This window comes from Heterocephalus glaber, unplaced genomic scaffold (genome assembly GCF_053883595.1).
Source record: "Heterocephalus glaber isolate CG9 unplaced genomic scaffold, H.glaber_assembly_v1.0 deba00000122, whole genome shotgun sequence".
Classification (NCBI taxonomy): domain Eukaryota; kingdom Metazoa; phylum Chordata; class Mammalia; order Rodentia; family Bathyergidae; genus Heterocephalus; species Heterocephalus glaber.
In genome coordinates this window covers 4,673,268-5,189,667 of record NW_028258138.1, presented here as the reverse complement: position 1 = coordinate 5,189,667, position 516,400 = coordinate 4,673,268, and the positions used below count along the sequence as shown (strand labels likewise).

The following is a 516,400-nucleotide window of genomic DNA, read 5'->3' as shown; positions in this document are numbered from 1 at the left end:
GGTGTGAAAGAAACTGTTTTGTAATGAGCCTGTTATGATGGAGGTCTAAAATGTTCCGTAAAAGTCCCATCTGTTCACACATGTGGCTCTTAGAAGGTGAATGGGTCACGGGGGTATTATACTCATCACTGATGAGATTGTAGCCAAGACAGGTCAAGCTGTGGCAGCTGTAGCTCTCTGGCACTCGGTTTAACTCTTCTGGGTTAACTACGGCACCTCCTTTGGGAGCAGGAGGAAATTTGCTTACCCCTCCTTGTCTAGTCAGGATAGGGCAAGCACAACAGAAGCTTGCTTTTCAAAGAACAGCCCTCTGAGCCAGGGATTTAGCTTAGTGATTCTGCTGCTTGCCTTGCAAGTGCAAGGACCTGAGTTTGATCCCCGGTACCAAAAAAAAAAAAAGAAAAAGAACAGCCCTCTGAGACAGCTACCAGTTGTGATCGGGGCCACACGGATAAGGATGGTGGTATCTTGGTGCCTGCTTGCATGGTCCCATCACCAGGAAGCAGGTATTCTCCACCTCTGGGCCCCAACACTACACAAGCCAGAGGCCAGAGATGTGATGGAGACCTCAGGTAGGGACCAAAGAGGTCCGTCAGAAAATACAATTACATAGGGCCAGGGATTTAGCTCAGTGGTTCCGCTGGCTGCCTCGCAAGTGCAAGGACCTGAGTTCGATCCCCGGTACCGGAAAAAAAAAAAAAAGAAAATACAATTACAGTTCTTCAACTAATGTATTTGTGACCCAGGATTTATATGTACATTATACAGGACTAGAGCCCCTCTGAGGTGCTTGTAGTTCCTCAGTTTCTTCTGGCATCCTTAGAGGGAAGAGGAAAATACGCAGGGAACTTTTGTAACATCTTTAGAAGACAGAATAGCGTTCTTCCTTCTTGCCGCCTGGTTTGTGGATTTAATGGCAAATTCCAAATGTCCCCTTGGACATGAGTATCCCAAGGAACTTAGAAACCAAACAGCAGCAGAGCAAAAAGGGCCCAATCCTATCATCCACCAGCCTTGGACAGCATACTTTTGCATTTGGACATTTTTTTTAAGTTGGTTATGGTATTGAAGATCTTTTTTTTTTTTTTGACATCTTCTTTCCACCACTGTTATTTTGGGTCATCCTATCACAGCCAACACTAACCCCAATACAGTGCCCTTTAGCGTTCCATGCACAAAGCCTGCTGGTTGCCAGAAGAGGCCTAGATAGCTTTTCTCAACACAGAGATAAGGAGAAAAAGAAGAAAGAGTGCAGCTTAAGAAGTTTTAAAGCCATATACTAATTGTTTAATCAGTCTTCTGCTAAGAGAAACCACCAGCAGAGTGAAGAGACAACCCACAATGTGGGAAATTTTTACCAGCTGTCCCTAAGACAAAGGACTACTATCTAGAATATATAAAAAACTTTAAGCAATCAGAGCCCTCAAATTTAAAGACGCAGTCCAAAAATGGGCATCTGAAATGAACAGACACTCCTCAGATGAAAAAGTAGAAGCAGCAAATAAGCATATGAAAACATGTTCAACATCACTGGTCATTCGAGAGATGCAAATGAAAACAACGCTGAGATTCCACCTCACCCCAGAAAGAGTGGCTGCTATCATGAAATCAACCAATAACAAATGCTGGCGGGGCTGTGGGGAAAGAGGAACACTGCTCCACTGCTGGTGGGAGTGTAGACTGGTGCAACCACTGTGGAAATCAGTGTAGAGATTTCTCAAAAAACTAAAACTAGAGGGCCAGTGATTTAGCTCAGTGCCACTGCCTGCCTTGCAAGCCCAAGGTCCAGAGTTCAATCCCCGGTACCCCTCCAAAAAAGCACCTAAAACTAGAGGTTCCATTTGACCCACCTATACCTCTTCTTGGTATCTTCCTGAAAGAATTAAAAGCATCATACCACAGTGATATATGCACAGGCATGCTTACAGTGGCATAGTTTGTAATAGCTGAATCTTGGAAACAGCCCAAATGCCCATCAACTGATGAGTAGATAAAGATGTGGTTTTTTTATACAATGGAGTACTACTCTCCCATAAAGAAGGATGAGCTTCAGACATTTATAGTTAAAATGGATGGTCCTTGAGACAGTACTCCTAAGTGAAATAAACTGGTCACACATGTTTAAATACATGGAAATAAGGACTGAAATGTATAATGGATATTGAGAAATGGGAAGAAAGTATTCAAAGAGAAAGGAGATCGAGGGAGGGGTGGGGGAAAGGAAAGAAGGGAAAGAAAAAAATGAAAAAAAAAATGGAAACAAAGCTTTTGTAAATAGGGAGGGGTGGAGAGGTCAAAGGGAGAAAGGGGAATGGGAATAAATAAGAACCAAGATATATCATGTACAGGTACAAATTCCCAATGATGAATGTGATCATAATGTATACCTAAAATGTACCAATAAACTTAACAAAAAAGTCTTCTGTGGGCCAGGGATTTAGCTCAGTGGTTCTGGCACCTGCCTCGAAAGCGCAAGATCCTGAGTTCAATCCCCGGTAGCAACAACAACAACAAAAAACCCCAAAAAGTCTTGTGCTAAGTACATTATATTATTGATGGAAAGATATAGATAGACAGATAGATAGACAGATAGATAGACAGATCTGTTCAAATGCAGGTTTTCCCAAATCTAATAATTCTGGAAGGCCCAAGAATCTGTTTTTTCAAGAGGCATCTCTGGAAACTAATAGGACAAAGCTTCATCTGCAGCCATACCACCCTGAACGCTCCAGTTCTCATCCAGTCTTGGAAGCTAAGCAGGATCGAACCTGGTTACTTTACTACTTGGAGACCAACACAGACTATACCACGGATCAGGAGTCGACAAACTGGGTCTTCAAGCCCAAAACCTGAGTAAAGATGGCGTCCAGGCTACAGATGCTTCTCTAGCTGCACAAAAAGCTCCTCACTGCCGCCCGTGGCTCGTCATTCCCTACACGTGCATGTACGGGCCTACTCCTCCTCCTCCAAAGGAAACCCTGACCCTGTGGTCTTATGCTTCCAGGACGGGGAAGGAAATGTATGTATATTTCTTTGGTGAGTCTATAGCAGCAAAAGCACAAAATCCCAGGAAGGAACCCAGAAATCATCACTTACCCATTTTTGCTAATAAAGCTAATTTAGGACTTGTGACTCCTTTTATTTAAGTCAATAGGTTTGACATGTTTGTTCACATGGTGAATCATCATCATTTGTCCATTTTGGAATAATCACTAGTCTCACTGGCTATTAAAGCAAGTAAAGAATAGTAGGTTTTTGTTTCAAAAGTTGAATAGGTTTGGCATGCTTACTCACAGTGCAAATAAATACACACTAGAATGGCCAACTACCAAGGAGCAACGTCAAGAAAAACATGGGCTTTTTTTAAAATAAAAATTTTATTTTATCCCTTACCCCCTCAAATCCCCTATGTACAACAGCTTTTTTTCCATTTTTCCTATTTTCACTTTTTTCTTGTCCCTTCCTTCCCCCTCCCTCCTCCCTTGTTCCCCTTCCCATTTGAATATTTTCTTCCCATTTCCCAACATCCATTATACATTTCAGTCCTTATTTCCACTTTTGGTTTCTCACACCAGAGAAACAATGCAGCAAAAACATGGGCTTTGACATCCTCCATCATCACTTCTGCTTCCAGCCTGTGTGCTATTTAATAGGATACTGAGGGCTGGGATGTAGCTCAGTGGCGCTGCGCCTGCCTCACAAGGGCAAGGTCCTGAGTTTGATCCCTGATACTGGAAAACAAAAAAAAGGGGACTGACCCATCTCTTTTTTCCCCCATTAAGTTTATTGGTACATTTTAGGTATAAAATAGTTACATTCCTCGTCGGGATCTTGTACCTGAACATGATGTATCTTAGTTCTTATTTTTTCCCCATTCCCCTACCCTCCCTTCACCTCCTCCACCCTTCCCTATTTACAAAGAGTTTGTTTCCATTTTTTCTTTTTCTCACTTTTTTTCTTTTCCCTTCTTTTCTTTCCCCTACCCTTCCCACTAAAAGCGTAAATAAGGTTCAAATGGTGTAACTGATAATGTGAAATAGGAAGAGAAATTCTAAAGGAGTAGGGAAAGTAGGACTAATGGAGTAGGACTGAGGCTTCTAAGACCCTTTTCTTCATCTGTAAAAGTAAAAACACCCATCTTGCAGACTATTGGGAAGGGTTAAGTACATACAATGTTTAAAATCCTGCTGGCCCTCCACAATGGCCCTGCACACCACTGGGTGTTAGGGTGGCCACTGCCCTGGACCCTGTGGTTCAGCTCCTCCAGTTCTTCTTCAGCATTGCATCAGTTCTCTTTGGTTACCATGACAAATTATTTGAAACTGAGAGACTTACCGCACAGAAATTTATTCGCTCACAGTTCAGCAGTTGAGGCGTCTGAGAACAGTTCCGTGGACAGCAAGGTGTCAGCAGGGCTGTGCACCCTGTGAATGCTCCGGGAGACAATCCTTCAGGCCTCTGGAGATGCCCTTTGCTCGCCGTGGCCCCTTCACTCCGATGCTCGAAACAGTGATTTCACCGTGTTCCCTTTGGCATTTATCAAATAACCCTTGGGCTCCCTTCCATTAGGACACTTGTTGGATTTAGGGTCCATCTGGGTAAACCAGGCTTATTTCCCCAAGCTGAGATTCCTAATATACATCTTCAAAGACCTTATAAATCTGGGATGTCTAGCTCATGGACCGTGTGCCGCATGCGGCAGTGGACGGCTAGTGATGAAGCCGCACAACATTATTTAACATGATGCGATTTTTAACAATATTTCTCAAGACTCAACTACTCAGCGTTCTAGCACAAACTTTTGCAGACTGGAGGTGGGGAGCTCACCCGCTAGCCCCTCCTCCTGCGTCCTGACGCCCGTCCGTCAGGCTGCCCAATCCAAGGCCCGGGGGGCCGCCTCGGTGCGCCTGCGCAGCGTGCTCTGTAAAAATGTGTAATTACTGACAGTATTTCAACCTACCTGTGTGAGTGTGGGCGCGTGAAGACGGACCTTCACCGTCATTTTGCAGACATGTAAGTTTCCGCGTTTAATTATTAAGCTATAGTTTGTGCTATTTTGTAAAGTAATGATATTAACGGGGCGCCCGGTCCTGACGCACTGAGGAAAGGAACCTTTCTCCCTCTGGTCCTTGGTTCTCTGTGCCCTCGAGGAACGCATTCAGTCAAGATGATGCAGAAAAATACGTGCCAGTTTGTGGTCCCACAACATCGAGGAAGAAAGTAGGAAACCAAAGGAGAGTTTTATTGGAAATGAGAATGCCCCCCGATTTCCACATGCATGGCCACCGAGGCCCTTGCTCAGGTGATTTATACAGCAAAGTCAGCGTGGGCACAACGTGGGTCACACTGCCATCAACCATAGGGTCACAAATATAGCCGCTTAGCTGATTCTGACCCAATGGGGAAGCGAGTCCCGTAGGCCGGGTACACGGGGAGGAAAGGCGCGCATGCTCTGCTCACCCGCCTGGGTGACTGATGCCCATCAGGCCTTCCTGGAAAGTGTTACTTTTTATTCCTTAGGGAGGCATTTGGCCTGGCCACTGCATCTTTTTCTTGAGGCCTGGCCTGCTTCAGATGCGCCTCCAGCCACAGTTCTGTCTTCGTTTTATTTTTTGCTGACTTCTTGAGAGCCCAGTCCCTCTCTGACTGTATTAATTTCTATCTGACTTAGCTGCCTGTAATTAAAAGTAGAATTTACTAAGTAAAGAGAGAGTTATGCCTTACAAGCAAGAAAACAGGAAAATGTGTTCGAACGCTGGCATTAGGCCAGCGTCCCTGCCTGTCTGGCCCTCATCCCCAACGCCTGACTCAATTCCTCATACAGAAGAGGGTGCCCAGTACACACCAGAGTGCACTGCTGTGTCCTGGCTCTAAAGGATGGGTGGGTGGCTGGTCAGACACAATTCTTTTTTTTCATGGGTGAATTTAAATTTATAAAAACACGACCTAAAAAAATACAAAGCACTTTGGATTGGACTCCCATTATTAACAACTTAACCTAAGTATTTGTGAAGACAGGAAGATAGAATGGGGCTAGGGAGGCTCCAGGGTCTCAGGGAAAGTTTGGTTTTCACTGACTTTAGGGTTTCATAGTTGGTAGAAAGTGGATGAAGAAACAGCATAGATGTCAGGTTCTCAGGTTATATCGTTCCTTCATCTGCTCCTCCGTACAACAGTTTATGACACCATTCTCAGCAAACACTGGCAATAAAAATAATTGCCTTCTTCTTGCAATGAAGAAACAGTATTTTGCTCTTTTTTTTTTTGGTACCAGGGATTGAACTTGGGTCCTTGTGCTTGCAAGGCTGGTGGCGGAACCACTGAGCTAAATCCCCAGCCCGAAACAGTATTTTGAATGAGTGCCTAAAAGGGGAAATATAGAATGTTTTCTTCTTATAATGGTGATGCTGATAGCTCACTCGGGAGTATCACATATAATGATTCCACATCTGATCTTTTGTTGTAAAGGGTAGATGACCTCCACGCTTGTATCAGTGTCAATAAGATTCTATTATCTACAGCAGTGATATTGCAGGCAAAGAGAACTATCACCATCTGAGCTGAGCTCCTCCTGGGTTAAGCCAGTGTCTCCCCTCACCTGGCCCAGCACCTGCAGTGCCTCTGACTCATGGCAGGCACCTGACTCCATGAGTAGAGGAGCAGAGGGATGTATGAGAAAGGCAGCCCTGGAAGGTAAAGGTCAAACTCCTTTCCCCTGGCTCTGCTGGGGTAGTGACAAAGGAAACACAGCGAGTCCCAGGAGAACAGGGAGGCCTGGTTGACACATCACAGCACACCTCACTCTTTCAAGGGCTTCACTCTGCTCATCCCTCTCCAACTGAGCGGAAATCACAGAAAGGTTGCTGCGGGGATGCAGGGCCAGCACAGTCCCTCTGGGTCAGGCACCGGACCACCGGTGTAACCCTCAGAAGTTCAAAAACCGTGGGAACCAGAGTGACCTGGAAGGACCTCAAGACACAATTCTTGACCTAATCTGACTACTTTATCACTGAAGTTCCACTCCTTATGTTCTTCCAGCCCTCTTCACAATCGCTTTGCAAAGAATCTGAGAGCGAAGCCACATGTATTAGCGTTCTTGTCATGGAATCACAATACCAAACCTCACATATACACCTTCAAGGAGAAAATTTGCTGTTTCCATGCATGATCTGCAGATCCAAGCCCAAAATATCATGGCGGAAACAGATGGTAGAGTAACATGCTTAGTTCAAGGCAGCCGGAAGCTGAGCAGGGAAGAGCTTCAGAGCTGAAGTGGCCAGTAATCACTCAGACCCCAGGGCCACGTCTCCATTACGTGCACGCGCAAGCAACCCACACACTAGAAATTGTGCCATCATGGTGTCTTTTACTGTAGTAAGTTTATAAAATATAAACATTCACTGTTTTTTGATCGCCACTTGTACATAATTACAAAGGAAGAGGGTAACTTTATAATGTGCCCATCTGGCAGACACTATTATGGTTTATATCCTTTCAAAGCTTCATGTGCTCATAGGTGGAGCTTTGGGAAATGATTGGATCATGAGCGTGTAATGTTGATCAGTGGATTAGTCCAGAGTTCATAGCTAAATGTGTTGTGGGGAGGTGAAGCCTGGTTGGAGGAGGTGGCAACTTTTCCTCCTCCATGATCAGCTGCGCTTCCAGCTGCCTTGCCATATGCTCTTTCCTCCTCCTTTTTTTTTTGTCAGTATGAGAGTTCAAGCTCAGGACAGTGTTTGCCAGGCAGGCGCAGTGCCACTCACCTCCATCACTGGCCCTTCTTTCTCCTGTCCCACGCCCCTCTGCCGTGCCACCCTGCTTTTGGAGGCAGCTGATTAGAAACCTCTACAGATTGTGAGCCAAGATAAACCTCAGAGTTGTGGGCATGGGAAAGTAAGACACATCTTAAACAAATGATCACAGTTAGCATCACTAGTAAGAGGACAAATGGCTACCAGCTATATCTTCTGATCTGGTGTACCAAGAAGAACATGGTATTTCTGTGGCATTCCCGACAAAAACTTATATCTTGAATCTATTCATGAGGAACCATCAGACATATACACAGGAACATCCCACAAGTAACTGGCCTAAGCTTAAAAAATATTGTCAAAAGGGGCTGAGGATACCTAAGTTCGATCCCCAGTACCAAAAAAATATATTGTCAAAAAAGATAAACAAAAGTTGAAGAAGTGTTTCAGATTAAAGAAGAAAAAGACTCCCTTGTTACTTTTGCTGTCTTCCACCGCCATTAACTGTTGCCGTCTTCTATGTGGCATCCTGCTTTGGAGCCAGCCGATTACTTTGAATAGTTAACCCGGGTTTGTATTCAAGGGGAATAAAGAATGGCGCTCAGTTGAGGTATTATGGCTGCATTCAAGCCTTCAAGTCAACACTCAACATCAAATCCAGTGTCTGCCTCACCAGTAAATTTTCATCCTGAATCTAGATCTTCAAGTAGCTCTGTTATTCAGCCTTTTTCTAAACCTGGATCAAACTTGGGACCTTGAGCTTGTGAGGCAGGTGGCAGAACCACTGAGCTAAATCCCTGGCCCTAAAATACTCCCTTTTTCAGTTACATTGTGCTATGAAGTCAGATTTTCTTTATATTATTCAACCAAAATAGCATGGCCTAGCATATTGAAAGCAGAAATAGTTAAGATGCTGCAACAGTTTTTGGTTAAGCTAGGCATTCAAGAAATTGGTAAAACGGTACCTCTCCTCTTCACTATTTTATTTGAAAGTCATTTTCATAATATGTTATTTATGTTAATCTGTAATGCATTTGTTATTTAAAATGAACTAATATTTTAAAATTTTGTTTAACTTCTACTGTAGTAAATATCAGTAGATATAATAACATAATAAAAACTATTTGGGTTCAGTAATTTTTAAATGTGCAAAAGGATCAACTTGAAGCCAAAGAGTTAGGTACCACTGCCTTTGAAAAATAGCAATACATTAAAAAAAATTAGAAATTAAGACAGTAAGAACATTAAGAGAGACTGCAGGAGTATCTTGGATCCTCTGTGGTTCCACAAGGCTATTACTTATGTTTTAAAAAGTGCAACAAATGTTCTTGAAGCCAGATGGAAAGGTGCCCAGAATGTAAAAATTGTTGGCTAATAGTTGAGTCAAATTAACTTAGTGGTTTCCCATGCTTGTCATAAGCTGGTTAGCATTGAGGGCAAACTAGAAAACTTGATTATTTAATGTAATTTGATAGATAAAAAAATCTTTGCAACATTAGACTTGGGGGGAAAAACAGCAAAAGCAAAGGTAGGAGGGCAGGGGAATGGGGGAAAAAAATAAGAACCAAGGTATATTGTGTAAAGGTACAAATCCCCAATGATGAATGTCATTATATTGTATACCTAAAATGTACCAATAAAATTAATGAAAAAAAAAAGCAAAGGGTGGAATCTTAGGTTTATAAAAGTCAGAAACTAGAGCGCCTTCTGACTCAGAGTATTTTATGTTTGTGGGTATAGTTTTTAAAGTATTTCAATTGGAATTTCCCAGTCCTGAGGTTCTTTTAGAAGAAAGGCATTCTAGCCAGTTGGTTTGGGTGGGGCCTGGCAGAGACACATTTTTTAAACTCATGGTAATCTGTTGTGCAAAGTTAAGAATGACAGAATTGGTAATGAATGGAGAATCTTATGTAAGGGATTTTTCTCCTGAATTTTGGTAGCCACTGACTTTAATAAATTGTAATTGTTTTCCATTTTGTAAAAAAAAAAAAAAAAAAAGAAGACATGACAACCAAATGTAGTCTGTGATGTGGATTGGATACTCAGAATTTTTTTGCTTTTGTTTTAATGGGACATTTGGCATATTTTGAATAAGATCTGTAGATTAATAGTATAATATCAATATTAATTTCCATGATAATTGCACTGCATTTTTAAAAGATATCATACTTGTTTTTAGGAAATATTTGAGTACTTAGTGATAAATGGGCATCGTTTCTACAACTTACTCGCAAATATTTCAGAGAAAATTATATATTACGGATGTTTTATATGCATGGCATATATACTTATGAGAGAAAGATAATGTAGCCACAGTATAATGTTAGCATTTGGGAAGTCTGGGTGTAGTGTATACAAGAATTGTCAAATTTTTGTAACTATCCTGTAATGCTGAAATTATTTAGGAAAATGAGTTGATTTATTAATCCCCTGAATGTGACCACTTAGATTTTTCTTAAATATAATGGAATTATAAATTTCAACATTTTATTATTTCCAATTCATTGAGGTTACTGTCATCATTGGAGCTCATATTATCTTGTATTTGGATATTGATTCCTTTACCTGACCCTAACAATTTTTGCTAGTTTTTTTTCTCTCCTAAATAATACACAGACAAACCAGGCTTATCTCATATATTCCCTGCCCCAGAACTGAAATTAGCTATTTCCTCAAGTACTGGTTTCCTTTTTTAAAAAATTAATGTATTCATTCTGGTTTCCTTTTGTGGGAAATGGTATCTCAAGACCACAAGCTTGTTGCCTGAAGTACCTGTGATTATTGATCACTGCCTCCAGGCATCTTGATTGCACTGAGTATGTGTGGTACAAGAGACTCGATCTCATACGGATTCCAGTTTAGGCCCATAGGTGTTCCTTAGCATCACTGTCTCCTTTCACAGTGATAGTCCTTGTCACTGTGGATTACAGAATTGTGGATAGTCACGGGGATTATAGAATTAGAATTTCCTCTAATTACCCATTTGTTTTATTCCATATTACACACACAACAGCCCTATGATTATTGAACTATGATTACTGAAAATACATTATTTATTTTTGATACTGGGGATCGAACTCGGGTCCTTGCGCTTGCGCAACAGGTGGCAAAACCACTGAGCTAAATCCCCGGCCTACAGTATTTATTTTGAAGAAAAAAAAAAGAAATTATGCCATCAGTCTCAGGTGGATCCCAAAGCCAACACTGCCACACCACACTGCCCTGGCAAGTCACTGGGGACCCAGAATGGGTATGGTGCCATACCTACATAACTAACCTGCCAGATGTGGCTCCTGAGCTACCAGGACAGGCTAGAAAATTAATACTTTCCACAGTGAAAAAAGAAAAATGCCCCCCAAATTTCCAGTTCAGGGATTCTGGGCAAAGCCAGGGGGATGACTAGGACCTTTACGTAGCCGAATTTTGGTAGGTATTAAAGGAAGCCAACCACCACCATCCTGATCAGAGACCCTTCTAAACCACCTGCTCCCAGCACAGCTGCATCTGGGGACTCGTAACAGGTCCAGCCTTGCCATTAATAGAAGCCACTACTCCCTGCCCTTTCCCAAGCCCTGTTCTTGGGCAACCATTACTGCTTGCGCTCTCTCAGGCCAGGTTCTTGGCAGATAGCCACAACTCCCTCTCACTGAGCACCCCCTCCCCAAGACCCTACAGAAGACCCCATAGCCAATATAAAGAGTTCCTGGTCCGGTCTCTAGTGCCAGAGAGGTCCCTCTCAGGTTTGTTCTGAAATAAACCTGTCCTGTTGAGCTCATACCCATTTTGTTTTGTTTTTCCTTTTCCCAAACAGGTATAGGAATACGTATCCCAATTATGCATTCTGGAACTGGGGAAATGACCACAGAATGGATTTGGGGATCCCCTGGACGTGCCATGAGTTGGACCTGGCTAAAACTCCACTGATCACTTGACCTGACAGGCGCCTACTCTCACGAGAGGGCCCCATTACATTTTGGATCTCCTGGGATCAATGTTAGTTGAGAATCCGTGTCCAGTAGTCCTCAAAATGTCTATTTTCTTTTCCTCATTGTATGGATGCTCTGTGAGGAAGGATGGAAGATTAACAATATAACTTTTTGGTAGTGCACCAAGGACTTTCCTCAAGAGGACCTGGCCTCCCCTTCATTCAAGGGGTTCAGGGTCTCTAAAAAGAAGTCTGAGAATTAAATTAGTTGAGGGGTTTGTGCTGACCTCAGGTAGGTTTTGGGGGGTTTTGTTTGTTTGTTTTGAGACAAGGTCTTGCTGTGTAGCTCAAGCAGGCCTCAAACTTGCTCACTGTGGTCCTCCTGCCTCACCTCCGAGTGCTGGGATTATAGGCATGTGCCACCATGCTGGGTGAGGCAGGTTTTTGTTCACTTGTCCTAAAATTTTTCTCCATATCTAGATCTAGTAAAAATTTAGTAGGTTTCCTATCTATTTCACCCCTAGGAATGCCATCGTTAATTAACAACACCATAGGTCTACACCATTCCCATCCCTGCTCTCCCTCTGCTGCCCATTATGGTGAGTGTGCCCACCTTGCCCTTGGCAGTTCAACACTGCCACTGGCCCCTGCACTCCAAGATCCAATCATACCGATTGCATTTCAGTTTCCCAGTTGACTGCCTGTGGTCCCGACCATAAGGTCTGGCACAGAAAAGGGCAATGATGGAATTCTTCAACGATGCTGGTGCTCCGCTCAAAGATCTGTTTCTTAAAGTACTGGTAAAGGATGCATTCTCTGGACTCTCATTGTTGAGGAATTCGTTTTACCTGGCAAATACCCCAGCATTCCCATCTCCTTGCGCTTTTGAATAGCCCCATCCACAGTAAGCCAAGGAATACCAGGCATTCCCAGCTTATTCACACTGAGTTATTGTAGGGAACAGGGGAAGGGGACGTTACCAAAACCTCTGCAGTGAGTCCTGGCGAATTACAGGAAAGGTAGACAAATGAGACTGAGAAGAAGCTGCGCTTTGGGTCTGATCAGTGCTGCTCTGGGCAGCAAAGACAAAAACCACCGCTAGCTTGCAGCACCTTTTATTCAGTACGTGGGGAAACAAATGTAACAAATGAATATGTAGATTTCAGTACTTCACCTTGGGATAAACAAGGTGTAACAAAAGACTGGGGGGGGCGGTGGAAATCTAAGAACAATGAGGAACTATGCAGATGAAGATTTGGTTCCTCCCAGGGTGTCTCCTGCAGGTGTGGTCTTGCCCTGGAGCATCACAACATCCGGGGATCACTAAAGTCTCAGTTGTGACCCGAGGCCAAAATGGAATTATGTCTTGGAATGCCATAGCTGGCCTGTAGGCGGAAGAACTAGGCCCACTCAAATGATTTTTCCCTAGAGTTATGTAGCATTGCTCCCAACAGGCTATCTACTGAGCTATAGTTCAGCCAACAAACCAAATAAACTATTAGCACATTTTAATCTGACAAGCTGTAACACTAAATCCAGCATCTCTACTTAATGGGCCCATATCAAAAAAATTCAGCCTGCTCCAGGTTTATCGTCCCTCTACCATTACCTGACATTTTAAAAATCCATTCTTATACCTGATCCCCAGACCTCTACTCATAAGAATTAGAAAATTCCAGTTCTTTGGGAATGCAGCATACTTCCTCATGGGTTACACTGTGTGCCTCAACTTCAGGAGCCTTCTGCAATTTTAGCCTGGTTGTAGGGATACAGGCAGAAGTGGAAGGCAAGGGCAGGCTCTGAGGAGTGTCAGCATTGCCTAGCTTGCTAAGTGTCAGGGGAGCAGTCCTTACTGTTTCCAAGGCAACACAGCATTAGTTCCCTCAGCCAGAGGTGGAGAGGCCAACACCACAGAGGAAAGGGATGGGGAAGACTGCCACTGAATACAGAAATCTTTTCCTGGGGCAAAATAATCTCATCAGAATTTAGGACTTCAGTGTCCTCAGCTTCGTCAGTTCTCCTGAATATCTATCTCCCAATTTGAGAGCCCATTCTTTTCTGATCAGAGCCCCCACTTTATTGCAGATACTCTTCCAGGCTGAAAAACTTGTACTGTAATACAGCCCATCCCATAAAAAGGGCTTATGTTTGATGTTCTGGAACTTCAGCCCTAGGGCTGTTGTCTAGAAGTTCCTTTAAAAATGGCTCACCAAACCAAGTATTCCAGGTCTCAAAACTTTATTTTAAAATGAAGGGAGAAGTAGCTCTGCAGAGCAAACTGAGCCCAAACAGAGAAAAGGATAAAAAATAACAACAAAAGTGCACCACACAGGGTGGGCTATCTGAGGTGTCAGGCTAGTGAGCTCCTTATGGCATCTGGTCTCTTATGCCATCTATAACTCATGAGAGCGCAAGAGAAGTTCTACATATGGGCCCTGAGAGTTATCTGGCACAGTCGTGGTATCTTAAAATTGACAGGTTCTGCTTATTTCCCCAGCCAGCTGTGATACACCTCCTGTATCATTTCTCCTTAAGAGATACAAATCCCACAAAGCCTTATGGATGTTAAAGGAGTGGTGGTCTCTGTCTTCTATAGCTTCTTCAAACTGGAAGGTAGAGCTGTATATCCTATTAGGGATTATGTACAGTATTCACCCACAAAGTCAGAATTCAGAGTCTGCGGCCTCAGTTCGGGATTTTTCCTTAGAACCTAACTTATAATTATTCGTGGAAACTCCAGCAATTTCATTGAAACTGGAAATATCCTCCACAATTTTTTTTTTGGTGGGAGGTTTGCAAGTAGCCAACCTGAGAGTGTTACTCAGTTCTCCTTACAGCTGACTGGCTGCTGCCCTATAACCCATCTCTAGCAGCTGCACCAGCATCCCGCATCATAACAGGTTGTACCATGTGTAGCTATCTGTGTAGTGTTCTCCTTTTTGTTCTTCTTAAAGCCCCAAGATCCCTAAGATGTCCTCAAAACACCTTGTACCTTCTAAGGCTTTACTAATACAGTGTTTTATTAAATTAAATTAAATTCTATAACTGCTGGAAACATAGCGTATTTAGGGTTTAAAATAAAAATAGGCATTTATAGGCATTTTTATGTCCATATCTCAAATTTGCAGTTTTTCACAATTTGCAGGTGTTCTAGGAATGTAACCCCCATGAATTTTAGTGATCAACTGTAACCTCCAGCTACCTTGGGGTATTGTGGCTCACTGGCTGGGTTGACAGCAGAAAAACCTGTCCGAAAATAATTAGAAGAGTTAGTGATCACCAAGCTGCCTGTGTAATGGGAGAAAGAAACTTTACCATTACCCCAAATGTGAGGAGCAGGTCAGATCTCCTCATTTTCTGTACAGAAGAATGTATGTTAGGGGTATGTCAGATGCCAAGAGTCTTAGAATTGGGGCCTTAGCAAAATCTTGTTTTCTTGCTTGTAGCTGGACTGCAGGCTTGCTTTTTAAAAAGATATCTCAGGTCTTCCAGAGGCTCACAGGAGTAGCTTTTTCCTTTTGGGCGATCTTGTTCTTCAAACAATTCAGGTGGTGCTAGCTTTAATCTAGAAAGATGAGTCCAGTTAACAACCTCTGTGTTCCCTTTCTCCAAGTTTTTCCAGGTTCTAATAAAGGAAGCAGTATGGGCTTGCCTAGGCTGTTGTAGCCACAAAGTGAGCAAGCTTTGCAGACCTGTTCATGGCTGTCACTAGCCCTAGTCCTATGAAACTCAAATGACCGGGCCGGGGATTTAGCTCAATGGTTCCGCCGCCTGCCTTGCAGGCGCAAGGACCGGAGTTCGATCCCCGGTACCAAGAAAAAAAGAAACTCAAATGACCATTTCCAATGTGTAGTATCTCTTCCCATATGGAAGGAATTATGAAGTGTTTTTATAGCTTTCCATTATATCTCTTGGGCCAGGACCAGTTTTTTCTTAAGTACCACCAGAGTCCCTTTTTAATTCCTCCTTGTCCTAAGGCCCATTTATTTTCCTGAGGGTACAGAATGGTTTTAATGGTTCCTTGGGAACTGGGAATAAGGCTAGAGTCTTAAAGGCTGTAGGGCTGCTCTTTTAGCCTCTATCAGCCTTTTGAGTGCCCAAGGAGATTTCAGATATGTCTCCATTAGCCTGGTAGAGTAAGTGGATACCTGACTAATTTCCCCCAAAAAGATAGCAAGTGCAACACAGAAAGAAAACCCATTTATAAAACTGAGGTGAGTCAGGGGATTTCCAAAAAGAGTAACAAAATAAAAAATAAAACAGGGCCAGGGATTTGGCTCAGTGGCACCGCACCTGCCTCACAAGCACAAGGTCCTGAGTTTGATCCCCGGTATTACAAAAAAAGAAAAGAAAAAGAAACAGAGACCAGGTTAATTTCAAATTACAATGATTAAGCCCATGGAAAGACTGCCAGAGTAGAACATAAATGGCTACAAAGAGAAACAAAATCCTGCATTCCTTTCCCCCACACCATGCCTAGAAAAGCAGCAAACCATTCCCTGTGCCCTTGAGAACAGTCCCTTGCATTCCAAGCCTAGGGAATATAGTGTGAAAGAGGAGGAAAGAAACCTTGCAGGAGAAAAAAATTATATCCAACATTGGGCCTTACCTTGATCTCTGATACTTGCTTTACTCTCATGGCTGGTGGCCAAAATGTGGGGTAGTTCCTTTAAAAATGTCTCACCAAGGGGCTGGGAATTTAGCTCAGTGGCACCAGCGCCTTCCTTGCAAGTAAGTGCAAGGTCATGAGTTTGATCCCCAGTACCAAAAAAAAAAAAGAAAAAGTTAAAAATGTAAAATAAAAGTATTCTAGATGCCTCACAATAGCACAGTATCATGGCGTCCGATCTCGTCAATGCCTGCCATATCTCGTGAGAGCTAGTGAGATAGTCTACATATGGGTCCTGAGAGTTATCTGGCACCCGGAACTTGAAATTCACAAGTCCCGCCCACTTCTCCATCCAGCGGCCTTATATGCTATGCCTCTTTTTCCAGCCAGTTTTGCCACACCAGTTTGAGGGGTACTGACATTAGACCTTCCCTGAACTTTCTGTAGATTCACCAGTGAATCCATCAGACCTAGGATTTTATTATTGCCTCAATTTCATTGCATGTTATTGGACTATTCAGAGCTTTAGCATCTTCTTGGTTCAGCTTTGGTAATTCATATGTATCTAGGGATCTGTCCATTTCTTCTGGATTCTCCCATCTATTGGAGTACAGACTTTTGAGATAGTTGCTAACATTGTGATTTCACCTTTTTCGGTTTTTGTTTGTTTTTCTGGTACCAGGAATCAGACTCAGGACCTTTCACCTGCCAGGCAGGCATGGGGCCACTGAACTAAATCCTCAACCCTCACCTTTCTCTCTCTCTCTCTCTCTCTCTCTACCAGGGACTGAACTCAGGACCTTGCACTTATGAGGCAAGTGGTGGCACCACGGCTCCCTGGCTACCTTTTCAATTGCTCAAGGGTTTATCTATTTTATTCTTTCAAAGAACCAGTTCTTTAATTCATTGGTTCTTTGTATTATTTTTGGTCTGTTTCATTAATTTCCACTCTGATCCTTATAATTTTCCTTTTTTAATAAATTTTATTTTATCCCATTCCCCCTCTCAAGCCCCCACCCCTCCTACATACAAAAGCTTTGTTTCCATGTTTTCCTTCCATTTTCACTTTCTTTCTTGTCCCTTCCTTCCCTCCTCCCTCCTCCCTGTTCCCCTTCCCATCTGAACACTTTCTTCCCTTTTCCCAACATCCATTATACATTTCAGTCCTTATTTCCACTTTCAGTTTCTCACACCAGAGAAACTATGCAGTATTTAAACACGTGTCTGATTTATTTCACTTAGAGGAGTACAGTCTCAAGGCCCATTCATTTAGTTATATATGTCTGAAGCACATCCTTCTTTATGGCAGAGTAGTACTCCGTTGCATTAAAAAACCACATCTAAAAAAAAAACCCCACATCTTTATCCATTTGTCAGTTGATGGGTATTTGTGCTGTTTCCAAGATTTAGCTATTACAAACTGTGCCACTATAAACATGCGGCTACATATATCACTGTGATGTGATGCTTTTAATTTTTTCAGAAAGATACCAAGAAGAGGTATAGCTGGGTCAAATAGAGTCTCTATTTTTAGTTTTTTGAGAAATCTCCACACTGATTTCCACAATGGTTGCACCAGTCTACACTCCCACCAACAGTAGAGTTCCTTTTTCCCCACACCCCCGCCAGCATTTGTTATTGGTTGATTTCTTGATAGCAGGCATTCTTTCTGGAGTGAGGTGGAATCTCAGTGTTGTTTTAATTTGCATTTCACAAACGGATCAGTGATGTTGAACATTTTTTCATGTATTTATTTGCCATTTCTAATTCTTCATCTGAGAAGTATCTTTTTTTTTTTCTGATACCAGGGATCAAACTCAGGACCTTGTGCTTGCAAGGCAGGCATGGCGCCACTGACCTATATCCTTGGCCCTTGTGTCTGTTCATTTCAGATGCCAGTTTTTTTCATTGAGTCTTTAAATTTGGGGGGGGGGGGTCTGATTTTTTTGAGTTCTTTATGTATATTCTAGATAATAGTCCTTTATCTGAATAGCTGGTAAAAAAAATTTTCCCACTCTGGATTGCCTCTTCACTGTGTTCGTGGTTTCTCTTGCTGTGCAAAAGCTTTTTAATAAGATGAGGTCCCAGTTGTTGATTCTTTGTAGTATCTCCTGTGTGGTTCTGGTTTTGTTCATGAAGTCTTTGCCTACTCCTATGTCCTCAACATTCTGCCTATTCTCTCTTCCAGCACATTTAGTGTTTCTGTTTTAATATTTAGATCTTTGATCCATTTTGATTTTAGGTTAGTGTGTAGTGAAAGATACGGGTCTAATTTTAATCTCTAGCATGTGGAAAGCCAGTTTTTCCAGCACCATTGATTAAAGAGGCTGTCTTTCTTCTAGTGAAGGTGTTTGGCTCCTTTATCAAAGATTGGGTGGCTGAGCATGTCTGGAGTGTTTTCTGTGTCTTCTAGTCTGTTCTATTGATTCTCAGTGCCAGTGCCATGCTGTTTTGTTTTTTTTTTTAATCAATGTAGCATTATTTCTAGTTTCAAGTTGGGACTTGTGATACTCCCTGCACAAAGGCCTCTCTTCTTAAGGAGATTACTTTTCTATCCAACATCCTCTGATAAGCTACCCCAGCTGGGAACAAAAGAACTGTATGGATTGGCACAGGCAGTTCCCAGGGTATGGGCTGAAGACAAGCCACCTGGACTAACTGTGAATCAAGCTCTGGTGGTAGTGAAACTAAGATCGGAGGCAACTCCTGTACAAGTTCACCAGTACTCTCCCCCAGAAAGCTATACAAGGCATCCAGAGACACTTAAAGAAACTCACAGAAAGTAAAATCCAGATCAAATGCCAGTCTTCTTGGAACACCCACTTTTACCACTACATATACCATGGACTAATAAATATGGGCCAGCACAAGACGTGCATACTGTAAATCAAGCTACTGAAACCATACACCCAACGATGCCAAACCCATATAAACTAATGGGACTCATCCCAGCAAGTGCTGCCCCGTTCACTTGCCTGCACTTGAAAAATGTCTTTTTCTGCCTAGAATTAGTCAGTCAACCCATTTTTACATTGCAATGGAAGGACCTGGTTACTGGCCTAAAAGAGCTCTCTTGGATGAGGCATCCCCAGGGGTTTAGGAACTCCCCTACCGTCTTCAGGGAAGCACTGGCCACTGATCTCCAAGCCTTTCCTATGCGAGGAAGTGGCTGTGTATTATTACAATATGCAGATGATCTTCTTTTTGCAGCCCCCCTCTACAAGGACTATCTCTAAAAGACCAGAGAGGATCTTCACCTGCTCTAAAAGGCCAGATATACGGTGTCTAAAAAAACCCCCACATTTGCCAACAAAAGGTCAGATATCTGGGTTTTATAGTAACAGAAGAGGACCATCACCTGGGCACTGAACAAAAACAAGCTATCCGTGCCCTCCCAACCCCAACTACCAGACACTAGATAAGAGAGTTTCTGGGCATGCCAAGTTTCTGCCACATCTGGATCCCTGACTTCTCACTCACGGCTAAGCTCTTATATGAAGCTACCAAAAGGGGAGGAAAAGGAGGCCCTCCTCTGGGAAGCTGAACAGGAGAGGACATTCAAACACTTCAAAGAAGACTTAACCCAATTTTCAGCTGTGGGGCTGTCAGATATAACCAAGACTTTCTTCCTGTACGTCCATGAAAGGGAGTGGCCGCAAGAGTCCTGACACTCTGGGGTGGCCTCTGTGCTTTAAAGTGATTGCTGTGACTGCCCTGCCAACGCAGGAAGCTAAGAAGCTGACTCTGAGACAGCAACTGACCATCCAAGTGCCACATTCGGTTACAACCCTGATAGAACAAAGAGACACCACTGGCTCTCAAACCCAAGGATGACTCAGTATCGGGGCTTCTATGTAAAACTCTCCACATAACCCTAGAGACTATAAATACCCTTTACTTAGCCACCCTGCTCCCAGGTGAACTGGGCATTCCCCTTCATGATTGTGTATAAAATATTCTCAAGTCAGGGAGATCTCATGGATCACCGCCTTACAGACCCCACTGAATACTTCACAGATGGGAGGAGTTTTGTACTGGAAAGAACCCAATGGGCAAGGTTTGCAATGATGACACTGGCCTCTGTGATACAGGCTCAACCTCTGCCTACCGGGACTTCAGCCCAAAAGGCAGAACTGATAGCTTTCACAGAGACTTATCTCCTGACAGGACAAAAAGGCCAATATCCTTTTTCAGTCAGGCGCTGAGTGGTTCTTTGGATCATGTCTGGTGGTTCTCTGGATTATAACAGAACGTGGGGTCCCAGAGGGAATGGCCCTGATGGTGACATCGAGAGCAATGGAATGACACTGTTGATAACTTTGATGATATGAATTTAAACTAGTGTCTTCTTGGGGGCATTTATGTGTACAGTTTTGAGAAGCTGTCAGTGATTCAGCAAAGAGCTATTCCTTGTATCAAAGATCCAAAAGGTAATTCTGGCACATGGAGACTATCTGAGAGCAACTTGTCATGCCTGTACTGGTGGATGAAATGTTCGAAATGAAATGCAAAAACTGCAGGCTGAAGCACCACATATTGTTGTTGGTACACAAGGGAGAGTGTTTGATATGTTAAACAGAGATATCTTTCTTCAAAATGGATCGAAATGTTTGTTTTGGATGTAGCAGATGAAATGTTGAGCCAAGGGTTTAAGGATCAAATCTATGAGATTTTCCCAAAACTAAATACAGCTAGCTATTCAGGTTGTGTTGCTTCCTGCCACAGTGCCAACTAATGTGGTGGAAGTGACCAAAAAATTCATGAGAGATCCAATTCAAATTCTGGTCAAGAAAGGATAATTGACCCCTGAAGGAATCAAACAGTTTTATATTAATGTTGAAAGAGAGGAATGGAAGTTTGATACACTTTGTGATTTGTATGAGACTGTCGCCATTACACAGGCTGTTACTTTTCTCAATACAAGGTGCAAAGTGGACTGGCTCACTGAGAAAATGCATGCCAGGGACTTCACAGTTTCTGCTCTGCATAGTGACGTGGATCAGAAGGAGAGTGATGTTATCATGAGGAAATTCCCATCAGGGTCAGGTTGTGCTCTGATCACTACTGACTTGTTGGATCATAGGATTGATGTGCAACAAGTGTCTTTGGTTATAAACTATGATCCACCTCCCAATCGTGAAAGCTTTATTCACAGAACTGGCAGAGGGGGTCGATTTTTGGAGGAAAGGGAAGGCTATAAACTTTGTTACTGAAGAGGACAAGAGGATTCTTCATGACCTTGAGGCTTTCACAATACTACAGTGGAGGAAATGCCCATGAATGTGGCTGACCTTATTTAATTCCTGGGATGAAATGATTTTGAATGCAGTGCTCGCTCTTGCTGAACAGGCTATCACAACATGCACTGTGCTTCTTTGGGATTTTTAATCTTGTCTCAATGCTCATAACAGATCAGAAATACAGATTTTGATAGCAAAGCGGCATTAGTCATGAGCTCTTATGAGGAAAGTCATTGGCTTTATCCTCTTTAGAGTTAGACTGTTGGGATGGGTATAAAAGATGGGGGTCTGTAAAAATCTTTCTTAGAAATTTATTTCCTAGTTCTGTAGAAATGGTTGTATTAGATGTCATCATTTAATACTATATTTGTGGACTAAAAGATACAAGTGCTGTATAAAATCAGCCAATTATGTTAAACTAGCATATCTGCCTTTATTGTCTTTGTCTTTAGCGTGAACAGAAAGGCCTTTAAAATTAATTTTCTAAGAAAGCATTTTGTTTGGTATTGTATTTATTCAATAAAGTATTTAATTAGTGCTAAGCGTGAACTGGAGCCTGTTGCTAAACCCCAGCAAGCAATTATATCCTAGGTAGGGTTAAACCCCCAGTAAAATTGCCATATTGCACATGTCTTATGAAGTTTGAATGTTAAATAAATTGTTAACAGTTTGGCAGTTTATTTAAAAACTAAACATGAGGGTCGGGGATTTAGCTTAGTGGTTCCGCTGCCTGCCCCGCAAGCGTAAGGATCCCCGTTGGATCCCTGGTACCAAAAAAAAAAACTACACATGAAACTACACACAACCTAGTAATTGCTTTATGGGCATTTATTACAAAGAGCTGAAGTCTTATATTCATACAGAAAAATCTACTCCCAAATATTTATAAAAGATTGATTTATAATAGCCAAAAGCTGGAATCAACTCAGATGTCCATCAACAGGTGAATGGTTAAGTGAACTGTCATATATTCATACCACAAATATTGCTCAGCAGTAAAAAGGGATGAACTACAGATACAAACAACAAAGTACACCAGTCTCTGAAGAATTATGCTAAATCAAAAAGCCAATTCCAAAGTTACTGTATGTATGGAGAATAGATGTTGCCAAAGGTTAAGTGGGGGAGGTGGTGAATAGTAGGAAAGTCAGGGTGGATATAAAGGAGTAATAGGAAGTATGCTTGTAGTGACAGGAAAGTCTGAATCTTGATGGTATCTGTGCCAGTGCCCTGCTTGTCATAATGTACTCTAGTTTTGCAGTGTTACCACTGGAGGAAACTAAGGAGAGTCCATGAGATCTCTGCACTATGTCTTACAATGGAATCTATGGCCATGTCAAAAAAGATTTGATTTTTTTTCCATTAAGTTTATTGGTACATTTTAGGTATACAATACAGTTACATTCATCATTGGGATCTTGTACCTTTACATGATGTATCTTGGTTCTTAATTTTTCCCCATCCCCCTGCCCTCCCTTTACTCCTTCCACCCTTCCTATTTCCAAAGACTTTTTTTTCCATGTTTTTCCTTTTCTCAATGTCAGAAGCTAGAGAAAATAAAAAAGACTAAGAGGCAAAGATGAGCCATGCTGCTTATCCCAGAAACCCCCTTCCAGACTCCAAATTATTCATCAAAAGAGAAAGCCTAGTTTGCCCAGGAAACTGGAAAATACCTAAAAGGAGGTTGATGGAAATTCTCTGATGGAAAATTGGCTATCCCTGAGGTGTTGGCCCCCAGGTTTGTAAGACAAGTCCATCAAGGGTCTCAGAGAAAAACAGCTCTGGAGACAATGCCGAGCCATCACTTCCATGTGCCGCAGCTCACAGCCATCTCCTGAGCAGTCTGTGAATGACACCTGACTGTGCACAGGACAATCCGAGACAAGGGCCCAGTGGCCTCCGGGAATCCAGGAGGTAGGTGCCCTCCCTTATAAAAATTTAGATACAGGTTTCACTAAACTGCCTCAACCAGGAAGCTACCATTTGTTTACACCTTTTCAGGCTGGGTTGAGGCCTTCCCAACCCAGAGAGAAAAAGCACAAAAGGTAACCAAGGTGCTGCTGAAAGACATCATCCGAAGACCCAGACTGCCTTTAACCCTGGGGTCAAACAATGGACCGGCATTTGTAGCTGAGGTAATCCAGAGACTCACACAAATGTTAAAAATAAATTAAAAACTATACACAGCTTATTGGCCACAGAGCTTGGAAAAGATGGAACACATGAGCCAGACACTTAAACAATCACTAAAAATCATTGCCAAGAAAGTCACTTAAGGTGGGATCAAGTGCTGCCCATGATCCTTCTCCAAGTCCAGTACAACCCCACCAAACTGGATATTCCCCTAATGAGATTCTATTTGCCTGGCCACTCCCCCATCATAGGTCAAATTAAAGGTAATCTTTGTAAACTAGAAAAAAATGACCTTGAAGAAACAAATACACCCTTTTTAAAAGGGCCATAAAAGAATCTATGCCTGGGTACAAAAAAAAAAAAATGCCCATAAGCTAACAGATCCAGTACACCCATTCAAACCTGGGGACTTTGTTTGGGTCCCCTGGATAATAAAGGCCGACTCTAGGGCCCATGTGGGATGGGCCTTATACTGTAATCCTATCCACCCCCCTTCTGTTAAAAGTTGCAGGAACTGTCTTAAATTTACCACAGTCAGCTAAAACCAACAGCCCAGGACAAGTGGACCAACTAGCAGGATCCAGACCACCCAAACCAGCTGATCTTGTGACAATATCGGGCCACCACTGAAAACAACAGCCCTGCTCTAGTCACTCTGGAAACTGACTAGGCTATGCATGGCCGAATCCTGAGCAAGCAGCAGCCCTGCTCTGGTCACTCCAGAAGCTAACCAGTCCACGCACAGCTGAAGCTTGAGGATCAACATAAAGTCACAATGACAACGTAAGTCTCTTATCCTCTTTGTTATAAATCTTAATCTCCCTTGACTCTTACCCTCCTTGTCAAAAACATTCAGTCAGCCATACAGACTCTGATAGATAGACACACCACAACTTGACTGATGGCCCTAACCGAGCACCAACCTCCCTGTTCAGTAGGTTGTACTGAGCACCCCTTATGACAGAAATTGATAATAATAATGATAAGCATGATGCTCTCTATTTAAACTTGTTATAGAAAGCATCAAAGTGGAGAATGAAGCAAGACTTAAACAAAAACAAGTCCTTCTCAGCCTTTGGGGGTCCCCAGCTCATCATCCCCCTCTCCTCTGTATCTGTAACTCCTTGTTCTGGCTCAGATAAAACTGACAATTATGTCCTGTAAACAAAGTTTATGATACTCTGTTCTCCTATGATTCATAAGACACTGCCTTCTTTCAAGGCAAAGTTACAAAACTATCTGCCCTTGTCTTGTTCTGGTAAACTCACTTGCTAGTCATTAGAAAAACCACCCGCTTCAACAAAATGTATAAAAGCTGGAACTTCTCTTTGTTCAACACTCTTCCTTTGGACAGGAGTCTGTTGAGCCAGTGTACACCTTAAACCTGAAATAAAATCCCATTTCAGTCCATGGGTATCTCCAGTCTCTTGGATTCTCGGAACACTGTCACCCAACCCTCTCCAGGTTCAGGTCCTCCATCCTGGGAGCCAGGATTTGTTGAACCACTGCTTTGCTCTTTTTCCTGCACTGTGCTCTCTATCTTCTTCATATATGTAGTTTCTAATTTTTCTGTCAGCTCTCTCCCATTCTCCATCAAACTGTTGGTTTCCAGGTCCTGGAGAGGCTATATTTTTCTGGTGGTATTTACTCTGCCATTTTTTTTAATTCTCTCCATGTGGATGGCTTATGCATGTCTGGAGTTGGAAAGTTGAATCTTTGAGATTTTTTTTTTTTTTTTGGTAGCGGGGATCGAACTCGGGTCCTTGCACTTGCACAGCAGGTAGTGCAACTGCTGAGCTAAATCCCTGGGCCCTTTGAGCTTATTCTTTTCCTTTATTTCTTCGTACAAAAATGCTAAAAGCAGCCGATACCACTGTATCTTTTAATCTTCCAAGAATTGTAAAGTATTGTGTATATAAGACAAATGAGAAGTTCTTCTCTCATTTTTTCCCTACTGGCTATAGAGGAGGAATGAATGCATTTTGAGTGGTGTGGCTTAGCCAGCAGCTGCCTGTCCCAGACTTACTCTGGTTCCTGTCAACCTGCTCAGGACAGAGTAATGTGGACCGAGCAATTGGTTCCCAAAGAAAGATGAATAAACAATCAGAGCTCTTAACAACAAAGAGCTCTGAAGACCAACAGCCAAAGAAGACCAATGCCCAGCTGGCACCTGACTGACTTCCAGCTGAGGCAGAGACCATCTGGTAGAGTCAACATGGATGACAAGTGGCCACCTGAACCTTTGCTTTAGCATCATCCATGACTAATAAAGTCCCTGCCCTGGCTGTGACTGCTGAGACAAAAATACCCAATAGCCAAAGTTAAAGGAGGAAAGGTATATTTTAGCTCATGTTTGTAGAGGTTTCAGTCCATATTTGGCATGGCAGAGGAGAAACAGTCCATGGCAGGACAGACAAAAAGGAGCAATGACCCTTCCTTTCCTTTTTATCTCATTCAAGCTACACGACTATTAAATGGTGCTACCCACCCCCAGGATGGCCTTCCCTTTATCCACACCCAGAGCTGTGTTAAACCAATCAGTGTACTAATCCAGTTATCACACCCTTAATCTAGTATCATACACCCAAGAACCAGACAGTCCCAAAAGCCATACCTGGGAGCCATGAGGATTTGGGTGGTATTTTAGAGGTAAACCATAATGCCACCTTAATGACTCTTTCCTCCTTTCTGTCTTCTGTAATTGACCTGTTTCTATCTTTTTTCTTTGTCTCACAAGACATTTTCTTTTCTGTTTCCTAGTTGAAAACTCCTGGTGTTGTATCCTGTTTTCTGTAGGCTTGACCTACCCCTCCCATAGAAAGAGATTTCTAAAGCACCTGGTATTAAAATTTGGCAAAAACTAAGTTCAGGTGTAGTGGTGCACATCTGTAATCCAGCACTCAGAGGAGGGTGAGGCAGGAGGATTACCGGGAGTTCAAGGCCAACCTGAACTACACAGTGAGACCCTGTCTCAGTCAGACGGAAGGGAGGGAGGGAGGGGAGAGAAAAGAAAAAAAGAAAGAGAAAGAAGTCTCTGAATTCGAATACTGTTCTTCTGGTAGATCTGTAAAAGGGAAGAGAAGGGACAAGATATCCCTTATGTACAGGATTTTATTGAAGTTATGAGGACCCTAGATGGGGACTCTCCACAGGCCTGTGTGGCTGCAGTTTCCATACCCTATAGACCCATAGCGCCTGATACAGACATCCTCACTGCCGGCAGGTATCTGCAGCCCACTTGTACTCAGCAGGTGCCCTACACTACCTGATACTGGGCACCCTCTGTCTCTGGAGCCAGCTGACAGCACTCCATCCCCTCCCATTGTGTCCTCTCCCTCACCCAAGGCAGAGGCCCCTTCGCCTTCATCCCTACCAGCTTCCGCCCCAGCAATCCCATCCCCAACGGCACTGAGAGAGATCGGGAAACAAACTGGCGCCTGCTTCACGCAGGGGAATCTGTTCCCGTGACGGGAGGCGTCGGGTGGGGATGGAAGCGTTATCAGAGTGCATGTTCCCCTCTCGGTAACAGACATGGCTCAGTGTAAAGAAAAGTTTGCGAGTCTAGGGACAAGGTCATTGACTGCAACTTTTGTTCTCATTTGGAGGGACACATTTAGTATTAATTCATTGCTGCACTCCTGATGAGAAAGACATATTCTTTAAAAGGCTGCTGAAGGAGTGGGGAGGATGGCCGCTCATACTCCAGACCACGATGTTCAGAGACCTGGGGAAAATGCAGTCTCCTATACAGACCCCAAATGGCACCCTCAAAATCCCATCCATAAGGGGAGAATGGAGCTTTCTGTGACTAGTATTTCAGAAGGTATGAGAAGGTGTCAGGTTAAGCCTGTCAGTTATGACAGGAACAAAGAGGTAACGCAATAAAGAGAAGAAAAAGGATGCTGTGCATGACGAAATCCCAGCATCCGGAGGCTGAGGGAGGAGGATCAACACAAGTTCAAGGCCAGCCTGGGTTACATAGTATAGTGAGATCCTGCCTCAAAATTTTTTAAAAAAAAAAACAGAGAATACTGCTATATTTTTACATTTGTTGTCGAGGCCTTGCAAAAGTATACCAACACTGACCTAGGGTCAACAGCAGGAAAAGCTTTAAAACCATGCTTTTTTTTTTTTTGAGACAAGGTCTCACCATGTAATTCAGGCTGCCCTTGGAGTCACTATGTAGTCCAGGCTGATCTCGAACTCTCAGCAGTCCTCCTGCCTCAGCCTCCCAAGTGCTGGCATTATAGGCGTGTGCCACCAGGCCTGGCCTACTATGCATTTTATAATGCAGTCTGCCCCAGATGTTAGGAGCAAGTTCCAAAAGCTTGAGGCAGGACTGCGCACACCACTGGTGACCTTGGTGGGTGGAGACCTTCAAGATGTATAATAACCAGGACCGGGCAGATGAGGCAAAGAAAGAAAAGATACTACAGAAAAACATGCAGCTTTTGGTTGCTCTAATTCAGCTGCCACCTCGGGATAATTCACAAGACCCTCCAAAACTTATTCGGCAAGCACCAGTAAGAAAGCAGGGTACACTACTGAAAGGGGGGCAATAACTCACTCGAAGACCAGGGAGAGGGCTGCACCATCTGCTACGCTTAGAGCCCTGAAGTAACAACAGCAGCCCTTACTCAAAGAGCAGATGTCTCTGGGCTGGTACCCTATTTCTCCTGGTACTTCCATGTAGGGACGCTGGGATGACCTGGCTGTTTAAGAGCAGTGGCTACAACTATCCCCTGGTGTCCCTTAATCTTTGGAAATACAAGGGCCGGGGATTTAGTGGTTCCACCACCTGCCTCGAAAGCACAAGGTTCTGAGTTCGATCCCCGGTACCAATAAATAAACAAACAAAATAAAGTAGAAGTACAGACCCCTCTCTAAGATCAAGAGTCTTAAAGGTAAAAGGACAGTGACAGATAATGAGGGGCCAAGTGTCACACTGTCAGATGCACGTAAGGAAAATGGGTTCTGTTTTGGTGAGAAACCTCTAAGACAACATGTACACTACAGATTTGGGGAAGGAAACATATAAGATGTAAAGAAGCATGGATATGCCGGGCATGGTAGCACACACCTACAATCCCAGCCCCCAGGAGGCTGAGGCAGGAGGATCGTTACAAGTTCAAGGCCAGCTAGGGCTACATATTGAGTTCAAGGCCAGCCTGGACTACATAACAAGACTGTCTCAAAAAAAAAAGGATGGATATGAAAGAATATGTTGGGCTAAGAAGGAGTTTTGAATGGTGACCATTTTACCAGAAGGATAAAGTAAGCTATAGCAGGTTTGCAAAGGATGAAGGTTATTAAAGAAAATTGTATGTGTAGTGAAGATGGCTATAGCTTGCACTCAAAAAAGTAGCCCAAACAATGGAGTCAGGAAGGTTATCAACTACGGTGTCAAGCCAACATATGGAGTGGTGTCCCAAGTGTTCTGATGGACAGAGTAGAGGGTCTTAGGCCTCAGGGTACTCCTACAAGCCAACCGTGTTGACCCACTTCTGCTGGGAGTCTGGGTCAGATCAACCTGTGATCCCTCTCCACCCACATGGACATCTGTCTCAACAACAGTCTGTGAGGGCTCCGGCATACATTCGCTTCTGGCATTCAGATGGTTATCAGACGCTCATACTGGGTGGCTCTGGACGTCTGGGGCAGCACTGAGACAGTGGCGTTGGCTCCATGCCATGGGCTCCCCTCCCATGATCTTTGGGTCTCCCTGTGCCCTCTGGTGGGACATCCAAGAGGAAGACAGCAGGGCTCCAGGGGAGAGTGGTGGTGCTGGCTGAGCATGCTGGTTGTCCCACTGCAGGAAGTGCTGAGTTTGGGAGGAGGAACAAGCTGGCTGGATGTGTTGTCAGTTTTCTCATCACCCCTTGTTAAAGAGGCTACCCTTACCCCACCATATGTTTTTGCTTTGTTTTTTTCAGCTTTTTATTAGTACACATGTGCAGTGGATGGTGATTACATTCTTCATGGAAAGCTGGGTCAGGTACATAACACATCTGAATTTTTTTCATCTCCTCCCCTCCTTCCCACCTCCCTGCATATCTTGGTCCCCTTCCCTTTTGCAAAAGATCGATCTCCCTGTTTCCTATTATCTTTGATTTTGGTCTTTATATTTTGGGTTTCTCACATAAGAGAAACCATGCAGTATTTAAGCCTGCATGTTGGATTTATTTCACTTAACATTATGGTCTCATGGGGCATCCATTTTCCTACAGATCTCTCAGATTCATCCTTTTTTATAGTACAGTAGGGTCCCTTATATATAAACCTAACCATGAGCCAAAATGAACCTCTCCTCATTGATGCTGAGTGTCAGGTTTTTGTCTGAGGGGTGAAAGCTGACTAATAACAGAGGTCTTGGGAGGGAGTTCACCAGTCCGATGGAGACACCTATCCAGATTACCCCAGGGGTTGACTCAGGTGAGTGGAAGGAAGCTCAGGTGTGCCCAGAGCCTGGCCCAGAGTCCCACTGCTGCTCCCTGAACCTCCCTGCCCTGCCCACACCCCAGATATCCATGTGTCTTCCTTTGGATACTTAGTTTGGACCACTAGCAGCCTTTGTTGTCCTATACGCGTTTAGAGGGACCTGTCTGATTCATCTCGGACTGGGGTTGCTGATGAGGAAGACAATATCCAGAGGTTTGATCTCAAACCATCGAAAGTGTTACAACTGAATTGTTTTGAAAGTTCAATAGAGAAGAGTAAACAATCTTTCACATCTTAAGGAGTCAATCATTTAAAGGCCTAGATGTTTAGTTATCCATACAGAGAGCCTTAACACCCTAAGTTACTAGACAGCTATCTGTATTTGCTTCCTACCTTTAAATTTTGAGGACTCTTTTAAGAGTTTTTCCTGAAGTTACTAAAGTTTATGAAGCTAATCCAATAGCAACTTCAAAGCAAATTCTTCATCATCATCTAACATGAAGATTAAATTTGCTGTGTCTGAAATACAGATGAGCAACCACATCATGAAAAGGCAATTAGAAACGATGGCCTCTGGTCACGAAGGCACACAGAGTAGACTGTCAACCCAGGGCAAAGATTCTATCAGTGATGCATCTGGCATTTCACTTGACTATTGGTCTAGTGCAACAGTGGGAAAAGTACCCAAGATGACCTGAGTGGACAGACAGACAGGGCCATCTGTCTCCTAAGCGAACTTTCCAGGCTCCACTTTTTCATCACCACTGACTAGCAATATGGCAGAGAGAGGTGACCTTTACTTAACCTTGAGAATAACTCTGCCCCTGCTTGGCCAAAATAAGGATTGTATGTCAATAGCTATTGACAATCCACTTGCAGGAGTTACTGATTGTTTGGCTTAAGGCAATGATATCTTTGCCTTTTTGAACTCTAATTTACAAAATAACTGTCTTCCATAGGGCATCTTGGACACTGGACAGGACCATACACAAGGGTCAGATGTGTGTCAAATGTGAAAGGTAACTTAGCTGTTTTCATTTGCTTTGAGTCTGAGTTTTTTTCCTTTATTCAAACATTTATCTAAATTAATATAGAGAAATAACCAACCTTCATCTGCTACTTTCTTGCTGGATGACAATCTACTTTCAATCCTTTAGGTGTTTAGAAAATGTTTATTGCTGTCAGCAACCTAACAGATAAGTTGGGCCAAAACAAATCCTAAATCAAGCGCTGCTTCTAGACTTAACTCCTTCCCTCCCAAACATCCCTGTGTAATGCTCACTCAAAGATCTGCAGTAAACGAAACTGGATCTGATGTCCAACCCTTCAGAGACAATGGTGTCAGGGAAGTTAAAATACCAAAACTTGCCCTTCTTTTCACCCTGAGCCCAGCCCTCATCAGGTGCTTCTTGTCACCAATATGATTAGTGTGGTTAGTGCAATGAACTAAATGAGATCATCCATGTTGGATTAATCATGACAATGACAGGAACCAAATAGCTTAAGTGATTGATGGGCACTGGTGAAGGCCAGATACCACACTTTTTTTTTTTCTTTTTTGAGACAAGGTCTCACTGTGCAGTTCAGGCTGTCTCAAACTCACTGTGTAGCCGAGGCTGGCCTCGAACTTGCAGGAATTCACCTGCCTCAGCTTCCTGAGTGCTGGGACTACAGGTGTGCACCACCACACCCAGCCAACCAAACATTCTAGGAGCAGACAGATGAAATCAGAATCACGATAGATCAAGATTTTTTTTAAAGGTTATTTCATGATTGTGTAACTTTAAAGCTACATAAGTAATGAGTATGAAATATCTGGTGACTAGTTTTTAAGATATTTTCATAATTTTTATTTAGTAAGTGTCATTTACTTTTATAGTAGTACATATTCACCAGAGAGAATCTTAAAACTGTAGAAAATTTTAAAACCATAGGGCCAGGGATTTAGCTCAGTGGTTCTGCTGCCTGCCTCACAAGTGCAAGCTCCTGAGTTCAATCTGCTGGACCAAAAAAAAAAAGAAAAATTTAAAAAACACAAAAAAACTACCCAGAACCTTTCTGTCAAAGACAATTACTCTTTTTTTTTTTTCCGCAGTACCGGGGATCGAACTCAGGACCTCGAACTTGCCAGACAGGCGCAGTGCCACTGAGCATGCATACATCCCCAGCCCCAAAGACAATTACTCATAATAATCTTGTAGAAGTCCTTGTATATTTGTACATGTGTGGTTAACAAAAAAGTGACACCACATTATAAATATAATTTCATGTGCTGCATTTTTCAAATGACATTACACTGTCAGCATTTAGTAATTCATAATATTGTTTCATATGGATTATACTATAATTTACTTCACAAAGCTCCTTATCGGATTTTTAGGATGGGTCTAAGTTTTAATTTTTATAAATGTCATAATAAATACTCTTGCATAAAAAGTTGTCCGTATCTCTGATTATATCCTTAGGAAAGATTTTTAGAAAGGTGAAAAATATGAAATTTCTATAAGCCCATATTACGCCAAATTGCTGAAAAGTTAGCTTCAATTTTTTTTTTTTTTTAATACCAGGGATTGAACTTGGGACCTTGCACTTGTGAGGCGGGCGGTGGAACCACTGAGCTAAATCCCCAGACTGGGTAGCCTTAATTTTAGACTCCTACCAGTTCACTGTGACTGTTCACTTGTTAACATCAAGTATTGGTAACTGATTTATTTACTTACTATGCATTTTATGCTTTAATTGTTCAAGAAAGTGATGTTCAAGATAGTGATTACTGGGCCAGGGATTTAGCTCAGTGGTTTCGCCACCTGCTGCGCGAGCGCAAGGATCCGAGTTTGATCCCCGGTACCAAAAAAAACAAAACAAAAAGAAAAATACACAGTATGTGATTAAATTTTTAAAAATCATTACAGAAAAAGACACACAGATAAATCCCCTTCAAAATACTTCTCTCACTTCAAACACACTTATCCCATTGTTTTGGTTTTGGTTTGATTTAGTTTTGGTTTTTGACACAGGGTCTTGCTATGTAGTTCAGGCTGGCCTTGAACTCACTATGTAGCCCAAGCTGGCATCAAATTCATACCTCACCCTCCCTAGTCCAGGGATTACAGGCAGGCACCAAGACACCTGGCACTTATCCCATCATTTTTGAAGCAGTTCTGGAACTCCTCTTTCATGAGCATCTTTACAAAGTGTGAGCAACAATATGATGAACCCCAAAGTGGAGAGAAAGGCAGCTCATAAAAACATCAGGCTGTGTCCTCATCCACCTTGTTCACTGGATCTGGCACCGTGTGATTTCCAGGTCTTCCCCAAAGTCAAAATGACCAGGAAAGGGAAATGTTTTGAATCAGTTCAGGAAATTCAGGTAGCCAGAACAGTGCAAATAAAGACACTCATAAAAGAGGGCTTTCAGAACTTCTTCAGAAAGGCCAAGAACAAGGTGTGTTTGAAGCAAGAGAGAGTATTTTGAGGGAGATTCATGGCAATGTGTCTTTTACTAGAATACATTTTTAAAAATTGAGACATTCACTATTTGTTTGATCGCACCTCACACCTGGCCAGACACAAGAATGAAGCACTGACACATGGTACACCTGAGAGGGAACTTTTACACACTACACTTGTGGAAGCATTAGTCACAAAAGGCTCCACTCTATATGGTTCCATTCACGTGAAAGTCAGAAACAGCAGTATCCACAAAGACCCCCACAGACCCGTGGTTGCTTTGGGCCAGAGTGGGACAGCAGGGGACAACAGCTAAAAGATATGGTTGCTTTTTGGAACTGATGAAATGTACAACTAGCGGTGGTGATGGTTATTGTATCGTGAATATACTAAAAACCATTAAATTATATGCTTCAGATGGTAAATTATAGAATGTATGAATTCTATTTCAATACTGTGGTTTCAAAAAACTGAATGAGAAAAAGAAAGACAGATAAACTGATTAAAACAAAACAAGGAAAACTATCCAAGCCAGACATGGTGGTGCATGCCTATTATCCGAGGCTGAGCCAGAAGATTATAAATTCAAGGCCACCCTGGAAACTTAGCAAGTCTCAAAATCTTCAAAGATTTAAAGAGGGCTGGCCATGTAGCTCAGTGGTAGGGTGTTGGCTAGCATTCACAAGGCCCCAGGTTCAACCCCCACCCAGTATGACAGAAAGAACAAAAGAGACGGGGTGGGAGGGAGGGAGAAAAGAGAAGAGAAAAGAAAGACAGCTAAGTTATCCGTATCTAGGTCATTCTGAACACATGGAAAATAAAACTGAAAACTCAGAAATGATGATTGGGCTCAATAAAATTGCTTCCTCTTGCACTGTCTAATGGTAATACAGAGTGAATTTGTATCCATTCTATTACATCTTTGAGGGGGGCACTAGGAAGCTGAACCCAGGAATATTGTATTACTGTGCTACATCTTCAGCCCTTTTTTATATTTTGAGACAAGGTCTCACTAGTCTGCCCAGATGAGACCTGAACTTGCAGCCCTCATGCCTCAGCTTCCCTGAGTGCTGGGATTGCAGGTATGTGCCACTGATGAATAAATAATATTCTTCAAATGTCATATTATCTCAAAATATTTGATTCAAAATAATGTCTTTCTACTTTCTTTTTCTTTTCTTTTTTTTTTTTTTGGTACCAGGGATCAAACTCTGGACCTTGCGCTTGGGAGGCAGACGGCAGCACCACTGAGCTAAATCCCCAGCCCTATTCTCTTTCTACTTTAAATCCAAGCAAGTAGAGGATTAGTTGTTCTATATCTCTTTATATTGAATATTTACCACTTGATAAATACTCTTTTTTTTTTTTTTTTTTGGTGCCAGGGATCAAACTCGGGACCTTGCATTTCCGAGGCAGGCGGCAGAACCACTGAGCTAAATCCCTGGCCCTTTGATACTCTTAACAAGTCTTCCAGAAATCATGCTTTAAGACAGCTCCCTTATGTTTATGAAAAATATAACCAAATTAAAGAAGCCCATATGATCTTAGAAAAAATATATAATTTTTTCTCTAAAACAAATAAGATTAGGGCAATTTTTATTATTATTATTATTATTATTATTATTATCATGGTTTTTGAGACAGGGTTTGTTTATTTGGGGTTCTTTATTTTGTTTTGTTTTTGTTTTTTGAGACAGGGTCTTGCAATGTGATTCAGGCTGGTCTTGAACTCATTATGTAGCCCAGACTGGCCTGGAACTCATGGAGGTCTTCCTGCTTCCACCTCCCGAGTGCTGGGATTACAGGCGTGTGCCACCATGCCCAGCTCATTACATAGTTTAGACTGGCCTTGAAATCACAGTGAGCAATGTGCATCAGCCTCCTGAGAGCTGGGATCACAGGAGTGCGCCATCACACCTGGCTAAACTGTGGCAATTTTTAAAGCCAACAAAAACAGATAGTAAAAGCACCTGCTAAGTTCTCTTAATGCTAAAGCTAGGTTGAAGTTGCTTTCCCGGGAGCACTAAGGGATGACAGAAAAGAAGAGATGTCTTTTGTTTTTCATCTAAACACAAGGATACAACAGGTGCTGCTGAAGAGCTGCTGCTTGTGCATAAGAACATGTGCACCACAGACTTGGAAAAGATGGAGAAACTACAGTGGGAATCAAAATAAAAAGAGGCTGGACAGAAACAAACTCCAGGCCTCTGTGCAGCCTAGCTCACTGGGGTGTGAAAGCCCCTGAGGTCTGAGAACTCGGCGAATCCCTCAGCCAGGCCACTGGGACCCTCGTTTTCATAGCCTTCTCCAAACCCAGGTGAGACCCAGGGCACAGGACCCATGGGGACGCTCTCTGGAAGGTCCAGAGACAAAGGCTGTGGATTTCTGAGGCTCACTGTACATACAAAAATCATGAGCAGAGCGTGGACGCAGCTATCAGGGTGGCCGATCCGGGACAGATTCCAACATGGGTTAGTTGAGGACCCCCAGCCCCTCCCAAAGAACTGGCAACAGGCAAAAGCCTTCAGCTCTGCTGAAGACCAAGTTCACAGAGCTCCAGAACCCACCAGAGAAGCGTCATCTTACAACGAAAGATGGCCTCATATTGGGTGCTGGTGAGAACCCTGGAGTTTTTTTGTTGTTGTTTTTTTTGGTACCTGGGATTGAACTAGGGTCTTTGTGCTTGCCGGGCAGATGGCGGAACCACTGAGCTAAATCCCCGGCCCACCCTTGCTGTTTTCATACTGGGGATCGAACCCAGGGCCTTCCCACAGAGCTACACATTGCCAGTCCATTTTCTGTTTTGAGACAGGGTCTCCTTAAGTTGCCCAGGTTGGCCCCATACATGCGGTCTTCCTCCCTCAGCTTCCCAGGATGCTGGGATATGGGAGTGTACTTCCCAGCTATTTCTTTTTTTTCAATAACAAATAAACTGATTTCTAGACTTCAGGGGGAAATTGAACAAACTCAGTATATTCTTTTAGATCAATGCCATGTTCATCCAAATTATACCTAGGGAGCCCTTAGAAATGTTGGGGTGGATTTCTCAAGGGCCAAACCCCACAGGAGATGATGTCTTCCCAAGCAGTGATGTTTTGAGACGTCACACTCTAGCAACTTCCTGACTGATATTCAATTATCCTGTCTGTAGCAGTGTTTGCTTAAGTCAACTCTGAGGAAGAATGAATGTGTGTTTATATTTAGGAAATTTCTGCATTTAGGTATGTTTACCCTGAAATCACTTCATGTAGCTTTCTAGATTTTAGCAAAATAAAATGCTTTATACTACTGCCAACCATACACATGCCCCATGACCCAGGAATGACTCCTAGATATGTACCTAACAGAAAAGTTCATCCATGTGCACAAAAAACTATCAAAAAAACACACATTCGGCCGGGGATTTAGCTCAGTGGCACTGCGCGCGCCTTGTAAGCACAAGGTCCTGAGTTCAATCCCTGGTAGTGGGAAAAAAAAAATGCACAGTATCATTATTTATATAACCCAAACCCTGGAAGAAATTCAAATATTCATCAACAACACAAGAGATAAATAGCGATATGCTCCCATAATAGGACACCAGAGAACACTAGGTGACTCATATACACAGCATCAAGTAAAATACACTAGACAAGTGAGCACATACTGTGTGACTGACACCATTTATATTCAGCTCAAAAGTGAGCAAAACCATCTATGGTATTAGATAAAAGTCAGAACAGTACACAAAGAGAAAGTGTGGTAGCTGGCTGGTGCTCTGGAAGGTGCATTATCTTTAAAAATGCATCAAACTTTCATGAGTTCTTATTTTTCTATATCATATGTTGACAAGAAATGTATTTTTAAAACTTTAAAAAATATATTTTAGTGATTGATGTGGTCACTGTAAGTATTGCAAGGAGCAAGGGACTAATGTACTACTGTAGGAAGCTATATAGCGTGGACCTTCAAGTTATGACTGGCATGACATATGAACAACTTGCATCAATTAGGTCAATGGAAGAAGATTCATCTGGCTCTTATTATTTACAGTGTGTACCCAGGTAAAAATCCAGATCTCAGCTGTACTGACTTACAACCAACTTCAGTTACAACCAGCCCTCAGGAACTGATCAAGTTCATAAGTCAAGGGTCCACTGTGAAACTACTGAAATTCCAGGGGTATGCTCAATATACCAGGAAAGGCCAAATTGTGACAGTGGTACCATTATTGTTTAAATTGTTTATTTCTGAACCCCTGTATCATACAACTAACTTAAATTTGGATATTGGGCCGAGGATTTAGCTCAGTGGTGCTGTGCCTGCCTCGCAAGCACAAGGTCCTGAGTTTGATCCCTTAAATTTGGGTACTGGTCCTGCCATGTCGACTAAAAATCTAATCTTGGGGTTCAAAGTAATTTAAGATACACATTTGGATACAGAACATTACGATCTAGTGTAAGGGTGACCTGAGTTTGGGTCATTTGTCTTCCCTTCATGCTTTCCTGTGGAACTGAGTTCCTTACTCTAAACACACACCTGGGACCTCTACCTCTGTGTGATGACAGCTCAGAGGTCACCAAAAGTCTTCCAGGACAAGACCTCAATGTGTAAACCCAAGAGAGGCAGAAACTAAGAGATGTCAGGGAAGAGACTTAATAACTTACTGCTTTCTTTAGAACTTTGAGTTTTTAAAAAATATTTAATTTTTGTCATGTCAAAAACAATTGCCAGATCTGAAATGAAAAGACACTTCTAAGAAAAAAAAAATTTAAATTTAAAAAGAAAAGAAAAACAAAAGACACTTCTCAAATGAAGTAGAAACAGCAAATAAATATATGAAAAAATGTTCAACATCACTGGTCATTCATGCAATGCAAATTGAAACAACACTGAGGTTCCACCTCACTCCAAAGAATGGCTGCTATCAAGAAATCAACCAATAACAAATTCCATTGGGGTTGTGAGGAAACTACATAGCATGATCCGGCTCAGAAAGAAAAAAGAAAAAAAACTCCTTAAAAATTACGATTATATAAGGAAATTTTTAGGTAGGCTTACGGGTTGATCGTTCACTGGCTCCCAGGTGAAGAATCCAAAGTGTCTTCTGTACCCTGGAGATGGGAGAATCCAGGAATCTTGGTGTCACACATTCAAGGATGAGCCTCTTTCAGAAGGCTGAGGGAATGAGTCCAGCATACAACATGGAAGCCAACATGGTGAAAACCACACCGCCTCCAAAACGAAAACACATCTTTGTCCTTCCGGTTTTATTGTCCAAGCTACAAACTTATTGGCTGTGCCCTACATCCGGGGTGGGGTTTCCCCCGTTAGTTTGATAGACAATGTCAATCATCCATAGACACTCCTAGAGGTAGGTGTCTTTTGGTTACACTCTGGAGAGGAAGGCAAGACTCCCACACCCTCCATTGGGGGAATCCCACGAGTAAAGCCTGAGATGGTGAGGACGAAGTACAAAAATACTGTTTACAAAGGGGAAGTAGGTTTCTGTCGAGACTGTAAGTTCTTATTCCCCCCTTTCCCTGGACCCCTTTTGCTCCTTTAGAAAAAGCCCCTGGGAAGCAGTTGAGTGTATAAAAGGCCTTCCTCGGGAGGGGCTCTCCAACCCCAACGTGGAATAGGAAGCTCTAAGATTAAATGAGGAAGGGGCAAGAGTGGGTAGATAGTACTTCAGATCCTAGCAGGGGCAGCCCGCCTCTGGCCAACCTGTTTCACTAGGTCCCATGTAAACACTGACTGCCCCTAGAGGTCTCTTCTCTCCACTTCCAGTGGAGGCGCCTGGTTCCTCGCTGTTTCCTTCCTTCTTTTCTATCCTTCCGTGGAAGTGGAGGGAAGTGGGGGTTGTAGGTGGGGCAGAGCCAACCTCTCTCTGCCAGCTCGGGGCAGGTTGTCCTCTTAGAACATTGAGGGAGGACAGACAGAGGAGGTCCTTAAATCAAACTGACATTCACAATAATAGCGGAAGGTCAAAGGGTACAGTTTCAATACACAAGGGTCAGACCCACACCCAGGCACAAGAGAAAAAATTTCCCCAGGGCCGGGGATTTAGCTCAGTGGCACCGCGCCTGCCTTGCAAGCACAAGGTCCTGAGTTCAATCTCTGGTACCAGAAAAAAAAAAAAAAAACAACAACAACTTCCCAGACAGTGCAGTTACACATCTGGCAAGGCACAAAGGGTAATAGGAAGCCCAGGCCCTGGATTCGAGATAAACAGCTGGTCCCACGCAGCAACACCTGCGGGACCAGATACCCCTGGAGACCACCAGACTTCCTCTGCTCCAAGACAAAAATTCCCCACTCCTCTTGGCATTACCCCTCCCCTACTCAAACTCTACAAAGTTTCCTCTTCCCCAAGCCTCCACAGTCAACCACTTTGTTGCCTTTGACTCACCAGTTGGAAATAAAAGCTCTCTTGTTGCTTCATTTTTGCCTGCTCTGGTGGTCTCTGTCGTGCCTTCATTTACTCTAACAACTGGTGCCGAAAACCTGGGAGATGAGACACCCCTCCCTCAGGAGGGTCCAGTCTCCCTTCCTAGACTCCTCCAGGCTGACTGGGGCCACTTCATATCGGACCTCCAGCACCGTGGAGGGTCACAAATTTAAGCCTAGTTGGGACACCTTAGCGACTTAGTGAGACCCTGTTTCAAAATGAAATGTAAATAGGGGATTGACAGCACTGTCCAGACCTCCCAAAACCCCTCGGCTCTTATGCCAGGTGGGAGACCAAATGTTTGCTTATTCTTTTCTAGTCATTCCCGCCTGTCCAGTCCTGCTCCTAGGATGAGATATTCTAACAAAGCTCTCTGGCAACCTCACTGTTCCGGGCCTTATCACTGCCCTTCTCACTCCTACCGCTGTACCTTCTTCCTCCCACCCCATATCTTCTCCCTCCCTCAGCCTGCACGTTTGGGACAGCTCAACCTGCTCTGTTGCTCAACATCACCTGCCCTTACCCTGCCCAGCGTCGATACCCCTACCTGATCCAGCCCTCCAAGGACTAAAATCCATCATTACCCACCTTCTCAAACATAACCTCCTGATTCCCACTAACTCCCCATTCAACACCTCCATCCTTGCTGTCCGTAAGTCCCATCAATCCTACCACTTAGTACAAGATCTCTGAGCCATAACCAAATTCTCCTCCCCATTCATCCTCTACTCCCAAACCCATATACACTTCTCTCCTCTGTTCCTTCAACCACCGCCCATTACTCGGTCCTTGACCTAAAAGATGCTTTCTTGGGCTGGGAATTTAGCTCAGTGGTGCTGCACCTGCCTGGCAAGCATAAGGTCCTGAGTTCAATTTCCGGTACCAGAAAAAAAAAAAGATGCTTTCTTTACCATCCCTCTGCACCTTGACTCACAGCTCCTTTCTGCTTTCACGTGGACAGACCCAGACACCCACCAATCACAGCAGCTTACCTGGACAGTACTGCCTCAAGGCTTTCAAGATAGCCGTCCTTATTTCAGCCAAGCCCCTGTCCACCACCTCCTCTCCTTCCAACGCACCATTTCCTGCTATTATAATATACAGACGATCTCCTCTGCAGCCCTTCTTCAGAGTCCTGTCACCAAGACACCCTTTCCCTCCTACAACACCTAGAAAGAGAGGATATCAAGTCTGTCTTCCAGGGCCAAATTTGCTCCCCATCGGTAACCCGTGTAGGCATCATCCTCCACAAATACACTCAGGTTCTTCTCCCCCACCTGCAAACATTGAATTACCTAGATCCCAACCATGACCACATAACACTCCTTTCCTTTTTTGGCTATTTCCATCTCTGCATTCCAGGTTTTGCAATTCACACAAAACCCCTTCTGAACTAACCCAAGGAGACCCCTCAGACCCCTTAGACAATAAGTCATTCCCTCGCCCCTCATTCAAAATGCTAAAACAAGCCTTAACCCTGGCCCCAGCCCTTTCGATCCCAGACCTCTCACACCCCTTCCTTCTCCACATCACAGAGGAGCGAGGATGCGCTGCTGTGGTCCTGAACCAGGGGCCAAGTGCCCGGCCGGTCGCCTTCTTATCAAGGCAGCCAGACCTCACCGTTAGAGGGTGGCCGCCCTGTCTGAGGGCAGCAGTGGCTGCCACAGCCATGCTCCGAGAAGCCTTAAAAAGTCATCCACCACGTACCCATTACCCTTTATTCCCCCCATAACCTCCAACATCTGACCTTCTCTCACCTCCCACATCTACTCTCAGCTCCGAGGCTCCTACAACTCTATGCACTCTTCTCAGAAACACCTACAGTCACCATCACTTCAGGACCAAGTTTCAACCCTGCCTTTTCCCTGATTCCCAAACAGCCAACAACAGGGACACCCCCAACCTATAACCATAACTGTCTCCCCATAGGCCTATACTGTAACCTCATTCTACACAGGACCCAGCATATACCTGGTTCATAGATAGAAGCTCATATTAGGCCACTCATTCCTCACCAGCAAAAGCAGGATATGCAGCTGTCACCATAAACTCCTTAACTGAAGCTCAAACCCTGCCTCCACACACCAACCCCCAACAGGCCGAACTCCCTCTAACTCAAGCACTCACCCTAGCAAAAGGATACAAAGTTGACATGGACACAGACTCAAAATATGCCTTCCATATCTTCACAGGCACGCTGCAATCTGGGCAGAGAGAGGATTTCTCAGAACAAGAGGTTGTCTGTCATGAACTCCCATCTAGTAAAGGCCCTCATGAAGGCCACACTCCTACCTGCCCAAGCTGGAGTCATCCACTGTAAGGACCATCAAAAGCCATCAGATCCATAACACAGGGAAATTCCTTTGCAGACGAAACTGCCAAAGAGGTTTCTGCCTCCACAAAAACCCAACCTATTACCCCAAAGGCCAATATCTTACCTTAACAGGCATCACCCCCACCTACTCACCTGAAGAAATAGCTAAATACAAAACACGCCCCACAGCCAACAGGTGGTTTTTAGACCAACGCAAATTTCTCCTCCCTGCCTCCTAGACCCATCAGATCCTCTCCTCCCTCCACATGGTTCTACCCCCAATCTAATTCCTTAGATTCCCTCCTACTCAGGATAGAAGACTTCTTTTTCCAGAGAGGCCTCGCTGACTTCTCCCCAGACAAAATCCACTTGTTCACCTTTCTTGTCCTCTGCCTGGCCACTCCTCCTGCCTAAGCACCAAAGCTGTCCCCTGTAGCAGACACCTCTGCCCAGTATTAGCAGGCTACAGTGGGACAAACTTCTTGCCCCTCCATAATTTGGCTGTGTTACATTGGAAGTAGCAGAGCTTGGCTGAGTTCACTCCCAGTCAAGGTCAACTGACTCCAACTAAATTCCTCCCTTCTGAATTAACCATCTGTTCTCTTCTACAAAGATATGCTTGTGTCCTACCTGTTGATACTTGTTATCAGCAGGTGTCCAAGGCCTGCCAAGTTTCCCCCCTTCCCACACTTATAATGAATAAACACTGGACATCCTGGGAGTCCTTTGTTTTTGCTCCCCAGAGCAGCTTAGATCAGCCCAAGACTCAGTTTCTCTCAAGTCTCTGTCTCTGTGTTTCTTTTAATACCCACTTTCCCATCTCATGGACATTGTACTGGCTTACAGGAGGCCAGGCCATGGCAGAGGTCTCTGGCAACTCCCATTACCCTTTCCCTATAGTCCCACACACATAACCCGCCACCGCCCCACATGACTGTCACCCTGTTTTCCTACTCACTTACAAACCCCTAGTCCTTGCCTTTGCAGCAGACCTAGCCACTGTCACCCCAGGTGACTGGAACACCACAAAGAGATATCTCCTGGCTATTATTTTCCTCTTCCTGGGAGGGCTTATACTCATACCATTATGTATACTAAAGGCCAAACCATAACAACCCGCTACTTCATTCCACACTTATCCCCTCCTTTGGTTATGCATCTCTTCCGATTTGCTTCACACCCCTTGCTAACCAAAACCCCCCTCTACCAATCCTCCCCAACTACCTAAATGATAGGTTCATGAGCACCTATTTGCTACTTCAAAAGGCCATTCCCCAGCTAGCAGACAGATGCTGCCTCTGCATGTCAGCCTCCCCTCAAACACAGAAGCCGCACCAGTCCCATTAAAAACATGGTTCACAACTAATACCTCCTGTTTTCCTGACTTTTCAGCCGGCCCCACTTATGTTACCACGAAGGAATACTGACAAAAGCAACAATGGTGGTGTTCCCACTCAGGGGCACTTACTCTATCTCAGAATAACTTTCCTCCCTTCAAACCCATTGCCAGAGATGTTTCCATATGCTTCCAGGCCCTGATCTGTCTTGATAGCACCTTGGAGCCAGGCCCCACAGTAGGACACCTTGGCCCAACACTCTATAACTTGACTCTGTCTATCCAAGTCCCCTATCACTGAGATGAATCAAATATAACACAAACCTTGGATCAGACTACTTATCTTTCAAACACTAAGCCACACAGCCCCCCCGCCCCCGCATGAAACTATGAAACCCACCCTATCCACAAAAGGTCTCCTAGACAATAACTTTTCTGCAAAGGAAAAAGACCAATCCCATCGAGGATGGCCCCTTACTATTTGCCACCCTGGTTCCTGTTCTCTCTCCCACTCAAGTCTAGCCAGTGCTTAACATTTCCAGACCAAAAAACCACTCAGACTCCAACTAAACCCATTCGACTTCTGACTCTATTGGGAAAACAAAATAACAAATGCTTCTTACTGTCTCCTGTCCTCATATATCCCTCCTCTTGCCACCACAATCTTATCCTGTACCCTACACTACTGGCACAAACCCAAACCAGACCAACCCCTTAGCTTCAAATATGAGGTAAACAATACCTCGTGTCTTTTCTCCCCCATCAGCTGGTTGTGCAGCAACTCAACATAGTGATCCTTGCCAACTAACTAGGCAGACACCTGCACCCTAACCTACCTTAGCCCCAAGACAGACATAGCCTTAAGTAACAATGACCAGATTCCAACCACTAAGAACAGACATCACAGAGCAGCCCCCTTCTTAATCACATTTCTAATAGGATTAGGAATGTTCACAGAGATTGGCACAAGAGTTGCAGGACTCACAACCTCCCTGACTAAGCATGATTCTCTCCCAAGAAATAACAAAAGGCTTAAGATGCATCTCAGACGGCCTCATTACCCTTCAAGCTCAGGTTGATTCTCTAGCTCATGTAGCATTCCAAAACAGGAGAGGACTTGACCTCTTAGCTGCCAAAAAGGGAGGAATCTGTTCCTTCTTAGGAGAATGCTGTTTCTACATAAACCAATCAGGAATTATCCAAGAAGTGGTAAGAGACCTAAAAAAACAAGCCAACAGCCTAGAAAAACAAAATACACCCCTCTGAAGTCCACCCTGCCTTTTATTTTTAAATTTTTAAATTTTTTTGTTTTGGGGGGGTTTTTTAGTACCAGGGATCAAACTCAGGACCTTGCGCTTCCAAGGCAGGCACGGCACCACTGAGTTAAATCCCCAGCCCTACTCTGCCTTTCAAAACTTTTAACAAACTTTATTCAAGGCTAAATCTAGGCCATAACAACTAGACAGCTCTTGCTAACCACCCACTACACAGCCCTGCTACAAGACCCAATCTCTGGCCCCTGAAGAAAATTTTTAAAAATTTTTAACTAACGGAACCAATACCTCTCTCTGCCTTTCCCTGCCCCTTTTTCTCTAATAGGATGTCCACACAGCCCACTGGGCCATGTTTGAAGCAGCCATGAGAAACTACACCCAATCTCCCCTTCCTCTTCTCCCTCTTCCCTCTCCCCTTTTCTCTTTTCTTCTGTAAGAGAAAGACAGGATTGTCAGACCCCTGCCCAGGCAGAAGAGAAAAAGCCTCCCAGGCAGTACAGTTACACATCCTGCAAGGCGCAAAGGATAACAAGAAGCCAAGGCCCTGGATTCAAGACAAACAGCCTGGCCCACGCAGCAACGCCTGCAGGCCCAGAGAACCTTGGAGACCACCAGACTCCTCCACTCCAAGACAAAAATTTCCCCCTCCCCTACCCAAACTCCCCTACAAAGTTTCCCTTTCCCCAAGCCCCCAGAGTCAACGGCTTTGTTGCCCTTGACTCATCTGCATCCAGGTTGGAAATAAAACCTCACTTATTGCTTCATTTTTGCTTCCCCCAATGGTCTCAGTTGTGCTTCAGTTTTCCCTAACAGGAAGATATATTTAATAATAGTATACTGTATTATAAATTTCAAAATGGCTAAAAAAGTAATATTTAAATATCATCACTATGAAAATGATAAGCATTCTCTGTGATGGATATATTAAATATCTACATTTAGTTTTGCTACATTGTGTTCAAAATCCCCAACATTATGCTAAATATATATTTGTCAATATGCAATAAAGATTCTGTTTGTTTTTTGAGACAGGATCTCACTATGTAGTCTAGGCTGGCTTTGAACTCTCAGTGATTATCCTTTCTCAGCCTCCCAAGTACTAGACTTTCTCACTGTGGTTTTAATTTGCATTTCTATAAAGACATTAAACTTTTTTAGTGAAATACTTGAAAAAGTAAAATAAAATCTACTTGTCATGATCATGTAATAAATGAATGATGTAATGGAATAGTAAAATAATATCATATTTTAGATTGCCCAGTAGTCTACTTTTAAACTGATTTCATCTGGGGTGGGAATTTAGCTCAGTGGTGCCGTCGCCTGCCTCACAAGGACAAGAACCCAAGTTCGATCCCCAGTACCAAAAAAAATCTAGTTTCATCCAATTAATATTCATAATTTTCATGCTTGTCATTAAGAAGTAGCTATTTACACATTGATCTTTCAAGAACTCTTCCATAAAAATGAGTCACAAACATGATTCATGTCCTTCAGGGAAGCAGAAAGCCTCTGCTGTTCCTGTGTTGAGCGTCTTTTCTCTTGGTTCGATGTGTTATCTTCCTATTAAAGAAGAAAGGTGATTAAACAATAAACTGCTTAGCCAAGCAAACAAAAAATCTCTGTGAGTTCAGTCGACTGTCCAGGGCTTAGGGAAAATCTTAGTAAATTCTGTAATTAGCACATCCAGGCTGTGCAATAGAAACAGGTCCCTGGTAAAGTCATGGTGACAGGAAGTGGAGAGCCAGAGTGGAGGAGGCCAGGGCCATTCCCTTCAATTCCTAGTTCCATCACCTCCCAATAATGCCACCAAATTATCAATCCATTAATGGATAAATCCACTGGTGACTACAGCTATCATGGTTTAGATCTAGAATGTTCTCCAAAAGCCTCATGCCCTGAGTCAGGCCTTGTGGAAGGTGATTAGGTCACATGGGTGCCATGCTCAGAACTGGACCCATCCACGAAGGGGCTCAGCAGCTTCAGTGCCATTAGGAGGTGGGGCCTGGCCAAAGGCAGTAACTAAGGGAGACCTGGGGGGGGGTGTCTTTCTCCCTGGCTCCTTCCCATTTCTCTCTGCTTTTTGGCGACCATGACCTCAGCAACTTTCCTCTCTCAGGACCTTCTGTCATGCTGTTTCTGCCTCGGAGCCCATTGACCACGGACCGAAACTGCCAGCCAAAGTAAACCTCTCCTCCTTTAAATTGTAGGTGTCAGAGTTTTTGTTCCTGTGACCAGGACAGTGACTGGAATGAGCTCTCCTGATGCAACGACCTTCCAAAGCCCCACCTCTGAACTTGCTACGTTGGGGACTCTGGCCTTCAACACGTGAGCTTTGAGAAACATTTCATATCCAACCCACAACACGCTGGCCAACAAGGGGTTATTTCTGATAGCCACAAACCGGAAGCTAACCACTCATCAGTGGAAGAATAATTAGATGCTGTATCCACACAGCGGTGTTGTATGCAGCCATGAGAATGAGCTGTCTCATTCTCAGTCAGTATGGACGACCACAGACTTGATGTTAGCAAGACAAGCCAGACGCAGAAGAGAAAGATATTGCTGGATTCCACTGATAACAATTTCAAAGCCAAATGGGGATTTAACTCAGTGGTACTGCTGCCTGCCTCATAAGCACAAGGTCCCGAGTTCAATCCTCAGTACCAAAAAAAAAATTCAAAACCAAACAAATCAAACCTACAGTATGGAGTAGCACCAGGGATTATCTTGCAGAACTGGATATGTTCTGGGTTTGTTTTATTTCGGGGCGGATACTGGGGATCAAACTCAGGACCTTGCGCTTGTGAGGCAGGCGGCAGCACCACTGAGCTAAATCCCCAGCCAAGAGCCTGTTTTGTTTTGTTTTTTAAAATCTGGGTGCTGCTTATATGAGCATATGAACTTTGCATACCCAGAAACATACTCAGGCTATGGCTTACATCATTTTCTTGTAGTATACTGTTCAATAAAAAACTTACATTAGAAAATTAACCTTCAGGGAATAAAAGAGAGATTTCTTTGTGTTAATATTTGTAATAAAATTGCTATGGATTTTTTTCTACAATTTGTGCTCTTTAATACTCTTCAAATAGACCTCTGGAATACAAACAGAAATAGAAATCATGTATATAATTTCAAGGAGCAGTTTTATGCCTTACTTTACCATCTACCTAAAATAAATTCTCAAATTCTTGTGTATGACACCCATCAGAATTTACTCCTAAGTTTTGAAAAGCAAATTTAATGAGCATATTGATTTACTGGTGGTCTATTTTTTTTTTTTAATTTTTGAAGCCCTCCTTGATTACAGATATTCTGTTCTCCCTGGGTGAAGACAGTGAGATTTAAAATGCTCTGAACACTGTGGGATGGAAATTTCCAGCGGGCAGGGATGAGTCACAGGCTGTGAAGTCTGGCCACCTCATCTGTGGGGGTGACAATAGCAGAAATTTGCAAAACAAGTATTTGCTTATTTCCTTAACTTGTCACGAATTTCACTCTGAGCCAAGGTAATTGGATTGCATTGAAATCAAGTAACCTTAGCGCTGAGCTGTAACCAAGGCAACGCAATCTCTACACTCAGTGCACACAGCCCAAGGAGGAGTGTGGAGGGGCTGTGGAGATACAAGGACTTTTTTCTGGTTTGTTTTTTGAGTCAGGGTCTCACTATATAGTTCAGGCTGGCCTCAAACTCAGCAATCCTCCTGCCTCAGCCTCCCAAGTGCTGGGATTACAAGCGTGTGCCACTACGCCTGGCCTTTTTTTAACATAAAATTTTAAAAAGAAATTTAATATTTCTTTAATTAAATACAGATTACCATGGTGTCCTCTCTTGGTACCTGGTCACAGGTTAACTGAGGCTCTTGTCTTTGTTAGTTTCTTCCTTGCTGGGACAAAATGCCTGACACTTGCAAGTTTAAAAAGCAGAGGTTTATTTTGGCTCACGTTTCAGTCCAGTCTGCTGGCTCCAAGGCAGGACAGCATGGAGGACAGGAAGCAGAGGGAGAAGGGGGGAGCTGGAGAGGGAGATGCATCCTTCCAGGTCACAGCCAGCCACCGCCTCTCCCGACCAACCCGCCTGCTAAGAGCACATTCAGCTGCAAACCCATCAGTGCACTGATCCACCCTCGAGTACAGCACCCATCTGATCTGATTGCCTCCCAAAGCCCCACCCTCGAAGGCAGGAGGCTTAGGGGAGCACCCAGGTCTAAAGCCAACAGCACTTGGAGGCTCCTGAGGCAGCACGGGGGTTGCACACTGCCCAGGTGTTGGCTCAGCGTCCCACAGGCTATGTGTGCCTGGCTAAGTGGATGTCTGTGTTGCATTATCGAGTTGTAACTAAATTAGCCTCCACCAGAAAGACAAAGGGCTTTATACCACATTGTTTCTCTGGCATGAGAAACCAAAAGTGGAAATAGGGACCAAAATGTATAATAGATATTGGAAAATGGGAAGGAAATGTTCAAATGGGAAAGGGGAACGAGGGAGGGGGAGGGGAAAGGAAAGAAGGGACAAAAGAAAAAAGAGAATAGAAGGGAAAAATGGAAACCATTTTTGTAAATAAGGAGGTGAAGAGGGGTTGAAGGGAGAGGAGGGAAATGGGAGAAAAAGAAGCAGCAAATTCCCTATGATGAATGTGATCATTATAGTTTAAATGTACCAATAAAAAATGACAAAGGGCTTTAAAAGCATTCTGTCCAACCACAGAGTGGGAGAAAATGTCTGTAAGTCATGTCTGATCAGGATCTATTATCCAAAATATATAAAGAACTATTACGTCTCACAATAAAAAGAAAATGATTAGAAAATCGGCAAGGAATGAAACTGACATTCCACCAAGATACCCAAAAGACCAATTTGCCCATGAACAATACTCGCCATCATTACTTATGAGGGAAATGCAAATCAAAGCCACAGTGAGATACCATTTCACAGCTGTCAGGACAGCTATCATCAGAAAGATAATAATGGACTTATGGGCCGAGGATTTAGCTCAGTGATTTCACTGCCTGCTGTGCAAGCGCAAGGACCAGAGTTCGATCCCCGGTTCCAAAAGAGAAAAAAAAAATGGACTTACTAAAAATGAAGAGGAATTGGGAACTGTTTACATTGCTGGTGAGAAGGTAACATGGTCCAGTTACTTTGGCAAACAGTCCAGCAGTTCCTCAAACAATTAGAGATAGAGTTACTATGTGATCCACTGATCCTACTCTTAGGTCATAGGGGTAGGGGAAATGAAAATGTGTCCACACAAAAACTTGTTCATGTGCCTAGGAGTATTATTCATAAGAACTAGAAAGCAAAAATAACCAAACACTTGCCAACCGATGAATGAATAAAGAAAATGTGGTATATGCATGCAAAGGACTATTACTCAGCCATTAAAAAGGATTGAAGTACCGATTAGTGATATGTCACGGATGGGCTGTGACAGTATGCTAAGCTGAAGAAGCCAGACACAAAAGACAGCATATTGTATGATTTCATTTATGTACAATGCCCAGAATAGGGAAATGGAGAGAGACAGAAAGTAGATTAGTATTTGACAGGGCCTGAGGGGAGGAGAAAATGGGATTGATTCTAATATGGGTGCTTTCCTGTTTTGCCAATACTGGGGATTGAACCTAGGCCTTTTGCCCCGAGTTACATCCCCAGCCCATTTTATTTTGTTAAATTTTGAGACAGGTTCTCATTAAATCACTGTTACCTTGGCTGGGCTCATACTGCGACTCTCTTGGCTCAGCCTCCCAGAGTGCAGGGGTTTCTTTTTGGGGGTGATAAAATTCTGAAATTAGATAGTAGTGATGGCTATACAACTTTGCGAATATATAAAAGTGAGGAATTGTATATTTTTAAAGGATTAATTTTATGGCATATAAGATATATTCCCATGAATAGAGATAATAACCAAGAAATTGGATTGAAAATTAATGCATGTAATACAAGCGCAAGTGAATCAATAGCAAGACAGAGTAGCAAGACAGACGTCTCTAACTCTGCTGTAAGTTCACAGTCAGCTACCTAACAAGGTAAAAAGATCTGACAAAAAGTTAGCATAGGATGAAATGATAAAAGAAATTCAGTTATTAACATCTTTTGTCACTGAAGCTCAAGCAAAGCATATATTATGCCTCGGATATTGTCATTTATAGGTTTAAAACAATGCAACCAGCAATGCAGCACTTTATAAAATTTCACTAAACTTGATCAGTGTTTAAGTATTGTGCAATTCCTTGTTTAATACAAGAGTTTGAAAGACCACAGTGAAACTGATTAAAACAGCAAATAGAACACAGTGTCGGCCCAGATCGAAATGTATTTTTTTCATTAGCAATCCATCGGAAGACACACAGAAAATGCAGCCAGAGATTGACAGTTATTTATTTGCAGTTTGGGGACTTGCTATACAGTTTGGTGCAAGTGCAGATGTGTCTAGCATGTCTTGGTCACTTTCTGCGCAGCTAAGACAAAACACAGAACACCCACAAATGAAGGGAGGAGACGTTTACTTGGTCTCACATTTCAGAAGTTCACTCCAGGAGAAAATGGCATGGTAAGGGCCGGGGATTTAGCTCAGTGGTTCCACCCCATGCCTCACAAGCGCAAGATCCCAAGTTCGGTCTCCGGTACCAAAGAAAAGAAAAGAAAATGGCATGGTGGATGGGCCTGCTCAGGAGGAAAGCTGCCAAAAAGCAGCCGGCGAGGGGAGGAGTGGTGAGAGAGAAGCATCCTTCCAGGTCATGCCCCAGTGACCCACACCTAACCAGGTGCTACTGCCTAGCAGCACGATGGCTGTAATTCAATCCACTTCTAAGAGTCACACCTCTGAGGCCTGAGTCTCTTGGGACATTTTTCTTTTCTTTTTTTGAGACAGTCTCACCATGTAGTTCAGGCTGGCCTTCAACTCACTATGTAGCCCAGGCTGGCCTTAAACTCATAGTGATCTTCCTGCCTCAGCCTCCCGAGTGATGGGATTACAGGCATGCATTACACACCCAGCTTCTTGAGGGATATTCTTGATCTAAACCATAATATTCTGCCCCTGGCCCCCAAAAGGTTCATGTCCACCTCTTTATACATTTAGTCTACCTGCAAGAGTCACCAAAGTCTAACAGTTTGAGCATGGCTGAAAAGTCTAAATCCAAAGTCTTCTCTGAGACTCGAAGCAAACTCTTAGCTGTGAGTCTCTATAAAAATCAAAAAGAAAGTTAAATACTGCTGACATACAGTGACACAGGGTAAACTTTCCTATTCCACAAGGGAGAAACAAGGGGGATAGAACAGAATAGGACCAAAGCAAGATTAAAACCCAGCAGGGCAAACATGAAATCCCATAGGTCTGTGTCCAGCACCAGGGCAAAGATGTGAGCTCTGAACAGCTTGAGCAGGCCGCCTCTACAGTATGCCTGGTACAGCTCTCATGGCTTCTCTTTAGGGCTGACTTTGCTCACTGTTTAGGGCTTTTCTCAGTGGATGTTCCAAATTCCTGGATTCTCCAACTTCTGGGGTCTCTGCTGCATTGTTGGCTTCACACTCACAGCTTCTCACACTGACCTCTCGGGCACACTGCCTGGCCTCCCAGGCCTTCTTGTGAAATCTGGGTGGAAGCCTCCCTGACTCCACAACTCATGTGTTCTACATGCCTGTAAAACCAGCACATGGATGAGGCCAGCATCTGCCACCAGCTTGAGCAGTAGCCAAGCCCCAGTGGATCATGGCTGCAGAAGCCTCAGAGTACCTGGGTAGCTGAATTCTGGGAAACATTTCTCTCTTAGGTCCAGAAAGAACACAGCCCCTGGTGTTTTCTCCTCAAAACAAAGTCTTTTGCTTTTGCAGGGTGAAGGACAGGGTCTTGCTGTTTCCTGAGTTGCCATCAAGGCAGTCTTTCTGTTGTCCGGTTGCAAAGTAAGTGGCTTTTTTTTTGGTACTGGGGATCAAACTCGGGTCCTTGTGCTTTCGAGACAGGCAGCGGAACCACTGAGCTAAATCCCCAGCCCTCTCCGGTTCTTTTTAATGATAATCTTTCCAGCAACCAAATTGTCCTGGGCCAAAATTTTACAGACGCCAATTTTACAAGCACTTCCTTTCTGCCACCAGCAACGTATTTCAAGTTATTCAACTTGGCTTTTCACTCCTGCTTCTCACATATAACCTCCCTAAAAGCAGTGGACAGTATTCACGCTACAACCTGAACTTGGGGTAGCTTGAAATTCACTCAGATTAATTAGTCTGCTGCCCTTAATCTTATCCTCCTGCAAAGACTCAGGACATGAGCAAAATGTAGACAAAGTTTCTGCTGAATGTAACGCACGTGGTCTCTAGCCCAACCGCCAATAGAGTCTTTTTTGTTCCCAATTGAAACCTCCTGAGCCTTGTAGTTACAGTCCGCATTTCTATTAGCATTTTGGTCTGAGCTCTGACTAGTGTCACACGCTGAGCTAATCTTGCAGCATTCTAAAGCTTTTGTACCCTGCATCTCCACATCTTTCCAAACTCCTCCCAGGAACCAGTTCCAAAAGCTTCTGAATCACAGGGTCAGGTCTATTCACAGCAGTGAGCCCACTTCTCTTAAACCAAAATCTGTCTTAGTCACTTTCCGGTCACGAACACACAATACCTGACACCCACCATCGGAGGCCAGGTTTATCTTGGCTCTCGGTTACAGCCCAAGGTCAGCTGGATGCCAGGCAGCAGCGGCGGGGAAAGGGTCTGGTAGAGGAAGCAAAGAGCACAAACCGGGAGGGAGGAGCCGTGGACGGAGATGAACCCTTGCAGGCCACTCCCCAGCGCCCGCCCCCACTCAGGCTCCGCCTCCCGACCAGGCCCCGCCTCCTGGCCCCAGGGTCCAGTCCTTTTCCGAAAGCCCCACACATGAGGCTCTGGGGGAGCATCTAGCTATAAACCACAACATGACATGTTCCAGCTTGTATTTGCAAGATGCTGTTACAATAATAAAATTGATTAGGAACTTTTTGTGAGACACTAGAACCAAGGCCCTGTCGAATAAGTCAGCCCCAACTACAAACGACCGTTTTAAAAATACATATTTTAAGCCGGGCGTGGTAGCACACCCCAGTAATCCTGGCACTCGGGAGGCTGAGGCAGGAGGATCGCCGTGAGTTTGAGGCCAGCCTGTACTACAAAGTGAGACCCTGTCTCAGAAGAAAAAAATTTTTTTTGTAGGAAACCTGGGGCTAGGTGTAACCATTATTCGTGGCTGCTTTGATTACAATTTTTGAAAGATACAGCAATGGCACTGTCATCGGACAGGGTTCGGGAAGGTCCCTCAGGAAAGAGAGACCTCATCTCGCGGCACCCGAGGGACAGGTTGTGGGTTTGTGACTTCCGTCACAGAGAAAGAACTTCCAAGACAACTCGGCAAGGCATAAAGAGGTTTCGAGACAGATGTAAAAGCACACCCTCCGAGAATAAAGGACAGGCTTCAGGAAAAGAGGCACAGGGGATCTGGAGTTGGGCATATCCCTGCGGCCTTGGGATGTCTTCCAGGTGGGTGTCGGGGAGGTGTGACCCTACTGTCAGTTGGTCCCACACCTGAGCAGCTGTGCGCACCTGCAAACCATCCCCACGAGTTTCCGGTGGAGAGCTGCTGCTTCCTTGAGGGCGGAGTCTGTGGGAGGGAGAGAGATTTACAGGTGAAAAGCACGGCCCAATTCACCAGCTTGTGTTTCTGGAGCCCTGGGAGCTTCTTGGGTGGGGGGAGTGTTTTATTGTTTTTGTTGTTGTTTGTTTGAGGCAGAATCTTGCCATGCACGCCAAGCAAATACTTAAAATGTTCAGAATGTCAAATGCCTGGTTTGTGTCTTAGATGCAAGGATGGTACTATTAATGCCCAGTGATAAAGTACCAATGACGTCTGGTGTTCTAAAACCGGATGTTTGAAATTGTTTCTACGAACAGCCTTCGAGGAAAGGCCGTGAGAGAGTGAGGCCCGGGCTGCTGAGCCAGGGCTTTGATTCAGGCTGAAGGGGGTTCAGTGCCACTGCCCTGACCCTGCTGGCTTCTGGTAAACCAGAAAGGAGAATGCTAAGGCCAGACTCGGCCACAGGGCTTGTGTGGGACCATCCTCCTCTTGAAAAAGGAGCGCTGGAAAAAACGAATGGCGTCTAGGTATGAGGGCCTTGAAACTCACTAGTACCCTGAGGCTGTTCATCTTTCTCAACACTGCTACCAAGCTTTATTATTCACTCCAAAACCCTTTCCTGGCATGATTCAGAATTTACATAAGTGGGGCCAGGGATTTAGCTCAGTGGTTCCAATGTCTGCCTTGCAAGCACAAGGTCCTGAGTTCGATCCCTGGTACCAAAAAGAAAAAAAAAAGAATTTGCACAAGTGGGTTTTTAAAGTTAACAGGCCGTGTGTGTGTGTGTGTGTGTGTGTGTGTGTGTGTGTGTGTGTACTGATGATCAGACCTAGGGACCTAGGGCCTCACACATGTGTAGCACGTATCCTACACCAAACCATACCCCCAGCCATATTGGACCATGGAGAATCGTCTAGGGGAGCGTGCAGGGTGGTGGCTGAGTAACCACGTATAAAGGCAGAGGCCTAGCAGAGTCCGGAATCCAGGTTCAGGGTTCCCAGTTCAGGCCTCTCTCCAATAGCTCAACACCGGCACACAGGGGCCAGCACTGTTCACTGCACGACTCTGCACACAGACTAATATTGCAGGCAGCTAAGTTAGATGGAAATTAACATATAGTCAGGGAGGGACTGGGCTCTCAGGAAGTCATCATAAAAATCAGAACTGTGCCTGGAGGCGCGTCTGAAGCAGGCCAGGCCTCAAGATAAAGATGCAGTGGGCAGGCCAAATGCCTCCCTAAGGACTAAAAAGTAACACTTTCCAGGAAGGCCTGATGGGCATCAGTCACCCAGGCGGGTGAGCAGAGCATGCGCGCCTTTCCTCCCCGTGTACCCGGCCTACGGGACTCGCTTCCCCATTGGGTCAGAATCAGCTAAGCAGCTATACTTGTGACCCTATGGTTGATGGCAGTGTGACCCACGTTGTGCCCACGCTGACTTTGCTGTATAAATCACCTGAGCAAGGGCCTCGGTGGCCACCCACTCGGGACCCCTCTTGGAAATCCAGTAGCTGTTCTTCCTCTATTTCCAATAAACTCTCCTAACTTCCTCCTTTACCTCACAACTTCATTCCTCAATACTGTGAGACCACGAAACTCATCGCATGTGATATCTGACAGATTGGGAGTTATATTCCTTCCCTATCACTATAATTTGCAGTTGCCCAATTTAGTGGCCCTGGTGCCGAGACTGAGCTAGGAAAGCCAGGTGTGCTGGAACCTTTTTCTCACAAAATGAAGACAGCTGGCCACAAAGGAATGGTTGGGGTGAGATCAAAGACCAGAGCTACCAGCCGAGCATGGTGGCCCATGCCTGTGATCCCAGCACTTGGGAGGCTGAGGCAGGAGGATAGCTGCAAGTTCGAGGCCAGCCTGGGCTCCATAGTGAGTTCAAGGTCAGCTTGAGCTACATGGTGAGACCCTGTCTCAAAAAACAAAAAACAAAACAAAAAGACCAGAGTTATCAACCAAATGAAAACATAAAAATAAAAAATAAACAGAAATGGACCAACTGGCAAATAACAAGAGGTTTGGAGGAAAGAATGCCACACCTTACAGAGGACTCCAGAGTCTGCCATCCTACACTTTAACTCTAAATTACACACAAATTTTACAACATTTGGATTCAATTGTTTTTTGTTTTTGGTACTGGGGATCGAACTCAGGACCTTGCGCTTTCGAGGCAGGCAGTGGCACCACTGAGCTAAATCCCTGGCCCTGGATTCAATTTTAATCCCTTTTTCCACCACTGTTTTTCCAGCTCAGAGGCAGAAACATGGAGGGAAGATGTGATGCCATTGTTCTAACAGGCACAGTCTGTGTGATGCCAGCCAGGAAAGTGTTACCTTGGCAACCAAATTGCTAACTCACTCTGAGAGCCCTGTCGGCCAACAATGCTCTGTGATCATAGAATGTTAGCCTGGGTGGGCTCAGACCTGGTGCTGCTGCCTCAGTAGGACAACACCAGAGAGGTTTCCACTTGGAGGTATGCAGCATCCGAACACCCTGAAAACCCATGGGTGTGAAGGGGACAAACTCCCCTATACAGCGTTTCCACCCATGACTGCAAGGAGAACAAAGGTCCGCCTGTCATGTTTCCCAGAAGACACAGAGACTCTAGCCGGGCTCTGCAGCAGCCCTTCACTGGTAGCTGTGCCCTTTGGGACGGGACACACAGTTCAGCAATCCCAGTTAATTTATCTGCAAAAGGGGTGAGGTAGAGCCCACTGAAAGGATGGCGTGAAGATTAGATATTGTGTGGAAAGCAAATAGCAAATAATGAAACACTGTTCCTTCTATCACTAGAGGATTTTTCTTGCTAAAAGTGATGTGTTACCTCAGGCAAAAATATCAAGCCTATACTTGAAAACAAAACACAAAGGCATTTAAACACTTAATCTTAATTATCAACTTGACACGATCAAGAGATTCCTGCGGGGGTGACTGGATTACGGAGTGCTGAATAGCTGGCTGTGCCCACTGCAGAGGTAGCTGCTGGGGGTGCCTGTGGAGTCTGTATCTTGCTGGTGCTCTCCCCTGGGCTCTGCTTCCCAGCTGCCATAAAAGGAGCAGCTTTCCACTTCACACCTTTCCACCACGATGTTCCTTCCTTGGTGGCAGCCGACCATGGACTGAGCCCTCTGAGCCAAGAGCCCGATAATCCACTTCCTTCTTTAAGTGATGTGTGTCAGGTATTTTCAACAGGAAAGCTCACTAATACAAACTACATAAGAATTTTAACCAGGCATGCCTTTAACCCGAGCAATCTGGGGAGGCTGAAGCAGGAGATCCCAACTTTAAGCCCAGCCTGGGGAACTCATTGATTTAGTGACTCTGTCTCAAAAAACAATGACAAAAAAAAAAAGAAGTGGAACTGCATATAGAGCAGTGATTCCTAAGGCTCTGGAGGGATGGGTGTAAAGAGAGGTTAGATTTGATTAGTGCATGTGTTGAAATACCACACTGAATCTTGTCAAAAGGCACAACCTACTTGTGTTAATAAAATATGTGATAAAATAAAAAGCGGACGTGTGGAGCTTGAAGGCCTGGGGTTCTGCCCAGTTACTCCCTGTAACCACAAGGCCAGGACAGTCCCGGGCCCCGAGCCCGCTGTGTCCACTGCATCACCCACATCTGACTCACGGCAAGCAGCCCTGCACTGCTGGCCAGGCTCAAGGTCTGGTGTTCAGTATTTGCACTGAACTGACCGTGTCCCGGGTAATTAGAGGGAAGGCTGCCACACAGAGCACCTTGAATCCTGGTGGCCAGTGACACCAGGATACACGCTAAGTTTGGCTCCACAACGGTAAACCAGCAACTGGGCCAGGTTTTGTTTCTCAGTCCACTTGGCTAAGAAAATCCAAGCTGGTTATGATCGCTTGATTTTCACCTGAAGGAGTAGGGGGAAGACTTTTAGGACTTTTATGCAAAAGCCCTGCAATAGGAAGTCAAGTGTTTTCTGAAATAAGCTCAGGTGTAATTGTTCTGAAGTTTGGAAAAAAAGATAATTTTTGTTTTTTAAAGACAAGGTCTTGCTATGTAGCCCAGGCTGGCTTTGAACTCAAGATGATCTTCCTGCCTCAGCCTCCCAAATTCTGAGATTATAGGTGTGGGCCACCATGCCTGGCTCAAATTTGTTTTTAAAACAAAAGAGAGAAAAATCCGAAAGATCAAAAAGAGGGGTGGGGGTTAACAGGGGGGAAAATTTTTTTTATTGGATGGAGCAATAAAACACAATTGATGCTGGTCACTTGTAGATAGAGGAAGGAGTGAGAGGGGAGGGTAACTTTTACTTTGCAATGTATACCTTTCTCTACTGCTTAGATTGTTAAACCTCTGCATGTACAACCCCTATCTTTAAAACATCAGTAGGTTATTTGGACAGTGAGGTTGAACTTGGGACCTTGTGCTTGCAAGGCAGGCAGCAGCACCACTGAGCTAAATCCCCAGCCCCTCTAAGAATGTTTTAAAAGGGTGATTATCAAATGTTCTTTCAAAATATTTATTTCAAGTAGAAATTATATAATGCACTACATATAGGAGGATGAGTACATGTAAGATAATTGAGTCAAACCTTGAAAAATATATTCATTTGATCAAAATATATGAAACTCAAAAATAATTTTACATCAGACACTTGTTTTGGTTTTTTTTGAGACAGGGTCTCTCTGTATAGCCCAGGCTGGCCTCCAACTCACAGGGGTCCTCCTGCCTCAGCCTCCTGAGTGCACATTATAATCATGTGCCACCACACCCAGTTATATCAGATACTTTCACTGGAAAGTGTTATTCTAGTCAAGTAAAAAGCCCAAAGCTGGGTGTGGGGGTTCACGCCTGTAATCCCACCACTCAGGAGGCTGAGGGAGAAGGAGCACTGTGAGTTTGAGGCCCGCCTGGGCTACATAGTGAGTTGAAGTCCAACCTGAACTGCATAGCAAGACTCTGTCTCAAAGAAAAAGCCCACGACAGTCACCAAGACTTAACCTTCTGGACATATATATTCATACACACATCCCCTTTATAATTATCACACAGATTTTTATCCCAAGTTATCTCCTAGAAATCCACATTTGCTGGTCTTATGAAAATGACTCATTGTTTTGATATTTTATTTTTTTTGTAAGTAAAAAAATATTTTCCCCAGAATGCTACAAAGCAACCAAATCAACCTTTGAACAATGGATTAAAGTTGGGATTTGATACCTAAATTATTTTCACAAAAGCAGAACTTGCTGGACAGTGAGTGTCTGAGTAAGTGAGCAGCCAGGTGGCTCACTAAACTAGGGGGAGAACTACATCATGCCTCAGCAGGTGACAGTGCTGGGTGCCCTTTCCTGATGACAACCAGAGTTGACGCAAACCTCTTTGTCCCCCACGCTTGCTCAGAAAATGTCACAGGAAAAGAAAAAGTAAAAGCCGTGTCCTGGCTACGGGCAGCGCTGAGACGGAGCTCAGGCAGCCTGGCCTCTGATGACCCCAGCGGACACCGGCTGTCACAGGGCGGAGGCCCGAGAGGGACCCTGGTCGTTCGGGTGCGGGGCGAGCGCTGGGCCCCCCAGAGGCGCCGTGAGGGAGGGCGCCCCCTCCTCCTGGTGGGCTGGGCAGCCAGGCCCCGCCCGGTCCCAGGGGCCGCCTGTCCCCTGGCGCCCAGGCTCCGGGGTCCGCGTCTCTTCCTCCTGCTCCTCCTCGTCGGACTCGGACTCGTTGTCGTTGTAGAAGTGAATGGTGGCCTGCACCGGGAAACTGGCCAGCACCTTCTCCCCGGAACCCCGCAGGTATTCTTGACGCTTTGAAATGGGTAAATAGAGTCTGATATTGGAGAAACAAACAGCCATTATTCGACTGGAAAAATGACTCCTGCGACAGTGTCCTCGCCCTAGAAGCAGCTAGCACCCCAGGCCTTCTGTACACCTGTCCTCCCTTCCCATGCGGTGGTGAAGGCTCCAGAATACAGAGCCAGCAGAGCGCCAGGCCAGCTCAGGAATGGGCGAGACTTGGATGAGCATGTCCATGCGGGGCCAGCGGGAAGGACGGGGCATGAAGGGGCCCGGGCACTGGGAGCCCCGAGGCCTGCTCCCTGCACAGCAGAAGTCCTCTGGGAGAAGGCAGGGACCATCACAGTGAGGCCCCATTCCCAGCCCTGGCTCCAGAAGCTCTCCTCCAGAACTCTGGCCCAGAGAGCAGCTCAGTGTTGAGGATCACCACCGAGCATCCCTGGCTCCGCCAGCATAAGGAAGGGGACACGACTGGAGAGAGGGTCAGAGTCAAAGACAGGAAGGGGAGGACCCCTCCCTAAGTCCCAGTTTCTGTGGAATTTGGGACTCTAGTTATAAAGGAAAAGTAAGGAACATGTCCCTCATAGTGTGGTGGTGACCGCCCATAATCCCAGCACTCTGGGAGGCTGAGGCAGGAGGATTGCAAATCCAAGCCCAACCTGGGCAATTTAGTGATGACATAAAAATTAAAAGAAGGGCTGGGGATGCGGCTCTTTGAAAAGGCCCCAGTACTGTTCATACCCAGTACTGCAAAATAAATAAACGCCTCTAAGAATCTCTTTCCCTTGGGCATCCTCACTATGGATTGGAATATCTCTCTTTTTAGACAGGAGAGTGAGTGAGAAGATATCCTGCTATAAATAACGCACGACCATTTTTACTTCCTACGATTTCCAATAGACCAGCAGTGCTCAACTCCAGGGCATATTTGAAAATGTCTGGAGATGTTTTTGTTCTCGTAGCTGAGGGGAAGCGCCTGGCGTTTAACAGGCAGAGGCCAGGAATGCTGCTGACCATCCTACAATGCCCAGAGCGCTCCTCACGGCTGTCCAGCCCGAAGGGTTAGCGGTGCTGAGGGTGGCCAGCTGTGCAACAGACAGACGTGCGTGGTTCCCACATGGAAGACTGACAGACTAGCAGAGTTTAATTTCTGGCCATGTTAAAAATCAGGTGTCCGGCCGGGGATTTAGCTCAGTGGTTTTGCCACCTGCTGGGCAAGCGCAAGGACCCGAGTTGGATCCCCAGCACAAAAAAAAAATCAGGTGTTTACACTGAAGGACTTCCAGGTGGATTCAGAGAACATCTGGGATTTGCATGAATTTAGCTCAGTGGTGCCGCTGCCGCGTGCCCAGCAAGCACCAGGACCCGAGTTCGATCCCCGGTACCATTAAAAAAAATTATTTGGGGTGATCAGAAGAATACTGATAACTACTGAGGCCTGAGATGGGTACGTAGGGGTTCACTATAATATGCAGTGTATGTTTGAAATTTCCTGTAATAAAAATGGGAAATAAGATTCTCTCTGCTTCACGAGGCACAGTTGCACGATGCAGCTGGAGCCTGGCCCCTCACAGCACTCAGCTGATCAAAAAGGGGGAGCCCTGCACTGCGGGATGGGGGCACAGGCGGCTCAGAACCACCCAGGCAGCCTCCCCAGGACTGGAAACCAGAGGTAAGGGTCCCTTAGGAAGCTTCCCTCTTCCAAAAGCCACACTGGCCAGTGGGGGGGGGGGAGCTCAGTTTCATCTCTAGAGATGAAAGTTTGGATTTTATTGACATTTTGCAGCCTTCTGGGTAACCCGGATGTGAACACCCTGAGGCCTGCAGGCAGCAGAGGCTCCATTCATTTTGGTGGCGGAAATGAGAGATGGAGAGACAGGCCGAGAGAATGAGAGGCAGAGATAGCTATACAAATCCTGAACACAAGCCACTTGCCCCAAAGGAATGAAATGTAAGGAGGGAACAGGAAAGTCCTAGTCCTGGTTCCTGCCAGGACGAGAAACAACGGAAACAGAGGACCGGACATCCGGAGCGGCTAGGGAGGGGTTCTCACATGCCTGCGCAGTTTGCGCGGCCCTTGAGCCAGCATCCAGCCCCGGGCTTACTCGACGCACGTGTTCTGAGGGTCTGCACTGCACAAGACAGTATATCAGCTTATATCCTACAAGGGAAATGGAGATGTGCCCGATGTTTGAGTAACTAACTGCATATGCACACGCAGTCATAGATCATTAACACAAGGCATCATATGCGATGGGAGTATGAACAGAGGTATAAAGAAAAGAGAGGGGCCAATGCCGATGTGCAATTCAAACATGAATGAATACAGGGATGGGAGTCCAGAGATCCTGTAAAATATCCTCGAAGTTCCTTGGTAGAAACGCAATAATATCGCAGAACATAGTATTTTCCACTTTGTTGAAAATGTATATAGTTGAATACACTGAAGTGCATTAATGATTATATCATCAGAAAGAAAGTGTATATATAGATGTATATACGTATGTATAAGTATATATATGTGTAATATAAGTGTGTGTATGTATATATATATATATATATATATATATATATAGGTTTTTTTGGTACTGGGGATCGAACTCGGGTTCTTGCGCATGCGCAGCAGGCTGCGAAACCACTGAGCTAAATCCCCGGCCCTATATATATATATTTTTTTAAGTGTGAAGTCAGATATTACCTTACAGGATGCTGAAAGCCAAAGGCCCCCTTCGATCGCAAAGTTTGTGGGTCCCCCTCGGGCTCACACTGTAAAGACAGACACAAACACAGGTCTAGCAAAGGAATACCACAAGGTACCTCCTGGAAGTTTTTAAAGATAAAATCTGGGTAGTCTGCAGCTGTTACTCTCAGTACATTTAAGAGCAGTTTAGAATCCTTCTTGATGTCCTTCTTCCGGTTACAGTTCCCTGCACCTTGCCCACAGCAGCAAAGGCCCTGGGAGGGATTCAAAGACGGAAAGAGTAGGGACACAGGGCCTTGGCCTGGGAGATTCAAAAACTAGGGAAAGACGCAAGCCTCTGGAAACAGCCCTGCTGAGCGGGGAGGGCAGGGGAGGGCGGGTGTTTAATCCCAGTGCTCCTGGTGCAGTGCAGGGTCACATTCAGAGGGGTGCGAACAGGGCACGGGGACACAGGGTGCAGTGAATGAGGCACTGGTGGTCAAAGGGCTCCTGGGAGGCTGGGTCCCCTTCCAGACGCCCTCCATTCCCACTACTGAGTTGAGCTTTGATTCCGAGAGCTGGGTCCGGAGCCAGGGAGCTGGATGGTCAGATCTGTGCTTTATGGGCAGTGGTGGCCACTGGGATCTGTCCCGGACTGGACTCAATGAGGGCTCACAGGCACCCCTCTTGGTGACAGAGGATCAGGATGTGACCTGAGGCAATGCCCGGGAGGGGAGGGGAGCGGAGGGGAGGCCACTCTTGCCAGGCAGCTGAGAACAATGGTGATGAGGACAAGATGCAAGCAGAGAGAGCCAGGCCGGTCCGGTCCAGGGCTGTGGCCAGAGTGACCGCAGGCTGAGGGGATGTGGTCAGCGTTCACCTGCTCAGGGTCAATCCCCTTCTGCCAGACTCCCCAGGGGCTCTGGACTGGGTTTGGCCTGCAGGTTATCCAAGAGCTACAAGCCTCTGACTGCTGAGTTACTACCAGGTGTGGGGTGTCCTGGGATGCATCCGGGTGGGCGGACTTGAAAACAAGCTGAAGTGGCAGGTCAGAAACCCTGAGTTCTTGGATCCGAAGGTGTCAGTGGGAACCACTTTAGGAACGGCACCAAACCTGTGCAGCACTGCAAGAAAAGACTCTGAGAAGGCAAGCTGCGTGGTTCACACCCGTAAACCCCTGCACCTGGGAGGCTGAGGTTGGAGGGTCACGAGGTCTAAGCCAGTCTGGACTACATAAAGGAAGGAAGGAAGGAATGAGGGAGGGAGAAACAGAAAAGACCGAGGTGGTACATGTCTGTAGTCCCAGCACTCGAGAGGCTGAGGCAGGAGGATCACGAGTTTGAGGTGAGCCTGGGCTACATAGCGAGACCCTGTCTCAAGAAAGAAAGAAAAGGCCTTTGCCTTTTTTATAATAATCTGTGAAGGGGAAGTAAAGTGAGGCTTTTGTAACAAAATCTTTTTGCATTGCTCTTCATCTTGGGTGGTGGGCTACCGGAAGTTATTTCTGTGTTAAGAGCTCTGTTTGTAAGCTGGGCATGATGGTGCACGGTAATTCGAGGCCAGCCTGGGCTACACAGTGAGCCCCTGTCTCAAAAATCAAAAAACGACCCCCTCAAGGGCCAGGGATGTGGCTCAGTGAGGCTGCGCCTGCCTTGCAAGCTCAAGGTCCTGAGTTCAATTCCTGGTACCGGAAGGAAAAAAAGTCTAACAAAAAACGACCCCCTCAAAAAATAAAGCTCAAAGAGCTCTGTTTGTGATTGTAAACCATCTATAACTGCTCAGGCTCATTCTCCCGCCACAGGGACTCCTGAGAACGTCACAGCCTGTACGAGGGCAGAGTCTAACACGAGCGAGCAACCTGTGTGGACGGAAGCCGCGGGCAGCCCAGAGGAAGGACGAGCCCTAAAGACCCGCGCCCGACCTCTGAAACACAGAGCACCTGGTCAGCTTTAAAATCCACCCCTCTGACGCCCAGCTTTCAAACATTATGCTATAAACATCCTGAGTATCTCCCCGCGATCTTCTTAAAGACCCTTTCTCGCTGAAGGAGTCTACGTATCCACGTCTGGATAATTAAGTGGGCAGAGAAACGTGCGCAGGTTAAGCTCTGCGTTTAAGGTACGGGTGTTTTCTTAAGATCTGGAGAACAGAGTCAAGCGGATTCCAGCAGGAGGTGTGCGCCCCTGACTGGGCTACGGCGTGCACGAGGCATTGGGGCCTTTCCTCAAATTTAGATTTTATTCTAATTTTGATCTACTCGCTGGAAAACCTGGTGCAGGACCCCAGGCCTTACCCGCTCCGCCTCCCTAGCCTTTTCTGGAGAAAAACTGGACAGGGCCCTGGAGGCCGGACGTTCTCCCGCTTTGTCGGGAGAGGGCACCGTTGAGCAAGGCGCGCTGGGCCTGAGGTCGCCAGAGCTGGTCCAGGGCGGGCGCGGCGGGGCAGCGAGCTTTGCAGCCGCCCTCCGCCCCCCACAAAGTGGGCGCCACCGCCTCAGCCGGGGAGATGCGCTGACGGTCAACCCGGCAGTTGCTCAGCCTAACATTTCTCCGCTGGCGATCACTTTTCTCACCACTTTCTCACCGCGATAGAGGGAAAAAGCCCAAAGCCACCTGCTCGCATCAGGCAGCGTGCCATAGTATCTTCGTTCTCGCAAACAGCCCGCAGGTTCTGTGTACATTGCATTGAAAAGAAAATTGAATTGTAGGGAGGAGAGGGGAAGATGTGTTACGTACATGTCCCAACCCACCACGAGGAATGTGATCATTAAGTGATCCAAACAGGGACTAATAAAAATAAATTCTTAGCAGAAATTACGTTTGAATGCAAAAGAAGGAATTATTTTCCATTACTTAGCTATTGCTTGCGAGAATAATTTGGCTAAAACTTATATCACTTGTTAATTTGTTTCATCTTTCTTCACGGTAAAGAATGGCAACTGAATCAAAACTCTGAACATTCAGATTAATTGAATAAAAGTAGAAAAACCTCCAAATAGAATGGCCTGCTTCCCCCCTCCCCTGAGCTTTCTTGTCACATTACAAATAACTGCACACTAAGCCAGAAGCTGAGGGTAGGTAAACCAAATACTCCGTCCTTCCTAGCCAGATGAGCTCTCCAGGGTTTTAAAAAGCACCGATTTATATTTAAAATGTAACAGATGAAAGCAAGCCTTTCCCTGGTAAGTATAACATTATTTAGTTATCCATGCATGGTAACAAAAGAAGACCAGTGGCGATTAATCTTCTTCCACAAAGCCCTGGCCTGAGTGTGTTTGCTCAGACAGCAGTTACCCGGCAGCCTGCAGATGGCTGAAAGTGCCAGACGGCGGCGGGCGGCCGCTCCCTGCGCCCCAGGTCCCTTAGATGTCACCTGCCTTATTTGCACAGTGGCACCAGCCTGGTGCTGAGGGTGCCCTCAGCTTTCCTACTGCCTGCTGGTTTGCAGGAATCCCGTGCCGTGGCTTCGCCTTTGGAGAAAGCAGAGGCCACCAGGAGTCAGGTGTGTCTGTGACAGACTGATGAATACCCGAGGCTCCGGGTCAGAGGACATAGGACCAGGGAGGAGGCCTCCCAGGGACCCTCGTGGCCAGCGGTGGCGGCTCTCCAGCCGGGCTGGGGTCCCTCAGCCACACTTCAGCTTACCTGGCTTCCGGCTGCGGTCAGCGTCCAGGGTCGCCACGGTGTGGGCCCGGGGCTGGAAGGCAAAGGGCAGCAGATGATGAGTCCCTGGCACTTCTGCCGCGGTTAGGGTTATTCTAATCACCGGGCACCCGGGAAGTCCCGGCCTGCGGATGGACCCAAGTCTTGGTGTCTTTCTACCCTGCCGGGCGCCCAGTTCTCTGCCATCAGGTGAACTCTGAAGAGGGAAGACCCAAGTCAGACAGGCTGAGGTCCAGGGCTTCCTCTCCAGGCACCCCGGCTGGACTTCAATCCCCCCAGCCCGCTACTTTCTCGCTGGTTTGAGCTACACCACCTGGGGCCTCCAAAGCCCTTAGTTCTGCGGTCGGAACCTACAGAGTTCTAGGATGCCGAAGGGGGGACCCCGACCCCAGCCCCTGCCCACCTCCCCGGCTGATCTGATTTCCTCAGCGGAGCCCGAGCCCAAGCCCGAACTAAGCCCGTGACCCTGGGACCCAGTGAGCGGCTCCTCTGTGCGGTGCCGCGGTGCCTCCTGCGCCCCTCCCTCTGCAGATCGGCGCGAGGGGACCCCGGGACTCCGTGCCCCTCTGCACGCGCCTCACCTCGGGGCCCTGCACGCGTCGCCGCCGCCGGGGCAGGGGCAGGGGCCGCGCCGCGCTGCCTCGGGGCCCATGGTGCCCGCCTGCCGGGCCCTCGCCCCGCGCCAGGTTTAAAAACGGGGGCGGGGCCGGCGGGGCGGGGCCCTCCACCCCGCCCCCCGTCCTGCAGCCCTCGGGGTGCCGATCGGGCGCGCATCTGGACCTCAAGTTGGGGGGAGTCTCACCTACACCACGGAGGGCTGCGGCTGTGGGGTTTGGAGGCGGAGACAGGGTCCGCCCGACCCGCGTGAGCCCGCCCCGTCCTCAGCCCGCACCGCGGTGTTCGCACTCGAACCCGCGGCCCAGTGGGTGGCGTGGGGCGCGCGACGCTGCCGGGCACCCGAGGAGAGGACCTGGCGGGATGGGGACGCGCTGGACAGCAGCCCCACCACGGGGGCTTGGAAATAACGCAGCTGTTCGTGGGGTCTTGCCATGCGCTTCTCAGGGCGCCAAGCACACTGCTGCGTCTGAGAACTGGGAATTACTTTGTATACTTTAAATTAGTGGGTTTAAAAAAAAAATTAGAGACAGGGTATCGCTACATAGTTCCGGGCTAGACTGAACTCACTATGTAGCCCAGTCGGCCCAGAACTCATGAAGATCCTCCTGCCTCAGCCTCCTGAGTGCTGGGACTATGGGTGTGCACCGACACGCCCAGCTGAATTAATGGATTTTTTTAAATAGAAGAATTTGAGGGATTAAAACATTTTCACATTTTAAAACGATTTTGACATAATTGATCCTAACTAAAGATAAGCAGGAAAGAGGAGGGATTTAATAGCAACTTTATAAAAATGATTAAAAGACATTGGGTACAATGAGGAAGGGGCAGAAGAACATTAGGCCACATTGCAACCTTGACGTACTGCACTGAATCTGCCAGTGTAGAAGGGATTTTTTTTTTCTTTTTTCAAAGAACTGGGCAGCTGGGTGTGGGTGCTTTAACATGAGTGCCTTCCAAGGTAGCTAGTGGCCATAGGACCAAGGTAGCTTTCTGAGAAACTGAAAACATGTGTCATGTCCCTTAAGAATGCAAATCCCAGGGCTTGGGATTTAGCTCAGTGGTTCTGCCACCTACCCCAAAAGCACGCAGGTCAGAGTTCAGAGTTCCATCCCCAGAGTTCGATCCGCGTTAACACCACCACCACCAAAAAAAAAAAAGAATGCAAATCCCAGCCACCTGGGAAGGTGAGGCGGGAGGATGCAATTCTAAAACCAATCTGGTTGATTTAGTGAGACTCTGTCTCAAAATAAAATGTAAAAAGGGCTGGGATAACCAGGGAGGTGGCACATGACTGTAATCCCAGGCTTAGCTGGACATGTAGTGATTTAGTGAGAAAGTGTCTCAAAAAAATGTAGAAAGGCCTGAGGGTTTAGCAAGGTGATAAACCAATTGCTTTCCAGGTCCAGTGTGAAGCCTGGGGTTCTATCCCAGCACACACACCGGTACCTTCCCAGGTAGATCTTGGGGGCAGAGCTGCCTGCCTAGTGCACAAACAAAAATAAGTAAACACAGTGGAAAAAACAGGGTGTCAGAGACCTGGGACCCTGCAGGGTTGCCCAGTGTGACTCCTTCCTAAGCTCGGAGCCTGGGAAGGAAACCCAGGGGGAGGAGAGACAGCTGAGATCCCTGGGCCCTGGCTTCTAAACTAGAGAAAACCCGCAGAGCAGGAGTCCCAGGCTGGATCGTGAGCCAGGAAATACAGAAAAGGAAGACTCTACAAATTCGTTTTCCTATGCTGAGTGTCAGTGGCTGCTTAGAAACAAAGCATCAAGAAGTTTACCCTGAGGGTTTCCTGCCAGCCAGGAGAAGGATGCCGAAAGTCAAAACATCTCAGAGGGCAGAATATTTTTACGTAAACAGTGTGGTAGACAAGCGGGGAAATGATGATAATTTCCTTTCCTCCTGTGTAGCCAGGCTGTGTTTCCTGTTATCTGCTCCCCCAAGTGTTGTGCAACTCTGGAAGCTGTTTTAGAAGCTCTGAGATGTTATTGCTCTTCACATTGTTATCTTCAACCTTATTATTACTATTATTGGTGGTGCTGGGGATTGCACCCAGGCCTCCTGCATGGTAGGCAAGGGGTCTACCACTGGGCTGCATTCCTGGCCCCTAAGAACTTTTTTAAGATTAAAGAACAAAAGTGTATTTGTTCCATCAGAATGAGATGTATTTGTTTTAGTTTTGAATTTTTTGTTTGAACTAGGCATGGTGGTACCTGCCTATAATCCCAGCCCTTGGGAGGCTGAGACAGGAGGATCACCCTAGAATTCAAGGCCAACCTGGGGTACATAGTGAGTTCCAGACCAGCCTAAACTACATAGGGAGACCTTGTCTCAAAAATAAATAGATACATATTTTTATGTATGTATTTTTATTTTTAAGAAATAAGAATTGTAATAAAATACATATAACTAATATCCACGATCCTAACCCTTTTAAGCACACAGCTCAGTGGGACTAAGTACATTAGCATCATTATGTTACCATGGCTACCATCCATCGCCCGCCTCCTAACCTTTCATCTTGCAAAATTGAAATTTAGGCTGAGTGTGGTGGCGCATACCTGTAATCCCAGGGCTGGGGAGCCTGAGGCAGGAGGATCACCTGGAGCTCAAGCCTAGGCTCCCTGGCAAGACCCTGTCACAAAAAACCAAAAAGAAAAAGGAGAAAAGCACAGCAGATTTGTATATCCTATGCGACAGCAGGGCGCTCAGAAATGAAGGCCCAAAGACCCAGGGGAACGTCCTCTTTTTACACCTCGATCCAGATAGCTTGGACAGTGGTGTGCGCTCAGATTCTCCCAGCCCTGTGCGGTGTCCCTTCCTCCAGACCCGGGGCAGGGCCCGAGGGAAGCAGGCAGACCAGGCCGGCTCCCCAGGGAGAAGGTGAGATGGACTCGCTTCCCACCCAAGGGTGCGCCTGGGTACGGTCCAGCAGGCCGAAGCGCACACCTGGGCTCCTAATGTCTGAGTCCCAACACTGAGAACAGCACTCATGCGGGCGGTCACCTGCTTTCAGTTCTTTTGGGGTCATACTCAGAATTGCTAGATAAAATGCACTTGTTTCTGAATTTTTATTGTAAGGCCTGAGTTAGCTTTTGAAAAGAAAAAAAAAATTTTGGATGCAGGGTCTCCTCCCTAAGTAGCTCAGGCAGGCCTCAGACTCACGGCAATCCTCCCGCCTCAGCCTCCTGAGTGCTGATGTGTGCGCCACCACTCCTGGGTGAAAAAATATTTTAACATAAAATGTGTATTCGGGGTGTTCTCTCTGGGACGGCACCCACCCCCCGCTTAACTGTGTGATAACCAAGGCCTGGAAGTTGGAGCCACCACAGCCAGGGCTGCCAGGGCCTCCTGATGAACCCTCTGCCATCTGCCTCTCAGATTTCCTGTTGCCCGGGCCCAGGCCCGGCCAGGAGCACGAGGCACAGCTGCCTGTCTCATCGTTTGGCGCCTGAGAGCCTCCCCTCCCCGATGTCTGCCTCTCTGTCCCCTCCCTTCCATCAGGCTTTACGCAGATGTCCCTGGGGATCAGGACACCAGTTTCCGCACACACGCACACACACATGCACACACGCATGCACATGCACGCCCGCACCCTCCCTTTCTCTCCTGTTTTTTTCTCCATCACACTTAACACACCATATTTTACATCGATACCTGTCATATTGAACACATTGTTGTTTTTAGTTTAATATTTAGTTAGTTATTTATTCATGGGACTGGGGTTGCGGCTAGGACCTTGCACACGCTGGGCGAGTGCTCCACCACTGATCTATGTTCCAGTCCTTATTTCATCTTGAGACAGCGTCTCACTAAGTTGCCCAAGCTGGCCTTGAACTCTACATCCCCCTGCTTCACTCTCCCAGGTACCTGGCACTACAAGTATGTGCCACTATATCCGACTAATGCACTATTTCGTGCTTCCTTTTTGTGTTAATTTTTATTAGTTCATGTTTGCCGTGCCTAGTGACCACATTCCTCTTGGGGAATTGGGACATGCACATAACACGTCTAATTCTTTTTTATTCTCTTCTTCTCTTCTACCTCCCCTCTTTTTTATTGTTTTGTGTTTGAGAGAGGGTCTTACTATGTAGGCCAGGCTGACCTTGAACTCATGGTGATACTCCTGCCTCAGCCTTCTGAGTACAGGCCTAGCTCTCCTCTTTTTACTGTCTGCTTCTCCCAGTAGGACTTCAGCTCCACAAGGACAGGGCCTTCAACTGCTTCCTTCCTAGCTGTACCCCGAAGCTGGCACTCTTGCCCCAGGGTGTTGATCAGTGTGTGGGGAACACCACAGGCAGCTTCAGAAGAAAACGAAGAAGTACTTCAGAGTGGCCCATGTCAGTAGTGTACGTTCAGCTACACTGGAGGTGAGAGGATACACAGGCAGTGAATGTCCCCGCAGGTGCCCACGCTAAGTGGCAGGATGGCACTGCAGGGTGCTGACAGCAGACAGCGGGCCCTGGGGACACGTCCAGATGCCGGTGGGAGCCACATGTGCCAGGCCTGGGGAGAGGGTTCGCAGATGCAGTTAAATGAGGGGTGTTTGGGCCGGGGATTTAGCTCAGCGGTGCCGCCACCTGCCTCACAAGTACAAGGACCTGAGTTCAATCCCCGGTACCAAAAAAAAAAAAAAAAATGAAGGGTGTTTATCACCCCAACACTCCTGCGGCCATGGAGTTGACACCGTAATTAGCCTCCCATGGAGGCTCAGTCCTGGGGGCACTTAAGGCTCTAGCTGGGGCTCTGGCAGTGGTTCCCCTCTTTGCTCTTCCAGTTTTCTGCAGCTGCTCGCTCCCCTTGGAAGAGGGAAACAAGGAGGCACCTTTGGGAAGTGGAGACTGGGCCCTCGAGGACACCCCCCCACCCCGCCCATGACCTCCGACCCAGGTCCCCAGAGCAGGAGACAGACTGCTGGGTCTTTATTGTGTTTCTCCTGGGGATTGAACCCCAGGGCCTTTGCACTGAGCTTCATCTCCACCACCACCCCTGTTCAATTTTGAGACAGGGTCACGCTAAGTCATTAAGTTGCCCAGCTGGGATGGGACTTGCGATCCTCTTGCCTCAGCCTCCCAGAGTGCTGGGACTACAGTTGGGTACCACCACGCCCCCTGGCCTCTGTTGTTTATGAACTGCCCAGTCTTGGGGGTCCTGTGTAGAACAAGTAGGATTGAGGCAGGGTGGACCCTAAAGCAGACGTGAGAGAAAGGCAGAGGAGAGTGAAACGCAGACATGTAGAGAAGTCAAAAGACAGGCAGGGATCCGAGCGACAATCCCAAGCCCTGGGCCACCGAGGATGCTGGGGAGGGGGGCGGGGTACCCTGACACAGCCCGGCGATGCCAAGACTGGGGCTCCTAGATGTGCTAATTTGTTCCAACAACCTCAGGAAACAGAACCCCACCTGCTGCTGCAGGCCTGCGAGGCCCTGAGTTCGCCACCAAGTCCAGATCAGTCTTCCAGCCGGATCCCAGGAAGACAGAAGACACGCGTGTCAGCTGTGCTGGGCGCTCAGAGAGGCTGACCCTGGGAGCCTAGATCCCTGGCTAGAGGAGACCTCCCGTTTCCTTCCCAGCATGTCCCATTTCACAGCTCAGTCGGTGGCACAAACAGAAGCCCAGGAAATAGCGCAGTTGCCACAATATTGATAACATTTACTGAGCATCTACTGCGTGCCCGGGACTGTGGTTTATGGATTTTCCTTCACTCAGGCCTCACAATGAGCATGGAAGATGGAACTCCTCCCGTGACCCCTGCATGCTGGTCTCATGTCACAGTTACACTGGCTTTCTAAGGGCCACGAGAAGAGCAAACTGCAGACGGGGGACAGACCCAGCAGGGCGAGCGCTGCGGCCCCACAGAAGGTGCAACACACAGCTGAAGAGACTCTGCATCTCGGGTCTCCTTGCTCTTCGTCCTAGGGTGAACAAGCCCCTAACTCATCCTGAGCATGCCCACGGGAAAACTGGGGCTTGGGGCACACTGAATTTCTGCTTTTATTCTGGTAAATCGAAATTCAAACTGGGTGTGAAAGTACACACCTGTAATCCTAGCACTCAGGAGGCTGAGGCAGGAAAGTTGCTGTGAATTTGAGACCAGCCTGGGTGACAGTGAGTTCAACGCCAGCCTGAACTACATGACAAGATTCTGTCTCAAAAAAACCCAAAAAACTTCCCACCCATCACTTTGAACACACTTGTCCCACTATTCTAGCCACTTTCTGAAGCAAATCTGGACTGTTCTTTCCTGAGTGTCTTTATGGGGTGTGATAAAAAATACAGTGAATGCTGCTGCCCAGAGCCATGCAACAGAAAGGCAGCTTGTAAAAACATGACGCTGTGTCCTCATCCACCTTATTCACTGCATCGGGCACCACGTGACTTCTGGCTCTTCCCCAAAGTCAAAATGACCTTGAAAGGGAAACATTTTGAATCGATTCAGGACATGGAGGCAGCCAGGACAGCACAACTACAAACACTCAGGAAAGAGAACTCCAGAGCTGCTGCAGGAAATGGTAGGGACCATGGGAGGAGTGTGTTGAAAGCAAGGGGAAGATTTTGAGAGGGATTCATGACAATATGTCTTTTACTGTAATTAAAAAAAATTAATATTTACCATATTTTTCTCTCACACCAGATACATATTTTCATGGCTCCAGAGCAACACAGAGAATGTGAATGTCTTACCTTTCTCATTGCTGAGACAAAATACCTGACACACAAAGTTAAAGGGGAAAAGGTTTATTTTGCTCACAGTTTGTGGGGATATCAGTCCATAATAGAATGGCTCCAAGGCAGGGTGGCATGGCAGAGGGGCATTGCAGAGGAAAAACCGTTCATGGTAGGGTGAAGGCAGCAAAGCAAGGGGCGACCACAGATCTTTCTGTCCCTTATATCTTATCCAGGCTGCTTAGGGCGGGCAGCACTCACACCCTAATCCTAGGGTCCTTGATCCTAGCATGGCACCATAAGTCACTCACACACTCTAGATCCAGCCACCTAGGAAAAAGCCCCCCTGTGACCACCTCAGGCTTTGGGGGGGACATCTAGACACACCCATGACAGTGAGGAATAAAAAGCAGTGGTGAGCTAGGCTTTCATGGCTCCTAGAAATGTACATGAATTTTCTTGTGACCTTTGAAGCAAAGGAGAGTGGATATGTCTGGCCCTCTCTGGTACTGTGACCTTGCTCATTTGTGCCCAGAGTTTTATGTCTCCTTTGGCTTTGTGCTGCCAGCACAGTGTCTGGCACATAATAGATACTCAATAAATCCTTTTAAAAATGAACACGTTGTATTCTGTGTAAAGCATTTATCTTCCCACACAGAGTGGATCTGTGCTGTTCTCTTTGTATTCCCAGCGTCCAGCACAGTGTGGCACTCCTCAGTCTGGGGGGTTGGCTCCGCCCAGTGGGTGACACAGGCTCTGTCGGTCTCCTCCTCCCCCTGCCCCAGCAGCCAGTATCCCTGACGCTGGTGGCTTGTCACCATGGCCAGTTCTGAGCAGCAGGTGGAGGGCAGGCAATGTCCCTTTGCCGTCCTAGTCTCTGGGCTTCTGTTACACAGACTGACTGAGTTATCAACAGCAGAGGTCCGTCTCCCACAGTGCGAGGCTGGGGCACTGGCACGTCCTGAGGCGGGCAGAGCCGGCCCTGTGGGCCACAGTGCCCACTTCCCACCTTGACGCACGCTCCCTGGCCTCTTCTCTAAGGGTGCTAACCGCAGTTTCAAGGGCTCTGCCCTCATAAGCCGATCACCCCCATCACACTGTGGGCTGGGATTCAACCCGTGGATTGGAGGGACACAGACAACTGGCCTCTCCCCTTCGGGGCGGCCCGGTGGTGCACGCACCACTCTGCTCACTTCCTGTTGGGCCCTCATGGCCACACTGCACCAGAATGGCTCCTGGAGGTGCGGGTGGCTGTGCATCAGCCTGCAGAAAGCTGTAAACGCCATGGTTGTGCAGGAGGAACAGACACCAAGAATTAACCGGGAGTCTGCTCTGCCGCCTCATAACAGATGCTTAGCAAATATCCGCTGGACTAATGAAATACTGCCAATGAGCAATGTACGAATGGAGTGATCACAGTGCTCCAGGGCCAGGGAGGATACTTCATTTAAAAGATGCTCCTGAAACAAGTATGCTTTTTCTGTTTTTTTGTACTGGGGATTGAATTCAGGGCCTTCACACCGAGCTACATCACCAGCCCCTGCCCATGTATATATACTATGTTTCCCTGGAAAATACAACCTCACTGGAAAATAATCAGCCTCGAAAACTAGAGCCCAAAAATGCCAGCCCCAATCAGCCTATTCCTGCCTTACCTGCCTTACAGAGTGGCTACCAAGCAAGAGAATAGTGAGGTACAATCATCTGCATGATACTGTCTGGGTCTTAATTTCAGGGAAACAGGGTTTTATTTTGTGACAGGGTCTCACTGAGTTGCCTAGGGCAGGCTCAAACGTGTGTTCCTCCTGCCTCGGCCTCCCAGAGTGCTGACAGCGTAAGCATGCACCATCAGAATCAGCACATGTATGCTTTTTTAAAAAAATTTTTTTCAGTGTAGTATTTAATAACCCTCTGGGGCAAATACTAAAACCCAGGACGAATTGACAAGCCTTCTTTGTGCGCATGCTCAGCATGTTGGCATGGAAACAGAAAGCACAGAAGCTACGCAGTCATTTCACAATGATGGCTACCATTTCTAGGACGCAAAGAAATTTCTCTCTGGTCCCTGGACACATCACACCTTCTTTTTGTTTTTGTTGTTGTTGTTTCATTTTGCTTTTTTTTTTTGAGACAGGGTCTCGCTATGTAGTTCAAGCTGGCCTTGAACTCATGGTAATCCTCCTGCTTCAGGCTCCTGAGTGCTGGGATTATATTATTTGTCCATGCTTTCCTTAACCCTGGATGACTGCAGTTACTGTTCTAAAATCCCCAAGGAAACCCCTTAACAAAAGAAAGAAACCATGGGCTGGGGATTTAGCTCAGTGGTTTCGCCACCTGCTGCGAAAGCGCAAGGACCCGAGTTTGATCCCCGGTACCAAAAAAACCAAAACAAACAAACAAAAAAATAGAGAAACCATGAGGGCAGCAGGTATTTCAAAATTTTTTTGTGTGTGGGTACTAGGGATCAAAGCCAGGGTCTCACGCATGCTAGGCAAATACTCTACCACAGAGCTATATCCCCATCCCTTATTTATATTTGTATTTGTTTATTTATATACTTTTTTCCAGTACTGGGGATCGAACTTAGGACCTTGAGCTTGCAAAGCAAGCGTGGCACCACTGAGCTAAATCCCCAGCCCTGTTTATTTATTTTTAAGACAACGTCTTGCTATGTTGTCCAGGCTGGTGCTGACCTTCTGGACTCAAACAATTCTCCTGTTTCATCCTCCCAAGTAGTTGGGATTACAGATGTGGACCAGCAAGCCCAGCCATATATGTTTTTATTAATCAAAGTTGGAATATTTAGCATACAGAGTGCTATCTTTGTTTTTTGTTGCTATAACAAAATACCTGAAGGCAGGTGATTTACTAAGAATAGTGCTTTATTTAGCTCATGTGTATGGTGGCTGGGAAGGTCCAAAAGCATCATGCCAGCACCTACCCTCTTTCCCGAAATATAAGACCTAGCTGGAAAATAATAAGTCTTGAAAACTAGAGATCAAAAATGCCAGGTGTAGGGGCCAGGAATTTAGCTCAGTGGTTCCACTGCCTGCCTTGCAAGCGCAAGGACCCAAGTTCGATCCCCAGTACAAAAAAAAAAAAATGCCAGGTGTAGTCAGCCTATCTTTGCCTTACCTGCCATCACTACTCTCTTAATCCATGGCTAGCCTGTAAGGCAGGTAAGGTAGGAATAGGGTGACTGAGGCTGGCATTTTTCATCTCCAGTTTTCAAGGACGATGATTTTCCAGCTGGGTGTTATTTGCAGGGAAACACGGTAGGACCTTCTTGCTGCACCAAAACAAAGCACACAGCACCACAGAGTCAGAGCAAGCACGTGTCAGCACGGGTCTGTCCTCCTCTCCCTCCTCCTTTTTCTTCTTCTTTTTTTTTTTCAGTACTGGGGATCAAACTCAGGACCTTGTGCTTGCACGGCAGGTGTGATGCCACTGAGCTACATCCCCAGCCCTTCTTCTTCTTTTTTGAATCTTTTTTTTAATTTATTTTTTTCCCTCTTCTTTTTTTTTGGTTTTTTTTTTGTTGTTGTTTTTGTTTTCCTCTTCTTCTCTTTGATGGTAGTGAGGATTGAACTCAGGGCCTTTGCACGGAGCTATATCTCTAGTACCTCCCCCTTTTCTCTCCCGGCCCCCCTTTTGTCTTTTTTGAGACAGGGTATTGCTAAGTTGCAGAGGTTGAGCTCAAATTTGTGATCCTCCTGCCTCAGCCTCCCAGAGTGCTAGCGTTACAGGGATGTGCCACCATCCCGACGATCTTCCTAATCCTCATGTCCTTCCCAAGGCCCCTCCCCCAATGCCGTCAGCCCAGGAATTTGGGGATTAAATTGGCAGCACATTCAAGCCATCGCAAGAAAAAGGTTTTCCACAGACTGGAACAGAAAATAGGACTAGATTTTGTAATTTGGGAAAGAACTCTAAAACGTTGTATTTACACAGGAGGGCATTGCTATGACTGAGCTCCAAAATGTCTCCCGGAAGTCTCAGGTGAGCAGAGCAGGCCCTTTGGAAGGGGACTGGATCATAGGGCTCTTACTTCATCCGTGGGTTACCGATGAGATCAGAACTTGAAGGCACTGGGCAGTGACCAACGAATGACCTGGGAACTGTGTCATAACCCTGCCCCCATTCGCCCTGGGGCTTTTGTTTGTTTCTTTGTTTTGAGACAAGGTCTTGCTTTGTAGCGCAGGCTGGCACTGAACTATGTAGTTCAGGCTGACATCGAACTCACAGCGATCCTCCTGCCTCAGCCTCCCAAGTGCTGGGACACAGGCCTGTGCCGCCACACCTGGCTGGCCCCACCCTCTCTGGCTCTCTCCCTGCTTTCTCTGCTTCTTGGCTGTCACGAAGTGAGAGGCTTCCTCTCCCGAGGCCTCTACCACGGCGCCTCTGCCCCACCACAGGCCTGAGGGCAGCGCAGCCTGTGGACAAGGACTGAAACCTCCGGAACCGTGAGCAGAACCCTTTCCTCTTCGAGGTTGTTCTTCTCGGGCCACAGAGATGCAAACCTGGCTAACAGAGAGACATGGAGGAGAAATCTAATCAGCCAGCATACGCCGAGGGAGGCTGACGTACACATTGCTATGCCAACATAAATTCCAATTCCGGATCAGCGTCCAGGTCTGAAAGGCAAGCAGCTGAAAGCAGTATTTTATCTGCTGAAACCAAGAAGGGCAGATTTATTTGCAGGGAAGATCATTTCTATGACTAAGGCATTTTTCTAAGCAGCACTTGACATGGAGGAATTTCAGCTGGTCCTTTTTTTTTTTAAAAAAAAGTCTTAAAAACCGATTCTGAGGAACAGGGTGAGGAACACTCCCAATTCGGTGACATCATCACTCTACACAGAACCAATCAGAAAAGTGCGACTTTCAGTCCTTCATTTGAATGTGGTGCTGTTCACAGGACCAATCAGAAGATGCTGTTTTCAATCCTTCATTTGCATATGGGCACAGCCAATCAAAAGACACCCTTCCTGATCCTTCATTTACATACAGCAGGAAAGCAAGGGAGCTTTTCCACAGCAGTTTGCACAAGGTTAAGAGGCAAAGTGATGGGACCGCTATCCCAATGTCTTATTTGTATGAGAGGGAGAAAACAAAGACCCCTTTCCCTTATGCTGGGTCTCCTCTCTGCAGAGTGCACTTTTCCACCTTCAGTAATGTTCACCCTCGCTGCCTTTTCTGTGTGCCCTGTCCAGTTCTTTGTTTGGGACCCCAACGGGGAAGAGAAGCTGCAGGGACCCTGCACACAGGGACCCATGGGGGCCAGGCTCAGCATGTCTGCCTGGCTAGGGGACAGCTTTCCACCCGGCTCTCTCCTCCCTCTGATCCAGCCTCCAGGTGATTTTTTCCTGAGGCTGTGTTGGTCCAGAATACCACCGGTGCTCCAATCTATCCTGACTTCTCAGCTTTGCAATCCAGCTACTCTGGATCTTCAATTTGTCCTTCACCTTTGAAAGCCTACTTTCTGGATGCTCTCCTTATTTGATTTTAATTTCATTGTATCAGTAGATCCTGTGATCAAATGGCTCAAAAATAAAACATCGTACATGGTGGCCACACCTGTAGTGCCAGGAGGCTGAGGCAAGAGGATTCCTGAGAGTTTGAGGCCAGCCTGAGCTCCATACTGAGTTCAAGGCCAGCCTGAATTACATAGGGAGACCCTATCGCAAAAAAACAAAGTATCCAGGAGAAAGTAGAAAGTATCTTCATTTACCCCAGAGGAGAACTTTGATGTCTGTATTAGTCTTCCTCCTTAACAAAGTATTGTAAAGTGGATGGCTTAAAAACCTGGAATATAATATAGCTGTCTCGTAGCTGTGGAGAACGGAGCCTGAAACTGAGATGTTGGTGGCACGAAGTCCCCCTGAACCCCGCGGGGCTCCTCTCACTTCTTCCTAGCTTTGGAGCACACTGCCATCTCTGCCTTTGTCACCACAAGGCCCCTCTTTCTGTGTCTCTGTCTTTTCGTCAAACACCAGTCACACTGGATTAGTGAGACCTCATTTTAACTAATGACAGCCTCGATGGTCCTATTTCCCCAAAAGTGCACATTTTGAGCTCCTCGGGCTTGGGACTAAAATGTACCTTTTTTTAGGGGCCCACAACTGAGCTCATAACTCAGGCCCCGGACTTCCCTGCTCCTTTTAGGTAGGGAACAATCGTGGGGTCACTGTGCGTTATCCTTGATTTAGAAATCAGCCTGTCCAGTCCCTGACATTTATCAGCTCTGCCAGCTGCTGTCCATGGGCAGCTGGGCCAGGGGTCAGGGCTGCCTCTCCGCAGGAAGAGTGAGGCTGGAGGCTTCCGCTGCTCCATGCCCTAACCTCCCTGTGCCCAGCAGTTGAGGTGCCCAGGTGGGGGCATGGGCCTGGGCTGGCCTGGCTGCTCTGGGCTCTCCAGACCTGCTATTGGTGTCCTCTTCCCCCGTTATTTCTGGAGTTTCTCTGGTGATTTCTACTCTGGATTTTCTAATTGTAGTCAGTATCATTTTGAGAACCAGCTGGGCATGGTGGCCCATGCCAGTAATCTCAGTAGTCTTAGAGGCTGAGGTAGGAGGATCACAAGATTGAGCCCAGCCTGGGAAATTTAGAGACTTAGCAAGACTCTGTCTCAATATGAGTTTTAAAAAGGCCTGGGGGTAAGCTCAGTGGTGCAATGCAAGGCCCTGGGTTCAAGCCCCAGTACTGGGGTGGGGTGGGGTGTTGTACTTCCAAAACGAGGGAGTGAACTTTGTTTTTAGAACAGTTTTAGATAGATATACAAGAAACGTGTAAAAGAGTGAAGAGAATTCCAATACACCGGTTTGCTTTCATTTATATCTCCCACTAGTATGGTTCATTTGTTACAATTAAGAGCCAATATTAGGGTACAAGGACCCAAAGATAAATGTAAATGTATTGTATACCTAAAATGTACCAATAAAAGAATTTAAGAAAAAAAAAAAAGAGCGAATATTAGTACCTTGTATTGTTGGTACATGTTTTATACTTACGTCCCAACACAGAGCCCAGATTTCCTCCGTTTTCTCCCAACGTCCTTTGCTTCTCCTGGACCTAGGCCCGGACCCCACAACTGTCTCACTGTGTCCCCCTGCTGGTGCAGTTCCTCACTCTCTTTTTGAAGCTCTGACAGTTTGTAGGCCAGTCAGTTATTTTGTAGAATGTTCTTCTCCTGGGCTTTGATGGTTTCCTCACAGTTAGACTGAATTGTGGTTTTTAGGGTGCGTGGTACAGAGCAAAATATACACAGTATTTGGTTTTTGACCCCAATTCCTAGCACAGAGCTCCCTACACCCTTGGGTTTCCTGAGTGATGGGAGCATGTGTGGCTATAGCACCTTTCAACCACCCCGAGTGCCTGCCGCGTGCACTGATGGGCTTCTGGGTAGACACAGGGTGGGACTGGTGGCCAGAATCAGCCGAGGCAGTCTCAGGGAGGGAGGAGGGCTGCACGACTGCGACCACCACAGCCACATAATTATGCCTATGTAGTAAAACCCCAATAAAACCCCCTCACGGTGAGGTTCAGGGAGCTTCCCGGCTGGTCACCCCATCACCGCCTCTGTTACTGGGTGATGATACTCCTGGGCGATGGCGAGCAAGTTAGATTTCTAGGTTCTCCTGTGCGACCAGCAGCGCTGAAGGCACTGGGTTTAAGAATTTAAAACCCTGCGCTGGGTCCAGGGTGCAAGAGTCTTCCAGAGCATGACCGACAATGTGATCAACAGGGTGCTGAGTCGGGTCAGCTGTCTCTACTGCGCATGTCCTTTCCCGTAATTGCATGTATGAGATGCAGTCCATAGCCATGGACTATATTAATAAGCTCCGGGTGAAGAAGGGTGACGGGGCACACCAGCAGGTCTGGCGTTTAAGAGTTCAGCGGGCCAGACGTCCGTTTCCTTATCTCTGTCCCTAGGTGGTAGGCCCAAGCCAGGTTCGGGCAAGTAGGCGGGGAGCAGTCTCATCGCCCGGCTGTACTGTCCACACGACTGGTAATAGCAAGTAACGGTCTGAGTAGCACCGGTCCTGCCGGAGAAGGGGGCTTCACAACGCCTAACGGGCAGGGGAGAGCTGCGGGAGGAGACCCCACTCGGGGCGGCAGTTTTTGCTGGCTGAGCCCTTAGTGGGGTCTCGCTTGGTCCCGAATTGGTCTCAGAACTGAACTATTGGACAGCCTGCCGGTGTCAAAGAGAAGGCCCTCACTTTGCTAAGTGGGGATAGAGGGAAAGAGGAGACCCTGACCCAGTCCAGGCCCCCGAAGCCCGGGCAGCCCAGGGGGACACAGGCGGGGGTCGCGCGGTGCAGGGCGCCCGCTGCCCGCCAGGGGGCGCAGCGCGAGGGACGCAGCGAAGCCTCGGAGGCTCCGAAGTAAGTTGGGAGGCCGCGAGCCGAGGCTTCGGGCCTTGTTGTGGGGCTGGGGGCCGAGGGCCCGGGATCGAGTCGGGTACTGGGTCGGGCCGGGGCCGCAGCCGGAAAGGCCGGGAGGCACCTCGGGCCCGCGGAAGAGGGGGCTTCCGTTGGGGCAGCGTCGGTGCTCTCACTCCTCCCCAAGGGCAGCCCCCCCGCGCTGGTCAGTGCGCATGCGCGGCCCCGCCCCTGTGGTCACAGCGAAAAGTCGAAGCTGCTGCGGAGCAGGGAGAAAATAATCCCCTCAGTAAGGACAAACCAGGGAAAAATACTGTGCAACATGTGTCACAAATAAAGAGTTAATAATCCCACTGTGTAAGTGACCCTTAAAGATTGAGGGAGCCAAAGATGAAAAATCCATTTGAAAGAGAGGCAGAAGACGCGATCAGCACAAAAATGATAAAATACTGGGCCTAAAACGAATGGAAAGATGTTCCGTTTCTGTTCTGATAGGAGAGGAATCACACAGTACTTTGAGATACTGCTTTTGATATACTCAGACTGCAAAGAAGGCTGAAGCAGGAAGACCGCTGGGGGAAGCAGGCGCTGTGCTGTGTGCGGGTGGGGATGAGGGGGAACAGCCCGATCGAGGGGAGCCTGGCAACCTCTAACCAGACTTCCTGTGCGTCTCCCTTCCCCCGTTTCCTTCAGTGCGGAGAACTTACCTTGAAGAAACCCCTACCCTCGTAGGACGGTGTATGTGTGTCCAAGGTCGCAGGGTGCAGGTGTGTGGTTGGATGGCAGCGTTTGGATTGGCTGAGCGCCCTCCTGCGCACGCGCTGCGCCACACCAGGCGGCCTTGGGGGGTTGTGAAACAGAAAGATCTCTGTGGGCTGAATGATTTCCAGGATATACTGATTAGCGTGTGTGGAGGGGGAAGGCTAGATAACAGTACTATCGTACGTACGCTATTTTGTGTACAAGAGGAGGGAGTAGTAAAATATTCAAGCATCTTTTTTTTTTTTTTCCGCAAGAGAAAAGAAACCCAGGAAGAATGAAGTAGAAGTTAACAAGTTGGTTATGGGGGGGGGGGTACAGATAGGGTGAAAGTCTAAGAGGAAATGATAGTTCTCCAGGAATGCGTTGCTTTGGGTAGTTTGGACTGGTAGAAACATCTGAATGTTTTAATGTTTAAAAAATAAAATTAAACCAGGCATGGAGGCAAGTGTCTGTGGTCCTAGCTACTCAGCAAGCTGAAGCAGGAGGACCCCTTGAGTCCAGAAGTTGGAGACCAGCCTTGTCTCAAAAGAATAAAAAGATAAGTAAAATAAAGTACAATAAAATCAAATTAAATCAGTAGAGGGTGAAATTTCTAAAACTGAATATAAACAGAAGTGAAAAATGAACTGACCTGTATAGTAAATTAACTAGAAAAAGGAACCCGAATAGCTTTGATGCTCTCTCTCTGACTTTATACCTTCCGTGTGTAAACAGGCAAACAGAACTGGAGGAAATGTGAGCCTCACTCAGTTGGCAGTGATTGGCGTGGTGATTCTGAAAGTCTTCCTCCAGAGGATTGTGACATTGATGATGCCCAAAGCCAGCTGTGCCGAGTTAACCCCACAACTGGCTCCTTTATAGAAGTGAGTCCAGCTGAAGCCTATGTGCCAAGGTCAGAATAACTCACACCCAAATTCCATTCCCACAACTAAAACCTGACTAGGACAATGTTCTAATTACAACCATATATTTTGTCTATTCCGTTCCTAATTCAAAAATGTTTTGTCTTGTCCTTTATGAGCCTTGTTTACATTAATTTCCATAGAAACTGCACACTGCCTTTACCCCAAGTGATTGTGAATAAAAGTCTGTCTGGGACTGGCCAGGGCCTTTGTGGGCTGCACCTGCACTTGTCGTCCTGGCCCCCGCTGTCTCTCCTAGCTCTGTCTCAGTGTATTTTTTCTCAGGCCTGCGTCTCACACTGGCCAGGAGGGGACTAGAATCTGGCTGCAGGGGTGTCTGGTTTCCAGTTCTGAAAGTCTTCCTGTGTGTGGCGGGTTGGAGGAGATCAGTAAAGACCAGCTGTTGCTGGGTGCCAAGGTTCTCTCGATGACAAAGGGGAAACCAACAAGGAACAGGGACGGGAGGCGGAAGGGTGTGCACTTGGGCGAGGAGCCTTTGGCTTTGAGAGTCCATCTGACAGCTCTGCCTGCTGTGAGGCCCGGAGCGGGTGCCCCTCGCCCGTGTGGTATCTGGGTGACACTCATCCCTTAATCCTGGTGCCCTTGAGCCCAGCATTGCACCATGAATCAGTTCCAGTTTCACACACTCTAGATCCAGCCCCCTCTGAAAAGCCCCAGCTATGACCATGTGAGGCTTTGGGGACATCTACACACAGCCATGACAAAGGTATACAATGTGTGTTTCATTTGCAACTAAAAATGTAGATAAAGCCACAAAATCATTACATTTTTAGAATTGGAAGAGACTTTCAAGATGTTCATCTAATCTAAAATGTAACCATTTAAAAATTATAAGTACTAGAAAATATTACAATTTGGAAAGTTGAAGATGGCTTTATAGGCATAAAATTAACGGTAAAAGTCAGGAAAGAAAAAACTTGAGAGGTTAATTAAAAATTTAAAATGCGTCGAATCATTGTAAGCTAAATTAAACCAAATGATAAATTGGGATAAAAATTTGCCACATATATGACAGCCTAAGGATTAATACGCCTACTATAGAAGGATCCTATGTAAATAAGAAATAAAAATACTAGTATCAAAATCAGTGTTAATTCATAGAAGAAAACATAGCCAAGAAAACGATTGAAAAAATCAGTTTTCCTAGCAATCCAGATTTAAAAAAGCAACCCTAACATTTTATTAAAGAGAGCATTTGGGAACTGGGGGTGTAGCTCAATGGTAGAATGTTGCTTAGTGTATGCCAGGGGCTCTGGTTCAAATCCCTGCGATGGCAGGGTCGAGCAGAGAGATTAAGAGATTTCATTTTTCATTAATCAAAATAAAGAATTAAACATATGTAGCTCTTGGTATTGGCAAGGGTGTGATAAAATAAATTCTCAGTCTTCTATCAGATGATTTAAACTGGGTGTGGTGGCGAAAGCCAGTAATCCCAGCCCTCCAAGGCTGAGGCAGGAGGATAGCTTCTGACCAGATAGAAGCCAGCCCCGGCTACTTGGTGAGTTCAAGGTCAGCCTGAACTACAATGCGAGATCCCGTCTCAGAAAAACAAAAACAAAATCAAAAAGCAAACAAAGGTCCACCAGCAAACAATCTCCACACAGTTGAAGCACCTCCAGTGCACACCCTCTCTCGGGGCCTTCTCCCTCCTCCATTCAGCAAGCCCTCTGCCAACTTCGCTGCGGGCCAAGGAACAGACCCAGCTCCTGCCTCGGAGGGTTCAGGTGCCCAGGGAGGGCAGGAAAACCTCAGCCGGCCACTCCTCACGGAGGGAGGCGACGCTGGAGGTCTGAAGCCAGCCCTGAAGGGGAGGTAGGGGTCCTGGGGTGGGGGTGCGGAACGCGGGCCAGCGGCCGGAGGCGGCTGTGCCAGAGTCCCAGCCCGGTGGCCGGAGGCGGCCCAGGCACCTCCTGAGACGACTGGGGTGCGCAGGGCTGGGGGCTGCACCCAGGGGACCCCGACGCGGCCCTTTCCCGAGACACGATCTGGCCCGGCTCTGACGCCGGCTGCCATCTGCGCTGCTGCCCTGGGCGCGGACGCCCCCCTCTGGCGGGCGGACCCTCTGGGGGCAGAGGCCAGGGCTGGGCCTGCAGGTACGCGGGGAGCCGACCCCTCCGGAGGCCACGCGGTGACCAGGCGCCCCGAGGAGCTATTTATAGACCCGAGAGGTTTCCTCCGCACAGGGCTCTGGCTTGGCTGGTTTCTGGTTGGAGATGGGGGGGGGCGGGCATCTCCCCGGAAGTTGCCGGAAGCGAGTTCCCATCCAGCTGCCTCCCCTGCCGCCGGCCTTTTCTGCGCAGGCTGGGGCCACTGTACAAACGCGGTACCCGCTGGGCTGTGGCTCGGGAGCTGCTCCTTCCCACTGGTATTTTATGACGAGCCACTTCCAATGGGCTTGGTTAGGAGTGGGGTTCGCATACGGTCTGCTTTTAAAAATCCAAGGTGTGCTGCAAAGCAAGGGGCATCAAAGAACAAGGGAGGCCGAGGCGCCTCCTGCAGACGCAGTCCTGGTGCCTCAGCGGGGGCAGGGCGGCGAGCTGGAACGGAGGGCTCTGCCCCAGGCTTTCCAGCACCTCAGAGGTTCCAGCAACAAAGGTGTATATATACTTTGTATTTATTTTGATTTTTTGGAGACAGTCGCGCTCTGTAGTGAGGCTGATCTTGAACTCACTACCTAGCCCAGGCTGGTCTCAAACTCTTGTCCCTCCTCCTGCCTCAGCCTCCCGAGCGCTGGGATTACAGGTGTGCGCCACCATGCCTGGCCCTTGAAGGTTTCCAGCAGGTGCGATTCTTTCCTTTTTAAACAGTAATTGACTTTCCCTACGTATGGGAGTCTCAGTTCCTAGGAGAAAACGTCCGGCTGGTGGAGGGAGAGGAGAGAATTCTGTCACCCGCTTCCCGCCTCCGGGAACAGACCGTGCCAGGCTGAGCCCGCTTCTTCAGTTATCCTCGCCTGCGTTTGCCTGGTGACCCAGAAACCCGAGGGCTGCCGGGGCGCTTTTCGGGTGCTGGCCCTTCCACGGGGGCCCAGTGTCTACCGCAGTGCTGCTCCCCGCTCCCTGCTCTGTGGGTCTGAGGCAGGCGATACAGCAGCAGGCCGGGACTTGACACAGGCTTCACTGCACATCCCCCCAGCTGGGAGCCCTCACCCGAAGGATTTCGGGGGGAAAGGGACTCTGGCCCTGGGACTGACAAGAGGTGGGCAATTTTCAGGCAGACAGGTTTTTCCAGGCCCGAAAATGGTTTTGCGGTTGGCTGGGAAAGAGCTTCCGCTTCGCTTCCCAGGGCCAGGTCTGCTCGGTGCAGAGGCACCGCACCAATATCCGCCCGCGGAGGTAACCGAATGGGCCTGGGTGGGTTCCGGCCTGCGCTGTCCCGGTGGGCGGGTCCCCATCACACCTGCCCCGAAGCCTCAGGCCCTCCTAGGTGGGGCGGTGGGGGTGACTGGACCCTGGGTCGGGATGAGGTTCTCGCTGAGAGATGTTGGGGGGGGGAGCCCGGAGAGGGTCCGTCTTCCCGCTCCCTTGGTCTGGCTCCTCCCTGCCATTCCTGCCCTGGAGCCAGCTGACCTGGACTGAAACCTACAAACCCTGAGCCCAAATCAATCTCTCCTCCTTTAAGTGGCGGGTTCCGGGTACTGTGCCAGTGACCGTAAGAGTTGTAAGGCACTGAACGTATTCCTTGTAGGTTGGCGAGTTGGGGCAGAGATGGGACCTGAATCCAGGAGGCCTGATTGGCCTCTTGCTCCACTACACAAACTGGGAGCCCCATGGGCTCAATCCTGGACCGCCGGAAAGGACAAGAGGATAACGCTGTTTTCATTTTGGTTGTAAAGGCTTTAGTCAGTTTTCACATTCATTCATTTGGCCTCCTAAGTCCCTCCCTCTCCAAACCCTAGAAAAGTGAAGCCTTCGCTCAAGGAGTGGGACAGACACAGGGTGTGGTGATGCACGCCTGTGATCCCAGCACTTGGGAGGCTGAGGCAGGAGGATCGCCCTAGAGTTCGAAGCCAGCCAGGACTATATATCGAGACCCTGTGTGGTGCCCCCTCCCATGGGACAGGACCCCGCTGAGGATAACGCACAGGGTCCTAGGAGTAGGCCCACCCATTTGCAGCCCCTGCCATCCCCTGAGGCGGTGTGCAGGCCTCTGCCAGCTCAAGGGGAAGCTTACAATGGATCGCCCCGCCTGGGGCCCTGCCTGACAGGTCCTGGATGGTGACTCCCATCCTATTTCTGTGCTTGGGACATCCGGGGCCACTCCACTCTGCTGGATGATGAGTTGCTTTCAACTGAGAACATGTGAGCATCTCGCTCTTTAGTGGCCAAGAGGTGAAAGAGACCGAAGTTCTATCTCACTAAACAAGTAAGAGTCAGTTCAGTTTCAGAAACATTTACGGAGTACCTACTGTATTTAGGCACGGTGCTAAGTACCAGGGTTAGGAAAGTGCATCAGAGTTCATTGCAAATCACATTTCTGTATCAAATCATGTTAGAAGTGTATTCAAATCCCAGAATTTTAGAGCTCAAGGGGAAGTTAGAGATGATGGGGTCTTGCTATGTTGTGCAGGCTGGCCTTGAACTCCTGAGCTCAAGTGATCCTCCTGCCTCAGCCTTCTGAGTAGCTGGGACTTCAGGCATGTGCCATGGCACTCAGCTTTGTGTATTTGTGGGGTTACTGGGATCAAACCCAAAGCACTCTACCACTTGACTGCACCCTCAGCCCTTTAATTTCTTTTTTTTTTGTTTGTTTTTTGGTACTGGGGATCAAACTTGGGTCCTTGTGCTTGCACAGCAAGCACCGAAACCACTGAGCTAAATCCCCGGCCCCTTTAATTTCTACTTTGAGACAGGTTCTCACTAAGTTGTCCTGGCTGGCTTCGAATTTCCAATCCTCTTGCCTTGGCCTCCCAAGTCACTGGGATAACAGGCGCCCTACCAAGGCTGATAGCTTTTTTTTTGTATTTGAAAAACTGGGACTCAGATGAAGTAACTTGCTTAAGACCACATGGCTATTTAGCAACATAGAGGAAAAAAAAAGGTCTGGTAATGAAATTAAGTACAAAAGTCATCTAATTTTTATATTTTTTATTCTATAATTTTTGACCTATAAGAGAGTTGCAAAAATGGTACTCAGCTTCCTTCAGTGTTAACATCTTACACAGCCGTGGGTTTATCAAACTAATGCGACACTGTTAACTCAAACTACAGACTTCAGATTTTCCTGGTTTTCCCACCAACTGCTTTTCCTGGTCCAGGATCTAGATTCTTTTTTTTGGTACCAGGGATTGAACTCGGGACCTTGCACTTGCAAGGCAGGTGCCGGGAACCACTGAGCTAAATCCCCGGCCTCAGGATCTAATTCAGGCTAGCACTATGCATTTGCACCCTGTAGTTTGTAAGTTCTCCTCTGCCACAAGCTCCTTGCCACAGCAATGGCTTGCAGACAGTCAGCTACTGTAGGGGAAGCACATCCGCACCTCTCCGGTCTCTCAGTGAGCCTGTTTAGGGAGCGGTGCTTAGATAAACCTTCCCTGCAGCTTTGTGGCCGTGTGCAAATTAGGGACAGTCCCAGCCAGAGCCAGAGGCTGCAGGAAGAGGGGAGGGGCAGGGAAGGGGAGGTCTTTACAGTATTTCCTGGTGCCCAGTGACCTGAGAACATCCACACATCTGCCTTGACCGCTTGCATGGACCCCAACCCCCCTATGTGACAGATCACATCCCAATCCCCATAAAATCCCCTTTTCTTTGCTCAACACTGACAGCTTTGCCACCCACAGTCAGCCTTCACCCAGGTGAATAGTCTGTGCCTTGTAGTCTTCCACTAGCCTGCTCGGGCAGTCTCATTCCTCTGCCATTTGTCACAAAAAAATTTTCTTTTTAAATTTTCTTTTTTTTTGGTACTGGGGATCGAACTCAGGTCCTTGTGCTTGTGCAGCACGCGGCGAAACCACTGAGCTAAATCCCTGGCCCTAAATTTTCTTTTTTGAAAATAAATTTTATTTTATTTTATCCCTTTCCCCCGTAAAACTTTTTTTAATAAAGGGAAAAATTCAATTCGCTGTTAAACAGAGTGGCAAGGTGGGACGTAGCTCGGTGGTAGAGCACTTGCCTAGCAGGGATGAGGCCCTGGGGTCCTTGCTCAGCACCATGAAAAATAAAAAGCAAAGCACATCTGTCGTCTGGAGCCTCTTCGCTCTCACACCCAATGCTTCCTCATCTACTTCTTGGTTGGTTTAGCTTTTCTTCCGACTAAAGTGCATCCTGTAGTCACAGTCTGTATGTACAGTAGCACCCTCTCTTAGAGGGTGTATTTCTGAAAACAGCTTTTTTCTGGTTCTAACTTGAACTTCCCTGTGGCTGACAGCTGTGTTATCTTGAAAATATTCTGCTGCCTTCTCTCCACATGCTCTGCCTCTGGAAACGACATGTCCCTTTTGAGATCCAGTCTTCCTTTGCTTGGCTTAGTTCTCTGATGTGCCTGGATTTCAATTTGTATTTATTTATTATGTTTGGCATTTGGGTCACTGTATTTTGACTTGAGAACAGTGCTGCAGGAGGGGAGGAGGGGGCTCTCACTGCACTTTGGATCTTGTAAGGCATCCACCTGGCGGGTGTTTGGGTCCCTGACTGCAACCTGGGGGTGCTGCCCTCCTCACTGAGGAGCCTGGGGACAGCAGGGGCCTTGTGGCCTGTAGGTCAGGGGCAGGAGTCCTTGGGATGCCCAGTGAACAGGATGAGAAAGTGGACCCTGCAGTCTTTCTACTTCAAAGTGTAAGGCACAGGGAAAGGGGACGTTACTAGAACCCCTGCAGTGAGTCCTACTCTCCTGTGAGCCACGGCAGGAAGGGTGAATTAACTCATTACACAGGAAAGGTAGAAAAATGAGACCTGGAGAAGCTGAGCTTTGGGCCTGATCAGTGCTGCTCTGGGCAGCAAAGAGGAAAGCCCCCAGCTTGCTGGACCATTTATTCAGTACATCAGGAGAAACAAATGTAACAAGTAACTGGGGGGCAGCAGAAATCCAAGAACAATGAGGAAGTGAGTAGATGGAGATTTGGTTCCTCCCTGGATGTCTTCAGCTGGTGTAATCTTGTCCTGGAGCATCACAGCATCACCGGACCATGGAGGTCTCAGTTGTGACTGGAGGCCAAAATGGAGTCATGTCTCAAAATGCCATAGCTGTTGGCCTGTAGGCAGGAGAACTAGGATTTTTCCCTTAAATTATGTAGCATGGCTCCCAACAGAAAGGCTATTTGAAAGGGCTCCCAGTCGCTGCCCAGGAAAACTTTCAGGATCTGTGATCCATGAACTCCGCTCTTCCACTGGTGATTCGTAGCACTGTCTTATGGGGAGGGGCGGATGTCCTTCTCTTCCTCTGCAGACTTGCTGTCCGCATGCCTACGTCACACATGTGCTTCTCCTGGTTAAAACTGCTCATCTTCATCAGAAGAGACCCTCGGGGGACAGATGCAGTGAACACCTGCCTCAGACACAGGGTCCTTGGATTATATTTCCATTTTGTGTTCTTTAGTTGCCTGATTATACAGTTCTTACCAATCTAGCAGATTCAGTGCATGAATATGGCAAACTCAGCATCTCCTGAATGTTTCAACACTGTTTCATAAACTTTGCATAACTTTGATTTAAAAGTACTCACTTCAAATTAGAGTTACAAGGCTGTTCCTACAATAGCCAGTTCCTAACATTTCAATGACACAATATCAAACCTGCATGGGTGGCTTATTAATCCCAAAATGTAAATCTAAGGCTTTGCTTCCTGCAAGCCTTTCTATACTTAACTCAAAGTTTTGTTGGATAAGAAGCTGGGTGCCCTTTAGGAAAACTGTTACTGTCCTCACCAGTTGAGATGATTTCCACCAGAGATATTTGCAGTTTTTTCCCCCAAGTCTTTGATGAGACAGAAAGTCCTACATATTGTTGTTTTGCCAGCAATCTGCGACCTCAAGGAGGGTCATCACTTAGACCCTTCCCTGGTCAAGCTAGACCATCACAGTAGTCCTTCCTTATCCCTGAGGACATGTCTGAACCCAGACAGTAGCAAGCTCTATATAGACTAGTCCCTTACACATATGCATCTACAATGGAGTGTATAAACCAGGCACAGCCAGAGATTAGCAATGGTAATAAGAGAGCAATTATAACAATATACTGTGATGAAAGTGGCATCCCCTGGGATTTGGGGGAAGTAGGGTTACCTAAATAGACTCTGGGATATTTCCACAGTTGATGTGGAAATCAAGATGGCTAAGTGACCAGTGGGTGGACAGCATCATATTTTTGGTCCTAATGAAATCTTGTATTAAAAACTGTCATATTTTTAGGGCCACCCAACTGTTAAGGAGGCTTAAACCAGAGCGGTGTGAATTCTGGTTCTCTCTCTTGTTCGCTTTGCTTTGGGATCACACGTAGTCAGAAAGACTGCTTTATGTAGTCCTTGTATTGATGCGCTGTTGGGTCAGGAACTCTGTTCTAAAGGAAGTATTTGGAATTTACCGGTGCTCATTGATACAACAAACGAATTAATACTGCAAACATATCCAAGACTCAGTGCTAATGCATTCATACCCTGGACTTGTACTGAGGATCCCCACGGACTTTGATGTATTTCAGTTTGCCACTCAAATTGTACTAATTTGGTCAGTGGGAGCACTTCTGGGTTGTCTCCTGTCTTTCTTTTTTTCTTGGCAGTTTTGGGGATTGAACCCAAGGAGTGCTGAGCTACACCCCAAGGCCTTTTTTATTTTGGGGCAGGATTGGGGTCTTGCTTAGTTGCCCAGGCTGGCCTCTAGTTTGCAATCCTCTGGCCTCAGCCTCCAGTACTGTGGGGTCCCAGCCACGAACTACCACACCGGACTTCTGTATCCTTCTGATTCAATCTGTTTTTTGAAGCTTCCTTGCTTTCTGCTGTCTTGTCTGGCATCTCCTGAAACCAGGATCAGCCATTCCTGGTTTCCTTTGAACAGGAAAAATAGTGTCAGGTGCTAGGGTCTGAGCAGTAGGGCACATTTAGGAGTAATGTTACTCTAGTGCCAACTCGGTGAACAGAGCTTAGAAAGATAATTATTTGTCTTTTAAAGACATGGTTCAAATTAGTATTTCCAGTAGTTTCATGGATTATAACTAATTCTTGACTCTCTTCGTTTTAGCTTTTCTCTTTACTCTGACGAACAAAATACAAAATCAAATTACCTTTTGGTTGATTTGATGTGACTGTTCCAAAACAATGAATTATCCTGTGAGGAGGCGCAGTGATTCCCCTCTCCCTTCAGTGTGCGGCTTGCAGTATTCACCCGGCAGAGAGTTTGCTTCCATAGTTTGACTTGTTTTTGTATGACTCAGTGTTTACTAAAGAGACAGATAAAATGCAAGATACACAAATACAGAAGAATTTCCAGATTGGCTTATGCTGGCCGCCCAGAGTTGGGTGTGGAAGAGTGCAGAAGGTCTGCCTGAGTGCTGGGGATCTGAAGGATCCAGTCGAGGGCCTGGAGCTCTGTGTGGTGTCCCCTGTGAGTCCGTATCAGGAAGCTGAAGGGTCAGAGCTGGAAGCCAGGAGATGACATCCAAGGCGAAGGCCAAGACTGGGGCAAGTCTCCCTTCTGCTCCCCTTTTATCCCATTCTTGTGACAACCCTCCCTCGGGTGGGTCTTCCGCACCTAGAACTATGCTGAGCCAATGAGGCATAATCGATCAGCTAGCATCGCTTTCATCCTGGGGGTCCTGGCATTCTAATCATTTTTTAAGTTCTTTGAAGGTGATAGCATTAAGCAACCAGTTCCTCACTCTTCTGGTCTCCCGAGTTACTGGATTCCTGGAGCATGGCCCACCTCGTCATTTGCCTTTTTCAGTCTTTTCAGTCTCACCATGTGGCCCAGCCTGGCCTTGAACTTGCCATGACCCTCCTCCCTCCGCCTCTGGGTGCTGGGATGCACCCTGGCTATCTTTATTACTGCACTGGGAGCCAGGCTGCTCTGTTCACAATGTTGTGTAAGTTTCATTTCAACACTGTTCAGTCAAATCCATTTCACTTTCATGTAGAAGTTATAGGACTTAGGGTGAATCAATTCAAACGATTCTCCCAATTAGCATTACCTTGACCTAATACAAGATGTGTAAATTTTTACTGCAGAGAACTCAGGGAGGTGGCCATTATTTTGAATTCCCTGTAATTCAGAAAGAACAACACTCTAAAGATCAGATCTTAAGGTTCTATATAAAAGATGTAAAAAATTCCTATCTTGCTCCCTCTTCTATTATTATTGGATTTTTACTTGGAGACAACGTTGGTGTAGAACTCAGGGTCTTTCAGATGAATGTCACACTTCCAAGAGCAAGAAATAAGATTAGAAAAATAACTCAAAGATAAAGTAAAATACAATTAAACAATATAATTCTTAACCTCATTACAGAAAAAATCATTTATTGAAGAATGAGTATTTAATAAAAAAATTCTATGTTTCTTAAAAATGTTTTTAAAGAGTTGCAATTCCCAAATTAATCATTTACCAAGGGCAGTGGTGGGGGGACTGGGTTGTTTTCTACCTTTACAGAGTCCGGGCATTGGCTAATTGGCAAGACTTAAAACGCCCACTTCAGGGTAAGGGTGTCATTCAGAGGGAGGAAGAATGTGTGCTTAGTGCAGGGCCCTGGGTACCATTCCTAGTGACCCCCCAGCCCAAAGGAATAGAAAATGCAAAGGCACCTCCCACCCCAGCTCCTTGGCCTCTAATCTAGGCTTACCTATGGCCAATGCTGTATCAGTACAAAATTGATTTTTTTTTTTTTAAACAGTCTCCCTATGTAGTCCAGGTTCCTTTGAACTATGTAGCCCAGGCTGCTCTTGAACTTGTGGCAATCCTCCTGCCTCAGCCTCCTGAATGCAGGGATCACAGGCATGCATCACCATGCCTGGCAAATTTTACTTTTAAATGTTTATTTAAATTTTCTTGGCACTAGGGATCTTGGGACCTTCTGCTTGCAATTATGGCACTGAAACCACTGAGCTAAATCCCCGACATTTTGTTTTGTTTTTTGAGGCAGGGTCTCCCTTTGTAGTTCAGGCTGGCCCTGAACTATGTAGCCCAGGCTGTTCTCAAACTTGTGGTGATCCTCCTGACTCAGCTTCCCAAATTAAAAAATGTTGAGGGCCCTTGTTCAAACAGATGGTCATTCCTTTTTTTTTTTTTTCAGATGGTCATTCTTGAGACACTGGGATGTCCAAATATCATTTTATTTATTTAGGTTTTTTGAGACAGCGTCTCTGTAGTTCAGGCTGGCCTTGAACTTGTGGCAATCCTTCTGCATCAGCCTTCTGAGTGCTGGGATTACAGGCTTGCAACACCACACCTGGCCTGAATATCATTTTAAATTACAAGTTTGTTTTTAGCTCTCCAACACTGGTGGCGAGGATGAGTTCCTTTATCTGTTAGACGGAGACCATGTACTTTAGCAGCTAAGCGTAAACTGTTACAGATATTTAAATTTCTGCATTTTTTTAAACTACTAAACTGGGATTTTTTTAGCTTGAAAACAAAGAATCTTTCTTAGCTCCGACTTTTAGTGAGAGTTCTCAATGCTATCCAAGTTCAGAGAGGGCTGAGTTAATTTTCCCTTGAGGGGAGGCTGGCATCTATTTAATGGGTGGCAGGACAGCTCTCTCCTGAATAGTGACAGTCTTTGGGTGACATTTTCCCTGTACCCAAAGCTTTATTTCCAGGGCAGGAGACGGGAGATTTCCTGACACTCAGTGTCTTCCATGGCTGGCTGGAGTGCTCTTCTTCCTCATGTTATAAATGACAAAGTCTCACTGGCAAACTCCTAGCTTGTGGTTTTGATTCCACAGCAGTGTGGAAATGTCTAGTTGGACCCAGGCAGTAATGAAGGTGGACTTTAGCAATGCTTCTAAGCTCTCCTGTGTTCGAGAGTTGCCTGGGGATCCTGTTCCAATGCAGATGTGGATTCTGGGTTGGGTAAGACCTAGGACACTGCCTTTCTACCAAGTCTGCTGGAGGACCACACTGAGTGCCTATGGGTCAGGTGTGCACAGGGGAAACCCTCTCTGTGTCTTATTTCTGATTCCTTCCCCTTCCCTTCGATATCTGGGGAGGATGAGGCTGAGCTCTTATCTACTTCTGGCCATTTGAAAAACGAAATGAGAACATTCTAGGCAGGGATCATGAAGAGCTTGTGGTGTGACTGCTTACCCCTAAGGCCCTCACATCTTCCTTACCCAGGTGTGAATGAGATCAGTGCTCCATGTGCAATGCAAGAGTCAGGAAGGGAGCTCACCCGTTCTCTGCTCACGGTGAACCACGGTGGTCCTCATTCTTCACAGCCTGGAGTTAGTGCCTAGGATTCATCCCACAATGTTTTCCCATCGTGCGTCCTGAGACTGTAACATCTGAAAACCTGAGGGTAAACCTGGGCAGGTCCCACAAGCCAGAAGTCTATGGGAAGGTGAGGTTGTGAAACCCTTAAAGAACCTGGAAAAACTGGGGATGCTGGTGACACTGAGGCAGACAAGATGACTGTCCATCTCTAGTAAGGGTGAGGAGAGCGATGCTGTTTTCAAATTTAAAAATTTTTTATTAGTACATGCCTGTGTACATGATTACATTCCCGGTGGGAAGCCGGGGCATGCATGTAACACATCTTCATTTTTGCATCCTCTTCTTCCTCCCTCCCTCTACCCCTTGGTTCCCTTACCTTTTGCAAAAGATTTCCTGTTTCTGTTATCTTTTATTTTGCTCTTTATGTGTTGAGTTTCTCACATAAGAGAAACCATGCAATATTTAAGCTTGTGTCTGATTTATTTCACTTAACATTGTGTTTTTTTCTTTTTTGTGGTCTATTTTCTTGAAGTTTGCTGAAAGATTAAGTGTTTGTTCAGTAAAACATTTAGGGTTTATCACTTTGGTAAGTGCTTTTCACTTGCTAATTCCTGAACTGTAGCCTTGTGTTATCTCAGAAAAGTCCAGTTCCTCCTTGGGTACTTGCTCATGTCTTTCCCCAGTGAGTTAGTTCTGGTCACCACGCAGGACCCCATTTTCCAGCTGCCACTGTCCCAGATGGTGAGCAAGACACAGCTTCATTCTTGCTCATCACTTACTGCCTGTCCTGTTTCTGGTCCACAGTATGTTTACCTTGTTTTTAAGTCCAGTTATTTATTTTTGGACTCTGTCTCTTCCTAAACCTATTTTTTGCTACTCTGTATGCAAGTATCTCATCTGACCAGAACTCTGGGGTTCTCAGAATGGATTTTGTACATTAATGTGTTAAAGCAGATGGATGAATGATTAGGGCACTTTCAAACTCCATCCTTGGATTAAGACTTGGGAGTGTTGGACCTGACTGCTTTTACTCTATTACAGCATCCACTTACAGTGAGAGCCAGACACCAAGCAGCCTGAGGAAGTTATTTGTGAAGTTTTAGAGGTGTCAAGGGCGCTATTCTTTACAGACAAGCCTTTAAAGAATTAAGGTCCCATGGGAGAAACTGTCAGTAACAGGAATAATCATGCTTGGGGATGGAGGCAAGAAGGCTGAATTGTAACTGATGCTCCCCCTTGCCATTGGTCTTCGGATGTTCAGAGTCGAACTGGTGACCCACAGGTGGCAGAAACACCCTATGCAGCCTTTCTGGGTGCTGATCTACCTTCAACTTCTGTTCTCTGCCCTTATTTTAACAAGGAGATGATTGGGTGAGTTTGTGTGACTTACCTTATAACTAGCCCTTTTTGCACGAAGGCTTAGTATAGCTTAATAAAAACAGCCTCACCCACTTTCCAGCTGGACTGGGCACAGGCTGTGTCCGCACCTCCCTGATTCTCCAGAGGTCTGGTCGGCAAGCGCTGCCCGTTTGCCTTTTGCGTTACAAACACAGGCTCAGCCCCTTCCTCCATCTGTTTCCACTCCCAGGGTGGGGAGACTGCTCAGACTCGATCAAGTCAGGCAGCCACTGGGCTACCTCACCCCAAACTACCAACCCATGATCCTCCATCCCAAGAGCAGCCCCTCTCCGCCTCCCCGCCGCCCCTCCAGCCCGGTGTGGCCTCATCCTTCGGTGACAGCCTAGGCCTCTTTGGCCCCCATGACTCTCATCACTCTGCCCAGCCCCCTCCCTCTGGCCTGCTCTCCCTCCCTGCCACCCCCCTCCCGCTCCTGCCTCGCTCCCCCCCACCCCAGGGGCCCGCTCCCTCCATCACTCACAGCTGCAAGAACTGGCCCCCCCCCAGGTGCCTCTTCTCCATCATACACACACACATCTCTGTACGGCCTCCTTTCCCCTCCATCACTCTCACAGACACGCAGACACACCGACAGACACACACACCAACCACACTCCCCAGCATTTCCCGCCCCTCCTCTTCGGGCAGGCTCTCTGTGGAGCCGCTCTTCCGGCCGGGGCGTGACGTGACGTGACTCGAGGGGGCGGAACCCGGCCTGTGGGGCGTGGCTCGAGGGGGCGTACCCAGAAAGGGGCGTGGCCACGGCCCAGGACGGGCGGCGGGAGAGGTCCCGGCCCGGCACCGGCCATGCTCATCACGCTGTGCTACCTGTACCTGTGGGCGCGCTGGGGGCGCCGGCCGGCCGCGCTCGTGCGCTCCACGGTGCGGCGGCTGCGCGCCTCGCGCTGCTCTTTCACCTTCTGCGGCGCGGCGGCACGGCCCGGGGACGCGCGCGTGTGCCTCAGCCGCGGGGGCCGCGTCTTCTGCGTCGGCGAGAGCCAGGTGGGCGGGGGAAGCGCCGCAGGGCCCTGCGCCGCCGCCCGGGAAGCCCCGGAGCCGCCCGAGGTGCGCGCACGCGGTCCCGGGAGGGGTGGGGAGGGGCGGGGGTAGGGTTGGCTTCCGTGGCCTCTCGTGGTGCGCGGGCAGGTGGTTGCCGGGACCCCATGCAGCTGCCCTCGACGACCCTGGCGCTGCAGCCCGGGCGGGCCTGGAGGACCCGAGTTTGGACCCAGAGTTCAGTTCCGCCTGGGCGACAGAACTTGCCTTTTCCCTGAGCCGCTGTGGCCGCTTCGTCCTTTACCAGCAGGGACACCTCACCCACGGCCTCTGCATCCTCTGCGGCTCAGTGCTTAGAAAGGTGGCTCCCGTCCAGTGGCCCTGTCACTGCAAAGGGGCTCCCTGACGCCACAGGATCGCGCCTTCTTTCCATTCAGCTGTCCCGGGAGCGGACTTGACTTCACAACGCGCTTCTGCGCACTTTTTTCGTGGCCCTCACTACCATCGTGTGCATTAACACAGGAACGTGTTTGGCTTTGCGTGGGTTTCTTGCCCCTTTTCTCTTCTGCACAGTTGGGTCACATTGAGCATTTTTTACACGTGTCGAAGCATAACACCCATTTCAGGGTTGAGCATGTTGAAGCTGCGCCTAGGTATGGGTTGGAATTGTGCCCCTGGGAGATAAAAAGCTACCCTCAATCAAAAATATAGTAAATTACCACACGCTGAATATGGGTTTTTACAGTCCTGTGAAGAAAGTACGTGGCTACCACCTAGGTAGCTACCGTCACCCAGACCCCAGGGGGAGATGTGCATTCATTTCATTAGATGCCTGGGCTTTGGGCTTAATTCTCTTAGGAATCTGATTGAGAAAGATAAAATGAGGAAGAATTGGGGGGTAAGTTTTTCTACTGTAATTTCCATGCTGGTTAATTTATTTAAGAAACAACCACTAAGCTATAGATCAGAGTAGAAAATTTGAGCTTGTAAAAACTTAGAGATGGGTCCTAGTTTTCTCAGTTTTACTTTTGAGCATTTTTACATGTTGATCGATGTTAGCCATGCCAACTATGTTTTTGGCTCTTGCCAACTTCCCCAGGCCTGAGTTGGGGCGGCCTTGATTTTTCAGGGCCTGTGCCCTGATGTGCTCTCGTTTTTTCGAAGTTGGCTTTGCTTCCACCGGAGCTCTGCTGTGTCAGGGCTACCTTTCCTTATTCTCCAGGCCACATAGGACTGCCCTGCCGTGTGTCGTCACAGATTTCAAACCACAGTTCTTTATTTCTAGTTTTTAATTTTTTCCTCACTAGGGGCCGGGTCTGTTTAGCCTAGCAGCCTGTCTGAAATGGTTGTTCAGTCTTTCATTAAATAAAAGAATGCTTAATAGTTGTTCGATCTATGCTCTGATATTCAGGGTCTACAAATGGAGAACTTGCCAATTTGTCTCCCATCCAAGTACTAACCAGGCCCGACCCTGCTTATCTTTTGAGATCAGACGAGATCAGGGGTGTTCAGGGTGGTATGGTCATAGACGGCAATTTGTAATTAGATACTGCTGTTTTAAGACTGGAAATATTGTTGGGCTGATGATTTGGTGCTGAGGATAGCTTATTGTCAGTCTGTCTAAATTGAATAACTTTACAGAACTGAATCGCATGGGCCATGTTTTATCCAAATCAAACACATGAATACTGTACTGAATGTGTACATTATATAATTGAAGGCTCCACTGTAAGTTGATTAGTATAACCAATGATAGTTGGTAAAAATTGGAAATATTAAGCATTTTGTGTGTTTAATATACATATTCTCTGTTGGAGTAAAGTGGCCAGTTTTTAAAAAGTAGTTTACTAATGATTATATGGTCTTGCTATGTAGTTCAGGGTGGCCTTAAACTCACTATGTAGCCCAGGCTGGCCTCAAACTTGAAGCAATCCTCCTTCGTTAGCCTCCCGGGTGCTGGGATTAGAGGCGTGTGCCACCATGCCCGGCGGCCCCCCCAGATACTCATTCATTAATTATTTTAATTAATGTGCCAGGCTACTAGGGAAGGGCATATTTGAACTGATAACAGTGGACCTCACTCAAATACCCAAATGCCTTTTTCATAAATGGAGATAATCTCCCACCCCCTTAGATTTCAGCTTTTTCTGTTCTGGGTATTTCTTGTTTTTGCTAAGCTTAAGCTTTCTATTGGTATCTTTTTTTTTTTTTTGGGTACCGGGATCAAACTTGGGACCTTGGACTTGTGAGGCAGGCGGCAGAACCACTGAGCTAAATCCCAGGCCCAAGCTTAAGCTTTCTAAAATCAAATTGCTGTCTTTTTAGAGAGACTTTGGGATTATTGTTGAGTGTGTGTGGAGGGTTGTTCCAGCACCCACCCCCTCCAGGTACCAAACTCTGCAGATGCTCAAATCCCTCATACAAAATGTGCAGTATAGAACCTACACACGTGCTTTCTATACTTTTTGTTTATCTCTTTATTATGATACCTAATACAGTGCAGATGCTAGGTAAATAGTTGTTGTACTACATTGTTTAGGGAATAACAAGAAGGAAACAAAGTCTATACATGTCAATACAGATGTGATTTTTTCCCCAAATATAATATTTTTGTTTGAATCCATTGATGTGGAATCCACAAATGAAGACTGACCGTATCTGATCTGCTAACCAATATTGTCTCTAATCTGCTTTAAAAAAATGTAAAATGAAATTGCTTTTGACTGGAGTTCACATTTCAGATGTGTCTGCTGACTGACTTCCCTCCCTGTGGTAAAGGCCTCTGCTGGAGAGAGCTTATCTCAGGGTTTGAGCCATTGAACTTCAGGAAGATTGTGCGCTTCTTAGATCTTGGGGAGAGGAGCAGCGTTCCGGTTATTTTGAGCAGTGAAGGCAGAAAGGGCGTAACTGCCTGGGGCTGCTGCTGGGACAGCTGTGGGGATGAAGGGACATCTTTAGGCCTCTGTGCCTGGTTCACATTTCCAGGCCTGCACCCTTAACTGCATCCAAATGTGAGATGCAAAGCGCCTGCCTGCTAAGCTGGGAGGAATGGCCGTCAGAATGAATTGTGCAACACAGTATTTGGGGACATTAAAGCTGTCTGGAGTCCGAGTGGGGCTTTGCAGCTGTTGAAGCAGTCACAGCTGCACAAGCAGTGCAGGCGGCTGCGCTCCACAGACAGCCTCAGAGGCCCAGCTGGCCGTACCTGGGTGGCAGGGAGGGTCATCAGGCCAGCTGAGATCCGTGGCAGCTGTGCTTGGAAGTGACACTGAATCCTCTTTATGTTTCTTTCCCTCTGTGCAGTCCATTGACAACCTGAACAAATGGGTCCTGTTTCTGGTCTCTCCCTTTGTACTTGAAGCAGAACACATAGCATTTGTGACAGAAAGCATTTGGGTCCAAGGTGACAGATTACCGGGACCATCAGCTTCAGAAGCAGTGAGTACCATGGTGTTTTTCTCTTGTGCACTGTAAGGGAATTAATCATTTTTTTTTTTTTTTTGTGGTACTGGGGATCGAACTCAGAACCTTGCACTTATGAGGCAGGTGGTGGAACCACTGAGCTAAATCCGGGGTGGGAAATAATCTAAGTCTGTCTTTTGGTGAATGATCTTTCCTTCATTTCTTTTTGAATGTTTTGGGCTGCATAAAGTAAATGAGCAAAATTACTTCCACTTTTAAAAAAAAATGTGGCTGGTACAGAATTGAAAAGCGTACACATGGCTTGCATTTGTGGCTCACACTGCTGTGCCTGAGCTTCGAGTCTTTCCCCACAACCTCTGGCTCCCTGAGGCAGCCGGAATGGCAGACCTTTACCTTCTTCCTAGTCCTGTCATCCTCACATATTCTGAAAACACTTCCATCTCAGTCATTTGTCCACAACTAGTTGTTTTTGTTCTTTTCTGTTTTTTTTTTTTTCAGTACTAGGGATCGAACTCAGGACCTTATACTTGCGAGGCAAGCACGGTGCCACTGAGATAAATCCCTGGCCCTCTTTTCTGTTTTTTGAAATGAGTTCTCACTATGTAGTTCAGGCCGGCTTGAATTTGCTCTGTAGCCCAGGCTGGCCTCAAACTCAGTGGCATCCTCCTGCCTCAGCCTCCCAGGTGCTGGGATTACAGATGTGCACCATGATGCCCAGTTTATATTCTTTTACTAAAAAACCCCACGAAAAACCAAATCAGCACAGCAGCCTACTCTTCCTCTTCACTTTCCATAGATCCAAGTGTTCCTAAAAGCGCCCCTCAGATGTCTCTGTTTGCGCCCTCCTTCCTGTCACCCCTCAAGTCAGTGTCTTCTGTCTCACTGAGGGTGTGGTTCTGTCTGTGCCCCGTCCTCGGGCTCCTCCCCATGGGCAGAGTGGGCATGGTGAACACGGCTGGGCCGCCCTCTTGCTGAAGCTTTGGGTGGGCGCCCGGCCTTGTCCTTGGGCTCCTGAGAGTCTGGCCCTCACCCGACCGACCCTGTGAGTTTCTTCCCTCCCCGTCCGCGAGGTCCTTCTAGCCTTTCTGCCTCCGATTATCCCCTTCGCGTCTCTGGCCCTCCTCGGAGGTCAGCCCACAGGGATGCTGCTGGTGACGGCTGTGTTTACTGGGCTCCTCGTCGTGAGTAGTGCCGCAAAGGGTTAAGAGAAAGGAAGCGGGCAGTGAAGAGGAAGAATTGCCCCGAGTGTGAGACTGAAATGGAGGCCCGAGACGGCGAGGGCGGTGAAGGATAGGCGGGCGCCGGGCCAGGTGCGCTGGAGGGCTCGGGGCAGCCCGAGTGCAGGCCGGTGTCCCGGGGCGCCACGGTGGGAAGGCCCAGGAAGCTTCACCTGGCCCGCACAGGCCCCCGGTGGTGACGCCACTTGTCAGGCCGCCCTAGGAATGTTCCGTCCACCGCCCCTCATGCTGGCAACTGGAAGGTAGTGTTGCGCTTTCTTCTCCAGAATTGAGGGTCACACCCAGGATATGAAACACTGAGCTACATTCCCAGATGTTTTTATTTTGTATTTTGAGACAGGGTCTTGCTAAGTTGCTCGGGCAGGACTGGAATTTGAGGTCCTCCTGTCAGCCTCCCTCAGGGCTAGGATTACAGGTGTGTGCCACTGCGCCCGGTTTATTATTGCCATGTTAGAGCTAAGAGGACTGAGGTTGCAGGAGTAAATGGCACGCCCAAAGCCACCGAGTGCCGGGTGGTAGACAGTTGTAATCAGTGTCTGTACCCTGCACGTAGCCGGAGGAACAAATGAACGGGTTTGGAGAAATGGAGGGCACTGAGATATAAACATAGTTATAGCTTTAGTTACCCCAGATCCAGTCCAGCGGTGCTGCAGGTGATATCCCGTGTCCAGTAGGGAGAGATTGACTGTTGATGTGAAATGCTTTTGCAAACTCAGGTAATTTTTGTATGCGGAGAAGACTATTCATGAACTTTGTTTCTTTTTTTTGGTACCTGAGATCGAACTCAGGTCCTTGCACTTGTGAGGCAGGTGGCGGAACCACTGAGCTAAATCCCCAGCCTGAACTTTGTTACTTAAAAACTGATTTTCAGGCCGGGGATTTAGCTCAGTGGTTTCACTGCCTGCTGTGCAAGCGCAAGGACCCGAGTTCAATCCCTGGTACCAAAAAACCCCCCCAAAACTGATTTTCAATTTTAATTATAAATTAAGTGATCAATTAGTCGAATCATATAAAATTCCCAACATGTGGGTTTTTTTTTCTGTTTTGACCACCTTTGGGCTTTTAAGTTCAGCGTACCATTCTTATAAGCTTAGCAAAAATTTGCAATCACTTTTTTATTTTTTGAGACAGGTTCTCACTATGTAATTCAGGCTGGCCTTGAACTCACTATGTAGTCTAGGGGATCCTCCTGCCTCAGCCTCCCGAGTGCTGAGATTACAGGCATGTGCCACCATGTCTGACTGCAATCATTTTAAAAAATAAAATATTTAGCCCCATTAACGTTGTGTATTTTATTCACAAGTATACTTTTTCTTTCTTGAAAATTGTTATTTACCAATACAGTAATAACATTAGTAAAATATTCACTATTGTATAACACTTTTCATTCTTTTAAAATATATCTGTCAAACAACAACTAAATGCAAATATTTGTGGTATCATTGCAGGGTTAACAATATATGCAATCACTTTTAAAGGGATTTTTAAAAATAATATCCTGTTCAGAAACTGAAATACTTAAAATATTCTTTTTTTATAGGTATAACTTTTGTGTTTTTTAAGATTTAATTTAATTTTATCCCATTTCCCCCTCAAACCCCTTCCCCTCCCTATGTGCAAAAGCCTTGTTTCCATTTTTTCCTTCTTTATGTTTTTTTTTTTTTTTTTTTGGTGCCGGGGATCGAGCTTGGGTCCTTGCGCTTGCGCAGCAGGTGGTGAAACCACTGAGCTAAATCCCCGGCCCATTTTTTCCTTCCATTTTCATAAAATATTCTATTTTTAACTCTCACGCACAGTTTAAGTCATAATCCTTAGTCATAATCCTTGTGCAAAATGTACCCTTGTGATTGGTCTACACATGGCCCGCATTCACTTGTGAATTGAGGTAATGTCATAAATACCCCCAAACCATCACTCAGGGTAGAAACTGGGACATGTGCCCATGGGGACCCCCAGTTTCTTTTTTGATGTATACAGACAGCACCTTTCTGAACACTTACATAATTCTTATGTATTATTAAACTTATAAATATGGTAAGCTTAAAATTGTCTTATATATCCTATTACTATATATAGATTTAGTACGATTTCAGTTTATAACCAAAGCTAGGATTTCCAATGTATTACAGTTATATAAAATAGCAAGGGTGCACAGATTTCTTCTTAACACAAAAATATAACTACTATTTTTTTGTTTTTGGTCCTGGCGATTGAACCCAGGGCCTCAGGCGTGCTAAGCACACACTGTCCCACTGAACTACAGCCCTACTCCCTAACTGCTGTCCTTTTAATTTTCGAAATTGTTACTTCACTGTATGTCTTCTGACATACAGTATCTTTTGTGGGGGAGATAGAGTCTGGGTGTGAACCAGTAGTTTAGGCTGGCCTTGAACTTATGACAGACCTCCTGCCTCAGCCTCCTGAGTGCAGGGATCACAGGTGTGCGCCACCATGCCTGGTCACATGTAGAATATTAAGGAACAAAGTTCCTGCAGTATGTAGCTTGTAGGCTGTGCTGCTTATCAAAGAGACTGCAGGGCGAGAGTGACTCAACCCAAGCTTGATGTTAATCTCTCTCTGCAAGCCCATCCTGGGGCCCCATCTCCTTGTCTTATTTCTCTGCTGTCCTCAGGGTTGACAGACAGCCTTGTGGTGGACACTGTTCCCACTCTCTGCAGCCACACTACACTGTTAGCTTCATCCACTGTGCAGCCCTCAGAGCAGTGAAATGAAGAGGCAGACAACAAGCTTCCTCTTTAAAATTGTGATCCTGAAATTTCCAGTGCCAATTCTGAGCCCACCTGATTGCCCAGAACTTAGACATGTGGCCCTTTGGTCACCTCGCTGCAGGGGAAGGGGAGAAATGCATTTCTCACTGGACAGTTACTGATTTAGGGGACACTGGGGACCCCTGAAACGTTACCAGAAACCTCTGTAGTAGGCTCCAGTCTCCTGCCCCAGTGTATGACATAGGCCTGAGGGAAAAACTAAGACAGAAAGCAGGGGGCCAGGATGACCAATGCTGGTGCAACTGACAAAGGCCTGGCCAGTCCAAGCCACTGATTTTTATTGGTCATCAATTGGGGTAAAGGTGAGCTATGTGCAAGGGCAGAACTATGTCCAAGGATGCACAGTTGTGTGGTTTCTACGGAAATTAATGTAAGCAAGGGGAGGGGAAGACAAAGCATTCTCGAATTAGGAACAGAATAGACAAAATATATGGTTGTAATTAGAACACTATCCTTCTAAGAAGGTTTTAGTTGTGGGAGTGGAATTTGGGTGCGAGTTACCCTGACCTCGGCCTTAGGCTTCCGCTGGACTCACTTCTATAAACAAGCCGATTGAGGGGTCAAGTCTTCACAGCCTGCACTGCTTACAGCCTGCTTTGGGCATAATCAGTATTTCGTCCCTTGTAAGGAGAAACTTGGAGTTCTGTCTACAGGAGAGAAAGGAAGGACAGATAATGGGACATAATTAGTGTCTCTTGCTGGGGATTTAGCTCAGTGGTTCTGTTGCCTGCCTTGCAAGTGCAGGGTCTCGAGTTCAATCCCCGGTACCAAACAAAACAAAAGAAAACAAAAAAAACCCAAATAGTAATTAGTGTCTCTGCCAGGTATTGTACTTAACCTACTTTCTCAGGTGGTTACTGAGCTCTTAACTTTCAGCTGTAGAAACACCTGACCTGGGAAGACTGCCACCTTCCAGTTAACCCATTCTACTTAGGACTGAGAGTTCAGTGGGTTTTGCCGGAGCTGGAGACATGTAGAGCCATTCTCTTAGCTCCCGTGGCTGTTACATGGAGCTTCGATTCTGAGGCTGGGCCCTGTAACTTGAAAAGGGGTTGACCTGTAAGGCTGCAGCTCCTGTTCAGCTTGGCAGCTTGATGGGGATTTGCATTTTAGGAGCGCTTACGAACCACTGCATGTATATTTCACCCGACTCTGAAGCCATTTGAGTTTGTCAGGGTCATAAGATACTAAATAGAAAACATATTATATAAGAATGCCTTTTCAGTGGCTCAGATGTTCTCTCACAGTTTTAGGATGATACAACTCTTACAGCTACATCTGAAATGGTAGCTTTTAAAATTTTAGATGTCTCACATGGCTTTGTTTGTTTGTTTTTGAGACTGAGTCTTACTGTGTAGCTCAGGTTGGCCCTGAGCTCACTGTGTAGTCCTTGCTGCCCTCGAACTTGTGGCAATCCTCCTGCCTCAGCCTTCTGAGAGCTGGGATTACAGGCGTGTGCCACCATATCTGGCTTCACATGGCTTTGATTTGCAATCCTTCTAAAGACCCCTAACAACAAATAAATGACTCTTAGGAAATCAGGGTTTTTTAAATTGTAATTTTTATTAGTACGTTTGTAGTTTCTAATGATTACATTCATCACAAGGAAAGAATTTGGTTTTTAAAAAATGTAGTATTCATGTATTCATATTTTCACTTATTCCCTAATGGGTATTTATTGAACATGTAGTTATTTTGCTAGTTGCAATAATAAATACCAACAGGCGATGGCAGGCTCAGCTCAGTTCTGAGAAAGGCCTGTGGACCAAGTCTGGACGCTCGGATCCTAGCCTCTGGAACAGTTTGAACCACGCAGCAAGACACAGGGAGGGATCTGGGATCCACCAGCAGCTTGGACCCCATGCCATGGGAAGGGAGGACCATGCAGTAGTCACAGATCTTCTCCTCCTCTGCCTTAACCTTTCCCACCAGCCATGCTGTCAGCCGAGCTGTGGTGACAGAAGGGGCTCAGAGGTGGCAGGGGTCAGAAGCCAGCACTTGCTGGCTCTGTGCAGGGACTTGGGCCTCTGTGCTGATCCATGATGCCATGATGTGCCCGGAAGCTGTGCTCTTTGCCTGTGTTTGACAGGGATATCATGGGTGGCCGCCTTACGGATGATGCAGCCGCCAATCAGAAGGGGGCACTATCTGCGTCTTATTAATATTAAAGTTTAGTTGGCTCTCCATGATTTTCTGTCCACAAGTAATGCTCTTCTGTTCTGTCCTTTTTATCTGTGTTCACCTCACATTTGTTCCATTTATTTTGTCTTCAGCATGTTGTACAAGTCTGACTTACTGTAACATTGTGAGATAAGGTCTGTTGTGGTTTTCACTCTTGCTGTTCTTTAACTTGTTTCCTATGTGTGCAGACTTGAATAGTCTCAAATACTATGGCAAATGCACTTCATGCATAAATTTAAAAGGTCATATATGCATTAATTAGGAATTGGGACTCCATCCTAGGTTCAACAGGCTAAAACCTTTTTTAAAAAGCATAACAACAAAGTTCAGCTTGGTGGCGCATGCCTGTAGTCTCAGCAGCTGAGGCAGCCAAGGCAGGAGGGTCTTGGTGAGTTCAAGGCCAGCCTGAGCTACACAGTGAGATCCTATTTCAGAAAACCAGAAACAGAAAAGAAAAGAAAAAAGAAAGAAGGGCAAAAGATCCTATCAGTGGTTTAGATAGGTCACCATTCCAGCAGATAGCACATGGAGGAAACCTGGCACCGACTGCAGTCTGTGTGGGAAGAGGGCTGGCGGCACAGGGACAGAGGTGGCTGCGGAGGGGCAGTGGCCGGGTCCCCTCTGGAGATGGGGTACAGTGGGAAGGGTGGAGGAAGGCGGCCTTGTGCCTTGAGGTGGTCAGCCCTGCTGAGTGACACAGCCTTTGTGCCCCAGCCTTCGACACAAGCCCTCGCTCTTGCCTCGTCACTCAGAGGCTCTGCAGGTTGCTGCTGCTTCCAGCTGTGCCTTTGCTGTGGGCTCTGCTCTACGCCTGTCTCATACAGGGACCTGGGGAGGGACACGCCGCCCTTCTCAGGCACAGCCAGGGACACTGGCGCAGGGGGACTCTTGCTCCACTCCCTGAGTCCAGCCTGAGTGACTTCAGTGATCCCCTGTGCAGTGGGATGCAGCAGCTTCCCAGGCCTGGTCATCGGGAGCCTTGCTGCCTCCGCTGGGGCCTGGAGCATGGCTCCCCGGGGCTGGGCCGGCATCCAGAGGACAAAGCCTCGGGACAGCGCTGGCCTGGCCGAGCCCGTGACAGTGGTTTGGCTTGCCAGCCTCAGGAGGGACCATTCGGCAGAGGACCGTCACCCCCATTAGGCCATTTCCCCAGCTGGGTGGAGCTGAATGCAGCTGTCCAGGCCAAATCTTGCCAAACTGGAATGTTCCAGCCAAATAAGTGATGAGTTCTAAGCCCCTGCACTTGGGCTGGCTTGTTACACAGCAGCACCTCTGAACACCCTCCAATCACCCTACCTGTGGCTGTGAGTCACTGGATTCGGACACGGCGCACCTGGGGTGGTCTCCAGAGCCTAGGGACACCCAAGAGCACAGATAACAGGAGGTTGTGACAGAGCGGATGTGTCTCTTACCTTCTGACTAGCCCTTTTTTTGAGTCATTGGCTTTGCCATTCTACCTTTAAATTTTACCTGGGTGGGTTTATCAGTCCAGCCCTTGCTTGCTATGGAGTTGTGATAACCTTACACTGTGACTTGCTTTTGCAGTACCCTTCTTATAAAACTGCCACAGAGCATATTGCCTTTTTCATAGAGAGACAGAAAAGAATTTTATAGCGTCCCTTTATCCTGTTTCCAATCCTGAAAGGCAGCTAGGGTAATGGAAAGTCCCCAATAATCTTAGTTTCATTGTTTCAAATTCTTTATATCCCTGTATCCAGCCCCTTTAACAACCTACCATGCATTTAAAATAATTTGGAGCTGGGCAGTGATACACACCTGTAATCTCAGCCCTTTGGGAGGCTGAGGCAGGAGGATCAGAAGTTCAAGCCCAGCCTGAGGCGATCTAAAATAAAAAATAAATTAGAAACAAAGGTTGGGGATTTAGCTGTGTGAAGGCCTGGGGTTCAGTCCCTACCACTGGAAGAACAAAAAAAGATTTGGACGAGAAGAAACAGCGGTCAGAAATTAGCAGCATCAGTTGTCTGGTTGGCAGCTGAATGGGTTGTTAAGATTTCTGTTCTCCCAGCTGCTACAAAGCTTCCGCCGGTCACCTGCAGTTTGGAAAGGCCACTCCCAGCGGTTACAGCTGCTGTCGCACTTCCAGGTTCTTCCTGGACAGTGAGTGGCGCCCGCCCTCCTTGCGTGCTATCCTGGGTTGCAACATGGAGTCTAGGAGTTGGGTTACGGACCAGGTTTCTGTGCGCTGCTTCTAAGGGGAAGCCCCTTTGTTTAGGGCCAAGCAGGGCTTCCTCAGCTTTGATCTTTGGGAGCAACCCTTTTGCTAGACTTCCCCTTTCTTTCTTTCCCCTTTGTCTTCATCTCCTAGTGCAAATTTGAAGTGTCCTGTTTGCTTTTGCCCCCCCTCTTGAAGTATCAATGACCGTGCAGCTTTGCCGGCTTTGCTTTGATCACAGCGCCCAGTGCCGCTTGGAGGGCTTTGCATGGTCTGGCTCCCGGGCCTCATTCTAGAGAAAGGAAGTGGGCTTGGGTGAGGAAGCGGTTGGCTGGGCTGAGAAACACGATCCGTGTGTGTGCAGATCATCTTTTGGCCTCTGTCCTTCCTCCTCCTTGTCTCCTGCATCTCTGCCTCAGAGGAGTGTGAGGATTTAATTACCGGCGCCCTTTAGGGTGCTGACTCATGTTTCAACCCCCCGACCTGTGGCTTGCGCGGGGCTGGAGGCGGCGGAGAGCCGGGTGCGTGCAGGGTCACGCAGGAGGTTGCACCATCTCTCCCTGACCCCCTCCACAGAGCCTGCCCTGCTCACTTGGCAGTGTCTCCTCGTCCTCCTCGTCTGACGTCCTTCCTGCATCCCCAGAGCTTTGTGTCCCCGCAGTATTGGTCGAGGTTAAGGTTAAGCTTCCTGAGTCCCCTCCCAGGCTGTCAGCTTGGAGATGGAGACTCCCGAGACGCCAGGCTGATAGACCCTCCACAGGAAGCCAGCAAGGGGGTCCGTGTCCCAGCCGGGGCCAAGTAGGTGATGACTGGAGGGAGGTAAATTCTGAGGTTAGTCCCTCCAGATATTCTGGGCCAATTAGTTCATCTTCATTATTATTTATCTATTTTTGGTACCGGGGATCGAACTCAGGACCTGTGCTTTTGAGGCAGGCGGCTGCACCACTGAGCTAAATCCCGGGGGCTCCCCCTCCCCCTCCTTCTCCTCCTCCTCATTTTAGGACGGGGTCTACTAAGTTCCCCAGACTGGGCTTCAACTTGTGATTTTTCTGCCTCAGCCTCCCAGAGTTCTGAGAAACAGGTGTGCACCACCACAGCTGGCTTATGTATTTTATTCAGCATTTTAAAAAATGGTTTTCACCAGGAGTCAGCTCTAAAATCTTAGTCCGCCAGCCTTGGAAAAATGGAATTCAGAGTTATGTGTCTGATTATGAAAGTTGAGGGCGTATATCCCTGGGAAGACAGTTCTTCCCAGGGAGAGTCGGGCCTCACTCACGGCACCTTAGAGACTACGAAGCTCACTGTTGCTGTTGGTTATTTATTATTATAAATTTTACCGGTACACTTTGACACACAGTGATCACATTCGTCATGGACACTTTCTACTTGTACATAATAGACCTTCATTCATTTCTCCCCCTCCCCCTCCCTTCCTTTCAATCCTTCTTCTCCTCTCCCTTTATAAAACCTTCTTTCTATTGTTTGCCTTCTATTCTTATTATTTTTATCCCCATTCCCTCCCTTTCCCCCTCCCCCCTCCCTTGCTCCCCTTCCCATTTGAACATTTTCTTCCTACTTCCAGATATCTATCATCCATTTTGGTCCTTAGTTTCCCTTCCAGTTTTTCACACCAGAGAAACAGCAGTATTTAAACATGTGTGCCTGATTTATTTCAGTTAAAATTATGTTCTCAAGGTGCATCCATTTACCTAAAAATGTCTCCAGTTTGTCCTTCTCTATGGCAGAGTACTACTCCATTGAATTAAAACACCACATCTTTTTTATCCATTTATCGGTTGCTGGGCATTTGGGCTATTTCCAAAAGTTAGCTATTACAAACTGTGCCGCTATAAACATGGGTGTATGTATTTCGCTGTGGCATGATGCTTTTTAACTCTTTCTGGAAGGTACCAAGAAGGGGAACAGCTGGGCCAAATGGAACCTCTAGTTTTAATTTTTTGAGGAATCTCCATAACTGAATTCCATATTGATTGTACCGATTTACACTCCCACCAACAGTGAAGAAATTATTAGGTTTTTTGAGATAAGGTCTCACTGTGTAGCCCAGGCTGGCCTCAAACTCTTGCATGATCCTCCTGCCTCAGCCTCCTGAGTGCTGGGATTACAGGTGTGTGCCACCACACCTGGTTTCATTGTTGTTTGCAAAGCCAGGTGCAGTAATAGGTAATAGAAAGAGTTCTCATTAATGGAGCCCTCTATTCTGTCTCAGGCTTTCTCCTGGGGGCATTACACACACTCTTCAAACCTACATCGTGATGGGCACTAACACTGTGGTCCCGATTTACCAGTGAGGAAGCTGAGTGCAGCGACTTCTCCAGGGCCAGGCCCCAGTGATACCGAGTTTGAGCCAGGTCCTTCTGCCCGAGGGCTCCCTTTTCCGTTGGGTACCGTGAGTGGTCACAGGACCCCATCTCCCAGTATGGAAAGCTGCTTTTGGACAAACCAGAGGCCTGAAGCTTGTGTTGTCTGCTCATTCTCCGCCCCCTTGTGGTGGCCGCGTGAACTGTCTGGGACTCTTGACCTTCATCCTCACATTGCAGCATTGTGGGAACCCTGATTGCCACGCACCTCCAGGTCGGAGCTGTGGCAGGAGACTGCGGGTCTGAGGTGCCTCCAGAAGTTCTGCTTTGATTCTGCCTGGCCTGCACTTTGCAGGCTCCCTGAGGACTGAACGGAGGGAGGGCCTCGTGTGTGCTAAGCAAGCTCTCCACCCAGGGCTGTGCCCCTGCCCCATAAGTTCCATTGGAAGTTGTCTTAGTCACTTTCTCATCTTTGAGACCCAGTACCTGACGCCCACAGTTTAAAGAAGGAGAGGTTGATTTTGGCTCAGTTTGTGAAGGGTTCACTCCAGAGTTCCCGGATCCCCGGCGGGCAGCACGTCTGAGGAGAGCTGGTATCCTGGAAGCAGAGAAAGGGAGGAGCTGGAGAGACAGATAAACCCTGCCAGGCCACGCCCCGTGACCAGGCCCCGCCTCCTAACCGGAAGTGAGCTCTGCGGGGGGGGGGGGGGCATCAGACAATCACCCTCTGAAAGCCGCACCTATTAGTACATGAGGCTCTGGGGGGTCTCTCAGTGTACCCCATAACGGAAGTCATGGGGACTGTGGACCTGTCCTTCCCTCCTGGGCCCTGTCGCCAAAGACCCCTAGGGAATGGCCTTTTCCCATTAATTCCTTCTAGCAGCTGATTCTTCAGTTGCTTTTAATTTCGAGAGTTGAGGTTGAGTGATTTGGAAGCACTGTTATCAGCTGCAACTAAAAACATCTGGGCCATGTTGTGGCTTGTGTCTAGATGTACCCCCAAAGCCTCATGCAGACATTTCCTTTTTTCTTTGTTCTTTTTTTCTTTTTCTTTTTGAGACAAGGTCTCACTTTGTAGTTCAGGCTGGCTCTGAACTCACTGTGTAGCCCAGGCTGGCTTCAAACTTGCCTCCATCCTCCAGCCTCAGCCTCTCAAGTGCTGGGAGGGATTACAGGTGTGTGCCACCATGCCTGGCTTCATGCAGTCTTTTTTGAAGGTAGCTAAGTCTGGAATTTGTGATGCTGGGATTTAAGGGCATGTGATTACTAAACCACTACATGTAAGTGATTGGTTTAGCACTGCCCTAATTCCTATAGTCTAAGATAAAAGGAGCAGAGGGATGCTGTTAAGGTCCCTTGTCTTTGCTACTTGTATGCGCCTTGTTGTTTCTCCTGGCGATGCCTGTTTGCCCATCCCTGCCTTGGAGCCAGCCCATTATGGAGTGAAACCTCTACAAACTGTGAGCCAAATAAACTGTTCCTCTTTAACTTTGAGTGTTGCATTGTCTCAGCAAGGAGAGAAAAGTAATTTGTAACACAGGCCAAAACAACTGATAGTAGTGAAATACAATATCCAGTAATATGTTGTGTCTGACTGTGTTCATTATTATTGGTGAGGAGCCTGAGAGGAAAAATAAAGTGGTCATTTTAGAGTTGAAAAAGTCCAGCTTCTCTCTTCTTCCTTTTTCTCAGATTGTCAAGTGGTCTGACTGCTGTCTGCCCTTAGCTTGCCGACCAGGCGATCCCTACCAGCTAATTGCAGAAGCGAGTGTGGACGACTTCAGCAGGCTGGGCGCAGCATTCATGGAAGACAGGCTGCAGATGGAGAATGGGCTGGTGCCTCAGAAGATCGTCTGTGAGTGACTTGGGAAAGTGCTTCTGTCCTAGTGGTGCAGTCAGTGCTTCCTCGAGGAAGGGATGCTGAGCACTTCTTTTGATATGACTGAAGGCCAAGAGTAGTTCAGTTTAATTGAGCCACCAGGTTTGATTTAACCCTAAAGGGAAAAAATACATATAGGTGTCAAGAGTTTGGGGGACAAGGGGATGATATATTATTAATGTGTATAGGATTTCTTAGATTTTTATTTTAAATGGTACTGGGATTGAACCCAGGGCTTTTGCACTGAAGTACATCCCCTGTTTTTAGTTTTTTAAAAAAATTTTGAGACAGGGGATTGCTAAGTTGTCCAGGCAAGCAAGAAGAACTTATGATACTCCTGCCTCAGCCTCCCAGAGTGCTGGGATCGCAGGTGTGTACTGCCATGCCCAGCTTCTGTCAGGAGTTTTCATAATTGCCTTGTCTGTGTGCTGGCATTTATATTCAGAACACTTACTCTTTTATGCACTATAAATAGTTTCTAGACTATGGTTTTGCTGAGTGGGAAGCACAGTGTCACTATGTGGTTCTAAATCTGACAGCTTTTACTTAAAATATGTATATCACAATTTTGGGGGACAAATCTTTTTCTTTAGGAATCACACAAATGTTCCTCTTTAGGCCTACTGTGCAGGTTTTCTGTAGTTATAAAAGTTTCCATTTATATGGTAGGCAGTAAGTGTCACTGACCATTTTTGGACGTTTGTGTAAATCACTCAGTGTGCTGATGTGCCGTGTGCACGCCCAGCACTGTGGTGGGCGTATAGCAAGTGGGGGGGGGCTTTTTTTCCTGAGACAGGGTCTCTCTCTATAGCTCAGGATTGCCTTGAACTCAGTCTGTGACCCAGGTTGGCCCTGAGCTCAGTGTCCTCAGGACCCTCCTACCTTAGACCCTCAAGTGCTGGAATTGTGGGCATTACCACTACACCCAGCTCAATAAATGGTTTTTGAATTAGTGATCACGAATTTATACTACAGCCCTGAGAGACGATACTATATAACCCTTCTCCTCTCTAGGTCCTGTGAAGTGTTCTGAGCATGACTCTTTCCTGAGCTATGCTTGGATAGACTGTACCCATGTGACCTTTTTATTTCTCAGGTTCATTACCATATAGGAAAATAACATCCAAGAAATTGAATTTTTAACCAAGTAGGAAAAATCATCTCTTTGAATCTCCCTTTCTTTACCAGTCAATAAGAGGATTGAAGCCTCTTAGCGAGACCTGGTCTCAAAATAAAAATAAAATAAAAGGGAGGGGTCCTGGAGATGTAGCTCAGGGTTACGGCCCTGGTATCAATCCCTAGTACTGAAAAGATTAATTATAAAAAAAGATCCAAGGCTGTCTGGTTTGTGCAGGAAAGATGCTGTGAAACTGGAGTTTCACACCTGTGGGTCTGGGGCTGCCCCGGGGTGGAGGCAGGGGCTGTACCAGAGCAGGTGGTGGGTTGTGGAGTCTGGGTGCTGATGATGCTCTTCCACCCTTGCCCTAGCGGTGCACTTGCAGGACTCTGCTCTGCAGGAGCTTGAAGACCAGGCCTCCTCTGGCCGAGCCCCAGTCCTGCAGCCCAACGCTGAGCTCTCCCCAGAGATGGAGCCCTCAGGAGACAGGAGAGATGGGCCGGAGGCCTCTGGGGCCTGTGCCTCCAAGCCAAGCAGGGACTCCGCCGAGGACAGTGAGCCCTGTGCCCCTGCCAGGCACCGGCACCTGCACCTGTCCAGCTGCCATGAGTGTCTGGAGCTGGAGAGCAGCACCATCGAGTCTGTGAGGTTCGCGTCTGCTGAGAACATTCCTGAGCTCCCTTATGATGCCAGCAGCAGTCTGGAGGGAGCCTCTGATGAGCTCAGCCTGGAAAGGGAAGGCAGGAGAGGCAATGCCACAGGGAAGGCACCCAACATCCTCCTCTATGTGGGCTCTGGCTCCCAGGATGCCCCCGGCCTGCTGCAGCAGGTCCAGGCTCTGCTGGCCAACTGTGTGGACACCGACAGCTACCTCCTGTACCCACTGTCGGAGGACAGTGCTCGCAGGGACCCATGGCCAGACAGCTGCCTCCTGTTGGTCATCGCCGCCAGGGAGCCCATCCCCGAGGATGTGCATGGGAGGTTCACAGCCTACCTCGAGCAGGGCGGGAAGGTGCTGAGCCTGTCTTCCTCCTTCAGGCTCGGTGGCTGGCGGGTGGCCAGCAAGGCTGCGCTGCAGAGGTCCGTGCAGAACCTGGTGTTTTCCAAGGTGGGCCGGGGTGATGTGAAGCTCAGCGCTCTGAGCAGTGGCTGTGTCTACGAGGAGGCCCCTGGAGAGCCGCTCTGCCCCGGCAGGCTGCAGGGCCACCTAGAGAATGAAGACAAAGACAGGGTGATTGTGCAAGTGCCTTTTGGTGTCCGTGGAGGGGAAGCCGTTCTTTGCCAGGTACTGGGGGTGGCAGAGGGTGTGTGCTCCTGGTGGCTGCCCGTGGGTCTCGAGGGTTTGTGTGTGTAGGGGAGGCACTGGCCCGGGGCTGGGGTTTTGCTGGTGGAAAGCTTACCAAATACCCTGCTTAGCCAAACACTTAGGATGGGAGGATGAGGCAGAAGGTACTATGGTTAATTAGGCTTTCCCGGTTAGCCAGGGAGTAGTCAGAAAACTTGTTTTGATATTTACTGATAATAATTTTTCGAAAATGTGTTAGTCTGTTTCAAAGCTCACTGTGGCTATTATCATCAAGCCTTCATTTCATGTGGGAACTTCAAAGATTTAGGATAATCATTCTGAACACCAGCAAGCATCCTGATAAAATATTGCAGTTGACAGTAAAGGTAGTTAGTGTTAAAACCATCTTTGAGAGCTGGGTGTGGTGGTACAGGCCTGTAATCCTAGCACTTGGGAGGCTGAGGCGGGAGGATCACCATGAGTTTGAGTCCAAGGCCAGCCTAAATGACATTGTGAGACCTTGTCTGAAAAACACAAAAAAACCCCGCAAAAACAACAAACTAAAAATAACCATAAGAACAACAAAACTGTGCTCAAATCTTCAATTCCTTTCTTATGATGTCACTCTTAAAATCTTAAGTGCTGGGGCCGGGGATTTAGCTCAGTGGTTTTGCCACCTGCTGCACAAGCAAGCGCAAGGACCGGAGTTCGATTCCCCGTACCAAAAAAAAAAAATCTTAAGTGCTTATGCCTGTAATCCCAGCATGTAGAAGACTGATGCAGGAGGATCTCAAGTTTGAGGCCAGCCTAGGCTAACAGCAAAACCAAAACCAAAACCAAAACCAAAAAAATCTTAACTGCTGTGGAAAGCTCCAAATAAGAGAATGTGGAAGTTATTTTAATTAGATGGTATATTTATACACAGGTAGGGGGAGATGGGAGGGCCGAAAGGCCAGGCTGATTTGCTCCACATGCTGAGGAAGTCCTTTGGCCCCACTGCTGTTCTCCCTTTTAGCTTCGGGTGGAGAGAGCAGTCCCAGCAGCCTCCTCACCGATCTGATCTCTGAGCGCCGCAGGCCAAGTTTCTCTGAGAGCTGATGCCGCTTCCTCCTCTGCTCAGGGTTCCCCTGTAGAATGAGACCCTGGGGTGTGGGCGTTTTGCCCCAGAGACTTGCAGGGATGGACGTGCTGGACTTCATTGTCCAAGGGATCTTTTTATCCACTTAGAGAATGGCTTGGTTCCGTTTTGTTTTCAGTTCCTGTGCCAGACTCTCCAGCCCCCACAGCAGGTAAAGCCCGTTGGTTTTCTGAGCAGGTGGTCTTCAGAGTGCTGTGTAGGTTTGCTTCTGCTGTTTGAAGCCCACTTATTTGTTCTTCAGTTCCTTCCGGGGCACAGATGGCTTAGTGTTCCGAAATGTGGACCCGACGGCAGATGCGCAGGGCCCCTGCAGGCCGCAGCCACATGGGCTGTGTCTGGAGGTCTCCTAATCATCCCTCTTAGCCTCTCGCTGCAAGTACAGTCGCTATAGCAACCCACATTCTCCGAAAATCCACCAAAAACCCTACTTCCTAGAGCCATATTTCAGTTTTGAAGAGCGAGTTTACCACCTCTGCCCAGTGATGCATACTAGAAAATTGATTTGGCACTGTTGGGATCCAGTTCTCCGAGTTACATAGCAAATCTGCTGGCTGCACTGTTTAAACCGACCCTGTTACTGTCATAAAATCTGATACTGCAGCGCATTGCCCAGGGAACAAAAGGCAGGCTGATGCAGCTTCAAGGTCAGATTCCGAGGATTAGGACGTCGTTTCGATTTTAAACAACTGCCAGTCTTGTGTGTGACACAAGCAGTCACACACTGGCTTCTCCTCAGGCTTGTGTTGTGATACCGCCCTGCGATCAACCAATAAATATGATTACAGGCTGGTGAGTTTCCCCTTTCTCTGCTCAGTATCACAGTCTTCTTCTGTGTGATGAATCCAGTAAGGATGGAACCCAGTAAGCGCAGGGGTGAAGAACTTCAAGGGTGAGACGCAGCTGCACACAGGGCGGTGGTGTCCAGGCCAGGTGAGCTGCCTTTGCATTGGCAGTGACAGGGGAAAAGAAGGCAAAGGGAAAAGGCAGAGTCGCTGCGGCCACTGTGCTGATCAGGGTGCAGGAACACTTGGGCTTTGGCCTTGTGCTGGTGTTTGGCCATCAAGTGGCCCAGGAGTTAGGGCTGGAGTTGTCCTGCTCCGGCCTGGAGTTAAGGTGTCGCTCGAGTGGGTAGCTCAGCTCATGGCAGGAGTGGCCCTGCTTTTGTAGCAGTTCCTCGACTGTGGCCCTGAGGACATTCTTTGCACCTGAGCGTGTTTAGCAGCACCCGGTCTCTGCCTAGCTGTAGTGGCGCCCTCTTCCTGTCCAGCGCTGGAGGCGTTTTTAGGTGAGAAGCCATGTTGGCAGAAGAAGCCAGATTACGAGATGGGGCTGTCACTGCAGTCACGACAGCGTCAACAGAGGAAGAGACTGTGGTCTGAAACCTCCAGGACCAGGACTGTGTCCACCACGCATGCCCCCTGCGTGGGGTCGGTCCCTGTTCACTGAGAGGACAGAGCCACAGTGGCGTCTCTTCCCACTGCCATTCTAGAAGCACTGAAATCTGTTTTTGTTTTTATTCTTGCAGTGCTGGGGATTTAACCTAGAGCCTCACACATGTTAGGTAAGTGCTGTACCACTGAGTTCTACCCCCAGGCCAGCACCTAAATCATTTCTTTTTTTTTTTTTGAGATAGAGTCTTGCTATGTCATTCAGACTGGCTGTGAACTCACTGTGCAGCCCAGGTTGGCCTTGAACTTGCAGTGATCCTCTGGCCTCAGCCTGCCAAGTGCTCGGATACAGGCGTGAACCACTACCTTTGAAATCTTGAAACCATAAGACAGTCAGGAGGGTGTTCTGCCAGTTTCAGCGGCCTGCCTGCCACGATTGCTTTTTCCCCCACAGCATCTTTCTTGTGAAAATGTGCAGGCTGCTTCACTGCGCCAACTTCTTGGGTATCTGACCATTCCTGCCATGGGGTGAGCGGGCGTGTGTTTAACCTCGGGCCTCTGTCCCTCCTGTGGGCTCCGGGGGGAACACGCTTTGCTTGTCTTATTTCTGCCTCATATAAGGGTTTCCCTCCAGGGGAGCCACCTGCTCACCCGAAGGATAGGGGCACCCTATGGCGCTGCTGTCTGAGGAGATCGCACTGGGGTGCAGGAGACCAGGTGGGACAAGGGTCCTCTAGCGGCTTCACTTCCCGCTGTAGCTCTCTCCGGGCTAGCTGGAGGACAGACCCCCTGCTGCCTGCAGCTGCCCAGCTGTAGTGGGGGCCCAAGTTGAGTAATGCTGTGCAGGCTTTTCCAGCTTGGCCTTGACCTTGAGCATCTGTGCCACTGCAGACAGCATATTCACAGAGTGTGTTTGCCTCAGTTAAGACTTTGGTGGGAACTGGGAGATTTCAAGTTCCCTAAAGGCTGGCACTGTGCTTTTTATTTCCCTAACCCTCAGGTCAGGAGCTCTGCATCCAGGAGGCACAAACAAAAGAAAGCCAACAGGCCTGGGTTGTTCCTTGGGGTACCTGGTGTTCTGGTAATTCAGCCTTTCACCCCCAGTTCAGATATGATCTCCTCAGGGCTAGAAGGTCGAGTAGTTCCTTCTTCCAGGACTCACAGGGCTGAACACAGGGAGCCCCAACTCCGGGAGCTCAGGCAGGTGAAGGAAGGCATAAGGAAGGCCTTTGGATGTGTCCCCCGGGTCTCAGCACCACTGTGTTGGCAATGTCTCAGCCCATGGCCGAGTGGAGTGACTTGCCCAAGGTCACACGGCCCGGAAAGTGATCTGCAGCCCTCCAAGGTCACCCTCATGCGGCCCTTTTGCCTGGAAGTTGTGGTTCAAGAGGGCCTTTTGAATGCTTTCCTTCTTTTTACTGCTTGTCATTACTTTATAGATGTTCAGGTTCAGAGTTAATATTCTGTTGATAAGGAGAACAATTCATGGTCAAGTTTTCAGGAAACCTGGGAATGAAGCCCTACTCCTCCTCTTTTTTTTTTGTTTTTTTGAGACAGGATCTCGCTCTGTCGTCCAGGCTGGTCTTGAACTCACTATGTAGCCCAGGTTGGCCTCAAACTTGTAGCATTCCTCCTGCCTCAGTCCTCCGAGTGTTGGGATCAAGGTGGGCACTAGCACACCCTGCTGATGAAACTGTCTTTCCTAGTGTCTGTAAGGGCCCCCAATTTACCAAGTGTATCTTTTTTTTCAGGTGCACTTAGAAGTACCTGCCAGCACCTCTGTAGTGCGAACCCAAGAAGAATTTAACTTGCTCAAATCAAGCAATATTAGACGGTATGAAGTCCTTAAGGAAATCTTGACAGCCCTCGGCCTAAGCTGTGACGCACGAGAAGCTCCCGCCTTAACACCTCTGTACTTACTGACAGCCACTGAGGTGAGTCTTTGGACTCAGCAGAGAAGAGCATGCCTCCTCAGAACCCTGTTCTGTATTGGTCCTGTTTCATCGGGTCTCAATTTTGGTTTTTTTTGTTTTGTACTGGGCCTTGAGCTTGCTGGGCAGACGCTACACCATAAGCTGTATCCCTCGTGGGTCTCACTTCGTTCAGTTTTGTATTGTAGTTTTGAGACAGTGTGCTGTGGCTTGTGTCTAGATGTCCCCCAAAGCCTCATGGAGTCTTTTTCAAAGGCAGCTAAATCTGGACTGTGTGATGCTGGGATTAAGGGTTTGTGATTACTAAACCACTACACAGGAGTGATTGGTTTGGCACCGGCCTAATCCCGAAAGTCTGAATAAGATAAAAGGGACAGAAAGACACTGTTAAGGTTCCTTGTTGCTTTTGCTACCTCGTGTGCACCATGTTGCTTTTTCTTTGCAATGCCTGTTTGCCATCTACCCTGCCTTGCAGTCAGCTAATTATGGACTGAAACCCCTACGAACTGTGAGCTAAATAAATCCTTTCTGCTTTAGCTTTGGGTGTTGAGTATTTTGTCTCAGCAACGAGAGAAAAGTAACTAACACACAGTCTCACTGTGTATTCCAAGCTGGTCCTGAACTCACTATGTAGCCCAGGCTGGCCTCAAATTTACAAGGATCCTCCTGCCTCAGCCTCCCAAGTGCTGGGACTACAGGCATGCACCATCACACCCGGCTTCACTTTTGATTTCTGTTTTCACCTGGGGATTAGGAACTCTCTCCATGTGCAAGGATCTTTAGTGTTTTTAATGTTGGTGTGTAAGGAGGATGGAGTGGACCATGGAGCCTGCAGGTATGGGGCTCTTCAGGGGAAGAAGATCCCAGTTGTGTGCATCAGGAGTGTGCAACTCTGCAGCCACAGATGAGAGGCATTTGAACAACTGACCGTGTCTGTACTGAACACGTACAGGGGCTCGGCATGGAGCCACTTCCCTGGCTCTTTTCATTTTTTATTTGGAGACAGGGTCTTGCTAAATTGCCCAAGCTGACCTTGGACTTGTGATCCTTCTGCCTCAGCCTCCTCAGTAGGTAGGATGATAGGCATGTGCCACTGTGTGTGTGGCCAGGCCTTTTTCTTTTGGTTTTGTTGTTTTTGAGACAGGGTCTCACCATGTCGTTCAGGCCGACTTTGGACTATGTAACCCAGGCTGGCCTTGAACTTGTGGCAGTCCTCCTGCCTCAGCCTCCTAGGTGCTGGGATCACAGGCGTGTGCCACCACTCAGCCAGACCTTTTTCTGCTTGTTATTCCCAAAACAATAGAGTGCAGTGATAGCTGTTTACATAGCATTTCGGCTGTATTTGTGTCACAGAGGCTGTGTGTAGGTGATGTACAGATACTGTGCCATTTTCTGTAGGCAACCTGAGGCTCTGATTTTGGTGTCCATGGGAAGGGAATGCTGGGACTGACCCTCTGTGGGGACCAGGGGATGACTATTTTCGGAAACTGCAGTCAGGTGTTTTGACCTGGGCTCTTCTCAGCAGTCTTTGGAGGAGGAAACCGCTGCATGGCCAAGGCGCTCGGCCTTTCAGCGCCTGCCTGTCTGTGCACCCGAAGAGAAATGGCCGCTGTAGTATTCGGAGTTCTCCGGGGCTCTGTCTGTGCTCCTGTGATTGATGCCTGGTTTTGGGCAGACGCCAGGTCCTCCAGGTGTGGGCTCTTACTAATGCCCTCCCCTTGACACGCTGTCAGTGTCTTAGTTGTTGTGACAATTACTGGTACTGTTTTTGCTGTCTCCCCATAACAGGCAGACTTGTGAGGGCAGTGGGACAGCCAGGTAGTTTCAGCAAATTCTCAATCGTCCAGGTGGCCCTACACCCAAACCCCTGCTCTCCCTGGAGGAGAACAGAGCACGCCTCTCACCGTGGCGCTCTTCAAAGAGGACGCCTTGTCTTTCAGGTTATGTGCTTTCCTGGGCGAGCTGTTTCCAGAGGTGAGCAGTGTGGAGCTGTGTGGGTTCTGAGCACTCACCTGGTACTGCAAGATACCCTGGTACTGGGAAAACCCAAGAGATGCCTCACAGGATTATTTGAGGACTAGATGAAATAATATACATGAAAGTTCTATGTAAATTGTATTATTTAAATGATAATGTTATTTATTTATTTACTTTTTTTTAATGAGGCAGGGTCTCACTAGGTAGCCCAAGCTGGCCTTGAATTCACAGTGATCCTCCTGCCTCAGCCTCCTGAGTTCTGGGATTACAAGTGTGCACCACTATACCCAGCGATAATGTTATTTTTATTATTTTTAGGTTGTTGGGAGATTGAGTTAAAAATATATAATGTTGCTAACAAGGACCTTGTACCTAGTCAAAAAGACTAAATATAATGTTTCAATTTTTAAAAACATAGTATGGTAATGAATAATTTTTTTCATTTAAGAAATCTCTTTTTAGCATTTTATTGTAATTATTATTAACATATTAATTGTTCAAATTAAGAAACCTTCTATTGCATTTTTATTGCTTAGTTTTTAGCCAGTTGGCACTGTTTTTGTTGTTTTTTTTTTTTGGAACCGGGGATCGAACTCGGGACCTTGTACTTGTCAGGCAGACAGCGGAAGCGCTGAGCTAAGTCCCCGGCCCTGCACTGGTTTTGATGAACGCTCTTGGGAGTTACCAGTGTAATTTTTGTTTCCATGTCAGGAACTGAGAGCTGTTACTTTGTTTTACGCATTCAGTCGATAGAAACTGTGGTTTATGAAGAAACCGCGATCAGCCAGGCCCCGGCGCCTGAGCCCTGCAGACACCCGGCAGTGGAGGACGGGCGCAGAGCTGTGCGGGTCCGGTCGCCGACCCTTGGCTTCCCCTCGCTCCGTTCTGCGCGTGGGGGCCGAGGAAGGAAGGGGCTGTCCGCGGAGGACCCGCCTGGGGGGCCAGAGCTTGCACTTGGCAGCTCTGCCTGCTCCAGTCCCGGAGTCCTGACCGTGCTGGACTTGGGTCTTGGCCTTCGGAACCCTGGGAGAGGAAGGTGTCGTCTCAGGTCGTTGTCCTTCTGCGGGCAGGGGCTTTTGTGGTGTGTTTGTAGGCGGGCGCGGCCTGCATTCCCGAATCTGAGGCGTCCTCAGGTGTCTTTCCATGAAGTCACGTGACAGAGGCCTGCAGCTCCTGAGTTTCCGGTTCTGGGAGCTGCTGGGGCAGCCATGGCATGTGTCGGGGGGCGAGTGACCGCCTTTCAGCAGGGTGAAAGCAGACGCTTCCCTCGCCCAGCCTTGCACAGCCACCTTGGAAAAGTCGCTTTCACGCCAGCTCCCTTTTCGCCGTGGCGCTGTTGATCGCCGGCTGTTTTCTTTGGGAGCTGGAGGACCTGAGCAACTGTGTGTGCGCTTGCTGAACGCGGGCATTTCCATTTTCTTTTTCCTTTTGCAGCCCTGGGGGTTGGACACAGGGGCTTATGCATGGCAGGCAGGCTCTGTACCACCGCGCCACACACCCAGCCCACATCCATTTCTCAGTGCTACGAACTCTTGGAAGACCTTGAGTTGCTGCAAAGGAAATGCCAGGAGTTTTATATCGTGTTTTCCTGGAACAGAAGGATGAGTGTACGAATACTGAGGCGGTCCCATCGGAGGCAGCGCACTGCTCCTCGTGGGCCTGTCCTGGTGCTGAGCTGAGACATTTCCAGACACCTCCTAGTGACGGCTGTTGGCTCCACATTTATAGGTGTAGGGAGTCGAATTGGGTCGTACCCTTTATTTGATTTTCCTTCCTGAAAACACATTTGATAGAGCCCAGTGAGCTCCATGAAATTCAGTTACATTAAGAGGGTCTTGGCTTACCCGTCTGTTGGACTCAACACCCGCTTTATGGCTTAGGTGTCTGAGGCCACTTTGTTTCTTGCTTCCTGTAAAACTCTCTGCTTCTGGAAGTCAAGGCTCTCACCACAAGGTGTCGCTGCTGAGCTAAGCTGCCTGGAGCACAGAACCTTAGGACTGTAAGTAGCTCTTTAGAAATTAAATTTTTCCTATCAGTGTCACATAGTGTAATTTTGAAATTTTCCATTATATTGGTGGCACTTTCCTTTGGGTCCGTAAAAATTATTTGAAGGTCACAGTTCATAATATTCATCTTTCATTCCACATTTACTGTGTACTAGGTCCTATTATAGTATGGGATATGAAAGAACAAAATAAACACCAGAATTGTCTCAGTACTTAGACTGCACACCCGCTGTGTTTATTCACTTTGGAGCCTGGACCCAGCTCTTCATTGCGAGGGGCGCAGATTTATGGAGCACCTATGTGCCTCGATATTACTGTGCCGCATGCAGAAAGAATAGGACTGAATTTCAAGGAGAAAAAGCTGACCAAGAGCGCAGTCGGCTCTTGCCATTTGCTGGGGACGTGTTCCGAGGCCTTCACGGGTATCTGAGCACCACGGCGAGCATGTGACGCCCGCAGTAAATTCCCATCATGTATGACTTTGTCCGCGTCACCGGGCGTGACACGAAGAAGAAACAAGGTTCTGCTGAGGTCCGGGCTCTGGGTGGCCGAGCACGGCTTCCTCCCTGGCCAGCGGGTTCATATTTAATTCAGCTCCCAGGGGCAGGGTGGAAATGTAGGCCCCAGCAGAGTTCCGGTGTGTTAAACCACGAGACCCAGGAGCACATGGATAGCACATATCTCTGTCCCTAGAAACAAGACTGGAAGGAAACAGAGTGCACATAGCAGGTATTTTGGCAGTGGGCTTAGCAGCAGCTTCAATAATCCTTTAAAACTTTCTCCGTGTTTTCTAGATTGTCTGTAGTGAATGTATATTAATTTTTGTAGTGAGCCAAAGCAGTTGTTAAAAACTAAAAAACACACAGGGGTGGTGGTGCACCCCCTTAATTCCAGCACTTAGGAGGCTGAGGCAGGAGGATCACTGTGAGTTCAAGGCCAGCCTGGGCTACATAGCGAGATGGTGTCCAAACCTCCCTCCTCCCATGTTTTTCCTTTCTGCAGGCGTCAGTGGAGTGAGAACTGAGGCTGGAAAGCTGCATGGTTGGCACAGGGTGTTGTGGAGCGACACTGTGTTGTGGCCTACCTGTTAGTGACCCACGGTCGGTGGGTGACGGAGTTAGCAGGTGTCCTTTACTGTGGTGGGATGTGATCTCGATTCTTTTTTTGAGACAGGGTGTCACTTCATATTGCTGGCTGGCCTTAAACTCACAGCAATCCTCCTGCCTCTGCCTCCTGAGTACTGGGATTACAGGCGTGCACCACCACACCTAGCTTGATTTCGATTCTGAGGGACAATAGTTTTATAGAAAAGCTACAATTCTTTCCCTTGTAGAACACCAGAAAGAATGTAATTCTTGATGTTTTATAGAAAAATTATAATGAATTTATTTTGTATAAAATTTAATTTTATAGAGAAAATATAGTTCTCTCCCAGTGAAGAAACTGGCCATGTTGTTTTGATTTCTCTGGTTTCATTTCTACTCGATCTTCGCCAGAGACAGGGCTCAGAGAGGGCCGACAGCCCCGAATTGGGGTCTTGGGGAGAAGCCTGCTGTGCTGATTGACTGGGACTGGCTGGGGCCCAGTCCTGCCATGGGGACAGAGCTCTCCTCACCCAGAGTCGCCTGCAGGGTCTCTGAGGTCGAATCCCACAGGACAGAGGGTGGTCTTGCTCTTGGAAGACTGAGGGTGTTTTGCGGGGGCCCCTTCAGCCTGGCTTCCCTCTTGGGACAGGGGGAGCATGAATTTTTTTTTCCCAAATGAAAAATCTCTGGATTCTTTGGGCCGTTCATTGTGGTTGGCGCTGACGATGTGTAGGCGACTGAGAAATAGAAGCCGGCTAGACTTTTGGCAGGGGTCCGGTGTGGGGGCATCTGGTTACTTGACCCTCCGGATCAAGATGTAACGGTAATGAGAAGTGACAACCGAGTTTGTTATTGAAGTGGCTGGGCAGAATCGCCCTGCTGTGTACGCGCATGTGCAGTGCTGATAGTGTGGGAGTTGTGGTACGGATAATATATGCTTGAAACGAAAGCGACTTAGAATGTTTCATTTTGCCTCCACCCCAGCTTCACTATAACACTTCTTTTCTCCCTCAAAAAACAGGTATTGTTAGGAAGGAGTAATTTTGATATTTATGAATGTGTCCAAATCTCCTAGTATAGTCCCCTTCTGCTCAGAGAATTGCTTCTTTTGAATTTATTTTTTGTGTTCCATATTTAAGGCATCCACACAATTGTTTTGGTGTACATATCTATAGTGAAATGGGAATTATTTCTCTAATACTGTTTGCTTTATTTTAAAAATTTCATATTTATATTTATATATTTTTTGGGTTTTTGAGACAGGGTCTTACTCTGTTCTTCAGGCTGGCCTTGAACTCACTATGTAGCCCAGCCTGGCCTCAAACTCGTGGTGATCCTCCTGCTTCAGTCTCCTGAGTGCTGGCATTACAGGTGTGTGCCACCACACCTGGCAGACACTGCTTTATGTGGAAACTAAGCCATACCACGTGGTTCTCACTCCTTTACTTGACCCTTTGCAAACATTTGAGAGCTTGCTGAGTGTAGCTTTGCGCCGTGGAAGTTTCTGGAAGACTGGACAGAATGTCTTGTCTTTGTGGCATGCTTTATAGTTAACTGAGCCCTTTTATTGACATCTCCATCTTCTGTGGATGTCACAGCAGCCCCAATAGGTGGGACAAAGCCAGTGAGGGCTCCTTAGCCATGAAAGAGAGTCTGGGTTTGTTTTTTTTGGTTTTGTTTTGTTTTTGGTATCAGGGATCCAACTCAGGACCTTGGGCTTTCAAGGCAGGCAGTGGAACCACTGAGCTAAATCCTAGGCCCTGGGTTTGTTTGTTTATTTCTTTACTAGCTTGCAGTACCTCCTGCTGTCCCCCTGCGCTCAGTCTGCAGCCTGGAGACGGCTCCAGAACGCTGAGGAGCCTGGCGTGTTTTTCTCTTGGGTCATCAGAATTCCTCATTAAAAACAATCCTTGCCAGACATTTTGTAGCATAGTGTCTGACATGGAATCCTCTCCTTCTACTACCTTTAGTCCTAGTTCTGAATCTTGAGTGTACAATAGGAGAGAATCTTCTAGCATTTCTCTAAAGTTCATTTAAAACATAATTTCTGGAGATCCAAATGAACGAGAAAGTCAGGCTCCCAGGTGCGCCCTGAATAGCTTCGGACACGGCTGCCATGCTCTGTGGGGCTGTTTTACAGTACTGCACAGCTAGGAGCAGCTGGCAGATTAAAGCAAACATTTAAAAGCTTTTATAGCTGTGGATGTTTTTAAGGGTCTTTCGTACACCTCTTTCTCTCCTTTCTTTTCTTTCCTTCACCCTTGCTCAAAACTGGAACTTTTTTGTTTGTTTTGACTGACTTCCCATTATCAAGCCTAATACCCATAGCAAGAGGTGACATGATGCCTTTTGACATTGAAAGGGAGAAGAAATAATATTTGGGGTGTTTTCCTTAGCTTCCTTTTTCAGAATTTCGTTTTGTGAGGGAGAAGGCTTTTCAGCTACCGTGTGACCTGTCTTGCTTGACTCATGTTTCCACAAGTGCGTTCCCAGCCCTCTGCGGATCAGTACTTCGGGCTCAGGACCGAGGTCAGCATGCTCGTGGGAGGTAGAGGCAAACATAACTCCATTTGTTTTCCACTGTCACTTACTTTTGGTGCGATCCTGGTTTTTCTCTGTGTTTTTGGTTTCGTCGTGGGGACAGGGTGTCTGGCACAGGGGGGCTGGGCCTCGGGCTGGGGGACATCATACCCAGCTCTGCCCTCCTGGGGTGGCAGCCTGTCGAGCAAGCACGCCTTTATTTCCTCAGATTGTTTATAACCTCCACTTATGCAGTCACAAATTTGTGGATGGGAAACAGGCTCTTGGGAAGAAAAAATCCTGCCAGGCCAAGTGCATTGTGTCTCCTGCCCCAGCCCCTAATGGCTGCCATGTGAGTGCACGGACTCTGGGGTTACCATGGCGGAAGCTGGTTGAGGCTGTCTCTAGGAAACCTGGGAACGTTCTTAAGAGCAGAGCTTTGTCTCTGAGGTCCAAAGAACGCACGCCGTAGGCCCACACTGGTACCGGGTTGGGCGCTCGGTCAGGGCAGAGTGGAGGAGGAATTAGAGGCAGCCTGGTGGTGGGCTGTGTGGTGACAGAAACGCTTCGGGCTGGCTTCTGGCTTCTGGCTCTGCTCAGGAATGCGGGGTCTGACACCTGACTGCCGTTGGAAAACTGTCCCATCAGTTCTGAGGGTGCAAGTTGGGGGCCCCGATGGTGTTTTAGGGGCTTTCCAAGTGGGCAGGCAGTTTCACGCTCATTTCCCCGTCCCCGGGAAGGGAAAGGGTCAAGTGGAGACAGCTTGGGATGCAGGTGCCTCTGTCCTGGGCCCCAGCTCATGGTGACAGCGGGCCCATTTCTCTGGAGTCGTCGGGAAAGGGAGGCGGGTCGTTTCCCCTGCAGGGAAGAAGGGTGTGTGGTTTGCCGCCAGGCTGGACGCTGGACTCCCGGTCCTGCTGTTTGTCCCATGAGTGTGGGCGTGTGTTGTGTCCCCAGGTGCTGTGGACTGTGGCACAAGCGTGTCTCCCTCCGGGTACTGCGGGCTTCTCGCACCCCCCCGTGGGCTCCTGCTGCCTGCACTGCAGGTGTTTCCCTTTCCACACGTCCCCAGACTTTGGTTTAGCAGTGTGATCAGTGGAAGAAACATTGGGGTTTCCATTCCCCAGGGGGTACAAATATCAATCAAAGCATCGGGTAGGACAGCATGAATACGTATAATTTTGGTCAATTAAAATAAATACATTTTTAAGAAAGGTGGAATATTGGAACTAAACTCTGTAATTTTGATTCTTATGGCTCATGGAGATATATCCCTCATAACAAATCCTAGCATTTAAGCCCCGTTTCCTTAACTGAGGAAATAGGCTTTTTGTCATTGTTGTGCTACGGATGGAACCCATGGCCTTGTACATGGTAGGCAGGTGCTCTCCCACTGAGCCGCATCGCTAGCCCCTAGAATATCTGCTGTTCTCATGGATACTTTTTAGTGGTATTTGATTTTTTCAATTTCACACACACACACACACACACACACACACACACACACACACACACTGGATTTATTTAAATGGACATCTCTGATTTTTCTGAAACTATAGGAGAATATACTGTTGCTTCTTCAGCAGAACTTGCATTGTGGAAGTCTTTTCCACATTGACCCTGCCGATGACGAGTTGTCGATCGGAAGATCTGAGGTTCCTGCTGAAAAGGAACCATACTTTCCCCGTGACACACGAGAGTCACAGTGTAATGTCTGTTGCGTGGACGCAGGTTTGTGCGGGGACGTGGGCGGATGGAGAGAAGAGGGGCTTTGCCCTGGGCTGTGACACATCCGAGACTGGAACCCACACTTCAGGGGTGAGCAGAGGCGGGAGCAACCCAGCTGGGCCTCAGCTGGCCGTCGGTTGGGTTGGGGTTAGGGTTAGGGTTAGGGTTGGGTTAGGCGCATCTTTCCGGGCACTGGACTGAGAAGCTTTGGCCCAAACCAGCTCGCATCCTGCATACACAGTAAAAGTTTGAAAAATTAAGATCGAAAGTGACTGTGCTTCAACAAAACTTGCAAAGATTTATTTTCCTTTGTCCTAGAAAAGAATCTGGTAAGTTTCTTTCTTTTTTTTGAACAAAAATGAATAACATACAGCAGTTATTGGGGAGTAAGTGAATGATAGCATCATTAATTCCCCTTCCCATTTAAAAACAATGCAAAGATTTAACTGATACATAAAAATTATACATATTTATGGGGTTCCATATGATGTTTTGAAATACGTATACATTGTGTAATGTTCGAATCAGATTACCTTTCCCATTTTTAATCTCTGCAAGGAAATGCAGCTTTTAAAAGGAATGTGAAACAGTGATTTCATAAATTAAAAATGATGGTTAATCTTTAAAGGAGCAGATCCAGACTCTTGTCTAAAATTACCCAGATTATTACTCTGGGTTATTATCGCCCATTGGCAACCTTGATATGCTTGGTTTGTTTATCTGCAGCTTTTTGGTCCATAAAAATGCTTTAAAGGGCAAAAGCCCGTAATTTTTCAGGTTCCTCTCTTTGTGTATATTTACTTCCACAATATTGGGGTCAGGTGGCATCTCAGGCTGGCCATGAGCTTGTCAGGTAAGTTGGCCTTTTCTGTCACCAAATTCTTACTACAGAGATGTCTCTTGTTCTTTCAGGAACGATGCAGGAGATCAGGGTGACCTTCCCCATCCTTTCTAGGACTCTTAGGATTTATGCTGGACCTGGCAAAGCAATTAGACTAAAATACATTTCTTTTAACTCTTTACGCAGTTCTACTAAGAATTTGTGATGACTGCTACTTTTGTTTTTATACTGTAACAAATTGAAATCATAGCTAGATACAGCCTTGTAATTAAACACAAGGAAAGAATATTTTGCTTTCTGCTTAATTTATTTCAGGCTCTGTCAAATTAATTTTCCTTTCAGTTTGGGAATTATCAGTGCGGTATATAGCAGCTTCAACTTTACAGAAGAAATTTCATTTTCGAAGTTTGTGTACTAGATTGTGTGCTGTAAAAACTTTGTCCCTTCTTTTTATGAGTTGGATTTTCCTAGTAGCTCTCTTCTGTTCTTACGCCCTATAATGCAGTTAGACCAGAGGACACTGTTTGTCACGCTACTCCGTGTTTTATACCTGTGTGTGTGGTGCTGCCCAAGGGTCCTGTCGCTGAGCTGCACCCCCAGTCCTAGTTGGGTGCTGTTTTATGGTACCGCTCCCATGGCAGAATCCGGCTGGGTGGATCCCGAATGCCGTGGGGAGGCAGAGAGCAGCCCTTTCTGTCTCCAGTGTTTGGCTCTGATGGCAACAGCTCAGACACTGCTCGGAAGCCAGCTGTGTGGGACACGGCGACACCATGGTGCGTGTCCTAGTGTATTCTCATGGCCAGGTCAGTTGTCCTAGTAGGTTAATACCTTTCTCATAGTTAAGAACACTTTTTTCCTAATTTTGAAGGAACTTGATTTGTGCACGTAAGTAAAAGCAAACACTTTGTAGATCATTTCCAATATACAGAGTGCGTAGTTTGGTGAACTGCTGGGTAGTCATTGGTTCCCTTCTCAGCTGTCTGTTTGTAGCCAATCTGTTGGATGTGTTCTTGCCTGTTCCTTCTCCTGCTGCCCTATTTCAAACCAAATTCTAGACAGTGTCTTGGATCTCTCATCTGTGCATATTCCAGGATGAGTCTCCGAGAGATAGGAGCTCTGTATGGAAACAGGCCGAGACCACTGCCCCACGAAGCACTCCCTTCCTGTACTCTCCTGGCTAATTAGCCTTGCCACCCCAGTTCTGCAGGTTTAAAGAAGGGCTGGATTGCGCATGTGTTTTGGGTGAGCATTTCAGGCCTGACCTCGATCAAATATGACTAGGAATCAGTTTCTAAATCACTGCTCACATTTTAGGGAGAGTAAAAGAACATTGATTTCCATGTCTCTTTTCACTGCAGTATTTAGTCCTTATAAAGCCAGTGATGAGCAGCAAGCAGCCAGTTGTAACAACATACACATTGACCCTGCGTGTTGAGATTCGCAGCTTGTGCTCCAACTCCTGCCCTGTCAGGACTGAGTTTGGGGTTCTTGCCTCTCTTCCGCATGCTAAGGCCCGGGCTTCCTTCGCAGGGACTGTATTGATTTTTGCTCCGTATGCTTTCGGTTTGGGTTGATGTTTAGCCTTTGACCCAGCCACTTTCTTACAATAAACAGTTTGTTGATGAGAGCAGCTGTCCAAGATTATTTCCAGATTGTTTTCCGGTGGCCGAGAGCAGGCACACCTTATGGAGAGTGCGCTGGGAGCTCACGCCTTCTCCTTCCAGCTCCTTCCATGCCCTCTACTGGAAGCAGCTGCCGGCCTCCAGCCAGCCCTCTGTTTACATCCAGTGCGATATGTGAGTCTGTGACACTGTTCAGGCCCCCTCCGAAATCCAGGACATTCTTTAATTCTCTGTGAGGCAGCAGGATTTTCTACAAGCTTCGGCCATAGGGAGCAGTTCCTTGTGTTACAGTGTGCACACCCAGCCTCCGGCATGTGGAAGTGAGCACTCTGGCCTCATGGATGAGCAGGCCGCGGCTCAACTTTGTACAGGCACCTACCTGTGCTGCCTGAACATGTAAAGCTTTCTTTGCAACTCAGGAATGACATTGCTCTCAGACTAAGTACTATCTGCCTTGTGCCTTGAGCCCTGTAAAAATAGATTTGCGTAGCTGGGTGTGGTGGTGCCTGCCTATAATCCCAGCAGTTAGGAGGCTGAGGCAGGAGGATTGAGTTCAAGGCTAGTTTGGGATGCATGGTGAGACCCTGTCTCAGAAAATGAAACAAACTTCTCTTCCCCTCTCTCTCTCTCTCTCTCTCTGTCTCTCTCTCTCTTCACAGAGCCTAATGCATGATAGGCAGGTACTCTACCCCATCTATACTCTCAGCCCTTTTTCTACTTTGCAAGATAATACTCCATCTTTTTTTAATGCAAGAGCAGTTTGTCTAATAACTGGGTGTCTTCTAGGGCTCAGAGGCACATCTTAGTTCGGATTTTTGCTGATTGCCTCGCCACCCCCCAGCTGTTACCTAGACTGGCCTGTCTGCTTGCATGACCTTCATTAAGTAGGAAGGTCACAGCTTTCAGCCTCAGAGCCAAGACTTTTTACTAAACTGGCCACCAGGGGCTGCTGTTGGAACGGTGAGGCTGAGCTCACCTCCCTGGAGGCGAATTTACTGTTTCTACAACCAGTAAATTTTGTTAAGCTACCAATCCTGGTTTCGAAACTCAGGTCTCACGACTCTGTCTGCAGTCACTGAGCACGCTTGTGGCTGTATAGCCCTCGCAGCTTGCTCTTACGTAGAACCTGGATGGGATTCAGGACCTAGATTAAGACCTGGGTGTTTTTCATTCCATGTCAGGAAGCTGTTACTAAAACGCTGGTCCCTCCAAGCCTGAAACGCATTGGGGTCTGGACTGGGGAAGTACATCCTGTGTTCACACTGCTGAGATCTGGGCTCCGGAGGGATGGCTCCATGACGGCAGAATTCTGTGGGTTCCGGGAGATATTCTTGCGCCAGTGTGGCCTCCAGGACTCTGCCTCAGTGTAGACAGCACAGGGCTGGTTCAAGTCCAGCCCAGTGTGGAACCAGGTGTTCTTCCTTGGTTTCTTCTTTTAAATGGAGGTTGCATCTTTGGCAACTCCCAGATTGACAGCAAAACAAAAATACACAACTAATGTCGCAGATGTCCCAGGCCTTAGAGAGAACTTATGGAACCAATCATTTCACCCCAGTTTCTTATTTTAAAAAATTTAATAAAATGGTAAAAAGCCAGTAGGCAAGCCTCATGTAAGCTTCACCAGGATTTACCCCTGTTAATGTTCTGCCACTCTGACCAGTCTTTGTGTTTGTTTTGAAAGATACGAACGTTGCTGCCTTTAAGAAACAAAGCACAGCGCTTCCCCCCATTTACTGACTTTGGTGTTGTTACTCAGAGGAGTTGTTGGAAGAGCACTGCTGGTTTCTGCTCAGCCTTGGGCAGGGGAAGTGAACCCTATTGTGGCTCGCTGGTGTGCAGTGCCCTGTGAAGCTGGTTGTCACCCTTCTGCCCCGGGAGGGATGTGTCCCATCCCCCGTGAACTGGCACGGATAAAGCATGTGGATATAAAGTTCTTAGGATAGTGAAATCATTTAAAAGTCTTAAATTTTTATTATTATTTTGGTTGAGACAAGGTTTCACTATGTAGTTTAGGCTGGCCTTAAACTCACTGTTTAGCTCATGGTGATCCTTCTGCCTCAGCCTGCTGAGTGTTGGGATTACAGCTGTGCACCACCACATTTAGCTATGTCTTAAATTTTAGAATATAGAAAATCTGATAGCCAGATACTCTGAGGACAAGTAATTGATCTTTTATGCTCAACAAAGAGATTGTACCCCTGATGTAAGAAAATTCTATCCCTGCCTATCGCATGGTATAGGATTTAAATTTTTTCTCCCAATATCTTTTTTTTTTTTGGTACCGGGGATTGAACTCATGACCTTGCACTTGCAAGGCAGGCGCAGTGCCACTGAGCTAAGTCCCTGGCCCTCTTCCAATATCTTAACCCAAGAATTATGACATAGAACTTCTATTTTTGTTTTATTTTGTTTTGTTACTGGATATTGAAGCCAGGGCTTTCTCATGGAGCTGCAACCTCAGCCCTTTTTAAAATTCTGAAACAGGCGAAGTTACTAAATTGCTCAGGTTGGGCTTGAATCTGTGATCTTCCTGCCTCAGCCTCCCAGAGCACTGGGATTACAGGCGTGCACCACCACACCTGGCTTTCCATAAGAATTTGTAAAACTGTTTAAGTACTGTGCAAATGCTGTTGTATTATTTGTATAAATAGCAGTCTGCCCCATGAAACTGTAATACAAGACCATCGGAGGGCACGGACCTCAGACTCATGATCCTCCTGCCTCAGCCTCCAAAGTAGCTGGGATTACACATGTGTGGCAGGACACCGGCTGTAGGTACTGTGCAGATGGCTGGTGGCATCCGTAGCAAACCCTTTGGAGCTGCACGTTTTAATACTGGAATCCTAGACACGCTGTTCAAATTTCAAGCAAGATCAGAATCCCTGAGGCTCACTTTCTCGGTGGGAAGGGACGTGCTCTGAGGAAGTGGAGGCCCCGGCACAAGCAGTGCCTCGCCGGGCAGCGGTGCTTCAGAGGACCCGGGCTGGGCGGACACCGCGGGGCGGGGTGGGGCGGGGCCAGAGCTGAGAAGCTCCGGCCTGTGGCCTGCTCAGGCCAGGCGGGAGGCGCTGTCCCAGTCCGGCCTCTGCTGCTGTCACAGAATTCCCTGGGCGCGGTAATTTATACGGGAAATCGGCGTGGGCCCTGGAGGCCCCATCTGGAGAGAGAGGACCTCTGCCGCTTCTCACAGCCGCGGAAAACGGGGGCGAGGAGCGGGAACAGAGGCGGCAAGGGGCCCTGCCCTCCACCCCCCGCACCCCAACACCAGCTTCTGGGGGACCCACTCTGATCCACCAGAGGGTGGCCGCTCGCCTCTGTGTGCCTTGGGCCGAGCCAGGCCGCAGCCGGGCAGCCTTTTCCCACCCTCACCCGGGCCGTGTTCTCGGCCCTGCGACCCCAAGCTCCCGCTCGTCAGAGGCCTGTTTGTGTTGGACCTCGACGCGTGACAGTGGCAGGCGTTGTAGTCTTTAACGAAGGCCCGGAGAGCCGCGCAGCGTGGATGTGGAGCTTCTGGCCCACCCGGGAGCGGAGTTTCGCGCCTCTCCCAGCAGCAGGGGCTGCGAGCTTCGGGCCTCCGTGTCTCGCTTTGGTCCCCGAACTTGCAGGATGGAGCTCGCCTCTGGAATGAGCCTGCTTGGCCCAGAGGAGGTATGAGGCCCATAAAACCATCCTTGTTAGAAACGACTTACTCATTCCTCCCTTTTACTGCTCTCCTCAAGACTTTTGTGGTCTTCGCTAGTTGGCAGGCAACAAAAAAACAGTAAATCTGAGCCTTTGGGCAGCTGGGGCTGAGCTATTGCTTTACACAATGAAAGGAAGGCCAGGCAGCAGCTGTAGGCTGAGGACCTACTGTGCGGCCCTCGAGGAGCCCACCCGCCCTGGCGCCATCCATTGTCGCAAACCCTTAGAGCCGAAGCATCCCATTGCGGCTGTAGTAGTCTCCGAGCTCAAAGGACACACGAAGCAGTCGGGTCCCCTGGCACCTGACCCCTGCTGGGCTGCTTCGGTTGGTACCAGAGTCCACCTGAGAGGCACACAGGGCTCAGGCCTTGCCTGAGGTGAAGTTACCCAGAACAGGCCTGGTGTCCCCGGGCTGGCGTCTTTGACTATGGAGATGGCTGTGCGGCATGCCGTCTTGTGAGTGAAGACACTGAGCAAAACGAAATTGCCTGTGACTATGTTGTGTATAAAATACAGTAGTGAGAATTGGGTTGTTTCCTCACATAGGCAGAAATGTAGAAAAATAAGCAGAACTTCTTGTTGACTGCTTAGCTTCCAATTAAAGCAGAGTTTGCCACACTTATTAATTTTGGGGTTCTGGGTGTGTGTTTTTAGATGGTCTTATGTAGCTCAGGCTGGCTTTGAACTTAGGGGAATCCTCCTGCCTCAGCTTCCCGAGTGCTGGGATTATAGGTGTCCACCACCATGCCCAGCCATTGGCCACAATTTAGCAAGAAAGAATTCTCCCATTGCAGCTGTTAAAGCCACCTGGTATGGCAGTCCCTCCTGGGGCCACTCGTCCCCTTTCGCCATGCTCTCCTCTGCTGAGTCTGCCTGTTGCTTATTTCTGCCTGGTTCCTTGCCAAGTGGGAAGGGGAGGGCATCAGAGCAGCCTGGACACATGATAAGCTGCAGCGAGGCTTCCCACTGCCAAGGCGGCCGTCCTCCTCGAGTGTTGTCAGGTCCCCAAAATCTGTCTCTGTTGTTACCCTGTGTCTTCATTACTTTTCTCTTGTTGCTGAGACAAAATACCCAACACCCAAAGTTAAAGGGGAAAAGATTCATTTAGTTCACAGTTTGTAGAGGTTTCGGTCCATAATCGGCTCGCACCAAGGCAGAGTGGCATAGCAGAAGAGAGACAGTTCATGGCGTCTACATGGTAGCAAAAGCAACAAGGGACCTTAACAGTCTTTCTGCCCCTTTGATCTTATCCAGACTCCTTAGGGCAGGTAGGACTCACGCCCTTAATCCTAGTGGCCTTGAGCCTAGCTTTGTACTGTGAATCAGTCACACACTCTAGATCCACCTGCCTTTGAAAAGCCCCACCTACGACTGCATGAGGCTTTGGGGGGACATCCAGACATGAGCCATGACACCCTGAGTGCCTATAAAAATGCCCTCTGTGTTCCTGGATTTGGGATGTGCCAGATGCCAGGAAGGGTGGAAACAAAACCTGTCCCCCTGTCCCTGGCAGATCCTCTTCATTCCCCTAAAACCCGAGACATCTTCCTTGAGCACCATTCGAGTCCCGACCAGGGCACCTGTGACCCTCCTGTACGTGGTCACGTGCGTCTGCCCTTTGTGTCGGGCCCCTCAGGGCAGGACTGAGCTCAGAAGGCTTGGTGTTGCCAGAGTGACTTCCGGGGTATGTAGGAGTCAGCACCCTCTGAAGGGTGGATACCAGCCTGGCTCACTTTCTTACGGGCCGAACTCTAGGTATGGGGTGAGGGTGGCCGTCATTGAATTTAGAGTAAAGTTTTTAGGGGGTCCTGAGTTCTGTGATGAAAAAGGATCACTGATTAAGTGTAAACCCTCTTTTCAAGAACTATATTAAGGAGATTGGCTAATTGATACATATGGTCTTTTTTTGTACCAGGGATTGAACTCAGGTCCTTGTGCTTTCGAGGCAGGTGGCAGATTTAACTCCATGGTGCCGCCGCCTGCCTCGCAAGCACAAGAAGCACAAGCGCAAGGACCTGAGTTCGATCCCTGGTACCAAAAAAAATTAAAAAAAAATAAATAAATCTGCGGTCCATATGGTCTTTAAAGAAAGGACTGACTGGAAGGAGATGTTGAGGATTTTTATTGTCCGAGAGATAACTTGAATGACTGTTTTTGTCACCCTGAGGTTTGGCATCTCTGGCTTTCTGCAGATCTTATCATCTGTCACCAGAATCTGGGTGTCACACAGGCTTTCACCCGTACCATCCGCTCTTGCAAGGAGAGGGGAGAGAGGGTTCCTCAGGGAGAGAAGTTGATCAAGAAATTAGAGGACAATGCTTGGCAGATGAAGGGCCATCTAATCAGGGGTCCCTGGCTGCCCACTGTTATCAGCTGTCCCCTGTAGGGCTCCATGTTTAATGTTCTCAAGATGCTCAGTTTTAAGGAGGCTGCTGTGAAAAAGTAGCTTCCTGGGAAAGTGTCCTGCAGTGCTCCAGTAGTCAGTGAACGTTAGAGGAGCCGTGCACTTTGTACCTGCCTGCCCGCCTTGTCCTTAGGTGAAGAGTCCTGGCCTTGCCGGTTGCAGTCCTCCGTGCCCACTGCAGCGGTCGGTCACCGAGGCACTCCTGACTCTGTTGGGGTGGGGCTGCGGCTCAGCCGTAGAGCATGTGCTTAGCACGTGTGAGGCCCTGGGATCAATACCCAGTATTGCAAAAATAAGTAAGTAGATAAACCTTTGAAAATGCTATCAAATTTTCTTGTTGACTAGATGAAAAGAAAGCAGTGGGGTTGTTTCCGTCAGAGTAGATGTATATTTGCTCCTGTTTCCTTGCAAGTAAGAACGAGACCCTGTAAAAGGGACTTGCATGCCATGTCTTTGACGATTCATCTTCTGACCTACTGCTGCTGGTTGCCTGGCTACTTGAAGCGCTATAACTGAAGCAAGGCTAATGTAATTATTCACAGGGAGCCGATGTATGAGAGAGAAAGCCTTTGTAGGTTAAGATCAGCTGCTTGGTGTTTCTTGGGAAAAGGAGCTCAGAGGCACAGATGAAGACTATGGTAAATATTTGAATCCAATGCTGCATCTTGTAAAATGGGGAAATTGAGCAGATAAGGCGAGAAATGGGTGGAACTGCCCTAGTGTGTTGTGTTGCCATGGCAGGAAGCAGGGCTGGGACCTTCGGGCCGGGCCGGGCCTGGAGCTCGCATGGTGGCGTCCGGCCCTGGCCTCAGCTGCCTCTGCGGACTCGCGCTAGATGCACACAGTCCCACGTACACACGGTGTTATTTGGGCATCAGTAGACGCACGGCCTTTGGTGGTGGTTATTGTTTCGTGTTGCAGAGCCCGAGTGCTGTTTACTTTTTGGTATGATTTGTATTGGAGAAGCACACCTGATTCAGTGTGCAGTCTGGTGAATATGTGTGGCGCACCCACCTTGGCAGTCGCGGTACAGAATGTCTCCAGGGACCCCGGGAGCCTCTGTCCCCCTAGCAGTCAGTGCTCCTCTGCTGTCCGCCCTCCAGCCGGCGTCGTTGAGTATGTGAGCAGCCTGTTTCCTTCTCTTGCTGACTACCATTCCCCAGAGAGTGTTTATTCATTAACCTGTTGGTGGACATCGGATCTGCAGTTTTGCCGATTCTGAGTAAAGCTGCTGTGGACACCTAGGTGTGAATTTTTGTGTGCACATGTGTTTCCCTTCTCGTGGGTAGATGCAGCTCTGTAGGAGGTAAATTTCTGGGTCATTTGGTGTGTTTAACTTTATAGGAAACTGGCAAATGGTTTTCCAAAATCATTGTACCATTTTATATTCTCACACTAATGTATGAGAGTTCTATTGGCTTTACATTTTTGTCAGCTCTTGGATATTGTTGGAATTTTGTTTTGTTTTTCTTTGTTTTTCGAGACAGGGTCTTGCTTTGTAGTGCAGGCCGGCCTTAAACTCACTATATAATCCAGGCTGGCCTCAATTTTTAGCAATCCTCCTGCCTCAGCCTCCCAAGGGCTGGGATTACAGACAGGCATGCACCACCACGCCCAGCTATGGAATTTTAAATGTTAACCATTTGCATGGGTTTGTAGTGGTATCAATTAGCATTTCCCTGGTGACATATGACAGTATTTTTTTTTTGGTACCGGGGATCCAACTCGGGTCCTTGCGCTTGCGCAGCAGGCAGTGAAACTAATGAGCTAAATCCCCGGCCCCACTGAGCATTTTTTAATGTGCTTGTTGGCTATCTGATGATTTCTTTTGGGCAATATCTTTTCATATCTTTTTCCACGTTACAAATTGAATTGTTTGTTTTCTTACAATGTTAAGAATTCTTCTTATATTCTGGGAGTAGCTTTTCCCAGTTTGTTGTTTGACTTTTCACTTTTTTAAAAAAAGTTCTCTCTTGGTCTTAATCTGTCTCTCTGTGCTGGATACAGAGCCCAGGGTCTGCATGTGCTAGGCAAGTGCTCTGTCCCCAAGCCCCACCCGGCACCTATAGCTCCTTTACATTATCTCTTGAAGAGCAAGGGTATTATTTTTTAAAAATGAATTTCAGTGTATCATTTTATCTTTTTATGGTTCTTCATGCTTAATTTGTTCCATCTAAGAAAAGCTTTAGGTGTTCCACGGTCAGAACATTTTTTTTCCTATGTATTTTATTTTAGAAATTTCATAGCTGTACACTTAGATCTATGATTCAAATTTATATACAGATGAGAGGATCAGGGTTTTATTGTTTTGTATATAGATGCCAAATTGTTTCGGCACCATGTATTCAAAAGATGATTTTTTTAAACTAAAACTAGAGGTTCCATTTGACCCAGTTATTCCTCTTTTTGGTATCTGCCAGAAAGAATTAAAAGCATCAAAAAAAAAAAAAAGAATTGAAAGCATCATACCACAGTGATATGTGCACATGCATGTTTATAGCAGCACTGTTTGTAATAGCTAAATCTTGGAAACTGTCCAAATGCCCGTCAGTTGACAGGTGGATAAAGATGTGATTTTTTTATACAATGGAGTATTACTTAGCCATAAAGAAAGATAAACTAGAGGCACTTATAGCTAAATGGATGGACTTTGAGGCCATACTCTTAAGTGAAACAAATCAGATGCACATATTTAAATACCGCATTGTTTCTCTGGTGTGAGAAACTGAAAATGGAAATAAGGACTGAAATGTATAACAGATATGGGGAAGTGGGAAGAAAATGTTCAAATGGGAAGGGGAACATGGGAGAGGGGAGGGAGAAAGGAAGGGACAAGGAAAAAAGTGAAAATAGAAGGAAAAAATGGAAACAAAGCTTTTGTACATAGGGAGGGAATGAAAGGGGAGGAGGATGGGATAAAATAAAATTTATTAAAAAATAAAAATAATGATCTTTTAAAAAATAAAATAAAAGATGAATTTTTAAGTGAATTATGTTGATACTTCTGTGAAAACTCAATTGAACATAATTTTTTTTTTTTTTTTTGTACCAGGGATCGAACTCCGGTCCTTGCGCTTGTGAGGCAAGCAGCAGAACCACTGAGCTAAATCCCCGGCCCAGTGGAACATAAATGTGTGGTCATCTTTCTAAATGTTATATTCTGTTCCAGTAATCCGTGTGTCTGTCTGTATGCCAATACCCCACCTTGATTACTTCAGCTTTATCGTAACCCTTGAAACCAGACAATGTAAATCTTTCAACTTTTTTCTTCCCAAGGTTGTTTTGGCCATTCTAAATATTTTCTACTTCCGTTCAGATTTCAGAATCAGGTTGTTGGTTTTGGAAAAAAAAAAAAAGCCTGCTGAGATTTTGATTGGGATTACATTGAACTCATAAATCATCTTGAAGAATTGGCATTTTTATAGTAGTATGTCTTTTGGTCCATGAACATGGTATATTTCTTTGGTTATTTATGGATTTTTTAATTTTAGTTCAAGAGTATTGGGTAGTTCTTAGTGTACAAGTCTGACACGTTATTTTGTTTAATTTGTCCCTAAATGTTTCACATCTGTTGATGTCAATGATAAACCATGGTATTTAAAAAAATTTGATGTCCAAATATTCATAGCTACTATTCTTATTAATACATCATTGTTTGTATAACTGACCTTATGTCCTGCAGCCTCACTAGATTCTAGTTCTAGTTTTTTTCCTCCTGATTCTTCAGAATTGTCATGTTTTATATAATATGACCCAATAAGAAACAAAGGTATGTTCACCTTTTTTGAGAATGACTAGTGTTTCTGACTGTATGGCTGGTGTGAAAGGGCTGCATTTATGTGAAATGCATTCAGATGTTAATTTTACCTAAATTGTATTAAACTGAAATCTTAGAGATAAATGTCACATTCCTGAGGTTGTTTCAAATGTTAGAAAAATCACATTAATTAATAGGATTTTGTAAACCTTACTGAAGTTGAATCTGATCGTTGTTTTGTTTTTAGCAGAACAAGTTGTAACTGATTTGGCATCAAGAATTTTACTTTTCTCTTTTTAAAAATTAATTTTATTGGTACATTTTAGGTATATAATATAATGACATTCATCATTGGAAATTTGCACCTTTACATAATCTCTCTTGGTTCTTTTTTTCCCCATTCCCCTGCCCTCCCTTCAACCCCTCCATCCCTCCCTATTTACAAAGACTTTGTTTCCATTTTTTCCATTTTCTCATATTAATTCCATTCCCTTCTTTCCTTTCCCCTACCCATCCCACTTCCCCTTCTGCTTTGCCCCTTTTCTTCCTATTTCACATTATCTATTACACCTTTTAATCCTTATTTACACTTTCAGTTTCTCACACTAGAGAAACTATTCAGTATTTACACATGTGTGCCCTATTTATTTTACTTAAGAGTATCGAACAGGGCTGGGGATTTAGCTCAGTGTTTTTGCTGCCTGCCGTGCAAGCACAAGGACCCGAGTTTGATCCCTGGTACCAAAAAAAAAAAGAGAGAGAGTATCAGACAATTTTACTTTTCTTTTTGATGCTTTTTTTTTTTTTTTTTTGGTACTGGGGATCGGACTTGGGTCCTTCTGCTTGCACGGCAGGCAGCGGAACCACTGAGCTAAATCCCCGGCCCCTTTTTGATGCTTTTATATTCATATCATGACCATACTTTATCATTGCTTTATTACTGTTTTGTTTTTCTTTTTGGTTATATCTCTGGGTATACCTGTTACTTTAGAGTTTTCCTTGATAAGGAATTTAATGTGCATTTCTACCATGAATGCTTATTCAGTATGCACCATCTTGCCAAACCTGAGGCTAGTTGTCATGGGAGCAAGACAGAAACATCCATATACTGTCTTTATGGCATTTAGATTTGTTATGGCTTGTATCTAGCTATCCCTCCAGAGCCTCGTGCTCTCATAGGTGGGGATTTTTGGAACTGGCTGGATCTAGTGGTGGAGAGCCTGTGGCATATGAGTTATTTATTTGTTTTTCTTTTAAGACAAAAGACAATGATGTATGAATTGTGTTTTTCTAAACTAAAACAGTACTCAGGTTTAATTATAGTGTTGGTACTTTGTGATAAATGAGTGGGTTTTGGGTTGCAGCTTGGGCACTTGTCTCCAGAAAGTTTGCCATCACTGAGCTAGGATTAAGGTACTGGGATTAAGGATGTAGATTAGTCCATTAATTGATTTATCATAGTTCTGGGGAGTGGCATCACCCAAAAGGCTGGTATCCTGGATGGTATAAGAGGGAAAGGGAGGCTTGCTGCTTGTTGCTCACTGCCTTCTGCTTGCCATGCCATGGACTGTTTCTCCTCTGTGATGCTGCCTTGCCTTGGAACCTGCTGACTACTGACTGAAACCTCTACAAACTGTGAGCTGAAATAAACCTTTGCTCCTTTAACTTTGTTTATTTATTTATTTTTTGGTACCGGGACCTTGCACTTACGAGCCAGCACTGGGATTCCCACCTTTATGCAGCTTCTGTGCAGGGTGTGAGCGGCCCTGCTTGTGACCGGGGCTGGCCTCTGTGTCTGTGCAGCCAACATGGCATCAGGGAGGCTGGAACCCAGGGGCCAAAAGACTGGCTGTCCCCACTGGAGTGGTGAGCCCTGTGTCTCCCTGTGGGTGAGCCCCTCACCCTCTGGCGCTGTCATTTCTGCCGTGTTGCACTTCACCTGAGTCTGTGGGACCACTCACATTGACATTTTCAAAAATGCATCATTTCTTCCACTCAAACCCACCGAAAGGTGTTTTGGTCCTGTTTTTCCCTCTAGTCTCTATCAGATTCTCCTCGTTCCCATTAGAGGAAACTACCTGAATGTTGTCCTTAGGCTGTGCCATTTCTATTCCCATCACTCCTGGGAGACTTGGGCCTCCGTCATGTGACAGAAGCTCCTTTCGTCAGAGTCCAGACAGGCTCCGTCTCCCTGAGTCCTGCACCCGGTTGCTTCACAGCCTCCTTACAGCCCTACTCCTGCTTCTGGCCTTTGAATCTGGACCCACGGGCTTCCTACAGTCCACACCTCCTCTGCCGCCATCACACATGGGCTGGGTTTTCCTGCCTTCTCCTCTCCTTTGCAGTCTTCTCCTTCCCTCCCCACACCTAAGCATTGACTGCTGTTGTCAGTTGCGTCCCTCAGAAAGAGCCGCTGAAGTCCTGACCCCAGCACCTCTGAACGTGACTCTATTTGGAAGTTGGGTCTTTGCGGATGTCATCAAGTTAAGCCGAGGTCATTAGAGTGGGCCCCTAATCCAATCCAACTGGCGTCCTTTGAGGAAGAGACAGAGTCAGGACTCACAGAGAGGAGAACGCCATGGCACATGGGGTGACGGCAGCAGAGATGGCGAGATATGCACAAGCCCAGGAAGGCACCACCCAAGCTAGGGAAGGGCTCGGAGAGATCCTCCCCAGACCTCAGCTGAGTCTATCCTGTGCTGCTGCAGCAGAGTTCCTGAGACTGCATACTTTGCAGTGAGCAGGAATTTATTGGCCTGCAGCTCCCAAAGCTGGGAAGTCCAAGATGGGGGAGGCTGTCATTTGCCAGGGGCCTTCTTGCTGCAGCTCATTGCAGAAGGGTAAAGCAGGGAGACAAAGGCAGACACACAGCCAGAAAGGGTCAGACTCCTCTTTCTGTGAGGAATCCTGAAAGTGGCACTAACAAGTTCCCTCAGAGCTGGCACCTCCTGAAGGCCCCGATGAGGATCACAGCAGCCTAGCAGTGAGCTCTGGGATCCTTCAGTCCTCAGCAAGCTTTTGAAGGGGGTGTGGCCCCGAGGACACCTTGATTTTGGACTTGCAGCCTCCAACACAAAAGTAAATTCCTGCTACCCCCCCCCCCCCCCCCGGCGTGGCCCTTGTTACCAGATCCCCAGGAAATTGATCCAACTCCTCGGCATCCTTCTCACTTCCTCTCCATTGCTCCCTAATCACCCCATTCTCCCTCTTGGCCTGCATGATCACGTGTAGTCTGATGGTCCCCGAATTTAACCCACAGTGTGGGGCTCTTCCTGCACAGTGGCCTAGCACCCTGTCCCCCGCATGCATGCACGCATTGGATTCTGGAGCGTGTCACTCTCAGCGAGCCCAGAGCTGGCAGCGACGGTGCTCCCCAGAGCTGCCATTCCACTGCATTCCTGCTGCTCACTCTGTCCTTCTAGGTGGCTGGGCCTGAAACTGTGTGGGCTCATTTTGAGCCCCTTTCTCTTAATATCTGAATACTAGTGCATCTCACAGCCCCTCCTTCCGAGCAGGCTGGGATTCCCACCTTCACAGTGTCTGCTGTCACGCTGCCAGGGGTGTGACTGTACCCGCCTCTCTCTAGTCCTGTCACACAGCAGTCAGAGGGGCTGCTGTGGATGGAGCCAGGTCTCCCCCAGGGGCTCCCCTGCTCCCACCTGGAAGCCCCCTATTCCCCATGGCTTTGCAGGCTCTCCCCACGTGACCCCACTGCCTCTCTGCTCTCTCTCGAGTAACCATAAATGACAGAATTGCAGTTGTCTGTCATGTAAAGGGGATGTGTTCCAAGAAATGAGTTGTTAGGCAGTTCTGGGATGTGGAAACACAAGCAAGTGTCTCCCCGCATACCGAGCTGGCTGAGCTCGCCTGTGTGCAAGTCTCCATGATTCCCGTCTTTCCACGACCGACGCCTGCCCAGCAAGACCTGTCTGCCCGACCCTCTGCACCTCTCTCTTCTTTGCTTGTTTCCTTAGCACTGCTCACTGTCTGCCATGCTGCGCATTGGTTTTTCTATTACACGACTCACACCAGAGGGTCAGCCCTCTGAGGACAGGGACTTAGGCCTTGCCCAGTGCCGCATCCTCAGGGTGACATGAAGGCCTGCCAGGTAGCAGCCATCCGGCCGCGTTTATGGAATGGATTGCCAAATGAGTAGGTTACTACTATGTTTCAGTTGAGTTTATTATTTTATAGTAGCTTATGTTTGTTTTACTTTTTAGAAAGCCTCTTAATTATGCCCATTCCCAAATGCAGAGAAGAATAGAAAATAGCATAACACATACCTCAGATACCTGTCATTTCTGCTTCATCATTATTAACATGTGATCTACTTACTCCCATCTGTTTTGGAGGTAAATTACAGATACCGTGCTATTCACATTTCTAAAACTTAAGGCTGTTTTCTGGTGTGCTTAATGGCTGTGGAAGGCCCATGATAGGAGTGGTAAAAAGAATTTACCAAGGACAGAAAAGTGCAGAAGGAAATTTATTGATGCGAACACCATGAGGGACAGTAGGACATTTGGGAGAGGGCCACACTGGAGCGTGGAGGGGTGCTTTTCATGGTGGGGAGGGGGCAGGTCTTGGGTCTGCCTTGGCAGCCATGTCCTTGGTTATGAAGAGCAACTGAGCACAAAGTGTCCCTGTGCTGGGGAAGTTTCTGTCTGGATGTCCCTCAAAGCCTCACGTGCTCATAGGAGGGGCCTTGGGGAGGTAATTGAACCACAGGGTGTGATATTCATCAGTGGATTAGCCAGCTGACGAGTTTAGAGCTACATGGGGGTGGAGCCTGATCAGAGGGGGCAGGTCATGGGGGGCGTGGCCTGGAAGGCCCCTCTGTCTCTCTCCTGTTCCTCCCTTGATCTCTGTCTCTGCATCCCGCTGCTGTGAGCTAGTTCTCCTTGGCCAGGTCCCACTGCCATGTCTCCCTACCTCGGAGCCAGCCTAGACTGGATTGAAACCATTACAGACTGTGAGCCAAAATAGACTTCTCCTTGCTAAAGGAGAAAGGAAGAAAGTAGCTAAGAGAGTTCTCCTTGTCCTGCTGTCCCCAGTTGTCCACATTTTCCTGTATCATCACAGTACCCTGTCACACCTATTGAAACTGACAGTATTCCATTCATATTCAGATTTCCTGGCTGTCTAAAGTGTCTTTTCCAGCTAGTTCATTCAAAGCAGAATCCAGCAAGGAACCACTCGTTGTATATCTTGGGGTCATTCAAGTCCCCCCAGTCTAGACGCCCCCTCTTCACACACTGCACCCTCCCCCATGACACTGGCTGTTGAAGACACCCGGCTTCTGCAATACATCGCATTTCTTTCTTCTGAAATCGTGTAGTCTGTTTTCTGCAAACTAGAAGTGAGTTGCAAAGGCTGATTAGGTTGAATTAAATTTCATCTTTGAAGTGGCTTCTCTGTAGCAGGGGAACTTTGGGGCCGAGGTTCACAGATGAGTTTTTCTTTGAGGGACCTGGCATTTCCAAAGGATGCCCCTAGAGCCTGCATCTGTGTTGTGCAGTCCTTCCCGGACAATGACCCTTTAACCCCCAGATCTGGAGAAGCCACCCTAGATGGGGGCCTCTGGGGGCCTCTGGGGACTGGGGTGGGGAAGGGGCACCCTTGAGATTTGAGGGTGGAAGAGAGTCCTGCCTGGGTCAGCCAGTGTCTGTTCTAGGTTCTGCCTCGCCATTCTTGGGTTCAGGTTTGGGACAAACAGGAAGCAGCTTTGGGTTCACCATTATTTCCTCTGTGGGGAAATTCATTTCTGCCTGGTTGAGGACTGGGAGAGGAAGCGATGGTCCTCTAGAGGCGTGGATTGGATGCTCTAGTACCTTAGTGCTTCGTGTACTGTGACTTCTTCCACTTAGGGCTTAAGTTTGTTTATTCATTTCACAGATAGGATAATGAATTTCCTTGTGAGGCTGAAGTATAAAGACACAAGTATTTTGTAAGATGCACAGAGGCCTAGAGAGTTACTCATGACCTCTGGAGCTGGAGGGACTTCAGAGACATAATTAGGAGAGGAAGTGTACTAACGAGCTGTCCTTACTTCCTTGGATCCTGATTTCTGAACTTTATTTTTATAGTGGACTTAGTGTTTTAGCCCATTTTCTGTTGCTGTACCTGAATACTTGGGACTAGGTAATTTATAAAGAAAAGAAACTTTCTTATAGTTCTGAAGCCTGGGAAGCCAAGATGGAGGGCCCACATCTGGTGGCAGCCTTCTGGCTGATTGGGACTCTGTCCACAGACAGCACAGGGACTCCCGGGAGATGGCCACCTGGCTTTTACAGCAGGCCCACTCTTGTGACACTGAACCTGCATCCTCAGTAACCCAGTAATCCACTCATGAGGACAGACCCTGCTCCACCTTGTCCCCTCCCAAAGCTCCCAGCTCCAAATGCCATTAACATCTGAATTTGGGGGTTAAGTCTCTGGCATTTGAATTCTGGGGAGAAGCATTCAGACCGTAGCACTCAGTATATTTATTACCATCTGGCCAAGTAGTTTAGATGTACAGAGTATGTCAGTCAGCTTTTACTGGTCATGAATTAGGAAGTACTTATATTACCCAGATGGGATTTTTTGGAACAGCTACCGTCATCTAAAGAAATGCCAAATTAAAGTCTTCATTTCTTTCTTTCTTTTTTTTTTTTTTTTTGACACAGGAAATCCGGGATCCACTTATGCAGTGGCTTGGGAGACATGTGGATGCAGAAGGAGTAATAAAATCCAGAAAGCTCTCCCTTAAGTTTGTTTCATCGTATACACCGGAAGGGGAAATCTCCCCGTCTTCTATACCCGTGGTCACTGACACAGAGGCCTTCTCCTCAGAACATTTTAACCTAGAGCTCTATCGACAGAATCTGCAGACCAAGCACCTTGGGAAAATAATCCTGTTTGCTGAAGTGACCTCCACGACAATGAGTCTTCTGGATGGGTGAGTCCAGCGTGGCCTTGAGCACCTTCTCAGTAACTGCTGACAGGGGTGGGTGGAGTGGAACATAATGCATTTCAGCAAACCTGCTAGGAGGTGCCTGTCATCCTGTCCTCCAGCAGCTACAGCCCAAGCTGGCTTCAAGCTCCTGATGATCCTCCTGCCTCAGCCTTCCCAGTGCTGGGATTACAGGCGCGCACCACTATGCCCAGTAGATCTCTGTGTTTTTTGCTGTGTCTCCCTTCCCTCCCTCGCCCTTCAGTCAGGCCTTTCTGAGAGTCCTTGGGAAAGAGAGCATTATGAAAACTGTTTAACAGGTGGCATTATTGCTCAGGTTACTGCTTTAGTTTTGTGCTGTTAAAATCAGTATTAAGTGCTTAATTTAGGAAGTTTTGCAGAGACACTAAAATGGCAGTTGAGAGACTAGGTTAAATGAAATACATTGTATTTTAAAAACTGTTCTGGTGTGTTTACACTGAGTACATTTTTTCAAGCACTCTGTGATCCCATTTGGATATTCGAAATTTACTTTTATTGCAAGTTTCCCTTCTTTTTCATTCTGTTCTATAGGTGAAGGTTCCCCAGTTTGTCAGTGTCAATAAATGCATTTTAGTTTAAAAATTGGAGTTATATAGGGAGGAAATAAGAAAAATGTCTTCCTTCAACATAGGACCAAAATTTAAGGCATGTAAGATTCCTCAAGAATAACTGGATCTGTAGTTTGTAGGTGTTTACCCATGAGACTCTGTGTGATTAGACAGATACATAATTTGTGTGTGGAATTTTTTTTGCCTTTGTTCTTTATTTCTGGAATGTAATATGTTGATCTAACTGGGTAGATAACAGGCCAGGCATGGCCGAACACACCTGTAATCCCAGCATTTGGGAGGCTGAGGCAGGAGGATCACTGTGAGTTTGAGGCCAGCCTGAGCTACATAGTGAGACCCTGTCTCAACAAACAAACAAACATATACACCAAAGTGGTAGATAATTTTAACATGTTCTTGGGGTTCGCACCCAGGGTCAGCAGAGCAGCAGCATCAGTGTGTGGAGTCTGGGAGAGTTGGCGGAGGCGGGGCAGGGTGAGGAGGGCACCAGGTTAATGACCAGCTCTTGGGTATGGAGTTGATTTGTGTTGTCATAGGCAGTCACTCTGCAGAGAGAGAAGCCTGTTCTCATGTGTGGAAGGACCACGACATGCTTGTGGTGCACCCTGCAGTAATCTTGTTCTCTCTGCGACAGGCTCTCTGCTGTGTTGTTTAGCCTGGTCCTCAGCACACTGTGTAGCCAGGCTGGCCTTGAACTCGTTCGTGGCAGTCCTCCTGCCTCAGCTTCTTGAGGGCAGGGTCACAGGCGTGCGTCCCCAAGCCTGGCTCAGGATCCTCTTTTACTCAGGAGAAGGCCGTGTCCCATGTGAAAAGGCACACAGTATTTAACGAAAGATGTTGGAGGACGACGTGTGCCTGAGCTGGGGTCAGGTAGCGCATTGCCAGGAGGGCGCCAGGATCCTGCCAAGGCTTCTGTTCGATTAGGTGTCGAGTTTTATCCTGCTGTCCAAACTGTGTTTTATGACCACACACACACGTGCGCGCGTGCATGCGCGCGCACACACACACACATCTCCTGTGTAAATGCTTCAGTACTCTTGAATATCAGTAAGTTCTTTCTTCATATTAAGCTTAAAAACAAAAATTCTGCCCCAAGCAACTTGCTGCGTGTGACAGATACTGAAGCTGTGGAGCCAAGCTTGTCACTACTGGAGGCAGAACCTTCCATAGGATTAAGAGTTTTTATTTTTATAAAAGAGAAAAATATTTTGCCTTCCCCAGGGCATTCCAGCCTCGTTTCTCTTCTTATTTGGTCCCTGCAGAGTGCAGAGAGAGCTGGCTTTGATTATTAACTGTTGCCCCTCCGCTGACGGCAGGGCAGGTACAAAGGAGTGGTTGCAGCCTGGGCTGTAATCGTCCTCAGTCAGCTCCTTCCTTATGCGCTGAGGCTGTTACTCACAGAAGCCCTCAGAGTCAGCGAGCCTGACAAGAAGTTCCTGGGGCCATGGCTGTTGAGGATCATGAGATAAGTGCAACACACAGGCGGTTATGTGTCAGGAATACCAGCAGAATGATTTCCACCCCCAGTGCCCTGTCTGCTCCTACCCGAGGCAGCCTTGGAAACACTCGTGTGTGTGGCTCTGTGCTCCAGAAGCATTCTCCTCCAGACACTGCAGCTCTCTGCTTTCCCTGCACGCGCTAATCTCTGCATGCCAGTCTGTGTTCTGTGGCTGTCACTGGGCAGAGTCAAACGCTGCCATCACAGCAGCACAGAGGCTGCTAGTTACGGGATTTGCTGCATGGGGAGTGGTTCCTGTTTCTGAATATTCATAAAGATGGACGGCGCTTTTCTCCATGTGTACCTCTCTGACGGGCCAGCCAGTGTGGCTGGGTTCATGCCCTGCTTACTTCTCTTCATATGTATTGCTTCTGTGGCATTTCAGCAGCTCTTTCCTAATGGGTTGAAAGAAAAGTAAAGTTAAATTAGATACAGACTTTTATTATAAGACTCTTAAACTTTTTTCCTCTGTAAACCTTTTCTGTATCTTGGATCATGTATTAGCTAGAAACGGAGTTCTGTTCCTGGGGAGAAGTACATAGTGAGGACCTTTGGAAGTTCGTGCTCCAGTTCCAAATGCCCATGCATGCCTTCCTACCCCTCCATAGAACACTCTTACCCCTTCATCGTGGCATGTTGGCCACGTACTCCTTCCCCTTGATCCTGTTCAGAGTCTGGAGATGTATAGCCGTCTCTCTAAGGGCTGGATGTAGCAATCTGTTAAACAGATGAGCTCAATAGAGCACTTGCCCAACGTGTGGAAAGCCCTGCGTTTGTTTCCGGCAAAAAACCCCAGCTGAGCTCTGTGCCCCAGCACACCCACATACCACGAGTCCACAGTAGAAATAGAGCCCATCGATCCCCAGGTTCCTGCACTGGGAATCAGGAAGTTCCCCGGTGCCATCTTAGGGCCCAGCTCCACACCCCAGGAGAACCCCTGGCTTTGGGTCTATGGGATGGGTTATGGCTGTGTCTTCCGGGAGGGTCTCCCCTGTACTACATCTGAGATGGACACTGGAGAAACTGGGGCTTCTGACACACTTTCTGGGAGAGTTTGGGTCTGGACATTGTTCTGAGGACAGAAGAGTCACGGCATGCTAGACCAGCCTATGGCTTCTGTGGAGATAACTCCTCCAGAACTTTACTATGCTTCTAGTCAGTTGGCCTCTGATTGGTTCCAAGTGAGGAACAATCAAAGATATTATGTACAACAGATTTTAAGCCTAAAATCTCTGGTCTTTTTATGCCCTTAATACTCTTCTCTCCCTGCGTACTAGTGGCTCCCTTAGGCTGAAGGGATCAGTGTGCTTGGGTGGAGCCAGGCACTGGACCTCAGCCTGGGCACAGGCTCTGGGCTCTCTGGTGACATCTGTCTCTCTCGTGCAGAGGCTGCAGGACAGCCCTGGCAGTTCCAACTTAGACTGCCAGTCACAGACAGAGAACTCATCAGATCTGTCTTCTTTCTCACCTTTTTCAGATGGGATAGCTCTAGTTGGACATTTGTCTCATCCAGCTTTACCAAGAGTGTTGGAGAAGACCTGAAAACACTGATATTTTGATTTTTCAGAGCCATTTCTTGCAGTTATACAGCTTTTAACAGATACCTGGTCTATGGAAGGCCTGTGCTCATCAAATGCTCTTCTGCTGCGTGACAGTGGCCAGTGGTCACCTCATGGGACTTGTGCTCTTCCCGCTTGCCCCATTCCCAGCCCCTTCGCATCAGCCTGCACTCTCAGGCCCTGTTTCTGGTGGCGCACACAAGCTCTAAGACTTAGCACACCCCATTTAGTTACCTGTGTCAAGGGTTGGGGCTCTGTCAGTTAGGATTAGGTTCAGCTGCAGGAGATATCCCCAAATAAAAGCGGCTTAAACATGAAGCATATTTCTCCTGTGGCTGAGGGAGGCCGAGGTGTGTATGGGGGATAGTGTGCTGCCCTGCGGTGCCAAGGACCCTGTTGAGTCATTCTGCAGCCATAGGATATGGTAACCCAGGCATGGATGTTCCCATCATAGCCAGTAAGCAGGCTGTGCTCATGCCGGAGGTTGCGATGACCTCTTTGTTCACAGCCTTGGCCTCGACCTGACCTGCATACAGAAAAAGGCTAGGAAAGAAAAGTGTTCTTTATATGTGGCATCCACAAGTCCAGCTGAAAACTGGGCTTCTGTCACTACAGTGCAGTGAGAGTAGGCACCAGAGACAGTTTAGGGTCTTTGTCATGGGCAGGGACTTCTAGTTTTTCAGACTCCTAAGAAAAACAGCTGGGGACCTGTAAAGCAGTGTGTGCACTATCCTCGCCCCAGGGCCCGTACGATTCAGAGTCAGAAGTGAAGATAATTTTTTGACGTGTCACGCTCGTTTTGATTTACTGGTCACTCCACGTCATCAGAGGCATTTTTCTCATGTTGTTGTAAATCAAGGAGGATTTGAAAGTTTCTCATCTGACAAATATTTTGGCGAAGATCATACTTTCTCCTTTGATTACAAATCTAGCTCATTCACCATGGTGCTGGGGTCGTTGTTGAACGCTTTCATTTGGAGTCTGAGTAGGACCAGCAGACAGGTCTTGAAGCCATGTTCCATAGCCTCCTTATCCTTCTGCCCCCACTGTGGACTTGGAAGCCACGTTGGTGATTCAGGAAGGGGAGCAGCAGAGAGAAATTGGGGAGTTGATTGCTGGTATCCAAGTCAAGGCAGTGGAAGGGTTTGCGGTTTCCTCCTCTGAAAGTAAAACCCAGGTCAGTGGGGGCTGTCCCTACAGTGGTCTGACTTGGCTGTGCCCTCCAGTTCCTTGGGGAGAAGAGGTCCTTCTGTCCTTTATCCCCTGCCCCTGTCACTTTCTCTGATGTGTCTTCCTGGCCACGAAATGCTTTTCTCACTCTGTCCTCAGAGTAGCGTCCTCTGGACACGAAGCTCCGTGTGGTGAGGGCTTCGTTGCACTCGAGAGCCCTTTGTTTTTCTTTCTGCACCGCTTCCTGGCAGGCTTCCCCGTGTCCAGTGAGTGCAGCTGGTCGGCTGGTCTCGGGCTTGGCCAGTGAGCTCTCGGCTGCGCTCTGTGGTCACGTCCTGCAGCTACAGTGGCCAGCAGATGTGAGCGCTCGGTGACAGTGGGGTCCAGGCTTGGATGCAAGCCCCCTCTGCCCGGTGTGCGGGAGGAGATATGTGATGATGGGCCCTGTGCCGTGGGGACAGCACCAGCCCAGACCGTGGGTAACTGAGTCATTGTTATTTTTGGAATAATCTTGTGAGTTGTAATCTTTCTTTTGATCGACTTATGGCAAGCCTCTGTCAGATACCGAAATGACTTCCATGTGAAGCAAGTGTTTGTACTGATTCCCTTTGCACACTTGTCCAGTGGCCAAGACCTGGCTATTTTTTTGTTTGCAAAGAATAACTTAGGTTTCCTCATTAAATAACGTTATTTCATCATCACTGTTTAAGTCCCTTGATTTTTCAGGCCCAAGTTTGCCTTTGGTACTTCACAGCATAACCCAGGCACTGTGATATGGCCCGGAGAGGAGGCAGTGGATAAGGTCCCGTCCTTGCCTTGTGATACATCCGCAGAAGCACATCCTGGTGTGTGGTGTGGCTCCTCACGTTGTACACCCTGTGATTGGGCTAGAAGTGGGCATAGCAGGAGACGTGATAGAGCGAGAGAGGCAGGGGGGTCACTGGGTCTTTTTGGTGCCGTTAGCATGTGCTAAGTGTTGTCGCTGATGTCATAAGCTCAGTCTAGAGGGGAAAATGCTGGAACCATGACTTCACCTCCAACCAGCTCTGGGACCTTGGCAAGATCCCCAGTTTGCCTTCTTGGCCCCAGCTGTGGGGTCCAGGGATTGACCAATAGGTGCTTCCCGGGCACCATCAGCTGCACCCCTCTGCCCGCCATGCCTGCATCAGAGCTCCCTGCAGCCAGTCTTGCCCCTCACGCTGACCCAGCACTGAGGTTCTGTGGCCCAGGCTCATGTTAGTTGAAGAGACATCGTATGGGACACGGTCAGCTCTCCACAAGCAGAGGGAAAAGGAAATCCAGTCCCTTGAGACCGCCTTTAGCATTTGTTCACTGGGGAAATCGAGTTGGGAGAGTGGCGCCATCCTCTGGGAAAGAGTATTTTGATTTCAGACTTCGAGGCCAACCCCAGCTCTTGAACCCAGTGCCGGTGTACCTTGCCTGTCCAAAACGTCTCCCTTTTCTCCTCTTCGGCTTCTGCTCTGTGAACTCACTCCACTCCACGCCCCTCCCCTGGAGTCCGGGCCTGAGAGGACAGAAATTGGGCTGGAACTAATTTAATGGCTCAGTGACCTCACAGTAGAGAAACAGCCGGATCCTAATAGGGGTCTTTGTCTACATTTCCACCCTGGCTGGTAGCATGCCAGTCAAGAGTCAGGCCTGAGACACAGGTGGAAGTGATTAGCGCTGTCATAAAGTTTGAAAAATTGATTCTGGAGGCGAAGTGAATAGATTGGACTTGACAGTGTTGTCCTAAAGATTCTAAGGGAAAATTCTGTAGTTTAATTTGAAATCCCTTGATTATTCATTAGCTTTCCAGATGGCTTTTGTTGATGTTTTACATATTAATGCCGGTATTGTGTTATTGGTGTACTATTAATGTGCACACAGGTAACGAGCAAAGAATAAACATGTTGGTAAGTGCCCCAAATTAATGGGATATTAGTGCAATTGTGAAATAAAGGGTTTTGAAGAAGTTGATTGCTTTGGAGTAATTAGCATGGTTTTTTTTATGGGCCAATTTTGTACTTTGAAAGTGAAAATGATTGGAGAGTTTTTCGTTTGTTTTAATGTTTACTTCTAAATTAAAGGTTAGAATATAATTCCAGCCTTTGACTCTGGCAGCAGCCATGACTGAAGGGTGCATCCGGCCAGCGCTCCATGAGATTTATTTTCTTGTTCCAATTCAACACCTGAACGAGTTAACCTTTCACACGCCAAGCTCCTGAAGATGAATTATTTCTTTGCCTCTACTTTAATATTTAGTGTTCTGGCTTTTTACATTTGTAACTGATTTTTTTAAAGTAGGGTAAACTTACTGTGGTATTTACCATTTTACGATGGGTACAGTGTGTTCTGCCTAGATGACATTTCCGTTAGAACTGAACAATCAGTTTCTTTCAGGACGTTGATCTCTGGGTTGGCTTTGCTGTGGCAGAGTACCGCCTGCGGGATGGCTGGTAACAACAGGAATCCATATTATCCTCACTGGAGGACGGGCATTCAAGGTCAGGCTGCCAACAGGGGTGAGTTCTGGTGTGGCCTGCTTCCGGTTTGCAGACTGCTGACTCTTGTCTGCTCAAGTGCTGGAAAGAAAGTGGGAGCACCCTGAGAGTCCCTCGATGAGGGCACTGATCCCATCACAAGGCCTGCACCCTCAGAACCTGATGGCCTCCTCGGTCCATCACGTGGCGGGTGAGGATTTCACATGTGAATGGAAGGGGGACTCAAACCTTCTGTCCATTGCAGTTGGACACTGTTTACAGGCCAACCGGAAACACTGATCCCAGACTTTATTGTCCAGAAGAGTGCAGAAGAACATAGCCAAGAGTGCAGGCACTCCGTCTCCCTCAGGGGGAGGCGAGCTGCCCGCCGGCAGGATTCTGCTCAGACCGCAGTTGCAGCTCTCTCCAGCCCGCAGTAAAATCTGTGGAGATCCTTCAGGGTGGCAGCCTTCATCTCTTCAGGGAACAGGGACTTTTGTGGTAAAAGCACTGGGAGATGTTGCTTCCTGCCCCTGGCTCTCCCATTGTGGTCCCTCAGGATGGACTGCCTTGCCTTGCCTTGCCCTCAGGGATTGGGTCTTGGGATATGGTCCTGCTGCCCGGGGATGGAATTCCAGTTCTGCCGAGGACTAGGCCATTACCTCAGGCAAGCCGGCCACCTTTCATACCTCATTTCCTTATCTGTGTGATGTACTTGGTGATAATCCGCCTTTTCGTGTTTTGAAGTTCAGTCACCCATCTGTGCAGTTTCTCTTGAGCATCAGTTGTATGCAGAGCCCTGTGCAGGGCTTGGAAGCCAGTGGGGAAAGCAAGAGATGTGGTGCTGCCCAAGGACCCCCACTCGGGTGGGATGCACTGAAATACATCTGCAGAGCTCTTGGTACATAGCTCATCTTTGTGGAACTTTCATTCCTGTTTAAACTCACCTATGCAGGTTTGTTTATCCGCGTGTGTGTGTGTGTGTGTGTGTGTGTGTGTGTGTGTGTGTGTGTGTTTGGTATTGGGGATTGAATTTAGCCCCTTCCCACTGAGCTATATCCCCAGCCATTTTATAAGTTTTTGAGACAGTCTTGCTAAGTTGCTAAGCTGCCCAGACTGGGCTCTAGCTTGCAGCCCCCTGCCTCAGCCTCCCAGTGCTGGGATGACAGGCGCGCACCACTGTGGCCAGCTCTTTTCTCTTTTTGATCTTCGACTGTGAATCTGCGAATAACCATGAAACAAATTGGCATGGTGTGCAGTTGGGATCATAACAGGCATCTTCTCAGAGTGGGGTTTCTGTTGGAGATCTTGACAGTTTTTCCTCATCTTACTAGAAACATTATGGTTCATTCCTACTTATTATTTTGCCAAAAATGTGTTCTTTTAGTTCAGCTTTTTTTTGCAAGATAAGAAAAAATCATGCTGTGTTTTCCTTAAAATGTGTGGGCAAGTTCTATTTTTCATTAAACTCTGTCTTTGCTTAAATCATAACACTTTATCATTGTCACATGTAATTCACAGTCAGCTGCAGACAACCAAACCTCCAGCCGTTGGGAAGTCTCCGGAGCCCCTCAGGTTCGTGCTGACGTTACCCACGTCAGCCTGAGACCCCTAACCCATGCCTCTCAGAAATGCATGTGCTCCACATAGCTGGTTTCTCTTGGAGCCCTTTAAATATCTCTGTAGAGTCGCCTGCTCATTATACTATATTTGCTACTCATTTTGTCAAATGCCACTGTTATACTTAGACAAGCAATAGAAGAACACTAAAGTTACTAAAGTGAGATTTGGGTTGGAAAAGGCAGTCGACTGAGACTGCAGGGGCACTTTCTTTCCTGTAGCTCAGGTTTATCTTGGAGAAGAGGCAGGAGTGCTGATTGGAGTTCCCTAGAGAGGGGAGCCCGAGTGCGGCTGGGAGGCTTTCAGGGTCCACATGCAGTTGGGCCGCAGCGTCCTTGACCTGGTGCACCACGGGAGCTTGCTGGAGGTCTGGCTTGCACTGGGCACGACGGCCAGGGTCCCAGAGCAGCAGGGTCCTTGAGGCTTCGTTGGCTGCTGGCCTAGGGTGCAAGCCTAGGGGCCAACGCGGTAAGAAATGTACAATAAACAAAACAGCGTCTTCAAAAGTTGGCATGTTGGTTAATGGGAGCTGCCAATTCAAGACTTTAGACAGTCGTGGAATTTAGTGCTCGGGTTGGTCCTGCGTCACACTTGCCTGTACACATGTGGTGTGGGGACAAGAGGCCGAGCATGGGCTACACAGAGTGTGGTGTGTAAAACTCCTAAACCTATGAAAAACCCGGCAAAAACTGTGTTGAGTAATCAAGCAGGTCTTTTTCTCCTTCGTACTAAGCCTTCTTCTCCCCCAGTTCCACCTCTCCCCTGACTTTGCTTTATGATTTATTTAGGACTTCCATTTTTCTTTCGAGTCAAGCCCTTGTCTGCCTCAGAGGCGTGAGCTGATTTGCTCCCGCTGCCCCTGTGCAGTCTTTGACATGCCGGCCGCTTGGCTGGCGCGCCCGGGGCTCTGAAATCCTTTTGTTTCTGCTTTGTGTTCTGGAGAGAAGAGGTCGGGTTTCTGCATGAAGGGCATTCCGTCACTTGGAGATCCCACGCGCCACATTTTTTCTCCATTGCACAAGGAGTCATTCATCATTTTCATTTTTTGCTTGGCGCTCCCACAAGAGTATTCAAATTAGTGAGAAGGGGAGTGATGAAGTCATTGCCGCAGAGAGGGATTTTCTCAGGATGTGGACAGGGAAGGGACGGGAGGAGAGGGAGGGATGACCACAAGGTCCCCGTGCATCCAGCAGCCACCTGGATGCTAATGTAGTTTTCACCGTGTAAAGCTGGACAGTGCCCCGTTTACCGCAACATGAAACTGCATGGTAGGGTGGCAACGTAAACCACAGGAGACCATGGCTTGTCACTGTATCTTGTGTCATTTTGATATCTCTGAGCCTCTTTCCTTGTCTGTAAGATGGGCACAAGGGTTGTATGAGGTCTGTGGCTTACTTTTTTCTTGATATAATAAAACTCCTTTTCAAGGGAAGTAGTGTCCAGGGCTCACAGCACCAGTGGGCCGGGAGCGTCCTCAGAGCCCTACTTCTGGGACACCCGGCCCTGCTGACGGAAGCCGGTTCTTTTATTGTAACGAACGATTGGCCTTCTTTTTGTACCCTGCCCTGTTCCAAACGGATCTGGGCAGTGAGGAAGTCCTTTCTGCCCCCTGAGGGGGTGTCCAATCCAGATGCAACGGGCTCGCTTCCCGCCTGAGGTGTCCCGGGGCATTCCACATCCTTCCGAGTTCCTAGTTTGGTGAGTAATTGTCACTCCCTCCAGGAGCCGAGGGAGGTCTGACTGGGTTCCGTGTCCCGCTGAGTGGGCGGGTGGTGCTCGGGGTGCTCGTCCAGGCGGGGTGGGAGACGTGGTGGTGGGCGTCTCCGGGGGAGTTAGGTGACATCCGAGAGAAGAACATGCGCTGGAGTGCGTGGCTTCCGGGCCAGAGGCTCCGGAAGGTGGCTGTGGGAGATGCCCGCTTAGGACTTGCCGGGGACAGGGATGGGACGCGGAGTTTGGGCAGGGATAGAGGAGTCTTGGTAAGGTCTTGCCTAACGTTTCAGACTGAACTTTCAGGAAAGCCAGCCTGGCTCGTGGGTGTCTTGAGAAGAGAACTCGGTGGAGTCAGCGTGGGGCTCACACGTGCTTGGGACGGAAGTGTGGAGTTTGGACTGAGGATGTGGTTGAGCTGTGCATTCCTGGTTTTTTTTTTTTTTGTCTTTTCCTGGATACTGGGACTGAACCCAGGACCTTGCACTGTGCTACATCCCCATCATTTTTTAAAGTTTTCAGATTTTGAGACAAGGTCTTGCTTAGTTGCCCAAGGCTGACTATCTATTTGCAATCCTCCTGCCTCAGCCTCACAGGTAGCTGGGATTACAGGCATGAAGCACCATGCCCAGCTTCCTGTTGTTTTTAATCCTTTTCCCTTATTTTCAGTATTCTTCCTATCTTTTGAAAGTAACCCATGGCATCTCCTCTAAATTTAACAAAATGAAATATAATTTGATTATTTTTATCACTCTGTGATATCCAAGAGGATAATATAAGAAACTCAGATGTCGCAAACCAGGGTTCCGAGACTCTGGTGTCAGGGTTCTCTTAGAAGAATTTGCTGTTGTTCAGAAGCAGCGTTAAAACACCTTTTGACCTTTTCTCTTAGGGTTTATCCCCTTGCCTTCGCCTCCCTTCCCTTTAATGCAAAGTTGCCACGCCTTCAGGGAGCTTTTCCTCCTGGTAAATGGAGGTTACAGGCAGTTTCTAATTTGCACTGCCCATGCCTGGAAAGCTGTCAGGGAACAGAGTCGAGTTTCCCAGTGCAGTGTGGTCATGATTAGAAATGAAGGGCGGGGGGCTGACATCTCCTGACCCTGAACCAGACAGTTTCTCCCAGAATGCTCATCCTGTGTGACATCGGACAGGCCAGTCACCACTGCTGCCAGGATATGGCCAGGTCTGATGCCCCAGTTCTGAGCCACTTCTTACCATTCATTCAGCGAACAAATACGTGTAGAACTTGTGTTATCCCATGAGTCAGCCCCAACCAGCCACCTTATAGGAACTCTGTCTTCCAGAATAGATGGAGACTGACCGTGAATCCAAGTAGAAAAAGTTTAATCTTTTTCCAAATGATAGTTGAGATATTTGTTCATTGGTTTACACTATGTTGGAGGGAGTTACTGTGGCCTCCCTTCTGCTTATATTGTTTTTCTCTGTAAACTTCTCTAGTATTAAACCTTTTTTCCCTCTTTCCTGTGTTGGAGATCAAAGCCTTTGGCCTGAAGAGCCTGAAACCTTGATATATACCAGTCAGGTATGTAAAACCACACGTGTTCTGGAAATACTTTTCTGTTTTCTTATAAATTATAGAGAACTTAGAAACATAGCGATATATAATAGGCTATCAGACTAATCACCCATAGAGAGTCACGTTAATCTTCTGGTATGTTTCCTGCTGGTCTTTTTCCTCCCTCACAACTGCAGATCGGCCTGGTGTTATACATGAAATAAGCGTTTCCCCCATGCAGTCAGGTGTGTGCTGAAGACAGTGTTTTATTGTGTCCAGATCGTCTGGCCATAGTTTCTTTAAGCAATCCCCTGTCAATGCATTCCTGTCATTGCCAGTATTTTTCTATTACAAATAATAAGCATTTTCTTTTTGAGCCACCAGTTCTCTGTAATTCTTTAGCAATTCTGTTATAATTTTTCTTTCCTAAGCTGGGTGCGGTGGTGCATACCTGTAATCCCAGCACTCTGAGAGGCTGAGGCAGAAGGATTGCAAGTTTGAGCCAAGGCTGGACAACTTCATGACTTACTGAGACCCTGTGTCAAGGTATAAAGGGCTGGGTTCATAGCCCAGGGTGAAGGCCCTGGGTTTGATCACCAGAGCCATACACTCATAAGCACACAAATCTTTCATTTCTAGAGATAATTGTTAGTTTATAAAACAAGAGCAGACATTGATAGACGTTGAGCAGGATAGTGTTACTAATTGTTGTTTTTAATATTTTGTGTTATTTCATCATTATTATATAATTATTTCACATGATGCCATCTTTTTGTCTCTAGATAATAGTAGCTAACATTAAAGTTGTGTTTACTGCATGGCAGGGCCTGTGCTAAATGCCTTGTGTGCATCTCCCTACACAGTCTTTACCAGAGCCCACAAGGCAGGCATCATGTGGGCTCCCTTCTGAGAGACGAGGAAGCTGTGGTTTGGAGAGTTTAACTGACCTGGGTAGGGCCACATAAACAGCACGTGGCACAAGCAGCCTTAATTCTTAGTCCCTCATTCTGCATCGCCCCCGACGGAGGCTTTGCTAGATTCTGACATGCGACGTCCTCACACCTCCAGTGCCTGCATGTATGAGACAACCCCAGCCAAAATGGTTGAACTTAGGAGTTTTCAATTTTCCAGTGGGTTTATTAGGACCAAACCCTGCTGTAAACTGAGGAGCATCCATAACCTCATTACAAAAGAAACTCCGGTTGGGTGATGTGCTTGGCAGTGCTCTTATCTTTCTTTAAAAATTTAATTTAATGAGAAGTGGTAGAAAGAGCTATAATGGGAGTCTTGAGTTGGAGTCCCGGCTCTTGGGCTGGCTGTGGGACAGGTTCCTTGTCGGTGCCTCTGTCCACTGTCTCTGAATGTGGCCAGTGATACTTATTTTGATGGGCTGTGGTCTGCAGTAGATGCAGCGCTAGGCATGAAAGTGCCAGTGCAGCCCCCGTAATAGTGCTTGTTAATTAAACCTGTAATCGTAGCACTCTAGAAGGCCGAGGCAAGAAGGTCTTTAAGCTTGAGCCTAGCCTATGGAATTTAGTGGCATAGTGAGGTCCTGCCTCAACATTGAAAAGTTTTTAAAAGGTCTGGGGATGTAGCTTAGTGTGAAGGCCCTGGGTTCAATCCCTTGTACTTAAAACAAAACAAAAAAGTGGTTTCTTTCTTTGCTGAAGTGTCAACTGGATAGAATTTCTCTAGTTAGTACAATTTCTTTTGGAAGTTAGAACTGCGTGTTTCTTTTAACTTCTGTCTAGCTCACAGTAACCAACCCTTTAAAGATCAGTGATAGTGAATAATTATATTGTTCTTATGCTCTCAAGTTCTGTGAACTTGAAAATAGAACAATAACAATTTTCTAATCTGAAAAAGAGAAAAATATTTAAAAAATAAACAGAGCCTCAGGGACCTACGAGATGCTATCAAAATCTCTAATATATGTGCAATTGGAATTCCAGAAGGAGAAGAGAGACAAAATAATATTTGAAGAAATAATGGCCAGATGTTCCCCAGTTTGGCAAAAGACATAAATTTGCAGGTTCAAAAAGATCAGCAAACCGAAGCAGGATAAATATGATGAAAATACACCTAGACACATTACATTCAAGCTGCTGGAGATTCAAGATAAAAGGAAACCACCAAACCAATCTGAGGAAAACAGTATTTCACATACAGAGATTTCTCATTAGAAATCATAGAGGTCAGAAGGAAATGGAGCAATTTTAAAAGAACGCAGAGAAAATAAACTTAACCTAGAATTATATAATGAAACCTAATGCAGTGTGTTTTAGTGTTGAAGGAAAAATACATTTTCAGGTAATACACTAGCCTGGTGCTGGTCTGCTGGAGAGCAATCCCAAAGCAAGTTCCAAAGGGTAGGGGTAACACACCAATGGAAAGAGGGCAGCCTCAGGAGGAAGACTGAGTACATTTAAAATACCTCTCCCTCATCAGATTTCTTTAAAATGTGTGTGTGTCTGTGTAAAGCAAAATTTATAACATCATTCTGTGTAGTAGTCAATGTGATGTGTGTTGATGTGATGCAAATGATAGCTCTAGCATAATGGACAGTGAGCGGAAGCCAGACTCAACCCCGAGGTGCAGACATGGAGCAGCTGCCATTCCCAGACCTCGTCGGTGGGTACATGAAGTGGCCCCACCGATATGGAAAAAGAATGTAGCAGTTCTTTGATAAAAGTGCACATATACTTCCCTATGACTCAATAAACCCACTCCTACTAGGCTTTTTACTCAAGATAAAAGAGATGTGCGCACCATGGCTCATAGCCAAAGCTGGAAACGACTCCCGGATCCATAGCAGATGTGCAGCAGGAATGCTGGTCAGCAGTGAGAAGCAACACTACACGCAGCATCTTGCTCGAACCCGAAGGCCTTCTCCGAGTGAGGGGGAACCCTTCCATGGGCGGCTGGACCGCATGACTCCATTTTGGAAGCTCTAGAACAGGCAGATCTAGGCTGTGGTGGTTGGAAATCAAAAATGGTTGTCTCTGGATATGGGAGAGGGGGCCAACTAGACGAGGCATGAGGAACATTCTGAATGATACTAAATCCCTTCTTTTGCTAGGGCTTTTGCTAACACAGGCATACACATTTGTCCAAGTCCAGTAAATATTAGGGTATCACTGCAGGTCAATCTGCAGTTTGTGTTGGAATGCAAAATGCAGTAAGGTGAATTGGTGGGTGGCTAGCCAGACTGATACTCACTACAGCAATATTCAATTAATGGTAGGAAATGACGGGTAGAAGCTAGGTGGTGGGTACGTGGGTGATGGGTGTCCGTGCCCCCATATCAGCCTTGATGTAATTAATGTGTCGGTGTTTTCATGATGAGAAAATAGCCAGCGTAGTGCGTTTGAAGTAAACCGTTACAGAACTTGGATTTATGCAAACCGTTTTGGCACCTGCCTTGTACATGCAGTGAAGACTGACTCATGAAGAGATCCTGTGTCTCCTGTGCTTGTACTTTTTCTTCCCTTGTCTTCTTTCTTTTACTTAAACACGCAGAAGTTTCTGTCTGTTCTTGGACACAGCAGCTGAAATTATATGAAGAGTATAAAATCAAAACTGAAGTGTTGCTTTTGGTGACTCACTAGATTACTCACTCCTGGGGTACTGGGTATCCTGAGTGCTACAATTTAAAACAAAAGTCACAGTCTGTATTCTCATTCTCTGAAGTCCCATGGGCCTCATTTCTCTTTATTTATGCCCCTAGCGAAAATATTTTAAAAATCTAAATTTGTATGCACATAAAGTTTTCATTTCTCACACCTCATATCACGCAGCCCCCGTCAAGGCCTTTACAAGGGTGTGTGGAATATGAGGCTCCCTGCCGGGCGCACGGCTGGTCTCGGGGTCGCTGTAAAATGTTCTGCCCCGTGTTAAAGAGAGGAGATATAATTAGCAGTGCTCTCCTTCTTGAAAGTATTCTCATTAATGCATATTCTGATGGAATTTTACTTCATAATTGCCCAAAAGGCTCTCTCCAAGGCCCTGGTAGGTGGCAGGGTGAGGGCACAGGTGGCAGTAGATGCATATTTTCCTCCTCCATGCCAATTTCTAAACCCTCTGCCCATGCCCTTTGGCCCTGGTACCGGGCCTTTGCAGAGTTAGGAGCCCTTTCTCCTTTTCCTGCCTGCTGTTGGTATAGCTAGCTCATTATTTGATTGAAGCTTTGTCCCTGTGAACTGGTCCTTAAGATACTTTTCCTCATATGATGTTTTTGTCTTGATGACCCCTCCCCTCTTTTTGAGACAGGGTCCCAGTATGTAGTTCAGGCTGGCCTTGAATTCTCAGCATCCTACCTCAGCCTCCTGAGTGCTGGGATTACAGGTGTAAGCCACCATACCCAGCTTTTGATGACTCCCTGAATAAGACTTCCCGCTTCCTTGTAGAAAAATCTATAACTGTGACTCTTTAACAGTGTGATTCCTCTGGTGGAGGGCTGAGCTGAAAATCCTTCTGTCTCCAAATTTAGTGAGTTCGCCAATAACTGATGCAAATTAGGACCTAAGGAGAATGCCTCTTTCAACTTATCTGTTATCTAGTTTTTAAACTAATAATTAACTTTGATATGCACTGGGTGTGGTGGCACATGACTGTAATTCCAGCTACTTGGGAGGCTGAGGCAGGAGGATCTAAAGTTAGAAGTCAGCTTGGGCAACTTAATGAGACTCTTTATCGTAATAAAAGGGGGGCGGCTGGTGATGTTGCTCAGTGGTAGAGTGCTTGCCTATCATGTGCTAGGCCCTCATTCAATCCCCAGTACTGCAGAAGAAAAAAAAATTATTATATGAGAAGATGTTTTTAAGAAGTGGGAAGAAAAATGTGCTCATCTATAATGAAAATCATGTGGGTAATAACATAAAAATAAGGAGGTAAGGTGCCCAGCCAGGAGCTGAGACTGTGCACCAGGCCTGCTGCAGGGACCCGGTGTGTAGCGGGGAAGCCTGAGGCCACAGGGGAGCAAGGCCGGGGCCCAGCTCGGGCTGCAGGGCTGGGTCCCCCACGTGGCTGCTCCTACCCGCACTGAGGGGCAGAGCCCAGAGCACCAGTCCGCTGACAGCCCTCAGGATCCATTTCTGAAGTCTTTTAAATGAAAACACGTGCCCTGGTGTGGAATTCATTTGAAAGTCATGGCAAACAACTTTTCAGATTCTTTGCAGTGGGAGGCTGCAGAACTGGAGTTCACAGGTTTTATTTTAAAGGTGGTTTTCTCCAGCTCATTCGTGTTCCCACTCCCACAAGGTCCTGAAGCTGCATTCTAGGGTTTCCCCAAAGTGAGAGTTCCCCGACTGTTAAAAAAAAGACCTTAGGTGGGGAGGACTCTGTCCTTGTGTTTTCAATAAGGCTTTGGATTAGATCCCTCAGGTCCAGCTAATGTTGTGGAGTCTGTGGTTTCAACCCAGCTGTTATAAACACAGGCTTGAGGACATCAGTCCATTTGAAATGAAGGATTAAATGAAGTAAGGGTATGGAATCTGAAAGACAGTTTCTTACAGAGAAGATAACCCAGTAGGACTAAAGGAAAAGAACTTTTAAAAAAAAACCTCTGAATATCACAAAACCTCTTAAATATGTCTTCTCACAGTGCTTTTTAAATTCAGACATTTTGAAAACAATGTAGGGTGCAACAGGCCATCCTTAGGAAAGAATGAGATTTGAAAATCTGGCAGATCGCGAATGAGATGGCTGAAAGAAATGCATCTAAAACTAAACATCTTTTCCTTTATGAACTGATTCAGGTCATTTTTTAAAAGGTTGTAATTTTCCCTTAGAATCTTGCATGGTGCATGCCTGTAATCCCAGCACTCTAGGAAGTCAAGGCCGGAGGAGCTCAAGTTTGAGCTGAGCCCAGGCAATGTAGTAATTCAGCAAGACCCTGTCTTTAAAAAAAAAGAAGGCTGGCTGTGTAGCTCAGCGAGTAGGCCGTGGGTCCAGGTGCCACTGCTAAATCAGGCCATCAGACAATTAAATCCTCCAGCTGAGACTTGAACCTGGGGAGGTGGAGGTCAGACACAGCCTAGCCAGTGTCTTGATTTTTCATTGGAAGAAGCTGCACCTGGGAGAGAGGAAGGACTGCTTTGGGCCTCCTGATTCTTGGTAGCCAGAGCCGGGGCATCCTGGGCCCTTCACCTGCCTCCTGGCCAAGCCCAGGGCTCTCTCCTGGACCAAAAGATGCTGGCTGCTCACAGCTTTTGGGGAGCCTGAAATGGAGGCATGTTGCCTATGGTAGCCTGGAAGGGAACAAGTTCTTTGGCTGTGCCAGCAACCAAGGGTTTGTACCCTCTTCTAGATTGCGAATGGTGGTCAGATGGTCTTTTGCTTCCCTTTTTTCCATTTCAGTTTTTATTTTGGTAGTCATTTTCTTTATACTTTGTGGGAAAAGTTCAGTGAACTGGAATTACATCAGAATGTATGAAGAATTTAGAGGAAAATGGAATTGGTTCTCAAAATCATTAAATCTGTAGGTTGTTAGCAGCTTTCAGTTTCACAATACATGAATATAGCCGGGCATGGTGGTCTGCACCTGCAATCCCAGCACTTGGGAGGCTGAGGCAGGAGGATCGCCAGCCTGAGCTACATAGCGAGATCCTGTCTCAAAAAATGAATTAAAAAAAGTTTAAATCATGAATATATTTTCCTTTCATAAAAATTACCACTAATACAGCAGACCCTTGACTTACGAACTCAGTTTGTGAGGGCTGGTTATAAGTCAAGATGGTCAGTTGAAGGCTCAACCTTCAAAGTCACTTCCTGTATAATTTTAGGCCACGCTTTCTTCCAGGCAGATCTCAGTGCAGGATTTCTCAGTTAACCCCGTACAGGAGAGGATATTGTCATGTTCCTTCCAGAGCTCGTTAAGGGTTAAATCTGTATCTGAGACCATCTGGAAGCACAAGTGGCTGGCATTCGGGTTGTAACTCAAGACTTTGGTTGTAAGTTTAGAACTAAAATTCCGGTCATAACCCAAGTTGTTCACATGTCAGGCTGGTCGTAACTTGAGGGTCCGCTGTATTAGGGTTCACACTCTAATGCTGTTTATCTCCTTTTCCCCACCCTCCCACCCTCATCCTCAAGACTATTCCCTCCAGTTTTATATGAAGTCTGCACGTTACTGTGTGTTTTCACTTGGGGTGAAAGACTCAGTTGCTGTAGCCAGAGACCCAGGCTGGCATTTACTCCTGCTTCCCTCATGGCCCACACACGGTCTTGGTCGTTGGGCTGCTGGGTTCCAGGCAGCCTTTGGGGCCCAGGCCCAGTGGCCAGTGGTCTTAACGTGTGGCTTCCTGGGTCAGTGTGGTCACTGCTCTTCCAGCCAGCGAGTAGGACAGGGTGGAAAGAGCAGCCTGCGCATTTTCTCTTGAACAAGTGGGCTGGGTGGCAGATGGGGTGAGCGCCTGTCTGGTCCCAGCCAGCCTGGCTGGCAGGAGGGAGGGGCCAGGAAATGCAGGTTACAGACAGAATCCTGTTTCCAGGAAGGGAGGACGGCCCGGTGGACTGCTGCCTGTGCCTGGGTGTCCTGTGCCCCGCCCTCGTGGTGGAGACTTCTGTGCTGTAGCTTGTTGGGCTGGCTTGTTCCCTTTAGCGCCTGTGTGTCTCCCCACCCTTGGTCCAGCGATTTCCTTTGTGGTGGCTGATTTTCATCAGTTGGCCTCTAGAACCAGGGGCCCTGCTTCTTGTGAACACGGGTGACCTCTCTTCCTGTGGGAACTGGGTCACCAGGGACACGTCTGCAGTGTGGACAGCTCCTGTTAAACTGCCCACCGTTCGGGGGACTGGTCCCAGTTTCTCCCTCCGCCCCCAGGGCTTCAGCCAGCCTTCTTCTCTGCAGTGATCTGTGGGCTTTCTGCCTTTTAATGATGACAATAAGGGAGGATAAGCATCTCCTAACCCCGACTCCCTCCGAAAAGAAAAAATGAACACTGGTATTAAAGCTCTTTGGAGAGATATTTATTATTGAATAGGTTTAATAGGGCAGAACACTTGAAAAAACTACTTAAGCTCTTGGCTTTGTTTTTATAGCCAGCATCTACCACTAATTTATTTCCACTTGGTTCCCCAACTTAGTATCAATTTAAAAATCTTTGGTTGAAGATGATGGTTAAAGATGAAACCAAATTATTTAAAGGAAATGAAAGTTCCCTTTTGATTTAGAACCAGCTGCCTTGGAGCAGGACTGCTTTTGAGGAATTTATGATCGAAGGAATGTGAGCCTGTGTTTCCACCATGGATTCGCTCAGCTGTCATCAGAACGGTCACCTGGATTTGAGGGACTCTGCCTTTCGGCCCAGAGGAGACACGATGCTCATTCAGCAACTTTTATTTGGTCAGGTATAGGAACCTAAGCCATTAAAAAAATTTTTTTTCTTAATTTTTAAAAATTAAATTAAAAAAAAAATTTTTTGGTACCGGGGATCAAACTCAAGATCTTGCGCTTGCGAGGCAGGCAGCGGAACCACTGAGCTAAATCCCCGGCCCTTTGTTTTTATTTTTTGAGACATGATCTCACTATATAGTTCAGGCTGGCCTTGAATTCACTGTGTAGTCCATGGTGGCCCCAAACTCTCAGTGATCCTCCTGCCTCAGCTTCCTGAGTGCTGGGATCACAGGCGTGCACCACCATGCCCAGCTCATGGTCATAAATTTGAACTTGCAGAAATCGTACCCTTTCATAGACACAATTTTACACCAGCCGCATGTAAAGTATGACAACAATCAAAACGGTTATATCTCCAGCTACAAGATGGTGTTTGTAATCATATATGCGCCTATTGATATATTTCTTAAGTAGTGTGTATCTCTCATTTAGATCTCAGTTTCATTTTGGGAAAAAATAATTCCTCCAGGTCTCAGGTTATCGATTTAATCTTGAGCATTTCTGCCCTCCCCCACCTTGTCCAGAAATGTCCGTGTCTTATTACTCTGCACTACCAACCAAACTAATTTCGTCCAGATTGAAAGGTTATAAAACTTATACAGTTCAGGCTCACAAGAGTAAGACAGCACATGTGAATTCAGGAAGCTGTTAGTTATGAAGCTCCTTTCCCTTTTGGAAGGAAAGTAGTTTTAAGCTTCATTGAATGGATCTATGAAAAACGTTGAGTATTATTTTACAATAATTTTAGACTTTCATGACTGGAAATTAAATACAGCAGTTTTAAAGGTATATTTTACTTGAACTTTTACAAGCTCAGGCCATGTTTTTATTAAAAAATCGGACTCAGCACCTTATATGGAGTATAATACCAGATGTGAGACATGAGAAGCATTGCTGGGGCCACCTGCTTACTGTGTATTAAAAACTTGTGTGGTAGCTGATGTCATAGAAAGTGCATATGATAGGGAATAATTTTGAGTTATTAGACCATATCAGAATGGTAAGGGTCACTGGTGGTGGAATGTTCAGAATTTTCTGTCACATTTTACTATTTGTTTGGAAAAACCAGGCTTGGGATGATGACCCTCTGCTTAAAAAGGAGAAAAAATAACCCACCCACGGAAAGCGAGCAAAGACTGGAGCAGTCTAGTGGATGTGTTTAGGAGGTGGGGGAGACAGTATTTTAGGCTGAATCCCTCCTGAAACTTGATGAGCTTTGTGTAGGCCGAGCTGCAGGGTTCTAATTTTCCCCTATTAAACATTTTTTTTGTTGTTCTTTTTATCTTGTTTTCTAACATTCATCTTTTCCCATCTTTGCTTCTTTCCTATTTCCCACTGCTTTCTCAGGTTGATAGGAGCAAAACTCAACTTTCACCATTCAACGAGTGAGGTAGACCAGGAGTCTGCAGACTTGCCTTAGGGTAGTAGCTCTAACGGGGTGCACTCTGGGGTATGTGAGCCAGGGTGGGTGGGTGGGTGTGGCTTCCAGACCCTCAGCCTGGATGTGGACTCTTTCCTGAAAGTGATCATCCCAGCAAATGCCTGGGCCAGGGACCTCAGCCTGGTTTTATTTCCCACCCACCAAGTTGCCCCTCCACGCCTGTCCTTTTTTGCCCACCCACAACCTTGGTACAGCTGAAGTCTTGTCTGAGATGGAGCAACCATTTTTCTGTGGCAGCCGAAAGGATGGTGTGAAATATTGGTATAAGAAGGAAATGATAGTGGGTATCAGTTTCTTTTGTATCTCAGGTTGTTTTCAGTTCTTTAGATGAAATCAAAGGAGGAACTAACCACTTTGTCATCTGGCTGATGATTAAAAAAGATTTCTTGATAATAGATAAAGTATGATTTTTGGCAAATAGGTGGTTAGGACTCACTAGAGGGACAGACTCAATATAAAGTATATGAATAATTATACAAGGGGTTTATTAGGTACGTTCCGGGATCCGAAGGGGAAGAGCCCCAAAGGCCACCCGTGAGTCAGAGGCGGGAGACCCTGAAGTGGGTCTGCACGCTGGGAAGCTGGAGGATGCAGTGTAGTCAGGCTGAAGATGTGGCAGCTCAGCTCATTGTGGTCCCCGGTGTGGGGCTTTTCGGGAAGGGTGAAGAGACTGCGCTGGCAGGCTGACGGCCAGTCCTCCGGAAAAAGGGGAGACTTCGTTCTTCTCCCCATTTCATTCCGCCCAGGCTGCCAGGGTGTTTGGTGGCGCCATCCACATCCAGGATCAGGCTTCCCCCTCAGTCATCTACAGACACATCTGAATTCACTGATCCAGTTGACCTATTGTCATGAATGGTCACGTGTGGGAAGGAGTTTGAAGATTTGAAGGACATAGCCGTAAGAAAACCCGTTTCCCTGTGGTCAGTATGTGGACAAGGCTCCCCAGTGTTTACAATCACCAAAACGCAAAGTAGGAACACAAGTGGTCTCACTGTATCCGAACACCCATCTCAGTCCAGCAACAAGTAATACTTATCTCTGGCTACAATAAGAAAAGGCCCACTTGTCTCAGTAAGAGATATATTTCCAGTAGTTTCAAGTTTTTATGTGTAATATTTTATCAAAATTGGAAACACATATTTTGAGCAATTCTCTCCAATTAGTAATTATAACTGAATCCTCAATACAAAAGCGTAAGAGAGCTTAATGGTCACAGGAAGTGAAACATTTTCAAATGTTCAGTTTTTACATAAATATTCTTAATGTAGAAAAAAAGAGGGAGATTCAGACTTTCAAGCACTTATATATTTTAGGTGAAGTAGAATTTTCTTGAAGAGAAAAAAGAATACAAATTTCTGAATAAAGAGGAATTTGTTCATGTACTGTACTTTTAAAATAATTGATGATGATCACTTCTCGGCCTTTTGGCTAAGATGAAGTATAAAATAATCGGTGAGTACCACATTCCTGTGGTACCTCTGTCCCTTTAAATACATTTAGGAGAATGATGTAATAGTTTTTATTTAAAATATTAATATCAGGTTGGGGATTTAGCTCAGTGGTTCCATGGCTTGCCTTGCAAGCTAAGGACCCGAGTTCAACCCCTGGTACCAAAAACAAATAAATAAATAAATAAAATGTCAATATCTACTCTAAGCCAAGAATTTTGTCCTTTACAACTATCCTTAAGTTGAAAATAATTTGTATATTTACTTAAAAACACAAAAGACTGTCATGGTTTTTCACAGTTCTCTTAGTTGGTGTGATGCCAGAGACCAGAAGACCTCTGCCCGAGGGAGCACACAGGGCACTGTGTTTCTTAACCCTGTGGAAGGGGTTAGGGTGGTTTATAGGATCTTTTTTATTTTTAAAATTTTATCTATCTATCTATCTATTTTTGAGACAAGGTCTCACTATATAGTTCAGGCTGGCCTTGAACTCACCATGTAGCCCAGGCTGGCCTCAAACTCATGGCGATCCTTCTGCCTCAGCCTCCTGAATGTTGGGATGACAGGCCTGCACCACCATACCTGGCTGGTTTGTTGGATTTTGAGCAACCAAATTTTTCCAAGAAGAAATGATCCAAGGAGAATTTTGAATAGTTTGTTTTATGAAAATTTTCAGTTTTCATAACTGTGCTAAAAAAAATCTGTCCATGTGATATTCATGGATACTCTTGCTTGAGTAACTGATTTTCTTTCTTCCTTTCCCTTTCTTTTTTTTCTTTCTCCTCTCTCTCTGAGACAGGGTTTTGCTATGCAGTTCAGGCAGGCCTTGAACTCACTATGTAGCCTAGGCTGGCCCCGAACTTGCAGTGATCCTCCTGCCTCAGCCTCCTGAGTTCTGAGATTCCAGGCGTGCACCACCATGCCTGGCTAAAATGAGTTCTTTGGGGTCCAGCTTTTTTCTCAAAAACACACAGGCTTTACCTTTCCTCGTCTACACAACCACACCTCCAGCATGGCAGTGGAGACTGGCCAGTATCTGCCCGACCTTCCTTGCAGCCTTGACTCCTCTCAGGACCCTGCCCATGACCCTTGGACTTTCTGTCTCAATTTCATTTAACTCCTGCCATTTCCTGAAACTGGATCTCCAAACACGCTGTCCCCCTACCTTGCATTCTTCCACATAGTTCCGCATCTGGCCAGCCCTGCACTCGGGAAGCCTTGGTCTGGAGCCCCTGCTGAGGACGGCGTGGCTCTGTCCTGCACTGGGCCCTGTGTGGGCCTCCCCAATCATCCACTCCAAGGCGGGACTAATACTTCACTTGTTCTGCTCCCACCTGGGGGGACCATGTGCGCCGAACTGAGTTACATTTTTGGCTGATGGGGCTTGGGGACTTTACAGAATAATGGGCACTGAAGTAGCATTGTGACTTGGTGTGGGGAGAGCATGGTGCATAGACCTCGAGCCCTCCCGTTAGCTGGCACTGAGCTGCTTCCTCTCTTTCCTCTGCCTGTCAGTCACGGAAGAGCAGGAATGGAGATTGTGTCCCCTCTGCTTTGGTTCAGCTGTGGTTTCTGCATGGGCCAGGCTCCGTGAGAAGCCGTCTGGACAGGTGTGGGCCTATAAGAGACAGAGCCTAGTGGGAGGCTGTTCTGCCTCCCCCTCTGAATGCCCTTGGCTTCCTGTCTGCCCCCTGCCATGGTGCCCCCGTCCCAGGTCCTCACCAGGTCCTCACCAGTGCTGAGCAGAAGCTGGCACCGTGGCTGTGAGCCTCCAGAACTGTGAGTCAAATGAACTCCTTTTCAAAATGAAGTGTCCAGCCCCAGGTCTTTTGTTTTAAAAAATATACAGACTAATGTCTCCCAAGTCCAAGCTGGGCTAAGAGTCTGTGTAGCTCATTCGTCATGTGGAGCTGGGATGGTCAGTAGCCCAGACTGGTAGGAACTGGATGCAGGCAGACACTGCCTCCCAGGAGGCCCAGATGGACAGAAGCCAGCATTTCTGGACCCTGGGTCGACATGTGAAATTGGGAAGAACACAAAATCTCCGGAAGCTTTGTAAAGGAAAATAGATCAGTTAGTGAACACGTGAGGATGCCCAACATCATTAGCCATCAGAGAGATGCAAATCAGAACCAAAATGAGGCTGGGCATGGTCGTGCGAGCTTGTAATCCCAGCTACTTCGTAAGCTGAGGTGGGAGGATGGTAATTTCAGAGTCATCCTGGGCAATTTAGCAAGACCTAGTCTCAAAATAAAAAGGACTGGGACTGTAGCTTAGTGGTAGAGTGATTCCCACCATGCACAAGGCCTCCAGTTCAGCCCCCAGGACCAGAAACAAAAATGAAACACAAAACCCATCTTTTGTAAGATGCCACTTCCCACCTACCAAGATGGCTGCAGTGGAAAGAGACAGTAACAAGTGTTGGCAAAGGTGCGGAGAAGTTGGAGCGCTCATACACTACTGGGGGATGGAGTGTGGTGCAGGCTCTTTGGAAAACAATCTGCAGTACCTCCTATGGCTACACACAACAGCAGTTCTGCTCCTCAGTGTCTGCCCGACCACACAGAAATGCATACGTACATGTTTGTAGCATCACTGCTCACTACAGCCCCAAAGCACAAACAACCCAAATGTCCACCAGCAGATGGATACACAACATGTGGTCTGTCCCTAAGTGGAATATCACTGAGCCACAAAAAGAAAAGAAACATGATGCCTGCTACACCCTAGATGAACCTTGAAAACACTGCGTTAGATGAAAGATGCCAGACACACATGGAAGGTCAGGTGTGTATGATCCCATTCATATGAAATGCTAAGGGACAAGAAGTGGATTCGTGGTTGTCTTGGGGGTAGTGGAAGGGAGGAGGAGGGGAAGTGGGGTGACTTCCAGTGTGGAAGGGGTTTCTTAGGAGGATGAAACTACTCTGGAGTTAGATAGTCGTGCAGGTTGTACAGCTGGGTACCTGTACCAAGAGCCCTGAATCTTGCACTTTAAAGGGTGAATTTATGGGACTTGAATTATATCCCAATAAAGCTGTCATTTCAAGAACATAGGCCGTATAGAAATTCAGAAGCTGACGTCAGAAGTGATGTAACAAAGAGGAGCTCTAAAAATACAGTGCCCTAAGCATCTCTTGATGAAAGAGAATTTGCACATGTGGCAGCACCTGCGAGGAGCCCCGATGGCCGCAGCATGGCCCTCGAAAGTGTGCCTGGGCAGCTCCAGAGGGCTTGGGTACAGGAAGAGTGGACTCTGAGGTTGTCTCTATTCGGGCTGTGGGGACATGGCCCAGGTCCAGGGAGGCCGTGTGTGCTCCGGGGGGTGGACGGGGACATTCCTTCCTCTGTCTTATTCCATCTCCCAGCCCCGAGCAGAGAGTCTGGTCAGCACTCTGTAAATGTCTGCGGAAATAAAGTGAAGTAATTTTTCTGTCAACATATCCACACTGGGAGAGGTGAAAAACTGAGAAAATGAATAGAAGGTGTTTAACTTATTTTCACACTCATTTTATTGAAGCGCTCTGTAAAAATGAACCCAGGTGGATGGTAATTGATTGAGTGATAATTTCTAAGTAGCCAAGTGTTAAAGTAGATAAGTGCCTCCTACTGTGGGGAAACTGCCTGGCCAAAACCTGGGCTGCTTCGGTGTTTATTTTAACACTGGGAAACATTTATCCCTCTAAACTTGTTTCCACTCATACACAGCATCTGTCATTCCACATGGGCCACGTCTAAACTGGACACGATTGTGAAAGTGCAGTAATCACTGTATTAGGTGAATTTCTAAGAGAAATAATCCTTTTAATTTATTGCTCTTTTCTTCATGGTCTCCTAAAATGAAACTAAAATTGTAATTTGGTTTAGATTATTTGACATACACAAAATTAATATGAACATTACTGTGTATTTTTCTCAACTAGTTTAAAATTAGAATTTGAATGTCCAAATAAAATTTGGGCTTGGGGCCTTATTAAATAATAAAACGTCAGTAGCTGTTGTAGTCAGTGCTTTGCAAGTGAATAGTTTTAATACAGGACACATAGTTTACAGGATTATTTTATAATACTCACCAAAAAGTCAAATGCAGAGGAGTGAGAGAGATCTTTCCGCGTGCTAGAGACCTGAAGATTCCAGCCGAGGGCCTGGAGCCCACGGCGATGTCCTCACGTCCAGCCAGAGAGTCCACATCGAGGATCTGCACCGCGGAGGCCCAACGCCGGCGGGGGAAGAGTCTGAGTCACCAGGCCGGAGCCCGATGATGACGGAGGAAAACGAGCCGCGCGGCAAGCTTCTCAAAGAAAATCAGCTGCATGCGATCTTCCCCTGCAGTTCTCCCCTTATCCGTCGGCAGCAGTCCTCCGGTGGGTCTTCCACGCCCACAGCCACGCCAGCTCAGTTCAGCTGGGCGGCCCCACGCAAGTTGCCCATCAGTTAATGCACCACAGCAGCTTTCCCTGCACACTGACCTGACCAGTCCTCCCCACTTGATTAATTCATGCTTGGTTTTAGGTGACCAGTTTGGGAAATTAGCGGGGCTTCCCGGGGGGTGTGGCCTCCTGGAGGGCGGGACTTTGGAGTCGGACCTGTTTTGAGTTCTCCATCGCTTGCTACCTGGGTGATCTTGAGGATGTTACATGATCTCTCTCTGCGTAGTTTCTCCATCTAAAGAAGCAGGAATAATGATATCTACTCACAATAATGATGTTTGCACTATTCACTGAGCATAAGGGTGAAATCAAATCCATGACTCACCGGGAACCAAGCAGGTGCTCAGTGAAGACCAACCTGCCCCCAGCGTGTTCCGTGTCGGGTGCACGCGTGTGCACACTGGGCTGATGCTCGCGTTGGCTCTGGATGAATATCTGTTGGGTGAACGTATGACCTGCAAGGAGCCACCACAGGGTAGGAACCAGGCCCAGGCCTTTCCCTGGCATGCCCGAGGGTTGCCAGACACTTCTGTGGCCTCCTCCTGTCCCTGTGTCTCAGTGCCACCTGAGCAGTGTGGCTGCCCCAGACTTCCCCACCTACACGAAGTAACTCGGGACCTTCGGAAGAGGTGTGGCCTGTAGTGGATGAGGGCCTGGATGTGTTTGAAAACCACACCCTCAGCGGCTCTGATGGCCCAATCTTCTGTTTTCTTCCAACCTCAAATTGCCCGTCATGGTACTTCTTGAAAATAAGGCTGCGTGGTTAGGGAGTGAGTCTGTCTTATCTTTCCAATAAGTCTTAACCAGTAGCTAGCTGCCTTTGGAAATAGTCTGTCTTTTGGAGATGTATCACAAAGCATTCTAGATGGATTAAGAATTAATTATAAAAACATGAAAAAAGAGAAGACAACAAAGTGGATATTTCCCCAGGCACTGATGAGACTTCTTAAGGTTAAAAGCAGTGAAAGAGATTTGGTAGAAACTAAATGACTGAACCTTGAGTGATAATGTTTGTGGTCCACAGTAGCCCCCCCATTTAGCCACGGGGAAGGCCCCTGTGAATATCTAGAACCATGTGTAGAACTGAACTCTATAAATAGTCTGTGAATACTATCCATAAGTACCCGTGATAAAGCTTAATCTTTAAATTAGGCACAAGAAGAGATAATCAGTAACTAAAAGGCAATTATATAATATGCGCTGACAAAGGTTAGGTGAATGTGGTCTCCCATGCAAGGTGCTGTACTGACGATCTCAGCACCCTCCATATACTTTTTTTTCTAGCCTTATTAAGTCAAGAACTTTCACCTTCACACTTAAGGCATCACTTTATAGATTCTCTTTGGCACATTCAAACTGCAGGCAGAACCACTCTTGTGCTTTGGGGACGTTATTAAGTAAAACAGGATTCCATAGTTGGACACAGCACTGCAGATACTGTGACAGTTGATCTATAAGTGAGCTGGTACCAAGTGACAAATGGGTGGGTATCGTATACAGTGCAAATACACAGGATGCAGGAATGACTGGCGTCCTGGTGGGAGAGAGGGGAGTGGTGAGAGATTTCATGCCAGTTGAAGAGGCTTGTGATTTAAAACTTACAAATTTTTTTTCAGTACTGGAGATCAAACCCGGGCCTTCTTTTTGAGCTGCTGTACATTTCCAACCCCTGCCCCCTTGAAGGTAGGGTCTCAGCCAGGTGCCCAGTGGTCCAGGCTGGGTTCAGACTTGGCAATCCTCCTGCCTCATCCTCCCAGAGCACTGGGATAACAGGCCTGTGCTGTCACACCCAGCTATGAATTATTTATCTTTGCAATTTTTCATTTAGTTTTTTCAGAACACAGTTGACCCTGTGTAATTGAAACTTTGGAAAGCGAAACCTTGGATAAAGAGTGACTGTTGCAGTAAACTTAAAATATACAGGCCCCCAACCCAAGTGACAGTTGCTAAGACCTGGGGTCTTGTGGAGAAAACAGGATTACACTGCCAGGACCACTGAGAGGCCACCGTGGGAGTGGGGGCTCTGGAGGTTTGGATGGGTGAGCAAAGGAGGACCCATGCCAGGGCACTGGCAGCACAGCCAGCCATGTGCTGAGCCCTCGGAAGGCTGGCCAGCAGCGTTGGCAGTTTGCTCACACGTGGATGGAGGAGTGAACAGCATGAGCGGTTAATGAGCTGCTTCAGAGTGGGGGACTGGAGACGCTGGAAGGGTGGGGAGGTCCTCTGTATGTATCTCCCTACCCACTCCTGGCTCTGCCTGCTCCTCTGCAGCTTTGGGCTAGGACTCAATGGGCAGGGAGGTTAAGCAAAGGGCCCGGGGTAGCTCAGTGGCAGAGCCCTTGCACGAGGCCCAGGGTCTGATTCGAAGCACCAGGGCGAAAAAAAGGAAAAAAGTTAAAGGGGAAAGGGTCTTGAAGGTTTGTTTTCTCCTTTTGAGTATCATTGAGGCAACTCATGTAGACCTGGAGACAAGTCTTTAAATGGTGTCCTTTATGAGTGAGGACTTCTGGAACTGCCATGGCATGTACTTCAGCTCTGGCATTTTTTGCTTTGGGTGGCACAGTAACCTGATCAGAATGATCTCCTCACTCTGCATGGTTTCCGTGGACACAGTTCCCACACAGGGGGATTTAGCTCAGTGGTTCCAGCACCTGTCTCGATTCCCACACGGGGAATCATGGGGTCAGTTATTGTGGTACCACGTCAAGGGAGAACCGCTCGTGTTTATAAGTTAATAAATTTAAGATAATCAAAGTATGACACTGCCCAGGAAAATGTCATTGCCTCTGTGTGTGTGTGTGTGTGTGTGTGTGTGTGTGTGTGTGTGTGGTTTCCATGCTAATAAATCTCAGTCCCTCAGCGCTGGTTTTCTGATTTCGGAACACAGCAGCCATTTCATGCGCTGGCTCCTACCCACCTCGTAACCAGAGGCGTGGGAATGTGGTCTCTAGATGTGGTTTTCCCTTAACTAGGTGATTATTGGTAGTGGGTGCTATTTGGGCATGTGTGTTCTTTTTCTTCCATTTTTCCTTCTGTTGCGGTGTGGGCCGTGTTACGTGGCCTGGTGCTGTACTTCCTAGATGGTTACCCTGCAGCGCCCTTTCGCTGTGCCGGTTGGGTCTGGAGGGATTCAGAGGATGGCTCTGTTGTCGCACATGTTCTTTATGTCCTCCCAACCCTAGAAGCCTCGGTTTTTATATGAAATCTGAGACAGATCGTATTTTTGAAAGTCTGACCTATGTTCACTGCCATTTGAGTGTCCTTTAAAATCAGAGTTATAGCTGGGTGTGGTGGTACACACCTGCAATCCCAGGACTCTGGGAGGCTGAGGCAGGAAGATTGTAAATTCAAGCTCAACCTGGGCAACTTAGTGAGACCTTGTCTCAAAATAAAAAATTTAAAAATGGCTGAGGTGTAATTTATTGGACAGGTCCTGGGTCCATTCTCCAGTGCTGTGATAATAATAAAAATGATAATGATAATGATACATAAAACCAAAGCCTTTCAACACTGAGTACTAGCGATACTCTGTGGCTTCATGGAGGTTTGGACGGTGCAGACATCCCAGCAAAATCTTCCGCTGCCTCTTTCTTGAGTTCTCTTTCTTGTGAGCATGTCTACTTCTTTAAAAGCAGCTTTTAAAAGATAAAATTCACATTCCACACAGCTCAGCCATTTGCAGTGTATGTGGAGTGAACTCAGGAGCTTTTAGTATACTCTCCGTGTGCAGTCATCACCATAACAACTATAGAACATTCTCATCAGCCCCAGAAAGAAACCTGTTTCCACCGATAGTCGCTTCTCCTGCCTCCAGCCCTGGGCAGCCACCCCAAACTTCCTGTTGCTGCAGCTCTGCCTGTTGTGGACATTTCGTATAAACACAGTCATGTAGGGCCGGGGATTTAGCTCAGTGGTTCCGCCGCCTGCCTCGCAAGCATAAGGACCTGAGTTCGATCCCCGGTACCAAAAAAAACAAAACAAAAACAAAAAAACCCAAAAACACACTCATGTGACACAGACAGACCCTTCCATGTCTGGCTTCTTCCACTTCATGCAGTTTTTTTAAGGTCCATCCATGTAGTGGCCCATTTACTTCTCTTTTTGTAATAAATATTTTGTGCTTCCATCTTTAGCCTTTTGAAGTTAAATTCATAGATTATGTAACAATCTATACATAGAATTTAAATAATATAGTATCCTAAATATAATAAAGCAGAAATAAAAAGAAAGGGAAGTGTTTCCCTAGATTAAAACAGTTTGCGTTTTACTGTGTGCTCGTATCTGACTGTTCAGGAGGATGGAATGAAGTAGTTGGATGCTTGCTCTGTGCATAAAGTCAGGACAGTGACTTTTTGTGGGGCCAATTCACATGCCTCGAATGCTGCTGCCTTTAATGACGTGATTTGACTTGATGGGAAACAGCTCCTCATATCTTATGTGGGCTTTATCCCTATTCCCTTGATTACATGGTGGTAACATCATTAGAATATGTAGAGTGTAATAAAGCTATACAAAAAGCACTCTTTTTTTTTTTGGTATGGGGATTGAACTTGGGACCTTGCACTTGCGAGGCAGGCGGTGGAACCACTGAGCTATATCCCTGGGCCAAAAAGTACTCTTTCTTTACATGCAGAAACAGAATCAGGCTTTCAAGTCAGGTAATTATGAACCAGTGTCTCACCTGGCAGGAGGGTCCACTGGAGCATTAAAAAAGTGCTCTGTCAGGCGGGAGAGTTGAAGACCTGAGTCCTTGGCCCTGGCTTGTTCTACCAACCAGTAAAATGGAGCCCTGCAGTGTCCCCTAGGAGGCAGGCCTGCAGCCATGGCCTCTGTGGATCGGCTCTCTGGGGCAGCTCCCCTGTGGGTCCTGCTATCACGCGGGAGCACAGGGCATGCTCCAGGCCCTCCCGAGAAGTCACTCCTGTGCAGAGCTCCGAGCACCTGTGTCTCCTCCTGAGCACCCCTTCCGGCGCCCCGGATGCACCTGCCTCTTGGGGCATTTGTCCCTCCGGAAAGTAGAGTTGGGTGCAGTGACAGCAGGGGTTCTCAGCCTTGCTCAGTCGTGTACCCCTAAGATAATCTTGAAAAGTCTATAAATCCTCTTCATGGGTCTGAACTGACACCTAACAATTTTCATCAAATTTTAGTTACAAAGGATGCAGTTTTGAACAAACGATAAATATTGACTTCCAGAGAGTAGTATGTCTAAAACTAAATTTGAAATTTGGAAAAAAAAAGATATTTAGCCATTCCTATTTGATGCCTATTATCATCCCTTAAAAGTCTTTAAAAGCTCTTTTTTAATAATCAGAATTTTACATTGTTATTTTATCTCCTTGAATTTGTATTTCCATTCTCTTCCCCTATAGAAGGTTATGCAAATGTAATCCATTTTTATGGTTGAAAATCTGTTATTAATCACTCTAGGATACTTCTACAATATAAATACATGTTAATTCTATCAGAATGGAAGGAATCGATTTTTTTAAAAATAGGATTGCCGAGGCTCCTAGGGCAGTGAAGCTCAGCCACTCCCAGCACCCAGAAGGAAGCTCCGCGCATCCATCCCAGGCTTCTAGGGCAGAGAAGCTGAGCTGGTCCCAGCACCCGGAAGGAAGCTCCCCCACTGCCATCCCAAGCTCCTAGGGCAGAGAACGTGAGCTGCGTGGGTGCCAGAAGCCCCCCCCCCCACCCCGTGGAAATGAGAAGACACATAAACAAGCCTCAAAAACAGACTTCTGGATCACCTACAGCAACCCCAAAGGGAAATAAGATGGAACACTCTGATACTCAACCACTTGGACTCTCTGAACTGGCAACAAAAGAGGATCTGGGAAAAATGAAATCAGAAATAATTACTCAGATAACAGCAAAGATTTTGCTCATGGTGCAAGACATGATTAATAAATCTAGAGAGGACACAGATAAAAAAAATAGAGAATCTGAGGCATATGATGGAATCCCAACATAGGAAACAAATGGAATCCATAAAACAGATACAAACAGATTTCCAAGAGATTAAAAACTCCATCGAAAGTCGGTGCAGCAGAATGAACCAATATGAGGATAGAATTTCACATATAGAAGATAAGATTGCAATTAGTGAGGAGGAAAAGAAAAATTGCTTTAAAATTGTAAGGGAACACGAGAAATCAATCCAGCAGCTGCTGGACGATGCAAAGAAGAATAACATAAGACTGATTGGAGTTAATGAAGAAAGAGGAGAGAGTGCAGATGACATAAAAAAAAACTGTTCACAGAAGTGATGGCAGAAAACTTCCCAAGGAGGGGAAAAGAACTTGACATACAGATAAGTGAGGCAATAGGACTCCAGCTAGCCTTAATCAAAAAAAAATCTACACATAGGCATATAATAGTTAGGATTCCAGAAATCCAACAGAAGAACAGAATTCTACAAGCAGTGAGGGAAAAGAAACAAATCACATACAAAGGAAAGCCCATCAGAATCACAGCAGACTTCTCAATGCAAACCCTCAAGGCAAAAAGAGCTTGGAGTGATGTATTTCAAGCCCTAAAGGAAAACAGCCTCCAACCTAGATTGATATACCCTGAAAATAGGATTGCCTTTCAGGTTTTGAAATATTTACATGTTTTATGCCAAGAATCACATTGCTTTCAAATCAGTACTTAGTTTTGCTATCTTGTCAGTTTTGGCTTAGTCAGATCCTCCTTATTTTGTTGAAATCACAGAACTGGTACTCATTTGATTGTTAGAAGAATTTGTAACTGCTTACTGGAGTTGTTCAGTTTGTTAATACCCAAAGGCTTCTAAAGAGGCATTACTGTCACTTATCAAATTATTATACCTGTTAGTGATTTATTTAAAGACCCCTAGTTTTCGCTGCCTGCTGCGCAAGCACAAGGACCCGAGTTCGATCCCTAGTACCAAAATAAATAAATAAATAAATAAAGACCCCTAGTATAATTTGACATATTTAAAAATAGTAGAGAAAATTAAAAGTTGTTTAGTACATTGTCATGAACACAATAGAGTAAAACAAATTTTAATTTTAATTTTCTTTGAGACAAAGTCTTGGTGTGTAGTTTACGCTAGCCTTGAACTCACTGTGTTACCCAGTCTGGCCTTGAACTTACAGCAATCTTCCTGCCTCAGCCTCCTATGTTTTAAGTATACTTTCCTTAAAACTTTGGAACTGCAGGTTTGACTCTTGTACACCCCCCCCCACCCCGGTACTGGGGATGGAACTCAGGACCTTGTACTTTCAAGGCAGGCACCAGAACCAGTGAGCTAAATCCCCGGCCCCTTGACTCTTGTACTTTTTAGAGAATACTTAGCTGACAAAGCCTGTCTGAACTTGCACACTAGTTAGCCAAGTGAGATTTTCTGTTAGAAAGCCTACCTTTATTTTTCAGCTCAGAGAAGTCTTCGGGTGTGCGTGTCCTAGTGATGAAGTCTCACTTCTTCCTTCTCACCCTACAGTGGGTAAATAAAGCCGGGAGGTTGTCCTCCTGATGGAGTCAGGTGCCTTGTAACGAATAGTTTTCATCATCCTCAGAAAACCTCTTTAAAATGTATTTGGCAATCATAATACAAAAGAGTCATGAGTTCTACTTTTTCAAGTTTTGAATTTTCAAAGATATGTTTCTGAAATATGGGAGGGTTTTAACCCAAATGTTGAAATCTTGTGTTTCCCCTGTAGCTTGTGTGAGTGTAGAGGGAGGAGGTCCACAAAGTCTTTACCAAGAAACCCCGCCCAGCTGTGGCATGCCCGGCCTCCGGCCTCCGTTCACCTCCTTACCGGCTAGAGCTGCAGGCCCTCCACTCGGAGGGATGGGGAGTCTCCACCCAAGGGCCTGGGAGGTCGCCTGGAAGCCGTCTCCTCCCCATCGCCAGCCTCTTTGGCTCACCTGTGGGGTTCAACTGCCCTGGGTGAGCGGCTCCTCGGTGGAGGCTGAAGACAGAAGGAATACCCACGATGCTTCTTTAGCTTCTGCGACAGGAATTCAGCCAGGACTTTCCACTTGTTGACCATGGCACCCTGCCATCCCCTCGGACCTGATCCTTGTCCCCTAACCCTGGCATCTCAAGAGGTGGCCACAGTGCAGACCCCATGAGGACACGTCTGCCTGCATCCTGCCGGGAGGAAGGGAGCTGGAAGGGGTTGGAGAAAGACAGCGCCTGGGGATTGCCCATGTGTCCCTGCCTTGCTCGGCATGTGTCCAAGCCATGCTGCAATGTGGACTTGGGACTGGGCTCCAGTAGTGCTTTCTGAGATGCCCCTCCAGGCTGGGGGTGGCCAGCAGTCCCCCAGGTTTCTCCCTGAGCAGAGCGGTGGCCACCTGGCTCTGAGCACCCACCTCCCATGTAGCTGGGGATCCCAGAGTGAACCCCAACAGGGATGGAGGGGCCAGTGAGTAGGACTGCCCAGAACCAGCACCCAGGGTCCCTGTCTTTGCTCTCTCCTGAGCCCTCCTTTGCATTCACAGAGAACATAAAGATATTGAAACCATCAGCCAAACACTAAGGTGCAAATGGAGGTCTGACACACTTCTAACGTACCTATAGGGAAAAATTCAGCCTCTAACAGCTACAGGAGATCCGCTGCTGCCAGACAGATGTTTTCTGAAATATTTTCAGTATTTGCATCTCTCTCCGCTCTCTTCCCTCACCTGCCACCAGACTCATTTTGGAGAGAGGAGTTGGGCATGACAAGGAAGTGGAAGGATGGAAATCCAGTGTGGGACTCTGTCTTGGGCACGGGAAGTGGAGCTGCTTCGGCGAAGCTCCTGTATGGATTATGCCTGCTTCCCTGCTGAGGGCTGTGCACCAGAGGGAGCGCCTGTACTTTTCCGTCTGTGTCAGGAGCTAATGAGAGTTTGTACAGTCAGAGTTCCTGATTGCAAACAGCAGAAATTGACTGGGTAGCTTCAGCAAGAAGGAAACACCTTGGAAGGATAGGGCTTGGGAGCTTGAGATGCTAAGAGGGGATGAGACCCACCAATGGAAGGCAAATTAGAAAGCAGGGTGCTCAGAGCCAGATTCCAGCAGCCCTGGCTACCCCATCCCTGCCCCCAGCAGGAATTCTGGACCATTCCAGATGTTTCTGCCACAGGGTACTGCTGCTGGTCATCTGCTTCCTTTGGGCTTCATGAGAGGGCGATTCCATTTAATGATGGACAACATAAATCAAAGGTGATAGATGCCCTGCCTTTGCTATAGGGAAAATCTATATGTGTCTGCATGTGAGCCCTTTGAAAACATACACTAGTCAGCTGGTCGGCACAGTTATTGATGAGTTGACTGCAGACAAAAGTCTTTTCCATACATGTTCTTAGAAGCCCGTGGTTCTCTAAGTGGGTTTCAACCCCTTAAATGGGGCAGGTAACAAACTACTTTAGTTCAACATTTTCTGGGTCATTGTTAAAATAACATAGCTTAAATGGAATTTATTCACAGTGCTGCTATATCAATATATTCTTTATTATTTTAGGATTAGATTTCCATGTATAACAAGAATGTTGATATTGTCTTCAGAGGGGATTTCATTATTACCATTCTAGAATGGACCTTTTATTCCTTCTCCATCTCCATTTTCTCCTTCATTAACTAAGAGGCAAATTAGACTTGCATTTAGCTCATTTCTGCCAGATGTTATTTTTAGAAGCCTTCTCACCTCTTTCTCAGGCCTCTGGGATTTTTTTTTTTCGTTCCTTAACTCTATTTTGCCCCCTCAATCAATTGCATTCAAAACCAGTACCACCCCGATATTAGTTCAATGTATAAAACATAATGTTTATGTGCTCTTAGGCCAGGGAAGGTCTTTCTAAGCTTAAAAATGCAAGGAAAATCGATAGACGAAAAAGGTTGATAGGTTTGTGTCTATAATGATAAAGTTCTGTATATCAGACAGTACTGTGAAACAGTTGTGTGACTAGTAGAGGAAAGATATTTGGAACATAATAACCTAGGGGTTCATACTTTCAGTATACAAAAAAGTTTTACAATTGAAAAAATGGTCAGGGAAATGAACAGCCATTTCCCAAAAGAAGTCAGGTGACCAATAAAACGTGGGGAAAAATTTAAATGTCATTGTTCATAAAAATGGAAATGCCACATGGTTTTTACATGTTAAGTTAGTGAAGATTAAAAAATTGTCTGGGCAAAGCGGGGAAAGAGTGTGCTGATGCAGTGTTGGTGCAGATTTCGCACCACATTTCTGGTGTGTGTTGTGTATCGCACACCTTAAAATGCACCTAGTTTTACCCAGCAATTAGGTTCATAGGAGTTTAATGTAAGAGGGATAAAGTAGGCAGAGAAGATACACGTGAGTGAATGCTCATTGTGCCTTTGTTTAAAACACAGAAAAATCATAGTGTATGTCTGATAATAGTTTAAATTGCACATCCATTTGATTACTATTGTATGGCTGTTAAAACTGTTAAAAACATCAAAAATTAATGCCTACACTATGACCCTATTTTTGTTTTAAAAAGAAAATTAAAAAGGTTTGGCATGCCTTGAAGAAGATGAGAAAAGCTTATCAGTATATATTAGAGGCATTTTTTTTTTGAGAAATGGAGTATCAGGATACTTTTCCTCCCTCTTTGTGATTTAAGAAATTTTGTTCTAAAAAGTCTTCTGCGAATATATATTCTCATTGTCAAACAGGAAAAAAATGGTAAATTCTATTGAAAGAAATAGTCAGTGTTCTGGGCATATACAGTATCCGCAATATTCCCTTTACGTTGTCTTTTCTTTGTACACCAGTGATACTCCCAACTCTGGAGTTTAGGCCCAAATGTTATTTTGGTTTTGCAGTTTAGCATATGTGATTTTTTTATGCGATATTTTAAATACAGGTTACTTTTGAGACTTTTTTAACTGAAGGTACCTTAGATAGCTACTTAGCTTATCTGTGTTCTAACGAATCGAGAGGAGTCGGAGTCGGTTTGTAATGTTTATATCCACCCCTAGCATTTCCTGTGACTCTGCGTGCTGTGAAATTCCTTTTCAGTCCTTCAGAGAAACCCGTCTGTGCTGGAGCTCAGAGGGCCCCGGCTCTGTCTAGTAGGCTGCCACGACTGCTAGTTCTTATAATATTGGCCACTTTTTATACCATATCCTATGCTAAACACTTGTTCTTGGTTTTTTTAGAGAAGAAATTATGCCCACCGAGATTTTATTTTGATGTTAAAAATACTCCCAGCATCTGGTGCCATTTGTATCTTCTGAGGCCCAGGTAATATTGCCCAACGCTGAGGTTTCTGTCTGAAGCTTCATAAAACGGTGGTGATTCGATGGCAAGAAAGAACGATACGGTCATTCATTTTATGTTTCCTCAATGCTGGTGTTTCAAACATCACTATTTACAAAAGGGGAGGTTTTAAAATTAGCTTAAGCGGAGTAGCCAAAACAGTGAGCCAAGTGAATTAGTTAGATTTTTGTGTTTTTGAAAAGGCTACAAAAATTGCAAGAGCTGTTCTTGGAATGGCCTTTTGAAAATCCCCGTGCACGCTGGAAGACGGATGAGCCACAGCTCTAAGTCTGGCATTGTTGGGCCGATCAAGCCGGGCCGGGCTTTATTGACAGGAATGTTGCTGCAGAACCGCATGGGGCTGAGCTGTTTACTTTCAGATTTAGCGGCTGTTTAGACTAGCAGGACTCTTTATTCTTGCTCAGACCTGAGGGAGCCGAGCCTCAAGGTTGAAAAGTAGAAAAGGGATGTAAGAAAAAAAAAAGCCCTTTCTTAACTTAGATTTCTCTGGGCTGTATTGACTTTGCTCCACGGCTGGCTTTGTCCTTTGTGCCATTCCTTCCCATCCTGCTGCCACAGGGCTCCTTCCTTCAGAACTCACTTTCTGCTTTTGTCCTTTCACTCTTTCTGTCTCATCAAAGAAAAAACAAAGCAAATAATAAAAACAGCAGCATCAACAACAACACAAAAACTAGATGCACCTTCCTCCAGAAAGAAGAGCATCTTTCAGGAAAACTACTCCTGCTATGTGGGACACAGGTCCAGGCTCCCTGGAGGTGTGTTGGTGGAGCCCAACATTTATTAAGCACCTCATGTTTATCACCTTTATGAAGCCAGCTTTTTAAAATTTTGAGTCAGCGTCCCACTCTGTAATTCAGGCTGGCCTTGAACTCACCTTGTAGCCCAGGCTGGCCTCAAATTCATGGCAATCCTCCTGCCTCAGCCTCTTGAGTGCTGGGATTTCAGATGTGCACTACCATGCCCAGCATGATCCCAATATTGGATGCCTACTATATGTCCACTTTGGGAAACCACCATTTATCGAATGTCTACTGTGCATCAACTTTAACAACTGTAGAAGGTGGAGCTTTCCCATATTATGGATGGGGAAACTGAGGCTCTGAGGTCCCTGGGACTGAAGAATGCAGATTTGAGTTTAGGTGTGCTTAACTTTGCTTTTACTTTTTCCTCTTTATAAAGAAAGTAATTTAGGCTGGGGATTTAGCTCAGCAGCACCATCCCTGCCTCCAAAGCGCAAGGTCCTGAGTTTGATCACTGGTACCAGAAAAAGAAAAGTGTCTTTAAAGAGAGTAATTTAGGGGTCTGAGCCACCGAAAGCAGTGGGAATTTTAACTCGATGGCCAGGACTCCAAGCTCATGGGACAGAAGGTAGGTCATGCTTATTTCCTATCATCCAAGCAACCCATATATCTACTCAGTATGTGTAACAAACTTGCAGCTTTATGAACAATTACAGTTAATGGGATGGACAGCCCCTCCTCTTCACCCACCTCTTGTGTCCCTGAGTCACTCTGCCCCCAGGAGCCGGTTGTCAAACAGCAGTGGAGTCTCAGTCTTTGGAACACTGGCCTAGAATTTTCTGGAAGGTTCTCTCTGCGTTATCTCTGACATAAATCAACTTTTTATCTCACGGGGCCTTTTTAGCTTTTGTGTACTTAGATTATGGATAGTAAAACTTACCGCTGTATTATGGTTTGGGAAATTTTAAGACTTTCTTCTAATCAAGGCTGAGGAAGTAGCCTGTTGTAGAAATGCAGACGCCCCGGCCCTGGTGTCCCCAAGACGGAGAGTACTGTTGAGTTGTACGGCACGGCACCAGCCGTTCTCTTTTTGGTACTGGGGATCGAACTCGGGTCCTTGCACTTGCAAGGCACGTGGCGGAACCACTGAGCTAAATCCCCGGCCCAGCACCAGCTTTTCTGAAGGTGACGCCCGCCCTCGTTCCTCCTGGGTTAAAAGGAAGCCAGCGTTTGGCATCTTCTCCGTCCTGGTACCATGGAAACCCTGACGTGGGAGAGGAGGAGCAAAGACGCTTCTTTGTGAATCGAAAGGTGCACACTTACTACCTTGAAAACAAAAAGTTTGTTGTCATTTTCTTTAAAAAATCACAGTAAAAATGGACAGAAGTTGTTATTAAGCCCATTTCCTGTGTTAAAAAATTTTTGTGTGGTTGTAGAAAATAGAAGCATAAAATATTAAGTCCATCTAAGCTTGAGAAGAAATCTGCAGTGTTGGATTTGCACATTGGCCTTAATTGGCCCAATTGACCTTCTCTGCTCTATTTACAATTGCCTTAAAATTGTAAGCAGATGTTCGAAACCCCTTCTTTAATCGGTCTCCCACATCTGTTTCACCAACGCTGCTGCCCACCAAAGCAGTGGTAATTAGGGAGCACCTAACGCATACATCTTTCCTTACGGACCCAATCGATCAGATTTCTCCCCGTGGTATTAAAGTCCGCCCTTATTCTCGCTTTTATTTGAATACATTTTGCATTATATTTTCTAACACGGAAGAACAGTCTGCCAGCCAAGTACCAAAAAAGAAGATAGTTATTCTAAATAATGAATTTCTGGCATTCTGTGTGCATGCGTGCGTGCGTGTGTGTGTGTGTGTGTGTGTGTGTGTGTGTATGGTCACTGACAATAAGTGAAAAATATTTTCATGGACAAATGCAACCCTTGAAGATGTGTGAACACTTTGTACTTTCCTGCTGCTTGTGTGTCCTAACTTGGTGATTCCTATAGGTGCCTCACAGTAACATATGGAAATCTCAAAAGGTGGGAGGAGGCTTTATTTACTTGGTTATTTATTTTTAAATTAATAAATTTCATTTCTTAGAGGGGTTTTAGGTGTACAGAAAAACTGGACAGAAAGTATGGAGCTCCCCCAGACCCCTGCTAGCCCCTTCACATCTCCGAATTTCCCCTGGTGTCATTATTAATGTGGGGTACATTGGTTACCGTGGATTAGCCCATGCTGATACATTATTGGCAGTCCATCACTGACGCTAAGGCTCTTTCTGTGTACCATATGTGCTGTGGGTCTCGCCAAATATATAATGACCTGTATCCAGCATTACAGCGTCTTACAGAATAATTTCACTGCCCAAATGGGAATTTCACTGTGGGGCATCATTGACTGAAATATTCTCATGTGAGGGTGTGTTTACTTACAACTTTGTGTCATGTATAGTGAGCCAAACATTTTAGAAGTGAATGTGCAACATTTCAAAGACCTTTTTTTTTACATACTTTTTATTTTTAAACTAAAATTGCATGTGTCTTACAAATTTTACTAAGATTGATATGACATGATGTACACCAAAAATTAGAAAGTCTGTCACTAGGATTCCTTTCAGTTGATTACAAAAAAATTATTCTTTAAATAATATTTAAGTTTTTGTTTTTATTAGCACATAATGATTACATTCATGTTGGGGAGTTGGTACAGGTACATAACATGGCTTCATTTTCCTTCCCCTTCCCCTTCTCCTTACCCCCTTCCTTTATCTCTTGGTCCCCGTACAAATAAATTATTCTTCAAAGAACTGATTTCTTGGCCTGGAGTGGTATAACAAGCCTGTAACCCCAGAAGTCTGGGAGGCTGAGGGAGGAGGATCAAAAGTTCAAGCCAAGTTTGAGCAACTCAGTGACAGCAAGATGCAGTCCCAAATAAAAAATAAAGGGATGTTGCTCTATGTGGAGGCCCTGAATTCAATCCCCAGTACCGAGGGGTGGGGAGGGAGGGAATGAATTTCTTTAAAAGAATGTTTTTGAACATGTAATGGATATTTCTTTTAGATGACTCGGCTGAGGCAAGATGTGTTTAACTGAAAGAGGCCGGGGAGCTGTTGTTTCTTCTCGACTGTGTATCCTGAAGATTCTCTCTTTATATATGGCCGCCAGAGTCTAAAGACAAGAACCGTGGCAGGGAAAAATGCCCAGACTCAGGCCCGTGAAGAGGAGTAGAAAGACGCCAGGCTTAGCAGGGAGCGGAGGAGTCACTGGTGGGAGAGGGGCTGCGGCCCAGTTGGTGTCCTGTCCTGACGAGGGTTAGGCCAGTGTGGATCTGTGGCCTCTGGGGCTGGAGAGTAGGATGGCTGGGCGGCCCTGACTCTGTGGCCTTGCGGAGTCTGGTGGAAAAGCTGTGCATATCTCAGAGGGCAGCATTTGAAGTTTTGCACCCTACACTCACTTGTGTAACCAGATCAAGAGATGGGGTCCAGCACCCCGGAGAACTGACTGTGGTCCCTTTCCCTCACAGTAGCTCCTCCGCGAGAGCACTGTCCTGACTTGCAGGACCATCTTGGTTTCATACCTTTTACAAATGGAAACATATACCACGCACTTTCTGTGTTCTGACTTGCTCCTCACCCATGTCGTTGTGTGACTAGTTTGTTTATTGTCATTGTTGAGGTATACACCACAATTTGTTTATCTGGTCTACTGTTGACGGGCATTTGGATTGTTTCTAGTTTGGGGCTTTTAGGAATTGTGCTGTTTAGGAGGGGTCTGGTTCTTTTGTAGACCCTGCTGTGTTAGCTTTCCTGTTGCTGGGACAAAACCCTTGACACCCACAGCTTCAAAGAGGAGAAGTTTAACTTGGCTCAAGTTTTAGTGGATTCAGTACATGGTTGGCTGACTCCAAGGCAGAAGCATCAGGGTGGAAGGCCTTGGTGGAGGAAAGCTGTTCATCTCAAAGCAGCCAGGAAGCAGAAAGACAAGGAAGGAGCCAGGGCAAGAGCAAACCCTTCCAGGTCATGATCCAGTGACCCACCTCCTCCAACCAAACCATACTTTCCAAACAGCACTTTCGGGTATGAACTTATCGAAGAACCTATTTGTGAATGCACCCACTGATGAGCACAGCAACCCCATGATCCAATCACCTTCCAGAAGCCCACTTCTGAACACATGAGACTTTCGAGGCACATTTTAGATCCAAACCATAACACCTGGATGAGAGTTCTGAACTTTTGGGATTGACACCAACATTCTCTTACTTGATGACCCTTGTTATCAATGACAAGTATTTCTAGGATTGTCTGCCCAACTTATGGCTGAAAAACAGAGCCAAGCCCACTGAGGGACACAACTCATGTGTTTAATTTCCTGTTATGGGCTGGGTGTTGTGCCTAGATTTTTTCTCATGCCTTAGTTTACAAAAATCAGAAGTTGCACCATCCGCATTTTAAAAATGGAAATATTGTGACTAAGATGATGTAATTTTGTTCCAAGTCATATGCCTCAGATGAAACCTAAATCCCAGCCTGGAATCTTGACTCCTGTGCTAGGCTGCCATTTTGCATAGCCCTGGGCTTTGCCACATTCAGGCACTGATTAAATCTTCTTGCCTTAGAATGAAGATGGGTTTTATGGTGCCTAGGTAATATGGGGGAGGCCGTTACCTTTGTTCTTTACTCGGGCTCAAATGAACACAGCATTTGACTCTTAACCACAGCAATAGTAAGCAATGTGCTGATGGTTTGGGACTATTTATGTTCAGATTTTATGAACTCTGGATCTCATGCACATCGGCAGTTGTTTGTGGTGTTTTATTTTTTGTTTATTTGAAGATGAACAGTTACTTCAAAAGACAACAGAATACTCCTTGGTTGACACCTTTGATCCTAAGTATAATTCAGTGGAAATATTTTTGGTAAATTTTTTTTTTTGGTACCAGGGATCGAACTCAGGTCCCTGCACTTGCGCAGCAGGAGGCAAAACCACTGAGCTAAATCCCTGGCCCTTATTTTTGGTAAATTAAGAGACACCTTTAATTTATGACAACAAGGCAGAAAACAACTAAATGTTACCCCAGAGTTTCCCCAAAGCCTGTCATTTTAAAATTTAATGTCATTTATATTTTTGATTGACATATAATTCACATACTGTAAAATTTACCCACCCCATAGTTTATCTTCAAATCGCTTCTCCCTTCCTTTGTGAAAAATCAAAATCTTCATTTTTTTTCTAATGATTATAAATTTAGTCTAAAAGCAATATTGTGATTTATCCTATATTCCTTCTCATTGTTTAAGAATGTTACTTATGGGCTGGGGATTTAGCTCTGTGGTGCTGCTGCCTGCCTCGAAAGCACAAGGTCCCGAGTTAGATCCCCAGTACCCTCCCCCAAGAAAGAATGTTATTTAATAACTATTTCCTATCTTTACCATACTGACATGTCACCACTTAGTTTTACTTTTAAATTATGGGAGACATTATTTTTGTGGCTTGTAATATCTCTATAAGGAATTAAAAGACTTCAAAAAATCATGAATATAGAATTTCTTCAAATGAATTTTTTTAGATCCTGAACGGGAGGGTGTTTTTTGAGTGCCTGTCAATTATTGTGGCAGCAGTAATTCTTCAGCATAAAGAAGGTTAATTTTTAAAAAAAAAAGTCCAGTCACTTCTTTTAGAGATAGGTTATTTTAATATTTTAGAATGGGATTTCTTTTTGCCTTAAGCCAAATATAAATGTTAGGTGATATGGCTATCCAAGAAATATGATTATGTAAACGTTAACAATAAAATTCCTACTAGGATAAGTAAATTTACAAGGTGTTAGGAGTTTCTCAAATAAAGCCATGCATACCTTTTCTGTTTATAAGCTATTTAAGATACAGCCTTAACCTTTCTTATGAATAATGGAGTCTTATTGAAGATTAGAGTTCATGTTTGTGTTTTGAGGTTTTTCTCCCCCTTTGGGAAGCACTTCCAAAATTGTGCTAACAAATAACAAATGCACCATTTATAAGTGAAATAACCCTTTTGTTATTCAGTAGTCTTGGCATCCAGCAAAATAAATGTTAACTTTAGAGCTTGTGGTCCAAGTTAATATGCATTAGAGTTCTACTTGTTAATGTGGCTGGGCTGGGAAACACATGTATAATGTCATTACAGATCCAGATTGGAGTTTGAGGGTTCCTTCTATCTTAAGACATTTTGAAAATTTCAAAAACAAACAAGTAAGATTTTTACCAGTGAGCTGGACCTTCTTAGGAAATTTCTGTTTGGCTCTCTTTTGTGAAGTGCCTGCTCATTTCCATTGTCCCTGTTTTGAGCGTTGGCTTTGAAGTTCTAGGTCATGTTCATCTGGTCCCCTGGCAGGGGTCCTGTTCACAGGGATGCCACCTCTCAGGAGTCACAGTTTCCTATGATCTACCTACTAGTTTGCTCTTTATGTACACACTGAGTTTGTAAATATAAGAGAAACCATGTGATATTTACGCCTGCATGTCTGAATTGTTTCACTCAACATCATGGGTTCGAGGTTCAGCCTCAGTCTTCAGGTGGCTTTCTCTTCTGTGTGTCTCTTGTAAGACATGTGTCCTTGGATTTAGGACCACCCTGGTCATTCAGGATAGATTCATCTCAAGATTGTGACTTGCAAAGAATCTTTATCCACCTAAGTGAATTTTCACAGGATGCGGACATATATTAGTGAGAGAGGGAGGAAAGGGGCCCAGGCAAGAGAAGCTTTCATTGCTTGGCTTGGTGTGATGTTTGTGATTACAGCCAACATTTCTGTAAAATCATGCTTTTATGAAAAACCAATTCTTGGGCCGGGGATTTAGCTCAGTGGCGCCATACCTGCCTCACAAGCTCAAGGTCTTGAGTTGGATCCCTGGTACCGAAAAAAACAAAAACACAAAAACCAACTCTTCCATTTTGTAAAAATTAGCTCTCATTTCTTCGTGTTTGACTGCTGTGTGTCTTACTTATCTATGAAGCAAGCTTCCTGGGCAGAGTCTTTTTCTTTTTTAAAAAGTAGTGTCATTATATTCCTGCTGATGGTAGAGTTGTGACAGCACCCACTACACAAGTTCAACATTAACTCCCTCTTGATTAATAATGCTTTTTGTGGGGATTTATAATTCAGTCACACCCCCTCACCGTTTGACTTTTCCTTGGCATGGACACAGCCAAAATGGCATCTTTTTGTGTTGTATTTTTAAATGTCTAAATTTAAAAGACAACATATACTTGGAGGGATTTCGAGTTGTCTATTAGTTGACATTTTTACTTAAAAGGATCTGATCCTCAGATTGTAAAAGTCTGTATAACATAGTGTGTAGTTTTTATATTACTCCAGATCTTCATAAAACCTTTAAAAATAGCTTTCTGAATAAGAAGCAGGTCAGATCTCAGTACTGAGAATGTCAGGTATTACCCAGTTTGTGTACGTTTATTGTCATTCAGCACACATTTTTGGTCCTGTTCTTGCTCTGCGAGACAGGAGCTGGGATCATGTCTTGACATCTGCTGCCTTTTTGAAATTACATCAGGATTTTCACTGTGCTGAAGAGCGAGGTAATAGTTGTGGTGTAGCCTCAGGGTAGCATAGTTCCTGCTCCTGTTTACAGTGGGAGGGGCAGATGAGCCCTCAGTGGGGCACTGGGGCGTGGGCCCGAGTTCCACAGTAGTCTTGCAGGACCTGGGGCTGCGCTGATCCAGGGTTTCTGCAGACTCACCATCCCAAGCGAGCCGTAGTGAGGGTGGGCTTGAGAGGTGGCTTTCGGATGGAAGTGGGGAGTGGACCCGGTTGAGTGAGCAGTGGTGGTGGCTGCTGGGGAGAAGGCCACGAAGAGCCTTGCCTCTCACTGACCTAAATCAGCTCTCTGCGGCTGTCACTTGAGGCACACAGGTCCACAGAAAGGGGGCGCCACTCTGACACACCTAAAGGGATATTTTCAGGTCTGAAATTGTCCAGTAGGATTTTTGCTCACCAAACATGACATCCCCACAATGGCTAATTAGATCCCTCCCTGGCCAGCCTGCCCAGGACGGGCTGATGCAGGGCATGTGGGCGTGGGTGACACCTGATCTCAGCCCTGGGCTAGGAGGGAAGCCCAGGCCCTTAAGCTGCAGGAGCCGGAAGCCCACAGGGTGGCCTGAGAGAGCCAGCAGTGTCCACAGGGTTCTGCGCTGAGCCAGGTGCCGCCCCAGACCCTGTCTGAACTATATTTGGATTTATGAGCTAGGGAAGGGCAGAGTGATAAAATTACTGCTTCAACTGTATTCTAGAGAAATTGTGACTTCATATTTCAGCTCTGACATATGCTGTGGATTTAATCTTCCTGCTCATAAAATATATTTTAGTTGTCACTTGGTTTTAATCAACTTTTTAACCCTCCTAAAAAAGGTGACAATCACAATTACTGGTTTTCTGCCTGGTTTCTGTGGGATTTGTATTGAAGAGTATTCAGGACCAGAAAGCTTCTTGGCTCTAAAAAAACTCTTGACATAATGTGAAATTAAAATCTCTGTCACCATATTTAGGAAAGATGAAATTGCTTTACTGATAATCTGAATCAGATGCCCAGGAATCCCGTTGGGTTTAAATCTTGGAAGAAGTTGCCTAGTGTGCTGGAAACGGCCCTTCCCTCGCTTGTGGGCTCTGTCCTGGCAGGAGCCGGGGACTCCTGGCAGGGTGAGAAGGGGCTGAAGGACCTTCATCTGGCATCTGGGAACACAGTCGTTCCCCGAGAAGATGTTTCCTGGGCTCAGTGCTCAGCCTGATTTCTGGCCAACAAAATTCTTGACTGAGCATTGCTCCTTCCTAAGTTGTTCTTCTACTCTAAATGCCTATTTTTGTACTCAGAATATGAAGCCTTCGAATTACTTGCTGGAAGAATCTTTTCATACGTGGCCTGGCCCACTTGAAGCGTGGTCACTCTTGAGCTCAGCCCCTCCTGCTCTACACTGGTTCTCTCTGCTGCTTGCTTATACTCGAGAAGAAAATTGGTTTCCACGCTCAGAGCCAGTCACTCATCCCTAGGTGAGGACGGAACTGACTGTGTGCTCAGAGAGCTCTGACGTCTGGGTGATGCTCCTGGGGGCTGCTTGTCCTCACCTGCCTGGGCAGATGTGTGAAGGAGACATCCCACATCCCACATCCCACAGGTGAAGTTCTTTAGCTCATTTGGGTCCCTGTAGGTTGTTTTCAAACTACAGTCTTTCCAGGGGTCATGGTGGTGTGGGATTCTTTTGATCCTATACCACTTGCTTACATTGGAACTTTGTTCTTTGTGGGTTTTTTTTTATTGCTGTTGTTTGTTTTGTCTTGTTTTGGTTTTGGAGACAGAGTCTTCTCATTAAGCACATGTTCATCTACTGTTCTTGAGACCCCCACTAAAATAGCTAGATGTGTGTTCAAGTTAAACATGTATAACATCAAAGGAAACGGGGGACTGTGACCGGCAGATGGGACTTCAGCCTGCTCTTAGATGGGAAGCGGATGGAGGAGGGCAGTCTGCTGAGTATCAGCACCCTCTCTCTCCTGCCCCAAAGCCTGGGCAGCAGCTTCCACAGCAGCTGGTGCACACAGCTCCATGCTGCGGAAGGAGAAACTGAGGCCTTCTACACAAGGGCTAAGGATTCTATGTAGGGAAAGCCAGGCCACCACTGGGACCATTTAGAAGCAGCCAAAGCAGTGGTCAGGCCTTCTGTGGGAGTCGGAAGGCCCAGAATCATGAGCACTGATCATTAAGGGAATCCCTAGGTGGGAGAAGAGCAAAGTGAGGATTTCCAGGGTGTGATCTTGGCAGCAGGCCTCCTCCTTTCCCTGTGGACTGGCAGGGAGCTTCCCCAGATGGAGCTGTCGAGGGACTCTGACCTGTGAAGAAATGGACCGCCCTCTGGGTGCCAGCCAGGCAAGTGGTGTGATGCTGACACTGCACGGAAAGCCCCTTATCCTGGATTGGTGTCCTCTGTGTCCGTTTGTGCCAGCGTGAAGCCCATCTGGTGTCAGGCCCTGGAGACCCAGACTCCCTGCGTTAGGCCACAGAAACTGCCGGAGAGGAGGGTGGATCCTGACAGGAACCCCAAGGCTGTGGCTCACAGAGCAGACCTTTGGCAAACTGGGTGCCCACTCACCATGGTGCAGGGGGAGCTGTCGCTGTCCAAGGAACAGTGCAGCAGAGATGGAGGCTGAAGTAGCAGGAGCTTATGTCTTATGGCTCTGGAAGGCAGAAGCCCAAGGTGAAGGTGTCGGCAGGCTTGGTTCCTTTTTTTTTTTTGGTACTGGAGATCGAACTTGGGTCCTTGCCCTTGCAAGGCAGGCGGTGAGACCACTGAGCTAAATCCCCGGCCCAGGCTTAGTTCCCTTTGAGGCTGTGAAGGAGGGTCAGTTCAGGCTTTGCTCCTCGGCTTCTGGATGCTGTCTTCTCCCTGTATCTGCGTGCCATCTTCCTTCCGAACACGTCTGGGTCCAGATCTCCTCTTCTCATCAGGATGCTGGGCATTCTGCAATGGGGCCCACTTGGATAACATAATTTTAACCACTGGTAGAGACCCTGTCTGCAGATGCAGGCCTATGTGGAGCTGCTGCGATTAGGATTTCATTGCATGAATTTTTAGTGAGAGACACAGATCAGCCCCTGGTCTTTACCGCAGGAGAAGAGTCCCAGAACTTTGGGATGTGGGACTTAAGTAGCATGGCTGGCACATCTGTCCTCTTCCCTGCTGGTGGGCTGGAAGGCAGAAATGGAGAAGGGAGAGACAGAGAGACAGAGACAGACTTTTCTCAGGAATATAAGCCACCACCCCCACCCCAAGGAAAGGAAACGAGTCCCAGGAGAACACTGGGAGAGGCCTCCAGGTTTTTGCTACTTTGGGATATAAACAAATGGCTCCAGGGAGAGACATCTAAATCTCTCAAGCAATGCATTAGCCTCTCCTGAGGCCAGGCCATGTCTTCTGTTCAGCCCTTAGCCAAGTTGCCATTCTCTTTGCTCTGAGAGCCAGGACTGCATGGAAGAGTGAAATATGCAGGGATTACCAGGCATGCTATTAAAACTTATACTATGCAAGAGGCCAAGAAAAAATGACAACAGGAGGAGAATAGCTAATCTGATGAAATGAATAGGACTTTAACAGCTCTTATTAGGGTGGCATACACCATCAAGACTCATTCATCCTTAAAATAAGAGTAATATACTATGAAAGAGTAGCAGCTGGTGGTATTACCCAGCAGTAGAGCACTTGCCTACCATGTGTGGGACCCTGATTTCAGTCATTAGCAGCCCCCCCCCCCGTAAAGAATAACAGTATTGAAAATGTATGATGATTGCCAAAATTAAGAAATCAATAAAGAGACTGGGGAAGTGGCTCAGTGGTACAATACTTGCCTACCATGGGTGAGGCCCTGGGTTCAATCCCTAGCATCACAAAAACAAAACGAAGCTAAACCCAAGGAAATATTCTAATTAAGGACTAAAAATATTTTTTAAATGATAGGAATATAATATAGAAAATATGGGAGAAAATAGAAGACTGTAGAAAAAAGGTCCTAATGGTCTGACTACACAGTTCCATATAGTCACCACTAGCCAGATGTGGCCATTAAATTCAAATTAGTAAAAATTAAAAATTTCAGTTCCTCATTTCTACTAACGTCATTTCCACTACTCAGTACCCTTATTTGGCCAAGGAGTGCAGTTCTGGACAGCACAGATTTGTAGAAAATTTCCATCACTGCAGAGTTCTGTTGGATAGCTTTGACAACAAAGATGAGATGGAAATGAAAGGGCAAGAATGGGAGGAAATTTTCAGATAATTAATGATACACAAAGAAGTGAGTTTTCATGTTGAAAGGCTGTACCAACAACCGAGCATCATAGATTTTAAAAAGATGTACATGGATGTACCATGGTGAAATTTCAGAGAATCAAAGATGAAAAGAAAGAATGTTCTAAAAGTTCCCAGAGGAGTAAATAGATACTCACAAGGGAATTAGAATTAGTAGTACTAAAGTTCTGAGAGAAAATGTTTTTTAGTCTGGAATTATGTTTCTACTCAAACAATTATATTTGAAGACAGGCATAGAAATTTGTGGGCCTTGAAAGACCTAGACAGTTTGTTTCATGCTTTTCCTTTCTTAGCAAGTTACTTCAGGATGTGCTCTAGCAAAATAAGAATGGAAACCAAAAATGATGGCATGAAGTCCAGAGGTCCCACCTGTGGAAACAGTGAAGGAAGCCCTGGGAAGTCAGTTACAGAGGAGGCCTACATTAACTCCTTCAGAGTAGAACGGGACAGAGTATTCCAAGATCTTTCTAGAAGAAAAAGGAGCTTGCTGATATGTGTGTACTGTGAGTCAATGCTTAGTAAAACCTGGACATGCCAATTAGTTTTCATTTGTTTTACCACCAAATGGATATCTTGAAACAACAGGATCCCCCCCGGTACCAGGGATTGAACTCAGCACTTTTCGCTTGCCAGGCTGGTGCAGCACCACTGAGCTACATCCCCGGCCCCAGAATTGATTCTTGTATAGTTGTAGAGGTCAGAAGTCTGAAATGAAGGTGTAGGCAGGGCCTTGCTTTTTCTCCAGAGCTTTATGGGAAAGCTTTTCCAGTCTCTGGTGATTGCTGGCCGCGTTGGCATCATTGCAGTCTCTGCCTGTCTTCCTGTGTGTTTCTTTTCTTCTGCCTTTCAAGAGGGCGTGTGTCTTTGGATTTAGGGCCACCGGATAATCCAGGGTGATATCATCTCAAGATCCTTACTTACATCTGCAAGAGGCAGTAATAGGTGTCAGAAATTAGGGCATGGGCTTTTTTTTTTTTTTGCGGTATTGGGGATTGAACCTAGGGATGCTCTACCTCTAACTTATACCCTTAGCCATTTTATGTTTTATTCTGAGACAGGGTCTTGCTTACTTGTCCAGGCTGGGCTTGAACTTGTGATCCTCCTGCCTGAGGCTCCTGAATGGCTGGGATGACAGGTGTGCGCCACCACACCCAGTAAGGATCTACCTTTTTGTGACTGCCATGACTGCTATAGAATGGCGACTGTTGGAATAGACAAAAGAGGAGTTTTTTCTCAAATATATTTATCTCAAATATAAAATATCTATTTATTTTTACAAAATATTGGGTTTCAGTGTGGTATAGATGTTTTGATACTGTAAATATTTTCTATTGCATGGCACAGTGAACATATTGAGAAGGAAATCTTAACATTACAAATAATATCCCTACAGGTAATATATTGGTAGTTACTAATCTCTATTCATATACCCATTGATATTTACAATACTCTGTAGTATACATTATATAGTAATAAATAATATCAGGTATGTTTATGTGTCATGACACACAAAGTTGTTATGTGTCAACTTTTAGAATGAATCTATAGACAGATCACAAAAGATAAGGCAGCTGGTACTGAACAGAGTAGCAGTGTCATTGCATTTGACAGTGAAGGGTGACTAGGTGGAGGAAGGCAGGTGAGGAGAGGGAGAAGGGACAGCTGAGTATAGATGGCCTTCTCTCCCAAACTGAGCAGCAGGGCCTATGACTTGTGTCTAGGAGATAGAACAGGAAGAGGTGTTTTCAGTGCATCGCTGGGAGCTCACTCTGTAGAAAAACTGGCAACAGAGAAGTGAGTGCAGGGGAGGAGAGATGGATGATGTGTGAGCTGCACCCTCACAGCGAGAAGCCAGAGGACAATATGTAAGGTTGCCAGACCACGGAAACCAGGAGGGGGCTTTGGAACCAGTTACACAAAACGAGCTGGGTTTGCAAGAGCATTTTTCATTCTACTTCTTGTATGGGAGCTTAGCCAGATCCCAGGGGACCTTTTAATCTCATATTTTCCTTGATTAGCAGCATGGTCTGATCACCACACATTTGTCTTCCATGGGCAACTCAAAATTGTAAAATAGGTGTATTGTCATTTTCTGCAAAACTGCGTTCGACGGCACTATTTTTATTCCATTGTCTTTTCCAGTAAGGGAGATCAATATAGCGATCCTGAAAATTATGCTTATGGTCGACTTAGGTAAAAAGGATTTATGCAATCAAATTTACAGATTGTTTTTTTATTGATCACAACTTTTATGCTGGGGATCAATTTTAATCTTCTTGGCCTCTTTAATTGCTTATCCACTTAAAAAATTAACTGGTGGATTGAAGAACCCCTTCTAATGTGAATTGTTTTTGCTGTTAGTGAGAATATGGTATTATATTATCTCTTACCATTAAGATAAAAGAAAAAGTGCTGGGTAAGCTGTTACCCTTTTGGCAAAAAGAAAGAGTACAGGAAAGAAAAGCAGTCTCATGTAGCAGCTGCTCTAACATTTCAGCATGTTGATCCTGCCTGCTGTCCTGAAGCATAAGTATTTTCTTTCATTCATTCATGCATCCATTCATCCCACAGACTTTTGAGTACCATCATTGTACCAAGTACTGAACCCTGGAGATGCAAATATGAATGTTCTTTCAAACCTTCAGTCTTGTTATCAGACCCCTGCCTTCCGGCTATTGGCCCTACACTGGTACCTGGTTTTATTCAAGTCCTTCTGAACGTATGGAGCCAGACTTCCATCTGTACTCACAGAAATATCGAACATCCTTTTTCTGGTTCTCAGAACATGGAACAACTGTAGAAAAATACTCATCATGGAGTTTGAGGGTAAAAAAAGGATGAGAAATACAACGTTAAAGAAACATTAGAGGTCACTGAGAGTTCTTTGATGAGTGTGCTCCACTGGTAAGTCAGAAATGCTGCCATAGGGAAACTATGTTTCCTCATGCTGTGGAAATGTTGTGCTCACCTCCTGAGCTGGGTGTAATTCTGAATTACCGAGTCCGCTCATTTAAGTCTAGTCACCCTCAAAGCAAAGTTCAAATGTGAGCTCCTGTGGATTCACTTTGATTTCCCAGCTTGCCTGCAGCATGCGCCTTCCCCTACATCTCATGGCTCTCCTTGGCCAGGCCTCCTGTCCCTTCAGCTTGCCTTGGATGCTACATGGTCTCAGAGCACTCTTGGTATTCTCCCTTGGACTCAGATCATATGGACACTTAGTAAACCATCACTGGGCCCTCTGTGGCCTCCATCCCTTCCTCTCGGCCTTTTGAGTACTGTGTCTCTCCCGTGTTCACCCTGCAAGCTTGCACGGGGAGGTCCTGTAGTGGAATGACAGCCCAGTTCCTTGCCTACCGTGTCTGCACGGGCAGGCTTCTCCCTTGGTAAACCAGGGATGATGATATATGTTGCATATCTCACTCCTGGCCTCCTGAAACTGCATTGCATGAATTGCCACTTGGTATGGCCGTTCTAGAGAATGCTGTGTGCCAGGGTGTTGCTAATGGACCGGGACAAGTTGGAGACACTTGTGGGCCCAGTGTCAGGCTCAGAGAGGTGCCTGGGGCCTTGGGAGACCAGTACAGGGGCCCTGAGGTGCTGACTCCAGGCTGGCTGCAGGGCCGGCCCCTGGTGGACTGCTGCTCGGGCAGGGGAGAGAAGGCCAAGCACATGCGCCCCACCTGCTCGTGGCCCCCAGGAAGCATGGGGCCAGGCCTGGGACCCCCTCTGGCTGTTCCCACCACGCTGGAGACAGACACGGAATGGCAAGTGGCAGCCAAGGGTCTCTGTCTCTGGGCCTGCTGTCACCACTCGTGTGGACATAGCCAACTGGCAAACCCACATCTGCTGCCAGAGAGCCTTACCCGCAGGGAGCCCAGGACTGCCTCTGTGAGGCAAGAAGTCACCCTAAAAGGAGGGCTGGAGGCTCTGGGGCTCAGTCTTGGGGGTGCGTGGGGTTTGGTCAGTGAGTGTATGCTGGGGTGGCCCTGCTCCGTCCATCCCATTTCTCTCTGTGACACTGGGTAATCAAGTCCACCTCTTCCAGCTGCCCATCTGTGGCCCCAAAGTACATCTCTGGAGCAGCCCCTTCTGTTGCCTCTCAGCTCCAAACTTTCACTTCCGCCCTAACCCCTTTCCGGAGGTGCTTTATAGGATGGCCCAGTGATCTCCCATCAAACGCTGGACCCAGTCCATATATCATATATCCTGCTGTTGCTAAAGACCTTTCAGGCAGGCCCTGGAGATCAGTCACTTCCTGTGCTGCCTCCTCCACAGCCTCTGCCAGCTCCTCTTGTCTGGTCTCGGTGACGCTGTCAGGGGCCTGCCTGTTTTTGCATATTGTCACCTGCTGGGAGGGAGGCTCTGCACTTCTGCTGCCTCCTGGGGCCCTTCCCTGTCCAGTGCCTGGCGTCCCCATGCCCTTTCCCCGGTTAGGCTTAGTGAATATTTAGTATAAGATGGACTTGTTTGTCACTTTAAAAAGTTAAAATTGATGTTTCTTCTGGGGGGTGGGGGTGGGGGACAGCCCAGTAGCAACATAATTAAATGGAAAATAGAGGGATTTAAAACAAAAACAGGCACCAGATCCTAAAGACTGAGGAGTGGAAAGACCACTGTTGTGATCAGAGAAGCTCTTCGTCATGGAAATCTCAAGTCCTGGAGTCTGAGTCTGAGAAAAATGAAGGATGGGGTGGGAGAGGGAGGCAGATTGAAAGGTTCATTCATAAAAAGCACTTAAACCAATAGCAGTAAAAGGTGCTTATGTATTCCAAACATTGGCTTAAAAACCGAAATTCACATAGGCCAGTCGGGAAGCATTTCACAAAGTGTGTAGGGTAATGGGGACAGCATGGTTTTGATTTCCCATCTTTGTCACTCTTACATGAAAATCATAGTCCATGGAGTAAAGTTGGTGAGGTTCCTTCATTACTTCCTAATTTTTAAAAACTAGTTGCTTTCAATTCCTGGTGTCAGGTGAAAAGCTCCCTTTCCTGGTATTCCCCCTCTTGGTTGTTGGGGAAGGATGCCCCCTCCTCACCTTCTCCCTCCGCTGGCCAGGGTCCCGGCTGGCAGAGAGCCAGGCTTCTAGTGGTCCCTTCCATGTTTCCAGTCGCATTTCATCAGCAGGCTCCTTGTTCAGGTTCCTAACTTGCTGCTTGCTTGGTAGTAGCTGTGTGATTGTTCCCTGTGAGGCGTATGTGCTCCCAGTTGTACTGGCTCTGCTCCTGGGATGGTCCTGGGATCCTGGGTCTCAGGGTACCTTGGGAACTACACAGTGAGTCCCAAGTAAGACTAATAGAACCTGGGTCTGCTGCCGGCCTTTTATTTCAAACAAGAAGGCCAACTTATTTGGAAGACAAATGAATATATCTTTTAAAAGTACTTAGAACATTTATGTGTATGTACACACACACACATACACACACACACACACACACACACACAAACACACACACACACACACACACCCCAGAACCAGCTCAAGAACTGGTGGAAACAAGGCAGTAGTAATTTTTTAACTAATGGAATTTATTTTTCCTGTGGTGGGAATGGAACCACATGATAGGCAGCCGTCCTACCACTGAACCACATCCTAGCCCAGGAGTTTGAAATTCAGGCAGTAGAATTTTCAGAATTTTATAATGGCTATTTGGATGGGGGGGGGGCTAAAATAACAAATTTATTGTCTCAGAGTTCTGCAGACCACAAGTGTGGCTGTCGCCAGGTCATGGCCACATCTCTGCCAACCCTCTGGGAGTCCTTTCTTGCCTCTTGCAGCTTCTGTGTCTCCGCCACACCTCAGTTACAGCTGTGTCACTCCAGGCACACTGTGTCCTCACATCAGCTTCCTTGTATCGATCTGTGCGTCCAGACTCCCCCACCCCTTTTCGGCTTGGGGTCCAGCTCAGTGTCCTCTTTTTCACGCTTTCCAAATCAGGTCACATCCTGACATCTTGGGGGTTGGGATGTCAGCATATCCCTTTTGGGCATAAGCCCCACCTCTGTGGCACGTGGCCCCTGTGCCTCTCAGAAGACCCTGTGGGCTGCCCGCCAAGCTGCAACTGCATAAATTGTTCCTGCTATAATTTCCTTAGTGGTCTTTCTATTAGATAGTGAGGTAATTCCAGATTCCTGAGATTCTGAAGCTATGGTGCACATTTTTATACCCAATTTTTTCCTTTTAAAGAGAATTTTGGAGACAAACTCAAAGTGCACAGCTGCCATGTTCATGATGATAAACACTTTACTGATCACCTGTAGATTATTACTACTAAATCACTTTCTGAAACAGTTGTGTCAGTTTCAAACACCACCCAAAGGTGAGTGGGATCATTTGGTTGTTTTTTCTTCAGGAGTTTGAGTAGGAGAAAAGTTAGGCTTCCTTTATTGTTTTAAATTGTGTTTCTCATGGGGTTAGGAAAGTTGAGTGGGTTTCTTTGATTTATTATTATTATTTTTTTTTTTTTCTTTTTTGCAGCACTGGGGATTGAACTCAGGACCTTGTGCTTGCAAGGCAGGCGCCGTGCCACTGAGCTAAATCCCCAGCCCCTGATTTATTATTTTTGTACCTCTGGTTCTCCAAATGACCCCCACCCCCGTGGAGGAATTTCCACATAGTGCAGGCAGAAGGAAACCTGGAAGCAGCAGAAATTCTGCTTCCGGAGCCAGAGATGACACCAGCTTTGGCCTGGATGGTACCAGGCAGTTTCCTGAAACGGGGACGGGAAAGTGGGCAGGGCCAGCTAGTGAGAGAGGCTGCCCACAGTCCTTTGCTGCAGTGCCTCAGGGTGGTTCGCTAGTGAACGTTCATTAATAACTGAGGGTTCACGTGATGGGACTAAACATTTCTCTACCAGGAAGCATTTCGCTACCAGGAAACTTGCCAGTCTAGTGGCCTATTAATAAGTTAACTAATATATTAATAAGTTTCTGATACCCTGTTTTTGAGAATTGACAGTAGTTTAGTACTGTAGTAGTCCTCCCTAAAGTGTGGGGATATAGTCTATGACCCCCCTGTGGATGCCGGGAACTGGGAATTGTACCAAACATTCACTGTTTTTTCCTATGTGTCCACTTAGGAAGTGTGATCAAAATACATGGTGAATATTTTTAAAAAATTTGTTAAGGTCACAGAAATACAACTGCAGAGAAGTAGGGTCCTTGTAATTCTGTTTCTGGTTCTCATTCTCTTGGTGTCCATCAAGTGTGGTGCTGTGCTCTGTTTGGTTTCTCAGGATGTCACAGGGTCACATACGCAGAGAACCTCCAAGGACAATGAATTGATTTTGTCCTGTTCTGCATAGCTCCCATGCAAAGAAGTATTTGTCTAGGTAATGCAAACACAAAACCCAATTGTGTCTCATTGATACAGGTGCTCCCGACTCTGCACTGGGTGGGAGCAAGCCTGCAAGGTGAAGTTTATACACATGTATCCCGTGCCTGGCCCTGGGGAACTTTTGTGTATCCTTGCACCTGCGTGCAGCCCCCAGCCCCTGCAGAGACGGAGCGAGGCAGGCAGAAGAGCAGGGCACACAGTCAGTCCTGTGCATCCGAAGCGGGAATGGGTGGCTGCTAGTCTCATTCTTGGCCCAGGTGGTGCACACACGGATTTGTGAGTGCAGAGTAGACGGAAGGGTTCTCGTGCCCTTGGAGAGGTCCCAAGTTAGTTCTTCACAGTCTTTACATGGAAGTGACTCCTTTGACATTCACAATGATCAAACTCATTTCTAAGGGGCAGAAGAGGGGGCTCCAGGCATGGCACAGCGTAAACCTGAGCTAATGCGTGAGTGTCATCCCCAGGCCACCGCAGGTGCGGTACATGTCTGCCTGCTGTGCCAAGCACTGTGCATCACTATCCGAAGAAGTAGGAAATGTATTATTGTTTCACCAGTGCTATCATTTCTGAAATCTAGCTGTGTGCTACTCTTCTTAAATGAGTTTAGAAAGCTATTAGTCATATTTGGCAGTTCTTTCAAAATGTTTGTCTGCCCCCCACCCCTGCAAGTATTTCCACACAGGTCACAAAACTGAGCGGTTCTATAGAACAGGTAATTTCAGTGATACATTTAAATTTTACTTTCGTGGTTTTGTTTCTTTTAGCCATACTCTGAATTAAACTCTGTATTTAATAGGGGATTGCTTACTTTTTTAATAGCTATCTTGGACTGGGATACAGCTCAGTGGTAGAGCATTTGCCTAGCTTGCACCAGGACCTGGGTTCAATCCTCAGTACTATAAAAAATAAAATAATAAATTGAATAGCTATCTCATTTTGAAATGATTATCTTGCTATAACTAAACATAGATCTTGTCCTGTTCTTGTTCTTCCATTTTCCAGAATAGCTTGTGGCACCATGCTTGTGAGACATCACAGGAGTAAACTTCACAGTAAGGTTTGTCCGTGTACTACCCTGTCTGGCTCTGCATCCCTGTCGGCACCTGCTATTCACTGTTTGCCCGGGCATCTGGATATGTTTGTGGCCACCACACACTTAAGCCCATCACGACTCCTGTATCATTGTAAACAGTGTCGGTGAAACATCCAAAATACAGTCTATTTTTTAAAACCCTACCAGGTCCAATAGATTGATGTGCTGTATCTGTTAAGTGATGATTGATCCATTGATCCTCCATCACCACATATTACTTAGGTGACTTTAAGTGACTTGCAGCAGGGCTAATAGTAGCTCAGCTGTGGACACAGGGAGGTGTGGACGCAGCTTCTCATGGCCACCCGAGCCTTCCTGTGCTCCTGATAGACCTTCTGCCAGGTGTCAGCTGCTCCATCCTCTTGCCTTCCCATTTCCTGACCCATTTAGGGTACATTTTAACCCCTCTTATGTCTGTTTTATAGCCTGCACACTGCAGCTTCAGATCTGTGAGTTTTCTGGCAGTCGCTGATTTGAGTCACACTGATAACTATTCAGATCAAGCACTTGAAAGTGCTTTTTTCTTTAAAAAATGCTTAAATGTCATATAAGACACTGAGGGTGCCCGGGAGGTAACTGTGTGAACATCTGTGTTAGAGAAGTACGGAAATCTTGTTTTACAATCACTGCTAGAACAAAATGCAAAACAAGAGATTTGGGAGGGGTTTCCCCAGACTTGGCTGAGAGCAAATCTCCCAGTAATGTGTTGTGTTGTTTTTTTTTTGTGATTGTGACATGGTAATCATCTTAGCCAGGCATGCCGGTTAGCTATTTCAATGAACAAATGAATCGATGAATATCACAGATTTTAAGTCAACTTGCTCTTCCAGTCTTGTTGGCGGTGGATCAACAGAGCCATTGTGGTACAGTTGCCGTCTCTGTCCTTCCTACTCCGTGGCGCTCACCTCGCCCCAAAGGCCAGTAGGAGGGGCATGGGAGGGAAAGTAGGAGCACACCCACCTGGACACCCCTCTGCCCAAGGTGGTGGGAGGTGGGAGGGAGGCACCAGCACCAAGTGGCCTGGCTCCCAGGTCCTGACCCCTGGGGAAGAGCAGCGGCAGAAGTTTGAGGGAGCTGAAAGCATGGTGATCTCTGTCCTTCCTCGCTTCAGATCCCGAAGGGCCAAGCCGTTTATCTTTTACTCCCTCGCTGGAGTCCAGGCACCAGCTGGCGCTGGTCCAGGCTGGGCAGTCGCCTCTGGGCTGTACTCAGCATCCTACTTCCTGGCGTGCTTTTCTCTCCCGAGGATGCCTGGGGTTGGTGCCTGCACAGCCGACCTCTGCTTCCTTAGTGCTTTGGTTGCTTCTCTCCAGGTCAGAGAAAAGCCTATCAACCTGAGAAGTAGAACCTACGATGTGATATCTGGCAGGTATTTTTTGGGTAAACGACCAGTCCAGTTCCATTCATTTCTTTGTGTGTATTGGTAGACTTTAGTAGTGATTTTAAAAAACTCATTCACCTCGTATTTTGGTTTTCTACACTGGACACACCGTATATATGACGTATCTATGTGGTTGGAGATCTAGATTCTAATACAGGTAAAACGCAGATATGAGCAGCTGATAGGCTGCTTCAGCTTCCGTACCCTTCTGTCAAACCTTCTTGCTCACGGCCATTCCAGCTCTGGAATGTTCTTAATGATTTCAGTTACTGATGGCAAGGGGCACCCACTGAGGTATTCTCTGGTCTCCCCGTGTCTTCCCCTTGTCACCTGGGAGTGTGATGATGAGGCGCCTAAAGATGGCCCTGGGCCCAGGACCTGGTACTGGGGTGACTTCCTTCCCCCTGCTGCCCATGCCTCTTTCCCGTGTCCCGGCCCTTTCCAAGCCTCTCGGGTTGGCCGAGGGCATGCCTTCTTGGAAAGGGAAGGGGTGCCAGGTGGCAGCCATCTATGCTGGCCACACAGTCTTGCTTTTAATGAAACCCCCAGTATGTTCTGGGTCTGTTTCTTTTTTCGTCCAGTGAGTGTACCTCATCTGATTTAGGAGGGGCTCTTTTTAAATTTGTTCCTAAAGCCTTTACCCTAGCATCTCACAAGCATCTTCACTCCAAGCATGATGGACCCCACAGCCTTTCCAGGCTTTACTAGTGATTGTTTTGGATTCATACATAGTATTATATCTTGCCCAGTTTCTTCATGCAAAAGTGGAAAGAGCCCGGAGTTTGGAGTCGGACTTCCGTCCTGTCTGTGGCCACTGCTAGCTGTGTGACCTTTAATGTCTGCCTTACCTCTCAGGTGAGCCTCAGTCACACAAAGAAGCCACTCCCTGAAGGATTGTGAGCATTGGTCAAGGGGTATGAGACAGATGCTGTTATCTGGAGCACTCCCTAAGGGCTAGTGTTAAGTGTCGCCGGCATGACCCTGTTCAGATGCTGTGGAGTTTGGACTCATGAACCGTTCCTGGTGGGTATGATTAAATCACAGAGAAATGATAGATGCTGACATGAAAGTGGACGGCTGGAAGGAGATTGTTTTCAAGCTTTTCAGTGTAACATCTGAGTCATATAAGAGAGGGTGTGCACTGTCCTGGGGAGGTAGGCGTTTTGCTCAACGCCATGTACTGTGTGCATCAGATGCATGGGAACAGAGTGACCTGAGTCCTGCCTCCATTGTGCCCCTGCCCCTCCTCCTATACTCACCCCAAAAGCAACCCTCTGTTGAGCCTGGTGTCCAGCACCAGGGTGAAGCTCGTGTACATCGTGAGCCTGTGGGGTTGCTATAAATGTCTTGAGCCCGGTGATGACCAAGCCTGACACCCCACCCATTCTGTCTTTCATTCATTCATTTAACAAACTCACCTGTCCCCTTCTCCATAAACTGTGGCTTTGTCTTTCAGAGCCTCTTCGGCTTCTGCTGGTCCGTAGTGTCTCATCTTTGGCGTTTCTGATGTTGGAACTGCTATGCCTTTATCATCCATCGCTGTTGTTCCAAGGGCCATGCAGCTTCCCTCACATTGACGCATCCGGGTGTGGTTCCCAGGTGCTGCCAGGCCCAGCACCCTACCTAGCTGCAGTCTGCCCATGGGTGCAGGGGCTGCGGTGACCGCCAGCAGGAATGCTCAGCCCCGACTGCATCTTCATAAATGGCTAAATTATCTCTTAATTGAGTACAAGCAAAATACAATGCAGGAAGAAGCAAAGTGTTCCACACCACCACTTCTTCAAGGGAAATTAAGTGCTCTTTCATGTCTGAAGTTTTAAAGTGGGTTTAATGACACCATTGTGTGGCTAATACCGTGGAGACGTGCACTGCGCCCAGTGGAGGCGGAACAACGGTATTTGAGCCCTCAGTGAAAAAGGCCTTCCCTGGCCACTTCACGTAGCATTTCTCATGTGATTACTCGGACAACCTAATGTAAAAATATTTTGGCTGCAGGTGTCACAAGTGACACGCTGGCTCCTCTCTTCCCAGTGTGCCAGGACAAAAGCGGGATCTTTAAGACCCGCACTTCTAATGAACCGTCTTATTTTAGACACTCAGCATCTAATAGCGTGCCTTTTGGTGAAGTTGTTGAGAATTTTAATGCATTTTAGTTCTCATTCATCACGGCCTATGTGCTCCTTGAGGGAGGGTCTTTAGAAATAGGATTAACTTCTGGAGGAATGCGTCAGCCATGCCGCAGAAGCCGGCAGTGTGCTAGCTTGTCTGATAGATCGCTGCAACCTTCAAATCCTTCTGGCTGCCCCCTCCCCGACTTTTTTCCCTTTATTGACAGCTTCTCATTGAATGGCTAGAAGCATTAGTGTATTTAGGAGTTGGATGTTTTGTATGATCCTAGGCTGATCTCATATTCCCTTTCTGAAATTAATTCGACACTGCTTTACATGTTAATCCGCAAAGGATTGATTTGGCTAAGGTCAGAGCAGTGCAGCCTCAGAAAATGGAAGAAAAGCTCCACTTAGAACAGCTCATTTCAGTTCCCAGACCTAAGCCCGGCCGGCTTTTCATTGTGACCCTCAGCCAGCTGTAGGCGGCTCGGACGTCTGCAGAATACATCAAACAGTGGGGTTTGATGTGGGCTGTAAGATCGTTGGACTAATTAAGTTTAGCTTGGTTAACCAATTGCAGTTTGCAAATTGAACAATTGCACTTTGAAAGCCTCTGACACAATAGAACACAGACTCTTCTTTTGAGGCATAAACATTCCCAATAATGGAGTAGTACTTTTTGAAAGAAGCTTAGACCAAATCCACACAATTTGGATGTCTCTAATGTAAAGTTCGTTTCACTGGCAACAAAACTCCAGTCTTCTTTATTCAAGGAATTGCATGATGTCAAAGGCAAGAAGACCCCGTGCACTGGCTGGAGGGCTGAGGGAAGAGGGGTGAGGGAGAGAAATGAAATGCCCAGTGGGTGGAGGGTTGGTGAGTGGTGGAGAATTAAGAGATTTAAATTCTTCTTTGGAACAAAATTTAAATCTTGAGCCATAGACAAACAGTTGTGGGAGAACTGATCACAGCTGGCACACAGATAATTCGTGATTAGAAGATGAAGATGCAGCGGTCCCAGAAGATCAGAATCAGGGGAATGCTGGGTCCTCTGGTGTAAAGTCGGGTTTATAGGGAAGGGCAGAGAAATCAGTTTGGTCCAGACCGAGCAAAGATACAAATGGTGAGACTCAAGTAATTCCAAATTGGAGTAAAAAGAAAAATGACAGAGTTTATAATCCACTTTTCCTGTGTATCAAAGGGTTCTGTGTTGGGAGGTTGAAGATAAGATGGTATGTCATGCATCTCGTTGTCTCGAGTGCTGAATCTTTCATTTTAGAATCTAGCTTTCCTCTTTATCAAATGCTTACTCTTTGCTCTGAGAAGTTCCTCAGGCAGCAGAGTGCCTTGTGGCCGGAGTCACTCTGGAAGTCGGCCAGGACAGAGGGCAGCAGGGTTAGTTTTTGGTACTGAGAATCTTGCTGGGATCTGAGCAGTGGTACAGCTGACTTCTCCAGTCCTCCGCCTGAGTCATTCATATCATCACAAGGCTTTTCTTACAGGGCTTCTGGCTGTGGAAAGGGTCTAGTGACCCCCAGTGTGTCAAACACCTGGATGCACAGTGCAAAGCAGGGAGGACTCTCGAGGCCATCAGTAGCTGCAGGCTTCTCACCTGTGCAGACCCTCGCTGAACATCAGGCTCGGTACTGTGACCTAGTCTGAGGCTAGCCAGGGTCACGGTGCCTTGTGTTCCCTCCAGGCCATCCCTCCTGGTCTGCAGCAGGATCACCTGTGGGGGAAAGGGACTTTGGGAAGAGCCGAAGAGAGAGCTGTTGCTCTCTCATGAAGTCTTCCTGAGCGTTACCTCGTTCGTGCTAGTGGGACAGCTGTCGGTCACTTCTGGATGTTGAATTCTGGAGCATGAGAAGGCAAGTAGGGTGTGTGTAGTAAGATGAATTGACGTGCATGTGTTTAGGATGGGGAGAGTAGCTTGGCATTACCAACCAGTGCTGTGTATTTCAGATAGCTTGTGCTGTGGTCGCAGGCCATCCTCCAAGTGCACGGAGCCCTCCCAGTGTGGCAGAGAGGGGCAGGAGCGGATGGCCGGGGTTTGAGTCGTGGGGTGGGGCCTCCTGCATGTCTGTGGGAATCAGTCAGCTACCCCAGGGTGTTGGCCCCCTTGCCCCTCCTTTGCACATCCCCACTTGTCCTTCCGCTTCCCAGCACAAGAGAACCAGCAAAGGCCTCCAGATGAGGCTGCCCAATCTGGGACTTCGGGCTCCGGAACGGAGAACTAGAGTCACCTCTTTCATTTGTAAGTTACCAGTGTCAGGCACTCCGGTGTAGTAGCAGTAGCACATTTCACTAACCTCTGTGGCCATATGCGCCGCTGAGTATTTGAGGCCCTCACAGAGACTTGGCTGTGTCACCAGGGAGGCTACGTGAGAGTGGTGAGAATCCAAGGATGAGGGTAGCTTTTGGCAACTCAGAGCTTCATGCAAAATAGAAAATAAAACAAACCACAAACTATAATGATGATGATGATGACAGGATACAACAGATACGACGCTGAACCCTTCTTAGTCACTGTGCTGAGCGCTTGACGTGCTCTATTCAGTGTATCCTTCTCAGCAGCCTAACAGCAGACACTTTAATTGACCCCTCTCACAGATGTGGAAACTAAGGCCGAGCATGTCTACGTGGCCCTGGGATTTGGCACAGGTAGTCTGGCTGCCCAGCCATTGCACCGCAGGACTCCTGGAGTTAGGGAAAAACAGATGCCTAAACTTCCATCCTGTCCAGTCTAAGCCACCCATCAGTTAGGCAAGTGGTAGAATTTCAGGGCAGGAGAATTGTGGCCTTCTGTGGGGGCCAGGAATACTTCCTGTTGCTCTTTCTCTCGCTCTCTTTTTTTTGGTACTGGTAATCAAACTCAGTCCCTCACACTTGCCAGGCAGGTGTGGTGCTGCTGAGCTATATCCCGGCTCCTGTTGCTTTCTTTTTTTTTTTGGTACCGGGGATCGAACTCCGGTCCTTGCGCTTGCGCAGCAGGTGGCGAAACCACTGAGCTAAATCCCCGGCCCTCCTGTTGCTTTCTGATGCCTTTTGTTTGGCCTTGAGTCAAGACCACTGAGGGAACTGCACCTGGAGTCTTAGATGCCCATCCTTGGTCTGCATAACAAGGCACCAGACCAGGAGAAAGAACAACTCAGCCTTTTTCTCCTATGGAGCGTGCATCACCAAGGGCCAACCATGATGAGTCCTTGTTGTCTTCGGTGGTTCTTAGGAGGCATCAGTTTGATGTATTCTGCTGAACTTACTCCATCCTGTTACTGGGCTGTCCAAATGGGATGAGGCTTTTGTGCTGGACTCTCCAGTGCACCGCTTGGTTTCTCAGCATCCTTGTTGTGAGAAGCGTGCACATCGAATACGCGTTCCTCTGCACATGCGTGTGTATATGTGTATGTTTCTGCTCCAGACCTGTGTCTCAGGATGTGTGACAAGAGCGGTTATTTCTCACTGTGGAGATTCTGAGGAACTTCATGAGGAACCGTACATGTGTACTTCACGTGGCTAGAAAAGCTCCATTCCTCCTTGGCCACACAGCCACACTGTGTGCAGCCTGCCTTGCCTTGCAGGGCTTTGGGAAGCCTGCTGCTGGGGCCCGTGGGATCCGTCTCACCTGGGGAGGGGTTAGCCATGTGGAATTCCAGTTCCCTGGCCCAAATCCCTGAGTGATTTGTATAGACTTTAGACTTTGAGAAATACCCATAGGAGTCTACTGAAATAAGGAAGCCCTTATTTTCTCCTTACGTTTTTCCTTCTCTCACCTCCCTGCTACACTCCAGTGCTACCTTTCCTCTGCTTCCCAGACCAACTGCCAGAAAGAGGCAAAAATGTTCATTTCTTTCTGCATATTTTGGAGGTATTTACCAGATGAAATACAGATACCTGTTAAATTTGAATGCCAGCACGCTGTAGTATTCTGGTTGTGTCCCTCAGGATGGCGTGGCTAACGGGACAGCTCTTCACTTTCACACCATCACCATCATAAACTCGGAAACTTGTAAGCTGAGCCACCGTAAGTCAGGGTTGTCTGTGGTAATGAACTAGCTGTTGTTTATATGACTTTCACATTTGTGTTAGGAGGTTTCCATCACTGTAACAAAGTACCTGAGCTAATCGCATTGTAAGAAGGAATGGTTTATGTTGGCTCACAGTTTCAGAGTTTCAGTCCACAGTCACTTGGCCCTGTTACCTTTGGGCCTTGGTGAAGCAGCACATCACGGAAGGAGTGTGTGGCAGAGGAAGTTGCACTCTTCGTGGTGGCCTGGAAGCCAGAGAGACCAGAAGGAGTAGGGCCCCAGTATCTCTTGCAGGGAACACCTTCAGTGACCTCACTTCCTCTGCAAGGCCCCACCTTCCAATGGTTCCCCCACTTCCCAGGAGTATCCCAAGCTGAAGCAGAGCCTTCAACATGGGGCCTTGGGAGGACATTCAGAGACATCTACCTGGGCATTCTGTATTTTTATTTGTGGAATCTGGTAGCCCTGGTTGGAAGAAGATGACACTGCACCCCTCTTAGGCAGAAAGTGATGGATACAAGGTGTGCAAGTGATTTTAGAGGGAGTAATCTGAGGACCATCTAGTCATCTCCACCGTGTGGCCTGAGCAGGAAGTGCCCTGAAAGGGATGGGCAGGTTGAATGAGACGCCAGGGGGCCTTTCTCCCACCTCGATTGTGTGTGCGTTGGAGGGGGGCAGGGGCGTCAAGGGAAACTACTTTACTCCTGCGCAGCACCTCAGACCACCAAGTGAACTAAGCCCGACTCTGGGAAAGCCCATGCCACCCTTGCGCTGGGGCACATTTTTCCAACAGGTAGCTTTATGTGAGGGAACTGGCAGAGTTGAAAATTTGGAAGAGAAAATGCCTCCATGCGAGTGTTTTCATTTCGAGTTTGGGTTTATTATGTCAAATTTCACTATTAAAGTTTCTTATTCAACGAAAAACACGAATCTCTGTCTTATTCGCCTCATTAGGTAGAGGGATTGCAGGTGTTTCTAGAACAGCCTGTGACCTAATATTTCTCATTGTTAGGCACTTCCAGACGATGGAGTTTGACTCAAATGCCCCAAAGCAAGGAAGCGCAGACTTAAGGTTTCAACATTTGCCATGACGCTTTGCTTTTTATGTCACTTAATAAGTTGTGCATACATATTCTAAGGGAAATTATGAGCTGCCTTGTTCATTACACATTTTTCCAACTTGTGATTTGTTGGCATCAAGTGTTGGCATCCTTTGAAAGAGATTGGCATATTACTTGATCGTTGTAAATCTCTCAGTGCTTTTAACTGAAAATCGCATCAGAATGATTTTCTTAAAATTTGCTCTTATATTATCCCTGTTAGGGAAACGGCGCAAGCTCAAATTCTTTCAGGACAGATTTGTGAAGCTCAGCCTCCTGAGCGCAGGTCTTCTGCCATTGGCACGCTGGCCTACAGAGGAGAAAGAAGAGTTCTTTGGACCCCAGGCATGAAGGAGATTATTACAGGAAATTGTGTGGTGGAGAAATGGAAGTTAGAATATTAAAACCCTGGTTGTTTGACGGTCTGTTTGCGTTGCTTAGTATCAGGAGGTAGGTTGTACTAAATTTATAAGGTGGTAAAGTGACAGTTTGAGTTGCAGCAAAATTATCTGTATAGTTTACATATTTACAGTGCGTTTGGCTTAACATTGCCAGAAAACAGGAACTCAAGACTTCTCGTCTGATTTCTTTTTGAGAAGAAGCCAGAGATGAAGAATTTAATGTTTTCTTTGGCCTACTTTTTCTTTCTCCATCTTTTCTGTATGTTGCTGTGCTTGACTCTGGCTTACTCTTTCATAAATAACTTCTTACTTTCAGTTTAAACTCACAAAAATTGATGAATAGTGTTAGTTAGTTGTTTTTGTCTTTTTTTAAAGGAAATGACTTTCTTAGCAAATTAACCAACTGAACTCAAAGTACTAAGAGGTAAGTTTTGGGGGCTTATGAAGTCTCACATAATTTTTTTAACTTACTTTAATTAAAATTCTAAGACATAATTTTTCAGATTTCAGTATTGGGTTAGGGAGTCTTACTCCAGAAGTGACAGTGAATCAAAATTCAAAGAATAGAGTATAGCATGAATGATAGAAAGAAAGTATGGAATGTTAAAGCTTCATTAACGAGGCTGGAAGATGTAGTTCAGCTGTAGAACACTAATATAGCATACACAAAGCTCTGGGTTCAATCCCAGCACTTCAAAAACAAAGAAACAAAGAAAAACATTTAGTTAACATATTCTGTGTTAGAAAATTCACACCAATGCCATGGAAGGTAGATATTTTCTTTCCTGTCCATAAAAGCCATTGAGAATTTATTACTTCCAGATTTGATAAGACTCAGAAGGCTAGAGAGGGGAGACTTCAAGACAGAACAGATTCTGAAGCACCTCGGGAACCTTCACTTTGCCCTGACTACACACACGCATTTCTGAGGCTGGCTTGAGGTGCCTGCAAGTTCTTAAAGCAGAATGGTCATAGGCCACCAAAGGTCATAGGTGTCCCTGTTGATTCTTGAACAATAAAGAGTCACAGAATATCAAAGTAGGAAGGGGCCTCAGCAAGCTTTTCCCAGCTCTCTGGCTTTATAGTTTAGGAAGCCAAGCTCATCCAGGCGAGGTGGCACATGTCTATAATCCCAGCACTCTGGGAGACTGAGGCAGGCAGGTTACAAGTTCAAGACCAGCCTGTGCAACTTAGTGTGACAAATGGAAAGGGCTGGGATGTAGCTCAGTTTGAAGGCCCTGGGGGGTCAGGTGACACCGGCTGCTGCAGACCCCAACTCCCGGTTTAGAGGCTGATGGTGACTCACTGACACATGGACTTCCTACATGGGGAAGAGTTCTCTGTATATTTGACTTGGGAACCACAATTCTCCATGGAGCACTGCTAAATGAGCCTTACCCTCATCCGTAGCTACAGATGGTGAGCATTGTAGATGCACCGCCTGTCTGCACCCCAGCTGGCAGGGCATCTCGGGTGCCTTGCAGGGCAGAAGTTGGCTCCCGTGGCTTCTCACCCCTTGAGGCTCAGACCAGCTACCTAAGGCAGAGCTTTTCACCCCTGGTATTGCCTGCCCTGCCGTGGGTTCTAGTTTTTGAAGATAAATTTCCAACGTGAATTAGATAGATGCCTACTCTTTGTGGCCCTGAATGGTAAGCAGGTTACTACAGGTTGAGCACCACTTATCTGAAAATTCAAAATCCAGAATGCTCTGACATAACATGACATGATGCTCAGAAAGTTTCAGATGTCAGAGCTTTTTGGATTTTGGATTTTTGGATTAGGGGTGCTCCACCAGTGAACTCTATGCAAAATATTCCCAAATCCGAAAAGCTCCAAAATTAGAAATGCTTCTGATCTCACATGTTTTAGATAAGGGATACTTAGCCTGTACTCGGGTGAACTGTGACAGACTAGAATAATAGCACTTTAAAGAGCTGGTGGTTGTGCCATTATAAGGGTCAAAGTGTGCTGTGTCTACATAGAATAAAAGAAGTGGACACTAGATGTGTGTCAGTCAAAAGTGGAAAGAAGACAACACTATTAATGGCACTTCAGGGATGTGTATGGTGGTGTTGGCTCTGTTGCACACTCTGGACTCTGTTCTTGTAGAGTCTGTGACAGACTGTTTGAGTGTGAAGCCAGTCTGCCCCATGACTACCAAGGCTCGGTCAGCTGTGACACTGTTCAATTCATACCATAGTTCCAGTGTGCTTGCGTTATTGATTTTGCATGCATTGAACCAGAGTTATTAGTTTCAAAATTAAAATATATTCTGATCATCTATGGTAGCAGTCAAAATCATCTCATTTAATGCTGTATTTTCCCAAAAATAAGACTTAACTGGAAAATAAGCACTGGTTGTTACCACAGTGATCTCTGGTTACTCCATCATTTTCGATGGTGTTCAGGGCTCTTTAATCTGCCAGTGACCCTTTAAACATTTTTAAAAATGTATTTCTTATTGTATGTATTTAAGGTATGCAACTTGATGTTTTGATGTACACATACTATAGTGGGCATATTAACATCTAAGGAGTTAACTTAGGTCTTATGGAGAGATAGGATTAAGAGCAATCATAAAGGACTTCAATTCTTGAGTAGTGCAAACCTTTGAAGACAGCTTCTCCTTAGAATTGTAATAATGACTGTCCTTGTCGATTCCTGGAATATAGACGAAGGTATTTGGTGGGATGTGGGCTCCCACCAAAGTTCCGAGCAAGGAAGTTCTGTCCTCAGGAGCTCATGAATGTCTGGGGCGGGCTGGGATCACATGGTGATGTGTGAGCTGAATTAAATAGAAGCAGGCAGGCAGAGGTCACTGCTTCAAGCAGGGTTCAGCTCTGTGACTGAAAGATGGTGAGACCAGGGGAGGTGTCAGGAAAGGCAAGGCTGCCGGGATGTAGGTATGGAGTGGGCTCTGTAGCTCTTACGTGCATCCATTGCTTTGTCTAATAAGGTTTTTTTTTTTTTTGTCTAATAAGGTTTTAAAGTGAAAATACTGTGTACAGTGAGTTGTCACTTTCCAAATTATATCAACTTAATTAGGGACACATAATTTCAAGGGTCCTGTGTTGACTGTGTTTGGATTTTGGATTCTTCTGTTGCTAGCTGGGCCAGAGGTGACGTGGGCAGATGAGGTGGAGGTGAGGGAAATGCAGATGTAATGCCGAGTCACCCCGCGGGGGTGGGTAGGGGTGCTGACTCCCTCACTTTCTGTCCCCTTCCCTTGTCAGCTCCCTAGGCTCACCCACTGTTACCATCCTTGAATTCCATCCCATCAGAGCTAGTTGTACATATGTTTGGCTTCCTGCAAAGCTGTGAGCACTTTGAAAACAATGATCATATTTGGTTAATCTTTATATTCCCTGAGCTCCTAGTGTTAGTGTTGAGTAAATGGATGGCTGTCTGGTTTAGTTAGACTTTTGTCACTTCTGCGCTTGCACTGTAAGACAGTGTCTCTCTTATAGACCCTTCCTTGACTTGGTTATGGGAGCCCACGCTGTGTTATCAAGCCCTAGGCAGCAGATAATATAAATACTGGAGTGTGTGTGTGTGTGTGTGTACAATGGCATGAGGTAAATGTCCCCTTCTAGTTCTTAATAGCGTACTTCCCAATAAGAAAATGTGATCAGGATTAATCCTTCTGCAGGTGGGTAGGGTCTCTGGCCCCTCTATTGTGTCTCCTTTGACCACTAGCGTGTGGTAGAAGTGACGCTGATGATTTCTGGGCCCAGGTCTTAAGAGATTGCCAGTCTCCACATCTTTTTTTTTTTTTTTTGGGTGGGGGGTACTGGGGATTGAACTCAGGACCTTGCACTTGTGAGGAAGTGGTGGAACCACTGAGCTAAGTCCCTGGCCCCTCCACATCTTGTCTCTTAGAATCAAATCATCAGGCTGTGAGGAAGCCCATGCAGCTCTGAGAAGAGCTGAGCACTGGTCCAGCTTCAGCTGAATTTCTCACTGGTACCAACTTGCCAGCCATGTGTGTGTGCCATCTTGGAAGTGGATCTTCCAGCCCTAGTGGAGCAGCCCCAGCTGACTCTGCTGCCCAAATCTCCCAAAATTGCAGATTGGTGAGCAAAATAAATGATAGAGTCATTTAAACCACTGTGTTTTAGGGTGATTTGTTGTGCAGCACTAGGAAAGCACAGCAGAGACCTTTGTGAGCAGTGCTATCCTCTGGGTTGCTGGCAGGGACCAGGGAGAGCATGAGTAGCAGTTCCATGTATTTGTTACTGAGTATGGGCTGTTCACCTGGTATGTGTGCCAGCAACTGCCTGCTCCCTGGGCAGCTGGAGGCCATCAGCCTACTGGGTCTCTCGGGGTACCTGAGCAGTGCCCCCATTACGGTCCCTCCCATTTGGCCCCTTCTCTGTTTGTACTCCAAAACACTATTTGCCTTGTCATCCCATTATCTCAGCAATTCATAATGGCCTGTTTTCTTCTCTCTCTCAGACCAGACCCTCATCCCCTGAAGGCCAGAGAGGTGTCTTCTTGTACATCCTCAGGGCTTTGCCTGGTAGCTGGCCTATTATAGGCCCACATGGGAATCCCAGATCTGATGGTTAATCTTGATTGTCAGCTTGATTGGCTTGAGAGACACTTAGGAGATGATTAAAGCACATTTCTGGGTGTGTCTGGGGTGGCTCATGGAGACATGACCACGGGAACCATTTCTAGTCCCTTCTCTTTCTTCTTGGGTTCTTCCTCTGCTCTCAGCTTCCTAGATGCCATGAGGTGAGCAGCTTTTCTCTGCCATGCCCTTTCACCGTATTTCTGCCTTGGAATCAGCCAACCATGGACTGAAACCTCTGAAACTGTGAGCTGAGATAAGCCATTTCCTCTTATAAGTTGTATGTGTCAGGTCTTTGGTCCTAGCAAGAGAAAGCAGATTGACACACTAGAAGTAGATAAATTAATAGCACTGAAACCTCGGTTTAATCCAGTGATCACAACCAACCCTATCCACAGAGATGCTGTAAGAAGTCAGGTTCAGCAAGGTTTTGGCCAGACAGGGACAGCTCCTACCTTGCAATCACTCTTCTCTTGTAAGCTACTTTCAGAGTAGACAGTGGCAGTGGTTGCCTTGTTGCCTAGATACCATTACAAGATTGGCGTCAGAGTCACTTTTTCTGAACTTTATCTCTGGCTTACAGTCATACCCCTATCCAGTAAACTAGAATCTTCCTCTAAATTTTTATTATGCAAAGATTTAAATGCACTAGAAAGTTAGAAGAATAGTACAGTGAACACATGGATTAAATAATCATTAATATTTTGTCTTTTTATGAAACATTTGAAAATAAGTTGTAGATATTTTTACCTTTTACTCCTAAAGGCTTCAGCATGCATCTCTTACCCATTAGGATTTTCATCAATAGAAACACAATACCAATATTTCTTATATAAATATCAATTCAATGATATCCAGTCTATATTCGTATTTCCTCAGTTGCATAAAAATGTGTTGCTGTATTTTTTTTTCTTTTTTGGTACCGGGGATCGAACTCAGGTCCTTGCGCTTGGGCAGCAGGCGGCGAAACCACTGAGCTAAATCCCCGGCCCAAAAATGTGTTGGTGTATTTTTTCCAACCAAGATGCAAGCAAAGTTATGCATTCTGCTTATATTTCTTTTATCAACATTTAAAAAAGTGACATCAACTCTTTGAAGAGGCCAGTTGTCTTTAAAAAATTGTTCCATATTGCAGATTTGACTGATTATTTCTTTCCAATGACATTTTGTTCCTGCATTTTTTGTATACTGGAAGTTTGGTCTGGACACTTAATTTGATTGAGGTTAAATATTTGGTGGAAGAAAGCTTCCTGGGTGATATGGTACACGTTCTTGTCTGTTACATCATACTGTCACACATTTGTAGGATGCTAAGCTTGTCCATTTGCTGACTGCCTGCTGTCTCTATCAAAAAGGCCTTTTGAAGTGATTCATGGAGTTTGCTTGGGCGCAGGTAATATTCAGTTCTCCAATAACCTTAGCGATTCTTGCCTGAATCCATTTTTCTCTACGTTGGCAAAATGGTAGGTTTTCTTATTTTAGTAATCCTTCTGCATTCATTGGCTGGTGTTATTTTGTAAAGAATGATTTTCAGAATAAGAAGTTGATGTCATAGTTGCTTCAGAAGCAACAAATAAATTATTTCTCTTTCTCTTCCTCAACTAGCACTGTGGACTAATATATTTTTCTTTTATTGGGTGCTTTTAAAATCAACTACAGTCCTTATTCTCTTTGCTCAGGTAACCCCAGTTTTGGCCAGTGAGAGCCCTTCCCAGTAGCTCTCCACTCTCTTTGACTGCAGCGTGCCTTCATTTGTCTTTGAACACTTCCGTACTCTGCCACAATGAGACGTCCCAGGCACATTTTATATTCAGCTCTAGAATTTGCCCCTTTTACATTTTTATAAGGAACTTGGATTCTCTTCAGTGGGGAATAACTGAAAACCAAGATCAGGGAACTTCCACTTCTGAGAATGACAGACCAAGACTTTCCCAGACAGCTCTTCCTCCTCCCCCAACTCCCCTTGCCACAGAAAATAACTGTGAAAACTTTGCATAGCAGCTGCCTCCAGCCATGAGAGCAGACAGAAGGAGGAACCCGATGGGCAGATATCGCTGGGAAAGGGCAGGGCTGGAGCTATACAAATGGAGCCCAGCCCGAGTGCAGGCAGTGCAGTTAGAGGGAATCCTAAAAGGGAAGAGACTGGAGAGGGGACCTCCAAATTCTGTTTCCACATATCTGCGACTACTGAGCCACACGTGCATGGAACAGACTCAAAGCACCTCAGGCAGTGGAAAAAGATCTGAACTCTGCTTGGAGCTGTTAGTCCAAAGGAACAGCATTTGCAGGTCAAGTTCAGCCAAGACAACTGCCAATCAAAGCGAAAGAAACAGCACTCACAGAAGAAAAACAATGAAATCCAGAGGCTCCACAAGTGAACATTCATTGAGCCCAGGATGCAAAGCTAATGTAGCCAACCTTTGAAGAACCTAGGATCACAGAACACTTGTTCAGGAGAGAGAAAACCAGCTGGGCAGGCCTAAGCCTAAGACTAAGCAGGGAGAAGTAACAGATGATTTTCCAGCAACTGTTCTAACTCCTAAATGAAGACAAACATTAGACACAATGAAGGGAAAGATAGGCTGTTTCTGAAGAAAAGTAGAAATGGTCAAAACCAGAGCCAAATGGAAATTCTAGAACTGAAGACACAATTACCAAGCACCACCACCCCCGCCCCGTGGTGGGAATTGAACCCAGGCCTTTTGCATCCTAAGCCCACATTGGATCACAGAGCCACACCTCCACCCTTACAGCTGTCTGAATTTTAAAAAAAATCTCACAGAATGGACTTGGTGGAATGGAAATGATAGCAAAGAGAGAGCTGGTGGAGCAGAAGAAATAATAGAAGGAATAATAACTAGTAGTGTTTCAATGTCAGTGAAAAACAGAAATTTACAGGTACAAGATGCTCAGGGAATACCAGGCAGAATAAATATAAAAGATTCCATGTGGATTCTTTGAAAGTGTGTAAAACCAAGCCAAACTTGAAGGCAACAAGAGAAAAATAGCAGAAAAGAACAATAATCCAGTTAATGTCTGGGTTCTAACCTGCAACCATAAGCACCACAACAAAATGGAACAACATTTCAAAAATGATGGAAGAAAATAATTTTCAGGCAGAATTTCATATCTAGTAGAAATAGGTGTCAGGGCTGGGGATTTAGCTCAGTGGCATGGTGCCTGCCTCTCAAGGTCCTGAGTTTGATCCCTGGTACCAAAAAAAAAAAAAAAAAAAAAAAAAAAAAAGCTGTTAGGAATGACAAAGAAAAACATTTTAGATAAAAGCTAAAAGAAAATTAAGAGAATTCATCACCAACAGATCTGCACTATAAGAAATGCCAAAGAAACTTCTTCAAGTAGAAGGAAAATGATATCAGAAGAGAACTCAGATTCTTGGGGAAAAAATGAAGAGTATCAAATATTTCAATAGATCCAAGAACTGGGTTTTTTTCTTTGTGTTTTCCCCTTTAATTTCTTTATTGGCATATATCTATTTAAAGCAAGGAGTAGAACACTGTCTCGTGGGGCCCATAGTAACATAAAGGACGTAGGGTGGAAATGAACCCTGTGCTTGGAAGATTTCTATATTTTCCAGGAATGGTACAATATTGACTGTGGTGGACTGTGAAAAGTTACAACGTATGTTGTAATCCTTGGTGCAGCCACTTAAAAATGTAAAGGAATATGGCTAAAAGCCAATAGAAAAATCAACATGGATATTCAAGTAATTTTAAGAAACAGGATATGAAGAATAGAACAAAATTTGGATTTTTGGACCCATTAAATGAATAAAAGAAACTAGTTTTTAAAATTATGTTATAACAAGATGATGAATGATTCAGTAGCCGTTTAAAATTGAGTTTTTTGAAGAATATTAACATGGAAAAACGTTCATAGTGTTATAGGTGAAAAAACAGGATACTTGGTCAATGTAGTCTGGCAACAGTTTAAAAAAATACAATCTATAACACACCATAAAGAAACAAGTTAAAGGAAATATACCAGAATGTCTCTGGGGTGGTAGAATCTTGGGTGGCTTAATGTCTTAGTCTTACCTTTCTGTATTTTTCAAGTTTTCTGCAATACGGATGGCTTCTTTAGCTATTGCTAGTTTGTAGTCGCACAATGGCACTTCGTTTTTCTTTAAGCTCATTTCATACCTTCCCTAATTTGTTTTCATTCTAGTAGCGCTCAGCTGACCCCCTTAGGTGTTGTGTGTGAGGTCAGATGATGTGCATACAGCAGAACTATTCGTCATGTGGTCCCTTAACGTGTCCCCACCTGCCTCAGTGCAGCTGAGCACCGCCGGGGGCGTTCAGGTGGGCACTGATCTGTGGCTCTCTCCTGGGGAGCCGTGCCTAAGGGACACAGCCTCCTTCACCTGGGGACGGAAGTCACTGCGGGGCTGCATCGTGGAGACAGCGGTACAGGGCTTGACTCCATACCCGCCCGTCTACACCTTCAGCGGCATCAGGTCATTGCTGTGGTCGGGGCTGCCTCTGGGCTCCTCTCTTCCTTTTGGGAGGGGACAGAGCCAAGTGCTGCAGCAGCCACTGCAGTGCCCTGAGGGTCATCAGCCCTGCGCAGCTGTGCCTGTAGACGGATCCGGCCTTGCATGGGTATGCGCGCTCTCCTTATTTACACACCGGCCCTGATGGGGAGACGCCTTCGTGCCTGTGGGCCCTGAGCGTGTGGTCATGTGTGGCCTCACCGTGTGGGTCCGTGGAGTTGTAAGGGGTGCACTGTAGAATAATCAGGCTCCGGGATTCCCCACCTCGGAGGCTTCTATCTGTGATCAGCAGCCTTTATGGTCCTGGGTCTCTCCCCTCTCCTTTTCCTGGTCTTCCGTACACCTCACCCTGGAGCACCGGCAAGTCAGCATGGTGAAGTAAGGGGACGTCACTCCTGAGGTTAGGTCGCCAGGAGGACTGAGACCTCTATCTTGCTACCTCTGTCTTGTTTGCTACTGCTGCCACCACCCCCTTCTCCCCTTCTCAGCCCCTGGGAGAAGCTGGGGACACAAGCCTGGAAGTGGCACCTACCCTAGTTGAGCATTGAGGTGACAGTGGCTCTGGCTGATACCCGATAGCAGCCTTGTGGGAGGAAAAGGCACCCAGCAGAGTGACAGAGCAGTGTGTGGCCTGCAGAAACTAGGAGATAAGCAGTGCAGGTTGTCTAAAGGGCTGAGTTTTGGGGTTGTCTGTTACGCGGCCATTGATGACAGATACACTCTAAGCAGTTTAGGCTCTCTGCTGTCTTCCCCTCAGCATCCCATCCACCCCACCGCAGGCCCTTGGGAAACTGCACTGACTTCTCCAAGGAAGTCTTTATTTTGCGGGTTTTTCCTTAAAGGCAGCAAATGCTTCTTCAGCCCATTTCTTTGCCTTCCCTTCTGGCTCCTGGCCCAGTGACCACTTGTTGACTCTTGGTGTTATTTCATCTGTTTTCTCTGGAGAACTCATTTGCTCCTTTCAGTTCATAGAAGGATGTGGCTTCATTGTGATTTAAGACAACAGAGCAGGAGCTTGACAAAAGCAGCCTGGCTTTTGTCCTTCATCACAGCTGGGGCAGTGTCGCAGAAAGAACCAACCTGCGGGCCTCTGAGTGTGTGCATTGTTAGTGTTCCCGCTCCACACCCTTCTGGTCGCCGTCCACCACATGTCACTGCTGAGGTGATGTGGGGACCAAGGGCCAAAGCTGAACAGGAAGAGGCCAGGTGTGAGTGACACCGCAGCCCCAGCTTTGCCATGTGTAAGTCTGGAGGCCTGGACAGTGGTGTCTTCCTCTCCTTCGGTGCAGCTTCAGGGCAAGATGCCTTCTGTAGATATTAGAAAGGGAGCCTCTCTTGTTTGAAGCCCGACCCAAATGATTGTATGATTTGCAGAGTACATGGAGCTGCTGTCCCCAGACCTGTGAGGAGTTACTGGGAAAATAGCGCATCTCACCCCGGAAAGTATTTGCTAGTTGGAAATTAGTTCCCCATAAACCGCCCGTTCACTCTGGCAGCCCCTGCCTGCCAAGGTGGATGTTTGGGGATGGGCACCTCCGTGCCGGGCCTGGGGCTGTGGGTCTGTTTGTGGCATCCCGGCTGCACTCCGTGTGCCCAGTGCGGAGAATTAAGTCACAGGGAAAGTATACTCCGGATTTCACCGAGAGGTCACGGAGAGCCCCTCTTCCCTTGGCAGTCAGCGGCGCTCTGATTACACTTCATTTATCTGCTTGGGAGGACTCCGAGGACCAGCTGGGCCCCTGTCTGCACTCATCAAGAGTTAATTTCTGAGCGAGGTGCTGTGGTCATGAACAAGTGCAGAAGGCACCCCGGTGGTCCTGCCAGACAGGAGGGGCCCTTAATTAGCAGCAGCGTTCAATCAGGCTGCTTAACCCGCCGCGGGCTGGGGAGGTCATGTCCTCCCACCGCCCTGCCCGTCGGCACAGAGCCAGCAGGCCCGAAGGCCTGATTCCAGCCGGGGACGCCTGCGCACTGCTCTTGTGCTCACACGGTCCTGAGGTTGAGCGAGAGGTCTTTTTGTTTTAAATCTGAAAGTATCTTTTGTCCTTGCCAGCTTCATATTTTGTCAAGCCGGGCGTCACGGTGGCCTTCTCTCTCTGCTGTTTGAGAAACTGCGTTGACCGCGGGCTGAGGCCGTGTGCAGGGTGCTCAGGGCCTCTCCAGCCTCGTGTATCTCTCCTCTCAGTCTCGCTGCGTCCCTGTGGCTCAGCTGTACTCGTCCAGCCCGTGCCCAGCGCAGAGAGCAAGGTCACCCAGAGAAACAGCTTGTCAGCGGTCAGACACACAGGTGGCAGGTGACCGCCGGGCACGCCGGGCTCAGGAGCTCCTGTCCCCTCGTGCGTTGTAGCCAAGGTCAGCTTTCATTGTCATGGTCACATAAGAGAACTCCAGTGACCTGGTGTTCTTGATGGGCGTTGTGTGCATTATTCGGAAGGCTCTGTGACTGTAGCACTCAGGAAACAGCCAGTAAATACAAGCGCTTCCCTACATTCAGGCCAAGGGACCTAGTGCACTTTGGGGCCCGTGGAGGACACAGGGACAGGAGTGGCAGGGGAAAGAGGGGTCTCAGCTTGATGTGACATCTTAAGTAGGCATGAGCCACCAGTGGCACGTGGGTCAGGGGCACTGCATGTGGGCTGGGCTGGGCCACGTGCAGCCACGCAGCTGGTACACGGCAGGCGGTTCGGGGTGGCCCCGTCTGGGACACTGCGGCTTCGGAGGAGACGACGAGCCCAGTGTGTCCCTGACCCAGGCTTGTGAGCACCCTGATTTCCGTAGCACAACTGGTTCACAACTTTTTTTGGTGATCACAGAACCCACAAATTCAACTTAGAAGCAGCACCCTTGTCAGCACGCATCCCCCGGAGTTTTACGTGACTGGCAGTTCCGGCACCTGCTGGGGACCAGCCAGGAGGGGCTCATGGACCCCACAGAAGACACATGGAGCCACTGACCCAGGAGGAGTTGAACCCAGCCCAGGCAGGGATTGGTGGGCTGTGCAGCCATTCATTTAGGGGAGAAATGCTTAGCATTTTAAAGGCAACTATAAATTTTAGGCTCCAGTCCTTATTTACCCGGCAGATTGGAGAGTGCTATGTCTTGGTGTAATGAAGCATCATGTTGGTATAGTGAAAAGGAAACTGCCCTCCCGCCTGGAATTCAGTCTCACTAAAAGCTCACGGTCTAGTGAGGTGGATCGCTTGGGAATGCATGTGTGTCCGTGTGCGCGCAGGCGCTGTGCCCGCTGGGGAAGTTGAGACCAAATTGCCCATTACATCGCCGATTCTACCTGATGGCTTCCTGTAATGCACATTTGATAGCAAATCCATCCCGGTATTGAAGGCTCCTTTTTCCTTAACTATGGAGTATTTTTTTAGCTTATGGGGTTTTTATTCTTTCTACTTTTGCTTTGGAAACATGGAAATGATTCATGTAGAGAAAAAGAATTGATATTGAGGAATAAATCAGTCGCGGAATAGTTCTTGCAGCCAAAACCTGTCAGAGCCAGGAGCTCCAGAAGGAAACGCCAGGAGCTGCCACTGCATCCAGGAAGCTCGCTGTACGCCTCGTGGGCATAAACTGGAACCCTGGCAATAAACTTCTGGACACAAGGTCGCCCTGTGTGAGTGTTTTTGGAGCCCAGATTTAACAGTGCACATTACACCATTTTGACAGGACAAAAAATCATTACTTTAGATGTCACGTGAATCCATTGTGTCCTAAACAGCAGCGCTGACACCTTAGACAGAGGCAGTGGGGAAGGAAGCTGTGGACATTTTGCCGTCTCCCAACCAGCAAGTGCAGACTGAGCTCCGGCTGTGCCCTGGGAGGCTGAGGCAAGAGGGTCTCAAGTTCAAACCCAGCCTGAGCAACTTCATGACTTTGTGAGACGCTGTCTGGAAGTTAAGAAGGGGCTGGGGACAGGGCTCATTGTGAAGGTCCCTGATCCAACCCTCAGTGCAGTACCAGCGCCACCGCCACCGACAGCTGTGCCGTGAGCCTCTGTCCCATCAAGAAGCCCGCTCGCACGACCTGGTTTCTGTGTCCAGTTCAGCAACATCTGGGGCTCTGGGCCCTGGGTGTGTTCTCTCCATCCCTCCATCGTTGCTGTGACCACAAGTGTCACCCGGGCTTCGCTTCTAGCTGAAGAGACAGGGTTAGGAACTTGATTCCGATGGCCCAGTGATCTTCTCACAGCAGTGATTTTCAGCTTATCCGGACCTACCGTATCTGCGCCTGTGTCATTGACCGCTAAAATAAGAATTAGGAGTCTTATTTTGGAGTTGTTGCCATATTAATTCCTGTTTCATTTTTTAAATACTCCCTGAAATGGCTAATATGTGAAGAGGTAGCTTGCTGCTCACACTGTACTGTTGGTTCATCCCTGTGAATTACTCAGTGATTATGCCTTTGCTAGAGAATTAATTCCATTGAATCTCATTGAGAGGGAAAAAGTAACTGATTCTGTTGTAAATCTACTCTCTCCCGGGAACTCCGGTGTTCTCGAAGTTTATTACAATGCAAAGAAGAGTGGAAAGTACTTGAGGTTTGGATCCAGAGAGCAGAAACTTAAGTCGTAGCTATGTCATTTGGATACCAACTGGCTCCTCTAAGCCTCAGTTTCTTCATTGGGAAAATAACAACACCAATAACAACTTTTCAACTTTTTCTAAATGCATACATTTCAGAAATGAATAAATAACACATAATGAAAAGTGCTGTGAAAACATTTATAAAACAATTATGAATTCTCTATGTAGATAACACATATAGCAGAAAGAATACTGGATGATTCCCAACACTGTTCCATCTTCTTTGGGGACCTAGGCCCCCTTTGGTTGCTCTGGTGCTGCCTGGCTAGCCATGGGTGGGTAGATATGAGCCTAGCATCTTCCAGGGCCAGCCACTGTCCCCTTTCTCTTCGGTGGTGATCTTGAAGGTCTGGTAGGAGAATGGTGGCAGCCCAAGTTGGGAGAGGCCCGAGGCTCTGAGTTGCCGCTTGGAGGAGAGCCCATGACAAGCCTGGGACTGGAGCCACTGCGGGTCGGGTTAAGTCTGTCGTGTCAGCCGAGCCCTATCAGATAGTTTTGGAGAAGAATCCTTTTGCTGCTGTTAGCATAAAAGGAACTGTACTTTGTATACCTGATATTATTTAAGTGCTGTATGATATATTGTTGTTAAAACCTATTTATATCATATTAGAAATAACACTGCTGTTAAAAGAGCAAGTGGAAATAAAATTGAGCTATCTGCAATTTTTGTAAGTAGGATGAAATTGTTTGCAGTGAAACATCCATGTTATGTGTTTTGCTAGGTACTTATACATCCCTTGACAAAGAGGAAAAGTTAATAGACTTACCAAGAGGTGAATTCAGGCTAGAAACATTAATAATGGTAAAAACGATTAGCTGTCAGCAACTAAGCACTTACCATGTGCCAAATACACAGTTTTAAGATCTTTGCAGACACCATAAGCATGCACCTTGAAGGGAGATGACAGATACAGCTCTAGTCCACGTATTTATTTCCTTCAAATTATTTTTGTACCTTTAAAATTAAATTATGAGGGCTGGGGATTTAGCTCAGTGGTTCTGCCACCTGCCTTGCAAGCACAAGGAACCAAGTTCAATCCCCAGTACCAAAAAAAAAAAAATTATGAGACAGAAATGCACCTCCCCCATATATCTTGCTTCCCCTGAATACCTCCTTCCTTATTGTTACAAAAGAACGGAGCCCGCATGAATGGAGCCGGGAAGCTAATTATGTATGAGAACCTGATTTCTGAAATGTCGCAGGGCAGGTAACTGTTCAGATTGATTTCTAGCAGAATGATGCAAGTTGAAAAGTCACATGCATCTCTGGTGTAAACTGGGTGTGTTTGGGCTGGCGAGAATATTCAAGGGGCATTTGTGGCTTACGGTGATTCACCGGTCTGTCCTTTAATTTTCTTATGTGCTGTGTCCAGATGAGTACAGTTTCCTGGATGTTTTGCACCATTTCCTCAGGCATCCAGACATGATGGTTGTAGTTCGAGTTCCACCGAGACGAATGTCACCATTGGTGACTTGGATACATAAAACAGCCAGAAATGCTTTATAACGGGCCCACTTCCGGTTTGTCATTTTAATGTTTTCTTTCAATAGGATTGTCCACCCCCCAAACTACATGGAGAGCTTGTACCACACTGTAGAGAAATTGCAGTCAGCACTGAACTTCCTGTCCTGGGAGGCCCCCACAGCCAGGCTTGCCAGTCTAAAGTCTTGCCAGTTAGGTGGTGTTTAGGTAGCGAGTGATGGCACAGACTGTGGGGACTGACTTCTCCTTGAGGGGACGCAAACACTAAGGGTGAGTGAGATGGGCACTGAAGCACAGGCTGGCAGCCCCACACTCTGTGACCCAGGTACAGGTGCCAGCCCTGTGGTCTCGGGAACATGGGGCCCTTCCGGCACCATCCTTCCTATTTTCTCCCCAGTGCGATGGATGAATATGAAGTCCACCTCTTAATGAGTTTCTTGGCGTCAAATGTAGGGGACGGTGCTGTAGGCAGTGGGCCCGTGGCTGCCCTGCCCATTGCTGTGACCACAGGTGCCTATGGTCCAGATGCATGTCCATTTCCATTGTCCTGCGGAGCTTGATGACTGCCCTCTCTGTGTATTGCATGGATATCTGCTGCCTCTTTGCATGTGTCTGTCCATGGCATACAAGGGGTCATTGAAGAATGTGGTGAATATGTACATTTTAAAAGTTTATTACAGTAAAAGACACACTGCCACAAACCTCCCTCGGAACACTCCCCTCACTTCGAACACACTCATCCCATTGTTCTTGCCACTTTCTGAAGCAGCTCTGGAGTCCTCTTTCGTGAGTGTCTTTAGTTGCACTATCGTGGCTGCCTCTGTGTCCTGCATTGATTCAAAGTGCTGACCTTCCATGGTCATTGTGACTTTGGGGAAGAGCTGGAAGTCACACAGCGCCAGACCCCAGTGAATAAGATGGATGAGGGCGCCATCATGTTCTTACGAACCTGTCTTTCCATTGGATGGCACTCGCAGCAGCATTCATACCTCATGAAGTCAAATGATTTGAAAAGATGACTTGCCAAAGAAAATGGATGGATGCTTAAAACACATGATAAATTCCCACTGTTGAAGAAATACAAGATAAAATTGCAGTGAGGCTGAAACATGCCTTTGATCCCAGCACTCTGGGAGGCTGAGGCAGGAGGACCGTAAGTTCAAGCCCAGCCTGTTCAAGTTAGCAAATTAGCAAGGCCCTATCTCAACAAAAGAAACAAAAAACGAAGGGCTGGGGATGTAATTCAGTGTGAAAGCCCTGGGTTCAGTCCCCAGTACTGTGAAAAAGAAAAGGGAAAGAGGGGAGGGGGAGGGGAAGGGGGGCCAGGGATTTAGCTCAGTGGTTTCACCACCTGCTGCACAACCGCAAGGACCCGAGTTTGATCCCCAGTACCAAAAAAAAAAAAAAAAGAAAGAAAGAACTACAATGAGCCATTACTACACATGCATGCGTGGGGCTAAACAGAAAAGTCTGACAGTACCAAATGTTGGCTAGGATAAGGAGAAACTGGAATTCTCATATGTTACTGGTAGAAATGCAAAAGAATACAGCCTCTTTTGGAAAGGCTGGCCTGATCTTGGGTAAATCCCAGTAGGGGCCCTGCTGGGTTGTATAGAGTAGAGAGATGGGTCAGTAGAGTTAGACCACCAGGATAAACGGAAGTGCGTGTCCACGCAGGCTTGTATGCACATGTTCGTAGCAGCTTTATCCCGATAGCTGCAAACTGGAGACCACCCAAGTTGTCTTGATCACTGGACTCGCAGCAGAGAGATGGAACAGAATCTCAATTCATGCAACCACACGGGGTGGGGTGTGGGGGAATCCGCGGTCCCTGCCTGGCTAGAATCCTCACATGATTGCCTCCCCTTCCTCTTGCAGTTCTACACACATGCTTGCATGCATGCACACACACGTGTGCACACCTCACATGTCCCAGGTGCACACTCCCTACCCAGAGCCTTTGTGCTGGCTGCTTCCCCTGCCTGGATCATTCTGTTCGACATCTTTTTTCTCTTTCTTTCCCTCCCTTTTTTCATCCCTCTCTCCTCTCCTTCATTCCTTCTTTCCGTACTGAGGATTGAACCCAGGGCCTTCATGGTGAGCTGTATCCCCAACCTTTTTTTATTTTGAGACAAAAGCTCACTAAGTTGCTCAGTTTCCTAGGCTGGGCTTGAACTGTGATCCTCCTGCCTCAGCCTCCCAGAGTGCTGGGATCACAGGCATGTGCCACCATTCCTGGCCAAGATACCATTCTTTCTTTCTTCCTTCAAGTCTTTGTTCGCACATCAGCTTACTAGAGAGGCCTCCCCTACCATCCTTTACAACACTCACTGTAGCCCACTTCTCCATCTCTAACCCTGCCAACAGATAATGTGCGCATTTGCATGTTCCAGTGCAGTGCCTGCCTCCTCCTGCTAGAAAGGAAGCCCATTTTGTTCACCACTGTATTTCTCAGTCCATAGAACGGCGTAACATAGAAGCTCAGTAAACCCTTGTTAATCCGTGAATGCACAAAACCCGGCCTGCAGGCAGCAGGCGCAGCGTGGGACTTGAGGCTGCATGTGCCCATCAAGATGCTATTGTCGCACTCTTTGTTAGTGGCTCTTTCTCATTTATTTTTCTGCTGACTGTAGCTTTGATAAGCTGATAAAATCTGCACCAGGGATACATGCAGATGCACTTAATGCCTCGTTAATCTAATGCATTCGCATGAATTCACTAGGAAAGTCTGGGGACATTTTTTCAGAAATTAACATAGGGGTTTTTATACAGGTAACTTCTTGAAGGATGTGTAGCATGCTGAGTATTCAGTAGCCCCACCACCAATTTACAAAAACATGAATATAAGGCAAAGCTAGGAGACAATAATTCTAATAACATTTATAGAATGTTGGGCTTAAATGGTATAGAAACAGCTGTAGATCTGGGAACAGACGCTGTTATCAGACATTGTCACTTTGTTAAGTTGCTGAAGATTTGTGATTTGAGGCCAAAATGGAAGATGTTGGGGCAGAGGAAACACCATCTTTGGGTGGCACCGCCAGGAGTCATGTAAGAGTGATGCTAGGAGAGCTTGTGTGGAGGTCGTCCTCACGCAGGGACCTTGCTGATTCACTCTGTAGATGCCACACTGCTGCCACCCCTCCTGAACTCTTCCTTCTGGAAGTTGTTGTTTGTGAGCCTGCGCCCACACACATCCTCCAGGGGAAGAGCCAAGGGCAGCCTCCCTGCAGGGAGCTTTTCTTCCCTCTCTGGTGTGGCCCCGATGAGTTAGGTGGATGCTGTGGGAAGATGGGAGGGACCACACAGGGCATGGGGACCACGTGCCCAGCGGGACAGTCTTCAGGGCCCTGGGTCACCCAAGGCTCGTAGCTCTTGTGGGCCCTGCCAATACATCCTACCCAGATAGTTGTAAAACTTGGAATGGGAGAAAGAAACATGCTTTTAGGAATCAGAACATTGGTAAGATCAGGAAATCGATCATCAGACTAGTGGATCATTAGAGAACTGACCCAGAGCCCTGAAGTTTCTCAGATGTCTTCTCTACCTGTTGAGAAAACCATATTATTGTCCTCATTTAGTCTCTGGATGTGATGTCTCATTGATCCAGTTTTCTAATGTTAAGCCATCTTTGCATTTCTAGGATACAAATACTCAATTATAATGTATTTTACATAAGAGGCACCACTGAGTTCAGTTGGCTAGCATTTTATTTAGGATTCTCATATTTATGTGTACAAGTGCCTGTTTTGTTTTCCTCCCTATCTGGGTTTAAAATGGAGATTATACAGGAATCATGAAGTGAGCCCACGACCTCTCCTTCTCTGCTCCACGGCACATAGTAGAATGTTTTCACAGCTACTAATCACAGCTGCATAGGACCCACTTGTCCTTGGTTTACTTAAGCCATCAAAATATTTTTAAAAACCTTGTCCTTAATTAACCTTTTAAATTAAAAAGATGCTTGCTTCATTCCACTGTTTTCTTTTTTCCACTGAGTGACCTAAATTAACGGCCCAGGTAATTTTTAATGAATATTTATTCACCCATTTGTTTGGCATGTATTTAGATTGATTGGGCATTGGCTCTGCACCGTGCACTATCCCAGGATGAGTGAATGGCAGAAGCTCTGCCCTTGGCTTCCAGAAGGGGGCGGAACTTAGCCACAGGGACAATAACTCTCCACTGGGGCAGGACGCCTTGTTCCATAGAAGGAGATGGTGGACCGCTTGGGACCTTCAGGCATTTGTCTCTCAGGGAATAGTTACTTGTGTATTTGTTGGGCTGCAGAGGAGGCATGGCCTTGATTTCAGTTAGAAATATACATACTTACTCATCAAATATGAAACTCCTACTATGTGCTGGGTAGTATATGTGGCACAGAAACTGAAATCTACTGCAGAAGTGTCTTGGCCCATTTCCTGTTGCTGTAACAAAACACTCGAGACTTGGTAAGTTATGAAGAATAGAAGTTTACTTGGCTCGTGGTTCTGGAGGCTGGGAGTCCATGGGCGTGGTGCTGGCTCTGGTGAGGGTCTCCTTGCCATCTCAGGACAGAGCAGAGGGCATTGCATGGCAAGGCGGAACAAGCATATCACTTTGTCTCTCTCCCCTTTCCCCTAAAGTCACTAATGCCATCGAGGGGGCCCACCCTCAGGACCTCATATAATCCTCATCACTTCTCAGAGGCCTCGCCGGAAACCCCATCAACAGGTGACTGGGGAGAAAGTTTCCAGCATGGGAACTTTGGGGAGGCAGAGTTGAACTGCACCAAGTAGCTCGTGTCACAGGTCCCCTGTGTTGTGGAAGATGCACGCTGTCGTCTCTCCCTCCATCCGGAATAGAGTCAGAGAGCCTTTGAAGGCATGAGCCTCTCGGGAGGGGAATTCCGTGCTTCTCTGTCCCTCCTGCCCTGGGTGGGCCTGTGTGCCCGGCAGGTCGGCATCCCGGTGTGTCTGAGCAGGGGAGGAGGCCTGTTTCCTCCTCCTGTTTGTTTGCAGCTCAGATATGAGGGGGTGTGGTCAGTATGCTTGATGTTTTCTAAATTGAAACAAAGATGTGGGTTTCTCAGTTGATAACCTTGTGCCTTTGCCAAGGACCGAAGTCAAGTTAGACAGAAGTCTTACTTTCTGCAACCTCAGTCATTCCCTAACGGATCTTACATGTTCCCGTCCTTTAGCTCTAAGAACTGTCACTCTCACTGTGACAAAATCCCTTAGAGTAACAACTTGAAGGGGGAAAGGTTTCTGATGGAACGTGGTCTCATAGGGTTCAGTCCATGGTCTGCTGGCTCCATTGCTTCTAAGCCCGTGGTGAGGGTGTAGTAGAGGACAGTGTTTACCTCATGGCAGCCAGGAAGCTAAGAAAGGGCAAGAAAGTCAGAGAAGAAGGGGCCAAAGACAAGATAGACTCCTGAGGTCATCAGCCAGGCCAGACCTCTAGTTTCCATTGCACAACGCTGATGCCATCCAATGACGAGTCTGTAGTGGATTAACCCACTTACAAAATTAGGCCCCTCTGATCCAATCACCTAACAAAAGCCCCACCTCGAACATGAGCCATTGGGAGATAATTTTAAAAGAAACCATAAAACCCCTAAGCACATTGCCTCTCACCTACATCACTGCACGGCCTGGGCTGCTCCCCTCAGTCAGCTCCTTGCACCGCGCCACTCAACGGCTGGGATCAGCTACTCCCCACATCTCCACTACCCCCTTGGCTGTTTCCGATAGCAGCAAGGTGAACTTTAAAATGTAAGTCGGTTTTCTCTTCCTGCTGCCTAGACTGCCTCAATGTTGCCGCCTATTTCATTCAGTACAAAATCCAGAGTCCATACCATGATCCTCAAAGCCCCCGTCTCCCCAGATTCGTTTAACCCATTGTCTATAGTGCCCCCCCACCCCCCATTCACAGGACACACTTCCATCACCTGGGTCACTTTGTCTTTCTCTTCTGATCCACTAAGCCTCTTTGGTCTTGCTGTTGTCTCTCGGAAAATCTTCATGCACGCAGTTTCTGCTCTCCAAACAAAGGCCCATCAACGTGGCTTTCCCTGACCATTTACATGCGTCCCTGTCCCTCTCTTGGAATATGAGCTTCCTGGGGAGCAGGCTATGCACAGGTGTGCATGGGATTGTCTGTTGTGGCAGATGTGCTGCAGGGAACTTGGATCACCCTGTTGTGACACTGCATGGCCCCCTCACACCTGCAGCTGGTCCTGAGCAGAAGTTAGATGCCCGGGCAGAGTAGGAAGCTCATTCCATCAAGAAGCACTGGGACACTCAGCCACCTCATCTTTGACAAAGGAGCCAACCTCCCTCACTGGAGGAAAGATAGCCTATTTAATAAATGGTGTTGGAAAAACTGGATTTCAACCTGCCAAAGATTAAAACTAGACCCATACCTATCACCATGCACTAAATCAAGATCAAAGTGGATTAAAGATGTAAATATTAAGACAGAAACACTAAACTTGCTGGAAGATAAGTTAGGTAGAACTCTTGAAGACATTGAAATAGGAAAAGACTTTATGAACAAAACCTCAGTAGCATGGGAACTGGCACAAAGAATCAACAACTGGGATCTCATCTTATTAAAAAGCTTCTGTACTGCAAGAGACGCCACCAACAGAGCTAAGAGACAACCTACAATGTGGGAAAAAAATTTTAGCAGCTGTTCCTCAGACAAAGGACTACTATCTAGAACATATAAAGAACTGAAAAAAATCAGACCCCCAAATTTAAAGACCCAATTCAAAAACGGGCATCTGAAATGAACAGACATTTCTCAGACAAAGAAGTAAAAGCAGCAAATAAATACATGAAAAACTGTTCAACATCACTGGCCATTCGAGAGATGCAGATGAAAACAACACTGAGATTCCACCTCACCCCAGAAAGAGTGGCTGCTATCAAGAAATCAGCCAATAACAAATGCTGGCAGGGCTGTGGGGAGAAAGGAACCCTTCTCTATTCTTGGTGGGAGTGCAGGCTGGTGCAAGCACTGTGGAAATCAGTATGGAGATACCTCAAAGAACTAGGTTTAGAGGTCCCATTTGACCCAGCTATTCCACTCCTGGGGATCTTTCCAAAAGAATTAAAAGAATCGTACCACAGCGATATATGTGGAACCCATGTTTATAGCGGCACAGTTTGTAATAGCTAAAGTTTGGAAGCAGCCCAAGTGCCCATCAACTGGAAACTGGGTAAAGAAGATGTGGTTTTTTAAATAAAATGGAGTACTACTCAGCCATAAAGAATGAGAAACTAGAGACATTTGTAGCTAAATGGATGCACATTGAGGCCATCCTCTTAAGTGAAATAAATAGGACACACCTGTAAGTACCGAATAGTTTCTCTGGTGTGAGAAACTGAAAGTGTAAATAAAGGTTAAAATGATTAAAACAAATAATTGATAATTTGAAATAGGAAGAAAAGGTCCAAAGGGGTAGGGGAAGGGGAAAGGGAAGAAGGGAAAGGAAAAATTATGAGAAAAGAAAAAAATGGAAACGAAGTCTTTGTAAATAGGGAGGGATGGAGGGGTTGAAGGGTGCACAGGGAATGGGGGAAAAATAAGAACTAAGATGCATCATGTACAGGTACAAGCACCCAATGATAAATGTAAACATATCGTATACCTAAAATGTACCAAGAAAAGAATTTAAGGAAAAAAAAAAAGCACTGGGATTGTGCGGGCTGGGGGCTTGTGACGAGCTGCAGCTCAGTGAATGTGAATGCTCAAACAGCCCCGTGGAGGTCTTCAGCCAAGTAGCTCCCACCAAGGGGGAGTGAGTACCCAGCCAAAGTCTCTTGGCCAGAAGATGCTGGAGATGAGAAAGGAGCATATTGCTCTAGCAGCCTCATGCCGACACATTCACACAGCTCCTGGCTACCAGTGCCTTTCTTGACTGTCTGATTCCTCTCTTAACATTCTTACAAATTTTCCATTATTTTTTGCTCCGTACTTCTGGTGTGTTTCTGATTTGAAATGAAAATAATATTGGAACCTTCAAGTTATGTGCTCAGGTTTTCTTTTGGTCCTCAGAGTAAGAACATCCCCCTTCTCCTGAGCCCTCCTCTGGGCCCATGCCTTCGCATGTTTGACACAGACTAGAGCTCTCCACAGTGTTAACCTTCTGTATGTGGAAAGGCCTCTCTGTAGAGATTCACTGCCCCTGAGAACCGGTTATCCAGTCAGGGATAGAAACAGGTGAGGGGTAAGGTCTAGCGCCAGGCCTTTCAGTCCTGATGGTCACAGCTGGCACAGCAGGCGGAGAGGGGCACTGGCTCGGTTCAGGTCTAGACAGTGTTCTCAGGTATTTGTCGCCACACCCCCACTCCCTCCACAGAGGCTGGGTGCCCCACAGGACTGGGTAGACCGGGGTGGTCATGGCCTTCGCCCTGAGGCCTCCCTGCAGCACCCATCCTCTTCCTGGCCACTGGTCCCAGAGGCACTTGGCAGCCTAACGTTCCTGAGGAGGGGGTCACAGGCTGCTGGTTCTCTGCTTGGCAGTTGTCAGTCGGGGCCACTGAGTGCTCCATGTGACCTTGGCCAAGGAACCGAAGTTCCCCGCAACTGCTTCATCTGCAGATGGGCAGATCCATCCCCCCGACTGGAGCACTGGCCTGAGGCTTCAGTGAAACCCCACGCACTCGTCACATGGGGCTGCAGTAACAGAACCAGCTCATCATGAGCCGCTCCTCTTCCTCCACTTCCTCCTCCTCCTCCTCATTCTTTCTCCTCCCCTCCTGTTTTTCTTCCTCATCTCTCTCCTTCTCCTCCTCCTCCTCAGGCTGAGCCACACAAAAGTACCATTTTTGCAGAGTAACATGGCCAGTGTCAGTGACTTCGGTGGTTCCCCGGCTCCGGTGAACGATTGCTAAGCAGCAGGTGGCAGCTCTCCCTCGTCACACAGAAGCCAGAGTGAGCTTGCTGTCCCGCCGTGTGGCAGAAGAAAAGGCTGCCTGTCCCTAGGGCTTCGTGCTGGGGCCTGCAGAGCTGCCACAGGGTGGTTTAACCAGGTCCCCTCGTGGGTTTCACTGTTGGCCGCTGGTTAATGGGAAGGGGACTTAAGGAGCTGTGCTGAGCTGGTCTTTTGCTGCCCTTCAGAGCCCAGTCTGCGGCCAACAGGTGCGAGTTTTCAGGCCAGCTGTGCCTGCTCCGGAGCTGCCCGAACCTTACCGGAAGAAGGTCACTTTCATTGGTGCTTTCCTGTGGGCTCTGCAGTGATGCTGCTCTGTCCACTGCACAGCCCTTTCTTTCCAGTTGGAAAGAGGACACCATGCTAACCTGGCTTTTATGTTTTTCTTTCCTTACCTTTCCCTTTGCAAGGAATGCATTTGTTGGCAAAGATGGGGCTGCAAGGTTTCTGAAGCCGTGGCACCTCAGTCCTATCTGTCTGGCCAGCAGCCCCTGGCACAGCGCACTCCACAGGCCCCGGGCACCCACTTGCGTGGCGCCCCAGCTGGCCACTTCCCCGGTGTCGCAGCCACCTGTCAGCCATGTTCCCCATCACTCTCTATTTCTCTCTCTGGTAAAACCCACCTTGAGTAGGTTACATTTAATGGGGTGAGAAAAATCCACACAGTAAGAGAGAAGTCACAGGTGAGGTCAGACTGCTTCCTCCCTGGAGGGAGAATGATTTTCTCCTTTCTGGCTCCCACCATGAAAATTCATACAAAAGAGCTCTTTTGCATGTTTGATGTATTGCTTTTTCAAAAACAAACCCTTGGTGTTTTTTCATTTGGGGTTCATGCCTCTTGGCCGGCCCAGCAGGAATTTGGCGGTTGGCTGGGCTGCTTCTTGCAGACACTAAAAGCGACCTGGCTGGAAGTCAGTCATGGGCTGCAGACACCAGCGGCAGGGTCAGGGCGGAGGACCCCACTTCCCAGTTGGTGTGAGCCAGGGCGGGAGCAGCTGCCAGCGCTGGTCATGTGCAGGCTGCTTGTGTGATTCTTGGTGTATATTGGATTTTTTCTAATTTAGAGGCACGGCAGGGTGTGTGTAGATTTTGTTTTGCACAAGCCTATACATTGCTATCTTTTTTTCATTTCCATGTGATTTCTGTCCCTGAAGCTCTTCAATAAGGCATTTAACCAGCTGTGAATACAAGCAGGCTCCAACGAAGGCACACCTCCTCTTGTTACCATTTCGTTCTGCTTACAGAGCACATTGTCCAAACCCAAATTATTGGCTTAAAAAGGACTCAGGAGCCGCACCGGTGCCAAATCAACACAGGCAGCAGAGGTAAATGGGCAGGCTTAGGAAATTCTGGCAAGTTCATACTGCCATCTCCTGCTGCCAGAAACTCAGGTGCCCGGCAGGCTGTCAGAAGCGCCACCCTGCCTGCAAGGCCACGCAGCCAGCAGTCCCCTCACTGCCCGAGTCATGACGGGGCAGATACAAGTCCTCTTGCTGCCTTCTGCATCTTTCTGTGTGCACCAGTAGAAACAAGACAGAGACAAGCAGCCAAACACAGATGCCTTGATGACTGTTGTGCGTCTTTTTTTTTACTTGGAGTGTAGAAACATAGGGTGACTTCTGGGGACCCTGCTTCATAACCCTTCACAATTCCTGGACCACTGTTCTCATGAAATTAGCCAAGAAACAGAAATGTTTGTAATACGATCCAGGCTGGGCAAGGATATAGTGAAGCGGGTACTTGCAAATCCTGTGTAAACCCTGGTGTATGTAAATTAGAACTACCTTTTTGAAAAGCCATTTAGTAGTAGGTTTCAGGAGTCATGAGAAGTTCAAATCCTTCACCCGGTAATCCTACTTCTAGTAATCTACCTTTAGAAGTTATCTGATATGTATACAGAAACATCTATACTCATGAAGATTTAGGGTTAAGTTCATCATATAGTCAGGTAATGAACTTTGGGCCATCAACACAAAAATACAGACAGAAATGCTTGGGTCCATTAAAGTAGAAAGCTGGTCAGATACATAGATTAAGCTCTTAAACCAAAATGTGAAGTGAGAGGCATTGTGTCAGGATGAATGATGAAATCTTTTGTTTCTGATTTCCAGACTATCTGTGGTATGATTATTCTCAGAATTAAAAAAATTAATTAACCAGATAACCTATGTACTTCTGGCCAGGGTAAAAGAAAACATTAATTTAGTCTTCACTAATTTAGAAACTAATTTAGAATTTGGGATTGCCTTAACAGCAGTTATACCGAAATTTCCTAGTTTGTGGGCACAAACAAAATTAGAGGGAAGATGTTTCAGGTAGTTGCATAGATCAAGCCCAGAGTCATTCTTTGGTATAATTTTAATAAGTTAGATGTGAGTAAAAGAAACAGAATCTTTTTTTTTACACCTCCGACTATGGCTTTCTGGCTTCCTGAGTCCGTTCTGTCAGAGCATTGGGTGGCTGCGGCCGAGTGCCCTGCCTGAGGGCTACAGCAGACCCTATCGGGTGCTCCCAGCTGTGAAAGTGTGGAAGGTGGCTCTTCTGCTGCCTTTCCTAACGGCATAGTCAAGGTTCTCCTTTGCTAGGGAGATGGGTGCATGCTCGGTATTAACTTCCCTAATCCAAGAATGTGCTCCTCGTCCCCCCAAAATCAAGGTGCCCTACAAAAACAACAAAATCCAACTACTGGCAATAAGGAGCTCCAGCACATGACCGCCTCTGGTCTACGGGAAATCTGAGTTATTCATCTTGACCAAAGAAGTTATTCATCCTCACTAAAAGTTCCTTTGAGTTTTTATAACTTCAGGATCCTTTTAATAACACACTCATTTTATATATTAATATCCAACTGTAATGCAGCGCATAAGCCTCCCTTCCAGACTCGGCTCCCAAGCCCTGCTCTCTCCTCATTACAAACCTGGTCTGTAGCAGGAACTTTCATCTTCCTCTTTGCATTTTAATGCTTATCATAAAAACCGTTATGAGGAGTTCCAAGCAGTTTCATTTGGGGAAAGCACACCCAGTGATCTTGATTCCGTTCGGATGTCAGGCTCCGTTTACTGCTCTTGGCTTCAAGAGGGTCATTCGCCAAGTGCCGCCAGAGAATCCGCCGAGGTCCCCTCCATTGGCAAAGGGCTACTGTTGTGCCCATGTTTGCAGTGCGCCTGTGCATGTACAGCAGCTGCATGCCGAGCTCAGCTCTCTGTGTGTGGGAGGTGGGTGGCCCGTCTGTCCCCCCAGCAGCACAAGCACCTTAGGGACATTCTGCAGGACTCTTCACCAGGCATCCAGCTTGGGGCCCAGAGGACCCAGCACCTACAGCTTCAGGATGACACAGTGGCATCTCCAGAAAATGCCTCTTTATGGAAAACGGTGGCACAGAGGATTGGTAGGAGCGTCAGGAAGTTGAGTGGCCCTAGCAAAGCGGAAATGGAATAAACCCATGATCACACTGGAGCCGGCCCAGGGCATGAAAAGTGGAGGAAATAAGAACCAGGCAGCTGTGTCCCAAGGAGTCCTAGCAGCCCTTCTGCTGGATGAGCCCCTGCAGGGGCTGTTTCTGGCCTGGCCATCAGCCCAGGTGACCTGGTCATTTTATCAGCCAGAGGACAGTAACAACCAGGATCTTCACAGCCCTGATGGCTTTTCATCCGTTTGCTTCCCTAGAGCTATGTTAGTTGGAAGGAGAGGTGCAGCGTCTGTTTGCGGGAGACCCTATGCCAGGGCACCTCACGTGGGTACTTCCTGCCAGGCTAAGAGATGCCAGGTGGTCCCGGGGTTCTGTGCGGAGATCACCCGAAACTGAGTGGTGGCAGCACTTGCAGCAGATGCAGGACTGACACACCACACACGCCCCGCTGATGGAGAGAGGCCTTCCCTTGCAGCTTACCCGGAACTCCCTTGTCTCCGATGGGTCCGGGCTCTGCAGCAAGGCTGGATGCAGTGCTCTGCATGGGTGAAGTCATCTGCACAGAGGCGAGCTCGCTTTGCCACGTCTCCTGGTGCAATCCAGAGTGTGCTGAGCCCTGGTGACCCCCACTGAGGCAGCTGTCTCTGCCTGGGCTCTGATAGCCCTGTTGTCCCCACCTCTGGAGTGGCCGGTGCAGCCCTGTGGTACCCACTGTCCCCCTCCTGATAACCCTGCTCCCAGATTTGATAACTGGGTGAGAACAGAACTCTGGCTATGGTTTTGTTGGATTTTCCTGTACAGCTAATGTGGCATTTTAATCAACAGGAATCCAATAAATAAACATTGTCATTAAAACGCTCCACACTCACTCGCCGTTGTCATTTTGGATGCTCAGGGATGCCTTCCTTTTTCCATTTTTTAGGAAAAAGAAAATGCATGGAAAAGATTTATGTATTTGGTTGGGGGAGGGGGAAATTAAACTTCTCATAATAGTTTTTAAATTAAATTTCGTACTGGTCCAAATCCTTTCCTTCTCCACCCCTTCCTCTGATATTCCCTCACTCATTAAAGCCAAGGATCTTGATGGTATTCACAGGGAAGCTGGTTTACTGGAATAAAGAAGTTCTGTAAGTTTTAAATTCTGGACTGTTCCCAGTGCGTCTGAACCTGGGTTTCAGATTTTACTGGCATCTTGTTGGCAGGGCTGCCTTTGGACCCCTTCCTTATTTGAAAGTGTTTCCTGACACCTTTGGCGGTATGGTGCTGTGTTTTTTAAATTTTTAAAAAAGGAAAGGTTTAAATAGAAAAGCATACACAAACATACATAGAAGATTGATTATGAGATGTCAGGCAGAATAAAAGGGCAGTAAACGCTCTCAAAACTGGACAAGTGGGAAACACTTTCTTTTTAAAGAGCATGAAAAGATAGGAAGGAGCCAGAGACTGCAAGGGCAGGGGAGAGACTGCGAGAAACCCGCTCCTCCTTGTACAAGTGTCCCTGTTGGAACAGAGGTGAGACGATGAGCCTTCACACTGCACCAAGCTGTGGTCAGAACTTCCCGCCACCAGGGCCATGTGGCCACGAAGTCCATCTCAGCTGAGCAGAGGCCATAGGAGGCAAGGATGGGCTGATGGGACCGTATAGCCATGGCAGCAGCCCCTGAAGCAAGCTCTGTCTCCTGGGCCTGAAAGAGCATGGGAAGAAAGAGTATTTCCCAGAGACCCAAAGCTAGGAGGGGCACTGAGTCCTCAAGCCAGTGTCTTAGGGAGTGGGGGACCCTGAGACCATGTCCATAAACACAGGGAACAAGGCTAGGACTCCGCTATCCCCACTCCTCCTTTACACCATCCGGGAGACATTAGCTTGTCCACATGGACGAGGGAAGTTGACTGGAGACACAAGGATCCAAACAGGAGCTAAGCGCTCTCCTTGAAGATGATGGGATAGCACACCTGGGAAACCCTGGAGAATTGGTGACATCCCGAAACTCCAACAATAGAAGGATTCAGTAAAGGAGTGAGTAGAAAATGTCCTGCCAGCACTGAGCCCAACCAGAAACCCGCTTCCCATCTCGCAGAGACCTGGAAGAGATGTGTAGAAAATGGACCTGGCGGGAGGGCATGGAAAATAGCCCTTTGAATGAAATTCTGTTATAGAACTGGATTCCGAACCAGGTTTAATTCACGGGGGCCATAAACCCAGCGTATCATGGAGCAAAGCCCTGCATTAAAGAAAGAGGCCCCTTGTCCCACGAGTGAAGAGTTAAGCTAGTGCTAAGCTTCCTGGGCAAGGGCTCTGGCGGGCGGGTGGCTCCCTGGCAGGGTGGGGTCCACGGGAGGCTCTGGAGGGAGGTCGAGCCACGAGAGGGGAGAAGTGACGTTCAGGGCAGCAGGCCATGAAGGAAGCTCTGGGTCTGAGGCCGGCAGGCAGGGCAGGAAGTTCTCCCTGGTGGTCAGCTTGCTTGGATGACAGTGGGGACTAGCGGGAGGGGTGAATCCCAGCTGGAGGAAGAAAGCCAGCACCTTCACGTTGCTTTGTCCACTCAGATGCTTGGAGTCCCCTTGCTCTGTGGTCAGGAAATTTCTTCTTATACAGTGGACCCTCGAGTTATGACTGGCCTGACATATAAACAGCTTGTGTTATGACTGGAATTTTAGTTTCAACTTACATCCAGAGTCTTGAGTTATGACCTGAGTACTGGCCACTTGAGCTTCCAGATGGTCTCAGATACAGATTTAACCCTTAAAGTGTTCTGGAAGGAACATGACAGCATCCTCTCCTGTGGGGGGTTCACTGAGAAATCCTGGGCCGGGGCCTCTCTAAGGACACTGAGATCTGCCTGTGTACAGGAGAGAGACTGTGAAGGCTGTGGAGGAGCCTGAGCCTTCACTGACCAACTTGAGTTACCACCAGCCCTCGGGAACAAATTGAGTTCGTAAGTCAAGGGTCCAATGTATTATTTTATGTGAATTTGGTGAGAAAAATTAACATGCTTGAAACAGGAAGTATAGAGAAGAGGGAGAATTAGTCATTTAGAGGTACAAGGCAGAGCCAATCAAGTTTACCATAAAACAGGTGATATTTAATTTTTAAAATGTAAAACAACTGATAAAAAAAGAATAACTCCATTTTGAGTTTATTATTTGGGGGTAAGTTTTCAGAACTTTCCAAAAAAACCCAACCAACCAACCAAACAAAAATTCTTGTAGGGCCCAGGTCTGTTAAACTTACACACGTGTATTTGAACAGACTGGTGGTGTTCCTGCCTTTAGATTTTACTGTGATGAAGCAATTCTTCCACAGTGAGCCTGACCAGCCTCATTCTTTGACCCCACCAGGCCATGGAGCCTTCACTTCCCCACTGGTAAGATGAAGCCACATGGCAGTGACAACCGGTAACGTCACTGGGATGTGTCAGTGAGAAAATCTGTCTCTCATACCAAGCGCCCAGGACACGATTGGGTGCTCAGGAAAAGGTACCTGTAGGTTGTACACAATCCAGAACCTTAAGGTACTTTCCAAAGATCCAAAAAGTCATTCTGTACCGGTAGCTGAAGATACCCTTCCCTGACTCATCGTTTCATTTGTTGGCAAGACCTTGGAGAAGACTCAAAGTGATGGAGCTGTGCCGGCTGGTGCTTGGTGTTCGAAGCCTGTCATGTTGACACAAGAGTCACAAGTGGGTGTGAGTGCGTATGTGTGTGTGTTCCCCTTAGACTGAATCTTATTTAATGAGGAAACCCTAAAACATTTCCACTAAGAACATGGCAAGTGTATTATCTATCGATCCCTACTTCTATATAACATTTACTAAAACATTAGTTGATCCTAATAGAAAAGTGAAGTAAATTAAAGGCATGATTGAAAAAGAAGTAAAACTGGGCCTGGGGATTTAGCTCAGTGGTTTCACCGCCTGCTACGCAAGCAAAAGGACCTGAATTCAATCCCCGGTACTCAAAAAAAAAAAGAAGAAGTAAAACTATCTTGATCTGCAGGTGAAATGATAGTTTACATGGGAAATCTTAGCAAATTGGAGATTCTCTAACTTAAGCAACAAAGGAATCCAGTAAGAGAGTTGGACATAAAATTAATGTTTATTGAGAATAATAAAGGATGGATCAAAGGGGACAAGGAGATGGATCTCTTGCAATAGGGAAGGTGTCCAAGGGAACAAGGGTGAGGGATAAGGAAGTTAGGAAGGGGAAATGAGTAGAATAAAGATGTGCCATGTACAGGACCCTGGTAACCTCACGTAGTATAAATGTTATATACCATAACATTAGCTAAGATTAATAATATGAGCAAGAATGAAAAATGGGATAGGGGAATTGGAGGAGGATGGAGGGAGGGAAGCGGAAAGGGATTAAAAACAAACCAAGCGTGGTGTGTTCATGGGACCACGCCCCAAGATGACTGTAAACTGCGCGAACTGCAAACATGTACAATAAGATTTTAAAAAGAAAACGGTAGTCTCTGTGTACACAGAAAATAACTACTTAAAGGATATTATGGTATGCATTTACAGTAGAACAAATAAGATAAAATACCTAAGAATGAACTTAAGAAATAAGCAAAATCTATACAAAATGACTTTAAAATGTCAGAAAGGAAAAAGTTATTTGAACAAATGTAGAATCCATGGCTTAACTTCACAAAGATGTCTGTTCTCAAGTTAATTTACAAATTTAATGCATTTTTCTCAATATAACTAGACAAGTAGATGCCAAAATTCATCTAAAAAGTAAATATGCAAGAATAGGTAGGAGAATCATGAAAAAGAAGAACCATGAGAGATGGTGCTTCACTGGATTTTAAAGCAGGCTGTGAAGCCTCTATAATTAAGGTACCATGATAGTGGCACCTAAATAAATGGAAAGGCCAGTAGAAAAGAGATAGAAAGTTCAGAAATAGATCCAAGTACATAGAGAAATATGGTATGTAATATGGTGAGATTTCAAATCCCTAGGGCAAAGAGTAGAGTCTGCTAACAACAGATTTTCTAACTAATGGTCCTGGGACAATTTGACAGATATTTGGAGGGAAAAAGGTTCAAATCACACCGATACCATACCTTTCATCTAAAACAAGAATAAACTTTAAAGGGATCAAGAATCTGAATCTTGGCAATGAAACCCTCTAGGTACTACTAGAAACTAGTGCTTTAAGTCCGTAGGACCTGGGCTCAGAGAAAGGCTCTTTAGCTGTGATATGAAAATAAGAGACAATGAAAGATCTATCCATTTGACTCCAAAAAATAAATAAATAAATAAAAACCCAAAAGATTTTGCATGACAAAAACAAAAATAACACCACAAGCAAAGTCAAGTCAAAAGACAAATGACAAACTGGAGGAAAATATTTGCAATCAGATATCACAGATAATATTCCCCAATGTATAAGTAATTCTTTACGTAGATAAAAGACACAAACAGGCAATTCATTGTGCATATGCATACACACACGCACACACACGTGCACATATCAGGGTCCATTGAGCAGGATTAGGGAGATAGAGGTCTGGTACCTGGCTGGCCCAGTAGGGAGGGGAGTGTGGCAGTGTCTGACATTGCTGAGTGCATTTACCATCTGACCCAGCACCCTGCTTCTAGCACCCTGCAGATGCACCTCTAAGAAGGTACAATATACATAAGGCTTTTGGTTACATGGTGCTGTGGAGAGCTACCTAAGTGCTCAAACACAGAGAGCAGCTGGATAAGTGCATCGCACCCCTACGGTAGAACAGCACTCAGCTTTAGGAGAGAATGAGGAAGCACTCTGTGAAGAGTAGGACGCGCCTAGCTTCTGCTAAGTGGGAGAGAAGGCAGCGCAGTGTCTACACAGTGGAAACTGCAAGGAAAAAGAAACCAGAAATGGATGAGATTCAGAAAAGAGTTGGGGAGCAGAGAAGAGGTGAGGGGGGGAGTGTGACACTTCTCAGAGTATACTTTTCTGTATAGCTCTAACTCTTGGGACCAAGTTAAGAATTATTTAAAAAAAGAAACAAGGATTGGCGGACGGAGTGACAGCAGAAATGGAATACAGAAGTGCAATTAAACCTAACCTAACTTCAGACTTGTAACATAAACACACTATAGAGCAGGAAAAAAGAACAAACTCAAGGAAGTTTTCAACATAATATTTGATTATATACCTCAGGCTAAAGATGAAAAGAAATATAAGCAAACATTGAACTCTAGCTCATGTGTTTTTCACAGCAGTATAAGCCAGAGACTTTGAGACCACTTTCTGTGTATTGTAGCATTGCAGAAATAAGTAAATATATTGCAGATAATGGGAGCCAGATTACTCACTATTGGAGAGAGATTTTATGACTATAGGAAGGGCAAGGCTAGAAACCTTGTGGTGTTGGATTGAATTGGAGTTTTCAGTGGACTCATTGTTTCTAGAATGGGTGGATAGATATATTAGAAAGAAATGGTAGATAGATACAGATGATACAGATGAAAGACAGGGAGGGAGAAAAAGAGAGGGGCTGAAATTTATGGCCCTTCTGCCTCAGCTTTTCAGAGTCCTTAGGTCCTAAGTGTGAGCCACCACACCTGGCTTTGCATTTCTTTTAAATACTATTTGCCATTAAATGAACCAGAGCTTGGACAAACCGATGCCAGGGTGAGACTGAGAAAGTTCAAAATGACTGTGCAAAGTCTTATGTGAGAAAATAGGCAAGTGCTGAAAGGTGACGGACATGTTTGTAGGACCTGGGAGCCAGCTTGAAGGAGTTTCTACTTGCCAGATCTGGGGCAGTTTGGGTTTCACAATAAATAATGATAGGAAGGTGTCACCTATTGAATAAGAATCCATTAAGTCTATTTTGATATAAATAAATAAATATGCAAGTGATGAAGGAAAAAAGTTCTTCCTTGTGATAGATAGAATCCCAGTAAGTAAAGAAGAAATGATAGCGTCAGAAACATCACCATTCGGCACCCATGAAATAAGTAGCTGACTCAAACAAGACTCATGCACGTATGTGAAAACCAGCAGGTTAAATTTTATGGTAAACATACTTATCTTTCCACAGTGCTTATTGATTACAAAGGAAAAGTGGTGGCAAAATGAGGCACATCCCGTGATCAAAAGATCAAAATCAACATCACCAGGACTGGGATAAGCCAACACTGTGAGCCTCCTCATATCCTTCTCATAACAGGGACGCTTACACCATCACTTTTGTGCATTCCCACTTGTATTAGTCACTTTTCCATTGCTGGAACAAAATACCCAACACCCACAATTTAAAGGAAGAGAGATTTATTTTGGTTCATGGTTTCAGTTCATGGTTATTGGCTTCAAGGTAGAAATGGCATGGTAGAAGGGCACCGCAAAGGAAAGCTGTTTAACCCCCAGGAAGCAGAGAGGGAATGAAAGAAGGAAGTAGCCGGGGACAAAAGTATATCTTTCCAGTTTACCCACCCAGTTGTCCACCTCCTCCATCCAGGCCCCACCTCCTAATAGCACATTCAGCTCTGAACTCATCAACGAATGAGTGGCCCGTGATCCATTCACCTTCCAAAAGCCCCATTTCCAAATACATAAGACTAGGGGGACGTTTTATATCTAAACCACAGTATCACTAAAAGTGCAAACCTGAGTCATGATGAGATATTAGATCATCTAAATTGGTGACCATTTATAAAATAACAGCCCCCACTCTTTAAAAAATGTCTAGATCATGATAGACAAGACTAAAGAACTGAACCAGGCTAAAGTGGACTAAAGAGACCTGACAACTAGATGCAGGAATGTTCCTAGATTAGATCCTAGACCAGAAAGAAGACTGTTTTGCTCTAAAAAACATTATTAGGAGAATGAATGAAATGAATACACTCTATAGATTAGATCAGGAGTTGGCAAACTCTGGCATGGGGGCATTTTAAGGGCTGTGACACTATTCTGTATACCACAATAGTGAGTACATGACATGATGCATTTATCAGAACCCACAAAATGTACAACACACAGAGTAAACCCTAATGGAAAATGTGGATTTTAGTTAATAAGAACATATCAGTATTGGTCCAGAAATTATAACACATATCACACCAATGCAGAAGGATAATTATAGGAAACTACGTTCTAGGGAAAGGCATATGGGATCTCTGTACTTTCTGCACAATTTTACATGAATCTGAATATGCTCGAAGATAAAGTCTATTCATTGAAAAAACTGTAGCTGCTGGGGATTTAGCTCAGTGGTTCCACCGCCTGCTTTGCAGGTGCAAGGTCCCGAGTTCGATCCCCAGTTCCAAAATAAAAAACAACCTGTAGTATATGGTGACACATGAACAGTGTATGACATTCAGATTTCTATGTCCACAAATAAAGTTTTGTTGAAGTCCAGGTCTGTCTGCTTTTGTCCTTGGACAAGAGGATTGAGTCACTGCAGCATAAACATTAAGACCTGCAAAGTCTAAAATATTCTTTTTTTTTTGGTACCGGGGATCAAACTCGGGTCCTTGTGCTTGCAAGGCAGGCGGTGGAACCACTGAGCTAAATCTCGGGCCCCAAAGTCTAAAATATTTACCTTCTGACCTTTTGCCTAAGAAGTTTTGGGGCGGGATTTAGCTCAGTGGTTCCGGTGCCTACCTTGCAAGCACAAGGTCCTGAGTTCGATCCCCAGTACCAAAAAAAAAAAAGACATACTTGGGCCGGGGATTTAGCTCAGTGGTTCTGGCACCTGCCTCGAAAGCTCAAGGTCCTGAGTTCGATCCCTGGTACCAAAAAAAAAAAAGAGCTTCTGCACTGCAAGTGGTCTTTTGCCAGTGATTTAGCTCAGTGGTTCCGCCACCTGCCTCGAAAGTGCAAGGACCTGAGTTCGATCCCTGGTACCAAAAAAAAAAAAAAAAAAGTTTGCTGAGTCCTGGATCACATCATGGTGTCGTTTCAATGTTAAGTTTCCGATTTTGACAATTGGACTGTGGTTGTATAAGATAATAACCTTAATTTTTAGGAAGAACATATTATGGATAGACAAACAAGCAGAGAAAGTGTATCTTCCATAAATCTGGCTGCTGGGTGAAGGCCCTATAGGAATTCTTTGTGCTGTTCTCACAACTTTATTATGACCCTGATATTTCAAAGCAAAAGGTTAAAAACCAAACAAGCAAAAATATGGCATGGGCCTTAGAACCAACCAGGACTTGATTTGAGTTTCTGATCTCTAGCTGTGTAGCTTTATGGAAGCAGTTTTGCTTTCTGAGACCACGTCCTCATCTGTGAAGGAGAGGCTGTCCAGATTCATGAGGCTTAGGGGCAATCTGGCCCCTGGCCGATGTTTTGCTGCACCTGTCGTAGTGCATACAGCCAGGTCATTCCAGGTGCCAAGTTGAAACCCAGTGGTTGCAGGAAAAATCTCCAGGGATCTGCTTGCCCTGTGGGCAAGTTGTGTCAGCATCCATCTTCGGACAGAACCACGGCGTGTGCCCGAAGCTGGCCCTCTTCCTAGGTAGTGAACCGTGTTGTTGCTTGTGCGTGCTCTCCACCCAAGATGACAGATGTGTTATGAGATCTGACCAGCCGAGAGGGGTTGGGAAGATCATGCGGTCGGAGACTCCTGGGGAGGGAGGAGCCAGGACATGGTCTGATCCCGGTCTGCAGAGGTTTGATTAAGGCTCACCATCAAAGGTGAGGATCTAGGATCGGTGCTGTCGAGGAGGCGTGGCCACAGAGGTACCAGTAGCTGCAGGCGCCATGCCTGTCTCAGTCTACCCATTTCCTGGCCCGTCTGTGAGTTCTGTGATGGAACAGTCAGAGGTGGGAGGTCCTCGATGTCCAGGCATCCCCACTGATGGTGAGAAACAGTGGTTCACATACATTGTGGTTGAATACTACAGACCAACATCAGTAAGTGTTTGATCTACTGGATGGATGCACCCTCTGAAAGCTGAGTCCCGAGGACTCCTTCCTGAGAGCCATGAAATGACCTAGCAGGGCGTGGATGTTGTTACGATGTTGGAGCTGGGGCAGAGGACACCTAACAGTGACTGGCATGCTAACAGATAAGGAAAGGGGGTTGTTTCTAGGGAACACCACAAAGAAGGGTATTTTGGTTCTGCCCTTGGATGATTCAAATTCCCATTTTCTCTCTAAATGAAATACATGTTACACACCATGAGGAAAGGAGGGCCTGATCTGGAGCATACCGAAAGGCCTCACTGGACCTCCAAAACATCATTTTATAAGTTCCAAAATACAAATATTCAAATCATCAGAAACTTATTTTGTAGAATATATCTATGTGTATTTTTTTAATGGAGAAGAATTCTAGAAGAACATAGACTTAACGAGAAGAAGGACTTACCTGAGTGACTCATTTGCTGCATTTTGGGGTATTTCTTAACAATTTATAAAAGTCTATTTTAGATCGTCATTGCAATCATAACGTGTTAGGACTTGTATCCTATGACATCACCTAATATCATCCAGTGGCATTGGCCCCTGTCACTGGTGGCTGTTGGGTATTTTTCACTTGGTGATGCTATGATTTTTTTTTTCCTTCCTCTGTCATGGACCATTTGGATTGTTCCTGATTTTTCACAGTGTGTCAGTAAGCTGTGTAAATAGTTATGTCCTGGAATTGCTTTGTTTCCTTGTTGGAATACTCTTCAGGATTCAATTATGGAAGTGTAGTCTCAGGTTAAAAAGTATACAGTTTTATGCCGACGATTTAGCTCAGTAGTTCTGCTGCCTGCCTCGCAAGTGCGGGGTCCCGAGATCAATCCCCGGTACAGAAAAAAAAAAAAAAGTATACAGTTTTTAAGGTGATCATTCATATGAACAGGCTGGTTTTAGGAGTTTCTACTCACCAGTTTCTAGCAAACAGGCTCTTATTCATTGTTTATAATAAAACCAGTATTGCAGATAGCTGTTATTGGTTCTCTTTTTTATGATATTCACTTTATTTCAGCAACTGGGTAATTTAGTCCCTTTCTCACATCAATACCTTTATTTTCCAAATTTCCATATCCCTTTTAATTTTAATTTTAATAGAAATTTTATTAATTTGTGACACATAATTACATTCATCTTGGGGAATTGGTACATATGTGTGTTGCATCTTGATCATTTTTGCTTCTCTTTCTCCCTCTCTTCCTCAAATCCCCTTATTTATTTTTGAAGCAGAACTTTTGGCCTTATTCTTAGAAATATTTCTGAATAGTGTATTCCAAATATTATATCTAAATGTAAAAAACATGCTTTTTCACAAAACAATCAAAATAGTTTTTGAATTAAAAGGCAACCAATCATAGTAAAGAAAAGTTTGTTTAAAAGAAGAAAACCCTAATACAGCCACTATTGACATGGAGTGAAATCTCCACTCTTTTCTATGAGTTTTACCTAGGTGGAATAGAAGTATGTCATTTTTTATCTTGCCTTCTTAGTTCGCATTTCTATAGCAATCATTTCTTCCATGTTGCTCTGTGGTCTTCGTAACTGTCATTTTCAATGGTACAGATTATTCCACTGACTTCTTGTCCCATCATTCAGTGAACTGTTCGCTCATGAACCATTAGGTCACTTCCAGGTTTCTGCTTTCATGGCACAGTGGTAAGTGTGGACTGTTGGGGTTCAGATCCCCTAAGTGGCAGGACTGAGTCTGGGTTTAAATTTCTGTTGGCCCAGCATTTTCACTTGTTTCCCTGGCCTGTCTTCTGTATTCCTCTAAATGATCAAAACTCCATCTTAGGGCCAGGGGATTTAGCTCAGTGGTTTCACCGCCTGCTTCGCAAGCACAAGGACCCGAGTTCAATCCCAGGTACCATAAAAAGAAAAAAAAAAAAAAAAGAAAACTCCATCTTAATAATCACTTGATAATCAAGGTGTTCCTTTGGCAGAGCACTGGGGGACTCTGACGTCCCCAGGAACCAAAGGACTCACTTGGAGGCCTTTGGCTTGCAAAATGACCCTGCGGGGCTCTGGAAGGGGCAAGAGTGCAGACGGGGGCTCCTCTTGGGGACCAGATAATGCACACAGCCCCCACTCGCAGAAGCCTTTTATGCCACAGCCTTTGCCACGGGGGCTGGGAGGTAATCCTCATGTAACCCCTCTTTTTTCTCTCCTCTTTTTCTTTTGTAAGGGCATCATCAAGGAAAGATGGAAATGCATTTGTGTTTTCTTTCTTCTGCTAAAGCAAGCTGCAGCAGGTTCGTTTTCAGAAATGCAAAACGGACGGAGTTCATAAATGCGTCTTTGTTGACCGTGCGCCGTGCGGTTTGGCCCCCAGAGTTACCTCCGATAGCACACATAAATCTGGCGGCCTCCAGTTGTCTCAGCTGAGCATGAGCCTTCCCCCGTTGTCTCCCTCCTCGCAGATTTCCTCTTGGCCTTCAGCGGCACAGACTCGCTCCTCTCATTAATATGCCCTGTTAACTGCTGCCAAACCTCTAGCAGTTTGGTGCATATGTTCCCTTAATCATTTCTCTTTGTTCTAAAAGTCTGGGTTTGGTCTCTGCACCCCCCTTTTCCTGCGCCCCAACCCCCTCCCACCATCACCGTGGCTGGCTGGAGCATTTGACTGTCTCCTGTCCACATGTTTATTTAGAGAACCTCGGAAAGCGCTTGCCATGCAGAGGGCCTCTGCAGTGGGCTCCATGTGCTAATCCCCCCTCCCCGGTCTCCCGGGCCCTCTCCCCGAGCCCAGGGCCTCAGGAGCCTAGGTGAAGGGTGCCGGGGACTGGATAGAAAGCAGAGGTTCTCGAAGATGTTGTTAATTCCCTGCGTGGACAAAGAATCCTTCTTAGGGTTCCCTGCCGGTCCGACACAAGAAAAGGACGCTTTATTCTTGGCACTCAGGGGTGTATGGGCACACTGGAGCTCAATGGGTTATTCACGGTGTCCAAGAGAAATACCCGAGGGGCTGTATTTCATGTGCGATGGGAGTGGACTGGCCCATGCCGGCGCGCCCGGAGAGCCTGTCCCGCCTGGGCCGCCAACCCGGGGTCCTCTTATCCTAAGCTCGGGCTGCACGCACAGAGCTCTTCAGGCCCTGGGGCACGGGGCGGGGACGTGGTGCCGCTTTGCTTTTCTGCTTGTAAGGCTTTTCCTTCCCTGCTGAGTGCCAGCCATTTGTACAGTTCCACCCGTTTCCTTTAGCCCGGAGGAGAGCCGAGAGCGGCTGGTGCGCCAGCTTTGTTCAGAGCTCCGGTTTGTGTTTGGAGCCCCATCTCCTCGCCAGGGCATTGTGGGCCCTCCAGACTGATGCTCAGAAACTTTACGCTAAGTCAGAACACCAGCTCTCCCTCCACTCTGCCCTGCTGCTCCCCCATAGCAACTATTCCGGAGGCCCCCTGCCGCGCCGAGTGGGCAGGCCTGCTCCGTGCTGCCACATCCTGCCACCTGGAGGGTGGAGGAGAACTCCTGATGTGGAGGGAAAATGTGTAGAACTGGGTTTCTCAGAGGAGATTCTCAGAGTGAGGGATTTTGCCTCGTGTGTGTGTGTGTATGTGTGTGTGTGTGTGTGTGTGTGTGTGTACCTCTTTCATTTTTGGAAAAAAACCCCAGCTAATTTTGACCCTTTAGGGGGGGATTAGTGCACTTCTCTACCTATCCCCAAAAGGGAGGTTGGTATTCTTTTACATGAAACCATTTTAAAAGCAGAACTGAAGCCTAAAATGATCCAGGGTTCTCTTGAGCTCTCAGAAGGTGTAGATTTATTTACTGTAGTTAAAACATAATTAGTTCTCAGGGGATAGTGTATCTTTTAAACGGCTTTATAGCCACCATATTGGATTTTCTGAATAATCAGAAACTTCTGTTATGATTGTGTACCAGCGTTCCAACAGAAACACACTGTAAGTAGAAACAAATGTTGGGATTTGCCAGTTGTCACTTGAAGAAGGGACACACATCAGAGGGAAAGGAAAGAACTTGACCAGATACTCCAAAAAAACCAAGTCTTAAACTGAACAACAGCTCAGGCCAGTTTACCTTTTCTTCCCGTCTGATAAATCTACACTCCTTTTAGCCATTAAATGACATTTTCTTCATTCTTACTTCTCTGTCATTTTCTTCATAGAAACTAGAAGGAAGCCAAGTGTGGTGGTGCCTGTCATCTCAGCACTCAGGAGGCTGAGGCAGGAGGATTGCCATAAGTTGAAGGCCAGCCTGGGCTACATACTGAGTTCACGACCAGCCTGAACTACGTAGTGAGACCCTGTCTCAAAAAAAAAAAAAAAAAAGCTAGAAGGAGAGTAATATCCCTCTAGCCGTATATCTCCACGGACTGGAAATCCTGAAGTTGGCCCTTCGTGGGCCTCGCTTGCACAGGTGTAGACAAGCCCTGCCCACTTTCTGTCTGAGCTCTTGGGCCAGCTGCCTGTGTCTGGTTCTAGCTGACTGGTTTTCCCACCGTTTCCAGGTTGATGTTTGAGGTCCCGCAGGAAATGGGTTTAATAGCCATTGCAGTCCGGCAGACTGAGGGCAAAGGTCAGTCACCTTTTGTTATCTTTGCTGTTATTTTCTTTTCTAAAATCTGTGATCCAGTGGCCAGAGAGCCTGTTGATTGTGTGTGCTGATCACTGAGACAGCTTGAATTGGAATTGCTGTGTTCACACTCGCCGGAAATGGGGCAAGAGGGAAAGAAACTATGATGGGAAGACTTAGCCTTGGTGGAATTGAATCATCCCCCAAACTGCAGTGTCTGCTAATCACTGACATTTGCAGTGATTGCTTTGACATCCAGGGACCTGACCTTGTAGTCCGTGAATCGTAACATGTTCTGGACACACTCGTATTCCTGAAGGTCCTCCTGAGGTCTAGAACAAGCCTTGTGTCTAAGGCCATGTCACCTCCCGGTTAGCACTGGAGTTTGCAGGCATGGACATTTGGCAGTGCCCTTCCCACAGTGACACAGACAAGCAGGGGCTGCTGGCTCCCTCCACCTGCCCGTCAGAGGCAGGAGCCAGAGTCCTCCTGAAGCTGGGAGCAGCTCCCTGGTGCCAGTGCCTCACGCCCCAGTGGCACCTGGTCTCCGACTGCCTCGTATGCTTCCAGCCCTGGGGCTCTTACCACTCTCTGAGAAGCAGCAGAGAGAAGAGATCTGCTGCTTTCCACTTCTTTCTCTTGAGCATAACTCAAAAAGAAGAAAAATTATTTTACTGAAAGCTACAGGTCTCAATATGATGGATTTTAAAAAGCATTCTAGAAGAACTTTGATTAACAGTATTTCTCACTTCGATCACTGGGCTTTCCTAACTTCAGTTGGAAGACGAGTAACAACTCACAGAGTTAGGGTCAGGGATCAGCTTTTAAAAATGACTTCAGTGGGCCAGGGATTTAGCTCAGCGGTTCTGCCGCCTGCCTTACAAGCACAAGGACCAGAGTTCAATCCCCGGTACCAAAAAAAAAAAAACGACTTTAGTGAGATGAAATTCATATGCCAGAGTCCCCGTGGAAAGTGGGCAGCTCTGGTTTTTAGTATATTCTCTGGATTGTGCAAATATCCCCACAATAGGGATTGAAAAGTGGCTTCCAACACTTCCCAGGGATGAGTGTGGGTTTTTCCCAGGGTCCTTGGTGTCTGTTCTCACCCCTAACATTTTAAAGTGTCTTTCTTTGATTGAGTAACCTACAACATCCAGGAGCGTACTAAGCGCACTCGACTGAATGGACGGCTGTAAGAGGGTGGCTCTGGCTCTTGGGTGGCTGAGACTTCCTTGTGGTGAAGCAGTGCTTTCCCAACCGGCCTGTCTTCCAGGGCGGGGGCCGAATTCATGGCTGAGCCCCTTGGGATGTGCCCTTTCTACTGTGCTGGTGGCCATCCCCCTGAGGTCCCAGCTGGGACAGAGGATTCCGTTTGTCCAGCACCTGATGTCCCTGGCCATCGTGGAGGCAGTGCGGTCCATTCCTGAGTACCAGGTATGTGTGGTTTAAATACTAAGTCGGTCACTTCCTTCTTGAACTTGCAGAATTTGGCTTGTTTTGTTTGTAGCATTTGTTTGCATTTTTGGTGGATGGAATAGAGCTGCCCCTTGCCCTTTGCAGAGCTGGCAGCAAAGTGTCCTTGGCATTTCACAGCACGGTCAGGTTCTCTGGGCACATGCTCCCTGGAATCTCCTTCCGGCCTCCTTGTCCCATCTCCACATCCTGATCAGGATGGCTTGCACTGACTACGGTGGCCTGGCTGGAACGATTGTCCGCATTTTGTTGTCTCACGGACCCAGAAGCCTTCTCATTTCCTACCTCCATTTACCACATCCCTGCTCTGCACAGCCGTCCTGTCTGCAGTTGACCACATTCACTGTCCAGGTTGGTTGGGGACTGTCTCCCTCGATCTGTAAGGACAGATGTGCCTGCATCACTATTACTGCCTGATGCTTTGGTCTCAGCCATTAAAAGACAAGGAGAAGAGAGCGATGAGCCCGGTGACTGGAGCGTTTCTTCCACTTCCCATGTGCCACTTCCCAAAGTGGGAATTTCATATGCTTCTGAACAGAGCTCCCTGGCTGGCTACCTTCTACCCAGGGCTCTTAGGTCAGGCTAAAGCAAGTGATCATCTTGATTCCTCAAGCTGGATGATAAAGCAGAGCTCTCAAAGAAGACAGGGCTGTCGCTGGCAGTGAAGTGATGGGACCATCCCTGCCTCTCCCACACCTCCAGGCCCACGTGACGTGTCCTGGCGCTCACAGTGTCCGTGCATCTGCTCCGACGCCTGTGTCCCCTGCACTGCGTGAGGTCACCGACCTCCACTTTTCACCGGGCACCTGTGTCCTGGGCTCCTCACACCGTTACCGCCCCCTTGGGCCCAGTCTACAGCACCTGAGCTGGATCCTTCCTCTCGTAGGAAGCATCAGAATAGAAAGGTCTATCATGAGAGTGGCATTTTTAACCCGAGCAACAAGGTAATTGGTCTTAGAAAACAAGTCAGATACCGAGCCTAAGATGAAGTGAGTCTGTTTACCTTCTTCACAGCTTTGAGTCCGACCCGGAGCCTCCCTAGCAGGAGTTCTTGGAGCTCCCGCTGTGTGCTGAGGCTGTGCCAGGCACCACAGCTGGTGGGGAGGCGGGAAGCCTGTCCTTCCTGGTGCCCCTGAAGGTCTCATCCTGTGCACAGTCGTCCTTGGCAGCGTTGCTGGCCTGAGGAGACTTTTTGAATTGGATTTTTAAAAAATTTGTACTTTTCTTTTATTTTGCTCTATGATTTATTTATGCTTTGGGTTTCTCATCGAAGAGAAGCCATGCCACATTGAAGTTTGCGTGTCTGGACTGGATTTTTGACATTGCCCAGTTGGCCTGTACGGTAGAGCCACCAGACAGCGGCCCCGTCGGGGAGCTGCCTTCCTGTGGCCTCCTCTCGGGCGTCAGGCGTCACATCAGCACACAAACCAAGAGCGTCCGCGGAGCCTGCTCGGCCCCCGTGCCTCTCCCAGGATGTCTCCCAGTGTTGCCAGCTGCCCTCAGAGAACTCGGATTCTGGACAGAAAAGACAGCTCCTTCCCAGAGCAGGGTCCTGCGAGCTCCTGCCTCTGCGGCCTCAGGCCCCCCAAGCTGTGGCTCCCACAGTTTTCTCTTGGCCTTGACCTCTGTGCCGGGGCAGCAGGGCTCTGAAGAGCAGCTATCGTAGGAAGAGCTGTGGGAAGCCGAGGACGGCTGGCCACAGCACACAGCATTTGGGGCCCAGGCTGAGTGTCAGAAAGCCCTGGCCTCGAGTCCCAGTGCTGCCACTTCCGAGAGTGTGACCTGCAGCCGCCCCAGCATCTCTTCCTCTGTAAAGGAAGAGCCCAGCGCCAGGAGCAAGGGGTATGCGGACCAGTGCTAGGAAGGGGCTCCGGGCCAGCTGCCCAGAGTGCACGGGGACCAACCCAGGGTTGTGGAGGCCAGCAGTGGCTTCACCTTGTCCAGCGTCTCCGGGGGCTTCCTTTACGCACACCTGGCCCCACCTGGCGGGCAGCGCCGGGTCTGAAAACCAGGTGTTGTGGAGCCCGCTCAGGCTAATCCAGTCTCTGCTTCTGAGCTTAGGTGGAGGCCTGGGTGTCCACCCTGGGCCCAGCTGGTGTGACCAAGGCACATGCAGAGCCCCAGGCCACAGCCCCCGCAGGATGGAGCAGCATGGCCACGTGACAAGCGCAGTGCCCCCACCCAAGCCTATGGCTGGCAGTTCTTGGAGGCTTTCTGTAATAACTCAGTAAAGTGAGTTCCTCCTCGGTGTCTGCTACATTCCACTCAAGACATTTCTACCTGCCTTGTGGACCCCACTTCATCGGGGCCGTCTCTGTAACACGAGCCTCTCAAGGGAGAAGGACCTGCGGGTGTCGCCCTCTTCTCAGCCTGTGCCCTACACCCGGGCGTGATGGGTCCCCCATGCTGGTTTTCTTGGTGCTGAGACAGTCGGTGAACTTCATTCACAGCGAGGTCTTTTCAGGGTGTTTTTGACAGAGCAAAAGTGGAGGTAGGGGGAGAATCCTGGGATTTATGCCACGTGTGTTCTGTAGGCCTCTCACCCCCTACCCACAAGAGGTACTTTAATACCGGATCGTCCCAAAGACGTGATTGGCTGAGGTCCTGTTCTGTTAGTTCTGCTCATCTTCCTCTTGCCTAGGCGATGCTGTCCAGTCCCTTTGTGTCCTGGGACTGCTTAATTAACGGCACATTTTCCTCTAGGATATCAACCTACGAGTGAAGTGGCCCAATGACATATATTACAGCGACCTCATGAAGGTTGGTGGAGTTCTGGTTAACTCGACACTTATGGGAGAAACATTTTATATACTCATCGGTAAGTTTTTAAAGCTTTTCCCTCAGCAATTTTTTACATGAATGAAACAACAAAAATCAAAAGTCTATGCTTGCCAGGCATGGTGGTGCACACCTGTAATCCCAGCCCTTGGGAGGCTGAGGCAGGAGAATCGCCATGAGTTCGAGGCAGCCTTGGCTACGTAGTGAGTTCAAGGCCAGCCTGAGCTACATAGTGAGACCATCCCTCAAAAAACCAACCTCCAAAAAAAAAAAACCAGTCTATGCTTGCCTACATTGTCATGTGAGAGAACTGTTTTCTCTGAGCCCTACAGTCCTAACCCATGGTATATACATGGAGAGGACCAGCTTGATTGAAAGCACTTCAAGGGATTTTGCATTTCCTGTCTGTGGCCGTGGAAGCCACCAAATTGGAATCACATCCAGCAGGTGTTTCTTGCCCCCTTCACTCTTGCTTCGTTGAACTTGAAATTGTGATATTCAGAAAGTTAGTTTCTAAGACAGTTCCCTCTCTGGTTTTGCATTTTTCATTTTGATTTGGTTTTTGGGTTTTTTTGAGATAGGGTCTCGCTGTGTAGTTCAGGCTGGCCTTCAACTCACTACATAAACTAGGCTGGATTCACTGTGATTCACTATGATCCTCCTGCCTCAGCCTCCTGAGTGCTGGGATTATAAGTGTGTACCACTTCACCCGGCGTGGTCTTGCATTCTTAAATCGTCCTTCCCAGGGCTGGGGATGTAGCTGAGTGGCACAGCACCTGCCTGGCAAGCACAAGGTCCTGGATTCGATTCCAGGTACAAAAAAAAATTGCCCTTCCCAGCTATGCAAAAGTCTCTTTTTAAACTTTATAATGACTGCCGAAGGTGGGGCAAAAAGTTCCCATCTCACCTCACACATGGAAATCAGGCAAGGAGATGGGTCTCGAGGCAACTTGAGAAGTTTTTAGGTCTCTGGTCATCCAGCCGCCAACCTGCCCAGTGGAATTTAATTAGTGTTCAGAAATCAGTAACGAACAGAAAACATGCGGCCCTGTGTTGGAAGTGCCAGCCAAAGAACACAAGGCCTGTTTCCAGCCCCGCCGCCAGCCAGAGGTATTATTCTGGGCAGCTCCTTCGCACCGCGCAGCTCGCTTCCTATCTCTGAATGAGAGCTGGGGGCTGAGGTCTCCCACGTGGCGTCCTCAGCGGGGGGCTAAGGAATTTTGTCAGCCTGGGGAAAGCAAAAGGCCCCTGCAGGGAGGCTCCTCGCCTTGATTAAATTCCTGGCACCCCTGGGGTGCAGGGGAGAGGCTTCAACAGGGAAAGAGTCAGAGCTGCCTGCAGGGGCGCTGTTCCGTCCTTCTACAGACAGCCTGAGGGGACGCGGTGTCGCTAGGGTCCCGAGAACTCTTCACTTTCTGAACACAAGGGAGAATTTTCAGATTTATGCAGCACTTGACTGAATGCTTTGCTCTCAGTAGGTGCTTCAGATACTGACGGTCCCTGTGGCCAGATGAAGGGAGAAACTGAGTTTTGTGCCTGTTGTAATTACTTGTTTTTCCAGGTATAATTTACATTGCTTGTGTTTTAGCGTTTTTTTCTTTTTGTGGCACTGGGGATGGAAGCCATGCTAGGCAAGCACTCTACCACTGAGTTAGCCCTCACCCTCTTTATTTTTTATTTTGAGACAGGATTGCACTAAGTCACTAATTTGCTTAGGCTGGTCTCAAACTCAAGGTCTTCCTGCCTCAGCCTCCTGAGCAGCTAGGATTACAGACTTATGCCATTGCTCCTGCCAGCTTGGTTTGTGTCTTCATGGCTGGGATATGCCTTTAAAAATCAGAGGCCAGTCCATCCTTCCTTTTACAACAGAATGTCCCTTCAGTGATACTCCCAGTGTCGTCCTTCTTCCTGAGGCCGTTATTGTGGGGACTGTTTGCCAGGAGACCCTGAAGGTGTGCTTTCCCCCGAGGACACAGGGTTAAGAGACAGATGTTCAGGTGGACCATGACCAGGTTTGAAGTCTCTCAACCAGGGTTCGTCCTCAAACCATGAAGAAAATTCCTGTCTCCCAGCATGTGTTGTGTCATTCACGCAAAAAAGGAAAAGCAGCGGTCTTTTCCGGCACGCTCCGTGCCTAGGCTGGGGGGACGGGGGTCAGTTACTTCGGAAGCACACAGGGGCTCTGTGCCCACAGCAGCCCCTGTTTTCACAGCCAGCCTGCCCGCCTTCCCTGCCTTCCCATTTGCAGTAAGGGTGCCCCACTCCTGGTGGGTGGCCAAGAAGTTGGGGTCAGACTGTAGCTTCTGGGCTGGGAAGAGCTCTGGGGGAGAGTGCTTGCTGGACATGCACAAGGCCCTGGTTCCATCCCCAGTGGCACGAAATGAGAACCATTGCTCTTTCCAGGGGCTGTGGAGGACTGGGTGACGCCAGCGAGGAGCTGAGCACTGAGCTGCTCATTTTGTTCGTTTGTTGTGCAGGCTTTGGGTTTAATGTGACCAACAGTAACCCTACCATATGCATCAATGACCTCATCGAAGAATACAACAAGCAACACAGAGCAGAACTGAAGCCCTTAAGAGCTGACTGTGTCATCGCCAGGGCTGTGACGGTGCTAGAGAGACTCATCGACATGTTTCAGGATAGAGGGCCTGACGGCGTCCTCCCCCTGTATTACAGATACTGGGTCCACAGGTCAGTGCCCAGCGGCTTTATTAGGTCCGCAGTTCAGCATCCAGAAGCGAGGATGTGCACAGTCTGAATAAGAGTAACCGCATGTTACCTCTGGGACGGGGAACTAGAAGACACCACCTTGACCGAGTTGGCCCTCCAGGGCCTCGTGCCTCCTGGTGGGATGTGTGGAAAGCATCCGAAATCCAGCTAGTGTGACTTCCCGAGGAAGCCCCAGTCAGGCACATCTAGAGGGGGAGCATCCTAGAGCGGTGGTTCTCACAGCGAGATACCCAGCCTCATCCGGGAACTTGTTAGAGATGCAAATTCGCAGGCAGAACCTACTACACCGAAAGAAGCTGGGGCCGGGGGCTGGGGCTGGCGCTGTCCCAGCAGGTGCCACTGACGTTTAGAGAACACTGCCTCCACCTTGAAGAATGTCAGTGTCCTCAGCCAGACCGAGAGAAGGGGCGAGAGCTGCTGGAGATGCAAGAGTCTAGGGAGGCTGCAGCTGACTATGGTCTGTGTGCCTAATGAGGTGCTGGCCACAGGGCAGGAGCCAGAGAGATGCCACGGGGCCCAGGTCTGAGCTAGGAACTGGCTGTGTATTAGCTCAGCACCTCGGCTACAGATGACCCACATCAGAGGCGGTCACTACTTCAGGGCTGGGCTTCTTGGGGGGTGGCGTGGGGTTAGGGTTTGGGGGGATTGCTGTTTTGCTAGGGAGACACACACTAAAGTTTAAGCACCAAGGGTCATGATGCCTGGAGCTTATTTTTAATGATGCAGGAAAATGAATGTGGGTCAAGAGAAAAAGCAAATATGGAAAGGAAAACGCTGTCATTTGGCAGGGGAAGGTGAGGTTGGTGGACCATTCTCTCAGCTTTTCTGGAGGTTTGAAATTCTTCAAAATAAATATTTGGGGCGAGGGGACCTGAAGTTCTGGCTCAGGGATAGAGCGTTTGCCTGGGATGTATATGAGGCCCTGCGTTTCATCCCCAGTACCACAAAAATTAATAAGTAAAGTTTCTAAAACTATAATAAAAATGGGGTGGGTTCTCTACTTTGAAAACTGTTGCCAAGGATGTAAGTTAACAGTTGCTTTGGAAAACAACCAGAGGAAGCAGGAGCAGAATGATGCTGCCTAACTTTATAAGACAGTCTCTTCTCTCCCCTGTGCCTCGGTCTCAGCTGCAAAGACTGAGTTACAGGTGTCTAGGACTGCTGTGGGTAGAGGGGCAGGGTCAGCAGCCTGATGATCAGAATCTGGAGAAGTCCCAATCCACGACCCTGGTTATTTTATTTATTTTTTATTTTATTTCATTTTTTTGACATGGTCTCGCTAGGTACTTCAGGCGATCCTCCTGGCTCAGCCTCCCCAATGCTAGGATTACAGTGTGTGCATCATGCCTGGCTGACCCTGGTTATTTAGTAGTAATGAAAACAAAGCTCAGAGGGGGCTCTCCTGCCACCGTGGTCAGCCTCAGTCCTCTCCCCAGTACCCCCGGCCCTTAGTAGAAGGGACAGTTATTTTGCAGAGTCACACTCTGTAACCCTGCTGTGTTTCCTTTGCAGCGGCCAGCAAGTCCGTCTGGGCAGCACCGAGGGCCAGAAGGTGTGGATTGTGGGCCTGGATGACTTGGGGTTCCTGCAGGTCCACCAGGAGGGCGGCGAGGTGGTGACCGTGCACCCCGATGGTAACTCCTTCGACATGCTGCGCAACCTCATCCTGCCCAAACGGCAGTAGCAGGGCCTGGCCTGGCTGGGCGGAGTGCGCAGGCCCCGAGTCCACAGCAAGCGTGGCACTCTGTCGCCGCCACCCTAGCCAGGACCTGGAAAGCTAATGTAGTGTTGAGGGTGATTTTTCCTCCCTCAAGTCATTTGTTAACTCTATTTTCCCCTATTTTTCTGATTTTTAAAGGTTTTGTTGTTTCGCTGGGTGTTTGAAGATGCTTCCAGGTGGAGGGCAAACAGGTGAAAGAGTTTAGGTGAAGCCCCACACGGGGTGCTAAATCAGCCCCTTCCTTTGAGCTTGGCTTTGGGTTTACTGGGGAAATTTTTTTTACGTGGAAACAGGAATGGAATCATTCAAATGATTTTCTAGTAGTGGAGGCCTTTTCAGCCCTAAGCTATTAAAAAAGCAAAGGAGAAACGCCCCGGGCACAGGTGGTCCCTTGGAGGGGCGGCCCGTTCCAGTTCCCGCGGACTGGACAGAGGCTGTCAGTGGAGAGAGAAGGCGGTGGATCGCCGGGCGAGGAACACCCATGCCCGCGCATAAGAACCTTGGAACCGGTTCCTTATCCTCCCGTGGTTTCGGGAACTCTCCTTCCTGAGTTCCAGTTGAAGACGTGGATCAGGCCCAAGGCCCTTCAGATGTGGAGGAGCAGCTTGGGGCAGGAGCAGATCCAGCTCCGCAGGGGGAGGTGAAGGCTCTCTCGTGCCACATGCAGCCAGGGCTTCGGGAGCTTTGAAGGAACTTTCTGGAGCGTCCCTGCAGAGTTTGTACACTCAGAAGGTAGAGTACGCGGCATTGTACTTTTCGTTGTTGTCTTTGAGACGGTCTTGCTATGTATATATAGCTCAGGCTGACCTTGCACTCACTGTGTAGCCCAGGCCAGCCTCATACAGTGATCCTCCTGCTTCAGCCTCCCAAGTGCTGGGATTACAGGCTTGTGCCACCATGCCTGGCACTATGGCATTGAATTTGAAAGTCTTAATTTTTGCTCTCTACTTCCTTCTATTGCCAAGAAAGAAAACGATACTGATACTGAAAGCCATGTTTGCTGGAAGAATATGCATGCATGTGGCCTCCATGTAGCTTTCAAAGAAGACAGTCCAAATCTGAGGTCCTAAACGGCTCTGCGGCAGGACAGAGAAGAGGAAGCCTTTGTGCGTTTACCATCTCCAGACGTACACCCTGCTTCCTGGGCAGGTCCATCTCTCCCACACTCACGGAGCACACCCAAGCTTTTTAGCTTCAACAGCCCAATTTCTGTTCACTCTTCTCACTTCCTGCCAGCCCCAGCTGAAGTCAGTGGAAAGAAAACTGGACACCACACTCAGCTTTGAACAAGACCCCCCTCACTGTAAACCAGCACCTTCCTCATGCTGGTCTTACGCAGCCAGGCTAATTCCAGAAACTTGTGGTTTTCGGTGTAAAATCTGCCTGCCTTGAGCCAGGCATAGACAGCCCCATAGGAGGAAAAAAACACCATGTTTAGTTAAGTCTCCCAACCTGATCTGTGTGTTTTGGAAATGTTACTGTAAGAGGACTTCAGAAGTCATGTTTGCAAATAAGGCTTCCATTAGAATTATTTTTCTTAAGAAATCACTCTCTCTTAAATGGCCAGGTCTTCTTCTGGAGTGAATGGCACGTTGAAGTAACAGTCCACCGCGGAGTGTCACGGGGTGGGCTCTGCTGGCCAGTGCCCCAGCTTCGTTTCTGAGCTCGCAGCAGAAGGCAGGTCAACTCTGAGGGGCCGTGGTTGTGGTTGTTGTTGTTGTTTTGTTTAATTTCTTTGGGGAATTATTTAATGAAAAACATACTGTGAAGGCTTATTCTAGATAGCTGTGCTTTGAGGGAAAAACATTATCATTTAATTTCCTTTCTGTAAATTAAAACTGATGAAGTGTGGCCATGTCAAAGCTCCCTGAGATATCCCGTGCACACCACTTGGCCCTGTGAAATCAGCTTTTGGGGGGCGTTCCTGGATGTGCAGGACAGCCAGTCGTGTTGGGAGAGACAAAAATAGGCCACACTTTCCATAAACCTGGTTCTGCCTCACATGAGCCAAAGACTGTTGAAATTCTGCTTCACGGAGAAAATGATGGCCTTTTACAGTTTGCACCAGAGAAATCGGTCTGCTGCGGCAGACTCCACAACGGGGTGCTCATGCACTCGGGAGCTTTAACATCTCCACTGAAATTACATTTTCTTTGTCATCTTTAAAACTGGGCCGTTCAACTCATGATCACCACAAGTGTTTACAGTACTGGATTATCATCCCCCAGTTTAAAGTGCATTGAGAGCTTCGTGTGGCGGCACATGCCTGTAATCCCAGCACTTGAGAGGCTGAGGCAGGAGGATTGCTGCCAGTACTAGGCCAGCCTGAACTACGTAGCGAGACCATCTCAAAAAACCAAAAAAAAAAAAAATAATAATAATAATAAAGTGCATTGAGCATCTACCACATTTTGTCAGAAGGCAAGGGATCCTCAGTTCTGGATTCCTGGGGCAGTGGCCTGTGTAATGGGACACAGTACCAGGGTTTCCGTGGCCCTGGTGGAGCAGCTCAGGAGGCCTGGGGGGCCGTGGTGGAGGTGGGCAGGAAGGGTCCGTGCCTGCAAGTGACACTGTAGCACACTGGTGTGACCTGACTTGGGAACAAGTGGCCCATCGGAGGCCTGGGGGAGACCTAGGGAGGGACCCCAGGCCCCACGGGCAGCTCAAGTGTCCACCTTGGCTTTTTTCTTTAACTTTTCAAAGAGTCATTTCTGCAAAGAATCACTTTAGACCAATGCCTATAAAAAGCAAGTCTACCAAAATAAACATAAAACTTTCTCCATCGTTCAGGCTCATTCTTCTTAACTCACAAATTTCATTTTAAAAAACAGGCTGCTTTTGGTAAGTCATTTTTTGTTTAAACATTTTTTACAAAATAAATAAAATGTTTTTACATAATAAGGAATATGTATGAATTTCTGAAGTGTTAAGCCAGGCATCTTTTTTGTGTTTTGGTTTTTTGTTTTTTTGTTTTTTTTTTTTTAAGGTACCAGGTATCGAACTCGGGCCCTTGCATCTGTGCAGCAGGCAGCGAAACACTGAGCTAAATCCCCAGCCCCTTGGTTTTTGTTTTAATGTAGTTTTGACAATAGAGAAATCTTATTACTCCAAAGAAAGTTAGCAAAACCCAGAAGTAAAAACTAAAAATTTTTTAACTGAGTTGAGGAATAAATTGAATGTGACAATTTAGATTCCGTTCTTTAGGGATTTTTCGTATTTTTTTGTGAAAACCAATTGATCTTTGTCAAAAGTATTTCCCCCAAGATCTTAGCCTTATATTCTATACTTAAGTTTAGGAATGATGTGAATTACGCATTTCTGATAACCCAATGCACCAAAATAAGCTATTGTGATTTTGCAGTATTGATTTGAAAATGCCCTTTTGATTCTATTTCATTTGCAGCAGCCCCCACCATCTGCCTTGGAGGTCTGACAGCTCCAGTAAATCAGAACCTGGCAGACTTTATTCTGGGGCACTGGTGCTGCCCCCACCTTGGGGAGGGGGTGGGGAAACACAGGCCCTCACCTCTGCAGAGATCCGAATGGAATGGAAGGGCTTTTCTAGAAAACAGCTTCAGATAATAAGGCACTTCATTCCTGGGGGGTCCTGTGGAGGGCCCAGCTGGTCCTGAATTAGGCTGATGTCTCAAATCCACTTGAGCTCGCTTTTTTTGTCAACATGGTACATTAGGGCCCCTTACAATTTTTTTCTGTGAGAGACAGATTTATTAAAATACTTCCCCTTTCCCTGCCAGAAATTCACAGAAACCTAGGATTGATACCTCATTGGCTGCAGGATTTGGACGCTTAAAAAACGGAGGTTATGCTATTAGGTTGCCATGGTAACCACGGGGTCACTTTTGGGGAGCCCCTGGCCATCCTGAAGCAGCTTTCAGGGGCATCTTCCTGTTCTAGGCTATAAAAACTCGTGTTGTTTCAGACGAGGTGTTTTCCACTAACACATTTTCTTTTCCAAGTACACACGTACTCTTTGTTAAGCCTATTTGCATCATCCGTAAGTCTATATAGCAGGGCCATTTTTCTCAGCAGTAACCTTTGCTACTGAACTGCTTCGGAAGCCTTCACCATTTGTGCATACTGAACACAGCCCCAAGGGTTAATAACAAAGTAGACACAAAAAAGCAGTTTTCGGTACTTTATTGAAAAATGTCGGTGATGTCTATTTATCAAACCTATGCCTCTCAAGAATTATGGTTTCTTTAGGAGACTCCTGGCTTCCTGTAGTGCACACCGCGACAGCACCGAGCTGGGGGAGTGGTGGGCTCATCCAGCCCCGCCAGGTGACAAATGTTCCTCAGTGTGTACATTGTAACTCTGCCACTGTAAGCCAGGTGCACCCTGCAGGGAATAATAGGGTCCTCACTGGGCCCTGGCAAAAGATCAGTTGACCTTTCGAGAGCCCTTTGATTCTGGAGGGACCTCAAAAGGTGTGAAAAGCCCCCTCCACTCAGAAGGTGGAAGAAGTTTCCTGAAAGTAAACCGTTTTCGAAAAAGCAGCAAAACGACGAAGTGCTGACATAGCACGGAGCGAATCAGAAGCCTGCAACTCAAGGCATCCATCCAAATCACAGCCATGATGAGGATTTTTAAATGGTGCATCTTTGAGCAAAAACCATAAAAATGCAAGAAAAGTAATGGGCGTTTATTTTTCAAACACTGCTGGTGCTTTATAAACGAGCTCTGTCCACCTGTTGCGCACGCTGACCCTTCAAGGAAGCTGCTATACAGAACACGCCTGCGATGTGTCCGTCCTGCTCGTGGCATCCCTTAGGCGAGGCCGTCGCCGTCTCCATATTGCACATGCAACTCACCTAAGCACAGCGCGGCGAGCAACGCGAGTCAGTGGGTTACAGCTGTGCAGGGCGGGCGGGCTGGGGACCCGGTCACAGCTCTGCATTTAACGCCTACCCAGTACATTCTGAAGTGCTGTTCCGCAGTCCTCGGGGGCCGAGGTCAGAAGCGCTTGTTCACGTGTTTGTGAAACACCTGCGTACACACACACGCATGCACACACAATGGACTTGGCTTGCTGATTTTTGTATTCAAGAAAGGATTAAATGTTTTAGAAATTAGTAAGACTCATGAATGACTTTAAAGACAGCGGAGTTGTCTGTTCAGGGAACTCAAAATGACTACCTCTGCCTTTACCTCGGGACGGGAGAAGAAAGCTTCCCTCCTGTGGCCGCCCGCCTGGAACCGGGGCTCCCCTCTCCCCTCCTCCGTGTCTCGACTTGCAACGCCTTAAATCCCCGTCGCCAGCGCTGGGGATGTCGCAAGATGACCGAAGCTCCATGTCAAGGGGAAGAAACCAAGTGTCCTCAGTCAAAGGCGGGGAGCTCGAGGTCGCGGCGGGCGTTGCGGGTCAGGGACGGGCGGCCCTGCCCCACCGCGTCCCCCGCTCCGCCCGCGAGGTGGCACCTGCGGTGCAGCTCTCAAGCGGCCGCGGAGCCCTGCAGCAGCTGCGCACGGCCGGCCGTCTGCTGGGCTCGGGCGGGCGAGGCCGGGCTGCGGCTTCGTCACCTGCCGTTGGAGATGATGACCGACGCGCCCAGGTAGTGCGGCCTCGGGGCGCCGGGGGCCGAGGCTGCGGCGGGGCCCGGGTGCCGGGGCCGCAGAGCGCACTCGGGGGCCGCGGGGCCGCAGGCGAGGCCGGGCGCAGCGCCCCCCGGCGGCCCGCGCCGCGCCAGCACGCGGTGGCAGTTGAGCAGCACGAGGGGCAGCTGCGCGCGCGCGCCCGGCGGCTCGGGGCCCGGAGGCGCACAGCACTCGGGCAGGCGCGCGGCGTCCCGAGCCTGGCGCGCGGCCTTGGCACCCGAGCCCGGCGCCGGCTCCTCTCCGAAGTGGCCGCAGCTCGGGAAGCTTGGCGGCGGCGGCGGCGGCTGGGGCGCGGGGTCCTCGCCGAATCTGCGCGCGATGGCGCCGGGCGCTGCTGCGGGGACAGGCGACAGACACGTTAGACGCTCGCGCGCCCAGAGCTCCGCCACCCTGCCCAGCGCGCCCTTCCTTCCCCGTGCGCGGGGCAGTCGCGAACGGCGACCGAAAAGTCTTGGGAAAGCCCGGCTCTCCCGCACCCGTGAAATGAAAATAAAAAGGGCACAGCTCAGTGTAAAGGCCCCGGATTCAAGCCCCAGCACCACAGAAACAAATATATGTCAAGTCATAGTTTTTTCAGCTATTTACCAACCCTTCACCTAATCTTTCCTTTCTTGATGTTTGGGGAAAACCCATCCTTGGCCGAGCCGAGCCAGGGACCCAGGGCGCCGTGGGGGCTGTGGCCCGAAGCCGAGGAATCCCTGCTCCTGGGCCGGACCTGGCCTTTTCTACCCCAGTTACCGTCACAAGCAGGCCGTCAGATCGGGGAAGCTGGAAGCCCATGCCGGCCTGCACGCCCCTGGTCGCCGGGCAGTGGGAGGCCCGGCTGAGATTGGCCTTGCTGTCCACCAGCCCGAGGTTTCCACCCACACCGGAACTGGCGTGGGAGATGAGCCCACAGCCTGCCCCCTCCCGGGCACCGGGCGCAGGGAGAAGCAGTCCACTCAAATCAGAGCAGCTGGGAGACCTCGAAAATCACTCCCCTTTCCCGGGGCTGAAAGAGGCTTTAGTGGGGCCGGATCCTTGGCTCTCCTTTGCCCTTCACACTGCCACTAGTGTGCCCAGGCCCAGGCTGCCCGCTGCTCCCCGTGTGAAGCTGGGGAGTCCTCCGCGGAGCAGAGAAGGGAAGGCCTGCCCAAAGTCAGGGGGTTCCGTGCCAGCCGCCTGGCCTCGGGCCCCGCCCGCGGTCCCCAGCACCCACCTTCATAGCCGGCCACGAGGTGCCGAGCCGCGGTCCCAGGTGGCTCGGGAAGGCCCTTAGGAGCTGCGGGCTGGCCGGCGGGCACCAGGGGGCTGGCGTAGTGCCACTGGCACTCGCTGCCAGCCGGCAGTGTGCTCAGGAAGAGGCGTGCCACCTCGCATGGGGAGCCCTGGGGTTGCCCAAACTTGGCGGGCAGCACGGGCTTCTTGCTGCCGAAGACGGGTGCATCCAGGGGAAAGGGTCCGTAGCGGTAGAAGGGCAGGCCGTAGGGCGGCGCGTACAGGAGGTCACTGCCTTCCGGGTGCAGCTGCTGCTCTGGGGTGCCACCGGGGGCACTGGCTCCCCATGCTCCGAGCTGGCCACAGTCCAGTTTGTCCACGTGGAACGCGCCGTGCTGCTGCGGGCAGAGAGGATGGTGACGGCCGGCCGGGGACACAGAAGGTCTGAGTTTCGGGCGCGGCCTCTGCGAGAGCCTGAACTGCCCCACCCCGAGGCCCTGGTGGGGACAGCGCCCTAGCCCCAGAGTGACAGGAGTCCTCACCCTGAGCTGACAACACACCAGACACAGGTGGACATCACTAGTTCCCAGAGTGCACGAACTGCATTATAAAACAGGGAAGATTTTCATTCTCAAAGTGCTCTGCGCTAAGCACAGTGGCGTGCACCTGTCATCCAAGCTGCTCGGGAAGCTGAGGCAGGAGGACTGCTTAAGCCCAGGAGTTTAAGAGGAGCCTGGGCTCCATGGTAAAGCTCTGCTTCAAAAACAAACAGAAAATGTCACAGAAACAGGACGGATGGGCTGGTAACCAACACAGCACAGATCCCGCAGCCCTGATGTGCCTTCTCCCATCAGTCATCTTTTCCCTATTCTTGACTGTCCACCTGGGTACTGGCTTGCCCCGAGCCATGCCACTACGGTGCAGACAGGACATCCACTCCTCGGGATCCCTGCTGCATGTTCAGAAGGTCATCATTCCTGAATGTGACCTGGTGTCAGCCAGGCGCACACCTGTAATCCCACCACTCTGGGAGGCTGAGGCAGGAGGATTGCAAGTTCAATTTAGCAACATAGCGAGACCCTGTCTCAAAGTAAAAATAAAGGGCTGGGAGTGTAGCTCAGAGTGATGTCCTACGCTCAGCCTCCAGTACCAGAAGATCAGTCAAACACTCCCACGTGTCCCAAGCCCCAGGAACAGACACATCAGCTACGTCCACCTGGCTTGTTACCTGCAGGGGATAGGGGTTTGTTCTCAGCTTCGTCTTCATCTTCATGTTTTTGGGTTTCACGAGTTTCCTGGTTTCTTGTGAGGTAGACAAGGCGGCCCTCCAGGAGTCCTGCGCCTTGGGAGCGGGCACCTGCTCCAGCGACAGCTGAAGCTCCTTGTATTCAATGTCCCTGGAGAGCAAGATTGGGGCTCGCATCAGGAGCAGCGGAAGACCGGCCGGCCGGCACCTCCGAGGCTGGGCGGGGACGGGACAGAGGCAGCTTGCTCCAGCCCAGATGGCCCCAGATGCGGCCAGGACGGTGGGCCCTAGGGAGGCTTCAGGCAGAAGGGACAGGGGACACGGACACTGATGACATCCAGGCTCGGGGTTCCCTCGAGATACCCCGGAAGCAGGGGACGCTGAGGTGTACCACGCCAGGGCTTCATGCCTGCCCTGCAGAGCCAGCCCGGCCAAGGCGTGCTCAGGGCACAGGGGTCGCCTCCAGAGGGCCAGGCCACGCAGGGCTCAGGTAGAAAGCTTCTGCTCACAGCTCTGCGCAGTCACCCTACTTCTCAACCCCGGGACCTGTCCATCACTTTAGGAATGAGCCTAGACTCCAAATCCTGTGCGCCCAGGACAGATGATGCCTCCCGGGTAGCACTGGGGCAACAGGAGAGCGCCAAGTACAGGTCGGGGCGAGGTGCAAGGGGACCTAGTAGCTATGGGAGAGTAGTCCCTCCCTGGCAGCTTCTAATGGCCTGAAACTGTGACTGAAGCCGATCGCTGGGTCTTTTTTTGGGGGGTGGGAGGGGGGATACCAGGGTTTGAATCCAGGGCCTTCACACTGGGCTACATCCCCGGCCCTTTTTAAAATTTTGAGACAGGGTCTTGTTAAGTCACTAGGTAACCCAGGCTGGGCTGGAACTTGTGATCCTCCTGCCCCAGCCACCCAGGTTGCTGGGATTCCAGGTGTGCACTGCCACACCTGGCACCTTCTGGGTCTTTTAAGGGGCCAAGTATTCACCATCATTTGCAACAGCTATGTAGGAAAATGGGAAATTGGGAGTTTTCCTCTGTCCCAAGTGGCAGAAGCTGTCAAGAGGACCAGCAGGCTGTAGGCACTGACAGCACAGGTTCAAATCCTGGCCGGATGTGTGCCGTCTTTGGACCCATTCCAGATGGGCTCTGTGCTGGGGTCCAAGCTACACCCAGGAGAGGGCCCCTCCTCAGCATCCCGGGAGCGTAGAAACAGCTGGGACCTTCCCACGTGACTGGGCTGCCCTGATCCAAACAGAACAGGAGACAAATGCACAGTTCAGAAAGAGAGAGGGAGGGAGGAGGTGGCGCTGACAGGAGCAAGCCATGTGATGAGGGGCGGGTGGTAGGGAGGGAGAGAGGAGGAAAGAAACAAATATGGCTGACTTACGTGAGGACATAATTGACACTCACGATGCAGTGCGGCCGGGAAGAGCGGTTGTTGTGCACCACGGTGGCGTAGCTCTGCACCCACACCCAGCCGCCCCGCTTGGACAGCAGCCGGTAGTATTTGGTGGTCACCTGGCCCTTCACCAGCACTGCAAGCACAAGGGGACAGAGTCCTCAGACCTCGGCAGGCCCGCTCTGGCGATGCCACCCCGCTGGTGACCTGCGTCCCTGCCCCAGCCTTTGGGGCCAAGGACACTGAGAACTAGATGCCCAAGGTCAGTCAGTGCCTGGGGGGAGCCGCCCCAGACCGAACCACAACCCGGCACTGAGAATCGGGTTTGCCCTTTAGGATCCAAAATGCCACACGTAGGCTCTAATGCCCAAAATCTCTCCTGGGCACAGGCGGTGAGAAACGGAGTTATTTAAACAACTTGGAACTCCAGGGCTTTCGCCTAGGCATCGAATTGCTGCTGCTGCTGTTTGCCATCCACCAGAAGGCTGTGTATTCAGAGTGAGACGGGTTGTCACTCTGCTGCCGCTGCGTTTTCTTCCCAACTACCTGCTCTCCTGGGGCACGCTAGTGTCCCATGCTGCACATGTGGAAAAACCCTCGGCTCCCTGACGCAGTTCCTGAAGACTGGGCCCCTGGACCCATCTTCCACACATGGGTATGAACAGCGGGCCGCCCAGCAGCCCCAAAGCCTCTGTGTGCTCCCAAACTGTGCTCTCCCCTCCCGGCCTCTGTGCAGGGGGAAGGGAGGGAAATACCCCCGGGCTGGGCTGCAGCGGAGCAAAGGGGCTGCTGCAGGCACCCCAGCCGTCCCAGGGCCGCAGACCTTCCAGCTGCAGGGAGTCGGCGATGGGGCTGTCTGGTTGCATAGGCAGCTGCAGGAGGAAGCCCCGGAAGCTCACAGAGAACCCCTGCTGGGCCAAAAGCAAGACCCCCCTCAGCGCGGCCACCCCCCAGCCCCAGCCCCTCCCCCGGCCATCAACCACTGGCTCTTTGCAGATGGCTCAGCTCTGTCCTCCACTTCAACACTGCATCAGAATGTGTCAGTGCAGGAGAAACTATGCTTCAGGCAGAACAGTCAAGAAGTTACCCTAATTTATAAAGAGTTCATACTGAGTAATAAAAACACCAAGACCCTGCTTACCAAAAACAAAAAAGTTTAAACCAGGCAATGGTGGTGCATGCCTGTAATCCCAGCACTCAGGAGGCTGAGGCAGGAGAACTGGTCGCCATGAGTTCAAGACCAGCCTGGGGTACACAGTGAGACCCTGTCTCAACCAAAAATTAATTAATTGATTAAAACCACCACGACCTTAAAAGCAAAAAGCAAGAACAGACAATTCCCCAAAGAACAAACAGGGAAAGGCTCAGGGGCTGAACACAGGTTCCACGCGCTTGTCTAACTCAGGCATAACAGCATCCATCAGATGAGCCAACAGTGACAGGGAACCGAGTCTGCCGCACAAGTCCAGAACAGGCAGAGCCATAGAGACGGAAGCCGACCAGGGTAGCCAGAGGAGGAAGGAGGAGAATGAGTGACAGCGAGAGCCAGGCTTCCCTGGAGACGATGGAAGCGTGTGGGAACAGAGAAGGCACTGGCAGCACGGCGGGGTCTGTGGACATGCTGCAAACCATGGTTACAAAGGGTGACTTTCACACTGTCTAAATTTTGTCTACGACAAAACCAAAATGCCAACAGGCAGCACCAGCGAGTGCGTGGCGAGGGGCAGAGGCCTCAGAAGCTCCCGCGGCAATTCTGTGGCCCCCAAAGAACAAGAGAGGCGGTGGAGCTTCCGCTGCTGGGCTCCCGAGATGCCCCCTCATCTTGCCTTTCAGCTCTGCGCCCCGCGGTGTTCACAGCCCGGGACTGAGCATCTAGTGCTCCCTCCCTGCCTCGCACTTCCTACTTCCTCGGATTTCTTGCAACACTCCTAAAAGCTCTCCAGAATCATCTTAAGCTGGATATAACGAAGCCAGCTCATCACAACCATTTTAAGAGTCGAACTGCAGAGATTTTATGATCTCTGACCTCCCCGACTCTGCCTTAGAAACGGAGACCAAACACACCCGTGCGTGGGCCTTTCTGTTCGCTTCTCTGCGGCCCAGCTGATAGCCCACATACCCATCCAGAGTGCAGCCCTACACACTCAGCCACAAGCTTTTCGGCTCTGCATCATTTCTCCTCCTGTCTGTCAGCCTTAATTTGCTGCCTGGAACGAAAGTGGGCCAGAGGGTTGCAAAACAAAGCCTTTCTTACAGGGGACAGACAGGGACAAGGAGATGTCCCCGAAGCATGAGCTCCCTCAGTCCACGCTGCACCTAGGCCGCTTTGGGATAGAAATTCTAGCTCCATGAAAAAGCTGAGCAAAAGGCAGGCCGCTTCCCGCTTCCTCTCGAGGTCCCGGCATGGGCACGGCCGGCCGTGTCTCAGGCCAGCCTCCGAGAGCAAAGTAAGCTTTGGCCTTGACAACTGTCCTCCTCTGATCTCCCACCTGCCCTCCCCAAGCCGACCCGCGTGGCCAGACTACAGAAAAGGGGCCTTGCTCTTTGCTTGGGTGAGGACAAGCACGCTCCCCCAAAGCATCTCTGTCACGGGCTGGACTGTGAGCCTGTCCTCACCACTCACCCCTCGAACCTCAGAATGTGACGGTATTGAAGACAGGGCTTTCAAGAGGGATTAAAGCTCATCCACGTGACTGGGTCCTTAGGAGGAGAGATGGGACAGACGCACACAGGGTCAGCCGTGTGAGGACTCGGAGCAGAGGCCACCAGGAGCCAAGGAGAGGCCACACAGGAAAGCCCTGTGGTACCCTCAGCTTGGCCTCCAGCCCCGGGCCGTGGGCATGGCGGGCTGAGCTCACGAAGCCAGGCCCTTAAGATCTGAACAGCAGGTGGCAAAAGAATCCTCCAGAAACAAGAGCTCAGGCCACCTACGCAGGGCTCTGTGAGGACAGCGGAACTGGGGCACAGGTGGCAGCCCTGGGCACCAACCGAGGAGTGGACGGCGGGCGGTGGGTCCCCGGTCCCACGGGGCAGGAGCTCGGTGTGAGGACCCAGGGGAGGTGAGACCCAGGGTACCAGAGGACAATGGATGGGGCTGGGACCAGGAGAAGCTCTGGAGAGCTGGCACATGGACAGACGATGCTGGGAGGGCGACCTTCCCTCGGGCCATGGTCGCTCCCCGTGCCTGAGCCATGCTGGAGGCCCCACCTTGCTGCCACCCCTCCCGCTCACACAGGACACAGCTGGCAGAGGAGACACTGAGGCAGGCGCAGGGGGCCCCATGCACCCAGCCATGCGGCTCCCCTTGCCCGGGCCAGGCCGGGCCATCTTCCCGGTCGCTCAGGCCAGCAGCAGGGCAGCAGCAATGGCTGTCAACATGGCCATGAAGCACCTCCTCCGGGCGCCTTCCCTCTCCCAGTTCCCTCGGATCCCTGCAACATCTGGCAAGGGCAGATTCCCTGTGAGATGAATGGATTATGGTGTACATCACAGGATGCCTCCAATGCAGGTGGCAAGCACACGTGCTCAGGAAGACCAGCCTGCTTCAGCCCACTGTGGGAACCACAGAAGGAAGACTCAAGACCAGACCAGCTGCCTCCAGGTTGGCCTGACTCGGCCTCCCTGGGGTCATCTCTCCATGTCCGGGACCCAAGAGCAACACAACCAGCATTGCTGCAGCCCTCCTGGGCTTTCCAAGAGGGGGAATCCCTGCCCCCTCCCTTAGCCAGCCACGAGGGATAAGAGCAATGGGGACCTGAGCTCAGGGGCTCCATTCCCACACCACAAATGGAAATGAAGACTTTGAATGCGAGAGGCCCTTCCTGCATGGAGGCCTGATGTCCACCCCGGGAGCCCGCTGGGAAAGGCAGCGCTTGGCCGGGGAGCTTGTGGAGTGGGCATCTCCCCCTCACACCATCTTCAGGTCTCCAGGAGATCTCATTCTCTAACTGACACCTTCTCCTCATCATTCTCCCTGTCTGCACGAGAAACACTTTGCCCCCAGTCAGCGACTCTGACCTACAGATTCCATCCAAGCGCTAAGCAGCTGCTTCCCTACCCAGCTGAGTCTCAGAGTGATAGAGATTTTTGTAGGTCATGATTTGATCTTTAAAAATAATTGTAATCTCAGCATCCAGGAGGCTGAGGCAGGAGGATCACTGAGTTCAAGGCTAGCCTGAACTGCACAGCAAGACCTTACCTCAAAAAGGGGGAGAGGGCATTTAGCTCAGTGGCACTGTACCTGCCTGGCAAGTGCAAGGTCCTGAGTTCAATTTCCAGTACTGGAAAAAAAAGAAGAGGAAAAAGAAGAGCAGGAGGAGGAAGAAAGGACGCACGAAGGGTAAGGAGTCTGTCTGCCCAGTCAAAAGTCCTGCTTATTGCAGTGGCTTCTAGGGTGCTGTGGGTGACAGCAGTGACACTTGGGTGACATCATGTTCACTGGCCACCATCCACCCTGCACAGCCAGGAGGACGATGCAGCTGCAGACCGAGCTGCGGACCTGCTGTCCACTTCCCACTGGGCCCCCAGCCACTGTCCTGTGAGGTCTCTCAGATTACGGAGCGCAGCAGAGCCGGGAAGCGAGCCTGGTCCGCACTGCAGACCCCGCCCCTCCGGCCCCTGCCCCTCTAACCAGCAGCCTTGGGCTGGCAGCCGCAGGAGGCGCTGTCCACTCCATCCAAACCACCCCGCTTCCATCAGGACTAGAGGAGAGCAGCCCTCCTAACGTGACCACTGCACCCTGCCCAAATTCCAGATGTGCACGCTGCACCCTGGGAAAATCAAACACTGTTTGCTCTCCTTCCAAGCTGCCTTTTCCCACTGTGGGACACAATCATCACACCAGGGCTCAGTGACGGTCAGTCGGTGCCACTGTTCCTTGCAACTGGTGTCCAGATCTCACGGGGAGGCTGAGATCAGGATCCACAGCTAGGATCCGGTGACTCCCACGCATCCCGCTCCCGTCCGTGTCCGAGGGTGCCCTGGGGGCGGGGACCGGCCACACAGAGCTGTGCTTATCCATTCGGGATGGAAGGAGTCACGCAGAGGTTTAAAGATTCTCAGCCGTGTCCGCCCGGGCCACCCCACCCGGCCCAGACAGGCTACTCACGGAGGTGGTGCGCGTAGCGCAGCTGGAAGGTGTCGCAGCCGTGCACGTGGTGGTAGAGCGTCTTCTCGATCAGGTCCTGCGGCTCGTAGCCCGTCAGCTCGGTCACCCTGGGGGACAGCGCAGCTCCGTGAGTTACCCCGCTCTGAAGACCCGCTTGTTTAAACCAATATTGATTTTGACAGCTAATCAAGTGCTAAAAGTCGGGGTGGGGGTGGGGGGTGGAAACTGAGAGGTGCTTTTTTTTTTTTTAACAAGAAACAAATCTTTGAACTCTAGGCTGGCCAGGACCAGCAGCACTTGTGAGCAGCAGTGTTCTTCAGAATGTTTGGGACGGCTTCAAACCAGACCCTTTCTCAAGGTTGAGCTTTTTGAGGGGCCTCTGTGGGGAGCGGCAATACTGACACTGGGGACGCTTCCCTGACAAGGACAACCTGCTGTTTACGGGGCGGTGCATTCTGCACTTTGTTTCTCCCCTGGTCTGCAGATGGGCACTGCGGGGTGGGCTTTTAAATCCACTCCACATTGGACACCGCTGCTCAGCACAGGTGGCCTTGAACCCGGTGGCTGGGCCACTCCCACTGAAGGGAACTGTGGACAACTGGAGATGTCTGAGCCTTGGATCAGGGGAGGATTATTTCAGACCCCCCAGAAAACAGCGCAACATCTGCAGATATTGTGACTACAAGGGAGGCCTTAAGCTCTCCGTGGAGACGGAGGCCTTTTCCCAGTGCTTACGTGACACGGCCCCTCTTTCTTGTCATCACGCCTGGGCGTATTCATTTCCCATTCGGCTCTTTGAAGAAAAGTGGTGTCGGAGGCCGCACCAGCTAACCTTGGGATGGCTCCGTCCACAGGTGACGAGCGTGTGGTGACGGTATGTGTCCCAAGCTTGGGGCCACGCAGTGGGGAAATGGGCCCAGAGAGGAGGTGGCCCTAACCTCAAGGACAGATGGAAGAGGGGGACAAGCAGGGATTCCCGCGGGGAGTAAGGCTACAAGGAGACGTCAGTTCTGGAGGACAGGGAGGGAGGCCGGGGCAGGCTGGACCTGGGCACTGCTCGCCGGGACCGGACATGCTAGTTGCAGATTAAACCAGGAAACTTAACCTTCTGTTCTTGAACCCTCTTCCCTTTCTGTTGAGTTCTGCTTGGGCTCTGGGTCCTAAATCTGGGAGAGCCTCGTGTTTCCCCCTGGCGGGGCACACACTGGCGTACATTCCCACACTCTTTCTCCGGGATGGGAGGAGGATGGCGCTGGAGGTGGGGGGAAGGGGACATCCCTTCCCTTCCCAAGCCCCACGAGCCGTTATCCGGGGCTCAAGGGACAAGTCTCGGGGCCACCTAGAACTTCAAGTCCCCTCAGAGTCTAACTGTGTGGCAGGAAAACTGAGACGTCTGGTTTCCCCCAAAGAGAAAGCCAGGCATCTCCACAGCTCGGGGATGAAAGAGGCTTCTCAGACCTTTTGGATGTCGAGGGCTAGAGCAAGGGCCCCAACATGTAAATGGATCAGAAACACATGGATTAGGTTTCTCATCAAAGTCCACACTGGCTTTAAAAATTAAAGGGGAGGGAAGGGCTTGGCAGGGTGCTCAAACCCATAGTGTCTGACGACCTGTCACAGGAATCTGCCAAACCCCAAACATCGCTGGGCTCACCCATCCTCCCCAAAAGCACCAGCTACAGTTTCAAAGTGAAATCCACAACCCCGAAGGAGCCAGCTTGCAGGTTATGTTGAGTTCAGCTGTGCCTGGGACTGGGCCAGGTGGGGTGCAGTGGACCCCCAACCCCACCACCCTCGCTTCTGTGACTGGGGCCTGCAGGGCCAGCCGACGCCTCCCTGGGGCTGCTGGGGTTTGGATACAGAAACTGACATGTCTGCCCTGCCTAGGCCTCTGGGTCCCTGGCCCAAGGCTTTTCAAAGATGACAGGAACTGCAACCAAATGGAACAAAGACCACAGCGACTGTGAGGGGATCTCCAGCACTCTTGTGATCTCTTGAAGTCCTTCCTCCATGAATGAAGCTTAGGAAAAGCCCAAAGATTTTTCAGAAAGCTTCCTGATACTGAGCAGGAAGAAGCACAGCTTTCCAGGAGGAGCAGAAAGTCTCCTTCAAGATGGCCACCCTTCTGTTCTCCTTCAAGATGGCTGCCCTGCTGCTCTCCTTCAAGACGGCCGCCCTTCTGTTCTCCTTCAAGATGGCTGCTCTTCTGCTCTCCTTCAAGATGGCTGCCCTTCTGCTCTCCTTCAAGATGGCCACCGTTCTGGGCTCCTTCAAGATGGCCGGCCTTCTGCTCTCCTTCAAGATGGCCACCCTTCTGTTCTCCTTCAAGATGGCCACCCTTCTGCTCTCCTTCAAGATGGCTGTCCTTCTGCTCTCCTTCAAGATGGCCACCCTTCTGCTCTCCTTCAAGATGGCTGCCCTTCTGCTCTCCTTCAAGATAGCACCCCCACATCCAAGGGGTAGGAGCTCCCAAGATGCTCCACAAAGGCCATATCTGAAGCATTCTTCAGGGAACAGATGGCAGCTTCTAGCTAACCTCCTCTAACTTTGACTGGAAAGAGTTCAGATCTCTCCTCTAGGGATACTCCCTTCCTTTTCTAGAGAATTCATTGGATCTTGGGTTTTTCTCAAATTATCTGTGAAATATTAGGAAGCAAAACTAGGGAGAAATCAGCTGGATTCTCCTTGATTCCTTCAATACTGCCCTTGGACAGCCTACTTCCTTAGAAATGGTTCCTAAGTTGGGAAAAGTGTCCCCATCACTACACACCAGGCTCTGAGGCAGCTGGCCTAGGCCCCTCTCCTCAGCATTTGTCACTATTTGGCCACCCTCAAAGGTATTGGCAGTCTCCCCCGAAGAGTTCCATTTTCTCTCTGCTTGGAGTCTGGGGATGGATAATGCCAGCTCCACTGAGCCAATGCTTGTCACCTCTTAGCTTCTGAATGGTTCTGAGGTGCATCCATAACTCCTGTCTTCACCTCCCGCCCTTAACCAGGTAGGTTTGGTTTTCTCAAAAAAGAATCAAGTGGTTAAAAATTATCAATATATGTGATATTTTACTATAATTGTTAAATAGTAAAAAAAAAGCTGAGTGTGGTGCACACCTATAATCCCAGAATTCTGGGAGCAGAGACAGGAGGATGTCAAGTTCCAGCCCACCCTGGGCAACACAGAGAGACCTAGAGACACCCTGTCTTGAAATAAAAAATAGTAAAAGGGGCTGGGGATCCAGCTCAGGGCAAAGGCCTTGGGTTCATTCCTCAGTGCCAAAAATAAATAATAAATAAAGTTAAAAAACAACAACAATTAAAAACTCAGTAGCCAGGCATCTTGGTGCACTCCTGTGATTCAACTACTTGGAGGGTTAAGGCCGGAGGACTGCTTGAACCCAGGAGTTCAAGGAGCGAGCACAAGAACCTGACTTGGTGGGGAGAAAGAAACAGAAAAAGAAAACAAAATCGGTAAACCCTGGCTTTACACAAAATGTACACGCCCTTCCTCCTGGAGAGCCATGCCACGCACACCAAGTTAGGACGGACCTCTCTTCATTCTGCCTGCACCGTGAAGGATCCACAGGCCAAGAGGCAGTGGGCTGGAGGCAGAGGGCTTTGTTTTCCATGTGTGTTACATCTGTTACCTAATTTCTTCTTTCTTAAAACGTGGGGTGGGCAGGTCTGTCATTGTGGCAGGGAGAAAAGGGAAGAAAGCCCTACCAGCCCGAGGCTCAAGGTGTGTGAGGATTTCTTTACCTATTCCAGAATGTATCCCCAGTACATCCCTTATCCCACATAAAAATACAATTCTTACCAATTAAAAACAAAATAAAATTTAAGAATAAAAGATAAAAAGACCTGTGAGTGCCAGGCATGGTGGTGCCCGCCTGTAATCCCAGCACTCTGGGAAGCTGAGCCAGGAGGATTGCAAATTCAAGCCTAGTCTGGGCAACTTAGTGGCTTAGCAGGACCCTGTCTCAAAAAAAGAAAAAAAAGAAACAAAAAATGTAAAGGCTGGGGACGTAACTCAGTGTGAAGGCGTGGGGTCCAATTCCCAGTACCGCGATCAGTCAATCAAATTTAAAAGATAAGAAGGCCGACTGCTGCCCAGGTGTATGAGACCGGAAGCTCTCCATTCTGGCTTCCCAAGCCGGCCCCTGCAAGGCCTCGGGGAGCAAGCGTCACCCTCTGCTTCAGCCACTCCCTCTGTGGTCCAGACACACACTGAGTGCTGCAGAGCTTGGGGTTCAGTGTCCCCAGGGCGGGCAACCTCGCCACTCCCTGCTCCGACCTAACTGCCTGTGGGGCTGCAGATCTGAGGGCTTCACGTGCTGCTGGGCATGGAAACCTCTGTTCATCCTTTGTCCTAAAGTCCAGCCGCCTGGCAGAGGGCAGAGGCAGGACCCTGATGCCATGGGCCTTCAGGAGAGGCTACCTCGTGCCCCCCCACAGGCTTCTGGGACAAACTCCGGTGCGGTGACTCAAACGGAAACCAATTAATCACAAGGCCGCTCCTGAGGCTGACATTAATGCTTTCCACTCATGACTCGCTTTCAGAAATCCCTTTCTAATCCTCGTTCTTGGTGGGACTTATCCTCGTTTGGGTTTGGCTTCCTATCAGAGTTTCCAGGGGCCAACTGCCACCATCAGGGCCGTCCAGGATGTTATGGCAGGGGCAGTGGTGGCAGGGGCCAGACTCACCTGGAGTCTAGGAAGATGAGCTTCAGGTCGAGGCTTGCCCTGAACATGAACATGTTACTGTGCAGCTTGATCTCCGTGATGGCGCTGGGCGGCAGCGACTGGCCCACAGCCACCAGCCCCACGATCTGGTAGCAGGAGTCATACAGGGACATATCCAGCATGTACTGCCTGATCTTCAGGTAGCCGCTGCAGTGGATGACCTGGGAGGGCAGGGAACAAGTCAGGCGGCAGGGGCCCGGCTGACCAGAGCTCAGGCTGGCGCCTGCCCCTCCTGACTCACTGTTCTACAAGGTTCTGGAATATTTCCCAAGCCAGGTCCTTCTGAGCTCTGCTGTCAACCCGCCCTGCTGCACTGCTCTCTTAGGAAGCAGTGTCAATTACGTGCAAGGAAAGCCACCAATCAGGACTCTCGTGTGTGGTAGATTCATATTAATTAACTCACTGCCAAGTTGTGATTAGAGAACAGGACAAAGGTGTTTTGTTCTGCTCATGCTTCCCATTTGCTTTGTGAAGCTTCACCCTCTAGGTAGGATTGAGTTTGATGTCTACATTACTGACATGCTGTGTGGCTCCGGTAAGTTAAGAATTCTGTCTGTAGAATTTTTAAGCCTTCCTTTGGAATGTATTTGAATTTTTTTATTTCTTGGGCTTTTTTATAATTCAAGGTTTTAATAAACAGTAAGCTGCATAGCTCTTCCAAGTGTTAGAGCCAAAGACCATATGGAAGAGAATGCACAGTGTTCAGGGGCAGGCAGAAACATCTGTGAAGTCTTAAAGCCTCAAAAGCAGAAGCATTTATAGCATTTAAAGTCAGTAAACGGGCTGGGTGCGCAGCTCCGTGGCACAGTGCTGCCTCGTTTCACAGGCAAGGCCCTGGGTATGATCCCCAGCCCTGCCAAACTAACTAACTAAATAAAATCAGTCAAATTTGCTAGGATCATGGCCATCGTTACAGTGGTAGTGAATGCTAAAATCTTAGCCTTAAAATTGTCTTTTCAAAAACCCTTCCTCCAGGATTCCTGAACATTTTAACAGTCTTTAGAGCTGAATAAATCTTAAAATCCTTCAACTCTCATTGCTGAGGAGAGAATCGATGGATGGTATATTTTGCTTAAGATTAGACAGCTGGACAGGCAGAAACAAATCAAGACCCAGGTGGTCTAAGGGGTGTCTACTGGATGCAGGGTAAGCCTGGCCCAAGAGGCTTGGAGCCTGGGACCAATGAGAATAAGAATTGTATCTCACCCAAAATATAAAAACAGCATTTGCCAGGCATGGTGATGCACATCTGCCATTGCAGCCCTCAAGAGGCTAAGGCTGGAGGATTGCTGCGTGTTGGAGGCCAGCTTGGGCTACATAGTTCAAGACCAGCCTAAACTACACAGTGAGATCCTGCCTCAAAAAATGGCACTTGCCTAGCATGCAGAAGGCCCTGGGTTCAATCTTTAGCACTGAAAAAAATTAAATTAAAATTTAAAAAACCCAGAGTGAGTGAGGTCAAGGTTACAGGGAAGAACTCAGAGTGGGGGTGACTGAAGAGGGGCCGAGGGGAAGGGAGACCCCAGCCCAGCAGAGACTGGGAAGGTCATTCCAGAAAGGACAAAGCCACAAGGCACCAGTGTGTCCTCCCTCACCCTACTTCCCTCCTCCTTTTCAGAGGGGCAGAAGCTCCTAGAAAAGGCTGCCAGCCACGTCGGGCTCCAGTGTGGTGGACGGCAGTGATCTCTCTCCTCCCAGGCGGGAGGGACCTCAGAGAAGACCCCAGGGAGGAGGGTGAGGAGTCAGTTCCCGCAACCTGTGCTCCAGTCTGGGAGCCGCTGACCCTAACTCTGAGGTGAAATACTGCCAGCTGTTCAGTCAGGTGTGGTGGCACACATCTGTCATCCCAGCACTCGGGAGGCTGAGGCAGGAGGATTGTTGGGAGTTGGAGGCCAGCCTGAACTGCAGATCGAGACCCTGTCTCAAACATCAAAAAACAAAACCAAACCTGCCAGCTGGCTGTCACAGGTGACCAGCTCCCAGCTCCTGGCATTGTCAGAGCAAGGAACAACACCTCGAGGAGGCTGCTGCTCACGCTCACCATCACCATGAGTGCTGGGTTTGGTGGGAGGTTCTGGAATATGAGCAATGTCCCCGTGCTCTGAATTCTCACTGCTGCCCTGATGCTGCCCTGAAATCTGGGTTCGCAACATGAATTCCAGGGGCAGCTGCTCCACAAAAAATGGGACGCCAGGTGCTGGGCTGAAGTCCGTCTGGGGCCACCTCGGCTCCTGGCCTGGTGTGAGGAGACCCAGCAGCCGGGCCTGGCCTTCCCTGTAAGGCACCAGCCCTCAGGCTGGCTCTCGGGCAGCCAGGAGAGGTCACTTGTGACTTCTGCCCCGGGGGGCGATGTGCTGGGTCCCGGAACCCTCCTTTTTGTGCATGGTCCCAAGGGTGACACAGAGTACAAAACACAGTGAGGACCCACGGCAGCTCCTCCCCACCCTGCCAGGCCCCCCGTACCTTGTATCCACTGCAGGTCAGGCCTGCATTTCTTTTGGCCAAGACGCACTTCATCCGGAGGAAGAACGACCTCTCTATCTCGTATTCTGAAAGCAGGAGCAAGGTTCTGTAGGCGAAATGTCTCACCTGCTTCCCCATCTTCCTCCCAGACAGCACTAAGAAATTCCCAGGGCCACAGCCACAGCCAGAAGCCCAGCCCCGACCCACAGAGCTTCCACTTCAGCTCCCCTGGGCACCAAAGGAGGGCAGACGACCCGCAGCCACAGCAAGGACCTGGGAAGGCCAGCCCGCAGTCCGGGGGTGGCCTGGCAGAGCTCCAGCTGTCACCATCCCCGCCCACAGGCCACAGTGCGGCCTGGCACCAATGGAATGGCCTGGGCCACTTCTGGGGTGGGCGGCTGAGCTACAAGGAAGGGCCAGAAGTGTCCGACTTCTGTCAGGGTAGCGGATGCTAAGTTCCAGCCACAACTCAGGCTCTTTCCTGGCAGAGGGAGCCGGCCACATGCACCTCCTGCCAGCGATGTTGTGGGCTCCGAGACCCAGTGTGGTCAGATCAAAGCTCTGGCCTTCTTTTCCAGCCCTGGAAGAAGCATGCCAATGTCCCTGTCCTCCCAGATCCCCTGACAGCTGTGGCTAGGCCAAAGCTTTCTTTCCTTTCTTTCCCAGGCGGCACACACAAACCTCTGGCCTTGCCATTGCAAATGGCCCCTTAAGGAAACACCTCTGCTTTCAGGGATGCCAGCATTCCCAGGCACAAACAGAAATGCCACACCTCTGGGTGAGAGAGAGGTCACCCACTCTAAATAAACAGCCACTTCGTGGAGGTTAATAAATTAATCTTTAAAGAAGAGTTACCACTAGGAATGGAAGCAAGGCCTTCCACACTCTGAGGGTGGGGACCACCCTCTGGAAGTTGGAGAATTGCCCACAGGCCCCTTGCCTTCCCAGTTGGACAGGCTGCCATGTTTTACCCACAATTCCTCTGGCACCCCGAATTCACAGGCCTAAAGCTTCCTCTACTATGGCCACCTGTCTGGACCACGAAGCTAAGCACTGCTGCACTGTGGAAGCACAGATCTAAAACACATCAGTTGGCAATTTTTTTATCCATCTTGGGAAGAGCTCACTTCTCACACATTTACCATATAACAATGGGGGCTCAGTTCAGATACAGAAATCAACTCTGCAAATGAGACCTTAGGGAAGAAGCGCAGCCCATACCCCTCCACTGGCACTGAAACATGTTACCCCAACACCCACCCCGCCTTGTTGCTTCTCCTGTCCTCCTCTTGCCTCAGACTTCAGCCCCTCAGAAGCAAGGGGTCCAATGGGTCTCATGAGATCCCAAGATTCATTTGCTTTCATTTTGCAGAGATCTTTATGGAGGCTGAGAGGGGGAGGGAACTAGAAGCAGGGGCTGGTGGGAAAGGCTGGCCCCATGCAAGCAGTGCCCATGCAGCGTTTCAGAGCCACACACCACGGTGTCCTGAGGAATGCCCGAGACGCCTGCTGCATGTGCCCAGCTTGAACCCACAGAATCAGGCGTGTTGCTCTAGCCCATGCGCTCTGTGTGAGAAATGACTTCTTTAGGGTCGCTCTTCCTTTAGGTAGGCAGCTGTCCCATTTCCAAGGGAGTAGGAATCACAGACCACAGCCACCCAGCATGTCTCAGAATCTAACACAGTGGGCTCTCTCCTTAGGAAGGAGGGATTAGACTCCAGGCTACGTGACAGGATCGAAACATACGGTGAATGTTTAAAAAATTTTAAAATTTACTACAGTAAAAGACATTGCCATATTCCCTCCCCCTGAATACTCCTCCAAGCTTCCAACACACCTATCCCATTGTTCTTTGCACTTTCTGGAGCAGTTCTGGATGTGCTCTTTCCTGAGCATCTTTAGTCGCGCTGTTATGGCTGTCTCAAGGTCCTGAGTTGACGGAAAACTTACCTTTCATGTTCGTTTTGACTTTGTCGGATGTGGTGACTAAGGTGGCTATGGTCTGTGGTTCCTACGTCCTTAGAAATGGGATAGCTGCCTAATTAACAGGAAGAATGACTCTGAAACAGTCAGAGCCTGAAATAGGCAATGTATCTTTTACTTTGCTGCACATGGTGGTGCACACCTGTAATCCTAGCACTCAGGAGGCTGAGGCAGGAAGACTGCTGTGAGTTTGAGGTCAGCCTGAACTACACAGCAGGACAGTCTCAAAAAACCCCAAAATAAATATTTTTAAAAATGTGAACATTCCCCATATACTGTGATCATACCTTATATTTCTGGAGCTAGAACTTGGGGACACAAAGCTGCATCTGCAAGGAGTCTGACAACTCAGCATGCTCCTCTGTGGCCCCTGCTCCGTGCCTCCTAATAATGCTTCCCAGGAGGGGGCAACAAGAATGGAACTCATTTTTTCCTGTAGCTAACAACCCTCTTCATTACTCTTGAAGTTTTATCTTGTGCGTTTTGTTCCAGTGGGGAATTTTGGCCAAGGTGGGAACTGTAGTCCAAGGCACACAGGACAGAGTACACCCGGTGGCCTCGCTGGGCATTCACAGGAGGGAGTTAAAGGCCAGGAAACTGGAACAAGTTCTGTGTCTTCCTAGCACTCATCACAGTTGTAATTTAAGGAGTCATTTGGGCGATTCCCAGGGCTTCCTAACTGATGTGTGCCATGGCATAACACCAAGATCCCTGCTCAAAATAATCTGCTTAAATGGGTGAAGTAAAATATATGAGATTACACAAGGAAAAGAGTTATCAAGATACTGAAACGCCTAGTGATATGGATGTGAACGTGCTGCTTTATTGCTACATTAAATAGTAAGAGTTAGCAGCAAGTCTCAGAACTGGAATTTCAAAGTAGCCATGCACATAAACAAGGCATTTAACTCTCCACCACAACCCTAATGTGATATGAAAATATGCATGATGTGTGTGCTTAGCAGAACCACTGGGACTCTGATTCCCAGGACAGCCTACAGGTCAGAAGGGAGGGAAGTGCTACATTTCACCTAGAGGAGAGAGAGGTATAATTTTCTCCTTGAAACTGCACGGCCCTTCCATCCTCCAGGTCCCGCTTGTAAAGCAGTGGCCCAGCCCTACACCCCTAGACACTGCAACGCTGGAATTCAGAGCTGGAGTCTGTACACAGGGGGATGGGTAGGCACAGGCAGCAAAGCCTCTGTCACAGTTAAGAACAGGGCCTGCTTCCTTCCCCTCGCCCAAATACCTTGGAGCAGGTGATGGTGGAGAGGCGGGTGGGCCGCAAGGACAGTGGTCATCTCGTCGTGGTCAGAGGGGTGGATGTACTCGTAAATACTGTTGCCCGTGAGCTCCACCTGGTGAGGGAAGAGAGGGTCAGAATGTCACCAGTGGCCCCTTTCAGCGAGGGCCAGGCGTGTCACAGGCCACACCCTGCCAGGGACAGGACTTTGACATCCACTCACAGCTCACACCTTCATCCTAAGGGACACATTTGCTTTTGCTCAGCCAGCTCCGAACTGTGTGCCACACTCTTGACAGGGCCAGAGGCCCCCTGAGGCCCCCGAAAGGAAAGGTGCCAAGGTGGCCTTGGAGGGGATGCAGAGGCTCCTTCCAGTAGCATGTGGAGAAGACAGCCAGCAGCCAAGGCCTCCCCTGCCCTCAGTCACATGCCATAAGGGGCCTGGCCTGAGGGGGCAGGCGCCATGGCTCTCCCATCCACTCCAGCTGACAGGCCAGGAACCACGGTGTGGAGGAGGACCTGCCCCACAGGAGCTCTTTCTTCCTCAGCTGTGAGCCAGGACCTCAGGCCCTGCCAGGTCTCTCCCACGTTGCCAGAAATGTGTCTCTGGCCTTCCTGGTCCAAGATGACTGTACTGATGCTGGGGCTGCCGCCCAGGGGTGCGGCTGGGTCTCTGCATGACCTGCAGGAGGACTTGGGTCCCCTCCCGAAAGCCTCATGATATGGAGATTATTCCTGGGGTCGCTACCTCAACGCTGGGGCATCTCCTACTTCCAGATGCACTGCCCAGGAGACACCATGGCAGGCCTCTGGGCTGAGGCCACATTGAACAGGAAGCCGCTGTGCTGGAATGGGCGACACCAGGAAAACCACTGCTGTGAGGATTTTCCTCTCAGAGGTCCAATTCCTGACCCTCAGCACCTCTCTAGTGTTCTGAACACAAATGCTGTGCAAGGGTATGATACTGATTCCTCAAGGCCTGGACTCCCTCGCCTGTGAAGACCTGGGAAGGGGAGGCTGAAGACTTCTTTCCCAGCGCTCAAGGGACAGGGGGACCAGCTTTGGGGTCTGGTCGTGTGGCCCCGAAGGTGGCAGAGAGACATCTGTACACAGGCCACCTGGCACTGCCAGCTCGAGGAGCAGCACGACCCAGCCAGGCAGCTTCATGACCAAGAATCTTGTGCCTGGAAGGCTTTCCCAGTTCTATTTTCTGCACTATTTGTGGAATGTTTCCTTCCAGCACCGAGAAAATAGAGCCACAGACAAAACCTCCAGCAGAAACCCTCCCTAGACCCCTTCAGACCACCTCCTAATCCTGGGGCTCTGTGATGACCCCCTCAGAGGGGGCCAGGCGGGAAGTTAGTGTGTGATTTCATTTGTCAAAAAGAATAAAAATGGAAACATTTCAAGTCATTCCTGGTAATCCTTAGAAAGTTTAAATAAAGCAGCAACATTTAAACCAGGCTTTCAAGACAGGACAGTCTCCTTTGTCCTGAGGATTCACTCCTTTCTCCTAAAGTTTTGTCAAAGTGGGGTGTTAGAGGCTAATAAATAGGGTGCCAGCTTTTTAATTCATTATTTCAGTGTTTTTTTAAAAAATGAAAAAAAATAAAATGGAAAAATTTTGTTGCTGGCGTGGTGGCACACTCTTGTAATCCCAGCATTTGGAAGGCTGAGGCGGGAGGATTGCTGAGAGTTCAAGGCCAGCCTGGGCTACACAGTGAGGCCCTGTCTCCAAAAAAAAAAAAAAAAAAAAAAAAATTTTCTGTTTTAGTATTGGCTGATCATTTCGCTCACACCCATGTTTTTATGGAAAAATGATCATTCTGGTTTACTTGAAGTTCCTTTTGAGAAAAAAGTATGTAAAGGATGTCTTTGTAGAGAAACATCTTCAGGGACTTACAGAAAAGCTTCTCCAGAATCAGATTTGTGTTTTAATCCCAGAGTTGTTTATTGTTTTCAGAATTCCTGTTATAATCATGGGTTGGAAAAAGGGGAGGGTTAAGGAGCATGGAGAAAGAGCTTGCTTTTCTGAATTCATTTTTGTTTGTTTGTTTTCTGAGACAGGGTCTCACTATGTAGTTCATCCTGGCCTCAAAATCACTATGGGGCCCTGGCTGGCCTCAGACTTGGGGTTCCTCCTGCCTCAGATGCCCGACTGCTAAAATTACAGGCATGTACCATGATGCCCAGTGCTTTTCTGAATTCGTGAGTCCATTATAAAATGGTCTGGAAAACTCAGAGGCTGTCTTAGACGTAAATCAGCCTTCAAATAATGGAAATGTTTTTATAGAACAAATTTTGGAATGATAAAAGAGTTCTGACCTTTATTCAAAATTATGGTTGACATGGTATTTCCTGTATTTACATATCTACTCGTGCTTTTGAATGCTGGAATATATATGTGCATGTATTTATATATTTACATTTACATTAATATAAAGCTACAATTCTCTCCTCTTTATATGTTTACATTAATATAGATATATAGAGAGAGAATTGTCACTATAAAACTCCCTAGGCAGGTCTCCTACATCAGCCTTATTAAAGCAGAACTTCCACGTGATATTTTAGTATTTGTAAAACCCTTCTAACTACAAAACGAATGACTTTCTACTAAGAGCTTTTTTATGTTTTGCTGAATAGCTTTGCTTCCTGCCAAGAAAGCTGCAGATGATAAATGCGACACTAAAAGGCCCCGTGTGACAGGGCAGGACACTCAGAGCTTGGAAAATGCGCAATGCCCTGTTTTGAGTATTTTGCTGAGTATGGTAAATTAAGCATTTTAAAATAAGTCGGTTTGGGTTTCAGGGTTCAAGCTATGTCAACAAACATAAAACACCATCCTTTTTCTTTCCTTCCAAAGTAAAAGAAGCAGGTCTTGTGCCTTAAGTGACACCATCGCTATTTTAATGGTTGAGTTTCCGGCATCAATTTTAAATATTACATTTTTCTTTATGTGTCTCATAAACAGCTATTTCATACATGTCTGTGTTTCTTTGAAAACGTGTATTAGTTCCCTAGGTGTTGTATAAGGTTGTGACTTTGGTAAGGAAATTCAAACCATAAGGAACCCTGAATGTGTACACAGAGAACAACCATATAGGGCTTTCCCCCTGCCTCAAATATGAGTAAAAAGAATTGCATTATTTAAAAAATAACAACAAGTGGGCCAGGGATTTAGCTCAGTGGTTCCGGCGCCTGCCTTGAAAGTGCAAGGTCCCGAGTTTGATCCCTGGTACCCCCCCAAAATAAAAAATAGCAACAAGGAATAAATCATTTCATAAGAGTGCATGGCTAACAGTGCTCCCCCTCCCAGTACCCTCTTCGAATATATTTATGTGTCTATGTTTTGTGTGTCTGCCCACACGTGTGTCTCGGCCCCTCAGCTGAAGGGACAACTTGTATTTTGTGGTTATCGCTGTCATTTTTTCAGTACCAAAGTTTACAGTAATGATCACTTGTTTACTAGTTTAAAAACAAAAATAAACTGATAAACTCTGTCACAGGGAGATTTCTTTGCCCGACACTTGTAAAAACAAAAGTTTAATAAGAGGCTTTAAGTGCAATGGAGATGGGTTTATAGCATATAAAAATTTCTGAATCTTCAAATAGAGAATTAAGATACTTATTTGGATAGTTGAGATCAAAACCAGAACAAGACAGACCTATCCTTTTCTTCTTTTTTTTCCAAGAATGGCCACACGGTTATAGCAAACCTAGGGGCTTTATTCTCTCCATGGCTGCTGACATGGAGTTTAGCTTTGACCCAACACAAAGCTCACTAAGGAGATAATGTTACTAAGAGAAACTGAAAGGACACAGAAGGGCTCCAAGTAAGTACAAGCTGGTACAGCTATTGCTTTTCACCAGAAAGTCTGCTGAAAGGGTTTTTCTGCTTGCTGGGTAAAAACATTATTAATACTGTGTGGGTGGGTGTGTGCATGTGCGTGCAAGGTACTGAACCCAGACCTGCAAAGGCTTAACACACTCCCTACCATGGATCTACCTCTCCAGCTCCCTACACTTTTATTTCTGGGGGCTTTTTTTTTTTAACTTTAAGCTAATTTTTTTCCCAGGGCTGGAAATGGAAGACAGGGCCTTGTATATGGGAGGCAAGTACTCTACCACTGAGCTACATCCCCAGCCTATAAACTATTTTTAATAAAGTTTTGATGTTTGTTATATATGCCTGTTTTTGCTAATAAAAAATAATCTAAAAGGTGCAAAACATTTTTAAAAGAGCAGCTGAGTGTGTAGCATCCTATTCAATACTTTACTATTTAAGTAAAGAAGACAGAAAAAATACACGTGGCGATCCTGCCTAGCTCTCCTCCTGTGGAGTTAATCATGAACAGCTCCAGATTTGAGAGAAGGTCATTGCTGCTTCTTTAAATAGTTCCCTATGGCACGTCTGTGGCTGTGGAGGGAGACTTGCCCAGCCTCGTAGAAAAATCAGTAAAACATCAGTTGTATATACAATCAGTTTGGCTTGTCTCTTTTCAAACTGTGTCCTCTACTGGAAAAAGAGACAAAAGGATCTCTACAACTTTTGGGGAAATGGTAGTGCATGGCCCCTTCTCTCCCTTCAACGTGATGACACAAGTTTTATTTCCACATACAGTCAAAATGGAACATAATACTTTTACGCAGTGCTGCCTGGATTTCCACCCATGGAGCTAATCATGAACAAAAGGCCTATCCATCACTCTCCAGTATCCTGGTCATTCTTAATTACTCTGTTCATAATCAGTCCCTTCTATTTTGCTTGTGAAAAAGGGAAAATGGCAGAAAAGTAGGCTGAGAGGTTAAGCCGCTACACGGAATGAACCGTACTGTCGTGGGAGATGCCCGGTACCAAGTAATATGCTGGAACATTCCACCCGAGAGAGAGAAGCCAAACAGCCATGCAGCCCCGGCTGGTGCTCGCAAAGGGTTCTACTCATAACTTTGTTCTAATGAGACTGTGGGAACACTCAGCTTTTGTATAGTTCCCTGTCATTTATATATCACATCAAATGGTTACTTTGATCTGTTTCTCACCACCTTCCTGAAAGAGGAATAGAGCAGGCCTTGTTTTGTTATTTAGGGTTCCAGGACATTAAATTTCTGCCCTGTTAGACAATGAAAACCATATAACTGAATACATTTCCCTTTTTGCTTCGATGGCTAGGGAGCTCAGATCTAAATTTAACATTCAATAATAGTGACTTTAGATATTTTTACCAGTCATCTTCAAAGTACACGATATGTTCTGTCATGTTTGTTGACATTATTGTAAGGTTACCCAAGGTTTTATAAATTTCGATCGAAGCGGGGCATGGTGGTGCACGCCTGTAGTCCAGCACCCAGGAGGTTGAGGCAGGAGATGCTACATAGTGAGTTCAAGCCCAGGCTGAACTACACATTGAGACCCCATCTCAAAAAAAAAAAAAAAAAAATTCAGGGGCCAGGGATTTAGCTCATTGGCACCATGCCTGCCTCAAAAGTGCAAGGTCCTGAGTTCAATCCCTGGTACCAAAAAAAAAATTTTTTTTTTCAACTGAAAAAGGTAAATAATCCAATCAAGGCCATTCAGCCACAAATTGTCACTGACAGAAACCGATGTGGATGAAGCTAAGGAGCCCTGATTAATTCTAAATAGGGCAAAGTGGACATTCAGAGAATAACCACGGAAAATGTAGAAATAGTAATTTTGAGAGTGCTGGGGATTGAACCCAGGGCCTCACGGATGTGTAGCACAGGCTCCACCCCTGAGCTCCACCCCCAGTCCCACAGAAATAGTAAATTTCATATTTTCAAAAATATTTCCCATTCTACAAGCACATTGGTCCCACAGGTAGAACAGCACGAGAGTCAAACCTTAGCAAATTGTTTGGGAGAGCAGGTCTCCTAGAAGAAAAGAAAAGAAGAAAGCACCAAACAATTTTAATACGTGATTCATTTCAGAGGGCTCTGCATAAAAACACATAGGCACAGAAACCAGGTGGGTGTAAGGACCTACAGCCACTGGGAGACAAGAGTGTAAACCGACAGGATTTTCAAACATGTATTAGCAGAAAAAAAATAGGAATACCCCAAATGTGGCAATTCTGCTTTTTAATGAGAAAACTGAAGCCACGCTAACTGCTGACTGGCATGTTTCACTTAACCAAGGCTGGGCAGCACAACTGCTCATTTTCTCTATCTTCCTTAACTCTAGTGTCTTTGTGCTGATGAAAAGTCAAGCTGATCACTCCCTATGTGTATAAAAATGTAGCATTTAGCACCTGGTGCCGCGCTTGTTAAAGCAGACACGTGCATGGGGGTGATCCGTCTGTCTGTTCCTGTCCCGAAGTGCAAGGGCTCAGACAGCAGCTGGATCCGCCACCAAAACTCGGCTTGCTTGGGTTGCCAAGCCAGCCGCAGCTCTCTCCTCTGAGGGATGAGCCATCTTCAGGACATAGGTCCACTATCCCAGGACAACTGGTAAGACTGAAATGTTCTAAAGAAAGCAGGACCTTGCTGTGCAAAACAGTAGTAAACTAAGTTTTATGAGTTTCTATCACAACCATATAAAACGGTTTACTGAAACAGCCACTGAGCTGGAAAAACTCAGAAAAAATGATCCTGAATTCCATGTGAACACCCATAAATTTACCCCTTCCCTGTCTGTCTCCCCAAAGCACATGCGGCTCACAGCATGAGCTGTACATTGGCATGCCTCGCCTTGCAGTCATGCAAGAACCTGCCACGTGTGCCCCAGCAAGCGTGGACAGCACAGGCCCCTCAGGGAAGCTCTTTCTGTGCCCCCAACATTACTAGGTAAGTGACAGTCCACAGGCACTGGACGGAATCTCAGCATGAGGCTAAGGAGGTGAAGACATACTGGTCACTAACCCCAAAGGACAAAGCAAGTCAAAAAGGTGCAATGTAACAATAAGAAGAAAATCGCTGTGGGGTTTTGCAATTAAGGATTGTGTTCATACACAAAGCAGATGCTGAAACAGACTAGTTTTTAGGTTGGGCAAGGCGGTCACGATCCACTGACACTTCGCTGAATAATTTGATTGTACATAAAATCAAGCAATACCTACCTGGGACAGGCCTAAATGTACAGAAGCTGTCTCGGATATGTACATGATTTTGCCATCAGATGCTACCACAAAAACAAATCCATCCAAAGTCTGCAAAACAGAAAGTGTCAGGGTAAGCCATGAGTAGTTCTCAACAGAGGTTTATCGAGCAATTGCACAGTCCCTGGACTGAAGGCATAAAACATTATGAGTCGGGGGTGTAGTTCCGTGGCAGAACGCCTGCCCAGCACCCTGAGGACCTGGGTTCCACCTCCAGCACAGGGAAAGAGGGAATAACCCAGGAATAAATTTTTTAAAGGGAGAGCAGGGACTTAAGGGCTGCAGGTAACAACATTCAAGGCTTATTCCCAAAGCCAGGCTCTCAAATGCTTTTAAAGCACTTTAAAAACAATCTTACATCCACATCACGAAACTCATGCAAAACATTTGAGAATTCCTATCCCGCTCCATTTGAATTTAGTAGCTTTATTGTTTGGGGTTATTTTAACACTTAGCACAAATCCGGAGCTCTACGGTTCTTAGGGGAACATCTACCACTACATAGACCATTTAATGTCATAATTGGACTCATTTATACCACTAGCACATATGTTTTATTTGCCACAATCTTCTAGTTACCCCCAAGTACCATTTGAATAATAAATTCCAACCACTACCAATCCCCAGAAATTAAAACAAAATACCCAATATCTTACCAGACGATGTCTACAGAATTAACTACTAAGGCTTTGTAAGAGATCAAATAACCTTTGCCAAGGTCAAGGAGAAAAAATATCAACTTCCAAAAAATTAAAATTAGCCAAATGAAATTCTAATTTTTGCCTAAGTTGGCTACACTTCCAAAAATAAACTAAAAGTATAAGCAGTAATTCAGAAAAATTAAAAGGTAACGATCATATTTATGTGTCAAGGATAAAAAGACTAAATCATTTTTTTAAAAGGAAGCTATTTTATTTACTCATTCATATTTTAGATCCAGAACCAAAGAAAAGCAATAAACCCAGTGAAAGACCCATACAACCCTCAATACTGTTCCCATAAAAAATATTCCAAATTAATTTCTGGCCGCAAATTCTATTTTTACAGCATGTAATTGAAACCAGATTACCTTGGGGTTTTCCAGCCCCCCTTTCTTTGAGGGGGGCTAGAAAAGAACGTAGCAGAAGTGAACCTTGGAAGATGGCCTTACATTTTGCTGTCTCAAATCTAACTCGCTGCAAAACTATAGTTTGCTAAAACACAATCTTCTGCAACAATTCTTTGCCAGTAAACTATCATTAGCTTGCTCTGTGCTAAGGCTGAAGTGATCACTCTGATTCCAAGTCTTACTTTCAGGTTTCTAACTCAGCTCCAAAATATTTTCCCAAGTAACCTTGTGAAGTTTCAGAAACGTGAACTAGAAAGCCATTTCTAAAGTTGTACATGCTTTGGCTTATTCTGCATGTTGCTTAACTCTAAAATCTTTAAAAAGAGACACTGAACAAAGTAAACCCTTCAGAATAGCTAGGAAAGCAAGTAAAAGGGGAAAAGTTATCATTATTAAGTTCTAAAATTTGCCAGTGGTAGCTAAAATAAATGATATTTTTCATGGACAGTGTGGAGTATGCCTTCAAAACTTCAAATGACTTGGGTTGGGGCTTTAGCTCAGTGGTTCTGCCGCCCACCTCGCAAGCGCAACGAGTTCTATCCCTTGTACCAAAAAAAACGAAACAAAACTCCAAATGACCTAACTCACGAGTATAATAAGTGCAAAGACGACCATCTGCAAGCCACTCGGGAATTAAATGTGCAGGGGAGCAGTCTGGGCTGTTGACTCTGCTTACCATGTTTTCACTGATGTTCTCAGGCACTTCGCTGTCCCCATATTAGTGCTGCTCGTAATATGCAAGGGCATTAAACAGGGCAGCCACCAGGCAGGCGGAGGGGCGGCCAGGCTCCCGGGACCCCTTTTCCCCCACTGGCCACCGAACGCACTTTAAGTTGCAAAACCTCCAGCTCCCCCAGGATCTTTTCTCTGCACCAGCGCATGAGTTTTAATAAATAAATCACACCTAGGCATTTGGGGCCCAATTTTTGAAAAGATCTGGTTTTTCAAAATACAGCGCTCACGGCTGCTTTGCAGATCTAAGTCACCAAGGCCCGCAGCCAACGTTTTTCTTCCCTTTTAAAGAAAACACAAAATAGAGGGAGGAAATGCAAAATAGCTCTCCGCAGGCATTTTTCGATGGCAGAGACAAATGACAGGAGGGGGAATGAATAGGTCCTTGATGAGGCTCTGTAAAGGGCATTTGAAAGATTCGGGGCACAGGGCGTCCCTGACCTCTGCCAGCCCAGCGGCTGCCCTGGAAGTGGCCTGTGCTAGCAGTGACACAGCTAGCCGTAGCCAGAATCTTGGGGTGCACAACCGCGCCCAAGAATGTGGAAAACCAGGGCAACTCCTGCAAACTCAGGCTCAGGCTGAGTGGCCCTGGGCCGGGCCCGAAACTAAGCAAAGACTACCAAGTTGGGTGACCCCGGAAGCTGCAGCGAGTCCTGGCTATGCACACTGGGCTCTTGTGTCGGACCACTTGGGTGACAGCTTGCTGGGTGACTTAACCTCCTTGTGCCTCATCTTCCTCCTCTGAATAAAATGAAGAAGCGGAAAGTGATGGTGCTTGCCTAGAATCCCAGCACTCTGGGAGGCTGAGGGAGGAGGGTTAAAAATTCTAGCCTATGCCAGGCATGGTGGCGCACCCCTGTGATCCTAGCAGTCGGGAGGCTGAGGCAGGAGGATCACTGTGAGTTCAGGGCCAGCCTGAAATACAAAGGGAGGCCCTGCCTCAAAAAACCAAACAGAAAAAAAGAAAAAATTCTAGCCCACATGGAGCAATTTAGCAAGGAGACCTTGTCTCAGAATAAAAAATAAAACACAGCGGAGGCTGTAGCTCAGTGTGAAAGGTATGTGTTCAATTCCCAACACCAAAATATCATCATCCTCTTAAGGGCACCCACCCAGGTGGTTGTCGAAGTGAGAGATGAAGTTTGAAAATAATCTGGTTTGTAATAAACTCATGGGAGCCAACTGTAAATATTCTGTCGGTGCTGCTTCCCCATCCCTGTAACCCTGGCAAATACACACTGCTGCCCAACGCTTTAGAGCCCAGGGCTCAGGCAACGTCTGCGTGTCTGGCTGGGGCTAGCGAGGCAGAGTGGAGTCAGGTGGGAAAGGGCCGGAGCCTCGCCCTGGGGCTGCAGGGTGGGGCAGGAGAGGCCTGAGTCTGCACCCCGCTAGGCACGCCTGGTCCTGTCCCTCCTGAGTGGCAGCCACCCCAGCCCCTGGGCCCTCTGTGGCCTGTGGCGGCTGTGGATTTTGGATTTTTGCGGCGCCCCTAGAGCCCAGGGTGGCAGGGTTGCCAGGGAGGCTGCCCTCTTCCCCCAGCATGGTGCCTCTACCTGCAGCAAGTGCGATCCCAGTTCCTTGGCAATGCAGTCCAGGGGCCCCATGCGGCTCGGCTGTCCCCATGCGTCTCCTAAACCTGGACAGGGGAACAAAACGAAGGGCTGAATGGCAGTGCTCAGCAAGCAGTAGGGTGCAGGGACCTCCGAACCTGCACCGCCCCCCCACGTATCCGCCCCGGCCCCTCGCCCAGCAGTGAGTTCAAGGCCAGCCTAGGGTACATAGTGAGACCTTGTCTTAAAAAATAAATGAATAAGTAAGTAAGTAAAGAAAGAAGAAGAAGAAGATGCCCATTTGCACCAAGCCTTCCAGGCTGATCGCTCCCAGGGGCCACCCCCGTGTTCACGGCTCTGAAATTGCCATTTTATTTGAAATGCCACAAAGTAATCTAATCTGCTTTGAAACTGGCCATCCTTGAAGCCAAACGGGATATTGATTTGACCCATAAATACTCCCCCAAGGACCGCCCTCCCTCCTGCCCTGACTGCAGCTCTGCCTTTTCCCAGAGCCACCTCCAGCCAGCCTGGAGCAGCTTTGCCTGCAGAACAGAAAGAACCCCCACCGGGCTGCCTGCTGATCCTGAGATCCTGAGCCTTCCCGGCTCCCTCCGGGTCGGGTCCCCTCCCATCCAGAGCTTTGGCCCCGAAGGCTTACCTGGGGCGGGAAGAGCCCCAGGTGGAGATGCCACTCAGGCCATAACTGGGTGGTGTCCCCACAGAATCGGGGCTCCCAAGACCCCTGCCCTTCCCCAGCACCTCCAGGGCTGCCAGTGAGTGCATCACAGTCCCCCTCTCCCCAGTAGGCTTCAAACCCGGCCAGGGCTAGCTGAGGGGGACCTTTAACCTCTCCCCGCGCCCCGCCAGGAGCCCAGGCTCTCCAGTCAGCCTTCCTGGCCCGCACCCCAGGCTCAGGAGGCTGTGACCCTTTAGGCTGGACTATGGCCCAGCTGGCGCGTCCTCACGGGAACTAACTGCTGGCCGGGCTGTGCCCCAGCACGCAACCGACCGCAGGTCAGGAGCCACCGGGGTCGGGAAACCTGGCCAGCTGTGGCGAATCCGGGACATTGTGGGGCAGCCACAAGTGTGGATTTCTGGAGTCACCTCACAGGTACCCTGGGTCCCCTTTGTCCCTGCGGGTGCCCAGGGACCCGTGGCTTCTGGATGCCTCCACCCACCAGCGAATGCACCTCCGGCCCAGGACCGTGGCTTTGCAGACCCTTCCTGGAAACGATCTAGCAGCTCTTTTAAAAAGGATGCTCTTAGGGGCCGGGGATTTAGCTCAGTGGTTCCGGAGCCTGCCCCAAAAATGCAAGGTCCCGAGTTCCATCCCCAGTACCAAAAAAACCTCACACAAAACAAAACAAAAAGGATGTTCTTTAACATCTCCCCCTGGATTCGGGAATCAGGCGCTAATCCTGATCTTCCCATAGGAAGTGGCTGACTCTCACATGGCCCCCAGTACGGTAGCAGCTTCTCTTTCTAGGCCCCTCATCCCAGTGTGTGCGCTGGTGGCTCCGTAACCCGAGGAGCCCCCTCGCCAAGCTTCACCTTGATCCCAATTTGCTCTTGCCCCCAACGGGAAGCCTGGCGGTGGTGACCCTTACCCCCATTTAAATCAAAACAGAAAGAGCGAAAACGTAATGGTCCTCAGACTTGGGTGAAGAAAGAATTTAATAAAGATCCAGGAAATCTGCTCTGGGGAAGTCACCACGTGTGGCCTGGTAACTGTCGCACTCTGCCCTGCTCTGGGTCCTCCTGGGCTGGCCCTCTGCAGTTCCAGGGTGGGCATGGCCTCCTGACCTCTGGCTTCTTTCTTCCAGGGGCCCCCAGGCTAAGGCTTGGGACCAGCTTTTGTCTTTGGGAATGGTCCCCAGACCTGACTTCCCTGTTGGACTCTCAACACCCTCATCGAAGGCCCTGGCTCTGCACACAACAGGGTACTGGGACACAGAATGATTTCCTGCACAGTTCAAAGACCCGTCTGTTTCAAGGCAGCTTGTCCGCTTACATCACTGTGCATTTTCCTAGAACTTCCAAAGGCCTCCATTTTGCCAGTGGAGATTTGGGAAGAATGCCCATTTCGGATCTGGCAGGAGGTGGCCGGGTGGCCCAGGATGGTTCCCCAAGCCCTCCCCGCTCCGTGCCACCGCATCCCAAGACAGAGGCACTGCCAGCTCTTCCATCAGGAACCACTGTGGATGAAGTCTTTGCACTCAGCCCATAAAAATCTACTTTGGGCTGAAGGCAGTCTGAGTAAGGATTTAACAAAAAAATCATTTTGGTACCGTAAAGCTACAGGCACTCCAAAAAAGTGGGGCATGCCGCCCTTATTTGGATATAACAAAGGGATCTATGTATTTGAAAAGTAGGTGGTGGAGCAGAAGGCCGGGCTGAGCTTCCCTGGGGTTCTAGTTGGTGGTGGTCTGTCCAGGGACCCCTGGTGCTGTGAAGTGGCCTAAGGCTGGACTCTCCCAACTCTACCTGCCTCCACTGGACAGGGTGAGGACCCCTGGCTATCGGAAAGTGTGGGCAGTCCTTAGGAAAGCCTAGCCTACTCGCTCCCCTTCTGCCAGTCAGCCTTGAGGTACCCCGTTCCACATGGCCCCAGGGTTTGTGGTTGCTGCACCCCCACAGAAGCTGGCTAAATCTGGTCTCTCTCCCGAGTAGCTAAATGGGACCCTCGCGGGGCAGGTCCCAGAAGGTGCACACGGGACCACAGAACAAGGTGGGCTGGGAGGGAAGGGCAGGGTTTCTGTCCTTCCTTTGGTCTATCCCAGAGTTAGAGACAGGGCTGGGAAGAAGCCGGGAGCCCCTCTCACTTGGCAACCTTGGGGTTGGGGACTGGGATGCACCTGGGCCCAGCCCTCACCCCTCCAGGACAGCTGGATTACAGTGAAAAATTCAGGGCAGATGTGGGGAGCCCGCTCTGGCCCCAGGAGTCTCGGCTCCACCCTCCTACCCTTTAGGATGCCCGCTCGGCTCGCCACAGGGCCTGATACCCAGACAGCACCCCAAGAGGGACTGCTGTGGGGTCCGCGAGCCTGTTGCTGCCTCCGCCTCTCCAGGGCGCCTCCTGCTCCCCTCTCTCTGGCCGGCTCCAGCCTCCCCTCCGGGATGAGCATGTGACACCGGAGAGGGGTGCAAAGCCACACTTTGGGGGGATTTCAAACCACTCCAGCGTGGGGCAGGCAGGGAGCAGAGGGACTGTGGGGCTGCCTGGTCCTCTCCCCTGCCACCCAAGCGCACAGGGGGACTAAAGGCTGCCATCCCTGGGGTCTTTCCAACCCCAATCCACCTGCAGACTGGACGGTGGGCTGGGGGCTTTCTAGGGCTACCGAGTGCGAGTCCCCCAAGCCTGTTGGAGGATGCATGGGGCTGGGGGACCCGGCCTGGTGCCTAGAAGAGCTTGCGCCTCGTGTAAGCGACCCCTGTGGACTCCTTTGTTCTCTCCTGGGTCCCTAAGACATCCTCCCCTGGAGCCTTTCCAAATCAATGGGCCAGACGCAGATGGGAAAGGGGTGGCAGGAAGGACGCCCCAGGAGGGACTGTTGAGGGCGAGGGTCGCGCTTGTTCTGGGTGGCGGTGACCCCCAAGGCCCGATCCTTACACCTTGGAAGCTGGGGTACAGTGGCCACAAAGGAGGCTCCCTTTCCGTGCTGCGGGGCTCAGGGTGGCCCCAGTCCCCAAGTCCCCAGCTCATGCACCAGGTCCACACTTGGGAGGCCCCGCCTGGGCCACCGGCGGCTGCTTGTGAGCCTGGCTTCCTGAGCTGCCCAGCCTGGTGAGCTTCCACGTAGAAATGGGGAGATGGTCGTTACATTCTACATTACTCTAAAAACTAAGCCTATATTTTTTAAATGTGCATGATTTCGGGGTTTGGGAGAGAAAGACCTTGGGTCTAAGACTCCACGGTCAGTCAATACACTTCATCACTGCAAGCCAAAGTGTTTTGATCCATGAAACAGTTGGAAGCCGTGGGGGTGCATCCCCAGGGTGCTCAGGCTCCCGGCAGGGGGTTGGGGAAAGGGCAGTTAAAGGGCTGCCTGGGACTGAATTTTGTTTTGGTACCGGGGATCAAACCCAGGACCTTGTGCTTTCGAGGCAGGAGGCAGGCACAGTGCCACTGAACTAAATCCCGGGCCCTGCCTGGAACTGAATTTAAGTCCAAAGGAATCCGGGATAAGCAGGACCTGAACCCTACTTCTGTGTGTGTGGACAGGAGCAATGACATTTCCTCTTCTTTTGACTACACTGTCTTGATAACGCAGCACTATTATCACAACCCTCTACACGCACACACGCACACACACACACACAAGGGCGCGCACTGCCCTGGCTCTTTCCGGTCTGGGAAATGGGGAGGAGTGGAGGCTCAGGCTCTGTTCCTACTTCCCTACTTCATTCTTGTTCTGGGACCTTCAGAGCATCCCTCTCCCCACCACTTCTGCTCCAGATCCAGAAGGAAAAATCAGCCCTTGCTCCACCGCCCAGCACCAGAATCGGGATTCCTCGGCAGGGCCCAGCCCTCCAGCTGGTGGGACGCTGCCCCAGCTGCTGCCCACCCTGGACTGGCCCAGACTTCCCTGTGTGGGCTCATGGCTAACCGGGAGCCACCTAACGTAGAGGGCCACGTGGCTGCAAGGGGCGCAGACAGCCCAGTGCCTGACACTGCCACTGCCACAGCCCCAGGATTCCCCGCTTCCCAGCCACTCCCTAGGTCAGCCACTTTCCAACTTCCGGCCAGTTCGATCTACCTCCCACTTCTTAGTCCCATAGTTGTAGGAGGAAAAAGTGGCCACCCAGAAAGCAGCTCTGACTCTGGTCAGCTATTTCTTCCGCCCCTGTCTTTTAAATCGAGGGTCCAGGAAATACTAGGTTTACTGGGACTGGGTGACTGTGGTAGATTTGGACCTACACCGTATGGCCCCACCCTGCATCCTCACGCTGGGTCACAACAACCCCGGGCAGGTGTGGAGTCCGTAATGGGCCCATTTTACAGAGACCGGGGCCAGGAGTGCAAGGTGACAATGCAGCCTTCCACCCACTGCAAAAACTTTATCGGAGCTTTCTCCAAGCCTGAGGACCAGCCAGCCGGCAGAGTGGCCTCGGCTCCCTTCCTGCTGTGGGGACCTCTCTGAACTCCGAGCCCTCTCCAGTGTGGAGAAAGGACAGGCTGCACACCAGTGACCCCACTGTGGGACCGTGGGGGAGGCTTGTCCCCTCTCTGGCCACCAATTTCCCCAGGTCGGAAGGGTCTGATGATCCCCTTGGTCCCTAAGCTGGTTTCTAGCTTCTTCTTTACCCAGGGAACCCACTTGCTCCAGGCAAAATCTCTCTTGGTAGGAGCATTCCCTCTGCACCCTGTACTTTCGATTTGCAGCTGAGCGCTGCAGGCAAAGTAGGAGCTCCACTGGGCCCAGGGGGGGCCGGTCCTTAAAACCTCCACAGAGCCATTGCCCTGACCCCAAGAACCCGGCAGGCCCCAAGTAGACCTGGGTTCCCCAGAAAAAGGTTAAATCAGCGAAGGGATCGCTTCAGTCCTCTGGTGTTACTCCGAAGCACGTTATTTTGCATAACGGAGGTCTTACTTTTTAAAAGCACCTCTGTCTGCCCTTTAGCCCTGGGCTTAGGAAGACACCTTCCTGAGGCTGGGTGGCTCTTCACAGGTTCAGGGCCATTTGCAACACTCTAGAGCCAAATGGCTTCCTGCTGCCCCTTTCTTGAATGCCAGCCTCCACGGTCACCCCCAGGAGGTGCAGGTGGCCCCTGGACTAGGCAGCTCTTGAACACACGCTGGTGGCACCAACCGCAGCAGGGACTCAGGGCCCAGCCACTCTGGACCCCAAAGCCTAGAGACCAGCTTCCCAGTCCGGATCCAGTGTACAGGCTTCGGCAGCACACCTGCCACTTCCCGAAATCCCCGAAACAACGAACAGCTTACAGTCAGCCGGGTCTCCTCTTCTAGCTGCTCTCTGGTTTATTTGAAATCACTGACAACACATCATTTATCCTTCTGATCATTTCTTTTACTATTTCCCCCAAAAAAGGCTGGGGGTGGGGGGGTAAGGAAGCCAGGCCTTGTGCGGATTTTATGCCTGGTTCTCAGCATGCGGAAAGAGGGCTCATCGGGACAGCCAACCAACAACCAGCTCTCTCCTCTGGGCGGGCAGGAAGGAGACTGGGCTCTTATAAACCAAATTCGCTTTTTGATTCCACTGCAACTTTGGCGGAGAGGAATGATCCCTCCTTCTCTGGCCAAGGGCTAGCGCGGGTAAGCAGCGACCAGAGCAGCCACAGCTCTTAGTGGCCGGCCGAGGCCGAGGGAGGGCAGAGGCATCTCTGCCCATCTGATTAGGAAACCACCAGGGCTGATCCCTGTGCAGCCCAGCGGGCAGGAGGCTCTGGGAGGCCCAGCCACAGCTTCCGGCCCTGGGCTCTAGGGCGCTGCCTGGTCCTCCCATGCTCACTCTGGTCTCTGAGTCGGGGCTGGAAGCCGTGCTCCACTGGAGAGGGTGACAAGCGTGTCCCAGACCCAGACACCATCACAGATAACAGCCGGGAGGGGCAAAAGGAGCCCTCCGACACCAGGTCCACTGCCTGGTTGGAGATAGCTTTTAATGGAAGCGCCTTGGGGCCCGGACACCTGTCACCTACACTGCGCCACCCTCCAGCACCCTGCAGCTGAAGCTGTCACCCTATAAGGCCCCCCAGGTCCAGGGCCTGGAGGTCCCAGTGCCCAGGAAGCCCCCAGGAGTGCACTTCCCAGCAATGAGTCCGTATCTCTCGGGCCGAGCCTCAGAGACCCCAGAGCTGCTGCCTGGAGGTCCTTGCCCGGTGGCCACAGTCTCCAGCAGAAGCTGGCTTGTGCACGCAGGGGGAGCCACCCAGCAGGCCACAGTTTCCCGAAATCCTCAGTCTGCTTGTCCGTGGGTCCCAGCACCCTCGCCGGCCAGTGGCACCTTTTCAGTCCTAAAAAGAACTGCCATGCTCAGGCATCTGCCATTTTCAAAATAATCACTCTGCTCTCAGGCTGGCTGTACCCTAACTCACAAATCCATGATCTTTCCATCCCAGTCTCCACTCCCCAGCCTAAAGGAAGAAGCGTTGGAAAGGAGGCAGACTGAGCGAGCCCTTGGTGTCCCCCTGCTTCCCCAAGAAAGTGCTCGGCTGTGGCTTCCACCTGCAGCACCCGGGCCTCATGGTGTGGGAGAAGCAAGGATCCTTCTCCCCTCCAGAATGAGCTGAAGGAAGAAGAGAAGGAAGGAAGGTAGGCAGGAAGAAAAAGAGGAAGGAAGGAGAACGAAAGAAGGCAAAGTCAGACCAGGAAGGACTGGCAAAGAAGAAAAGAAAAAGTGAGCAAGGAAGGAAGGTAGAAAATAAAGGAGGAATGAAACATAAAACCCCACCGCAATGGACAAGCATTAAAAGGAAAAAAAGACGGAAAGAAGAGAAGGATGGAAAGGTGGAACGAAAGAAGGACTGGGAGAGAAGAAAGAAGGGAGAACTAAAACCTGAACAGGCTGGCGTGCCGTGCTAGTGCTACCGCCCGCTCTGGGGACACCTGCGCTTGGAACAATTCTTGGTTCGCCGCCCACGGCGAGATGGTTTGGTCCCCGGGGCCGCCGCGCTCCGAAGCCCCGGACGCGGCCTCCCCAGCAGGCTCTCGCCTTGGCCCGAAGGCCGGGGGGCCCCGCAGCGGCTCCAGCTCCCGCGTGGGCCGAGGCCCCGGGCCCCAGCGTTCCCGGCCGCCCGCGGCCTCACCTTCGGGGAAGACGGCGCGCATCTTCAGGTAGCTGGTGGTGAGTCGGATGATGGACGCTTTGTCCAGCTGCGAGGTGATGGCCGAAGGCAGCGGGAGCAGCTTGGCCAGCTCATAAAACTCGCCATTTTCTTTCTCCCTCCTGGTTTTGGCCGCATTCTTGGACTTCTCCTTCATCGCGCCTCGGCTCTGGGCATATTAGATCGGGCCGCGCTCCAGGCCCGCTCAGTCCGGATGGGCAAGGGGGCGTCGCGGTCAGGTGAGTCCGGAGTCCTGGGCGCCGGCCCGGGCAGGTGCGCAGAATCGGCCTGGGCTCCGAGACGCCTCCCGCCGCCAGCCCTGAGCCCTGCTCGCTCCTCTCTCCTGCGTCCCGCCTCTTGTCCCCTGCCCGGGCTTGCCTTGGAGCTCAGGGAGCCGGCGAGGGGAAGCAGCGCGGCTCAGTCCTTCAGCGAGCGTCTGCACCCGCGGCCGCGAGGCCCCTCCGGACTGGAGGGCGGCAAGGGCGGCGGTGGCCGCCGCGGAGCCATGGAGAGAGGTCGGAGCCGATGGTGGCGCGGCGCAGGAGGCTGGGCCCCGGGGCCGGGCCGGGCCGGGCGCGCCCTCCCGTCCTCCCTGCGCGGCTGCTCACTGTGCCTGGAGAGCCCGAGCCCCGACCGCGCGTTCTGCTGCGCGGCTCGGCTGCTGCGCGGCTCGGCTGCTCCGCGGCGCACGTGCGCCCGGGCGGCGTTTGTTTATGGCGGACCCGCCTTCGGGCGGAGCGCGGGCCGCCTGGGCGCGGGGGGCGGGGGGAGGGACCTCGGCGGGGGCGGGGGGCGGGGGCGGCCAGACTGGCCCAGACCTCGCCGCCGCCCGGAGTCCCAGGCGCGCCTACGCGGCGCTGCCTCCAGGGACTCGCCCGCGGGAGAGCGGCGCGCGCCCAGGCTCCGGGAAGTCGCGGTGAGTGCGCCCCGCGCGCGGGGACCCGATCCAGGGGGGAGAGAAGACACTCGCGGACCCCGGCGTCCGGGTGGGGCGAAGGAGGAGGAGGGAGGGGTGCCAAGGCCCCCTCGGTGGTTCCCCGGAGGTCACTGGCGGGCGCGGCCCAGAGGAGGCGGCGCGACCCGCCGGCCAAGTGCCCTGCTGGGAAGACCGAGCGCTTCAAGCCGGCGCTGGTCCCACCCCCGCCCCACCTCGCAGTGCCCTGGCTGAAAGGAGGTGGCCCGAGGACCCCCTAACCCCGTGCGCCCCCCATACGAGCAAACTGCATGAGAGGCCCAGAAGTGACCCCTCTGCCTTTCCTTTTCTTGAAACCGAGGGCGAAAGGGCTTGGCGTCTTCCAGAGCGATGCGGGAGACCTCGGGGAAGCGGAGGTGCGCGGGCGGGAGAGAAGGGCCAGGGAGCCGGGCGCAGCGCGAGGCCTCTCTCCCAGAGCAGCGCCCCCTGCCCCGGCTCTGGCATCCGAGAGCCTGCGCAGCCACGCAGCCAGGATTTCGGGGAATCGCACGTCCGGAGGACTCTTCAAGGGGACCGTCGCTGAGCCAGGGTCCCCCGGGGCTCTTGGTGGTGGGGTGGAGGCAGATGGAGACACTGTCGCGCTGGCCCCGTCCCGTCCAGGTCCTGCTGCCCGGGACAGGTTTGGGCCCAGCTGCAGCGGCGCTCTCAGAAGCCCCACCCCTCCCCGGAGTCTGAGCCCTCCGACGGGCTTTCCAGTGAGGGATGGGGGGGGGGGGGCGCTCGGCGCAGTTCCTCTGGGGAGTGGGGGTCCTGTGGGATCTCTTGGCCTTGTGCCCAAGGCGGTAGAATTACAGGGGTAGAAGTCTGTGGACACCTGAGCGGGAGGTCGGCACCAGCGGGAGGACACAGGGATCCCAGCGGCCACCTGCAGGTATTTTCCTTCTTGGTGCCACCGCTTTGTCCCCTGGGCCAGGAGGAGCCAGCTGCTCGCCTGCTGCCTGTCTGACCCTGGCCAGGTACCTGCTCCCTTCTCCGCCCTAGGAAGGCCGGGCTTTCGATCCCCTCTGCCTGCAGCAGTTGCTCCTGACCTTTTCTGGGGACCCTTGGAAGGCCCGAAGTTCGAGGGCCTTGGAGGCTTCGTGGGTTCTCTGCGTGGGCTTGACCGGGTGCGCACAAATCCGGGCTCGGCCTCTCCCTGCCAAATGCGCAGCGTGGTTGACGCCCGCAGGCAGTGAGCTGGGAAACCGCGATGCTGCGCGGGAGGAGCTGCACTTTCCACTGGTGCTGCAATCCAGGCTCCCGTTTCCAGCAGAGTGTGGGGTGTCGGTGTCGGGCCGCGCACCCCGGAGTGCGCAGTGCCGTGCCGAAACCTGCACCCGGGCCCATTTCGCGCCCAGAACCTGGCGCTGTGCGGTGCCCTGGTCTGCGCCCAGAGGCTCGGAGCGAGCAGCGGGGGCTGCGGCCGTCCCCGCCACCGCTTCCGCAGGCCTTGCGCCCCGAGTGCGCCCCTGCACCTCCCCGGCTTCCGGAGGATTTAACGCTTGTCCCACCCCTCCGGTCATGGACTCCGGAGAATTCCTCCCCTGCTTGAAAGGGATTACCCGGATCGCAGAAACATGTCTAAGTGGAAGTGGGAGAGAGCCGCCTAGTAACGAGAACGGAAACTTTTCTCAAACGAAATTTCCCAGATTTTACCGGAAAGCGCGCCTCAGCTTCGACTACCGGGTTTCCACCGCGCAGCCGCTGTTCTGGCATCTGTAGGTTAGGTTCGCAGCGGTGCCTGAAGAGGTAGCGGCGGGGTTTGAAGGCGCCCGACGGTGGGTGTGGGCCGCTTCCGGGGCAAAGGCCAGCAAGGAGCAGATGAACCCCTTCCCCAAACGGGCTTTCACCCACGCACAAGACTGGGGCCTGGCTTCCCCAGGGGTGCCAGCAGAAGTGCCACAGGTTTCCCAGGTGGGAGGATTACGGATGCCAGAGTGACTATAGAGAGACAAAACCTCACCTGGGGTTGAGGCCGCCCCTGGGCCTTTTCTACCGTCAGAGCCCGGGGCCACTGCAGACAGGACACCGCAGGCGTGTGGGGTGGTGGGAAGTCAGAAGCTCTGTTTAAACTGGAAAAGCACTGACCGAGTGTTCACTGCAGTGACCGGGAACTTGGGCAGTGACCGAGGGTCGGGACACCCGCGATATCTCCATAGGTCCTGGCGTGGCAAGAAGGCATTCCCGGTGCATGCGTTGGGCCGAAAGCTAAGCACGAGTCCGGGTCTCGGGCTGTGCGGCGAAGCCAACGACCCACGCACCAGGAGCCCAGGACGAGGGGCCCAAGGAGGCAGGAGTGGTGCTGCACACAGCCGGGAGCCCACAGAGACCAGCACCCCGGTCTGGGCGCTCGGTCACACCCCAAGGACCCCACCACTTAGAAGCTTTCCATTAGGAAACTGATCTGGAGGAAATTCGGCCCCAAGAGGAAAGGGGTGGATGCGGAGCGCGCCACATCTGTTCGGACTTTCTACTTTAGATGCTTCTCAACTGTTCCTCCCCAGGCGGCGCCCCATCTACCTGAGGCCCATCCCCAGAAGAAGGAAATCGAGGTGCGCTTGAAACCATGGGGGACTTGCAGGCGCCCCACTCCCACGGGCTTGGAGGGGCTGCCCGGGTGGCTGAAGGACCTCGCAGACCTGGTCACTAAGCGGGTCCGGGGGTGGGGAGAACCCCTCATTCCCCGCTGGGTCCGCAACCTCTACCGTGCAGTTCCGGAAAACAGCAGCCTGAGCGAGCAGAGGCAACGAAATCCGAGACTGCGGACACTCCACTCAGACCTGTTGGTTCACAGGCTCTGGTCTACACAGGCAACCAGCTCTGTGTGGTTTCCCCCAGAAACCCGCACTTGCACCCAGCATCATTGATGTGACTGTTGCGTGGCTGGGAGTCTTTTCTGTCCGAGCTATGGAAAGAATACCTCAAATTTTCACCCGTTTGTGTGTAAGCCGGCGAGATGTCCTCAACTTTCCCCGGGGGTCATTGCTACTCCCAGAAAGAACCAGAGAACAATTCCAATATCGCTATCCCACCCCACCCCTAACACAGTAACTTCTCTCCCTGAAAGTTACTTCTTTGGAGAAAGTTTGCATTATAAATTGGGAGGAGGTCTGATTACCTGATTATACCGCCTTCCCGGTCCAGAGAAGGATCCCAATCTCAGCCGGGTGTGAGCAGCAACCCCCCCATCCAGAGGGGGGGGGCCTCCCAGAACTGGGGATCCCCCTCCCCGCGCCTCCTGGGAGGGTGCCCGCAGGCCTTCCCCTGGGACTTGGCTGTCCTCGAATGGGGGGCTCCAGGGATGCCCCTAGATGCCCCTAGTGACTGCAGTAGTTGCTACCTACTTCTGGCCTTCTCTCGAGGCGATGCCTTTACGGGATTGAAAGCCGTTTGTGTCACCGGTAGTTAACTGCAGCGATTAGCAAAGTTCCTGAGAGAGGACCACGGGGAGCCACAGGATTGCGCTTTGCTTCCTTTCGTAAAAGGTGGCCACAGGATTGTTTCGATTTCACGTGAGAGGAGGGGTGAGCCTGCCTTCCCGTCTCCTAAGTCTGGCCACGCTCTCGCCTCGTTTCGGAGATGAGGCCCGGACTTCGGAAGGCTGCTGGGGACCTCGAGGAAGTGCAGGAGCTGGCGGGGGTGCGGGGTGGGGGAGTCTCCCGGGCGCAGGCTGCTGGGGCGCCCGACCCCACTTTCTCCCCATGACTCTGGGCCGGCGAGGTTTCCGCCTCACCATCCCGGATCGGGGAGATGCGGTCCATCGGCTTCCCGGACGAAACCCCCTGTCCTTCTAGACACGCTCCCCACGGCTTCCAGGGAGTCGGAATCGCGTCTGGAAGCACGGGCTGGGAGTCACCGAAATTCCTCAGTGGTTGCCTCAGTCACTCCCGCGGATCTGCAGACGGATCAGCTCTTTCGTGATGTGCCCGGAGCCCTTCAGAAAACGCCAGTCCCCCCTGATCCCCCGTAAGAACCGGAACAAAACCCGTCCACCTGAGATGAATATTCCTGGACTTCAAAGACAAAAGGACCACGACGAGCTTAACTCCCCCCGGCAGCTGATGATCAGCGGGGCTCCAAACGAGGCTGAGCACCACGAGGACCGGTACAGTTCTTTAGAGTCCCAGACTCGTTTCGTGTCATCTAGGGGATCTATTTGCACAGCAGAACCCCCCCCCATTCTAAACAGATCTGTAGGCAGAGGCACGCTCATTTATTCGAGGGTTAAGTGGAGAGAGGGACCGAGGGGCCCGGCCTGGGCGCGCGCCTCTTCCCGCGTCGCGCGGACTTCCAGTTTTATTTTTCTCTTTCCTCTTCGAGGCCGGCGTGCAAGGTGGGCTTCCGGGAGGTGTGCAGCTACCTGGGAACACACGCCTCCCTCCAGCGAGAAGGAGGGGGCGGAGCCCGCGCTGCGGGTGCGCAGGAGCCGGGCTTGGGGTCCTAGGGGCCGCGGGGCGCCCCGGTCGGGGTTCTGGGTCGGGTTCCCATCCCCACAGGGCTCCTGATTTCCGCTCGGGGCTCAGGCAGGGGCGGCTCGGGGACAACTCGGAGTCACAGCCGGCCTGTCGGGCCGCCGCAGCCTCGGGGTCCCCAGAGGCGCTAGAAACGGACCCCGGGCGGGCTGAGCAGCAAGGGGGGGGGGCGCATCCCTGGAGCGCGCGCGCCTGAAGCGGAGGCTCGTCCCGGGGTCCGCGGGGGTCCTGAGGCCCCGGGGCTGCGGGCTCCGCCGGGGCGCGGCGTGGCGCTCGTTCGGTTGCTCGCGTTCGTGGGGCGCGCTCCTCGCCCCTCCCCTCGGGCCAGGCGTCTCACGCGGGGGAGGCAGCCGTGTGTCTGGGGGCGGCGGCGCGCGGAGCCCACGCTGTCCCCGCTTGTCCCGGCTCCCCGGTCTGGCCCTCCTGCGGAAGAAGAGCCGCCGCCCCGGACACAGCTCCTTCGGTGCCGGGTAAATGCCAGGCACGGAGCGAAGCACGCGTTCGCGTAAAATGAAAAGCTTTTTAAAATAGCACTTTTTTTTTTTTTTGCCGTGGCGAGGATCGAACTCAGGACCTCGCGCTTGAGAGTCGGGCGCGGTGCCACTGAGCTACATCCGCGGCACAAAATAGCACCTTTTCTACAGTCAAGAATATTTCTCCTGGAAAACATTGGTTAGCTGATAAACTACAACGTGATTTCAACCTGTGTGTTTTAGAAATGTTTTTTAGGGACCCAGGGATTTAGCTCAGGGCCACCGCCTGTCTCGCAAGCACAAGGCCCTGAGTACCGGAAAAAAAAATTTTTTCTTTTAAGCCTTTGACTCCAACAGTCTCTTCCTTTTCTCCAAAGCGGAAACAAAATACACCCTGCGGGTGTAGACGAAGACACCGCTTAACGAACCACAGAGCACTTCTCCGCGCCTGTCGGAGGCGTTTGAGCTGGGCGGGCGGCGGGCTGAGCCCTGGCCGGCGCTAGGATTTTTCCTCTTGTCTCTTTCTTCTTTTAGGGACAAGAGGTCAGGAATGGAATTGAGCCCCAGGTGCCACTTTGCTGCCAGGGTCCAAGCCAGTTACACCGCTTTATTACGGTGTGAGAACCTAGCTTCCCACTTTCATTTAATTTCGGAGCCTTCTACCCATTCTTCAGGCCCTGGGCTGGGCGTAGCGGGCCCAGAGAGTTTAATGAGAAATCTGACTTTTTAATAAATCCAAGCAGGTAGGAAGTACCCCACCCATGGGCAGCACTGTTGACTGAGCAGGTAGTGGCAGGCAGAAGGTGGGCTTCCGCTTGTTTTCTAGTCCTCGACAGTCTGGACCAACGGCGAGAGGAATTTGAACAAGGTTGGGGTACTGGAAAAGCCGTGTGCGAATTTGCTTTAATTCCTGGGTAGTCGGGCTGGGGCTCAATCCCTTTGTTACCTACATAAAAATAATTTACACAATGTTTATGGAAGTCTAAGGTAACTAACCAGAAAATACCTCCGTCTGTAAGCAATAGAAGGCTGCTTCACTGACAGCTAATGATTTATTTGTGTTTCTGTTTAGCCTGATGGTAACTGGTGTTTGGAGAAGCTGTCACCTGTGACAAATGGAAGAAAGTGGGCCTCAGGTAAGATACAGCCGCTGTGGCAGAAAGGGCTGGGACTCCAGGTGTCTATCTCTCCACCCATCCATCTATCCATCCCACTCTAGTGCTGGTCGTTGAACCCAGGGCTTGGCTACACAGTAGGCAAGTGCTCTACCATTGAGCTACACCTCTAGCCCAAGGGTACTTATTTGGACCCTGTTGGATTATTTGAGATCCAGGAGTTGGATTTGCTGAAAGTAAAACCCATAAATGGAAACTGATACTAATAATCTTGCATAAACAATTTAATTTCTTCTTTTGGGGGGTGGTACTGGTGATAGAACCCAGGGCTTTTACACTGTATTACATCCCGAAACCTTTATAAGTTTTTTTTTTTTAGATAGGGTCTTATTAAATTGCTAAGCTTCCCAGGCTGAGTTCAAACATACGATCTTCCTGCCTCAGGCTCCCAGAGTGGCTGGGATTACAGGTTACAGGTGTGTGCCACCACACCCAGCCATTTTGTTTTCTGAGTGGCCTGGATTGAACTATAGAACAAGAACCCATTCTGCTGTGGCTTTAGGAGATTGTTTTAGAGCTGAAAATCCTCAGATGAGGGGTAGAAAAGCAATAATTTAAACACAGAAAATTCCTAGCTACAAGAAAAGAACAAAGGCTCCAAGGGAAGTGAGAAAATGTATGATTGTACAAAAATCCTTCGAACAATTATTTGATAGTGGGTGTGTTTTTCTAGTTACATTTGTTGATCTGAATTTCTCAACCAGCCTTTGTATCTGTGAATCCTGAGACTTGGTCTCAGCAAAGATGACTAATGGATCTTTTAGGAATCCATACTTTAAAGTTGGTGTTCTTTGTGGGTCATGGAAGCTGCTCCACTTTAGATATTTTATGGGATGGTTGTCAAGGGAACCTTGAGTAGCGTTTCTCAGGAGCATCTCCAAAATCATTATTCATAATTAAAAAATGATTTGTAGAAATTACCAGAAAAATATGGCATGTTATATTCAAGCATGTTTTCAACCCATGTGAAATAAATAAAACCCCAGTATCATTGGGTAATACTGCCTCCTGGCATTTCTCTGACTGTGTCAGGAGGATCTGATCCAGATGCATAAGTTTAAGAGCCAAGGGATACTTGTGCCTTTTCCAGATATATATATATATATATATATATATATATTTTTTTTTTTTTTTTGGTACCAGGGTTGAACTCGGGTCCTTGCCCTTGTGAGGCAGGCGGCGGAACCACTGAGCTAAATCCCCGGCCCTCCAGATATTTTTATATTGATATGCAGAGTATAATGTCACTCTTGAGAAGGTCCCTAAATAGTACAGTCTGAGAGGTGGGTAAGGCTATGCAAAAAGGAAGATCTTTTTTTTTTATCATCTTAGGGCTTCTAAAGGGGAATAGGACTGGAAGACATGATAGAAAGACAGAATGGACTCTGCATACAGACCCACCTGGTACGGGCCAGCCAAGTGACAGGTTTTCTGTACCTTAGGAGTGAAATTGCCAAGACCAGCCATCCTGCTGTGTATCTTGCTCTGCAAGAAAAGGCAGTGTATGGGGTTTGCAAGACACTGGCAAAGATAAGACCTTCAGCTGGTGGTCACGTATGAACCCTTTCCTGGTAGAGAAGTAGGGTGGGGCTCATGAATCCTGTTTAGTAGCCTGCAGTGGTGAACACCTTGGGTTTACAGTCTAACTTTCTTTGGGTGGCTAATATTTATGTAGAGAATCAATATTTAGTAAAGCAATTAAGTAAATCCAAACTGAAGCAGCTGCACTTGCTAAAAAAAGGCTTCCATTTATCTACCTAACAGAATGTGCAGCCTCTGGGCCGTGCATGGTCACTTAGATGTGTGACTTAAGACTCACCAGACCCCTTTAGTCCTCTTCACAGTCAGCTGGGTCATAGATGCTGAGGTGACTCACCTGGCATATGAAGGTGGCAAAAGCAGATCAAAGGCTGCATGTTCCAGCCACGTTGCTCATGTTTATGTGCACTCCAAGGCTGGGCTTGGAAGCAGTTTGCACTTTCTGCAGGAGAGGGAATGCAGTGCTTTCAGTTGAAGAGCCCTTGCACGCTCCTACACACACTGCTGCTCATTCCAGGGACGCCCATAGAGTGGGCCCAGAGTACCAGGCCGCTAGCCAGGCATTTGCACAGTAGAAGAGAGTTCATGATATTGAGGACATTCTCCATCCTGACAATGACTTTGAAAAACTGGCCTGCTTGTATGTATCGAGTTCACAACCTTTGGACTAACTCTATTTCTGGTTATATGTGCTGTGGAAATCTTGCCTATACCAAAAGAAGCCTTTTGCATGAGTATTTGTATAGTGGTTAAGGGTGTAAGATTTGGTATCAGATCTGGTTTGAGTTCTCTAAAATCCTCAGTTTTGTTATCTGTACAGTGGGGAGAATAGCAATCTCATAAAGAGGTTGTTAGCTTTAATTTAAAACTTTAGGACTGAAGATTTAGCTCAGTGGTTCTGCCACCTGCTTCGCAAGTGCAAGGTCCCGAGATCAATCCCCAGTATCAAAAAAACCCCTTTAAATATTTATATATACATATATATATACACACATATAAGCACACTGCCTGCAAGAAAGAAGTATTCAATAAATGATAGCTATTACTGGCATTAGCATCACAGTGTCATTTATAATCTTAAATTTGCAATCTTAATATTTATATTATTAAGCTCTGAAGATGAACCACCCTAAATGGGTGGAAGGGAGATGATTAATTAAATGTTGATTATATATATTCAATGAAAAGTTATGCATCTATTAAAAAGGTCTTAAAAGTTCTAATAACATGGTATAGTAAATACTTTCCTGCATAAAATCATATTTCCCAGACTCCCTTGCAGCTATTATTCTTAATATGAATTAAGTGTGGCCAACTGAACATACTTATTAGAGAACTGAGGTGGAAGCTACATTTCTGCTGGCTTTACATAGTAAAAGGGAGTTCCTGCTATTGTTTCTGCAGGTAGAGAGAATCAGTGAATGGTTTGTGTGTGTGTGTGTGTGTGTGTGTGTGTCAGTGTGTCAGTGTGTCAGTGTTAGTAGAAGTCCCAATGGTGTTGCTCTGAAGTTAGCAGCCCTAGTTCACAGCTAAGGGAATGTTGTTGGATTTGATGGTCACAGTGGCAGCTTCCTAGTCCTGTTGTTATTGGCCATGGCAGTGCCAGCGCTTCCTTCCTTGGCTGGCCAGTTCCTGTTACCCACCTGCCAGGCAGCCTGGATGCTATTCCCTGGTTTTTCTGGCAAGTTTGTAAGCACTGAGGTCCCCCTGCTGAATCTCCTTCTGCTTCAGATAGCTCAAGAAATTTCTGCCCCTCGCGACTAAATTCTTTTAGATTTAAGTTGGAAATTTATACCAGTCCTATAAAACTCTGTTGTCTTACTTAACATAAGTAAGTAAAACAACAAAACTATGTATAGAAAAATACCTGAAGGGTCTTCCTTACAATGTGGATCATAAGCATCTTCAGTACGGCCACAAATGATCTTTCTATTTTCTTTTCATTGTCCTCATTTAAAATTTTTTAAATTTTAAATTTTTAAATTTTTTTGGAGGGGGATGTTAGAGATTGAACTCAGGGCCTCAGATATGCTAACCACACTCTCTCATTGAACTACATTCCCAAACCCCACTTTTCTTTTTAAAAATATACCTCTTTTGGACTTAAAAGCATTTACCATACAACTCACCATTTAGAGCACAATTCAGTGGTTTGAATATATTCACATATATGCAAAACCATCTCGGTAGTCAATTTTAGAGCATTCCATCCTCTCACAAAGAAATCCCATGCCTGATGACTGTTAACCCTTTATTGCTCTTCTCCTACCACCAGCCCTGCACAACCAACAGCTGGCTGCTTGCTTTCTTTTTTTGGAAACAGGGTTTCACTATGTAGCCCAGGCTGGCTTTGAACTCACAGGGATTCTCCTGGCTCTGCCTCCTGAGTGCTGTGATTACAGGCATGCACCACTATGCTTGGCCACTAGCCTACCTTGTGTCTCTACAGGTTTCTTCATTCTGGATTTTCATATGAATGAATTGAATCATACAATATGGAGTCTTTTGTGACTGGCTTCTTTCACTTAGCATAATATTTTCAGGGTTCATCTGTTTTGTAGCACATAGTAGCACTTTGTTTATTTTCATGGCTGAGTAATACTTTTTGTTATCCATTTATTATTCACTTTTGTTATCCATTTGTCTGTTGATGGACATTTTGGTGACAAATAATGCTGTTAGATCCCCCAAATATTATTAAATGTACTAATTTTATGGTAAGTATTTAGGAAAAATTTTTGTGGTTCTGGGCTTTGAACCCAGTGGTGCTCTACCATTGAGGTACAGCCCTAGACCTTTTTTATATTTTGAGACTGTTTTGAACATAGTCTAAATTGTCCAGGCTGGACTTGAACTCGTGATCCTCCTGCCCCAGCTTCCTGAGTAGCTGAGGTTACGAACAGGTGTCACCATGCTCAGCTAAAAAATGGTATAATATAAAGAAATTCTGACCTGGCTAATGAGTACGTTAAAAGGAAGACAAGAGTGTGGATTTCATCTTTGCCTCATTGGCCAGTAAGCTTGGTTCACACTGAAACTCCAAGCCCAGCTGTCCTGGAGCCCTGGAGACAGGTGAGGGTGTGTAGGGGAGTCATGCGCCCGCCGGGGGACAGCTCTGGGCCTCGTGCTACCGACCTTGTGTGACACAGGTGCACTGGACACTTGGCGCGACTCAGTCCTGCCCTCTGCTGCCCTCTGCGTGACCCAACAGCCAGGATCAGTCTGTGAGTGGTGCTCTTGACCACCACGGGGCGGGACCGGACGCTGTGAACCAATCTGCAGTGCCCAGGAAGTGGCCCTAAAGCCAGGCAGGAGGGTGATTGCAGCGTGTGCTAGAAGGCGTGCGATTGGACTTCGCATTAAAACGTCCATCTGCCGGGCGCTGGCAGTGCTCTTGTGCACTCGAGGCCACACGGCTACCTAACCCTCGCATGTGTTATCAGGTTTCACTCTGTGGCGGTTACACCTGATTAAAGAAAAGAAAGGATAGCTGCCTGGTTTCCCTCTGATCTCTTTTCCCCACTCCCGTTCTAGCAACTTCTTTTTCCTTTCTGACGGTTTCTAAAGAGCCGCAGGCTCCTACCACACAGCTGGTGCGGGGAACAGCTGGGAATCTAATGCAGCTCTGACTGACTTAGGGCTGAGTGCCTTTCACTAGGAATCCCTCCAGGGCCCGAACGCTAGGTGATTTTAGGACTTGGCCCCAACCCTGCAGCCAGTGAGGCCTCGGGCTGGTCTGCGAGGCCCCACCTTCTGGATGCAGCAGGTGCCCTTGTCTCTAGTGGACCCCTGCTCTGCCTGCATGGCCTCACGCCAGCCACATCACAGACGACCAATAAGCATTTGCCAGTGAATGTGACCAGGGTGGGCTTCTCACCAGAGGCCAACCGGGCGGCCCATCTGGCAACTGCTGAAAAAGCTAAAGCAAGAAACTTAGTTCTTACTTTCCCCCCGCCGTGGCAACATTAATAGATGCTGGTCCATCACAAGGGCAGGGAAAATTCCCACTGGGGCCGTCAGGACTCCCTGGCAGGTCCTGTGAAGTGTTCATTTTGGTGTTCAATGACCGGTGCCCTTGTATAATTTAACGGGTCAAGAGGAGCATGAGCCAAAGCCAAAGAGCTTTCCGTTCCTGTGCAGCGCTTGGTGAGTACTAGCTCCCCATGTTATGCAGAGTGCATTTCTGCTGTTTCGAGTCTGGCATTGTGAGCTGTTCCTTAAAAATAATAGTGAGCTGTCCCGCCAGTCCAGTTTCCCCAGAGTTCGTGCTTTGAACACGATTGTAACCCACAGTGTCAAGTGCTACAAATAGGAAAATGTGTGACGCTGGAGGTGCAGCGTTAGAACTCCATCCAGAGGTGAAGAGGGACAGCAAGGGAAACTCGGGAAGTTGTCTGATTCACAGCAGAGGGCTGGTACAATCAAGGTACAGGGTGCTGCAGACCTGTGATGACCTCCATCGGTGGGGAGGAGGGGCCCAGAGTGAGTGTGGAGCACGCACCCCTTATTCAGTGTCTTGTCCAAAACCTCACCTCTCAATCCGACTGGGGCCCTACGCGGACGTCCTAATGACTGTGCCAGGTTTCAGGAAATCCGGAAACGGAGAAATCCATGACCTGGAGGAGGCTGCCAGCAGAGGGAGGATGGGGACGGCTTCAGGACAGACAGTGCAGCCCCTTCACCAAATAAGTGGCCAGGAAGAGGCCACAGACAGAGGCTTGAGAGGCATCTACCGTGTGTGCACCCTGGGGCCCTGTTGGCTGTTTATCCGGACTAATGTATAAGCAAACCAGGCAGACCCAAAGACCCGGCTATTTGAGGCTATCAAAACATAGTGTCCATTGTTTCCAGGTACAATAGAGGGTGATACAATGCCTATACATTTTAAGAAAAGAGTTCTTATATTTTAGAAAGACATACCAACCAATTTACAAATTTTTAAAAATACCCACAGGAGAATGTGTGCCCCAGGGTCCGGTAAGAATCTGCATTCTCCAAGGACAGTGCCTCCGGCCCCCACAGGAAACACACCCAAGGCTTGGCCTCTGTCTGGCTCCTTGTGTGCTTCAGGAGGGCTGGGCAGGAGACAGGAAGTTTCTCCAGCTCTGCTCCTCTCTGGCCACCCCCCACCCCTGCTTTCTTAATACTGACTACGTGGTGTGAGCTGTGGTGTTGTCTGCTGGCAAGGTGATAGTGTGAGGCCCTTGTTCAAAAGCAAGAAGGAAGTGACCTCACCGGTACTGAAAATACAAACTTTTCCCCTTTCTCCTTTGTTCTGCAGGCTCTCTCTGGAGTTGTCATGGTTGGTTGGTTTTGGTCATTTTGTTTGCGTTTTGGTTTTTTGAGACAGGGTCTTATTGTGTAGCCCAGGCTGGCCTTGAACTTGCGGAGATCTTCCTGCCTCAGCCTCCTGAATGGTGGCATTACAGGCGTGTGCCACCACACTCGGCTTAGTTTTGGACATTTAATGTCACTTTCCCTTGGGCACGAGGAGGATTCCGTGGCAGACACAGAACGTACTGGTGCCCAAGTGCCCCACCTTGCAGTTTGCCAGCTGCTGAACTCCCCCAGGTCTTTGACCTCAGCCACAGGGGCAGGGGGCCCCCAAAGGACTGTTATGGCTGCACACACAGGGCTCACACATTGTGACCCCTGCTTTGCACAGGGGACACGGGAGAGGCCCCCCCTCTGGCTAGCCAGCTGCCCAAGGAACCTGCTATAACTGCCTGCAAGGGACAGCCAGTTACTTTTATCCTTCCCAGCCCGCCCCATCTCTTTATTTATTTATTGCCTGAGGGCACTCAGCTCAGCAGTTCTGGATAGAACTGAGGAGAGGAGACATCCTTTCCTGGTCTCCAGGGGAAAGATTGCAACATTTCACCATTAGGTTTGATATTTCCGGCAGGATTTTTGTCACTAGTCCCCCACCCCCGTAAGTAGGTTCCTTCCGACTCCAGTGTCTTCTGGCTTCTGTTATCCCCCTTGGAAAATTGGTTGTCAGTCTGATTCTAGCTCCTTTGAGTGATTTCTGTTTGTTTGCTTGCTGTTTTTTCTTGGTAGAGATTGAACCCAGCGCCTTCACACTGAGCTACATCTTCAGGCCTTTTAGTTTTTATTTTGAGACAGGGTCTCGCTAAATTGCTAAAGTGCCAAATTGCCCAGGCTGGGCTCAAAGTTGCAATCTCCCTGCCTCAGCCTCCCAGAGTGCTGGGCTTACAGATGTGTAGACTTGGATTTCAGGGGCTGGGTACAGCATGCTGATTACAGTCAATACTGTTGTATTGTTTACTTAAGTTTTGGTCGAGGGTGGGTATTCAGTGTCCTCATCTTACGAGTGGAAACTGTGGTGATGCATGTGTTAATTTGATCATGGTAACCATGTCACAGTGTATACAGCAGTCATTATGTCGTGCATCTCAGTAGAGATAATTTTTACTTGTCAGTTGTACCTCAGTAAAGCTGTGAAAGAAGAAAAGGTTTGCTTTGGCCTTGGTTTTCTTTCTTTTCTCCCTAATACTGGCGATGGGACTCAGAGGACCCTTCTCCCTCCCTCCTCTCCTCCCTCCTTTCTTTCCTCCTCCGTCCCTTTCTTTTTTGGACTGGGTCTTGCTAAGTTTGCCAGGCTGGCCTCCCAAGTCACTAGGATTATAGGTGTGGGTGACCACTCCCAGCTTAGTGTCGGTTTTCATCAGTTCTGCTGATTTGCCTGGAAAGAATTCATCCTTGGGAAGCACTGGAAATTGAATGCAGGCCTTGCACATGCTCGGCCGGAACTCCACCAGTGAGCTGCATCCTTCAGCTTAATTTACCCTCTTTGGAGTTGGCAGAGCATCCTGATTTGGGGGGTTGGTGTCTTGTCATTTTTGGAAGTTTTTCAGCTTAGTATTTCTTAAAATATTCCTTTCCCCACCCTCTCTGTGTCTCCTCCCCACTAATTATACCTTCATAAGATCTTACGCTGGTGTCTTGCACTCGAGTCTCCATGTTTCTCATCCTGAGAAGACCTGGTCTGGCCTTCAGACTAAGTCTGGGGCGCAGTCCTTCTAGGAGCTCAGTTGAAAGCTTGGGAGAGTTTCCAGGTTCCCTCCTCTGTCGGGGGCTGAGCTCTGATTTCTGCACCTTCCGCACCATGAAACTTCTGTGGGTTTCTTGGGGCTGACTTTTAAACAGATGACCGCATTAGGTCTGGCTGTTCACTGCTGCTTAAAGAAAAGGAAACTAACTCTCTCAGGCCTCTTGGGGTTGGAAGTCCCAAGTCCTGGGCTGGCAGGGCCCTGCTCCCTCTTCAGGCTCCAGGGAAGAGTCCTTCCGAGCTGCTATCTCCTGAGGCCCAGAGTCCCTGGTCAAGGCCTCCACCGTTCCTCGACCTTCCTGTGTGTCTCCGTGTTCCTTCCTCCTGTAAGGACACTAGTCGTGGGTGTCAGAGAACTCGCCAAGTCCAGGATGACTTCCTCTGGTCTACGTGTGGAAGGAGATGTGAGTCTTGCAGGCCCTGTTCAACTCACAAGACTCCTGAGGGCGCTGCTTTGATTGCTCGTCTCCTTACAGCAGCTCTTTATTTGTTTTTTAGTTCAGGGCAGGAAATACCTCAAGCAAAATCCACTCAGAATGTGAAATTCCTATCACTGCAGTTCTTCTCTCCCACCCCTAGGATTTTTGCCCTTCAAGTACTGGCTGCCTTGCTAAATCTGTTTCATTTTTTTCCTTCACAGCCTACCCAGGGAGACTGACACTTGCTTTGCACGCCTGACTGTGGCTTGTGCTTCAGGTTGGCAAAGGCTCGGGTGGGAGAAGCATGGGGTCTCCTTCACCCCAGGGTGTGTCCAGATCAGAGCCCGAGACTGCCTGATGCAAACAGTCAGCTGCGCTGTGCAGGTTTCCAGCTTTCATGGTTGTTCTCAGCACACAGTTCGCTCTGATTTTTCTTCACAGATAGAACCAGAAGTCACAGGTGGCATTTCTTTTCTTCCAGCCTCCATCTGCAGACGGCAGGGGACTGGCTCAGGCCTCAGTCTTGGGAGCCCAGTGCTGAGGGAGGAGCCTCTTCCAGTCCCCCCTCCTTCTCCCGGTGTCCAGGAAGAGAGACGCAAATGGCTGCTTGGAGCAGGGAAACTAATGAAATGCAAAGAAAGAAATAGTGAAACAGGACTAGGAAAATAGTCACCTTCTTCTGGTATAGGAGCCTTAACCAGGCCTGAATATCAGCCACACAGTGACAGTGCTCCCACGGAGAGCTGAGTAAGGGAGGAGGTGTGTCGCTACGTGTGTGTCTCTCCAAGTGAGCTTTCTTATAAAGTGGTATGGATGCTCACATCTTACCTTCTGCCAGCCTGGAAGTCTGTGATACAGGTGCTGTTACTAGTCTGTTGTTCACAGTGTGAAGGTCAGGCTAAGGGAACTTAGTTGACCTCCACATTATCCCTGGGTAGATGCTTTTCAGCCTCTCTGTGGTGTTGCCCTTTGGTTCATTTAGCCCTTTAGTAAAACCACGTTTTCAGCCATCAAATGCAAACTGTGAGGAAGTGGACTCAAAGAAATGAATGAACCTGCTTGTAGCTTTTCACATCATTTCAAACTTAGAGAAGTGTGGCAAGAATAGTATAAGGAGCTTCCATAGACCCTTCCCCTGCTGTAGATTCACGAGTTGTTTACATTTCTTCCCACAGGAATATTTACTATCTCTGATTCATTTGAAAATAAATTGGAGACATCATGTCCCCTTTGCCCCTAATTCTTCAGTACACATTTCCTAAAAACAGATATTCTCTTGACCTCAGTGCAATCATTAATATTAGGAAATCTGCTGTTGAAACACTATTATTATCTAATCCAGCACTTATACTCAAATTCTATCAATTTTCCCAGAAATACCCTTTACAACCCCCCTCCAGTGTCCAGCCCAGGATTGTGCATCCCTGTGGCTGCCCCGACTCGTTGCTTTCTTTGGCCTGGAGCAGACCCTCAAGCTTCTGTCTGAAGCTCCCCAGGATTAATTCCACCGGAGGCTGGAGACCTCCTTCTCAGTGCTTCCTGTCAAACAGCACAGGGTTTTCATCTGCTCCATCACTGTTGCTGTTGGATTTCATTCCTTGAGGAAGGTGTGTCTGTCGGGATCCCCTACTATAAATTTGCTCCAGTTCACTGTGGAATGAGTGATTTGTGTCATTTGGTTTACTTCCCATTTGGCGAAGGCAGTCTCCAGTGAGCTTCCTTAGAGAGCATCCTTTGGAGGACAAAGGCTTGAGATTTTCGAGAATGGTATCTTACTCGCCCCTCCTTGAATTGCTACTTGGATTAGTTACACAATCCTAGGTAGAAAATTGTATTTGTGGCTTTTGTTTTACTGTCTTCTAATGTCCTGTGTTGCTATTGAAAAGCTGCCATCATTCCAACTTGTAAAAATGTGAGACTTTTTTTTCCCTCTGAAATATTTGAAGATTTGTTTTAAAAAGGTATTCGGTGGGAAGCTTGCCCCCCGTTTTGGTGCTGGGCACTCTCTGGCCTGTTCAGTCTGGAGAAGCTTGCTTCTTGGTGCTTGCAGTTGTACGGTCTTTTTCCTTTAATAATTTCTTCTGTAAAGAACATGTATATACGCAATGGAGTACTACTCAGCCATAAAAAAAGACAAATTGGAGTCATTTGTAAGAAAATCAATGCACCTTAAGACCACAGGTTAAATATTGTGTGGGTTCTCTTATACAATATGAGAAATCCAAGGTCTAAAAATTTAAAGAGCAAAATAAAAGACAGGTGATAGGAAACAGGGAGGGAGACCTTTTGGAGACAGAAAGGGGACGAGGGATGGGGGAGGCAGAGGGGAGAAAAGTAAAAAAGAGTAAGAGGAGATGGGTGTAGGTCCCACCTTCCCATTGGTAAACGTATTTGTATCACAGTCATATATTAATAAAAAATTTTAAAAATCAATTTTTCCTCTCCATATTATTAGTTTCCTTTAGACCTCTTATTCTTGCAATATTGACTTCCATATTGACTTTCTGATTTTGTCTTCATATTTTTCTCCTCTTGTTTATCGGTCATAGTCTACTTTCTGGAATAATTGTTGAACCCGTTTTCCAACTAGACTGTTGAATTTCCATTTTAGCTAATGCATTGTTACTTCACAAGAACCCATCCTTGCTCTTTGATTATGTCCTTTTTCCTATCATTCTATTCTTGTTTTATGTATGCATTGTATTCTCTTAGAGACGTTTGCCTATGACTTCTGAAGTTTTCTTCTGCTGCCAATGTTTCTTTTTCTCTTGTTTATTTTCTACCTATCTTGTTAGAGACCATCTCATGTTAGAATGCCATCTGGTATCTCATTTGAGTAAGGCACAGTACAGACAAAGTACAATAAGGGATGGATAGAAGGAGGCAAGGGAATAGATCTCTTACAGATGGGAAGGGGTCCGGGAGTCCTAGGGCAAGGTGAGAGGGGGAAGGGAATGGGAAATAAGTAGAATAAAGATATAGCATGTACAGGAACCTAATAACTTCAATGAATGTGAATGTTATATGTCCTAAACATGAGATAAGATTAGTAATATCAACAAAACTGAAAATGGGGAAAAGGGATTTAGAGGAGGAGGGAGGGAGGTGAGAGGGAAGAGGAAAGGGGTTTAAAAAAGCGCCATGCTGTACTGGGCACTTGTACCCACTCCCCCAGATGACTGTACACTGCACAGACTGCAAACATGCACTAAGGAAAATGAACCCTAGAAAAAGTCTATATAACGTAATATTAGAGGACGATGTCTGACAGAGGATACAACAAACAAAAACCAGAACAGAGAACAAAGCAAAGACATGAAAAAGCAGGAGCCCTTGGCCCAGCCGGGGAAGGCAGCGGAGTGCAAGGTCTGTGGGTCCAGAAGGACAGGAGGCCCTGGCTGCTCTGCGGGCTGACTGGGAGGCTACTGGGATTTACGAGGGGCTTTAGTTATTAGCATCTAAATCATTCTGCTGGGGACATTAGCTTCTCGGGGGACAGACCCTCCAGTTTCTTCCCTGGGGAAAAGACCCCCAGTGCCGGGAAAGCTGGCTGGGAAGCGGAACACAGCTATCAGCTTCATCCTGCTTTTCGGGCAGCGCCTTCTCCCCACCCACAGGGGGCCTGCTGCCGAGTCCAGGGCCTCCGGGAATGGAAGATTTTGAGAGAAAATCTTTTAGAGAAAGAAAGCTGGCCTGAAAAAGCTCTGCCAAGACATTCACAGGTCAGAAGGAACGGATCATCAAATGAAAGTGCAGCAGGAATTTAAAGGGAAAATAAGCCCACAGCATTGCCAGGGCTGAAGAGCTTTTGAGCCCGTGCAAGGTGGAGAAACGGCAAACATGTCACACGGTTGTCGTTTCCACGAAGACCTGGACAGGTCTTCCAAAAGCAGCATTGCGAAAGTCTGCATGGAGGTTTTGCCGGGGACTTAGTAATTATAGGAAAGATACGTGGTTTCCTATATTTTGGTCTCTTCTCGGTTTGGCTTATTTTCTCAGGAATGATGTGCTCTCCTTCCCTTCCTTTCTTTCACAATATTCTTTTTTTTTTCTAGTGCTGAAGATTGAACCGAGGGCCTCGCCCATGACAGGCAATCATGACACGCAGACTTTTTTCTGACTAGGGTGTGCGTGGTTACCATGAATGAAGTACCGCTTAGCTTCTATAGCTCCACCTAGTGGTCAAGGCTCTGATCCTAAGGCACATATTTAACCAGGAATTTTTTTAAAATGATGATTTGATTCAGTATTCACTAATCTGATGTTTTATTTGATCGATTTTATTTATGTCGATGTAAAAAGAGGTGCTAATTATTATTAATATTAACAATAAACCGCTCCTGTGTATGGTGTGAGGAATAGGATTTGTCTTTTCAGTCAAAGCACAAGGCCAAAACAATTCTATTTCGGATTTAAATGACCTGGACACCTACTTACACCCCTCTTCCTGCCGTTAATATCCTGAGCTCCAAAAAATGACTATGTACCTTTTCCCAAAACATAGCCAGTTTCCAAGATAAAAACCAAGGACTTTGCATTCCAAAGCACACCCCACCCCCTGTAACTTACTCAGTCAAGATGCCTTGTCGAGATTTCTTAATGTCTAAGTGCTTTGTAATCTTCATGGGCAGTTTGAGTCTGGGGACTTATTCCCAAAAATGGTTAACAAAATTAGTCCTATGATAGACAGACAGAAGAATTAACTTCTATTTGGAGACGTGGTGAAACTCCCACTCATGCATATCTAAAGCATTTGTTATTTTCAGCTCATCTACTGGGAAGCAGAACCAGTAACCAACCATTTTCTCCTCCTGGTTCTGCCCACAATGCTGCTTTCTGCAAGGGTGTCCTCTGTTGAGTTTGCCATTGCCTGGTGACTCTCGAGGCTGACTGGGGTGGGCAGGGTAGTCCTTCCGATGCACGTGCCATTGCTGGGAGCGGGAGTTACCTTAGGGTTTAGCTGGGGGGGGACATTCAAGATGGCTCACTGGAGCGTGACAGGAGCCCCTGAGCAGGACTGGCAGGGGCTGAGCTGCCTCTGGGGAAGGGCTTTGGGACCCAGAAGGCACTAGGGGATCCTAGACCTGAGAACCAGGCCCTGGAATGGGCCAGGTTGAGGGGGAGCGGGGAGCCAGCTCCAGGGATGCCGGCAGGTTGGCCTTTCTTCTCCATGCAGTCCACAGGCTCAACCTCTCCTGTGGCTTCCCATTCGGTCTCTTCAGAAGCGTCTCTGCCTCTCATGTGGCAGCTGAATGCTCCCAGAAGCACAAAAGCAGAATCTGCCAGGGACTCCAGATGCTTAGACCTGGAACTGGCCTAGTATCACTCCTATGTTCAAATCAATCGCAGACCAGCCCAGATTCAAGGGGAAGGCAATTTCATGTCTGTTAGTGTGGGAATGGCAAAGAACTTGGAATCATTTTTATTCTACCACACTAAACAACAAAATTGGTTTGTTCCCAGCGGCTGCCATAACTGATTACCACAAATTGAGTGGTTTAAAACAACAGACAGTTTATTCTCTCACAATTCTAGAAGCCCAGAAGTCCAAAATCGAGTTGTTGGTGAGGCCGTGCTCCCTCTGAAGGTTCTAGAAGGGAGTCTGTCCTTGCCTCTTCCAGCTTCCGGTGGTGCCGGGTGTTTCTTGGCTTGGCCACCTCCCGTCTTCACATGGCCTTCCTTCCTCTGCCACTCCGCTTTCTCTTTTTTCTCCCCTTCTTTCTTAAAAAAACAAAAAAGTCGTTGCATTTAGGGCTTACCTTAAATCCAGGACAATCTCATCTGAAGATTCTTAACTTGGGGGTTGGAGATGTAGCTCAGTGGTAGGCTGCATGCTTAGCTTGCATGAGGCCTTAGGTTTCATCTCCAGCCCTGAAAATCAAAAACAAAAATAGACCCTTAACTTGACATCTGCAAATATCCGGTTTCCAAATAAGATCACCTTTATGGGTACATTTACATCTTTGGGGGACACAATTCAACCGCCATGGCAGGCCTGTTTCTCTTTTTATTAATCCTGCTTGGAATATGTTGTAATCTCTGTATATGTGGCTTCATGTTTTAAATTAGTTTGGAAAATTGTCTTTCTTTTGGGTTCTGGGGATCGAACTCAGGACCTTGCACTTGTGAGGCAGGTGCAGTGCCACTGAGCTAAATCCCTGGCCCTTAGTCATTATTTTTTAAAACAATGCCTCTCTCTCCATTTCTTGCTCTTGGCTTCCCAGTTAGGTCTCTCTCTCTCTCTCTCTCTCTCTCTCTCTCTCTCTCTCTCTCTCTCTCCCCCTCTCCCCCTCCCTCCCTATCCATATCTAGTCTATATCTACAGTTCTGTCTATCTATCATCTACCTACCTATCTATCTCAAAGCAGGAGCACAATGTTTCTTTAAAGGCCAGAGAGTAAATATTTTAGGTCTTGAAGGCTACACAGTCTATGTAACATCTATTCAACTCAACTCTATTGTAGTGCAAAGGAAGTCATAGGCAATATGTAAACAGATGGGCATGGTTGTGTTCCAATTAAACTTCATTTGTAAAACAGGTGGCTTCTGGATTTGGCCATAGTTTACCAACTCCTATGCCAGACCTTCTCATTCATCTTGTTTTAGACTTTCTCACATTTTCATCTCTTGATTTCTCTGCTGCATGCTGGATAAATTCTTCAGATCTACCTTCCAGTTTACAAATTTCCACATTGCATTATAATCTACGATTTAACTTACCCATTGAGTTTTTAATTCAATAGTTAGAATAATAATTTCTAGAACCTTTTTTCTCTGATTCCACCAATTCATGCCTGATGGCTTCCTACTGTCTATTTCTTTGTATTTTTTCCTCTTTAAACTTCGTGTACTTAACTAGTCTGCTTACTGTTGTAGAAACCTTTGCAGGCCTTGAGAGTCTGAAGTTGTCATTCTTGTTTGTTAGCTTTCTTTCTCAGTGACTTGCCTTCCCAATTATTTATTTTTTAAAAGCAGCATAAAGAGATTTATTAGCCAGAAATTTAGCAGTACACACTGAATGAATTAGAGTGTGGGCCTGAGAGAGAGAGAGAGAGGGTTGGAGCTGGGAATATTTATGCGTTTTTGGAGAGGGGAAGCTAGGGGATTAGTGAATCTATAGGAAGTTCCGCCTTGGTTTTGCTAATTGTTTGTTAATTTTTGTTTGTGAGGTCATGTGCATAGTAATTTTGTTTTGTGGCTCTGGCTTGCAGAACTGATATAGGGAAACCCCTCCGAAGAGAATCTACCTCTGCCTTTGCCAGCACCCGGAGAGCAGAGTCCCTCATGGGTTCTCCTCACAGAGCAGCAGGCCGAGGAAGGATGGCAGGGCGAGCTCCCCGACCACACCTCAGACAGCTCCATTCCTCCCGGGGACTTCTGCGCCTCCTGCCCTCAGGGGTGGGGTGCCCTGATTCCTGGTCGCCGTGGACGTCAGTGACCCACGTGACTTCCTTTCCACCACACCACCCCTGCCCTTGGGGGACAGCCTTCATCTGTCTGACTTGTCTGTCTCCTGTGGCATCGCCCGGGACCCCTCTGCCTCAGAAATCCATCGTGTCTGAGGTGCTGGCGCTGTGGACCAGGCTATCCCCACGATGCTCCTTCCTCCTCGTCTGGAATAGAAGTCGTCACCTATGGTCCTTTTTGCTAACTTAACTTTGCATGGACACACCCACTTGCTGGGGTCACCCTGGACCGGAGCAAGTGGACTTCGGCCACCCTCTAAGACCTCGCCTTGTTCATGGATGGGGCTCCAGGCGCCCACCTCAAGGCTCAACGTGAGGACTGAATGGTGCAGTCCACAGGGCACAGAACTGGCACCTCTGCACCTCAGTGTCCTGCACCTTGAGAATTGGTGGACTCTCTCCAGGCACAGCCCAGGCTTTGCTCGCCTGCCTCCTAGGTGGTGCCTCCTTGTCCTGTACACTAGGTCATCTTGAACCGTAGTCATCTTGCTCTAGAAACCGCTAGGACCCGTGGACAGATTATATCCACGCTTAGAGTGTGACCCTTTCCGGTGGTATCGGTTGTCCAACCAGGAGCAAATGCGAAGGAAGGGATCTCTCATTCAGTGTGGGGCTTCAGCTAAGTTACTTTGCGGGGTTAGCAGGGAGAGGGCAGGGGCAGCATGAGCCTTTCTGCACCCCGGAACTCAGACTGAGCAGAGGCGTGGACACTTGGAGAAATGCCTGTAGTGATTTGTTAACACGAACAGCTGAAAGAATGTAGTGCGAAACCCCGTGAATATGATGCCCTGCTGGGAAAGCACACAACCTGCCATGGGCTGCATTCACCGAGGGGCTGAGTGCTCTGGGTGATTTATGAGCCTTTTACAAATGGGTTTTAAATGAGGCACTAACAGTTGCACTCACTCAGGGTGATGGCCAGGATGGGGGCCCTGGGCCCCAGAGGGGATAGCGGGGAGGAGGGTCTCAGCACCCAGCTCTGGGGTCCTTGGTCCATCTGCTCATCCTGGGCCAGCTGCTCCCCTCAGCAATTCTGGATCGTTCCATCTCACCTCTCTCAAGGAAGGAATAACACATGTTGACATGAAGATTGAAGGTCGGATGCCTCCCGGGCCTCAGAAACCACCAGAAGTGGAGGCATTAGCACTGCCCCTGCTTCTACTTTTCTCTCTCTCCACAATGGTTTAATAGTGAAGTTAGAGTTTGCTAGACTTGCTTCTTTTTCTTTCCCTGTTGTACATTTTAGTCTGGAAAGTGAGGATGGTGTAATAAGTTGAAAAGGCTCCCAGAGATAGGGCCACACTCGAATTCCTGGAGCCATTGGATGCAATCTTATTTGGAAGAAGGACATTATAGGTGTGGTTGGGTTTTGTTTTGTTTTGTTCTCCTTGGTATTGTGAATTGAACCCAGGACCTTTGTACTGAGCTCCATCCCCAGCCAGCTTCCTAAAGGTCTTGCTAAATTGCTGAGTTGCCCAGGCTGGGCTCAAATTTGCAATCCTCCTGCCTCAGCCTCCCAGCATGCTGGGATTGCTGCCATGCACCACCACCCCTGACCTTCAGGTAGATCTTGAGGTGTGGAGACAATCCTGGATTATCTGGTGGACCTAAGTGTCAATACAGGCATCCTCCTAAGTGGGAGGGGGTGGGAGACCGGGCTGATACTCAGAGAGGAAGGTGATGTGAGCATGGAGGCCCAGCTTGAGAGGGTGCAAACGTAGCCAAGAATGCCAAGGGTGCAGTAGCTGCTGGAAGCTAGAAGAGGAAGGGAATGCTTCTCCCACAGAACCACAGGAGGGAACGCAGCTGCCGGTACCTCCATGCCAGACCTCCAGGCTCCAGGACCATGAGAAAATAACAGTTTAAGTCTCCAACTTGTATTTTGGTGCACCAGCTCCAGGAAGCTAACAGGTGACTGAGGGGTTCTAGCACCAGTTCCAGAAAAGCCACTGGCAGTGGACCACGCACAGCCCCTTGCAGCTCAGCCTGAGGCTAGGCCTGCAGGGAGCTTCCATGCTGCAGTCCCAGGGTTGCCAGCGGGAGGTAGGAAGGGAAAGGTGGCAAAGCAGGAAGGACGCCAACCCGAGGTGGGGCACGGCCCGCTGGCTACCGCCTCTCGGGACACTGGGCTGCATGGTTATGCGGGACATGGCACAGGCAGGTGGGGGCAGCAGCTTATCCGCTAGCTCCCTCTGTCTCTCCCGGGCAAGGCTGCACTGGCCTTCCAGGCTGCACATTCCAGAAGTTGCTAGAAGCTTCTTGGACCAGGTCAGCCCAGCGCTGGTACCAGAGCTACTGCAGCTTCACCTTCAGAAGCCCCCGGGAGGCTTCGATGCAAGAAGGAGCAGGACCTCCCTGGGGCCTTTCCCGAGGGGAAGCAGGTAAGCAGTGGAGGTCAGGAACATCAGGAGCTCACACTCGCTCTGAGCTGGTGGACTCTCAGAGAGGGAGCCAAGGGCCCGTTTATCCCTGTGAGATGACAATCCCTGGGACCAACCTGTGTGCTGTGCTTCCGTTCCGGTGTTTGTCCACTCTTTCCTACTTGTTAGCTCTTTCTTCCACCCCTCTGCCTGTCACCCATGACCACTGTCCCTTCCTGGAATGTCCTTGGGGACTGCTTCCAGGCCCCCTCTGATATCAAAGTCCACAGATACTCAAGTCCCTGATATAAAATTTGCACCTAAGCTAGGCACATCCTCCTGGATACTTTAAACCATCGCTAGCTTTCTTATAATACCAACTACGACATAAATGCTATAGAAATAGTTGCTAGGGAATAAGGACAAGGGAACAGGTTTGTACACATTCATCACAGATGCACTTTTTTCCCCAAACAGTTTTGATCTGCAGTTGGTTGAGTCCACAGATGTGAGACCCACTGTCTAGCGGACTAACTGCACCCTCTCCCACCTTATCTGACTCAACCTTGCTCTCTCTCAGGTTCAAGACTTCTCACCTATTCCTGCATTTGGTTAGAATAGTGAAGAGAAATCCCCTTTAGTTATACCACATGGGAGTGGGGAATTGGGAAGAAGAAAGAAAAAGAATCTTTGAGAAATATTATTCAGCTTTCACTTCATCAACAGAAGAAAAAGATTTCTGGAAGAGACTTCAATCAGATTGAAAGTAGAATTTCCCTGAATGAAGGGGGCTGCAGCTCATACACATGTGACCCACAGGGCTCAGCTGGGCCACAGAGCCAGGTTTAAGGGGACAGGCTCTTTCCCAAGAGGAGGCTTGCTAGCTCTGGGACTTGGGGGAGGGCTACTACAAGTGTGCCTGAGAAATTATGTCCAATTGGCCATCACCATAGCTGGTTTGTTTTGTTGTTTGGTACCAGGCATCGAACTCGGGACCTTGTGCTTGCAAGACAGGCAACAGAACCACTGAGTCCATAGCTGTTTTAATAGTACGTCTTTTTGCAAATGAAAACAATGCTGAGATTCCACTTCACCCCAGAAAGAATGGCTGCTATCATGAAATCAACCAATAACAAATGCTGGTGGGGCTGTGGGGAAAGAGGAACCCTGCTCCGCTGCTGGTGGGAGTGTAGACTGGTGCAACCACTGTGGAAATCAGTATGGAGATACCTCAAAGAACTAGGACTAGAGGTCCCATTTGACCCCGCTATTCCCCTGCTGGGGATCTTCCCCATAGAATTAAAAGAATCATACCACAGTGATATATGTGCACCCATGTTTATAGTGGCACAGTTTGTAATAGCTAAAGCTTGGAAACAGCCCAAGTGCCCATCAACTGGAGACTGGATGAAGAAGATGTGGTTTTTTAATAAAATGGAGTACTACTCAGCCTTCAAAAATGAAAAATTAGAGACATTTATTGCTAAATGGATGCACATTGAGGCGATACTCTTAAGTGAAATAAATAGGACACACATGTGTAAATACTAAATAGTTTCTCTAGTGTGAGAAACTGAAAGTGTAAATAAAGACTAAAAGGTATAATAGACAACGTGAAACAGGAAGAAAAGGGGCAAAGGGGAAGGGGAAGTGGGAGGGGTAGGGGAAAGGAAAGAAGAGAATGGAATTAATAGAGAAAATGAAAAAATGGAAACAGAGTCTCTGTAAATAGGGAGGGATGGAGGGGTTGAAGGGAGGGCAGGGAAAGGGGGAAAAATAAGAACCAAGAGAGATTATGTAAAGGTGCAAATCTCCAATGATGAATGTCATTATATTGTACACCTAAAATGTACCAATAAAATATGAATAAAAAAATAGTGCATCTTTTATCTTCCCAATGGACTTGGGAGAACAAAGTGTCTTGTAGGACTTTGTAAGGTGGCGTTGGCCTTCAGCTTTGGTAGATTTCCCCTCACTCAAACAGCAGTGCAAGATTTTGTTATTCAATGGGATTCATCACATGTAAAATACAAGGTCGATTTTCCTTTCTTTCCTCTAAGAATATGGCCTGTCTTGAATTTGAGTATCGTGGGTGCATGGGGTGTGTGTGTGTTTAAGGGAGAGAAGTCTGCTGACTCTGGGAAAGTGCACCTGGACTCGGAAGCAGAAGTCCCACTTCCTGGCCCTTGCAGGCTCCTCCACCCTTTCCCACTGGCCGTTTTCTTCCCCCCTCTCTGGCCCAAGCCTTTGCACACTTCTCTCCCTTCCTTTCCCCAGCTGCTTCCTGCTCCTCCTCCTCCTCCTGCAGGAAGACCTCCGAGCCTGCGGACCCGCTGAGGCTGCGCTCAATGCCACCTGTCCTCTACCTCCTGTATTTGTCCCATGTCGGTGTCCCGACCCTTTTACTTGAGTCTACGTCCTCTGCACAAATCCTTGCAGGTGCTGGGCCGCTACCTGTATGCTTGGGGAACACACGGAAGAAGAAAAAGAACTTCATCGTGTTTATGCTGCATTTTCTCTTCTTGAATGCCATCTTTCAGATCATATTCAGTTTCTAATCTGCTGTTTTTAATATAAAAATATCACAGACATTTCACTGGGTCATTGCCAACTTCTCCCAGTTGATTATTCTGGAAATTCTAGCCAAATAACTCTTTGAATGAGAGATGAGCAAAGCTATTAGGTAAAATTAATTGGTGTAATTAGAAGCATGTAAGTTTTCTTGGAAAAATCAGATTGTAAATGCTGGTGTGGGGTGATTCTGCTGAGCAGCTGGCTGGTCACTCCCTGCTCTGTCCTGGCTCCTTGGCTGCGCCGGTGAGTGGTGGTTCTCACAGGTAGCCACTGTTAATTGAACCTCGCTACTTCCAGGCGTGTGGCACACTCCAGGGGCACCATGAGGGCAGGTTTGTGTGTGTTCAATTACTGCCAAGATATGAAGGAATGCAATGTGTCATGAGTTCGAGTGTCAATTACTGCCGGTTATAGGACTGGCTGAAAGCTAAACTGATCCGCCCCTCCCCTGCTCAGCTTGTTCTGACTGGGTTTAAAACACCATGAGCCACACTGTCAGCTGTTAAAGTCTGTGTGTGTGTGTGTGTGTTTGGGAGAAGTAGGGAGCAAACAGAACTGAAGGGACTCGAGTGTCAGTAAAGCTGTCTTAAAAATTCAGGAAACACTGTTTCCTGATGACCCTACCAAGGGTTGTGGGACACAGGGTTGGAGTCCTGGAGTCCTGGAGTGCTGAATTATGCAGGATACAACCATCTGCTGGGGCACAGGCTTGCTGATGAAATAGCTACTGCTGTGTGGACCTGGGTTACGCCCCAGGGCTGGCAGGACCTTTCTATCAGGTTTCTATGTAGATTTTTACACATAAACTGAAGAAATGTGTAGTTACTTACAAGTTTTGTGTAATGTTAATTAACGTGATAATTTGACAGTTGAAACATGAAATTAATTTATCTAAGAACAGTTTTAAAGTATAGGATTTCCTGTGTCCTTTTGCTGTCATGAACTCACTAAACCTTTTCCCCTCTGGGTTTGTTCAGATTACAAGGCTGTGACACAACAAGGCTGTCCCAGGAGGCTCTCTTTTGGAGGAATTTTTCTTTCTTTCTTTCCTTCCTTCCTTCTTTTTTTAAAAGGCATTTTTCTTAGAAGCCAGGAACAGTTATTACAATTAGTATTTATTGTGCCGTCTTCCTTCCTTAGCGTTTCAATGACCAATCACCTTTAACCCCCGTTAGTGCTGCCCTGTATGGAATAAATATCATTCCCCTTTTCCATAGCAACAAAAAGAGAGTTAACATTCTCCTTCAAGGCCGCCTGACAGATGATTCTGCATTGGAAATCACAGAGGCTTGAGCTCCGCTATGGCCTAGACAAACAATCTGTGTTTTCCTCCGTGCGCCTTCATTACGGGGTGCTGGTAGCCCCGCGTTGACCTCTGTGTTCATTCATCAGTCAGCAAACACTTGTTAAATATCTACTTTGAAATGTGTTAATTGTAGGAATAAGGTCCTTTTGTTAAAAGAATGTGGGTCAAATTCTGACCTCAAAACCACACTAAACTCTTGGTAGGAAAAGTGGTCACTGTTGGCACCACTTGATTTAATGCCGTTCCTCCTTCTCCTCTGACTTCACTGGATCTCTCCATCTGTTCCTTAGTCTTCTCCAAGCCTCATCTTACCTTCCCCCCACCCCCGGAATCAGGAATCTGGCCACCTAATACAATGACTCACGTGAAACTGCTGATATCCAACCATTTCCAACTCACAAAATGGTCAGTTTCATATGGTTCAACTTAATCGCAGACTGCTAGAGATCTGTAACTTGTACAGCTGCAATCAAACTGTCCGGTCCACAGAAAAGAATTTTGGAAAAGACACGATGCCATTGGAATCAAAGGGGTGTGCCACCGCACTGAACACAGAAGTGAGCAGCTGTCTGTGGATTTAATTGCTAATCGACTCAAAAGAACCCCCCCCTCATCAGGAGCCTTCGAAAGGAGCCACTTTCTTCCCCCTTTTGGGGGATGCCCAGTGTGAGCTGGCTAGGAAGGTGCCAGCTGGGCCTCACAGATTCTCCTGTGGACAAAAAACCGAGCCCAGTAGGGGCCCAGCCACCCTGAGAGGGCAGGGCCTGCAGCCTGCCCAATGCGCTCAGTCATGTTTCCATCCATGCAGGACAGCAAAACTGTTCTGCATCTGCATTGACTATTAAATACAACGAACGCAGTGTGGAAGAGGGCCCCTCTGATGCTCTCTGTCTGGGCTTGGTTTCCTAGCAGCTACAAGGATGCGTCCTTGAAAGGAAGGGACTGGGGACAGGCCTTGCTGGGGCATCAGGCTGGGCTGAGACAGGCTGGAACCCAGGGCCCTCAGCCTGGTTTCCCAGCTCTTTTTTTTCCCCCTTCGGTACCGGGGATCGAACTCAGGACCTTGCACTTTCGAGGCTGGCACGGTGCCACTGAACTAAATCCCCAGCTCTCCCAGATCCTCTGGTAGCCCAGGTGCAGAGGGGCAGCTGGCCTGGCCATGTTAATTCAGCAGCTTAGTGACACTGACTGAATGGGCTTTGAGCAATCTTGGCTTCTGTCTCTTCCATGGCCTCCATTTCCAAACCTTTTCCTTCCCATTTCTTTTGGCTTCTGCGTTCTATGGAACCCGGCCTAGGTTCCTTAGAAAACAGAGCCTGAGGCAAGGATTCGGTGCAGATACTTTATTAGGGAGTCACAACCGTTTGTGAACTCAACCTACCACAAGAAGTCAAGCACTGGCGTCACCACATCATGCTTGCTAGAGACCAAGCATTGCCGTTGGTGGAGCCTTAGTGGACCCGATGCTTGTTCAGCCCAAGGTCCTGGTCCTGGCACCCTTATACGGACCACAGCATTCCGAGCTAGGAGTTCCGGTCCAGCTCCTCAGTGTGCACTTGGCAGGTCATTTCTGAATCATCAGAGCATCTCCTGGGGCAGGGCAGAAGCTCCACAAGCCATGTGTTCCCTCCCTTGGAGTCACCCAAGCCCAGACCTGGACGTTACTCAGCCAGCTGCTCCTAGCTTGCTGCTACAGAAGGTGCTGTGGGCAGGCTCCACCCTGAGTTGGGGACCCCCCTCCCCAAGACACTGAAACCTTCCCTGGAGCCCCTCCCCCTGGACAAATAAACCAGAGCATGGAGATCATTATGCTGCATGTTATTAGGCAAAATTGGATTAATTAACCTCGTCTGGCCTCTCAGCTTGGGAGACAGAAAAAAAAAAAACCAAAGTCTAGTTCAAATGCAGCATTTTGAAAATGTCAGCCATGGCTCGGTGATAAATATTTATAAATATGTACGCCTCATATCAACAGGGTGGCAGTGTATTTTTACCTGTGAGTACACAAAGGCACTCTGTCATTCGCACGCATTCAAAGCAGGAGCCTTGAAAGGGCCATTATGGCTTGTGCGAGGAATGTTTATTAAGAATAATACGCAAAACGGGGCTTGGTCTCAATGGGCCCATTGACGGGGTATCACAGCAGCTGGCCAGGATGGACAATACCTTTCCTGACCGGCCTGGGCTCTGCCACCTCCGGTTGCTGGTCTTCTGGGAACGTTAAACCCTGGCCCTGAGGTTCTGAGGCACAGACCCATGAGGATTTCCCACTGCAACTGAGCTCAGGCAGCAGCTGGTGGTCTAGACTTGCATCCCAACTAAACTGCTCCCTCCTCCCTGGATTTGGTAGAGTCATGTCTAGGGCCTTTCCTCCCCCAGCCTCTCTCCCACTTAGCTTTTCTTTGTTAGCACTGGAAACTGAACTCAAGACCTTTGCACTGAGCTCCATCCCCTGCCATTTTCATTTCTTATTTTGAGACAGGGTCTCACTAAGCCTCTGAGTTGCCCAGGGTGGACTCAAACGTTCGGTTCTCCTGCCTCAGCCTCCCAGAGTGCTGAGATTATTGGTGTGTGCAACCATGCCTGGCTCTACTTTTATTGGTAGAGATCTTTTCCATCTTAATTCTCTCTGAGCATCCCAGGATTCCTTCCTGGTTTTAGGAAACTGTTGATTTATATATTTGACCAACATTTATTCAGTGCCTACTGTGTGTTAGCCTGGGCCTGGGTGTGGGACTGCAGAGAGGAATATGATAGACCTGCAGTAAGATAGATACACTGTCCCTATTCGTCCTTCTGGGAGGAGACAGACAGAAATATGGGTGGAGTCAGAGAGGGATTTGGGATCTGCTAGTCAAGCAGGCTCTCACTGGGGGACTGGGGCTGGGGGCAAGGCAGGATTGTGTGAGGAGGGGCATCCCGGAAGCCTCTTCCAGAGGAGCAGCTGGTGGAGGGCGGAAGGGCACAGAGCTCCAGCCTTGCTTAGTCAGTGCCCCTCGGAGCCTGGCAGGGCCTTTCTGAGGGGGAATGGCCAGGCAGAAGGCCAGTGAGGGGCGGCTGTGACCTCTCAGAGATGAGAAGGTAGAAAGGTGAGTGTGGCAGAAATCCAGGAGCCAGGCAGAAACTGGAAGTCTCCCAGCCTAGGCCTCTGTCTTGGGAGCCCAGCTCCTGGAGTGTTCCTTCCTTGCAGTCTGGATTTACTGCTACCCCCATTGCTAAGACTTCGAGGGAATGCCAGAAGATCTTTCCAGGTTATGGATGAGTTTGTTTAGAAAAAAGAGACCCATCATCCATGGATTTGGGGTCTTTCCCCGTCAACCTCTGTCCACTCGGTAATACCTCTCACCCCACAGCCTGCTGGAACCCTCTCCTCTTGATTCCTGTTCAGCTGGAGGCTTCCAAGTTGACTTATTTCCCCTCAGGCCCCATGGCTCCCTTTAGCACTCTGCATGGTTGAAAGATAAAATTTTTAAAATCAACTTTCTTTATTATTCGTAGAAGAGTTGACATCAAGATCAATACATCTGGACAGAAGCTATTAGCATTTTAATGAGTTGCTCAGTAATATTCCAAAGATGTGTCTGAGAGTCATGGCCCCTTTGATTAAGGGTGGACCTGGGAGACTACAGTAAACAGATCTCAGGGAGGCCCAGGGCGGGTGGCTGTCACCCATCAATCCTGGGATGAAGATGGGGACTCATGAATAAAGACGCTCACAAGGTACCTGTCCCGGGACTATGCCGTTCACTGTAAGGGAAATAACCTTTTAAAATGCCATTGGCCTCCACGAAATGACAAGCACAGACATGCACCTTTGTCAGTTGTCAGGTGTAGGAGGGGTGCACTGTGGTGGGAAATGTCTACTTGTCTCTTTAGGACTTCTGGCTTTGGAAGAGAGAACAAAGCCAGCGAAGGGGAAGTTATTGGGCGGCCCGAGAGGAGACAACCAGATGACAGACGCTGTCAGGACCACATCCTCGAGTGTGTCCTCTTACAGTCCCATCCAGGTGTCCAGTGCTTTGGCATTGATCATCACGGACCCCTTTTGGGACCCTCTCTCTCTAAAATGTCCTCTGAGGTCTCCCTTGATCTGACGGGCCCCAACTGGGCACGGAATAAAGGCCAGCCCTCCCCAGGGAGAGGGTAGTAGAATCTGGCCTGGAGCTATCTCTGGGTGGGAAGGCAACCTGGATTTTGGGAAGAGGCCCACTTGTCTGTGAACCTGGGGCAAAGAGCCCCACAAGACCCAGCTGTCCTTTGGACACAGACAGAGCCTGTGGTTGGCAGCTGGGCTGTACCTGGGCCCGGGGGCAGCCGGAGAGATGAGGGAGGTGATAGACCACAGTCCGTACTCAAGCTGCTGCGAAGTTTCTGGGGACAAGCCATTGGGTATGTGTCTCAGAGCGGCGGAGGCCTGGGCTTCAGCAATTTCAATCTGGAAAGCAAAATCTCACAACACAAGCGCTGTGGATTCCGAGGCAGCAGCGGTCAGAAGACGCCCAGCATTTGGCATCCACTCCAACATCTTGCTTTTCTTCTCCTGTCCGGGAAATAAGCAGACTCTGAAGTCTGGACGACCTGAGATCATCCCGGCAAGCCTGTTTACTTGCCAGGGACACACAGTCAAGGTAAAGACCTTGGGACCCTACAGGCTCAGCACATATAAAGTGTGAACGGTATCATGGTCATTCCCTGCAGAACTGTGATGAAATCAAGTGAGTTACTGTGTGTAAAGCACTCACTACAGAGGCTAATGCAAGGGCACATAAATACTGTCCAAGTTGCGATCCACTGTTGCCAGTGATGGACACTGGGATCTTGTGGGGTTTTGTTTTTTGGTCTGAGATGGGAATCTCACTATTTTATCCAGCTGCCCTTGAACTCCTAGGCTAGAGCAATTCTCCTGCCTCAGCCTCCGAGTGGCTGAGTGACTGGGACTACAGGCCTGTGCCACTGCACCCGAGTGGCTTGTTGCTGAGGACAAGGTCCTAAGCCAAATGGGGAAAGATGGGTGCCACTTGTCCCTGTTCTCTGTATGGACAGTCCTCCACCTAAGACGGTTCAACTTGTGAAATTCCAGTTCTGTGTAATATAGAAGCAATACTCATTCAGTAGAGATGGCAATTCGGAATTCACAGCTTGATCATCACCTGGCCTAGTAACACACATGAGCAGTGCTCTCTCAAGACACTGGCAGCAGCAAGCTTCGGTTCCTTGATGGCTGCCCAGTCACTAGGTGCCCAGCCCATGCTGTCTAGGAGCTGTGTCGCTGCTCTGGGATGTGCCATAGGTGGGGCGTGTGATAGATGTTGTTGACTTGACAATATTTGCAGCTCACAATGGGTTTATCAGGATGCAAAGCCATCGGAAGTGGAGAAGCAGCTGTCTTTCGAACAGCTGGAGAGCAGTGGGGTCGGCGGGCAACCTGACCGTATAGGCGAGAAGTCTGACTGCTCTTAAGTGCATTTTGAGTTGTGACCATGTTTTTCTGCCTGTCTGCAGTGGGCTACTGGCTTGGGCAGCGTGGAGGACGCTCTGGGAAACGCTCTGGGTGCAAAGACTTGTAAAGTCTGGCAATCAGCAGTGAAAATGTCAGAGCTTATAGAAGGGGAAATTCCAGGGCCCAGGGGACATCCCAGGGAAACACAGGGCCCTGTAAGGTAGAAAAGGGAGCAGCTGTCACCAAGCCCAGGGCAGCCAGGGTGGCATGTCACCACTGCGGGTCTTAACGCTTGGGATTAACAGCCACAGAGGGGCAGGAGCCCTGGAGCTCAGACCCCTGCACTGCATTGAGTCCCCTAAGTCAGGACCTGCTGTGCATAGAGACTTAGAAGTTGAGGAAGCTTTGTAGTTAGTGGTGGACGTGGGGAAGCTGCTGCCTGCGAAGCAGTAAACCAGCACCTCTGTTTATTTGTTTGCTTTGCCCTTAGTTCCACCTGTCCAAAACCACCCACCAAGGACCTTGAATCTGTCCACCCCAGGCGAATCCAGACCTTCTGGCTGGGTCCCCCCGATTTGGGCCGACTTTGCACCTCCAAACAACCTTACCATGATGTCTTATCTTAAGCAACTGCCTTATGCAGTCAATGGGCCGAGTCTGACCACTTTGGGCATGGACTTGCTGCACCCCTCTGTGGGCTACCCAGCCACCCCCTGGAAACAGCGGCGGGAGAGGATGACCCTTCATCCGGGCTCAGCTAGATGTGCTGGAAGCACTGTTTGCCAAGACCCGGTACCCAGACATCTTCATGCTCGAGGAGGTGGCACTGAAAATCAACTTGGCTGAGTCCAGGGTGCAGGTGTGGTTTAAGAATTGAAGATAAGTGCAGCCAACAACAGCAGCAACAGCAGAATGGAGGTCAAAACGAAGTGAGACCTGTCAAAAAGAAGACTTCTCCAGCCGGGGAAGTGAGTTCAGAGAGTGGAACAAGTGGCCAGTTCACTCCCTCCTCCAGCACCTCAGTCCCAACTACTGCCAGCAGCAGTGCTCCTGTGTCTACCTCCTCCTCCTGCATGCAGAGTCCTATCCCATGACCTACACTCAGGCTTCGGGTTATAGTCAAGGATATGCTGGCTCAACTTCCTACTTTGCGGGCATGGACTGTGGATCTTACTTGACCCCTATGCACCGCCAGGTTCCTGGACCAGGGGCCACACTCAGTCCCATGGGTACCAGTGCAGTCACCAGCCATCTCAGTTAGTCCCCAGCTTCTCTCTCCACCCAGGGATATGGAGCTTCAAGCTTGGGTTTTAACTCTGCTAGTGATCGCTTGGATTATAAGGACCATACCAGGTGCTGTTTATTATGGATAAATTATCTCAGCTGTATGGAGAGTAATTATTATTATTATTATTTTCCTTTGAGGTGCTGGGAATCCAACCCAGGGCATTGCACAGGCTAGGCAAGCGCTAGTGATGAATTCTTAAATCTGAGAATTTACATGAGATGGATGTCTGGGAGTTCACAGAAGCCAAGACTGGGGGGCTCTTCAGGGCCGTTTCCATAGCCACAGGCTACAGAGAATCCCCTCAGAAGAGACGATCGTGGCTGAAGACAAGCTCATGACAGCAACCCACAGGAGAAGAGGGGCAGTGACCCAGTGAATGGAAAGGTCCACCGCGGACGGGCCAGCCACTGTGCCATGGGCAGGGCTGCAGAAGGTCCTAGATCCTGGAAGTGATTTCTGAAGGATGGGTCTATACAGGTGGCCAATACTCCACCCTGTAGTGCCCTGAGTTTTCCCTTCAGCTCAGTCTGAGAACATCCTGGGGTCCTTGAGGCTTCCCTTAGAAGTGGCAGAAACAAATCCAATGAGGACTGACTGATAAAAATAACCCTTGGCCAATAGCTTGTTCCTGTAAATTGCAATTAAGCAGCTGCTCATACTTCCAAACAAATATGGTACCAATTTCCATTTCAGTATGGCTTTATTTAATGTCCCATGACAGCTGACATGCCGTAGCACTGCTTCAGCAGCCAAACAAGAAGCTCCATGTCATCCAAGCCCTATCACAGATGTGGAAGTCAAGGGGTGGAATGTGGCTTCCCAGAGAGGTGCATCCCATTAAAGGCAAATCAGCCACCTGGGCCCCAGGTTGAGGGGCAAGGCCTGCAATCAGGTGTTGTCCTTTCAGAGTCTTATCCCTGCAGAGTTGATGACAATTGTCCTAGAGAGGAAAAAGCCAAACTTCTGGAATGGTGGTCTTTCCCCTTTAGCAAGTTATTCTTTTTTACATTTGTAATTTGTAATTGACACACAATATTTGTACCTATTTATGGGTAGAGTGCTGATATTTAAATATAAGTATACAATACCAAGTGATCCAATCAGGGTAATTAGCATACCCATCACTTCAGACGAGGATCGTTTCTCTGTGTTAGGAATGTTCACAATACTATCTTCTAGCTATTTTGAAACATACAATTAATTATTGTTCCTGACAGCCTACTAGATATGGGACACTAGAATGTATTCCTCCCATCTCACTGTATTTGTTGTGCCCAAGAGCAACCTTTCTCTATTATCCACTCCACCCCCAGCCCCCTAGTCTCTGGTAACCAATATTCTCCTCTCTACTTCTTTTTTGTTTTGTTTTGGTACTGGGGATCGAACTCGGGACCGCGCGCTTTCGAGGCAGGCGCCGGAACCACTGAGCTAAATCCCCGGCCCCTCCTCTCTATTTCTGTCACACCAACCTTTTAGATTCCACATATGAATAAAAACATGCAGGATTTGTCTTTCTTTGCCTGGCTTATTTTACTCAATGTCCTCCAGGTTCATCCTATTGTGAAAAACAAGATTTCATCCTTTTGGAAGGCTGAGTAGTAATCCATTGTATAATTATACCGTATTTTCTTTATTCATTTGTTGTAGGTTGATTCCATATCTTGGCTACTGTAAATAGTGCTGCTGTAAACATGGGAGAGCAGCTGTCTCTTCAAAATGCTGATTTTATTCCCTTTGAATGTATACCCCATAATGGTATTGTTGGATCACAGGGTGGTTTAACAAATTGGAAACTTCCCTATTGTTTTCCATAATGGGTGTATAAATTTACATTCCCACCAATAGTGTGTAATAATTCTCCTTTCTCTGTGTCCTCACCAGCACTTGTTATCTACTTATTTTGTAATTTTTTGATTCTAACTGGGACGAGATGGTACCACACTGTGGTTTTGATTTGCCTTTGCCTGATTTTTAGTGATTGTGAGCATTTTTTCATGTAATTCCTGGCCATCTGTGTGTCTTCTTCTGAGAAATGTCTATTCAGATCATTTGCCCATTTTTAAGATGGATTATTTGCTTTCTTGCTGTTGAGTTAGTTGAATTCCTTCCACATAATGAACATTGATTCCTTGTTAGTGAATAGTGTGAAGATTTCTCCCATTCACTATGCTAATTGTTTCCTTTGCTGTATAGCTGTTTAGTTTGATATTAGTCCATTTGTCTACTTTTGCTTTTGCTTTTTGTGCTTTTGATATCTCATCTAACTTGCCCAGCGTGGTGGTGGATACCTATAATCCCAGCACTTCGGAGCCTGAGGCATGAGGATTGCCACAAGTTCAAGGCCAGCCTGAACTACATAGCCAGAGCCTGTCTCACCCCCCACCCCCACAGAAAAGAAAATAAATCTTAGTCCATACATGTCTTAAAGTGTTTCCTCTATGTTTTCTTCTAGTTTTGAGTCTTATTTCTAAGTCTGTTATCCAATTCAAGTTGATTTATTTTAATATAATGAGAAATAGGTTCTATATATAGATATCTAGTTTTCTCAACACCAGTTATCGAAGACTGTCTTTTCTCCAATTTATGTTCTCGGTGGCTTTGTTGAAACTCAGTTGGCTGTCATGCTAGTTACTTTTCTCTCATTGCTGAGACAAAATACCCAACACCTAAAGTTGGAGGGGAAGGGGTTTATTTGGCTTACAGTTTGTAGAGGTTTCAGTCCATAATCAGCTGACCCCAAGGCAGCGATGACAAACAGGCATCGCAGAGCAGAAACAACATGGCACACACGAGGTATCAAAGGCAACAAGAGAGTTTAACAATATCTTTCTGCCCCTTTTAGCTTATTCAGGCTACTGGGATTAGGGCAATACCAAACTAATCACTCATGTGTAGTGGTTTAATAATCACACGCCCTTAACCCCAGCATCACACATTCCAGATGCAACTACCTCTGAAAAAGAAAGTCCCACTTCTTTGGGGAACATCTAAACACAAACCATAACAGCTGTAAATGTGTGGATTCATGTCTGGCTTCTCTATTCTCTCCCACCAGTCTTTGTGTCTGTTTTAATGCCAGTGACATACTGTTTTGGTTACTATAGTTTTATAGTATGTTTTGAAGTCGGATATTTTGGTCCCTCTAGCTTTATTCTTTTTACTCAGGGTTGCTTTGGCTTTTTGGTGGGATCTTTTGTGGTTCCATATGAATTTTAAGATTGCATTTTCTCTTTCTGTGAAGAACATTATTGGTATTTTGATGGTGATTGTTTTGAATGTGTGGGTCTCTTTGGATAACATGGACATTTTAACAATATTGATTCTTCCCACCCATGAACATGAGATGTCTTTTTATTTTTTTGTGTGTTGTCTTTACTTTCTATTATGAATATTTTTTAATTTTCTTCATAGAGATTTTTCACCTCTGCTGAGGTTTGGTGGAGTGTTTCCCAGAGGCTCATGGGTTGAATGCTTTGTTGTCAGACTGTGATATCACTGGGAGAGGGTGAAACTCTTAGGAGGTGGAGCCTAGCGAAAGGAAGTTAAGCCACTGTGCCCTTGAATGGGATATTGGGACTCTAGGTCCTTCCTCTTCTGTCTCTTTTGCTTTCTGTTCCACCATGCACTTCCACCATGAGGTACTGTCTCACTACAGGCCCCAAAGCAACAGGCCAACCAACCATGGACTGAAAAATGCAAAACTGTGGGACAAAATAAACGTTTCCTCCGTATATCTTAATTATCTCAGGTAATTTGTTACAGTACAGGAAAGCTGACCAACACAACTTCTTAGTTAAATTTACTCATAGGGATTGTATTTTATTTTATTTTTGTAGCTATTGTAAATGAGAGTACTTTTTTATTTCTTTTTCAGCTAGTTTGTTGCTGGTGTATAGAAATGCTATTGATTCTTATGTTGTTTTTGTGTCCTGTGAATTACTGAATTTGTTTAAGAGTTCTAACAGTTTTTTTTGTGCATTTTTTTTTCAGTATACATAAGATCTTGCCATTTGGACAAAGAGGCCAAACACCTTTACTGTTTTCCACATGCCAAAGATTAAACCTAGACACATATCTCTTACCGTGCACTAAACTAAAATTGAAAATCAAATGCTAACACAATCATAGGGGATGATGTTGATACCCCACTTTCACAAAGAGATAGATCGACTAAACAAAAATAATGAATAAATATCAGAGCTGAACCATACCCTTGAACATATGAGCTTAATAGATATCTATAGAGTGTTCTACCCTACTACAGCAGAGTACACTTTTTTCTCTGCAGCAAATGGAAATTTCCCCCAAATAGATCAAATAGTAGTCCACAAAGTCTGCTTAAATGAACATAAAAGAATTGAAATCACTCTGTGTTTACTATCAAACCATTGTGCAATGAAACTAGAATTCAATCACAGAAAACATCACAGAAAAATTTAGAGCACTCCTGAACACCCAGTAGATCATTGGAGAAATCAAGGGAAAAAATTAAATTATTTCCAGAAGCAAGTGACAATCCCTGTTACCCATGTTTCTAGCAGCTCAATTTATAATAGTTAAATCTTAAAATACTCCATATGCCTACCAACAGGTGAATGGATGCAGAAATGATACTGAATTTATATACTATGGAGTACTACTCTGCCATAAAAAGGATAAACTTGAGATATTTTTAAGTAAATGGATGCATCTCAAGACCATAATCTTAAGTGAAATGAACCAAGCAGATTTAAATAATACATTGTTTCTCTTGTGTGAGAAACCCAAAATGTAAATAAGGAGCAAAATGGAGGATAGATACTGGGAAGTAGGAAGAACTGGTTTAGGTGGGAAGGTTAAAAAGGGAGAGAGAGAGAAGGAATTGGTAAAGGGGACTTCAAAAAGAGAGAGAATTGAAGGAAAAATGGAAACAGCTTTTATATATGGGGAGGGGAAGAAGGGTGGAAGGGAAGGGAGTGAAATTGGAAAGAAAAGAATTAAGATATATTATGTGCAGGTACAGACTTCCCATGCTGAATGTGATCATTATGTGTGGCAAACATGTACTAATAAAAATAAATAAGTTTGTAAGAAATGGCAATGCCAGTGGGACACATTCCTAACAGTGAAGCTCATTACAATCAGTGCTCACAGTAGAAAAGCAGAGCAACTCAAAAAGAAAAACTAATGAGGAACTTCAAGATGCTTGAGAAACAATAATCTCAGCGCAGACTGAAATTAAGGAGGGAAATCTATAAAGATCAGAGCAAAAATGAATGAAATTAGACTGTTAAAAAAATAAAGAATTGACCATTGAAGAGCTGGTTCTTTGAAAGAGTAAACAAAATACATAAACTCTTCATTAAACTTACCACAAGAAAGAGAGACAAGATTCAAACAATCTGATGAGAAATCACAACAGACATCAATATCTAGAAAATAGTAACTGCTACAAACAATTCTATTTGAACAAACTGAAAAATCTTGACGAAATGGACACGTTCCTAGGCTCATGTAAATCATCAAAACTAAACCAAGAAGACAAAAATATTGAACAATCCAGTAAAAAACAATGACACTGAGATAGAAATTTTTAAAACCTTCCAACTAAATCAGGTCCAGGATATGCTGGAGTCAATGTTGAATTCTACAAAAATGTAAAGATCCTATCATATCACAGCAATATATGCAATACAGGGCCGGGGATTTAGCTCAGTGGTTTTGTTGCCTGCTGCGCAAGTGAACGGATCTGAGTTTGATCCCCGGTACAAAAAAAAAAAAAAAAAAAAAAATATATATATATATATATATATATATATGCATGCAATACATGCGCACCCATGTTCACAGCAGCAGTTTGTAATAGATACATCTTACAAACAGCTCAGATGCTCATCATTGGATGAATGGATTAAAAAAATGTGGTTTTTTAAAATAAAATGGAGTACTACTCGGCCATAAAAAATGAGAAATTAGAGACATTTATGGCTAAATGGATGCACATTGAAGAGATATCCTTAAGTGAAATAGATAGGACACACATGTGTAAATACCGAATAGTTCCTCTAGTGTGAGAAACTGAAAGTGTAAATAAGGACTAAAAGATATAATAGATAATGTGAAATAGGAAGAAAAGGGGCAAAGGGCAAGGGGAAGTGGGAGGGGTGGGGGAAAGGAAAGAAGGGAATGGAATTAATATGAGAAAATGGAAAAATGGAAACAAAGTCTTTGTAAATAAGGAGAGATGGAGGGGTTGAAGGGAGGGCAGGGGAAGGGGGAAAATAAGAACCAAGAGAGATTATGTAAAGGTGCAGATTTCCAATGATGAATGTCATTATATTGTACACCTAAAATGTACCAATAAAATAAAATTTAAAAACAAGATATATCACACACAGGTACAAATTCCCTATGATGAATGTTATAGTTATTGTATATCAAAAGTGTATCAAAAATTAATTTTTAAAAAAGATCTTGTCATTTGGAAACAGAAATAGTCTGACTTCTTCCTGTACAGTTTAGATGCATTTTATTTCTTTCTCTTACCCAGGTGCTCCATGGGACTTCCAGTACTATGTTGGACAAGGGTGGTGAAAGGGACATTGTTGTCTTGTTTCAGTCTTAGAGGAAATGCGTTCAACATCTCCCTTTCCATGGTGTCAGCCATGGGTTTGTCATATATGGCCTTTATTGTGTGGAAGTACATTCCTTCTATATCTACTTCGTGTAGAGTTTTTATCATGAAGGGTTGTTATAGTTTATCAAATGCCAAGCAAACGGTTCTTAACAATCCTGTATGATTCTGCAGGTAGAGAATTATAAATTGGGGGCTTTGCGTGTGTGTGTGTGTGTGTGTGTGTGTGTGTGTGTGTGTGTTAACCATTTTAACACGAGCGATTCAGTGGCATTTAGTACATTCACAGTGTGGGCAGCCACCTCCAGGCACCGACCCTATCTAGCCAGTAAACACTCTGATCACCCCAGAAGAAAGCCCCATACTCATAAGCAGTTGTTCCCTATCCTCCCAGCCTTCAGCGACCTCCAGTCTTCTCTCGGTCTCTATGGATTTATTTGCCTATTCTGGGCATTTCCTATAAATGACGTGTGAATAACGTGCGAAACATGTGGTCTTCATGTCTGGATACAAATAAGCTGTATGTGATTTTTTAAAGTGACTTGGAGCCCTGTCACCTTGGCCTTCTGTGATCAGGCAGCCTTGTTGCCCTGCCACTATGTTTCACGTGTACCTGTTTTCATGGATACAGAAAAAGGTGGCTTCCGGGTGAGAAAATGATTCCACAGCACGATGAACTCTCTTCCGCTTACACCCTGGAACTGCAGTGGACAGAGTGAGATTTCCAGGAAATGCCTGCCATAGGGACATGCCAGGGACAAGAGTAAAATGGTACGAGGCATATGGAGCAGGCATTCTGAGCTTGGGGGTCCACTGCTGCGACTGGAGTCTTGACCCGCTGAGGTTAAGCAAACAGGGAGTGGAGAAAGAGTTAGGGCAGGGGATCTGACAGGTTAGGGGAAAGGGATTTCAGTAGAGTTCTCGAAATGTCCACCAAGAGCAAATTATTTAGGAAACTCTTGCTGGAGTGGAATCCTTTAAACCTCATCACCGAGAAGCAGGACCTTCGCTTTGGACCACTGTGAAGGCTGTTACAAATTCTGTTTCACCTTGACAAGAAGGCTTTTACTCAGCTTTTCGATGTCTTGCTTGGAATTCCCTCCTCGGGCTCCTCCTGGTTGCCACTACTCCTACGGTCCCTGGCTGCCTGGCTGCTGGTAGGAAGTGTTTCCTGTGTTCTGCGAGCCATATCAGATGACACCTAGTTCTAGTTCGCAACCCTTCCTGGGCAGAACAAGTCTGAAATCTGAGCCTCCCCCTCCTCTCGGGTTTAACGAGATGCTCGCCCAAGTCTGGTTAGTGTTTTTCTTCTCCTGCCCAAGAAATATAAATGTGCATTGGAGATTAAGACGAGGAATCAGGTGAAAATGAGGTTTTACACCTGGGGGTGTTTGTTTATAGGCTTGAAACATTGAAAAACAATACCGTATGAACCCCCAAGAGGAAAACTAGTTGTTCTTTTCATCCCCTATGAACTGTTAGAGATGGTTGCTGGAGAAACTAACAGAAGTTTCCTTTTTAATGGATTCTTCTGGGGGTGTCAGGCACTCACCCTCACACGTGCGCTTCCTCTGGGTCTCACTCAGACACACAATTTAAGATCGTTACGGAATCTTTGCTCTGTGGCCAGGGCTCTGAAACCATTAAAAAATCAAAACTCAATATGATTCATGCTCACCACCTGCTGCTGGCGAGGAGGGCAGGGGCTGTGTTTGGTTTAGCTGGGCACCGCAAGGTCCTGGCACTTGGCAGGTGCTCTATAGATGCTGACAGGAAGAGCGAATGCTCCTTCTGCTTGGCTCCATCAATATTATCCTGGTTCTGCCAGGCCTCCCATGTGCTATGTGAGCATTCACATCTGCATACGTGTGCAGATGGTGAGGTGGGATGTCTACCGCCTGACTGGTGACAGCGCCCGCCAGCAGAAAGCGCTGCCATCTGAAGGCAGCAGAGGGACACGCCAGGGTCAGCAGCCCAGCTGCAGGCATAAGGAGCCCATGCTGGTTTCTGTGTCCCCTGCCTGCCCTCCCATGAGCAAAGTGGAGCTGTCGCTGCCACATGACTCATTCTTTGCAACGTTAAAGTCAAAACCTATGATCCCAGCACTCAGGAGGCTGAGGCTGGAGGATGGTTGCAACTTCCAGATCAGTCTGGGTTGCACAGTGAGTTTAAACCCAGCCTGCACTACATAGCAAGATCACGTCTCAAAACACCAAAACAATTTTTAAAATAAAAATAAAAACAAAGCCAAAACAAATGGTGCTCCTGATGCAAATCCCAGGGACAGCTCCACAAGAAACAGGAAAGGCCAGTTCTCAGAGCCCACAGGGAGAAGGAGTCCTCATCTGCTTTTCCCCCAGTTCCACCTCTTCAGAGCCAAGATCCACGCAGCTTTCTGGGCCCTGAGGGCAGAGGCCGGGGCACCAGCAGAGCACTTCCGGGCTTCCCAGGGCAGCATTGAGAAAGCACTCAGCACAGCTCCAGCCCGGCCCAGGCGGACAGAGTTCAAGCACAGTTGCACAGCAGCGGCCAAAAAGGAATTTCAAAGCAAATTGGCTCTGTTTATTCAGTTCTGGCTAAAGGTTTACAAGGTTTATTTAGGGGACTCCCAGGCAGAAAGAGCATGTGACACCGAATGGGATGGAATAACTGAGGTTGGGCATGGCATGGTCATCTCACCGACCTGGAACGTGAGAGTGCTTGTGAGCTGGCAGGAATTTGAATCTAGACTAAACTTTTAGGACAACAACTTCCAATGTGCTGGTCAAAAGGAGCAGAATTCATTGGTGGACAACTCAAGGACACGCGAAAATGAAGACACTTTTTATTTTTATTTTTTGAAATTTAAAGAAAAAATTTGTTGAAGATCTGAAAAACAATTTCTAAAAGATTGACTTTTCCAGAAAACTGTAGCTATACAATGCATTGTGTCTATCATGTTAAAACATGCATTAGACACAAATACAAAAACCATGAAACAATTCACCATTCTTCAACAATTTGAGCAAAGAGAAAATGCCTAAGGAACAACAAGAATGACTTGCAAAGGATGGGCTCTTTAAGTACCGTTTAAAAAAAAAAGCACAAATGGATGAGTGTGTTCAGTTATATACACTGAATTGGACCTTTGGCACTAGGAATCAGAGCATTTTGCCATATAGCATTAACACGTATTATAAAAGTGTGTAGTGTCAAAGGAATAGAACCACCAGCATTCAAAAGCAGCTTTGTCAACTAGGCAGTAAAACACTCTATACCATGTCTCTTTGTTGTCCATCATTGAATACACTGGTAGCAACTTTGAAACGAAAAGAATAAAGAAAAGAGGAGCTGAAACCCCTTTTATTTTCTCTGTTTAAAATCAAAACAAACATCAAGTCTATTGTACACTAACATCTTCAAAGTACATCATTTGTACAAGAGAAGGACTAGGAACAAAACATATTGACGGAAATCCAAACACGGGTGAGAGCACCTCACACTGCTTTCCGATGGTACTCAGGAGGGCCCACTTCCTAATCACTGGCACTAAACAAAGTTGCTGAACTCTTCGCCAGATACTTGAGGAAGTCATGAAGATAATTCAATAATAAAGCAAGGCTCTTCTCATCCAGAGGTGTGTAGGCCAACATAGCTCTAATTCATACAAATAATCTCAGTAGATGTGGTGCTCCGTACACCTGCGACATGGGTGCATCAGGGTGATCAGCAAGGATCTCAGCGTACTGCGGTCTCTCAAATTTGTAGAGGAGCTGAGTGCCCAGCTTCACATTGAGGTATTCTTGTATCCCTTCTACAACTGCATTAACAGCATACTCCTTATTATCCGTATTTCCTCGAGATTTCTTATAATTTGCATTGTCCTCTGGAATGGAATCCACATTGCTCTTAGCAGGAAGGCAAAAGAGCTATTTCTCTCTGATAATTAAGTCCCAGTCATCAACAAGCCATGGTTTTAGCTCTTCAGGGATCTTTACTTTAACTTCAACTCTGTTCATAAATGTTTCTTCATTTTCAACGGTTGGCTCTACCAGGCCCTCTTCTTCTGAGGTGTCTCACCGGTACTGCCACCGTCTCCATTACCAGGGTTTTTGTTTGTTCTTTTTTGTTTTCATGTCCACATTTTTCTGCTGCAGACCAGATGTCCTCTTTCCTGGAGCAGCCCCTCTCATCTTTCCCTCTGCATACTGCTCCTGATTGGCTTTTTGAAGTTCTCGCTGTTTCTGCAGATTGGTGTCCACATAGTTGAGTACTCTGCTTTCTGGAACCCATTCGTCCCAATTTTTATTCCAACCACTGTAATGTAGAAAGTATTTTACTTGTTTGTCCTTTATGGCAACCTTTACCCACTTTGCTTCATAAAGAAGAGGCTCATGGAAGCACAGTACTCGTTCACCCTCCTGGAACTTGGGCTCCAGGTCCTGCTTGGGCGCCATTTGTAAGTGATTCACCCCCTCCCTCTCCCACCTCCCCCGACTACTGTCCCTACTCTCTACCCCACCCGAGCTCACGTCAGACACGCCATCCGGCACAGCCGCTCCCCATCCTGAAGACACTTTTTAAAAAATGTACAGGAGAAGTAAACATTCATCAATGAGTAGCATTGATTTATCTTTCGGGGATCTCCAGAAAAAAGGACCAATAGGATCTACATCACATATGATATACAGATACACGTGCACTATTCTACACGAGGTGTGATAAAAACCATTGTGAACATTGAAATAAAAATTCACTACAGTAAAAGACACATTGTCATTAACCCCCCTCAAAATCTGCCCCTCACTTCAAACACACTTATCCCATGGTTCTTGCCACTTTCTGCAGCTGCTCTGGAGTCCCGTGTGAGAATGTCTTTAGTTGCATTGTTGTGGCTGCCTTGATGTCCTGAATGCACTCAAAACATTGCTTTCTCGTGGTCATTCTGACTTTGGGGAAGAGCCGGAAGTCACACGGTGCCGGATTTGGTGACTGGGTGGATGAGGGCACACCATAATGCTTTTACGAACCTGCTTTCTTGTCGATGGCACTTGGCAGCAGCATTCACGGTGTTTTTGATCACATCTAGTAAAGACACTCACAAATGAGGACTCCAGAACTGCTTCAGAAAGTGGCAAGAACAATGGGATAAGTACGTTTGAAGAAAGGGGAATTTGTGGCAATGTGTCTTACTGTGATAAAGTTTTAAGATTTGAATATTCACCATATATTTTTATTATACCTCACATACAGGTATGTTTAGCATGCCCACAAGCACCAAAATCTCCAGATGCCCAAGTCTCTTATATAAAATGGTGTCATATTTGTAGATAGCTCCCATATACCTGTATACTTGAAATAGTCTCTAGATGATTATTTCAGTATGAGTATAATATGAATATAAAATAATATGTAGACACCCAATACAATGTAAATGCTATGTAAGTAATTATTATACTCTATTGTTTGGGGAATAATGACAAATAAGTGTCTGTATAAGTTTCATGCACATGTAATTTTTTTTTTTTTATATCAGGGATCAAACTCGGGACCTTGCCCCTGTGAGGCAGGCAGCGGAACCACTGAGCTAAATCCCCAGCCCCCATGCACATGTAATTTAAAAAAAATATATGTTTGAGGGCTGGGGATATAGCTCAGTGGGAGAACACTCACCTCACACTAGTGATACCCTAGGTTTCATCCTCAGCATTGCAAAAAAAGAAAAGGGGGCCCAGAGATTTAGCTCAGTGGTGCTGCCACCTGCCTTGTAAGCACAAGGTCCTGAGTTCGATCCCCAGTACCAAAAAATAAAAAGAAAAAGGAAGAAAAAATTTTTTTCTGTGGTTTGTTGAACCCAGGGATGTGGAACCTAAGGGCCGACTGTATGCCTGTGTATGTGCACATGCAGTGTGCAGGTGTGTCTATACACACGTATAAGTGGTGCGTGCAGGTGTGTGTACACACATATGTGCATAGGCAGTGTGCGTGTGGCTGGAGAGAGAGACGGGTGTCAGGACCCCAGTGACCATGCGTCTGAAATCAGCACGGCAGAGCAGAGGTGGTCGTAGCTGGGCCCAAAGCCCCTGGAGACAGAGTCCCTTCCTCCTCGGGACCTCAGTCACTGTTCTTATGGCCTTGAGCTGCTGCGAGGAGTCGCGTGTGCTAGGGAGGCAATCTGCTGCACCTGGCACCCACACATGCACACATTAATCTTGTCTAATCACTTTCACCTCACCGTGTAGACCGGCATCTGACCAGACAACTGGCCCCTTCCAAGTTCGCACATGCAGCTGACTGGCATGGCCCCTTACATTTCCTTTATATTTAAATGTCCTTTAAAAACCTTCACCATGAGTGGCAGATGTGAGTTCTCAGGGTGAGGCGCAAGCACACCAGAAGTTGGGGGTTATCGGCTGTCTTGGACCTGGGGCAGTTGCTCTCCGAGGTTGTAGGCAGGATCAACGATTTAGACCCAGCATCTGGGTCTATGGAGAACCGGAGATCTGGGGAGGGCGAGGCTGCAGGAGGGATGCAGGCAACAGGCTGTGTAGACTGTTCTCAGCTGACAAAAGGAGCCAGAGCATGAAGCACAATGTCCCTAAGGGACAGGGCTGTCTGTCGGAACATGGCAGCCACGTGGCCATGCAACCCATGCCTTTTTCTGGGGTCTCCAGCTTGAGAACTCATAACGGTAAGTACAAAATTTTAATAAATTCATCATCTCAAGCCAGCACACCTGTTACCTCAGCACTCAGGAGGCTGAAGCAGGAGGATTGCCCTGAGTTTGCTACACAGCAAGACCTTGTCTCAAAAAACAAAACTCTGTTGGCTGCTTGGCCTGTGCGAGTCCCTGCTCCTTCCTGTGCCCTTGTTGCTGGCCGTGAACCCCACATACCTGCCTCGTTCCATCTGGGGGCTTGGTACAGAGGTCTCCCTACAGCCACCTCCCTCCTCCACTCTTTGAGGAGCGCATCCAGTCTTCAGCGGAGGGGCAAAGCTGATGCTTCACATCAGCTTGGGTTGTTCAGTTTCCTTTGCAAACTCCTGATCTAGAGATGAGTTTGAGGTTCCATTTTGGACAATGAGGTACAAGGGGTGGGGACCAGCTGGGGACTCCAGGGAAACTTCTTTCCCTTTGAAGACATACGGTGCGGATGGCTCCTCTCTCAATGGGCACTGCCACCTCTGGGTGAGAAGCAAGGCAGGTGACAGCCGAGCCAGGGAGCCTGGAACCTCCCCACTGCACCGTGGTTCCCCAGGCAATACGTATGTTCCTTCATGTTTATACCATGTGAAACCTGGTTTCACCCATTCATCCATCATCCCCTCATAAAAAAATCAAAAGATGTTTTCCAAACACCCATTAAGTGCTCAATGGTGCACATATTCTGCCAGGGAGATAAGAATATTGAACAATCCACGTGACAGATAAATAAAGACAACAGTAGGATAGTGTCGACAGGGTGTTCCAGGAAGCCCGGTGGAGAAGCTGTTGTTCGGTCCAAAGCATCGCCATCCATTCCTCCTTGGTGAAGGCGAGTGGAATAGCTCTGCCTGAAAAGTAGGATCTGTACTTGTTCCAGCAAAGGTTCCTGGAGAAGTCCTCGGCTGGGCATGATTTTCCTCCCCCTCCCAGGGACATAAGGCAAGGCCTGGAGACATTTCCCTGTTTCCAAAGGGGCTGGGCAGGTGCTACTGCATCCAGTGGGTGGGGGCCCAGGGTGAGTCTGAGCACACTGCAGTGCAAGAACACCTCCTCCAGCAGAGGTGAGCACCTGCCCCGGACAGACAGATGGCTTTTGCTGCAGACACTGGGAAATCGAGTACCACTGTCTGCCCTGTCCCGGGCCGCCGGCTGCTGGCTGGACCACACAGCGCCGGGGAGCAGATGGAAGCGCCTGGTGCAGGGTCCTCCAGCTGGGCACAGTGTGCTGACAGGGGCCAAGAAGGAGCAACACTGTGATGTGCATTTGCGCTAACCTCATGGCTACCGCCAAATCACCAGGGAGGGAAAACGAGCCGCATCCCGAAAAACTCTCTTTATGGCCCAGGAAGGGTTTAGTGACTTTACTGCTCAAATTACCATTCGGATATCAGTTTCATCCTCGTCAACCTCCAATTTCCTGTTCTGTTATCTCAGAATTACTTTTTTAATGTTTGCGCTGCCCATATGGCTTTGGCTTCAAGTTGATTAGATATGGAACTGGTTTGTAATGGATTAGAATGCAGGATTTGTTTGGTGTGTAATATTTTAAGAAAGCAATGAAAGAGGCTGCAGCAGTGGAGGGAGATCTTGTGTATTTACAGTCTGGCTCTTTTTTCATGGCCGGAAAAGACAACTTATTTAGGAATGTGGCTTATGGCTCTTGGTCACTTTTTGATTTGTGTTTCATTTCAGGGTTTTCCTGAGTTACAAATCCCTACAGATTTGTGGGACTTAAGAGTTACACTTGTACATTTATTTTCCTTTTAGCTTTTTTCCTTTTCTTTCTTTTTTCCCCCTTAGAGTTGGTTTTGTTTCTCCTCGGTTCATTTATAGGTTTCTCTGTGCAACATTCCAAGCGCTCTTTCCCTACGTTGTCTGTGTAGTTGGAAACATTATTCAAAGGAGCCCCATGACAGCAACAGCCCGCACCCCAGTTGTCGGACACCGACACGCTGCGCATTGACACTCACCAGCTGGATAGCCTAACTCCAGCTCATATTTTGGTAAATATCTATTTTCTTGATCATTTCCAACTACCATGCAAAACCACATCCTGCTGTTTATGAGATGCTCAGTCACCGTGCCCCAGGGGGCTCGGCAGACAGCAGCAGAAGGCTACACAGCTGGCTGTGTGGCCAGGACCCCTTCGGGCACTGATAATGGGGTAGGGACAGATAGCTCAGAGTCCTGGGCTCTCCGGGTCTCAGCTCAGAGGTGGTCTCAGCACACTTCAACATCACCAGGCGTTAGAGTCCTTTGAGGTCGTTGACACAAACAGCACATGTAACCTGGGTAATTATGGTTGATAACAATTAGCTGAATATTTCAAAAGAACTGGTAGAGGGGCTGGGATTTAGCTCAGTGTTTTCGCCGCCTGCTGCACAAGTGCAAGGACCCAAGTTCGATCCCCAGCACCAAAAAAAAAAAAAGAACTGGTAGAGATTTTGAATATTCCCAGTACAAAGAAAGGCTGTATATCTGAGATGACAGATGGGCCAATTACGACCATCATACGTTGTATACAATGTATGAAATGTGGAAACATCATTGGCAATTTTTTCCCATTCTGTAGGTTGTCTCTTCATGCTGTTGATTGTTTCCTTTGCTGTGCAGAAGCTTTTTAATTTGGTAAGATCCCATTTGTGAATTCTTGATGTTGTAACTCCTGCAACTAGGGTTCTGTTCAGAAAGCCAGTGCTTACCTATGCCTGGGACACCGAGAGTTTTACCTGTCTTGCCTTTCAGCAGGGTGTTTCTGTTTTAACATTTAGCTCTTTGATTCAGTTTAGTACATAGTAAGGGGTATGGGTCTGTTCAATCTTCTGCATGTAGATAGTCAGCTTTCCCCGCACCATTTGCTAAAGAGGCTATTTTTTCTCCAGTGTATATTTTTGGCCCCTCTGTGAAAGACCAGATGGCTGAATGTATCTGTGGTTGTTTCTGAGTCCTCTGCTCTGTTCCACTGATCCACAAGTCCATTTTTGTGCCAGTACCATGCTTTTACTTTTTAACCACTCTTGCATTGTAATATAACTTGATATTGGAGTACTAATAAAAATAAAAATTTTAAAAGATTACTAAAATATAAAACTTTTCATCCATAGTAAAAAAAAAAACCCTTACACTGTACCCCATAAATATCTATGATTTCTATATATCAATTAAAAATTAAAAGTATTTTAAAAGTAAATAAATAAAAATTTAAAAATTTAAAAATTTTTAAAAAGAAGAAAAAGAAACAATTTGTGCAGCCAGGGCTGAGAGTCTGGGGATTAGGATTTGGATTTTTGTCCAACTGCCCTGAGTTCCCACTTCCTTTGAGAGAGCAAGACCACTCCATAGGATTTGGTGGGCAGTTGTTAGAGGTCAGTTTGTTATACGTGTTGTGTCTGTTAAAAAGATACACTCAGATCCTAACCCCTGGACTTGTGAATGAGCTCTTATTTGGAAATGGGGTCTTCGCAGATGTAATTAAGCTGTAACTTACAAGGAGAGGAGAACAGACAGAAACTCACTGGGTGGAGGCACCAACACACAGAGGGAAGACAGCCTTTGACAATGGCCAGAGACTGGAGTTATGCAGTTGCAAACCAAGAACACCAAGGACAACCAGGAATCAGCGGAAGATAGGAGAGGTGCAGGCAACAGATACTTCCTTGGAGTCCCCAAAAAGGAGCCCATCCTGCTCACATCTTGGTTTTGGACCTCTGGTTTCTAGAACCCTGAGAGGGTAGGTTTCTATTCTTTGAAGCCAGCCATTTGATGGCTGTTTGTTATGCGGCCCTAGGAAACTACTATAGTAGCTCATTAAGAGCAATAAAAGAATTTTTCAACTTCTAACTTCCAGGAAATATGGAAAACCAAGTGTGCTTAACCCAGAATAATTACACTGAAACTTGTACTGTCAGCACCTGTCTGTTGCTGGGGCAAAATACCTGATGTACACAACTTGAGGAAAAAGAAGTTTATTTTGGCTCACAATTTCAGAGGTTTCAGTCCATGGTCAGCTGGCTCCAAGGTAGAAACATCACAGTGGAAGGGCCCGACAGAGGAAAATTGCTCACCTCATGGCAGCCAGGAAGCAGAGAGCAGGAGGAGAACCAAAGGCTAGGGACCAGATATGGTGTGGAAGGTGATGCTCCACGTGGCACACCCAGACACACCCAGAAGTATGGTCGATTAATCTCCCAAGCGCCTCTCATGTTAATCAAACTGACAATCAAGATTGAGCATCACAAAACTATTAAAAAAGAGCAAGAAAACTTATTTATAATGGTCAAACTTAACCCATGTATTACTCAACAAAGGGGTTGAAAGTAGAACAGAGCATAATTTTAATCAAAAGGTAAAGCTAAGCGAGACACACACATAGCTCTCACTCCTGGTTCCATCTCTGGTGTTCACTGGTTTAGCTGGACAAGCGGCCAACATAAAGGTCAATTTTGGATTCTTCAGTCACAGAATTCAAAGTACTCTTCACTCATCACTGCCATTGGACCCAATGGACTTGTTACCCTCACTGGAAAATTCCTCTTGTGTAGCATCCTTTCACTGCTCCTCACAGTTTGTCTTTAATGTCATTCCACAGGTGCTGTTAGTTAATGAGAAACCCATACTCCATCCCCACTGGAGCCCGTTCACATGGAAAATATATCCAACTCCATGATTTATTAATCACAGGATCATGGCGGCTTCTAGAAATAGCCTTCTGGGTCCTAGGAATGATTCTGTCCATCTCTAGTAGAATACATGAAAATAACCTTTCTGCTTCCTGTATGATCTAGGACTATGGAATTGCTTACTTCTTTGCCAGTGCCTTAAGCCTTGATATTCAAGATCTGCTCAAGATCTGAGACCCCCCCCCCCAGCAATCTGACAGTGTCACCATGGTTCATAAGGGCCATGGTGTCAAATGGAGTCCTTTGCTTGGTCGGTTAAGTTGTAGCCCATTCAAATAGATTACATATGCCATACCAGAAAACTGTACAGGCCGATTTGGGCCATTCGAGGGCCTTAGTTTTAGGGTTTCTAACATCCCATGCACAAAATGTTGGCACACACTTTGGATCAGCAAAGGTGTTTACTCGGCACCCAGAAAATGAATGACAACCAAAGGGTACCACATGTTAAAAGGAAAAATAGCTCCATATAAGAGAACTAACATGAGAAACAGAATAATTGATGTCAGAGAAAACATGGATAAATTAGACAACAGAAGAGAATGTGGAACAAAAGTCCCATCCAACTCTTCTTAAATGAGAACGGTTGCTCTTAAAAAGGAGCACTTGGAGAATGGGGAAGAATTCTTGAAAATTAAAAATAAAGCTTTTAATGAGAGGATTGGAAGAGAAAATAAAGGAAATCTTCCAGAATAAAAAGTTGGAAAATAAGAAGGAAAATGTAGATGACATGGAGGATCAATTCCGTAAGTCCAGGGTTTTATCAGATGGCAATTCTAAAAATACCAAAGAGGAACTTGCAAGGGGATAATACTCAGAAAGAAATAGTAAGAAAGTGAAATTACCAGAGTTTAAAAAATTTACTAGAGTTCAGCTAGGATGTGTTTGGCCGATGCTGGTATGGGGAGGTAAGAGAGGTTAAGTTTCACATTTAGACACATCCTTGTGACATTTTGAAACACCAAACATAAAAAGATCGTAAAGACTCAAATGCAAGGAATAGGTTCCTACAGAAGGACAATGGTTAGATTTGCATTGCACTTATCACCAGCAACAGGAGTCTAGAATACAGTAAGATAATGCCTTCAAAATTCTTTAGGAACATTTTAAACATAAAACTTTATATCTAGCAACTTGTCAATCAGATGAGAAAGCAAAATAAAGACAATTCATGCATGAAAAATTTTAGCTTCTTCATACTCTATTAGAAAAAATTGCATAAGGATATGCTCCAGCAAAATGATGACAGTAATAGCTAGCACTTATAAGGGCTTAAGTGCTTCACTATATATGTGTTCTGACTAGTTTTATCCTCACTATTATGCTACATGCTGGGTGACTGTTTTTATCATCGTAATCCCCTTTTTGGACACAATAGAAATATTAGGTAACTTGTCCAGAGTCACGAAGCTACTATGCAGTTGCCCTGGAAGTTACGCCCAAGCACCTGGGTGTAGAGTTTGGCACTTAACCATCATGACCTCTTGGAGCTAAAAATGATCCAACAAAAGAAATCTGACTTCAGGAACGAGTAACCCAAACACAGGAAAAAAGTGGAAGAGCTATTCCAGGAGGAGACCCACAAGGCAGACTTAGGGAGATTGCCCCTACCTGAGAACCATTGGTTTAGAGTTATAAATATAATCCTTAGAAGAACCAAAACTAAAATAAAACTAGCAAAAATTAGGTGAAGGTAGACATGCTAAGAAGTATAGTAGAGAAGTAAATCTTTCATGTTATAGCAATAGATTTTGATATGCAGTGGATAAATCAAGATAAGGCACATCATTTTAATTTGGTAACATTTTGAAAATTGTATGTGATACAAGTTTAACTATTTCATGGTTTCTTTTACATGAGAAACTCAAAGTTTAAAGAATAAAATAAAAGATAGATAATAGGAGGTAGGGAGATGTTTTTCAAAAGGCAAGGGGGACAAAAAATTGAGGGAAGGAAGGGAAAAGGGATTTTTAAAAAAGAGAGTCTAACAAAAAAATGGAAATAGAGCTTTTGCAAATGGAAAGGGGAAGAAGAGTTGCAGGGAGCAGGGGGGAGTGGTGTGGAAAGGGGCAAACAACAGAATGAAGACGTGTCATGCATGTGTGCCAACTTTCCACGATAAATGTAATCGTTAGGGACTGCAAATGTGCACTAATAAAAACATTTCATAATTATGTATGATAAAGAGAAAGAAAAGAACCTATTGACAAACAGGCTGAAGGAGGAAATGACTGAAACAGCAACCACAGTTTGCAAAACTTCCCTGACTCCCAAACAATGCAGCATGGTGAATCACGACAGGTGTGACTAACTGCGTAAGCTCACTGTTACAGCGGGAAAGTTTGTGTCCCCCTGAAATTCATATGTTGAAATCTTCACCCATAAAGTGGTGGTGGGAAAAACCGGGACCTTTGAGGGTAGATTTTGTAGTTTATAAACCACCCAGTTCATAGCATTTTGTTACAGCAACCTGAACAGACTGTAACACTTATTCAAACTGACACGTTCTTGGCAAGCACAGACTTACATGTTTGGAAGGTCAGATGCTGTTCAGGCAGCTCTCCTAGTTCCAAGGCGGATCAGTGCTTCCAAAGCTTGTCTTGAAGTCATTCCCATCCTGACTCGCCGGCCTGAGATGTTGGGTCTCTCTGTATGTGCTCCTTATGTATTCTTCTGGTGGTCTTAGGCTGGCAAGCTTTAACATTTGAAATTTAATTTAGAATTAAATACTTAAAATCGTGCCTTGTAAAGGTAGACTTTGTGGAGATGGCAAGGGGATCTAGGGATGCGGGAGATGGGAAGAAGAGAGGAAAAGGGGAAGTACAAAGGATGAAGGTGTGATTTGCTTATGTACCAATTGCCCAGGATGAATGCATTCACTATGTATTGCAAACAAGTGCTAGTAAAAAAATTTACAGTGTATCCTTGTCTACCTTTTTCACTGGATCTGGCATTGTGTGACTTCTCTAAAGTCAAAAGGAACATGAAAAGGAATCATTTTGAATTGATTCAGGACGTCGAGGCAGCCGTGACAGCACAACCAAAGACACTCACAAAAGATTTCCAGAACTGCTTCAGAAAGTGGCAAGAGTGATGGGATGAGTGTGTTCAAAGTGGGTGGGGGGTGTTGGAGGTAATTAATGACAATGTGTCTTTTACTGTGATACGGTTTTTGTAAATTTAAAAAATCTTGCTTTGTTGGTTACATTTGTTCTTGTAACAGGAATTAGACAGGAGTTAGGATTCTATTAGGCAGTAGGGACAGTGGGCCCAAAATGGAGTCAGTCTGCTGCGTCAGGACCCTCTGAGGACCTTACAAATAGAAGTAGCATTTGCCAGGTGACCTTTGGCTGTAGGCAACTCCCCAGAGCATGGTCGGGTGGGCCATTGGCTCAAGGGCTCATGGCTCTGCATGGACACTGTGTGAACACTGCATAGATCGGACCCTAAAATGTATGTAGTCTCCTATAGGCTAAAGCTCCCTTCTAAACCCTTTAAAACCCCTCATAGGTGTACTACACAGAATCCTCATGGATATTCCACTCAGAAGCCCCTCTCAGCTAGTAGGAGCTTTACTTCCTTGCCTTTATATCTTTTACTTTCTTGCCTTTATGTATTTTAAGTAAATTTGCTTACACCCTCCCCCCTCCATCTGCAGTTTCATGCTTTGTCACCGTGGGACACGACCTTGACATTACAGTAATATTCTGTTCTGCCCAAAACATTTATCCACCAACAGGGATGCTTGGCTATGTTAACAGACACCACACCCGGAAGCACAGTTTGGCTTGAGAGAGGATGGTCTTGATTTCTTCCTCACCGCCAGGGGAAGCCTGGAGAGCTCAGCTTTAAGAAGCAGCACAGCCTTAAAGAGGGAAGTCTTCCATCTGTCCCCAGCTCTAGGAAGGATTTTTACAAGCTTCATGCTTTTGATTCTCACAGTAACAAAATGGATGCTGAAGGCCACCGTGATTGCACAGCAAGAGAGGGAACAGCTGAGAGAGACTCAGTCACTTCCAGGAAGCGGCCAGCAGGGAAGATGTTCCTCCACTCACCCGGCCAGCCTGGGCCAGGGGGGAACGCTGAGCTGTGGTGTGCCGTGAGGTTGTCCCCAGGTAGTTCCAAGGGTATCTGGGTTGGGAGTGGGTGAGCCAAGGCCCACATTCTCCTGATGGAAACCCCTGGCCAAGCCCTGCACCCCAGTCCCTCAGAAAATGCATGGCTGCCATCTCCACACTTCCTGGACCAGGGTCACCAGCACAGCTTTGGGAAGGACCTGCTTCCCTTTTCTTCCTCCCCATGGCTTCCCTGCAGTTTGGTTGGAGCAGGTGCCTTTCTGACATGGCCAGGGTCATGGAGCTGTCTTGGCCACTGGGGACACAGGCTCCCACCTGTGGCCGTTCATGCCCAGCAGCCCCCATTAACCCACCTGGAATTTCCTGCAGGGACTCAGCACCCATGCTGTCATCAGGAAGTGGACCAGGAGGTCCTCACCTTCCCTGTCACCTCAGAGTGGCAACATACTTCATGGCCCTGTGAACCTGTCACAGGTTGGAGCTCACTGGAGACGGGCTGTGCAGTGTGAGCAGAAGCCCTGGGCTGGAGGGCCTGGGGAAAGGCAAGGCAAGCACCTGGCCAGTGACAGATAGAGCCTGCTTGGTGTAGAAGCAAAGCGTGTTCCAGAACATTCCATGCACCTAGGCTCGGGCTCCCTGGGGTGCGTCCACCAGCAGCCCAAGATGATGCTGTCTTTCTTCTCTCACGGGCTCCTAGCTGTGGTACCACCCTGTCAGGTCCCCGGGTTTTCTCCCCATGCTTCCTGGGGAGGCAAAGACCTTGCAAGCAACATGAACACCATGTGGCTATTATTCTCGATTCCAACCACAGCGCTCAGGTCATGTAGCATGCAGCATGTCGCCTGCACTGCAGGGGAATCCAACCAACCTGGGGTCCTTTGCTGCTGGAGGACGTGAGCCTCAGCCACGCAGTGTCCCCATTCTCCAGGGGCTTGTCCCCATTCAGGACCTGTATCCGTGGGCAGGTGTGCACTGCTGGCCGTGAAACTGCTTTGCCCCATGGGTTCCAGCAGCAGCAGGGCCGTTCTGGAGGTTTCTGGTGCTCGGACTTCATGAGAGGTGGTGGAACGGTCCCCTCTCTGCCTCTGTTAGCACTGCCTGCTCAGACTTCTGGGCTGTGAGCCCATGGATGTACAGCCAGGAAAGCCAGCCCTGTCGGCTTCTCCACAACGGAGCAGTGGACAGAGGGGTAGGAGGGGAAGGCGGCATCACAAAAACACCAGTAACTCACAGTTCTTTCGTAACACCCGTGTCCTCCCTTGGGACTGGGAGGAGGCTCTCTTGGGCCCCCAGGGAAGAGGGACTATCTATCTAGCTTGGTCGAGCTCACCAAACCATAAACATCCCATTTTTCCTCCTTCACAGAGAGGTTATTTCTATTCCGATCAGGAAGTAGTAGGAAGGACAGCTCTCCTAAGCTCCCGCCCTTGGCAGTGCAGTAGAAACCATGAAACCTCAGCCTTCTTGTTAATGGCTTTTTGCACCCGAAACACTCAACTGGGGTCCAGTTTGAATGCCAGCTATTTGGCCACCCACTCCTTGCGGTGTCTCCCATGAGACACATTTGATGGGGACCAAATAACATTTCTCCACTCTGGGCTGTCGCCCCCTAGCCTGGTCCCATGTGGGCTGGGTGTTGACTGTAGACGCCTTCTCCAACCTGAGATCTGGGCCCAGATTACTGGACCAGCTGCTCAGAGGTGTAGGTAAAATAGTTCCACAGGTCAGAAAGGGAGGTGGTCTGGGGCTAGCCCTGCCCTGGGCTGGCCTCACATGTCTGGACATCTGGAATCCTTCCTAGACTGGGTAGGAAACTAGGGTCCCCTCACCTGGGCAGGGTCTGGCCTGGCCGGTCACACCCTTGGAAGTGAATCCCACGCCCCCTGGTGGATGCTTTTGGATACGCCGCCCCCCCCCCCCCCCCCCGCCCCGGGAAATGCCATTGCAGGCCACCCAGGAAGGGCTAGTTCCACCAGGCTTCAGAAAAAGAGGAGATGTGAAGATCATCCAGGACAGGCTCCAGTTGCAAAGATAAGGAAATGGAAGCCCAGAGGAGACACAGTCCCCACGGTCCCAGAGCTACCAAGGGTGGAGCAGTGATTAAAACCCCTGTGCAGTCGCACACAGTCCACGGAGGGCAACGCAGCGTCACGGAGTTCTTGGTCCTCCTACCTCCTACTGCATTTCACTGGAAAGATCTGAAATGGAGTGGGGTGGATTGTGCGTGTGGCGGTGGTGGGGGGTGCTGGAGTTGGATCCCAAAGCCTCTTGCAGGCTAGGCAAGCACTCACCACTGCGTCGGATGAATCTTAGCCTCTTTCCGGCTCCCGTGGGTGGGTGACAGTAGGTTAGATAGTGTCGTGGGAAACAGAAGAAACCATGGTAGTTTCATTAGGCTTTGAACATCCAGTTTTAGTGAGTGTTTACATTCCAAAAACGGGTTTTCTCTTGTATGCTCGTTATTGCAGGACTAGAGATTGAACCCAGGGCCTTTGCACTGAGCTACATCCCCAGCTCCTGGTTTTCTTTTAATCAGTGATTATGTGGGCTTCTGACTAGGAATATTTTTTAAAATGGGCCTTCTAGGGGAGGATGAAGTAAGGGTGCACTCGTGTGGAAGGACTCCTTACAGAAACAGTGCCATCTCTGCCACCTCTCCCAGGTCGGGTGGGCACAGTTGCCACTTGGAGGCGGATCACTGGTGCATGTCCCCATCAGCAAATCAGAGTTCCAGAATTTCCAAGCCCACCAGAATCCCCCTCCCTGAATTCTGAGGACTTTAAGTGGGGCCGCCCCTTAGTGCCTGGGGACATCTTGGGACTGACGGTGCTGGCTCCTTGTCTATGGAGCTGGAGACTCGGAGACTGCTACAAACAAACCAGGTGCATACCAAAGAGTTGGGCACAGGTGACATCAAGTCGCGACTGTGTAAAGGAGTTCAGGCAGCTGCAGCATGAGGAGCTCCGTGTCATTGCTGAGATGAGTTGCTGAACTGGACCCTGGGGAGTCCACACCCATTATCAGAAAGACGGGAGCCCAAGCAGTTGTATAAAAGGCATTTTTTTCTCCCTGGCAATATGTTCTAACTAAAAAAATCTTTTTTTTTTTTTTTGACTTTCTATGGGGCTCTTTGAGGGAAACAATGAGCCCTGCCGTTGATGATGATTTCAGCCCCAGTGCAGAAGAGTCTTAATAGTCTTCATGTGGCTGAAGGGCCAGGCAGAGGCACGAACGGGACCATATTGGAGCAACTCTGCTGGGCCTGAGCTGAGGGTTCCGCCAGTGCTTTCCTCACCAGTGAGCGTCATAGTGGTTGGAAGGCATCACCGGACACGGGCTGGCAGATGGTGGGATGTCCTGAGATGCACAACTGCGGCACCTACACATGCACACACACGCGCACATGTGCGTCAGTGCCTCACGGAGTGCATCACAGGCCTGCCCAGGCGCATGTCTGCAGAGCGACCCTCTCTCCTGTCTTTTGGAGCAACTCAGTGACGCTGCAGCCAGCCTGTCCCTCTGCCCTGGGCTGCCTGCGCCTTTATTGCCTGCACATGCTAAGGAGCAAGTGGTGCCATTTTATGAAACTCACCCTCCTGCAGACACTCATTTAGTGCATATTGCAAAGCCAGGCTTGACTCGAGGATAATGAAGCCCACATGTGGGACTGCGTGCTTCGTGGACTTAGAAATATCCCAGGTAGCCGGCGCTACCCTGTTGGAAAAACACATACTCAACGCACATGTTTGTTTTCATGCCCCTCGCCATTACCAAAGCATGATGTGAAGCCCTCGGAGTGCAGATGACACCCTAGGTGTCATCTTGGGGAGGTCACTGTTTTCCCCAACAGAGATGCTGTAACTGACATGTCATGTAACCTACTTGCATGCAGTGTGACATCCAGCCCCTTGGCTCTGCTGTTGGCTTCCCCTCAAACCCAGAAAGGCCAGTGGTTTGTGCTTGGTGCTCTCAATACTCCCTGAAGTCCAGCCAGGAGTCCAGCATGAGGGCACCTGCAGGGCTGGTGGCCCAGAGGACGGCGGTGGCCCTGGGTATGCTGGTCCCGTGGGGGCCCCTGGCACCACTGCCCATTGTCCCCCGCAGTGTGTCCTGCAGGACGAAGCCCTGGGCACAGCAGGAGAGAGGTGCTGGGCTTGCTGAAATGTGACCTTGTCCTTCATGACACAATGGCGCACTGCTCACCAAGGAGGCAGAGGGGCCGAGAGAGCAGTGCAGGGTCAGGTTCATCCGAGTGTGGCCTCAGGGCTGCGGGGGGATCTGAGGGCGTGACACGGGTCCCAGCGAGCGGGACACTGGCCTCCAAGACCTTTCAGCCAGCAGCGTGCATGTGTAATGAGCCAGCTTTTCTCTTCCTCCTGGTGTGATAGAAACTTCTGGTAAAGGGGGACTGGAGTATGTTTCACAGTTTTATTTTTGAGTCAGTTAAATACAATTTTACTTTTTGAAGGGTTTGGGGAAACTCAAAGCCGTATAAAGCTTATTTTAATTTCACATGTGTTATGGATCAAAAGAATCATTGTGGAAAAAAATATCCTAGTGATTTGAGACAATCTCATTCTTGCAGCTTTTTTTAGAATAGATCCATGGCCCCAGCTGAAGTCCACTTAGGCTTCTTCAAGATGCGTCAAGAATGACATGATTGTGGCCATTATTATGCCAAAACACGGGTTTCTTGCAACCTTTTCATAGTTGAGGAATGATCTGGAATATTTGTTTTATTAAAGGGGGGGAAAGTCTTTGCATCAGAGAGGCAAAAACATTTTCCAGATAGCCCATGATTCATCCACCAACGAATCTATGAATATCTGTTCTGTGACATTGATTATACTTTTGGCTAAAATTGAAAAGAAATGAAAGTGGAAAAAGTAATCAGAATTAATGATGGCCTCACACAGTCACAGGGACTTCCTGAAAGGGAAAGCTGTGTCTGTCTCAAAGCTACGAGGAATTTATAAGAAGATCATGTTATTTTCCAACAGTCCCTGTGCCGAGATAAAACTTGAGTTCCACATTCCTAGGAGTGAATTAGAGTCCTTTTGATTCACCATTGTGATCTGCTGTGCCTCCAGGTGTGCTCCCGATGGCACCCAGCCACTGCCCAGCCAGTTATATGGGGCTCATGGTCCAAAAATTTTGGAAAAGCTGAGCCTGCTTTCCTGACATGGGGAATCATGCATTTCAGGGGCATATTAAAGACTCAGCTCTGAGATGTCTTTTAATAAAGACCCCCCCCCCCCCGTCCACATCGGCTACCATCTCTTGGAGGAAATCTTGGGGAACTTGGAGTCACATTGAGAACTGGGGTCAGTGGCCAGAAAATTCGGTGCTGGTGCTGGTTCTCCTATGAGCTGGTTCTGCTACAAGCAGCTCTTGGCAGCTTCTTCCTCTCGGTGTGCCTGTTTCCCCAGGTGTGTCACCGAGGTAGAGAGAGTTCATGGTCACAATTATTCCCATCTCCTTCCCTGATAGCTGTTAAAGTGTGAGACGTCCCTGCCTCATAGACTCTGGGCTTGGCCGTGGCAAGGGACAGATACTGAAGGTCAGGGGCCCTCAGTTCCCCAGGGCAATGTTCCAAAAGGCCTCTGACCCCGCCCCGAGGGGTTCCTTTCAATCTCCATCCTTGCCAGCCTCCTGGCCATGAAGATGCCCTGACCCTCCTCCACTCTACCCCCTGCAGAGGGAGAGCCAGCAGCCTGTGGTGTGGACATGGTGGAACCTGCTCATGCTGGGGTCTTGATGAGTTGGGCACTTAGGAAGCCCAAGGGGCCACATTTCCTGGAGTCCCAGGGGTCCTACAAGGACAGGTACAGGTGGGGCTATGATTGAAGGTGTGTTGTACTGTGACTGATACAGAGTGGTCTGGAATAATGTGTGGAGATGGTGACACTGGTCTTTGAAAAGCTGCCCTGTAAGCCAGGTGCTATGGCATGTGCCTGTAATCTCAGCTACTTGGGAGGCTGAGGCAGGAGGATGATTTGAATCCAGCTGTTCAAGGTCAGCCTGGGCTATATAGTGAGATCTCCTCTTTTAAGAACTGAGAGAAGACATTTTATTAAAAAGCTTCTGCACTGCAAAAGAAACCATCAACAGAGTTAAGAGACAAACTACAATGCAGGAAAAAAATTTTAGCAGCTGTACCTCAGACAAAGGTCTACTATCTAGAATATATAAAGAATTGAAAAAAATCAGACCTCCCAAATTCAAAGGCCCAATTCAAAAATGGGCATCAGAAATGAACAGACATTTCTCAGACAAAGAAGTAAAAGCAGCAAATAAATAAATGAAAAAATGTTCAACATCACTGGTCATTCGAAAGATGCAGATGAAAATAACACTGAGATTCCACCTCACCCCAGAAGGAATGGCTGCTATCAAGAAATCAACCAATAACAAAGGTTGGCGGGGGTGTGGGGAGAAAGGAACCCTTCTCCATTGTTGGTGGGAGTGCAGACTGGTGCAATCACTGTGAAAATCAGTATGGAGATACCTCAAAGAACCAGGGCTAGAGGTCCCATTTGACCCAGCTATTCCCCTGCTGTGTATCCTCCTCAAAGTATTAAAAGAATCATACCACAGTGATATATGTGCACCCATGTTTATAGCGGCACAGTTTCTAATAGCTAAAGCTTGTAAATAGCTCAAGTGCCTATCAATTGGAAACTGGATAAAGAACATGTGGTTTATTTCTAAAATGGAGTACTACTCAGCCATAAAGAATGAGAAACTAGAGACATTTATAGCTAAATGGATGCATATTGAGGCCATACTCTTAAGTGAAATAAATAAGACACACGTGTAAATACTGAATAGTTTCTCTGGTGTGAGAAACTGAAAGTGTAAATAAGGATTAAAATGATTAAAATGAATAATTGATAATTTGAAATAGGAAAAGGTCCAAAGGTGTAGGAGTGGTAGGAGGGAAAGGAGAAAGGAAAAATTATGAGAAAAGAAAAAAAATGGAAACAAAATCTATGTAAATAGGGAAGGGTGGAGGGAGTGAAGGGCGCACAGGTAATGGGGAAAAAAATAAGAACCAAGATACATCATGTACAGGTACAAGCACCCAGTGATAAATGTAAATGTGTTGTATACCTAAAATGTACCAATAAAAGAATTTTAAAAAAAAAAAAAAGAACTGAGAGAAGAGAGGAGGAGGCTTCTGGGCTGCCATACCACTGCTCCCAGAGCAGAGGAGGTGAGCCCCACTGGCACTAGCAGCAACTCCCCCGCCAACCCGTCCAAATGAGAAGACACATAAACAAGCCTCAAAACTAGACTTCCAGATCACCTACAGCAACTCCAAAGGGAAACGAGATGGAACACTCTGATACTCAACCATCTGGACTCCCTTAACAGGCAACAAAAGAGGATCTGGAAAAAAGTGAAATCAGAAATAATTTCTCAGGTAACAGCAGAGATTGTGCCTATAGCACAAGACATGACTAATAAATCTGGAGAGGACACAGATAAAAAAATTGAGGATCTGAGGAACATGATGGAATCCCAACATAGGAAACAAATGGAATCCATAAAACAGATGCAATCAGATTTCCAGGAGATTAAAAACTCCACTGAAAGTCTACAGAGCAGAATGAGCCAATATGAGGACAGAATTTCAGATATAGAAGATAAGATTGCAATTAGTGAACAGTAAAAGAAAAATTGCTTTAAAATTGTAAGGGACCATAAGAAATCAATCCAGCAGCTGCTAGACAATGCAAAGAAGAATAACAAGACTGATTGGAGTCAATGAAGAAACAGGAGAGTGCAGATGACATAAAAAACTGTTCACAGAAGTGATGGCAGAAAACTTCCCAAGGAGGGGAAAAGAACTTGACATACACATAAGTGAGGAATATAGGACTCCACCTAGCCTTGATCAAAAAAAATCTACACATAGGCATATAATTGTTAAGATTTCAGAAACCCAACAGAAGAACAAAATTCTACAAGCAGTTAGAGAAAAGAAACAAATCACATACAAAGGAAAGCCCATCAGAATCACAGCAGACTTCTCAATGCAAACCCTCAAGGCAAGAAGAGCTTGGAGTGATGTATTCCAAGAACTGAGAGAAATAAATTTATTTTCTTTATAGATTTCCCATTCCTGTTATTCTGTTGTAGCAGCAGGAAAAGAATTAAGATAAGTCCCACCCACATCTGATGGAAGGATAGTCAGATGAGAGCCTGGATTTAAATTTTGGGGTCGATGTCAAATTAAGCTACGAATTAGGGGTTACTGGGATAAAACCAATGTGTTTTGCATGTGGGAAAGATATGTGTTTTGGGGAACGAGGAGCAGAGTATGCTGAATGAATGTCAATGTGCCTCCAAGATTCATCTGTTGAAACCGAATCTGTAGTGCAATCGTGTTGAGCGGTGAGGTGGGGAACGGGTGAGTACCCTTCTGCAGAGGCACAGGGAGCCAGCACCTTCCCACTGTGTGAGGGTACAGAGGAGCCGCCTGAGAGGGTCAGGCCCTGCCAGGCACCAGACCCGCTGCCACCTGGATCATGGGCTTCCTGGACTGCAGACCTCTGAGAAGCATATGCATGCTGTTCCTAAATTATCCAGTCCAGGGATTCTGTGACCACAGCAGGGCTGGACTAAGACCCCTCCACAGGGAGACCCATGTGTCACTGTCGCTTAGCACGGTGGCCTGATCCACGAGCTCCAAACAGGAGGCACCATTTCTAGGAGGAAGACACTTGCTATGATTTCATTCTCTTTCTGTTGTGTTTTGAGATGTGCTGTGATTCAGTGGCATTTGTCTTTTATTAAACAAACAGAAAGGACAACCAATACAAACTGTTCCCCTGGAGAAGGAGAGGGAGGACCTCCAAGCTCCAGCACCACCGTCCCTCAGGGTGGCCCATGTGTGACTCTGGCTGGAAGGGGCCCCAGACTTGGGCCCCCCTCACAGAGAGGGAAACTGATTTCCAAAGCCCCAGTTGGTCCTGGGCAGCCCGAAGCCCTGCGAGGGATGGCACCTTCTAGCACCTGAGCCACTCCCTTCCTCACACATGGATCATTTGGCTTTGCTGGAGATGGAGCTGAGTCAACAGGAGGGCTGGCGTGCAGTGCGTGCTGTTAAACACCTGGCAACGGATGGGACTCACTGTCCAGACCACCTGATCCGCCAGCAAAGCACTGCGCATTGTGTCGCATGTTTGAAGACACCAGGGTGGGGGCGGCCTGGAGGCTCTTTCTGCAGAGCCTGTGGATCTATGCGCCAAGTTTGGGGAGGGGGTGGTTGGCTCCCCGGAAGACCAGCAAGGGTGTCCTCCAGACTACGAAGTGCCATGAAGTCCCACGGAAGCCTGAGCCGGCCAGGGAACCATACATTCGGCTGAGTCCCACAGAGCAGACATTTATATATAAAATCAAAATGAAGGGGACGTTGGAGTACTTTAATAAACCATGGGAATGTGGAGGTTCAAGGGGCCTGGAGAAGGAAAAACACTGGAAATCAGTGTGGCTCCATATTGAGAGAAATAAGATAAAGTAAAATAGCGGATGGGAGCGTCCTAGATGTCCTAGACTGGAGCAAAAGACCCTGTGCCACCAACAAGGATGATGGGGTAAAAGTGCCCCCAAATCGCTGAGCTGCTTAATGTTGTCCACAAAAAACATTCCGTCTAATTTACATGATGACAGCAGATTTCCTTATGATTAGGAAGAGACAAAAACGCTATATATTACCTGTAATTTCAAGGTCAAAAGGATGTTTTTGGATGGATACTTAGCTGTATTCAATTATTAGAAACGTCTGCTTCTCGTAAAATAAGGTAATCATCTTGAATAAGTCACTTTATAGCAAGGATTTCAATGTTCCCTGCCTGTGGCCTCCCCCCAGAATAAGGACAGCTCTGCTATGCCATGGCTCTGTGGGTGGAAGTCTGTCAGAAAGCAGCCAAGACCAACCTAATTGCACTACTCCGATGCCAGCATCGCAGTGTGACAGGGCCAAGTGTCAGGCGGGTGAGAGAGACATGAGGACTGGCTTAGCCACAAGATGAGATGAAGAATGAAATAAATCAAAAAAAAAAAAAAAAAAAAAAAAGAATGAAATAAATCACATGTTTTTCAGCCAGAGCCTGAAGCTGGAAAAGCACTAATCAATTAATGACACAATAAGGAAACAACTAAAGCTATCTTGTGGAATTTTGCACAGATAAAATGCAGTGAATTTTCATCTGTTTGACTCATGCTTCCCTGCCCAAGAGCTACAATCTATGCCAATCCAACAAAAACATATTTGAGAGCACACAAGGCACTTTTTACATGGATGAAAGAGACAAGAAAGTTGGTTTGCTAAGGCTTGTGAGAAATCCTGGGTCCTGGGAAGCATTAATGAAAAACTGACTCCCTTCGGTGTGGATTTGTTCCACTGTCTTCTCCTGAGATGAAAACACTAATAAAGAAAAATAATGTAGCCTGAATATATAAACCATGTGACCCTGGGTCTAAAAGTTCCTGTCAAGAAACTCCAGGGAGTTGTCAAAAATAAATAAAATCTGGGGGAAAACGAAGCTCAGGAGAAAGTTATTGAGCGAGTGGAATACGGGGAGAACTTTCTATTTGGCAGTCAGGAATGCGAGGTTGACAGATGCAGCTAATTCTGAAAGCATAACTTCCTATTTGAATAACAAGTGAAAGGTGTTTAAATAGAGAAAAGTTATATTTCATCAAGTTACAGCTTTGGGGTTGCGTTACCTAAATATTGACTAAAAGCAATGTGTTGTTTGCCTTCACTTTGACAGGTAGAAAGAATATAAGGCCACCAGGTCTTTCCTCCTTGGCTGGTATTTTGTAGAGAACAGGTTCTCCAACCACCTCTGCTATATGCAGGGCAAACTGGGAATTGAGATTTTGATTAATTATTTTTGCGGTGCTGGGGATTGAACTCATGGCTTTGTGCATGCTAGGCAAGCTTTCCACCACTGAGCTATACCCCTAACCCTGGAAATTTAGATTTTATGTTACTTTTATTCAAAAAGGGGCCAAGCTTGTTAGTTTGGCATTTGCTTAGCTTTGAATTTGTGCAGTTTTTTAAATGAACATTGGCTGGATGGTGTTTACCCTAGAGGACTTGATATGTCTTGGGGGCCAGGTTGAGCTGGGCTTGTGTATTAGTCTGTTTTATGTTGTCCTATGATAACTTTTAAAGGGGTTTGTGTAGTTGATGGTTTTGGAGGCTGAAGGTCCAAGATTGGCGGACCCCATCTATTTGGCCTCTGGAGAGAGCCCCCTGGCTCCCATGGGAAGGTATGTGTGACAGGAAGCAATCGCACGGCGGGCCAGGAAGCCAGAGAGGCTGGGACGGAGCGCAGGCTCGCTCTCTGACAACAGCCACCTCACAAGAATCGGCCCAGCCCAACAGAGCTACCTTAGTCCCTCCCATAACGAGGGTAGAGTGGTCCGCCACGGCAGATGCTATTGTGTCCTCACAGAGGCACACAGCTAATTCCCTCACTTCTGTGCTTAAAGCCCCTCAACAGTTCCATGACTTTAATCATGAAGCCATGAGCTTGTGCAGCAAATTAAAGGCCAGTGTCTTCCCCAGGGTGCTGGGGAAACTGAGCGAGGCTGACCTCCAGGCCAGGGTGGACCAGCCCTCCCACTGCTCAGCCGGAAACAGCCCTGGCACCCCACCCGCCCACCCACCAGGACCCCCACCCTTGAGGTCTCTGCCACGTGGACACTTTCTCCGGGAAGACACCCAGATACCCCCGACTGGGTGGCTCTCCTATGACACGGGCCCTGGAGATCTGACTTCCTAGAACTGCTGGTCACACTTAAAATTATGTGTTCAGCATCATTCCTTCTCCACTTGGTTGGACAATCCAAGTGAGCAAAGGCTGTGCTCCCAGCACCCAGGCTGGAGTCTGCACATGTATTTATTCAATAAAATAAGTGAAGGAATGACATATCCAACAAGTAATCCAGAATACTTTGGCTTGGTTGGTATGATTTGGTTAACTGGAAATTTAACTTACTTCATGAGCACCCTGGCAGATATTTTTGTTCCCCACTTCCTTCCTGGCTAGTAGAACTCCAGCTGTGTTCAGGGGGTGGCTCCTAGAAGGGGATCCCTGTCCTCTTGGACAACCATTGGTCTAGTGGTGAGGATGTGACCTTGTTTGGCTCCAAAAGACACAAGGGGAATGTGCTGGTGCCTCAGGGGAGGATCCCTTTCCTAATGAAAGGTGGCCATAAGTGGCCACTTTGTCCCAGTTTTCCTGGGACTTTCTGGGAACCCTTCTTACTTTGACACAAGAGGGGCTGGTTGGCCACCCAAGTCTTCCATCCTCTTTCCTGACCTCATCAGTTTAAGGAGGAAACGCCACCTGTGAAGACTACCTAGGCAGAAAAAGACCTCTCAGTGATCTCACTGAGCCATGCAGCATCGACCTTGGGATTTTCTCGTGGCTTTTTGTGTGTGACAGATTTAATGGATTGTCTTTGTTGCTTAAGCCATTCCTGATTGGGCTTGCCATTCCTTGCAGCTGAAGGCAACCCTAATTGATGTAATCAATAAACTCCCAGGAAAGAAGTGGTAGAAGACCAGTGGAGAATAAATACTGCAGAAGCTGCACCTCTGCCAGCAGCAGGGAGCCTGGGACCCGGGCTCCTGCTGCAAACCCGCTAGCATCTTGCTGTCTTGAGTGCTGCCCGGCACACCATCTGTTCAAACACTGTCAGACAGAGAAATCCTGTGTTGAAATAGGTCGAGACAATTAAACTGCAAGTTCTACCTGCTGTAACAGGCAGTGCCATTATTGGGGCATTTCCACTAAGCAAATAAGCCTTCACCCTCACTCTCGGGCCATGTGTGCAGTGCACATAAAAAGCAGTGTCACGTGCGTGATTTGGTCTTGTGGATGTGCGCACTGTTCACGCCCCAGTAGAAGTGTGTGTGGTTTGGCTCCATTAAGAAAGTCTCCACCCTTCCCTGTAAGCTTAGAGACAAAGGGCTCTCTTTATCCCTCCCTCATCTGCCTTTCATCCAGAGCCTTCCTGTGAGCTCCCTTGACGGGAACTGCAGCAGGCAGCTTCGCTTCAGACCTTCTGGCTTCCCTTCCCTTTCCTTCGCCGTGGGTGACATGTTCCTTATGGCTCCTGGCCAAGTGAGGCGTCTTCTCCATTCTTCATTCCCCTGGGTGGTGTTGGCAGCTCCCCCGGGCAAGGAAGAACCTCGGGAGATGTCGGATCACAATGCAAAGCAAACAGACCGATTGTCGGGAGTATGTACTTTACAAGGCATCTACCTAGGGCAGAGCCCTCAAATGCTGTTGACTTTTGGGGCTGGATCATTTTCTCTTGGTGGGCGAGCTTCTGTGCATTGAGGGATGTTTATTGCTGTCCCTGGTGTCTACCCCTAAATGTCAGGAGCACTTACCATACCGCACGCTGAGCAATTAAGAACATTTCCACACTACCAGGGGAATGCATCTGTGGAAGCAGCAGGTGTCTGCAGGGTCTGCACGCGTGGGAGGTGACTTTGGGTCCCGGGAGCTGCACCAGGACAGGAAGTCCCCACCCAGGGGGGCACGGGCAGGCTGGGGAGCCGAGTGTAGACATGCAGGGAGGTGGTGAGCTGCAGACAAACTGGGGTACAGACTGTGGGTGCTGGAGAGCTTTGAGGGAAGAGGACTGGTGAGGCTTGCTGGGGAGGGCCCCTGTGGGTAGGAGGCCGGGCAGGACAGCACAGTCCTGGGCAGAGTGAGGCCCGGGGCCCAGGAGCTGATCCCCCAGGTCCTTCTCTGACAGAGTGAACAGCTGGGAAGAGCCGGGCATCCATGCAGGGAAAGGGCCGGAGAAGAAATGTGCATTGAGGAGAAGCCCAGAAGTCCTGGTCCATGAGGCTGGGGCAGCTGTTGAGGCCCAGGAGGGAACCTGCCAACCTTTCCGTTTCAGCACAGGATCAAGGGTTTGCAAACACGGTGACAAAGTGAGGGAAGCCTGGGCCCAGATGGTGGGAGTCCCAGGGGCCAGGCCCCAGCTCGGCTTACACCAGCCCGCCTGCGCCCTCCTGGGCCCCTGCACGGGCCGCTAGGATTGCTTTCCCTGTCTTTTAATGGCAGTAAACAAAACAGCCGCCACAAAGGCCACAGTGTGCTAAGGGAGGCCCGTGCGTTTCTCAGAGTCACAGCCCATTTATCCCACGCGAATGGCAGCCATTTGAGAGCCACTCACCACCCCAAAGTGGGGAACCCAGCAATCACCAAGAGAGTGAGGCAGTGAGACAGCCTTTGTCGCAATTAGGTCCAAAACCCCTCTGTTCCCTGTGGCCCCACACAGCTTCTGCCGGGTTTCTGCCGGAATCATCTGGAGTTCTGCGGCCCCTTGGCCTGGACGTGCGCTCGGGGCACTGGTGGGGTGGCTCTGGGGACACCGAGGAGGGGCCTCCCAGGGTATCCTGCAGGTGGAGGGGTGGGAGACAGCCCTGAAGGCAGGCCCTCATCCAGGCGGAGCCTTGGGGACACATCTGAAGGTGCCTCCTCTGCTTCCCCGAGACTCTCATGTGCTCGAGTGTTGGGAGCCAGGTGCCCGGGGCGGGGACACTTCTCTGACCCCTGGTGAAACCTCAAGATCCGTGGAGCTGCCACTGGCTTCCACCTCTCTTCCCTGTTTGCTCGGGGCCCTGGGGTTCAGCTCTTCAGGTTTTCTTACAGCCCCTCCCCTTGGCTCAGCATGGGGGGCTGAGGGATATGTCCCCAGGGTCCTGCTTCCTCCCACGCCAGCGGTGCATAGTACCCGGCTCCTCACCACGAGCTGCTTCTTCAAACAGGGCTTTATGCCCTTGCCGCTCATTTCTCTCGGCTCTGGAGCTGTGATCTGAGCTTCGAGCAGTCTGGGCTCCGGCTGACACCAGCTCAATCTAATCCCAGGGACCCAGCCATGCAGGGTGGATGTCCTGCCTGGGGACGGAGGCCACCCTTCCCAAGGCTTTGGGTCTGGGTGAGGTTCACTCTAATGCCGTCCCAGAGCAATGGGCCGCTTCATTAAGCCACCTTGTGACTGGTGCTGTCCTACAGGCTGGGGCACAGCTGAAGGCAGTGGAAGCCCAGCCCCAGTCCTCCCAGAGCATGCATGGTAATAGGAGACAGATGTTCAGACTCACAAGAGGCAGCACAAGTTGGTGAGGGCTTCACAAGGCCATGGGGCACTGGCCTGCTGGGGACTCAGAGCCAGCACCCCAAGACCACAACTGCTTAAGATGGAGAGATGGAGCATGCCTCGCTGAGAAGGCCCCTCAGAGGAGGTGGCTGGACTTGCTTGCAGGTGGGAGAGAGCCTACAGTAGGTGTGGGGTGGGGGATGGGCAGAGATGAGAGATATGGAGCCATTTTTCAACCTCAAATTCCACCATTCAAAATTCATGTTTCCCGGAGATGCCGATGCATCCACTTGGGTCCAGGGAGGGCACACGTAAAGGGGAGTGTTGGCTGCCCAGGAGAGATGACCTGGGTGGCACTGGCAAAAGAAACCGGACGGAGTGCTGGTCATGGGGTGCAGGGGTTTGTTCTGCTATTCTGGGATGAGGGGTTGGTGAGGGAAGGTGAAGAGTGAGATGTAGCAGGGGCCACAACGGCTGCTTTTTGGTTACAGGGTCACTCTCCCGGGTCTTGGGGGCTCTAATCCATTACCTCTTGAATCCTCATAACTGCATGACACAGGGGATCTTTCCGTCTTTGCAGATGAGCAAACCAAGGCTTGGAGACCCCTAGCTCCTGCCCTAAGTCCAAAGAACCAGGATGATGTGCTGGAGCCAGGGATTCAACTTGGCTCTAAGGTCCCCTTGTCACTTATGCCTCGCTGCTGACACCTTTGGTTGCTCTCACATCCTTCTAGTCTCTAGCTGTGCTGTTTATGTCTAGAAAAATCAATCAGTAAACAGATATTTCTACAAATTTCACAATGCACCGTAGGATACCTGGACCAGGCAGCATCTCAGTGGCAGTTCTAGAACCCATGTTCTCCACCATGACGCCTGACCAGGGCTGTGGGTGAGGTCAGGCCTGGAGTCTCCCCTGACCCAGGAAAGAAGAGGAAGTTCAAGCGCATGGCCAAGTAGCCCAGACAGAAGCTTTGCCAAGTTCCAAGAGAAGCAATAAACAGCAGAGTTTATTGTTGTTGTTGTGGGGATTGAACCCGGGAACTCATGCATGCTAGGCAAATTCTCTCTGGAGACTCTGGAGGTTTAATGAGCAGTAGTGTGCCCCAAGGAGATGAAGGGGGTGAGGACCAGCAGTCTTGCCAGCATGGGAGGCTCGGAGGCCATGGTGACCCGGACTGCAGTCCATGCTGCCCATGTCACGTAGAGTCTGGGAAATGCCCAAGAGACTGGACCAGGAACATGGAAAGCGAGCCATGTTGCTATATAAGGACTCTGATGGTAAAACATCTTCACTTTTAGATTCCTTCAGTTCACGGACCAGGGGCTTGGCAAACTAGGACCAGTGAAGCAAATGTGGCCCCCAGCTTATTCGTATAAATAAAGTTTGTTTTTTTTTCAGTACTGGGTATCGAATTTAGGACCTTGCGTTTGCCAGGTAAGCACAGTGCCACTGAGCTACATCCCTGGCCCTTTATAAATAAAGTTTTATTGGAACATAGCCACACCCATTCATTTATGTATTATCAGTGGGCCCCTTTACATTACAATCTTTTGCAGGTTGGGTATTTGTGGCAGTGACCTTATGTCTTGAAAAGCCAAATATCTATCATTTGGTCCTTTGCATGAAAAGCTTGTCCACCCCTGTTGTAGGAAGTAGAGAGGGATTATCTGTGAAGGAAAGACATGAGGTATTTGCATGAGCTGTGACGTCACCCAAGGATTGCATGGTGAAGAGATATAGGTCAGGTCTTTTCCTGTGGGAACAGATGAGAGGCCAAGGCAGGACTCCACAGACTCTTCTGGCCCTGACACAGCTGTGTTGCACTCACTTGCCTGGACCCCCTGGGATGAAGTTGGGAATTCTTAAGTAGGGTACCGGGACTGCCTCACGGGGAATGCCTCAGGGGCTGCCTGACACCACAGAGCTCAGAGCTGCTGCATTTCCAAAGAAGAAACCCTATAGATGAGTGGCACCTGAATCCGGCCAACTAGAGTCCTCAGAAGAGGTACCAATATCCCAGGCAAAGCTGGGATTAAACAACCCAAACACACCCCTCCTCGCCCTCCACAGGCTTAGTGTCTGAGGGGCTGGTTCTGTCCCACAGCTGACAGGGGTCTCTGTGGTCTTGACCCCAATTTGGGTAAGAGGAGTCATCCCTTGGGTATAGCAGGGTGACCCCACTGTCCTCAATGGGGGAAGACTCATCCCCAAGTCCCTCACCCGTGAGGAGCATCTTCAACTGGGCTCACACTCCAGTCTCATGTTCTCCCACTGAGGTAGCTACAGACCCACTTTCTTTTTCTTCTAAAAAGTTACTTATGTGTTTATGTCACTAAACCTTAAACATAATTGCTATGTGCTGTGCATTGTCTTACAAGAAAAATCATTCCTTTAGTTCTTCTAACAAACTTACCCTGGCTTGGGTCTGAAATGTTCCCTAAAGGCTTGATGCCCTGTGGCACTACTGGGAGGCAGTATGACTGTTAGGAGGTGGGGCCTCATGGGAGGAAGTTAGGTCATTGGGGCCTGGCCTGTCTTTCCTCTCTCTTTGCTTCCCGGACACTGTGAGACAGTACCTTTGCTCCACCATATGCTCTAGCCATATTTTCCCTACTACAGGCCCAAAGTGATGGGGCCAACTGACCGTGGGACCCAAAACTTGTGAAAATGTGAACCAAAGTAAATCTTTTCTCCTTTAAGTTGTTGCTGTTTTGTCACAGCAACGGAGAGCTAACACAAATCCTGTGACTAGGAACTATTATCCCTACTCTGAGGAGAAAATGGAAGCATAGAGAGGTTGAGAAATTTGCCCAAGACCACAGAGCTAATCAATAACCACAGCCGAGATGTCTATCAGATATTCTGGCTGTAGAATCTATACTATGAAAATGAAAATAGGGCCAGGGATTTAGCTCAGTGGTTTTGCTGCCTGCTGTGCAAGCACAAGGACCCAAGTTTGATCCCCAGTACCAAAAAAAAAAAAAAGAAAAGAATATGTGCTCACAGAAAAAATATAGTTTCACAAATGTTTCCATGAGATTTTCTTTTGTTAGGCTCTTGAGTTGGTCCCACAATTCCCAGAAGCCTATGTCTTATTCCTTCTTTGGTTTTCACCTTCATCTGGGTAAAGAGTATCCTCAAGTGACTTTCTCTGAAATAGTCTATGACTGGGAAATGTGTGAAGATGTGTTTATATTTGCTCCTCACTTTTGGATTTCATCTTTGAAAATTATCCTACTGGCTAAAATTTATTTGTGACCCCAAAATCATTGTTTATACACTTTCAAGGTCATTTTTGAAAGGACGTGCACAGAGCGTTGCAAAATTTGAGTCACCCAGTAAATGGAGGGAAGTTCAGAGCTATGCTAACAAGGTGAACTTTTGCCTTCTTGTTTCAGCTTGCACTGTAAATATGATGTTCTTTTCTGTGATGTCCCTGGTGCCATATGTTTTCATTTTTTGTGTGTGTTTTTATTGATGTGGCTGTTTAGTCTCCAAATATAGTGCTGATGTGTGTATTGGTGTTAATCAAAGGGAAGCTGTGTATGTCTTATGGAGAGAACACACGTGCTGGGAAAGTTTTATTAGTGCTGTTGGTCAAGAGTTCAGTGCTAATAAGGCAATCGTATATATTAAATAGGGTGTCTCCAAACAGCAACACAAGGAAAACCTCTTTGGATGGCTTGACTCCAACATTGCAACCGGGTGTTCAAAGGAATGACCCTGTATTTCCCCGGGAACAGTTGTTCAGTACTCACCAATTCAGTGTTTGTGGCCCCTTTATAGAATCTAATTACAGTGGATAACAAGAATCAACTGTGTTTTGTGCTCGGCTTTGATATGTAGGTTTGCTGACTGTAGGATTTTACATCCGAAATTATTTTTTCTCAGTTCTCAGAAAGTGTTTCGTTGTCTTTTAGCACCCACTATAGCCGGTGCTAGTGTGTCTCTTACTCTTTCGTCGGAGGCTTGAAATCTCTTTCTGGGCATTTTAGGATCTTCTCTTTCTTGCTGGCATTCTGAGATTTCATGAGAACGCTCAAGAGTTCAGAAAGGGTGGGTTTCACCCTTTCTGCAGCCAGGGATCCTCATCTATCTAAACCCTCATGCCCTCCCCCATCGTGTCCCCCCCCTCCCCTTCCTCCAGTCCTCGTTTTCAATGGCAAATGAGCCCCAGAAAAAGATAACTGATACAGAATCTGGGTGACTCAGAGGACACTTGAGCACACTGGTCACCAGCCCTGCCCCATGAGGACAAGGCCCAGGGACAGCCAGAAACTCGGGCGGCCCATGCAGGCTGCAGCACTGGGGTGTACGGCGACACCCGTGCTGTCACAGAAATGGCCAAATAAATCCCTGGCTCAAGGCTGAGGACAGCTCTAGCCTGCGGGGTGGAGGGGAAGAGCCTCAGAGTTGCAGCTTGGGCTCTGCCTTTCTGTTTCCGAAGGCGTCATCCAGACCCCAGGGGAAGCAGACTGCTTTCCCACCCGTAACCTCTGGAATGCTGTGCTTGGCACCGGAGGCTTTGATAATCCCAAATGAGTCACAGGCCCAGGGTACAGAATGTTGATATTCTTTCCAATCATGATAGTTATAATTTTTGAGTTATGAGACATTTTAGAAAATGGGTCTTCCCATCTAAATCAGTTAGTAACCTGGTCTGAACACTAGTGATAGCAATTCAACTATTACTAATAGCCTGAATTGACTGGGTGTTTGTTTGCTCATGTGAAAGAAGTGTGGAGGTAGCCAGTGACTTGTATATCAGCTCCACTTAGAATCCAAGTTCTTCTGGATTTTTCTGCTCAGCTATCCTTAACATCCATTCTCAAGGTGGGCCCACTTTCCCAAAAGTGGTTGCTGAAGTTCCAGCTGTCACATCCACCTTCCACATAGGGAAATGGGAAAGGGCAAAAGGAGTATTCTTTTCTTATTGAAGACATTCTATTTGTATGTTATTGGTCTCCTTAATGTGTAAAGGAGGGAGGTAAATGGAGTCTTTTAGTCTGAACTCATTGCTACCCTGTAAAAATCCAGTTGTGCTGGTAAGAAAGGGAACAAATAAAATGAGATGGGAATTAGAAACTTGTCAAGCAGTTGTACATGGTGAATGGAAGGGGGCTGTCATCTCCTAGTTTAAATCAAATGAATTCTTTGAAAATTGGTTTAGTATATTCAATGTTTTCTTCTTTTCTAAGCATCAAAACTAAATTAAAAGGCCCACAGAGGCCAGTATTTCATTTTCACATATTGTCTAGGAGAAATCGTCAGCGTTTTGTTTTTGTTTTGTTGAGAATACAGAGTCTCTGTATTCCAGGCTGGCCTTGAACTCACTGTGTAGTGATCCTCCTGCCTCAGCCTCCAGAGTGCTGGGACTACAGCTGAACACCATCCTGTCTAGTTGAAATGACCAGCTTTTGAAGTCTTCTCTCCTACCTGCCCCTTCATGCTCTCCCAAGGGCAAACTTTGCCCCCAGCACACAGAAGAACAGTGTCCCTGCCCCTGAGCAGAGCCAGGTTACTCCCCATTCCAACTTCCCGGGGTGACCAGGGTTCTCCAAGGCTCCGCAGGGTGCAGCTGGAGCTCTGTCACTGTCTCCCTGGGAGTCCTTGTGGACAGACGCAGGGAATTAGCTACTTCGTCTGTTTGGTCCTGACAGGAGCCAGGGCCAGGAGAACTTCAGGGATTCTGAAGCATACTGGTGTTTTCTTCCCGACTCCCTCTTCCTGGATAAAATCAGCTCACATTGAGGCCCAGCTGATTTTGGGGAAGAAGAGACAAGATGCTGAGTTGCTTAGGTAGGGGGTGGGGCTCCAGGCATCCGTCTGAGGAGAAGACTCCTCCACAGTTCACCTACCTGTGCCTCAGAAGCACATTCAACAGCTCTCCTTCCTCTCAGTTTTGTTTAAATTTTAAAATAATTACAGATACACAAAAAACAGCAAAGATGGCCAGAGCATTCCTGGGCATTTTCCCTCAGTTTCCCCCTAGCTACATCTGCTGTAACTACATCTCCTGTGGCACAATATCAAACCAGAAGCTTGACATTGATGCAAACTTCTCCTTAATCAGGAAACAGATCTAACCGGTGGGAGACCCCTTTATAACTAATCCTTACTGGTTTTTTGCTGCCTTGGAGTGAATATCATAGGTAATAACGTCGCTTCGCGGTGCACATGTCTGTTATGGCTTAGATCTAAAATGACTCCCCAAAGCCTCACATGTGGAAGGGGACTGGGTACTCAGCGAGGGATTCGTCCATTCATCAGTTCAGGGCTGAACGTGCTGTTAGGAAGCAGGGCCGAACGTGCTGTTAGGAAGCAGGGCCTGGCTGGGGGCGGTCACTGGGGCGTGGTCTGGAAGGGTAGGTCCCTCCCCGGCCACGCCCCTCTTGCAGCTTCCTGGCTGCCGTGAGTTGAGCATCTTCACGTCCTTCAGGCCCTTGTGCCATCCTGTGCGTGCCGGGGAGCCAGCCAGCCATAGGCTGGAGCATGAGCCAAAATAAACCTCTCCTCTCCCCGAGTGTTGGGGATTGTGTCCCAGTGACAGGAAATTGAGTGAAACAGATGAAGAAGAAAATGGGTTTTAAATAATAAAGTATAATGTGTTCGTTCACTACTTAATGTGCTCGGGCCTACGACACTGGAAGATAAAGTGGCATCTGATAAAGGCGGAGAGACCGACGCAGGTGTGTCATGCTGAGCTCTCAAAAGCAGAAGCAGCTCCTGAGATGAATGAACCACACAAAATATGGGCTTCCTTGATTTTCTTATCTCCCCTCAACCCTGAAATACTGGCGACTGAACCCCAGAACAGTGAGCTACTTCTTCAATCCTTTTCAATTTATTTTGAAACAGGGGCTCACTGCACTGCCCAGGCTGGCCTTGAACTTGCAACCCTCCTGCCTCCTCCGGGTCGCTGGAATTACGGGTGTTCCCCACTGCACTGGTCCCGCTCATTTTCATGGCAGCTGTATCCCTGGAAATTCATTTTATGAATTCACTTTATGTTCATATGGAGTTTGCTTCCAGGCTCAGGCACTCAGAAGCATGCTCTCCACTTCTGTAGACGGCAGATGGGCTAAGGGGAAATTCTCTGTCGATAGATCTGTTCTGGGACATGGAACTTCCTGGGCCCTTTCCCCCGCGGGGTGCAGGAAGCCATGCTGCCAATCCAAACTGTCTTCTTTGATTTCCATGACCACCCCTAGGGGGCAGGAGAAAGGAGGCCGGAAGAGACCAGAGAGCACAAATCAATCCCACCTGATGTTCATTCCCACCAAACAGGTCTTCTATTAAATTCTCGTCACCAGGTAGAAAGAATCAAAATACAGTAGACCCTTGATTTACAAACTTGATCAATTCTGGAGGGCTGGTTGTAGCCAAGTCAATACAGCTGAGATCTGGATGTTTCCCTGGGTAAGTGCTGTAGATAACAAGAGGCAGATGATTCTTCCATTAACCTAATGAACCCAAGTTGTTCATATGTCAGGCTGGTCATAACTTGAGGGTCCACTGGACTGTCTGAGACCTGCTCCTGCTGCACAGTATTTGTTGTTTATCTGAAATTGAGATTTAACTGAATGTCCTGTATTTTATCGGGCAACACTAGGATAACACAAGAGACCATGGGAAGGGGAAAGATGGTTCCTATGCCATCACTGCGACCAAGGGGGACTCGGCATGAATCTGGAAAGCCATCTTCGAGAGTATTAGTCAGCTTCATGTTGCTACCACAAAGTACCCGAGGCAATTATAGTATCAGGAGGGAGGTTTCCTGTAGGTCACGGTTCTGAGGGTCCAGTCTAAGACTGGGTGGCTGCATCGCTTTGGGCCCCCAGTGTGGGTGACCGGTGGCAATGACATGAGTATGTGGAAGAGAAAATCACTTCAGTCACGAGTCAGGAGGCAGAAGGAGAGAAGATGGCTCAGGTCCCACAGTTGCCTTCAGAGTTTCACCTGGTGCTAAGGATGACCCCATATGGCCCCACCCTGAAAGGACCACAGTACCTCCCAGAAGGACCGCCCTGGGGACCTGACCTTTGGGGACATTATCCATATTCAGCCATGGCAGCAGGGAAGGAGAAGTGGGACCGTTCCTGGCAGTGCAGTGGCCACCGATGCTTGCACAGTTTTACGTAGGCATGAGGTCCTTGAATGGCCTCGACTCTGTGAGGTGACACTATCACCCCAACTCCCAGAGAGGTAGCTGAGGGGCCAAGGGCTCCCAGGACTCAAATCAGCCTTGAAGTTCATCGAAGAGGGGCAGGATGGGCATCTGGGGGCAAGTCTGTCCTCCATATGGGTCCTCACAGGAAGAACCTCAGCCCCCCACTGTCCCCCATGTGTGATACAGCATTAATTCAGAAGACAGATCTTGGGAGCACTTTTTCATTAGAACATGTTAATTATACAGAATAATGGATCTGATCATGCAATTTCACACGTGCATGTAACACACTCTGATGAGGGCCCCCCCATCTCCTTTCTTTGGTGTCGTCTCCCCAACCCCAGATTACACATATGAGGAAGCATGAAATACTTGTCTTTCTGAATCAGGCTCATTTCACTAAGGTGATGATCTCCAGATCCACCCATTTTCCTGCAAATGATATGACTTCATTCTTCTTTATAGATAAATAATACTCCATCTTGCATATATATCATTTTTTAATTTATTCATCTGGTTATGGGCACCTAGGCTCATTCTATAATGGTTGTCATGAGTTGTGCCATGATAAACATGAGTATCTCTATTGTATACTGACTTTGACTCTTTGAGGTATATACCCAAGAGATACATAGCTTGGGTAATATGGTAGTTCTATTTTTAGCTTTTTGAATACCTTCACACTGATTTCCTTAGTAGATGTACTAATTTGCATTCGCACCAACTGCATATAAATAAATATTCTTTTTCCCCTGCACCCTTACCAGCATTTATTGTATTTTGTATTCTTTTCTGGGGGGAGGGGTCTTAAGATAGGGTCTCAGTATGTATTCCAGGCTGGCCTTAACTCATGGTGATCCTGATGCTTCAGCGTTATTCTTGATAATAGCCACTCTGATTGGAGTGAGGTAGGATCTCAGTGTAGTTTTGATTTGCATTTCCCTGATGGCTCAAAATGCTGAATACTTTTTCCTATAACTATTAGCCCTTTGTACTTCTTCTTTTGAGAAGTGTCTGTTCATTTCCTATGCCCATTTATTCATTGGATTACTTGTTCTTTTGGTGTTAATTTTTTTTTTTGGTACCAGGGATCGAACTTGGGACCTTGCACTTGTGAGGCAGGTGCCGGAACCACAGAGCTAAGTCCCCAGCCTGGTGTTAAATTTTTCTGTTCTTTATATATTGTAGATGTTAATCCTCTGTCAGAAGAATAGCTGGGAAAGATTGCCTCCCATTAGACAGGCCACATCTTCACTTTTTGTTTCCTTGGTTGGGCAAAAGCAATCTCATCTATCAATTTTTGCTATTATTTCCTGAGCTATTGGAATTCCTATTCAAGAAGTTATTGCCTTTACCTATATCTTGAAGTGTTTCTCCTGTATTTTCCTCTAGTAGTTTCAATTTTTTAGTTGTTAAACATTAAGATCTTTGATCCCTTTTAGTTTAGTTTTTTTTTTGTACCGTGTGAGAGATGAAGATCTAGTTTCAGTCTTTATAGGTGGCTAAGCAGTTTCCCCAGCATCATTTGTTAAAGAGGCTGTCTTTTCTCCAAAATATGCTTTTGGCTCCCATGTCAGGAATCATGGCTATAGTTGCGTGAGGGTTTATTTCTGCATCCTCTATTCTGTTCCACTGGTCTACATGTCTATTTTTATGCCAACACCATGCTGTTTTTGTCACAATGGCTTTGTAGTATGTTTTCAAAGCAGGTATTGTGATGCTCCCACCTGGTTCTTTTTGCTCAGGGTGGGTTTAGCTATGCTGGGCCTTTCGTACTTGTGTGTGAAGGTTGGGATTGTTTCCTTTGGTTCTGTGAAGCAGCTCATAACATTTTGATAGGGATTGTGTTGAATCTGTAGATCGCTTTTGGTAGATGTCTGCTTTAATTCTCCCAATCCATGCACATGGGAAGTCTTTCCATCTTTCTATTGTCTTCTTCAATTTCTTTCTTCGGTGTTTCATAATTTTCATTGTAGAGATCTCCCACCTTCTTGGTGCATAGGAAAGCTATCAATTTTTATACGCTGATTTTATCCACTGCTACTTTTTTGAATTTGTTTTTCAGTTCTAAGAGGCTTTTGGTGGGTTCTTTAGGATTTTCTAGGTATCAAATCATATCATCGGCAAACTAGGATCTCTTGGCTTCCTTCTTTACTGTCTGTATTCCTCTTTATTTCTTTCTCTTGTTTAATTGCTCTGGCTCACCTTTCTAGTAGTCTACTGAGTAAGAGTGCTGAGGGCTGATACCCTGTCTCATTCCTGCTTTTGGAGAAAACCTATGTGCTCAGTCTGATCTGGAGTTCCGGCTTCTGTGCTTTTGAGCTGAGATGCTAGCACCTCCTGGAGGCACCGGCTCTGTGGCCACAGGTTCCGCTCCACACATTTCCTTCAAAGGAGGGACGTGTTTGCTCTGCTATCCCCTGGCACCAAAGAAGCAGGTGTGTTTGTGCAGGTCTTGAAGGTATCTTTAAAGCAAATAGGCTTGATAAAATCTTTTCTTTTCTCTCCTCTTCATTCTCCTGTTACTCATATTGATCCAGGTCTTTCCACAGGCACAGGGTAGCCTGGCTGTGTTTGTACATTTCTGCAAATAGATCGCGGTGGAAGCCTATTGTACGGAAACGGGCTCCACTTCGATGAATGGACCATAACCAGCTACTTCCTCTCCTTTGAGATCTCAGTGTGTGAAGATTTTCGCTGAAAAGCCTTTCCTCAACTTGCTTTTGCCCCTTGTTAGGAATGCATACCACTGCCATGGGGTAACGTCCCACAGGCGAAAGCAATTCCCTCCGTGGCCTTTTATGGAAAGTTCAAGCTGGCCTTGGGTCGGGCAAGTTCCTTTTCAGCTTCAGGTATAGATTTGGGCATATTAAGGAAAGGGGTCTCAGATAAATGGAAGTGCTGAGACATTAATTCGTGTAAAAGTCAGCCCTGCATGTTGCTGAGGTCTTTGGGGCATCCAATAAATAGCACACTCCCCTGCACAAGTCCTGAACCATGTGGAAAATGAAGGAAATGAAGTACAGGAAGAGTGCCAACCAAACCCCATGGGGACCTCCATACCTGGCAGAGTCTAGGTTGGAGGATGTGGCTTGTATCCGTGAGCAAATAAACTTCCTAGTGCAGACCCGGGGAGGGTCACATTCACCTGCCAGGAGCCAGGGGGCACGAAGTGTGGCCAGCAAACACCAGGGGCAAGAAGGGAGAGCCCAGCGGGCAGCCACCTCTGTGGGCCCTGCGGAGAAGCAGAGCAAGAATGGCCAAACCAGGCACCAGGCTGTTACTGGGCCAGTGCAGATGACAGCAGGGGTGGGTATCCTTCATTCGACCTTCACACAGATGCCCTTTCTCCGAGACTCCTGCAGCCTGGCCCAGTCTGCCCATTCCATCCCTCACAGAGTCGTGGGCCACAGCACCAGGCTGCTGTGCTGGGCCACCAGGAGGCCCCCAATGGCTCCTCGGGGCCCCTCAGGTGGTGGCCTCTGCATTTGGGGGCAGCTTTCACCTGTACCCCTGTCCCATCTCCTCTGCTGTCTTGCCAGGCTTGGCCTGTGGAGGAAGAGGAAACCAGCAAGACTGTTAGTTCAAGCACTGCTACAGGAGGCGGGACTATGGGTCACTAAGGTTTTGTGACAATGGGCTTGTGGTCCTAGGGTGCCTTCTGCGGCTCCTAGAACTGTGGAGGATGGAGGGTGGAAGGCAGGGACCCAGGCCTCAGGTCTCGCTATAGCGTCATGCTTTATTGACTATTAGTTCCTGTGCCGGTTAGCTTTTGCTATATAACAAAGGACCCCGAAATTAATGGCTCAAAGTAACCAGCACAATTCTGTGGCCTGAGTGATCAGTTCCAGTCCAAGCCAGCTCAGCTGGCACTGGTAGTCTAGCATGGCCTCTCTCCATGTCTGGGGCCTCAGGTGGAAGGCTAGGATGGTTGGAGCTTCTCTCCACAGAGTCTCTCATCCCCAGGAAGGCCAGCCTGGACTTGTCCCTTGGTGGTAAAGGGTTCCCAGGGTCAGGAGAGGGCAAGCCCACCACGCACACTCTTCAGATCTCTGCTGATGTCACATTTTTTAATCTCCCATTGGCCAAAGCAAGTCACACCTTGGATCAAAAGATGGAGAAATAAACTCCACCTGCTGAGGGGGAGGATCTGCTGTGTCACAGTGCAAGAGCAGGGACGCAAGGAGTGGAGAGAATGGGAGGCCGTGTGTAATGATGAGGGGCGAGACAGCATGCTAGGCACTTTGGACCTATTCTCTTCGTGATTCTTTCAAGGTCAAATCAGAAGCTCAGAGAGTAAATGGTACTCATGAAGGCTGTGCAGGTAGTGAGGGACAGAGCTGGGACCCAGCCTGCACTTGCCTGGCTCCAAGACCGGTTTGGCCCCCAGCCTACCATGCTGAATCGCCCTGGCACCAGGACAGAGCTTCACAGACCAAGCTGCCTAGTGCACATTACACTGTCGATTCAACCGGAATAGTGGACAGAAGGAGCAATGAACGGGGAGGAGAAAGAGGAATGAATAAGGGAAGGGTCCGCAGTGAACACAGATGACCGTGCCAAGCTTCAAGCCAACCGCTAGAGTAATGTGGGGCCCATTAGATGGCCCAATGGGCTGACCAATGGGCAAGACAGCTAAGCTTCCCAGGCGGCCAGGCTTCAGATGAACAATGGAGACCATCATGGCCCCTGGTTTGGTTCATTGGGCCAAAGCCAATACAGGAAAATGGAGGGGGACAAGCTTCAGAAGTGACTGGGCAGAAAAGGCACCTCACCTTTCCCAGATAACAAAACAGCTTCAACCCTGAGCTTCACATTCCATACGCCCTTGCTCTCTTTAGAGGCTCATTGTCCTTTCCTGGCCTTTCCTTTGCCTGAGGCGTGCCTTCCGGTGTGCGCCTCTCTTCACCTCCCAGGCAGACGTCATGTTCATGTGTTGCCCTCCTCTCCAGACTCACCCTCAGTGCTGGCCCTTCCGCCATATGCATTTTCCCCTGGGCTCTTCACAGCCTTGCTTTTCCTCTAGATACTTTCCTATCCCCCAGCATCACTCTCAGCCTGGGCTTTCTTCTAAATTTGAACACGCACAGGCACAATGAGGCCTCAGAGAACAGGTCATTTGAGCTGGAGAGACGTCAGCAAAAGCCTCAGCATTTGATTGGCCTTTTGTTAAGAGAATGGTGACTCTGTGAGCTGGGCCCAAGAGACACTGGCCCCTTTTCAGAGTGGACAGAGCTGGGATGGCACACACTGAAAGGGCAGCATTGACAGCTGAAACTAGGTGTGCCACAGCCCGGGTCGGGGGCCAGCAGTCCGAGGAAGGATGAGCCCAGGGAGGCCCAGGGAGGCCCAGGTGGAAGCCAGGTGGAGCTCATTGGTGGTGAGAGTGGCCCAGAGCACACGCAGCCCAGCCAGGTGGAAGCCAGAAGCTGGGGGCCCCTGCAGCAGAGGTGGAGTAAGATGTTCGGGAGAGGCCCCCAGGGTGCCTCCCTCCAGAGGTCGGACCAGACGTGGCCGAGGACACATACACACGGTGCGTGGCATCTCTGTTTCATTTCGTTTTGAGTTCTGAGTTTCTGTCAACCATGGGACGTCAAAATAGTTTGAGCATGCAGACGAGTTGTGAGTGGGCTAGGCAAGGAGGTAAAGGAAGGAAAGAAGGATGGAAGGCGAAGAAGGTGGAGAAACTTCCGTGTGTTTTAAAGAGTTGGTTGGGTCGACAGTTAGCTCCCCAGTTTGTTTTGCCTCGCTCTAGGTGGGTGTGTATACCTGGACTCTGCAAAGCATATCTCCTTTCTTACCTCACTACCTCAACTTCAGGGTTGGTTTGTGATCTAATCGTTGCGTTCGTGGACATGGGATAACAATATTGGGTTACTAGACTTTGCTTTCATATAGACTAATGGCAAGACTGGATTTGAAAGGAAAATAAACTCCATGGAGCTTCTGGACTGTGGGAGGGACTGGGGTTGCTGCAGAAATACCGTGTGTCCCCCATTAAGGAATCCAGAGGCGCAGGCTGCCAGGTCTGCCCCTGAGCTGATCTTGCCAGCAAGGTGGGCGAGGCTCTGATTTTTGCTCCGAAAGCAGAGGGGCTGCTTCTTTTGTGTAAAACCAGGTGGGGATCCTGAGGAATGTCACCAGCATTCCTGGGGATTTCAACTTTATGGAGTTGCGAGATTTCAACTCCATAAAGAGCCACGGAGTCCCAAGAATCATACTTGAGAGTGTGCTGATAAACACTGCTCGTGTTTTCGGTGACAAGAGCTATCTTCATTTCAAGGACCCAACATGGCAGCTCCCCTGCTTAGGGTTTCATCTGTTCCCTTTGCTAATGCACAAGTGAGACGGCGCTTAGCCTGACTAAGGACCAGGGTCCTGGGGACAAGGCATCAGATTCAGACCCCAGCCTTGCCACCTGCTAGATCTAAGTCACTTGATCTTCCTCTGCCTCCTTTGTTTTTTGTAAAATGGGGCCAACAATTGTCCTTACCTCATAGGAGATATAGAGATTAAAAATCTGTATAAGTAAATTGCGTGAAGCAGTACCTGGCACATAGCAAAGGCTCCATCCGTGTGGTGTGTTATTGGCTAATCTCATGGCACTGCTGAACATGAGGGTGAATTGGCAAGCCAGGAGAGCAGCCAGGAGCCCCTGGAGCCCCTGCACACTGCAGAATGGCAGATGAGACAACAACCACATAGCAAGCATTAATAGCCAGGATTCAAAAGAGTGGAAGACTTAAATTCAATAACAGTAACATATGGTAAGCAGAATTCTACAGGAAGATAAGACAGTGGCAGGTTCTACCCATCTTTATTCTTAGGGAGAGATGAAGGCATCCATTTTTCAGTTTAACCTTTTTTTTTTAATGTGGCTTTATTTCTTCAAACTGCCTCTACCAGTAACTAAAGGTCACTGGGGTGGGGTGCAGGATGGAGAAGGAAGGAAAGAAGAGAGGCATCGGAAACTGGGTCAATAGCTTGAAAGACTTTCATTGCCTATGTCCTTGGAAACTTACCTGGAATGCAAAATCCTTTCATCAGAACCTTGTCGTTTAGATCAAGTAGAAAAGATGGTTTCTTTGTGTTAGGAAAGTGCTCTGCCACAGACAGTATATTCTATTGTGCCGTTGTTCATAACAATTTTGGATTAACAGAATTCTAAGAATTTCAAATAAGGCAACCATCTGAGATGTGCTATGTGACTCACGCCACCATCATACATGTGCACTTTGCGAAAAGCATTATAGAGAAAAGGGAAACAAGCAGAACTGGGGAGCAATTTACTCATTATTTTCCTCCCTTATTTTAAAATTTTTTATTTAGGTATAATTATCACAGCTAACAGGCATACAGCTCAACCCACTTAGAGAATGGTATACGTCATATATTCTAAGATATAGAATATTTCTGATTCCACCAGAAACTTGCCTCAAGCTCCGGTAGTCAATTCTATTTTATCACTTTCCAATTTATGTATCTAAACTGCTTTTGTCTTTATTTGGATTTTCTCTGAATAGAATGAAACCATATGCATCCTTTTGGGTTTACCTCCTTCAGCTTCCCATGTTGTACTTGAGATTTACCTGTCGCCGGGTGTTTCAGTGGGCCTTTCTCTTTAGTTGGAGAATGGTATTCTGTTGTATGAATATGATGTATCCAGTTCTAGGAACATGTATGACAGAGAGTTTCCTTTCCATTGAGTTACTTTGGCATCTTTGTGGAAAATCAATTGGCTGTCTACATATTGGTCTATTCTGCAACTCTATTTTACACAATTGATTTATGTTTTGATCTTTATGGTAATACCTTACTGTCTCAACTTCTGTAGCATTATGATATGTCTTGAGACCATGTAGTGTAAGTCCTCTGAATTTATTTCATTTTCAAAATCATTTTAGATAGTAAAATATCTAATATTCCTCATGTTTTCATATAAATTTTAGAATCAGATCACTTATTTTTCCAAAATTAATCTGCTGAAATGTTTTATACGGTTTGGGCAAAGCCAACACATAAGGTTAGGAGAAATAGAAGAGATCTTCACAATATTGAGGCTTCCAATTGATGGACATGGTATATCCTGCCATTTAAAGCTCTTTCATTTTTCTCAGAAATGCCTTGTAGTCTTTGTGTAGAGGTCTTACATATCTTTCATTAAATTTATTCCTAGGGCATGTATTTATTTATTTATTTATTTTTACTTAAAACCAATATTTCACTCAAGGAAGATGAACCCAAAATGCATCCTCTTACACTGACCAACACAACTAAGTACAAATGAAGTCAATGATGTACCCCATTAGCATGCTGCACTGTATGTCAATAAAACAAGCCATCCCCTACCCTGAGCCTTGGCCCCTGGCAAACATAGATAAATGATTGTGCACTGCGTGATGATACCATTAGGTGAGAACTTTGGTTCATGCAGTTGGCTGCCAGAGAGGTTGCACCCAAAGCCTGCAGCCCTGGCACCCAAAGTCAGTCAGTGGTGGTGGCTCGTGGTGTCAGCCATGCTCCTTCCACAACACCCGGTGAATATTGTGGTCAGGCGCGCTGGTGGGAAAGACCAAGCCTGTGTCATTGTGCCCGTCCAGTCCATTCAGCCAGGAAGCTTCGCCTGCCAGGAAGCTCGAGCCCCTCTTTGATTTCCGGTACTCTGGCAAAGGCCAGCGGCTAATCAGGCTCTCTCTCCACAAGTCCATGATGTACAGGTAGCGGTTGTCAAACAGCAGGGCAAAGACATCTCCAAAGCCAAGCAAAGCCAAGTTTGCTATCTCAGGAGTCTTAATGACCCTGGCAAAGTCCCACTGGTAGAGACCAAGTGCTGAACTACAGACAATGTATTTGCCATCAAAATGAAGTCTTGGCTGCAGGCAGATACTTCTATCCTCAGAGACAGACAATGTCTTTAAGCACTTGCAGTTGATTTCTCTCCCAATTGGCCAAATCTTGATCTCATATTTGTCTGCATTCAAGAGGATGTAGTCTCCAGGGCTGTGCAAGAGAGATCTGACTTTGCACTTCTGCAAAACCACCTTGGTGACCCATTCCATGTGTCCAGTTAGTGTGTTCAGGCATGTCCCAGCAGATAAAGCCCATACTTTCACAGTGAAGTCTGCAGAACCACTCACCAAGATATCCAGTTCATCATTGTACTCCACGCTAAACACTGCCCCGGTGTGCCCCCGGAAGTGCTGGGTTCTGGCTCCGGAACTCCATTCCCAGCAGGCCACAGTGTTGTCAAAGGAGCCTGTCACAAGCTTCTGTTCATCAAACTTCACCGCTGTGCAAGTGTGGGTCTGGATGCCATAAATGCACTGCCCTGTGCTCACATCCCACAGCTTTGCAGACAAGCCATCTGACCCTGTACAAAGAAGTCCATCTTTGTAGTAAAGTGCATACACTCTGGCACTGTGTCCAATTAATAATGAATCAAAGACTTCATGGTCCTCCAGTTGCTTTATCCTCAAAATAGCCTTCAAATAAACCTTTCAGTGCAAAGTGAACAGAATCTGTCCTGAACAGAATCATCTATCTGCCAGCCCAAATTTTTACAGGCAGTCTGCCACACCTCTGTACAGGGACTTATCCCCTTATTCCACTGTTTAGAGACAAGGCAGCATGTGAGTAAAGTCTGAGGATCGAGCCATTTTAACAAATAAAAACTGAGCTCCAGGGGAAGGAGTTTGAGGAAGTCCCGTTGAGGAGAGTCTCTAGGTTATTGGAGAGATGCCTGAGCTGGACTGCCCCACTCAGACTAATCAGGTGATCCAGAGTTTCACTTTTCTGTTTCCATGGCATACCCACAATTATGGTGCTCTCCCTCACATTATTACAACGCTTTGTACTTCCTAAACCACCTCTCAGGGCTTCACCACCTTTTACACTCCTCGTAGCCCCGGGGACATCATTGTTAACTCATTTCACAGTTAAGAAAACAGGCACCAGGAGGGAGGAAGAAGGTGACAGGAACTCCGAGACCTAATTTTCCTTTCTCTAAAGCGTACTCCAGATCCCTTAGCCCGTTCGTCATTCCCAGGCACCCTGCTCCCAGAGCCGTGTCCCGCGGGGCACTGACCCGAGCGAGCGCCCCGGGGCCCGGGATCTCCGGCCGGGCTCACACCGACTAGGGGCGCTTGGGCCGCCACAGCCTCGCAGCGGCGGGTCCGCTCTGCAACCATGGCGCCGGGACGTGCGGCCGCCGCTCCGGGTCCGCAGCCTCACCCCTAGGGCATTTATTTGAAGTTTGTGATGCCATCATAAATGATACCGCTTTTCAAGCTTTCATTTTCAGGTGTTTGTCATAGGCTTATAGAAATATAGCTGATTCTTGTATTTTGACTTTGCATTTATGTCCCTGGTAAGAATCATGTAATTCTACTGATATTTTTTTAGATCCACAGGGTTTTCTTAACACAAAATGAATAATTTAAGACTAATTACGTAGCAAATAAATTAAGAACCTAAAAATGTCCTCATTTTTACCATGAATTAATACACTTGCTTCCAAAGGTTTTATTACTGGTGGCTGTGGTGGTGACAGTTTTGATGAGTGATTTATGTTGTTGTTGTCGTTGTTTTTTGGTACCGGGTGATGAGGATGATTTATGGAGAGGAAAGAGCTCATAAAACAAATCTTTCATATCAATTGCCAAATCTCAAAACCATGTGGTCAAGCTTCTCTGTCACACTCAGACTTGGATGGTCCCTAAGACTTGGTAACTTTTCAGAATTCACGACTTTGCCTCTACTTTTCCAATTGCACTAACTCCCACCGCCTTACCCAGGTCTCTGTTTTCTCCAGTTCTTACAGTGTGTTTCTCTACATATGTACATAGTAGACGCTGTCTTAAAATACCCTCTACTAAATAATAATAAATGCCCTCTAATTGCCATTTGATAAATGGAATCCTCAGTTTTGCTTTGGAGCAGGAAGGGGAAAGATTGGAAATGATGAAGGCTCTCGTTTAGGAACATCTACATGAGCTTATCAATGTACACACATTGGCTCATTCATTCCACTCAAAGGTCACCCTTTGACCTATTTCACAGATGAGGAGACAGAGGCTTAGATTAAGTCACTCACCAGCTCACCAAGTTCATTAGTAGCAGAGATAAGATTTGAATAAAAGTTCCAGGACTCTGCAGTGCAGTTTGACCAGTGTCTCCTAAAGCACCTGTTTAAAAATGAACATCATTTCCTGAGCTCTGTGTACATTGAAAAGGAACATAGCCAGGTTTGAGAACCCTTGGGCCGATAAGAAATGATACTGACTTTCATTCCTTACCATGTAATAGGGTGTGGGCTAGTGATAAACCTCCTGGCTCAGGTGACAAAGCGTAGTAGGCATCAAGAAGATGGAGTCCTCCTCTTCACTCTCTGGTCGCCATGGAGACCTGTGAAGGTGAGGAGCTCAGTGGCTGCAGAAACAGGACCACACCCAGACTCTCAGAGAGCAGGTCGCCCATGGTGCCACGGGCCACGGCCACATCACTCAGAGTCAGAAGGCTGCTTGGTGCACTGTGGACACTCCCCGCCGCTTGGGGAACATGTGCAGACTCACACACAAGACCCCAGGGGCTGGGGTGGCACAGTGACCTCCAGACCAAAGCAAACCAATCCACCCACGGGCAGTAAGAGCCCAGGGTAACAAGCGAGAGCACCAGCATCAGGATTGCAAAGGGTCTCCCTGTACATGGCCGATTAGTCATGAACAGCACACTTGTCAAAGGAAGCCTCGTGTGTCCAGTACAGGCTGAAGTTGGTGACACCATAGGTAGATCTCATTTCACGAAGGGAGGAGGAATGGGCTGCAATGATTCTGTCGGAATTGATCCTCTGCTGGTCCTTCCCAGTTAACGCCATGGCTTTGGGGATTTTTTATAATTTAAATTTTTCTATATGTTGATATTTACCCTTCATGCCTTCGAAATCCAGTGGTGAGCAGGGTTGGTTTTTTTTATAACCTCTGATGACATTCCAAGAAAACGTCACTCACTGGTACCAGCTCTCTCCTGGGATCTCCAGTGTGGAGGACCGAATCTGGCAGGCTCTGTCTCCATCAATCAGGGCCCCAAGGGAATGGTATGTGCTTTGATTCCAAAGGGCCCGGCCCTCCAAGAATCCCATCCTCTCCGCTTGCAGGTGAGTTTGAAGTTCACTCCTTTGTAGGCATCTCCTCCTTCAGCCCGCTGGAAACCTTCCATCTCCAAGACCTGCTCCAAATCCTGAGCTCCATGAACTTGGATTTGAGGGTGAGAAGGAATCTTGCTTGTTCTAAACTTTAAAGTTCACATTTTGGGAATTTCTTTATATTGCTCTGAACACATTGGTGATGTCGTAGGCAAAGAAAACAACAGCAAAACAACCTTGTATCAAATCTTTGCTTTACATAGTACAAGCTCGCATTGCAAAACACATAAAGGGAGGATTAAAAACACCTTAAGCCAAGCATGGTGGGGTGGACCTGTTGTCTTAGCTAATATGGAGGCTGAGGCAAGAGGATCCCTGGAATCCAGAGTTTTAAGGTCAGCCTGGGGACAGCATAGTGAGACCTGCCTTCTCAAAACAAAAATGAAAACAAAGCTATTTTTATTGTGAGTCCTTACATAACTTTAGCCACCCGTGACATAACAGCAGCAGTAAGTGTATTTCTATTCTCTGTGCATTTCTATTCTCTGCATGGATTTTTTCCAACTTGAATTATTTCTAAAATGTACCAGTAATATCATTGTTTTCACAAAACCCTCAAGAATATGTGACTTTATACACAGGATAATCGGAATATTTGGTTTAAAAATTTATTCCCTAAGGGCCGGGAATTTAGCTCAGTGGTTCCGGCGCCTGCCTCGTAAGCGCAAGGTCCCAAGTTCGATCCCCCGTATCAAAAAAAAAAAAAATTATTCCCTAAAGCTTTCATCTTAAAAATATTTGTTTTCCAGCATCCCCTTCTTTTTTCTCCCTAGTGTGAAAAATTAAACACACGGAGGAGAGCAGAGCGTACTCGCCGTCAGATTTGATGACTGTTACTGTTTTGCTGTATTGGTGCCGATTGTTTTTGGTGCACTGCAGAGCGAATTGCAGTCATGCAGCAACCACACGCCAAGCGTGGATGCCAGGACACATTGCTAAGAACAAGAGTATACCCATCGTCCCATAGCCACACACTGACGATTGCCTACTGTTCACTGGGAGTTAGATCTCAATTTCAGGGTAAACTTTATCCCAGGAAACCCTCATTGCTGATGCTGGGCACTTCATATCATATCCTGTCACCCCAGCACTTGGGAGGCTGAGGCGGGAGGATCACTGTAAGTTCGAGGTCAGCCTGAGCTACATAGCAAGACCCTATCTCAAAAACAAAGGAAAAAAATTGTATCACCGGGTAACAGCGGGTGTTATGTTACTGGCCAGGGTACATCAGTCCTAGTGATGTGAACATCACCCCTGATCAAGAGGTTGCCCATTGTCTTTCCACTCTTGTGAGCAGCAGGCATTTACAGGGCAAGGTCTTCGCTCTATGGGTTTGGGGTTTCCCACCTCTTTCCGGGGGATCCCTTCATGATCCTAGAGCAAATCAATCATTTCATTCAAGGTCACAGAAGGTGGCTTTTTAAATGGACTTTATTTTGACACTTATTAACTAAGTGTAACATTCCTTCATGCTGGAGGGTTTCCCCTCAAAATCGGTCCCTTTCGTAACCCTGGTGGACAGCCCAAATTTTCCTTTATTTAACAATTATTACAGTAACAAAATGGCTTAATAGCTTCAAGGTTTGAAGTAAAGTAATTCACTGTCCTTATACTATAAATATTATTTATAACTTACTGATATAAAGGGCTTTATCACTTCAGGCTCAAAGGAAAAAAACGTCTTGTATATGAATAATAGTCAGCCAGATGTGGTAGCGCACGCCTGTAATCCTAACACTCAGGAGGCTGAGGCAGGAGGATCATTGTGAGTTGGAGGCCAGCCCCTGGGCTACACAGTGAGTTCAAGGCCAGCCTGGACTACACAAAGACCCTAACTCAAATGCAAAAGCAAAATGAAAGGAATAGCCAAGGAGATATCTGTGGAATCAGAGGAAGGAGACAGGGGACAGTAAATGGAAGCTGTAACTTTGGGTTTGTAAAACGGCAGAGCACAATAAATTCAGCAGAACTGCCCCATTCAGCCACGATGAAGGGCAAAGTCCGAGCTGCGGATGAAGTTATTGGTCACTGGATCCAAGTGACAGTGTCATGACAATGCCCTGTCCGGCAGCATCGCTTTCCATGGCCCTGTCTGATTTTGTGGAGGATTTAGAGGTAGGGTGTGTCCAACAGAAGAGGAAAGCATGGAGAACTATGGCATTCCCCTTGCTCTCTTACATTTGGATTTTCCGTTCTGCAGTGTTGTCACCAAAGACACGCAAGGGACCACTGCTTCCCAACCCTCCTCGCCCCATGCCCCACGCTGGGGCTTCCAGGAAGCCCAAAGAGAGCCCCAGAGCAAGATCTGACCACGACAGAGACCCGCACTGGGGACAGCAGCTGGGACTCCGTCTCCCTTCATGCTCTGGCATTGGCTGGGGCGACCCCAGAACAGCACAGCCATGGCTTGAAAGCCCAGGCGGGCGGCCGAAAGTGGGTGGCTGTTCTGAGCCGGGCATCCTTGTGGGCACACGCAGCAGGCAGGACCCTGTCCTCTTTCCAGCCCCAATCAACCACCCATACCCCTCAGGCCCTGCTGCCTGCAGACCCCTCCCTGTCCAGCTGCACCTTACCACCCGGGGCCCCCGATGTCCTTGGCTATTCCGCTCCTGGGTCCTCGGTCCTGGACGCTTCCTGGTCCTTCCTGCTGTCCTCCTGGCCTCTCTCTGCTGTGAGCACTGAGCATCCTGTCCCTCTCCCTACCATGCTGTGAGCTCACGGGAGAAGCAGGAATGTTTATTTCCAGGTCCCTCTTGCCTGACACGGGGCTGTCACACAGCAGGTGTCAAGGAACTGTCTTTTGGGTGAAACAAATGAAAATAAAAATGAACGACTTTGCCTTGTGCTGGGAATGCCCTGATTTCCTTCTTTCCCCTTCCTCCTAACTAAAGGGCTGAGCTGATTTTGCCTGTACCACCCTAAGACCCACCTGGGACTTGGGGTGAATGGAGCCTGGGTAATTTCAGACTCAAAGAAGAAAACATTCTGTGTATTAAGCCTAGCCAAGGAGGGTATTCGTGGGCCTAGAGGAGAGAGACAGAGGAGACTAAGTGGAAACTGTTCTCGGTTTACAAAAACACTTTACCAAGAGCACTACAGTAAAAGCTGAGCTAGTAAAGCTCAACCCAATAAACACACCCTTCCTCCTCGTCCCCCCGGTGAAAGTGGCCATGGAATCCGGCTTCGATGAAAGCACACCTGCGAGTCGGATGCTCTGGAATATGTGAGCAGACATAAATCAGCTGGCCCGACTTGGAAGGTAGCATTCTTTAGCATCCATTAATCTGCAGCTGGCTCTTCTGGAAGTTCAGGGGCCCTTTGGGCTGCGCTATCTGTAATTCAAGCGGTGTGCCTCAGAGAATTATTGCTTTCCGACGTCAACTTTGCCTTCCAAGGGAAACACAAACACAAGAAACAAACACAGGAGAAAGAAACCGGGGTCCGTTTTTAGGCATGCTTCTCCTGAGCAAGTCGGCAGGAACGCATGGGCCGTTGACCTTTCTCCAGCTCCAGGGAGGGCAGGCTTCTCCTGCCACACCCCTAATGTCAGTGGGTCCTGGACTCTTTCCTCGAGACTTTGAGGTCTATGTAGTTGAAGAAACTATGGCTGCAGATTGATTCACAATGGCACGAAGCTGGGCTCTGGAAAATGTAGCTCCGGCATCTTTCATGTCCCCAGAGCTTTTCTTTCATCTCAGCCTTCACACTCCTGGGAGCTTGGGAGTTTGTAATCAGCCCGGTGGCTGCAAGCGTCTCCTCCATCCAGATGGCAGACGATGTCCTCCAGTCTGCTCCTCCATCAACCGGAGGCCCTTGATCTGTGCTCCCGAGTCCAGGCAGCAGGGCCTGCCAATGTCGAGCGTTGCCTGGCCTTGACGGTTAATGCGGAGGGAAAGCAGGCCCACAGTGGATGGGCAGCCTCACTCGGGTTCTGGAGACTTGGTTGTACAGGTGCACCCCTAAGAGGATAGCTTGGCCCCCAGCAGCCTGCTGGGCCTCATGTTTAGAAGGCGTCGCGCTAGGGCTGCCTAAGTCATTCGGGTTCCAGCTCATGAGACATCTCACAAATCTTAACAGCAACAGCTTGTGTGGAGCCTGTGACCTGTGGAACCACTACAAGGGCCTAGTTTCTCTGAAAAGTCACTAAAAGCTTCTGGAGAAACCAGAAGGAAGGCATGATTTGGTTCCACTGTGATTTGTGTTTATAGCATTGGGTGATAGTTGACCAAGTCTTACAAATCAAAGTTCTCAATTTTACTTTTTGTTTAGTGATTTTGTTTGTTTGTTTATTTTTGGGTTTTGGAGACAGGGTCCTGCTATGTAGTTCAGGCTGGCCTTTAAATCACTGTGTAGCCCAGACTGGCTTCAAACTCACAGTGTTCCTCCTGCCTCAGCCTCCTGAATGCTGGAATTACAGGCATGCACCACCACCATGCCTGGCAAAAAGTCTCCATTTTCTAAAGAAAATATAGCTTTGTTTATATCTGTTTTATCAACTCTTGCAAAGTACTTACCCTGTGCCCAAGTGCTTTACAAATATTAACTCACTTTATCTTCTAACAATCCTGTGACTTGGCTCCCAGTATTACTGCTCTATAAACCTGATGGGAAATCACTGATTATATTATTAAGTCTGCGTCATTTTGCCTGTTCATGTGTTAAGATCTCCCTGACAAACTGGCTTAAGCATCTAATTAGAGGTTCCAGTACCATCAGAATTGATTGAAGTAAGATTTACAGATTCCCTTTGATATGACAGACATAAAACGAGGCATGCTAATATGATAAAGTCTGCCTAATAATTTCTGTAAGAGTCATGACTTCAAGTATCAGTGGTTTTCAAAACACCTTAAGGAATCAAAATGGACTGAAAAACAATTGTAAAAAAGAAGAGAGAATTGTAGACAGTACAATCCAGAGTTTGGGCTGGCCTTGACCCCTGATACCTGGCATCTTTAATCAACTCCCAACCACGAGTGACTCCCTTGGCTCCTTCCTGGTGGTCCTGAGCTGCTGTGAGTGTGTGGAGAGGGAAATTGAGTCACAGGGCCAGCTGTGGGGCAGAGTACGGTGCTGTGTACTGAGGGGGCTGTCTGCAGGCCTGGGGCCTGGCCCTTGAACAGCCCCCTCAGGGGTTCAGACAGCTGTCAGCATGGACTGGCACCTACTCGATTCTGATCATGGGCATCTCGTCCCAACTCTGTTCAGTCTTAAACGTTGAGGATCTTCCCAACAAGGCAGGAGCACCTATTAAAAGAAATAACATAAGAAACATGGAGAAAAATGGAAAGCACAGCATTCTGCAAGACTGTAAGGCTGCCAGGCATGGTGGTGCCTGCCTGTGAGCCTCGAACTTGGGAGGTTGAGGCCAGCCTGGCCACACAGCAGGGCCCTGACGATCCTGTGGTGACATCTCCTGCCTGTTCTCCCAGCAGCAGGAAGAGACGGGGAGAAAAAAAGCTGCTTTCCCATGTGTACCTCAAATCCATCCTGGGAACAGTCACCTGCTGTCCCAAACCAGCCTTGCTATGGGTGAAAGAGTCTGGGGAAAGAGCAGAACTCCGGAGCACCCCCCACCCCAGTTCATGGTTTCGAAACTTCCCCTCAGATTTGTGTTAATGGTATTTGGAGGCATGAGCTAATTAGGGCAGATGGAGTTGGGGCTGGGGCTCCCCTGATGGCACTGGAGGCATCGTGAGGAGAGGAAGAGAGTAGCTGAGCACTCGCTGAGTCGCCCTGGGATGTCCTCTGCCGAGCTACGACACAGCACGGAGGTCCTCCCGGTGCTAGGGACTTCTCAGCCTCCAGAGCCATGAGCCAAATAGACCTTTTTTCATTTTCAGTGGTGCTGGGGATCAAACCTAGGGCCCTGCACAGGCCCGCCATGGTGTTCCCTCCTCAGCCCAAAACCTCACTCCTTATGATTACCAAGTCTGTGCCAGTCAGAGTAATGGAAGATGGACAAAGGTACTAGTTCTTTTGCAATTTGTGTCAATCGGAGGAAAATATGGCGACAACTGTATTCCAGTATGGCTGCAGTAACAAACTATGATGAACCAAGTGGCTTAAAACAATGCAGATTTATTATTGTACAGTTAAGGGGTCAGAAACAGGTCTCACCAGGTAAAATCTAGGTGTTGTTAGCGCTGCACTCTTTCTGGAGACACCAGGGGCCATCTATTGCTGGCTCTTTCTAGCTTCTTGAGGCCACCAGCATCCTTGGCCCGTGGCCCCATCCTGCATCTTCAAAGCCAGTAGGTGGTCATGTGCTTCACACATTGTACCCCTGGGCCCTGCCTCTCTGCTGCTCTCTTCTGCATTGTAACTTCCTTGGGCCACCCCTATGTAGAGCTCCTTATTGTGAAATCAGCTGTTAGCAACCTTAATTCCATGGGGATCTTTGGTAGGGAATTATTTTGCCTAGAACATTAACACATGTCCCTTAAGGACACCCCAGAAGTGAGTCATCCCCAGCCTCTTTCCTGGGAGTCAGCCACAGCTGCTATCCAAGGGCTGAAACCATTTCTGCCCTAAATACTAGAAACTTGTGTTCCTGTGGTGGTTGTCTTTCGGACCCAAATCAGAGGTGCTGGTTGCTCTCCTGCTCTAAGTGGCTACTCCATCGAATTCCAGGGGAATTCCGTGCTCCTCCGATGCCTTTTTCTTGGCATGGGTATGGGTGGCGGGCCCCTAGCTCCTGCAGCCTGCACACAGCTTTTACACCCAGCACATGGCAATCACATCTAACTAGGGAAAGAGAACAGGCATCCCACTTGACATGCGTCCTGGACATGTACCAGGTTTCTGTAATGGAAAATTTATACAGTTGGCTTTCCACATCCATGGATTCAACCGATCTTGGATCAAAGATATTCGAGAAATAATTGCCTGTGTATTGCACATGTGCAGAGTTTTTTTCTTGTCATTACCCTAAAGGATGCATTGTAACAACTCTTTACATAGTCTTTACATTGTTATAAGTAACCTAGAGATGATATGAACTACAGGAGAAGATATACAAAGGTAACAGGCAAATGTCATGATTTTATACAGTATAAGGAACTTGAGAGTTTTGATGTCCAAGGCGGGTTCTGGAACCAATGCCTCCATAATGAAGGACACTACTATACTACTGTAAAAGAGGTTAATTTTGCCAGGCATGGTGGTACATGCTTGTCATCCCATCACTCAAGTGGCTGAGGCAGAAAGATCGGAAGTTCAATGCCACACTGGACTATATAGTGAGACTAACTCAAAAAAAAAAAATGGAGGTTAATTTTTCTGACCCTGGGGGACTTAATCTTAACCTGGCATCCCCCTGGATGTCAGACTTAGCTGTCACAGAGGCCCAGCCCAACCTGGCATTTCCAAGAACTCCACAGAACTGGGGTGGAGCCGCCTGGGGACCAGAGCAGGAGCTTTTAGGTCACCAAGGGGGTTTCTCATCCGGGAAGGAGCACATTTCCTCTGGCATTCGTGGGATAAGCACCGAATCAGCGTCTGTCTCTTGATGACATAATTCAAATGCTGTGTAATGGCATCGGGGGGAGCAGAGTGAACTTGAGGATTATTAGTTTCCATGCTCTGGAACAGTCCCAAAGGAGACCGTATGGAGGAGCTGCCTGACAAATTGCCGAGCGTCTTTCTGCTGGGCCCTGTCTGTCAAAGGGCTCCGTGTGTCACCAGTCTCCAGCATCCCTGTTAGGAAGCCTCCTCCCCAGGCCTCTGAACCTCCAGCGAGCCAACATCTCCTAATAATCGCTTCCTACAGAAAATCAACAAGGGGGACAATTCCTCTTTAAGCACATGTCTAGATGATTATATTTCTCCCGGATGGAGAATTATCAGTGACGGCCCCATGGCTCCTAAGACTACAGAGATTGTAAACCGCTGATTAATGGAGTAAGACAGATTGTTGATACTCATGGAATTCAATATTCTAACCTCAGACCCATGTTTACAGCACATTGACTTACAAGTTTGAAAAAAAGCCCTGCTTTCTATGTTTGGTTATTAGGAGACAGCTCCGAGTGAGGAAACCAGCCAACACGTCTAGTAGGGAAGCCTGAATCAGACTGCACATTTTACGTCGTGATTTAGGGTTAAAACCTCCAATACTAACTGGACATAAAGTATTCTCCCTGCAGGACCCGTCACTGGGCCTAGATGACCCCTTCAAAGTCTTCTGTGGTTATCTTTTCAAAACACTTTTCTCAACAGGCCACAGAGAATGTAACCATGTACCTGTGACTGTTACAGTCTCTTTTTCTCTTTTCTTTTTTTTAATTTAAAAAAAATAGTGATTAAAACACAGAGCTCTTCACGAAACGTGACTCCCCCGAGGAATGACAACATTTTGTTCTCCGCTTTCTGTGGCACCCAAGTTCGTGGTTAGGGGGAAGTGACCACCTTCATTTCCATCATCTTGTTATGGCTTCACAATCAGGCTGGGTTATTATTTGCCCCTTTTTGTAGAGGAGCTAAATGAAGAACAGAATGAATAACTCACCCCGAATTACCCATGAAGCCAGGGTTGTTGGAATTTCGGGGCTGTGGGCTCACCACAAAACTGCACTGCTCGACAAACAGAGATGGTGCCAAGCATGAGGCCCATCTCCACCCTGCGGGAGCTGCTCGCTGCCACTGCCCAGGCGGGAAAGGGGCCAGGTGTAATTTGTTCGTGCTCAAGAGTGCAGGGTGAGAGAGGGTGATTGGACTATTTTAGAAAGAAGGGAGAAAGCATTCCTTCAGAGGTTATTGAACATTGTTTTTAAAGCAAAACCTGAAGAGGAAATCGTAAATCCAAGATGACACATGGGTTGGAAACTATATGCCCTGGAGATCAGGGGGACGTTGTCCTGGGGGGAGATGGATCCTTCCCCTCAGGAATGCTCCAGAAGAGATCTTGTTACAGGTTAGAGCCAGGAAGCAGGACCTGGAATTTAGCTGAAGGATGCAATGGAAGCAGCAATATGAAGGGGGTGGGTTGGGGCTGCTCTTTGCTGCTCGCGACTCCCACCCCTTGGTGTCTCCTGGCGACTCAGGTGGCTAAAGAGGGTCCGAGATGCCATCCCACTGATCCCCTTGGAAGCCCCATTTCCATAGGTGTTCTGCTACCTTCCAACATTCCCCATCTCAGCTCTATTAGCTTGGGGTTTCCATAGGAGAAAATGGACATGGGAGGTATATCAGAGAAATTTCTCTTGCAAATACATTAGCTAGACGGTATATCCCCCTTCAGAGAGGAAAATAAAAATAACGGCATTCTTCACTGCATTTTCCTGCACCAAGAAACTTGAAAGTATATCCCTCAGATGCAGAACAAAATAGAAGATAGGTAAATGGGACCCAGGGGGAAGTTCAAATAATTCCCTAAATCACCTACTCTGCTATTTCAAAAGTATTTTAATATATATGCTAATTTGTTTCATTTCTGCTACTAGTTTCACTTAGATCATTGAAAAGAGAATTTTGTACTGTTATCTGTTTATTTCTCTTTTGTAAGAGAGAATCTTTTATGTTTCTGTCTTGTACTTGGAGTAACTGCTTTGAAGATAATGATATACAGTGTATTAACTACTCTTATTCTCTTATTTAAAGAAGGAAATAAGGTATGTCCCTCTTCTGGTGTCCACTGGGTCACTTTCAGAACTCCCTGAGATACCAAAACCCATAGACACGCAAGTCCCGAGATTAAATGGTGCAGCATTTCATCCAATCTGTGGGCATCTTCTTGTGGACTTTGAATCTTCTCTAGATTACTCAGAGTACCTAGGTCAATAAAGATGTTACATAAATAGTTGTTATCCTGGGCCAGGATTTAGCTCAGTGGTTCCGCCGCCTGCCTCGAAAGTGCAAGGTTCCGAGTTCTATCCCTGATACCAAAAAAAAAAGTTGTTATACTGTACTGCCTAGGAAATGTTCAGGACAGCATTTTATTCAATATTTGCAATCTGTGGTTGGTTGAAGCATGGCTGCAGAACCTGTGGGTACGAAGGGCCAACTGTGGATGGAATGCAAAGAACATTGAAAAAAAAATATTCAAGACCTTGCAGCGGCAAAGCAATAAACTGGAAAGTCAGGCCTTTTCAAGAGAAAGCATATACTCAGTTCTTTTCGATGTCACTGACATGAGAGCCAGGCATGGAGAATAAACCATAGAGTTCATGCTCAGCAGGAAGCACCTGCTCCTTCCAGGCCTGGAGGATTGTGGAGAAAGGCAGTAGACAGGAGGAGGAGGAGTTAATTTCGAGGAATGTGGGTCCTCTCCTGGCTGAGACCAGAGAGAGAGGAGAGCAGTGCTAAGAGGAAGGGAACAAGCCAGGAAGAGGGCTTCATGATATACTCTCTGTTGGGGCAATGTCATTCTGCTGGGGCCTCCAGACCAACATGGGGGGCCCCAAGAAACCAAGAGTGTGGAAGGGTTATATGTAGCAGAGAGGTCCAGCGGCTCCAGGATGAGGCCCCCAGATGGCTAAGCTGAGGGGCCCCCGAGTGTCCTGCTGTGGTGAGAGCCAAGTGACCTGCATGAGATGCTGTCCGGAGGCTGATGGAGGCCATGGCAGAGTCAATCCCTAAGGGTGCTCTGTCCTGACCACCATGGGACAAGGCCACCAGTTCTTGACTGGTGAGAAAGGCAGAGCCCTTGGTTTTTCCAGCCCTGGGCATTGTCGGGCGGGGCCTACCCACAGGGGAACAGCCAGCCCCATGCGTGGGCTGTGGTAACCCCAGTCACCTCCTCTAATGTCCCAGACCCCGCCTTGGAGGGGGCACTAGCGTGGACGTGGACTCTGAGGGCAACGATCCACCGTGGAGGATTTAAACCAAGCAGACCCTCACAATGTTGCCATCCCAGGAAGATACAAGAGAAAACTTGAGGCTAGCTATGGACAGACTCTTCTAGCGGAATAAATTTCATGTTTATTGAAACTGATCATAAGCTTCGATTTTGTTTATCTTTTAAATTTTATTTTGCAATAATTCATTTCTAGTGAAGTCTATAAGTCTCTGTAAATAGTTAGCAATTAAAAAGCAAACCAAAAAACAAAAACCAAAATGTTCCCTTACCACAGGTGACTGGAGAAGCATAGGTGGTGTCCTTTAACTGGACTTAACATGGTCCATTCCTTTCTACCTGGTGGAGAGGAACTTATAAAGGAAGACTTGATCTGTTTGGAAAAAATAAGGATGTTCTTGCACATCTCAGCTGTAGTGAGGATTGATATTTTCATGTCTTTATCCCCACTGTGTTGCTCAGCCTTCCTTTGGGCCTTGTGAAATTGGTCACCAGCAACCAGACAGCCCGGCCTCTGTGAAGTGCCTTGGGGCTGATGGTCACAGGGTGGCTTCTTTGGGGACAAACTGGAGATGCAAGACGAGAAATGGTCAAAGGGAAACTTCCTGAAACTCTTCAGCCTGAAGAAGTGCAGCCAAACTCTGATTCCCTGTGCAAACAGTGTCCCATGAAAGGGACACACACACACACACACACACTCACAATAAATCAGTCATTTGTAGGAAAATGGATGCCCCTTGAGACCACAATGTTAAGTGAGATAAATCAGATGCACAAGCTTAAATATCACATTTCTCTTATATGAGAAACCCAAGTATAAATAAATTAAAGAGCAAAATAAAAGACAGCTCGTAGGAAACAGGGGGATAGAACTTCTGCAAATAGGAAAGGGACCAAGACATGGAGGGAATGAAAGGGGGGGGTGTGGGGAGAAGAGGTAAAAAGAATGAAGCTGTGTTACGTACATGCAGCAACTCCCCGCGAGGAATGTAAGACCGTTACGTGCTGCAAACATGGACTAATAAAAATAATTTTATGAAAAAGGAACATCAGGGAGCTGCCAGCTGTGTGTCCACACTCGCAGTTCCAGAAGAGCTAAAAGTGGTGGTGGGGGACCCAGGCTTGGAGCTCGCCCCCTACGCCCCCCACCGGCCTTCCCTCAGGAAAGAGCCACCCCCTGCCTTCCAGACAGCCTGGAAAAGTTCCTGCAAATCCACATCCATCCTTCAGCCCAGCAAGCCCCAGCGGGCTCCCGAGCTCTTTGGTTTTCCAAAACATTGGCAACGAATGAGCGCTGACAAAACTTACGACCTTGGAACACTGGGCCTGTTTTCTTACAACTTAATGAGGCTAAATCATTGATAAGTTCTGTTTTGAAGCGTAACAGTGCACCCAATGTGGGATATGGGGAGCCCCGCTGTGTTCCCCACATAGCTCATTCCTGGGGGTCTCCAGCCCACAGCCCCCTCTGTGGCCCATGTTTTCCAGTGATTTCTGGCAAAGCCAACGTGGCTCTAGCTCTTTGGATCTTGGCAGTTCTTCCCAAATCCCTCCTAATCCGTTCCAAAGACGAGGAAAGCAGCTCTCTTCAGGACAGACAGTGAAAGCTATTGCAGGAAAGTGGCCCCCAAATCCTCCGAGTTAGACAGGCCATTAACTGGAGCTGTGTCTATTGGGCTGACTGGCAAGCACCGTGGCAGGCTCACCCTGTGCCAGGCTTCCGGTTGGCCAGGGGCTCTGGGGACCTCAGGGAAGCTGGCTTTTGTTCACAGGGGTTTTCAGGGTCCAAGTTGTCCGGGAACTGGGAGAGTAATTCGGTGGACGTCAGAGTTTGGAGCATGGCATTGGGATCGGAGGCAGCTTGGGCCTTGGAGGAGCAATGGGGAAAGGCATTAGATCTGGGGGTCCCCTCGGCTGTGTGGCGGGAAGGGCAGAACATTCTCTGTTCACGGAGTGACTCCTGGATGAGGGTACATCCTGGGGTGGTGGATATGACTTCTCTGTCTCTCGAGCTGACATTTTAGTTGGGGAAGGAAGACGGAGGCCAGTACCGCTGGCAACACTGCAGTGCCATGGTTCAAAAATCAGAATGCCAGCTGAGCATAGTGGCACACACCTATAATCCCAGCACTTGGGAGGCTGAGGCAGGAGGATCACTGCAAGTTCATGGCCAGCCTGGGCTACATAGGGAGAAGCTCAGAACCAGGTGCCCCTTGCTGTGTAGCTGTTTATATGATGACCTTGGCTGCTACCTAAGCCCCTGTCCCAGTTCTACTGTTCAGATCTTCCTGGACAGGCCCTTCTTTGGAGGCAGGGCCTCTGTCCCTGGGTGTGGGGACTGAGCCCGCAGCAGGTGGCCCAAGGGTCCTACCCTTCCTCAGGAGTCACTGAGGTGGCCCAACAGCAGGGAGGGATGGGCAGTGTCGAGGGAAAGGGCCGGTGTCCCACCGCCAGCCCCTTAGACCTGAGGAGAGGGAGGGGTTCATGCTCCCCGAGTCTCAGGCAGGCTGAACAAAGTGCCTGAAACAGAAATCCCAAAGCAAGCGGCATCTCAAGTCAGTAAGGAAGGGAACACGGGCCAGGCTTCCTTCTAGTGAGAGAGGGAGGCCTCCAAGTAGCGACCCGCTGTTCCCAGAACATCCCACATCCATCCATTCACTGCAGAAACAGAGGTTCTGCCCAGCTCCATAAGGATTTTGTATTTTGCTTCTGTCTTGTTTTGTGATAAGGATCTTAATTTTGTTTAGTTCTTAAATTAGTAAAAATTACTTTGGCCAAAAGTAAGATTGATTTAGGGGCTCAATCCAAGCCCACCATGGCCATCTCTAGAAGTCAAAATGAGAAAGCTCAGGGCAAAATGTCCAAGAAACATCATTAGGACTCTCTTAAGGTAATGTGTCCTTGTCGGGATGGTGGCACATGCTTTTAATCTCAGCACTTTGGGAGGCTGAGGCATGGGGATCTCAAGTTTGTGCCCAGCCTGGGCAACTTAGTGAAACTCTGTCTCAAAACAAAACTAAGCAAATAGAAAGGGCTGGGAGGGGCCGGGGATTTAGCTCAGTGGTTTCGCCCCCTGCTGCGCAAGTGCAAGGACCCGAGTTTGATCCCCGGTACCAAAAGATAAAAACAAAAACAAAAAAGGGCTGGGAATATAGTTCAGTGGGAAGGTCCTGGGTTTAATCTCCAGTACCAGAAGAAAAGAAAAGATGCTGCGTCTAGTGGCAGAGCAACTTGGGTCAGCCCTGAATGTCACCCAGACTCCCCCAGTGTCCCTGAGGTTGCCCACTGCCTCCTTCACACGGGACAGGGACGCAGCACATCCGCTTGTCTGTCAGGACAGGCAGCAAAAGCACATGCATCTTCGCAGTTGCTAGAACTATTCTCATTTGGTCCATCTCATTTTTTACGGAGCCCCGGATGTTTTGCTGCTGAGAAAAGCAGCTCCCTGAGTCCATACCTTTTCTATTCCTTCGGGGCTACTGCTCCCGAGCCAGTCTCAGAGCCTCCCCCTCACCTCCCGGGACTTGGCTCGTGCCGGCCAGCGCTTGTGGGAACACCCAAGACCCAGCGCCAGCTGCAGGGAGCATAATCAGCTGCAAATGTTTCGGGCTGGGCGACGGATGGATGGGGAATGTTATCGCTGCTCCCATTTTTCACTGTTAGCGACTGTAGACACCCCTCATGAGACAACCTCCCTCCCTGCTTCCGCCCTCCACGGCCATTGAAGAAAATTATTAAAATACAGCCGAGAAGGATGGCTTTCTGCAGCCACAGTGGGACCAGGGGGTGGCAGGCAGGGCTGAGCCCCCTCTCAGCCAGCAGGATGGCTGCAACTCGGTGCTGTCTGTTTCCCAGGTCTCTGATGGCCTGTGAAAGTTTTGTCTCCATTTTCTTTGTTTTTCATTCCAGTACTGGGGGTTGAACCTAGGTCTTTCCCATCGAGCTACATTCCCAGCCCTTTTGTAATTTTTTATTTTGAGACAGGCACTTGCTAAGTAGCTAAGGTATCCAGGCTGGGCTGGAATTCTCAACCCTCCTGCCTCAGCCTCCCAGAGGGCTGGATGCATTTTTCTGTTCATGTGATAATTTGTCCACCAAAATTCTGTCTCAGAACCTGCTCAGAAAAGCAAAGCCGGGAACAAACGGTGCTCCAGCCAGAAGGAGTTCATGGGCAGAAGAGGAAACACAGACAAGCAAAATGGCAGGTGGAAATAGCGTGGAGGACACAGGTGGCAGGCTGAGGAGGGTGATGCTTCGGAACAGAGGCTGCCTGAGGAGAACAGTGAGCTGGCCCAGACCCCTCATGGGGCTTCTCCTTCCTCCCAGCAGGGGCCCGGGCACAGTTGGCCATCGTGGCCTCTGGCTCTGCCTCCTCAGGGCTGACTAACAAAGTACCACAGCCCAGGAGGTGAAGCAGCAGACATGCACTGTCCTGCAGAGGGCACCCATGTCTGCCCTTACCTTCTGGTGGCCACCAATGGTCCTTGCGCCCTGGCTTTGGCTTGTGGCCGGGTCACGCTGACCCCACACAGCCTCCCTCCTCCTGTCTCTGCAGCCTCCTTTGGGGGCACCGGTCGTGGTGGAGCGGGGCCCCTGTGCTCCATATGGTCTCACCCTAACCAATTCTGTACACAGAGACCCTGTTTCTGGGGAAGGTCACACTTGGAGGCCCCAGGTGGGCAGCAATGGGCAAGGACCCACTGTGTTCTGCAGGCCCAGTTCACCAGTGCCTCTTGCCAGGCATGGTGGCTGTTGCTGGCTTAAGGAAGTGAGCAGAGAGAGTTTGGGAGAGGTGAGTGGAGTGGAACTGGATCAGGAAGTGGAGAAGCAGGGGTAGGGACCAAGACCAGCACAACAGAACAGAAAGCAAGTGGAAGCAGGTGCCCCCAGCTCCATGTTGGACCAGACAGGAAGCAGGCCAGCTGTGTGCACAAGACCGCAGTGGGTCCACCCTGAACCCCAGATGCCACCTGAGCGGCCCTGGCAATGACTGGATGAGGCGGGGCCCCTTGATGACTCCCAAGAGGATGACACACAGCAAACCAAGTCAGCCCAGCCCCTCAGCTTCTCAGCCAACAAACATTTAACTGTGAAAACGCTGTGCTCAGGTGCTTTGGTGCAGAATAAGCAGAATTTGCCTATGGAGGTCTCTGTCGGCTTCCACAGCAATGTTGATAAAGAGCTCATGCAACTTTTTGGGTCTGGGAGAGGCTTGCAGAGCCGGTACTATTGTCCTGACCAGAGCCACCCTCCCGGTGCAGTTGCTGCCCATCCTGGCCATTGCAGGGCCACCTGGGAAACGCCCAGAATATTTTCAAAAGAAAATTGCTTTAATTCACTGAAACTTAAGTTTAGGCTGGGGTCATCTGTGCTTTGGGGCATTTAGAAAGAATCTTTAAACAGACCAGAATAGGAGGTGGTGAGCACTCCAAAAGGCAGCCTTTGATGGCTTCCGAGGTTCCCTCAGCTATTCAGGAAATGCCTACAAGGTGTGATTGAAAAATATACTCCATGTTTAAATTAAAAAAAAATAGTTACAGTAAAAGACACATTGCCATTAATTCCCCTTTAAATACACCCTCCCCATACTTTTGCTTTAAACACACTTATCCCATCATTTTTGCCGCTTTCTGAAGCAGTTCTGAAAGTCTTCTTTCATGAGTGTCTTTGGTTCTGTGCTGTCATCGCTGGCTTGGTGTCCTGGATAGATCAAAACGTTTCTGAGGAAGAGCCAGAAGTCACACAGCACCATCCGGTGCATAAGGAGGATGAAGAACAGCATCATGTGTCTATGAGCCTGCTTTTCTGTTGGGTGGCACTGGGCAGCATCATTCACCACATTGTTGATCACACCCCATAAAGACACTTGGGAAAGAGGATTCCAGAGCTGCTGCAGAAAGTGGCAAGGAGGATGGGATGAGTGTGTTCGAAGCCGGGGGGAGGACTTTGAGGGGGATTCATGGTAGTGTGTCTTTTACTGTCGTGATTTGGGTTTTTTTGGTATCGGGGATCGAACTCAGGACCTTGCACTTGTGAGGCAGGCTCGGTACCACTGAGGTAAATCCCCGGCCCACTGTCATGATTTTTTAATTTAAACATTCACTGTATATTTCAATCACCTTGTGCATTTCATACTCAGTGCTGGGGACACTGGGGTCTGAGGCATGAGCAGTGAGGGGCATCTGCCCTCATGGATAGGGGTGCAGTGCCAGTGCCGGGGGTGGTTGCAGGGAGGCAGGTGACTGAGGAGGGCTCTCTGGGAGGCCACACTTGAGTGGCAGCCTGCCAGAAATGAGGGCAACCCGTCCAGTCATCCCCGACTTGGTGTCTGTGTGTGTTGGTGGACAGTGGCTTTCTGACTGAGGCTCTTCCTCGGCTGCTCGGCTTGTGGCTGGCCCGATCCCCAGGAGCGATGTCAGCCCGGCCTGCCCTTCTTCTGTGAAAGCTTCAAGAGGAGCTTTGGTCTCTGGAGAAGGCAAGGGGAAAAGTGTCCTCCAGGGCCTCCGTGGGTGTCCCCTGACAGCTGCACCTGCCAGCTGATCTGCGGCCCCTCGGCCTCTGTGCCCGGAGGGCGGCCAGGCTCCCCGGAGACTGCAGCTCCTCTCCTCATCAATTCACTTTTCAACACCAAATACATCTTTCTTGTTTTACACTGCTTTCCCCAATGTCTACCACTTCGGGCTTCAGCAAGATTCCTGGTAGCTGAGGGGGGGAGGTGTGTGTGCTAAACACTGAAAGGAATATAGATTTCTGCTTGAGGCAAATCACCCTTTCAGTCCTCTTCTGCTCATGCTCCCAGCAATCAGCGCAAGATGGAGAAGTTAAAAAACAAAACCAGAAATAGCTGGGTGTGGTGGCACTCACCTGTAATCCCAGCACTCGGGAAGCTGAGGCAGGAGGGTCACTGTATGTTCAAGGCCAGCCTGAGCTACATAGTTTGTTCCAGGTCAGCCTGGAGTACATAGCAAGACCCAGTCTCAAAAGAAACAAAGCAAAACAACAGCAGCAACAACAACAAAAAACAAAGATGAGCCCTCGGGGCAGGATGATGAGGACAGGGCTAGAGCCCTCTGTGCACATTGGCTGAGCGGCTTGGTACTTGCAGCTTTGTAACTGGTCTGGGAATTAACAGGGGAGAAAAAACCACAGTCCTCACACTTGGGTTGCTGCAAGCACGGTCAGGTGCCAGCCCTTTAGCAAGGCCACTGTCTCCAGCCCTTTAGTGAGAGAGGAGCCCAGGGCACGGTGGTGGCCTGGAGAAGGGGAGGGAGCCGTCGATTGTATATGCGTGGGGTCCTGTGACCGTGCACGTCCCAGGGGAGGAAGGAGAGGCCCAGGACAGGACAGCGGCAGCTTGGGGATCCCACCTGCGAGGGTAGGCAGGAGTGACACTGGCCAAGGAGACGGAGGGCAGAGCACAGCTGGCGAAGGGACAGCGGGCGCGGGACAGGCTGGGGCTGGACACGACCGGGGTGTGCAGTTGAGCGGAAAGAGGACCACGGAGACGCAGGCCCCGGGTCTGCAGGGCCTGGGAGGCCGCCGGGCTTTGGCGGAGCTGGCAGTCCAGCTGGCGCTCCTGTTGGGAACAACGGCTCTTTTTGAAACAAGCAAGGAGCTGTCCCCACTTCCAATTCGCCAAGGCTGTTCCCCTCCCAGAAGTGCAAGGCCACCAGCTGGCAGAGACAGACCCCCACCTGGGGTCCTGCGTCCCCTCCTGCGCGTGGCCGCAGCTTCCTGCGCCCCTCACGACGCCCGCGGTGCGACCCCATCACTGCCGGCCTCCGAGCCCCGCTCCCCACAGGCAGCGCAGGGCTCCTCGGTGTCACGGCCTTGGCTTGAGGACCATCCCACCTAACCGCTCCCCGCCAGCAATTCCCCCAGCAATTCATCCATCGCGCAGGGACCCGCTGCCGCCAGGTGTTTCTGAGTCCCGTAATCGCCAGTGCTCTGCGCCTCTCACCCCGTGTCCAGCAGGCTTGGGACAATCATCAAAAGCCCTTTGCGGGACTCCCTTGGCCTCCGGACACAACTGTTTTTAAAAAAGAATTTTATTTTCTGATCCTATGAAAACATTCAGGTACACTGTGCTATTCAAATGCACGTAGGTCAGATCTTTATTAGATCTTTATACAGAGACAGAAATGGGAATACAGTGGCTCAGTTCTCCTCCCTGGAGAAGACCACCGTGTACCAGATCCTCTCTGCTGTCCTAGCGCAACACCCTGGGAACACCGAAAGCCACCACACCCATGCTACTTAGAGCATTCTTCAACCGGAAAGCAGAATTTTCTCAAAGTTAATTTCCTAGGAATACTTTAACTTCAAAGCAACTCATTTGTATTTAGTGCACAACTTCAGCACCGTTGCCATTTGGGGCCGGATGTTCTTTGGTGTGGGTACCGTCCTCTGACCCACACTCCTGGCTCTACCCCAAAGATGCTACTAGCGGCGCTCACCGGTGACAACCAAAACGCCCCTAGATATTGCAAATGTCCTGGGGCGAGTGAGGAGGAAGAGAGAGAAGCAAAATTGGCTCCAGGGGAGAAGCGCTGACACATGGGGCTATTTACACCGCCCTAGAAATCCCTGTAGTAAAGGATTCGGGGGACTCACAGAGATTCCAAACTCCAGTGAGATTTCACATCAATGCCTGGCTCGAAGTTGAAAATCACTGAAGCTTGGAGATGGAAGGTCATTATACTATGTTTGCTATTCTTGCGTATGTTTGAATTTTTTTTAAATAAAAAGGTATTTTTGTGGGTTTTGAAATGTTTCCTGATAAGAAAGGTAAATACTTATGCTGAGGAAATTTGGATGGTGGAAGTTGAAGGGAAGGAAAAATAAAGGCAGTAGTCAGGAGGTGGACACAGAGTACCTATCCAGGGCTGGAGGTGTAGCTCGGTGAGGCTCTGGGTCCGAGCCCCAGCACTCTGGAAGGGAGGGAGGGAGGACCTACTTATGCTAAGATTGTGCACATTTGTGCTCCAGGGTGGATTTGAATCTGAGATTTCTCCAGTCAACCCCAAGACAAATGTGATCAGTCAGAAGCATCGCAGTGTCTTGCAATAATAATAATAACAACAACAACAACAATAATAATAATAATCTGGCTGCTCAGAAGAAGCCCAGCTATTCCTGGCCATGGCCCTGAAGGAAACATTACAGAGCAGTGGGCCTCAATCTCAGAATCTGAAGAGGTGCCTGGCCATGCATGGCTTCCTAGCACATTCCTGGAAATGCTGAATCTGACCTGGGGATGGACCTGACAGTGGATTTTCTTAAAGTGAGTTAGTGAGATAAGACTGATGAGCAATTTAGGAAAAGCAACCCTGCAAGAAGTAAAACGCATGCGCCCAGATGCAGGTCTCTGGAGATCCAATTTAACCCAAGAATACATTTCAGAGTAGCTAGAGGTAGGTGACCTCAGAGGTGTTATTTCTCTCCAAACTTTGACAAGTCCCAGGTTATGGCCTCTGTTTCCTGAACCAGCTGGTCTGTGTAGACCCGGCCCTGCTGCCAGCTGGAGGGATGACTGAAACCTTGGAGAAAGACCCGCCGGGCTCAGAGAGGTCTAGAGTCCAGAAGGAGACTGAGGTCCTCCCCTACCCAGCCTCTCCATGGGGCCCCTGGGGATGGGGCTCCTGGGATGGCCCAGAAGAATGAACCTAACCTGGCCTTTAAGACTCAAATTTCAGGGCCAGGGATTTAGCTCAGTGGTGCTGAGCCTGCCTTGCAAGTGCAAGGTCCTGAGTTCGATCCCCAGTACCAAAAAAAAAAAAAAAAAAGATTCCAGGCCACGATCATTGTAACTGGGAAAAAAGTTAAACTACTTGCTGCAATTTAAAAGCATCACAATAAAATACCGAGCCCCTACCTAATCAATGCAACTTTCCATTGAGATATAAGCAGTCAAATGCAGAGTGGAGGCAGAGAGGAACATGTTTCAAAAGAAATAGAGCCAAGTGTAGTGGTGCACCCCTGTAATCCCAGCACTCAGGAGGCTAAGGCAGGAGGATCACTGTGAGTTCAAGGCCAGCCTGGATTGCATAGTGAGAGCCTGTCTCAAAAAAAATAGGGTCAGGGATGGGGCAAGGAGCCTGCCTGCAAGTTTGATCCCTGGTACCCAAAAACCAGCAACAACAATTTGACCCTATTTTTTCCCTGAAGATTTTGATGAGGAAGTAATGTGTCCAATTGGTCCAAATCCTTGTGGGCGTGTGCACAGAGAACCCATCTGGTCAGGAAACTGGGGTCCTTCACCTACCATGAGTCATCAAAGGAGCACATTCCAAAGCCGTCCTTTCTCTTCTGCAGGGAATAAGGGGCCCTCTTGGCTCCAAAGCGTTGCCTGGACACAGTCCCTAATCCTGTGAAGGATAATCTGTAATTCGCAGCCCCAGAAAGACTGGACAACAGATGGGAGGCTCCTTACCCAAACCAAGCACCGACCCGAACTCCATTTCCACCCCATCAACCTTGAAATCCAAGGCATCTTTAAAATGCTTCGTGGAGAGCTCTACTTTAGAAGTCAGCTTGCAAGCCTCCTGTCGCCCTGGTGTAAGGAGAGAAGGTGCAAAAGGGGGAGTCAGAAGGCAAAGCACCCTCCGCTCTGCACGGGTTTCAAAAAAGCCCCAAGTCCCCGGGGCCCCTGGCTTGGTATGAGGCTGCAGAGCCATTTATTTTTCAATTACCAAGAGCGCTGCAAGCTTTTTTGCTTTGTATCTGCAAACACTGCAGCCCCAGCCTGATATTTACAATCCCCCTACCCGGGCAGCAGGAGGATTAATAGCAGAGAGCGCTGTGGTTTTGTTATTAAGTTGCTTTCGGCAATTAGTAAATTTATCGTCTTAATTGTTTTCGCATGGCTGCCCTGCCTGTGTCTTACTCCGCTGATGTCCCCAGTCTGGCTCCTGTCATCGTATTTCAGCATGGTCCCTGCCCATCTCCCCAATCTGTCCAATCCTGACAGAAGCTGATTTGCAGTGGGGTCAGCAGGAAGGAGGAGAGAGTTCATTCCAAAGTCCATGACACATTTGGATCAAACAGAGAAATTCCATTTGGGCTCCGTGAGCATCTGGGTGTGCACTCTGGGGTGACCCAGCTGCTGTGGTTAGGGCAGGAAAAGTCAGATTCACTCCAGCTTCAAATCTGCTTGTTCCTTCCCAATCCCAACTCTGTCCCTGCTAATCCTCCTGTAGCAGGGTGAAAGCTGGATGATGAGCTGGGTTTCTAGGGCAAGCCAGGCAGGTGGTGCACACCTGTAATCCGAGAACTTGGGAGGCTGAGGCAGGAGGATCACTAGGAATTTGAGGCCAGCTTGGGCTACATAGTGAGTTCAAAACTGTGCTGAACTACATAGCGGGACCCTGTTTCAAACAAAAGATTTCTAGGGCACCCAGGACCCAATGGACTCCGCCATGCTGTGATAGGCTCAGGCTTCCCAACAACCTTGGCTACCAGGGGCTCAGATTCCCAACACCCCTCAGCCAAAGAAAGGCCGCTGTCCTGCAAGATGCCACACTGGGGAGGGGAGTGAGTAGTAGCAGGCAAGAAACTGATGAGAATGCAGCATGACTGCAGTGTCCCTGGATCCTGGAGGCATTGGCTGGTGGGCAGCACCCTGGCAATGGAAATCTGGGTCGGAGGGAATCAGCAGTGTTGTGACTTCCAGACTTCCAGTGTCACCTACATTAAAATCCAGCCACTGGTGTGCTCCAAGCGCAGAGGAAGGGGCTTCTGGGCTGCCATACCACCACTCCCAGCACAGAGGAGGTGAGCTGCACGGGCACCAACAATACACCCCCCTCCGCCCCCGCTTTGAAATGAGAAGACACGTAAACAAGTCTCAAAACCAGACTTCCAGATCACCTCCAGCAACCCCAAAGGGAAATGACATGGAACACTCTGATACTCAAGCACCTAGACTCCCTGAACTGGCAAAAAAAGAGGATCTGGAAAAAAATGAAATCAGAAATAATTTCTCAGGTAACAGCAGAGATTGTGCTCATAGTGCAAGACGTGATTAATAAATCTAGAGAAGAGCTGAAGAACATGATGGAATCTCAACATAGGAAACAAATGGAATCCATAAAACAGATGCAAACAGATTTCCAGGAGATTAAAAACTCCATTAAAAGTCTACACAGCAGAATGAGCCAATGTGAGGACAGAATTTCAGATACAGAAGATAAGATTGCAATTAGTGCCCAGGAAAAGAAAAATTGCTTCAAAATTATAAGGGACCACAAGAAATCAATTCTGCAGCTGCTAGATGATACAAAGAAGAATAACATAAGACTGACTGGAGTCAACGTCAACGAAGAAACAGGAAAGAGTGCAGATGACATAAAAAAAACTCTTCACAGAAGTGATGGCAGAAAACTTCTGAAGCAGTGGAAAAGAACTTGACATACAGATAAGTGAGGCATATAGGACTCCAACTAGCCTTGATCAAAAAAATCTACACGTAGGCATATAATTGTTAAGATTCCAGAAACCCAACTGAAGAACAAAGTTTTACAAGCAGTGAGAGAAAAGAAACAAATCACATACAAAGGAAAGCCCATCAGAATCACAGCAGACTTCTCAATCCAAACCCTCAAGGCAAGAAGAGCTTGGAGTGATGTATTCCAAGCCCTAAAGGAAAACAGCCTCCAACCCAGATTATGTACCCTGCGAAACTATCTTTCAAAATTGATGGAGAAATAAGATACTTTCATGATAAAGAGCACCTCAGGAATTTCATGAATACCAAACCAGCACTCCAAAAAACTTTAGACAATATCTTAGGAACAGACAATGAGAATCACAATCCCAGGAGGCACAGCAGAATGAATCCACTGGGCACAACCAGAAATTAAATGTAAAGGAGGAGAACCCAACAAAAAGAAAAAGTCATGACAGTGATAAGTCAATATGTATCACTTATAACCATCAATGTTAATCATCCCAATTCATCAGTCAAAAGAAATAGACTGGCAGAATGGGTCAAGAAGCAAGATCCAACAATATGCTTTATACATGAAACACACTTAATTCAAAAAACTCATAGGCTGAAAGTTAAAGGGTGGAAAACAATACTCCATGTGACAGGAACCCAAGAAAAAGCAGGAGTAGCTATCCTCTGCAGATCAAGTAGATTTCAAACCAACACTGATTAAGAGAGACAAAGAAGGCCACTACATCCTTGCAAAGGAACAATCCAACAGGAAGAGATGGCAATCATAAATATATATGCACCAAACACTAGTGCACTCAACTATATAAAACAAATACTAATGGACATGAAAAGTCATATGTGCAGTAACACAATAGTAGTGGGGGACCTTAATAGTCCACTGTCACAAATAGATAGATCAACTAGACAAAAATAAGTAATGAAATACTAGAACTCAATTGAACTCTTGAACAAATGAACTTAACAGATGTTTACAGAGCGTTCCACCCCACAAAATCAGAGTACACATTCTTTTCAACTGCACATGGGTTGTTCTCCAAAATAGACTACACTCTCACCCATAGAACATGTTTAAGTAAGTGCAAAGGAATTGAAGTTATCCCCTGTATATTATCAGACCATAGTGCGATGAAATTGGAGATCCATAGCAAAAGAAACTGCAAAAATTTCATAAATACCTGGAAATTGAACAGCACACTTCTGAATAACCAATGGGTCACAGAGGAAATTAAAAAAGAAATCAGACAGTTCCTTCAATTACATGACAATACAACATATCGGAATCTATGGGACACAATGAAAGCAGCCTTACGAGGGAAATTCATAGCAGTGAATACTCATATTAGGAAAACAGAGTGATCCCAATTAAACAACCTGATGCTGAACTTCAAGCTTCTAGAAAAAGAAGAGCAGGACAATCCCAGAGCTCATACAAGGGAGGAAATTATAAAGATCAGAGCAAAAATCAATTCAATGGAGATGAAGAGAATGATACAAAAAATTAAGGAAGCCAAGAGTTGGTTCTTCGAAAGAATAAACAAAATTGACAAACCCTTAGCTAACCTTATCAGAAAACGGAAATAAAAGGCCCAAATCCATACAATTAGGAATGAAAAGAGTGAAATTACAATGGACCCAGCAGAAATCCAGAGGATCATCAATCCTACTTTGAGAACCTATATGCCATTAAGATGGACAACACAGAAGAAATGGACAGATTCCTAGATACGTACAAATTACCAAAGTTGAATGAAGAAGACCTAAAAATTCTAAACAACCCAATATCAATCAGTGAAATTGAAAACATAATTTAAAACTTACCAACTAAGAAAAGCCCAGGTCCTGATGGCTTCATTGCTGAATTCTACAAGACATTTAGAGAGGAACTGCTGCCACTACTGTTGAAACTCTTCAATGCAATTCAAAGGGAAGCAATACTCCCAAATTCATTCCTGGAAGCAAGCATCACCTTGATCCCCAAAGCAGAGAAAGACACAACCAAAAAAGAGAACTATAGGCCAATCTCACTAATGAACACAGATGCAAAAATCTTTAATAAGATACTGGCAAATAGAATGCAGAAGATCATCAAGAAGATCATACACCCTAACCAAGTGGGATTTATCCCAGGGATGCAGGGATGGTTCAACATATGCAAATCAATCAATGTAATACACTATATCAATAGAGCCAAGGACAAAAACCATATGATCATCTCAACAGATGCAGAAAAAGCATTTGACAAAATCCAACATGCATTTATGGTAAAAACCCTACAAAAAATTGGAACAGACAGTCTCTACCTCAATCTGATAAAAGCTATCTATGAAAAACCAGCAGCCAATATCATACTAAATGGTCAAAAACTGAAATCCTTCACAATAAAATCAGGAACAAGACAAGGATGTCCAATATCACCGCTCCTGTTCAATATAGTCTTGGAAACATTAGTCACAGCAATTAGACAAGAGAAAGAAATAAAAGGAATAAAGGTAGAAAATGAAGAAGTCAAATTGTCATTATTTGCAGATGACATGATATGCTATATAGAAGATCCCAAGAACTCCACCAAAAGTCTTCTAGACTTAATACCCAAATTCAGTAGAGTAGCTGGATACAAGGTCAACACACAAAAATCAATACCTTTCCTCTACACGAACAACAGACTGATTGAGATAGAAATAGGGCAAACAATTCCTTTCACAATAGCATCCAAAAAACTGAAATATCTAGGAATCAACCTAATGAAAGAAATCAAAGACCTCTTCTCTGAAAACTATGGCACTCTGAAAAGAGAGATTGAAGATGACATCAGAAAATGGAAAGACATCCCCTTCTCCTGGGTAGGAAGGATCAACATAGTGAAAATGGCCATACTTCCAAAATTGCTATATAGATTCAATGCAATCCCAATTGAGATCCCAGCAGCATACTTCACAGACCTTGAGAAAACAATGCAAAAATTCATTTGGAACAGGAAGAGGCCCAGAATCGCAAAAGCAATTCTAGGTAACGAGACATGGCAAGGGCTATCACAATCCCCAACTTGAAACTATACTACAAAGCTACTGTGATAAAAACAGCATGATACTGGCAAAGAAACAGATCTGAGGACCAGTGGAACAGATTAGAAGATGCCAAAACAACTCCAGACACACTCAGCCACCTCATATTTGACAAAGGAGCCAAACACCCTCACTGGGGGAAAGATGGGCTCTTAAATAAATGGTGCTGGAAAAACTAAGTGTCAACTTGTCAAAGATTAAAACTAGACCTATATCTCTCACCATGCACTAAACTAAAATCAAAATGGATTAAAGATCTAAATATTAAAACAGAAACACTGAACCAGCTGGAACAGAGGTTAGGTAGAACTCTTGAAGCCATTCGTATATGAAAAGATTTTATGAATAAAAACTCAGTTGCCCGTGAACTAGCACAAACAATCAACAAGTGAGATCTTGTCTTATTAAAAAGCTTCTGCACAGCAAGAGAAACCACCAGCAGTGTGAAGAAACAACCCACAATGTGGGAAAAAAAAATCTTCACCTGCTTTTCCTCAGACAAAGGTCTACTATCTAGGCTCTATAAAGAATTTAAAAAATCAGATCTCCCAAAATTAAAGACCCAATCCAAAAATAGGCATCTGAAATGAACAGACATTTCTCAGACAAAGAAGTAGAAATAGCAAATAAACATATGAAAAAAATGTTCAACATCACTGGTCATTCAAGAGATGCAAATGAAAACAATGCTGAGATTCCACCTCACCCCAGAAAGAATGGCTGCTGTCGTGAAATCAACCAATAACAAATGCTGGCGGGGCTGTGGGGAAAGAGAAACCCTGCTCCACTGCTGGTGGAAGTGTCGACTGGTGCAACCACTGTGGAAATCAGTATGGAGATACCTCAAAGAACTAGGATTGGAAGTCCCATTTGACCCAGCTATTCCACTGCTGGGGATCTTCCCCAAAGAATTAAAAGAATCATACCACCGTGATATATGCATGCCCATGTTCATAGCAGCACAGTTTGTGATAGCTAAAACTTGGAAACAGCCCAAATGCCCATCAACTGGAGTCTGGATAAAGAAATGTGTTTTTTTTTTAATAAAATGCAGTACTAAAAAATGAGCCATCAAAAATGAGAAATTAAAGACATTTATAGCTAAGTGGATGCACATTGAGGCGATACTCTTAAGTGAAATAAATAGGACACATGTAATTACTGAATAGTTTCTCTAGTGTGAGAAACTGAAAGTGTAAATAAGGACTAAAAGATATAATAGATAATGTGAAATAGGAAGAAAAGGGGCAAAGGGGAAGGGGAAGTGGGAGGGGTGTGGGAAAGGAAAGAAGGGAATGGAATTAATATGAGAAAATGGAAAAATGGAAACAAAGTCTTTGTAAATAGGGAGGACTGGAGGGGTTGAAGGGAGAGCAGGGGAAGGGGGAAAAATAAGAACCAAGAGAGATTATGTAAAGGAGCAAATTTCCAATGATGAATGTCATTATATTGTATACCTAAAATGTACCAATAAAATAATATTTCAAAAAACAGCCACTGGGACCCAGCCAGAGTAGGTGACTCAGTTTCCCTACCTTCGCCCTTGACTGGTCCCTACTCCAGTCAACTCTGTTTCTTTGTTTCGTTTTTATTCTTCATCTCCCTCCACCCAAGTGGGGCTCCGTGAAAGCAAGGACTTTTTGTTCATGGGTTTTACACAGTACACGTACATAGTAGGTGCCCAGTAAATACCAACTGGGAATCAATGAATAAAACAAAGCAGAGACAGAGGAGCCGCTGGATGCTGGGTGTCAGTTTGGAAATGGACTGGGAGCTCCCTCCCTGGCCCCTTCCTGGAGGCCAGCCCCCAGCCCAGCAGCTGGGCCCCTCGCCCTCCCTGGGGCTGGAGGAAGGAGGGAGGCTGTTACAGTCTGGCTGCCAGACTGGAGGAGGAAGCCACCCCCAGGTTGTGCTAACTACCCTGGTTTATGACCACACATTTGAACTTGAAATTGAGAATGCAAAGTGTCCCCAGCTATGGGCAATGCATTCTGGCTGTGCTGGCCCTGGTGTGGTTTCTGGAAAGAGTAGTGGCCCCCGGGGTGGGGTAGGGGCAGCTACAGGACTGGGTGGCTGGGAAACGACCGGAATCCAGGGTGGTAATTCCACTCCGCACATCAATTATTCACTGGGCACTGCACGCCAGGGCGCTGGCTCTGCACAGCCTCCTGCCGGCCCGCGCATCTGTGCCCTGGCCATCTGGGACCCCTGGGTCAGGCCAAGGCCCAGCGAGGGAGCTACCCAGCTCCAAGGAGAGAAGGCGCTGCTGTCCCCAACCACAGCCCCAGAGGAGCCATGTGCCAGGGTGAAGCCCAGGAGGGGTGAGTTTCCAGCCTGTGACTCCCAGCGTGGGGACATAAAGAAGGGAACCTGGCTCAGGGTGGGGGACAGGGACCCCAGGAAGCGGTGCAGTGCAAGGGGACTGTGGCAGAGGAATGAGGCTGGCTGATCAGAGGGCAAAAGAGAGTGATTTCCGTGTCTCCCTTTACTGTAACCCAGAAGAGGCTTCCAGGCTGCAAGGCTGGTTAAAGGTCCTGGAAGGTCTAGAACAAATCCGATCTCACTAGATCTATATGTATATGTGTATAAGCACACACATGGACACACATGCACACACACACACAATCACACATACATGCCAAATATGCCATATACACACACCACAGAGACATGTCACGCATACCACACACACACCATGCACAATGCACACACATACTGTACACACATGCACAACACACATATGCACATTCATTCATCTGCTTGTCTCATCACTTTCATCTCTCAGTAGTCCTTGGACACCATAGGTTCGAGAACCTTGCCTACTTGATTCATGGTGTATCTTTGTGTCTGCCCCAATGCCCGGTACATAGTAGGTGTTTGTCAAGGTTTGGATTGTGAATATCCCCAAGGCCCATGTGTTGGAGGTGTGATCCCCGACCTGTGGACCGCCCAAAGGTGGTGGAACCTTTAGGAGGCGGGGCCTCATGGGAGGAAGTGAGGTCAGTGGGCGTGGCCTCAAAAGGAATCTTGGGATCTACTTCCTTCCCTCTCACCGCTTCCTGGCCACCATGAGCTGAGCAGCCTCCTCAGCCATGGTCCCACCATGATGTCCTGTGCTGCCACAGGCTCAAAGTAACAAGGCCAAGTGGCATGGCCTGAGGCCACTGAATCTGGGCCAAAATAAACCTTTCCTCTTTTACATTGATTTTTCTTGGTATTTTGTCACAGCAATGGGAAGCTGACTATCCCAGAGCTGAACAGATGTTAAATAAATCACTAAGCAATTCATAACACGTTCTCTGTATCCTGGACATGAGTAGCCACAGCGGGGACTCCAGCCAACAGTCAGGAGGGAGGTCAGCCCAGGATGGCCACCTCTGGGTCCACACCACCAAGCAAGTCTGAGGGGCAGCTGCCCTGGCTGCGGAGGGTTGTGTGGAGGACAGGTAACAGGGAGGGATAGAATTGGGGCACTTTCGGACTTTGAGTGGTGTGGGCAGCCTCACAGTGACAGAGGGTCCCCCTAAATGTCTCGGCCCTGGCCAGGTTGTACATGGCGCCCACCACTCCAACTGTGGGGGTCAGCAGGGTTTAGGGCGACCCCAGTGTGGGCTGCAGCTCCCTCATCCTAGCCTGCTGGCTTCTCTGTCCCACGGATGGTGACCCGGGCAGCATCACCCTTGGAAGCCCTGTCCCTCCCGCCGTCCTGCAGGGTGATGGTGGGAACATTGCTGATGGGGCAGGGGCCGGATTTCTCTCTTTTTTAAGTTTTATGGCTGTTCCTTGAAACCCGTTAACACTAACCCCAGCAATTTACATCACTTGGGGTACACCTGGGTTTCTGAAAATGATTGAATGTATCTCTGGTTGCTCTGGAAGTATTAGACTTTCATATACCTTCGCACAAGCTATTGTGACAATTTTCAATCAGATAGGAAAGATCAAAGAATAGAACAATGAATAATTGTGAATGTCAATAATTATTATTATAGGCCCAGCTGGACTTAACAAGTGTTCACAATGTGCCATATTTGTTCTCTCTCTCCCTCTCTCTGCACATGAATGTGAACACATACATACCAGTTTTGGATTCATGTTTTCTTAACCACTTGAAAGTAAACTGTAGCCCACCATGCAACTTCACAATAAATATTTCAATGGATGTCTCCTGAGGACACTCTCCCATACACCCGCCATACCAACCCCGTCATACCTAAGAAGGTGACTTTAACATGGGACCTGCTCTCTGCAGTATGGGGCAGGGGTTGGCTGTGGGACCCCCTTGCTGAAGCCTGCACGGATTCATGCCCATTGGTCCTGTACAGTGCACCTGCCAGAAAGAGGGCACTCTCCACCTTCCAAGACAAGTTTCAGTGACAGACTGTCTGATGGTTGTAGAAATTGTTGGCAATAGAAACAATAAATCCTCACGATGCCAAGGTCCTGAAAATCACTAAGTCGCCTGCTGAGAGACCCTTCCTGTGACCTCTCTTATTCTCTCAGCGCTTTCTAGAGGAAAACTTGTGATTATACTAATGCATTTACAAACATCTGCATTTGTATGAGACCACATATCTGTCGGTCTTTAAATGGATATTATTATGTTATATAATACAGATATTATATATTATACATAAATATTTAATATTTATAAGTCATATACATCTTGGATGATATTTTTCTTTAATCTCATGTCATATACTTTTCTCCAGCACTGTGTGGTCTTCACAGAGTCATTTTTTGAGCAGATAAGCGGTGTTGCAGTGAATCAAGCCAGGGTGCAATTAGCCACTGTCTCATTCCTGACCCGAGTCTGTAGTCTCCTCCCGGCCTTTCACGCCCACAGATCACCCTTCCGGACCCCTGCTGCACAGCGGGCAGGCTTGTGGCTGACCCTCCTGGCTGGGACCATTAGACCCCGCCACCCCGGTGGCAAGGGGACATTGAGGCTGGCAATGGCGGGTGACTTAGTCACTGCCCGCCGGGCCAGATGGACAGGGGTGAGGCAGGGCTGTGCCGTGTGGAGGAGCCTATGTGGCATCGTCCTGGTGGGACACCGAGTGGGGCCCGGCCACCACAGCCCCTCTCCGAGGCGTCTCACCAGCACATACGGAGGGCAGAGCCACTGGAGGACTCCGCGGGTCTCAGCCACCCGGGGCACCCGGAGCGCCCTGTGGTCGTGGTCGTGGGTCAGGTGTTTCTGTCACCCTGACTCTGCTGGGGCTTCACGGTCGAGGTCTTGCTCCCTGCTGGTGACATCTGTGCCCATCACCTCTTCTCTTGGGCAGCTCATGTTGACCTGGATGCAACACCCAGCTCTCTTCAAAAGCCTTACAGTGACTAATATCAATTAATCATGTGGTTTTTTAAAAAATGAACACCTTGCTCCACAAAACTAATATGGCCCTTTCCCTGGGCTCCCTTCAGGCCCTGGCTGGCTTCAAGCACAGTCTTCTGACTGACTACACCCTGCCTGTCACTGCATCCATGTTCTGTTCACCACCCTCTCCTGCTCGGTCTCATCAGCAGCGCTTGCCCCCCGGGAGCACGCGACTCTCATAATCTCATTCCTACCTTTGTCTTTTCGCCAGTGCTGGACCGCAAACCCAGGGCCTCCCACTTTTGAGGCAGGTGCTCTCCCGTTGAGCTACAGCCCCCAACAGCCATCATTTTTACTTTACCTTTGTATGAGTCCATGACACGTACACTCCTTGTGGGGAGTTGGCACGTGCACAAAACTCATCTTGATTCCTTTTTTCATCCCCTTTCCCTCCCCTTCTTCCCTCTTTCCATCTCTTGATCCCTTTGAGAAAGATCTATCTCTCTACTTCCTATTATCTGTCTTTTATTTGGCTCTTTATTTATACTTTGGGTTTCTCATATAAAATAAATCATGCAATATTTAAGCTCGCACGTCGGATTTATTTCACTTAACATTATGGTGTCAAGGTGCATTCATTTTCCTACAAATGACTCAAGTTTATCCTTCTTTATGGCAGAGTAGTGCTCCATGGTGTGTAAATACCACGCTTTCTTTATCCATTCATCTGTTGATGGACATATAGGGTTCTTTTTTTTGGTACCAGGGATTGAACTCGGATCCTTGTGCTTTCGAGGCAGGCAGTGGAACCACTGAGCTAAATCCCCAGCTAGGCTTCTTAAAAGATTTAGCTATTATGAGTTGTGCTGCTATAAATATGAATTTGCATGTATCACTGTAATATGATGCCTTTAACCCTTTCAGGAAGATATCTAGAAAGGGAAAAGCTGAGTAGAATGGCATGCCTACTCTTAGTCTTTGAGGAGTCTTGATACTGATTTCATTAGTGGATGTACCAGTTTACACTCCCACCAACAGTGTAGGAGGGTTCTTTTTCTCCCATATCCTCTTCAGCATTTGTTGTTTGATTTCTAGATGATGGGCATCCTTTCTGGGGTCAGATGGGCAACCATAACTTTAATGACTCTGTCCTCATCCTTACTGCAACTTTTGGTGCCGATGCAGAAGCTGAGTCCCCAACTGTAAGCCTGGACATCTTCAAGCGCATGGAGAAATCAGCCACAGCCGGCCTTGGGGATGGCATGGCCTTGGTTGCCATGGAGCCTGTGCCAGTGCCCAACCCATTCCTCTTCCCACATCCACCCAGAGAAGGTGCATCCAGATCTGCTTCCACCCGAACAGAACCCCTGCCTGGCCCACCAGTCCCTCCAAATGAGTTTTCTGCAGAGTTGTTTGCTATGCTCTGCAATTGCAGACTACGCTGAATTTACTTGTTTTATGGCTAGGAATTTTCAGAAGCAGCCCTGCAGATGTTAAATGCGTGAATCTCTAGGTGCTAGCAAAATAAACCTCGATCAAACAAGGGTGTCGGGGTTCCAGAGGTGGCTGGCCCCTCCTGTATAACGTCAGTCACCAATACAAATGTCGAAGTTGAATCAGTAGTGGCACCATAATTTTACACAGCCAGAGGGCCAGCTGGGAATACTGAAAGGGGGAAAACTTTTTATCTCTAGACAAATATATTTCAGGTCATAACATGTATTTTCTTTAGCCAAAATACTGATTTTCCTGTCTAGTTATAGTCTCCAAAGAAGCTTTCCTTTCCTTTTGTTGTTCAACCTGCCAAACTAGGTCTCTTCCTAGAAAGCCTGCAGAGTTTAACTGAGAGGTTCCCTTGGAAACAGGGCTCGAGCAAACTTTGCAAGGCCAGCATTCTGTGCTCACAGGTGCAGGGCTCCCCCGTGGTAATTGGCCACGGTATTCCCTGAGGGCTGAAGAGATCTCTGGAGACTGGAGATTGATAGCAAGGTCACGAAGGGGCTTCTGGGGGCAGCGTACATCTTCCGACTCCCAGTGCAGTTCAAGTGTGTCACACTCCAACGTCATTAATAATAGAGCAAAACCTCTTCAGAGAACATGAGCTTTGCAGTGGATGATCTGGATTGTTTTTGGCTTTTGGTTTTTGAGACAGGGTCTTGCTATGTTGCCCAGGCAAGTGACACTGCTGCCTCAGCCTCCCAAGTAGCTGAGACTGACATGTACCATGGTGCCTGGCTGGATTTGGGTGAGGGCGTATTTTAGCATAATTTTTCATAGTTGTCCAGAAAAATGAAGGTCTACAATGACCTTTCCATGAATTGCTTTATGTACTTATTCCTGGGTCTGTCAAAAAAAAGAACATGAGAAACCCACATTCTCTCATTTGGAAAATATGGGAATTTGACCGGATGAACTCTAGATTTATGGATCAATAATTCTGTTTCTCCAGAATTCATTTGCCTTTGAAATGCCAAACCTAGATGCACAGACATAACATAATATCCTTAGTGTCATGCACTATAATGAAAAGTAAATTATATTTAAAAAAAAAAATATATATATATATATATTTTTGTACTGAGGATCAAACTCAGGACCTTGCACTTTCGAAGCAGGCACCATGCCACTGAGCTAAATCTCTGGGCCTTAAATATATATTTTAATCATACAGGTAATACAAAATATATGATCCTTAATTTTATTTATTTATTTATTTATTTTTTTGGTACCAGGGATCGAACTCAGGTCCTTGCACTTGCGCAGCAGGCGGCAAAACCACTGAGCTAAATCCCCAGCCCTGATCCTTAATTTTAAAAAATAGAAATTACAGAGGCTGGGAGTATAGCTCAGTGGTAGAATACATGCTTTACATGTGAGAGATCCCAGGTTTAATTCCCAGCCGTACCCAAAGAAAGTTTATTAAATAAATAAATAAAACCAAAAAGTAAACATTACTGAAAGATGAACATTTATTTTGTTACCCAATTCTAATTCTCTCCTGTATAACCCTAGAGGCAGTTATTACTGGGTATAAAGTTCTTGTAAAACTCCATTTACAGGCTGAGGACATATAGCTCAGTAGTAGAGTGCTTGCCTACAATACGTAGGTTTCTTTTTAGTGTTGTTCACCGAACATCATGAATCTAGTCTTTCCTCAGCAGTTTCTCTCAGGGATCTTTCTGTATTGGTTTATTAGATAAACTTTTTATTTATTGCTTTATATCTGAGCTGGTTGAAGGTGCTCCTGGTCTCCTGTCTCCCTCCACTGCTTGGAAAGTCGCCCCTTTTCTTCCAGTTCATTCCTGGAGCCCCCATCGGGTGGACCACGTCCCCCACAATCCCCCCAGAGGCTCCAACGCGCCCCTTCCTCAGGAGACCGGGCTGCCCTGCTCCTCACCCTCGGAGCCCAGTGTGTGCCTGAGAGCGGAGCCATCGCTCCGGAGATTCGTTTCTCACATCCTTCTGCCCCTGTTAAAAATAAACCGAACTCTACCTACGAGCGCTTCTTTTTTAAAAAAATAAAGAAAATATTCCACATCCCTCCTAAACCTGCCTTTGAGCTGAAAATCTGGTGCAAAGACTTAATCTTTAACTGAAACACAAGGAGGAGCATGAATGAATCGTGGAAACGCTGGCGGCCTCAGTCGTGTCCTCGCCCCCAGAGCAGCCTGCTCCGGTACCTGTCACTGGGGTCAGTGAGAAGGGAGAGACGCTCGGCCAGAATGCTAACTGCGACACCACCCTTACAGGAAAACTACACAGTCGTGCACTGTCTGCATAAGACGATTTCTTCGTCCTTTTTCTTCTTTTCTTTTCTCTTTCTTTCTTTCTTCTTTCTTTTCAGTATTGCTGATCAAACCCAGGGCCCTCACACTGAGCTATATCCCGGTCCCCCTTTTTTCCCCCCAATTTTTATTTTGAGACAGCGTCTCACTAAATTGCCCAGGCAAGACTCAGACTTGCAATCCTCCTGCCTCAGCCCCCGAGAGTGCTGGGATTACAGGCGTGCACCGCCATGCCTGGCTAAGACCGTTTCTTTTACTACATTTAGTTCCCATATCAGGTAATGCTGATTTTATTACATTATAACAATTATAAATAAGGAACAATAAGATTATGAGAAAATGCCCATATCTCCTCTTTCATGTATCAAACTACGCTAACTTTTTAAACTAGAGAAAATATGAGAGAAAATGTCTCATAGTGGTTCATTCTTCTGAACCTGTCATGAGGTCCTGAGAAAGACCATGATTAGAGGATTCAATTATAGGATAAAGATTTGGCTTTTGCACTTGCTGGGGAGTCAGCTAAGAGAGAAAGAAATTGAGGAGGCCATGTACTCTCCCTGAGCTGGAAATCACGGTCAGATAGAAGTGGAGGTGGGGGAAAAGGCTTTAGACTTGAGAAATCCCTTTGGATAAAAAGATACATCCTTTGAAACATGATTTATATGCTTGCCTTCAGCTTTCTGCTCAAATTATTTTTAATTCTAGCGCAAAGGAAGCTTTTCTTTATAGCCAAAACAGCCGCATGGATGAATACAAATGAGTTTGTAAGAGACTTGAGTTACTAATGGGTAAACTCCTGAGCTGGTGACCTTCTTCACTTGAGTCTCACTGCCGGGTGCTGTCAGCGGCAGCTTGGCGTGTATTCTGTTCTCTTTGGCGTGGTGGATGAAGGGCTCTGCAGCAGACTCTGCCTGTGGTAGAAATGAGGGAGAGAAGGAAGGAAAAAAACCATGTCCAGAACCTCCTATCATTTCTAGAACTTTCCACAGTTTTTTGAGTCTTCTGCCTTCACACAGATTCTTTTACTAAACAAAAGCAATTTGCTAGCAGCCAACATAAGGTTTAAGGATAGGAACAGATGACTGCTGTGTGAGTAGAAGGCTCAAAATCAGCGGCCTGGGGAAGGGACCCCAACCCAGCTCCTTAGCTCTGCCTTGCTACAAGAAGTGGGTAAGCAGAGACCCTGCAGCCACACAGGAGGAGCAGAAACTGAGAAGTAGTGGGTCATTTGCTTTCTGAGAAGAGAAAGATCAGGGCCTTCCAGGAAGAAGAGTTTTCTTTCTGGCTTGCCCTTTCATCGTCCTCCCCAACAAATAGAGGTTCAAAGCTCAGAATCAGATTTGTGACTTCAAATCCTGCTCAGGCTGTGGGACTTGGACGGTCTCACTCTCCTTACCTGGAAAATGATGATAATGATAGCATGAGCCCCACAGGACAATGATGACGATTGAATGACTTAAAGTGTGAGACGCTCTTAACACACTGCCTGGCACACATTGAGGGTTGCATGTTAGTGCTAAGTATTCACACTCTATGAATGATGTTCTCATTATTACTCACTTGTCCTTAATGATAATTAAGGAAAGGGGATTATGAAAAATATTTACCTCCAAGGCTGAGATCAAACCAAGATGTAGAAAAATGGTGATCTTAAAATCTAGACGATATTGTGAACAGTGAAGAATAGTAACTACGATTTCAAAAAGTAAAAATTCCAAAACAGCTTTGGATAAGGATTGTGCTTGAGCCCACTTGGAAGATAAAATTGGACATTTTTTAAACCGATGTTTGCCACCTCAGCTCTGCCTCAGAGCTGGTGCTTAACAAAGGGACATCCAGTCACAGGACCAAAACTAGGGTGTCATAAAAGGCTCCTCTTCCTAAAACCAGAGCTTACCACCTTTCAGCAGCCAAAATCAATTTTACCTTTTGTTTTTGTTTCTGAGCAACAGAAGAGTAAGCACTAAGGAAAAAATAAAGACAAAATTAGGAAATTAAACATAAGTATCCTAGGGAATGCCTTAACAGGGCCGATTCCCTTTTCCTGCCGGACACCAGTGACCTGCTGTTTCCCCTGTTTTCCTCCCGGGGAGTGAAGAAATCATTGCATGATAAGTCATTTATCTTCAGTGCAGATATCACAAGGATAGAGCCACATATGACTCGAAATGGGAAATTCACGTCACATTATTTTCCATCGTGAGTAATCGACGGGAAATGGAAATGGCACTGCGCTGGGCTGGCCATCTGGTCAGAGGCTCTCTGTGAATACAGCAGCTGATGTGCGTGGAAGTGTCAAAGCAACAGTGTCTGAAGCCGCTGTGCTCTCCAGGGAACCTGAGTTCATGCATGGGAGGAAGGCAATAAAGTCCAATTATTCTGGATGCAGCTACACAAGGCATATGAAAATTATCTCACGGAGAGTAACTCTACAGCTAAGTACTTTTTAAAATAGCCATCCGTCACTCCTGGTTACAAAATCAAACAAACCAATCCATCTCAGAGGAACTACTCATTAATCAAAAGATGGTGGAGAGATGTTGGCAATGTTTCATTATTCCACATGCAATATTTTAAATCTGACGTGCTGACAGGGTGGTCGGAATATATGAAATTATCACGTTCAACAAGGACAGTCAAGCTTCACAGTGTTGGAACACGTGTGTGTTACCTATGTATCATGGATCGCATGTTTCTTCTTTTAATGCATTTGTGTTCTTACGTCAGGGGGCTATGGTATCCATAATTGAAAAAGACAATGGAAGAGGCTCTTAAGACTGAGCATAACCAAAGCTTTGGGGACCCCAGTGTTTCTGAGGTCTCGCCTATCCTGTCCAGCCTTGGGAGGTCAGCCTACTGACCCAGCATCCAGAGGAGCAGGTCTGTACATATGAGATGTGCCACGCCCTGCCGTGGCTGATATCGGTAGTGAGACGGATTGTGCCACTTGGCTGGTGACTGGAAAGCCGGGAGGAGAGATTAATTAGGATGAAACAGGAGCGGAATTTGTCTCAGGTGTGATTGCCTGGGCCAGCCTCACCCGTGTGAAGTACCAGTCATTGCCTGGGGGGATTTAAAGTTTATTTAAATGAATGCACCTTTTAAAATAATAGCAATGAAGCCTTTCATCTGTTTTCATTTTCTCTACTCAGTGAAAACACAAACATCCCAGCAGTCCTACTGGACTTGCAGATCTTTTGAGTCAATAAGTTTCCATCTTTTCTGGGACCAGATTTGCCAGAGCATGGAGCTATGTGAGCAGTAAGAAGAGAACTCCCGATTGAGGAGTTACCCCTGAGGTCTGGTCTGGTGCTGGTAGCTGTTTAGCGTTGATCCAGGGGTTCCGCCTTTTGGGGTCCCAGTTTCTCGTGTCAAACACCAGATTTATGACTATGCACTAAACCTGGCCCTCGACTTGCTTTGTAAATAAAGTTTTATTAGAACACAGCCATGCTCCTTCATTTGGGTGTTGTCTGTGGTTGCTTTCCAGCTATGGCAGAAGAGATCATAGAGCCAGCACAGCTTGAAAATATCTACTGTTTGACCATTTACAGGAAACCAACCCTGGGCCTTATCTGGGGTCCTGACTCTGAAATCTGGGATTCTGGGGAGGAAAAAAACTCAAGGCTTCCAGGAACCTGAGTGAAAGGACAGAATCAAGATGGGAAAGAGCCAGAAAGGAGAAGGTGGAGAGGCCAACGCAGACATGCTCTTCTCTCTCAGTGTCACTTCCCTGAGGCCCAGGAGCCACGCTTGGGGACCCACAGTGGCAAATGTGGTAGGCAGGGAGGGAGCCCCAGCTCAGGCTTAAAGACACCATCCCATCTGCAGCAGGCAGCCCCCAGGAAGGGGTGTGACACTGGTGGCTCCTCAGTGCATTCCCAAAGCCACCTTCCCCCTGGGAGGAAGGCTGGGCAGCCGGCCACCTCAGACCACGTGGGGCTGTCCCCTCAGCCAGGCCCACCACACGTGGAGGGCACCCACTCCTGGAACCCACATGTGCGCCCCACATGTGCCTGACAGCCCCACCCCCAGCCCAGGAAGTCACCAAAGCCTCTACCAAGTTTCCAGAAGCTTCCCTGTGTGGCTCCCTTATCTCCATGCTTACACCTGGCTCCTTGGTCATCACCAGCGTCCCCTGCCTTAGCTGGGTGCCCTTCGCCATCCTCAGAGCCCCAGGCTTCCCTTGCCTACCTCCAGAGCCTTTTCTCTCCTTGCCACTGGGTTCCATCCTCTTCAGGCTTAAACACTCGGCATGGTGCTCACTCCTTCTACACCGAGTCCACAGGCCTCTCCTCCTGCAGAGTCCTCTAGCACCCGCCAGCTGCTGGCTCCCCTAGTTCTGTGCATGTCTTTTTGGCTGTGGTGACCCCACGTTCTCAGTATCTGGCCCTCAGCCTTACATTTCCGTTGAGGCCACATGATTGGGCCCCGCATAGGGAGTCTGTGGACTGATGGTTGAGTGGTTTGGCCATCCCTGCTAGATGACCTTGGCGTTTATTCCCCACCAGAGAGCCCTGGCTGGCACATTTCAGGGCCCCCTGCATGTGGGTGTCTACAGGGCCACCTCCACGTCACCTCTGTCCACAGTCCCTGCCCCTCCGGTGTCATGGCCTGGTACAAAGGATATTGGAAAGGAAGGACCTCGCCACACCACTCCTGTTTCCTGTCTCCTCCTGCACCTGCCAGCCCTGCAGGAAGGTGACCAGTGGCTGTCTCTGGATGTCACATTTGAGTACCAGATGGCAGCATTTGCCCTAGTTGGCCCACGTCCAGCAGGTCCCCGACATATGAGCCTGCGGATCATGTGGCAGACACACTGCCCATCCCCTTAACTTCTGGGCTCACAGCAGGGTCCTCTGGGGCGGAGCTCCGTGTCTGTCCTTCTTGAAAACGGCGCTGCATTTCCGCTGTCACTGACTCGCTGTTACCCTAATGCAGGCTAACGTTTGCTGCAGACAGATGTTGCCTACAGCCTGTACTGCTGAGGAGGATGGGTCGAAAAGAGAGTTCCTATGCTTGGAGAAGTCAGGTCCCAGTATCAAGGCCACCTGTGTCCCCATTCCCGGCGCTCAGGTGCAGGGGGAGGCGGAGTGATGAAGCCACTGCCCCGCATCCTGGAAGACCAGCAGGGACCAGCAGGGCTGGGACAGGCGGTCAGTCAGGGGACGGCCCCCAGTGAGTGTCACAGGGGTGCAGGCCTAATCCACTTCCACCAAAGGGACGTGGCTTCCTAGATTGTTTTATCATAAAGTCTGGAGCACAGTCTTTTGTTTGCAAAAGTTTGAGTGAACACAGATTTTGCTAAGTTTATCTTTAATCTTTAACATGTCCTCTCTCTCTCTCTCCTCTCTCTCTCTCTCTGTCTCTGTCTCTCTCTCTCACACACACACAGACACACACTTTATCTGTGTTCAGATTACAGTTTCAGGAAGAGATCGATTGCTGCTTTCTAAAATCTGAAGTAGCTGGAGCAGATGTGTGGAAACCAATGCACTGCGCATTATTGGGAGCGGTCCCCTCGCCGAGTCCAAAGGCCACCAGAAGAAACTATACCTGAGGGAGGTTGGAGCGTAGCTTTTGAGTCAGCGGGGTTTCCGGGGTGCCTGTGCTTCACTCGTTCCCTGAAGCTGGGCGGGCCAGGAGGGCGACACTGAGGACAGCACTAGGCTGGGCCATGCTGAGGGCCGGGCTGCCCGGTTCAGGGTTGGCAGCGATGTGAAATCCACCTGGCTCTGCCTGTGCCTCTTCACTCTCTTTCCCTCGCCCAATTCCTCTGCTCACAGAAAAGACCACGGCGGAAGTGACTATGTGGCTGTCGACTGGCTGAACTCGGCCAGGGTGGAGGGGTGGGGGACGGGGGATCAAGGCTGCTTGGCTACACCCACCTGGGCCGTGTGGGGCAGGGATGTTGGCAACCCCTCAGCCCTTGCTGGGGGGCTCTGTGTCTCCCAGAGCCAGTGAGTGGCTACAAGGAAGAACATCTACACCAGGTTGGAGTCACTCCCCTGTAAGCCATGTTGGTTTTATTTCAGAACAAGCTTCGTGACTACCATGGGGTAATAATGCATTTTTACATAAAATAAGGTCTAGCCTGGGGAGAGAAAGGCCAGACAGCTACACATGAGGTGTGGCTGCCTTGGTGGTATCAGCCGTGAAAAGGATGGACTTTATAGTAACAGGTGCGGGGAGCCACTACTGGCTCAGCCTGGGAGCTAGTTTAATCCACAACAGGAGTCCAAAGATCCTGGGGTTGGAGATGCAGGCACATGGTGTTTACACACAATGGAGTACGACTTGGCCTTAAAAAGGATCGATGGAGTCATTTGTAGGAAAATGGATGCACCTTGAGACCATATTAAGTAAATCAGACCCACAGGCTTAAACATCACATGGTTTCTCTTGTGGGAGAAACCCAAAATATAAATAAATTAAAGAGCAAAATAGGGGAGGTAGGTGGTTTTTTTTTTAAGTCAGGCATCAATAAGCATCCTTGCTGGGATTTTCAGCTGATCCATCGTCACTGACCGCCCAAGTCTTCTCGTGGAGAACGTTTCATCCCACAGTTTTTACCTGGAAGTCACAGCCAGGCTGCCTCTTTCCTTGGGAAGGCAGGGGCAGAGCGCTGGAAGGGGATGAGCAACCTCGTCCTCATCCGCCTGTCCCCCGCCTCTGCCCCGAGGTCCCTACCGACCCCGGGCTTCCCTCCCTTGCTCCCAAAACATCTGCCCGCACAGCTGTACCTCCACCACGCGGAATGGGATTTCCCTTGCAAAAAAAATCCCAAGCCGTCTGCAGGACTCAGTTTCAGGGTTTTCTTGGAATGTTGTGGAAATTGGTGTCCCTGCCATGGGAACATCCAGAATAGACGTGTGCATGACTCCAGTTACAGGCTGGTGTGTCTGGAGAGCACTGTGCTCCTGCGTTTCAGGGAGGCCAGAGAAGAAGAGGACCCACCTGTCTAATGTTCCCACTCCTTCCCTACCCTCGTCCCCCTCCTCTGTCCCTGGGGCACCCTGCTTCTGCTGGGCCACTGTCATCACTCTTCACCGTCCCCAGACACTGCCAGGAGCCCAGTGGTCAGTCTGGTGGTTTAAGAAGTCGGTCTCTCCAAAACAGATATTTTCCTGGACATGGCCAAGTTTTAAAATCTTTGATACTCAACACCTACCAAAAGCAAAGTGGAGGGCCGGGGATTTAGCTCAGTGGTTTCACCGCCTGCTGCGCAAGCGCAAGGACCCAAGTTTGATCCCTGGTACCAAAAAAAAAAAAAGCAAAGTGGATTTTCGTCTTCCTTTGTGAAATGACGGGTTCCCTCCCCAAAACCCGCTGGCATCACCACCACCTGCTCTGCACAGCTTGAAAACTGGAGCAAGCAGCTGCTCCAGCACCTGCATCCAAACCTGTCAGAGATCTCCTCGAAGGCTGCCTTTCTAAACAGGGTGCCCACTCTGCGAGGCAGGGTGGCCTGCTCTCCCAAACGTCCGAGGTTGGTGGAAGTGGCCGCCTTGTTTGTGTGCCCTGCCTGGGTCCTCGAGGGAGCCCCGCTCTGGGATCCGCATGCACGTGAAGCTGGACTGACCTCAGGAAGAGCCACCTGTTACTCAGGGGCATTGCAGCTCCTGCTGCGGGTTGGATTTTGTACAGCAGACCCTCAAGTTAAACCAGCCTAACATACAAACAACTTGGTTTATGACCAGAATTTTAGTTTTAACTTATGACCAGTCTTGAGTTCCAACCCGAATGCCGGCTGCTTGTACTTCCGGATGGTCTCAGATACAGATTTAACCCTTAAAGCATTCTGGAAGGAACATGACAACATCCTTTCCTGTGTGGAGTTAATTGAGAAATCCTGGGCCAGTGTCTCTCTAAGGGCCCTAAGTGCAGGAGTGCGAAAGGTTTTGTGATTGTTTCATGAGATGAAGTCCAGTTTCTCCAGAGTTACAGGACCAAGAGGAGATCTGTGGGGAGAAGGGGTTAAGAGAGTGGCTGGGATAAGGGGTGCCACAGGCTGGGACCCTGGGAAGGAGGTGATTTGGTGCGAAAGCAGCCTGCTTATGCGTCCTTTCTTGCGCAGGGAGGTCGGGCTCCGTTCCGTTCAGGTCTTCGGCTGATGGGGTGAGAGTGATCCACTGACTTAAATATCTCATTCAAAAACTATTCCCACAGAAACGTCCAAAATGCCATCTGACTAAATATCTGGGCACCACGATTGTCTTTGTTTTGTGTTGCGAACAGAATACCCAAGATTGGGTAATTCATCGATAAAGAAAACAAAGTGACTTCTCTTTGTTCTAAGGTGGGAAAGCCCAAGAGCGTGGTGCCAACGTCTGCCTGGCACCTGTCGAGCGCCTTCTGCTGCATCATAATGTGGCACAGGGCATCACAAGGCAGGGCAGACTGAAGCCAGCTTGGTCCTCTCTTCCTAGTAAGAGGCAGTGACACTGTCACAGGGGCCCCAACTCTCAGGACTTCATTTCATCTTCATTTCCTCCCGAAGGGCCTACGTCCAAACACCATGAATTCGGGGGTGGAGTTCCCAGCACACGAGTTTTGAGGAGATACATTCAGCCACAGCAATGGCTTAGCCAAATCAGCACATAAAATTAACCATAGAGGGCTGGAGATCTAGCTCAGTGGCACCGCACCTGCCTCACAAACACAAGGTCCTGAGTTCGATCCCTCATACCCCTAAATAAATCAATAATCAAATAAACCATAGTAATTCTCTCCGTTGCTGTTTCTCACGAGGGAACCGAATCCCTCTGGGACAGAGAGTTCTCCACTGGGAAAGGCTGTCCAACACTGCCCAGTCAGATGTGGCATACTCCATCCCTGCCCACTGTGGTCCTTGTCATTGCAACAACAAAAACTGCGCTCAGACATTCTTTACCCCTCCCCTCCTTGGGGGTGGGCTCTGCCCGGCTGCAAAGCTGTGGGTCTGGGCTGCCTGACTCTGCCATAAGACCAGGTGCTGCACTTGACTTGGCAGCATCGTGGCAAATGAAGGGATTTCTGGAGTCTTGGTGTGCGGAGGTCACATGGGCATGGCCATCGCCTAATGCAGGAGTTCGCAAGCTTTGTCAGTAGAGGGCCAGTGGTAAATGCTTTAAATTTTGAGATGGTCTCTGTCAGATCTACTCAGCTCTGCACAGGTATGATGAAAAATACTAGACAGCGCATGAATGAATGTGGCTGTGTTCCAATAAAACTTTATTGATGGACACTAACATTTGAATTCAATATAACTTTTATGTCATGAAGTAGTCTCATTTTTTATAACAATTTAAAACAGAAAACCATTCTCAGGTGATGAGTGATCAGAATTTAGCTCTCCAATGCCTCATCCCTCATGAACTCACCATGTATCCAGTTAAGAATTGAACAAATGCTTCAGTAAGTGTTCGCTGAATGGAACCAAATGGGAATTGGACAAATAGAGTGTTTTTCAAACTTTTTTTATCAGCAGAAACTTTTTGGAATTCTAATCTGGCAGAAACCCTAATGCTTGAAACAAATGTATTGTTTACTGGCAAATTTTTATTTTATAAGTACAAATTTCTAATAGTTACATTTTGATAAATATGAAAATCAAAGAGCATTTCTATAATCCCAGAACTCTGGGAAGCTGAGGCAGGAGGATCACAAGTTTAAATCCAGCCTGGGCAACTTAGCAATTTAGTGAGACCATGTCTAAAAATAAAAATATAAAGTCCAGGAGACGTTCCAGATGACAGGGTCAAGGTGATCTTTGATGAAGCCGATTCCGATGCTTAAAAAAGGAAAGAGAAGAAAGTTTCTGGTCTGAAGCAGGGATATTATCAATATCTAACCATACTTTATATTCTTACTCACAAAAGTCAGACAAGAAACCTCACAAACTTGCAGCGAGTGACAACTATAAAACCGTGATTCAGCACGTCATGTGCTATTTTCACACAACTGGCTCCAGGCATGTCGAAGCTATGCTTGAGTGGATAAAAGCAAGCCTGATTTTCTAAAAGATCAAAGCAGGAGAGGCAAACTTCCTAACCACTGGAGATATTGGCAATAAGGCAACTTCCTGGCACAGATGCTGGAAGAACTTGAGTCCCAGGAGGGCATGAATAAGAAGTGAAACAGAAGCCACAGTTTCTCTGATATAGTCACAATCAGTCACATGTTTTTTAGTTTTTCAGTATTTGTGTCTTTCTTATTAAATTTTTTTTCCCATTAACTTTATTGGTACATTTTAGATATAAAATACAGTTACATTCATCATTGGGATCTTGCACCATTACATGAGTCTCTTGGTTCTTTTCTTTTTCCCCTTCCCTTGCCCTCCCTTCACCCCCTCCACCCTTCCCTATTTGCAAAGACTTTGTTTCCATTTTTTTCCTCTTCTCATATTTTTTCCTTTCTCTTTTTTCCCTTCCCCTACCCCTCCCAATTACCCTGCTCTTTTAGACCTTTTCTTCCTGTTACACAGTATCAGTTATACATTTTTTAAATTACAATATTAAGATCTAGGAGACATTATCACAGATTTTACAGAATTTAAAAGGATATAGAAAGCATATTACAAAAATCTTTTTTGAAATAAATTTGACAACTTCTATGAGGTACCGTGGAAGACAAATTAATGAAACTAACTCTGGAGGAAATATAAAATTTGAATAGCACCTATTAAAGAAAGTATATTCCTAGCTTGAAAACCTACCTATATGACAACAGGCTCATAAACATTTTAACTGATAAATTATATCAAACAATTAAAGCAGAAAAAAGGAACACGTCTCCCCTCATTTTAGGAACTCAACATTATGCCAATCCTAAAACTGGATAAAGATAATAGAAGAAAAAGTATGGACATAGATAGAAATTTGTTTAACAAAACAAACTATTAAAAGTCAGATCTGGCAGTATGTAGAAAGTGGTTTTGTTATAGGGATGGCAGTGTTGGTTCAGCATTGGAAGATCCACCCCCAAAAGTAATCATTTTAACAGAGGAAAGGAAAAAGCCGTATGATCCTGTCATTAGCTGGAGAAAAAGTATTGGACTAAATTCTACAGCTGTTCATGGTAAAAGCTATCAGGAGACTAGAAGTAGAACAGAACCTTCTCAACAGATTAAAGACATGTACTCCATACTTCCAGCAAGAACACCTTGTATGAATGGAGAATATACAATGCTTTCTCCTTAAGGTGGGGAACAAGGGCAGATATGCTTACTCTTTATCTGTCCATTAAACTTTGAAACCTAGGCCCCACCAAAATAGTCTGGCAATAAAATGACACAACTAGGATAGGATTGGCATGGCAGAAGCAAAGTCTTTATATGTAGATGAAATGATCATCTACAGAGAAAATACTAAGAAATCTCTAGGAGCCCCTAGAACTTGTACTTGAATTTAGCAGGATTAGAAAACACAAGGTATATATAAAAATTCAGGTCTGTGTATACTTGCTATAAATGAAGAATTGGATATTGAAATTTAAAAGTTATGTAGGAGTACAAAGGACCTAGAAAAGTTAAAAACAAAAACAAAAACAGTGTTGGAAGACGTTTAGTACCTAATTTTAAGACTTCTTCTAAAGCTACAGTAATCAAGGCAGTGTTGGTGTAAGGAAAGACATACAGATCATTTGAATAAAACAGAGAATCTAGAAATAGAACCACACATATATGGTCCACCGAGTTTTGAAAGTTTAACATTAGCATTTTATAGAATATAAACTCAATTCAAGAGCCGAGGAAAAGATAGTGTTTTCAGCAAACGGCACTAGAACAGCTGGTATCCATATATAAAAAATTAACCTCAACCCTTTATATCCATACATAAAAATAACTTTAAAGGATCAATGAACCTAAATATGAAAGCCTAAAAGTATAAAACTTTAAGAAGAAATTATAAGGGAAAATATTTATGAATTCAGGGTAGGCAAGAACTACCTAGGATACAAAAGACATGATGTATAAAAGAAAAAAATTGATAAATGAGATTCCATCAATATTTAGAACTTCAAATGACATCATTAAAATGAAAAGTAGTCCTTAAACAGACCATATTTACAATGCATATAACCTATGACCAGAATATATAAAGAATTCTTACAGTTCATTAATAGACAACCCAATTAAAATGTAGACATAAGAAGATGATAAATAGCCAGTATAGCACAAGGAATGGTGTGCAACTCTAGAATCAGAAAAATACTAATCAGTACAATAATAAGATTGAATTATACACTCATTAGGGAGATGAAGTCAAAAGTTTTAAAAGCCTTGTCATGACTTTTTCTTTTTGTTGGATTCTCCCCCTTTGTGTTTAATTTGTCACGCCCAATGGATTCATTCTGCTGGGTTTCCTGGGGTTGTGATCCTCATTGTCTTTTCCTAGGGTATTGTCTAAAATTTTTTGGAGTGCTGGTTTGGTATTCATGAAGTTCTGAGGTACTCTTTATCATGAAAGCATCTTATTTCTCCATCAATTTTGAAAGATAGCGTTGCAGGGTACATCAATCTGGGTTGGAGGTTGTTTTCCTTTAGATCTTGAAATACATCACTCCAAGCTCTTCTTGCCTTGAGGGTTTGCATTGAGAAGTCTGCTGTGATTCTGATGGGCTTTCCTTTGTATGTGATTTGTTTCTTTTCTCTCACTGCTTGTAGAATTTTGTTCTTCTGTTGGATTTCTGGAATCCTAACTATTATTTGCCTATGTCTAGTTTTTTTTTGATTAAGGCTAGCTGGAATCCTATATGCCTCACTTATCTGTATGTCAAGTTCTTTTCCCCTCCTTGGGAAGTTTTCTGCCATCACTTCTGTGAAGAGTTTTTTATGTCATCTGCACCCTCTCCTCTTTCTTCATTGACTCCAATCAGTTTTATGGTATTCTTCTTTGCATCGTCTAGCAGCTGCTGGATTGATTTCTCGTGTTCCCTTACAATTTTAAAGCAATTTTTCTTTTCCTCCTCACTAATTGCAATCTTATCTTCTATATGTGAAATTCTATCCTCACATTGGTTCATTCTGCTGTGCAGACTTTCGATGGAGTCTTTAATCTCTTGGAAATCTGTTTGTATCTGTTTTATGGATTCCATTTGTTTCCTATGTTGGGATTCCATCATGTTCCTCAGATCCTCTATTTTTTTATCTGTGTCCTCTCTAGATTTATTAATCATGTCTTGCACCATGAGCAAAATCTTTGCTGTTATCTGAGTAATTATTTCTGATTTCATTTTTCCCAGATCCTCTTTTGTTGCCAGTTCAGAGAGTCCAGGCGGTTGAGTATCAGATTATTCCATCTCGTTTCCCTTTGGGGTTGCTGTAGGTGATCCAGAAGTCTGTTTTTGAGGCTTGTTTATGTGTTTTCTCATTTCCACGGTGGGGGGGGGTGTGCTTCTGGTGTCCACGCGGCTCACCTTCTCTGTCCTAGGAGCTTGGGATGGCAGTGGGGGAGCTTCCTTCTGGGTGCTGGGACCAGCTCAGCTTCTCTGTCCTAGGAGCCTGGGATGGAGCTCTTATTAAATTTTTACTAGAAAAAAAATAGGTTTTGAAGTTATGGTAAATATATATAAGAAGCTTACCATTGTAACCACTTTAAGTGTATAATTTGGTGTGACTAGGCACACTCACATTGTTGTGCAAATGCTCCTGCTGTCTGTCTCCAGAACTTTCTCATTGTGCCAAGCAGAGCCTCTGAACCCATTCAGCACCAAGTCCCCATTCCCCTCACCTGGACCCTGACCATCACCATTTGATCTGTCTCTCTCTGAATTTGCCTGTTCTAGCTGCCACATATAAGTGGCCTGTGTCAGGGCTCTCCACATGGTATTGTGTGGCAGAACATCATGATGTTCGAAGGCTGGGTGAGTCCACCACACTATTTTTACCCATTAAGGGACACCCAGGTTGTTCCTAGCTTTTGTCTATTGTGGCTAAGGCTACTATGAACATTGGTGTACAAATACATCTGAGTCTTTGCTTTGTGTGGAACTGCTGGATCACATAGTCGTTCTATGCATAATTTTCTGAGAAATCTCCATCCTGTTTTCCACAGTGCCACTACCATTTTAGCTCTAATCAACAGTGACAAAGAACTTCAGTTTCTCCACATCCTCACCAATACATACTGTTTTCTGGGAAGCGTGTTTGGATTTTTTTATAGTAGCCATCTGAAAGGTCATAAAGTGGAAATTGTTTTATGAGATTGAAGTTGAGCATCTGCAGTCCCTGAAACACTTGCACATCACTCTAATTCACTTCAGGTTTCTGTAGATCAGTCTGAAAGCCAGAGCTGGGGGTTGATCCTCTCTCAGCGTTCTCATTGTGCGATCAAGCCTTCCTTGACTTCATGCCAAGAAGTGAGTGAAGTGATTGGTTTCAAGCTAGAAGCAAATCCAGCCAAGGAAGCAAATGCCTCAGTGAAAGGTCAGGGAGGTCAGGCCCTGGTGGACACCAGCCATCTTCTCCTGAGGACCAAGCCAAAGGAGGAGTCATCCCTCCCTTCTCCTTCTTCCCCACTCCTTTCCTGATGTGTTTATGTGAGTGGGGGTGTGTATCTCTCTCTCTACACAAACACACACATACACTATCTTAAGTCATTCTCCATGTCACTGTAACAAAATACCCAACATTCACAACTTAAAGGAGGAAGGGTTTATCTTGGCTCACAGAGTGTAGGGTTTCAGTCCATAGTCAGCTGACTAGGAGTCCATAGTCGGCATGGCAGAGGAGCCTGGCAGAGGATAGCTGCTCAAGGCATGGCAGACAGGAACCAGACAGGGTAAGGACGAGCCAGGAAGGGAGATGCATCCTTTCAGGCCACACCTCCAAGTGACACACCTCTTCCAACCAGGTCTCACCTCCTAAAAGCAAGTCAGCTGTAAGCTCCCATAAACCACCACCTTCCAAAACCCCCACCTATGAGTGTACGAGGCTTTAAGGGAACATCTAGGTAGACCATAACACACACAAACACACACACACACACACACACACACACACACACTTCATTTCCCTGTTCTCCCTTAGGGCCCCAGTGTCAACATACTGCAAGAGATCATCCTGGCTTAGAAAATGTTTTAGGTCCATAGCAGGTTGGGATGTTCAGGGTATAATTCAGGCAGGTGCACGTACTCACCAGCAGAAGCCATCATGGCTCCCAGTGGGCCCCAGGCACCCCTACAGGGGTTCCTATGTCCATACACATGCACACCCCTCACAGCATGGCAGGGCCTCTGTCCTGGCCAGGCCATGCAGCCCATCTGCCAAAACCTCAGGCTCCCTCTGGCTCCCGGGAGGCTGCTCACATTCTCCCTCCCCACTTCCCATGAGCCTCCAGTACTCTCTGCTTGGAGAAACATCTCTCAGCGGTGAGGGCTCCTTTGGCCCCCAAGCGGCAGCTCCTGTCTCTAAGAACTTGTGTCAAACACCCCACGAGCCAGACTGCTTCTTACCAGCCTTGTCTCAGGATGACTTCTCAGCTCCCCCAGGGCTCCCTCTCTCCTGACCACACAGGGTTCTTGATCCCTTCTCCATTCTGGAATATGTCCTCTCCCCCAGGGGACACTGAGGACCCAAATTCTCCCTCACCCAAGGGGTTTGAGCCTTGCAATCAAACAGGGCTCCCAGTCAAGATGTGCGTGTCCAGTTGCACATAACAGTTGATCCCACCTCAGCTGGCTTAATCGAAAAGCAATCCGTGCCCTCTTGCTGAGGCAGAGTCCTGAGGCAGGACATTTCCAGTGTAGGTTGATCCAGAGGCTCAATAATCTCTCCAAGGACTCAAGTTTTCCCAGTTTCCTACCAACAGCTTCAGTTTGGCTCCGTAAGGCACAAGATGGTGATCACCTTGCCAGTCTTCACATCCAGAAACTGCGCTACCCAATAAAAGGGAATAGAGGTGCTTTATCTTTATCACCCCTCTTTTTAAGAGCTGCCTGGACATCCCCTCAAGTCTCATTGGCCCTGGCAGTATCACATGATCTGAGTCAACAAATCACGCCCAGATGGGACCACCAAGATTTTACATTTCCTCCAGCATCTCCTGAGACTCACACACCCACTTCAGTCTGCAGGAAAATGGGTAGATTCTTGAGGAAACTTGGAATACTGTAAACAAGGAGGCAGAGGGTAGGTGGGAGAGGTTTGGTTTGTTTGGTTTTTTTTTTTGGTACTGGGGATCGAACTTGGGACCTTGAGCTTGCAAGGCAGGTGGCGGAACCAATGAGTTAAATCCCAGGCTCTGGTTGGAGAGTTTTTAAGATGTCGGGCAGATTGGGCCACCACACTTACCTTTGGGAAATGTATCATATTCTGCTTTTCACTTTTCTCCCTTTTTACATCAGAAATACATAAATATTATGCATTCAGTACAAAAGTATGTGGAGAGAAGATAAGAAAGATGCCCTCCCTAATCTGACATCCCTCCCAGAAGGTACTGGCCTTTTCTGCTTAACTCTCCATACATCCACGTCCATGTCATTCACATTAATGGCCGAATACGATGCCACAGCATGCATATTTCATTGCCTTGCATTTTAGCTAGATTTAAATTGTGGTCCTAATGCTTCCACAAGATTATGACCATCCTGAAGGCATCATTTTCCTTCTCTCGTCATACATTTTCATATAGTTTCCTACAAAGTGAAAGTCACCCAATAGTTCCTGACAGAAAACTCTCCCTTGCCACACAACAGTGTTTTAGGGTTTCTGACTGTCTTGGCAGAGCCCTCTCTCCCCCTGTAGAAAGATACAGCATCACAGGCTGCCAGTTTGTCACTCTTTTGTTCATCAAAAGAGAGACAAGCCACAATGTATAGATGCAAATAAAATGAGAAATCTGTTTTTAAAAAGAGAGAGACAAGCTGATCTCCTAGCACAGGAGAGTTGTCAACTTCCGCTGTTTCTTTGGAAATGTTTTCTGGGTTCAGAATGGCCAGTGTCTGCATCTCCCTGAGCAAGGGCCCTGCAGAATTGCACATTATCTCTTCATTCGGTTCACACAGGAGCATGGGGCCGAGTCATTAACAGCCAGCACTTCCTGGAGAACCTGTCAAGGGCTCCTAATGGTGTTCGCAGACTTTGAGCTGAGGTCCTTACCCATATGCCTAGACTCTCTTAATAGCCCTTTCCAGGTTTCTTGAAGCAGTCAAAACCACATAGAACAGATTACAGCTGAATCTGTTCTAGACCCTTTGGTGGGGAGAAATGACTTCAAAATGAGACAGTCGTCTCAAAACGGACTCACCAAATTCATGAGTAGACTGAGCTTCTTAGGACAACCACTGTCTAAAGCAGATGTTGGCGTTCAGACCTGCTGGTGAAGAAAGGAGTCTTCATCTTGGGGCTTGGGGTAGCTCCTTGTACTTCTGAATCTGCTGAGGTTCCTGTAGCCCCCCTGCCATCGGGAGGGAGCAAAGGAAAGAAGCACATGGCTCCCAGATGTGCTCCGGCATCGGGGAGGGCTCTCAAAGACTGGGCTGGAAAATGAAACATGGGGCGATGGAAAGGGACCAAGCGAGAGGGATGAGGTTGGAACGAGTCTGTCTCTCCGCTGGTAGCACACAAGGGAAGAGTTTTGGTCAATCATTTTGACTAATTTTAATTATGAAAACTCTGGTCCCTAGTACTAGGAATTCTACAGCTGGATTAGGGAGCCAGAAAATTCACATAGAAAGAGTTCGACGATGACATGAGACCAGGAGTGAGGAAACACCCGTTATGGGCTCAGAAGGAGCCTCTGAGAGGGCAGCACTGTTCCCCAACGGGGCTGGGGATCGCCCTTGACTCACCCTGGACAGAGTGCTTGATCCTTACTGCTCACCTGTAAGAAACACAAGCAACTCCCTCTAGGAGGCCAGGCTTCTAACTTGAGCATCTTTAGTTGTGTCTTCATCCACTGGAGTCGAGGGCTCCTCCAACTGCCTCCCTCTGTGTTCTTACCCTTCGCCTTTCCTTGAGCCAGCTATGATTATTGAAGAGCTTGATTTCCCTTCTCCCTCCATCAGTATCTCACTCCTCATCCTAATTTGTTGGGAAAATACTCCTGGCAATGGAGAAGATAGAATCGGGAGAAAACCTAGCTACCACTCATTAAAAAGAGCTGAGAGGGCTGGGGATTTAGCTCAGTGGTTCCACGGCCCACCTCGAAAGCGCAAGGTCCTGAGTCTGATCCCTGGTACCCCCCAAAAAACAAAAGAGCTAAGAGAGTTCTTAAGCAGATCAGGGCCCAACTTGAAGGATTTGGCTCAGTTACTCACTGATCTGTAACTGGTGTCCCCAACCCCGCATGGGGTGGGTGTTGCTGGGAACAGTGGCAGTATTTTCCTGACACTGAATTATATGTCTGCGGTCCTTAGGATCGAAAGGAGAAAACGAGGAAACATTCACAGCAATGTGGAGTTTTCTTTCAGAGGGAATTTTCTTTACAGAATGTTTTGTTTTAACTAGTAATGAAAGTAGGCAAAACCGTCCTGGTATAATGGGCTTCCTCCTCTCCAAGCCTGCCCTTCAAAGAGAAACAGGCCCGGGAAGGGCTACAGGGCCTCCCCTCCTAACCACAGGCAACTGCTCCTGATGGTTTATGGTCGGGGTCACTTCAGTTTCTCATGTGTCACCTTTCCAGGGGCTGCAAGGCCCAGTGATTTGGACACAGGCCAGGAAGCCAAGGACTGTTGAAGCTATAGTCTGCACTCTTCTACTGACACCAGTGACCACCCAGCCCAGCCAAACCATATGGCCTCTTGTTTTCCTGATGTATGAGGTGGGTAGAATGCTTTTCCCCCAAAAGAGGACTCCAAGGGATTAATTAGTTAAAATCTGTAAACATGTAGCATTATAATTATTATTCTAGTTTCTATTCAAAACTGAACAGGCCAAAAGGAAAACAGAACAGAACAAAACACTGACACTGCCTCTGAGGGCAGAAGCCTCTGCTTTTCCGGTATGTCCAGTCTAGCTGGTGGGAGAATATCCCAGGGAGCTCAGTGCTGGACTGGCCCAGAGCTGTGTCCTCCACATCTGAGGGTGAGGGGACCAAGGATCCAACCGAGTCCCAGGTGTAATGGAATCTCAGTGTTTACACTATTTGTTTGCCAAAGCCTCGGCAGCTCCCATGAGCCTCAAGGTGATAAGGCCTGTATACAGTAGGGCCTCAAACCTTCAAATTCTTCAGAGATGGACAGGTTGTGTAAGTGGTCAGTAAGGAGAGACTTGGCTTCTGAGGTAGCAGTCTAAAAGCAGTTCTGTATGCTAAGGGCAGCAGTCCTCAACAGTGACTCTCCATCATATTTATCTTCTTCACTGGGAGTCCCTCAATAAATGCTTAACTATGGATCCCACTCCTTGGTACCAAGAACTTCCATCCCATCTCCACTCCTGCTTCCCTGTGGCCAGCACCACATTCAAACATCTATCCTCTTAATTCGGCCCAAGTAAGACAGAGGACCTCACTTCTTTTCCAAGCTGGCAGCTCACTGTGCCTGCCCCAGACTTCCAGTCCGAGCTCCTCCCAAGATGGCTGAAAACAGAAATGCCCATCCCACACAGGCGGGCTGCTGCCTCTACCTGTGGCATTAGGGTCTTCTGTTCTACCACGAAAACTCTGGACTCAGCACTACAGGCACAACAGCCGTGCCTAAGTCCAGGTGGAGGCACGGTAACAATTATGAGAGTATTTTAAATATTTGTAGAATATTTACTTACAGGAAAGGCCTAGTGCTCTTAAATAAATAATGGCCCAGAGCAGGAGGAAAGGCCCCAGAGAAGACAGCTTCAGCTTCTCTTAACCTCCAGAGAATTCATTTCTGCCCCTAAATTTGCAGCTCCCTCAACAAAACAAAAGTTCCACAGTTAGTGGCACCCACCTTTCCCACGAGGCAGTATCCTCAATGGTCTAGCCCCTCTCTGTAGACCCCTCTCATCTCCCATAGCTACTTCTCCTAAAGGGAGTTCTGGAAAATACTATTTTCTCTTCATCTTGCGACTGACTTCAGTGATGTTGCTGCCATTCAGCTGGCCCACCCTGGCTAAAAGATGTTGCTTTTTTCCAGAGCACCAAGAAGCCTCTGGTACCCGGTAGGGGGGGTGGCTCTGTGCCTGCATGCTCCCTGCCTACCATTCCCAGCCCCCCAAAGCTCTTCAACATATCTGTCACATGAGAAACAACAGAAGGTGAGGCAGGGCTGGTGGCTCTGTGGGTATCTATAAGCTTAATCCTGGCTTCCTACCTTAATACCCCCTGATGTTTGTCACGCCCCTTATGAATGCAAAGGACTTCCACTTGTGCGCGTGGGTTGCTGAACTTCACCTTCTGCTTCCAACCACAGTTTCCATGAAGGCAACACGAGCTGCATGGAAGCTGGCTTTCTGTACAGGCAGAGTGATTTTCTTCCTTTGTCTCTTTTTTTTTTTTTTGGTACCGGGGATCGAACTCTGGACCTTGCGCTTGAGAGGCAGGCGCCGGAACCACTGAGCTAAATCCCCAGCCCCTTCCTTTGTCTCTTTAGAGGAAATCCAAAACTATCATTCAAACACCTTTGAGCCACAGCTGTCCATCCAAACTGTTCCCTAGAACACGGAGTAAGTGACAGAAAGAAAGACCAAGGTGGAGTAAACAATATGTTTCCCATACTCAGAACAGCTCTGAAAATACTCACTGGCTGAGAGCACCGTAGCACACCGTTAGTTGGCTCTCTGTTGCCGTGACCAAATCCCTGAGATTAAACAACTTAAAGGAGGAAAGGTGGCATATTTTATAGTAATGATATACAACTTTTAAGAAAAATATTTCTGAGACCAATGGCATTATACTGAAACGTACCGGGCAGGGTGGATTTAAACAGGAAATGTGTGTGTCCTATTTGTAAAAGTTAGCAGGGGCACTGGTAGCCAGCACACGCCCTCTATTTATGAAGCAGAGCCAGGCAATCATTTTGTTAACCATTTTTTATTTAAGTAACAGACCCCAGTCTCCTTTCCTCCCTTTCCACGTCCACATAGTAAGGGAACATGTTAGCCCTTGACTTGGGACTTTTTCGCCTCCCTCGTATTGCCCAGGATCCCCCAAGCCTTGAGCCCCCATATGCACTGCACAGGGTCCCGTGGGGTGCCTAGGGCTATTTCTTGTCACTAAAAACATTCACCAGCCAGACAGATGAGCAAACCGGAAGTTGTATTTTCTCTCTCGCGTGTGGAGCACTACCATTGTACTGCCCTCCTTTCGGTTTAGGTCTGCCTGCTAGGCGTTGCCATTTCTTGCAGCTCTGGCTGCTATACCACAGGCAGCTTGTCCCATATGAAACTAATGTATATTTTATTTTTTAAAAAATCAAACCACATAAGGGGCCGGAGATTTAGCTCAGTGGCGCCGCAGCCTGTGTGAAAGCACAAGGTCCTAAGTTCGATCCCCAGTACCAAAAAAAAACATCAAACCACATAGAAGGGTGTGATGATACAAATTTGTCTGTCCAACTTGGAGCCTTAACTCTACTTCCTGGGCTAAACATTGTGCCAAGAAGTATTCTCTGCTCCATCAAAGTGCTCATGTTCCTTTTTTAAAAAACACAAATAGGATCATGCTGTACTCTGCTCCACCTTGCTTCTTTGGCTTCATAGTATGTCTTGGAACCTTTCTCATATTGCTACCTAAGGAAGCATCCAATTTTTTTTTTTTGAGACTAGGTCTTGCTGAATTGCTCAGGCTAAACTTGAACTTGAGTTCCTCCCACTGTATGCCTTCCCCGGAGCGGGGCTACAAGCATGCATGCCACAGTCCCTAGCTACATTTATCTCTTCGTGGGATATTCTGCTTCATTGCATGGTGTATCACACGTCATCTAACAACTCTCTTATTGAAGGATGTTTAGGGTTTCTCTTGATTATTTTCCCTTACAAAAAATCCATGCCTATTGGACTTTGTATCATGTGTGGCTCTGCTTACCTCTGGGGTAGAACTGCAGAGAGGAAGAGTATTCACAGCTTATATTTTGATAGCTATCACCAGACTGCTTTTCAAAAAGACTGATGGGATGGTAGCAGGACAGTGGCCACCAAATAAATAACCAACTCACAGTGTCCATGAATAGAAATCCAGCTTCCCTTCCATCAAAGCCTCATCATTCTGGGGTTCCCTCCTCTGACCACTCAGGTGGGCTCGTAGCTGGGCTTCAAAAGCTGTAAGTCAAAGGATCGCTTTTCTAAAACTTCTAATCTGTTATGGGCCCATACTTCTATAAAGTACTAGAAAATTTGAATGACTAGAAAATGAACTATAAGTACATACAAAATATAGGCTGGATTTATTTCTCCTCTTCCTCCTCCACTTTCTCCTCCTCTTCCTCCTCCTCTTCCTCTTCTTCCTCCTCCTCCTCTTCCTCCTCCTTCCCCTCCCCCCTTTCTCTTTCTCCCTCTCCTCCATTTCTTCTTCTCCTTCTCTCCTCCCCCATTCTCCTCCTCCTCCTCCTCTGCACCCAGGATCAAAGACAGGGCCTCACACATGCTGAGCAGGTGCTGCCTCCACCTCTAAAGGCATCCCAGCCCCCGCCCTCTATTGCTTCCTCTTACATTTAACCAATGTAACAGACTCGGCTGCTGTGCTGGATAGGTTTTGAAGTGCTGACTCTCAATTCTGTCTGCATCTCAAGGAGATGGATATTGCTGAGCCCTGCCCTGGGCACTTCTCTGGGAGTTTCCTGGACTTCTACTTAGTTCTAAAGCTTGGATCATTTTCCCAGGAGAGTGATTCTCACCCAACAGGGAAAATCTGGGTTTGCAGTGTGGAGGCTCTGAACCCATGCCCGGGTCTGGGCTGGGGCTGATCTCAGACCCTGTCCCCCTGGCCTGGCTTCTTCCTCTTCCACCAGCTCCTCCTTCTCGAAGCAGGGCCTCGTGTGTGCAGGGCCTCCTGCCATTTGCCATCTTCAGATGAGAAAGCATCGCAGTCTTTCTTTCAAGTATTACTTTTTATTTCATTTGAGTCAAGCATGAGGCTTGCTTGCGTCTTCTGTGCAGCCCAGTGCAGAGTCGCTGTCCGACACAAGCGAAATGGGAATTCTGGGGCTGAGGATAAAGGAAGCAACGGTTTTCTACCAAACCACCACAACTTTCCAGTTTAGTTTTTAAACAATTTTATTATCCTTCGTGAGATATATCTGATAGCTGTTCACACGGAGAAATAATGAGCCACATCCCCTCAAATTATGAGATTGTGAAGTCTGTTGCTAAAAGGGGCAGACTTTTAACTTTAAATATTTGGGGAAAAGTGGTTTTCAGAGTTCTCTCGTCCGAACTAGTAGGTCGCAGCGGCATCTAATGGACATTGGTGGTATAACAGTTGGAGCACACTAGTTTAAAAATATTGCATTTCATTGATTAAAATATCCATATTTTTCCTGTTTTTAACTTTTTTGAAAGTATATGGCTCATAATAGATGTCATGTCATAGTTTAATTAAAATATTTACCAGTGATCTTTCATGTAACAACTGATAAAGTCTTCTTTTCATTCAGATACAATTTTCTATGTGACACTTTCTCAGATCTCATGCATTCATTGTTCAGTAATATTTATTCACATCCACATTGTATCTGGAGCTTGATTATTATATGTATTATGTTCACTGCCCGTTTCTTAGTTGTATTATATTTAAAACTCTTGATTTTAATTCATAACATAGATCTCTCTCCCTTGACAGACTACTGCATTGATACTAAAAAGACCTAACTCTGTGAACTGAACCTAACTCTGTAAACCTGCCAGTTATGACCACTGCATGTTAGATAGATCCCCTTTCGGGCTGGAGATGTGGTCCTGGGCGCAGCACTTGCCTAGCATGCGTGAGGCCTGGGTTAATTCCCCAGCAGCACAAAAATATAATAAAAACAAATAATTGAATCAGTTGTAGAATTTTCTGAACTATCACTTCCCGGGACTTGCTTCTCAGAGGCTGCACTGTTTGGTCCAGGGCTGCAGCCCACGCATTGAGAATTGTTAAAAGCTTCTCAAATAATCTAATCTGAGCGTGGGTTGAGGACATTTTCCTTCATTTACATGAGATGTTTTCAAGATTATATAAATATTTTAATAGAAATGCTAAATATTTCTATTAAACATTTGATTCAATATTCTCTTGCCCTGAAACCATGATATGCAAAGAAAAATTAGAGCTTAAATACATTTCTGTCACATAATGTCCAGCTTGCATTTGCACTTTACACACTCACCCACACACTATTATTTGAAGTGAACACCATAATAAGGTCAGGAATGCTGACGGAGTGTAAGATGGTAGCTCTAACATTTACAAGATGTCACAGTAATATATCTCTAACGTACCGTAACCCTCTCAAGTAATGTCCGCTCACTTCAGGGGACCGGGGAGTCTACGACATTTCCTTGGAATATGCTGTTATTGGCCAGGAGTGAACTTGCTAATTCCAGGACTGACTGGCTCCTAAGCAGACTGCAGGGGTGGCTAATTGTTCTTGACCTTCTAGCCAGTGCAGTAGGATAACGTGATACCCCATGAGACCACAACAAGGCTAAGAATAGTATTTCCCGGGAGCCCAGACCTGACTTGGAGGGAAAGGACCCGGTTCATTTCTGATCCCTACCTCGAGCTAACTTTGTAATCTTGGACAAGTTCCTAAACTCATCGAAGTTGTTATTCCCTGGTATCCAAAACTGGCACAATAAAGTGAAGGTCCCGGATATTAGAGTTAACACACATAAACAAGTAACACTTCACAGGCAACCAATACGAGAGTAATCATTGGTACCAGTAATCGGTGAGCTCTTCTGAGTGCTTTTAGCTCTGAGGTGTTTGCATGTTTAAGGCAGGAAAGCACCATTAACCCCTTCCAGCCCGCCTCATCTGGGTGTGTGTGTAGGGGGGTGTCCAAGTTTAAACAATACCCTAATGTAGCCTGTTTGGGATTCCTTGGGTTAGACCAATAAATGAGCTTTTTACATTGATAGGACTTTGTTTCTATCTAGTGTTCTCTTGTGGCTGAGTAATAAAGTTCTGATGAAGACTCACTTCCATTTCCTCCTTCCATTAAAACAACCGCTGTCAAGGGCTGGGGGTATCCCTTCAAATAGACCCAGGGATCCCTTCGTTTAGGCCCAGGCTACTGCCCAGAACCTCCGCAGTCATCACCAATCTCAGAGGTAGGCTTGGGATGGGGCAGGAGCGCTGATTCCCAGGGTGGGGGAGACAGGAGAGGGGCACCTTCAGGGAGAACTACAGGACCCCCTGGGCCACTCCCTAGCACTCACTCTTCCCGTTAAGTTTCATAGGCTCAAGCCCAGGGGTCCCGCTGATCTCAGGGCACCTCGTCTACACGGTCAGAGTCCACAAAACACCCACACCTTTGGGCAAGACCCTCACTGGGTCGGGTGACAGGGACCGCATGCCACAGGTCTTGCTTGGATTTCTAACGTCTTTCTACCGCCTACACTGGCGTCTCCCAACTGTGCTTTCATGTTTGTGAAGACAGAGACATGCTGCCACGAGAAACTTCTGTGACTCAGGTTTCCATGGCGCTCTAGACAGGCAACTTTGGCCACATTTCATCTGGGAAGGGATTGTCGAGGTACACTGGGGTAAACTGAGGCCAGGGCCCACCTAGGCCTCCGAGAAGCATCCTTCAAGGCAAAGGAGGAAGGCTGGGGCCGGCTGGAGGGTCGAGGAGGTGGCAGATTAGCACCAGGAAGGCCCTGTGGTTGAGTCCCTGCCCCGTTAAGAGCTGGGTTATGCCGGGCTACTGGAGCTCCTTGAGTTATGCTCTCATCATTCAGTGAGATCTAAGAATACCCGCTGCGTGGGGTTTGGGGTGGATTAAGTGGACCCATGTAAATGGAGCGGCTGGCAGAGAGGTGGCCATTATCAGCTGCACTATCTGAAACTCGGTAGGATTAGCATCTACAGTGGGAAGTTAGCTGGCTCCTTAAAAATAAAAGAAAATGTGGGTGCAAAGTAGGAGCAAAGAGAACAGAATGTCCATCCTTCCTGGTTGGTCTCATGTCACGGCCCCGGGCGAGGCAGCCGAGCAGGGCTTGGCCTCAGGGCTGCTCGGGCCAAGGATGGGGACCAAGCCTGACCCGGCCTCTGCCCACCCGTCCGGGTCTGGTTTACTTTCACAGCCCCTCATTTCTGCCTCGAAGCTCCGGGACATGGGGCGGGTGCTCATTTGCAATAAACAGACTAGAAGGAGGGAACTTCGAAGCTCAGCCAAGGCAAACATCGCTGTGAAACCTATCCTGAGGTGTTTCCAAAAGCAAAGCAAACATCATAAATGAACAGCGAGCTCTAATTCCCAGCCCTGGGGACAGGATGGGAAGCCAGGCCAGCTCTGTGTTTGCGGCTGGGGCCGGATGTGGGCCCTGGGGTCTCCCTGCCAGCCCCGACTCTGTGAGAAGGCCCCCCACATCCAAAGATGAGGGGCCCTGAGTGACCATCACCAAGTCAGTGCTGGCTTTGCCCTCGGGCCCTGTGAGCTGTGCGGCCTCTAGTTTTGTCTTCTGTTCCGGCAGCCACGCGGGATGAGCATTTATTCTCCATGCACCCAGAGCAGTGATTCCCACCTCTACTGTGCATGGGAATCTCTGGATCGCAGCAGATTCCCAGCTCCACCCCCTTGAGCTCTGACTTCGGAGGTCAGGGCTGAGGGCTGGAGGAATTCGAGTTTCACTCGAGCATCCTGCAGAGGCAGGAGGGTCTCCCCGGCACACTTTCCACGGAGCAGAGATAAACACCTCCACCCTGACCCCTCTTGTGTCTTTATAAAACTCTAAACCGATCCACTGCCTCCTGAGTGATTCTCCTCAGAACCCAGCCCAGAAAGCGAAAAGGCTGCGTCAGTGCAGAGGACGAGGAAAACATGCAGACCGTTCTCAGCTTCCAGGTCAGCCCTGTCAGGGTCTCAGGCTCCAGACACTGGCAAGGGAGGACCTCTGGCTGGGACCCCGAAACTGGAGAGGCAGAAGGCAAATCAGGGGCCCCACCCCTACGTCACGCTCAGGTTCGCCTGCAAAGGATGTCAGGCACCTGGAGGGCTTGGGAAGGACCTCAGAGAATCCCGTTCCTCAGATCTGGCTGGGGGCCAGTGCCCCGGGAAGGGAGGAGGAGCGGAGATGGCAGAGGCGGGACAGGCAGATGGACCCACTCGGGCTAGCAGGATGGTGCATGTCCGAGGTAGGGGGCGTTGAAAAGTCAGGTACAGTGTTCAGACTTGAAACAGGGAGCCGGAGCCAGGCATGGTGACGCATGCCTGTGATCCTAGTGTCCAAGAGGCTGAGGCAGGAGGGTCACTCCAAGTTCAAGGCCAGCTGGGCTACCTAGTGAGACACTGTGTCAGAAAAAACAGAACAAACAAAACAGGAAGCCAGCTAATGGGCTCCGCAGCAGGAACGAGAGAGTGAGAGAGCAATCCATGGGGACTGGAGGGGTGAAGGAGTAGAATAGCTTCCCCCAATTCCTGTTCTTGCCAGAACCTCAGGGTGTAACTTTGGAAATAGGATCATTACAGCTGCAATTAGTACCATTAAGATGAATCCACCCCTCCTATAATCCTAGCACTCTGGGAGGCTGAGCCAGGACGATCACAAGTTGGAGTCCAGCCCGGAGAATTTAGAGACTTAATGAGACCCTGTCACAAAATTTAAAAAAACAAAAAACTGAAGGCTCAATACAAAGGCACTGGGTTCAGTCCCCAGTACCACCACCACCAAAAAGCTCGTTCTAATCCCACAGGCAGGACTGGTGATAGTTCCCAGCCACAAGGAACTAATATGGGGGCACCGATGGGGGAAAGGTGGAGGACAGGGCTGCAGGGTAAAGCAGTCCGCGGGGCTGGGCCGGGGACCTCTGTCCCTGTCTGCCTCCTCAGTGCCCACCGGGTGGCAGAGGCCACACCTTCCGAGGAGGAAGCTGGCGGACACAGCCGGCCTTGTGACTCGCACTGTCCTCTTCCTCGTCTGCAAACTGCTCAAGTAGACACGGCAGGAGCCACGTGTGTAGGAAAGGTCTCCACGGCCCCTCCGGAAATGAAGGGCTTTTCCGGGTGATTAGGTGTGTACCAAGCGATTGTTAAGAGCGGGCCTTCTTTTTCTACGCTGGCATTGGGTTGTTTGGAAGGGAAAATACAATGGCCCTGTTTTCCCCCGGTAGATTACAGCCCTGGACTTCCCCTATAAACTCGAAATTGGAGCGGGCTGCAGGCAGAAAGGCTCCATTCACGGGAAAGTGCTAAAGGCCCACAAGTCTGGGGTTAGCTGGCTGCTGTCCTCTTCCAGGACACTATCACGGGTGGCTGTCATGGTGAAGTGTAAGGTCGCCCGGTGTCACACCAGAGCCACCCAGCGGAGCCCTGAGAGGCCACCGTGCATGGGACACAGGCAGCCGCCGCAGCTGTGCCCACCAGACGGGCCATGGGTGTTCTTTATGGGGGCTGAAAGAGACGGTGGTGGGGTCCTTTGGGCTGCCCAGTGCCACAGCCACTTCCTGTGCGCGGCTTTCCCAGGGGGAGGAGGAGGAACTTGGACATTCCTGGGTCACTACGGCAGCGCTCCTGGTCACAGAGCTTTGCTGTGTCTGAGCGCAGCGCCCTGCCTGAGACTGCACCCTCTCACTTTGCCCCATCATCTGGCACCATGAAAGTCCCTCGCTTGTTTCTTGTCCTGTTGGTCTTCTACAGCTGGCTCCAGACAAGAAATCCCAGGCAGAGCTTCAGGCCTCAGGAAAGGCGTGATTGCTGTTGTTATTCGACTGTCTTCCTTCTCAGTCCACTCCCAGTTCTCCGGGCTCACAAAAGCTCCCCTCCCTGTCCACAGTGCAACTCTGGTCTGTTCCCATCCACGGCTCAGATGTGGCCTCCAGGTGGCTGAGACAGGAGAGTTCCCCCCATGAGAACCATCACCTGTGCCTGTTTGCTCCATGACTCCCTGTCCACCACAGAGAAGTGACATCCACCCTACCCTCCCCTGCCCTTTAGATCTCACGGCAGCCAGGGCAGCTTGTGACCCATGGAAGAGGATCATGCAGGTGTCTCAAAACGGTGGAGACCCAGGAGGGGCAGAGAGGGTGACAGATGTGACCTGCACAGGGGACAGTGTCCTGATTAGACAGCTGTGACATGGGGTGGTTTCCGGCTTTGTTCCAGCTCCCTGGGCTCAGGATGGGCTTTAGCAGTTTGCAGACCCTCTGAAGCTCACTGTCTTCACAGCACGTGCGGGCTGCGTGTTTGCTGGAAGCTGAGTTCTTGGAGCTAGGAAAGATCCATGTTAAAGGCGGGGAAAGAACAGAAAACAGACTGTAGGCTACTTGCTGTTGAAAAGCAAAGAAAGTTGGGTTTCACTGCTGCTGATTCTCCTCCTGCCTCCCTCCTAGGCCTTCTCGGGCTTGGCTGGAGGCTGTCCTGCTTCATGGGAGGATCCAAACCCGAAGCTTACAACTGGGAATGGGGAGCAATGGTGCTCCGCAGAAAAGCCTCTGAATCCTGTCTGGTTCCCTCTGGCAGCCTCTGCCCCAGGGAAGGCTGCTGAGCCGCTCAGAGTGCACTTCACAGCAGCTCTGAGTTATAAAGGACAACCTACTTGCTTCCAGAGCTGCTGTAACAAAAGGGCCCAAATCAGACTTCAGGAAACTCCGTTTTGGGAGCCAGAAGTCCCAGGGGCCCGAAGTCCCAGAGCATGGTCCCCACAGGCATGCTGTCTTTGTCTCTGAGGGCCACGGGGAAGGGTACGTCCTGGCCACCCAGCTCCCAGTGGTGGCAGGCGCGCCTCGGTGTCCCCCCATTTACTGCCACCCCGATCTCTGTCCTCGTGCAGCTTCGTTCCGCTTCGTCTGCTTTCCTCTTCTAAGGTGCTATGTCCTGCGGGCGGTGAGTCTAGTCAGCGTGTCATCTGTCCAGGCTGCAGGAGCCAAGTGCTACAGCAGCCCGTTTCCCCAGCGTTCTGGGAACCGGAAGTGGGTGTAAGACCGAGGTGACAGCAGGGTGTGGTGCTCCTGAAGCCTCTCCTGGGCCTGCACGACGGGGTCTTCTCACTGTGCCACCACACACCCATCCCTCTGTGTAGTTTGGTGTGGTCTGGTTTTTGGTACTGGGGATTGGACCCAGAGCCTTTGCCCCGAGCTACAACCCCAGGCCTTTTTATTTTTCTTTGAGACAGGGTCTCACCAAGTTGCTAAGTTGCCCAGACTGGACTCGAACTTGTAGTCCTGCTGCCTCCGCCTGCCAGAGTATTAGGATTATAGGCCTGCACCACCACACCAGGCCCAGGTCTCTCCTTCTTATAAAGACACCAGCAGCCTGGATTAGGACCCATCTAACCTGGTGCCACCTCAGCCACCTCTTTAGAGGTCTTTGTCTCCAAATACAGTCACATTCTGAGGGGAACATGGCGGAGCGTGATTCTGCTCACATAATCCTCCTTCCCTGCCAAGGCGTAAGAGCTCAGACTCACCCTCACTGTTCCGTGGGCTGGGTCACGGAGCTCCTCTGTTCCTCTTCCTTGTGAGATGCTCTCCCACCCTGAGGCGATTCTCCCTCTCCCATGAGTCCCCGCAGCAGATGGGACTTTCATTGGTCATGAATATTCTTTCAGCCCCTCTGGTTGAGCGAGTCTTCTTTTATGGAAACAGGCCCCAGCGGGATCATATTTATCAGAGTCAGCCCTGGTCCTGTTCTTTTCTCCTGCTCACCACCATAACCAAGATGGCAGCAGGTACATGGGGAAGCCGGTGGTCCCCACACTGGTCACTTCCTCAGGCCACCTGTCAGTGTGTGGTAGGTGTCCTCCCAGGTCTTGTGGTCTGTCTGCCTTTTGGCATCCAGCTGGTGTCCTTGCTGAAGACCAGGGACTGTGGTGAAGCTGTCACATGTGTGACCCCTGCACTGTCTGGTGGGATTCCCACTCTCTCCCTGATCATGGCAGGGCCCTTGTAGCCATTAGCTTCCAACTAGACTTTTGGCTCTGGGGACACAGTGGAGTCCTCGGGGCCCTCTGTGCCACAGTGGGGATGAAAGCGGTCCTAGGAATCCTAATTTACACTCATCCATCCTCTTCCTTCAGCTGTGTTGTGCTCACAGAACCCCCACTTGGAGCCATCTCCAAGTATTCCAGACAGGGGCACAGGGAAAGCAGTCCCTTCAAATACAGATGTGGGGAAGACTTGGGCCAATGTGCATGACCATAGGACTCTCCTTCGTCAGTCCAAGATGGAGGAATTGACCTCTCGCCCCTGTTTCTTGGGGCGAGACCTGAATGCTATGCCCTGAGTTTTCTGGATTAGAAGAACTTCACAGGTCAAATCTCCAGGTCTGGACCTTCTATGTGGTAAAAGGAGCTAAAGGAATTTTGAAAACTATCTCTTGCCCATCCTTGGCTTATAGGAACCCTGTTCTTGCTGAGAACATAAAAGGCTACACTGGATATCAGCAACTGGAAACGCAGGCCTTCCTGCCATTTCTCCTCCCTCCCGGGGCAGCCAGGAGAGCCCTGAGACCCTGGGCTTAGCCAGGGCCACCCCACCCCCCCGCTCCTCCTTGAGCGCTGCAGGGTCTGTCTCCCCTTAGGAGAACAAGCCAAAAAACAAAAAGTGGCTCTGCAATGGTTTTTGGAGATCGATTCTGCCCTGTGCCTGGGACTCAGCTTCTAACCTGAGGGCCAAGGATCAGACGGAATTCTTGGATCTACAAGTTCCCAGCCAGAGGTGAGGACCCCATGGGCTTCCTCATTAAATCTCCCGCCGTCCTGGAGACCAGAAGTCCCAAATCAAGGTGTCGCCCTGCTTCCACTCCCTCTGAGCTCCAGGGGAGGCTCCGGTGGCTTCACCCACCTTGGCGCTCTCCGGATTCTAGCTGTGTCACCCTGCTCTGTCACCACCTTTACATGGCTGGCCTCCCTGTGCATCCTGTCCTCGTCTTACCAGAACACCAGCTGCTGGATCGGGGCCCGTCCTAATCCAGCAGGAAGTCGTCATATCTTAATCACATCTACAAGATCCCGTTTCCAAGTAAGATCAGCTTCTGAAGTTCCAGAGGGAGGCAATTCAGCCCACTCCACCCACAGTCGTTCACCAATGACGCCTCATAAGGCTGTTCTTCCCCCAGCACAGCGTGGGTTCCAGGGAAGTGAGCCACTGTCCTTCCCCTCCTAACCTCCCCCAATGCAATGCAATCATTGCAAAGCTGCACTGTTTTCCCACAGCCTTGCACGTGACCTTCAGAAGCCACCAGCCAGGCCCCCCACACCCCCCTTTCTGAAACAGCCCTTCTTCTTCTCCTGATCTTTTACGGCCATGTGCTTATTTGGTTGTACCCCTTCTTGTTCCAGAAAGGGTTTCGGGCCGATGGTTTTTATTACCGGGCTCCATGAACACAGCGCGATCCTATACCAGTAGTCTTCTCAGCAAACAGAAATTTCCGTGAGGCCAACATGAAAGGCCCCAAAGCACTCGGCAGTTATGGTGATTGTGTCGAGTCCAACTTTGAGCTCCCTGCCCTGCTTTCCTCGACTCACTGAAGCCCATCGTGTTCCTTGCCCGGCTGCCTTTCAGAGCTTGGTGTGCTGTGTCCGGGGGCCTGAGGGCCACCCACCAAGAAGGGGCCCCATTGTCTCTCAGGAGCCGAAGGCAGGCACTGGTGCCTGGTCTCGGCACGGACCTCAGCAAGGAGCTTCGAGAGTGCAGTTGGTCAGGGTGTCTGGGGCCTTCATTCACGGGCCAGAACTGTCCCCCACAGTCACGTGTGACCCCACTCAGTGGCGGGATAAGGACACAGGGAAGCCACTGGCTGACGTTTTGTATGGAAAATGGCGAAGGACGTGTTCGGACTGAGCATGATGCATGGGAAGACCTTTCGCTGGCTCAAAATTATTCTCCTTTCATCTTATTTACTGAGGATTTAGAAAGATCTCTCTTTGCCACCACAAGTCATTTCAAGAAAAATACATGTGTGCATCCAGGTGCGTGACATACGTGTGTCTACTCATCCATGCATGTGGGTGCCCACGTGTGTTCATGGGCAGGCACACGTGGGTGCACACGTGTGTTCATGTGTGGTCAGAGACAGGAGGCCGGGAGGGGACAGCAAACCTGGCTCCGTGCATATTTAATTGAATGTTCAGCGTGATCCCCTCCCTTCGGATGGGCATGGGGTGGCGTCTGAGCACGTCTGAGTCTCCAGCTTCCTCATCCCAGCACTGTCTGGACCAGGCCAGCCGAGATATTCTGGAGGAGTTTCCAGCCAGCCCTCTGAAAAGTCCTGCAGGCCACTCAGCTGCAATGGGAACAAGTGGAGCTGGGTGTGGAGCACAAGACCTTTCAGAAAACCAAGCTCAAGGCCCACACTTGCTCCTCCAATGACTCCGGATGCAGTGCTCGGTGCCCGGATGCCGAGCTCTGCCTCGAACCTGTGGCTCTAGGCCGGGATCCTGATGACCAGCTGTGAGGACGGGAAGAGATCCCCGGCAGTGATAGCAGGCCCTCGCCCCCGTACACGGAGCTACGGGTGTCTTCAGACTAGGAAATTACAAGGTCTGAGGCGCCTGGAGGTACAGCACTGGCGCCCAGAGAGCTGTGCCCACAAAGGTAGCAATCAGGTGGTGGCGGGATCGGTTTGATCTTTGTCCGAGCCGCAGGATGACTCGACAGTCTCCCCAACCCACCCGGCAGGCACCGCCCCCAGAGCCAGAGGCCCTGGGGAGAGAAGAGCTTTGGGGGAAGTTCAGTGCTTCCGGGTCTGCAGTCCTGACAGTCACCCTCCCTGCAGATGGGCCAGGTCTGGATTTGCCATTTGGTCTCAGCACGAGGTAGACTAGAGAGAGGAGGACAGTGCTGTCCAATTAATATCTAAGAGCGTTTATTCCAATAACACCACTTGTTTATAAACTACCAAAGGGCTGCAGGGCCACATTTGTGGGGTGGTCCTCAGAGTGGCCGATGTGTTCTTCTACAGTGTGGTAACACTCTGCTGTCTTGGATCTGCAGTGTCACCGCCCCTCAAAGCCCACTGTGTCAAAAGCTTGTCCTGGGAGCTGTGTAGACTTTAGGAGGCGGGGCCTAGGGGGAAGTCTGAGGGCCCAGGAGCATGCCACGGAAGGAGGCTTCGTCCCTTCTCTCCTTTCCTTTCCTGTCCCAACTGCAAGGCAAACAGTTTTGCTGCCCACCATGAAGTCCTGCCTCACCATAGGCGCAAAGAAAGAAGGCCAAGTGACCACGATGGAAACCTTTACTATTGTGAGCCAGCAGAAGCCTTTCCTCTTTTTAAATTGATTATCTTAGGTATCTGGTCACAGTAACAGAAAGCTGGCTAGTGCAAATACATGCAACATAACATTTACCATTTTAAGTGGACAGTCCTGTGTACTAACTCATGTTGTTGCACAACCATCACTACTGTTCATTTGCACTGATTAAACAATAACTCCCGGGCTGGCGATTTAGCTCAGTGGTTCTGCCGCCTGCCTTGAAAGCACAAGGTTCTGAGTTCGATCCCCCATACCAAAAAATAAAAGGACAATTCTCTATTCCACCATCCCTCCTATCCCTGGTAAGCACCATTCCACACACTATCTTGATGAATTTAGTCAAAGGTCTTCGGATAAATGGAATCAGATCTCTCTTTGTTACTGGTTTATTTCATTCAGGACAGTGTCCTCAGATTTGATCCATTTGTAGCATGTGTTAAAATTCCCTTCCTCTTTAAGGCTGAATAATATTCCATGGCGTGTGTACTACATTTCATTGATCCATTCATCCATCTGTGGACATTTGGCTCATGTTCCACTTTTTATTACCATGAATTGTTATTGCAAATTATGTCATTATTGTGAATAATGATGTGAGGAAAGTAAGTGTAAAATCTGTGAGTCCCCACTTTGAATTCTTTTGACCTCTTTATATTTCAAGACATAAGTTTTTGGAGGTTACTTTTCATTGGGGGGGTCCCTGGGCCGAGAAGCTACTGTATCTGTTCCAAAAGGATCAATCTCCCAGGGTCCAGAGTTCAAAACAGCAATTAGCAAACATAGGATGGTGCTGAAATGTCTGTTGCTCACTGTCAGCTAAATCCTGGGCACAGGTGGGTAAAAATGACGTTACATTTCAGAAACTCCCCATTTCCTTCCAACTGGCCGGCCTTTACCAGCAAACACATTTTTGTCCCAACAGAGCCAAAGAAGCCTCAGCCTGAATTGAGATGTGCCCTGCCTTTGAGGACAAAGCATAAACAAGAGCAGATTTATTTCCCCCTGGCCTTCCATACTTAGCACATTTGCCAGTAATTAACTAGTCTCGATTTGGAAATCTCCTTATAAGCAAACTTCTGTCTAACTCTACATTACACATGAAGCCCCATGAACCTTCGTTATTTATGAATGATTGTTTTAAGAAATGGAAAGATGTCCTGATTCATATTGGATGGGAAATGGGAGCTCTCCTCAGTGAGCTCTGTGGTTTCTGGACAGTGACTTGGCAGCTTCTAAAACCACACAAAGCCCAGGACTGGGAAGGCCCCTTGCCTCGGCCTTGTATCGGCTGCACACTGGAAGCCTGCAGTCATTGGTACAGCACCTTTCCTTCTGTTGGTTAACTTGAATTTGGGTACTGCTGGCAAATAGAGGGGATCTTTCTGTTCCCAGTGAAAGCCACATCTCACCCCAAATCATATGTCACTGGTGAGGCACAGATATAACTGACAAGCTGTTAAGAGTTGAACTCTGACCCCAACAAGTCATGTCATAGCCCTAACCCCTGGCGCCTGTGAGTGGGGCCTTGCTCGGAAATAAAACCTTGGCAAACATAGGTGATGAAGGGGCCATCAGCATGGGCCAGTGTGACTGGTATCCTTAGAAGAGGAAAAAATCACATGAAGAGAGAGACACAGAGAGAACATCATGCAACCACGGAGGCAAAGACTGCAGCGGTGGAGCCGCAGGCCAAGGAAGACGCAGGACTCACAGCTGCCACCAGAGGCCAGAGAGGCGACGAAGGGCTTCTTCAGCCTGCTGACACCTTAGCCGTGGACTTCGGCCTCTGGAGCTGTGAGGAAATTCTCTTCTGGTGTCTTTAGCCCCCTCTCAGTTGCAGGAGCCCCAGGAAGCCAATGTGCTGGCCAGGTTCCAGGCCTCTTTGCTTCCGCTCTGAGTTCTCAGCTCATTCTTTATGTCGGAAAGCACTAAAGAACCCCAGAAGTTGGGGCTTTCAAGTTCAGAACCCCACAGATGTTTCTCCGTACACAGAATCCAATCCTCACTGTCTTCCTGCCTCACCAGTCCTTGGGGCGGTGCCTCGGGAGTTTCCTGATGAAAGTCTCTTTTATTTGAGACGATTCTAAGTCCAGACTGTGTCTGAGCAGAGAAAGCCCAGACCCCCCACCCTCCTCCACTTGGTGGGCAGGAAGTGCAATGGCTCCAGTGTCCCCATGGGACAGCTGCAGTCTGAGTCAGAGGCACCAGCATGTGGCAGAGCATGGCCAAGGCCGGTGGCTGATGTGGAGCTGCAGGGGCCAAGCGAGGACCTGGGGAGAACTCACAGCCGCCAGTGTCTTTGGAGCTGTGATAGGAGCCAGAGGGCCGTCCCCTCTGCCTGGGAGCAAACCCTGCCTCTGGCACTCCTGCTGTCCAGCTTCTCAGAGCCTCTGCTGCCTCATCCATCACACAGCAGCAAGAGCACTAAGCAGAGGTTGTCTTAAGGGTTAAATGGGCATATATGTAATATGCTTACATCGGTGGCCGGCACACAGCGGTGCTAGCGCACTCAGTACCATTGTTGGTAACACAAGGGATCCATTGAAGTCAGACTTCTGCAAGGTAGCGGGAAACTTCGAGCAAAGTTTTCCATGGAAGTCTTCTGACTTAGACAGGACGTGCTGCTCTTGAATTGGATGAAGTCAGGGCTTCACATATGCTAGAAAAGCACTCTACCATTGAGCCACATCCCCAGCCCCAGGAAGCCAGTCACCTTGAACTTCATGCTGGAAGTTAGCTGAAAGTCTGCTAACTACAAGCTGAGGTGGCCTGCATGTGTGCTGCCCATCGCAAAGGGCACTCAGAACAGTAACCCAAATTATAGGTCTCTCTAAATATGTCACTGTCCTTTCATTAGTTTATTCATGCAACAAACTTCAACCAACTTCCTAATGTATGGCAGACCTTAGCCTGGCCCTATGAGGAACCAAAACATGATCAGGGGTTGTAGCTGAGCCATACAGCACCTACCTAACATGCACATGGCCCTGGGTTTGGTCTCCAGCACGGCAAAATTAAAAAAAACAACAACAACAACTCAGGGAGCTGGAGATTCATCTCAGTGGTAGAGCATATGCTTAGCATGCACAAGGCCCAGGATTCCATTTCAGTACCACCAAAGTTAAATAAATAAATAAATAAATAAATAAATAATAAAATTCAGGCCTCAAAGACCAGTGGAGATCAGAAGAAAGGTCATCCATCCATTCACCCATTCATTATCCACCCATCGATCCACAACCATCCCCCGATCTAACCTGAGCCATCTACTATTTTCTATCACATATAGAAGGCAAGTAACCGCCCTACCTCAATGGAATAGTGTTAGGAAAATGCTCAAGATCCCCTTCCCCTAAGTCCTACTTTACCCTCTGATTAGGGCTTAAACTTTCACTCATTTAGGTTTAAAAATGCCTCCTTGGAGGGATAAGGTATGAAGCTGTTGAGAATCATTGCCACCTTGGAGCAGAAGGGAGGATGGAGGGCAGGCTGTGGTGGGAGGTGGGAGGTGGGGCAAGCAGGGAGAGGGGTGAATTCCTTAGGTTCGGTGGAGCAGATTGACAGGTACAGTCGCTTTATGATAAATGACTTGGCATAGAGAAAGAAATAATAGATATGATGGGAAAACTCTAAATAGAAGAGGATCTGTGGCCAAGAACGACCTTGATGTTTTCCTCTATGACTGCCAGATAAGACAAAAAAAAATAGCTGTGCAGACTAGGTCGTGGATGGATCCTCCATCAAGAACCCCTGCTCCAAGCCTGACGCCCGGCCCAAGCCCCCTGCCCTCCTAGCTAAGGGCAAGATCTCCCGAGAAAGCCCCCTCCTCCCCTTGGCTCTGGCTTCCCGTTCAGCAGTCTCTTCTCTCCAGCTCAGCCACACTGTTCCTCAGCCCCGCGCCACACCCACTGGAACCACCGGAATCACAGCTGTAGCAAAGAAAATGTTTGAAAACCAAGTTGCCCTTTGATCGGAGTTTACCGGTGCATACCCAGGGCCCACAGCAGCCCGCAGGTTGACACCAAATTGCTCAATATGGGAAAAGTCCAAATGGGGACAACTGCGAGGTGAACGGCCCATGGAGGGCACAGTCACTGTGGCCAGGCACTCCGTGCAGATGTCTCACGCACTGTCATTCCAAAATGTGGCAATGACCCTTCTGGTTAGTCTGGAATGTCTACCCGGCGTGGGGTAGTTAGCCTCCTAGCCAAAGGGCACATCTGCCCACGCAAGTCACGCTCAAGGATAGTTGTCCGGACAGCTTTCTCTCCAGCAGGCTGGCCTGGAAGCTCCCAGTGGCCGGAGGCCTCTGCCTCAGTGATCCTGCTGCATCTGCGTTGTCCCCGAGAGTGGATTCCCAGCCGGGTCCCAGAGCGGCGAGGCGGATGCAACTCGAGGTGGCTTGTGTGTGAGTCTGGGGTGAAGCGGGGAATGGGGGCAGTGGGGTGCAGCCATGAGGCCCTGCAGGACAGGGGTGTGGGACAGGGCGGGCGTTGCTAGGGCTGCTGCAGGACAGGCAGCTTGGGGCTGGGCCCCGAGATCCTCTGCGCCCAGCAGTGAGGACACCGGCTCCCAGAGCCAGGAAGGTCAAGAATCTGGCTCCTCAGCCTGTGGGCAGAACTCTTGTCAACCTTTGGTCGCTTGCCGGGCCTCATCTCGGGACCATCTGGGTGTTAGGGGGCCCCGGGTCCGCGTGGGGAGCTGCTGGATCCCACCCACCCTCATCTGTTCTGATTCCTTTTTTCTGCTCAGGGCCAGGCAGTGTCAGAGTCCAGATTTCAAAGTCTTATCCTCCTCACTGCTGTTCTCCTGGACCCCCACACAGTGGCAGGGAGAAGGCGGGAAGCTGGGAGATCTCACTTAAGGAGGGCAAATCTCGAGAGCAATCTGAAGTGCGAGTTAATCCTCGGCTACCTTGACCGCACCCACAACCGGGGCCGCTCCCAGTCTCTGAGAGGGTGGAGGAGAAAAGGGTCCCCAAGCCCTGGAGCCGTGGGGACACTGGCTCTGGGCTGCTCGTTCCCACATTTTTCAAGACCGAAAACCTCTTAAGCGTCGGGTTTAGTTCTGGGGTCCGGAGCCAGAGAACTGGCCCAGCCTCGAGGGCCCAGCACAGAAAGTTCTGCCCTTGATGTGTCTGTCCCTGCTCCGGGGACCTGGCTCATGTGTCAGGACCGTAGCCCTGCGTGAGCCGGTGTTCCCCCTGGTGGCTTTCAGGTCTTCGCAGATCTCTTCTCAGCATCTGCCCCACTGCTCTAGGACGCCCTGCACAGGGCTGTGAGCCACAGGTGGAGCCATGTGCCCTGATTAGTCAGGCTGGGCGCAGCGCCAGCCTCTGTCCTGATCTGATCCTCCCGCCTCTGAAACTTGCACATTCCTACACCAGCATCCACCATGCACACGCACACACCCGAGCACACATGCACACACACGCACACACGCACACGCACACACACACAGGGCCTTTACACTCAACTACATCCCCAGCCCTTTTCTTTTCTTTCTGTTTTCTGAATTTTGAGACAGGGTCTCGCTCTAGATTGCCCAGGCTGGGCTCACACTTATGATCCTCTTGCCTCAGCCTCCCAGAGTGCTGGGATCACAGGCACCCAACACTACACCTAGCAGGATGGGTGTTTTAAAGGGCACCCGTGGAGAAATCTGCACAAAGGAAGAAACAAATTCTTGCTGCTATTACTGTTAAATATTTCCTGTTTTCCCTATTCATCTTTTTCTAAGATAAAGTTCAATAAAATTAAAGATGTCTACTTTGTTTTTTAAAAATCATTTTGTTGCCAGGCATGGTGGCACACGCTTGTAGTCCCAGCACTTGGGAAGCTGAGGCAGGAGAATCTCCATGAGTTAGAGCCCAGCCTGGGCTATATAGGGAATTCAAGGCCAGCCCGCACTACATAGTGAGACCCTGTGTCAAAAAATAGAAAAAAATATCATTCTCTTGGAGCTGTGGATGTAACTTAGTGGTAAAGCACTTCCCTGACATACATAAGGCCTTGGGTCCAATCCCTAGTTCTACAAGAAGAAACAAAATCATTTTCTGTCTTACATCAAATAAACATGGGTATGGTGGTACCTACCTATAATCCCAGCACTCAGGAGGGTGAGGCAGGAGGATCTCCATGAGTTTGAGGCTGGCCTGGGCTACATAGTGAGACTCTGTCTCAAAAAAAGAAAAGTCTGTTTTTCCAACTTGTACAATGGCTTCTGAAGATGCGGCCAGCGTAGGAGGGATTCCTGGCGCTTTTCAACTCAGACTTCCTTCTGCCTGTTGATCCGCCTGGCCTTCCCCAGGCTCGGGTCTGCAGCTTTCAGGATGGGTCGCTGCCAGGCCCCCGGCTTCTCCTGGGTGGCCAACAGTGACACCACACAGGGAATTTTCCACCTCTGAGCATCTGGAGGGAGCAGGCAGGACCTGAGCTGGGCTGGCCTCCTCTGTCTCCCCGTGGATGACTCTGTAAAAGGTGGAAAGGAGAAGACAGGCCCTGGCTTCCTCCTCCTCACTCTCCGAGGCCTGGGGCCCTTGCAGGAAGCATCCTCTGGGGGACAGAGGCGGCCCCCTGGCCTGCACCAAATGGCTCCTGTGCATGATCGGGAAGCCCAGTTCTGTTTGCACCGGGGGCCACTCTGGGCACCAGAGACCCTTGAGGGCTTTGTTTTCAAAAGGCTCCTCCTCCTTGGCAGGGATTCAGGAGGCCTCTGAGCAGCACTTAAAGAAAGCAAAACTAAACTCGCAAAGCTGTGTTTTCTACTCTGCAGGACACCGCGGGAGTGTCTCCTGCTCCTTTCGACGTCCTGACCGTTGAGAGAGGAAAACCCCAGGGTCTGGTCCCCAAGTGTGGCCACCACACCAGGGCCGGTCCAGGGCGCATCCCCTGGGTCCCCTGGAGCCCGCACTGCAAAGAGCTCTGCAGTTCCTGATAATCCCAAGCAGGGCCCTGCGTTTCCCTGTGCACTGTGTCCTACTTTGGGAGGCAGCCCAGAGCGGTGAGCCATGGCTCTCTGTAGCCACAGACCAGCCCACGGGCCCGGCCACAGGTGTGGCTGAGGCCTGAGGGCTGAGCGAGAAGCCCTGGTGCCACCTTCCCCACAGGGCCTTTGCTGTCTGCAGGCTCACACCTGGCCCAGCGACACTAAACTTTCTTTCTGAGTCGGGAGGAAGCCACCTCCACCAGGCAGGGGAAGGCTCCCTTCCCATGGGGGCCCTGTGCTGCCCTGGGAGGAACCAAAGGAACCCAGCCTCCATCTGTCACGCCTGCCCAGCCACCTGGGGTCACTCACAAGACTGCAGCATGTGTGCACCTCATGACGGAGACCAGGCGCAAGAGCCCACTCCAGGGTGTAAGCCCCCGCTAAGAGGATGCTTCGCTTCTTCATTATTCCCTTGCTTTGCAGGAAAGAGCAGGGTGTCTGGTGTCATGGAGAGACGTGGTTCATGAAAAAAGATACTGAAAACTAAATTTTAGCGACATGTGTTTCGAGTTTTGTTTTGTTTTGCAGTGCTTGGGGTAGAGCCCAGGCCTTCAGGCTGTGCTACGTCCCCAACCCTTTTTAATGTTGAGATAGAGTCCCGCTGAGTCATTAAGTTGCTTAGGCTGGGCTCAAATTTGTGAAGTTCCTGCCTCAGCCTCCCAGAGTGCTGAAATTCTAGGCGTGTACCACTACAACCAGCTATGGCACTGTGGTTTGCACCTAGCGGTTCTGCAAACCAGAGACATACAGGGCAGGACAAAGACTTATGCCAAGAGTTAATATCTTCCCGAACAGACCTGCACTGCACGCCCACCTCTGGGTCATGGCTCTTTCCAGCCCTGTTTGTCTTCCCCTGGCACAGGGGTCCGACAACAGGATGGCAAACTCCCTGTGCAACCACAGGGTTCCCACCTCCCCCACCTTGTCCCCCCACCCTCCCCAAGTCCCACCCCCAGTGGCCAGCGTCCTTCCATCCGGGCTCCAAGAAGCCCAGCCCTGTCTCCCCCACTGCTCCCGGGCCCCTGCCCACCCTTGGGCTCCCTCCCCTCTGCCCCTGAGCTCCCTGCTCACGGTCTGTGCCCCTTCGAAGGCTCCTTCCCTCCACCAGCTCCACCCCCACACCCCACTTTCCCTTCACTCCTCTGGGTGCACTGCACGGGGTCTCCCCGTCCCCTCTGCCTTTGCCATTCCCCCTAGACGAGTCCCTGCCAAGCTCAACGCCACCACCTGCCCACTCAGGGCCACAGTGACGCAGCCTGTGCCGTCCTGTGGCCATGGCCCCAGCGTTCCCTGATGCCTCACAGGCCCCCGGGTACCAACCAGCACTGACCCGTCGCACCAGCTTCCTTCCCAAGACATCGCCTTACTTCCGGTGTCCCCAACACAACTGGGCTCATCCAAGGACATCCACGGCCACTTCTCCCCAGTTCCTGGACCAGCGTGGAGGAAACAGCCTGTGCCATGGCCCTGAGGTCCCCCCTACCGGGACATCTGCTCAGCTTCCTCAGTGCTTCCTCCTCCCTGGACCACTTCCAAAATCACAGACGTGCTTTGACCCCTGATGCCTTCGAGCCAACAACAAAACAAAACTCCTGTCCCGGTCACACATCCCGGGCCAGAGGCTCCTGCCTGTCTCACTCTGCTGTTGTCGATGTTTGAGGGATGTTTGGGGTTTCGTTGGATCTCTTTGGCCATCTGGGGAGGCCGATGTATCTTTTCTCAGCACAAAGCTTTTAAACATGTAAAGTAGAAAATGATACGCAGGATGCTAAAGATACTGCGATGATAGTGCAATGCACGGGTGCAAATACCTCAGGCAATTTGTTCATAGTAACTTATGTGCTTCCTGTGAAGGGCTGGTAGCTCACGACCCGGCAGGCCCTTTAGAGCCACCGTAACTCGGAAACGGGACACTGGTAAATGACCTTTCCAGGTCTCTCCAGCACCTGTAATTCGATGCACAGTGTGGGCGATTTCTACGGCCCGTGAAGCCTAGGCACTGGTGTTGCCTCCGTGGGCCGCCACCATCCATGACTGAAGGAAACACTGACTGTCAGGGAGGGGCTGATGAAAAAAGAGATGCCGCCTTTTTTCCTACCCAAGTGGACACATCACCTGGAAGCCAATGAGCCCTGGACCCTGTCCTACAACGGCTGCCCCATTTCCTGGTTCCCTTCAATGGTCCAAGGCCTTGAGGGAATTCTCTGGGCTCGTTCTCTCCTGTCCCTCTGTCCCCTGTCTCTCTTGAGCCCACTTCTGTCATTCTGCCGAAACTGTACCTACCATGGTCTCCACTTTCCTTCAAGTTGCTAAATCCAGTGATAGCCTCTCAGCACTCAGCTTACTTGATTGCCCCGATACCTGGCTTGACAAGGTGGATCTCCATCTCCAACACGGAACTCTGTCCTCTCTCCCCGCCCTCCTTGGGGTGACTCCTCCATTGCAGACCAGTGCCTCCTCATCACCTCCGCCTGCCATGTTGGTGGTTCTCGGAATCAGCCCTCGGCTCACTCTGAAGTCCGGTCTGCATTCACTCCCTTGTGACTTCACTCACTCTCGAAGCCTTCCATCCCACCTGCTTGCCAAGAAGTCCCAGCTGGATTTCTCCAGTTCGGTCCTCTCCCTGAACTCCAAACATAAGTATCCTCCCTCAGTGGACACAGGCATCTCAAACTCAACACAACCAATCCAAAATGCCTCTCTTCTGCCTCTCCCTCTGTATTACTCAGGGCTTTCCAGAATTAATATGATGTATATGTAGAAAGAGGAAGAGATTTCTCCTAGGGAATTGGCTCAGTGACTACAGAGGCAGGAAGGTCCAAAATCTTCAGGGTGGACATCAGGCTGGAGACCCAGAAGAACACCCTGCAGTTCTGGGCTGCTATGCAGGAAGAACTGAGAGTGTGGGCAACCCTGGAGGCTTGCAACATTCAAGGAATCTTTTCTGTCACCCCCAGGTAAAACCTTCCCCAACCCCGAATACCATAGTGTTTGGAGATGGAATCTTTGGGAGAAAATTAGGGTTGGACTAGGTTGTGAAGAAGAAAGACCTCTCTCTCTCTCTCTCTCTCTCTCTCTCTCTCTCTCTCTCCAGTCATTCAGTACATATTAACACCCCTCAAGGGCCAAACTAACTAGAACCTTTACTTTAGACTTTCCAGACTCCAGAACTGTGAGAAAATAAACTTATGTCACTTAGGCCACCACATCCAGGGTGCTTTGTTATGGCTGCCCATGCTAAGACACCAATCTTCAACTGACTAGCTGAAAACCACACTATTGAGGGTGATTTGCTTCACTCAAAGTCCACCAATTGAAACATTAATTTTTTTTTTTTGGTACCGGGGATCAACCTTGGGTCCTTGTGCTTGCGCAGCAGGCGGCGAACCCACTGAGCTAAATCCCCGGCCCTAAAATATTAATTTGATTCCAAATATCAACCCAAAGACACAAGGAACAGTGTTTGACCAAATATCTGGGCACCTCACAGCCCAGGTAAACCCACATATAAAAGCATCACAGCCTCCAACCCAGGTCTTCCAATCTCCCACTGTCCTCACTATCTCAAGAAATGGCCATTCCATTCTTCCGGTGGCCCACGACAATAAGTGAGGCTACCTGTCTCACCCGACAGCTAACCTTTCCCAATGCATCTGGAAACCAAGCTTTTCTTAGCACCCAACTTTGTCCCTGCAACCCTGGCCAGTCCTCCAACGTCTCTTACCTGGTCAGTCACAGTAGGCTCCTTCCTATTTGGGCCCTCGATCAAGCACAGGTGCAACCTTGGACGAGTTACTCAACCTGAGTCTCAATTTTCCCACCTTTAATGAGGACAATATGCTCATTGTAGATTTATTTAAGAATCAAATAAATGCCAGTGGAAGGATTTAGCACTTGGTTGGTATACTGTAATCACTCGGTAAATTTAGCTAAGATTGTTTTTACTTTTATCTTAATAACTAACAGTGCTCAAGCCACCCAGGCTCAGAATGCGCTTATAGAGAATGAGCTGTGAGCATCATTTTTAATAGTATTTTATTTAGCATTAGCAAATCTTAGCCTTATGTTTTCATTTGACACAATATTTAAACCATGGCAATATATTCCAGTTCAATGCTTAAGTAAATAATTTTCAGAGGGTTACAAAATTCATGACTGACTGTCTTATTCATAGAGGATTCCAGCAAGCTGTGACGATGTCCTATTGCTTTTTTTTTTTTTATGTGAGTCCTAACTAAAGGGAGGCCCTGCTTGGTCCTGCTGGATTTCCAAGGTAAAGCTTAGGCAGATTTCTGAGTCACCTAATCCAAACCTGACCTGCACCCCAAGTTTGGGTTTTTATAGTCTATGAAGCCAACACATGTTGATTTAATAAAACTAGACATCCAGCCGAAAAGGTCAGCCACTAATCCAAGTGAAGCCCAGCCAAATGCATACAAACTGGACAACCAAGCCCACCGAATTCTGTAAATTAAATGAATTCAGACACTTTGTAACTGTAGAAGTCGAGTTACTTGACCACTGTATGGACTACTTAATGGAAATGATACTTGCTCTTGAACTTCACATCTACAGAAGGTTTTCCAGATTCTTCTCCTTGGTTTTGTCATTGCTTTCTTTTGTTTTGTTTAGCTTTTTTCAGTGACAAATGTGAAGCTGCCTGATCATGCTCTATGCCTGTTCTGGAAGGAGACTCACTCGCTGTATTGAGACTTGAGTGGCTTTTCTATACCTTCCCATGATGCCTTGCAGCTAGTCCGCTGCAGGAATTTACTAAGGCTGCCATAGCAAAGGACCACAACCTGGCTTAACAATGGAGATCTATTCTCTTACAATTCTGGCCAGAAATCTAAAATCAAGGTGTCAGCAGAGTTGGCTCCTCCTGAGGGCTGTGAGAGAGAGTCTGTCCCAGGCCTCTCCAAGCTCCTGATGGTTGCTGGCATCTTTGGCATTCCTTGGTTCATGGACGCATCACTCTGATCTCTGCTTCTTTCGCCACACAGGGTTCTCACTGTTTCTGTCTTCACACGCCTTCTTCTCACAAAGGCACCAGTTTCATTGGTTTAGGGATTTACTCTACTCCAGCATGACCTCATCACAACTAACCATATGGACAAGGACCCTACTTCCAAAACAGGTCACATCTTGAGGTGGCAGAGGTTAAGATTTCAACATTTCTCTTTAGGGGGATACTTTCAACTTGTAACATTCTTTATATAAAGCTATAAAGCTTTCCTGCAAAACATTTTAACTATTAGGCATCTCTGAATATTTAAGACTTTAGAAAATAGACTTATGTCCACCTGCAGGGTTTTCTTTTTATGTCTCTAATTTTTTGTTCTTGCATGGTGGGTTTTAAATCATCTGAAAACTGAAAAATGGAAAACAGCATAGCAAATCTACAAGATTATCTTTCAGGGAAAACAGCTATGAAAATGCACCAATGTGTTTTTGTAAGTGAAATTCAATCGTTTCATTTTTAAATGTTGATCTATTTTGAAAGAATTCTAATGAAACCTGGTGATTTGAAATCAGAGAGACAATGCCTCCAGGGAAAGGGCTTAGAATTTTTTTGTAATGGTGACTTAAATTTGTAGTTTTCGGTAAATCAGTCATCTCTTATATTACGGGGGTGGAAATGGCCTTTTATAGGTCTTCAACCACATAGAGTTTTCACTTGTATTAACGCACCCTTTTCCCAAAACCAGTCTGTGGTATGAAAAGTAGGTCTTTCTTTATTCATCTCAAAGAAAGGGTGAGTGGAATCAATCTATAATTTGTCATTTCTCTATGATTTCAGGCAGGAAATTTCATGATGATTTTCCTGAATAACAATATCCCATATTAACTATCATGACCTAGTAAGTTCTAGTCATGTAATTATCTTGACTCTGCCGCTCATGGAAAAGCTGCATGAAAAATACCTTGTGGATGGCATAGAAGGCCTCATAAATTTAAAATACAGTTGCCTGCCAGTCTGAAAAGGAACCCAAGGAAACTTACCAAAAGTTTGGAATAGTAATGAAGGAAACTTCATTTTTAGAACCAAAAACTCCATACAACAGTTCATCTTAAGTGAATAGGAAACGGTTTTTGAAAACGTATGACCTGATCGCTTTCTCCTAATTCACATGTTTGCGTAAGAAGATGTGCTGAAACAGAATGTTCAAAGTATACATAATCTTCTAGGACAGATCCATGCACTTCCTGTATTGTTAGGAAACCCAGTGCCCAGCATGTCCGTAGGAAATACTATCAAAGTGATTTCCTTCTGACACAGCACTAAAGATATTCTATTTTGTATGCTGGGTCATTTTGCTAATTTATCTCACGTAGGAGAGTTGAGATCTCCATTGAGTTTATGAAGCCCTTGTGAAATATCTAAACAATAACAAAGAGGCAGTGGGCAGGGGTGGCCTAGAGCTGTTTGAACCGGGTATTTTCTTCAATTGTTGAATGTCAAAGTCAGGCGACTCTGCACTTTTCAAGGGCCAACAGCAGTTGTTTATTTCCAGGTAGCTCTTTGCTTTTCTCTGGCAAAGTTATAGTGAGCAAATCCAGGTTAAAGCCATCTCTCCCCATGGACCCGCCATCCTGTCAGAAGCATTTGGGGGCCAGGCATGTGCAGACAGCTCCTTCGCGATCACTCCTCAGTGCACCCCGACTACAGGGCAGCCCAGAGTGGAAGGAGCCACAGTGCCCAGGTCGTCCCTCTCTTCACCCAGCCGGAAGTGCCCTCCAGGTCCTGGGAAGAGGAGCTTCTCACAGGCCTGGCTCCTGTCTCACCACCCTGCATGCAGCCTGCACTGCTCCCAGCCCGGACTGGCGCCTCTTCACCGGCACAGATGGAAAAGGACCAGGGAGCCATGTGTCACAGGATCTGGGACAGTGGGCCATCACAAAGCAGGGGCAGGGACCGGTACCCAGCACATCTGTCCCACAGTCCTGGCCCTGCCATCTCCAATGGCCGATGCTGTAGAAATTATGCTTAACATCATACCACAGTGACATATGCGCACCCATGTTTACAGCAGCAGTTTGTAATAGCTAAATCTTGGAAATAGCCCAAATGCCCATCAACTGATGAGTGGATAAAGATGTGGGTTTTAAAAATACAATGGAGTACAACTCTGCCATAAAGAAGGATAAACATGAGACATTGTTAGGTAAATGGATGCACCTTGAGACCATACTCTTAAGTGGAATAAATTGGACACACATTTAAATACTGTATTATTTTTCTGGTGTGAGAAACTGAATGTGGGAATAAACACCAAATGTATAATAGATATTGAGAAATGGGAAGAAAATGTTCAAATGAAAAGAGGAACAAGGAAGAGGGGAGGGGGAAAGGAAAGAAGGGATGAGGGTGGGGGATTTAGCTCAGTGGTTCTGCCACCTGCCTAACAAGCACAAGGACCTGAGTTCAATCCCCGGTACCAAAAAAAATATATATAGGAAACAAGGGATAAGGAAAAAAGAGAATAGAAGGAAAAAATGGAAGCAAAGCTTTTGTAAATAAGGAGGGGAAGAGGGGTTGACAGGAGGGAAAGGGAATAGGAAAAAAAGGCAGAAGCAAGACATATCATGCACAGGTGTAATCTCCTCATGATGAATGTGATCACTATGTATATCTAAAATGTACCGATAAATGTTTTGCTTCTAAAAAGAAAAAGAAAAGAAAAGAAATGATGCTTAGTATGGAAACAACACTGCAGAATCCATCCAACCAGGGTCCAGGCAGCCTGGCCCCTGAGCAAAATGAGAAAAGCCTCTGCCTACAGAGGCGTCCGGCATTTGCCCCATGCTTGCCTTTAAAAGAAAAATGTAGCTCACAGGCTACAGATGAAGGAGACAACATAAAAGTTTATATGGAGGGCCGGGGATTTAGCTCAGTGGTTCTGCCACCTGCCTCACAAGCGTCAGGACCCGAGTTCGATCCCTGGAACCAAAAAACAAAAACAACAACAAAAAAAACAGTATAAAAGTTTATATGGAAAAAAAACCCTCACCCTTCAGAGCCAGCACGTGTAAAAGCAGACCCAGTGTGAGAGCGCTGTGGGTGTTGGGCTTTTCACAGCTGCCCGATACAGACCTTTGACAGGGCTTCCCAGCCTGGGGTTTAAGGGCTGAGCCGCCCGCTGGAGCTCATTCACCCTCTAAAAAACAAAGTATCTTTTGCAAAACCAATCCTTTCTCACCATTGCCAGCAGGGCATTATTGAGGAACTAAAGTCCAAGTGATTTTGCCAGAGTGATTTCACTTCAAGGTGTTCTTCAAAAAGAGGGCAGGCAGCTAAAGTTGTTTTGGTTTTTTGAGACAAGGTCTTGCTATATGAAGCCCAGGCTGGCCTTGAACTCACAGCAATCCTCCTGCTTCAGCCTCCCGAGTGTTGGCATCATAGGTGTGTGCCTGGCTCAAGGCAGATGAGTTTAGAAAATGCCTCCCAGGACACTTTTCCTGGGAAAATCACAGTGTACATTTGCATATTACCAGCTAGGAGAAATCTTAGTCACTCAGCTTCCTTCAAACATCCTCAATGCTTCTATCCTCCACACCAGACGGCCTGCAAACGAGACACTCCTAGAAGCACTTGCCTCTGGGAAAGCTGCCCTGAATCCTGCTCACACCTGCAGCAAAGCTGCCCAGCGCCCACTGGGAGTGCACTTCTGGAGCTCTGGTAATCCAGATGCAGACCCCACCACACGGTCCTTCCTGGAACTCGGCACCTTGGGCAGCTCAGTGGTGACCACCAATGCATCTGGGTCCAGCACTAGGAATCCTGCTTGTTTTGAACCTGTATCCCTGTAGCAAAAGTCTCCACGTGCACAAGAGGTTGGCCCACAGGAAAAGCCACAGGCAGCACGGCCAGTCTAGTTCAGCCCCACACGCACTCCTAGGAGGCTGGGCTTATCCAGGAGTTGTGTGTGGTTTCTAGGGAGATGCATTCAGTCCAAGTCATTTTTCCATGGAGTGGCCCAAAGCCATGGGAGCCTGGGTTTCTACCTAATCCCGGTAGCAGCTGCTGCTAATAGGAGGGGTGGGAGCAGGGGGAGTCATTAACACTCACTGCTTAAATTAGAAAATCCTTATGGTGCAAGTTTAAAAATAACAACTTAATGGTTTCTAAAATTAGACCTCATTGCTTTCCATAAATATTGAGACTTCCAGTGCGGGACATCCACTTGGCTACCTTAACAGGGTCAAGCAGGCTTTGCTTTCCTGCCGTGTTCTTTAGGATTGGTACATTTCATAATGACCTTGAATGCCCTGGGCTGGAGGCAGCTTCTAGGTGGGCCAGGAAGGCATCTCAGAGGTCTTCTGGAGAAGTCCAAAGCCCCTGGGATACTGGATCAGTCCCGGTGTCCTTGGGAAAGTCCCATGCTGCATAACTCATTGGTCCCTGGCAAAGCAGCATGCACAGGTGGTCACCCTGGCTTGCTAAGCCACTGCCAAAGCAGCAAGGCCACCATTCTGGGACATTTTGGAGAGGGGATTCAACACACCAGAATCCATCCCTAGGTTCCCTCGTGTCTTCGTCACTCTCATTACTGACACAATACCTGCTGATGCCCACAACTTGAAGGAGGAGTTATTTTGACTCAGTTTGTGGGGGTTCAGTCCATAGTCGCTGGCTCTGAGGCAAGACAGCGAGGTAGAAGGGTCTGAGCTGCTCACCTCAGGGCAGCTGGGAAGCACAGACAGAGGGAGCAGCCGGGAGGGAGAGGAACCTTCCAGGCCACATCTCCAGTGATCGTGTCTTCCAACCAGACCTCCGGGTCCTAGCAGCAAGTCAGCTCTGAGCCCCCATAATCCAATCACCTTCTAACAGCCCCACCTATGAACTATGAGGCTCCGGGGGTGTACAGATGTAAAGCGCACTGCCACGCTGACTTTGGTCCTGTTTAATCGGGGAAGGTAGTGTTGAAAGGAGGAAGAAAGCCAAGGATTGTCCCAGACACGTCAGGTGTAAAACAGCCAGCCCCTGCACACCCCAAGCTTCCTTGGTGCAAGGAGGGAGGGTGGCAGTTGCTGCAGCCTCAGGTGGCCAGGAATAAGTGGGTAATGTAGTTGGTGTTCCCACTGAGCTTGGACCCAGTAAGATTGGGGTGCAGGGTGGGTCCACTCACAGCAGCTCAGGCTGCACAGACCCGAGCGCCCACCTGGCCTTGGTGGGCCCCACCTCCACCATGACAGTGACCACAGGATGACTGGCCCTAAGCCCGAGGTCCTGCTAAGTGGAGGGAAAAAAACATTACGTGGGGTCTAAGAAAAGCCAAAGCTGCGACAAAGCACACAGGCAAATCCAGCGTGTGGCGTCTAAAGAGAACCAGGAACTTGGAACAAATCGTCACCGGAAACAATAGAAAACCTTACCTCCATACCTCTCCCTTCTTTCCTGCCTTCCTGCCTTCCCATATTTCCTGAACATCTGGGACATGCCAGGCATTATACATGGGTTAGGCCCTTGCCCCATGGACTGGTCCAGATTCTGCTATGCTTAGGATTTCTTTTCTAAAACATCTGAGCTGAGCTTGGTGGTTGGTGCACACCCATAATCCCAGCACTCTTAGAGGCTGAGGCAGAAAGATTGCACGTTCAACCTAACCTGGGCAAAGGGGACAGGCACCCTCCGCAGCCAAGGAGCTGATAACCTTGGTAACCTTGTCCTTTGGCACTGGGTGACAAGCTCTAGGTCGCAGCCATCCAGAATTTTGCAGGCAGTGTCTGACCTGCATCAGGGTCTGATCCTCTTCCCTCTCCACGTGGGACAGGCACCCCCTTTGTTAAATGCTTCTTGCCTCCTGCATCTGACAGGCAGCCCAAGGCCATTTTCTAAATCACAATCAGCCCACTTGTTAATCCCGGTCAGGATGAATAACATCTGTCGATTTAGCAGCTGTTACTACTGACCAAATGGGGTGCAGCAGAAATGCTGGACAGTAGACATAAGGTAGAACTTCCCAAATGTAGGGCCTGGGAAACCAGAAACAGGGGACCGGAAGTGTCCTTCCCAGGGTCCCCTGACCTGAGTCCCTTATCCAAGGAAAGCAGTTTATTCTACCGAACTCTCAGAAACAATTTTGCAGAATGTTAATGGTCCTACCAACTGCCTAAAGAAACTTCAGTTTCAGGGACGGAAATAAAAGCATTGAGATAATATTTAACCTGTTTCCCCTTCTCTCCCTCCCCGGCCTCCCTCGGCCTTATTAGGACTCCTGCCGGTGCCTGAGGAGCGGTGTGATCCCGAGGGAGCAGGGCGCTGCCTGGCGGTAGCGGGGCTAGGCGGGTGCCCGTGGCCATGGCCAGCACGGCCGTCCAGCTCCTGGGCTTCCTGCTCAGCTTCCTGGGCATGGTGGGCACACTGGTCACTACCCTCCTGCCGCACTGGCGCAGGACGGCGCACGTGGGCAGCAATATCCTCACGGCCGTGTCCTACCTGAAGGGGCTCTGGATGGAGTGCGTGTGGCACAGCACGGGCATCTACCAGTGCCAGATCTACCGTTCGCTGCTGGCGCTGCCCCGCGACCTGCAGGCAGCCCGCGCGCTCATGGTCATCTCCTGCCTGCTGTCCGGCCTGGCCTGTGCCTCCGCCGTCGTGGGCATGAAGTGCACGCGCTGCGCCAAGGGCACACAGGCCAAAGCCACCTTCGCCGTGCTCGGGGGAGCGCTCTTCCTGCTGGCCGGGCTCCTCTGCATGGTGGCTGTCTCCTGGGTCACCAACGACGTGGTGGAGAACTTCTACAACCCACTGCTGCCCAGCGGCATGAAGTTCGAGATCGGCCAGGCCCTGTACCTCGGCTTCATCTCCTCGTCCCTGTCGCTCATTGGTGGCATGCTCCTGTGCCTGTCCTGCCAGGATGACACACCCTACAGACCCTACCAGGCCCAGCCCAGGGCAGCCACTGCAGGCACCGCACCCGCTTACCGCCCGCCCGCCGCCTACAAGGACAACTGGGCACCCTCAGTGACCTCGGCTTCCCACAGTGGGTACAGGCTGAACGACTACGTGTGAGTGGCTCCCCCATCCCTGCCCGGTTCCCTGAGTGCCTGCTGACTGATCAGGGTTCCAGCATCAAGTTTACTTCTGGGTCATCTTTGTGCCCAAGGAAATAATGTGAACAAGAGGACACGTGCTTAGAACACAGGGAGGGACCGGGAATTGAGAGTACGCTGAAGCTCTGGATACCCAAGGCTTTAAAAAAGAAATCGTTGCTGTTTTTGTATTTATTATATGTATTTATGTGAGTGACTTAATAAGAGTGTCATAAAAAGTAACCGGAGTTTTTGGTCAGTGGAGTTTGTTTGTGATACAGGAATAAACATTTTGGATGTGGTTGTTTATGCAAAGGACAGCAGGAGTTTCTGTTTCCAGACGGTGCTGTACTGGGAATCATAGTCCCAGCCTGGAGGGCTCAGGATTTCAAGGCCCGACAGCCATGCTGATGAAAGGACAGCTGAGCCTGACATGTGGGCAGTGGCCACCCTGGTGCACGATGGGAAAATCCGCCAGGCTAATACTCATCCCAAAGATGCTTGACCTACACCCACAAAAACCGTCGCTGTACCCTCTGCTTAAACTCAGAGGCAGGGCAGGGGGAAGGCCATTCTTTGGATAAAAGACAGGTGATGTCAATCACAAAGTAAGGACAATGGTATCTTCTACTCATGAGAACTAAGTCCCCACTGTGAAGGAAGCAAAAGTGAGAAGGGAAACCCGTGCAGCACACCTGGTAGCTGGGCTTTCTAGGCATTGGCAAGAAGCCCATTTAGGAGCCCTGCTTGTCCCCAAGGGCCCTGGTGGGACTTCAGTGGCCTCTTTTTCAGGGTGGCGAGTTCCCGGTGTCATGAGAGCAGGGAGATGGCTCTTGTAGCTGGGAGCAGCTGCTGGGAGGCCAGGAGGGTCCGAGGGCTTTGAGATCACTGATGTCCTTTCTGGCTGTGACATAAGTCACATGGCAGAGAGCTGTAAATGTCACACACACCCACACACACATTAGCCCGGGGAGTTGGACTTGCTCCTGAGGCCACGGGGGCTCAGGTCCTTGTCCACCTCCGACGGCAGCCTGCTCAGCCTGTTCCCAACCCCGGCTGAGTGGGAGTGCAAGGCCACAGCCAGGCACTGAACCGGAGCCTGGCCATCACTGCGTGCAGAAGGAGAGCCCCGGTGGCCGGGCCCCAGCACTGGGGAAGCTCCCGGATGGAGCTCAGGAGGCTGAGAACAGCGCCGGAGGGAAAGGCCAAGGCACTGCAGCCAGAGCCCGGAGGCAGCAAGGCCCAAGGTCAGCTCTGCACTCCTGGCCTCAGGCTTCCTCCTGACTTGGGGGTAGGGGTCCCCGGACCATCAGTCCTCCACGGGGGCATGAGAAACCAGGAGTGCGCACAGGCTGGGCCACCCCCTTCCAGTTCCCATGGGCTTCACCATTCACACCCATATAAACTATGCTGCTGTCCCCGAAATCTCTCGGGACATCTAGCAACACTGAAAAGCAGCAGGTGAAGGGAGAGGGTCACATACTTATTTCTTCTCTGTTTTGTGTGACCTCCAGGCCCCGCAAAGCAGGTGACACCTGTAGGTGACGCACACTGTGGACTTAATCTGACCACAGAGAGGTGAAGAAGGCTGGGATCTGCCACCCCATCAAGGTTGGCATCAAAATCAGAAAAGTCACCATTTGCTTAAGATGAACCAAGCAATTTTAATCTACTTGTATTTATTCATTATGAAAATGAATAAATCTGAATCAATAAAAAGAAGAGAAAATCTTCTACAGACAGAATGACCTTCTATCAGTCCTTGCCCGACAGTCACAATCCAGGATGTGTTCAGTGAAGACATTCAAACTAATAGAATAGAAAAGAAAAAGGAAAGAAAAATAACTTTCTTCCAATCCTTTCTCTGAATTTTACCACCAGTAAAATATGTCTGTCCTGCTCAAGAGGAAGACTAACAATAATGGTTATGATTTGTTGAGCATTTACTATGTGCCAGGAATACTTTTCATTTACTGGTTTGATCATTAAGATGAATGAGAATTCGATGAAAAAATAGCTTTTTTTTTCAGTACTGGGGATTGAACCCAGCATGCACATCAACAAGCATAGGGATTAAGTTGAGTTGCCCAGGATCACAGAGCAATTTAGTACAAGTGCCAGGATTTGAACCCAGACCAGCAGAAGGGGACACACACATTAGGTCCAACATGGAGATGACCAATAATCTAATCATATTCATGTCCAGTCTGAATCCAGATAATAAAGTGAACTGTCTCATGGTCATATTGGCTCTTTCCAAACCATCATTCCATGCAGCATCTGCTCTGGATTGGTTGGATGATGACATCAGATCCAGTGGTCCCAGTTTAAATCCCCTTGGGAAACAGAAGTGGCACACAGGAAGTGGCATGATGGTTCTGTCCTACACCTGGCCGGCTAAAGAGGAAGTTGATCCAAACAAGAGCTTGATTTCTTCCCTCGGGCAGCGCTTCATCCACTCCCAAGACAAGTTCCTCGGGTCCCCTGAGCACCTCTCTGCCATCAAGTAGATGCCTGCTTCTGCCTAGTTCTTCCCCACTGGGAGGTCTTGACCAGGATTGTGTGGACAACAGTAAGGTCTTTTGGAGGCGTGACCTCAAATTTCAGAATAAAAAAGGAAACACGGGACTGGGATTTAGCTCAATGGTATCAAGGACCCGAGTTCGATTCCCGGTAACCCCCCCCCCCCCCCCCCCCCCCCCCGCCCAAAATAAGGAAACATGAGTCAGGCTCAAATGTTTTCTAGGAAGCCTCCATGAGAGGTATATATTACAATCTGCCCTTTGTGGGTTAAGAAATGATGTTTCTTTGTTTCTCTAAAGCAAGTCAAATTTGGCTCTGGTCCAGGCAGGTCTCAAGTCAGCTGGGGACTGGTTCCCTCCTCCTGCCTCAGGAGCTCTTGGGCCTCAGCCCTAATGGAGGCCCTTGACTTCGAAAGGGTAGGGGACCGATTTTCAGTCCTTAGGGTCACCTTGATTAACCACTGACTGCCAGGCCCTGAAGTCTTTACTGCCCCGGAGCTCCCAAAAACTCCTCCATGCACCCCTGAGGACAGGCACTGGACTCGTCCACTTTGTGGAACCCCAGAGAAAAAAATAACCTTTTCCCAGGGGTCTCTGGGAAGCTACTTCCTGTACTCACAGCAGCTGTAACCTATGGCAATAGATTCATGAGTTTGGCCTTTGGTATCAAAGGACTCTGAAATCGCCCCAGGCATCCTACTTTCATGTCAGCCACTGTGGCCCTGTCGCTGCTGGCTGTCTCCAGTATGTCCCACAGACTGGAGGCTCATTCCTTCCGGGAGGAAGCAGGCAGAGTGCCCGGAACCAGCCCTGCTAACTGAGTCAGGCCAGAGCCAAGGCAAGCCAGGTGCTGGCGCCTTCTGCAGGAAGCGACGACCTGAGACAAATGAAATCAGAGCTGTAAAATCTTCATTCCTCACCCCTTTCATGCCTAAGAAGAGATATATATGCAAGAGAGACAGAGAGAGAGAAAGAGAAAATGCAATCTGACGTCCTGGATATTTTAAATCATTTCTGAATCAAAAAGCACAAAGTCATTAACTGGGTAACTATCCAAAGGAAAACACAGAAACTTCATTCAAGTAAATATACCTTAAAATCCTACCTCAGGCCGGGGATCTAGCTCAGTGGTTCCACCACCTGCCTTGCAAGCACAAGGACCCGAGTTTGATCCCCAGTACCAAAAAAAAAAAATTCCTACCTGCCAGCTTTGCAGGCGTGTGGCAGGGGAAGGCACTGTGAACAGCCCATTTCTGGCCTGGGAAAGGCCAGCGGGGTCATCCCATAAATCAGGGAGGGCTCAGCCCCAGGGAGGCCGGTCACCTGCCTCTTCTTCCTGTCAGCCCTGGCTCGGCCAGCTCCGCCCCAGGCAAACCCAGCACACATTGGTAGAGGCCTTCCCCTTTGGGCTTTCTGTTTAAAAGCTCACCACCTTCTCCATTCCATTGGTGAATGATTGACCAGCTGGGACTCTCCATCCTGCCAGGGCAGCCGCCAGCTCCTGGCTTGAGATCAGGTGCCTCCAGCTCTGGGGAGGTCTGGGGTGTTTTTAGTTAGCCCAGGCAACATAAAGCATTTGCATAGGCTTCACAGCCAGCATCATAAATAGCAAGGCGGAAGGATTGAACATAGGAGGGCAAAACAGGAGAGTTTGGGTCCGGTGGCTCCGACAGGTGCCTGTCTGGGGCAGGAGCTCCCCACGAGTTGGAGGCTGTGGGGAACCAGGAGGCTGAGGAGGGTGTGGGAGTGGGGAGACCAGTTCTACACTGGGGACCCTGACCCTGACCCTGACCCAGATCCGATTCCCAGCCCCTCCTGCCATGCGCCCGTACAGTGCTGGCACCCAGACTCCTTTCCCATCCGAACCCCATAGATACTTCTTCCGTTACGAAGTTCAGCAGCCACCTCTGTAAGGATGACAAACTACTCCGTAAGACCCAGGCAGAAGGACATCACACACTTTTCCTTTTCCAAAATCAAACCTGGTTCTGATTTAAACCGGGATGAAGTATCACTGTTGGCAAAGAAGTGAAACCACTACAACCTACATGAGGGGTGAAAAGTGGAATGATTGCTTTGGTAATGGGAGGGAGCACGAGGCAGGGGCTTCTGGATGCTGAAATATTCCTTCTCACCTGGGAAGCGCCTACACGGGGTGCTCATTCTATGATCGTTAATCAAGGTAGACATTTACAATTAGGAAATAACTTACAATTTTTTTCACAATTCACCCCTTGCTTCTATTTTCCTGCCCTTCCCTTGTGAACTGTGCTCTCCTGGTCCCTGTTTTATTCCTATGGCCTTACACATCATAGTTCCTCAATAAATAATCTGTGACTGAATACACAGCTTTGTGCTTTAAAGAAAGCCACCATCCAATGCCCTTAGATATACGACTCCTCTAATACACTGCGCAGATCAGCACAGTGATCAAAAACTATAGTGAAGGGCTACATTTGAAAAACTTCATTATACTGAGAGACACATTGCCATTAAGCTTCCTCAAACTTCTCCCTCTCACTTTGAGCACACTCATCCCATCATCCTTGCCACTTTCTGAGGCAGTTCAAGGCCAGCCTAGGTCACATAATGAGTCCCTGTCTCAAAAGACCAAAAAAGAAAAAAAACAGAAGAAAAGAAAAAATAGACACACATACCTTACCCTCAGATAAAGGGAATCAGAATACAATCATAAAATTAATAAAAGGTAAACATTCTCAGATTGGATTGAAAAAGAAAATGCTGAGTATATGCTTATATAGCAAACAAATGTGACTCAAAAAACCTGAAAGTCAAATTATAAGCACAATTATAGGTAAAATGATGATACCTAAGTTTTTAAAAAGTAGAAGTGTATAACATTCATATCAGAGAAAGCAGAATTCAAGGAAAACTCACAAAGTTATACAAAAGAGTCACCTAACGCGATAAACTTTATGATCACAGTGAAACAGTATTTCTCACAAGCTGGGAGAAAATGACAGAAACACACTGATAATAAGATGTTTTACCTCACTTCTTTCGAGCCCTATCATCAAGTAGGAAAATAAATAGAGAGCCAGGGATTTAGCTCAGTGGTTCCAGCACCTGCCTCGAAAGCGCAAGGTCCCGAGTTCGATCCCCAGTACCAACAAAAAAGACTGACCTTATCCCGATTTACAAACTCAATCAGTTCCCAAGGGCTGGTTGTAACTCAGGTTGGTTGTAGGTCAATATGTACGTCAGGCTGGTTGTTACTTGAGGGTCCACTCTACATTCATATATAATTCTGTGTTCTGGAGAGAAAATATAATACACTGTCTTTTTAAAAGAAACAGAAAATGTGCACAATTGTACGATATATTAGATCATAAAGAAAACTTCAATAAATTCTAAGAAATGAAATATAAACCACATTCTCAACCAGTAATAAAACTAAAATTAATAAAGTTGAAGCAAAAAAATTAATATTCAACCTATCGGAAATGAAAAAAAAATCTTATTTTTCCTTGTTTTAAAGAGGAAATCAAACTACAACTGCAGCCTATCTCGGAAATTACAATAATGAGGATATTATATATCAAAATCCCACAGGGTAGAGCAAAGTAACAATCATATCCTTAAGCACTGTATGGAATGCAAAAACTAATCAAGCACTCCAGGGGGAAAAACTTAGAAAAATTAATACAAAACTGAAAGAAAAGATGAGGAAAACTGGAAAAATTGATAATAAATTCAAGATCTATTTCTTTTTGAAAAGCAAAGAATAAAAACCACAAAGTAGCCTGATCATTTTCAAAAATGTAAATAAATTAAAGAGCAAAATAAAAGATAAATTCTGGGAAACAGGGGAATAGAACTTTTACAAAAGGGAAGAGGAAGAAGAAATGGAGGGAGGGAGGGAAAGGGTAAAGAAAGAACTGGGCTGTGTTATTACACACACTAACCCTCACGGCAAAGGGAATACTTACCCCTGCAAATGGGTACTGATTTTTAAAAATTAAAAAGTTTTAAAAGCAGGAGCGGGGAGACCCAAAAACTAAAATTAGAATGAAGAAAGGGAAATAATCATAAGGCAATACCTCCACTTAGGAAACTACATGCTAGTTAATGGTCTTCTAAGAAAGTATACCTCACTAAAACTATCTGAGGAAAAGATGGAAAGCCTAACTGAAAATTTTAGTAAAAACTGGAAAGGGCCAGGGATTTAGCTCAGTGGTTTCACGGCCTGCTGTGCAAGCACAAGGATCCGAGTTTGATCCCCGGTACCAAAAAAAAAAACACCTGGAAAACATGACAATGAATTATTCCTCACAAGAGCCTCACGCTGACAGCTTGTGGGGGGGGAGCTTTCAACTTTCAAAGCGCAGGTACTTTCTAGCTATTTAAATTACCCCCAGGCATCAGGTAACCAGGGAAACTTCCTGTCTCTTCTGTGCACCAGTGGACCCTTCACTCAATTCATTCATGAGGGCTGGTTGTAACTCAGGTTGGTGAATGAAGGCTCATCCTTCACAGTCTCTCTCCTGCACAAAGGCGGATCTCAGTGTCCTTAGAGAGACACCGGCCCAGGATTTCTCAGTGAACCCCACACTGAGAGAGGATGCTGTTGTGTTCCTTCCACAACGCTTCAAGGGTTAAATCTGTGTCAGAGACCATCTGGAAGCACAAGCAGCCAGCATCGGGTCATAACACAAGACTTTGTTCATAAGTTAAAACTAAAATTCAAGTCATAACCCAACTTGTTCCTATGTCTGGGTGGTCGTAACTCGAGGTTGAACCGTATTTACCTAGGCCTGTTGCCACTAAAACTTGCCTTCTAGGTCTGCCAGTTTCCAGGACTGAACCCCTTTACCCTTCAGACTCCAGTAGGAGGGGCTAGCAGGAGGTGAGCATCTGCTGCTGCCTGAGCTAATGTCATCACGGCCCTTCAGACCCAGCATCCAGGCTGGTAGACTGACACCAACGCCTTGGGTGCCCTGGCTCTCCTTTTATCTCCTTTTATTTCTTCAGCCCTAGTGGGGAAGCCGCTTCCTGAAGTCATTAACTCTGGTTTTCTTTGACGTCCCCTCTGTTTCTGGAGCTCATTGATCCCTGTCTTAAGGCCCCGCATTAAATCCCTTCTTGTCACACCTAATATTCAGGGGCCCCCAACTCGGGGCCAGGACCAGCACCAGCACTAGAGCACTTCTGTGAACTGAGCATGCAAGGAGTCTAGGTTTTGTGACCAACCTCACTTATAAATACTGAGACAATGTTTAATAAAAAGTTAGATCATGGGGCTGGGAATTTAGCACAGTGGTTCTAGCACCTGCCGCACAAGCACAAGGTCCCGAGTTTGATCCCCGGTACCAAACAAAAAAGAAGTTAGATCATGTGTAGGTAAATATACCCCACTCACAAGATGATTTCATTCAAAATACATCACAGAACTTTCAACAGTTCAAAGGGGAAATAGATACGATCATCACAAGAGCTGCAGGGCATCTGCTGAACTTGGACTGCCTGTTCCAAAAGGAAGGGGGCCACAAAGGAGCCAGAAGTCCTCTCTTGAATTCTCTGGAAAGATGCACAAGACTGGGAGCTTGAGCGACCCCCGGGGGACCCTAACCCTAACCCTAACCCTAAGATTTCTCATGACCTCTCCTTATTGTACCTTTTGAACCTTTTGAATTCTGAATCCCAGGAATGTGTTAAATATCCAAAATCACAATAGATAAATTGGACCTTAAAATGAAAATGTTTTAGAACCTGGAAAGATGCTTTTTAGTAAAATACAATTCAGTTCAGATTTCTTTAAAATGAATACATATCCCACATACATGTGTGGGCGTGAACATACACTTCAGGAATGAAACAAGGCCCCGCCTCCTCTGCTGTGGAAATGACCCTGGCAGTGTGTACTAAGAGATGAACAAGAGGACCAGCAGGCCTGGGGATTTACCTCAGTGGTTTCACTGCCTGCTGCGCAAACGCAAGGACCCGACTTGATCCCTGGTACCAAAAAGAAAAGAAAAGAAAAAACAACAACAACAAGAGGACCAGCAGGGAAATAAGTGGCTGAAAATCATACTTATTTCCTGAGAAGACTTTTCCTGGAAAAAGTTCAATAAGATGACTAGTGGCTGGGGCGGGGGTCGCACGCCTGTAATCCCAGAACTCTGAAGGCTGAGGCAGGAGCACCTTGAGTTCAAAGCCAACCTGGGCTACATAGTGAGAGTTCAAGGACAGCCTGAACAACATAGTGAGACTCTGTCTCAAAAGTTTAAAAAAAAGGATGATGACTGGCTAAAGTCTAGATAGATAGATAGGAGACGGGGCGGGGGGGGGTAGTTATAAATCTTTCTTTGCTGTCCAGCATTTTAATTTGATATAATCCCATTTGTTGATTTTTGATGTTATTTCTTATGCAACTGGGGCTCTGTTCATAAAATTCTTGCCCACACCTATGATTTCAAGAGTTTTACTTAATCTTCCAGCAGGTCAAGTATTTCTTTTTTAATATTAGATGTTGGTAAATGGATAAAGAAAATGTGGTGTTTATACACAGTGGAGCACTATTCTGCTATAAAGAAGGATAAATGAGTCATTTGTAGAAAGATGGATACACCTTGAGACCATAATGTTAAGTGAAATAAATCAGATGCACAAATATAAATATTGCATGATTTCTCTTACATGAGAAACCCAAAGTATAAATAACTTAAAAAGCAAAATGAAAGATAGACAATAGGAAACAAGGAGACAGATCTTCTGCAAATGGAAAACGGACCAAGATGTGGAGGGAGGGAGGGGAGGGGATGTAGAACGAATGCAGATGAGTTATGTCCATGCACCGGCTCCCCACGAAGAATGAGGTCACTGTGTACTGGGAACACGGACTAAGGAAAAACAGCTTTCCTGTAAAAAGCAATAACCAAGGATCGATATCAGACAGGACCCAGCAGGAAATCAGAAACTATGCCAGTCCCATGTGGGAGAAGAGACGTTAGAAGGTGCTGGTCCAGCAGGCCTTGGAGAAGGCAGAAGGGGGGTGGGGGTGCAAAAGAAAAACCCCCATTCCCACATCATAATGCTGGAGCCCAAGAACACATAAGGATACATGGCTGAGGAATTGAGGCTATAAGTCGATTCAAGGCTCTGATCTGTTGGGTTCGTTTTCTTTTTTGGCTTTTTGAGACAAGGTCTTGTTGTGTATTTCATCCTGACCTTGAACTCACAATGTAGTCCAGGCTGGCCTCAAATTTACAGCGATTGGATGGATCATCCTGCCTCAGCCTCCGAGTGCTGGGATTACAGGCGTGTGCCACCATGCCCAGCTCTGATCGTTTTTGGATGGTCCAGGTAGACCCAGTGCTATCACAAGGGCCCTTGCAGTGGAGGTCGGAGCAGGATTGAAAACCACAGCTGTGAACCTGCGGGGAGAGCAGGGTCCCTACTGACCAGAGCAGGACGGTGCAGCCGGTCGGGAGCGGGGAGGAGGCAGGGCCACGAGCCAGGGTGCAGGCCGCACGGGGAAGCTGCTCTCCCGAGCCGCCCAAGGACCTGCCCTGCCCAGGGCCGGGCGTTGGGCTTCCAGCCTCCTCGCTCTGAGCCATTTTAACCCACTACACTTGCAGTTATTTGTCAAAGTAGCTACAGGAAACTAAGAGGGACGCTGCGGTGACATGAAAGAAGTCACATCTGCAGGGCTGGGAGCAAAGGGAGAGGCCGGGAGGTCTGGACCCTCAGCACCGACCTGGCGGAGGAAGCTCGGGAGCAGATGGGAACAGGCTGCTGCCCGGCCTCGAGGTCCCCACTGGCTGTTTGGTGGGACCAAGGCAAGTACAGCTTTCCCAAGAGAAATGTTCTGAGTGCGAATCTTGGCACCGCAAACTACAGGAGGATGCGTCTGGAGCTGGGAGATATCAGCAACTTAGAAGTCGATATTGAAAGATACGCTCAAGCCAAGCATCTCAAAAACCAGAAAAAGAAGAAGGAGGGGGAGAGGCGGGGAGGGGAGGGCGTGGAAGAAGAGGAAGAAGGAAGTGGCCGAGAGGCAGCCAGCGAGACTCGCCTGGCATGTGTGAGGTTCTGGGTTCCAGCCCAGGAGCAAGGATGAAAGGAAGAGTTAGGGAGGGTAGCATGTGTCTGTAATCCCACAGTCCTGAGAGGCTGAGGCAGGAGTGTCAAAAACTTGAGCCCAGCCAGGGCAATTTAGCAACTTAGAAGGACCCTGTCTTAAAATCTTAAAAAGGCTGGTAGAGGAGACTGAGGAAGGAAGCTCAGTACAAAGGCCCTAGATTCAATCCCTAGTTCCACACATGCACACGCACACAAATCATTCATAATATCAAACTAAAAATACATTTAAACATTCCAAGAAATGGTACATCCACATGCATAGAAAGGAATATTAATCGGTAGTTAAAAAGCAAGGAGCTGAGCTTGGCATGGTAGCACATGCCTGTAATCTCGGCGCTTGGGAGGCTGTGGGTTCGAGGCCAACATGGGCTACATAGTGAGTTTGAGGCCAGTCTAGAATACAGTGCATAGCAAGACCCAGTCTCAAAAAAAGGCAGTGAGCTATCAAGAGACAAAGGACTGAAAGTCACCTTTAACACATGTTGCTAAACTAAAAGAAACCAGTATGAAAGTGCTATATGCTACCAACTATGTGTCATTCTAGAAATGGCGCAGCCAAGGAGACAGGAAAAGGGCCAGTGGCTGCCACGGGATCTGGAGGAAAAGGGAAGGGAGGGATGAATCAGCCGAGCCCGGGGCTTTAGGCATGCCTCAGTAGGACACTGGAATGGGGGACGCAGGTTGGCACGCGTGTGTCAGGCCCCACCGGATGCCCAGCACGAAGGGTGCAGCCTGCTGGAAACTGCAGGCTGTGAGCAACAATAACCCAGCACTGTGGCTTCCCCACTGCACCGTGTGCAAGTGTCCGAGGGAAACTGACAGGCAGGAGCGCAGTGCAGGCTGTGTGGCCACGCTGCAGTCTCCACTCAATAGTCTGTAAACTTTTCCTTTTTTAACAGCCCAGGGAATAAGTTTGAGGACTGGGCAGGACCCCTGTGAAGGGGCCAAGCTCTCCTGAGAGAAATGAATGAAGATGGAGGAAGCAGAATCCCCACGCGATGTCTCTGTGCACCTAATAGGGTGCAGCTGTCCTCTGCCCCGTGATCCACCTCCAAATTCAGTGTGATCCAAGGAAAGCTTTAAGTTCTTTCCCTTTTTTTTGAAATTGAAAAACTTATTTTGAATCCAACCATAGGAACTAACGCGCGAAACTAACGTTTCAGGCAAAGGAGCGAAACGGGCCACACAGGCATTCCGGGCGCTCGATGTGCTCACACCGGGCGCCGCGGCTCCTGGTCCTGTGCCAGCTCCCTCATCCTCACCTGCCCCACTGCTCCATGCAGGTAGGTGACGGACTGTGGGGCTCGGGCGCAGCTAGAGGGCCAGATGACCGGGCCACCTTGGGCTAGGAGGAGCACAGTGGAAGGACGGAAGCGCACAAAGGCCGGGGGTTTCAGCGCCCTGCCCCGTCTTCTCATTCACAGGAACCAGTGTCGTCCTCATGGCTTCAACCAAAGGTGTGATCCAAAAATACAGTCAGTATTCAGAGTTCTTTCAATGTCTTACAGCAAAAGACACATTGCCTTGAATCCCCTTCAAAATCCTCCCCCTGGCCCCTAACACACTCATCCCACCGTCCTGGCCACTTCCTGCAGCAGCTCTGGAGTCCTGTTTCCTGAGCGTCTTTAGTTGTGCTGGCATGGATGCCTCCATGTCCTGAATCAATTCAAAACATTTGCCCTTCATGGTCATTCGACTTTGGGGAAGAGCCAGAAGTCACACGGTGCCAGATCTGGTGAATGAGGTGGAAGAGGACACAGCGTCATGTTTTCATGACTCACCAGCAGCATTCACCATGTTTTTGATCATGCCTTGTACAGACGCTCAGTAAAGAAGATTCCAGAGCTGCTTCAGAAAGCACTAAGAATGATGGGATCAGTGTGTCTGAAGCGAAGGGAGGATTTTGAGGACGATTATGGCAACGTGTCTTTTAGTGTAGTACATTCTTTAAAATTTAAACATTTAAGGGGCCGGGGATTTAGCTCAATGGTTTCGCCACCTGCTGCGCAAGCACAAGGACTAGAGTTCAATCCCCGGTACCAAAAAAATAAAATAAAATAAAATAAAATAAAATTTAAACATTCACCACATTTGGATTCTGTCACTGCTGAAATTACAGCTTCCTGATTAACAGGCAAAGCGACAGCAATTCAGACACCTCGGCTCAGCCATAGCAGTCAGCATGGATCCACGGAACAAAGAAAATGCAGAAAGACTCATCCATATATGAAAAAGCATTAAATAAAAGAAGTGCATTTTAAATTAACTGGAAGAGTAAATTGCTCCAGCAATGGTGTGAAAACAGCTGGCCCACGATTTGGAAAGCAAAACTTGGCTTCCACCTCATTCTTAGCACCACAAGATTCCCATATCCAGCAAGGATTCAACCTTTAAAAGAGACTATAAAACCTAGAAGAAAAGGAGAGAATATTTGTATCACCTGAGTGTGATGAAGGTCTTTCTATGCAGAATGGAAAAAAGCCAAGAAACCTATGTACTAAATACAGATGTTAAAGTTGGTCCCCCAAAAATTGCAAATGAAAAGATGAACCATCAACTGGGAAAAAGGTTGAAATACATACATGAAGAGGAAAAAAGAACAGCTGAGAAGGAATAATAGAGAAAAGGCATACGTACAAATAGCCAGTGGGGAGGGAGTCAAGCTAGGTATGGTGGTATACAGCTGCAGCCCCAGTACTCTGGGAGGCTTAGGCAAGAAGATCGAAAATTGGGGCCCAGCTTAGGCAACTTAGCGCCTGAGACCCTGTCTCAAAAAAAAAAAAATTTACATATATATATACTGTTTGGGTTTTTTTTGGTACCGGAGATCGAACTCGGGACCTTGCACTTGCGAGGCAGGCACCGGAACCACTGAGCTAAATCCCAGGCCATATATGAGAGCGAGAGTGAGAGCAAGAGAGCGAGAGAGAGAGAGAGAAAGAGAGAGAGAGAGAGAGAGAGAGAGAGAGAGAGAGAGAGAGAGAGACCTAATTATAAATAATGAGCAAAATAAAAGATAATAAGAGGGCCAGGGATGCAGTGGTGCCACCGACTGCCTGGCAAGCACAAGATCCCGAGTTCGATCCCCGGTACAAAAAACAAAAAGATAGTAAGAGGTAGAGAGATAGATCTTTTCAAAGGGGAAGAGGACCAGGAGATGGGGGAAGGGGAAGGAGGAGGAAAGGGCACTGAACCCTTGTTCAGTGAAGATGTGTTATGTACATGTACCAGCTCCGCACAAGGGATGCAAACAGTATGTACGACATGCATGGACTTATACAAAAAAGGAGGCGCTGAACACTGAGGTCAACTCCCCAGTACTGAAAACACAAAGAACAGTGAAATATAAGTGGAGCTTACTAAGGGTTCCAGGAATTCATTTTGATAGCATTTTTAAAATGCCTGTGCTGGGTGTAGTGGCACACCCCTGAAGTCCCAGCACTCAAGAGGCTGAGGCAGGAGGATTGCCAGGAGTTCAAGGCCAGCCTGGGCTACACAGTGAGCTCAAGGCCAGCCTGAACAGCATAACAGATCCTATCTCAAAACGGGGTGGGGGTGGTGGTGCACGCACACCCACTGCAGCAGCCTTGGGGGGCTGATAAAAACACCCTTCCCTGCACCTCAGCACTGGAAGGGGTGTACCACTCAACCCACTACATGGAAAAGAAAACCCTTTCAAATGGGCTTTTCATCAACTTTTAACACATGTCCAATCACCGCCTGTTGGTTTTTGCATTTCCACTGTTATTTCCTTTCTTCAGCCCACTCTTTATCTCTGAAGGCACAATTTTTCTACATGGACTAAATAAACCTGGGAAAGGCCGAATCCTCAGCAGGATGTATGGGGGCTGGGCAGGGTGGGCAGGAAAAGCTTTTTCCAGGCTCTGATGAAGTAATCTCTCTTGCAAGGTGGCTTTTGAACTTGGGAAAGAGCCTGAGTTTGTCCCTGCAGATGAACACCACAGAGTGGCTGGCTGTCTACAAACCCACATCCTGGAAGACATTGGGACGCAGTGAGAGGCCCTGGATCAGGACTCACTGCAGGTGGGACCTGTCACCCTAAAGCCACCTGGCTGTCTCGGAAAGCTCTCTCCCTTGAACAAGCTTCTGTTGGTTCGTGGATGCTTCTAGAAGGGGCTCTCCAGGGACAAGACAAATCAGTGGGGTTGAAGCCCCAGACAGCATGATGAGCCACAAGCAGTGGCTAGAAGTGTTTGGAACTGTGAGAGCTCGTGGGCCCTGATGTGCCTTGCTCACCAGATGTCAGCACCCTGGTGTAAAGAGGCAGATGTGGTGGCACACAACTGTGACCCCAGGATTCGGGAGGCTGAGGCAGGAGGATCACCACGAGATTGAGGCCAGCCCAGACTACACAGTGAGACCTTTTCTCAAAAAAGCAAAGAATAAAACAATGTAAAGACAATGATGCTGTTTACCCCACTAGATGGCAGGTGGGCCTGGCGTTTTCTCCAGTCAAAAGGGCATGGTACCAGGGAAGGGGAGCCCATAAGGCCATGAGACTGTCCGTGAGTCTCAGATGGGAATGGGACCTGGTTACACACGCCTTGGTCCAGGTGAGCCTGGGACATGGGCTCAGGTCACCTCCTCTGAAGATAAGAGCCTGCTGGGGACCTGGTGGGGTTCCAAACACTTCCTGTTCCATCTCTAATAACAGGAAGAGAACCCAAGGTGGGGAGCGACTTCAAAGGCCTCTTCAGATGCCCTGAAGCTCTGAGTCTCCTGAGGGTCCAAGCACAGGTGTCTGGATGCAGACCTTGGATTTTAGGCTTGCTGCGCTACCCCCCCCCCCCCCGCATCAGCCTGACCCTAACACTGATCCTGACCCAGAAGACGTCTTCCAGGCCACTCCCATGCACTAGGCATGGCTTACGCTTGGTTCCATGGTGGGCAGAAGGCTGAGTGGGGGGATGCTGCTGGGACTGCTGGGCAGGTGCGTGGTGGGTGGACAGGAACTATGAAACCCATTGTCACAACAGCTTTCAGAGACAAGTGGCCTGAATTGATGATTCCTGCAATCCCTTGGCTAAAGGGCAAATTGAGAAACAAATGTTCCTCACTGGCTTAACAATTTCCAGCTTCACAGAGAATAATCTCTGCCAAGTTTTTATCATCTCCCACCAGCATCTGCAGTCACACGACAGTGCCTCTCTTCCCTTCATGAATAATTCATTCAACAGTGATTCCTTCATCGTCTGGCTTTGGACGGCACCGTGCAACATGTTGGTTCTATTTCTTTTCAAACAAAAAATAAACGCAGTTGAGCAAATGAATCTACAATCATAAGCTGTGATCAAAGCCAAGAAGACAACAGGTTTATTGTAAGCCCAAGGGAAGCTACTGGATGAGCCTTCTGTGACATCCCCAAGGAACTGTCTGTACGTGGAGAAGGCAGATGGGATGCCCAAGATGGAGTTCGCATTAATTTCCAATTCCAAACATATTTTTGAAGTGCACCAGACACTGTGCTGTGTACTATGAGTTTGGAAATGAAAAGAAGCCAGACCTGTAATCCCAGCACTCAGGAGGCTGAGGCAGGAGGATCACTGTGAGTTAAAGGCCAGCCTGGGCTACATAGTGAGTTTAAGGCTGAAAAAAAACTTAAAAATGAAAAGAGAAGACATACGGATGGCTGGTAAGAGCATGAAAAGATGGTCACCATCATAACTCATTAGGAAAATGAGAATCAAGACAGGGCACCACCACACATCTGCTAGGCTGGCTACAATCTAAAACAAAGAAAAGGAAAGGAAGTTTTGAGAAGGAAGTCAGGGAACTGAAGACCTTGTTCATTGCAAGAGAGAGCAAATGCTGCAGCCACTGAGGAAAACAGTATTACAGATCCTCAAAATGCTAAACACAACCATGCCAGTGCTACCAGTTCTTAGGTCTGCTGTGACAGGTGCCACCAACTGGAGGCGCAGACAGAGAAGCCTGTTGGCTCACAGGCCTGGAGGCTGGAAGCCCACAAGTGAGGTATCGCTGGGGTGGTTCCTTCTATTAGGGAAGGGTCTGCTTCAGGCTTCTCTCCTAGTATAGCAGTCTGCTTTCCATCAAAATAACAAAAATACCCGGGCCCATGCCTGTCATCCCAGCCACTCCAGGGCCCAAGGCAGGAAGACTGATGGTTCAAAACCAGCCTGACCCACTCAAGAGAGACCTTGTATCAAAATAAAAAAAGGGATAGGCATGGTGGTGTTTACCTGTAATTCCACTACTTGGGCAGTTGAGGTGGAAGAATTGGAAGTTTGAAGCCAGTCTGGGCTACACAGTGAATTCAAGGCCAGCCTGGACAAGATAGTGAAATCCTGACTCAAAAAACAAATTAAAAAAACCAAAAACAACTGAAGGCAAGAACTCAGATACTTTACACCCATGTCATAACAACAATATTCACAACAGACCCAAAGTGGAAACAATCCATTGTCCCTCAACAGTGAAGGGGAAAATAAGATGTGGCATATCCATACACTGGAATATTACTTGGCCAGAAAAAAGGAAATACATGTTGAAACGTGCTACTATTTAAAATATTAAACTCAATGAAACAAGCCAGGCAAAGGTTAAATACTGTATGATTGCATTTATATGAAATATCTAGAATAGGACATTCGTGGAGACTAAGAGTAGAAGAGATCAGTGGTTGAGGGAAAGGGGACTAGAAAGTCACTGCTTATTGGTTCAGTTTGTGTCTGAGATGATGGAGATCTGCAGATGGATATAAAGATGGTTACATAACTCTGTGAATATAAGGAATGCTACTGATTGTACACTTAAAAATGGTTAAAATAGACAACGTTTAGCCGCGTGTGGTAACCTACACCTGGTGCTGGGAGTCTGAGGCAGGACAATTTCAAGTTCAAACCCAACCTGGGCAACTTAGTAACTTAAAAGAGATCCCGTCTCAATGTAAGAAGTTAAAAACAAATGTAAAAAGGGGTTGGGGATGCAGCTCAGGGCAAAGGCCCTGGTACGCAGTATAATAAAGGGGGGAGGGAGGACGGAGAGAAGGCCTCCACCTTTGGACTTCCCTGCCTCCCGACAGTGAGCAGTAACTTCCTTTCTCCCTCAATCCACCTGTGGGTTCCACCAGCGCCAACAGACAGGGCAGTGTGCCCCAGGGCTGCCCGCTCCCTCCTCTCGAGCCCCAGGAGAGACAGGCCATGACGGCCTCCCTGTCCCTGGGCACGTAGCCCCAGAGCGGCCATCTTGGGGCCCAGGGCATTAGTCGTTCAGGGCTCCAGAGTCAGCTTGGTCTCTTACCCCCACCAGCGGTGACACGGAACAGTCCAGACAGCAGAGGTCACCCCAAAACCTCCTCCAGGCCACTCTGCCGCACTTGGGTCTAAGGGGGACAGAAAGCACAGGCGTGAGGAGGGGGCGGCCTTGAAGAAACAGAACCAGGGGGCGCCTGGTGTGCTGACACCCCTGCCTCAGCACAGTTCAGCTCCCCAGAAGGCCCCATTACACTAGAAGTTGGCTCCAGTCACCCACCTCCCGCCTTGGAGCCCAGCAGCGCAGGAAGCAGAGTCAGGCGACGGCCAGGGCTCCGCGCTGGTGACTTGGAGGCCAGGCCGCGTCTGTCCCACCCGCAGAGGCTGGGGACCCTCCAGGCAGGATGCTGTGCCTCCGCTGGCCCTTCACGACGGGGCTGTGTCCTCCATCTGTGTGCATCCTCGGCCAGCAGACGGGGCCCCATGAAGCCGAAGCCCTGGTCTTAGGAGGAAAACTCCAGGGACCTAGACGGGGGCCGAGAAGGGACAGTGCTGTCTTTTGGCTTCCTCTGCCGCTGAAGGGGTTTCTGCCCCCGGGAAGTGCAGTGGTTTGGGGGTCCTCCTCCCCCTGAGGGGTGGTCAGGCTGGAAAAGCAAGCCGGCGCTGAGCAGTGGTTTAGCCCTGGGAAGAGGACACCCGCCACGCAGCTAAGACCGCAGAGGGCTCCGTAGAAAATAAATGCATCTGTGGTCAAAGACACCCAGGCCAGCACAGCCCCATCTGACGTCCGACCCCAGGTGGGGAGCGACCAGGGGCAGCTACTGATGCCAAATAGCTCAGGAGTGCACAGCAGACGGGGCGCTATTGGGTAAGCAAGAGCTGAGGAGAGGCCAGACATGGTGGCCTACGCCTGTAAGCCCAGCAGGAAGACTGCCACGGGTTCAAGACCAGCCTGGGGTACCCAGTAAGACCCTGTCTCAAAGCCCCGGTCCACCCCCCACCCCCCCAAAAGAGGTGGGGAACAAGACAAAGGGGAGGGAAAGGGTCACCAAGTGGCTTAGTCGAGCTCAGCCCCAGTCTACAGTGCTGGCCTTGGGGGTGGCTCCAGTAGGACCTGGGTGTGGTGGTCATGGCTGTAATTCCAGCACTGAGGCTGCATGGTTCCACCTTCTAGTCTGGACTGGGACAGAGATGGTCAAGTTAGAAAGACAGCACTCTCACCAGCACACCAAAAGCAGTAAGGATGGCACTGGCCAGGTGCAGTGCTGCACACTTAGGCTGAGGCAGGAGAATCTCAAGTTCCAGCCCAGCCTGGGGTATGTAGTAAGACCCTGTCTCAAAAAGCCAAAACCAAACCCAAGCCCCAAGATCAATCTGGTGTCTTCCTGACCCAATTATCATCTCTGCAGTATCCAGCCCTGGGCTGCCCACGGCACATCCCAGAGACTGCAGAGCAGGTGGAGGCCACAGTGGGGCTTCGCACCAGTCTTTACTTGGGGAGCCTGGGCACCGAGAGGACCCAGATGCCAACCTCAACCCTCCTCCCTATCTGGTCACTCCACTCTGCTCTTCCCCAAATCAGCTTCAAGCACACATTCACCTGTGCTATTGCTGGTCTTCTCGAGCTAGTTTTACGTGACGTGTCCCCCCAGGACCTAGAAGGTAGCTGAGAAATATTTCCTGAGTGAACAAATGAACAAATGTGTGCTCTCATGTGGTTTTCATAACCCTCGCCCACCCCCACTGTTGAAAGGCTGCTCTGGGCCTGGCCACCAGGGCAGGGGCTGCTGTCATTCTGGCCTTACCTGTTCCTGTGCTTCTGGCCCAATCAGCACAGCACTGGGCAGTTTCAGTGGTGACAGTGACCTCCAGTGGCCGCTGGGAGCCATGCACAAACAAGGGAACAGGAGGGAAGTGCAACCTGGCTGACTCAGTTCCTCTTTCAACAAGGTTGGCCCTCCTGCCTTTTTTTTTGGCTCCAGCCCCTACCACAGCTGACAAATCCAAGTGTCAAGAGCTGTAAAGAGACCACTTCTGCAGGGAAAGCTGCAGAGCAGTGAAGTCACATCCCGCGTCTGTTCCTCTGTCCCTGTGTTTGTGACAGCAGGCACCTGGAACCTCCAGGTTGGAACAGGAACGGACCACTTCCTCCTCCTGCCCCTCACTGCCCACTTGGATTTCTCCAGAGCCACAGTTTCAGTATCGATGTCATTTAAAGGGACACCCAGGCAGAGGGCAGCCCGTCCTCCCATCACGACCTACTCTCCCCAGCAGTCTGCCCGAGCCCCATTCCCTTCCAGCTACTCATTAAGACAGCAGTGCTGCAGGAGACACCCAGAAGTAGCCCCAGCAACACCCCAACAATGGCAGGCCATGAGACGTGGGCACTGCGGGCCTCCAGGCCAGGCTCCTGTGTGCGCTCCCATGACCAACTAACCACGAAGATGCACGCAGGCGGTCTCACGCCACACTACTGGGCTGGTACTGCTCATCTTTATTGCCAGTTGTGCCATTTGCACGCAGGGGTGATGGCTGATGGACAAAGG

At 47.8% G+C, this 516,400-nt stretch overlaps 4 protein-coding genes, 2 long non-coding RNA genes and 3 pseudogenes across 26 annotated transcripts; 5 read left to right on the top strand and 4 right to left on the bottom strand.

The window, feature by feature from the left end:
* The first annotated feature begins 20,293 nt into the window (after positions 1 to 20,293).
* On the top strand, positions 20,294 to 22,004 carry LOC101722501 (eukaryotic initiation factor 4A-II pseudogene; annotated as a pseudogene).
* A 36,980-nt stretch (positions 22,005 to 58,984) lies between these two features.
* Ripply3 (ripply transcriptional repressor 3) lies at positions 58,985 to 67,267 on the bottom strand. The gene is made up of 4 exons (XM_087207299.1): positions 67,197 to 67,267; positions 66,598 to 66,649; positions 62,972 to 63,039; positions 58,985 to 60,307 (listed from the first exon to the last, which is right to left on the bottom strand). Exons 1-4 carry the CDS (start codon positions 67,265 to 67,267, stop codon positions 59,992 to 59,994), a joined length of 507 nt encoding a protein of 168 aa, XP_087063425.1. The 3' UTR covers positions 58,985 to 59,991.
* Positions 67,268 to 85,612: 18,345 nt separating this feature from the next.
* Hlcs (holocarboxylase synthetase) lies at positions 85,613 to 272,721 on the top strand. Of its 6 annotated transcripts, none has more exons than XM_021256277.2 (11): positions 85,613 to 85,753; positions 102,016 to 102,150; positions 114,530 to 114,692; positions 116,205 to 117,118; positions 121,396 to 121,578; positions 149,865 to 150,136; positions 261,172 to 261,239; positions 262,510 to 262,670; positions 265,413 to 265,527; positions 267,965 to 268,178; positions 269,730 to 272,721. In XM_021256277.2, the coding sequence occupies exons 3-11, from the start codon at positions 114,641 to 114,643 to the stop codon at positions 269,899 to 269,901; spliced, it is 2,151 nt and encodes a 716-aa protein (XP_021111936.2). In that variant the 5' UTR covers positions 85,613 to 85,753; positions 102,016 to 102,150; positions 114,530 to 114,640; the 3' UTR covers positions 269,902 to 272,721. The 6 variants fall into 6 exon arrangements, with proteins under 6 accessions (XP_021111936.2, XP_087068180.1, XP_087068193.1 ...); XM_087212067.1 differs by lacking the exon at positions 85,613 to 85,753 and adding an exon at positions 85,757 to 85,778; XM_087212036.1 differs by lacking the exon at positions 85,613 to 85,753 and adding an exon at positions 98,464 to 98,781.
* On the bottom strand, positions 176,362 to 182,027 carry LOC106009208 (uncharacterized). The gene is made up of 2 exons (XR_015451548.1): positions 177,652 to 182,027; positions 176,362 to 176,983 (listed from the first exon to the last, which is right to left on the bottom strand). It is a non-coding gene; the product is annotated as an uncharacterized LOC106009208 (long non-coding RNA).
* A 411-nt stretch (positions 272,722 to 273,132) lies between the features above and the next one.
* On the bottom strand, positions 273,133 to 313,847 carry Sim2 (SIM bHLH transcription factor 2). Of its 4 annotated transcripts, XR_015451547.1 has the most exons (13): positions 313,198 to 313,846; positions 305,434 to 305,516; positions 302,002 to 302,091; positions 294,932 to 295,040; positions 291,700 to 291,785; positions 289,198 to 289,397; positions 284,503 to 284,609; positions 279,384 to 279,531; positions 277,979 to 278,147; positions 276,752 to 277,148; positions 275,107 to 275,887; positions 274,867 to 274,944; positions 273,133 to 274,769 (listed from the first exon to the last, which is right to left on the bottom strand). XR_015451547.1 is itself a non-coding variant. In XM_087212091.1 (11 exons), the coding sequence occupies exons 1-11, from the start codon at positions 313,370 to 313,372 to the stop codon at positions 275,475 to 275,477; spliced, it is 1,974 nt and encodes a 657-aa protein (XP_087068217.1). In that variant the 5' UTR covers positions 313,373 to 313,847; the 3' UTR covers positions 274,980 to 275,474. The 4 variants fall into 4 exon arrangements, 2 of the variants coding, with proteins under 2 accessions (XP_087068217.1, XP_087068201.1); XR_015451546.1 differs by having other exon boundaries at positions 273,133 to 274,944; XM_087212091.1 differs by lacking the exons at positions 273,133 to 274,769; positions 274,867 to 274,944 and having other exon boundaries at positions 274,980 to 275,887; positions 276,752 to 277,145; positions 313,198 to 313,847.
* Positions 313,848 to 314,035: 188 nt separating this feature from the next.
* LOC101724159 (uncharacterized) lies at positions 314,036 to 341,250 on the top strand. 6 transcript variants are annotated; one of them, XR_015451539.1, is made up of 6 exons: positions 314,036 to 314,131; positions 314,490 to 315,889; positions 316,672 to 316,719; positions 316,880 to 318,272; positions 320,185 to 320,248; positions 336,529 to 341,248. It is a non-coding gene; the product is annotated as an uncharacterized LOC101724159 (long non-coding RNA). The 6 variants fall into 6 exon arrangements; XR_015451540.1 differs by having other exon boundaries at positions 314,490 to 316,719; positions 316,962 to 318,272; positions 336,529 to 341,250; XR_015451536.1 differs by having other exon boundaries at positions 314,490 to 316,719; positions 336,529 to 341,250.
* Positions 341,251 to 348,969: 7,719 nt separating this feature from the next.
* Positions 348,970 to 350,036, top strand: LOC101716805 (homeobox protein OTX2 pseudogene; annotated as a pseudogene).
* Positions 350,037 to 403,629: 53,593 nt separating this feature from the next.
* Positions 403,630 to 404,544, bottom strand: LOC101717154 (F-box/WD repeat-containing protein 2 pseudogene; annotated as a pseudogene).
* Positions 404,545 to 480,481: 75,937 nt separating this feature from the next.
* Cldn14 (claudin 14) lies at positions 480,482 to 498,693 on the top strand. 8 transcript variants are annotated; one of them, XM_087212026.1, is made up of 3 exons: positions 480,501 to 481,136; positions 481,251 to 481,382; positions 495,176 to 498,693. In XM_087212026.1, the coding sequence occupies exon 3, from the start codon at positions 495,264 to 495,266 to the stop codon at positions 495,975 to 495,977; it is 714 nt and encodes a 237-aa protein (XP_087068152.1). In that variant the 5' UTR covers positions 480,501 to 481,136; positions 481,251 to 481,382; positions 495,176 to 495,263; the 3' UTR covers positions 495,978 to 498,693. The 8 variants fall into 8 exon arrangements, 3 of the variants coding, with proteins under 3 accessions (XP_087068152.1, XP_087068150.1, XP_087068147.1); XM_087212024.1 differs by having other exon boundaries at positions 481,248 to 481,382; XM_087212021.1 differs by having other exon boundaries at positions 481,236 to 481,382.
* Positions 498,694 to 516,400: the final 17,707 nt, after the last annotated feature.

Coding starts and splice junctions, on each gene's coding strand:
- Ripply3 (XM_087207299.1), bottom strand. CDS start 67,267: ATGGGCCCCGAGGCAGCGCGGCGCGGCCCCTGCCCCTGCCCCGGCGGC. Junction 63,040..66,597: donor TGACCGCAGCCGGAAGCCAG/GTAAGCTGAAGT, acceptor CTGTCTTTACAG/TGTGAGCCCGAGGGGGACCC. Junction 60,308..62,971: donor GGCTTTCAGCATCCTGTAAG/GTAATATCTGAC, acceptor CTCCAATATCAG/ACTCTATTTACCCATTTCAA.
- Hlcs (XM_087212036.1), top strand. CDS start 98,524: ATGCTCATCACGCTGTGCTACCTGTACCTGTGGGCGCGCTGGGGGCGC. Junction 102,151..114,529: donor GACCATCAGCTTCAGAAGCA/GTGAGTACCATG, acceptor CCTTTTTCTCAG/ATTGTCAAGTGGTCTGACTG. Junction 117,119..121,395: donor GGGAAGCCGTTCTTTGCCAG/GTACTGGGGGTG, acceptor CTTTTTTTTCAG/GTGCACTTAGAAGTACCTGC.
- Sim2 (XM_087212075.1), bottom strand. CDS start 313,372: ATGAAGGAGAAGTCCAAGAATGCGGCCAAAACCAGGAGGGAGAAAGAA. Junction 295,041..302,001: donor TACATTTAGGCCTGTCCCAG/GTAGGTATTGCT, acceptor TTCCCTCACCAG/GTGGAGCTCACGGGCAACAG. Junction 284,610..289,197: donor CTCATCTTCCTAGACTCCAG/GTGAGTCTGGCC, acceptor GCTGTCCCCCAG/GGTGACCGAGCTGACGGGCT.
- Cldn14 (XM_087212026.1), top strand. CDS start 495,264: ATGGCCAGCACGGCCGTCCAGCTCCTGGGCTTCCTGCTCAGCTTCCTG.